General features: G+C 43.4%; 8 protein-coding genes, 2 long non-coding RNA genes, 4 other non-coding genes and 2 pseudogenes across 44 annotated transcripts; 9 read left to right on the top strand and 7 right to left on the bottom strand.

Annotated features, from left to right (window-relative positions):
- The first annotated feature begins 2,143 nt into the window (after nucleotides 1-2,143).
- Nucleotides 2,144-2,519, top strand: LOC138414398 (uncharacterized). The gene is made up of 2 exons (XR_011246821.1): nucleotides 2,144-2,235; nucleotides 2,434-2,519. It is a non-coding gene; the product is annotated as an uncharacterized lncRNA (long non-coding RNA).
- Nucleotides 2,287-2,356, top strand: LOC138415550 (small nucleolar RNA SNORD104). The gene has a single exon (XR_011247304.1). It is a non-coding gene; the product is annotated as a small nucleolar RNA SNORD104 (small nucleolar RNA).
- Nucleotides 2,520-2,549: 30 nt separating the features above from the next.
- LOC138415574 (small nucleolar RNA SNORA76) lies at nucleotides 2,550-2,682 on the top strand. The gene has a single exon (XR_011247325.1). It is a non-coding gene; the product is annotated as a small nucleolar RNA SNORA76 (small nucleolar RNA).
- Nucleotides 2,683-4,333: 1,651 nt separating this feature from the next.
- TEX2 (testis expressed 2) lies at nucleotides 4,334-116,822 on the bottom strand. The gene is made up of 12 exons (XM_069541755.1): nucleotides 116,670-116,822; nucleotides 72,396-74,052; nucleotides 49,897-50,097; nucleotides 48,468-48,807; nucleotides 46,962-47,209; nucleotides 34,897-35,043; nucleotides 30,064-30,163; nucleotides 19,574-19,706; nucleotides 13,793-13,918; nucleotides 11,412-11,621; nucleotides 7,625-7,745; nucleotides 4,334-5,979 (listed from the first exon to the last, which is right to left on the bottom strand). Exons 2-12 carry the CDS (start codon nucleotides 74,025-74,027, stop codon nucleotides 5,857-5,859), a joined length of 3,381 nt encoding a protein of 1,126 aa, XP_069397856.1. The 5' UTR covers nucleotides 74,028-74,052; nucleotides 116,670-116,822; the 3' UTR covers nucleotides 4,334-5,856.
- Nucleotides 116,823-132,152: 15,330 nt separating this feature from the next.
- On the bottom strand, nucleotides 132,153-262,091 carry PECAM1 (platelet and endothelial cell adhesion molecule 1). Of its 24 annotated transcripts, none has more exons than XM_069541776.1 (17): nucleotides 261,825-262,091; nucleotides 225,902-226,063; nucleotides 225,789-225,815; nucleotides 215,726-216,019; nucleotides 208,040-208,345; nucleotides 203,608-203,883; nucleotides 197,277-197,525; nucleotides 195,158-195,433; nucleotides 190,814-191,101; nucleotides 189,335-189,442; nucleotides 187,737-187,764; nucleotides 186,982-187,058; nucleotides 184,407-184,460; nucleotides 182,975-183,037; nucleotides 176,443-176,499; nucleotides 166,181-166,203; nucleotides 132,153-134,723 (listed from the first exon to the last, which is right to left on the bottom strand). In XM_069541776.1, the coding sequence occupies exons 2-17, from the start codon at nucleotides 225,963-225,965 to the stop codon at nucleotides 134,613-134,615; spliced, it is 2,301 nt and encodes a 766-aa protein (XP_069397877.1). In that variant the 5' UTR covers nucleotides 225,966-226,063; nucleotides 261,825-262,091; the 3' UTR covers nucleotides 132,153-134,612. The 24 variants fall into 24 exon arrangements, with proteins under 24 accessions (XP_069397877.1, XP_069397875.1, XP_069397878.1 ...); XM_069541774.1 differs by lacking the exon at nucleotides 261,825-262,091 and adding an exon at nucleotides 226,629-226,857; XM_069541781.1 differs by lacking the exon at nucleotides 132,153-134,723 and adding an exon at nucleotides 159,941-160,981.
- On the top strand, nucleotides 246,284-246,603 carry LOC138415587 (small nucleolar RNA U85). The gene has a single exon (XR_011247335.1). It is a non-coding gene; the product is annotated as a small nucleolar RNA U85 (small nucleolar RNA).
- LOC138414410 (isocitrate dehydrogenase [NADP] cytoplasmic pseudogene) lies at nucleotides 257,258-259,851 on the bottom strand (annotated as a pseudogene).
- Nucleotides 259,761-282,112, top strand: MILR1 (mast cell immunoglobulin like receptor 1). 2 transcript variants are annotated; one of them, XM_069541794.1, is made up of 9 exons: nucleotides 259,761-261,946; nucleotides 266,112-266,381; nucleotides 273,433-273,717; nucleotides 275,802-275,912; nucleotides 280,292-280,381; nucleotides 280,902-280,958; nucleotides 281,077-281,145; nucleotides 281,759-281,839; nucleotides 281,974-282,112. In XM_069541794.1, exons 1-8 carry the CDS (start codon nucleotides 261,859-261,861, stop codon nucleotides 281,809-281,811), a joined length of 1,023 nt encoding a protein of 340 aa, XP_069397895.1. In that variant the 5' UTR covers nucleotides 259,761-261,858; the 3' UTR covers nucleotides 281,812-281,839; nucleotides 281,974-282,112. The 2 variants fall into 2 exon arrangements, with proteins under 2 accessions (XP_069397895.1, XP_069397896.1); XM_069541795.1 differs by lacking the exon at nucleotides 275,802-275,912.
- A 1,328-nt stretch (nucleotides 282,113-283,440) lies between these two features.
- Nucleotides 283,441-292,690, top strand: LOC138414412 (uncharacterized). Its single transcript, XR_011246824.1, has 2 exons — nucleotides 283,441-283,944; nucleotides 292,342-292,690. It is a non-coding gene; the product is annotated as an uncharacterized lncRNA (long non-coding RNA).
- A 5,522-nt stretch (nucleotides 292,691-298,212) lies between these two features.
- On the bottom strand, nucleotides 298,213-313,994 carry POLG2 (DNA polymerase gamma 2, accessory subunit). Of its 2 annotated transcripts, XM_069541791.1 has the most exons (8): nucleotides 313,149-313,994; nucleotides 308,629-308,755; nucleotides 308,414-308,519; nucleotides 307,437-307,610; nucleotides 306,216-306,356; nucleotides 303,914-303,994; nucleotides 300,225-300,325; nucleotides 298,213-298,416 (listed from the first exon to the last, which is right to left on the bottom strand). In XM_069541791.1, the coding sequence occupies exons 1-8, from the start codon at nucleotides 313,708-313,710 to the stop codon at nucleotides 298,251-298,253; spliced, it is 1,458 nt and encodes a 485-aa protein (XP_069397892.1). In that variant the 5' UTR covers nucleotides 313,711-313,994; the 3' UTR covers nucleotides 298,213-298,250. The 2 variants fall into 2 exon arrangements, with proteins under 2 accessions (XP_069397892.1, XP_069397893.1); XM_069541792.1 differs by lacking the exon at nucleotides 306,216-306,356.
- A 2,111-nt stretch (nucleotides 313,995-316,105) lies between these two features.
- DDX5 (DEAD-box helicase 5) lies at nucleotides 316,106-323,429 on the bottom strand. Its single transcript, XM_069541837.1, has 13 exons — nucleotides 322,310-323,429; nucleotides 320,966-321,131; nucleotides 320,686-320,782; nucleotides 320,468-320,601; nucleotides 320,285-320,350; nucleotides 319,906-320,047; nucleotides 319,661-319,821; nucleotides 319,393-319,565; nucleotides 318,960-319,070; nucleotides 318,643-318,704; nucleotides 318,491-318,550; nucleotides 317,009-317,233; nucleotides 316,106-316,810 (listed from the first exon to the last, which is right to left on the bottom strand). Exons 1-13 carry the CDS (start codon nucleotides 322,351-322,353, stop codon nucleotides 316,407-316,409), a joined length of 1,845 nt encoding a protein of 614 aa, XP_069397938.1. The 5' UTR covers nucleotides 322,354-323,429; the 3' UTR covers nucleotides 316,106-316,406.
- CEP95 (centrosomal protein 95) lies at nucleotides 323,016-359,689 on the top strand. 5 transcript variants are annotated; one of them, XM_069541830.1, is made up of 20 exons: nucleotides 323,016-323,409; nucleotides 324,960-325,088; nucleotides 326,607-326,714; nucleotides 329,188-329,298; nucleotides 333,522-333,627; nucleotides 334,969-335,084; nucleotides 345,583-345,714; nucleotides 346,411-346,604; nucleotides 348,129-348,241; nucleotides 348,428-348,557; nucleotides 349,158-349,308; nucleotides 351,813-351,952; nucleotides 352,710-352,799; nucleotides 353,579-353,708; nucleotides 354,464-354,633; nucleotides 354,746-354,820; nucleotides 356,406-356,558; nucleotides 358,644-358,790; nucleotides 359,042-359,113; nucleotides 359,373-359,689. In XM_069541830.1, the coding sequence occupies exons 1-20, from the start codon at nucleotides 323,391-323,393 to the stop codon at nucleotides 359,547-359,549; spliced, it is 2,463 nt and encodes an 820-aa protein (XP_069397931.1). In that variant the 5' UTR covers nucleotides 323,016-323,390; the 3' UTR covers nucleotides 359,550-359,689. The 5 variants fall into 5 exon arrangements, with proteins under 5 accessions (XP_069397931.1, XP_069397932.1, XP_069397933.1 ...); XM_069541831.1 differs by having other exon boundaries at nucleotides 323,024-323,409; nucleotides 346,414-346,604; XM_069541832.1 differs by lacking the exon at nucleotides 334,969-335,084 and having other exon boundaries at nucleotides 323,024-323,409.
- An 8,606-nt stretch (nucleotides 359,690-368,295) lies between these two features.
- SMURF2 (SMAD specific E3 ubiquitin protein ligase 2) lies at nucleotides 368,296-483,999 on the bottom strand. The gene is made up of 19 exons (XM_069541836.1): nucleotides 483,427-483,999; nucleotides 412,361-412,399; nucleotides 406,513-406,621; nucleotides 402,689-402,822; nucleotides 401,737-401,802; nucleotides 400,036-400,120; nucleotides 397,246-397,329; nucleotides 394,357-394,559; nucleotides 392,030-392,114; nucleotides 388,007-388,165; nucleotides 382,569-382,761; nucleotides 381,181-381,284; nucleotides 378,795-378,909; nucleotides 376,878-377,056; nucleotides 375,935-376,072; nucleotides 372,849-372,969; nucleotides 370,460-370,661; nucleotides 369,187-369,262; nucleotides 368,296-368,875 (listed from the first exon to the last, which is right to left on the bottom strand). The coding sequence occupies exons 1-19, from the start codon at nucleotides 483,476-483,478 to the stop codon at nucleotides 368,776-368,778; spliced, it is 2,244 nt and encodes a 747-aa protein (XP_069397937.1). The 5' UTR covers nucleotides 483,479-483,999; the 3' UTR covers nucleotides 368,296-368,775.
- Nucleotides 484,000-557,451: 73,452 nt separating this feature from the next.
- On the bottom strand, nucleotides 557,452-567,632 carry KPNA2 (karyopherin subunit alpha 2). 2 transcript variants are annotated; one of them, XM_069541838.1, is made up of 11 exons: nucleotides 567,463-567,632; nucleotides 565,755-565,852; nucleotides 565,468-565,605; nucleotides 563,711-563,799; nucleotides 562,303-562,571; nucleotides 562,045-562,139; nucleotides 561,687-561,950; nucleotides 561,266-561,499; nucleotides 560,844-561,026; nucleotides 559,254-559,403; nucleotides 557,452-557,812 (listed from the first exon to the last, which is right to left on the bottom strand). In XM_069541838.1, the coding sequence occupies exons 2-11, from the start codon at nucleotides 565,827-565,829 to the stop codon at nucleotides 557,720-557,722; spliced, it is 1,590 nt and encodes a 529-aa protein (XP_069397939.1). In that variant the 5' UTR covers nucleotides 565,830-565,852; nucleotides 567,463-567,632; the 3' UTR covers nucleotides 557,452-557,719. The 2 variants fall into 2 exon arrangements, with proteins under 2 accessions (XP_069397939.1, XP_069397940.1); XM_069541839.1 differs by having other exon boundaries at nucleotides 567,459-567,596.
- Nucleotides 567,633-571,067: 3,435 nt separating this feature from the next.
- Nucleotides 571,068-571,743, top strand: LOC138414759 (large ribosomal subunit protein uL30m pseudogene; annotated as a pseudogene).
- A 2,848-nt stretch (nucleotides 571,744-574,591) lies between these two features.
- Nucleotides 574,592-574,664, top strand: TRNAR-CCG (transfer RNA arginine (anticodon CCG)). The gene has a single exon. It is a non-coding gene; the product is annotated as a tRNA-Arg (tRNA).
- The last annotated feature ends 2,052 nt before the right edge of the window (nucleotides 574,665-576,716 follow it).

Genomic DNA, 576,716 nt, shown 5'->3' on the forward strand with positions numbered 1-576,716 from the left:
CTTTATCTGGCCCATGACTGACATTAAAGATATCATTTTTACACTTACCATATTGGAAAACATATTAGAGCTTCCCTGGTGACTCAAACGGTAAAAAATTTGCCTGTAATGCAGGAGACCCGGGTTCTATCCCTTGGTCAGGAAGATCCCCTGGAGAAGAGAATGGCAATCCAGTCCAATATTCTTGCCTGGGAAATCCCATGGTCAGAGGAGCCTGGCAGGCTGCATGTCAGTATCCATACCTGATAGTGAAAATATCTCCATTTCAAGAATCCGTGGAATATTTATAAAAATAGATCATGTTTTAGGTCACAAAGAAAACTAATTAATTTCCCAATGCAGAAACTGTACTACAGAGTAATAAATGTTGAAATTAAAAACAAAAGTTTATTAAACAGCAATGAAAATAATCATTGTAAAGAAAAAAAATGTTCCCTGCCATTCCAGTTCTACAAGGATCAAGCCATTAGCTGCTGCAGTTGCCCACCACTGACAGGGGACCTGAGGGGAATCAGGAGTGAGAAAAATAGGAAGCATTCTTAGCTTTGGATACTGGCCCCTAGATAGTTGAGATACACATCTAGGGAAAAATGTCTACAACCTCCAGATTCTTGCCTTTTCCCATATATAGAAAAGCACTAAAATCATTAACTTGAGATGGCTGTTCTTTGTGAAAGGCAGTAATCTTTGATGTTCAACTATATTTGTTTTCTTTTTTTTTTTTTCCAGCAAAAAATTCATGTATTTCTTGGCTCCTCCCTTGCTTCTTGGGAACAGTTTCTCATAGCTCTCTGTCTCCTGGCCTAAAATCCCCAGTAAGACACTGAATAAACTCAGCTCACACGTCTTACACTGTGGGTTTTTCTTAAAGTCCACATCATCTACAGGTTACAATACACTTGCCAAAACAATGATTGTTTTGGACCAAAGAAGAATTTAGAAATTTAACTAAAGAGTATGTAGAAAATAAGGAAAGTAAGAGTCCTATTAAACTACAAACACAGGCTGAAATGCTTTCATTATTACAGAAAACAATAAACTTTCCTTATTAAGTTGGGAGAAAAAAGGAAATTAATTCCCAAAGAAAACATATAAAGGAAGTAGTGATAAACAGATTATTGTGCCTGTGTGTTTTCTGTTCCCCTCCCAGTATATCAAACCCAGAGTGTGTGAGTGCTCTGTTGTGTTCAACTCTTTGTAACCCCATGGACTGTAGCCTGCCAGGCTCCTGTTCATTGAATTCTCCAGGCAGGAATATTGGAGTGGGTTGCTATTTCCTTCTCCAGGGCATAGTCCCCATCCAGGGATCTAACCAGCATTCTTATTCTTTACCTGGTGAGCTACCTTGGAAGCCCAAATCAAACCCAGATAGCAAGGACATATTCTTATTGTCCACTTGTGAATAATGTGCCTGCCTCACAGTTTGATATCGGTACTTAGAAGTACTGTCAGCTTTCCCAAAGTTAGACCGTCTCTCCTTTCGGCCTCCGAAGTAAGCTACTTCTATTTTAGCATTTATTAAAGTAATATAATCACATAAGCCTTCCGCATCACACCAGTACTTCAAACACACGTATTTGTTTACCACTTAGAATGTATCAGTTGATTGACATTAATGTAATCCTTGTACACCACTGTTATTTTGGATTTCTCTGTTTTTCAGAAATCGAAGTTCAGAAAGGCTGAGTGATCAAGGTCAAGAAGCGAATTCATCACAAAGTCAGGATTTGGTAGCACATCGACCTGCTTTCAAATGCAAGCTTTTTCTGCCAGAACAGGTTACTTTAAATTCAGGGGCAAGACTATTGTCACCTCAGCTCCTAGCTTAGCTCGTGGAACTGAATACCTAACAGGTTAGGCATTTCTTGCGCCCTACTGTCTGTTCGGTTCCGTTTTGTGTACTATAGAGAGATACATCACTCACAAGCCGGTGACCTAGGTGAGGAAAGAAATCAGAACTTAGGACACTGCATGACATAGCCTTTGCTTAACACCCATCTCTATGGTTGGCATGTAACCACTCTATACTCTGGAGGATTCAGCGAGTCCAGCCAATCAGTGAGTTACTTTAAGGTCACGTGGCAGGAAGTTTTAACTTGCAATTGGTCAATAGCGGTAAGGCCCGCCCAACTACATCCGATCTGCTTCTTTAAGTAGAAACCAGGCCAGTTTCCGTTCCTTTCAGCAGCTGCGGAGCTGGGCAGGTGAGGTGGTGTCTGCTTTCTTCTGGGGCAGGTCTGTACCAGGTCTCGAGGGCCTGGGAGTCGGGCGGAGGGCGGGCGGCCTGCGGTGATGACATCCCAAATAAAGCACGTGTTAGACTGCTGACGCGGGTGATGCGAACTGGAGTCTGAGTCGGGCTGCCTCGGCGGCTGGGAAGAGACGGGCTTGCGGGCACATCGCACTCCTCACCCACAGCTCTTGTTCTTGCAGATGGCTCGAGAAGGACGTCGGATGTCATTGTCCTCCCAGCTTTAAGATCTTCCCCCGAAGCCCCTCAATAAAATGGTTTGATCCCAGTGGTGGTGTCCGATGTTGTGTGTCGCGACGCGCTGCCTTTGAGCCCCCGCCGCGCCTGCGCGTGGCGCCGGGGGTCAGGCTGCAGCGCCAGAGGACATGCTCGCGCATAACTGGGGTCGTCTGCCCCCGCGGCTGCGGCCCTTTTAACCGCGAGCGACACGGTCGCCCTGGGCTGCCGGGGCGGGGTATACAGGGGTCTGGGGAAGACGTCGGGGGTCCTTGTAGTCTCTTATTTCTTGTGACTTCACTGAGTCCGAGTGTCACTTTCATGGGGACCTGTGAGATGCGCAGCTTCATTTAACCGCCGTGTGGATGGCCATTTGCAGGGAGAGGAGATGAGAAATAGGCTGTGGCCTTAACAGTTCAAGTGCCGTGGTGTACTCCACTGGAATTGGCCTCCAGGTCTTGGGCTTCACGAACTTATTAACTTTATAAGGGGTATTCGCGGACTACTTCAAAATAGGCTTCCCTGGTGGCTCATACGGTAAAGCGTCTGTCTGCAATACAGGGAATCCAGGTTTGATCCCTGGGTTGGGAAGATTCCCCTGGAGAAGGAAATGGCAGCCTACTCCAGTACTCTTGCCTGGAAAATCCCATAGAGGAAGGAGCCGGGTAGCTACGGTTCATGGGGTTGCAGAGTTGAACCCGTCTGAGCGACTTCACTTTGACTTATAGGGTATGCCCCAGACAGTGTGAACAGCTCAGTACCAAGGTATTTTGCCACAGGGCACAACATAGGCACCTACTTGCAGGTGCAATCCACATTCTGGGTGTTTTAAAAACGTGCACAAAGGGAGAGTTGTTTTATCATCCACTGGATGGACATGAGTTTGAGCAAGCTTGGAGTTGGTGACGGACAGGAAAGCCTGGTGTGCTGCAGTCCACGGGTGGCAAAGAGACGACTGAGCGACTGAAGTTGTATTAGAGGCAAAATGAGGGGCAGCCCAGGAAACATAGCTCTGAGCACTGCTCCAAAGAAGCAAGTCAGTACAAAAGATATTTTGGTGAGGGAATGCATGCAATTGAGCACTAGTTTCTCTAGTTTTCTGCTTTTGCTAGTCACAGGGACAGTTGTCAGGTTTTCAGTGTTTTTGTAGACAACGAAGGGAGAAAGTTGAACTCAGCTCCTGAAAATGTATCTGAAGATCTCTCTGCCAGTCCCTGCCTGGAGCACAGAGTGCTTTATTACTGCTCTCCACTTGTAGGGGGTGGGTGTTGAAGGTCACCAGCTGCAGCAACACAGGATTTAATCCTTGGAGGGGTACATGGCAAGTGCCAATTTGTAGTTAAAACAGATGACAACAGGCTCTGAAGCTTAGCTGAAATGTGCATCAGTTCCGAGGATAAGGCGGCAGGTGTTGAAAGGTGAGAACGCACCAGTGCCATATCTCAACGGCTTTGTTGCTTAATAATGGAGGTGGCTCCAAGTTAGTAGGCAGTTGGTGCGAACTCAGCCTAGGAGGGCTCTGCAGGTAGTGCTAGTGAAGAGTCCACCTGCCAGTGAAGGAGATCTCAGATGCAGGTTCAATCCCTGGGTCAGCAAGATCCCCTGGAGGAAGGCATGGCAACCCACTCCAGTATTCTACCCTGGAGAATTCCATGGACAGAGGAGCCTGGCAGGCTGCAGTCCATAGGGTTGCAGAGTTGGACACGACCGAAGGACATAGCCCATACCAAGGTGTGGTCTACGTTGGATCCTCAACAGAATAAGTCCAGTGATCACTCAAGAAACAAGCTGCCATTGGCAGCTGACTGCTCAGATTCTGTGCCACAGTTTATTCTAAACAGGATTAAGTAGAAATAACTTGGATGCTTATCTAGTATTTGACATGAGATATTTATTTGTGAAACAATGCAAGCGATTGTAAATCCCCCACATACTATTTGATTAAGTGCAATAAGGTACAGTCATGTGTAATCTCTTTACACAATAGTGCATCTAGTCCTTCGCCTTAAATTATTGCACAAAAATTATAAGACCAGTGAAGACGACATGCGGACTGACAGGCAAATTGGCCTACACAATGAGAACAGTACACCAACTGGAATGGTCCAATAATTTAAGTCAAATGTTTTAATGGTGCAGTTAAAGTAATCAAATAAGGGTTCAAATATATTTTTTCAATATATTAATTTCTTTAAAGTCATGTTCAGGCAAGGTGCTGCTGCTGTTTAAAAAAACACTATTAGCTTTGTCCACAGATGTAGTTGTCAAAAGTCACCCAAGGTAAGTCTGATGTTGAATGTAGCTTTAAACCATTAAAAATTTGTATTTTGAGTGTACTTCTCAAAGCAAATTATACAGTTGAGAGCCCTGAAACTTGTAAACTAAACATTCTGACGCAAGTGCACAAAATAAAGTTGGCAATGTTAAATGTCACGTTAGTTTTGAGATCTGTAGTGTGTGATGTTGAGCGAACTTTTGGTCTTGACTCAAGATGATAAGAGAGCAGTCCTGTTTTGGCCATCAGAAAAGGAAACTGCCCACAAAACATCCCTAGCCAATTAGGTTAACAAGGCATTTAAGATGCCTATTTAAAGCTTCCCAGAGCACAAAGGAAGTGCCAGGTGGCTGGACAGTGGCTCTGGCTTCCAGGCCGCACTCCAATCCAGTCTTGTGCAGTGTTTGACATTTTCACATATGCTCGGGTCTCAGGAAAATGGGATCAGTTAGAAACCAGGTGATTGTACCTTGTTGGTAGAAGGCATGGGATGGTTGGATCTCATGGCTTTGCCTAATGTACACATAAATCCCACCATTCTTGCCCCAGCTGGTAGTGTGTTAAGAGTTGTATGTTCTATGGCTAGTTGCTTCCAAAACACAGTAAGAGTAAGTTGCTATGCATATCTTTATCACCAAAGACACAGCTCACAAAATTCCACTCCCCACCCTCCACACATGGAACTATACTGATGTTCTCTGGGGCTGCCTCACACAAACTGGAGAAGTGAGAAAATGTTCCACTGCGCTGGCTGACTGAGCAAAAACCTTGGAGGCATCGAGGAGGCAAAGGGAAGCCTTCCAGCTGTGCAGCTTTGCTCTTAATGTGCTCTTTTGCGACAACAAAACCTGGTAGACTTAGAAAAGCCAGGGTGGGGGTCACCAGTAATCTCTGGACCCACCGGGATGATCCTTCCAGTTTTCCTTTGCTTAGGCAAAGCTTTGCAGCAGGCAATCTGGACCCCAGTCTCGGGACACCTCAGGGTGGGACCGGCACCGGCAGGCAGAGGGCAGAGCGCTGGCACAAGGAAAGGCCAGCGCTGCAGCCCAGATGGCAGCCGAGAACCCCACACTGAGCTTATCTCCTACTACTGGGAACACCAGGACTGCACCCATCACAGCTGATCAGCAGCCTCCACAGGTGGGTCTTTCAGGAGGCTGGAAGTGGAGCGAGGATCCATGGCCGAGTGCATGATGGGGATATAAACATCATCCATGTTTGGCATGACAAACACTTTCTGCAGAAAGAAGAAACAGACATGAAACAAGGCTCTGTTCTCTGGGAGTTGCCCTATTGTGTTCTGATAAGAATTTTAGGCTTTAGACAAGTTTTTTAAATACATATGAAACAACTTTTCTTATACATTCCAAACTAATTCCTCTATGATATTCAGAAGGCCTTGAGGGATCAACACCAGTGCGTGAACATGAGAACCCAATAGGCTGTGAGGCAGAAGCAGCCTTTGAGTTCACTTAAATATAATAAAATTACTCATGAGCTGATGAATAACGTTAAGAGAATGGGCGTAAGCTGCTCACAGGATTCCAAATTACTATATCCAGAACACATGTTCTAAGTAAATTTTATCCTAGCACTCAAAATCCTACCAACAAAAAACTAAGCTATTTTTTTTTCCCAAACCAGAACCAATTAAAGCTGCATAGAAAAGAAATCCTACTATCATGAACACCCAAAGAATAAACAGTGATTGACAGTAATGGTGCTTTGCCTATTTATAAATTAATTTTATGTAAGTGAATTCTGGCAATGTATTCAACTTCAGCAATGCTTCCAAAAGCAAAAACAAAAACATGTGGCCTTGGGAGAATGCAAACAGTTACCCTTCGACTTTCCAACTTGCCTCGAGAATACCATGCACCAAAGTCTGCCCCCTAGAAGGGGTGACCATTCTACCCCAACACTCTTAAAAGAGATGACCCACCCAAATTCCTCATGTAGGAAAGAGGAAAAGAACTAAAGGCATGAGGTTGTTTTTCCCCTAACTAGGTTCAAAGTACTTTTTCTTTTGGAGATAAAATAAAGCTTTCCATAAATTGGTTGTTATATTTACAGCTACAGCCTTTAAATAATATAGTTTTTAGATAATAAAAAGTATAATTTTAAAGGCAATGACTCAGAAAGTACTACTGCAAACATAATATGGGTCTTCTTCAGAAAGTGAAATTCATCATAAAATAGTCTGTTAATCCATAAAACCTTAAAAGTCAACTATGCCTCAAAAACCTGATAAAAATTTAATAGAAATAGCTCATTGCAAGGCCTTGGCTACACTGCTATTTTCTGTGGTGGAAGAATGCAGAGACAGGCTTGGAGAATGAGCTCTGGTTGAGTCAGCTCCAGGACTACCCTCGAAGGTTCACAGGGTAGGGACAGGCCGGATTCATCTTTGAACTCCCAAGGCAGGTGGAAACTGCACATACGATATTTGTAGAAGCACACAAACTGAGCAAGGTGGGTACCGTACAAGGGCAGGAATGACTTCCCTGACCACGGCCCAGGTGCTACTCACTGGCCAATTCCAGGCCCCACCTAGAGAAAAAGTCCAAAGATGGTCCCAGCAGATGGACAACTTAACCCTCGCCAGGCCTACTGGGACATGCCAGTCATTTTGCTCTTTGACCCCCACATTTTGAGTTTCCTCTGAAGACTATGTAACAGGGCATGGATGAGTTTCAGGGTTTCCAAAACTAAACCGGAAATTTTATGCCTCTTTGATCACACGTGTACTTTCCCCAGATGAGGGTCCATAGCTTTCATCAGATTTTCCAAGGAGGATCCTGAACCCTGCCCAGTTCAGAAGCTCTGTTCTGCCCGGCGCTTTCAGACGCAGCGTGAAATGCTAGATGACCCAGCAGGTGTACCTGGAACTCTTGTTCCAGTTTCTTCTCTATCCAGTCTGTCACATGAACTAAAGTCACTTCTCTCTCTCCAAGTTTTGGCCGAGCTTTCAGCTCAATATATGGTGGCTTCCGGAAACCATACCTTTTAAAAGAAGACAAATAACAACATTTAGAAGCAAAGAAAAGAAGCGGATGGTACCCAGAGTAAACATTCCTCCTTTACACAAGGCTTTATCAGTACTTGAAAATGTTTTCTTCTTCTGAAAATCCCTTATAAAAAAACACACTTCACTGCAGCAGGTATGAACTGTGAATTCCCTGTGTCCCTGGACCCAGGGCTGTGATGACTGGGGAACCGTTCTGACAAACCAAGACAGCCAGGAAACACCACTGGATAAGTCCATGACCTGGGCATGTTTCTCCTAAAATGGCGAGGATATTTTTTGTTTCTATTTTTATGAGAGTACGATACATCTGTTACAAAACCCCAAATATAAATGTGTATAAAGCAGGAAATAACACTGTCTCTCTCTGGATCTCATAACCAAGAGAGGGCCACTGAGAGAAACAGGATCAACTTCCCCCACACTTCTAACATGCATACGTAAACAGAGAACCTTCTGTAACCTGCCTTTTCACTCCGTACTCCACACTATGATTATTACAGCTTCTCAGAGGAACCAACTGGCACTCAGGACTGTTGGTAAGGTATCCAGTCAAGAGACTGTGTACTCTCAAACTAAAAACTTTGATCCATTATAGACCAACGTTTTAAAACATCCAGGTACACCTTGGAGATATGTGGGCTCAGTTCTAGATTGCCGCACCAAAGCTAACATTTCAATAGAGAGTCACGTGAATTTTTGGTTTCCCAGTGCATATAAAAATTATATTTACATTATGTTGTAGTCTAGGTGTAGACTAGGTGTGCAAAACAAGGTATATACCTCAATCAAAAAATACTTCATTGCTTAAAAAAAAACGATAACTATCATCTGACAACACAGGGTTGCCACAAACTTTTATAAAAAGTGCAGTATGGGCAAGTACAAGAAAGCAAAGCATAGTTAGACAAGGTCTGCCCATACGATAAGAATGGCAAGTTGCTATAAACTAAACACTCTGAATGCGTACAGTTATCTTTGTGGATTAGTAACAAAGAGTCCGGCACTCATGCATGCACTGAGTAGCACTAGGCTGTGTGTGCTAAGCCGCTTCGGTCATGTCCAGGTCTTTGTGGCCCCATGGACTATCGCCCGCCAGGCTCCTGTGTCCATGGGATTTTCCAGGCAAGAATACTGGAGTGGGTTGCCATTTCCTCCTCCAGGGAATCTTCATGACCCAGGGCTCGAACTGGCATCTTGTACATCTCCTGCATTGCAGGCAGATTCTTTACCGCTGAGTTACTAGGCTGCTGCTGCTAAGTCGCTTCAGTCGTGTCCAACTCTGTGCAACCCCACAGATGGCAGCCCACCAGGCTCCCCTGTCCCTGGGATTCTCCAGGCAAGAATACTGGAGTGGATTGCCATTTCCTTCTCCAATGCATGAAAGTGAAAAGTGAAAGTGAAGTCGCTCAGTCGTGTCCGACCCTCAGCGACCCCATGGACCGCAGCCTTCCAGGCTCCTCTGTCCATGGGATTTTCCAGGCAAGAGTACTGGAGTGGGGTGCCATTGCCTTCTCCGGAGTTACTAGGCCAGAGGCCTCTAATTTTAATTACCATTGAGCAGTGGTGTTTGTAACTCCTAAGTCAACTCTTACTGTTAAAAAAAAATTTTTTTTAATTAAGCTGCACAGTAAAGTATTATCTGGTTATTTTTAGATGATAAAGTTATAGGTTCTTAGTTTTTGTTGTTGTTTTCATGTTCTTCCAGCGAAAATACTACTTTTTAAAAATAAAATCCTAAATAGTATTTAAAAGTTTTTAATAGGAAAACACCACTATCATCATTAAATGATCAGCCAATTAAACAACCCTTTTGTAATCATTTTTACGAGTCCTTCTGAACACGAGGCTGTGCAGCAGCATTCTGGTTTCATGTGATGAGAGAACAGATGTGTCTTTTTCATAGGGGCTGCCCTGGTGGCTCAGTGTTAAACAATCTGCCTGCCAATGCAGGAGACTCAGGTTCAGTCCCTGGGCTGGGAAGATCCCCTGGAGAAGGAAACGGCAATCCACTCCAGTACTTTTGTCTGGGAAATCCCATGGACAGAGGAGCCTGGTGGGCTGCAGTCCACGGGCTTGCAAAAGAGTCAGACATGACTTAACAACTAAACAACAACAACAACAAGCTTTTTCATATGAGTGTAGCTTATGGTACAATGCGGTCTTTTATGTAATCACGATATACCCTTATGCATATTTATAGGTCTTACTTGCCAACTTAAAATTGAGATTTAGAAATAGTGATTTTCTTTTGCTGGGATCATGAATAATTTTTTTTCAGTGATTCTCAGTCCTAGCTTAGTCTCCCAACCCCAGAATCATGGGGGCCGGGCTCAGCACAGCTTTAACAAGTCCCCAGGTGACTGCGGCATGCAGGCAGGGTTAAAACCCACTGGTTCATTCAAATGACAACTCTTTGGGTCACCCTTCTCAGTAGCTCAGCTGGCAGAGAATCTACCTACAATGCAGGAGACCATGGTTCGATTTCTGGGTCCGGAAGATCTGCTGGAGAAGGGATGGGCTACCCACTCCAGTATTCTTGGGCTTCCCTGGTGGCTCACCAGGTAAAGAATCCACCCGCAACGCAGGAGACCTGGATTTGATCCCTGGGTTGGAAAGATCCCCAGGAGAAAGGAAAGGCTACCCACTCCACTATTCTGGCCTGGAGAATTCCATGGTTGCAAAGAGTCAGACACAACTGAGGGACTTTCACAATCTACCAGAGTTACCAAGCACACATCCTGCCTCCTCAATGTGCAGGTCTGACCTGGGGAAGTCTTCCCTCACCGCCAAGGACTCTGCTGGCTGTGTGATCCCCATCTGCAAAGTGGGGCATAATGGTAGCCCTGTCTCCACAGGACGCTGGGAGGACTGGCCCGGCAGAGAATAAGGGTTCTACAAATCACAGCTCTTCTTCCTGGTGGAAAGGGCTGACTTGAGAGAGGAGGAAGACCTAGAAACAGCTCATCCCACAAACTTCACCGGTTGACCTTAACTTTTCCTAAGTGTGAAGATGATTATTTTTTTGTTTAATTTTTGGTTGCAACTCACAGCCTATGGGATCTCAGTTCTCCAACCACAGACTGAATCCATGCCCCCTGTAGTGGGAGCCCCGAGTCTTAACTACTGGACCACAAGGGACATTTCAAAGATGAGTATTTCTCACCATTTAAAAAACATCTGAATTATCATTTCATGGCATAATAGCACATGTGTGTGCTTCAGTTGCTCAGTTGTGTCTGACTCTTTGTGACCCCATGGGTGTAGCCCTCCAGGCTCCTCTGTCCATGGAATTTTCCAGGCAAGAATACTGGAGAGGGTTGCCTTTCCTCCTCCAGGGGACGTTCCCGACCCAGGGATGGAACACCCGTCTCCTGTGTCTCCTACAGTGGCAGGCATATCCTTTACACTGTACCGCCTGTGAAGCCCTGAGGTGTATCTTTATATTTGAATTAACCACTCACAGAAGAAAAGTGGAATCAGATTTACAACTAACTTTAAGGTCCCAAGAAAAAACATTTGAAAGTATTTCTTCCCAGGAAGAAGGTACTTTCCATAATGTCAAGGGTCAGCAGACTATGACTATTATGATCATGCTCAAAGGGAATTACTGGCTGACCCCGAGGGGCCTTCTACACACGCACCATATTCGATCAGTCGCAGGAGGTGGAATGTTGACTGCCAAGGTTCCTCTACATTCTTGCACTTCTACAGTTAGCAGTAGGGGTGTATTGGAGACTTCTTCAATCTTCTTTTTAATGAATTCTGTCTCTGTTGCTTTTTGGAAATATTTTGACTTGGTAATTTTATCAACAAACCTCATGATCTTGCTTGTTCGATGACCTCCAACATACCTTTAAATGAGAGAGACAGGCAAGTGTTAGTGTCGACTTTGTTCCTTCATAAACAGAAACTTGGCTTTCTGTTCACCTGATTTTAGACCAAAGTTTCTCAACAGCAGAACCACTAACACTGTGGACTGGGCAATTTGCTGTGGACGCTCCTCTGTATGAAATGTTTAGCGGCATCCTTGACCTTGGCCACCTTGATGTCAACAGCACATCATCTCCCAGCAGTTAAGACAATAAAGTGTCTCTGGATATTGATAAATGTCCCCTCAGTTCTCAGTTGCTCAGTTGTGTCCGACTCTTTGTGACCCCATGAATTGCAGCACGCCAGGCCTCCCTGTCCATCACCAACTCCCAGAGTTCACTCAGAGTCACGTTCATCAAGTCGGTGATGCCATCCAGCCATCTCATCCTCTGTCGTCCCCTTCTCCTCCTGCCCCCAATCCCTCCCAGCATCAGAGTCTTTTCCAACGAGTCAACTCTTCGCATGAGGTGCCCAAAGTACTGGACTTTCAGCTTTAGCATCACTCCTTCCAAAGAACACCCAGGACTGATCTCCTTCAGAATGGACTGGTTGGATTTTCTTGTAGTCCAAGGGACTCTCAAGAGTCTTCTCCAACACCACAGTTCAAAAGCATCAATTCTTTGGCGCTCAGCTTTATTCACAGTCCAACTCTCACATCCATACATGACCACTGGAAAACCATAGCCTTGACTAGACAGACTTTTGTTAGCAAAGTAATGTCTCTGCTTTTCAATATGCTATCTAGGTTGGTCATAATTTTTCTTCCAAGGAGTAAGCGTCTTTTAATTTCATGGCTGCAGTCACCATCTGCAGTGATTTTGGAGCCCCTCAAAATAAAGTCTGACACTGTTTCCACTGTTTCCCCATCTACGTCCCATGAAGTGATGGGACCAGATGCCATGATCTTTGTTTTCTGAATGTTTCCTAAAGGGAACAAAATAACCCCTAGGTGAGAACTACTAGTTCAGATAAGGTGTAGACATCAGATGGAGCCTAGTCTTGATGATGGAGAGTCAGGCCAAGTTCCCACAAGTGCAGGCAGGGAATGCATCTCACCTGCTCTCCTTAATAACCTTCAAACACTGAATACAAATCTCGTGCCCTCTTAGAAAAAAATCTCATCGTCTCTATACAACAAATAAGACATCAGGCTGAATTAACAGGGCAGTAGAACACAGTAAAACATCTGCCTTTCAAGACAGTGTCACACTGACTCTGAGCAGCAATTACTTGTCAAAGAGTTTTAGGAGCATCTAAAGAGAACAGCTACATCAAGATGATGGGCTGGCTGGCCAGGAAAGTAAGCTCCTCTATCAGGCCACATGGACCTAGGACTGCCCTAAGAAGAGAGGATATTTGTTTCTTAAAATCCTCCGCAGATCTGGAGTTCAGGAGTAGTATATGTATGTGTGTAGGAAAAAGCCATCACTATGAAGGTCAGGTGGGGAGTTAAATAGTGCACACAAACTCTACTGCCAACTCCTCAGACATCTAGATTCTTTTTATCTTCTGTAGGATTTCAAAAGTGAACAGGTTGATGTTTTCTTAAAAAGGCTTCTGAATCCCTTGGTTTCTTTGTCATTTCAGTTTCTTTGCTCACTGTAAATAATTAAAAGATCCTTACAGAGAGGCGGCCTAAGCACTTGGATCATTCCACAGTCCAAGTAACAGGCAAAAGGAACCCTCCAAATGAAGTTCATGATCCAAAAGGTCATCTAAGTGATGCACGTTTCCAAAATTCACCAAGGAAATCGTTAAAATGTCTCAACTTTGCAGGAACTATTAACGGATCACTGGAGGCACGTGACCCGTAAGAAGGGACGTAATGCTTCCCACCGACACCAGGGGGAGGTGCTGTGCAATTTATGGTCCTTGTGTTAAACATCCTTTCCATTCTGGTAGTCTTTACTCCAAAGGTCTGAGAAAACCATTTTGGTCTGGTCTCTGAAAAAGGGGAAACTATTTGGGTGTTTTTGATTTGGGGTCTCGAATTTTAAGCCACTGGCTTTGAATTATTAATGCAAAACCCATTCACTCAAAGTAAAGGAGGGAGGAAGACCAGAGAAGGAAGAGGCGATGCAAAGCTCACGCCCAAATTGCGGCCCTGACCACCCCCCAACCCCGGGAGACTCCAGAAGCTGGGTCCACTCACCCCTCAGCCCCTGGGAGGAGCGGTTTGTCTCCGGCGCTGGGCTCTGGTGCATCGTCTTCGTCGGAGGAGCCAGCACTGGAGGACTCCTCGTCGCTGTCGGCCAGACAGAAGGCCCTGGGCCTGCAACTGATCAGGGCAGAGTCACCAGGCTGCCCTCCCAGCGCAGGCTCTGCTTAGGAAGAGCACGCGCTCCACCGCCACCATGGTGGCAGCACTCCCCACTCCCCCTCACCCAGACAGAGGAGGCCTAACCCAGAATCCTCGGGTGGGCCTGGTCCCCTAGGAGACCCTTCAGCGCCCAGTCCCTGGCAGAACCGCCGAGGGCTTGCGCCGGGAGGGTTGGATTCTGTGCATGCGTCAGAAAGACAGGCGGTCAGAGTGTGATGCGGTCCACACAAAATGCAGTGATCTCATCCACACAAAATGCAGTGATCTCGTCAACAGTGCAGAGCAGCCAATGGGCGGTGAGTGGAACGAATGAAGATTGCATGGGTGACGGGACAGCTCATGTTAGTGAGTGACCACCTCATGGATGACGGGGTTGTTCAGGCAAGTCCTCTGACACTGGCTGAGTTCAAAAAAATTGTGCTTTCTGGCTTAGTCATCTCCAAGTGAGTTTTGGCTGGAGACTGCTTCCTTGTGAAACTACATAACCCCCTCTCCTGCCCCAGCTCCTGAAGGTCACAGAAAAAGCCAACAACCAGAGGTACAAATCTCAAGGGATTCCAGGAGGCAACTGACATGGGAAGCCAGGAACCTTTCAGGAAAAGTACTAGTTTATAACTTTTTAAAAATAAAGTAATAAAAAGCTTCACCAGAGAGCAATGCTCCTCATGAATCTTTCCAGGGTAGGTTCTCAGTTTCCAGAGGCCTGGAGGGTCTGGATCACCAGAGTGGCAAGTGATCAAGGTTCCCCACTGAGGGCACTGGAGGGCTCCCAGCTGAGCTCTGGCCCCACAAAAGGCAGCTTCCTCCCTGAAGGGAGGCTTTACTTCCGAGAGGCAGAGAGACAGAAGGCAGGGCCCATCTCAGGCTCAGAGACTTGATGGGGACAAAATGAACAAGGGACAGAACTATCTCTGAACATTGTTACGCTATCAATAGTCACTAAGCAGAGGGTCGGTCTTGTAATTTTGAGGACAAAATCACCAGGACAGGGGAAGGCATCCCAGCTTAGGTCCCATCTCCTGCATTCAAAACCCTCTGGGGTTTTCCTCAGATGCTGTCCTTGGCTACCAGAAGCCCATATGGGCGCTCATCTTTTGGCCAACAAGGGCCAAGGGCACCCAAGGGCAGAGCACACCTGCCAGTGTGGCCTTGAAGGCCCAGCTGAGGTCCCAGCATGGGAGAGGAGGGCTCTGAAATCTCCACCCTGAAACAGGAGCCTGGCTGTAAGAGGACCTCCCTGGCAGGACACCCGGATCCTCCTCAACCCTGTTCTGAAACATTAGAGCCTGCGCTCTAGCCAACAGGCTTGAGTGTGGCGTTGAGAAGAAACTCCCTCTGCAGACACAAAGGCCTCTTGTCCCCAGCCTCGGGGACAGCACCTGACTCTTCCTCCTTCCATCAGAGGCCTGGCCAGTCCAGGAAATGTCCCTGCTGGTCACAAAACCATCTCAGCCCTTTCAATGGTTGGGCGGCCCTCACAGAGCTCTTCTTTTATATAAAAGGCAACGTAGGATTCCTAAGAAAGCTTACACGGGGACTTGGGATGAAGAAAGTCAGGGAAGTAAATCCCCAAAGATAATAATGACCTTTCTCAGAAACCTAGCTTACTTCTTAGGAACATGATGGTGCCCCCCTGGTTCAGACCGCATGCTGCCAGGTAAGGAATCTACACAGCACCAAAGGCTGCCTCGGTATCTTGGACTGCAGTAAAACCTTCAAGGCCACTGGCCTCTCCTGTCCCCACTGGTATTTATCATCTGGCAACCTTCTGACCTGAGGCAGAAGATGCCAAAGGCTGAGCACTGCAGTGAGCTCTCGGGTTCCTGAATTAACCCTCCGCAGGACAGAGAACAGGACAAATTTTGTGGCTTGAAGTTAATAATTTAGACAATGCCTTATCAGTTAAAATAGATCAGATGACATGAAATTCTGATTGCGGCTAAATGGTACCTCTCCTCTCTGCCTGGGGAGCGGTATTATGCAGCACCAACACTAATTAAAAGTGGGGCTAAATGTCTGGCTGATTCAAGTTTATAACTGAATATGCATTTTGTGATCTCAGACTTATGATGAATTTAAGAGAAAGACACCCTGCACATTCTTATATATAAGGTGTGCTAGTACATGATAAGCCTATTTTTTAAAACACACCTTGGGATTCCAGATGAGAGTCATATCCTTTCTAAGAGTCACCTTAAAGGGCTGATTCCAGTTTTACTGCCTCTGCTAAAAATCTTTTTGGAAATGTGCTTGAAGTCAGACACATAGGAAAAGTGAATTATTTTATCACTGATAGTCTGTCTTGAGCCAAACATTTCTTAGCCCCATAATCACTGGCACCTCTGAGTGATGCCTGGCAATTACTCAAATATCTGATTCATCTAGAAAAAGTAGGCTGATTTGCTGTCAGAGTACTTAAAAGAAGGTCACAGACACTAGAGGCAGCTCTACAAAGGAGCTCCAAAGAATGCTTCAAGTGAAGCGTGCATAATTAAACAGCCCAGTGAGGCGACTGCTTGGAGGGAACCACACTCTTGAGAGTGTTCGTTTTCTTTAACAGAAATCAGGCCCATACTGCTACAGACACATGTGCATGTACACCCACAGTTAGACTGAGTCACAGCGTGGATGACAAGGACGCGGTTCCCAGGACATCAGGGCCTCGGGGCGGGGCAGTGGACTCGGGTACACTGAGCAGCCTAATATGGAGGTCGGGGGGCCCCCCATGGGACTCGCACACCAGCCCAGGCTGCCGTGGTAGAGCAGGGACAGGCCCTGTGCCTTACAGGAAACCGCCGGCCCCGATGTGCATTTAAAGAACAGCCAGCGTGCAGAACATTCCCCTTTCCTGACTCACTTAGGTACCCTTCAGGCAATTCCTAAAGTTCCAACCGCCCAGCTCACCACCTGAATTCCATTTTGAGCGTCTTACGGCCCAAAGTTACCATAACTACCGTACACAACCAGAAGACTATCGGGGAAATGAAAAGACTAAAGGAAAAAGTCTGCAAGTACAAAGTGAACCCACATTTCAAAGGGACAGGCCTTCACTAGAGTGAAGACACACAGACTTCTCACCACCAGCCTTGGGGTGATGACGTGAGGATGGAAACAGACTTTCTACGATAGGTAGGACTTCCAGAGGGCCGAGCAGCATCTCCTTGGGGACTTCCCAGGGCACAGTCATTTGCGTGCTTCAAGGGGGTCGGACAAAAGCAGTGAGACCAAGCAGAGGCCCTGCCAGAGCAGGACGACAGGGGACAAGCCCCCGGCTGGAAGTGAGCCTTGGACTGGCGGCCACGAGATAAGGGGAGGAGAGGGCTGCTGCTGGCCCCACTCTTCACACCCGCGGCTCTAGGAGGGGCTTCCTGAAGGAAACCAAGGATCATGTGCCAGCCACAGGTGCAGGGACTCCGCCTCTCCTCTGGGACTCAGCCTCAGCTGGGATTAGGCTCTTAGGTACGGGTGAGCTTTCCAGAGGCTCTCGAAGCTCCCAGATATTGTGAGCCAAGTGGTGTGTGTGTAGGCATCTTTCTGGGGCAAGGATCCAGAACTCTCAGATTCCCAATTGGGTCCTTTTTGCCAAAAAAAAAAGAGAGGGGTTAAGGGTTCATTTTTCCAGGCCTTTTTCTCCCAAGATCAAGTGCTTTGGAATTATATTTGTCTTTGCTTTTAAAATTAAATGTCAGCCAATTACACATCAATATAAAAGTTAATACCCTCACAGGAAGTGAGGCAAAACATACCAGACTCTACTGGGAAAAAAAATGGTACTTTAGATATATATTAAACATTAAATATAATATCATTATAGTCTTAAATCAGAGGATATTTTTCATGCAGTCTAGAGAAGCACTGCTTGCTCAGAAACATGTCCATCCTCTGATCAGCCGAGTTTTATGAACTTGAAATTGCTCCAGGAGAGCCGCATGAATAACAGTGAACGTGGGACGCCTCATGGCAGGGATCTCAGGGACCGGGCCATGATGGGACCGCACCTGCCCACAAGACCCCCTTCTTTCTAGTGGAGCCCCAGCAGCTTTGGGCAGCACGGGGCTGTTTCCCGAAAGGGCTCCCTGCACAAATGCTCCTGACTTGTCTGCTCTGTCTCGCCCCTGGTTAGTTAGAGCTCACTTTCAATACCGCTTCTGCCTGCGGTGCTTGGTTTTATTGGCAGCTGTCTTTGCAGTTCTGCTATGCTGCGGCTGGCCTGATGGCGCTCAGCGGGGCATGGCGCTGGGGAGGGGTAGCCGGGGACAGAAGCTGGGTTTGACTCGAGGGCTGGATCAGAACCCCGGCGATCCCAATCGAGGAAAGCCTCTTAAGTGCTCCTGATCTCAATCCTCTCAGGTCTACAAACGGGGCCTTTATGTCAGGGGACGTGATGAAAGGACAAGCTTCCTTGTGGTGTCACATGGGTCCACACAAGACTCAGCACTGATGGGGGGATGAAATGCTACACGGAGGGCCGATCAATAGCACTCACCGGAAAACACAATCCACAGATTGCCGAATCCAAACACATTTTAACAAACAGTAGAAAGGTGAAAGGAAAACAGCACAGATACAGGTTAGATTGCATACAGCAGGTGAGATTCTCCAGTAATTCAAATATAAACATTTTCATTAAATCTCTTGGACACATCAGAATCATCTCAGTGAAAGAATGTTCTGCAATGTATGATCCAGCTCCCCCATCTATTGTGTGTCTACCACAAGTGTGAATTACAAGCATTAGGGCAGCGTCATAACAAAGCAAACACCCACGAGGAGCCTGTGTCTTATGTCTATATTGAGGTGCTGGGAGGGTGGCTCCTGGTGGCATTTCTTATCATTTTACTACTCATTCCATGCAAACAGGTTAAAGATGTGAGATGCAGACTCTAATCAGCAATTTTCAGTCTGATAACAATAATATAATTTAAATTTGTCATCTGAAGCAGTCATTTTTAAGGTGTGTGGGAATGTAAAAGGTCCCAACTTATTAAGTCTAGGCATCTAAGGGAAAAAAAAATCAACTTCATCAATTGGCTCAAAAATTAGGAATATTTACAAAATCAGACAACCCCGCGGCAGATGCAGTATCTTCTACAAAGAGAGGCATTTACTAAGAAAATCAATGGTGTATTATTTAGGGAAAATACATTTCAAAACACTTTAGAAGCACCCTCTTGGCTGCAAAATCAATCATCTAATTATAAATAATTCTGACACTGTGCTTAAAGCAGACAGACCCCCGAAGGACCTCAGCCTGGCCCATATATTGCTATTTGTGGCTATAAGTTGGAGAAAGAACTTTCTGGATGGTGATTCTTATCACAGAGCATTTTACTGTGCAGCCTGCCCTGCTGATCTGAATCAGGGATGCTTCCTGGGTAATCAATACTGTGCAGCCCCGAGGCTGGTGGCCAACGGCACTGAGCAGAAGTGGAGATTCATGGTCTGCAGGGAATGAAACCAGGAAACATTCCCTGAAATCCTCTGTGACCAGGAAACACGTTCATGGACACTCACTCAACCTTGGGTCTACTACACAACAAAGGTGCTTCTCAAGGGCTGGAGGGAGAAGGAGGTTCCCCGGGGTTGGGTTAGTAAATTCATATAGCCCCTTACCCTTCTTTGCCAATTTCTCCAACCTTCAGGGCTTCAACAAGAGGCTCTTTACCTAGTTTGGTCAAATTCATTTTGGTCTCGAGAGTCATCAGAAAGGACCCATTGTAGGACATTTCCAAATCGATCCAGAGTCCTGGAGAAAGGGTTTAAAAAAAAAAAAAGGTTTCTTTCCCCTAGAAAAACATAACTACGAATACAGTATTAAAAGCTATATTTTAAAGTATCTCAGTAGGTATCATATTGCAAGCCTATATATACTGCCTGTACTACCAAGGCATGTGAGAGGAGACTGTGAAATGAGAAGCTTCTAGAAATAGTTCAAGCATCTGGAAAATTGCCAGCATTTCAACACCCATTACAATGATCACAGTGACCTCAGCACACATTGTTAGAGATGGAAGAGTCCAGTCCTCTGAGTTCTTCTAACACTTAGTAAGAAACACAACCCCCAGGAGGAGACGGCTTGTCTCAGGACAAAGGCGGATTCTCAGTGAGTTAGAGGCAGAGGAGAGGTGCAGAGACTTCACAGCAGGTTGTGCTCTTTAAAGACACAAGTGAGAACCACTGTCTTTCTTAAAATTCTCCCCTCTTGGGGGGTGGGGGTGGGGAGGGGCACAGAAAATGGTTCAGGTTTAGGTTGGTGTGATAAGGATGATGACAAGACCTTTTACAACCCTTTTCTTTCTGGAAATTGTGTAGTAATGGGAGCAAAAGTATTTATGTTCCAGCCCCAGGATTATCCAGATAAAGCTGGGTAACCACTTTGTACATCTTTGCTTTAAAACCTGTTCCTTAGAAATCACTCATGTTGATGACAACATATCTTAGAGGCTTTTGGCTTTGTGGAATTTCACTGGGAAGGCCCATCAGAAGTGGCCACTGACCAGATGTCTAAAATGCAAACAGAGGTCATCTCATGACCTTCTACCCAAGGTCCTAGAATTCAGCAGGCAGGATAGACCACACTGTGATTTTGACACTCCAAGCGCCACAGCACCTCATGGACTTCCCGTCAAAATGTGGTCCTTCAAGTGGGTGTTTAGATGTTAATAAACTTACAAGATAAATATCTGAAAGGAAGCAGGAAATTAATTGAAAATCATGTTCACACACAGCTGCATTTTCAAGTAATTACAGTAAATAACCTATTCCCTGTTTGGCCACCAAGCATTAATGGTACAACTCCTCACTAAAGGCAGAATAATTCCATTTTGCTTTCACCAAACTCCTTTTTATCATAATTGAAGGTAATTATTTTCCATGAATGACCTGGTCTAATTGATATGCAGATCAGCTGTGAATGTCTTTGCAGCAACTCACAAAACTGCTCTATTTCTTGCTTATGTTCACTTAAAAATCATTAATTAGCTTGGTTTCCAAAGGCACTATTACTGGAAATAAGGGCACACCTGCTCTAATAAAGATATTTAGTCATTAATCACTTACAAAAGAAAAGGGATTAGGGTAAAAGGCTTGATATTAATAGATTTTTAAGCTCAATATAAATAGAACATCAATAAAGAAGATATTTCTTAAAAAAAAAAGTTATTTGTTTTTGTGTATCTCCAGCTTTATTTAACTTGAGAATCAATAGACTCAAACTACCTGCTTGCTGTCTGTATTAATATACGATCATGTCCTTTGAAAACCCTACTCAGGTTTCCAATAAATATTACTAGTTCAGATTCCTTTTGAAGGTTGTCATATTTATATACATATACACACACACACACGTTCTTTTTTTTAGTGCTAACACGTTTTAAAATTCCAGAGTCATCCATAACTTTCCATTTGTACTTATCCCTAGCTTCCCTCTTTATTTTTTTAAAATCAATTTATTTAACTGGAATACAACTGCTTAACAATGGTGTGTTAGTTTCTGCTGTACAACAACATGAGTCAGCTAAGGCTTCATATTAAAAAGAACCAGAATTTTACTTGTTATAAAGTGGAAGCGTTCGTCTGTTTTTCAAATAAGGGGATATGGATAAAGGTTTGGTAAACAGCTGGTGCACACCCCAGTCATGAGGACACTCCACCCAGTCACCTGTGATCTGGTCCCTCTGAGCTGAGGCTGGAAAGAGGCGAGAAGAATACGTGGAGCCCAGTCACATGGACCAGGGCTTGGGTTCCCCTGGAAACTTCTCGACCTCTGGGCACCAGCCTCCTCCTCTGCACCAGGGAGATGATGCTGCTTACACAGCCAGCGCCTGGTGCATCCTGGCAGGGCTCTTCCCTTTCTGTGCCATCGCCAGCCCACTTCCTTCCACAACTCTGGGCTGCAGCCTAGCTTGCTGTTGTTGCCGTGGCTCTTGGGAACCAGACCAGAGGAGGCCAAGGGGCCAGAGGGAAAAGGCTATACCGGGCAGCCAGACAGCCCTGTCTGGCTGGGAAGTGGAGGGTGGTACGTGGACATCTGACCAAGCTTCTGCATAGGTGATAGAGCCTGTTTTTGTATCACTATATATGTCCCATGATGGTTGGATGGCATCACCAATTCAACAATGGACATGAACTTGGGCAAACTCCGGGAAACAGTGAGGGATAGGGAGGCCTGGTATGCTGTAGTCCATGGCTCCAAAGAGCTGGACACGACTGAGCGACTGAACAAAGTATGTCCCATGAGACCCACCCATGGGGCCCTGCTCAGTGCTCGTTCTCAGTGAAGATGTAGAGTCAAGAATGGTTTGAGACTCTTTAAACACAGATATAAAGTACAAACACTCAAGTTATCCTAATATGGCGTGCTTGCATTCAGGTGAGGATGAGATGACTATTTGAACATTAGATGCAAAGAAAAAACATGTTTCTGTGACAATCATTCAGCAGCAAAAATCGCCCTGAAAACCTTGGAGCACACACACCTGGAGCCAAGACCACCTGGTTACATAAAGAGTGAGTCGGGAGTTCCCACCCTGCAGAACTGAAGGATGAAATCGACAGTTACCATAAAGGGACAAATGTAGCAACACTGTGAAGTGGGGACACACGCTGTCCTGAGTGGCACCCTGACCCTAACGGGCTGCACACTCCTCACCTGGGTGAGCGCGGGAACGGTTTCTTCTGGGCTCTTGACAAAGATTAAGACTTCCTTGTGAGGCATTTCATTTAAAATGTGGCTTCCAGACTCCCTTGGTGGATCTGTGGATAAGAATCCCTCTGCCAATGCAGGGGACACAGGTTTGATCCCTGATCTGGGAGATTACCATATGCCACAGAGCAATCAGCCTGTGTCTCAGAGCCAGGGAACTGCAAGTACTGAGCCCACACTCCCCACAGCCTGTGCTCCCCAACAAGAGAAGCCTGCGCACCGAGACTCGAGTAGCTCCCGTTTGCCGCAACTAGAGAGAAAACCCATGTGCAGCAATGAAGACCCAGCGCAGCCAAAAAAAGCAAATAAAATAACAACAATAAATAAATAATTTTTAAAATTCTGCTTCCTATAACCACCTGGTCTTGGTAGTGCTCAAGGACAAAAGCCAGAAGTTAAGGAGCAGGACCATTTTTTAAGTCTTTAAACAGGAGTAAGGTGGGCTTCCCCTTGGCTCAGCAGTAAAGAATCTGCTGCAGTGCAGGAGACACAGGCGAGGTGGGTTCGATCCCTGGGTGGGGAAGATCCCCTGGAGGAGGGGCATGGCAACCAACTCCAGTATTCTTGCCTGGAAAATCCCATGGACAGAGGAGCCTGGCGGGCTGCAGTCTGTGAGGTGGCACAGGACCAGACACGACTGAGCACAGCACAGGACAGTCATACCGAGAGGCTCCCTGGAAAGGACGTGAACGCAAAGGGTCTTGTCTTAGTCTCTCAGGCTGTGCAAAAAAATACCACAAACAGCGTGGCTGAAAAAACGGATACTTATTTGGCACCGTTTTGGAGGCTGGAAGCCCAAGATCAAGGTGCCGGCCAATCCAGTCCTCGTGAGGGCTCTCTTCCTGGCTTGCAGACAGCCACCTTCACCCGTGTCCTCCTGTGGCCAACAGCGAGTTAGCTCTTTGGTCTCTTCTCATGGGGGCACTAATCCCATCGTGACGTCATCTAAGCCCAATCACCCCAAAGGCCCTGTCTCTGCCATCTCATTGCAGGCAGGGCCTCAACAGCTGGATCTGGGAGGGACCCAAACACTCAGTCCATGAGGTCTCCACCACACGAGGGGTCTTCATGCTGTGAAGGCTGTCCCGTGGTGAAGGGGGGGCACCTGGTTGCCAACAAGTCCCTGTCGGCCTTTCACTGGCAACAGGGGAAACACAACTGACAATGAACGTGACAAGCTTCAGTCAGGCTTCACACAAGGGCCTGAGGAGCTCAGAAGGCTGTTTTTCTGTTTCTCTTCAACTTCGGAAGGAAGGATCAGCTTCCACCACCCCTGCTATCCAGGGGGGGACTGCGGCAAAAGTAACTACTCACTTTTACTGCGGCAAAAGTGAGCAGTAGTGTAACTCCACCCCAAAATGTCTATTGAGTTCTGTTTTTTCTTCTAACATAGCTTCTGTCTTTTTTTTCCTCCTGGCTGCACTGGGTCTTAGCTGTGGCACTTGGGATCTTATCACATCAGGCGGGATCTTTCTTGTTGCGGCGCACGGGCTCTCTAGTTGTGACCCTAGGGCTCAGCAGTTGTGGGGCGCAGGCTTAGCTGTTCCACAGCATGTAGGACCTTAGTTCCCCGAGCAGGGATCAAACCCACGTCCCCTGCATTGCAAGGTAGATTCTTAATCACTGGACCACCAGGAAAGTCCTGTTTATTGAGTTCTTGACACAAGCTATCAGACCTCAAGACTTTGAGCTAAACCCCTATCCTCAGGAAGTTGATGCCTGAAGAATAACAACACCCTGGGCCGTGGGGAGCAGAGCAGACTGAGATGCCACCACAGGTAAAACACGTACTCTGGTGCATGTCACCTGAGACAAGCAGAACAGAGCTTCTTCCGCCTTCTCCCTGGTAGTTGATTTAATGGGGTCGCAAAGAGTCGGACACGACTGAGCGACTGAACTGAACTGAACTGAACTGAACTAAGGCTTCCCTGGTGGCTCAGTGGTAAACAATCTGTCTGTTAGGCAGGAGATAGGCCCAATCCCTGGGTCAGAAGATCCCCTGGAGGAGCGCATGACAACCCACTGCAATATTCTTGCCTGGAGAATCCCATGGACAGAGGAACCTGGCGGGCTACAGTCCACGGAGTTGCAAAGAGTGGGACACACTAAAGTGACTGAGCACAAAAGCATTAGGACTAAGCAGCAGTCTTGCCATGCTGGTAAAAATCTAGTACTTTCACTCAGCAATTCACTGCTGTGTTTACTATTAAAATAACTAAGTGGCCTCAGTCTCACTGGAACAGGTTAAGGGGCAGGGGCCGCTCAGGAGGTAAGAGGCTCTACAAGCCTTGCTCACTGAGCCCAGCTCGTGTTACCTGCTCCCCCATTTCCCTCTACCTGTAACTGATGGCTGATTTTCTCTCTGAAAGCCAACACCTGGCATCCGAAGAACAAAAGCTCTCAAAATGGAAGATGTAGTCATTTGTTATCAAGAACGGATGTTTGAGTTATTCAGCTCTTAGACAAGCACAACGGTGACTGTTCTGTTCCTGGCAAACAGACCGGTGCCATGTTGCTCCCTGGGATCCCGCAGGAAACTAGTATTATTCATCGTACTTGGGTGTGTCCTTTAGGACAGATGTCATCTTTGGTTCTTTTGACCTGTAACTGTTCTCAGAATGGCTCCACCTTTCAAGGTCGACACAGTCCCAAATCAGAGTCTCTCCTCCCCATCTCACCCAAGACCTGCAAATGGGTACATTTTTCTCCTTTCCGCAGAAAGTATGTTTTTTCTTTCTGCAACACCAGCTGGCCAGACAGTGTGTGTACCATTCTTGTGCTAAGCCCCACAGTCTGGCCTCGTCACTGTGGTCAGCCCTGGGCAGCTGCTCTCTTGATGAGGGTGTAGCCGACGGAATGGGAAGCTCACAGACTGACTCTGGTTGCACTCAGCTCACAGCACTGAATAAAGGCACCAGACACCATAAGTCAAGGTCAAGAAGACAGTGTAGATGGTGGACCTGCCAGTCACGACTATGGGCATCTCTGGAGACAGACCAGCTTCCCATTCCTGTGGGACACAGTCATCTTTCCAGAGAATCCGAGCTCTTTAGTGGAAACCTGGGTTGCTGGTTGGGTATCTTGAAACAGGGAAAACCGGTATCACACGGCTCTTTTCATCCACTCAGTGACCATCTGCAGACTTAACTCCACGTCGCAAACATCCTGAAGACTAAATGAATTAATCTGAACCTGAGGGGGTCATAGTCCATGTCCCTGGTTCATCCTGACACTGCTGATGCCCCCCCAGGCACTGCTCTGAGACCTCTGGTTCCAGGTGTGGAAGATAAAAGCCTGGCCGACAGCCGAGGGTCCCCACTGCACCCCTTCGGGAAGATTTTACTGATCAGGCTTTGCAGCAGCAAACACCAGCAGCTTCCTGTGTGTCCCCTGTGCTCTCTGAGGGTAATGCAAAGCGCTTCATCTCCACCATGACCAACAAAGGAGACGCTCCTGCCCTCAGCACTCTGTGGATGGGGAAACCGAGGTGCTGGGTGCTCAGTAACCTCCTGAGGCCCCGCTGTGGGATCACAAAGGAGCAGGGCCTGAAGGCAGGAGGCCTGGCCCAGAGCTGGCGCGCACACGAACCTCTGGCCTGGAAGCTGTGGAGCAGGATGAAGGCGAGGCTGCTGAGTGGCCTCTGGCATGTCACCCCCTCTCTGCGCTTTGGCCTGTTCATCTAAACAGCGCAGGGTCCTACTAGGGAACCTCCAATTGCCTTCTCAGGTCTAAACAGTCAATCTAACCAATTCTTTAAGGGTTGGAAAAAGGAGCTATACCTTTTCTACGAATTTTTTTAAACTTTTTACTTTCTTTTGGGGTACAGCCAATTAACAATGTTGTGATAGTTTCAGGTGAACAGCTGCAAACGGACTCAGTCATACATAAACAGGTACCCATTCTGCTCCAAACGCCCCTCCCAACCAGGCTGCCACATAACATCGAGCAGAGTTCCCTGTGCTATACAGTAGGTCCTTGTTGGTTATCCATCATTTTAAATTAATTTTTATCCATAAGAAAAAAAGCTCAGGAGAGAATGGACTGAGAATGTACCAAATGTAGCAGAAACAGTCACCCGGTTATCTCTGAGTGGTGGGATAAAGGGTTATATTTTCCTTTTTACTTTTCTAAATACTCAAGCTTTCCCCACTTTGGGTATTCGTTGGATGAATGAAGGTGTAAACATTACCCTAACAGAGTTAATAAAACAACCAGAAAGAGCTTGGCCTGGTGGCCCTCCAAGGTCAGGCCCAGGGGAGAGCAGCCGGTCGGGACGAGGGGTGGGAGGAGGAGGCTGTGTGGCCTGCGGGGAAGGAAGGAGACCAGTCCCTGCCCCATACGAGGTGTGTGGGGGGCAGGCAGGGCTCAGAGAAAGGCCCACAGCCAATTTCTAAGGGATGGCCTCTCTCCACCTTCTGGCCACCCGCTACTGATGGGAAGTGAAAGTGCCCCAGGAAGTTAAGGGTCCTTTTTTCTTATTTGCTGCACGAGAACCTGGCTGTGTGTTCAGGAGCCAGGATAGGTCAGTGGTGGCAGATGACTCTAGGTAAGTCCCTAGAGTCAGTTTTAACAAGTCACTCCTGATTTTAATTTCCCCCAAAGCGAAGGTTTCTCTTAGAGCAATGGAACCCAAGCCACACCGTCCCTTCATGTTCATTTCTGTTTTACCATCACATGCATCCTTTGCAGAATTAGAAAAACCTAATTTGATCAAACTTTTAAAACCTACAGGCTTTATGTCTTTATCATTCCTTTCTTTAGTAACATTTCCTCCCTTGTTATGTAAGCAGGGAGATCTCTACAATTTGCCCTGAAAGGAGTTAAGTAAGCCTCAGATGGATTAAAAACTGGCAAAGCTTTGATCTGTATAATAAAATGTCTGGCTGCAGCTCTGGCTCCAGAGGAACAGGAAAGAGACTTTAGTGTATTTCACTCAAAGTCTTACAAAGCTGCCCTGAGAGGCTGCAGAGTTCACCGCCACCGGGACGCTTCTTAAATGCTTCAAAGCCTCGCTCTGGCCCTGCCCCCCCTCTTTGGAAATTTCTACTAATTCAACAAAGGACAGTCCTGAGATAAGAGACTGCAAATGCATTAGAAAACAGAGCATGCACACGTATTATTATATTTACTTTCTTTAAGCCCAACTCTCAGGAGGTTTATGTTAGCTGATCATTTACCAGCTCGTTACCAGCCAATTCCTAATGAGGCAAAGGGCAACCCAGAGCCTGCTAGAGCCAGAGGAAGGCAGGCCGCCCTGGAATGCCGACGGGGCCGAGATCCGGGCTCCGCACCTGACATGTAGATAATGCAGCTTTTAAAACTTCACTTGCGGTTGACAGGACTCCAGTAAGGCCACTTGTAAAGAAACAATCCTTTCTAGCTTTACTCTTGGTGAACCAGAAATTAACGAAACCTGGGAAAACTCAGTACTCTTGCCTGGAAAATCCCATGGATGGAGGAGCTTGGTGGGCTGCAGTCCATGGGGTCGCTGAGAGTCAGACAGGACTCAGTGACTTCACTTTCACTTTTTGCTTTCATGCACTGGAGAAGAAAATGGCAACCCACTCCACTGTTTTTGCCTGGAGAATCCCAGGGATGGGGGAGCGTGGTGGGCTGCCATCTATGGGGTCACACAGAGTCGGACACAACTGAAGTGACTTAGCAGCAGCAGCAGCAGAAACACTCAGCTTCATCAAAGTGTAGACATGATTAAATGGTCACAGGTGATCTCAACATGCTATTATATGGACCTCTGGATTTGCAAATATTACTCTGCTCTTTCTCTGAAATCGATGAGATGCTGCTGCTGCTGCTGCTAAGTAGCTTCAGTTGTGTTCGACTCTGTGTGACCCCATAGACGGCAGCCCACCAGGCTCCCCCATCCCTGGGATTCTCCAGGCAAGAACACTGGAGTGGGTTGCCATTTTTTCCTCCAATTCATGAAAGTGAAAAGTGAAAGTGAAGTCACTCAGTCGTGTCTGACCCTTAGCGACCCCATGGACAGCAGCCTACCAGGCTCCTCCATCCATGGGATTTTCCAGGCAAGAGTATTGGAGTGGGGTGCCATTGTCTTCTCCAGATGAGATGCTAAGAACTGGAAAATCCCATGGACCGGAGAAGCCTGGTAGGCTGCAGTCCATGGGATCGCTAAGAGTTGGACAGGACTGAGTGACTTAACTTTCACTTTTCACTTTCATGCATTGGAGAAGAAAATGGCAACCCACTCCAATGCTCTTGCCTGGAGAATCCCAGGGACGGGGGAGCCTGGTGGGCTGCCGTCTATGGGGTCGCACAGAGTCGGACACGACTGAAGCGACTTAGCAGGAGCAGGAAATATGAGCTTCACTGTCAGATGAAACATTTGTTAGAGCTGCTAACTGTAGAGCTGGAAAAAAAAAAAACCAACTCTTTGTATTTACATTAAATGTATACAACATAGAACTTGATTTCACTAAATATGTTCAGGAGCCATCTGATGGAGCCTTACAGAGATAAAAGTAGATGCTAGAGTTTATAAATTTTATAAAAAAAAAACAACTCTTTGTATTTACATTAAATGTATACAACACAGAACTTCAAAACAAACATTCTCTTGAGAAGTTGTAGTCATTTCCTCTCTTACTTTGTTCCCGAGTGTTTTGAGGAGCACTGTAAATCTAGTTTAAGTGCAAAGAGGCTCTGGGCTTCCCTGGTGGTCTAGTGGTTAAGAGGCCACCTGCCAATGCAGGGGACACAGGTTCCGCCCCTGATCCAGGAAGATCCCATGTGCTTCGGGGCAACTCAGCTGGCGTGCCGCAACTACTGAGGCCTGTGCACCTTAGGGCCCGCACTCCGCAATGAGATGCCACAACAGCGTGCGAGGGGAGCGGGCCTGAAGCGCAGCCAGCGCCTCGCACCCTGCCAAGGGCAATGGCCATGCAGAGCCTGGCCACACAAAAGCTCAGGTCCCAGGAACTGGCATGTGGGCATCTCTGGGCTGGAGGAGGATCTTTGAGGAGGGGAAGTCCAGATATACTCCCCATCATTTTAAGGCTGTGACCATTAAGAACAGAAGACACACAGCATGAAATACGGTTAAAAACGCCTCCGCTAAAGTGAAAGTAGCTCAGTTGTGTCTCTTTGAGACTCCACGGACTATACCCGCCAGGTTCCTCTGTCCATGGAACTCTCCAGGCAAGAATACTGGAGTTGGCTGCCATTCCCTTCTTCAAGGGATCTTCTTGACCCAGGGATCAAACCCATTGCAGGCAGATTCTGCACCAGGGAAGTCCAAACACAAAAACAGGGAAGCCTCCAACTCTCACCAAACACAAAGCCTTGGTTTTCAATCTGCAGTGGTGGCTGTATTTTAACATTCATATAATCGCTCGGTTCCTCTCTAGAGCCAGTTAAGAGTTACCTTGGTGGTCAACGTAAGGCTTGAAGGCCTGAAGGATTTTTGGCACAGCTACCCCCATGTCAAGTTCCGTCAGAGTTAGCTCATTCATGAAGTACGGGAGCTGGAGGAGAGAAGGGAAAACGAAGGAGACACGTCAGTAGCCTGGTTAATGTTAGACATCAACAGTCTCTCAGAGGGAACGATGGGGTGGGGAGAACACATTTATTTAGCCAAAATTTATTAAGCACACACCACATACGAGGTATCCTGTTACAGACAGAGCCGTGGACGAGTCAGGCAAGGTCCTTGCTCTCATGGGGTTTAGGTTGAAGGGGGAGAGACAGAAAAGTATCCAGCCTGACTCAGAGGCTGATTGGGCTACAGAGAAAGCAAGGTGGGCGATGGGGAGGAGGGAGGCTGGACAGCCTAACTCAGAGGTTGATTGGGCTACAGAGAAAGCAAGGTGGGCGATGGGGAGGAGGGAGGCTGGACAGCCTAACTCAGAGGTTGATTGGGCTACAGAGAAAGCAAGGTGGGCGATGGGGAGGAGGGAGGCGCAGAGTTCTGGATACGGTCAGCGAAGGCTTCTCTGAGGGTGCTGAGTGGCGAGAGGCCAGACTGTGGAGAAGGAATCAGTCATGCTGGTCAGGTTAATGACGTCCAGCATTGGCTGAAGTCTGGGAAAATGGACCTCTGAGAGGACTAGCGGGGAAGACAGGAAGTCACTAGAACATTTCCTGTAGGTCAACTCACAACATATATTAAAATCCTTAAAAAAAAAAAAAAATCACATCCTTTGACCCCTGTGCTAGACCTTTTCCCTTTGCCCCCAGGGATCTGAGTTCCTCTCTATAGCCCAGGAGGCTGGTCTGCAGGAACCGCACGGGTGACTTCTCTTGCCCTCTGACTTCTGGTTGAGCTTGGCCGGTGGGACACAGAGTGGGCAGGGGGCTGGGAGGTACCAGGAGAGAAGTCCTGTCGGGCACTTGTCCCCTCCCTTTGCTCGAGGCCACAGCTCCTGCCAGACAGGCAGCACCTTCGCATAGCCACAATGCCTGAGTCTGGGTAACCGCTCCCTGCCCGCTCTGGAGTACGCACTAGGACTTTTGGTTTCTCTGCATCAGTCCGTACCTTCCTAAATCCTCCCTTTATTAAACTCTCCCCCGCGGCTTGTTCCATCTGAAGGTGTCATGTGTTTCCCACTGGAACCCTGACTAACACAGCTGTCATTAAGAATTTACTCTAAATGAACTAACATAAGAGTGCTGGTATCATGCTTAGAAATTTCTACTTCACCTCAGGAGCACAAAATTTAATTCTATGCTTCCTCCACCTGGATTTATATATGTGTATGTATATTTTAAACAATAGAGTTTAGGTAGTCCATTCCTAATTTTAGTGTAAGACATAAATTAGGAATCTACCTTAATTTTTTTCCCCAATGGCTACTCAGGTGTCTTAACCTACTTCTAAATCTTTCCCTACTGACCTGCAAAGCCACCTTTCAATATGAGATTCCCACCTCACTGGAGTCTGTACTGAGCAGTTTCCTACCAGTACCAAAGTGCTTTTATTACTGTAGCTTTAAAATACATATTTAAATCTGGCAAGTCCCTTTCTTTTCTTTTCCCCAGAATTTTCTTAGTCTTGTAAGTACTGCTCCAGTTAAACATTAGAATAATTTTGTAAAATTTAGAATATAATTAAGAGTTAAAAAAAATATTGAACATATGCTGAACATTTCCCATAAAATGAGAAGCACTGAGCCAAGCATGAATCTCGTGCCTATTTGGGCTGGACCTCTTTAGCTGTGTCTCTGCAGAGAAACTCAAGACATTTTCAGGATTCGCCAGTCAGAGAATGTCATCTCTGATTTTTTGTGGGGATGGAGGTGTTAAATAGGTTATGATGTCTGAGATGGACAAAACGTGACTAGAGACAGTATTCAAATGTGTGTTCTGAATTGGTGGTTGCTTTATTTGGAAAACCCTTTTTCCAAAGCATCAATGTTATATGGTTCTTGGCCTCCCAATCAGCCTACAGAAATGCTACTTAGCCAAGAATGTAGCCAAAATCTGGCACCCCTGCCCCAGTCCTTTGTGTCTATTATTGTCATCCTCACACCCAGTGTTTCTGGAGCAGGTCAGGTTTCTATGGGAACAGGAGTCGACAATGAGACAGGGAGTGAACTGCAGATAGAGAACACGGTGTCCCTCCCTGTGCCCCGTCCAGCCTCCCACCCACCCCCATCCTGGTTCCCTGGAGCCCCCAGAGGGCAGAGGAAGGGCCTGAGACGAAAGCGGGAATTGAAGGAGACTGAGAAAGGCTTGGTGCGGTGGTGCGTGCCAATCACCAGTAAGCAGGAGGGGGTGGAGATCAGCCGGGCGTCTCTCCTACCTACTCACCTGAGTGCCCAACTCCAAGATTCTACAACATTCCTAACCAACGCCCCAGCCCTGCCTTGCTCAGATCTATGATCTGAATCCAAACTCTCAGGACCAGGCCCAAGAGCAGCTTCCTTCCTGTGCTGCAGGGGGGTTGGGGGCAAGGAAAGGTCACTCCCCCAACAGAGACTCTCCTCTTCCCACCCAAGGGAACCCACTGTGTGCTCTTTTCGTAAACCCAGCTGGAGACCGGGCACTCTCCAGGTTTCTGGGGGGCGAGCCGGAAACCACTACAATATCTGAGCAGCATCTGCGGACCTGGGCACATAGGCCATTACTACCGAGCGCTCGAAGGTGGTGTCGGAGCAGCTGGCCAAGCCCAGGGTATACCTGCTGTCGGGACAGAAACTCAGCTTGTTTTAAACGCATCAATGGGCACCAGCTACACACACAGGGCTGCTCTTTCATGACGTAAGTCATAATCATGGGTAAAGATGACAAGCTGAGACTGCAGCCAGCCAAGCGCTGTCCATGTGTCAGGCCCTCGAGGAGACCAGGAGACGGGAGATCTCTGTCCCAGGGGCAGCTGAGGACCCTCCAGCCATTCTGGTTCCTGACTGGTCATTCACCAACACTCACCACTGGATTTACGGAACTGCCCTGCCTAGGGAGGCTTGGCTATTTGCTGATAGTAGGAGTTCTCTTGGCAGGGGTGGTGGCAGGTTCAGAAGTGGGGTGACACCCTGCTGCCTTCAGGTGGGGGTGGAGGGGGGTGGGAGCTGCTGAGGCTGGCAGTATGGGGAGGACAGCCCCTGCCTCTGAACTTCTGGCGCTGCTGGATTGGGGTCACTTTCTCCTCCCTAACCTCCCAGCACTCCGGCCTCAAAAAACAGGAGGAGGTTTAAGTTCGTGTCCTGCAGAATAGCCCACATGGCCAGCCAGCAAAGGGAGAAGGTGAAAATGAGAGACTTCTCTCAATCTCTTCTGGGTTAGGGGACCCCACGGTTCTCTACCTGGGGTGGATTCCTAGCACACAGCGCTCTGATACCCTGTGCCAGTCTGTTCTGGAACGTCTGTAAGGGGAGGGCGGTGTCCCTCATCATCATGACCTGTGGCCCTGCTGCTCAGGGAAGCACCCACGACAGTCTCTGGGAGAAGAGAGGTACCAGCCCCACCCTGCACCTCCACCCAGAACTCAGGCCCTCCATGGTTTCCCAGAAAGTGGAGGAGGCTGAGTGAGCTCCAGGGTGGCTGGTGGCCTGTCCACTCCAAACTGCTTCCCCGGGGAGCTGGCCAGCAGAGCAGGCAACCCTCAACTCGCCCGGAGAACACAAACAGGCTGACCTTGTCCACAGGGCCCTCCCACACCCCTGCCCTGAGCCCTGCCTCGAGACCCGCTCCTCAGGCTGAGGTGGCGCCTCTTCTTTCTCTTCAGGGCCTGGGGAAGGGACGACGGTGACCAGCGTGGCAGGGAGAGCCTGCCTGGGTCAGGAAGGGCTCTGTTCATGATCTAAAGGAACCAAACCGAAGCTCCTCCACGCCCACAGTTTCTTCTAATGCCATCTTACCTTCATTCACTGTCTCTTAACATGGAGTCCCTGAACTCTCTGAGATCATGGGCAGGATTCTGTCACGGTGCATTTTTCTAGGGAAAAGATCCATATGTTTCTGCGTCTCCAAGGTGGCTATGACCCAAAAGACCCACTGACCTCAGCTCCTGACTGGGCAAGCTCTCGTTGAGGATCTGGTGACCAAAGCAACTGTTCCTTGCGGGGTGTTCACTGGATCAAAACCTTAAGTCTCAGCCACCTAGCTCAGGTCTCTTGGTTGGCAAAGGTGGTACTGAATGAGTCACTAAGCGGCAACCATGAGGACCACTTATGCAAGTTCAGACTCACTTCCAAGCGGGCCTACACCAGCACCAGGGCTGTTTCTTCAGCAGAGAGCCCAAAATAAAAACACCATCTGGCCAGCAGTAAAGGTCAAATGCAGACACACTGAGAGTGCAACGGAGGCCTTCCCAGCTTTTGAGAGGAGCTGGGAAAGAGGCCTTATATAGTCTGGCATTTTCCTCATAGCACTTGCTGTGTGGCCAAGACTGTGTGACTGGGTGAGCTCTCCCGCCATACAATTCAAGTTCATTACTAACTTAAAGATAACAGAATTCTACACAGAGAAACAGCTACAAAAGCTCACGTGGTCCCAAATCGAATCCTGGATGTGATAATCCTAACATGGATAACAATGAGGGCCATGGAAGGAAAAAAGTAAACAGGAACAGTCACTAAATCCCCAATGCGGTTAGTCAGATGTCAAGGTCACAGCCCAGATGTGTTATTTGGTAAGAACTCACTGCTGTCCATTTGTTCTGTGTTTTCAACTCCATTATTTTTCACTTAGGACGTAACCTATACAATTTCCAGAAATTAAGATGTGATGAACTGGAAGGTTCTTGTGTGGAAAACCATACCTTTATTTTGCTGAGTTTCATTTGGATTTTCTTAGACACCAGATCAGACCAGTACTTCTCTCCTAAGAAGTCCCAAAACATTCTTCCAAGCAAGGCATTCACCCAGGCTTCCTGTTCCTCCTCCTCAGAGGGTGGCACCTCTGGCAACTGGCAAAAGGAAAGGGCCCCAAATTAGCTAGAAAGCAACTGGAGAACAAGACAGGTGCTTATTTCTATAAAGTCACTGAAAGTTCCTCCCTCTTGAAATGGGGGAACCACATGAGTCGTATTTCTTCCCGATAAATTACAAGTCCCACATTATGTCAGTGAACAAGAAAAAGAGAAACGAAAGCCACCATCACCGATGAAAACTCCTCTTTGTCTATTTTCTTTTGCTACCAGTCTTCCTGTGAACCAGCTAGTATTTCATACAATTAGCTCAGCCATATTACCCTACTACACTCCCCTCTCCTGCCCCCAAATCAGCTTGGTACCAACGTTCTGACTCAGTGATACATCTGATCAAACGCTGGCCTATCCTTCTTCCAGTTAAGATTCCCAGGACGTCTAATTGTCAAGCTGGTCTCCCCAGGCAGCCCCAGGACTCTCACATTTAGCCTGACTCCTGTGAGGTCACGATTCTCTTGGGTGAAGGGCAAGGGTTGCTTAGAAATACTGGTGTCTCAGTGCTATATCTGGAGATGCTAATATAAGTGGGTAAGAGGATTTTCTAGAAGCTCTCTCAAGGATGCAATGAGCAGGTGAGGTTGAGACCCACAGTGCTGGATTAGAGAGAGGAATTCTGTGAAACTCCTACAGCTGTCCTCTTTCATCTCAGCCCAGGCCTACCCTCTAGTGGATACAATCCATCTGAAACGCCTGTCAGGCCAACGTGCGAGGTGGTGGTGGTGGTTTAGTTGCTAAGTTGTGTCCGACTCTTGCGGCCCCATGGGCTGTAACCCTCCAGGCTCCTCTGTCCATGGAATTTTTCAGGTAAGAATAACTGGAGTGCGTTGCCATTCCCTTTTCCAGGGCATCTTCCCAACCCAGGGATTGAACCCAGGTCTCCTGCATTGCAAGTGGATTCTTTACTGATTGAACCACCAGGGAAGCCCAATGTGGGAGGTGGGAAAAGAGCAAACCCTGTCAGCCTCTAATTTCCAAGGCAGAGTATTGAGCTCTAGACCCTTGGTGGGAGAGGGCCAGGGTGGGGGACAAGAGGAGGGAGAAGTGGCCAGGACACCCACGGCCCCTGTCATGGTGCAAGTGACGCTTGGGGGCATCCACTGACCCTACACCCGGCCCTGGGGTAAGACTCCTTCTCAGGCTCCCTCACTGGCATCTCACAATACCCCAGAAAGACAGAACTTTCACTTCTATTTTAGGAGGAAAAAACCGACTCAGCACCGATCAGTGCCCTGCCTGAGGCCCCTAATTCATCAGCGCAGCCTGACTCACAGCCTCACCCACCCGTCCTCCAGTGCTCTATCCTGTGGGAGTCAGAGGGACTGACTGGCCCCTCGTGTGACAGTTGTGCCCTGTGCCGAGGGCTCTAATGAGATGACAGCTTCACAGAATCAATTAGCCTTGGAAAGCAAAGGCCAAAAGGACTAGAAATGCAGGATCTGCGGGCTGTTCACCCTTCCTCTTTCCTCTACGGCTGATACAAATGCATTTGGATTCCTTACGGCTGCCTGCAGCCATTACACACAGAGACGCCTCTGTGTGCCACGCGTGCTGGCTCACGCCAGTCACGTCTGTCCTGGGCAGCCCCACACAGCTGTGTCCTAGGCTGGTGGCAGAGTACACGCATGCGCGGCCTGGTGCTCATGGATTTGACACTTCAGAGATCTGGTGACATGCGAGTGTCCTTAAGGTCTATGGCAGGTATCTATGTGACTCTTCTGAAGTCCAGAGCCCTTAAGAGTCTGGCCCAGTAGAACTGGCCACTGAGCGTGTGTGAAGCTTGGCAGACCACCCAGCGCCCACCTGTCCTCTCCTCCCATCAGAGCGTGTGCCGTCTCTCGCTTTGGGGACTTGGTGTTCACGTGCATTTCCCAATGTAATCGCTCAGTCGTGTCCGACTCTTTGCGACCCCACAGACTGTAGCCTACCAGGCTCCTCTGTCCATGGGATTTTCCAGGCAATAGAACTGGAGTGGATTGCCATTTCCTTCTCCAGCGGATCTTCCCGACCCAGGGATCGAACCCGGGTCTCCCACATTGTAGACAGACGCTTTTACTGTCTGAGCCACCAGGGAAGTCCCGTTACTGCATATAAGCAGGGATATTCTATGTTCGAGGAGTCCTTCAAATTGGGATGTTTTCAAAGTTCTCCCTTATGAATGTTGGTGAGTTTCATGAAAAAAAAAAAAATTAAACTCTGGTTTAAAAAATAAACCCATGTCGGTCCCTGCATTTCAGAAGACACAGCTCCAGCTGCCTCGTGTGAGCAGCTGTGAGGCACCCTCTCTGTGCCCTTCTCGTGCTGCACAGGCTTCTGAGAGCAAGCAACCAGGGCACCTCGGCCACCAGGTCCTGGATGGATGAGCAGGAGTCTGTGCCCAGCAAGCACTGTCATGCCTCAAGTTGTATGTGGATTTTGGAATCGTTTTTTTTCTCTGCCCAAACATCTACACCCCACCCGAGAGGGATCCGGTCTAGCTTTTCCGAGGTTACTCACTGTCTCTGAGTCACATTAGATTATCCACGCAGACTTCTGAGTGAGCGGTCACCCAAGAACAATGCCCTCCTCCCCCCAGGGAGCCGGGTAGAGCCAAAATGCTGCCCACGCAGGACAGCACATGTCACGCTCATATCTGTAGGCTATACAGAGAAGAGGTCACTCTTTCTCCTCTCCTGTGGGAGGGCTGGCCCTTTACTAACCTCTCCTTACACCCGAGTTATTCACAGGAAACGGGGTTTAACACAATAGCAAGAAACAAAGCCTATTTCACAACTTTTGTCCAAGCCAAAGGCATATGATGTGGAAACAAATTTCCGAAATTACTGACAAGCAGGCTGTGTTTTTCTTTTCAACTGTTCCTTTTTCTAATGCAGGGTTTCGCCTCAGACTTGAAGGGAACAAAGAAAAATCCAGGAGCAGCAGAATACTGACAATGCATCAGAGCAGCTTTATGAACAAAATCTGGGTTCAACAGGCTGCTAGAAAGAATGCATTTTCAATGGAAGTCATAAACATGTAACACCTTAAACAATAAATGTGCATATATTTCCTCAGGCTGCTATTTGGCTGCAGAGAGGAATGTGAGAAGTATATTCATGCCACCGTTTCAAATAAAGATGTATATTTAGAAAGGGTACGTTTCTAAAAATGGCTCCCAAAATAAAGTTTGGAGAGCTCAATGGCCGGGAGCTGAAGCAAGGCCTTTAGAACGGTCTGATTAGCTCTCGGGAGATATTTTATTAAAAACTAACCCGTAGAAAGAAAATAGTACAGATTTACTTTGTGTGGTTTACTTGTCTCCTATTATAAATAGCCAGATGAGCCCAGCTTTTTATTTTTATTTTTATTTTTTTAATTTTATTTTTACTTTATTTTACTTTACAATACTGTATTGGTTTTGCCATACATTGACATGAATCCACCACGGGTGTATACAAGCTCCCAATCCTGAATCCCCCTCCCACCTCCCACCCCATATCATCTCTCTGGATCATCCCTATGCACCAGCCCCAAGCATCCTGTATCCTATATCGAACATAGACTGGCACTTCGTTTCTTACATAATAGTATACATGTTTCAATGCCATTCTCCCAAATTATCCTACCCTCTCCCTCTCCCTCAGAGTCCAAAAGTCCGTTCTATACATCTGTGTCTCTTTCTCTGTCTCGCATACAGGGTCATCATTACCATCTTTCTAAATTCCGTATATATGTGTCAGTATACTGTATTGGTGTTTTTCTTTCTGGCTTACTTCACTCTGTATAATCGGCTCAAGTTTCATCCATCTCATTAGAACTGATTCAAATGTATTCTCTTTAATGTGAGCCCAGCTTTTTAGGGACAAAAAGAGCTTAGCGGCTTTGCTGCTAAGGTTTGGTCACACACAATCTGGTGTCATGAGGGTTTCACAAAGGGCTGCATGGTCCAGGAGAAGGAACAGTGGAAGACCCTCCCACAGGGGCTGTTTCCCCAATTACAAAACCAAACGTAAGTACCATAGAAAACACCCATAATCCCACTATCCAGATTTAATTATTTAAAACATTTTAATTGTATCTTCTTTTGGTCTGTTTTCAATGTACATATACTTTTAAGAATACATTGCTTAAAAAAAAAAAACAACAGATGTAACTAACGTGGTTTTGTATCCTTTTATAAAAACAGATGTACGGAGATATAATCCAGGAGGCACTACTGGTAAAGAACTCATCTGCCAATGCAGGAGACTCAAGAGACTCAGGTTCAGTCCCTGGGTTGGGAAGATCCCCTGGAGAAGGGTATGACAACCCCCTCCAGTATTTTTGCCTGGAGAATCCCATGGACAGAGGAGCCTGGCGGGCTACAGTCCATGGGGTTGCAAAGAGTCAGAAACGACTGAATTGACTAAGGACACAGCACAATCCACATTCCATACAGTTCACCCATTTAAAGAACATAATCAGTGGTATTTGATATAGTCAGGGTCGTGAAGCCATGAGCACAGTCAATTTTAGGATATCTTCATTACCTCCAAAGAAACCCTGTATCCACTAGCATCACTCCCCATTCCCCCCGACTCCATCCCCACCAGCCTGGGGCAACCAATCACTAATCCATGGCAGTGGATTTGCCTATTCTGGACATTTCATAAAAATGGAATCATACAATGTGTGTTCTTTCGTGACTACTTCTTGCACTAAGCATAATGTTTTCAAGATCACCCATGATGTAGCACGTATCAGTACATCCATCATTTCCTCATATTGCGGAATAATACTCTATTATGTGCATACATCACACTCCTTCATTCTTCAATCGATGGATACTTCAGCTGCGTTCCACTTCTCGCTACTGTGAATAACACTGCTGTGAACAGTTGTTCACAAGTTTTTGTGTGGACACAGTTTCATTTCTCTTAGATATATACACAGGAGTGGAACTGGACCCCGTAACTTTTAAGTTTATTTACCATTCTGTTGTTGTTCAGTTGCTCAGTCTTTGTAACCCCGGGGACTGCGGCATGTCAGACTTCCCTGTCCTTCAACCATCTCCCAGAGCTAGCTCAAACTCATATCCATTGAGTCGGTGATGTCATCCAACCATCTCGTCCTCTGTTGTCCCTTCTCCTGCCTTCAGCCTTGCCCAGTATCAGGGTCCCTTCGAATGAGTCAGCTCTTCGCATCAGGTGGCCGAAGTGTTGGAGCTTCAGCTTCAGCATCAGTCCTTCCAATGAACAGTCAAGACTGATTTCCTTTAGGATTGACTGGTTTGATCTCCTTGCAGTCCAAGGGACTCTCAAGAGTCTTCTCTAACACCATAGTTCAAAAGCATCAATTCTTTGCCACTCAGCCTTCTTTACGGTCAAACTCTCACATACATACATGACTACTGGAAAAATCATAGCTTTGACTATACAGAACTTTACATAATGTCAGAAATGTAATGTCTCTGCTTTTAAAAATGCTGTCTAGGTTTGTCACCGCTTTTCTTCCAAGGAGCAAGTGTCTTAATCCTGTGGCTGCAGTCACCATCTGCAGTGATTTCGGAGCCCAAGAAAATAAAGTCTGTCACTGTTTCCATTGTTTCTCCATCTATTTGCCATGAAATGATGGGACCATATGCCATGATCTTCGTTTTTTGAATGTTGAATTTTAAGCCAACTTTTTCACTCTCCTCTTTCACCTTCATCAAGAGGCTCTTTAACCTCCTCTTCGCTTTCTGCCATAAGGGTGGTGTCATCTGCATATCTGACGTTATGGATATTTCTGCCGGCAGTCTTGATTCCAGCTTGTGCTTCATCCAGCCCGGCATGTCACATGATGTACTCTCTATAGAAGACATTCTGAGGAACCATTAAACTGCTTTCTGCAGCAGCTGCGTCACTTCACATTCCCACCGTACAAGGGTTCCCGTTTCTCCACATCCTCACTAACTGCGACTGTCTTTTCACTCTAGTCATCCCACTGGTTGAGAAGTAGCACTGCATTACGGTTTCGATTGGCATTTCTCTGATGACTAACGACTTTGAATATATTTTGTATGCTTACTGGTCATTTGTATATCTTCTTTGGAGAAATATCTGTCCAGATCCTCTGTCTATTTCTTAATTAGGTTTTTGTTATTGAGTTGTAAGAGTCCTTTGTACCAGTGATCCCCAATCTTTCTGGCACCAGGGACTGGTTTCATAGAAGACAATTTTTCCACGGACCAGGTTCGTGGTGGGGGATGGTTTCAGAATGGTTCAAGCGCTACTGCCCACTGTATTTCTATTATTATTACGTCAACTCCACCTCGGATCACCCGGCATTAGATCCTGGAGGCTGCAGACCCCTGCGTTATATATTCTAGGTACAAGGCTCTTAGACATATGATTTGCAAACTCTGGGTTGTTTTTTCCCTTTCTTGATGGTATGTTTGCAGCATAAATGTTTTAATGTTGATGATGTCCAGTGTATCTTTTTTTTCCTCTGGTTGTGCATACTTTTGGTATCTTATCTAAGAAGTTTTAATCTACCTCCAAATCACAGAGATTTACTCCTATATTTTCTTCTAAGAGTTTCATAGTTTCTGTTCTTCTAGGATCCATTCTGAGTTAACCTTTGTATACAGTGTGAGGGAGGAGTCTGACCTCATTCTTTGGCATGTGGATATCCAGTTGCTGTGGCACTATTTGCTGAAAAAACTATACTTTCCCCCACTGAGTTGTCATGACACTCTTACCTGGAGGCTTTCTAAAATTTATTTTTAAATTGGATATATGGCTTTATATTTTTTACTTATTGTATGATAAGCACTTCACAATTCTACTTTTAAAAATTTAAAAAGCAGACTCTGAGGAGGCAAAGAGAAAGCCTTGGGAAGCCACTCTGCCTGTTAAGACTTCCTGGTTTCTGTTTGATTCCTGTTTGCTTTGTAGAGTTCTTATCTCCTGATAACACCAAACAGGAGGTAGTCCATTATGATCCAGTTTTTAGGTTAACAAGATAGTGGAACTAGTAATAATGAAGAGAGGACTCTCCAGACCTGGGGCAGACTTTAACACCTTCCAGCAAAAAGCAGTGTGGCAGTGCGTGATGCGATCTGAACACCAGAGCCGCATGCTTGGAGGACTCACAGAGCACGGCCTCACCGATGTCCCCCCTCCCCAGGCAGGCCGCTCTGGGGCCCACAGAACTAGCGGCATCCCTGGCCTTGCACCCCTCAGCAAATCCACAGGCTGCCAGTGGGTCTCCCCTCCTTAGGTCCCCACTCCAGGTAATACTATCCCACCTTTAGACATTTCTTAAGAGCTTCCTCATTTTCTTAATTTAGACCTTCTCCTCAAACCAAGGAGACCACCTCAACAAGATGGTCCAGCTCTGGGTCTCCTCAGCCAGCCTTGTGGTCTCACTGTTCTAGAGGGTAAGCTGCCTGAGAAAAGAGAAAAGCACCAAGATCACAGGGCTTTGGAGACTTCAGAGGCTGGCACAGCCTGTGCTTGTGAGATAACAGAGAATCATGAGGGCAAGTCAGGGCTCAGCAACTGACAGCTAACTGCTAACCATCTGGAGAACCAGGCCCTTCCTCCAAAAACAGTGGTATTTTATAATTCAAGTTTTGAGCTCCAAAGTGCCTTCAGAAACCCCTAAAGTAGCTTTTAATTATTGAGTGAGAATAACGAACAAAAGTGCTTAGTACTGTTTAATCCAAGTCTACGGGGAGCCTGGTGGGCTGCCATCTATGGGGTCGCAGAGTCGGACACAACTGAAGCGACTTAGCAGCAGCAGTCTACATTTACTAATTATCACTGGCTGTTGTTAACATGGGTTTGGCTCCTGGGCACCTGCAGCCTCACTCACCTCCTGACCCAGCTCAGCACTGGGCAACGTATGAAAAAGGAGGCCAAGCGTGTGGACACTGCCATTAGACCTGGAGCCCTCCGGGTGAGGAAGGCTTTGAACAGGGCCTGTCAGAGGAAGCGGCAGAGTGGGGCACAGGCTGGAGCTGTGTCCCAAGCTCCCTGAACAGAAGGGGAAGGACATGTGACCTGAGGTAAGCATGCAGATGGTGGCCCACACTGACAGAGGGACAGTGTGACCTGAAGAGATGTCCAAGGTCCCCTTGAGTCTCAGAGGCCCTTCAATCCCTCCTGGACTCATGACAGCAGAGGCAACATGAACCAAAGAAATACCCTGGCCGCCTCGGGCAGGAAGGACGTGCACAGATGACCACATCCGAAAGGTCCACACTTGATGAAACTGTGAGGAAACAGGCATCTTGTGGCCAGCGGGAATGAACACTGGTGCAACCCTTATGGGGGGGAATTTGGCAATATGTAACAAAACCACATGTGAGTTTACATTTTGACATTCTGCTAAGATTTTACCGTGAAGCTATATCCCCAATAAGACAAAAATACACATAAACAAAGTTGTTCACTGAAGTGTTATTTGTAACTGCAAAATATCATAAACCATCTATATGCCTATAAGAGACTGAATATACTATAGAACATTAACACAATGAAGTCAGTCTTCACGGCTGCGTTAAGAAAAAACAAGAGGAAGGGAAGATACCTAAGAACTGACGTGGAGTGATTTCCAGAGTGTACTGGTAAGTGAAAAGAGCATGCGGGAGAGTGTCCTTAGCATGGATACCCTCTGTGTAAGAAAGGAGGGGAAACGAACCCAGAGAGGATGAGCCAGAGACTAAGGACACTGGTTCACTATTGGGGTGAGGGTGGGGGTGGGGAGGATGGCATGGATGAATAGGGTGGGGGAGATGGCACTTTTCTGAGCATGGCTTTCTACAGCTTTGGTTTGGGGAACCATGTTAACGCTTCACAGGCAAAGAATAGAAAGGAAAATCAAAGATGGGGTTGGGTCCTCATTTGCTCAAACGGCAAAAATAAAGAGAAATAAAACTAGTAAAGAACTATCTCCACTGAACAGAAAAGCCTGAAAAGTAACGAAAGGTGTACAGGAATAAATACTGTAGCAGATCTTATGTCCCCAGAATGGTGCAATGCTCTTCTAAGAATTTGCTGCTCCCTCAGCAAAAGGTAGCATCTATGCCCCTCTGGGCTCTTTGACCGCTTTGACTAATAGCGCAGGAAGGAAGTGACATTATTTTACTTCCGAGATGAGCCATACTTTTACTGTCATAACAGGCGGTATAGCATCTACCTGTCTTTTTCTCTAGGGACACTTGTGCTTAGAACCCAGCCACCACAATGAAGGAAGCCCAGGCCACAAGGAGAAGAACCAAGGCCCTCAGCCTGAACTCCCAGCCAGCACTCAGTGTCTACACGCAAGCCGTGTGAGCACCATCTTGGAAGCAGGCCCTCCAGCCCCGGGTCCAGCCTCCCCATCTGACACTATGTGGAGCAGGAAGAAAGCTTTACTGCTAGGCCTGGTGAAATTATAAATTTGTGAGCAAAATAAATCATTGCTATTGTTTTAAGCTACCCCATTTGGGGCTGTTTGTTACATGGCAATAGATAACCAACACACACGCCTATACCTTATTCACAACCATCTCTACTCTCAGACCACCTGAGAGCCAGGATGTAGCCAACATGTGCTTCAGGCCGGCCAAGCAGATGTGGAAACCCAGCACCAATGCTCCTGCACTTTCTTCAAAAGCCCCTCTTCCAAAGACAGCTGTCTGTTCACACAGTTCTGGTTCTCTGTTGTTTCCTAGCTCGGGCAGATTAGAATCAGTAAATTAAGGAGAAGGGTGGGAGATGAGGATAAGCACTCAAGGAAGGGCAATTAGAAGGACACACAGCAACACCAGCCAACGGACAACTGACAGAAAATGCTGCAGAGTCTGTGGTCTGGGATGGCTCAGACGGGATGAAAGGCCCTAACTCAGTGGCCTCGCCAGACCACAGGCCTGAATTTCCATGTGTTGTACTGAGTCTTTAAATCAGCAAGGCAAGATAAAATCATCCCTGCCTGCTCTGCCTAAGGGGGCCAGGAAGTGCCATGTGGTTTTTAGAGATTTTTATCAGGCGCAGAAGATGAAAAGAGATCTTGGTGCCTAAAGGGGTAGTGCTAAAGTGCCTGGAAGAAAGGTCGGCAACAGCAGCGCTAGGCCGGGGGCTGGGCCACGTGCCAGCAGGGCCTCCCACAGACCCCAGAGACGAGGCGAGACACGCACATGTAGACACATACTGAGGGAACGATGCTGTAAAGCTGTTAATTTTCAGAACTCTTTTTTAAAAAGCAAGCATTTACTCAGATCATTTTCTCACATCACACAGTTCTCCTCCAGATCCTCCTGAGTCTGATGAGGGTCAAGACAGCTGACTGCCCAGGGAGAAAGGGAACCGGGGTGGGGGAGTGGGAGTCAGTGGTAAACAGGACATTTCTAGAACAGTTGTATATGATCCCACCCTAGCTTAGCAGGAAGCCTACTTCCCACTCTAGCTGGTAAATTAAGTCAGAGGTACAGGCAGTGGGTCAGAGGCCAGCAAAGGCATATGGTCTTTTTTGGCCCTGACAGAGTAGGCTGGGGGTAGGTTCTGGGGCCTCTTCCATAGTGAAGAGGGTCAACAGAAGAAATAAAGGCTGAGGGCACAAAGAGGAAGGCCCCAGATGCTTCGGTTAACAGAAACACGGTCATCTGATCAGATGTCAAACACTTTAGCAACTGAACATGGCTTCGTCCTACTCCACAGGCGGATGCCGTGCTTCAGAACCTGAGTGGCTGGAGGCCTGCGGTAAAGCAGTCTGAGAGGACCCACCAAGACGGCAGTCCTGGCAGCCAAAGGACCTTGGAATCTCAGATCAGGTTTTGAGTGCTCCATCACTTAGCAACTGTAAAATTAACCTAATTAACGTCTGTGAGGTGGGGTCTCTCCACCTACAAAATGGAGACAGTACTAGCTGGTTTGCAAGACTGTTCGAGGGATCAGAATAATTCTATTAAAGGATCTAGCAGAATCTGGCAGATGGCAGCTTATATTAATCACAAATGCTCTCGAGTCAATGTCCAGCTTGTTATACTAATACTGTGCAAATAATGCTGATGGTAAACCTTCAAAAGCCCTGGACACAGCTGAGGAGTCTGAGAAGTTGAGAATACAATGGTTATTGAAGAATTAGACTTCTGTTGCTAATGATTTTGTGAATTTCCCTACTGGTCACCCAGCTGCTCAGATCAAATGCTAGGGGTAACCTCTGACTGCTCTGGTTCTCGCCATCATGCGTGGAATTCACCCGCAAACCCAGCCAGCTCCCTCCAAGAGTCTCCCAAAGGCAGCTGCGTCTCAGCCCTGCTGTGACCCTTCAGTCTCAGCCCCACTCTCGGCTGCCACAATCACCTCCCATCCACCCTCTTCCTCCTCCACCTCTTCTCCATGAGAGTCACATATCTTTTTCAAATTCAAATCAGATCAACATTATGTCCTGCTCAAAACCCTCCCAGGGCCTCGATCTGACTGCCAAGGAGCTGACCTGAGGAGGCCGTGCCTCTGTCCCTCGCTCACTGTCACCCACGCCAACCTCATGGCGGTTCCCTGAACACTGCAGCCACATCCCTGCTTTGGGGCCTCTGAACCTTCTGGTTCCCACACCTGGAACGCTCCCCCGACACAGACCACAGGGCTCGCTTCCTCACTCTGGCCAAGGCTCTGCCCAAGTGTCGCATCCTCAAAGAGGCCCTCCTCTTGAGAGCACTGCGACGATCAATCTAAAGCAGCCAATTCTCCCTTGCTTGGCTTTATTGTAACCCTTATCAGCACCTGATGTTCATTGCTCACTGTTTCCCAGACTAGAGTTCAAGTTCCCTAAGAGCATGGCCCTCATCTGTCTGGTTCATCACTGTGTCCCCAGTGCCTGGAACAGGGCCTGGTACAGAAGAGCTGCTCGAAGGGCTGAAGTACGAAGACCTGAGTTTACACGTAGAACAGCCAGGCCAGGGCAGCCAGCTTTACCTTTTTCCCCGCGGTGGGGCTGCTCTCCGCGCTCTGCACAGGGCTCCTCTGGGGGCTCCGGTTTTCCTGGGGGACACACCTAGCCATGTACACACTGTAGTCCAGAAGCATCTTTTGCCGCACGCCGCCCACCAGCTCCTTCTGCTTCGGCTGGGCCACGAGCTCGTCCACGCTGCCTTTGCTGCTGCTGCGGCTGTGGGTCAGGTGCCCTGAGGGGCTGCTGTGTCTGCTATGTGAGGGCAAAACCCCTGGGACAAAGAAGAGATGGCTGTTAACACACACGAAGAGCGTAACACCAAGGGAAACGGAACACAAAGCGTACTCCACTGGGTTCAATTGAAAAGTGGCTAAAATGTTATCAATCACTGTTCAAAAAACATAAGACTATTTCCCACCCTGAAAGACACCTTCCACTGTAATGACAGATCACTTTTTTAGGAGAGTTTTCATTTTTCTTCAGGATGATTTGGAGTAATGGGAGCCATGATACATATCTGGTAGGTACCTTTCTTTCTTCCTGGTAACCTCTTAGGGTCAAATGCAGGACTGACATACCTCCCAGGGGCACATGGAAAGGGGGCAGAAAGCTAACTGGAACTGCCTTAAGCCTGTGGATGGACAAATACACCATCTTTCATTCATTCATTCAACACATTGTTTAAATCAAGCACTTTCTCTGGGCCAGTTTCACAGTAAGAAAAAGATTAAGACATACACAATAACTGCCCTTGAACTCAGGCACCCAGGCAAATAAACCACAGTTTTCTGTAATAAGCACTGTAACTGAAGCACGACTGGGAAGCAGAGGGAGAGTGCCTCTGCCCGAGAGAGCTGAGAGGCGCTTCCTGCAGCACTGACCTCCACAGGCAGTGACCTCTGGACTGCCCCTTGAAGAAACAGTTGGCAATTTTCCCGGCCCAGGTGGGGAAGAGCATGCCAGGTAGAGGGAACTGCGTATGCAAAAAGCAAAGATGGCGCAGAAAGCAAAGACAGTGTCCTCCAGGCCCCGTCTGGAGGACAGGGAGAGAGTCAGTGACGTTCCAAGCAAAGTACATGGGACAGAGGGACAGGAAATGAGCACAGGGGCCTGGTGCAAACGCAGCAAGTCAGGAGCCCAAGGATTCTGGCACTTGGTCTTGGGCATGGAGGCCATGCTGAAGGCCGGGAGCTTGAGAGCATGAGCTGCCTTCTCACGGCCTTCTTATTATAACTAGGGTTCTCCTGCTGCTGCTTCTCTCAGAGGAGCCTCAATATGTAAAAATAAATAGAGTCCTTAAGGAACCAGCAAAGAGAAAAAAAACCAAAACTATGAATGTTTCCATCACTGATTAAATGATTCAGTTCAGAGTACTGCAGTGAGCAGCCTAGAAGGGAAAGGACCCCTGAACACACCTTCGGTGGCACAGTCACCAGTTCAGGGTGGGCTTCCTTCCTACCTGGGACTCTCTCTCAGTCCGCTCACAGGCCCTTTAAAAATACATAAGCACTCAGCACACACGTCATTACCTGCTCTACTTCCAGAGACACCAGGTGGCTTCTTGGTTTCTGACTTCAGCTTAGATGCCAGAATAAATCTCCTAAACCACTCCTCTTTTTCTCGGCCAGTTCTCCCAAAGAGATAGAGTATCTGATCTCGATGGCCAGATCGTGTTCCCTCCTGAGGGTGGGGTGGCTTCTTAGGGTCCTCGCCTCCCAGCTCCCGCTCAGCTGGTGGCTTCTCTTCACAAGTTTCTTTGTCAGTCTGGGCCTTAGACATAAAGTCATCTTGTTGACCAAGCTCAATACAAATGGGGTACTTTTTATTCCAGATTCTTTTTCGAGCCAGACTTTTAGGCACAAGATAAACCTACAGAGAAAGGGAAATGATTTACATGCTAAATTAAGAATTGGCTATGATGAACACTACTACTGTGCAGGGCACAGATGCAGACGTCACCGTCACTTTTGACTGCAATGATGAACGTAAAAGAGCTACCATCTGTCCATAACACGACTAGAGAAACTATAACTTTTCAGAATATTTATTTATTATTTATTTGACTGCCAGGTCTTAGTTACAGCACACGGGATCTTTAGTTGTGGCATGCGAACCTTTGAAACTAGAATTTATAGAAATGACTTTTTCTTCAAAATAAGTCCAGAAAGGAGATGTTCAAGAACATCTGCCAGTTACAGATATCTATGATTTCCAGGTAACAGTAGCACAACAACTGTTCAGAGGATTATCATCAATTAAGTCTGGATATGAACTGAATTTAATGACCCTAGGCCAAACTTAAGCTGAGGAGGGGATAAAAAAGAATTTATCAAACTAGATCTCGACAAGAAGCTCAAGTTAATCAACCTCAAGTTAAGAATGAATTTATAAACAAAAAGAAAATTTTTTTAACTTCTGCAATTTTGGGGAAACTCAAAGATCATGCACGAGAGTTTTAAGAACAGAGTACCTACAGCTTTTTGGAATAACAAATAATTTACATTTCTCAAGAACAGAAGTATGTGATACTTTTAACAAAATGTGGCTATTCTGCATATATACCCATAATTTCCAATTTGTAGGGCCTCCATTAGTTATTAGCCAGCACTGTAATGTGTGACTTTCTGTTTGACCAAAAAAATTAACTCTTGAAGTCAGAAGGGTGTATGATGCCTTTGCTTCTCAAAGTGTGGTCCGTGGACTAGCAGCATAGATAAGATCTGGGAGTCACAAAAATGCAGACTCTCAGGGCTCCCTCATAATTGCTGAATCGGATTCTGCAATTTAAAAGACACTCGGGTAATTCATATGCATATTAACGCCTGACAGGTACTGCTCTAAATTAGAAAAATCCTTTAAAAACACGCACAACCTTTTTAAGGGAAAAAAATACAGTAAAGCATCCAAGATTCCAATTGCTTTTCATTCATCTAAGCTTCCAAAATTAGACAGGCTCACCTTGCTGTCCGAGAGGTCGTAGATTTTCTGGCTGATGTAGGTGACCTCTGGTTTTGTTTCATTGTAGCTTGCCCTTCTGGATATATTTTTATTGGGCTTTGAAAGTCTCAAGGTCCCACCCTCAAGTCGAACGAAGACTGAATGTGTCAAAGTCGCATGGTAAGTTTCTGGATCATAGTTGTAAATCTCATTCATCCATCCCTGATGGAGAAAATTTTCCATTAATAAAATGAGAATAAACAGACATCTGACTCAGTATGAAAACGATGGCCACTTTGGTATTCAGGACACTGAAGCCAAGCTTGACAATGATGCAAGTACTAACTTATTTAACAAGAGACTGTTGAGACAAGTTGCTTAGCTTGAAGGATAATCAGTGCTGAGGAGTAATTTGATATGTTTTTGATAACTAAAAACCTGGATTCAGGTGGGGAAAAGATAATGTCCATTTTCCTAAATAATTAAAGGTTTCTTTCTCTTTTTGAAGCTGATAAGCAAATCAGGAAACTTAAAAGTTGTTTTGATGTAAATATAAGTGTCTCACCCTGACCTCCTCTGGGGACCAGTGATCCCACACGATCTGTTCTTCTTAATCAACCCAACACATCCATATCTCAGCCCGCCTGAAAACAATCTTTGAGATTTCACAGACCATATTAACTGATGTTACAGTACCACTCTCCATTTATCTCAGTGAAATCACATAGTAAAGCAGATGATCAAGAGTTAGGTATTAAATAGAACTTTCCTGGTGGCACAGTGGATAAGAATCTGCCTGCCAATGTAGGGGATGCAGGTTCGATTCCTGGTCTGGGAAGATTCCACATGCCTAGCAGAACTAAGCCCGTGTACCACAACGACTGAAGCTCTCACTCTAGAGGCTGTGCTCCGCAACAAGAGACGCCCCTACTCGCCCCAGTCAGAGAAAGCCCGCATGCAGCAACGAAGACACGGCACAACCAAAACAAATAGACAGAGTGTACAAATAAATAAATTGCACTTATACATATGCTATTTCAAAAAAAGAAAGAGGTATTAAATAAATCACAGATACGATCAACAATACACCAAAATTTAAAGATATATAATAACTTTTAAAGTTGTGTTCCAGGTTCCCCTACCCATTAATATAAGTTTAAAAATCCACATATGAATACAAACAGCAAACATGTATACACACACACGTGTGTGTGTGTGTGTGTGTGTGTGTGTAGGCTGTGCTGGGTCTTCACGGTGGTGCTTGGGCTTCTCGTGTTGCACAGCGCGTGTGTGTGTGTGTGTGTGTGTGTGTGTGTGTGTGTGTGTATGTGTGTGTGTGTGTGTGTGTGTGTGTGTGTGTGGCTTCTCGTGTTGCGCAGCATGGGCTCTAGAGTAAGGGCTCAGTAGTCGCAGTGCAAGGGTTTAGCTGCCCCAGGGCAGGCGGGATCTTAGTTCCCTGACCAGGGATCAAACCCACATCCCCTGCAATGGAGGGCAGATTCTTAACCACTGGACAACCAAAGGAGCAAACATATTGAACAGTACAGGCAATACACAACACCGTTACACCGTTATAAAATTCTGCTAAAGCTGGTTTTAGCTGTAGTCAGTATTCATCACTTAACACTGCCAGTCCCACAGTACTTTTTCAGATGATACGGGTGCCCCGGATCTCTTTAAATGAAGTTCTTAAGGGAATTTTAATTACTCTGTTCCCACTCTCATTTCATAAATGTCTTTGAAATAAACAGAAAAATGCTGAAGATCACTACACTGGAGTTGGGGTTGTCATTCAAGGAACAGCCATTTCCATGGTGAATATTTGAGTCTCACACTAAAATCTTGAATTGAGATCCTTGGCAAGTGAGGGATTCTCAAAATTCTGTTTCATTCTTTCATCCATTCATCAAAATATTCACTGAATCTACATGCCAAGTAGTGTGTCAGGAGTTGATACTCAGATTTTTAAAAGAACAAGATTCTTGACACAAAGGTACTCCCAAAACAGGAGAGAAGAATCGGTCATTTCACCATTCCACGACCCCACTAGAGTAACCATTTAAAAAAGTCCTCACAAAGAGTATAATGAGCACATGATTGGAAATAAAAACAGACAGATATACTTCTTTGTCATTGGGTGTGTGTGTATATGAAATTTAAGAGCCAATTATATAGATTTATACACTCCAGATCTTTCGCATGAGCTAGGAGTATTTCTCCATCCTCCCAATGAGTCATTGCATCTATTTAAAAAATGTTGGATGAGCAAGCAAGCAGTGGCCACGGGAAGAGGGTATAATCTAGATGTTTGAAAAGGAAGGGCAATGATCAAAGCAACGATGCAAAAAAAGGGGACAGGCGAAACAGCAGCACTGGAAGGTCTGAAGTGCAGTGGACTCTCAGAGCATCAGCTTGGGTGGGCTTATTTTGCTTAGGACAGAACTTAATGCAATTTTTGATTCACAGTTTGTCTTTTTCTTCAGTCTATTATTATGGTGAAGTCCATTCACTGATTTTTGAATGTTGAGCAGCTTGCATTCTTGGGAAAAGAATGGATCATGATGTGCTTTAGTTGTACCACCTCACGAGAGCTGATTCCACACATCTTTTCCCAACTCCACGTTCAGGGACCTTATGCTGGTAACTTGCCAATTGGTCATGGTGGGAGATTTACACCATGGAAATCCATACAAAGAGGGTTTCCCCCACCAACTGGGGAGCCAGTTTACCAGCACAACACAACTCCTATGCTATTTAAACACTGTTGAATTCGGTTTGCTGGTCCATTTGTCCCAGTGTATGAAGGAAGGGTTTTTTTGTCCATTTGTCCCAGTGCATGAGCGAAGGGTTTTTTTTTTGCAATATCTTTTGGTATTATCTAGCAATGGCACCCCACTCCAGTACTCTTGCCTGGAAAACCCTATGGACAGAGGAGCCTGGTGGGCTACAGTCCATGGGGTCGCTAAGAGTCGGACACGACTGAGTGACTTCACTTTCACTTTTCACTTTCATGCATTGGAGAAGGAAATGGTAACCCACTCGAGTTCTTGCCTGGAGAATCCCGGGGATGGGGAAGCCTGGTGGGCTGCTGTCTATGGGGTCGCACAGAGTTGGACACGACTGAAGTGACTTAGCAGCAGCAGCCTCATAAAATGAGTTGAGAAGTGTTCCTTCTATTTTCTGGAAGAGTTTGTATAGAAATAACATTTCTTCCTTAAAGGTGGTAAATTTGCTATGGAAGCCATGTAGGTCTCAAGTTTTCTTTATAGAAAGGTTTTAAATATGAATTCAATTTCTTTAGTTACTATTGGACTATGCAGGTTATCTATTTCTTCTTGAGTGAGCTTTGATACTTTATAAGGAAATTTGTCTATTTCATTAAGTTATCCAGCTTCTGGGCATAACGTTATTTGTAGTATTTCTCTGTTGTTCTTTTAATTACTATAGAGTCTGAAGTGATGCTCTCTCCTTCAGTCCTGATACAGATATTTCTTCCTTTCTAATATAATCATTTAATACTATTAATTTCTCTCTAAGCACTGTCAGCTCTAATTCTTGATTTGCTATATTTTCAATTTCATTCAATTAAAAATATTTTCTCCTTTCCCTTGTGACTATCTTTGGACTCATGGCTAATCAGAAGTATGTTGTTAATTTCCAAATATCTGGGAATTTCTCAGATATTTTTCTATTATTGATTTCTAGTTTTTTTCCATTAGAATCAGAGAATGTGCTCTGTGTAATTTCAGTTCTTTTAAACTTGTTAAGGTTTGTTTTATGATAGAATATTTTCTATCTGGGGACTGGTTCATGGACACTACAAAAAATATGCTTTCTGCTATTGTTGGGTAGAGTTTTCTATAAATGTATTGATAGAGTTTTCTATAAATGTCTTTTTAAACACAAACCTTCTTCACTAAAGATATCCTAACATATGATCCATACTTTTCTTTTTTATCCAATTTGGTTGCAGAAAATACTTTCTTACATATAACAGGTTTACTATGCTTAAATTCCTAAAGGCATCTAGGTTAATAGAAAAGTTGAAGCAGATCTGATTTTTCTCGGCTGCTTCAGAGCCATGCTCAAGGCCAGGTTATGTTTATTTGTAATGTTACTAAAACCAAGAAGAATCCACGGAAGGAGGGAAGGATGGGCTGGTGCTTAAGAAGGTCTAATGGTCAAGGAAGGACTATGAAACTAAAACGGCAACTTGCTATCAGTGTCATTTATGAGCCATTTGGCCACATGGTCCTCAAATGGGATTGCTTTTTCTTAAGTACTGAATTCATTACAATATTGCTTCTGTTTTAAGTTTTGGTTTTTTTGGCCATGAGGCATGAGGAATCTAAGCTCCCGGACCAGGGGTCAAACCCACACCCCCCTGCACTAGAAGGCGAGTCTTAGGCACTGGACTGCCAGGGAAGTCCCTGATCATCATAATTTGATATGACAAACATTTTTGCAGTAATGTCTCCATATAAACAGAGAAGGAAATGGCAACCCACCCCAGTATTCTTGCCTTGAGAATCTTATGGACAGAAGAGTCCATAGGGTCACAGAGACTCAGACACAACTGAGTGACTAACACACCTATCTCCATATAAAAGACTTTTTATTAGCTTCCGGTTATATAAGATTATACTAGACATATAAAAAGCCAACAGCATGAACATGGTTCTGAAATTTTTAATAAAATCCCCAGCCTTATAGTTACCGTCCAGTTAGTTACCAGACCAAAAGTATGAAAGGAAAAAAGACAAGCATTATACTGTGAAGTTATCTCAAATATAGGACAGTCTCTGAGAAAGAGTGTAAAGAATTTTCCCTTTTTGAAACTCCTAAGTCTAGACAGGCTATTTATGAGTAAGAGAAATTTAAGAATAAAAGATTTGATTGTTTTTCTCCAATTGGGCTTCCCTGGTGGCTCAGCTGGTAAAGAATCTGCCTGCAATGCAGGAAACCTGGGTTCGATCCCTGGGTTGGGAAGATCCCCTGGAGAAGGGAAAGGCTACCCACTCCAGTATTCTGGCCTAGAGAATTTCATGGACTATACAGTCCATGGTGTTGTAAAGGGTCAGACACAACTAAGCGACTTTCACTTTCTCTCCAATTGCTTTCATTTCTTCTTTGCTAAGTCAGAAAATTATCCAGGGAAGCACTCACTATCTAATGGAAATACAACGTGAGCCATAAACACTCATCATGGAAACATGTAATTTTAAACTGGCTAGTAGGCACACCAAAAGAGAAAAAAGCAGGTGAAATTAATTTTAACAATCTATTTTACTAACCCAACATAACCAATTATCATTTCTTTTTAAAATATTTATTTATTTGGTCTCAGTTTCGTCACATGGTATCTTCCTTGCATCACGTGAGATCCCTGATCAGGGATTGAACTGGGGCTCCTGGCATTGGGAGTGTGGAGTCTTAGCCACTGGACCATCAGGGAAGCCCCCAAATGATCATTTCAACACGTAATAAATATTAAAAATTATTTTAAAAGGCTTTTGTTTGTACTAAGAGAACTCTGTAGTAAATACTGTACTAAACATTCTTTGTTTTGTATTAAGTCTTCAAAATCCAGTGTGTATTTTACACTTCGAGAACATCTCAGTTCAGAATAGCTATAGTTCAGTGCTCAGTGGCCACACATGGCTGGTGGCTACTCTATTAGACAGCCCAGGTCCAATTCTGGGGTTCCAGCTTTTTAAACCTAGGCGCTGGGCTCAACCAGAATGGTCAAAACCCTCCTCTTTCCGCTTACGGATACTTCCATACATGCAGGTTTATGCTGTATGTTAGTAGGTGCTTTACATTATTAAATGAGAAGATACTCTTAAGTCATCTCCAGATGAACCATGCTATTTTAGAAATTCAAAACCCCTTTAAAAAGCTAACATCAAATACTAAAAACTCAGGAATAAAAACAAAAGTAATCTAGCTAACAGGCTAAGGTGTTTAAAAGCTCATGAAGTTCTATTAAGACCATTAAAAGATACTCAACTTGTGAACAAACTTATGTAACATTTTTAACTTATTCCTTTTAGTAGGAAAGATAAAACACAGGCTTGCTCATGCGAAGAGCCACCACTCTGCACTACCCTAACAAACAGCTGCTCAGTCTCTGCTCCTTCTTCTTCTATTTGGTTAATGAGAGCAACTGTGTTTCCAGGTGCTTCGGGGACTGGTTTTGGCCACAAAGCCAGGCTTGCGATGCAGCCGCTTGAGCCTCCACTTGTGGCTCTACAGAGTTCCCCTGGGCCACGGCCTGTGTCACCCATGTGGCCACAGCTCTCAGGGGAGACGTGGTTGTCCTTCGCGGATGGCTCTGACAGGGACAGACCACCCTCCACCACCCGCCAAGCTGCAGGAACACTGGAACAGCCTGATTCTGAGGAATGTGGGGCAGTTTCAAGTCCCCAAAGCCACAGGACTCTGTCCACCCCACTAGAAGGGATGTCAGGGAGAGGCAGGGGGAGGCCCAGGGAGAGAGTCCAGGAGACGCTCACCCAAAGCGGAGGGGCTGCCAACTCCCTCTTCCAGTTAGGACTGGGGCGGGCCTGACCCTCCTTCTCCCAAACCCCATTCTTTCACAATCACCCGAGGCTGTGCTCCAAGTACAAAGGCACCTGTGGTTTCTCCTTCTCTTTTATCTTCATATTTCCTCCTTCCGGCACTACCATTCTCTTCTTTGTGTTAAAAATATATCGGAGGTTAAGGTCCACAGCTGCCAAAACCGAATAAATACAACCCACAAATCAGGATTTGAACTGCATGTCTGCTGTGAATGATCGTTTGTTAGCTTCAGTGAGTCTGGGTCCTTGATTTTACTTGATGTTATGGAAGCTGCTGGTCCAAACACAGGCATGGAAACCAACTCACATCCACCAGCAGAACCACCCAGAGTGTGGCACAGTTAGGTTCTGACCCTGGCCTGATCACTGACCGCCTGGCTAGAGGACGCTTAGCCGCAGACCCTCGGCTTCTCACCCGTAAAAGGGTCTGGCACGTCTTCCCGGCTTCATGCCTCCCTTGTCCCCACCTCCCACTAGGCTCATGCCAGAATGACTTTCTCCACACTAACAGTACTTAATTTTTTTAAAAAAAATATTCATTTTTAAAATATTTATTTATTTAGCTGTGCCAGGTCTTAGTCATGGCATTCGAGATCTAGAGTTGGGGCATGTGGGATCTAGTTCCCCGACCAGGAATTGAACTCAGGCCCCCTGCACTAGGAGCTTGGAGTCTGAGCCAATGGATCACCAGCCAAGTCCCAACAGTACTTTACTGAGGTACAGTCTGCATGTAGAAAAGGAACAAATCATACACATATGATGTTTAAAAGGCTAATATTAGTATTCATTATAAAAGCTGGCATTTCAGTTCACATTATGATCCTGGCCTTCCCATGAATTATCTCCTTCTGCCAATTCCCTAAGAATTTGCAGGTAAGGAAAGTGGCGAGGCAGGTTAAGTGATTTGCTTAGACAGTGGGTTTTTCTTTTTTTTAAAGCGGTCTGTGGAGTGGCAAATCTGGGACTTAAACCAAGTCTGTCTGCCTTTGAGGTCTGGGTTCCTAACCCATCTCCACGGCACAGCCCCACCTTCAGCCTGGCTAACATCTGCCCGACCCCTGGGTCATGGAAAAGATATCACTTCTCCCAGAGAGCTTCCCAGATTCCCTAAACTCTGTTCTTTGTTACCTTTATCCTTCATTCACTACTGCCTGGTTTACTTAACTAAAGTCTCCACAAGACAATCACAGTTAACAAACGTTTGTCGACTGACTGCATAAATGCAGCCTAATTCAGAGGGTGGCTACGAGCACTGAATAAAATCTGTAAAGCACAAGCAAGCAGGACAGGGTGGTGTGCCCGTCATAGGCTGTAGCCACAGTTGTGGCTGCTCAGGTGGAGAGAAGCAAAGGAATGAGCTGAGATCCTACTAAGCGCAGGGGCTGCAGGGTTTCCTTTGAAGTAGAAGACTTGGTCACTGTTCCCAAAGAGGAAAATCAAACCATAATTGCATCAAAGAGCACAGAATAAGAGAAGAAGCAACTCAGAAAGACACCGAAGAGTGAACACTGTTAATGCTTTCCAGACTGGAAACTGAATTAGCCACTTCCCTGGTGGCTCAGATGGTAAAGATTCTGCCTGCAACACAGGAGACCTGGGTTTGATCCCTGGGTGGGGAAGATCCCCTGGAGAAGGGAATGGCAACCCACTCCAGTATTCCTGCATGGAGAATTCCTTGGACAGAGGAGCCTGGAGGGCTACAGTCCATGGGGTTGCTAAGAGTCGGACACGATTGAGCACCTAACACTTTCTAATACTTATCAGAGAAAACAGTGCTGTGACTGGAGCCCAGATGTCCCCACTCCCATGGAGGGCTCTCTGGAACACCACAAGCTTTGATAGGAAACCCCGAGAGAATCACATGAGCTGCTACTTGATCCACACTGTCAGGCATCCAGCATGCATACTGGCCGTTGGGAGGCCCGGGTCAACAGGTGGCCAGGCACTACCGCTCTCCGGTTTCCTGTTCTGCCCCTGAACGCACTCCTACTAATCTGAATCCAGGCTGCCCATGCAGAAAGCAATTACCCAGTACAAACTCCAACTGCTTCTTTCGTGTGTGTGGCATGTAGGATATTAGTTCCCTGACCAGGGATTAAACCTACACCCCCTTATAATGGAAGCTCAGAGTCTTAACCATTGGACCACCAGAGAAGTCCCAAAATATGAGATTTTTTTCTTTTTTTAATTTTTATTTTTTTGGCCTCACCGTGTGGTATGTGGGATCTTAGTTCCCTGACCAGGGGATCGAACCTGCAACCCCTGTAATGGACGTATGGAGTCTTAACTACTGCACCACCAGAAGTCCCATGACTGCCTTCTGATACCAGCAATCAGCTAACTTTTTCCTGGGGCCTGACCTACTCCCTGGATGAAGCTATACATAGACTTTCCAGACCAAAGCTGCCAAATATCCAATCTTGTGAGCAGCGCAGCAATTCCAGGGCCTTCATCATGTTCCCCATATAGTGACCAACTGTCTGCTGCTCAGCTCTTCTAAAGTTCTGAACCCTGAACTGCTTACCAAGTAAGATCTTTCTCCAACTTTGTTTTGTTATGGGACACAGGGGTGGGAATAAAGGGAAACAGATACAGTTAGTAACTCATTCCATTTCAACAGCTCAACTAAAGAACTTCTCAGTGGAAAAGGAAATGGCAACCCACTCCAGTATGCTTGCCTAGAGAATCCTGTGGACAGCGGAGCCTGGTGAGCTGCTGTCTGTGGGGTCACACAGAGTCGGACATGACTGAAGCGACTTAGCATGCATGCATGCAAAGAACTCAGAGACACTCCCAACCCACATTAGAGAGTCTTAGACAAGCCTTGTTTTTTTCTGACGCTGGCACTGTCAGCATGGAGACACAGGGCTGGCCGCTGGGGGGGACAATGACTACAGTCAGCTGGTCTGCAGCTGTATGGCCCACAGACTAGTCCTGTGATCCCAGCTGTAAAAGATCAGGGGTTTCTCTTCAATTCTTTGCTGGATTCGTAAGCTGTGACTGGCTGCAAGTACAAACCACAATCTATAAAGGGGCTCATTTAATACTTGAGAAGATTAAAAGCTACAATTAACCTTTTGCAAAATAATAAACTCTGGAAGAACTACTACTGTGCTCACTTTCAGTTACAGCGCCAATCAGGAGGTCAAGGTCAGTGCTCTCTTCGTCAGCTTGATGTTGAGCTGACCAGAGAAATGCACCAGCGCTTTGGCCTGAAGAAGCAATGGGGATCTCTGTCTTCAGTGTGTGGAGTGCCTGGGCCGACATCCCGCTGTCACACAGCTGTGCTGGCCGCAAGGCTGCCTGCCCCTGCGTCATTCCTTCATCTTGTCTTTCAGAGAAGGAGCAAACCCTAAATATAAGATCAGAGCCAGGACCGGAGGCCCCTAACACTGAAATCATCTCTGAAGCACACAAAAATGTGGCCATTTTTCTTTTGTCCCCCAGACTAAAACATAAGCAGGATTTTCACTTTGCCAGGCTCCAACCCTTTCTGATGTATTAATGGTTTAGAACCAGAGTCATCAGTTAAAACGGAATATCATAGATCATGGACTTAGAGAATATGGCAGGAACAGTCTGCTAAACTCTAGATGCTAATCTGATTTTACCCACAAAAGATGGATAGACCTACTATGGACACAGAACTCACACTATGAATGACAGGCTTAAGTGAAAAAACATTCAAAATAAATGCTGCTTGAAGACACTAACTTAAAAAAAATTAAAAGTCCATTAAGGGAGGAAAGCACCAGCATCAATACTGTCCGCATCCTCTGATTGCTGGCTTCAAGGTCACCTTCAAGGCAGTGTCACCAGACGCACTGGAGTCAGGGTTAAAGCCACAGTCTCAGCCTGGGAGAATGGCTGTCACCCTAGTTTTTCCTATATTTTGGGGCAGCTTGCAAATTCAGGTATCTGCACTGGCAGACAGGGATACAGGTAGGAGATAACAATCACGTACACTAGAAAAATAACACTGAATATCAGATGAACCAATGAAATAATTAAGGTCTGATTTATGTCAATACACAATAAACATTAAACCATATTAACAAGTGTTGAAATTATTAAACAGATTAGCAAGCAAATAAATTAGTAAATCAGCTTTAGCTCACACATCCTATCAGTTAAATTTTTTTGAGAATACTCACAGTATATACATTTACTTGTAAACTATCAATACATACATGTTCTAATACAACTTTTATAAAATACAGCTTTTATAAAAATTAAAAACAGCAATAAAGAGCAAAAAATGAAATATTTAATAATTAGCCTTTTTACCAACTTAGTTATTATTACTTTCTAACAGCTTTGTACTATCTTCAGCTGACACATCAAGGCTCAATATATACACTTTAGGGTGAGGCTCACTGTTAATGATAATGGATGTAAATCCATATTTCAAACAGTCTTCTTGGTAATTTCCAAGGATATTGACCAAAGGTCAACAAATGGCCATTTGCACGTTAAATATTAGGAAAGCTTATTTACTTTATTACAGATAAAGAATAAAAATACATATGCAAATAGAAACTGTAATATTTTCTTCTTGGACTGTGTCTTCAGCAACATATTTTGGAGACTATTGAATGCAGAGACAGAATGAAACAGAGTTCACAGGGGCCACTGGGGCACCTAGAGGCCAGCATGCTCATATGCTGGGGCTAGCCTGCCTATAATCTCTTGCTTTTGGGGGGAATGGCAAAAAGCTAGTTCTTAAAGGCTAATTATTGCACAGTAAGAGCAATCTTCGATGGGTTTTGGATCTTCCTTTACGTGACACATAAAATTTGGACAGGAAAATATGTCCAGCATTGATATTTTTTCATGGTTAACATCTTTGCTGTCGCTAAGTTGCGTCAGTCATGTCCACCTCTTAGCGACCCCATGGACTGTGGCCCACCAGGCTCCCCCGTCCCTGGGATTCTCCAGGCAAGAACACTGGAGTGGATTGCCATTTCCTTCTCCAACGCATGAAGGTGAAAGTGAATTCGCTCAGTTGGGTCCACCTCTTAGCGACCCCATGGACTGTAGCCCACCAGGCTCCTCCGTCCCTGGGATTCTCCAGGCAAGAACACTGGAGTGGATTGCCATTTCCTTCTCCAACGCATGAAGGTGAAAGTGAATTCGCTCAGTTGGGTCCACCTCTCAGCGACCCCATGGACTGTAGCCCACCAGGCTCCTCCGTCCCTGGGATTCTCCAGGCAAGAACACTGGAGTGGGTTGCCATTTCCTTCTCCAGTGCATGAATGTGAAAAGTGAGAGTGAAGTCGCTCAGTCGTGTCCGACTCTCAGCGACCCCATGGACTGTAGCCCACCAGGCTCCTCCGTCCCTGGGATTCTCCAGGCAAGAACACTGGAGTGGGGTGCCATTTCCTTCTCCAATGCATGAATGTGAAAAGTGAGAGTGAAGTCGCTCAGTCGTGTCCGACTCTCAGCGACCCCATGGACTGTAGCCCACCAGGCTCCTCCGTCCCTGGGATTCTCCAGGCAAGAACACTGGAGTGGGGTGCCATTTCCTTCTCCAATGCATGAAGGTGAAAGTGAATTCGCTCAGTTGGGTCCACCTCTTAGCGACCCCATGGACTGTAGCCCACCAGGCTCCTCCGTCCCTGGGATTCTCCAGGCAAGAACACTGGAGTGGGGTGCCATTTCCTTCTCCAATGCATGAATGTGAAAAGTGAGAGTGAAGTCGCTCAGTCGTGTCCGACTCTCAGCGACCCCATGGACTGCAGCCCACCAGGCTCCTCCGTCCCTGGGATTCTCCAGGCAAGAACACTGGAGTGGGGTGCCATTTCCTTCTCCAATGCATGAAAGTGAAAAGTGAGAGTGAAGTCGCTCAGTCGTGTCCGACTCTCAGTGACCCCATGGACTGCAGCCCACCAGGCTCCTCCGTCCCTGGGATTCTCCAGGCAAGAACACTGGAGTGGGGTGCCATTTCCTTCTCCAATGCATGAACGTGAAAAGTGAGAGTGAAGTCGCTCAGTCGTGTCCAACTCTCAGCGACCCCATGGACTGTAGCCCACCAGGCTCCTCCGTCTATGGGATTCTCCAGGCAAGAACACTGGAGTGGGGTGCCATTTCCTTCTCCAGTGCATGAACGTGAAAAGTGAGAGTGAAGTCGCTCAGTCGTGTCCGACTCTCAGCGACCCCATGGACTGTAGCCCACCAGGCTCCTCCGTCCATGGGATTCTCCAGGCAAGAACACTGGAGTGGATTGCCATTTCCTTCTCCAACGCATGAAGGTAAAAGTGAATTCGCTCAGTTGGGTCCACCTCTTAGCGACCCCATGGACTGTAGCCCACCAGGCTCCTCCGTCCCTGGGATTCTCCAGGCAAGAACACTGGAGTGGGGTGCCATTTCCTTCTCCAATGCATGAACGTGAAAAGTGAGAGTGAAGTCGCTCAGTCGTGTCCGACTCTCAGCGACCCCATGGACTGCAGCCCACCAGGCTCCCCCGTCCCTGGGATTCTCCAGGCAAGAACACTGGAGTGGGGTGCCATTGCAACCTTACTCTTCTGAAAAAGAAAAACACGCATGATTTGAGAAACCTCAGACTCATAATGCCCACGCCTCTCTGCTCATTCCTAGATGACACCTGGAACAAAACCATAAAGGATGGTCCTCCAGTACCAAGCAGGAATTCAGGATGCATTTTCCCAAGTAAGTAATGCTACAAACTGTAGTTACATGTAGGTGGACCAGAATTATGGTTTAGCCATGCCATAAGTTAACAGGTGAAAAGGAAAACTGGCAGAATGTTGATAATTATTGACGCCGAGTGTTGGATTCGGGGGGATCCATCATACTTTTCCCTCTACTTTTGAGTATACTTGAAATTTCCTACAATAAGACATTAAGAAGATGAAAAAAAAAACCATTCCAGGGTAGCCTGACATCCTTGCCACTGTTCCTATGCAATCAAGAGGCATTTTCCACACAGCTTCTCCAACCAACTCAAAACACGGGGTAAGTGAGACAGTCTGCACTGAGACACCTCACCTGACCAACTCTCCTAGCAACAAGGGCACTGGGAAATAGCCGTGATTATAAAAGCCAGACAGAAAAATGTAAGTGACATATTTCAGGGGCAGGGTATTTTCAGTTAGATACAATGTGGGGAAAAAAAATTTTTTTTTTAAATTTCTTGTACTCATTGTACTGAGAATTCCAAGAGACCAACCAAGAGCAACCTTTTCTGGCTGTATGCAACGAGTGAGTCTCTTTCGGCTGAATGTAATGAGGTTGTTTTTGCCATAAGCTTTGCTCACTCTAATTTCTTAAAAGAAAGAATTGCATGAAATTGAGATTAAAGTTACAAGTTAGAATTTCTTCTCAAAATTGATAATGTTCTCCCTATAAAAGTATTCTTTTTTATGTCAAAATCACAGCCTGTATTTAGGGAACGCAATTATAAAAACCTATCCCTCTTAATAGAATTGAAGCTTTTGAACTCTGGTATTGAAGAAGACTGCGGAGTCCCCTGGACTGCAAGGAGATCAAACCAGTCAATCCTAAAAGAAATCAATCCTAAATATTCACTGGAAGGACTGATGCTGAAGCTCCAACACTTCGGCCACCTGATGAGAAGCAGCAGCTCATTGGAAAAGACCCTGACGCTGGGAAAGATTGAAGGCAAAAGGAGAAGGGGACAACAGAGGATGAGATGGTTGGATGGCATCACTGACTCAATGGACATGTGTTTGAGCAGACTCTGGGAGACAGTGAAAGACAGGGATGCCTGGTGTGTGCAATCCATAGAGTTGCAAAGAGTCAGACACAACTTAGCGACTGAACAGCAACATACCTCTTATTAAATATCTAAATGTGACAATATCTAAATGTGACATGACCCAAGGAAAAAAGGTTCTCCAAAATTAATGTGTGAGTTTGGCAATGGTGTAAATATAGTATTAGTCAACCTATAGGCCATATCTTTCTAAAACAGGTCATCACTATGGGAACCAACACCCTATTGCTGGGTTCTGCAGGTGGTTTATAAGTCTGAGGTAAAGATTTTACTCATGAATATAATTTACAATTACATGAGTCATACACTCAGACATAAACCCAGAGCCTTTCAAAATCTTTAGGAAGCATCTCATTATGGACATGTGGAAACTCTGTGTGCAAGAATGTCACTGAATATAATCGTGCCTAAGCAACCGAGGATTCTAAGACCCCGGCGGATAGCAAAATCCATAGATACTCAAGTCCCCTTATATAAATGGTGTCGTATTTGCATGTGACGTATGCACATCCTCCTCAGAAACTTTTTAAAAACTTAATCAATTAATTTAGCTGAGCTGGGTCTTAGTTGCAGCATGCAGGATTTTTTTTTTTTTAGTTGCAGTATGTGGGATTTAGATCCCTGATCAGGGATCAAACCCAGGCCCCCTGCCTTGGCAGCATGGAGTCTTAGCCACTGGATCATCTTACCTAAAATAGTGCTAACGCTACGTCAATAGTTGGAAATACAATGTAAATAGTTGCTGGCATGTGGGTTGCTCGCATGCAGCAAATTCAAGCTTTGCTTTTTGAAACTTTCTGGAATTGTATTCAGACAGTTTTGATCCACAGTTGGTAGAGTATGCAGATGGGGAACCTGAGGCTATGGAGTCTGACTCTACACTCTTGGTCATGAGACATACAATCTTGGAGAAGAAAGAGCATCCAACGTGCTTAAGAACACTCAGCAAGGCAAACATCCCAAGTGCGAATATGAGATGCCTCATTCTCTCGTTCTTTCCCAGGGCCCCTGGTTCAGGGTATCTAGCTAGTCACACAAAGTAAAACTCCTGGAAGGTTACTGCCTAGGGGTGTCGCCCACAATGATGCCCTTGGACTCAGTGGCACGCACAAGGCCCCACCTGGAGCTAACTTACCTGGACCTCCATGCTCGTAAGTCCCACTAGCTTCTCCTAACATCTGGGTCTTCCCCGGGCTTTCATGTGCTCACATGTCACTTTGTTTTATTTTATTTGGCTGTGCTGGCTCTTAGTTGCAGGTGGCATCTTTAGCTGCGGCATGCAAGATCTTTTAGCTGCAGCATGCGAACTCTTAGTTGCGATATGTGGGACCTAGTTACCTGACGAGGAATCGAACCCAAGCCCCCTGCATTGGAAGCGTGGACTCCTGGCCACTGGACCAACAGGGAGGTCCCCCACATGTCGCTTTATTATGAATGCAGGTAGCAACTTTTTCCTCCTATTCTCTGCTTCGCATCAGCTATGAATTCCCATCATTAAGAACAAGCAGGCCTTGGAGAAGGTTCTGAGAATTATCCTGTGTACATTGTGACAGCTCTTTCGCCACTGCTTCTGTTCTAGACAGCAAAGCTGCTGACTGGCAGGGCTTGGGGTGGGTGGTGGCAGAGTATCATGAGGTCTAACCCCACAACAGTCTCTGAGAACAGCTACAGCTTGGTTGTAAAGTAGTCTTTTTGGCTCACCATCCCACATACTCATCACTGCTGCAGTGTCGTTTTTAAACACAAATGCCTGCAGTGTGGCTGGAATAATAAAACCACCTGGATAAAGTACAGAAAAGCTTTACTTTTCTCCTCCCTTTCCTTGTCACGTGATGGCACATCAAAGAAAAACTGCAGTGTTCCTTGAATTGTTTATGAGGCCAATAGAGAAACCAGGCTCTCAGTCCAGGCTGCAAGGACTTCCTGGGCCCATCGATGAGAACTTCTATGGGTCAGAGGTTTAAAACCACACTGGCTCCTCAAACAGTCCCGAGCACCAAGCTTCCTGCCTGACGGGTTTGGGGGCTTCCAGATGAAGAGCAGGCAGTCTGCAGATCAAGGGGCTGGGCCTCTGTACTAGCACATTCTATCACAGAATGATGTTTTATAGTCTCCTGTCTTACAGAATGCTTAAAAAATGTTCCATACCTGCCCTCAAGAACTGCTTCATGTCCTTTATAAAAACTAACTAAATAGCATCAGATGCACAGGAAACAAACCCGCTGATGAATCCCCTACACAAGACATTTTTCAAAAAGTGACTCTTTCAACTCCCACTAGAAACAGGTTCACAGAACTGCTTTATAAAGAAACCAAGGCCCATCTTCTGCACCACTTTAAAAGCCACACATCTGGAGGCGGAGTGGAAACCGAGAGCACGCCACCATCCCCATCTCTCCAACGCTCGACTTGGCATGCATTCCTCATTCCTTACTCCCCTTGCACTCGCCGAATGAGCACTGGTAAGAGGAGAGCAGACTTGCTGCCAGGCGATTTCTAAGCAGCAAACATCAAGTTTCAAGCCCTGTCAAAGATGGACCATCCTGGCTTTTCCAACGCTGGGGAAAAAGAAAAAAACTCTCTGTAAGCTGTACTTTTTATTGTAATTATTTTTTATCTTCTTGAAAGATCACTCTTATCAAATCTCTTTTAAAAAATACGTATTTGGCTGTGCCAGGTCTTAGTCGCCACATGTGGGAATGTAGGATCTGGCTCCCTGACCAGGGATCAAACCTGGGTCCCCTGCACTGGAAGCATGGAGCCTTAGCCACTGGACCATCAGGTAAGTCCCTCAAATCTTTTAAATGTATTTTTAATTGGAGGATAATTGCTTTACAATATTGTGCTGGTTTCTGCCATATATCAACATGAATCAGTCCCCGCAAAGCTTGACTAAACGTTTTTCCCCAGAAATGCAAGTGTCAGGGATTTTTTTAAAAAAGCAACTTCCCAGGGAGATGACAGGGTCACTATTAACTTACTGCCCACATTTTCAGATTAAAACCTCATTCATTCATCGCATCCATCCTTCCATCCATCCATCCACCCACCCAACAATTACTTAACATGTGCCTAGTACATGTCAGGGGCTGAGGACACAGTGATGAACAAGATGGCCACAGCCTGTGCGTTCATGAAGCTTATGGTGTCCAGGGAAGACAGACAGTAAACAGACAACTATAGCTCTGATAAGTTCTATGAAAGTGAGGTAGAGAAGGCTAGTTGTGACTTCAAAATTTAGGTATCTCTTTCCATAGTGGGAAGGGGCTTCCCTGGTGGCTCAGAATGTAAAGAATCTGTACTACAAGAGACCCAGGTTCCATTCCTGGGTTGAGATCCCCTGAAGAAAGAAATGGCAACCAACTCCAGTATTCTTGCCTGGAGAATTCCATGAACAGAGAAGCCTGATAGGCTACAGTCCATATAGTCCACAGGGTCACAATGAGCTGGACACGACTCAGCGACTAACACTTTCACCCTTTCCATAGTGTAGAACCACTGCAGAGAAGAAGCTGCCCCATGGAGTCCTAGATTTCCCAGGGCCTCTAGCATTGTGGAGGGCCTATGGGACTAGCTCATCCCAGCGGAACTAGCTCACCCCAGCGGAACTAGCTCACCCCAGTGGAACGTGAATGGAAGTGATATGTGTCAAGTCTGGGTCCAGGCATTTAAGGAGGTATACCTTCTCTTTGCTTTCTCTTTCCCCTTCTGCCAGCTGGATGCAAGGAACTCTAATAACTTAGGGTGGGGGTCAGCAACCTGGGCCCAAGGCCTGTTTCTATGAAGTTTTCTCGGAACACAGCCACACTCATTCATTTACATATGGCCTACAGCTCCTTTTCTGCTACAATGAGGAGCTAAGTGGGTTGCAACAGAAACAGAGCCAAAAGTCTAAAATATTTACTCTGTGTGTGTGTGTGCTCAGGCATGTCCAACTCTTTGCAACCCCACGGACTGTAGCCTCCCAGGCTCCTCTGTCAATGGGATTTTCCAGGCAAGAATACTGGAGTGGGTTGCCATTTCCTCCTCCGGGGGATCTTTCCAACCCAAGGATCTCTTACGTCTACTTGATTAGCAGGTGGATTCTTAACCACTGTGCCACCTGGCATTGGGGTAAATATCTACTATTTAACTCTTTAAGAAGTTTGCAGAGCCACAGGATGGAAGGAACTTGGGCTCCTAACCAACATGGGCCCCCATCCACTGCCAGGAACACCCACACTGGACTGTTAAGAAGGCAAGGAGCAGACTTCTAATTTGTTACAACAGCAAATGTTATCCTACCTCATACAGAAAGCACAATGTCCAATGAGAAAATGGAACAGAGGATAGATGCTCAAAGTTAGGCTCTATTATACTATCCTTTTCTTATCACAACATTGTGCCCTAAATTTAATGTCAACATGGCTGAATGTTTTAAAGTGTCTCTTTTGTTCCTATTTGGCTGCGTCAGGTCTTAGTTGTGACACACAGGAACTTCCTTCCTGCAGGATCTTTCATTATGGCATGCAGGTTTAGTTCCTCCGTGGCATGTGGGACCAAGTTCTCAGACCAGGGATCGAACCCTTGTCCTCTGCTTTGCAAGGTGGATTCTTAAGCACTGGACCACCAGGGATGTCCCCAAAGCGTCATCTTTTTAAAATGCTTCCCCAGAGTGTGATTTCCTACTCAGTAAAACTAATCAAGCCCAAAGCGCAGTTGCATTTGAAATCTTCAACTTGCAACATACATCCTACCCTTCCAATTCTTGGTAGTGGCCCCTTTAAAAATAGAGAACGTATTTAGCCAGGTGTCTAAAAACAGCCCTGTGCACCAAACAAAAGACCTCAAGCTACAACATACAATTTTCTTGAATTACAGGTGTCAATCCATGATAGCACTGAAGTATTTGTTCTCTGCAAGGAAAATCCAAATATATTTATCACAGGGACCAAGGGTAAAACACCTTCCTTAAAAAAAAAAAAAAATTCAGTCCTGCCTGGGCCCCTGTGTGACTTTGGGTGAGTAACTTACCCTCTCTGTGCGTCCACATCCGCATGAGCACGTTACCTAACTGAAGAGGGCTGTGGTGAGGATTAAATGAGATGCTATACCCAACATTCAGCCAGGCCCCCTGTCGGTGCTCAGCTTCATAGTGCTGCCTTTACTGTTTCATTATCAGATCAAAGCAACCACACTGTGCCATAACTTTGGCATCTTCTGTGTAGTTAGTAAATTCTTGACTAATTAGTAGAAAACTTAGTAAATTGTAGTCTCAAACTAAAGATCGACGGATTAAAATTAAAATCTTCCCAAGACAATTAAGAGCTCAAATCAGTTTAAACAGAATACTGCAGTCAGTCATTAGGCACTGGAAGCAACGTAAGCAGCATTTTTCTTTGCTAAAGTTAGCACTAACTTACTTACAGGGCATGTAATTCAGGTAGATGCGGCACCACCCTTATGGAAAAAGCTTAGCCACCAAGCATAATGATCACTTTTGCTCCACTTCTTACATGAAAGCTACACTTCAGTGTGTCACAGCCTCAAGACTGAGCACCAGCTTCTCTTAAAAAAGAAACACTCTCATAACATATTGCCATGTGAAAGGGGGAAAAAAAAGGCTGAACTGCAGAACACAGGCATACCTCATTTTACCGTGCTTTGCTTTAACTGAGCTTCACGGATGTTATGTGTTTTACAAATTGATGGTTTGTGGCAGCCACGCACTGTCAGCTGATGGCTGGCATGTTTTCAGTAATAACTTTTTAAAAAATATATATTTTATGGAAGTACAGTAGATTTACAAAGGTGGGGAGCAATGAAGTATTTTTATTTATTTGGCTGCACAGGGTCTTAGTCACATGGGATCTTCAATCTTCGTGGCACCATGCGGGATCTTTAGTTCCGGCACCACATATCTTTTTTGTTGTTGTGCCAACTCTTAGTTGCAGCATGAAGGATCTAGTTCCCTGACCAGGGATCAAACCTGGGCCTCCTGCACTGGGAACATGGGAGTCTTTGCCACTGGACCACCAGGGAAGCCTCCTGAAGTATTTTTAAATTAAGGTGCATACACTCTTTTTTTAGACAGAATGCTATTGCACACTTTACAGACGACAGTATAGTGTAAATGGAACTTTTACATGCACTGGGAAACCGAAAATTCATCTGACTCCTTTACTGCAATATTTTGTTTTATTGTGGTGGTCTAGAACTGAACCCATAATATCTGTGAGATGTCTGTATATGACCCCATTGAATCAAAAGAGTTCGTGTGTGATATATGTACTCATATTTGCAGAAATGTAGGAAAAAACAAGGATATATACCAAATATATATATGTATATATTATATATTGTATTAACTATAATTCCCTCCCACTACTGTGATAAAGAATAATTTTTTCCTTAGGGTTTTCTTTGTATCTTTAAACATTGATCATGCATTTTTTTAAATAAGAGGAAAAGGTTATTAAATTAAAAAACAAAGCAGAACAAACAGTATTTTGCGCTCTGAGAGTTCTTCCCCTTGTTTTGCGGGGTTTTTGTTTAGCAGTAAATAGAGACCATGGTGCTCTTTTTTGGAGCACCCATTTAAACAGAGAGGAGGAAAAACCTGTTAAGAGAAACCAAACAAGCTTTGAATTATCAAAAAATCAGAAAATAATAAGTGTCAGCAAGGATGTAGAGAAACTGGAACCCTTGTGCACTACTGGTGAGAATGTAAAATGGTACAGCCACTGTAGAAAACAGTACGGCAGTTCCTCAAAAGATTAAAACTAGAATTACCACACAATCCAGCGATTTCACTTTTGGGTACATAAACCAAGGAATCGAAAGTAGGGTCTCAAACATCTCTTTGTACACCTACGTTCATAGCAGCATTGCTCACAAGAGCAAAAATGTAGAAACAACCCAAGTGTCCATCAACAGATGAAGAAATAAGCAAAATGTGGTTAGCATATACATACAATAGCAGCCTTAAAAAAGAATAAAGTTTTGCAATATGCTACAACATGGAAGAACCTTGTGGACATTATTCTAAGTGAAACAAGCCAGTCGCAAAAAGACAAATACTGTGTGATTCCACTAATATGACATATTTAGAATATTAAAAAAAAAAAAAACAACCAAGGAAGTAGAATGGTGGCTACCAGGAGCTAGGCAATAGCCAGGAAAATAGGAGGTTACTGTTTAATGGGTTTAGAGTTTCCATTTTAAAAGGTGAAAAGGATATGGAAGTGCATGGTGATGATGGTTGTACACAATGTGAATGAATATTAAACATAATACTGCTGACCTGTACACTTAAAAATGGTTAAGATGGTAGATTTTGTTAGGTGTATTTTACTGAAATTAAAAAATATATATACAAAAAAAATGTATATGTGCTTAACTTATGACCTATATAAGCTACAGCTATGGTTTCAATTGTGTATATTATGAAACATATAGAAGCACCAGAAACTTTTAAAATATGTGGAAATAAATACAAATGGAAGTTCTAATATTTTCTTTCCAATGAATTGCCTCAGGCACCCCTCGGGAAGTCCAAATCCTAAAATCTGACAGGCACAGAAAGGTAATGCCTCCTTCTCAAGCCCAGGCCCCACTGTGCACAGAGCAGCATGCAGCAGCCCAATCCTGACATTAAAATCTGTCTTCTCTTCCTCCTTCCCTTCTCTTGCATTTCAGGAGTCTTTAACCCTGCTCCAGGTTCTCAAAAAAAAATTTTTTTTATTTATTTATCTGGCTGTGCTAAAGTCTTCACTGTAATATACAAGATGTAATTCCCCAACCAGGAATCCAACCCAAGCACCCTGCATTGGGAGCATAGTCTTAACCTCTGGACCACCAGGGAAGCGCTACCCTCAAGAATATTTAATCCTAACAGACTCAGCTACCATGAATCCTCAGGAGGCAGCAAATGCCTGCCAAATTCAGAGAGCGATCGAAATGGAAACGAACGGAAACGCTACTGGAAATGCTCCAGAGCCATGGAGATCCTTGAGAAGCTACCTGGTGAACTGGCAAAGTGGGAGCTAGAATGAGGTTTACCAAACAAGTCTTTTGGGTACCTGGAGATTCCAAAGTTTTAGAAACACTGCTTGAGCAAACACTTGTGGAGACAGTGAACTGAAAGGATACAGTCAGATCTACAATGAGGCTGGCTGCCAGCCAGCAGCTGCAGAGAGGCTTACCTTCAGGATCTCAGGTTCTTTGATATCCAGAGACCTTGGGTTCCAGTGTTGTAGATGTTTGTGTAATCTGTGATGTTTATGAGCACTTGGTGGTGTAAAAAACCAAATCAGGCAGACTGCAGTCATGAATCCAAGGCCAATGCCCAGAAAGAGTCCGCTCAGGTAATGCGGGAGAGGGAGGATGAGGTACGCATAGACGCACAGGACAAAGCAGCCCAGCATCTTGATGGGCAATTCCAGCTGCTGCGCGGCCGAGTCCACCTCGTGGTCACTCTCCAGAGCTGGGCCATCGTCTGCCAGCCCCTCTGGCTTGAGAGGACCTTCTGGGAGCTTCTCAGCTTTATTCTCCCCCTCCGGTTCCAGGTCAAAATCCTCGGTGTACAGTTCGCAAAACTCTTCGTCTTCTTTGCTCGCTAAGGCAGACAGAGAGCATTTCTCAAGAACCAGGGAGCCGGTCTTCGGGCCTCCCTCCTTCAGCCCGCTCCCCTGGGAGCTCCTCAGTTCCGCCTCTCTGGCAGGCTCCTCGGAGGACTGTGGGTGGTCGCTCCTGGGGACGCCGGAGTCGCTCCCCACGCCCTCCCCCTCGGAGTCACACTCCTCCTCCTTGATGCTGTAGTTGTTATTACTTTCCAAGTGACCGTTCAGGCTGGACAGATTGGAGAGCTCGGAAGCACTTGAAGATAAGGCTTTGGGCCTGTGGCTGCCACTTTCTTCCCCTATAATTTTACTGAAAAGCTGAAAAGGGTCATAGATGACTTCCGAGAGGCGTCGCTTAGTGTCTTCGATCTTGGCCTCCATTTCGGGCACTTTAAAAAAGGAGCGCGTGTCGGAAGGCGACGTCAGAGGGGAAGAGGGTGCAGTTTTGGAATCCCCACCTGTGTTCCGCGGCTGCGTGAACTGCTTGAACAGGTGTAAATTCAGCTTGGAGTCGGGGGGCCTGTAGGACACGGCGTCGGACTCCTGCCGGGACGTGTCAGTGGACAGAGACTTGACTAATGTCTTCATCAAGTGCCTGTGCCGGGGCGGGTGGGGGGACTCTTTTGGCTCCACCTCGGTCGACAGGGACTTCACGAGGCTCAGGAAGGGTTTGGCGCTGGAAAGCGTGGAGGACGAGGCGCTGGATGAGAGGATGGGCGACCGGGAAGGCGAGGACAGCGGGGAGGAAGAACTGGTTTTCTGTTCGGACAGGGAGGACACGCTGGGAGAACTAGCTAAGGGCCCCGACGAGGACGAGCCCGGGGACAGAGCCAGTGGCACTGTACCGAATACTTGTGCAGCCGGAGCAGGGGGCTCCAGCAGCTTTACGGTGTTCTCGGAGACGGGCACCACGGCGGGGGACACGGACAGGCCATCCGCCAGGATGAGCTGGGCGCCGACGGGGTCATGGCCACCCCCGGGTTCCAGGTAGAGGTCCTCCTTGGCTTCGAGCCCCGTTACAACGCTCTGGTCGTCCAGCCCCTCCTCCAGGAGCTCCCGGAACTCCTCCTCCTCTTCCTCCTCCTCCTCCCCAGACACCGAGAAGTGGATGGCGATAGTGTCTCGGGACACGGACCTCTGCACGTGCACTCTGGGGGCTGATGGTTTTGGCATGTCAAGGGTTTTCTCGGCATGGCGACCATTCAGACTTGTCATTGCCGGCTTCACAAGGGCTCAGGCTCTGTGAAAACAGCGAGAAAAACCAGAAGTCAGAAAGTGTTTTCTCCACAGGAGACGCTGTCCTGTGTGGACCAGAGCGCGGCTACGGCTCACTTCTAAATGGTGATTATGCTTTTACCTGGCAGATGGCCACCCTTTCTCATTTGAGCAGGTTTAATGGTTTAATTTTCATCAGATAAATTCCAGCGAGGCATTCTCTTTTATAAGCAAACTACCCACCCGTGTTATAAATGCCATACAACCTGTCTTCCTTCACAACATCTAAGTAATTGTTTCCTCCCTGTTAACTGGCCCATTTCTATCAGTAATTCTATACTGCAAGGCTTGAAAGACCTGCATGACAGTTGTTACCAGCATTAGTTCAGAACTCCCACAGGATAAAATGCAGCATCCTGGCGATTTTGAGGATCTCGGAACAAAAACTTCACCAGTGGCTTTCCAGCTATAGAAAGCGAATCCTGGAGGGTTATGGCTTTCACTGCAATTTTCACAGCAATCCTAACAATTATTTGGCTTGCGTCTCCCACCAATGCTCATATAGGCTGCCACTGCAAATAAGTAGCAGAGTAACCAAGGGTGGCAAGGGACATCTGAAAACTCACTGCTGTGACCGGCTGGCTTATTTCCCAAATGGTAGGTATCCTAAGGCCAGAGTATTTAGGCAGCCATGAAGACATGGCCATTTGTAAGACTTCAAGATAAAGCAAAGTTATATTTTCAGCTGAATCCAAGGGCAGGAAAATGAAGTCTCAATGCTGAAACCTACCACCAACTGAGAACTCTGCTAAGAGCTGGGGTGAGAGACACAGAGGCGACATTGCTTAGTCGCTGTAGAGATAAGAGACACCCAAAAAGCTGGGCAGCAAAGCAAAAGAAGCCAAGCCTACCTGTGACACCCAGTGCATGACACCGTCCCCCACTCCCCATTCACTTAAGGCCCATTTATAGGAAACCAGGCATCATGACAGGTCCTACCAGAAGGAAATGAACGCCACCATCTGGAAAGCATGACTATCAGAGTAGCTACCATGCACTTGAGGAGTGACCTGCAGGCCTTCTGAGGAGGGTGAGCAGCATGGGAGGCAGGACACCTGCCTGCTCCTTTAAACTGGTGGCAGGCCGTGGCAGGACAGGCCTGATTAGAAAGAAGGGACGAAAGCATGAAGATGAGCATGGGCATGGTGTGTCCTCACACAGGGGTCTATTCTCCACGTCCAGGGCGGAGGGTGGGTGTTGGGGGTGAGGGCCGGCATGAGCGCGGCATCACGGAAGAGAGGAAAGGGCAGCCTTGGGGCCAGGAAACAAGGCTTCTGACACTTGATCCTTCTCCAGCTGACTTGGTGGGACCTTGAACAAGCCAAGACCTCTCTGGGTCTCGGAATCTTCATCTGTCAAATGAGCGACCAATGACTTTGAGACTTTCCAAATCTCAAACTCTTATGTTTATGTTTACAGGTGATAGTACACAACCCAATCTGATACTTACCCTGGTAATCTGCCATAGAATCAACATTATGCTGCCTGCTCCTTTAATTTGAAGCACTCCTATATTTAAGTCTTCTACCAAACACTCAGGTTCAAAATGCTAGTAACTAAGACTATAAAACAAGAGAAAAAGTAAACCTGTGTTTGTTTGGAGGTGATGGGGGAGAAAAATCAGGCTGGGGAGGAGAGGGAGGGCAGGAAAAACTATTTCCTAGAAACGGGAAATAATCCAGTGATGACAAGAACTACAGTTCAAGAGCCCAGTCACAACAAAGATACATGTCAAACTACCGATTGAGAAATTACTTTCATAAAAACTTTTTCAACAGAGTTTTGTCCAAGCTCCTTCATGATCCTCAGGCTCTCCTGTCTCCTTAGAGCCAAGAAAAAAGAATGATTTCTATTGATCAGACAAAACAGTCAAATCCAGGAGCTGGCAGTAAGCTAGAAAGACACAGCCGCGGGTCCAGGACAATCCTTCCCTGTTATCTCAAAGCCAACATGTTTGTTGGCTTAGGAAGAAGAAAAATACCAAGTACAAAACACATTTTTCATTTTAACGGTCACCTACTTTTATAGGGGCTTCCCTGACAGCTCAGTTGGTAAAGAATCCGCCAGCAGTGCAGGAGACCCCAGTCCGATTCCTAGGTCGGGAAGATCCGCTGGAGAAGGGATAGGCTACCCACTCCAGTATCCTTGGGCTCCTTTGTGGCTCAGCTGGTAAAGAATCCGCCCACAATGCGGGAGACCTAGGTTTGACCCCTGGGTTGGGAAGATCCCCTGGAGAAGGGAAAGGCTACCCACTCTAGTATTCTGGCCTGGAGAACTCCATGGACTTGCAATCCATGGGGTGGCAAAGACATGACTGAGCCACTTTCACTTTTACAAGAGTAATTTTATTTTATTATTTTTTTTTTTAGTTTTTTATTTTTTAAATTTTAAAATCTTTAATTCTTACATGCATTCCCAAACATGAACCCCCCTCCCACCTCCCTCCCCACAACATCTCTCTGGGTTATCCCCATGCACCAGCCCCAAGCATGCTGCACCCTGCGTCAGACATAGACTAGCGATGCAATTTTAAAATAAGATTATAGAGGTAATTTAAAAAGAAAGTTTGGTTTTTGATAATTCTCAGTAGGCTGAAAAATAAGCTATTTCAATAGCTTTAATAATATAAAGGATGATCTGAAAGGCTCTGCTACTCTAAGGCTGGTAGTGAAAGTGACAGTGGGCACAGGTGCAAATAGAGAGCATGACTGGGGGCTGAGCAGGGTAAGGGAGTCATCTGGGGAGCAAGAGTGGAGAGGCTCTTCTGGAGCTGAGGTAGGATGGTTTGAGCCACCCTATAGGCCCAGTGAGGCCCAGTCCAGAAGGGCCAACAATAGTGCTTCCAGAAGCTTGTGGTCTCAGCAACCAGACAGGGCCATTAGGGGCCCATCTGCCCAACCCTCCAACACACAGTTGGGCCTCCTGACTTGACAGGAACCTCAGCTGATCTCGGACTAGACTGTCTTAAAAACTTGTTGGGCTGCACCCTGCAGGCCTACAATGCTGTACTTGCTCAGCTTCAAGACCGAAGAAGAAACAGCCCAGACTCAGTGACGGAAACATCAATGGTTTACTGGATGGGGGAGTTTACATGTCTGAAGCAAGGTTCTGGAGCAATATCCACCATGTGCAATGGGTGGTGAGCAAGACATGGCAGCAGTCTTTGCTGCCAAAGGGAAGGGGAGATTGCTAGTTATAGGTGGAACTGGCATCAGGTTTGCTCATTGGTGACCAGGGGAACTAGCAGCGGGGCATGCCCCTTAAGGCCCATTTTGATAAGAACAGTCACTAGCTGGGGCCTGGGCAAATATGCAGGTGGGTCAGTCCTGAGAGTAGGTGTATGTGAAGCAGGCACTGGTAGAGCAGGGGATGTACAGAGAGCAAGAGAACAGCCATCTTGAGTGGCCTGTGTCAGCCAAATGGGCCTGAGCTGGGCCTCCTCAAGAGCTAGGTGCTAGTGTGGCTCACCACTGCTAACGTCTTTCTCTAAGGCTCAAGCAGTGGCTTCAGAGGTTTGGAATAAACTCTCCCAAATTAGGTTTTACTAAAACAAGCCACATGAGGCTAAAGCAGCACTACAACTTTTTAAAAATAAGAAAATCTTACAGCCCTTTTTGCTCATCTGCAAATGAGGGGGCTAGGTCAGATAAACAAAGATTGCTTCAAGGACCCAAACTGCTGGATAACTCTGTGTCCTGGAACCAGAGGCCATGGATTGGGTTCTACACAAACCTGATCACCACGTGGCTGCTCCCTCTTCCTCATAGGGAGTCCTCCAAGCCCCGCCCCCACCCCTCCATCCTTCATCGGTGAGCAGCTGGAGCCAGTAAAACTGACCCTCCTACAGCCAAGGTCAAGGGGAAAACCACCTGACTGCTGTCCGGAACTTGACGTGACTGCGCCAAGGACACAGCACTGAACGAGGAGTGGGTGGGGAGCTGGTCAGACTTGGGCTTTTGACACTCATGTCCTGATTCACCACCACAGCGATCTGCCTCCTCAAGCATGTCATGCACGCTTGTTATTCCTGCTTGTCCTGGCCTTGGTATGGCCCTCCATGCACCAGCATGAACTGCGCTCTCAGGAGCTGAGAGCATGGTTCTCAACAGCTAGCATGTGACCAGCAGGATTGGGAAATAAGAATTCGTTATCCATCTGATAATCTAGCATCGTAAAAAAGTAGCCTCCTGCCCTCTACTATCTCAACTCAACTATAACCGGACTCAAAATAAATAAACGAGGACAACCTTTTCTCTAGCTCTCAGGAACTGAAATGTCAATAAAGGTCATTTCTCTCTCACCAGGTCTCCTTTTTCCAAAGCCACCAGCACAAGACCTTGGGTTTTAACACTGATTTTGAGTCTTGTGAGGGGAGGGCCTAAAGCTTACACTGTCAATTAGGATGATTTCTTGCCAGAGGTATGTTTAAACAGAAGTCTGATTTGGTCATGAGCAAAGTATGCTAAATATGAACCCCATCCAGCCCCAGAATGGATGGGGGTGCAAGAGCTAGGTGATGTTGATAAACACCAGAGGCCAGAGGTCTGGTGACTGGGAAAACAGGTTCTATTTTTCAGGTCCACCATTCTGCTGAAAACAACTAACAGTGAAATCAATAATTTTTTTAAAAAAAACTGAAAAGCACTGAAGCTTCAACAACTGAGTAAAGGAATCACGAGGCCAGAAGAAAGAAAGAACCTCAGAGAGATGAGGCCTACAGAAGCTGCTCTTACCCTCAAAACAATGGATGATTCTGCCAAATTGGAACCTTCATTTTATTCATCTTCTGAGCAGAAATCGTAGTTCGGGGCTGGCTGAGGTGGAGCCCTAACTGGAGAATGTTCCCCAATGAGCTGGGACGTCAAAGGGCTACATCTCCCTGGGAGTAGGTGAACCAGAGGCAAATGGCCCTCACTTAGATCTGAGAGCTCCGAGGCCATTAAGCTAAGTGAAGGAAACCAATCACAGAAAGATGAATACTGTGTGATTCCATTTTGCGAGCCATCTAAAGTACTCAAATTCAAATACACAGAAAGTAGGATGGCAGTTACCCGGGGCGGGGGAGCAGGAAGCAGGGAGTTGTTTTGTAATGGATATAGAGCTTTGTATGATGAAAGAAGTCTATAGATCAGCTGCATAACAATGTGAATATACTTTCACTACTGAGTTGTACACTTAAAAAGAGGATGGTAAATTTTAAGTTATTCCTATTTTACCATAAGACTCTTGAGTCCCTCGGACTACAAGGAGATCAAACCAGTCAATCCTAAAGGAAATCAACCCTGAATATTCGTTGGAAGGACTGACACTCAAGTTGAAGCTCCAATATTTTGGCCACCTAATGCAAAGAGCTGACTAATTAGAAAAGACCCTGATGCTGGGAAAGGTTGAAGGCAGGAAGGGAAGGGGATGACAGAGGATGAGATGGTTGGATGGCATCACTGACTCAATGGACATGAGTTTGAGCCAGCTCCAGGAGATGGCGAAGAACAGGGAAGCCTGGCATGCTGCAGTCCATGGGGTCAGAGTCAGACTCGACTGAGCAACTGAACAACAATAATTAAAAAATAACTTTAATTTCACCAGTCGTAACTTTAGAGTGAAATAATATAATACTCTGAACCACTTATGCTGACTAAAAAAATTCAAAAAGCTCCCATTGTTCTTTAGTGTTTATACCGCCATGTGGTTATCTTCTAAGATAATAAATGCAGATGCATTCATTTACGCTCTCATACTTTCAGCGGGTGGGGAAGTTATTTAGAGCCAAATGCTCTCTGAACCTTAGTCAGGTCTGTTTCAAGGAAGCAGAGTATCTTGAACCATTCTGGGGATGGGTCTTGATTAAAGTCTTCACTGTTTAAGTCTCCAGTAAAGTTATTATGCCTTGTAAAGATGTTCATAGCTCTAAGACTGAGAAAGCCTCTAATGAGGGTTTCTTGCCCCAGCCCTGATGCAGGATCATAGTCTATTCAGTCTAAAAATAAGGAACAAATCAGTGGCTCCCATCTAACCTGAATTCAGAAAAAACAAAGGCCTCTACAAGCTGGTAGCCAACTGCTCTCCAAACATGCCCTCCCATGGATATCACGAACTCCATGATATCAACCTCAGTGAAGTCAGTTAGAATAGCAAACATCCATGAAATTTGTATTATTTCTAGTCACTCAAAAAGTTTATCATCATTAATAAGTCCACGAAAAGCCAATCAACAATAAATCAGATTGTACAATGAAAAATGAAGAACTCTTTCAAGGCTCACTGTTGGCATTTATTAACTTGGATATAACCACCTCTCTGAATCTGATAGGTTTGTTTTCTGTGAGTTTTCTGGACTAGTTTGCTATTAATAACTGCCCTTCCTGCCTCTAGCTGTATTTGAAACAATTCAATCTCGGGATCTTACAGAGCCATGAAAAGAGAAGAGTTCCTTCCAGGCCACCCACTCATCAGCAACTCATCTCCTCGGTCCTCTCACATTATAACAGCCAAACAGTAGTGTAGCCATTATTATTATCCACATCATTATTATTAATTTCTCAGTCATATGCTAGGTTAGAGGAAGTGCTGGAGGAAGGAAAAGGAGGAGGAAAATGAGCAACTGTGACTGAAAATTAAACGTGTCTCCAGATGTCGAGAGCACAGTTACACAGCATCTTGAGAGGCAAGCCTGGTTTGGGACATGCCTCGTTTCTCAGGAGCATCCCTAATCCTTCAAGATCATTGTGAAAATTTTGTAAAATTTGGCCCATTAAGACATTTGCTGTCTCTGGACGAGCTTGCACTTGGACATATGATGTATGGGCACCATCTGCTAGCATGGGTTGTGTCAGTCCACAGTCTTAATTCCAAAGCAGCTCTTGGCAGAGGAAGAGAGTCAAGCTGCATTGTACTGCAGAGGATGTCATAACATCTCTTATCTGTGCAAGCTTTTAATAGGATTTGGTTTTATGAAAAGTAGAGAAGGGCCTCCGGACTCATTTTTTTCCCACCTTGATGCTGCAGAGGAAGTGGTGAATCTGGTCAAGAACAACAAGTATAGGCAGGTCTGATTTAGCCTAAAAATCTCAAGTACATCTTAACAGTCATCCCTTGATTCATTTGAATTCAATGAAGCAGCTGAGAACTGCCAGCAGCCAGCAGATTCTAATCTGTTACTACTCCACCTTACAAACAAAAATCAATATTGACATTGTAGATAATGAACTAGTGCTAGCCTTAGCTTCATTTACAGAGAGAGAAGAAAGAGAAAAGATGGTACTCTACCACCAGCACAGGCATTCTCACAAGGCACTTAGACCTTGACTGTGAGAAACCTAGAACTCCTATGCCATCAGTTATTAGGTTCCCAGACTGACTCAAAGTCTCTTCCAACCTAGTAGAACAAGACAGCCCAAGGTTGATACGATTAACACACGACAGCTTCACCCTCTGCACCCACTGCACAGACTTTTACACCTACTATGAGGAAGGTCCACCTGGGAAGAGGGCCACATCCCTGAAGGAAAAAGGGGTTCAGAAGCATCAATGTGATGAGAATTTTGCTTTATAGATTGCTGGATGGTTCTGGTAATGAAATCCAAATGCAGCAACTCTTTCAAAACCAGGTCACACCTTTGGCACAACTACATGAGGCCTACGGAGGTTTATAAAAGATAATCCCGATGCCATCCATGGGGGGCGGGGTGGGGAGATCGCAAGGAGACAACAGATGTCATATGATGACATCTATATGAAAGTTCAAAACAAAACCACCCTGAAGGAATGAAAACGCAGGACAGATATGCCCAGATCAGATGGTGCTAAATAGAATAAAGAAGGAATTTTTTTTCAGCAGAGAAACCATGTTATGTGACTTAGGAGGAAGTGATGTGAACAAAATAATCTGCCGGATGTGGAACAGCAGCATATGGAAAGGCACTGGGATGAAAACAAGTCAATCAAGATAGAACGAGACAGTTGCTGAACGACTGGGTCGGCTGCAGCTGAAGGGCTGTTCTAGAGGCATGGCAGGAAGATTAATATTTGATTTCAGAGGCAGGGAATCAATTGCTCAACGCCTCTGAAGCCTAAGTGCTTGGATTTATATTTAAATCTTAGGAAACAGAACCACTGTAGGTTCTTGGGAAGTCTGCAACCTGGATGTAAAATAGTTTTGTTCAGGTGAGTGCCTGGAACCTGGAAGACTGTGGTGCTGAAAATCCAGGAGGATGAGCAGAGGGTAGTGACTGTGGTCACAAAAGAGCACATTTTTCAAGAGGTCATCAGGTCAAAGGTTATCAAGGGGGTGAATCTGACAAAGAGTAAATGAAGTTCCTTATTCAGTTTTCATCTGTGCAACCAGGAGATCCAACCAGTCTATCCTAAAGGAGATCAGTCCCGGGTGTTCACTGAAAGGACTGATGTTGAAGCTGAAACTCCAATACTTTGGCCATCGGATGTGAAGAGCTGACTGACCTGAAAAGACCCTGATGCTGGGAGGGATTGGGGGCAGGAGGAGAAGGGGATGACAGAGGATGAGATGGCTGGATGGCATCACCGACTCAATGGACATGGGTTTGGATGGACTCCGGGAGTTGGTGATGGACAGGGAGGCCTGGCGTGCTGCGATTCATGGGGTCGCAAAGAGTCGGACACGACTGAGCGACTGAACTGAACTGAACTGAACCGATTTATTTATGGCCACACTGTATGGCTTGTGGGATCTTAGTTCCCTGACCAGGGACTGAACTCAGGCCCTCGGCAGTGAAAGTTCAAGAGTTCTAACCCCTGGACTGCCAGGGAACTCTCACAACCATTTAAAGTCTGAGATTATTTCCAAATGAAAAACAACAACAAAAGCAGCTTCCTAACTACTGTTTGGCTTTCGGTCTGTTGTCATATATTGCGCCTTCCCTCTGTCCATGGGCCCTTCCTATAAGAGTTATCAAGCTCAGTTACAGGAGGGAGCCCGAGTTTTAATACTCTTTGAATTTTTAAAACTTTATTTTGAAATAATTATAGACTCTCAGGAAGTTGCATAAGAGAAGTCCTGTATACATTTCACCAATCATTCCTTGTATTTTAAAATCAAACTTTTTTTAAAGTGATTTTTTGATCATGCCGTTAGGCGTGCAGGATCTTGGGTTCCTCACTACGGACCAAACCTCCACCCCCTGCAGTGGAAGCACAGAGTCTTAACCACTGGACCACCAGGTCAAACCTTAAAGGCAAATTTCAAAGGGTCAGGAAGTCAAGTTTTAACCACAGACCACGAGTTCATCCCTGTAAGAAAAACGTACTCCAATGGGCAGAGTGAAACTTCTGCTTTTAAGGACTTTCTAATAGTCTTGCTTAAGGTCTTCAATGGTCAACTTTAGGAAGACATCATCAGTAGATACTTCCCAAGTACAGGAACAGCCAATTCACTCGAAAGTTCAAAAGGCCAACAAAGAATCAAGAAACAAATCAATGAAACAATTTTGGTCACCAAATTTCATCATTAAAATATAACATGGGATGATGTCAAGGGCATGTTGAGACAAACCCTCTATTATACTGGCACATAATCAGCAAAAAGTTCTCTGAAACCAATTCTGCAGTAACTATTAAGTACCTCAATAATGTTCACACCTACACACACCAGGCAAAAAAAGGACTGGAGGGGGATTAATGCTAGTTTTCTCCATGTAACAGGCTTATCAGTAATTTTTATTTTCTACTTTTTAGGTATTTCCAAATCCTATTAATTAGGTAATTCCAAATACTTTCATAATCTCAGGGGGGGATTACATGTATTAAGTGTATGTAAATTTTTATAATAAAACATTAATTTCAGAATATCTAATTGTATTAATACTAGCCACTCATCCCCTACACCTTACCCATGAGAAAACTAAGACACAGAAAGATTCATTTTAATAAAATGAGTCACATCATATGTATGAATGTAATCTGTTTTTATACTCAAGAAGTAACCTAGCATCTGGAAAGTAATCTAGAATCTGGGAATCTGCAAGACCTTTGTGTTCAGTTCTACTAACTTGGTAGGAATCTGACCCTCAAGCAAATTTATTTGCTCTAACCAAGCCTCCATTTCTCCATTTGCAAAATGGGAATGACAAAAGACAATTCAGAAGATTAAACAGAACAAGTTATACAAAGTACTGAACATGGTTCCTGGTACAGAGCAAGCATTTCTAAAATGTTAACTGTTTGTATGTAAGTATTTCCTCAAGGCAATAGATTCTTTCACACACAACTTAAGTTTTATGAAATGAATATAACGGAACCATTTCAACACGGGCTACAATTTTTTTTGCTATTACACACATGCTGTAATACATTTGATGCTATCCTTACCTGTGGCAGCTTCTCCAATTATTTCCTTGTGTGTGTGTGTGTGTTTGCTCAGACATGCCCAACTCTTTGTTACTGTATGGACTGTAGCCTGTCAGGCTTCTCTGCTCATGGAATCTTCCAGGCAAAAATACTGCAGCGGGTTGCCATTTCCTTCTCCAGGGGATCTTCCTTACCCAGGGATCAAACCTGCATCTCCTGTGTTGGCACATGGGTTCTTTACCTGGGGAATCCCAGGGACGGGGGAGCCTGGTGGGCTGCCGTCTATGGGGTCACACAGAATCGTACACGACTGAAGCAACTTAGCAGCAGTCCTGTGATACGAGCCGGCCCTGAAGTCCACCCCGCAGTGTGAGATTTTGACAACTGCTCAGTTGGTAGTGGAATCAGTCACTGAAAACGCAGACCAAGGGAAGCCATGAGGCAGCAAGGCTAGGAGCCCTGAGGAGGACCAAAACCTTCAAATGACAGTGACGGGGCTCGCGCCCTTCACCTCCTAGGACCTTGGGTTCTTTCGCTGTGAACCAGGGGCAAGGGGAGAGAGTGTCCTCCATTGTGTTTAAGGAATTTTCCAGAAAGCTCTAAATTTTATTAGTCTATGAGTCTATAATTCAATTTCCATGGAAAAGAACCTCCTTAGAGTCCTACTTTTTCATTTTGCACCAGAGAAATTCTTGGCCAGTGCTCAAGCTAAGTACACTTGGACTAATGTGCCTAAGGCAATTAAGTCCAAATACTTCTCTAATAATATTGCAACAGTTCATCTCACAATAACAAACACTTCTAGACCTTCCGGACTTGTCTTGCTTAGCCCAGCTGTAGAAACATCCCTTATCTCTGGTTTCAGGTGGAGAGTGGGCTGAGTCCGCTAAGAATGTGATGCAGATTAGCAGCACCTGGGTGTGCTGTGGCAACAGAGGCCATGTGTCAGTCTGGCTTCCTCAGGCATCCCTTATCCGTCCCACCCTCCACCTCCGCATCCCCAATGCCACACTGCACAAAAGGGCTGCCTCTGCGCCAGCTGTGCTAAGGACAATTCCCATCAGGCTCTCTACCCCACCACTTCCTGTTCTTACTTGGCACAGACGTCCCTTCCAGCGCAACCTCTTGGCTCCTCCCTCCTGTGGATTCATCCCACACCAGCTCCACGTTCCCACTGTCCTCATTTCTACAGTGCCCTGCAGAGACCCCCAGGGACACAACTCTCTGCTTCTCTCACAAAATACCATCCGCCTTCTATTCTGCCTGGCTTTTTTTCTCAATGAAGAGGAGCCCAAAGTAAGAGAAGGGCTGGCCTCGTTTTCAAGGCCAAACTACCATCTGTACTTTCAGAACAAACCACCATCTGCACCTTCAGAACAAACCACCATCTGCACCACCCTCTTTAAATCATCAGCACTGCTCTCTCTGCCTGTGAGACATCCACACCAGGGGCTCCTGCTGCCAGGGATCTCGACCCCAGCCAGGGAGGGTATGGAGCTGGGAGGCTTGGGGGCATTGCGGACATGGCTGCTGCAGACCCCAGCCAGGAGGCTGCTGTGGCATGCAGACCTGCCCTATGTCCTTGCTGTTTCCAGGAAATTCCTGAATGAGTGCACTGATTTCCTAGTCAGACCCCCCACTGGTGTGGTTCCAGGCCTTGTCTCCCATCCAGGCCTCCAATTTTGTCTCCCTCCTTTCTCTGTCTGGGCACATGGCCTTGCCCCCAACTCACCAGGAAGGCAGTATGAGTTGCTATCTTGTCTCCCATATCCATCTATCCACACCAATCACTATTCCCATTCCCTGGAGAGAGATTCTTCTACCCATTCTTATCTCTTCTCCACCGACACACAGACTCTATCTGGGACCAAAGAAGTCTAATTCTAAACCCAAGGGACCCATCTCATTCCTGCCTACCCCACCCTCGCCCACTAAGTCCCTCCCATCCATCAAGGAACCACTGCTCTTCCAACCGAGGCCCCAGTCAAGAGTCTTCTCTTCTTTACCCTCCAAATCTCTTCTCTTCAGTTCTCCAAGTCCTGCAGACTCCCACCTCATACCTCAGCATTTCTTTCTGACTTCACCCCCTGCCCCAGTCTCCAGCCTACATGGCATTCAGCTACCAGACTAGTCTTCTTTAAAATACCTCTCTCATCATGTCACCATTTTGCTCAAAATCCTATCACGTTTCTGTGTCTCATCTAATCTCGTTGGCCTTCAGGACCCAATATGCCCCAGCCCCTCTGTCTGCTGCTGCTACTGCTGCTAAGTCACTTCAGTTGTGTCCGACTCTGTGTGACCCCATAGACGGCAGCCTACCAGGCTCCACCGTCCCTGGGATTCTCCAGGCAAGAACACTGGAGTGGGTTGCCATTTCCTTCTCCAATGCATGAAAGTGAAAAGTGAAAGTGAAGTCGCTCAGTTGTGTCCGACCCTCAGTGACCCCATGGACTGCAGCCTATCAGGCTTCTCCATCCATGGAATTTTCCAGGCAGTACTGGAGTGGGGTGCCATTGCCTTCTCCGCCCCTCTGTCTACTCAACCTTATTTCCAGTTACTGTAAAGTGTTCCCAGTACTCTGGTTGGGTGTAGGAGGCACTGGCTCACATGCAAACCATCCTCCTTCCACCTCCACTTCTGAAGCACCCCTTACTAGACACGCCTTCCCCTCTCTCCTCTGACTTGTCAAATCCTAGCATAGTCCATGAAAGCAGTGATACCTGAACTGAACCCCTACTTCCTTCTGGACAGCTCTAGTCCCTCAGGTGACCTCCTACAACATTTACACCACCAAAATAACCAAAGAAAGTGAATCCTCAACCAAAAGGAAACCGAGTTCCAAAAGTTCATCAGTAAATCAAATGCCTAAAATTCCAAATCCATTTATCCTGAAGGAAAAAAAATGGGAAATAGGTTCATAGGCCCACAAAATTTACGCAGTCCACAATATAACCTCTATGGTACAAGTTTTCCAAACTGTGCAGAACCACTATTTATAATTCACTCAAAAGGCTGAAGGCAAAAGGAGAAGGGGAGTGGCAGAGAATGAGATGTTAGATAGCATCACCAACTCAATGGACATGAGTTTGAGCAAACTCTGGGAGATGGTGGAGGACAGAGGAGCCTGGTGTGCTGCAGTTCACGAGGTCACAACGAGTCAGATATGACTTAGCAACTGAACAAAAGAAAAACACATTCTGAGCTCAGATAATGTCAGGACCCTAGAATGAGGGCCATGGTCCAGTAAAAGGCAATTTTAGAGACTAGGACGCCAAAGGCCCAGGGGGTAAATCCAGACACTTTTTACCTCTCTGACCCAAGAAGTCTTCTAGAGTCTGAACTCCAGTTTCCAATCCCGCCCAAGGACATGAGTGCTTTAATTCATGTGTGAAGTTTTCTCATTCAACAGAAGCAAGCTCCTGGGAAAGTACGGAGGAACTGGGCCTGCGGGCCCCAGACACACAGGAGTCCAGGTGACAGAGGAACACCTCCTCCCGGGACCGCGGCGGGCAGGAGGGACCGCGGCCGGCAGGAGGGACCGCGGCCGGCAGGAGGGACCGCGGCCGGCAGGAGGGACCGCGGCCGGCAGGAGGGACCGCTGCAAGGACTCCCAAGCACTGCCACAGGAAACGGCAGCGGGGAGAATGTGGGAAACTTGTTATCGTGTCTGCAGACTGGAGCAGGGCACACAGATAATGTCTAATTTTAGCATGTGTAGGAATCTGGTGGCCGCTCTCTGGGGGACTAGGTTTTAAGGTCAGGGGGAAAGAAGCTATATATAGCCAAAATCACCCCAAAAGCAAATGCCCAACATGGATGGGAGCATCTCCGGGGCTCCTGCTTGCCGGCAGCGTTTACTTCGTATTGTTTTAATATTAAGCCTCTGTGACTCGAGTACACATTAACAGAAGTATTTGTTGTGAGGATTAAGGTGGAAAGTGGTTAGTTTTCTGAAGTGAGCTGAGAACTGGATGAGCCCCGTGGAGCACAGAAAAACCTGGCTGAGAGCTCTGGTACTGAAGAGACCCAGCTTCTGGATCTCTGGCCCACTGCTTCCTGCCAGCATGTGACTGTGGACAAGTCACTGCAAAAAGCCTCTTTTTTCTCGTATGTAAATAAAATGGTGATAATAGTGCCTGCCTCACAGGAGCTGCTGGGAAAATTAAGAAATAACATTCAAGGGACTTCCCTGGTGATTCAGTGGTTAAGACTCTGTGCTTCCAATGCACAGAGTAGGTTCGATTTCAGGTCAGGGAACTAAGATCCCTTATGAGGTGCCACTAAAAAATTAAAAAAACAAACATACACAAAAAGAAAAGAACATTCAGCATATGTAAGTTATTATTCTCAGCATCCCAGCAAGCATGAGCACATCTTTTTCACCCACACAGACTTGGCCAGAGTTGACCCCACCAGCCATGGTACCAAAGATCAAACAGACAGACTTCTCAATCACTTGAGCTAGACTGTCTGGTGTGACCTCAGGTTTATTTCAGGCAGCTGTGACCATTAAGAATGACAAACATAGGAGCAAAGCAGAAAACTGGGAAGGTCTATACATTATAATGAAAAATGAAAAAGCAGAATTTGGTATGATGTGTATACATCAAACACATCTACGCAAAAAGTACATACAACCAACAGGATCCCGGGAGGCTACGGAGACTAAGTATTAATAGTCAGTGCTTCGCTGTAAATTATCTTCGCTTTTAGTGCAAAGCTGGTTAAAAGGGTCATTTTTAAAATGAGGGCACTAAATGAGACCTGCTGTTTTACTAACCTTTTTTTCTGTCTCTTCCCCAGGCTGGCCACAAGATTCTAACAGATGATGTTTAACAGTAATTGATCGATTCCATGTACTATTGTTCCATTTCAACACGGATCCAAATTTTACCCAACAATCCACATTTACAAAGGGCTCATAATAATATTATGAAATCAAATCACTGCTACAGGTGAGATAATGATAAGCACAGCTAAGTAAACAAGAAACAATTGGTTGCTTAATTTGGATAGTAAGGGCACTCGTATTCAAGGTCAATCTCATTCTAAAGGTATTGAGCATGTTCAGTTTGGGGAATGATGCCTGATGCCAGCTCTAGTAACAATGTCTAAAGTCAGACCAATCCTGTCTCACAAATTCCTATTATGTCATTCACAGCCAATCAGAACTTGGCACTGGCATGAAACCATACAGACTTGCAATTCCCAACAAAAGCAAGGAAACTTGATGTTCTGGGTAGCTTGTGTGTCCTCTTCCTGGGTAAAGGTGTAGATTCTGTGAAGCCTTCTGAAATGCTAAACATGGTGCCCTGGCTCCTGTGGCTCCTTTGCAGATCCAGGTTGGAATCATCAGCCTCAGTCAGTCCAGCTCCGAGCAGCAGCCCGTGGTGGGACAACTGACCAGCCAGCCCTAAGCACCTTCTTAATCCCAGCTCTCAAAGGGCAGATGCACCTTGGGGTGGGGCAGAGGGGAGCTGTGCCAGAGAATCCTAGGAAACATGAGCACGCAGATGACTCAGCCATTCCTCCCCATCTTGGGGTCTAGCGCAATGGAAGAGGGAATGGAAGACATTTAATTTGAAAAAATCCCCCTAAGTATGCATGCGCCCCCGCCCCAACCCCAGTATCTACCATGGAATTGAGACTCACTGGTCTAAATCAACTCAGAATATCAGGAATGCATTACATATACTTAAATACACACACACGTACATACATTCACCAGAAACTGAGTTGGAGAGAGACACAGTATCAGCTATTCCTGGGCACCAGGAACTTGTTAATCCAGTCTACACAGAATGTGTCACCATAGGGGCAGGTTGCTTTGTAAGAGATTACTGCTGTGTATCAACATGAAAGAAAAAAAAGGCCAAGCTCCACCAAGATTACTTCAGATATTTTCAATGAGGACTCACAGGTGGGCCCACTGCTTCCGCAGGCACGGGACACGATCAGACTGAGTTCTGCTCCTGATCTTTAACTCACCTGCCTTCACTTCCTGGGGCTGGTCCCCCCCTCCCCAACCCCCATCCCCACCCCTACCCCAGACCCCACAGTCGGGGCCTCCGGAGCTGTGCATTCCTGAATATCTGACCCTAAAGGCCTGAAACAGGACAGAAGACAAAAGACAAGCAGAATGAAAAAGAAACTTGGATGCACCAAGTAACAGGAGAAACAAGGCTGCTTCTCAGCCAATCAAGGAGAATAAGCGCAAGAAGCATTTCATAGCCAGAAACACGAGTACATGGAATCACAGTCTAATCTAATTCTGGAGCACTTTAAACCTGACGGCCACACTGGGGCTCCATTTGACGTTTCAAAGAACTGAACGCTATAAAGTTGTGATCTTGATATTTTCCTCTTCACAGGTCCAATAATTGCCCAACAGCAGTGTCCAGCCCTTTCCCAGATGATAAGTGCTGAGTTCGTTGTTGGGTTTTTCCTTCTAGCTTATGTGGGTCCTCAGATAGTCCTCTCGGCCAAAGCGAAATGCCAAAACAGGAGCAGAACTTTCTGGCCATTCTCGAGCGACTAGGATCCCATCAAATCCCACTCAGATAACCCAACACCTAAAAGTGCGCTGCCTGGGCCAGCTGAGGCTCCCTGGAAAGAACCTCCACTCAGGAGAAGCCTCACTGGGTCGGGGTTTTCTGATCCATTAAATGAGGGTCATGATGGAGAAACCCTCCCCCTCAGATTGTTGGGAGAAAGAATAAATAGGCTAGCCCTTCATAAACTGCAAACTTTGGGCACATTAATTAATTAACCACACTGCACTCTCCCCCTGGATACAACCAACGTAATATCACCACTTGTTCCCAAAATAAGCTGTTTGGCTGATATTCTACTTAAAGATGTATCATGGTTATTCTTCTCTCGAGAAAATTCAGGGTTTTTTCACCTCCAAAAGCTTTCTGACAGTCATTTACATTTCCATAATAAAGAGCATCATTTATGCATAGAACAGTATTTGCCCCAGGCATCTAAAAAGCAGGAGAGTTATTTCTGGGAGGAAAGGAGGGCCATGAGCTACAGAGATCCAAGAGAGACACGAACCTGAGTCAATACCAACAGCTCCCTTTTACATGGCTCTAAATACCATACCAACAATACCTCATTTACGTCTGACGACCCACTGAGGTAGGTACTGATACTATTTCCACGATTTACAGGTGAAGGAAAAGACCAGAAGTGGTTTCCAAGATAACAAAGCTACTTATTAGCAGAGCTAGGACTCCAAGGCCATGTTCTTCACCACTGTACCATACTGCCTCCCTCAGCTTTTTGCAGAGACCAGTTGATCCCGGGTCAACAGCAGCTTTCCACAGGTGCTCCGAGCTTCAAGAAAGAGTTCCATCCGGTCCATGTTCACTGAGCGCTGGCTCTAGACCAAGCTCAAGAGCGTCACCCTATCTGTCCAGGGAGTATCCACCCCAGGCTGTGTCTAAAGACAACTCAGGAAAGCGCTGAAAAGTGCTTAAAAACAAAACACTGCAATAATGCACAGAATGGGCTATAAAATATTCTACTGTTCTAGGTTCTGCAAAGCCTGTCTGGGATGACAATTAACTCATTAAGGACATATGCTCCAGGGTGGACAGATTTTCCTATGGCATAACAAACCTCTTTACAGCAGAAAACAACCAAGCAGGCCACAAGAGCTTAACACACATGGGCAACCAAGGCTTCTATGCGTGCTAACAGGAACACAGTCCTTACAAATGGCAAGCATGTAAGGACTATAGAGAAATGCGGCGATATGCAAATAGAATCCTGATAAATGAGGGGGACGATGCAAACTAGTAACGACACCGTGTGTGTGTCAGTCGCCTCAGTCATGTCCGACTCTTTGTAACCCCAGGGACTGTAGCCTGCCAGCCTCCTCTGTCCATGGGGTTTCTCAGGCAAGAATACTGGAGTGGGTTGCCATTCCCTTCTCCAAGGGATCTTCCCTACCCAGGGATCAAACTCAGATCTCCTGCATTGTAGGCAGACTCTTTACTGCTGGAGCCACTAGGGAAGCCCCACACTGAAAAAGCAATGCTTAAAAAATGTATGTTTGAAATGCTACAGTGATATAGAGTTTAACTCTCTTCTATGGAGAAAAAACACAGATACACACACACACACATATACATACACATTACATATGTACATAGATGTGGGTGTGTAACTGTGTTTAAAGTCTGTCACAAATATTTTAAAGTCTATTAACCCTCCAGGTACCTGAAACAGCAGCTCTTCTCAATGCGGCACTCCCAGGCCAGCTCACAACACCCAGCCCAGCATAGACTCAGCTGGGCCACTGGCTCAGATGCTGGGCAAAGTGACGGAGGCGATACTGAAGAAGAGGACGGTGGTGCGGAGTTACAAAGGGAAGAAGGGAGCAAGGGGCAGGTGGCCTCTGGCAGGGGAGGCAGGCACCGGGTAGGGTGGGAAGAACCTGAGTTTCCAATTCAGACTGTGTGCAAACCCTAGCTCGGCCCCTCACCAGCTACATGACCTCAGCCAGGTTACATGATCGTTCTGAGCTTCAGTTTTTCATCTATGAAGTGGGAAAAATAAAGTCGACCTCAGAGCATCTGTGTGGGGAAGAAAAGCGTTCTACACTAGCTCCTGTACAGGCTTCTCTTCACATGGCCAGACCCCTTCCTTCCCGACCAAAGTCAGTTTCCTTGTCTGCCAAGGGACGACAGTAACAACAGGATGTCTGAGGCCTAGTGGAAAGCTTTTGGCAACGGATCTGTCCATGGTGGCCCTAAACAAACACTGGTTGTCACTGTACCCTGGGCATGTGGGGTAACAGGAACAAATGCGGGCTTCATTAACCTGTCACATGAGACAAAATGTATCAAATGGTGGCAGCATCACTGGGGGGGCTTCCCAGATGGTGCTGGTGGTAAAGAACCCACCTGTCAATACCGGAGACATAAGAGACACAGGTTCAATCTCTGGGTCGCGAAGGTCCCCTGGAGTAGGGAATGGCAACCCTCTCCACTATTCTTCCCTGGAAAACCTCACAGACAGATGATCCTGGCGGGCTACAGTCCATGCAGTCACAACTGAAGCATCTTAGCACAGCATCACTGGCAGAAGCGTTGTTGCTGTTTACCTGCTAAGTCACGTTCGACTCTTTCTCGACCCCATGGACTGTATGTAGCCTGCCAGGCTCCTCTGTCCATGGGATTTTCCAGGCAAGCACACTGGAGGGGGTTGTCATTTCCTCCTCCAAGTGATCCTCCTGACCCAGGGACTGAACCCATGTCTCCTGCATTGGCAGGCAGATTCTTTACCACTGGGCCACCTGGGAAGCCCCGGTGGAAATATCAGTTCAGTTCAGTCGCTCAGTTGTGTCCGACTCCGTGCAGTCCCATGAATCGCAGCACGCCAGGCCTCCCTGTCCATCACCAACTCCCAGAGTTCACTCAAACTCATGTCCATCAAGTCGGTGATGCCATCCAGCCATCTCATCCTGTGTCATCCCCTTCTCCGCCTGCCCCCAATCCCTCCCAGCATCAGAGTCTCTTTTCCAATGAGTCAACTCTTCGCATGAGGTGGCCAAAGTATTAGTTTCAGCTTTAGCGTCATTCCTTCCAAAGATTTCCCAGGGCTGATCTCCTTCAGAATGGACTGGTTGGATCTCCTTGCAGTCCAAGGGACTCTCAAGAGTCTTCTCCAACACCACAGTTCAAAAGCATCAATTCTTCAGCGCTCAGCTTGCTTCACAGTCCAACTCTCACATCCATACATGACCACTGGAAAAACCATAGCCTTGACTAGACGGATCTTTGTTGGCAAAGTAGTATCTCTGTTTTTTAATATGCTATCTAGGTTGGTCATAACTTTCCTTCCAAGGAGTAAGCGTCTTTTAATTTCATGGTTGCAATCACCATGTGCAGTGATTTTGGAGCCCCCCAAAAAAAAGTCTGACACTGTTTCCGCATCTATTTCCTGTGGAGTGATGGGACCGGATGCCATGATCTTCATTTTCTGAATGTTGAGCTTTAAGCCAACTTTTTCACTCTCCTCTTTCACTTTCATCATGAGGCTTTTTAGTTCCTCTTCACTTTCTGCCATAAGGGTGGTGTCATCTGCATATCTGAGGTTATTGATATTTCTCCCAGCAATCTTAATTCCAGCTTGTGCTTCTTCCAGCCCAGCGTTTCTCATGATGTACTCTGCATATAAGTTTAATAAGCAGGGTGGCAATATACAGCCTTGACGTACTCCTTTTCCGATTTGGAACCAGTCTGTTGTTCCATGTCCAGTTCTACCTGTTGCTTCCTGACCTGCATATAGGTTTCTCAAGAGGCAGGTCAGGTGGTCTGGTATTCCCATCTCTTTCAGAATTTTCCACAGTTTTTTGTGATCCACACAGTCAAAGGCTTTGGCATAGTCAATAAAGCAGAAATAGATGTTTTTCTGGAACTCTCTTGCTTTTTCCATGATCCAGCAGATGTTGGCAATTTGATCTCTGGTTCCTCTGCCTTCTCTAAAACCAGCTTGAACATCTGGAAGCTCATGGTTCACGTATTGCTGAAGCCTGGCTTGGAGAATTTTGAGCATTACTTTACTAGCGCATGAGATGAGTGCAATTATGCGGTAGTTTGAGCATTCTTTGGCACTGCTTTTCTTTGGGATTGGAATGAAAACTGACCTTTTCCAGTCCTGTGGCCACTGCTGAGTTTTCCAAATTTGCTGGCATATTGAGTGAAGCACTTTAATAGCATCATCTTTCAGGATTTGAAATAGCTAAACTGGAATTCCATCACCTCCACTAGCTTTGTTTGTAGTGATGCTTTCTAAGGCCCACTTGACTTCACATTCCAGGATGTCTGGCTCTAGGTGAGTGATTACACCATTGTGATTATCTTGGTCATGAAGATCTTTTTTTGTACAGTTCTTCTGTGTATTCTTGCCACCTCTTCTTAATATCTTCTGCTTCTGTTAGGTCCATACCATTTCTGTCCTTTATCAAGCCCATCTTTGCGTGAAATATTCCCTTGGTAGCTCTAATTTTCTTGAAGAGATCTCTAGTCTTTCCTATTCTGTTGTTTTCCTCTATTTCTTTGCATTGATCGCTGAAGAAGGCTTTCTTATCTCTTCTTGCTATTCTTTGGAACTCTGCATTCAGATGCTTCTATCTTTCCTTTTCTCCTTTGCTTTTCGCTTCTCTTCTTTTCCCAGTTATTTGTAAGGCCTCCCCAGACAGCCATTTTGCTTTTTTGCATTTCTTTTCCATGGGGATGCTCTTGATCCCTGTCTCCCGTACAGTGTCATGAACCTCCGTCCATAGTTCACTGCTTCCTAAAAATTGTTTCATAATTTTGTGATTCAATGCTTAAAAATGATATCACGAAAAAACAGCCTTAGGCCAACAGCTACCATATTTCACCCTATAACCAGGCCCCCTGTGTCTGGGACTAAGGGCCAGCTCAGGTCATATTGTGTGGTGAACATCCTAAAGAAAGCAATCAGGTGTTTAGACCTCCTGAAGTGACAGGTGAAGAAGTCAGTTCATACATTTTATTTTTACTTTTTATTTATTTTTAAAATTTCCTAATTTTTCTTTTTTTAGTATAGTTGACACACAATACTATGTTAGTTTCAGGTATATAGCAATGATTAGACATTTAAGCACTTTATGAGATGACAGCCATGATAAGTCTAGTAAACTTTAATCCCCATAAAAAATAATTACGATATTACTGACTATATTCCTCATGTTGTATATTACATCCCCAAGACTTAATTTATTTGTCAACTGAAAGTCTGCACCACTCAATCATCGTCTCCCATTTTGCGCATCACACACTCCTTTCTCCTCTGGCAACCGCCAGTCAGTTTATTCTCTGTATCGGCTTCTGTTCTGTTTTGTTTGACTTGTTAGACTCCACGTAGAGGTGAGATCATATGGTATTCGTCTTTCTCTGACTCATCTCACTCAGCACAGAACACTCTAGATACATTTATGCTGTTGCAAATGTCAAGGTTTCACTCTTTTTTATGGTTGAGTAATATTCCTCTGTGTGTGTGTGTGTGTGTGTGTGTGTGTATCGATTACAAATATGTCCTCCCATTCAGTAGGCTGCCTTTTCATTTTGTTGACGGTTTCCTTTACTGTTCAAAATCTATAGATTTCATGCAATCCCTATCAAAATACCAATGACATTTTTTCACAGAACTAGAACAAAAAATCCTAAAATTCATATGGAAACACAAAAGATCCCAAATACCCGAAGCAATCTTGAGAAAGCAGAACAAAGCTGGATGTGTGGCATCCCCTGGTTTCAAACTGTGCTACAAAACTGTGACAGTCAAAATGGTATGGCACCGACACAAACACACACACACGAATCAACGGAACCGAACCAAGAGCTCAGCAAGAAACTAACACTTATATGGTCAATTAATGAACAACAAAGGAGGCAAGAATATACAATGGGGAAAACAGACAGCCTCTTCAACAAATGACGTTAGGAAATCTGGCCAGCTACATGCAGAAGAATGAAACTGGACCATTTTCTTCTACCAAATATAAAAATAAGCTTCAAATGGATTAAAGACTTTAATGTAAGACCTGAAATCATAAAACTTCTAGAAGAAAAAAAAGGCAACACACTCTTTGATATTATTCTTTTAGATTCATCTCCTTAGACAAAGGCAATAAAAGCAAAAATTAACAAACGGGTTCACACATTTTAAAGACTTCTGGGCACAGATAACATCAGAAAGCCAGGTACAGGGGCAGAGCTCCAGGCCAACTGGACAGCAAGCAGGGAGACGCTCAGTCTGCTTTGAACCTTGGCCAAGACGTCAGCAGCAACTTCATCTCTCCTGTTCTTGCCGCAAGAAAACTGACAGTAAGGAAAAGAGGGCACCAAACCAGATAAGGCTAGATCACCCCCTCAAAAGGCCACTGACGCCAAAGTCCTGACTCTTCAAAAGGTCCTTCAAAGTAATCACAGTCTCTACAGAGAAGCCTCACTGAATTCCACGGCCTCAAAGACAACTGTTACTCCCCCAAATTCGTGGCAGTAAAAATAATGGCAGGACTCATCTCAAATGCTTCCTCCTCAGGAGGACCTTCTTGACTACCCTCTCCAAGAACGTCTCCCAATCCCTTTATTCTCTTTATTTTTCAGAACACTATGCTATATGGCTACTTACTTCTTCCCCTTACAGAATACATCTCTATGTAGGCAGAAACGTGGTTTCTTTGCTGCTGTGACCCCAGTTTTGTCCAGAGCAGACACTTAAAATATTTACTGGTTGAATGAACGCATAAACACTATATATAATACCTAAGTAACTTGTTTATGTCCTTTTCAGAAAATTCCATACCGTAGAGAAGATAAACCTGTCATTTACAGTTGAGTATATTTTTAGAAACTGGGCATCAGGTTTTAGCTCCTGAATATAACATAACTGTTGTTATGAACAAGTGAGATCTAATTTAAAACCCAGATGCTCTTTACTCAGTAATACCCTTCCCAGGAACACAAGCCTTCCTAACTAAGGACTGTGGGCATGGTCCCTCTCACAGGACCACTCTGCACACTGTTTCTGCTCAGAAAATGCATTTCTTTTAGGAAACCTGGTTGTTGTTCAGCGACTAAGTTGGATCCAACTCTTTACGACCCCATGAACTGCAGCACACCAAGCTCCTCTGTCCCTCACTACCTCTTGGAGTTTGCTCAAATTCATGTCCATTGAGTTGATGATACTATCTAACCACCTCATCCTCTGCTGCCCCCTTCTCCTTGCCCTCAATCTTTCCCAGTGTCAGGGTCTTTTCCAATGACTCAGCTCTTCGCATTAGGTAGCCAAAGTATTGGAGCTTCAGCATCAGTCCTTCCAATGTATATTCAAGGCTGATTTCCTTTGGGATTGACTGATTTGATCGCCTTGCTGTCCAAGGGACTCTCATCAAGAGTCTTCTCTAGCATCACAGTTTGAAAGCATCAATTCTTTGGCACTCAGCCTTCTTTGTGATCCAACTCTCACATCTGTACATAACTACTGGAAAAACCATACTGTTGACTATACAGGCCTGGATGCTGTGTCAAAGTTGAGGATCCTTCAGGACAAGGGGGAATATTCTTGAGTGGTGCTGAGTTCTTAGACCCCAATGGCATAAATAAAGGCTCCTCTGCAAGTCACCATCCACTGAGGTGGCAGGAAGGGTCAGAAGTGGAAATTAAAGAAGTACTGCTAACAACAGGACTCCAGACCTGAGGCTCCAGGGTCTGCCCTTGGGTCAGAAGCACCTGACCCCCAGCTTGCCTCATACAGGAAGGCTGGTGGAATGCGCAACAGATGATCTGAAGCCAGGACACAAATGCAACAAATGCAGTTTTCTCAAGGCACTTTCTTAAACACATATATTCTCAAATGGGAGAACTCTGAAGTCATTTTGTGCCATAATAAAACAGGCAATGCCTCCTTTAAAACTAATATAACAAGCGATTTACCTAGCAAATTAAAAACCCACTGGGTCAAAGGCTGTATCTGTCTTTCCACTCTAAGGGAAAACACACATAGATAACTAGGGAAATAAATGCAGAGTCGGTGCTGCTTTTCTACATAATTTGCCCTTAGACAAAAAGAACCTTCTCCCCAAGGTCCCTAATGGGGAACTGGGCCCAGCTCTGCAGGGGAGGGGAGCTGCACCTTCCAGAAGCACTACTCTTGGGTCACATGGCTTTCTCAGAATGAGGCCTGGCTGCAGCTTCCAGCCCTGCTCAAACTTACTGTCCAACAACCCACAAGGTACATTTTCAAGCCACAGCCTGAACTCTCCAATGAAAAACGGTGTAACAGCAGCAAACTCCCTTCTAAAATTCTCTCCAAAAACTTGCCTCTTATTGTAAATCAAGGGTTTTTATGTCTACATGCAAAATTGATCTGTGTGTACATGTGTGGTTTTCTAGAGAGATCTCATGGGGTTCAGAGACTCAAAAGTGCATGGCCTAAAAACAGTTAAAGTACCACTTAAAGGGCAGCAGAAGTTTTTCCTTTGAGTTATTTTGGGAAACGAGTTTCCCTGATGGCTCAGCTGTATAGAATCTACCTGCAGTGCAGGAGACTCAAGAGATGTAGGTTCAATCCCTGGGCTGGGAAGATCCCCTGGAGAAGGAAATGGCAACCCACTCCAGTATTCTTGCCTGGGAAATCCCATGGACAGAGGAACCTGTTGGGTTATAGTCCATGAGGTTGCAAGGAGTCAGACACAATTAAGTAAGCATGTAAAGCTTCTCAGAGCCGCCGCCGGTTTCTAACGCCGCCGCTGGTTTCTAACAAGTTAGGACCTGCCTGGAGTCAAACACTTTTTCCCAGAAAGTATACTAGGAATCGGCAGTACTAGCTACCATACTTTTGTGGTGCAGATCCCCCACATTCCTGGGGATCCCAATGACAGGGCACCGGACCTCACAGCTATGACAGCCCCTGAAATCAAGATGGTGAGTCAGTGAGGTCTGCACTTAGGATGCTGATTCCTGAGTTTGCTTTAGACTCCTGGATGTTGACATTTTCCATTGCAAGCTGGTAACACGTCATAATAACTTACTGGGGTTTGTTTCTTTTTTTTTTTTTTTTTAACTCAGAAACACATTATTTTATCCACCTTCCTAAGCAATATCAAAATTAATGTTGAGTCTTCAATGCTTCAGTACATCACTCAAGATACAGGACACATCTCCATAGAAACTTTCCTCCCAGGCAAGCTTTATCTTCGACTGAGCATTTCTACATCAAAATGTAACCCTAAAGTCATCGTTTCCACTGGTCTCTGACCCTCTCAACATACTGTGTCCTAGACATTAAAGAATTTTCAACATTCTGTAAGAATTAATACTTGTACATTTGCCCTCCCATTAAAAAAATTTTTTTTAATTTTTGTTTTAATAAACTTGCTCTCTCTGAGGTTTTTCTAACATGGAAATTTAAATACACTACCGATTACATAAACTCTCCACTTCTGTCAATCCCAGATGCTGGACCTGCTGATCACACACCCTTTGTTTCTACAAGCCACGGAACAAAGTGACTTTGTTACTCTAAAATCTCATCGTAATTTCACGTGTACCCAGTTACCAATGTTCTTTCACACAAATGGCAATTTTTGGTCTTTATTCCAAAAATGTGACCAAACGTACAACGAAAGGCTGAAAATTACTGTTTTCTGCTTGTTCTCCTGGACTACCATCTCCCTCTAGCATTTCTTCCAAACCAAAAGGTACCACTGCATTTGGAAAATAATCAAGTTTTTAGAAAAAGGTACCTTTATGCTATTATTTCCAGAATGACTTAGATACACCAAAGGGGAAATTACAATCTGCTGAGAAAATTGTAAAATAATTTCTAATTCTATTTGCTATAATTTGACAATTCTATCTTATATAGTCTAGAAAATGTACCATTGTGAGATGTCTCAAAGCCATTATCTTAATTGAAATCTATTTAAATGGACTAGTCAGTTTCTTTTCAAGTCATATAGACCAGAGATCCTGCCTATTAAATCAAGGGGGGCGGCGGCGGGGGGGGTGGTATGCCTGTAAAGTACATGTTGCGAAAGGAGTAGAGATTTTAACCTCAAAATGCCTCAGCCATCTATCATGGCATATGTAAGCGGCGGTCTAGAGAGCTTCACATGCTGACATACACACGAAATGAAGTATTGAACAGTCCTCCTTTTTAAAAAATCGAAGTCAGGAAAAGCAGACACGTTCTGTTCATCAGGCAGGTTTTCACTCCCAAGTTTTTGTTTCCCACGTGTTTGACTGTTTTCTTTAAACAGTAAACAGACCTTTCACTTCTCTGCATTCACAGAAAGGTGGAACGGAGAATCCCAAACAGCTGGCTTGGGAATGCACTGCATTTTCTGGATAGCTTTCCATTAAAATGGGGCAGAGGCGGAGGGAGGTAAACTGACCGGGGTCCCAGGTACAATGGGGAGAAGGAAAACTTAGGGGCTGGTGAGAAATAATTCACCTTCGAGAAACAGAGCCAGGGCCATAACTTCCTCTGTATTTACAATCCACAGTGCTGACTCTTCGTTAATTTTAGATGAGTTTCACGGTAGGTTTTTTGTAATTACCAACAGCTTGCATTACTAGCCCAGGAGCTGGCTCTATCAATTAAGAGATCCGGTTTCCCAAGCAGAGCCTCCCAGATCACATGCCCACCTTCACATGAAGGTGTGTACTGCCGGGGAGCTACCGAATCCTCAGAAGCAGCAAGAGAAGACGACCTTCCTCCAAGACCCCTTTCCGGGCCAGATCCCTGACCCCCCAGAACTCTGGGAGAGAAATTCAGAGAGGGGAAGAAACTCAGACTACCAGAGGTAGCTGATGATCACCTTTGACTGTGAATGTAACAGGGTTCTGCTGTAACAACGCTCATGTCACCAGTGCTGTCATCTACTGGTCCGCCCCTGCAAGAACGGTCTTTTTTTTTTTTTTTTTTAATTTTTTGGCTGCACCGCATGACATGGGGGAATCTTAGTTCCCCAACCAGGATCAAACACAAGCCAAGCCCCTGGCAGTGGAAGCACACAGTCTCAACTGCTAGACCACCAAGCAAGTCCCAAGAACGGTCCTTCTGAGAGCAATTTCTTCTGTCTTTTCTGCCTCTAGCAAAACTAGAATAAGGCATATAAAACAGAATCATACCTTCATAAGCAGAGCTCACACCCTAGGACACACAGGAGGTCCACAAGGAAAGAAGGGAGCCGGTGACAGGGAGGGCAGGTGGGGGTTCCTGACCAGTTAGAGGCTGCAAGAGGAGATTGCTGGACTTCAGGCTAGGAATGGTAAGCTGAGACCCAAGGGGCAGAGTCGAACAAGGCTGCAAGGCTCAGAGTCTCAGTTCTCTTTCTACTTCAGGGCCCCCTTTCTGGCTGCAGACCAAGAATCACCAGACCCAACAGAAAAGCCCGTGAGAGGGAAAAGATTAACTTAGAAGGCATTAGGATAAAAACAGAAGGAAGAAAAGGTGGTATAAAAGAGATGAACCCAAGAAAAGAGAAGCCCCGTGAGAATTCAGGGGGTTGAGGGGAGAGACTGGGGCACTGATTAAAAGACACTGACTAAGGAAAACCAAGGAGAAGATATCTTGGTATAAGACACCTGGTTCAGAGGACAAATTTATCCAGTGCTCTCCCACAAAGGACATCTTAAGGATTTGAGGAGGGCAAAGAGGCCAGCAGTAAGGAAAGAGAATCTCAGGGGTCCAGGCTAGCCTGGCATGACTGGTGAGAAGAAGCCAGGCTTGCACGCACAGACTCCCAGCTGCTGGGACCCTGGAGCCTTTGTTCCAGGTTCTCCCTCTACTCTGAATCGGTCCCTCCTTTCTAAAAACCTGGCTTCAGAGCTTTTTAGACGAAACATAAAGAAACTTTAGAGCTGGAGTTCTTCCTTAACCTGATAAACAACACCACCCAGGCCTACCACCACCATCACTGCCACTGCAGCCAAACGCACACGCACAAATGCCCACAAGATTTCACATTCAACTTGTGAGAAGACAAAGACTTCTCCCTTCCCCAGCCCAAAGTTAAAAACCCTGGCTGAAAGAACTCAGTGCACTGTTTTTAGTAAGGGGGGGTGGTAGTGTCTTGATCCACACCCCTCTGGTTGGTGGGTGCATGCTCTGTAGGCCGTCCGAGAAGGCTGAGGTTCTGCTCTAGGAAGACAACACTGGTCTAGCACCTCCCAAAGCGTCACCAGGACTTTTTACTCCTGGAACCAAGACCTTACTGGGAAAACAGCTGGTTACTTTCTACACACTCCACAAATAGGCCCCAAATAGAAAAACAAATGAAAATTCCAAAACATACTTTAGTTAAAAAAGAAAAATAGAAAAACTGGCACGTTGGCTTATAAACTACTAACCTGGGAAAAAAGAATCTAACCAGTGGCTCAGCTGGTAAAGAATCCACCTGCAATGCAGGAGACCTGGGTTCAATCCCTGGGTTGGGAGGATCCTCTGGAGAATGGAAAGGCTATCCACTCCAGTATTCTGGCCTGGAGAATTCCATGGACTGTATAGTCCATGGGGTCACAAAGAGTCAGGCAGGACTGAGTGACTTTCACTTTCAACCACTTTATAATTAAGAATTTATCAGGTTTAATTGCTGTTCAAATACCGGCTTTAAGATTTTTGAAATGCCATCTTTAAACAAAGAATGGCAAAGTGGGTAAGGACTTCCTTTAGGAGATATACAGCAGACTGACACTCACTGAGAGAGTCCAGGCCTCCCAGTGACAGTCCCCAAGCACAGCCTCTGTCTTCTGAGCGGCGTCATCTGCTGAATGCTCAAGGGATCCTTGGAGTTAGCCCATACTAACTCAATATGGGGATAACCTATTTGACAAGCCCTTTCTCAAGCCTCAGAGAATCTGGCCTGAAATCATCACGGTGATTGGAGGAGGGGTTCTAAAGCCAGTCTCCAGGCTTCCCACTTGTCTGGCCGGACCACTCCCTTAGCAACAGCATCACACCACTGAGAGATACTGATGTGACGCCCACAACCACAGGCAGGAAAAGGGGCCGGCAGGGCTGAACCACATACCTGCCCCTGTCGCACTATTGCCAAAACAAGAAACCAAAAACCTCTCATTCATGCTTGAAGTACCAATTTGCTCACCTATAGAAAAGAACTCCTAAAACAGAAAAATGTGGCCAAAAAAATACTCCTTTCTTCCTGAGCTTGAGCACCCCTCTCACTCAACACTAACCAATTACCAGAGCTCACCTGCTCTGTGCTCACTCAGCGCAGCAGTGAGGGAGAGGCCAGGAGACCCCACTGCAACACTTGGGAGGAGCCCAGGGGAGGCAGGACAGCGTTTTTGGGAAGGGAAACTGAAGATAACAGGTCAACAACTCTGACAGATAACACAGAAAGATTAAAATTCTCATCAAGCCCCAGTAGAGGGAGGTTTCAGAAAACAGTTAGGTTGGCAGTTTCTGGAAGATTTCTTCTTAGCTGTGGGTCAAAAATGTATATACTTTAAACATGTCTTACATTTTAATCTGTGAGATTAACACTCTGGCATCATAAATTTACACAGTTGGAAGAACCTCTTGACCATCTGCCCCAGAAAACCCTGGGCCCTGTACTCGTTCCCTGTGCTGCCAAAAGTGACTCTTATCACCTAATTCAGAAACTCAAATTGTGCTTCTTTCCTTCTATGAGATTTTCGTACCACAAATCAGACCTCATGAAACAAAATTTCACTGCAGGCTATTAAGCCTCTGCCAACACCCCTCTCGATCACAGTCAAGCCTGAAGACAAAAGCTCAAATGACCAAATGAGTTTGGTTTCAGGCTCAGAGCATGATCAATAGTCATTTCTGTTGGGAGTTTTAGCCTTAAAAAAAAAATTAATGTTCCTGCTTTACTATAACCTACCCCATCAGGATCGAATACCACTCATCACCTCCCCACAGACATTAGCCTACCCTGGGAAATTAAAACAAAAGCAACTCCTTTCCCCTGGGCTTTCCACTACTCTTGACTTATTTTCCACTTCGATCTTGCCTGTGAACTTAGCCAAAGCCCACAGCTCCACCTTCCCTGAGGACGGCTCCCTTCAGACTTCCTAGCACAGGTACTAGGAGACCCCACTATTTCTGTCCTGAACCTGGGTGGGGGAACGGGAAACCCATCAGAGGCCACACAGACTAGTCACTGCCCTGGGCTAATGTTCCTGAGGTCACTTCTAACGGACATCTGGACGCTGAGGACACACAGATGGCCTCCCTTCCAGCTCAGGTGAGGAGCAGGTCCCTCAATTTGATCAAAGGAAGCAACAAAATGAGGTAGGAGATGCTCAGCCCAGTGACTGCAGGGTGGAGAGCAGGCACCGTGGAGCCGGCCTCCCCTACCCCGAGCTCTCTGCCTACTGCTGGCCGCAGCCACAGGCCCCCTTGCTGTCTGCATGGCTTCCCCCTGTCCTCACTGTCAACCAGGTTTTCCGCATTTGTACACACATACACACACACACACACACACACACACACACCCCTTTACCTGCTCTCAGAGGTAAAATGATCAGCAAGGTAGGGTTAGAATCTACCACATGGCCTACTCTGAATGGAATTCACCTTATACAAACATCTGCTTGGTCCACTACACCTGCCAGGAGGCATGTTTTAAAATCTGTCTATGAAAAAAAAAAAAATCACTGCCTCCTCAGTCTGGCAGGCAGAGTCCCACAGTGACATAACCTGGCCTCTGCTCTATCATCATTCAAACGCTCCCCGCCAGCCTTCCATGATCAGGGCACACAGTGAAGCTCGCAGAGGGTTTCCTTTTAGAGCCAGGTGTACCCACACTACCTGGCTCTATTCTAATCCTCCCTCCCACCCGATCATAGTTACCCGGCTGAGCTATTCAGGCTTCCAGGGCATGGAGGCATCACCTGTTCACCCTCCACCAGTGGCGTTCTCAACCAGCTGATGCCAGTTCCCACGTGGGAGCTCCTGGGCACCACTTCTGGACCCACACTGCTTCCCAGTCACACAGGCCTCTATAGTCTCTGGTTCTGCCATTTTCCTGGACACTTTTCTGTCCCCTTAATATTCAGCTTAAAGCCTTCTTAACCAGACTTGCAAGACTCCCGGAAGACATATCACTCTGGTCTTCATGAAATACCTCCTCTCTGGTTATTGGAGGCTCTGGTTCAGGGAACCAGTCCCTTCCTTCCAAAAATAAAAACAAAAACACACATTACCTACGAAACCAGCTAGTGACATCCCATCAAACTGAGAAAACATCCCAGTTCTCTTTCAGAATCACAAAAGTTATAGAAGAAATATAACCACCATCTCTGCCAAGTCCTTCCATTTCCCAGCTAGAAATTCATAGTTTCTGGTGAAGATCCAGGTTTCCCCTATGAGTCTCTCCAACATGACAAGAGCATCTGATGAGCACCCGCAGGCTCCTCCCCTCAGCTAGAAGTGGCCCAGGAAGGGGGCGTCTCCTCACCGGCAGGGGCAGGACTGAACGCAGCTGCCTCTGTTCCTCCCAGTGGCTGCAAGTCTCTTCCGGACCAGGCACAACTAGAATCCCCTCCCACTGCTGCCGAGAGTGTTTCCCAGGTGGCTCAGCAATAAAGAATCTGCCTGCCAATGCAGGAGACGCAGGTTCGATCCCCAGGTCAGGAAGACCCCCTGGAAGAGGAAATGGCAACCTATCCAACCGACTCCAGTATCCTTGCCTGGGAAATCTCACAGAGGAGCCCGGCGGGCTACATACAGTCCATGGGGTCGCAGAGTCAGAGGTGACTGAGGACCACACTGTCAAGAACTCTTTCTAGGACCCACCTGGCATGACTTTGGAGTAGCACCACCACCTGTGGGGCACAGCCCAGGGGTGCCGATGGGAGTAAGAGCCATGGTGGAAAGCGAGGAAAGAGAGACAAAGATGAACAGGGCAGAATTCCGACTCCAGAAAGACAGGGGGATTACCACATCCCCGTCTGTGGGTTGTGTATGGAAGACTCCAACCAGTTCTTAAATCGGAGCCCAGTGCAACTAAGCATATACTCAGTGAGAGTGATGCCTCCCGAGGGCAGGGATAGGAAGTCAGACAGGGGGGCCACCCCTAACTTGTCAGGCAAATGCTTTTCAAGTACAGGTCAAGACATGTTTCTCCTGTAAGGCAACGCTAAACCCACCAGACAGCTCCAACCACAGATTCCCATGGACTATCCCTCCAACCTCAGCCCCCAGCCTGGCCACTTCCCTTCTCAGGTTATCCTGCTCTAAAAACCATTCAACCCTTCCAATAAATCCAAGTGTTAGAGAGCATTCTCGCATGTTCCTAATGTGCCTGCATTCATTCACTCACTCATTCACTCACCCAGCAAACATTTAAGAAGCTCATGGAGCGGGTCAGATGCTGAGCGAGGCACTGGTATATAATCGCGAGCACAATGGATGAGGTCCCTGCCCTCCCAGAAGAAGTGGGAAAGCAGATGTCTCCTAAAGAATACGTCACAACAACAGCGAGAGGTGGTGTAAAGAACAAGAGAGAAAAAGGGACCGAGGTGAGGAGGCGGAGCTGCTTCCTGAAGAGGGAGATGCCCGGTGGGTCAGTTCCTGAAAGGCTGAGCTCCCTTCCAGCTGGGAACAGAAGGGTCACGGACTGTAATTAACTGAGACGGGAGGCCTGGGGCCAGGCCGCAGCAGAGGCAGGCAGGGGGCGCTGAATCACACAGGACTTTCAGACCAGGTTCAGAGTGTGGCTCTTATCCTGGGAGCAACAAGAAGCCTTCCTAGGATTGGGAACAAGGATGTGGTGTGATCACATTAGGAATTTTTAAGAGAAAGAGACCACTCCGGCTGCCGAGGGGTGAAGAGATTAGAGCGGAGGGAAAGTGGCTGTGGGAAGAACAGGGGGGTGGCCGCTGCCGCCTTCAGAACCAAGAGAGTTGTTTGGACTAGAGTGGTGGCAGTGAAGCTGAAGAGAAAGAGAACCATTCAAGAGATATTTAAGAGATGCAAATAACAGCACCTGGTAATGGACGAGATAAGAGCCAGCTTGCATTTGTAGTGAAGAGAAATGTCAATTACCTCCGGCAGCAAATACTGGCTGTACACACTCTGCAGCTCACTGGTATTACACTTACTTCCTTTGGCACCTATTTTTCAGAATTTCTAGACAAATTTAAAGCTCTTCTCCTTACTTGCTCTTACATCCATTCTTAAAAGCTGTCATCCATTTTTGAAACATATTTATTGAGCATGTACTATGTGCTGGGGAGGAAAAAGGTGACTAAGAGAGCCCAGGCCCTTGGCATGTCTCCTCTGAACCTCTAAACCCCCCTGCAGTGAATGCAGCTACCAAGAGTAAGGTCACTCGACCACCTGAAACCTTCATATGAGCCACTCAACAGATTCCCGTCTACCTCTTAGAAAGCTTCTGTGATGCAAGAGCAGCACAAGCGCTTTGCACTGGAGAGAGTCACTCCTTCTTCCATAAGATCTGAACCCTGGAAGACACCCCGCATCAAATCTAACCTCTCAGGTTACTGAGCTGCCAAAACCGTGCTCTCAGAGGAAGACCATGAACCCCAAGAGGTAATTCTTCCTTCTACATAATCAAACTCCTTTTCTCTAAAATATACTGAGTTCGGGACCTACACAAGTATTGTGCTCTCTCTCAAATTAGTTTCTGCAGGATTTTTCCTATCACAGAGATTGAACAGTGTAGCTCCAGGGTTTACGACACCATCAATGTGGCCACATAGAGCTATTTACCTGAAAATTAAGATTAAAACATCGGTTTCTCAGTTGCATTAGCCACCTCACAAGTGTTTGATAATCAAGGCAGCTAGAGGCCACCATATCAGATGGAGCACATTCTCAACACTGCAGAAGGGTCTGTCGGAAAGAGTTCCACAGAGGTGCTGCTACGAGGTTCTCTGCAGGTTTGAACTCTCCTTAAAACACACACAAAAGTTTAACGGACAGAGACTTTCAATATATAGCTGTGTCCTCCTTGATCTTATAAGTGAATGCCACAATCTGGAGAAGGCGATGGCACCCCACTCCAGTACTCTTGCCTGGAAAATCCCACGGACGGAGGAGCCTGGTAGGCTGCAGTCCATGGGGTCACTAAACGTCGGACACGACTGAGTGACTTCACTTTCACTTTTCACTTTCATGCGTTGGAGAAGGAAATGGCAACCCACTCCAGTGTTCTTGCCTGGAGAATCCCAGGGATGGCGGAGCCTGGTGGGCTGCTGTCTATGGGGTCGCACAGAGTCGGACACGACTGAATCAACTTAGCAGCAGCAGCAGCTATAATCTGGACTTAATATACACCAAAAAAATAGTGCTTTTTAGTTAGTCTCATAGTTAGGCGTTGGTGTATATTTTATTTGCCAGGGATGTTGAAAATAACCATGTGATTCCTTGTGAGGAAGAAAGGGACCGAGATTTCACAAGCCACTGTGAAGACTGTCTTATGCTTTTCATGTGTGCGTGTGGTGTATGTGACTGTGTGTGTGTGTGTGTGTGTGCACGTGCGCGCACGCTCAGTTGTGTCCAACTGTTACCCCCGTGGGCTGTAACCTGCCCAGGCTCCTTTGTCCATGGAATTTTCCAGACAAGAATATTGGAATGGGTTGCCAATTCCTTCTTCAGGGGATCTTCCTGACCCAGGGATTGAACCCGTGTCTCTTGTGTCTCCTGCACTGGCAGGCAGATTCTTTACCACTGTACTACCTGGGAAGCTTCTTTCATATATATCTTATATATTGCTCAATGCAGTTGATATTCTCAGTAAATACACAGATTATTTGGCCATCTAATTTTGTGCCTACTTTTCATAAGCAAGTCTATAAGGGGCTTGCAAGAAATGTTCTTGGCCCCTCCTCACCACAGCCACACCGGCCACAAGCCACTCCCTCCCTTGAGGCGCCTTCCCAGCTCTGGCTCCCTCCCTTTATTCTTTCTCAGGGCCTGTTTTTTCCCCCCTCAGAGGAAGGAGACTTCCAGCTTCTCACAATTTAATGTATACGACACACATGTCAGTTGCCTTGTTTACTGTCTAGACTACATAATGTGCTGTGTGCCAGCAGGGAACACATCTGTTTCGCTCCCCATTGGATTTCTTTCCAGTGCTAAGCACAATGCTTGGCTCCAGCAGACACTCAGAGAGATACTTGTTTAATGAATGATGATCGCTGTTCAGTCAGTCCTTTCAGTGGTAAGATTTTTTAATTTTGTATTTCCAGCCCCAAATGATACATACATCTTGAGGAACACTGCTTAAAAGACAACGTAGAGTGTAAGAAAGGACTTAAAATTGAGAAAGAGAACAGGCCAGCTTATGTCAGCTTTAAATAACAAACGTGAAATGAAACTTATGAAATGCATATTGGGATTCTCAAAGGTTATTTGCAGGAATAATCCTGCAAGGATTGGGGTGGGGCGGGGGGGTTTAAATCTCAAAACCTAAACAAGTTGAAGAGGGCTCCTATTGCCCTGTCCTGGTCTCAACTGTTAGGATAAGCCCGGGAGAGGCTCAGTGTGTCCAATCATCTCTTTAGGGGAAGCCGTTAGAACCAATCTTCTGGGCTAACCCAACAAAGGTCCCTAGGTTGTTTCAAAGCCCACCCGTCAGCCACTCCAGCAGCTTCTGCACAGAAAGGCCAGATTCTTCTCTCAACAGTCCTATCTATGCTCACAGGGCCTGGCCTGTGGCTTTTGTTCACCAAAGAAAAACCAAAGAGGACTTAAGTCTTCTGCAGCTCCCATGGGGTTCGTCCTTAAATTTAACAAAGTTCTCCCAACACACAGCAGATGTTTTAAAGGAGAACTCAGAATATAAACTGGGGTCAGTACACAGTAAGAGGCTGGGAATGTATGACCCCATAGCAAATGGAAATCTCACTTTTTGAACTGAGAAAACGTCCAGGGCACATGGCTTAGAAGATTTCAAAATGAGGCAGGGTCCACCCGATACAACCACAGAACTCACGATGGGGAGCAACATAAGCCTGAGCTCTAGTCCCAGCCGTAAGCCCTTGTCCTCGCTGCATGATCTTGAACACGTTACTTAACTCTGAACTTCGGCTTTCTCACCTTAGAAAAAGATTGACACTAGGGTCTACTATTCGTAAGGGTTTCCCAGATGGCACACAGGTAAAGAATCTGCCTGCCAGTGGAGACGAATGAGACTGGGGTTTGATCCCTGGGTCAGGAAGACCCCCTGCAGTAGGGAAATGGCAACTCATTCCAGTATTCTTGCCTAGGAAATTCCATGGACAGAGAAGCCTGGGGGGCCACGGTCCATAGGGTCACAAAGAGTCAGACACGACTGCGCATAAGCATTCACAGGGTGATGTGAGGCTGAGGAGTGGGGACCGTGCCTGGCACACAGCAGTTCTCCATGAATGACAGTTACTCTTATTGTTTCATCACCTGCCCATGTTTCTCATTACAAAAGTACTAGCACAAACAGCCACCTGAGACTTCAGGAGTCCTTTCCCTTCAAACAAATCCTGAAATTCATAAACTCACATAATCGACGACACTGTATTGGAGGGAGCGGGAGGAGGAGACTAGGAAATCAAGTCCTCACTTTGAAGAGAACTTCAAGGTCCAGAGTAGGGGAATGAAGTGCCCAAGACACACATAATAACTGGAGAACCCCCAGGATGGCCAGCGGGCCTCTTAATACCAACTGCAGTGCTCTATGCACCTCACTCAGAAACTCAGGGTTTCCGTACTTGCCTCCGAGCACCCCTCTGATGAATGGGGCTGCACAGACGCGTCACACGATGCAATTAAGCATCACAAGGAGCCTGGCCAGAGGCAACATGGAATCTTGCACAAAACCCTGAGGTGCTTTCAAATTCACACGTAATTAAGAGTATTCACATCAGCCCAGGTTTCCAAACTTCTCATAAGGATAGTTATTTTTAACTTGGGATTTGAAGTTGACAAAGAACTTAATGAACAGGCAGGGAGCTGTCTGTCCATGGCTGGTTAGCTCCTGAAGTTAATGCTTCTCACGGGGACAAGAGTCAGCCAAAGGACAGAGCTCCACACAAACTGGAAAATGTTCCTGCAGCCCACAGATTGTGGATTACTGCCTGGGCTCCGAGTGGCAAATCTTACAAGACGCTCCCTAGCTTTCTTCCAGAGCCACCTACCAGTTAACCTTACGTTCTGTCATTCGACAGCCTCACGTGTACATGTTCCTGGCTCACGTTGTAATCCTCACAACTACCAACAGAGAATGTACTAGTGTGGTTCATCTGGCCTAGGACCCCACTAGGACACCGTTATTTTATGTACGAAAAAAGGAAGTCCTGCCAACTACAACTGTCAGACCTCAAAGATTTAAAAGATATTTTGGCTTCCCTGGTGACTCAGACTGTGAAAGCATCTGCCTACAATGCAGGAGACCCGGGTTCGATCCCTGGGTCGGGAAGATCCCCTGGAGAAAGAAATGGCACCCCACTCCAGTACTCTTGCCTGGAAAATCCCATGGACGGAGGAGCCTGGTAGGCTACAGTCCATGGGGTCACAAAGAGTCAGACGCAACTGAGCAACTTCACTTTCACTCTCTTTTCTTTTCAGAAATGTTAAGATGAGACAAAGTGTATTGTCTTACGTTTGTGGAAATGTAAACACTGTTCCATTTTACAGATAAAGAAACTGAGGTATACAGAGAAAACAGTTTGCCCAAGGTCACAGAGCTAGTAAATAGAAGTACTGGGATATAGACCTGGTAAGTCTGGCCACCTTTTCATGGCAGTAAACTCAAATTTCCCAAGAGTCATGTGAATTACCCAAAAACATACCTGACAAAGAGGCAGGGCACAGGGCGCTAAGACCTGCCCCGCCATGAGCACATCAACTGTGGCAATTCTCTGAACCTGACCTTCCACACGTCCAAGAAGGCACTGTGCTAGACTAGGATAACCTGCCTGTCTTCTTCTGCGAAAGCAACTGGTATACTACGGAAAACATCCATCTGGAATCACAAAGTCCTAGACTGAAGTTCTTGTTCCAGGGAATTCCCTGGTGGCCCAGTGGTTAGGACTCTGCTTTCACTGCCGAGGGCCTAGGTTCAATCCTTGGTCAGAGAACTACGATCTTGTTCCACCAACTAAGCAGTTTATGCCCTGGGCAAGCTACTGAACTGCTCTCACTTTCCTCTCCTGTAAATTGAGACTCTGTGTGTGTGTGCCTGCGCACGCCTACCCGCTCAGTCACTCAGTCGTATCTCTTTGCGACCCCATGTACTGTCCTGCCACGCTCCTCTGTCCATGGAATTTTCTAGGTAATACTAGAGCGGGTTACCATGTTCTACTCCAGGGGATCTTCCCAACCCAGGGGTTGAACCTGCATCTCTCATCTCTCTGGCATTGGCAGGTGGATTCTTTACCACTGCACCACCTGGGAAGTCCAACATTGAGGCTACCAGCATCTGTCTCCCTTAGAGGGCTGCTCAAGGACAAAAGAGGATATATTGGGTTGGCCAAAACGTGCGTTCAAGTTTCTCCATAAGATGTTATGGGAAAAACCCGAATGAACTTTATGGCCAACCCAATATACACAGAGAAAGCAGCAATGGCAGAGCTGGAATTCAGCAAATGCTCTTTCTATACCAGCCACCTTTCGCTTTGGGACAGAATTAAAGAACAAACAATTTCTTGTGACCTCAGCAATTCCCCAGGGGGACACTCTGGTGAGAATCAGGATCAGATAGAAGAAAGCTGACCCTGAGGGCCACTCAGGCAAAGAAAATGAACTGGAAGCACCTGGAGGGCAGGGACAGCTGCCTGACTTTCAAACTTCTGAGTAAACTCACTGACAGAGGAAAAGGTTAAAAAGAACTTAACACCATCAAAGAGAGAAGGCAATGGCACCCCACTCCAGTACTCTTGCCTGGAAAATCCCATGGACGGAGAAGCCTGGTAGGCTGCAGTCCATGGGGTCACTAAGGGTCAGACACGACTGAGCGACTTCACTTTCACTTTTCACTTTCATGCATTGGAGAAGGAAATGGCAACCCACTCCAGTGTTCTTGCCTGGAGAATGCCAGGGACGGGGGAGCCTGGTGGGCTACCATTTGTGGGGTCGCACAGAGTCGGACACGACTGAATCAACTTAGCAGCAGCAGCAGCAACACCATCAAAAGACACTGATCAACAGATATGAGGATGAAGAGATACCAAATCTGACACAGAAAAGCAGTCTTGGAAGATCCAGTTTGATACCAAAAGTGACCTACAGAGGGATTTCCCCACTGTCCTGATTCATTCTTACGATAAGTAATATTCTGTGCATTTAACCTCTTTCTTTCTTCAAGAGCTTCAGAAAATCCTCATAAGTTATGAGCTTTGGGAGGGAAGGTGAGTCATATGGATGCAGAAACAAACTCCTGACCTGCCTTTTCTCTCCATCGTACCCAGAATGCCTCAAAGTTTCTGGCACATGGCCAACTCTCAACAAAAATTAGTTGAGTGAATATTTTTTGACTACTTGTCATTTCACTGGGACCAGAACTCCCAAACATCCTATACATTTATCTGACCTAAAAGACTAACAACAGTCTTTCCCACTTCTTTTCCAGACTCATCCCAAAACCATAATCTCTAATATGCAAACGATACACTCGGCAATGCTGTTTCTCCAATCCTCTCACGTGATGACTTTCTACTTGCTCTTCAAACCTCCAACAAGGCCTGGTCCCCTTAGTCCCACCAAAACCCCTGCACTCTCTCTTCCCCTTCCTCTGTCCAGCCCTTGGGCCACTAGGCAGTTGCCTCAATTACCACCATTATCTGAATCGGTTTGTTAATCTCCTTCCTCTCAGGCATAGCACCTTTCCTGGGGATAAAAGCAGGCAAGTCCAGTTCACCCACAGCTCTCCACCACCCGCAACCCTGAGGCCCATGTGAAAAAAAAGAAACCATATGGCAAAAATCCCACTCTACCCTCATCATCTCAGGAGGCTGTTTGTTTTACATAAAGTTTAGTTCAATCACCAACTTTTAGAAGAATCTGAAAGAATGCTGTAATGACTTAAGGGTTGGGTAAGAGCTAATAGGGCTTTCCTAGGGGCTCAATGGTAAAGCATCTGCCTGCCAATTCAGGAGGCTCAGGCAGTTTGATCCCTGAGTCAGGAAGATCACCTGGAGAAGGAAATAGCAACCCACTCCAGTATTCTTGCCTGGGAAACCCCATGGACAGAGAAGCCTAGCAGGCTACAGTCCACCGGGCCGCAAAGAGTAGAACCCGACTTAGTGACTAAACAAGAACAACCAGAGCTGACAAAAATGGCACTTTTGCTCTTTCAATACCTCCCTGGAGACCAGCTGCACTGTGTCACCCAGCTCTAAATCCACAAACCCAGACTTTCAGGAATTCCCTGGCAGTCCAGTGGTAAGGACTTTGTGTGCTCACTGCCTAGGGCCCTGGTTTGATCCCTGGTCCCAGAACTAAGATCTCATTAGCTGGGTGGTCAAAAAAAAACAAAAAAAAAAACAAAAAACTAAACTCTGCAAACACTCCCCATTCCAGAGTTCAAGGACCATTTGGGTCTCCGTTTTTCCTTATTGGCTTCCATATAAAAGTTACTCATTGTTTTCCTCCCAGCTTACATCAGGCTCCTGAAAGGACTCCTTTAAAGCCTTTGATGAAAACCATCAAAATGCGAAAGGCTGGTTCTTTTCAACGTCTGCGCAGAGCAGTCGAGGTGTCAGAACCTAGAACTTCAAACATGAATATGGCAGCACTCTTGCCTTCATGGAGCTCACGCTTTTCCTCCAAATAAAAAAGTATGCCCTCCATGGGCAGCGTCTCTTAAAGACGGTAGTGACAAAGTACTTCACGGCTTTGGAGGAAGAGCGAGGGTGGAGACAGGCTTTGCCCTTACATTAGATGCCCTGCAACCATAACAACCGATGGTTTCAGTAACCATCAACCCACCGAAGGGCTAAGTTTTCCAAAAGGCATTTTCAAGAGGGCAAAACTCCCCTGCACCGACTCCCGCGTCAGCCGAGCGTTCTGGGGAGCTGTTCAGCCCATCTCTGATCCCACCGATTCGTTCCGGCGCTCACCAGCAGCACAGCCTCCGCCGTCACACCCCGCGCTCCGGGCAGAGCACCTGGCGTTAGGCCTCAGCCCAATGTCACTTGTTAACCTTCCAAAACCCCCGGCGTTCGGAACGCCGTCGTCTCAAGTCTAAGGCACGCGAACCACCCACTTGCCACCCGCGATTTCCAAGAGCTGGCGAAAAACAACCCGAGGAGCTGAGAGCCTCTAAAAGATCCGCTTAAAAGTAACTGCGGTTCTCGACTTCCAGGCGTTTCGCGACGTGAGCGCCGGGGGAGACCAGAACCCGGGGCCCCATTCATAAAATCACAAGCTGTTTTCCCTCAGTTTGAGTGTGGACGGTGCTCCCCAACCCGGGCCGAGCCCGGAGCCCGTGGACGGCAGGCTGGGGGGCTGGCCGGCGGGCACCTCTGGCGGGGTCAAGCCCAGACCGCCCCACACCGCCCCCAGAGGAAAGAAGGGTGCGCCCGGGGGCCTCGCTGGTAGGCGTCCATGTCAACTTAACCTGGACCGTGACAGCGGGGCGGGGCCCTGGGGGACCGGACCCCCGCGCCCAGCCGCGCCAACGGCCGCCGGCCCCCGGACCCTGAGGAGCCGGAGCCGCCCCCAGCCCCGGCCTTCTCGGTGGGCGCTCCCTCCACCGCTCCGCCCGGCCCTGGGAGCGCTCACCCTGGATCCACTGGCTGCCTCATTGTACTGCGCCGGCGCCCGTGCTTCACGGCCGCCGCAGACCCCGCTCCGTTTCGGGCTCGGGCCGCTGTCCTGCCGCCCGCCCGCCCCCGGGGCACCGGCCACCCCGCCCCGCCGGCGGACCCGCCCCGCGCCCGCGGCCGCCGCCGCCAACCAGAGGGCGGCGGGGGCGGAGCCGGCCTCGCGCCAGGCCCGGCCAATCCAGCCCCTACCAGCGCGCCGAGAGCGGCCGCGGAAATGGGTGTGCGATTGGTCGGGTCTGTTAAAGAAGCCGCCGCCCACGGGGCTGGGGAGAGGGGCGGCAGCCGGGTTACCTAGGAGAGCCTGGGTTGGAAGGGATGAGACCTTCTGTTCTCTCTCTAGTCCGGCAGCTTCGCTCTTCCCAGCACTTTGCATTTGTTAATTTCCGCTTCCTGAAGTCTAGCAACAAGTGGGGGACAGAACCTGCCTCTGTCAGAAAGAGAAACTGAGGTCCCGAGGGTCTCCTCGCTTGGCACAATGACTGGAATTTGAGTTTCATAGGGCCGTCCGACACAAGTGTTCCCGTCCAGTCCCAGAAATTGGCGTAAAAATTATCCAGCTTCACCCTGGAGAATTTTGTAAAACATTTAACACACATTCCGTGTGTCTGAAATGCGCCTGGGGAAAATATGTATTTTTCAGCGCCCGTCCCCCGAGGTGATTCTGATGTGGGTAGTGTTGGTACAAAAGCCACATACAGGCAGTCACGTATTATTTCAAGTCCCTCGTGGCAATGAAGTTCAAGTGCAATTGCCATAAATAAAGATAAGCTATTCTTTATCCCCAAAACCAGTAATATGGTTGGGAGATTTGCTAGTTTGGGTGAGAAACTCAGGACAGTTCCCCGAGTGGCTCATGCCAAGAACTGAGTCTGAAGGGCACCAGGCTGGGCTGAAGCAACAAGGCAGTCTTGTTCTCTAACTCTCTAGACAATGCTTAAATACTTAAATGGCAAAACACACCCTTCCTTGTTGCCATTACCAGGCCCAGTCATAACCCCAGGAAGGTGCCTGGGTTCCAATGCCATCCAGCCCTGCCCATTCTCCGAAACACATGCCTCTCCTCCTCCCGGGGTCCCGGACATCCATCTGACACAGAAGCCCCTGCCTGAAAGTGAGCCTCTTCTGCCTAGACCCCTTCTAAGAGAAGCAAACTGCCTCCAAAGAACAACCGTATAGCTGGTGGTGGTGGTCATGGTGTTCTGGCTAGTTGTTTGTTTTGGTTTTTGCTGTGATTTCTGTGGGTGTTGTGTTTGCCAGGAACAGCTCGACACACACATTCATCAGCCTCATCAAGATTAAGTCTCTGGGTTGCAGACATCACTGCCTGGGAACACTATTTGCTTCCCTTGGCCCTTGCAAAGGAAAAGGAATTCTTGTTTTAAATACAGAGGGTTCCAGCCTTGGGTATCTGGAACTGTGCAACAAAGGCAGTTAGCACTAGAGAAACAGCCCGAAGTTCATCTTGGCCACACCTTAAAACCTCCACCATTTGGTGAGGGTGGAGTGGGCAGTGAAGGTGAGGGGGCCTGGAGCTGCACCACTGCAAGGGTCCTGGGGAAGCTGGCATGGTGTATCTCAGAGTGCCTGCCTCCACCTTCCTTGCCCAGGCAAAACCCTACATAAATATTAGGTTAATTTATATAGTGTCAACCTGACCTCAAGCTGGAGGCCCATAAGATCCAGCATGAACACGAAGAAGGAGCCCTTCCTTTTGAAAAGTGAGGAATTTGGATGCTTTGAAAAATAAACAAATGTATAATAATGTAATAATATTAACACTTTCTTCTACCTTTAAAAGATTACTCTGGGCCAACACTATGTCAAGATCTTTATACCCATTAATTCATTTGAAACCTTATAAGAACCCTGTGTGGTAGGTGTGGTTGTTATTTTCTCCATTTTACAGATGCAGAAACAGAAGCTCACAGAAGATTGGGAATGTGTCCAAGGTCACAAGACTAGCTTAAGAAAGAGCCAGCCTTCATGGCCTCCTAACTGCCTGCTCCAGTGCCTGCCAAAGTGCCCTTCCTTCTTGCCAGAAACAGGACAGCTAACTTCAAAAGGCAAAAGAAGCAAACATCACTGCACTTCTCCAAAAGACAGTGTATTGAATATAGCAGCACTGCCTTGGCGTTTCAGTTCCATTGCTCTTATGTACCATCTGTTTGACCTTGAACAAGACATATCATTAAATCCCTGTGAGCCTCTGACTGCTAATCTATAAAAGGGGATGATGATAACAAATTCTGCCTGCTTGGACTGGCAAGAAAACCAAATCAGTAAATAATATATATGAATATACTTGTACTTTGAGCTTACAAATGAAAAGAGTGATGTTAGACCTTAGTATCTGTGACTCAGTAAAGTGACCAATGACAAAGGCCAGGGATTGTGATGCTAAATTCAAATATCAAACAAGATTCCTTACTTTGTCCCCCAAGTATCTATAGGAACAGTTTAGTACAAAGTGAACTAAATTTTTCCTACCTACAGAAGAGATAGAAGTCACAGAAATTCAAATCTAAGTTATCCCTCTGGCATCTGCCTCCCTTCACCCCTGCCCCCCAACCATCACCCAAGTCTCTCTTACAACCCAGGCTTCAGTTTAAGCCTACAGATTCCAGTATACTTGAATCATTCCCAATTGTGACATTTCAAGACAATCCTGATTTTCTTATGAAACTTAAAAAAAAATGCTCTAAGATTTTTACTGCAATTTTTTGACACTGCACTTCTGTCTTGGCAGGAGAAACGGTTATGAAGTACACAAAAACAAAAAAGTTGATCCACTTATACATGGAAAAAAAAGGTTAGGGACCCATTGTGCCGCAAGCTGCACCATTAATGAACAATTACTGAGAGCTCCGTAAGTACCAACTGGTGTGCTCAGCACTGGGGATGAAGACAGTACTTTTTGTTTTAAGTGCAAAAATGGTGGGCTTTTGGCACTAGATCTAGCAGAGAAAGACTAATATATTGATAGACCATTATTGGCCTCCACAGAATTAAGCCCAAGAGCTATGGAGGGACATTTATAACCCCTGGGGAACCCCAATAATGTTTCATTTTTTAAAAAAAACTTTTATTGTTGCTAGCTTATATATTTATTTTTGTGGCCATGCTGCAGGACAGGTGGAATCTGTTTCCCGACCAGATATTGAACCGGCACCCTCTTCATTCAGAGTGCAGAGTCTTGACCAGTGGACCACCAGGGAAGTCCTTGATAATGTTTTAAGGTTGACCAGATGAAGGCTATTGAGAAACCAGAAAGGTAATGAAAACCTAAGGAAGAGTGTTGTCTGCAGGGGTCAAGTGGGGAGAGATCTAAACGTATACCTTGGGATTTGGAAATTAGGTTACTGACTGTGCTCAGATGCTCAGTCACGTCTGTTTGTGACCCCATGGACTGTAGCCCTCCAGGCTCCTCTGTCCATGGGATTCTCCAGGCAAGAATACTGGAGTGGGTTCCCATTTCCTCCTCTAGGGGATCTTCCCGACCCAGGGATCGAAACTGCTTCTCCTGCACTGGCAGGTGGGTTCTTTACCACAAGTGCCACCATCCCAAGCCCAGGAACTACTGCTTCAGAAGGTTACTGAGGCCACTGACAAAAGCCGTGTGGGTGGGGCTAGAGATGCAGACTCTCGCTAGAGCTAGACTGAGAAGAGCCAAGAAGAGAGAATGAAGAGGCCAGGCAGGACAGGACCGATGGGACAGGGTCCCAGGAAGCCCACAGGGACAGGGAAGAAGCCCTTGGGGAGGAAGAGGGTCTGTTCTTCCACCTAAGCTGGATGTAGATAAGAATGGGTGTGGGTGCAGATTCATTCATAGACGGAGGGCAGGAAGTTGAGGAAATTCCTGCCTGCTGGTTTCTATTATTTTCACTCTAAAGTGAGAAACGAAGTCGTCTCTTGAGAGTGGGTGGGAGGTGGTAACCGGGCCTTGAGGAAAACAGTGAAGAACTGGAAAAGCCACCAAGAGGAATGAAAGAGGGAGCTGCCAGATTGAGAGGGGAAATTCCTGACAGCCCAGGGCCCATGCATTTGAGGCATTCCCCTTGTGGCTCAGCTGGTAAAGAATCCACCCACAATGCGGGAGACTTAGGTTTGATCCCTGGGTTGGGAAGATCCCCTGCAGAAGGGAAAGGCTACCCACTTCAGTGTTCTGGCCTGGAAAATTCCATGGACTGTAGAGTTCATGGGGTCGCAAAAAGTCAGACACAACTGAGTGACTTTCACCATGACAGGGGTTAGATGTCAGGGATGGTTACGTGGGGCTCGGCAGCTGGGTCCCGTGTGGAGAATCCAGAGTGAAGAATTTACAGGGTCAGGAGCAGGAGAAACTCCAAACAGTGCAAGGTATAGACAACAGATGGTCACAGTGATGGATCGTGGGTTCTAAGTTGGATGGAGATAGAAGGAAATCTGCGGCGGTGGAGGTAGGGGGCTGCTGTCAGACTGGAAGAAACATGTGGGGCAAGAGAGATGGGAAGAACCAGACATGGTGTCAGTTTGGAGTGGGATGGATTAGGTGAGATGTTCAGAGAAGAGCAATTCTGAGTGATGACAAGGTCAGGTCTGGCCACGGAGTTGGAGTTTCTAAACACACTCGACTCCTGGATTGTCCCTGGTTCCTTTTAGGGAATGATCTGTGGCTGTGTGGCCTCCAGTGCTTTCTGTTCACTCTGCACCACTCTCTGAGATGATGGAGGTGGGAGAGCATCCTTCTCTCTCATCTGGTTTTCCTTCTAAAATAAAAACCTGTTAATGAACAGAAGGACTCCCACCATCGTCATGGAGACAAGAGCATTTGCAGGAAGGGATGCCGGTGGGAAGTCTTCCGGGGCTTTAGAGGTGCCTCACCTGGTGGGTTGATGTACTTGTGAATAATTCCCAGTCATCAGGGAGTGGCAAACAGCCAGCTGATGTCGATTATATATTTGCTAATTAGCATGTGAGACACGAGGTTATTAAATATAAATGTCTCAAAGCTCTGTCATTCTAAGGGGAGGACCAGTAGGGGAATGGTGGCTTCTAATTGCCGTGGAACGGAGCTAGAGTGGACTTCTAGGGAGAAATCCTGACCCCTCCGTCCATTTCCCTGCTGACTCTCTGCCCACCCTCTGCTCCACGCAGAGAGCAAATCCATCACACAGCATTTACTCCCTCCCTTTCTTCTAACCCGCCATCCTCGAAGACTTCCAACGACTGGATCTTCTACTCCACTCCAGCACAGGAAATTCAATCTCTAGCTTGTACAGAAGCACCCTGGTGCACAATTTTAACTCCCAGAATGAAGGGTCAGCCCTGCAGCCAACAGGTGCTGGCCTCCACTTCTGTATCTCTTTTCCCCTTAAGTAGCAGAAGTGGGAGGACTCAGCTGGCTTTTGTGGGGTGGGGGATGCTCAGCTTGTAGTTTGTGGGATCTCGGTTCCCTGACCCAGGCCATGGCAGTGAAAGCCAAGAATCCAACCACTAGACCCCCAGTGAACTCCCCCAGCTGGCCTTTTAATGACACATGTGCGCGTGTGTTAAGTCGCTTCCGTCGTGTCCAACTCTTTGCGACCCTATGGACTGTAGCCCGCCAGGCTCCTCTATCCAGATTCTCCAGGCAAGAATACTGGAGTGGGTTGCCATGCCCTCCTCCAGGGGACTTTCCCGATGCAGGGATCGAACTGGTGTCTCTTATGTTTCCTGCATTGAAGGTGGGTTCCTACCCTAGCTCCCCCTGGGAACCCCTTAATGACGTACACATCCACCCACACATAGGGGAAGGTTGTTTTCATTTTGAAAACGTGGTTTACATACCCTGATATAGAGTAGCTAGAAGTCAGTCAGAAATATCCACTCCCAATCAGGTTAAACAAAATGAGAAGCAGTAGAACTGCTAGCCTCTGCCATGTCCATGTGGCTGCTCTGCTCAGCATCTGTGTGATTCAGAAGACAAGAATGGTCTATATTTGGGTAAGAGCTTAGGCAAAGGAAGTGTTTCAGTCTGTTTTGGACAAGGTTCCCCTAAAAGCAGAACTTGAGACAAAGCTCACATTGCTCAGGAGCACGAACCCAGGGAAGATACCCAGGGCTCAGGAACCAAAGCAAGGATGGGGGCAGAGGCATTTGATCATGCATTACTGGGGTGGCCACTGTCCGGGCTGCTTGATTACGATATACTAAGAAGCCCTGAGAGAAACATGTTAGGATGCACCTTCTAGGATAGGGGAGACCGGGGAGGCATTTATCCAATGGTTTCTGTCCCCATTGGCGAAGACCTATGCACAGGGATCTGAGCCCTGCTTCCAGGGAGTGCTGGCCTGGCATCGAGTGGGTGGGCATCAACAGAGATGCTCTGGGTATGATCCAGAGACAAAACACTTTCAGATTGTACCTGCTGGAATCTGGTAGGAGAAGACACAGAACTGGCCACTAGAGTGGTGGTGGAAGATCTCCAGTGGTACATAAGAGGTTTCCAATCCAAAGCCCAGTTTTTAAACAAGGTTTCCCTTGTGGCTCACTGATAAAGAATCCACCTTCCAGTGGAGGAGACACAGGTTCCATTCCTGGTCCAGGAAGATCCCAGATGCCATGGGACAACTGTTGCCCCTGTGTGATCTACAGTCTGCAACCAGACAAACTGCCTCAGTGAGAAGCCTGCATACTGAAGCTAGAGAGTAGCCCCTGAGCGCCAAAACTAGAGAAAAAAGCCTGCACAGCCATGAAGACCCAGCACAGCCAAAACCAATTTTTTTTTTTAAAGAGAAGAACATTCCACTGTTCCAAAAAAACTTGTCATCTGAAGTTAGGCTGGATGGACACAAGATTTCAAATGTCTTTTAATGTCATTATAACGTTCTCTTTAGGGAAGCAGCGTTAGGCTGGTGGCTTTGGGGTCATTTGGACTGGTTTCAGGGTTTGCATCTGTCATTTCTGAGCCATGTGACTTTGGAAAAGATATTGAACTTCCTTGAACTTCCTTGAATTGTTTCCTCATGTATAAGTTGGAGATATCCATACCATATGTTGTTTTAAAGGTTAAGAGTATGCATAAATCCTTAGTGTAGCATCTTTTCATAATAAGTGCCCAATTAATGGAAGCTGTTGCTTTTTACTCTAGGGCAAATTCCCAGCCATGGAATTTATCATGTACAGGAAAACAATGGGGTGATATGCCTAAGCCTCAAAAATAGAAGTGAAAGAAGCTATCACATGGATGCAGGCAATGCAAAAACGTCTAATACTATGAAATAACCAAACAGCTTTTATCTACAGTGGCTAACTATCTTGGAGCTTCCAAGAAAGCTCAATTTCAGATGTTCTCTTGTGTTGATGTTCAGTTGTGTCCAACTCTGTGCGACCCCATGGACTGCAGCATGCCCGGTTTCCCTGTCCTTCACCATCTCCCGGAGTTTGGGCAAACTCATGTCTGTTGAGTTGGTGATGCTATCCAACCATCTCTCCTCCTGCCCTCAATCTTTCCCAGCATCAGGGTCCTTTCCAATAAGTCAGCTCTTCACATCAGATAGCCAAAGTATTGGAGCTTCAGCATCAGTCCTTCCAGTGAATATTCTGGGTTGATTTCCTTTAGGACTGACTAGTTTGATCTCCTTGCTGTCCAAGGGATTCTCAAGTCTTCTCCAACACCACAGTTTGAAAGCATCAATTATTCTCTTGTGTTGCCGCAGTACAAAAACGCCTGTTTGAGGGGTGGTCACCTTGACCTTGGATCAGAAAATAGCATTATGTGTACATCCCACTAGGAAGGGGATCATCAGTCCTCCAGTTTCTTTTGCTCTACCAATCCCTGGAGTGTGGGAAACACAGCTCTTCTTTTAAAAAATGTTTATTTATCTATTTCTTTGGGGGATCTGCTCATATCAGGGATTGAACCCATTCTCTTGCATTGGCAGGTGAATTCTTTACCACTGAGCCACCTGGGTTTCCCTGGTGGCTCAGACGGTAAAGAATCCGCCTGCAATTTGGGACACCTGGGTTCAATCCCTAGGTTGGGAAGATCCCCTGGAGGAGGACATGGCAACCCCCTCCTATATTCTTGCCTGGAGAATCCGCAAGGACAGAGAAGCCTGGAGGGCTACAGTCCATGGGGTCGCAAAGAGTTGGACACAACTGAGCGACTAAGCACAGCACAGAGCCGCCTGGAAGCCCTCCCTTTACTCTTGTAGGAAGACTCCCGTGTCCTCAGCCTCTCTTTCTCTCATCACACCAGCTCCTTCTTCTTTCTGTCTGTGGTGCACACACACGCCCCAGGCCCTTACGATGCTCTCCTGGTGATCTCAGTCATGAGGATGTGTAAGCTGCCAAGAAGAGATTAGCAAAGGCCCTTCACCCTTACAGAGAGCGCCTGCTCAGTTCAGCCAGAGGAAACTGGAAACACTCTCATCAGGTCCCTGGGGCGCACAGGCAAAGAATGGAGCAAATGCAGACAGAACTGCCTACCCACTCATCCTCAAAGCTAAGTCCTAGCGTTATCTTTGGGCTAGAAAATGATTGGCCTCTTTCACAGTATCCAGGGCCCCGCTAAGTCTCCTGGAGAGGACACCAAGTCTCTTCTTCTGAGAACTAGCGCTCAGCTTCTGGTTTACTAGGTGCCTTTGATAGCCATCATTTCAGTTCAGTTCAGTCACTCAGTCGTGTCTGACTCTTTGCTACCCCATGAATCGCAGCACGCCAGGCCTCCCTGTCCATCACCAACTCCCGGAGTTCACTCAGATGTCCATCGAGTCAGTGATGCCATCCAGCCATCTCATCCTCTGTCGTCCCCTTCTCCTCCTGCCCCCAATCCCTCCCAGCATCAGAGTCTTTTCCAATGAGTCAACTCTTCACATGAGGTGGCCAAAGTACTGGAGTTTCAGCTTTAGCATCAGTCCTTCCAAAGAAATCCCAGGGCTGATCTCCTTCAGAATGGACTGGTTGGATCTCTTTGCAGTCCAAGGGACTCTCAAGAGTCTTCTCCAACACCACAGTTCGAAAGCATCAATTCTTCAGTGCTCAGCTTTCTTCACAGTCCAACTCTCACATCCATACATGACCACAGGAAAAACCATAGCCTTGACTAGATGGACATTTGTTGGCAAAGTAATGTCCCTGCTTTTCAATATGCTATCTAGGTTGGCCATAACTTTTCTTCCAAGGAGTAAGCATCTTTTAATTTCATGGCTGCAATCACCATGTGCAGTGATTTTGGAGCCCCAAAAAATAAAGTCTGGCACTGTTTCCACTGTTTCCCCATCTATGTCCCATGAAATGCTGGGACCAGATGCCATGATCTTCGTTTTCTGAATGTTGAGCTTTAAGCCAACTTTTTCACTCTCTTCTTTCACTTTCATCAAGAGGCTTTTTAGTTCCTCTTCACTTTCTGCCATAAGGGTGGTGTCATCTGCATATCTGAGGTTATTGATATTTCTCCGGGCAATCTTGATTCCAGCTTGTGCTTCATCCAGCCCAGCGTTTCTCATGATGTACTCTGCATATAAGTTAAATAAGCAAGGTGACAATATACAGCCTTGGCATACTCCTTTTCCGATTTGGGGATGAGGGGATGACTGAGGGGATGACTACCCGCCTACACCTACCTTGGTCTCTTGTGGCCCTCTGAGCAATCACGTTGTGACCCACTTAAATGATCATTCAGAAGAGCAATTGGTCTCTCCTGGCTATAAGTCATCCCCTAATCCCCAAATCGGAAAAAGTCTGTTGTTCCATGTCCGGTTCTACCTGTTGCTTCCTGACCTGCATACAGATTTCTCAAGAGGCACGTCAGGCATCTCTTTCAGAATTTTCCACAGTTTTTTGTGATCCATACAGTCAAAGGCTTTGGCATAGTCAATAAAGCAGAAATAGATGTTTTTCTGGAACGCTCTTGCTTTTTCTAGAGGCTCTATAATTTTGTTAGTGGTGCCTACAACCATTTGGGGTGATAGATTATCACAGCCATAAAAAACCCAAAGACAAATTAAAAGGAAGGAAAAATCGAGTAGTTAGCCTGAGGCTCAAAGCAAACCCTGCTTACTTGTGGAATCGGAATTGCCTCCCTGCCATTTTCCCATCAGGCTTCCCAGGTGGCACAGTGGTAAAGAACCTGCCTGCCAATGCAAGAGATGCAGGAAATGCAGGTTCGAATCCCGGCTCAGGAAGATCCTCTGGAGGAGGAAATGGCAACCCACCTCAGTACTCTTGCCTGGAAAATTCCATGGACAAATGAGCCTGGCAGGCTACAGTCCAAAAGGTCACAAAGAGTCAGACACGACCAAGCAACTGAGGACACATGCCTGGGTTTGCTAATCACCCTTCCTACCCGCCTACACCTATCTTGGTCTCTCGTGGCCCTCTGAGCAATCATGTTGTGACCCACTTAAATGATCATTCAGAAGAGCAATTGGTCTGTCCTGGCTATAAGTCATCCCCTAGTCATCGTCATCATTGTTATAATTAGTAAGACTTCTCTCATTAAGTTGTGAAGGCATCTGTCCCAAGCCTTAGAAGGTCACCCAGTTTCCAGAGGCTGGGAGAAACCATGATGCTGTTCATTCATCCCAGGCCCAGCTCATGCTGTAGTTTTCATGCTTTCCAGAGCAGAGGAGAAAACACTCTCTGTGCTCCATCCTTACCTCACTGCCTGCTAGGTCACTCCTGGATGTCTGATAATCATCTCATGTTAAAAGTCCTCAAAAGGAATCCTTGGTCCCTGCCCACCCCCATCGTAGTCAATAGCGCCACTGCCCACCCACTAACTTGCTGGAGTCAAGAACATCAAGAATAGTGAGTTGGCAGAGGGGAGGGATAAACTGGGAGATTGGGATTGACATATACACACTGCTATACGTGATAGTACTGTTTATGGTTCAGGGAACTCTACTCAATACTCTGTCCTGACCTATAGGGGAAAGGAATCTAAAAAAGAGTGGATGTATATAGCTGATTCACTTTGCTGCATGGCCGATGCTAATCTGTTAGCACCTGTTAATCAGCGATGTTGTTTGCTAAGCCATGCCGGACTCTTTTGCGACCCCATGGACTGTAGTCTGCTAGCCTCCTCTGTCCATGGGATTTCCCAGGCCAGAATACTGGAGTGGGTTGCCATTTTCTTCTCCAGGGGATCTTCCCGACTCTGGGATCAAACCCAAGTCTCCTGCATTGGCACACAGATTCTTTACCACCAAGCCACCAGGGAAGCCTGCTTTGAAAAAAAAAAAAAAAGAGTTATCTGACATTCCATCCTTTTCTGCTCACATCCAATCCATCAATATACACACTTGCTCTAGCATCTCTCTTCTGAAAAATCTCCTTTTTGTCCAGGACTCCCTCCTGCTGTCCTTTATGGCACAAGTTCTCAAAAGAATTCCCCTCTTCCTCTCCCATCATCCTCTTTAAGCTGCTCCTCCAGTGGCTTCCACCTCCACTGCTCCCTAGAAACTGTTCTTGTCACATCATTGATGCCCTCCACTCTGCCAAGCCAGGAGTCACTCCTCTGACCTATCTGACCCTTAATCCTTTCACAACATCTACTGGCCACCTCCCTACGCATCCAGTCCTCATTCCCTTAGTCCATCTCTCATACTCCCTCCATGCCATTTCCAGGGGTCTGTTGCTGGTCCAACAGATCAGACTTCAGGCAGGACCTCAAACTGTCCCTGGCGGCCAGGCTGGTCAGGGCAGGCCCTGGGATGTCCTCAAACAACATCCCCACGAGCCTGTTCTCTTTGTCTCTTACACAGAGCTGGAAATGGAAAACTTACCATGTTGGCAGAGGAAAGTGACAGCCTTGCTGTGTGTTTTTTTTTCCCCTATCTCACTTTCCATTACTGCTGTTACAATGGTGTTTACGCAATAGAGGAAAGTTGGGTGCCCAAAAATAAAAAACCTGATAAGAAGATTTGGCTCTCATACGTGGATGGAGTTCTGGGGGGAGGTGCCAACGGTGGGCAGCAATCCATGTAGTGGCAGCTGGGGGTCTGGCTGGCACTGCTCAAACCTCCCTTGCAGCTGTGATGGTATCTCAGTGACCTTTCAAGAGCTTGGCTGCAGCCTTCATATGTCTGCTGTAATTCTGGTTCATGTTTATGCTGACAGAGCACCCAGGGAACAACCTGGAAAGTTCCTTGCCTTTTTTTTCCCTTTCTGGAGATTAATCCATATCAAATTGCAACTTTTTTCATCAACATTACTACCTTCTTTTCAAACCTCTTCAATCAGACTCTTGCTTTTCTTTTTCTTTCTTTCTTTTTTTCTTTTTTTTTGACCACACTGCCCAGCTTGTAGGATCTTAGTTCCCTGACCAGGGATTAACCAGCGTCCTTGACAGTGAAAGCGTGGAACCCTAACCACTGAACTGCCAGGGAATTCCTCAGACTCTTCCTTCTCTAACGATTAAATTGAGCCCTGTTACCCTGGCAACCCATTTCCTTTGGCCTTGGGTTGTAAATCGGCTTGGCCTAGATCTTTCTAGTCCTGACTGTTTCCTTTGTGACATTTATCCAAAGAGTGATTCAAGAATTATTAGCATCTTTGCCCCTGGATGGTGAGTTCCAGGAGGGCTGGGATGAGATCTGTCTCTCCCTCCTTCTGCAAGACCAGGCCCATCACAGGCCCTCAGTAACACTTGTTGCTGAAGGAGTGATGTCCAGTAAGAGCCAGTGAAAGGCCCTCCCTGGACTGGGAAGCACGTCTCAGCTCTCCTCTCCACTTGGCTCTTTCAGACAAATGCTTCCAGCTAGAGTTCGGACAGATCTCAACTGCCTCCGGCCTGGTCTGCCAGAAGGAAAGAAGAAAGAAAATTCCTACCTTGGGATATATTTTTTTTTTTTCAGTATTTTATTTATTTGACTGTGCTGGGTCTCAGTTGTGGCACACAAGTTCAAGCCCTGGTCTGGGAACGTGACCCTGAATGTCGTAATTAACAGCCCACGTGCCACAACTATACCTGGCGCAGCCAAATAAATTTTAAAACGGGGGTGGGGAGAGAGCAGGGACTTCCTGGTGGTCCAGTGGTTAAGACTCTGTGCTTCCATTGCAGGGAGTACAGATTCAATCCCTGGTTGGGGAACTAGGATCCCCTTGCCAGTAGTTAAAAAAAAAAAAAAAAAAGAGAGAGAGTTAGAGGAGAAGAAGAAGAAATAATAGCACAGCACCAGGATAAAAAAGAGAGAGTTAGAAACCCTCTAGTCTGATCCTTAGGATGGAGTTTCCAAAGCCTGGGGGAAAGTACAAAAATCCTTCCTATACATGGTGGGGCAGGGTGGTGGCTCCAATGACTACATCTAACATCCACTGAACTTAATAAAACTCTGCAGTTGTGGTATTTAAGGGAGTGGACTCTCTCTGCCTTAAAATACTTTATTTTCTAGATCACATGCAATATATAAGAATAGCTAGAAATTCCCATTTCTATGGTTAAGTTGGAGGGACAGAGCAGGAAAGGGCATGCTAAATGTTCCTAAGTTGCTTTTTCTTAAAGGCTTAAAGAAAGAATATCCAGGGTTTATAATAAAATTTACATTTCTAATTACTCATATAGGAAAAGCTGAAGACACCTGAAATTTACTAAGCACCTATTTCATTCTTTCTTGCCCAATTTAAAGTTGAGATATAATTGATATATAGCATGATATTAGTTTTAGGTATACAACATAATGATTCTATATTCTATATTTTTGTTTTGCATATATTGCAAAATAGTCCCACAAGTCTAGTTAACATCCATCACCACACATCACTACAACATTTTTTCTTCTTGTGATGAGAACTTTTAAGATCCATTCTCTTAGTAACTTTCAAATGTACGTTACAGGATTATGAACTCCAGCACAGTATAGTACCATAAATGCTGTACATTATATCCTAAGGACTTATGTATTTTATAACTAAACGTTTATACCTTTTGGCCCCTTTCACCCACCCTCAATTTTGCCTTTGGCAACCACCAGTCTGTTCAAACTGTGGTGCTGGAGAAGTCTCTTGAGAGTCCCTTGGACTGCCAGGAGCTCAAACCAGTCAATCCTAAAGAAAATCGACTCTGAATATTCATTGGAAGGACAGATGCCGAAGCTGAATACTTTGGCCACCTGATGCAAAGAGCTAATTCATTGGAAAAGACCCTGATGCTGGGAAAGATTGAAGACAGAAGGAGACGAGGGCGGCAGGGGATGAGACAGTTAGATAGCATCACCAACACAATGGACATGAATTTGAGCAAACTCAGGGAGATAGTGGAAAACAGAGGAGCCTGGTGTGCTACATGGGGTCGCAAAGAGTCGGAGATGACTTAACAAGTGTGTTCTCTGTATCTCTTATTTATTTTGCCTGTGCTGAGTCTTCACTGAGACACATGTGAAGACTTGTGTCTTCACAAACACATGGCCTTAGTTGCCTCTCTGCATGTGGGATCTTAGTTCTCCAACCAGGGATTGAACCCATGTCCCCAGCATTGGAAGGTGGATTCTTAACCACTAGACCACCAGAGAAGTCCCCAGTTCCTCTGTATCCTCTTAAGTTTGTTTTTTGTTTGTTTTTGATTCCATATATTAAGGACTCTTAAAGACTGAAAAAAACCAAGACCTCCGGTCTTGACACCATGCTGTTCCTAGGCTTTCATCAACATCCTCTTCCGAGTTTACCTCCCTGGGAACCAGCTGCCCAGAGTACGTGCTGTGTTGACAAGCCCAGACCTGACTGCTGGCAGAATTGTCTGGGTGAAGCCTGTGTGTCTTGCGGAAAGAACACAGGAGGGTGGATAGAAGGTGCCAACCCACAGGAGGAAGAGCAGGGAGGGCGGGAGGGTGGAGGGGATTTGGATAAAACCACAGTGGGGTGTGAATGCCAAGTGCCAAGCAGTATAACTGTTTCCTTTTGATGCCATGACCTCCCCCAGAAGACAGTCTCCAAAAACACCTGTGTCCATAAAACAAAACATACGGCTTTTTAGACTTAAAATGATGCGTGAGGGACTTCCCTGGTGGTCCACTGGTTAAGACTCTGTACTTCCACTGCAGGGGGGCATAGGTTCTACCCCTGATTGGGGAACTGAGATCCGTCATGCCACACAGTGTGGCCAAAAATAATAAAATAATGAGTGAATTTCCCCCCATGAAAGGGAATGCTGGCCAATTCCAGAAACTTAACAAAGGCTGCACCAAATGATGGCTAAGAAGTGTGTGAAATTGTCATAAGAGGATTGATTATAATTCAGAAGACGATTCTCAGAAATTTAAAAAAAAATGAAGCCCAGATCTCTAAGACTCTTTCCAGCTCTATAATCCTGTTAAAAATAAAATCTTAGCAAAACAAAATCAGTTGATATGTTTTGGTTTTAGGGAGAACTTAACTTCTGTTTGATGGAGAGAGGGATATGAGCAAAATTATTCTGTTGGTAGAAAGCCACCTTTTTCTGCCTTTCTCACTAATTGGGTACAACAGGAGATAAAAGGCTGTCTTCTCTTTGTTGATTCCAAGATATTTTTATTGCTATGTTTTAAACTCTTTGTCCTAGGAATTTTCAAACACATACAAAGTAGAGAGAAGAGCATCATTGACACCTGCGTACTCATAACCCAGCTTTATCAACCATCAACACACACCTCATCTTTTTTTTTAATCAATCCCCATTCCTCCCTTACTTATTTTAAACTACATTCTATACAATATTGTTTCATTTGTAAATGCTTTACTGCTATCACCAGGAAAGGCTCTTTAAAAGTATATAACCACAGTACCATCAGCACATCTAGAAATAGCAACAACAGTTTCTTAGTGCCGTGAAATATCCAGCCAGCAGCCTACTGGGGAGGGGAGTTTGGGAGAGGATGAATACATGCGGATACACAGCTAAGCCCCTTTGCTGGCCGCCTGAAACTGTCACATCGGTAACCGGCTACAGGCTAATATAAAATTTAAAGTTAAAAAAATAAAACATCTGGTCAGAGCTCAAGTTTCCCTGAAATTAAAAAATTTATATCTGGGGCCTTCCTCATGGTCCAGTGGTTAGGGATCTGCCTTGTAATGCAGGGGGCATGGGTTTGACCCCTCATCTGGGAGGACCCCTCATGCCTTGGGGCAACTGAGCTCATGCACCACAGCTACCGAAGCCAGGGCTCAGGGGCCCACAGGCCGCAACTACTGAGCCCACGCACCGCAAGGACTGGAGCCCGAGTGCCCTAGAACACTTGCTTTGCAGCAAGAAGCCACTGCGATGAGAAGCCCTCACTCCACACCTGGAGAAAACCCGCGCGCGGCAACGAAGACCAGCACAGCCAAAAAGAAACAAACGAAAATTAAAAACAAACACAAAAATATTTGGTGCCGTGTATTTGTCAAGAGCCTTAAAATGTTTAGACTTGGTAACTTCACTTCTAGAAAATTTCCTAAATCCAGAAACAGCTTTATACATAAAAGATGTTTTCTGCAGCTTTATTTGTAATAATGAAAGTTGGAATAAGTGAAATGGACACCCTAGGTGAATGATTAAGTGAGTGTGGGTAATACCCAATGAACAAGCATTGTGATTAGAGAAAGACAGTGATGTTTGACGTAATACACTTCACACCACCATTTATTATCAAGTTTTCTTGAAGCATCCTCTTTGCTCAAAGATAAAATATGAGTAATAACAGTATCTACCTCATGGAATGAGGACTAAGTAAAAATACACATAAAACACTCCGTAAAGTGTTTTCCTGGTACCAAGTGAGCCCTCAATATATGATCAGTGTATAATATGCAGCAATAAACGTGTTTTTGAAGAACTTGTAGTAACAGAAAAGTATTACAGTATCCAATTTAAAAGCCGGTAAGCAATTTTCCCACCATATAACCACAACCATGTTAAGGAAGTATACAAAGGTAGTATACCAAAATAACAATTTATCAGAGTGGTGATTCTCATCTCCCATCATTCTTATTTTGTAGAGGCAAAGTAAGTTCATTGCAGAAAAATTGTTAAGTGCAGAATAGAAAAAAAAATTAAGTTTTGATGGATTAAGGAGGGAGCAATCTTGAGATTTCCTTTTTAAAGCCCTCAATGTTTTCCACGCCCCAACCCGTGGCCGCCAAGGCCATTAGCACTCCCTTGTGGTCAAACAAAGCAACTACTCTTAGACAAAAATCCAATGAAGCATTAAATAGATGATTGTATCGCCCCACAGCGAGCGGAAATGTCACGCTGGGTCCTGTGCCATGGGACTTCCAACCCAAGCTCTATCTGAATCATGGGGCCAGGGGCAGCTTGGGGACATCGTGTGATTGTCCTCAGGTGAGAAACCTGGCTCAAGGATTTCATATGACTCATGAACTCATCATACTCGCCCCATGAATCTAGCTCACCCATCTCAGAACTATTGTATGAGCCATCCTGAAAACTCGTCTCCACTGTGTCCAACCTTCAGAGAGGAGACCCCCTGCCCTAGGGCTTCCTGCCTATGCAGAAGAAACCTAGCCAGCATCTGCCCACTGGAAGATCAGTAGAGAGAGAGAACCCAAGAGCCACACCTGAGTTTGTCATAGCTCCACCCACCTCAGATCCTCCCTGGGTCAACCCTGCTTTGTAAGGGGCGAAACCAGCTGCAGGACCTCGTTAAAGTCATCCAGCTCCTCCAAACCCATTTCCCTTCCTGTAAAGTGGGAGGAGCAGACCCGAGCTTCTGGGTTCCCGGCACCTGGATCAACAGCATCAAAACCACTTCGGGGGGAGGTGTTGACTAAATGAATTTTCATGCTTCCACCCAGAAATTCTGATGCAGGCAGTCTGTGGGGGATGAAGGGCTGGGAATCTGTAACTGACGAAAGCTCAGCAGGTGTGGGGACCTGGGACTCTTCAGATGCTCTTCCTTTCGGAATTGCCGGTCTCTGTCTTCTTCCTGAGGAGTCTGGAAAACTTCCTCCTGACTGTGGCATTGCTTCAAGAACATCCAAAAGGGACACATATGTCCTCATGGATAAGAGCAGGACTCTGGAGGTGGACTTCCTCCTGCATCTGCCCTTTCACCTTGCTAAGCTTCAGTTTCTTCCCCTGTGAGATGAAGAAGATAATGTTAGTATCTACTTTACAGGATTGTTGTACAGGGAAGATTAAATCACTTATTACAATGGTTTAATTATATTTCCATTTAATTATAATTATTTTAGCTACCAGTAAGTGGCTTAGATGGTAAAGAATCTGCCCACAGTGTGGGAAACCTGGGTTCATTTCCTCGGTTAGGAAGATCCCCTGGAGAAGGGAATGGCTACACATTCCAATATTCTTGCCTGGAGAATTCCATGGACAGAGGAGCCTGACGGGCTACAGTCCATCCTGAGTAACTAGTATACATACACACACATAATTATTTTATATATGCAAAGCCCAAAGCTCTTAAAACAGTGTGTAACACACAAAGGCTATTATTAGCAGTGATTATTTTAACTATTTTTATTGTTACTGTTCCATACAGATGAGTATCTTTTTTTTCAGAATTCTTAAAGTTTATACTCCATTAATAGTTATTGTAAAATATTGGCTACATTCCCTGTGTTGTACAATATATCTTTGTAGTTTATTTTACACCTACTAGTTTATATTTCTTAGTCCCCTATCCTATCTTGCCCTTGCTTCTTCCCTCTCCTCACCGATAACCACTACTTCATTCTCTGTGTCTGTGAGCCTGTTTCTTTTGTTGTTGTTGTTACAGATGGGTATCTTTAAATAATAATACTTTTTAAAAGGTACAACCCCTGGGGGAGTATGGGATGAATTGGGAGATTGGGATTGATGTATATACACTGTTGAGACTATGTAGAAAATAGATTGGAGAAGGCAATGGCACCCCACTCCAGTATTCTTGCCTGGAGAATCCCAGGGAGGGGGGAGCCTGGTGGGCTGTCGTCTATGGGGTCGCACAGAGTCAGACACGACTGAAGCGACTTAGCAGCAGCAGCAGCAGAAAATAGATAAGTAATGAGAACTTACTGTATAGCTCAGGGATCTCTACTCAGTGCTCTGTGGTAACCTAAATGGGAAGGAAATCCAAAAAAGAGGGGGCACGTGTATGTGTGTGTGTGTTAGGCAGTCGTGTCCGACTCTTTGCAACCCCATGGACAATGGCTGCCAGGCTCCTCTGTACATGGAACTCTCCAGGCAAGAATACTGGAGCGCGTTGTCATGCCCTTCTTCAGATATATGTATATGTATAGCTGGTTCTGGAGAAGGCAATGGCACCCCACTCCAGTACTCTTGCCTGGAAAATCCCATGGACGGGGGAGCCTGGTGGGCTGCAGTCCATGGGGTCGCTAAGAGTCGGACACGACTGAGCAACTTCACTTTCATGCATTGGAGAAGGAAATGGCAACCCACTCCAGTGTTCTTGCCTGGAGAATCCCAGGGACGGGGGAGCCTGGTGGGCTGCCATCTATGGGGTCACACAGAGTTGGACACGACTGAAGAGTCAGACATGACTTAGCAGCAGTAGCAGCTGGTTCACTTTTTTGAAGCAACTCTTCTCTGATAAAAATTAATTTAAAATATAAAAGATACAACCCTTAAACTGTGAAAAAGAACATATGAGGTGTAGTTAAAACTCTGGGTTCAAACCAGTCCTCTATCCCCTCCCAGAGTGAATGCAGGTGAACACCCAGGACAAAGATAAGCTGCACCATCTACAAAAGTGATGCTCCCTGAAAAAGATGTACAGAAGGGGTTGAGGGGTTTTAGGAAAAAGCCAGGCCAATTGTGGTGACAGGGGTCAGGTCTTAAAGACTATGGCCAGTATGTGATGATACAGAATAGGCTTTCCAAAGTGGGCCCCGGTACAGACACTCAAGAAGTTTCCAGTGGTCCAGGGACCTAAATTGGTCATTAAGATCCATGGACCACACCATTATTTTGACTCTATCCATGATGGGTCAGCTGACATGGGTGCTCAATGCTTTGCTGACCTCTCCCCAAGGGCATCCAGTGACTGTCCTGACTGCTCATTCGTCACCCCTAAAACTCAGAGGGGCTGCCTGAGCCTACTCAAGACCTCAACCCCATCCTCCTCTTTTTCACCTTTTTCTTTCTCTGCCAGGACACTCCCCTCACAACTCTCAGTCTCCAGATCTTTGGAGGATAGTTAACAGATACATGAATTTATTCAGCCACTGGGGTATGCTCAGAAATGATGCCCCAGAATACATACACATTTGAATCCCTGGACCTGTGGATGCTCCTTCTATGCAAAAAAATAAAAAAATCCTTGCAGATGTGAAGAAGTTAAGGTTCTTGAGATGGAGAGGCTATCCTCATTTATCTGAGTGGACTCTCAATGCGTCAAAAGTGTCTTTACATGATAGAAGCAGAGGGGGATTTGACCTGCAGAGAAGAAGGTGTCAGGAAGACAGAACAGAGAGAGACTTGAAGACACCATCCCTGGAGTGAATGCTCTACAAGTGAGGGAGGGCTTGGGAGTCAGGAGATCCGAGTTCGAGTCTCACTCTCCTTACTGGGGGATTCGAGGCAATCCTAATCTTTCGTTCCTTTGCCTGTAAAACTCCCGCAGTGACACAGGTGAGAAAGGTTCCCTCCTGCTGCAAATGCTATTAGGTTTAAGGGAAATGCTGGTAAGAACACCGTGTATAAACACATGCTACTGTTACCTCTGGGGCTGCGGGTGGGGTGGCCTCACGGTAGCCCTCAGATTCTGCCACCAGTAGCCACCCTGCTTTGAATTTTAGGAATAACAATTATAATAGGAGCATCTTGACTGCATGCCTACTATGTGCCAGGTGCTGTGCCAAGCATCTTATTTGCATCCTCCAGAGACACGTAGAAATGGGATAGTGGAGTTTGCACTTTGGTGTTTTTGTTATTATTGTTTTTGCACTTTGGAAGCAGAAAGACCTAAACTGGAATTTCAGCTGTGCCCTATTTAGTTATGTGGCCTCAGGCAGGCAACTGCACCTCCTAAGCCTCAGTATCCTCACAGACAAATAGCGCTTGCTTGCTGTCTTTTTTTTTAAAATAATTTGACCATGCCTTATGGCATGTGGGATCTTAGTTCCCTGACCAGGGGTTGAACCCGTGCCCCCTCCATGGGAAGCACAGAGTCTTAACTGCTGGACCACCAGGGAAGTTCTCAGAATGGTGCTGTTTTGACCTGTCTTCCTGGGAGGTCACAAGGATCAGCTCTACTCCAAGCAAACTGTCTGGCGTGGTCCTCTTATTACCATTTGTTCCCTATAATCAGTGGCGGCTTCGTGGTGAGCACACAGGTTCATAGGGGGTACACTGCTGTCTCCCAGGGTAGAAACGTCTGTGTGCCACTGGCATCCATTCAAAAGGCAGCATTTCCACTCCCGCCCCACGCCTGTGGAACCACAGAATCTTTCTCCCATGACAGCACCTAGACACACTCATACGTGGTAATTTTCAGGCCAGAGCTGAGCAACTAATTTTCCCACCTGAAATTCATTCTTTCTTCTTTTGTTATTACAGGCTGGGGAAAAGACATAATAAAAACCCTCTGAGTCTGGCAAAGAAAAACAACGGTGAAATGCAATTTGAAACCGGGAGTAATCATTGTGTCTACAATTCTAAAAAAATAAATAAATCAAGGAGTAGCTCTTAGAGACAGTTTTAAATCATGCAGAAGAGTCAGAGTTAGGAAAAAAATTCATTATTTTCCTCTCTAAAATGCTGCTCCTCCTGGACTTTCCATCCCCGCTCAAAGCCCCACGAACCCTCAGACCCACTGTTCCCAAACCCCAGGATGCTGTCAATATTCCCCTTTTAACTCCATCTAGCCACCCAGTCCCTTGATTTTCTGCCTCTTGCAGCCACAGGGCATTTTCATTAGTCCCCTGCCTTCAGGCTTGAACTTGGCTGGCAACCCTCCAAGCCAGCCGCCAAGGGATCTTCCTGAAACACAGATGAGAAGATTAGCAGGATGACTGTCAATTACTGAGAACATATGGGGCATCTACCATGTAGCTGGTATTCTTTCATTAACCTCCCAAAGCCTCTCTTTCTCTCTCTCTTTAGTCGCTAAGTCGTGTCCGACTCTTTCAGCCTCATGGGCTGTAGCCTGCCAGGCTCCTCCGTCTGTGGAATTCTCCAGGCTAGCACACTGGAGTGGTTTGCCATTTCCTACTCCAGGGGATCTTCCCGACCCAGGGATCGAACCCGGGTCTCCTGCACTGCAGGCAGATTCTTTACCGACTGAGCTATGAGGGGAGCCTCATTATTAGTCCTATTTCACTAATGAAGCAATTTGCTTCTGTAACTTGCCCAAGATCACTGACCTGGTAAACAGTGAAACTGGGACTTGAGCCCAGGTCTGGTGACTCCTGAGCTCTTCCCATGTCACTGCTTTCTCTCCTGGGCTTCCGACTGACCGCAGCCAAGTTTCCCAAACCACGCCCTGGGGACATCACTACATAAGATAGAATAAATTTTCTTTAAAGCAACAACACCAGTAAAATGTACGTGGAGGGGAGAAGTGACCAGTCTGCCTTAAATAAACTTAAGGCACGCTCCCTAGGCTGCCCAGTCTCAGAGAATCCCTGGCATATATTAAAGGCTTTTGTGTGTCCTACAATTATTTTAAAAAGAAAAAAAACACAACCCACTTTAACCTAGAGTTTTCCAAAGTTATTTTGCCATGGAACCCCTTTGCTCTGAGCATCCATCACAGCCTGAAGGAGGACAGGTGTTCCTCGGCACACAGTCTGGGAATCACCTGCCTTCCAGCTCAGGCCCCACAAGCCCTGGGGCTGGGCTCAGCTGCCTCTCCAGTTTCACCTCCTCTTAAGCCTTTTGCTCCAGCCCCTCGTCAATGCTCAGGTTTCCTCTAACACGCCAGGGCATTCCTACCTGTGTGCCTTTATATGAGCTGTTCCCACCCTGAGTCTGCAATGCCCTTTCCTCCTTCCCTCCTCGAGGCGGTCTGGCTGAAATGTCTCCTATTCCGGAAGTGATTTCCTGGTCTTCTAACCAGAGCTAATCACGCCTTGTACCTCGAACTTACCTCTAGTAAAACACATTTCTCCAAAAAACATTTGTCTCCCCAAAGCTGTTTCCTGTGGTGGCCTGTGAGCTTCTAGTAGGGCAGACCGTGCTTGCTTTATTTCAGAATCAACACCGCACACAAGGCCTGGTACACATCAGTTGTTTGCCAGGCGAACCTCCTTAGCTGCCTTCTAGTCTATTTTCTTAATACAGTTTTCTGATTATACATAGCACTCAAGCCCACTGTGAGATCTGAAAAAATACACATATATATGATGATATATATTTAAAGAAGAAATACCCATAATCCTGATGGGAGAGACCGACTGAGGGGGAAATTGGGTCTTGTTCTGATGGGCGGGGTCATGCTCAGTAAATCTTTAATCCAATTTTCTGTTGATGGGTGGGAATCAAATCCCTTATGATTATACAGTGAGAGTGAGAAATAGATTCAAGGAATTAGATCTGATAGAGTGCCTGAAGAACTATGGATGGAGGTTCATGACATTGTACAGGAGGCAGGGATTAAGACCATCTCCAAGAAAAAGAAATGCAAAAAGGCAAAATGGTTGTCTGAGGAGGCCTTACAAATAGCTGTGAATAGAAGAGAAGCGAAAGGCAAAGGAGAAAAGGAAAGATATATCCATTTGAATGCAGAGTTCCAAAGAATAGCAAGGAGAGATAAGAAAGCCTTCCTCAGCGATCAATGCAAAGAAATAGAGGAAAACAATAGAATAGGAAAGACTAGAGATCTCTTCAAGAAAATTAGAGCTGCCAAGGGAACATTTCATGCAAAGATGGGCTTGATAAAGGACAGAAATCATATGGACCTAACAAAAGCAGAAGATATTAAGAAAAGGTGGCAAGAATACACAGAGGAACTGTACAAAAAAAGATCTTCACAACCCAGATAATCATGATGATGTGATTACTCACCTAGAGCCAGACATCCTGGAATACAAAGTGAAGTGGGCCTTAGGAAGCACCACTACAAACAAAGCTAGTGGAGGCGATGGAATTCCAGTTGAGCTATTTCAAATCCTAAAAGATGATGCTATTAAAGTGCTGTACTCAATATGCCAGCAAATTTGGAAAACTCAGCAGTGGCCACAGGACTGGAAAAGGTCAGTTTTCATTCCAATCCCAAAGAAAGGCAATGCCAAAGAATGCTCAAACTACCGCACAATTGCACTCATCTCACAGGCTTGCAAATTAATGCTCAAAATTCTCCAAGCCAGACTTCAGCAATACATGAACCATGAAATTCCAGATGTTCAAGCTGGATTTAGAAAAGGCAGAGGAACCAGAGACCAAATTGCCAACATCTGTTGGATCATTGAAAAAGCAAGAGAGTTCCAGAAAAACATCTACTTCTGCTTTATTGACTATGCCAAAGCCCTTGGATGTGTGGATCACCACAAACTGTGGAAAATTCTGAAAGAGATGGGAATACTAAACCACCTGACCTGCCTCCTGAGAAATCTGTATGCAGGGCAGGAAGCAACAGTTAGAACTGGACATGGAACAACAGACTGGTTCCAAATCGGAAAAGGAGTACATCAAGGCTGTATATTGTCACCCTGCTTATTTAACATATATGCAGAATACATCATGAGAAACGCTGGGCTGGATGAAGCACAAGCTGGAATCAAGATTGCCGGGAGAAACATCAATAACCTCAGGTATGCAGATGACACCACCCTTATGGCAGAAAGCAAAGAAGAACTAAAGAGCCTCTTGATGAAAGTGAAAGAGGAGAGTGAAAAAGTTGGCTTAAAACTCAACATTCAGAAAACTAAGATCATGCATCTGATCCCATCACTTCATGGCAAATCGATGGAGAAACAGTGGAAACAGTGGCAGACTTTATTTGGGGGGGCTCCAAAATCACTGCAGATGGTGATTGCAGCCATGAAATTAAGACGCTTGCTACTTGGAGGAAAAGTTATGACCAACCTAGACAGCATATTAAAAAGCAGAGACATTACTTTGCCAACAAAGGTCCGTCTAGTCAAAGCTATGGTTTTTCCTGTGGTCATGTATGGATGTGAGAGTTGGACTATAAGGAAACCTAAGCAGCAAAGAATTGATGCTTTTGAACTGTGGTGCTGGAGAAGACTCTTGAGAGTCCCTTGGACTGCAAGAAGATCCAACCAGTCCATCCTAAAGGAAATCAGTCCTGAATGTTCATCAGAAGGACCAATGTTGAAGCTGAAACTACAATACTTTGGCCACCTGATGTGAAAAACTGACTTATTGGAAAACCCCTGATGCTGGGAAAGATTGAGGGCAGGAGGAGAAGGGGATCACAGAATGAGATGGTTGGATGGCATCACCAACTCAATGGACGTGAGTCTGAGTAAACTCCGGGAGTTGGTGATGGACAGGGAAGCCTGGCGTGCTGCAGTCCATGGGGTCGCAAAGAGTCAGACACAATTGAGTGACTGAACTGATTGAACTAACCCATAATCCTAGAGGGTTCAGGGTGAATGATTCTCAAACTTACATCAAAACATAAGAAGGACCTGTATGAGCTTATTAAAAACAGAAATGCTTAAACTGCAGCTGAACCATCCAGCTTCTGTCCCAGTGTGTGTTTGTGTGCACACACATGTATTTAATAAACTTCCAGTTGATTCTAAAAGACATCCCTTGGGAATTCCCTGGCGATCCAGTGGTTAAGATGCCACACTTCCAGTGGAGGGGCTGAGAGTTCTATCCTTTGTCGGGGAACTAAGATCCCACATGGCATGTGAATGGGTGTCCGACTCTTCACGACCCTGTGGACTGCTCCTCTGTTGATGGGATTTTCCAGGCAAGAATACTGGAATGGGTTGCCAGTCCCTTCTCCAGGGGATCTTCCTGACTCAAGGGATTGAACCAGGGTCTCCTGCATTGCAGGCAGATTCTTTACTGTCTGAACCACCGGGGAAGCCCCCACCATGTGGTGAAGCCAAATTAAAAAATAAAGAAAATAAAATGTACTGGGAATTCCCTGGCAAATTCACTGATTAGGATTCTGCACTTTTCATGGCCAGGGCCAGGGTTCAATTCCTGGTGGGTCTCAAAAGCCACCTGGTGCAGTCAAAAAAAGAAAAAAATGAATCCCTCATCAAGCATCACTGCTTAGGTGATTTCCCATGTTTTTGAACTATGAACAAGACAGTGATGAACAATTTTGTATGTAAATCTTCGTCTGTGGGTCTACTGATTGCCTTAGGAAAGATTCCTGGAAATGGAATGGTGGCGCCAAAGCAGGAAGGTTTCTCAGGCTCTCGGAGGAGTTATTCTCTGGGAAGATGGTGCTGCTCCCCTCTCCCGCCGGCAGCTTGTGAAGATGCTTGTCCCACCACGCCCCCATTATTATGGCCATTTTGGACAAGAAAGAATACAAGAATAGTTGCTATTAAATGTGAAAGAAAAATTGCCTAGCTGGGTGGTTTTTTAAAGAGGGACATTTAGCAAGCTTTTGAAGTATAATTACTGTTTAATCAAGCCTGGGAAAGCACAGTCATTAGTCTCTTTTTGTGCACGCTTAGTAATTTTGCCAACGAACGCTGTGAGCACCCATCACTTCATCTGCTTTCCAGGGCTTATGCCGCTTGTCTGTTTTCCTAGAAGAGCTTCAATCTCTCGTGCACTCTCTCTGTCTTTGTGTCTCTGTCTCTCTTGCTTTTGCTGAGGTATATAGACATTCGGTTTAGATTCTTCTTTTCCGGAGTCTCAGGTAACGGTCAGGTTCCCTTACCCTAGATGCTTGCACCCACCTGGTGGGCAGGGGGCTGCTGACTGCCCACCACCTAGAATGGTGGTGTTAAGCACCATTCCCTGGTGGTGCAGTGTATAAGAATCCGCCTGACAATGCAGGGGACATGAGTTCGATCCCAGGTCCAGGAAGATCTCACATGCCCCAAAGCAACTAAGCCCATGGGCCACAACTACTGAGCCAGCTCTCTAGAGCCCTCAATCCACAACTTCTGAGGTCTGTGTGCCCTAGAACCCATGCTCTGCAACCAGAGAAACCATTGGAATGAGAAGCCTGAACACCGCAATGAAGAGTAGCCCCCACTCGCTGTGACTAGAGAAAGCCCAAACGCAGCAATTAAGACACATCACAGTCAAAAAATAAATAAAGAGATCTTGAAAAAAAAAATGAAGCAAAAAAGACTAAACCTATATAGACAGTGGGAGGATATCGACTGTTAAATGAAAACAGCACGAGAAAAAAACATGTTCGGAATGATCTCATTTCTGTGAAAGGAAATCATTCATTCAAACAGCATTTAATAAGGACCTATTGTGGCTCAGAGGGTAAAGAATCTGCCTGCAATGCAGGAGACCAGGGTTCAATCCCTGGGTTGGGAAGATTCCCCCAGAGGAGGGAATGGCAACTCACTCCAGTGTTCTTGCCTGGAAAATGCTATGGACAGAAGAGCCTGGCAGGCTACAGTCAGTCCATGGGGTCGCAAAGGCTCAGACCTGACTGAGCAATTAACACTCACTCACTCATATGCCAGACACTGTGAATAAATAGGTAAATCCACACAAAACTTGCCTACATGGATGTGCATAACCAGGGTTTATCACTAAACAGGAAGGACCCTGGAAGGACCTGTTCACCCTGGTTATTTCGAGGCAGAGTGCACAGGAGCAGGGAAACAGTTTTAAGAAGAGTTTTCATATTTTACTCTCTATCCTTCTATATTGGATTTTTTCCACAATAAATATGCACCACGTTTGCAATTTAAAACAATATAGAACGAAGACATGAAATAGCAGGGAAACAGAGCTCATGATACAGCCAGGCTGGGGGACCCAGGCCTGAGCTAATTTCTCGCCTCTGCTTCTTGGGACTCCGTCACTTTTCTCTCCATCCACCCAAAGGTTTGGTCTTCAATCTCTCCAGAGAAATCAGCCAGAGAAACAGAGATAAACGTTGTAGGGTAGGGTTCAAGTTTACCCCAGCTGTTACCACTTGGTCCACTGGTCCCAGGTCTCCTGGAGGAGTTCCTTGTGACTTAAATGTGTCCATGTATGATAGTGATTCCTTTTATTTTTAATTTCGGAAACTTTCCAGCCTTCAGAAAAGTCACAAGAAGTAATACAATGAACACTTGTATATTCTTCACCTGGATTCACTAGTTGTTAACATTTTGCACGTTTGCTTTATTTCATTCTCCTTTTATGTATTAATTGTAATCTTTGCTGAATTGTTTGAAATTTAGGTATAGACTTCATGACTTTTTATTCCTAATACTAAGAAAATATCTTGCATATGGTGTGTTATCACACATGGGAAACTGAACATTAACACTTTGCTATTATCTTGCATACCTTTCATATTCAAATATTCCCAATTGGCCCTATATTGTCCTTGAGTAACTCCTTAAAAAAAAAAAAAAGATTTGAGATCCAATCCAAGATCACAGGTTGCATTTAGTTGTCCAGTCTTTTTTAAGTACCCTTTAATCTCGAGAAGTTCCTCAGCCCGTTTTGGTCTTTTCTGATATGGAGGTACTTAGAAGTCCAAGCCAATTGTGTTAAAACTACCGCCACTTTAAAGGCAATACTGAATTCTACAAGAGATGTGAATTTTCGTATGCTACCGCTAGGTGACGCTCTCAGCAGCTCTTGCCCTTCAACAGCCCTTATGAAAGGATCCTTATTTTAAGGATTGTCTCAACCAAATAAGGCGCTTACTAGGTAAAGCATGTTTATGATGCCTGTATATTGGGAGAAGGGATAATTTAGGAGTTTGGAGTTCAAAGATACACACTACTGTATATGTAATAGATAATCAACAAAGACCTACTGTATAGCACAGGGAAGTATACTCAATATCTTGCAATAACCTATAATGGAAAAGAATCTGAAAACAAAACAAAAGCACACAGATAAAACTGAATCATTTTGCCATCTATCTGAAGCACACATTGTACCTTAACTGTATTTTTTTTTTAAGATTTTTTTAAAAATGTGGACTATTTTTTAAAGTCTTTATTGAACTTTTTACAATATTGCTTCTGTTTAATGTTTTTGTTTTTGGGCCACAAGGCATGTGGGATCTTAGGTGCCCAACCAGGGATCAAACCCACACCCTCTGCACTGGAAGGCGAAGTCTTAATCACTTGACTACCAGGGAAGTCCCAATCAACTGTATTTTAATAAAAATTAAACGAAAATAAAATGCCTGTATATTTATAAATGTGGTATCTTTTCAAGATACCTTGATGCTTTTGGATTGTGGTGCTGCAGAAGATTCTTGTCCTTTGGACTGCAAGGAGATCAAACCAGTCAGTCCTAAAGGAATTCACCCCTGACTATTCACTGGAAGGACTGATGCTGAAGCTGAAGCTCCCATGTTTTGGCCACAAGATTCAAAGAGCCAACTCACTGGAAAAGATTGAAGGCAGGAGAAGGGAGCGACAGAGGATGAGATGGTTGGTGGCATCACCGACTCAATGGACATGAACTTGAGCAAACTCTAGGAGATAGTGGAGGACAGGGAAACCTGCCTTGCTACAGTCCATGGGGTTGCAAAGAGTTGGACGTGATTTAGTGACTGAACAATAGAAACATCCTTTCAAGAATGTCCTCCCAGCAACACCCAGATATTGTTTATCCGGATGCTGATTCAGTGGGGCTGGTGTAGGTCCTAAGATTATGCCTTTCTAACAAATTTCAGGGTGACTGTGATTGGGGAACATACCTGGAGGAGCAGGGTTAGGACAAGCATATGAAGAATCATATCTATTTACACTTGAAATGTGAAAGTGTTAGTCACTCAGTAGTGTCTATGACTCTTTGTGACCCCATGGACTGGGGCCCCCCAGGCTCCTCTGTCCACGGGATTCTCCAGACAAGAATACTGGAGTGGGTAGCCGTGCCCTCCTCCAGGGGATCTTCCCAACCACAGGGGATTAAACCTGTGTCTCTTGCACCTCCTGCATTACAGGCGGATTCTTTACCATCTGAGCCATCAGTGAGGCAACTTTTATTTTTCTGTCAGAGCCAGCAATGGAGCTGATCTGGTCTCCTGCCTTTTCCCTCCTTCCCTCCCTCCCTCCCTCCCGCACTCCCCGGCCCTTTGACCTTGGTGCTTCTCGGCCACAGCGCCTCTGTTCTAGCTGTCCTCTCTGCCTGCACACTCTTCCCCCAGGTATGCTTCTGTCTGGCCAACTCCATCAGCTTCCTCAAGTCTTTCCCTAAATCTCACTTCTTCTTCTTCTTTGTTTATATATATATATATTTTACTGAAGTCTTCCCTGATGGCTCAGATGGTAAAAAAAAAAAAATCTGTCTGCAATTCAAGAGACCTGGGTTTTATCCCTGGGTCAGGAAGATCCCTTGGAGAAGGGAATGGCAACCCACTCTGCAATCTTGCCTTGAGAATTCCATGGACAGAGGAGCCTTTCGGGCTATAGTCTACGGGGTCACAAGGAGTCAGACACGACTGAGTGACTAACACACACACAGCTGATTTACAATGTAGCAATCTCTGCTGTACAGCAAAGTGATTCAGTTATACACATACAGACATTCTTTTTTTTCATGTTATTTTCCATTATGGTTTATCACAGGGTATTGAATATAGTTCTCTGCGCTATACAGTAGGCCCCTGTTGTTCTTTCATTCTATATATAATAGTTGACATCTGCTAATCTCACACTGCCAGTCCTTCCCTTCCCCTCCCCTCTCCCCCTTGGCAACCACAAGTCTATTTTCTATGTCTCTGAGTCTGTTTCTCTTTCATAAGGAGGTATAGTTGTGCCATATTTTAGCCAAATCTCACTTCTTATCGAGGTTTGCCCAGACTACCCTATTGAACGCTGCCCCCTGCCCCCAGGGATTTCCTCTCTCCTTCAATCTGCTCAGTTCTTTTCCTATAACCCTTACCATCTTTTCATGTATCATGTAATATGCTTATTATATTAACTGCTTATTTCTCTCTCTGTAGTAAGTTCCATGAGGGCAGATCTCTCTATTTTCTTCACTGATATATCCCTGGTACCTAGAACAGTGTCTGGCACATCGTAGGTTCACAAGAAAATATTTGTGGTCCTTAACGAGAGCTTCAAGGTGGCAGCTCCCAATCCCCTCATTCAGTTGATGAAGAAATGAGCTCCAGATCTTTGAGCATGATAAAGAAGTGCGCAAGGGTCATAGGGACTGTAGGGCGATTGTCCAGTTTGTCTAAATGAATATAACTTAAAAGCAGGACTTGTTTGTATCAGTCAATTTTTCCTTTTTTCTTTTTCCGTTTGTTGTTGGTTTTTTTCCTATCAGTTAAATTTTAAGCTGCCATCTTAATTGTTATTATTTGTGTTCGGCCTTTTCCCAAAAGGATCTGAAGCTGCCGAAGAGATGAAATGTCATATAAAACAGAACAGTTAGGAATCAAGTTGGAAGCGATAGCATCTAAAGGAAGAGGGAGTTGACTTTAACAAGCCCTTGATGGTAGTTAATTGCCCTAATGGGGTATAGAATTTGGCTCTGAATTCTTTGGCAGCCGAGTCAAACGGGAAGCATGTGGGGCTGCAGAGTATTCCTTGTCTGTGCTAAGAATGTCTGAACACTCAGCAGGGACGCACTTCCAGGAGGAATTCAGTACAAGCCCAGAGAACTCTGTGTGACATCCAGTGGCCCCAAGTGGGCTCCTGTTTACGAAAACCCCCAAAATCCTCAGTGACGAATGTGATCCTTTTATCCGGGAACACTAAGAGCGTGACGTTAAAACACATAATGATAACATTTATGGTTCCTGTGAGTTCTTTTCTGATGCTCTACCTGAAAATAAAGATGAAAACCAAAGAATCTAGAAGAAAACACAGATAAACATGTCTGTGTGCTCAGTCTCTTCAGTCGTGTCTGACACTTTTCGGCTCTACGGACTGGAGCCCCCCAGGTTCCTCTGTCCATGGGATTCTCCAGGCAAGGATACTGGAGTGGGTTTCCATGTCCTCCTCCAGGGGATCTTCCTCACCCAGGGATCAAACTCATTCCTCCTGTGGCTCCTGCATTGCTGGCAGATTCTTCACTGCTGAGCCACCTGAGGAAGCCCCAGTAAACATGTACGTCTAGGAATACCTTTTACAAATATTTGCTGTCTCAGATCTTTGACAAATATTGAACCAGAGGCAATTCATGGACTGAATTTTCATATGTTCAGTGGCAGGGAGATATTTATTTTTTACTGGATGGCACAGTGTTAAAGAATCAATGCAGGAGACGAGGGTTTGATCCCTGGGTTGGGAAGATGCCCTGGAGTGGGAAATGGCAACCCACTCCAGTATTCTTGCCTGGAAAATTCCACGGACAGAGGAGTCTGGCAGGCCACAGTCCATGGGGTCACAAAATCTCAAATACAACTGAGCAAATGAGACAGAAGCATGAGAATACACCAAGCACTATAAATAGAATCCTCTTTCTTTTTTTCTCAGAGGGTACCCCCCTAGACCCAAGGACAGAGAGGGCAAGAGGGAAAGTCACTTCTGTTTATTTAAGTTGCAGAAAGTATTTGCTAGGGTGTATTTTGTATCCAAAAGAAGTATCCAGCAAATTCACCTCTTGGGCCACCAGGAAGCTGTCCTCCACCATCAAGTAAGGACAATCGCTCTCTGTGTTCTGTTGATGCTTTTTCAAAACCCAGTTCTTTTACAAAGCTGCTGAATATTCTGTATTTTAATACATGATAATACGTTTTTTCTTATAGATTCCTTGTCTCAAAAATTATTTAAAGATTTCCCCTTTAAGGTAATTCACAGCCTAATGACAGGAATAAGCAAACCTTAACAAATAACTATAAGAAATGTGATGGGTGCCATACTCATCAGTACATGGGTAAGAGCGGCTGGACCATTTCCTTTAACAACAACGTACTTCCTCTTTTTACATTTGTACATCGTTATATCATGGATTGTTCCACTGGGATCAGTCTTTTTATTTTTTAAAAAAATATTTATCTAGTTATCAAGTAAAGAGCTGTGCTAGGTCTTAGTTGCAGCACGTGGGAACTTTAGCTGCAGCATGCAAACTCTTAGTTGTGGCGTGTGGGATCTAGTTCCTTGATCAGGGATCAAACCCAGGCCCCCTGCATTGGGCGTGCAGAGTCTTAGCCACTGGATTACCAGGGAAGCATCTGGTAAACTTTTAAATAGAAATCACGGGACTTCCCATGGCCCAGTGGTTAAGAATCCGCCTGCCAACGCAGAGGAAACAGGTTTGATTCCTGGTCCAGGAAGCTTCCATATGCCATGGGGCGACAGAGCTGGTGCCCCACAACCCTTAGAGTCCACGCTCTGCAACAAGAGAGTAGCCCCCCACTCTCTGCAACTAGAGAAAGTCCGAGCAACAACAAAGACTCAGTGCAGCCAAAAATAAAACAATTAATTCAATTTTAAAAAAAGAAAAAGAAATCATCTCCAACTGAGCCCCACCCTCTCTGCTTCTGCCCGTCACAGCCGTGTCACACATGCATGGAATGTTCTTTCTCCTCCTGGCACTGGTTCTGCCACACCACCCCGGGCTGCGATATATCAAGTGGTGGGCCCACCTGGGGCTGGATTCTACTCCAGACCAACTCTGGGCTTTTGCCTGAATGGCCTGGAATCCTCTGCTTCCACTACACGGATTAGCTGCATCCGTCCTGAAAGAAGAGACCAGCTTGGGTTTGGCAAACAGCCAGCTGTGTGCAAACGGCAGGAGGGCAGGGGTGGTAGCAGTGGGGGTGGGGGGTGGAGGGGAAGGTGCCATCTTTGAGGGCTGGGTCAGCTTGTAACTGGCTTGTAGTCTGTGTTGGTTATTTGTGGGCTCCTGCTTCTTCAAGGCCAGAGAAGGCAATGGCACCCCACTCCAGCACTCTTGCCTGGAAAATCTCATGGACAGAGGAGCCTGGTGGGCCACAGTCCATGGGGTCGCTAAGAGTTGGACACAACAGAGTGGCTTCACTTTCACTTTTCACTTTCATGCATTGGAGAAGGAAATGATAACCCACTCCAGTGTTCTTGCCTAGAGAATCCCAGGGACGGGGGAGCCACATGAGCTGCCGTCTATGGGGTTGTACAGAGTCGGACATGACTGAAGCAACTTAGCAGCAGCAGCAGCAGCAGCAGCAGCTTCTTCAAGGTGTCTGCTTATCTTGACATCTTCTGCACAGCTGTGGAATATGCAAAGCCTTGCACAAACCAGGCGCTCATAGCTTGTTGAATAAGCCCTGATGAGCAAAGGTGATATATTGGACTGTTTGGAGTCACATTGCCTAGATTTTCACTTTTTGCTTTCAATATCACATCCCCATATGCCAACACCTCCCACAAAACAGAGAGAAGCACCTGTGTTGGTCTTGGCACGTGATCTGTTCAAGGGCAGGGAGGGGCCATCTGTGTTCTCTATTGCTCTGTGCATGTGTTCGTGTGCACATGCGTGGCCCCAGGCTCCTGTGGGTGTTCACACACATTGACTTATGTAGGTTTTTTTAAATCTGCACTGAGTCTTAGTTGCAGCGTGCGGGATCTTTCAGTTGTGGGATGTGGGATCTAGTTACCTGACCAGGTATCAAACCCGGGCCCCCTGCATTGGGAGCGTGGAGTCTTAGCCACTGGACCACCAGGGATGTCCCTGTCTACTTATGTTTGCTCATGGACCAAGGGTTGGACAGCTGTGTCCCTGAAAAGCAGCAAGTGGAACTCGGACAAATTCAGAGTTGAATACAGTTAGATCAACAGGTCTCAACCTGTTCAAGTTTAAGGATCCTTCTTCAACTAACATAAAAAAATTGCAGATTCTCATATGAACTTGTCTTTTCTGCATTTGCAAATTGATTTTTAAAAAATGTCCCTATGCATTTGAAAACCTTTTGCAATGGTTCCCAGTCTCTCCAGATCTGGGGGTTCACTTCCCATATTAACACCAGAAAGGAATACCTCCTGTGAACCCCTAACATTCTAGCAACTTTCCCCCTAAACAAACATGACCAAAAGCGTGAGCAAAGTACCACAAGCCCCAGAGGCCACATATATCAGTTCTCTGATGCATCGTCTAACCTCACACAGGATCTGCACCTTAACAGATACTGAGAAAATACTTCTTGCTAAAACATCCAGAAAGGTGAGGATGGAACCGCTGGTTAGGCTCGCTCACCAGCTATGCTCTATGGTCCTGCACACCAACCTCAAAGAGCATGATTCCAAGTTCTACGTAAGGGACTTCCCTGGTGCTCCAGTGGCTAACCGTCCATGCTCCCAATGCAGGGGGCCTGGGTTCAATCCCTAGTCAGGGAACTAGAGTCCACAAGCCATGATAAAAATTGAAGATCCAGAGTGCCAAAACTGAGACCTGGTTAGCCAAATATATAAATAAATATGTTTTTTAAAAGTTCTGTGTAGAAGGCCTGACTTATCACCCTCAAACTTGGCTCTGCAACAAACATCACATTACTTTATTATGGTGAAATGAAACAAAGTCTGTTCCTGGGCCTCCATTCTGCCAGCCTATTGGGAAATTTAACATTGGCCTCAATCGGCAAATCCCTTCTCTATCTGGATTTACACAAGAATATGGAAGGATCGTGTGGTTCCCGGAAAATGGGAAGGGAAGGGATGCTGGCTGTGGTCCCTGCTCAAGCTCCTTGTGATTTGGGCTCCCAGGGTCCTGAGAAGACTAGTGACTCCCCAGGCTCCCTGTTACACGATGTGTAAGGGGATTTTGGCCAAGGCTGCAAACCCCAGGCCTAGTGTCCAGCCTCCCTGGACACCCTGTGCCATCAGACACTTCCCTGAGGGACCAGACTCCTTCACAGGGATAGAGCACCCTCCCCAGTTTGGAGGACTCTCCTTTGCCTGCGGCTCCCGCTCTGTTCCTCCCAACTACCACCTTCCTTGAAGTGAGGGGCACACACAGGGACTCAGCTGGACCTCCTAGAGCTGTGCCTGGTGGCAGGGGCTGAAGGATCCCAGAGGGAACTAAAGATAAATTGCACCTCGGTGACTGGCCCTGCCACAGGGGCCCATCAGAAGGACCACATGCCTGCCTCGTGTCTAACCCTTCTGGGCTATTTCTTTCTTTCTTTCTTAATTAATTAATTTTTGGCTGTGCAGGGTCTTCTTTGCTACATGAGGGCTCTCTAGCTGCAGAGAGCAGGAGCTACTCTTGGTTGCGGTGTGCAGGTTTCTCACTGCAGTGAGTTCTCTGGTTGCAGAGTACAGGCTCCAGGGCACTCGGGCCTCAGTGGCTGAAGCACGTGGGCTCAGAAGCTGTGGCTCCTGGGCTCCGTGGTTGCGGCACAAGAGTTTAGATGCTCCTCAGTATGTGGGATCTTCCCGGATCAGGGATCAAACCCATGTCTCCCACATTGGCAGGCAGATTCTCAACCACTGGGCCACCAGGGAAGCCCCAGTTTGTTTCTAAATAAGTCAAACCCCAAAGAGCTTCTTCTGCCTTCTTGTTTCTCTGAAACTGACTTGCCAGAGAAGTAACCTGGGAATCTGAACCCGTCCTCAGGGATGCATATTTCACTGAGTGGCTGGTGGTGTGACAGAGCTTCTCCAGACACTGTCAGATCCTGGCTTGGGGTTCGCCTTCACTTTGGAGGCACAAAAATCCATTCTTTTTCCTTTTCCTAGGACCCTGTCCCGGGCTCCTTCAAAGTCCCAACAGCGGGAGGTTTCCTCGCAACAGTGGGAGGTTTCCTCGCTCGAGGAGGGGAGTGTTGGTTGTACCAGAAAACTAGTGGAATAGTTTCTGGCATGAAACCAGACCCTCTTGTGCCAAGAGGTTCCAGGAAAACCAGCACATCCCAGGACTGGGAGGAAGCAAGGCAGTGACTGGGGAGTTTTTCCTAATGAATCCAATAAATCCCTTGGAAAAATAATCCACCAAAGGTCAGATATAGATAGAAAACAACTTGCAGGCTTTAGGAGGCATTTTTTTTTTTCCTCTAAAGAGAGAGAAAAAATCCCATGCATTGGCTCAAAGTAAATAACTAGGAATATGAAACTCATCTATTTATGTAAGAAATATATAAACTTTGGTTCTGGAATCAGAGAAAGGATAAGAGGTGAGAGGGAGAACTTGGAGGAAGATTAGAGAAAGAAACTAAGTAATATTTTCAGAGGCAGAGGCATGAAGCGCAAGAGAACAGGGCATGGGGAAAGAACATCAGATGGAGAAAGCGCAGAAGATTATGTTACAAAGAAGAGAGTAGACCTACCAGAGGGGAAGGGGTGTGGGGCAGGGTGAAGTGGGTAAAGGAAGTCAGCTGCATGGTGATGGATGGAAACTGAATTTTTGGTGGTGAGCACGCTGTAATGTATACAGAAGTCAAAATATAATGTTTGTACACATGAAACATGTTATACACCAACGTTTACCTTAATTTAAAACAATCTTATTTGGGGGACTGTTCTGGTGGTCCAGTGGTTAAGACTTCAACCTCCCAATGTAGAGAGTGTGGGCTCCATCCCTGGTCTGGGAGCCAAGATCCCACATGCCTAGTGGCCAGGAAAAAAAAAAAGTCCCCCCCCCACCCCGGCAAATCACACAAAAAACAGAAGTATTGTAGCAAATTCGATAAAAATGGTCCCGTCAAGCGGCTGTATACCACAGGGAGCTCAGCTCGGGGCTCTGTGATGACCTAGAGGGATGGGATGTGCGGGAGAGGGAGGCTCGGAGGGATGAGGTGTGTGTACACTCAGAGCTGAGTCAGGTTGTTGTTTAGCAGAAATTAGCACAACGCTGTAAAGCAACCGTACTCGAATTAAAAAAAAAAAAATTGTCCACATCAAAAAAATATTTAGGGAAAAAAGTCATCTGAAGGTAAATCCTTGTGGTCATGCTTTTCTTTTTACGTGAGCATTTGAAACACATGGAAAGTCAGAGCTACAAGGACACGAGGTCATCTTGTCCAATTCCTTCTGGGTTGCGTTGGTGTCCCCCTCTTCCACCAAAATTCGTGTCTACCTGGACCCTCAGATTGTGAGCTCCTTTAGAAACAGGATCTGTGCAGATGTCATTAGTTAAGATGAGGTTACAGTGGGCTAGGGTGGGCCCTAAACCCAAAGACTGGTGTGTTCAGGAGACGGTCACATGAAGACACAGACACTCAGGCATATGGAAGGAGGCCACGAGATAACAGAGGGGGGGTTAGGGTGGAACAGCAGCCACAGGCCCTCATGGATCGCCAGCAACCACCAGAAGCTAAAGGAAGCCAGGAAGCAGGCTTCCCTGGAGACTCTGGGGGGCTCCTGGAGCGGCTGACACTTTGATTTTGGACTTCTCACCTCCAGAATCTTGGGAGGGCAAATCTCTGTTGTTTTGAGTTGCGGTTTGTGGGGATCTGCTATGACAGCCCTAAGAAACTAATACACCATTTTCTTCTTCAAAAAACTTTTTAAAATTTGTTTATTTATTTTTGACTGCCCTGGGTCTTTGCCGCTGCACGAAGGCTCTCTCCAGTTGCGGTGACTCGGGGTTACTCTCTAGCTGCAGCAAGCAGGCTTCTCATTGCAGGCACTTCTCCTGACGCAGAGCACAGGTTCCAGGGCACAGGGGCCCAGCAGCTGTAGTGCATGGGCTTAGTCGCTCCGAGGCATTTGGGATCTTCCTGGACCAGGGACTGAACTCACGTTTCCTGCACTGGCAGGCGGATTCTTTACCACTGAGCCACCAGGAAAGTCCAATACACCGTATTCGTTCGTTCTTCTCCTTTTGGCTGCACTGGGTCTTAGTGGCGCTCCCACCCAGAAGGTAGAGCTGCTGGACAGGGAGTGGCAGAGACTCAGACATGGCAGGAAATTTCTGTGGGACCAGGTTCCGAGGGCTCTTCTCTTTTCTCTTCTCCCGCCCTTTCTTCTCCTCTCTTCTTTCCGCTTAGGTCTTAGCAGCGTGGGATCTCTGATCTTTGTTGCAGTATGCAGGATATTTAACTGGAGCATGTGAACACTCAGGTGCAGCACGTGAGATCTAGTTCCCTGATCAGGGATCAAACCTGGGCCCCTGGCCTTAGGAGCATGCAGTCTTAGCTGCTGGACCACTAGGGAAGTCCCTAATACGCCTTCTTTTGCAGGAGAAGAATTGTAGGATGTGTGACATCGCCAAGGCTGTGGAGTCAACTGGTAGCCAATCTCCCACTCCAACTTGCCTTTTACTTTTCTTGAAGAATTTTATTTATTTCCAGCATCTTTCAGCCTCTCTGAATGTGGGAATAATTTCTCTCTTCATTGTTAAAGTTCACATTGAAATATTCGTTTCCTGTTGAATTAGGACATGTATGAAGGGATAATTCAGGCTTTAGACACACCTTGGACTCAGAAGCTTTTCAGATTATTTACTGCCTATTCCTTTGGTATTCCAGTGCAGTCTAATAGGTTACTACTTTTGAGAGATGAGGTGTCTCTTTTGAACACTGAAATCACTATTTATTTGTTTATTCTGAGCTGTGTTTTCAAGGCAAGCCAAGACCCTCTTAAGACATTGGACTTAAAATTGTCCATGAAGCAGACCCTTTGATAAGAAATGGATTGACCTCTTTCTGGGTTTTCTTTTCAAAATATTTTTTGATGTGAAGTGAAAGTCACTCAGTCGTGTCTGACTCTTTGAGAACCCATGGACTATACAGTCCATGGAATTCTCCAGGCCAGAATACTGGAGTGGGTAGCCTTTTCATTCTCCAGGGGATCTTCCCAACCCTGGAATCGAACTGAGGTCTCCTGCACGGCAGGCAGATTCTTTACCAACTGAGCTATGGGGGAAGCCCTGATTTTTGATGTGAACCATTTTTAAATATTCTTCATTGAATTTGTTAAACATTGCCTCTGTTTCATGTTTTGGTTTTTTGGCCCTGAGGCACATGGGATCTTAACTCCCACAACAGGGAAGGAACCTGGAGCCCCTGCGTTGGATGTCAAAGCCTTAATCACTGGACAGCCAGAGAAGTCCCACTTTCTGGGTTTTCAACTGAGATTAAATCATATGGAGAATGCATGAGTTTTTAGATTGTTTCATAGTTAACCCTTTTTTGGTTTATGTCTCTGAGAAACTGATAAAAGCTGTGTACTCTCTGTGCCAGAGTACTATATACTCTTACAACTCTTTTCACCCACTCCTGGGGGCTCACAGACAACATGCCCTACCCTCATTGCCCTGTGGACACCAGCTATGGAAACTGTCCTGTTGGGCAGCCACCTCCTTCCAGTTCACCTTCTCAACTTGAGGCTCATGGTGGTAAGTGAGCAAGGGTCAAATCTGACCTATGGCAGAGGTTTTCTCTCCAACATGCTAACAACACCTGTGTGTGTGTGTGTGTGTGTGTGTGTGCGCGCGTGCGCTACTTGCTCAGTTGTGTCTGACTCTATGCAACCCCATGGACTGTAGCCCACCAGGCTCCTCTGTCCATGGAATTCACCAGGCAAGAATATTGGAGTGAGTTTTCATTCCCTTCTCCGGGGGATCTTCCCGACCCAGGGATCAAACCGACGTCTTCTCCGTTGCAGGCAGGTTCTTTACCGTCTGAGCCCCTGATGACAACTCTGAAAAACAACTGTGCTCAGAAACTGAGTTCTAGCTGAGCAACTTTTGGGGACCTTCTCCTTAAGGCTCTCAAAGACTGGGTCAGGCCGATGGGATGCCTGGCAGAAATTCTCGGGGGACATGGTGTGTTTTTGAAGAGGACTGATTGGGTCACAGAGCTGACAGGCTGTTTCCCTGGTATTCCTTGGGAACACCATCCTCTCCCTTGTCTTGAGGCCTCAGCACGTGTCCCCCCATTTTCGGTCCTGCTCCTTGCTCTTCACTCCACCTTTTCCACCTGCTACCCTCTGCCTACCCTCAGTTAGACACTTCATCCTGGACACTTTCTCTGATTCCCCCAAAATCTTTGTTAGGAGCTCCCCGCCCCGTGTCCCCGTTTTCTTTGAATTTCTCCATCATCACCTTTGTCTCACTGTTGTAACTGGCTCTCTATTCACTTCTCTTGCTACTAGATTGTACAGAAGATCAGGTGCCATGTGATTCTTATAATCTTCCTATTCCCATCAGTGTCAGGAAAATCGATGGATGGATACAAGCTTGCTGAGTGAATACACGACTAACTGCAGGGCCGCTCAACCCTGGGACTTTTGGCATCTGGACTTGACCTTCCTCTATCAGCGGGGTTGTCCTGTGCATTTTGTCCCCTGCATTCCAGGATATTTAGTGGAATCCTGGGCTTCTACCCGCCAACACGCCAGTCACACCCCCACCCAACTGTGACAACTAAAAATGTGTCCAGAGACTGCCCAGTGACCCCGGGAGATAAAATCACCCTGGTAGAAAACCACTGCGTGCTTGAATGAATGTCTGCTGACCCTGGGGTCACTTCGCCCATCTTGGGTCTACGTTGGGGTGCGAGAGTTTGGTCAGTCAGTTCCTGCTGGTGGAGCGCTCAGTATGTGCTTATGAATTGGGTTTATCTGACCTCCTGTGGGTTATCAGAAGAGGGAAAAAATTCTCCTGTCTTTTCTAAGTGGTTCTTCTCTAATGATCTATGACAACATGAGGACACAAGAGGGAGCTCTAATTAATGACTTCGCGAGCCGAGAAAAATGTCTTTTCTTTCCTGGAAATGGTGACTGGGCCCTCCCTTTAAGTGACGAGCTCAGGCTTAGATGCTTGGTATCAGGTTAGGACAGTGGAACCGGGAAGCTGGGTTTAGAGAGATTTTAGCCAGTAAATATCCTGAAAGAAAGATCCCTGAGTGTGTGTGTGTTCTCCTCCTCAGACATGTAGACTGAAGGGAAAAATAAAGACCCAGTTATGCTCCATAAATAAATCATAAGCAGTATGAACAGGGTTTCCCCAGTTTCCGTAGCAATGGCCGTGCTCTGGTGGCAACAAGGGATCGAGGGGTTGACAAGGGGGCTTGGAGCGCTTCCCAAATCACTGACACATTGACTATCAGGCTTGAAGGCTGTTAGAGACCATCTAATCCAGTGGTCCCCAATCTGCTTGGCACCAGGGACCAATTTCATGGAAGACAATTCTTCCACAGACCGGGGTTGGGGGTTGGTTTCCGGATGATCCAAACGCATTACATTCATTGTGCAATTTCTTTCTGATCCAACGCCACTGCTGATCGGACAGGAGGTAACGGTCCACGGCCCAGAGGTTGGGGACCCCTGGCCTAATCCTCAGTCCCTGCCCTCAGCCCATGGCCCTGAACACTGGGAAACTGCATAGCATCTTTGTGATACAACATTGTGTGTGTATGTATGTGTCCATAGCTTCCATCACATTTTGAAAAGAACCTAAACCCTCCAAATGTTAGTCTAACCATCTTATCTTAGAGATGAAGAATCTAAGAGGCTCCTTCAAGTTTCTGCAGCTGCAGGCTGACAGAGTCAGGACACGTTCTCAGACCTCCTCCACCCTCAGGCCCAGAGGAGGGGGTGTGGGGTGTGGTAGGGAAGTGGGGGTGGGCGCAGTGGTGGTGCAGCTGTGATGGGGCCCTGGCCTGTGGGTGGGGAGGTCTGGTCTGAGGCCACAGGGGAGGGTGGGTCTGGAGGTTTTGAGGGGTGGGAGGGTGCTTTGCCAGTAGGGTTACCAGATAATATGTCAGATGCCTAGTTAAATTTGAATTTCAGATAAATGAATATTTTTATAGTGTCAGTATGTTCCAAACGTTACATGGGACATGTAGCGGTTGGTGGTTTAGTCACTAAGTCGTGTCCAACTCTTGCAACCCCATGGACTGTAGCCTTCCAGATTCCTCTGTCTATGGGATTCTGTAGGCAAGAATACTGGAGTGAGTTGCCATTTCCTTCTCCAGGGGATCTTCCCGACCCTGGAATCGAACGCTGGTCTCCTGCACTGCAGGCATATTCTTTACCAACTGAGCTACAAGGGAAGGCCTTCATGGGACATACTTATACTCAAAACTTATCTGTTGTTTATCTGGAATTCAAATGCAACCGGGCATCATGGTTTTGGATGGCGGCGGGGTGTGGGGGTAGGGATGGGGATGGGAGCTGTTACTGTTTTTGCTCAATCTGATAACAGCCTAGCAAGCAAGCTTCAGCTGCGAAGCCAACACTGAAGTAGCCCCTGATGGATATTAATGACTCAACGTGCCCAACTCAGACTACCTCTGGCTTCGGTGAAGGCCACGGAGGCCCTGGCCTGCTGACAGAACCTGCGTGGTTCTCTCTGTGGCCTCCTAGGCTTTGATGGAGGAGTCCTCGGGCATGACAGATATTCTGTATGTGTACAGCCTCTCAGAAGATGACATCTCACGGGTCTGTGAAGAGTGAAGATCAGATTTATTTAATACAACACCCCACAGGGCCCCTGCGCTGCGTAGCTGAGGAGGGCGAGGAAGGTGGCTTCGGTGGGACATGCTCACTAGGGCAATCCCGCCACGGAAGGGCCACAGTCCCTCATCCACACTCAGGACACCATCAGAAACACCTGAGGACCTCGGGAGACCATTCCTTTTAGCAAGGAATAAATAACAAAATTAGTAAGAAAAATATGCATTTCATTTTTCTATTAAAAAATTTTTTTTTTGCTGGAGGCAGCCATCTTCCTGTCCTTTGGCCTTCAGCGTGGTAGAGGAAAAGAAAGAAAGGGGATAGAAAACCAGCCTAAGAACATCTGTGCTTTGTCTGACTTCATTTTCTATTTGGTGCATTGCCCAGAAATGAAGTTGGCATCAAGTTGGCATCTCAAAAGAGTCTCTCCCAAGCAGCTTTGTTCTCCCAGTTGTGTCAGAAGAGGCCGTGGAGAGGGCAGGGTGCAGCTGTCCAGTCCATGCTGTGCACTTCCAAGGAACAAGGACTGCCTAGAACCACAGACACTCAAAGGACCAAAGGCAAAGAGAAAAACTAGCCCCTAAGCTAGGCCACTCTCTAGGGGGAGCTGACTACAAAACAGAAACCGGCATCTGTGCACGAGGGTACTTGGACAAGTTCTTGATTTCCGCACAAGACAAAATATTCAAGTTTCAAAATATCCCAATGGCCAGTTTACCCTGAATCTCTGGCTGCCACTCTCCACTCCTGAGGATGCTTCAACTTGCTGGGAGGTGGGCCGTGCGGGAAACTAACCAGCCGGTCTGTTAGCTCTTTATACCCAACAGAAAAGTAGTTAAGATGGATTTATAACTGGTGGCTTGGCCTGACGAATTGCTACGTTCGGTGGGAGCAGGGCAGGTCCATAAATAAGTGCACGAAACTCTTGCGATACAGGAATCATCTGTTCTTCTCGGAATGTGGGCATCCTCCCAGGGAGGCGCGTGTGCTCACAGAGTCCTAAGATCCGTCAGGGGAGCCTTCCGTTCTCTGCAGTGACAAGAGACAGGACACGCTATGGTCACAGCCTTCAAGACTGAAGACTGGCCTGGTGGAAAGATACACAAAACTGTACCCCAGCGCTTCTCCAAGACTGCAGAGCCTAACCGTCATCCGTGGGCACCCCGCACCCTGTGGGGGCAGCTCCTGCCCAGATTCATTCTTCTTTCTCTGCATGTCCGCTGTGTGGGGTCTGCAGCCACTGTTCCCCACATACATGCTGCACAGCAGACTCGCAACCAATTTCATCAAGCACCCATACAGGAAGACTAAGAAACACCTGGTGTCTTACTCCAACTCTGCCTCTAAGTTAACCTTCTCTGGGTCTGTTTTGGTTTCTTGTTGTTGTTTGCCTGTTTGTTTGTTTTTGGTCATGCCTCTTGGCTTGCAGGATCTTAGTTCCCTGACCAGGGATTGAACCTGTGTCCCCCTGCAGTGAAAGCCCTGAGTCTTAACCACTGGACTGCCAGAGAAGCCCAGAGGTCTGTTTTTAAATTTTAAAAAATGAAAGACCAAACTCAAATGATTAAACTTTTAAAAGAGTTTTAAATTATGATTCTGCCTTTAAAAAGAATGAAATTCTGATTCATTTCAACATGGATAGACCCTGAAAACAATATGCTAAGTGAAATAAGATAGACATGATTCCACTTAAATGGGGGTACCCAGAAGAGCCAAATTCCTAGAGACATGAAGTAGGATGGTGGCTGCCATCCTACTTATGGGAGGCAGGAGGAACAGGAAATTAGGGCTCAACAGGTGCAGACTTTGGGTTTGGGATGATGAAAAGTTCTGTGGATTTGGCAATGGTCACACAACAATGAAGCTGTACTTAATGTCACTGAATTAACTGTAAGATGGTAAACTTCATGTTGTGTGTATTTTGCCACAATAAAAGTGAAAAAAATTTTTTTTAAAATTCCATATGCCACCTTACAGTGTTCTCTAACTGTTCCACATGGTACTTGTGTTACCTACACACTGCTTCATGAGTGGACCTCCGTCTGACCCAGGCACTGTTTTCCCTGCTGAGAACGTAAGAAACTGCCCCCAAGAATTGTATATCCTATCAATTACTGACAAACAACACTACCATGAAGTAGAAAGTGGAAGAGGTCCTAACGACCTGCAGAAGGAGTTGAAAGGCTATGAGAGGGGTGGATTTTGATGAAAGGATGGAGCAAAGGGGCAAGAGGGGAGCATGCTGGGAAATTCCCGAGTAGAGGGGCCCTGGGCAACAGTGAGCCTGGAAGAGCAGGCAGCACCTGAGGGCGTGACACTGGGCCCTCTGTGAGCACAGGGTACCCTGCAGGAGGTGGAATCCAGGGAGGCAGGAGAAGTTGTGGGGATTGGCCTGGGGCTTGGGAACACCAGGATGGGGTTCTGTCTGTCTCCCTGAGGGCTGGCTGAGATGGAGTCCCTGGTTTGTTCTGGTCCTGCCAGGTCTGAGGAACCTCTCGGAAGGATGCAGGTCCGTGGGGCTCCAGCTGGAAGGCCAAGGCTCTGTCTCCTCCTTTGCCAAGAGAGGCCCACGCAAGCAGGCCAAGAGAGCTGTGTTGGCCCCCGGGGGCTGGAGGGCCGCCAGCCCTGGCAGCTACCCTTCCTCCATTTCCTCCACTTGGCCCGGAGGAGTGACCCTGGTGTCCAGCCTTTCTGCAGGCCCTGGACCAAGTCCTCCACCAGACACCTCCGCTGCCCTCTCCAGGGGAAGTGAGCTCAGGGAGCTGCTGCAGGAACAGCTCCAGAGATGGGAAGGGCAGGGCCACAGTTGTCCAGACCTTGGGGGTTTTGAACTAAAGGCTGACACACTCCCATCCAAGGCTGTGCTTGCCTGCTTTTAAATCAGAGCCCAGCTGTCAGGCACCTGAGAACAGCCAAGAAATCAGCCCACTTTTGGCCAGAACATGGTGTGGACAGTCTCAAGGGTCATTTTGCTTCTAACACTCCTGGGATTTCTACTTCCTGCTTCTCGAATGTGCCCCTTCTGTGCACTTCCAATGAACCAGATCTGTGCTGGGTGCCTGCTTAATCCTTGCAACAACCAAGTGAGAGGGTTCTATTTCCTCCAGTTGAGGCAACTAAGGTCCCAAGAGGTTAGGATATCTGCCCAAAGTGACATGTCTAATAAGGAGCTATCAGGGAAGGGTCAAGTTTTAATGTGGGGCTCTGCTTCCTAAGCCAAAGGGTGGCTTGAGTTGAATCCTGGGTCTTGGGTAAGCAACTGCTACATTCTCCTCATGTGACAGGGGCCTTTTAGGGCCAAGCAAAGTAAATTCCCCATCCATACCCTATGCTGCCAGAGTGTCTGATGAAAAGAACTTTAAAATAGATATCTAGGTTTTCTATGATAGTTTTCAATCTGCAAGTACTTTGCATAAGTAGTTCTCATTTAAGAGTGTTTCTCATTCTTAAGAAGCCTCTTGCTATTTTTTGTTGTTTCAGTCACTAAGCCATGTCTGATTCTTTTTCGACTCCATGGACTGTATAGCCTGCTAGGCTCTTCCGTCCATAGGAGTTCCCCAGCAAGACTACTGGAGTGGGTTGCCATTTCCTTTTCCAGGGGATCTACCCAGCCCAGGGATCGAACCCCTGTCTCCTGCCCTGGCAGGCAGATTCTTTACCACTGAGCCACGGGGGAAACCCTAAGAAACTGTAAGAAACCCTAAGAAACCGTAATAGACAGATATTACTGTTTTTGCTATTCCCATCACCGTCTCCATTTGATAGATGGGCAAGCTTAGGCTTGACTAGGGAGCTGGAACCCAGACCCCAGTCTTTTGATCCCAAATCCTGGGCCATTCCCATTGTATTCCAGCTGTCTGCTGGCTCCCAGGAAGGAAGGAGGTGAGTTGTAACTAGGAATTGCCTTTTTTTTTTTTTTTTCAGTAAGATGGCAAGTTATTTCCAAAATCCTGAGAGCCACGCAGGTTCAGATTCATCCCTTTCAGTACAGGCTGTTCTCTTTCACGTTATCTGTCTGCCTGGGCCACAAACACGATTTATAAACAAGGCAAAAACGGCAGAGGAAAAATGAAGTCAGAATGTGCCATTGAAGCAAGTCAAACAATACTAAATTAGTATTTGGCTAAGTGGCTATCTCATTGTTAAGATATTTCCTCCAATATGTTTTCAGAAGCAATGGCTATTAAACAACTGGGAATGATCGCCAGGTTTGATTTCAGGAAGGAAATCCCCTCCCATTTCCTTCTGGGCATTTCAATTAATTTTCTCCTGACCCTTGCCAGCTGATTATTAGGGAAACTATACCTGTGTCGTTTATAAACAAGATGCTTTCGCGTCAAGATTCCAAATGCTTTTCCCAACGGCTGGGAATCCCTGTGCTCCCGCCAGAAGACTTAATTATTTTGGGGGGCAGGACCAGCCATGGGTGAGCTCTCAGGAGCAGACTCTTGGGCCTGCAGGCCAGCTTCTGGGCAAAGGGAAAGTTCTGTCTGTCCTAAAGCTCAGAGCCTCTGTCCAGAGAGATCATTTGGATTGAAGACAAAGTAAATAAGTCGGTCTCAAGGTCCAGCAGACCTGCCTTGGCTGGACACACCATGATTGGTGCATCAGGAGAACATCTCTTTATTTGGGTCCCACAAAGTCCATGGAGCAAAATTCTCACTCTCCATGCTCTCAGAGCTGTGATGGCTGGGACAGTGACATCACTCTTGGAGGGAGTCTTGTGGTGTGGACTGGCTGGGGAGCTTGGAGACCTAGGTTTCCTAGCCCTGGCTCTGCAGTTAACAAGCTGGGTCACCCTAGACAAGCTATTCTGCTCTAAATTGTCCTCCCCCCACACCTCCAATGTCCTTCCAATGCAATCGTCTCCGATTTCAGAAATCTCAGTGGGCTTAGACTAGAAAAAGACATTCATTTCATTGCTCTTTTCCTTAAATTGATAGCCTTCCTCCATCACAAGAATGTCAACAGCTTCCTGTCTGTCAAAGGCAAAATGAGTACTCTGTTTTACAAGAATTCAGACTCGGGCAAAACAAAGGAAGTTGGGGGCCCATTGGAGGGAGCTACCAGCAATCTTGCTGAAAGTTCTTCCCAGACCTTAAAGAAGCAATTTGAGAGGCAAACACCTTATTCCTTAAGATGCTAGCTGCCCAGTTAACTTTTATGCTGCTGGGCAGCTCATAAAGAGGTGGAGAGTAAGAAGATAGGGGGAGATGAGTCTTTGCAAAACTTGAACTTGGACCTCTGTGCCATTTTTTTTTTTTTTAACTACACAATGCAGAATCTTAGGTTTCCAACCAAGGATTGAACCCATGCCCCCAGCCCTGGGAGTGTGGAGTCCCAACCAGTGGCCCACTAGGGAAGTCCCCTTCTGCACTTCTTTTAAGCATTCCTATCTGCCAAGTGGCAGCATGCTAAATTTTCTACTAGCTGCAGAATGAAACCTCATGATGAGGTCCTGGAGTCTTTTCTAAGCAAACGCTGCCTTACCTTTTCTCCCATCACTCCTCACGGGCACCCTCGTCTGCTCCCATTCTGCTGCCAGAGCTTCCGCCATCTCCCCAGCCCTCAGACCTCAGCCCCTGAAGATCTTTCTACCTAGACGCTGCTGTAATGCCCTCATTCCTCATGGCCTATCTGCATGACCCTTTCCCTGGGGACGAGTCTGCTAACCAGGCAGCATGAAGCGCCTCCGCTTCTGTTTCTGTGGTCTCTGGAGCAGCAAATTGCTTTGCTTTCTCAGCTCAGATAATCCCCCTGATTTCCTCACTGGGTCAAAGACCTTCTGTGTCCCCCACAGCAGAGGGTCTGGTATGTGAGGGTAACTACACCCCCCGAATCTGCACTGTCCATCCCCTCCGCCCCCCGCCCCCCCCTCCCCCCCCCACACACACAGAGGACCTGGACTCAGAGGGAATATGGAAGCTGCTCATCTAGAACCGAGCATCCTAGATTTCCAACCCTGCGGGCAATTTCTGGGCTTTCATGTCCTAAGCGGGCTGCAAAGGAATGGTGGGAGAGAATTTCAAGACCACAACAAGTCTAGAAAACCTGATAGCCCGAGCACCAGGCTGGTCAGAAGAGCCCAGGGTTCTGGTGTAAAACAGACAAGGCTAGTCCAGGGCTGTCTTTGCTGGGGCTGCAGAAAGCTGAGTGAGCCTGGAAATATTTCACTGTTGAATGGACTTTTTTTTTTTTTTAAATAATGCATATGAAATGTGTACTTACAGAATATCTGTTTTCCACGAAATCTGCAAAACAAAGGATAAGGCAAAGGTGAGCAGTATGAAGAGCACGAGGAGCAGTTAGGCTCCCCACACCAACATCTCAGAGTTTGAGCAGCCAAAGGAAAGAGACAGCGGGGAGGGGCGGGGTGGCCGTGCAGGAGACCCCAGGCCTCACACCTCCTGGGTGCCCAGGTTTATGGCTCCTTTGCCCACAGGTAGCTTCCCCAGGACCCTGTGGCTCCATGTGACAAGCATATAAAGTCCCTGGCAGCCCATTTGACATTTTAAACAGTTTTTTTTTTTAACTTAATAGCACATGCTATTTTAGAGGGGAAAAAAGAAACCTGATAATTACAGAAAAGTAGAAAGCAGGTAAAAATTCTCCCTGGCTCCATGGTTGACTGAAATGTCTTCCAGTCATTTTCCAATAAGAGTAGAGTTTTTTGTGTTTTTTTTTTGGGGGGGGTGGGGTGGGAGAAGTTATAATTATCTAGTCTATGCCATTTTAGAGCCTCTCTTTTACACATGGTGTGATTTTAGAAACATAATTGTTAGCAGCTATTTAGTCATTATTCTACAAGTATGCAGTTGTTTACTAAACCAGTTCCTTACTTTTAAAAATTTAGGTTCGTTCCAAGTCTTTGCTATTTTATATGATGCCGCCAGTATCCTCTTTGGGAATAAAGCTATTTCCATGGTTCATACCAGTTTGTCTATTCCCAGGAGTGGGATCCATGGAGCAGAAAGCATAAACAAGGCCAAAGCCCTTGGCATATAGGGTTCAAGTGCTGTCTGAAGGGCAGGGCGCCACATCCCCTTGCCCTGGAAGGGAGCCTCGTCCCAACCATGTGGAGATCACACGGTCTTCTTGCTGGGCATGCCGAGACTTGTCCAGAAGATGAGAAGGAGGGTGAGAAAGGCCCAAGGGAACAGGAGACGTTGTACCGAAGGTGAGTGACCACCTGCATTACTTAAAGATGGTTTTTACTACAAGAGGCAAGAGAGGGCTGTGATTATCCCTTGAACAGGACCAGACTCCACAAACAGCAGAGTTTCTGAATGAGCGGGGGATGGCCCACCTGTTCTGGCTGATACCCCAAATAGCCCACTATGGCCCTAGCTCTGAAGACATGGAATCCTGGGGAAGGCCCAAGAGGAAATGAGAGTTTTTGGGGTGGTTGCTATTCTTGAAGGTGGTGGAGGGCCATACCCTCCTCCTCACCCCCAAATCCGCGTTCTTCCTTGAGAGGCAATCCTGGGGACCTCGGTTTCTACCCAGTCCCCTCTGCTACCCTCCAAGTTCAAGCCCCTTCTGAATCTTGGCTGTCCTGGGGCCCAACTGTCACAACAGGAGTCACAACCTTCTGTTTCTTTCTTGAATTTAAAAATATCCTGTTTCCACCAGTCCACTTCCCCTCTCAAACCCTGTCTTATCACAGCTCCATTGTGCGTCTCTTCTAGAGGGAACAGGGCCAGGAGTTCCTAAGGGGCCCCCTTCTGTCCTGGCTAGGCCAGAGGCAGGCGTCAAGGGCCAAATGGATGAATCAGCCCGACCAACAAGTCAAGCCATTGTGTAAACTTCCACACATTGAGTGAGGCCGTGGGCAGCACCCCACCCCAGACCAAACCTGACCTGGAGGACCCAAAGGACCCCATGCTTCCCGCTCCTTCAGAGCCCCAAGGCTTCTGGAATCAGACCCATGAGGGCGAGAGCCTCATTTCCTAATGCAATACAGACTCGGAATACCAACATTCGAATCTAATATATTTGATAATGTATTATAATAACACATTGATATTGTATTATTATAATATCATCCCCCCTCATGGCTCAGAGGTTAAAGTGTCTGCCTGCAATACGGGAGACCCGGGTTCGATCCCTGGGTTGGGAAGATCCCCTGGAGAAGGAAATGGCAACCTACTCCAGGATTCTTGCCTGGAGAATCCCATGGACAGAGAAGCCTGATGGGCTATAGTCCATGGTGTAGCAAAGAGCTGGACACGACTGAGTGACTTCACTTACTTACTTAATTATAATAACACTGATTATACTGATAATACTGATGGAGCACCAAGCTACACCCACTTGTTGTTGGTACTAGAATCTGGTGGGTAGTGTCCTTTTTTTTTTTTTTTTTTTAATGGAGTAAGTTTTATCTCTTTGAAGTAGCAGAGGCCACCCTGGGGGTGGGCTAGCAGTGCCCATGGGCCTAGTTTGCTCTGGGCCTCTCAAGATGGGTGTGGGGAGGGGGCACAGGCCCTCAAGTGCTCTTTCCTCCCTCCCAGAGAGGGCACGGCACAGGGCCATCCTCTGATCATGACTATGATCAGCCCCTCCCTCGTCTACTGGAGTTCTGCTCCCTTAAGAAGAAGCCTGGAAGTCTGAATTCCAGCAAAGAGAAAGTAGAAGAGGGAGGCTGAGTGAAGGAGGTGGGCCTTGCCAGGCCAAGACAGAGGTTAGTGTCTGGAGCAGGACTTGGCATCTCTCACTAGAACCACAAGTCGTCAGGTGGGAGGTGCCCAGGACACCTCCAAGTGGGGACACATGACTTCTAGGGAGGAAAACCAGCTCTTGTCTTGGGGGAGTCACAGGAAATTAATTTCTTTAAACCAGAATTTCTTAATGCTGGCACTACTGACTGATATCCTGGGCTGGATAATTCTTTGTCATGGGGCTTGTCCTGTGTGTTATAAGATGTTTACCAGTATCCCTGGCCTCCGCCCATTAGATGCGGGAGCAACTCCTTTCCCCACCCCTTGCCAAATTATGACAACCAAATATGTCTCCAGACACTGCCAAAGGTCTATTGCATTGAGAACCACTGCTCTAAACTGCAAATCTTATCCTAGGCCTGAGTGCTCTCATAGGGAAGAACTGACTGCATTGTTAATTAATTATGAGAAACCACTTTACGCTCCGGTTTTTAAAACTGGGGTAAATATATGTTAATAAGTTATGCTTTGGATGAACTGCAAACCATTTTATAAAGTACTTTCAGGATAAGCTGGAGCCCTTTGAAACCATCAAGTGCTGAATCAGAGTGAAGGTACAAACTTCCTGGGCTAGCCAGGAAGTCCAGTTCACACAAGGCTCAACCAGGCTGAGTGGAGCTGATGAGTAAGCCATGGCAACGCACTCCAATATTCTTGTCTGGAGAATCCCATGGACAGAGAGCCTGGTGGGCTACGGGCCATGGGGTCACACAACTGAAGGGACTTAGCATGCATTGCTGACAAATCCTAATCTTGGGCAAAATAAGTGGAAAGGAAATAAGAGCTTGAAAGACCTAAAGTGCTAAGCTTGCAGATCTAAATTATGAGGCGATTATCAGCATTTTCTCCACTCCCAAGAAAGCTGAAGTTTCCTGAGAGGCAAGATCTCCTTCTCCACCCATTAATTATGTCCTCGGGCCTGGTTCTCTCCTTCTCCTGAGGCTGACTTCAACTTGGTCTCTTTCTGATAAAGTCTTCTTAGTTCTGAGAAACCCTCTCCTTCCCTCCCTAATAGGCAGGGAACATGTTGCAGAGAATGGTCTAATGGCCGGAAAGTGAAGCAGCTCAAAGATGGAGAGATTTCCTTGCCTAGGACAAAGAGTTAATTGCTGGGACAGGAATATGCTAGCTCAGCTGTGTGTCAGCAAGTTGGCCAAAAAGTTCATTCAGGTTAGTCTAGATGCTGGCATGGGAAACCCAAACAAACATTTTGGCCAACCCAATAGAGGAGCACAGGGAACTCTGCTCAATATTATGTAACAACCTAAGTGGGAAACGAATTTGAAAAAGATTGCTGCTGCTGCTCCTGCTAAGTCGCTTCAGTTGTGTCCGACTCTGTGTGACTCCATAGACGACAGCCCACCATGCTCCCCCATCCCTGGGATTCTCTAGGCAAGAACACTGGAGTGGGTTGCCATTTCCTTCTCCAGCACATGAAAGTGAAAAGTCAAAGTGAAGTTGCTCAGGCCTGTCCGACTCTTAGTGACCCCATGGACTGCAGCCTGCCAGGCTCCTCCATCCATGGGATTTTCCAGGATAGATACATGTACATGTGTAAAAAACATAAAAACCAAAGTAACTCCAATGGGAAAATAAGCTTTAATATCAAAATTTTCTGTTATGCTACTATAATTAGTACTTTGTTGTTCAGTTTGCCGAGTGGTTGGTGTCTGACTCTTTGCAACCCCACGGACTGCAGCATGCCAGGCTTCCCTATCCTTCACTATCTCCTAAAAATGAATATTTCAGGTGTTGGAATAGTTAAGAGTAAGAAGAAGCACAAAACCATTTGTGCTTGAGTCACTGTTAACAACATATTAATAATTAATTTGAATTTTTCAATACATTTTCAACTATCAGAAAAACAGCAGAACAGCAGATGTGCAAGACTGTGGTCAAGACTCAGCGGGAGGTAACGAGTTGGAAGAGTTGCCTCCTTTCTCCTCATTTTATAGAACTCACCTGCCCACCACAGCCCTTATCCACTCAACAGCCATGTGCATTCCTGAGACACACTGAGGTGTTCACCTTGCAGCAACTCCACTGAGGCCAAGGGCATTTTATTGAGAATTAACAAGGAAACTGGGCTTCCCTGGTGGCTCAGTGGTAAAGAATCTGCCTGCCAATGCAGGAGACTCAGGTTCAATCCCTGGGTTGGGAAGATCCCCTGGGAAAGGAAATGGCAACTCACTCCAGTATTCTTGCCTAGGAAATCTCATGGACAGAAGAGCCTTGTGGGCTACAGTCCATGGGGCTGCAAAGAGCTGAACAGGGCTTAGCAACTCAACAACAACAAGGAAACTAATTGGTGACAAGAAGCAGGGGTGGGGCAAAGTTCTATAACCTGATGAAGGTGGAGCTGAGGCCAAACCCCAGAGCTCCTACTGAGCATGTTTCCCATTAGGCCGCAGTACAGAGAAGCATCCAGGCTGGCCTCGGACCAACACAAAAGCAGCAGCAACACAGTACAATGGCTCCTGAGACCCAGGACTTAATTCAGATTTGAAGGGCAAACTTGGAGTCAAGGATGGGTAAAGGGTCAGGGTGGACTCCAAGGGACGAGGGAGTGACTCTTAGAAGTGACTGAGTCCCCACCTCATCAACAAGTTCCAGGGCATAGGTCGGGAGTGACCAAGGCATAGACAAATGCCCATTGCTTTCAAACCCAGGACACTGAGACTCTGAATGGTGTGATTGTAAGGCCACTTAAGATCATTCATTCAATCCCCTGATTGGACAGATTAAAACAACTGAACATGGTCAAATTCACAGAGACAGAAAGTAGAATGGTCATTGCCAGGGGTTGGGGGGCAGGGGCTGGGAAGTTATTGTTTAGTGGGTAAGAAGTATCAGTTAGGAAAGATGAAAAAGTCCTAGAGATGCATCGTGGTGATGGTTGTATAACAATGAGATTGTACTCAGTGTTACTGAAATACGCACTTAAAAATGGCTACAATGGCAAGTGCTATGCATTTTTACAAAATACACACAAAACTGAGCTTAGAGCCTAAGCCAAGATCACAAAGACCTGGTGCCTCCCATAGCCCATCAGCTCCCCAGACACTCTTCAGCCTACAGTCTCCAACACCCTCTCCAGGGCCCTGGTCCTACCCAGAGCCCCACCCTAGAGCTGCTCCTTGGGGCCAGGCCTGCCCGATGCCCTTTGGCTTATCTAGACAAGCAGTTTTCCTTTGTATCACTCAGGGGAAAAAGGGAGTCTAAGTGCCAGAACTATGTCCTGTGAGCCATTTCCCAAAATAGCCAGCCCTGAAGTGATGCGTGTTGAAAAAGGATGGGAAACTGAGAAGCTAAGGTGGGGAAGAAAGAAACACTAAGAAGGAAAGGTCAGACAAGACCCCGCCCTGTACTCAGCTTGCTCACTGAGACCTACTTCTACTGGGGCCTTTTATTTTTATTGTGGGTCACACCCTCCCCTTAAAGTACACACACACACACACACACACACACACACAGTTTCTGGGTTATCTCTACCAGCCAGTCCAGAACAATCACTCCAGGATTGCTGGGGAGTAAGAAAGACTCTACCCCCTTGAATGAGAACCAGAGCAGAACTCAGAACATCTAGAAAATGGTTCTAAAAGCGAATCCCCAGCCTGACAGCAGCAGCATGTGGGAATTTGTTAGAAATGCAAGTTCTCAGCCCACTCCCAACCTATTGAATTAAGGGTAGTGCCAAACTACCTGTATTTTAACCCACCTGCAGAAGCCCTCATCGAGATTCGAGCACATGCCCCTCATTCTGCAGAGAAGGTGACCGAGGTCCCGAGACGCTCCCTGACTCACCTGGGGTCACCCAGACCACACCAGGCTGTCACTCTTAACTTGTAAAGAGTAACAAAGCTGAATGCTCTAATCAGGCTGATGACAGTGGAAACCAATTGGTTTGGCAACACAGAGAGGGAACATGAAGCTTGTGAAGGGCATCGCGCTGCAGCCAGGCTCCCTGCACCCCATCCCTGCTCTGCCACGGACCAGAATAAGCTATGTCACCTCTGGGCCCATCTCCCCATCTGTAGAGCAGGAATAATAACAGAGCCTCCATCAACCCTGTGATGGGTTTGAGCAGCTGATAAAGGAAAAGAAAGAAAGAAAAGGAAAGAGGAATTAACCAAGGCTCGCAGCCTCCTCCTTTGGGCAGCAGACAAGTGGGAAATGCTCAAAAAGAGGAACTCCCTTGGCTTCCAAGATGCTTTGCAGCAACGATGTGGTTTTGGCTACAAGGCCCAGGGCTCCCTCTACCCATCTGACAGGAGCTGGCTGCCAGGTTAGAGACCAGATTGTAGATAGACCCAAGCCCCAGTTGACCCCTGATGGCCCAGAGGGTGCTGCGGGAGTGCCCTAGCCTGGGAGTCCAGAGCTGGCTCTTGTCTTGCGCTGGGCTGGGCACTGAACTCTATGGCTCGAGTTTTCCTTCTGCGTTTTTTAGCTAAAATGGATTGACTGCTCACCGTGGTAAGAATGGGTTTCCCTTGGTGGCTCAGACGGTAAAGAGTCTGTCTTTAATGTGGGAGACCCTGGTTTGATCCCTGGATTGGGAAGATTCCCTGGAGAAGGGAATAGCTACCCACTCCAGTATTCTTGCCTAGAGAATTCCATGGACAGAGGAGCCTGGCAGGCTACAGGCCATGGGGTCGCAAAGAGTTGGACTGCTGTCTCATCCCCTTCTCTTATTTAATCTCTTCTCTGTTTAATAGTTGAAGAAACTGAGTCTCAGAGAGGTGAGGCATCTTGGTCAGAGTTGCACAGCTGGTGATGTGGCAGTACCAGGGCAGGGGCTCAAATGTCTGCCAGCAAAACAGGGCCCTGCACCACCTCAAATCCCTACTGGGTTGGGTGCTATGGTCTAGCTTATGGTCTGTTCCAGCTAGGGGGCAGCAATCGGATTCCAACAGCTGGGGACTGAAAACTCAGGCATCTAGAACCAGCCTGGGGACCCTGAAAAAACACACTAGAACAGTTGCCCTAAAGCAGAGTAGAAAATCAGAATGTGTCACCCTAAAATAAGCCGCTTTGGCATAAGGGTCATTTTGAGCTGGAGGCAAATAAGAATCAACAGGGGCAAGCCTTCCAGGAGCTTCCCTCTTCTTTTTCTTATTAATTATCTGTCTTTTGTCAGGCTAATCTGCAGGGTCCCTAGATACTAACCCTTGGGAATCCACATGGGGTGTGACCTTCACCAGCAGCCTGGGGCCTCCCCGGGTGGCCTCAGGTGACCTGAGAGCCCAGGCCTCCTGTAGCCTGGGTTTCCTGCAGCCTCTACCCTTCACCAGCTGCCCTTCCTCAAAACCAAAGGAACTCATTTAGTGATCAGGAGTATGGAATCCAGCTCTAGGGTGGGCCAGTTCTCAGTGAAAGTAAAAGTCGCTCAGTTGTGTCCAACTGTGACCTCATGGACTATATAGTCCATGGAATTCTCCAGGCCAGAATACTGGAGTAGCCTTTCCCTTCTCCAGGGGATCTTCCTGACCCAGGAATCGAATCGGAGTCTTCTGCATTGCAGGCAGATTCTTTACCAACTGAGCTATCGGGGAACTAGCACTAACCTCGGGGAACTGTTTTAAGCTCCCTAAGTCTCCTATCCTCATCTGAAAAATGGGATTTATTGTGGAGGATTGAAAGAGGTAATGTCATATAGATCACTTAGCACCAACAGTAAGTGCTTAATAAATGTTGAGTTTTTGCATAACCAAAGCAACTGAAAGTAAACCATCTCAGGGACCATGAGGAAAGCAAAGGGCATTTTTATACAAGTACCTGACAGGACCAACTTTGAACCCTCTCTGAATTTCAGCTTTCTGTTAACACTGGAAGAACAGAGGAAGCCTGTTTCTGAATTTGTGTTTTGCTAGCTCTGAATAATGCTAAGAATGCAAAGTGAGATACTGAAGCTAAAAATCCCCCAGGAAATGGTTTTCAAAAATTATTCAGTCAGTGTCAGGTTCTCCATGGGGCTGAGTTTCTGATCTATTCATGAAAATATCACCTTTTAAAAGATTGATTAAGGGGTGATTCCTAGTTGAGATAACAAGTAGACTCTTGAGGTAAGACACTGCTTTTCAAATGTTGGTGGCATCAGAAATACGTGAGACCTTGTTGGGAGAAAAGATTCTGATTCTGTGGGTCTGGGTTGGGCCTGAGACCACCTGCTACCTGTCTGTGGACCGCCCCTCGTGTAGCCAGGTTTTACTGAAGTTTCCTTGTCTATTTGAATAATTCCTTTTCAAAGAATCCACTTAAATAGAGATCTATTGTACAGAGAAAGATATCTGCCTAGTGACTATTTTCTCTGGGAATGTTTGTGCTTTTGGGGTTGTGACTTATTTTCCATGTAATATGTCACACAAGGAAGGTGGCCAATAATATTGTAATAACTCTATATGGGAGCGGATGGTTACTAGCTGGTGATCATTTGATAATAAAATGCCAAACCTTTATATAGTAAACCTGAATGTAATGTAATACTGTCCATCAGCTAGATTCCAATGAAGAAATAAAAATAAATAAAAGTGGTTCTTGGTAGATTTCATTTCATGAGAATGAAATAGAATAATTACACCAAAAAAATGATTGTTGGGAGTGATTCTAGTTTGCTGTACACCTGAAACTTACACATTATAAGTCAAGCATATTGAATAAAATTTTTTTTAAATAGATAACTAATAAGAAACAGAAGGAGAAGGGGGTGATAGAGGATGAGATGGTTGGATGGCATCACCAACTCAATGGATGTGAGTCTGAGCAAACTCTGGGAGATAGTGAAGGACAGGGAAGGCTGGTGTGTCACAGTCCATGGGATTGCAAAGAGCTGGACAAAACTGAGCAATTGAGCAACAATAAGAACCTACTGTATAGCACAGAGAACTCTATTCTAGACTCCGTAATAGCCTATATAGGAAAAGCATCTAAAATGACTTGATGTATGTATGTAGCAATGATTCACTTTGCTGTACTCCTGAAGCTAACATTGTATATCAACTCTACTCCAATAAAACATTGTATATCAACTCTACTCCAATAAAAATTTTTAATTAGGTAAATAAAAGTGATTTTTTGTGGATTTCATTTCATGAGAATGAACTAGAATCATTACACAAAAATGAAATTGTTAGGCCATGGCCAAAGTTCCTTGTCTGCCCAGCCCTGGGGAAGGCTCTCTGAGAGGAAGCAGTGAAGGCAAGGAATGAGGTGGGGTCTGGGCAGAAATCACAAGAAGAGGAAGTGAATCCCTATCCGTCTCCCTCGCCCAGAGTCAGTGTGCTCACCGAAAGGATGTAGCTACTGAATATCCTTCAAGCAAAGGTCTGACTTTGCCTGAGGCCTTCAGGAGCCTGGTGCACCAGGGCCTGTGTGAGGAGCGGGCGAGGTCCCTGAGAAGAGGCAGGCAGGACTGCGCTGCTTCTGTCCGGGTCAGGAGTGCCCGGAACGCTGTTGGGCACCTCGTGAGCACACAGTGGCTCCAGGACACGCTCCAGTCCACCTGGCCCTTAGCTGGGTGTGAACGATTGAGCCTCTGTCTGCCTGGCATGCAGCCCGCCCTCAGTAAGTGTGCGTCGACTACATGAATAGTACACATGGCCACTTTCTCAGGGTGGTGGGGAGAGACCGTCGATAACTCCAGTCCAACTCTGCACTCCCTTTGGCCGCCTTTGTACCTTCTTTCCCCGGTCCACACCCGAGATCCCATGGATGAAATTATAGGAAGTGCCCTCCCCCCGACTCAGGCTGGGAGTGTAGGGGACTCTCACTCACCAGGATCAGCTTTCCGGATTTCACTGTATACCGTCTCCGTGCCCTTTGTGCCCAGACCTGGAAAGGGGCCAAGCACAGGTCAGCAGCCAGGTCAGCCACTGCTGAAGCAGGAGAATGTTGGGGTGCCCCAAGAAAGGCGGTGCCCCACAGTCCACCCCCTGGCCCGCCCCATGAGTAGTGTCTGCAGGGGCCCCTGGTGTCCTTGTCACCACCGAGCCCAGCCCACTTCCTGGAAGATTCTGGTCTCTCAGCCTGGAAGTACGAGACCGACAGGCCACTGTGGGACCCTGGACCCTGGGGGTGTGGGTAGAGGTGCCCCCCCATGCAGACCTGGAGTCTTCAGCTCTGCGGCCCCCTCCCTCCTCTGCCATTGTGACCCTGTGTCCAGTTGCTCTGCCAGCCCTTTCCCGGGAGGCTGGGACAGGGTCTTCCAGTCACCCTTGGGAAAGTGTGGGTTAGAGCCTGGGCATCACTGAGACTATAAGGATCAGTGGAGACCCACTCACAACACTGGACAGCTGGGCTGGTTGATTTCAAATGCTGAAAATCTTGGCCTCAATGCAGATTCTGATTGAGATGGTTCAGGATGGGCCCTGGCATTGGTCTTTTAAGAGCTTCCTATGCATGCTCAGTTGCTTCAGTCATGTCTGACTCTTTGTAACCCCATGGACTGTAGCCTACCAGGCTCCTCTGTCCACTGGATTCTCCAGACAAGAATACTGGAGTGGGTTGCCATGCCCTCCTCCAGGGAAGAGCTTCCTAGGGGGTTCTAATATGCAGACAGGGTTGAGATCCTCTGGTCTGGACTTTTCCTGAACAGCAGACAAGATAACCAACTTAAGGTGTAGATTACTCCCAGAGGAGACTCAAGGGTTTGGGAGACAAAGAACGCCCAGTACGGCCATCTGTTTAAATCGATGTACATGCACAGGTTGTGTATACACACATGTGTACACACTCACAGTATATCTACACACATTGTACACACACTCACACCCTCAGGATGGAACCTGCCACTTCCCTCTCATTTGCGCAAAGGACCAGGAGGCCTTATTGTAGAAAAACGCCTGGTGCTCTGTGGCCAGGATTCCCCCGCTACAGATCAGGAAACGGAGCCCCAGACTGGGTGACGCTTCCTACCACCATAGGCAGTGCCACCTGGACGTTGCCCTCCTCGGTGGCAGATGGCCAGGGCACATACACTGATTCTAAGTACACCAAGATACCCTCAGCTCACCAGACTCCCCTCTCCCGTGGCCTGACCCTGCACTCCTGCACTGACTGCAAGGACCTTCTGTTTTGGCCCGTTCCCCCTCGCCCTCCAAGCCCCGGGACAGGCTTTGCTCCTACCCTTGGGCGCACACACCCTCACACACCCACATCCGCCCTTACATGCGCCCCTCTTCCCCGGGGCCGGGGCGGTCTCATGGGCTCCCGTAGCACTTCGGGGACACTCGTCCATGGCACTGACACGGCTTGTCTCCACAGCCGTCTCCCTGGGGGACCCCCTGCTCCTCTAGGGCAGCGTCTTGGGTCTTCTGCTCCTCCAGATTCCAGACCCTGCACATCTACCTGGAGGCATCTATAAGGTTTGATGGGATAGTGAAGACAACAGTCAGTCTCCCTGCAGGGATCTCTGTCTCAGACCTTCCGGAAGGCTTTACATGATCAGCCTGATCATTGAAGATTTAGGTCTTAGGATGAAATCACCATCATTCACTATACACCAAATGGTGGCGGTTCCTAGGTCATTACCTGAATGCCAGGAGAAAGCTTGGGGGGCAGTTCAGTTTGGCTGCTGAACTTGGGGCACTCAGGGTGTCAGGACCTTGCAGAAGGCATCATAGTGACTCCCCCAGGGCACCAACAGCAGAGTGGCTGAGCTACAAGGCACCCCCCACCGGGACACCTATCTTTCTCCAAGAGGAGAGCAGAGATGCCCACACCACTCTCTGTTCGTGGCACCAGACCTGGGGGTGTACAAGGGAGCTGCAATGATCCCCATGTCTGCTAGGGCGTGAGGGGGTGGTGTCTACCCCATCCCTGAGGGACTCTCCACTCAATGTCAGGCCTGGACATGTCACTCATTCAACACGGTCCTAATACCTCCTGTGTGCCAGGCACCGTGGAAGAAGAAAATGGAATGGGGACCTGGCTCCAGCTTTCGGAACTCCAGGCTCCAGGGCCAATGGGTGCAAAGAGTGCTGGGATAGAGGCTCTGGAACACTGCACACTGCACCATGTGCCCCTCCACAGCGGGGCCAGCAGAGGGAGGGAAGGGGCTGCGCAGCCAAGCCTGGGGGCCTGCACACTCTGGGGGACTCCACCATCCCCAGGCACATAAGGGGATCCCGAGGAACCTCTGGTCACCTTGGGGACACTCTGACACCCTCTGGATCCAAGGAGCTGCACTTGGCTCCCTTTCATCCCATCACTCTGAGCATCAGCCAGGGCACAGGGGGGTTTCACTTCTTGGTTGAGCTGTCAGAGTTGCAGCTGTCCCAGTGGAACCTCCCCACCCCCACCCTCCGGGCTCCCCTGGGCATGTGGACGAAGTCTGCAGCTCACTGAGGGCTCCCCGCCTCCTCCCGCTGCTCGGTGGCAGCAGCTGCCCGCTAATGACTAAACCAGGCCAACAGGCTGTTTGTCTCTGCTGTCAGGGATGTTTCCGGAGGGGCTTTGTTTGGGCTTCTGTTTTTGTCTGTTCAACAGAGAAAGAGATGGCTTCAACGTCACGGGGTTTTCCCAGCAATTGGTCTCAGAGCAAACAGGCAGCAAACCGGGATTTAACGAGTTCCTTCCCACCCCTCCTCCACCTGCGAGTGACCACTTGGGCAGCCGCCAGCCACGGTTGGAGCTGGACTGGTCCCCTTTCCTTCCTCCATCCCGTCTGTAGAGGAGGGAGGCCTAGACAATAGGGAACTGCGTTGGCCAAGACCAGGTCAAGTCTACCAGTGGCCTTGAACCCACAGTCTTCTCCTTGCCTAGTAACGGCCCACTCCCCACCCGCGGGAGACAGCAGGCAAACACCATCCTGGGCCAGACTCCCCCACTGTCCCTCAGTTGTCAAGGAGGCTGGGTCCAGAAAACAACTGGAGTCTTTTAGAGACTTCCCATTTTCACCCCAGACTGCTGAGGCCCCCGCAGCCTACTCAGCACCTTTGTGCAAACTGGGGAAAGTCCCCCCGGGGGTTCCGACCCCACAGCTGCATGACTGGGCACGAAAACACCCTTGCTTCATCTGGTCCCGGGGATCCTCTTGTCCCTTCAACCCCTCCCTCCCTACCTGCAAGCAAGAAAACCAGATGCTGCCAATGTGGAAAGCCTCCCCAAGGAATGGAAAACAGATGCTTTTCCGAGGACAAAGCCCTGTTTCCTTCTTCCTGCTTCAGTTTCCTGCAACCCAGAGCCTTCGAGGCCTCGTATAGAGGCCTCACCACTCCACCTCGCTTTGGCCCAGCCAGCACAGGGTAAGGGTGGGGCCTGGCCCTCTGGGACCAGTATGAGAACCTCTAGGGGCCAGGGACTTCCCTGGTAGTCCAGCAGCTAAGACTCCGAGCTCCCAGTGCAGGGGGCCCAGGTTCGATCCCTGGTCGGGGAACTAGATTCCACATGCCGCAACTAAGAGTTCGCATGCCACAGCTAGAGATCCTGCAGGCTGCAACTAAGACCTGGCGCGGCCAGATAAATAAATAAATATTTTTAAAAAAGAGAGAGAGAGATCTTCAAGGCCAGTGCCCAGGGCAATCTCTGTCTGCTCGAGTGCTTGGTGAGGCATGCATGGAGGACAGGGGGCTTTTTCCCACGCACATGCAGCCCTGGCCTCTTGTTGCGGTTCCCTTTTCCTTCCAAGCCTGAAGCCCCCTTAGGAGGAAGTGAGCTGTTACTCATGGGATGGAGCCCATGAGGCACAGGGATGGAGGACCTCAGGCCAGACCCAGGAAGGCTGGCAAGGAGCCTCCCTAAAGTCCCACCAGCCACAACCCACCCAGACTCAGTTCTGAGCTGCAGAGCCCTGCACCACACCCTCTCAGGCTCTCACTTTTAACCCGATGGAACCAGGCTCCCCCTGAGCCTGTGCTCCCAAATGCAGGCATCATGAACATCCATGTGGTTGTTCAGTCAGGAAACTTGTAGAAATTCCGTCTCCCTCATCCTTGTCATGAATGTCTCGTCCAGGGCTAACATATATATCCAGAATCTATTCGTTGGCTCCATCCCCATCTCCTCTCGCCTGGCTTCAGTTTTTGTTCCTTTTAATCGGCCCTCCATACCAGCCCTAAGGATCACAGGGTCACTTTTAAAGGAGGAAGTTGGCTGCTTAAAGGCTTCCAAAGGCCCCCAGTCTGCCCTCGGTGGACTAGAATAGAAAGAGAACTTTGGCGGCTCCGCCCGGTGCTTCCAGCTGCGTCTGCCTTGGCTTACTCTCGCTCGCTCTGCAGACATTTAAGGATCCAAAAGTGTCGCTTAAGGATCCTGTAAGGTCCTCTTTCGGATCTTTAAATGAGCCGAGCCCAAGGCCACCTCCCACTGCCCTGCACATCTCCTAGTCCTCCTGGCCCTCCTTCCTCTTGGCGGGGCCACCTTCCCTGCGCCCTTCAGGCCCCAGCTCAAAGGCCACCCTTCTGACCAGCCTTCTGGGACCAGCCAGAAGAGGCACCACCTTGCAGGCCTTCTCCTCTCTCCCCACTCTTCCCACAAGCTCTGACTCTAACCCGATACCATCTGCTCATCGCTTCCTTGTTTCCCTGACTCCCTCAGAGGCTACACCTCCATGAGAGGGAGGACCTTATGTGTCAACCTCACCGCTTGTGCTGGGGCTGCTCCATCACAGGCCTTTAGTTTGTTAACCCAGCAAATCACTTTACTATGAAACAATAAGAGGGAGGGAACTTCAGGCTGGCCGTGACCCCCACCTCTGTCCCCATCCGACCTAGATATAGAACTGGGACACCCTCTGCAGGCCAGCAGATGGGCAGTATCAACTCCAGGGGCCAGGCTGACTGAGACTTACAGGCACCATGGCTCTGTGGGGCAGCACCCAGCCCCAGGGGATGGCCCTGCCTGGAAGGTTCCACACCCACATCTGCAGACATGGTACCTGGAACTGAACTAAGCAGAGGAGGAAGGAAGGACCCCCAAACTCCTTCCAGATGATGGAGCCAGAGAATGCCCTCACCGTGTGGCTCTGGCTGAGGCGACAGAGGTGTGGTCTGCAAGGCTGCCCAGGGTGTGCCAGGCTAAGTGAACACCGCTTGGCCTCAGCCTCAGCAGGAAGCGGGATGCTTGGCAACAGTCCTAATGAGCTTCCCAGCAGGGCAGGAAGGCTGGATGGCTGCTTCCTTGGTGTGGCAGCCTCTGGGGGAGCTGAGGAGGCTTAGATGGATATGTACGGCTTTTTGTGGTGCCAGAAGCAACTGAGATTGATGTTCTGGCACTTGCTGCAGATTTAACTCACCATGAGTCAGCCTCCCCAGTGCAGGACCAGAGCCAGGGGCTGGTGCCCCAAACCAGCCTGCCCAGGAGAACCACACACAGAAAAACAAAACCCAAAGTCCAGGTGGTTCGGTGGTAAAAGAATCCACCTGCCAGTGCAGGAGACCCAGGACATGCGGGTTTAATCCTTGGGTTGGGAAGATCCACTCGAGGAGGAAATGGCAACCCACTCTAGTATTCTTGCCTGGAGAACCCAGTGGACAGAGCAGCCTGGCGGGCTACCGTCCATAAGGCTGCAAAGAGTCGGACATGACTGAGTAGGCACACACACACACACAATACTGGTGCCATTGTTTCCATGGAGAGAGTCTCTGCTTTCAAAGGCCTTTGTCCCTTAAATAGCCAAGCCCTTGCTTACTCCTTCAAAGACGCATTTCATTTACACAAGCTCAGTCCGTAAGCAATTTTTTTTTAAGGAAGGTGCTAGACTGGGGCAAGGGGGCTCCCTCTGGAAGAACACCCAAACGCCCAGGGGTGAGGCAGCCTACAGTCTTTCGACACACCAATGTCTTAGCACCTAGTAACTGCTCAATAAAACACACCCATCTTTAGTAGTATGGTAAATAATAATGCTAAAGCTGAAACTCCAGAAGTTTGGCCACCTCATGCGAACAGTTGACTCATTGGAAAAGACCTCGATGCTGGGAGGGATTGGGGGCAGGAGGAGAAGGGGACAACAGAGGATGAGATGGCTGGATGGCATCACTGACTTGATGAACGTGAGTTTGAGTGAACTCCGGGTGTTGGTGATGGACAGGGAGGCCTGGTGTGCTGCGATTCATGGGGTTGCAAAGAGTCGGACACAACTGAGCGACTGAACTGAACTGAACTGAAATGATAATGCAATTGTACATCTCCAAGCCTGGACGGGGGTCACTGCTCCCGCCTCAGGCATGTTCAGACCGCCTGTCTGCTGGCCACCTCCCTCCTGAGTGACAAGGGTGACTAGACTCTTGTCCCGGGGCTGTAGCACAGTCCAGTCCGGCATCTACAACCAGAGAGCATGATGTGGGGGTCCCTCACGGGCTGGCAGTACCTCGGTGAGGCTCAGGGGAGGTCACTTCCACTTCTGTGTACTCCACGTCCAAGGTCAGAGGCTCTGCTCGAAAGAATCACAGCAGCCTGTGGTCAGACAGGGTCTCCTTGGGTTGGGGGCGGTGGGGCAGGGACTCAGGCCACATTAGAGTTTTCTGCTCAAATGATCAAATTAATTGGTATTTTTTAACAGGGAAACCAGACACAGGGTTAACGCCACTCTAAGTGGGTGAGAACACTCTTGAGAGTCCCTTGGACTGCAAGGAGATCCAACCAGTCCATCCTAAAGGAGATCAGTCCTGGGTGTTCATTGGAAGGACTGATGCTGAAGCTGAAACTCCAATACTTTGGCCATCTGACGCAAAGAGCTGACTCATTAGAAAAGACCCTGATGCTGGGAGGGATTGGGGCAGGAGGAGAAGGGGACAACAGAGGATGAGATGGCTGGATGGCATCACTGACTTGATGGACGTGAGTTTGAATGAACTCCGGGAGTTGGTGATGGACAGGGAGGCCTGGCATGTTGCGATTCATGGGGTTGCAAAGAGTTAGACACGACTGAGCAACTGAACTGAACTGAACTGAAGTGGGTGAAAAAACTCAGGCTGAGTGAGGCAGTGAGGAAGCCTGAGCTCCCAGGATGGGGAAGGACCCTCCGGGTCAGGTCCCATAGTTACCACAGTGAGCGGACTTGCAAAGTAGATACAGAATCCAGCCAGCATGGGTCACAGCAGTTAACTCTAGGAGCCCTCTCCTTGACCACAGGCACAGAACACTTTCTCCAAGACAGTGAGGATCTCAGGAAATGAGGAACAGGACCCCCAGCCTCAAAGTGCTTGAAGAGTGTGAGGCATACGCATAGGAAATCCAGTTACACCCAAAATGGAACTTCCTGATTTCAGAATGGACTACTAAACAAGTCAGGAAGCTTTCCCTTCTCTTGAATAGCAGAGGCATAAGGTGTTTTTTCCAATATAGAGTTACTGCAAATCATCACACTGTACACTTTAATTTATACAATGTTATATGACAAGTGTATCTCAGTAAAGCTGGCAAAAAAAAAAATGTGCTAAGAGGCTGGGGTGGGGAGGAATACACATAGTAGAAATGTTCTTGTTTTTCTTTAAGGATGATGGGTAGGTATTTATTGAATTGCTATTGTTTAAATTTTATACATGTTATAAACATTATTTTGTATCTACTAAATGTCTAATAAAAATGAAAAATACAAATAAAAAATAAAATAGCACTGCTACTTACTTTTAAGAGAAGTAACATCAGACACTAGATAGTGTCTTTGGAAAAACCAAGAACCATCTCTATTTAAGAGAGGTGAGGAAACAGCCATGGGGTCTTAACAGTTTTAGTTCTTTTCCTAGGCATCTTTGACATAAAAGCAAAGATTTCTAATTTTTAAAAAATTAGATAATTACCTTTATTTTCATTTAATGGCTTCATTGCATGGTTTCCAACATCTTCATTGAAACCTAGTTGAAAAACAGCAATCATTGTGAGAGACCATGGAGTTCCTAGTTTTCTACATAAATTGTAAACGACTCAGTGCCACTAATAAGAGAAGTCCAGGCCAAATTCTTTAGTGTAGTTGGCAACCACAGTGTATCTGGGTTCTGAATACCCTGCCAGTGCCCCTGGGCCCCATCCAACCCACCGTGTGGTGTCTTTCTAAAACTGGTGTGATGTCCGATTTATGAATGGTTCAAAATTCAGAATTGTTCACTAGACGCAGTTTCAAAGGAAATTAAGCTTAATTCTAGAAGGGATGAGCCAGTGACACGAAGCATGAAGGATACCGGTGAACTAACCCTTTCTATCTAGAGAACTGGCTTCATGAGAACGTGGTTTAAAGACACTGCAATACCTCAGGCTGCCACCTGGGCATGGGGAAAGTTCTTTGAATTTTTTTTTTTTTTAACCAAGTCGTTCTTTATTAGAAAGAATTCTTATGAATGCTACAAATACTATCCCTGAAGAGCACATGGTTTTCCACTCCATGTCATTATGTATTTACTAATTACTATCATGATTACTGGGCTTCCCAGGTGATACAGTGGTGAAGAATCCGCCTGCCAGTGCAGGAGACACAAGAGATGTGGGTTCGATCCCTTGGTCAGGAAGAACCCCTGCAGTTGGACATGGCAACCTACTCCAGTACCTGGAAATTTCCATGGACAGAGGAAGCTGGTGGGCTAAATCCCATAGGGTTGCAAAGAGCAGGACACAACTGAGTGATTGAGCACGTACACATGTTGTGATTACTAACATATATTTATAAGCTAAAATAATCCGTGCAGAGAAAAAGGTAAGAAGAATTGTAGCATTCCCTTCATTTTGGAAATTTGAGAGGAAATTCTATTTTAATATAAGTATCAGTATTTAAAGTATCATATATTTGTACTTATGTATGTTAATCGCTCAGTCGTGTCCACCTCTTTGCTACCCCACTGACTGTAGCCGCCAGGCTCCTCTGTCCATGGAATTCTCTGGGCAAGAATACTGGAGTAGGTAGCCATTACCTTCTCCAGGGGATCTTCCCAACCTAGGGATCAAACCTGCACTGCAGGCAGATTCTTTACCCTCTGAGCCACCAGGGAAGCCCATACTTATGTATACATAATACATATTACCAACAGAACCCACTTTTTACCAGAAAGAGGTATTTTCTCTATAGGATTGGATTACTTTTTGCTAAATATCCACCAAATTTTTCTGAACGGAGTTTCTCAAATGACATATTTGCTCTCTTCTCTTTATTGGCACATTACTTTTATTATGACAAATATTTTATTTTACTTTTTAAAAAGTTTGTGGTTCTGTACAATAGGAATTGCTCCTTTCTCAAAAGATTTCTCAAGACTTCCCTGTAAAGAGGGTATTCTAAAAATTTCTTATTTTGTGGGACACTGTTACAAAATTTAAAAAGAACATCAGTGTTCAACTCCCAAACCTATCTGGGACAGAACTCTTCGTGTGATGTAATCATGCCCTCTTCTGGGAAAGAACCAGCACCCCTGCTAAGGGCTTGAATAATTTTCTCCAAGATCTAATGGGATTAAGAACTCCCTGGGGCTTCCCTGGTGGTCAGGTGGTTAAGAATCCACCTTGCAATGCAGGGGACACCAGTTCCATCTCTGGTCTGGGAGACGCTCCCACGTGCTGTGGGGCAGCTAAGCCCACGCACCACAACTACTGAGCCCATGTTGAGCAGCTACTGAAGCCCACATGCTCCACAATAAGAGACACCACCACAATGAAAAGCCTGCACATCACAACTAGACAGTAGCCCCCACTCTCCATAATGAAAGAAAGCTTGCACACAGTAATGAAGATCCAGTGCAGCCAGTAACAATTAAAAAAAAGAAAAGAACTCCCAGGATTGGCTCCCGGTTGAGCTGACTCTCAAGCTTGCAATGAACCTCACAACTAAGTATTCTTTGATTGTACCACTTCTTTATTTTAAGTACATCTACTAACAGTGAGATCTGTAAATGTGCTTCCCATTGTGGCAAGTTTGAAATTGCCTTGTGCTTGCAAGAAATAATTTCATCTGAGACGTCTTACCAGTGCCTTCATTTCATAGTTGGTTTCTATCTTACAAATGGAAAATGATTACACGTGGGCAGTGTCCTGTGTTTGAAAAGAACTCACGTGGTTGTCCGCAGATTGTAATTACTCCCCACCTTTCGTTCCTTGGGATATTTAAAAGGTGGTGAAATTAGAACACTATGTTCAGCCTTTCTTCTGACGTTTTTGTTTTGCTTCCTAGCCCACCACCCAATGACTGATTAGATTAGGCGCCTCTGCCTGAAGCCAGAGTTTCCCGTTCAACCTCACCCTACCGCCCACGGATTTCTGCTTCTCAGAAGGATAAGAGATGGGGAGCAAGCTGGGAAAAATTATTTTTTTAAAAATATAAATTTTAAAATTTTAATTGGAGGTTAATTACTTTACAAAACAATTCTTAACAACCACACAAAACCATGACAGTACCATAATGTCTGTCGGCTTCAGTACTGGCATCTGACAATGTCTTCTCATTGTTGGAGTTCAGAAGCGGTACGGCTGGCCTTAAATTGAAATTTAAAAAAGGAAAAAGAAATAACATTTTTCTTGGCTCTAACTCCAAACTAACAACATAGTCAAAGAAAGAGCATGAGAAAAACCAGGAGGACTTTTCTGCAATGAGGAAAATTTTACTCTCTTATTGGGAACTCATGCTTTCTTCAGTTATATGATTACTGGACAAAAACCTTTTTGTCATTGAAATCACTGTCCGGACCAAAGGAGGCATAAACATGAGGCATCCTTTATTGGGAGGGAGGGGATTCCTTATCCTGTGTTAATGTTTTCTCTCGAGAACAGAGAGATAGTTTCCATATCTGGGGAGTTTAGATCTCAAGAACAGTAAGAATAGTACACCCATGTTTAAGGAAATTCTATTTTGCCCATTGTTTAAAAATTTTTAATTCCATCTACCACCAGGATAATTTCATAAGGAAAAGTGTAGAAAGGACATGATCTCAGAATAAAGCCATTACTTCTGAAGGACAGTTGGCAGTCTTACACACCCACACATACCATCCCCCCCCCCACACACACACACATCCCTCCATAGCTCATACTCAAGGTCCTAAATTTTTTGAGTTTGCCAAGAACCACGGAAGACTTCCTAATGACAGAAATCCTTGCCAGACAAGTCTATCCATACCCACAGATCAGCTTCCCCTCTTCCAAAAGACACTGACCTGGACATCTCCACCGGCATCTGCTTGGCTTTAAAAGACAAAAAGAAGAACCAAAGTCAGAATAAAGAACCCACATCCACATCAGATGGGAACACTCATTTAACCATATTGGACTTTTTTTTTTTTTGAAGACTGAACATCCATAAAAAGAGAGAACAGAAAGCCAAATATAGTCACAGTTTTTCAAGAAGGAAAACAAACAAATAAACAAAGCAGGTCTTCTCTTGGTCTTACACCAAGAGAGTTCACATCATTTTCCATGAAATTGGACATTTCCACTGTTTCAACCAGGAGCAACTTCCCTTCGTGGAATGTGGCAGAGAGCAAGATCATAGCACAGGAAACAGATGAGCCGGATAAATGAGCGACTATCTCTTTGCTCCAAGACCTTCCCCAAAGTAAAGGTTACATCAGTCCCCGTGCTTTGAATCCCAAACTGGCCTGAGACAAAGGCCAGACTGACCCTGAGGAAGCGGTTTGTACTGAAGACCATTTTCCCAGAGGGGCTGCCCCCTTCCTGCTTTGAAAAAACCCCGCCTCATCTCATCTGGTCCCTCCTGTCCCTGGCAGCAGCCCCAGGGGTCTCCAGCAGAATCTGCTTTACCTCAAAAAAAAAAAAAAAAAAGTTGCAGGGCTTCCCTGGGGGGTCCAGTAGTAAAGAATCCGCCTGCCAATGCAGGGGACGTGGGTTCGATCCCTGGTCCTAGAAGATTTCACATGTCTCGGGGGCAACAAAGCCTGTGCGCCACAACTACTGAGCCTGTGCTCTAGAGCCCACGAGCCGCCAACTGCTACCGCCGCTCTCTCTAGAACCCCGCTCCACAACAGGAGAAACCACCGTAGTGAGAAGCCCGTTCACTGCAACAAAGAGGAGCCCCCTCTCCCTGCAACTAGAGAAAGCCTGTGCAGCAATGAAGACCCAGCACAGCCAAAATAAACAAAATTTGAAAAAAAGGTATTTCTTTCTGTGCAGACTTTACTGATGCTGTGTCCTTTTGCTTGAGTCTTGCTTAGTTGACTGATTCCTCAGTGTCAGTGGATAATCCTGGCTTCCCTTCTGTACATGGATAACCCCAAGTACAGGGTAGAAATCATAGCACAACCAAAAGATTGACCAGGAGGAATTCAGTGTGTGGGGGTGGGGTGGGGAGGGTGTCTCCACTCATGCCCAACTCTACCAACAGTAGGGCTGCTGCTGCTGCTGCTGCTAAGTCGTTTCAGTCATGTCCGACTCTGTGCGACCCCATAGACGGCAGCCTAGGTGTGGCCAAAGCCCCACACAAAGAGCTACTTCTGATCACACATAGATGCAACCTTCCCCCCAAATTCGTCTTTTCCTGGGAGCCCAACTCAGAAAGCAAAGGCTTTCACTCATGCCTGGCTAACTCCAAAGGGGAGTAAAAGCTCATACCCACCAAAGGCAGCATCTTTGGTTAGGAAGGTGACACCCCAGGAGGAAAACAAGTGTCAGCAGCCACATGCCCTTGGCTCCCACTGGACCAGGGCACAAGCTTCCCATGAGGCTGAAGCCCGTCCCCTCCATGGCAGGTTCCCTGGCAGGGCAGCCTGGCAGGATGGAATGAAAGGACTATGCTCACCCTTGGCTTTCTTCAGAAAATAGCATCTGGCTCCAAAGACCAAGGTGGCAATGATCACTCCGATGACCACCACTGCAATGAGTCCTTTCTTCCAGGGGGCAAGATAGACTGGAAATGAAAAAAAAAGAAAAACGTTTTTAAATATATACGTTTATCCCTCTGCCAGCAAGAAATAGTACAGCCTTAAGCAACAAATGGACTTCCCTGGTGGCTCAGATGGTAAAGAATCCACGTGCAATGTGGTAGACCTGGGTTTGATCCCTAGGTCGGGAAGATCCCCTGGAGAAGGGAACAACTAACCACTCCAGTATTCTGGCCTGGAGAATTCCGTGGACTATATAGTCCATAGGATTGCAAAGAGTCGGACACAACCGAGCGACTTTCATTTCACTTCACTTCACTTAAGCAACAAATAAGAGTGATTGCTATATCCTTGTCACTCATGTCTTTCACTGAGCATCTACCTCTGAGGGACTCTGTAATAGGCGCAGAAATGTTTGTTTCTGCTATAGAGTCAGTGGTGACCTGAGGGGACCAGAGGACTGAAGAAGATGCTTTTTAAGCTGTCTGTTCACCCCTCTTCCCTCTCTATGCATCATCCTCTACCCACACACGTGGGCCCCTCTAACTGTGTCTGTTCTGCATGACCCACTCCCCTCAACCATAGGCGGTCCATGGATGGACACTTGATCCAAATGGGTGTCTCTTGCACCAAGAAGTTTGTAATGAGGACTGTGTGAAATCCTTCCGAAGGAAAGTGAAGTGAAGTCACTCAGTCGTGTCCGACTCTTTGCGACCCTGTGGACTGTAGCCTACTATGCTCTTCCCTCCATGGGATTCTCCAGGCAAGAGTACTGGAGTGGGTTTGCCATTTCCTTCTCCAGGGGATCTTCCCGACTCAGGAATCAAACCCGGGTCTTCCGCATTCCAGGCAGAGACGCTTTAACCTCATCCTTCTAATTCCTTATAATAATCACTTCATCTTTCACGCTTAACTTGAGTGGACTTTTGTTCAGTTCAGTCACTCAGTCGTGTCTGACTCTTTGCGACCCCATGAATTGCAGCACGCCAGGCCTCCCTGTCCATCACCAACTCCCGGACTTCACTCAGACTCACATCCATCGAGTCAGTGACGCCATCTAACCATCTCATCCTCGGTCGTCCCCTTCTCCTCCTGCCCCCAATCCCTCCCAGCATCAGAGTCTTTTCCAATGAGTCAGCTCTTCGCATGAGGTGGCCAAAGTACTATGGTGTTGGAGAAGACTCTTGAGAGTCCCTTGGACTGCAAGGAGATCCAACCAGTCCATTCTGAAGGAGATCAGCCCTGGGACTTTTGTTACCCGCCACCAAAGAGCCTGGTGGATGTTGGTCCCTTGGCCCACAGCAAGATGCACTAAGTTCCCAGCTATGTCCTCTTAGATGCGCTTTCTGGCCTTGAGCTTGCAACTTAAACTGCATTCTGCTGTTGAGACCTCTTACCTCTGATGGTCAGTGTGTTGCTTTGGATCACGTGTTTGGAAAGGTTGGCTCTGTTGGAGGCCGTGCAGTAATACTGTCCCTCGTGCTCCTTGCTGGCCGTGTCCTCGTGCCAAATGGCCAGGGTGGCATTTAAGGTTTCTTGGTGGAAGGGTTTGCTCTCCTTTCCTTTGTAAAACTTGTACGTGATAGGACTGGATCCTTCGCTCACGGAGCAACGAAGCACAATGGGCATCCCAGACTCCACCTCCTCCTTCAAGAGGATAGAGAGCTTGGCTTCATCCACTGGGGCTGGAAGGCAGGAAAAGGATAGTGCTGAGCAGAGAAGTGGGCAAGGGGAGGAACATGACACGGCCACTGGTCACGGCCAGTCTTCTGTAATCATGACTGAGACTGGGACTTTGCCCTTTACTCAAGTCTCTTGTGTTAGTTTTGCCATACATCAACCCCACATTCTTGACAGTTCCTCCTCCAATGAGCCCAGAAGGGCAGCAATGGACACCTGTCCTCACACGCTGATTAGACACAAGAGGCTAGGGATACCACCCCCACCCCTTCATTTACCACCTCATGTATTGGGTTGGACTTAGATGTTATGGGAAAACTCGAACAAACCTTTTGGACAATCCAGTATTACTGACCACTCAGCTTAACTATACAATTAGCTTATGTGTCCTGTTGGGGTCTACTCTGGGTGAGTTTGTATATGTGAGTGTGTGTGTGTGTGTGTGTGTGTGTGTGTGTGATTTCTCTCCCTCTGCTTAACTCAGATGCAGGGCATTTCCAGATCTTACAAGCAAATAACCTTGACACACTGCCTTCTCTAGCTCTTGTCCTATCTTTCTCCTCCTCTGAATGATCTAAACCAATTGCTTTCATGTCCTTATTTCCCACTTGCTTGTGAGCTTGGGAATCTGAATTCTGTTGCTCTGCTTCCAAAACTGCACTGCATTTTTGGTTTTGAAGAAACTCCAAGGTCACCTGATTCCCAACTAACTCATCCCCGGGTTTCCTGCAGGTCAAATCCATGTTGGATGTTCTTCCTGTCTGTCCATCCTTGGCCTCCCTACAGCTCTCACTTGTCACCCAGCCCTTCCTTTGGAATTCAGCTACCCCTGGGCTCCTGTGAAGCCTCACTCTGATTCTCTTACCTCCTCACCTGGCGCTTCCTCTTTATTCATCAATTTTTGCTCCCTACATTCGGACTTTCTGCAAAATTCAGTCCTCAGTTTGCCATCTCCCTTCTCATCTTTGGTGATTTCACCTAAATGATAGCTTCTATTTGCACATTTAATGCATAAACACACAGTATCTAAAGCTTAGATACATAGTCCTAGTCCAGCTTACTCTCCTGAATTTTGTGTCTTGACTTTAACCTGTGCATTTCCACCAAGAAGCCCTGCCAGCCTCTCACTCCCAGCAGATCTGAGCAGAACTCACCTTCCTCCTATAGCCCCCTTTATCCCATGTTTAGCCACCAAAATTCTGAGCCTAAACTGTCTTCCCAAGTACATTACTATTAGTGGGATAATGAACTGATCAGCAGACCAATATCTGATTTATGAACCACTCTCTTGTGAGTGCAGGGGGTGGCCAGACCATGGAGCTGCTGATCCAACAAAAGGGAGCACCTGGCCTGGTGTGGGATGGCAGGAGTCGATCACAAGGAAGGCTCCTGAATGGTGCAGCCTGACCTGACAGCCTCTCTTCTTGTGAAGCACAAGGAGGTGGTGACAAGCCAGGCTTAGGAGCCAGAATGCCTGGCCAAAATTCCGAGCATTACTGGCTACCAGCTGTTTATCTTAAGCCCTAGTTGCCTCGTTGTAAAATAAGGATGATATGAATATGGTGCTTACATGGCTATTATAAGTGTGAATGGGACTAATTTACTAGCATAGTTCACACAGGGTTGGACATATTATCGGTGCTCATAAACATTAGCCACTAATATTGACCCAGTTTATTTTCTTAATTCATTGATTTTTGGTAGCCCTGGGTTTTTGCTGCTGCATGCAGACTTTCTCTAGTTGTGGTGCAAGGGCTTCTCATTGAGATGGCTTCTCTTGTTTTGGAGTGTGGACTCTAGAACATGTGGGTATCAGTAGCTGTGGCCCACGGCCGAAGTTGCCCCGTGGCACGTGGAATCTTCCCGGACCAGGGATCCAACCTGCACTGGCAGATGGATTTTTAACCACTAGACCAGAGGGGAAGTCCAATACTGACCTGCTGAAAACCAAGAGTTTCACATGGACTTCTACGTTAGCTTCTTAAAGCACTATAAGGTTTAAAGCCCCCACCCCTTCTAACTGATGGGACCAAGAACCAATTCTCAGCATGCCCTCCTTCCTTCTTCTAGCTCTTCACTGCACACAGGACAAAGCCCCAGCTCCTCTGACTGGCAACTGATGCCCTAACAGTTAGGCTCAGTTACTCTACAAGTTTATATCCAATGACTCTCCATTCCCAAACTTACTTTCCAGTCATCCATCCCCAGCCTTTTGAGCTGCCCCATGGAGCCTTTTAATCACCTATTTGACTAGGCTAGAGACCATCTTGAGCCCTCTCTGCCTACCCATCACCGAGCCTTAGTTCCTGGCCCAGCTCTTCCTACTCAAGCTAGATGATATTTTCATGCCCTTAATTCCTATTATCATCACTGTAAGGAGAGTTAATAATGTGTTGCCTGGTAACATTTTTTAAATATTTATTTGCATTATTATTCAAATACGTTAAAATGTTTCTTCACTATTTAATCAGGAGATACAAAGAATGTATCTTCTTTTTTTTGTTGTTGTTACGACCTATGGCGTGAGGTCCTTATTAGCTACCAATGCTAATTTGAGAAGTACAGTTACTCAGTGAAGTGAAGTGAAGGGCACACAGTTGTGTCTGACTCTTGGTGACTCCATGGACCATACAGTCCATGGAATTCTCTAGGCCTGAATACTGGAGTGGGTAGCCTTTCCCTTCTCCAGGGGACCTTCCCAACCCAGGGATCAAACCTAGGCCTCCCACATAGTTACTCTTAGGCTATACATTAATAGTAGGAGGAATCAGGGAGTCCCCTGATGGCTTAGAAATTAGGATTCTGGGTTTTCACTGCAGGGGACATGGGTTAAATCCCTGGCCAGGGAACTGAGATCCTGCCAGCCGACTAGTATGCCCCCTCGAAAAAAAATTATAGGAGGTATCACTACCCAACTCAAGATGTCCACATGGCACGTGTAAATAAGCAGTCCTTAAACAACAAGGAGGAAGAAGAAGCCTTATTAAGCTTTTTACAACAAGATGCAGAACATCTCAGAGATGCAAGTAATGGCATTCCTAAGACCTTCTGAAAGGTACAAGACCAAGGCTCAAGGAAAATTATTCACCCCAGGACAATGGTATGTTTCTCTTGAGTATGAGAGTTCCAGTGACTGCTAGCTTGCAGCTCTGACCGCTGAGATTTCCACACATGACAGAATTTGCCCTGCCAGGGGTCCAGCGTCCATGGTAGAGAACTCTGGTCTACGTTTCCCAGAGAGGACTGTCAGTTTATCTAAAAAGGGACAAACGGGGACTTCCCTGCTGGCTCAGTGGTAAAGAATCCACCTGCCAATGCAGGATATGCAGGTTCAATCCCTGGTCCAGGAAGATCTCACATGCTGCAGAGCAGCTAAGCCCGTGTGCCACAACAATTGAGCCTGTGCCCTAGAGCCCGGGAGCTGCAACTAACGCAGCCCAAGTGCCTAGAGCCGTGCTCTGAAACAAGAAGAGCCACCGCAGTGAGAAGCCCACAGACTGCCACAAAGGGTAGCTCCCACTCACCACAACTAGAGAAGAGACGCTTAGCAGTGAAGGCCCAGCACGATCAAAAATACATAAAGATGACTATAAAAAGGAGCAGATGGAACTTCCCTGTGATCCAGTGGCTAAGACTCTGTGCTCCCAATGCAGGCGGCCCGGGTTGGATCCCTGGTTGGGGAACTAGATCCCGTATGCCACAACTAAAGATTCTACATGCTGCTGCACGTAAGACCCAGCACAGCCAAATAAATAAATGAAAAGGAGCAGATGCTAAGGGAACCCCAAAGCACAACTTTTGTGCTTCCTCAAGTTGGGACACTGTACTTATATTTCAACAGTTCACTTGAAAGTTTCTGAAAATAGATGATGCCAGCCACGCTGATAATCACCAGATATTTTCCAGCCCCAGTTACTTGGGCTTTGGTCCCGCTTGGCGCCTGTCATGTTTATGGACTTTGCACAAGTACCATCCACTTCTCTTGTCCACTCCCAAACCTTTGAAAGTGTGAACTAAAACCTCAGTCCCCCGTGGATTCTTCTCGCAGCACAGAGACTTACCTATCACCTTGACTCGCAGAACTTCGCTGAACATCTTGCTGTGGGAATGGCAGTTATCTGCACTGCACCAGTATTCTACATCTTTCGTGGGTTTATCTCGGAATATTGCCGGCTCATTTGAGCCCATGCTCTGATTCGCCACAGGCTTACTTGTGTTTGAAAGCTGATAAAAAATGGGCGCCGTTCCGTTTATGGACTGACAACTGACTTCAATGGTCTGTCCTTTTATCACCTCAGACCTGGAGTCATGAAAAATACTGGGCTTGGAAAGCATTTCTAGAATGACAGAGGAAGAGAGAAAAAAAACAATCTGAGACAAAACATCCAGCCCAACGTGTTCCTTCTGCAAACTCTGGGCTTGGCTTTCTCTATCATTGCTCTAATTTAAAATGCCTGCCTGGACCCAGAGATTGCCACACTTAGTGAAGTACGTCAGGTAGAGAAAGACAAATATCATATAATGTTGCTTACATGTGGGATCTTAAAAAAGGGTACCAATGAACCTATTTATAAAACAGAAAAAGACTCACAGATGTAGAAAACAAACTTACGGTTACCACAGGGGGAAGGGGGCGGGGAGTGGGAGGGATAAATTGAGAGACTTGGATTGATATATACACACTACCATATGCAAAAGAGGTAACGAATAAGGACCTATGGTATAGTACAAGGAACTCTATGCAGTATTCTGTAATCGCCTATATGGGAATGAAATATAAAAAAGAGTGGATATCTATTATGTATTACTGATTCATTTTGCTATATAGCTGAAACTAATGCAACATTGCAAGTCAACTATATTCTGATAAAAATTAACTTAAAAAATAATAAAATAAAATGCCTGCTGCCATGTCTATCTTTAGGGGACTCCTTTAAGATTCTTGAGGAGAGAGAGGGAAAGAGAATAATATAAACAAAAAAGGATGACACAAATTCAGGAAAAACATTATAACCCCCTAAATATATGCTTATATGTTCACATGTCTTATGCACACATACACACACATTCACATCTCTTTCTTTGTATTGAGAAAGATAGAAGAAAAATGTTAAAAAAAAATGTAACAAGTATCCAACAATATATTTTAAAACAAATTCTCAGTGCCTCATCCTCTCCTGATAGTAAGTTTCATGCCTCAGAAACAAGAATTATCCTAGGCCATTATTTAGAAATTAGCTTATTTATAAAGCTAATATGATGAAATGACCTCCTCACAAGAACTACAACAACACAAAGAATTACAATGGAATGACCCACATTTGTCTTGCATATTATTTCCTTATCCGGTAGAGGACTGCTAAAATCCTGCTTCGGTTGAGACTGAATCCTGAGTCTGGATTTACACTGAAGGCTCAACTGAAGGACCATGACTATTGAATAAGAACAGTGACAGTCACAGCTTGACATCCCGCTTCTCAAAGTGTGGTCCGGGGCCCAGCAGCACCAGCATCTCCAAGACGCTGGTTAAAGACACAAAACCTGACCCCAATCTAACCTGCGCTGTAACCAGGTGTTTTGTGCACATTCGAGTCTGAGAAGCCAAGGTCTAAGCGGTCCAGATATCTACTTCTACCCAGTAGGGGGTCCCAGACAAGAGAAGAATCAAAAACTGGAACTTAGGGACTTCCCTGCCAGTCCAGTGGTTAAGACTCCAAGCTTCCACTGCAGAGGGTGAAGGCTCAATCCCTGGTTAGGGAACTAAGATCCCGTTTACCAGGCGGTATGGCAAAAAAAAACCCTAAAATCTTAAAGCTTAGCGTTGACTAAGCAGTGTTTCCTCCCTGACCCTTTGGGTGAGCACCTGTTCAAGCAGCAGAATCCTGTGGATTCAGAGGCCACTTCATCAGCACACAGCCACAACAAAGCCACACGTGTGACTTTTGCCAATGACATTGATTCTGATGCAGCTCACCTGTACCCTGAACAGAAACACCCACTTGCTGCTATTCAGCCTCTTGTTTTCACTCCTCTCTCCCCAAATCCCCGTCCCCCATCCCCTGGGTTTTTATCCTGCCTCAGTCTGAACCATCTTCAGACTAGAGAAGGTGGTGGCTGGAGATAAATTCCCTTTCTCCCATTCAGTCCAGAGGCTCTCAGGGCCAGTGAGGACACACTCACCACACACAGTTATCTGGACTGTGTTGCTTCTCTTGACCACCCTGCCGACGCCCGCCACACAGGTGTATAATCCACTGTCCCACTCTGCCACTCTCTTGCTGAAATTTTGAGTCTGTGACACAGTCATGCCTCCCTTCTGGATGGTGAAGTTGGCCGGAGGTGCTCCTGGGATGGAGCACCACAGATTCAGATTTTCGCCCTGGTCCAGATGTGTGGCTGAAGACTCCAGCTTAGGCTTGGAAAACAGCTCTGAAAAGAACAGTGAGTGGGAATGGGGTGAGATGTTTGTGGGTACCAGCTCCCCAGTCCCCTGTATGGAGAGGACTGTGGCCCAGGCGCTTCTGGGAGAACCAGTTCCCCACTTCCTGCCCTAAGTTTCCCTTTGCTTCTCATGAACCTGATGATCACACAATTCACAAGCCGGGGTTCATTCTTCTCCTGGGATTCCAATGGCAGGTTTGCCTCCCTCATTAACCCAATTTATCTTACAGACACGGATTAGAGAACTTTGGCAATTTGTAATGTGGCAAGTAATGACTCAGGCATTCACTTGTTTATTCATCCCCTCATTCATTTCATCCCACTAGTATTTATCTCAGGCCATCTCTGTGCTTGGCAGAGGAGAGGCAGCAGCAAAAAAAGAAACAGTGCTTAAGTCTCATGGGCGACTCTTCAGAGTGTTTGCAGTAGAGCCTATAGAGGGGACATGGAACCTAGGCTTGAAGAATCAGGAGAAAACTCCTGGGGTAAGTTATCCAGGCAAAGATGGAAAGTATCACAGGAACAGAAAATAACATATGGAAGGTCTGACAAGAGGTTCAGGCACCTGAAAGTTCAGGCAGCCTGGGACGCTGTGGGAGAAGAAAAAGAAGGCTTGCAGATCTTCAGGGAACTTGAGAATCACATTTTTAAAAGTGTGGACTATACCCTCAGGACAACGGGAGCCATGGGCGGTCTGGGTCACGGGGATAGCTTCAGATGTGTTTTGTAGGGAGATCTCTGGAAGGAGAATGGAGTTGGAGGGGCCCAGACTGGAAGCAGGAGAGAATGTAGTCTGGGCTTGAAGCAGAGAGATGCTGTAGAGCTGGGGAGAAGCGGCAGCTTGCCCGCCATTCCTCCAGCACTTCCCATGGAGGAGCATGAAGACGCCACCTGAAGCCTCCCAAGGCCAAGTACTTGGTAAGTTTCCACATTCTATGCTACTGGAAGGAGTTATTAGCATCGTAATGTAGATTGGATATCGAGAGTACTAAAGGCTGTGGTTGACTTTCAAGAAGTTTCATCGATCTCCTAATACAAATATTCCCTGAACAATACCAGTATTTTATAATAATGGTAAATGTTTGTTTTCAGCCACAGAGGAATTACTAATTAGCCACTTAACCTTTGCGGACTTGGCTCCTTCATGTAAGCAAATGTGCACTGACTCCATGGTTATGACCCTTGAAGCAGAAAGGAAAAGGAGCCGGTGGCACTTGAGACTATCTTTGTATTGAGAAAGAGATGGAGACGTGAAATTTCCCCTAGAAAACCTCTTTAGGGGTTTGAGAATGCAATCAGGACTCAGGGGTCAAATTCTACCTTTGGCTCTAAACTTAGGATTTGATCTGCCATACAGGTTTGGAAGTAAAAACCAACACTGTTGTGGTCATCACTGATATTCCATGGATGGAAATGGAAGTCATTTCCATCATAATTATGATGAGTACGTGGTGTCTTCTTAGTTTCCTTGATAGAGAATAAAATAACACTGTAAGTCAGGTGATCTCCTAATAATTAATTCAGTGAGGCACATTCCACCCCTCCTTCCTTCCATATAATGAACATCGACTTACCTCTTTTCAGATCGCCATCAAAAGCTTGAGGTTAGGGGACTTCTCTGGTGATCCAGTGGCTAAGACCCTATGCTCCCAACACATGGGGCCTGGGTTCAATCCCTGGTCAGGGAACTAGATCCCACATGCCGCAACGAAAAGGGGCAACTAAAATCCAGCATGCCACAACTAAGACCAGGCACAGCCAAATGAAATAAAATGAAATAAAACAAAGCTCTAGGTTAGGAGTAGGCAAAAAAGAAAGAAATTGACCTCCTTAAGGGCTTTACAATCTCACTGGACAAATACCAAAAAAGTTTAAAAAAAAACAAAAAACAAAAAAAACACCTCAGGAAGAATCCCACAGAAATGATTCCACACTAAAAAATAAGTAAACAAAAATGCAAAAAATACAAAACATCTTGCTGGGGTAGGTGGACAGTGGTTTAGAGTTAAGAATGAGATGTTGTTAGGGAATAATCTGTTTGTAAAGGAGTGTCGTAAACAGAACTGCTGGACCATCACTCGGGTTAATAAGGATGTCTTTTGTTCACTCGCTGAGCAAATATTTACTGAGTTCCTATAACATGCCAGGCTCTGTGCTAAGTATCAATGTTGTCAGACGCATTGAGCCACAGACCCTCCAGAGCTCACCCAGGATGATGGAGACAGATGCTAAATCTTTACAGTGACTCTTGACCTGTAGACAGGAGACGAGTGTGATGGGAACTGAGATGTGACCATGGGACTCTTCCTGGGAGGTTCCTAGAGGGAGATCTGGGGCTTGGTCTTTAAGGACAATAGAGGTCTTCCAGTGACCAAGCAGAAAGAATATTCCAGGCAGAGTCAGGTGAGATGTTTGGAAGGGGCTGGAGTCAAGGTAAAGGTGTGTATGTGTGTGTGTGCAAGTATGTGTGTGTGTATGTGTGTGCATGCGTGCGTGCTCAGTCATGTCCAACTCTTTGCGAGCCTGTGGACTGTAGCCTGCCAGGCTCCTCTGTCCATGGAATTTTCTAGGGAAGAATACTGGAGTGGGTTGCCATGCCCTTCTCCGGGGGTTCTTCCTGACCCAGGGATGAAACCCAGGTCTCTTTCATCTCCTGCATTGGCAGGCAGGGTTTTTTGTTTTTGTTTTTGACCAACTGAGCCACCAAGGAAGCCCATAGAGCCCAGGAATAATTAAGCCAAATAGGTGCTTCTCCCACAGGTTTGTCGAAGGATGAACTGGAGCAGAGATGCTTGACATCCTGCTGTGAGGGGTCAGAATGAGGGTGTGATTGTAGAGATGAGATGACAGGACAGAGTCAGGAGTCCTGGCAGCACCTGGGTCTGAAAATGTGAACGGTGAGAGGTGATGGAAATCCACTTTCAAGCCAAAGACAAATTACTAGTTCAATGATCTTGATGTCCACAAAATCATTGTGAGCCTCCAACATCACTTTATAGAACCACTCATAGAGAGGCTTAATACCAACAGGGGAGTGGAGAATAGGCTTCAGAAGTGGGCCTGGAGCCAGGTCCAAGGGCTTGCAGCTCTTGAAGGTGGGGGAGTTGCCTGCCAGCCCTGGCATGGCTCCGGCAGCTCTACATGGAACAGGAGCACAGAGCATCAGACTGAGGGGATGGGAAGGGCCAGCCAAGCCTAATCCTGTGCTTTCTTGGGCCAGGGAGCCTCGCCTTCTGATTGACTCAGCGTGACTCAAACTTCTGATGTGGGATCAGCTACAACAATAGTATCTTGTGGTCCAAAGATGCCTCATGTTTCCCTAAAGTAGCCTGGTCCGAGGGGTTGGAGTGCTGCTCTAAGCCCTGAAATTGCCCTTGTGTATGCCACGTGGTCCCTGCTGCTCCCATGACCATACAACCATCTCTTTAACAGAGCTGATCATTGCATCACATTCTCATCATCTATTTATGTCTGTGAAATTCTTCAAAGCTGCATAGGGCAGCTCCCTAGGTCCCCAAAAAGTAGCCCAGCACACAGAAGATGCTCAATATATGTTGAACTGAGTACTGTTCTCTAATAAGATAATTATATTTTATCTTAAAAAAATATGCCATCAAAATATTTGCCATTATCGATAATAAACTAAATAGCTAGCAAGAGCCAACCTGGTATAGACCAGCAGGATCCAACACCTGCCAGTCACCTAGCTGGGTTGGTTGGCAGCCTACCTATGATACTGGGCACTGTTGCTGTGACTGTATAGTCTCTATTGACACAGAGGAGGCTTTCAGTAAATGAGCAAATGCATGATGAATGAATGAACACTTTCACTTGGGAACCAAAAAGTGCTGACTCTCTCTGCCTCTGGAACACTGTCACCCAATGCTCACCTGTTCATCCAACAAATATGTATTGAAAGCCTACTGTATGGCAGGTACTGTTCAGCTCTTAGCGATATAGCACCTGATAAAATAGATAATACACTCATCACCTTAACATTCTAGGGCCTAAAGATATTTAATATACAGGGGGAGATAGAGTACATTTTTTCTTTTTTCCCTAGTAAACGCTGTTTTGAAAAGTAAAGTCAGGTAGGGACTTCCCTGGCCATTCAGCGGTTAAGACCCTGCGCTTCTCGCAGCACTGTTTATAATAGCCAGGACATGGAAGCAACCTAGATATCCATCAGCAGATGAATGGATAAGAAAACTGTGGTACATTTACACAATGGAATACCACTCAGCCATTAAAAAGAATATATTTGAATCAGTTCTAATGTGGTGGATGAAACTGGAGCCTATTATACAGAGTGAAGAAAGTCAGAAAGAAAAACACCAATGCAGTATACTAACACATATATATGGAATTTAGAAAGATGGTAATGATGAACCTATATGCAAAAGAGACAGCAAACGAGACACAGATGTATAGAACAGTCTTCTGGACTCTGTGGGAGAAGGCGAGGGTGGGATGATCTGAGGGAATAGCATTGAAACATGTATATTATCACATGTGAAACAGATCGCCAGCCCAGGTTCGATGCATGAGACAGGGTGCTCAGGGCTGGCACTGGGATGACCCTGAGGAATGGGATGGGGAGGGAGGTGGGAGGGGGGTTCAGGATGGGGAACACATGATGTACACACATGGCTGATTCATGTCAATGTATGGCAAAAACCACCACAATTGTAAAGTAATTAGCCTCCAATTGAAAAAGAAAAAGACCCTATGCTTCTGCTGCAGGGGGCATGAGTTCGATCCCTAGTCAGGGATCTCAGCCGCAGCAGGGCAACTAAGCCCGCGTACTGCAGCTAGAGAAGCCAGAACGTGGCAGTGAAGACTTGTGTCTGTGTGTGCTCTGCTGTGTCCAACTCCTTGCAACCCCATGGACTGCAGCCCACCAGGCTCCTCTGTCCACGTGATTCTCCAGGCCAGAACACTGGAGTGGGTTGCCGTTTCCTTCTCTGATGAAGACTTAGTACAGCCCCCAAATTAAACTAAATAAATAAATGAAAAGTAAAGCCACGTAAAGAAGAAAGGCATCCAGGGGAACTTCCTAAGTACATGGGTTTGGAAATCTAACAAGCCGGTGGGTAACTCTTGCTCTGCCACTCAGCAATCCTGTAATCATTAGGTGAGTGACCTGACTTCTCAGCTCCAGTTTCTACATCCATAAAGCCAGCATCATAATACTTACTTTATGGCATAATTATGCGCTTGAAATGAAAATGTATGTAAACCAGGCAAAGAGTATTCAACAAAGAGGAACTGTGACTATTATTTTTGAGTCTACCTCTGGGTGTTCTTTGGAAGGAATGGTGCTAAAGCTGAAACTCCAGTACTTTGGCCACCTCATGCGAAGAGTTGACTCATTGGAAAAGACTCTGAGGCTGGGAGGGATTGGGGGCAGGAGGAGAAGGGGATGACAGAGGATGAGATGGGTGGATGGCGTCACTGACTCGATGGACTTGAGTCTGAGTGAACTCCGGGAGTTGGTGATGGACAGGGAGGCCTGGCGTGCTGCGATTCATGGGGTTGCAAAGAGTCGGACACGACTGAGTGACTGAACTGAGCTGAACTGAATGCTTTCTTGCTCCTGACCCTGTCTTAGGACCTCCACAGGGATGTAGAGATCTAGCACAGTACTTGGCACAAAGGGAAGAAAAATGTGACATAATAACAGAAACATCAGCTAACACTTGCTGAGTGCTTACTCTGTGCACGGCTCTGTAGGAAAGGCGATGGCGTTTAGTCCTTATAACAGTCCTGCAGTGCTATCATCACTCCACTGTCAGAACTGTAGCAAGGAGACGGTCAGGCACTCACTCAAGGTCACAGATGTACTGAGAGGCCCGGCTGGGATCTGATGGCCCAACCTGCACCCTCAAGCACCACAGCGGACTGCTGACTCACTCTGCACTGACTTTCTCCCCACGAGCACCACGGCCCTGCCTGAGCACATCCATTCAGACCAGCGGGAGCAGAAGAACCAGCTCTCACTGCCCAGTCCGGATTCCAGCACAGACACCTCGCGAGCCCGCCACGTGCCGACGCCCTGCAGCAGCCCTACCTGTGATGTTGACCACGACGCTGCTGACTTTGGATATGCGACTGGCTTCCACTTTGCACGTGTAGTTGCCGTTGTGCTCTGTCGTGGCCATCACGGAGTACACAGCCTCGCTGCTGAGGCTGTTGTGCGCGACAATCTCCCTGTCCTTCTGGATGATGATTTCCGGGAATGACTGGGCCTGGTGCGTCACCTGAACGGTGCACTTGACCTGGAGGTCATCTCCTTCTGTGATCTTTCCCTCGGGGATGATGTGGAACTTGGGATTAGAGAAGGATTCTACGAGAAGAGGACAGGCTGGTTGGACTCAGGTTCAAATCCGGGTGAGGAGAAAAGGCACTTCCCTCCCCTTTTCTGTGCTTTTGGATGCCAACCAGTTTTTCCTTATTAATTAAAAAAAAAATTCAACCTTTCCTCTCAAAACCCTTCACCTAGGCTGCTCTGGTGCTCCCTCCCTCCCACTCGCTCTTGCATCTTCAGCCTTCTTAATTTCACTTCTCTAACTTTGAGCTTCCCAAAGGTCAAACCTACATCTCATCTGAAGAACATTTTTCAAATGACTTCAGAAATAATCACAGCAGTGAGAATCAGACCCCTCTCCTGCCCACCAAGGATTTTCTAGGTAACTCTCATACCATTTCATGGACCTCTGGCATTTCAGCTTAGATATTCCCTTGCTTTCCAAAGTTCAGCTTCATGGAAATGAATTTTTAAATAATGCCATATCTCCCTGCAAAGTGTTTTCTAGTCTATTCTATTTCTTTCTTAAAAATGCTGGTTGTGACTAACTAAATTGATTTCATGACTCAAGCCGTTTGGAAAACACTTTTAATAAAATATGGGTCAGACATTAGGGTTTGGACATGGTGAGGGAAGTAGAGTCAGGCCTTTGCTTCCACCAAAACACCCAGCAGAGCGTAAGGGAGTGTATACACCAATTACAGCCACGTAAAATACAGATAAGGATATTAAAAAAACGCCAAAAGTAAATTTAAAGTGACCTACTACTTTAATATTCGTAAACTTTTTTTTTTTACTGTAAAGTCATTTAAATTCACAATAAAAAACTATCACTAAAAAAAAAAAAAAAAAGGAGTTTATTTTCCTGAGTAAGAATCAAAAAAAAGAGATGGCATCTTTTAGGACATTCAATAATACCCTCTGGGGTAGCTTGATAATAACTAAAGATTTTTTTCCTGACACCCAAACTCAATGTATCAGAGATCTAAATGCACAAGAGGGAAAAAAAATTAAACCACAGAAACAGTAAAAGAAAACAGAGGTGCATTTTTTTGCTTTAATAATCTTGGAGCATGGAGGAACTTTAGGTATGAATCATAAAACTGGATACCGTAAAAAAAAAAAGATGCATAAATTGATACCATAAGGAAAAAAGATGTGTAACTTTGATTTTAACTAAAGATTGAAAGCTTTTTCATGGAAGTAAAAAATAAAGACAAGTGACAAACTGGGTAAATTTTTGCATAGCACCTGACAAAGAGCTCATTCCTTTAATCTATAAAGGGCTCAAACAAATCAATCAGAAGCAGTAGGCAAATATGGGCAAAGTGTATGTGAATAGAGAGGCATGAAGGGATGTAAAAGCATACATTTACAAATGTAAAAAGCGTACTCAACCTCACTAAAGACCAAAGAAATACAAATCACAGTAGTGATATGCCATTGTGCTTCAATTATAATAGACTGTCAAAAATAACAAAAATATTGGGAGCTCCCTGGCAGTCTAGTGGTTAACATTCGGTGCTTTCACTACTGTGGCCCAGGTTCAATCCCTGACTGAGGACTGAGATCCTGCAAGCTGCTCACAAGGCAGTCAGTAAAAGATAAAACATCAATAGAGAAAACATCAATAATATACTGTGTTGATGAAAGTTAGTTGAAAGTTAAGTCGCTCAGCCGTGTTCGACTCTTTGCGACCCCGTGGACTGTAGCCCACCAGGCTCCTCCATCCATGGGATTCTCCAGGCAAGAATACTGGAGTGGGTGGCCATTTCCTTCTCTAGAGGATCTTCCTGACCTAGGGATTGAACCCAGGTCTCCTGCATTAGAGGCAGACGCTTTAACCTCTGAGCCACCAGGGAAGCCAGGATATGGGCAAATGAACAATTTTGATGGAAATGTTTATCCTTTTGGAGGAGCGCATTGGTGATATTTTTCAACACCGAAAATACACAAAACATTTGAATCAAGAATTTGACACAGGGACTTCCCTGGTGGTCCAATGGTTAAGAATCTGCCTGCCAAAGCAGAGGACATGGGTTCAATCTCTGGTCCAGGAAGATTCCACATGCCACAGAGCAACGAAGCTGTGTGCCACAATTACCGGAGCCTGTATGCCCTAGAGCTCATGTTCTTCACCAAGAGAAGCCACCACAATGAGAAGCCTGCACATCAGAACTAGAGTAGTCCCTACACCCTGAAACTAGAGAAACAAAGACCCAGCACAGCCAAACATAAAGAAATAAATAATTCAATAAAAAGAGAATCTGACACATAAAAAATAAGATACGAAAATATAGAAGTTATAAGAATGTTCACTGCAAGATTGTCTTAAGATCAAACAAGTGGGAAAAAAATGCCTAAATGTCCATCAACATAAAATGAGGCCGGTGACTGTCACCTTCTGAGACGGCCCACACTCTGTCTATGGAGTGCGTTCCCTCCCTGAATAAAACCTTCTTTCACTTTCAGAAAATAAATTAATTTAAAAAACTAAAATGAAATGAGCATATCCTTACAACAGGATTCTGAGTTTTCACTAAAATGGTAAAGATCTGTATTTCCTGATATGGACAAAAGTACATCTATACTGTATTTGTTAAGAAAAAGTTATAAGATAGAATGTTTGACAGCTCTCTCGCTCTTTTTTTTTTTTTGGTAAAAACAAAGATAAACAAGTGAAAACTGTGTGTGCACATGATGAATGAGCAGAATAAGTCTAGAATACCATACAAAGGACTTTCTCTAAGTGTTGATACTTACTGTGAAGAATTGTCACTTTATATAGTACTGTATTTTCTAAAAATTTAACCCACACCATGAACTACAATAAAAAAGTTGTATATACATAATACTATATATATACATATACACACATAATACTATACAGGAAATATATACACATACAATATAGCATTATGTACACACAATGGGCAAAAGTGAAGGCGCCAAAAGCAGAGGTTCATTTTTTTTTTCTCAATTGTTGTTCCATTATTTTTTTGGCCACACCACACAGCATGCAGGATCTTAGTTCCCTGACCAGGGATCGAACCCCTGTTCCCTGCATTGGACGAGCAGATTCCCAACATTGGACCACCAGGGAAGTCCCCTGAGGGTCACTTAACAAGCTGTAGGGCTCTGATCCTGAATACACTTGAGGCTTTCTGCGGTAAACTGTTCCTTCCCCTGCCTTCTTCCTGCTTCACGCATGCTCCCCTCTCAGGTCACGGGGAGCTGCTGGGTGTCTGACCTGGAGCTCTGAGCTCTCTGTCCTGGACACTCAGACCCTGGCTCCCCTCTGCTGTAGCCTTTCTGTCCTGAGAGCACTTCTCAGGCCACCTCATCTGTTTCCTACTAGTCCAATGTCTCAGTGATGGAAGGATGGGTAGAAGGGGGAAATCCCTTGTCAAATGCAGGAGGCAAAAGCTGAGGACCTGCCCCTCCTTCCCTCTGAATCCCCTCCAGACCCCACTTCCTGATGTCTGATCCTCATGGTTTAAAGTCACGGTTCCCAAGCTGCAGGTCACACAAGATGTCGTTTCAGTGAGTCTCAGCCAGTGCTTTAAGAAATGGAAATAGAGTAGAAAGAACAATAACAAAATACATCATGTATGAAGGTTAAGAATTGTTTGGAAATATATAAGTGTATATAGTTAAACGGGGTCACAGACAGAAAGTTTGAAAAATATAAAGTGATTAAGAACAGTCTTGACAGAGAAGGAGAAATATGGTATGATGTCTCCTGTATGTGGATTCTAAAAAGAAACACAAATGAACTTATTTACAAAACAGGAACAGACTCAAAGACTTAGAGAATGTTGCAGGAGGGGTGGGGAAGGATGAGGGGAAGGGATCGTTAGGGAGTCTGGGATGGACATGTACACACTGCTATATTTAAAATGGATAACCAACAAGGACCTACCATATAGCACATGGAACTCTGCTGTGTTTTGTGGACCAGAAGGGAGTTTGGGGGAGAATGGATACATGTGTATGTATGGCTGAGTCCCTTCGCTGTTCCCCTGAAACTATCACAACACTTGTTAATCACCTATACTCCAATACGAAATAATAATAATAAACAAAGAACAGTCTTGAGCAGCAAAGGCCTAAGCCCCTTTCCAATTCTGGGCTTTCTCCCCAGACCAAATCAGCAAACCAGGAAGAATGATAGAAAGGAGAGTAGGACTCTGACCCCGCACAGTGACCAGTTCACTCCTCATGGGTCTGGAGGACTCCACGTTGGACCCGGAAAAGATCTTCGCTTGACATTGGAAAAATATGGCACGGTCTTGCTCCTCAACTGTGAATTCCAGCGTCACAAAATTCTGGTTCTGAGAGGTTTTTTCTCTTTTTTTCTTGGCACTCCTTATATTTAGTTCAAATTTTTCTATTGTGAAATGTACAGGAGCCTTTTCCTCTGGGACAGAACAGTTGACTACCACGACTCCACCTTCTATCACCTCCTTCTTGTCCAGCGTCACCCTGGGATCAGACACTCCTTCGGGGGAAGAGAAAGTTCGTTAGTATGTTTGCTCCAGCGGCCAAGCCACCCATCAGCCCAGTCACTGGGGTTGACCCATCTGATGGTTCTTTTGTTCCCAGAACCTCAGTGTTACCTACCAGGTAATTATTGAGTATGTATGTGCTGAACACCATACCAGGTTCTTTGGAAAAATATGTAGACTATGTCTAAGATAGTCCAAGGAGCGGTGGCCTAGCCAGCACAGGAGGGCCTAGAGGAGCTATTCCACAGTAAAGGTCAGGAGGGGCGGCAGTGAGGAGATACCCCTTGTCCAAGGTAAGGAGCAGCAGCTGCACTTTGCTGGAGCAGCCGTGAAGAGATACCCCACGTCCAAGGTAAGAGAAACCCAAGTAAGACAGTAGGTGTTGCAAGAGGGCATCAGAGGGCAGACACACTGAAACCATACTCACAGAAAACTAGTTAATCTAAATACATTAGGACCACAGCCTTGTCTAACTCAATGAAACTAAGCCATGCCCATGGGGCCACCCAAGACGGGCGGGTCATGGTGGAGAGGTCTGACAGAATGTGGTCCACTGGAGAAGGGAATGGCAAGCCACTTCAGTATTCTTACCTTGAGAACCCCATGAACAGTATGAAAAGGCAAAATGATAGGATACCGAAAGAGGAACTCCCCAGGTCAGTAGGTGCCCAATATGCTACTGGAGATCAGTGGAGAAATAACTCCAGAAAGAATGAAGGGATGGAGCCAAAGCAAAAACAATACCCAGTTGTGGATGTGACTGGTGATAGAAGCAAGGTCTGATGCTGTAAAGAGCAATATTGCATAGGAACCTGGAATGTCAGGTCCATGAAACAAGGCAAATTGGAAGTGGTCAAACAAGAGATGGCAAGAGTGAATGTCGACATTCTAGGAATCAGTGAACTAAAATGGACTGGAATAGGTGAATTTAACTCAGATGACCATTACATCTACTACTGTGGGCAGGAACCCCTCAGAAGAAATGGAGTAGCCATCATGGTCAACAAAAGAGTCCGAAATGCAGTACTTGGATGCAATCTCAAAAACGACAGAATGATCTCTGTTCATTTCCAAGGCAAACCATTCAATATCACAGTAATCCAAGTCTATGCTGCAACCAGGAACGCTGAAGAAGCTGAAGTTGAACGGTTCTATAAAGATCTAAAAGACCTTTTAGAACTAACACCTAAAAAAGATGTCCTTTTCATTATAGGGGACTGGAATGCAAAAGTAGGAAGTCAAGAAACACCTGGAGTGACAGGCAAATCTGGCCTTGGAATATGGAATGAAGCAGGGCAAAGACTAATAGAGCTTTGCCAAGAAAATGCACTGGTCATAGCAAACACCCTCTTCCAACAACACAAGAGAAGACTCTACACATGGACATCACCAGATGGTCAACACCGAAATGAGATTGATTATTTTCTTTGCAGCCAAAGATGGAGAAGCTCTACCCAGTCAACAAAAACAAGACCAGGAGCTGACTGTGGCTCAGATCATGAACTCCTTATCGCCAGATTCAGACTTAAATTGAAGAAAGTAGGGAAAACCACTAGACCATTCAGGTATGACCTAAATCAAATCCCTTTTGATTATACAGTGGAAGTGAGAAATAGATTTAAGGGACTAGATCTGATAGATAGAGTGCCTGATGAACTATGGAATGAGGTTCATGACATTGTACGGGAGACAGGGGTCAAGACCATCCCCGTGGAAAAGAAATGCAAAAAAGCAAAATGGCTGTCTGGGGAGGCCTTACTAATAGCTGTGAAAAGAAGAGAAGTGAAAAGCAAAGGAGAAAGGGAAAGATATAAGCATCTGAATGCAGAGTTCCAAAGAATAGCAAGAAGAGACAAGAAAGCCTTCCTCAGAGATTGATGCAAAGAAATAGAGGAAAACAAAAGAATGGGAAAGACTTTCTCTTCAAGAAAATTAGAGGTACCAAGGGAACATTTCCTGCAAAGATGGGCTCGATAAAGGACAGAAACGGTATGGACCTAACAGAAGCAGAAGATATTAAGAAGAGGTGGCAAGAATACACAGAACTGCACAAAAAAAGTCTTCACGACCCAGATAATCGTGATGATGTGATCACTAATCTAGAGCCAGACATCCTGGAATGTGAAGTCAAGTGGGCCTTGAAAAGCATCACTAGGAACAAAGCTAGTGGAGGTCATGGAATTCCAGTGGAGCTATTTCAAATCCTGAAAGATGATGTTGTGAAAGTGCTGCACTCAATATGCCAGTAAATTTGGAAAACTCAGCAGTGACCGCAGGACTGGAAAAGGGCAGTTTTCATTTCAACCCCAAAGAAAGGCAATGCCAAAGAATGCTCAAACTACCACACAATTGCACTCATCTCACACACTAGTAAAGTAATGCTCAAAATTCTCTAAGCCAGGCTTTAGCAATGCATGAACCGTGAGCTTCCAGATGTTCAAGCTGGTTTTAGAAAAGGCAGAGGAACCAGAGACCAAATTGCCAACATCTGCTGGATCGTGGAAGAAGCAAGAGAGTTCCAGAAAAACATCTATTTCTGCTTTATGGACTATGCCAAAGCCTTTGACTGTGTGGCTCACAAGAAACTGTGGAAAATTCTGAAAGAGATGGGAATACCAGACCACTTGACCTGCCTCTTGAGAAACCTATATGCAGGTCAGGAAGCAACGGTTAGAACTGGACATGGAACAACAGACTGATTCCAAATCAGAAAAGGAGTACATCAAGGCTGTATATTGTCACCCTGCTTATTTAACTTATATGGAGAGTACATCATGAGAAATGCTGGGCTGGAAGAAGCACAAGCTGGAATCAAGATTGCCGGGAGAAATATCAATAACCTCAGGTATGCAGATGACACCACCCTTATGGCAGAAAGTGAAGAGGAACTGAAAAGCCTCTTGATGAAAGTGAAAGTGGAGAGTGAAAAAGTTGGCTTAAACATTCAGAAAACATTCAACATTCAGAAAACGAAGATCATGGCATCTGGTCCCACCACTTCATGGGAAATAGATGGGGAAACAGTGGAAACAGCGTCAGATTTTATTTTCGAGGGGCTCCAAGATCACTGCAGATGGTGACTGCAGCCATGAAATTAAAAGACGCTCACTCCTTGGAAGAAAAGTTATGACCTACCTAGATAGCATATTGAAAAGCAGAGACATTACTTTGCCAACAAAGGTCCGTCTAGTCAAGGCTATGGTTTTTCCTGTGGTCATGTATGGATGTGAGAGTTGGACTGTGAAGAAGGCTGAGCGCCGAAGAATTGATGCGTTTGAACTGTGGTGTTGGAGAAGACTCTTGAGAGTCCCTTGGACTACAAGGAGATCCAATCAGTCCATTCTGAAGGAGACCAGCCCTGGGATTTCTTTGGAAGGACTGATGCTAAAGCTGAAACTCCAGTACTTTGGCCACCTCATGCGAAGAGTTGACTCATTGGAAAAGACCCTGGTGCTGGGAGGGATTGGGGGCAGGAGGAGAAGGGGACGACAGAGGATGAGATGGGTGGATGGCGTCACTGACTCGATGGACGTGAGTCTGAGTGAACTCCGGGAGTTGGTGATGGACAGGGAGGCCTGGCGTGCTGTGATTCATTGGGTCGCAGAGTCGGACACGACTGAGCAACTGAACTGAACTGATGTCTAAGATGTGGTTGATGCTTTCAAAGTTTATAATTCCACTGGGAAGTCAAGTCATCTCAACCAACATAGTTAAGAACAAAACAAAGACTGCCTGTATTCATCAGTATTACCGTGGTGGTTGTTACAATATATTGAACGCCAACAACAAGCTGGGATTAACTTTCTATCCGTGACTCCCTTTTGTAATTCTCATAGTAAATCTCTGCAGGAAAGAGAAAATTATGTCCATTTTACAGATGACTAAGGTGACACTCCGAGAGGTTCAAGGCTCACCCAGAAGCTTAGAGCCTTCAAGCCCCAGAGCAACTGAAACTCACCCCCAGGTCTGTGTGACTTTACAGCCAGAGGCAGGGGGTGGTGCAGGGAGAGGAGGCAGGCGTGGCCTCAGTTTAAAAAGGAAAGCTGAAAATAACTAGGAATTAGAGTGCCTCACAGAGACAGTAACCGAGGGAGCAGTCAGGAAAGGAGGAGTCCCTCTTTGCCTGAGGAGTCAAGAAGATCCTAGAAAAGAAAAGCACCTGAGAGGATTCTTGGAGGAAGGAGGTTACCTGGACAGATGAAGTGAGATGGGGGCCAAGGACAGGCATTCCAGGGCCTTGGGATCTGCTTGTGCCAAGGGATATGAGTGGCTTTTCAAGAGGGCTGTCTAGAGCAGAGGAAGGGCTGGAGGGGAAAATACAGCAGGTGGTGAGCCAGGGTTGGATTAGAGGGAGCTGGGAGAGTCTGGCTGAGATGAGCTGTCCTGTCCAGGCCCCTGGGTCCAAGGGCTATCGACTCCATCTTGGAGTCAGACAGACTTGCTCGTATCCTAAATCTGCCTCTTCCTGAATGTGCCACCTGCCCGCATCACTCATGAATCTTTTTCCTTGACCCACCCAGGTCAGAGATAAACAATGGATACATGTATACGTATGTCTGAATCCCTTCGCTGTTCACCTAAAACTATCACAACCTTGTTAATCGGCTATACCACAAATACAAAATGCTTTTGGTGTTTTAAAAAAAAATTAATAAAAATAAAATTTTTTTTAAAAAAGGGAGAAATAGAGAGCTGTCCTCTTGGGGAGGAGAGCTGCATGTGCTCCACCTCTGCTGTCACTTCTGGTGAAGGTGCTCCCCTGCCCCTACACGAGATTCCCCAGGAGAAGGGATCAAGGGATGGGAGCATGTTATACTCATTGTTGGGTCTTCATCAGAATGGGCACTTGATAAACGGTTAATGAATGAATGGACTGTCTTTTCTCTGCCTCAAAGACCTCCTATCATAAAAAAGAGTTAGAGAGGCCAACTGCAGAGTCAGATAGATCTAGGTTCTGACTCTGGCTCTGTGTTTGATGTGACCAGACCAACCAACCTCTCTGAGCTCCAACGTCGACACTTGTACACAGGAGGAACCAGGCTGATCTCTCGGTGCCGTTGCAGGAGTAAAATGAAATGCATGTGACATGCTCAGAACCGTTTATCTTGTCTTATGAGGGCCTGAGTAAGTGGTAGTTCTTATCACTGGAAGTAACAGTGGTATGAATGACTGTTCTGATCACAGAAGTGAGCTCAGTGATGCAAAAATGACAGTTATGGCAGCAGCTGTCCAGGAAGAACGGGGCTGAATCCACAAACTGTGTCCGTTAAATCATCCCAAGTTTCTGGCACATTTCTTTTCAACATCTATTTCCCAAAGTCTTGGCCTGCCACTCTTTCCTCATCACTACTGTGAACATGGGGACCCGTTGGCTCCTCCCCTGTCCCCAGTGGAGGTGCTGAAGTGCTGCTCTGCTTCTCTGTGTCTGTGGCCCCTGGTGATACAGAGGGATATCCGGCCAGCCATGCCACTATGGTCCACGGGACACCCAGGGTGTCCAGAGGATGAACCGGCCTGGAGGGTGACATAGTCATGTCCTCCCGTGTGAGCCTCAAACCCTGACGGGAAGGTGGTCAGAGGTCGTATACTTCTGAGAGGAAAATGCCGCCAAACACTTGCCCACTGGTTCTTCCTGCTTCCTGCTTGCTGAAAGGATCATTTCTTTCTAAGGATGGTCTGGCCAAGCACCTAGTACATGGTGGGCCATTCATTCATCCAAAACTGGATCACTTCCTCGGCTCCCCATTTAATCCTCAAAACAAACAACATTCAAGGGTATGCAGAGATACCCAGTGATCTCGACATTCAAGGGTATGCAGAGATACCCAGTGATCTCGACATTCAAGGGTATGCAGAGATACCCAGTGATCTCGACTTTAGAGACAGGAAATGAAAACTTGCCTACAGAGGTTAGGGAAGTTGATCCAGGGGCACTCTGCTGGGAGAGCAACTTCTTTCTCAGCCTCTGCACTTTCACTCTTATGCTATATCCCTTTTCTCTGTCCTTGGCACCATTTGGCCATCAAGATAATCCCTACGTGATCTTTTGTATCTGAACCCGGTGTCCATTTTCTGGGAGGCCGTCCCTAACTCCTCTAGGCCGAATTGTTTCTTCTCACCGCTGTGCTCCCAAGGCAGTCAGATCAAATGACTGTTGGACTGCAGCGATTTGTTAAATATATCTCTTCCTTCCAGGACTGTAATTGCATCCAGAGCTAGGATATGCCTGATGCATTTTCATGTCTAGCACCTTTTTTTTTTTTCTTCCTGATCTGCAACCTTGAGACATGCTTCTTGAGAGAGTAAACCAATGAAAAAATGGATGGATGGAACCGTGTGACCCAAATTTCCCCCAATGATACATTTTTCTTGTTTCTCCATCTCTATTTCTACTTGCTCTTTTCAACTGGGTTTATTCCACAGTCATTTATTGAGTGCCTATTATGAGCCAGATTTTTTTGAGATATATTAAAAAAAAAAAAAAGACTAAACATCACCTCTTTCCTCAGGATCTCACAGTCTGGAGAGCAACCAGATGTGTGAGAAAGTTGCATTATTGAGTGAAATAGTAATTGTAACTTATTGGAGACTCATTATGTGCTGGAAATTGCACCATCTTTACCAACACAGAATCTTTTAATCCTCTCAGTAACTCCCTGAGGTAGTATTATTCATTTCACTGATGAGAATTTTAAAGTGTAGAGAAGGTAAGGGACTTGTCCAGACCGAAACTAAGCAGAGCAACTGAAGAATCCAGTGTCAAACCCAAGAGTCCTGACCTTTATACAAATACCACTGAATGCAGAGAGGGACAAGAGCTATAAGGACCAGGACCCTGGGGGAGATCAATTTTGTTTGAGAAAAGTGTCAGAGAAGCGATCACTGAGTTGAGTGTTCAAGGAGAGAGAATTCATGAGGAGAGGAGATGAAGAGGGAGTTCTAGGGAGAGCAGATAGCATGTGCAAAGGCAAGTGAAGTGAAGCGAAAGTCACTCACTCTTTGTGACCCCATGGACTATACAGCCCATGGAATTCTCTAGGCCAGAATACTGGAGTAGGTAGCCGTTCCCTTCTCCAGCAGATCTTCCCAACCCAGGGATTGAACCCAGGTCTCCTGCATTGCAGGCGGATTCTTTACCAGCTGAGCCACATGGGAAGCCCTTGCAAAGGCAAGGAGGTTAGGAAAAGCCTGGTGTATCAGGAGCATGTCTACTGCCACTTGTCCAGGTTGGGAAAACATCAAGCACACCAGTGAGAAGGGCAGTGGATCGGCAGGGAGGTCCAGCGTGTCGTGACTCATTCAGTCCCTCTTCAAGCTACAGCATGTGATCATGATTCACCCTCCCAAACCGTGTTTCTTTTGCAGGCTCTCACCTTTCACCCACACCTCATACTCTGGTGTCGCTTTTTCCTTGTTGTTCAGTTTCACGGTGCATTTGTATCTCCCTGAGTCACAGACCCGGACGTGGGGAATCAAATAACTCTCTCTGTTTGTCCTGGAGGAGACGTTGCGAAGCAGCACATCATCCTTGTAGAACAGCACCTGGTGCAGGGGCTGGACCGGCGAGGTGGTGCTGACATCCACGAGGCACTGCAGGGTCAGGTTCTCCCCGTTTTGCACCGTGTTTTGCGGCAGGATCTGCATGTGGATGCTGTTGATGGTGAAGGCTAAGGGCCGAGGGGAAGGAGAGCAGAACCACCCATGTGTTATCTCAGGAACAACACCACCATCATCATCATCAGATGGGTATCATCACCTCCTGCACAACAGAGCGTCCAGGGGTCCCAAGCGGGTGATGACTATGCGTGGTGGGTCAAGCACAGGGCAGTTGGTACTAAGTGGCTCATATTCCCACCGTGACAAGGTGGCAGGCTTCAGAGTGTGACAACTAAAACACGTCCAGGAGATGAGTGCAGCCAGTGAGCCGCCGCATCGTGGCCCTGGAGAGAGCCTAGGACTGGGGCAGAGGAACGCTCATGTCTCGGGTTACACTTACTGTGTGACCTTGGCTGATTAACCTCTCTGAATTCAACTTCCTCATCTCTAAAATGAGGTTATAATACATACATAGTAGGTTGTTGTAAGACAGAAGAGTAGAAAGTACCCAGTGCAGTGCCTGGCACACAGTAATTGTGGGATAAGTGATGGCTACCACTGTTCTGAAATCAATGACGACACACAGGAAATGCTCCACCACCCTCCCCCGCAACCCCTCCACCCCACCCCCAACCCTTCCATCCCCTCCATCCCCCACCCTAGCCTAACCAAATTAGCACAGTCTCAGCTGATGTTTTCTAGCTGATGAAGTCAGAAGCCTCACCAGATGAGTGACAACTTGAAACCACATTTTCTCACGGATCTTGCTTCCCTCTTTCACTTTGACTGCTAAGAAGTACAAGCCCCCAATTTTACCTCTAGCAACCTTTGGGATGCATTTTTCTGTGCTGAAAGAGTCATGGTTTTATTTGACTGCCTTAATTTTCTTCTCACTCTGATGTCCTTATTTTATCCTATTGAACAGTAATATACATAATTTTTATAAGTGGTCCCAAATCATTTTACAGACAGCAAAAGGTATAGCCAGGTAGCTAGCCAGAGATACTGGCAAAAAAACAAAAAAATTGTCTTTCTTTCTCTCTCTTTTCATAACATCAAATCTTTTTTGAACAACTTAAAATTTAACTTTAACATGTCCCAGGTTTTAACTGAATAGAACAGTCCATCCTTGTGCCTTTATTTCTGAGCATCTTAACAAAAAAATGGCATCTGATTAGTCACGAGATGAAACAAGGTGATTGTTTAGATGCATTTCTTACACCATTAATCTTCAAAACTCCCTTTTTTCGTCTTGCAGGTCCTGGTCTGAGGAGCTTATTGGGTGAGCTCTCAGAACAGAAGTTTCTTTTAACCGTGTTATTTTCCCATCAATTAATACATTCCCTTCCCAGGTAAGGACGGATAAGTCTCCCTACTCCTTCAGTACCTTCTCCTTCACTTTAAGTGATGATGGTTAGTGCAGTGATTCTATCAGGAGATAGTAGAGAGCAGGGGATGAGTGCAGAGTCAGACTTCCTGGACCAAATCCCATCTCTGCACACAACCTGTGTGTCTTTAGATAAGTTACTGAGCTTCTCTGAGCCTCAGTTTGCTTATCCATACAATGGACATTGTTGTTTAGTGGCTTAAGTCATATCCGACTCTTGCAATCCCATGGACTGTAGCCTGACAGGCTCTTCTGTCCATAGGATTTCCCAGACGAGAATACTGGAGTGGGTTGCTGCTTCCTTCTCCAGGGGATCTTTCTGACCCAGGGATTGAGCCTGAGTCTCCTACTTGGCAGGCAGATTCTCTACCACTGAGCCAGCAGGGAAGTCGCAATGGACATGATAACAGCAAGCGTAAAAGAGAAACAGTTTAAGTCCTTGGAGCACAGTTCCTGGCACAAAGCGCTTTCGAAATGTCAACTAGATTCTGTCAGTCACAGGTATAAAACCAGCTGTTGAGTCTTGGGCTCTCTAAAGCTCTTCCTTGTAGTCATATTTCTAGCAAATTTTTTTCAGGGGAAAAACAAAACAAAACAAAACAGGGTTTCCCTCGTGGCTCAGTGGTAAAGAGTCCCCCTAACAAAGCAGGAAACATAGGTTCGATACCTGATCTGGATCCGGGAAGATCCCACATGTGATGAAGCAACCAAACCCATGGGCCACAACTGCCGAGCCTGAGCTTCAGAGCCCGGGAGCTGCAACTACCGAGCCTGTGTGCCCTAGAGCCCGTGCGTTTCAATGAGAGAAGCTACCGCAATAAAGAGTAGCCCCCATTCACCACAACTAGAGAAAACCCCTCGCAGCAATGAAGACCCAGCATAGCCAAATAAATAATTAAAAATATATATTCTTAAATTTCTAAGGTGACTTACAACAACTTCCCCAGACTCCTGGTGTTAGTTACCCCTCTGGTTTGGGCTACTTTACTGTCATCATCTGAATGAAATGCACACCCGTGCCTGATACACTGGGGCACAGAACTGGGACCAGGAAGAAAGCAGAGTCGGACACACCTGGTCCAAACCCCTGGTCCCACAGCCATTAGCTGGGTGTCACTGGGAGTTATCTAACCCTTCCAGGATACCACCTCTCCTCCTATAAAGAGGGAACACTAATACTTGCCTTCCCTGGTATTTTGATCTCAAACAATAATGACCAAACCAAGGTGGCTGAGAGCACTGAAGGGGCAGGTCCACTTTGCCCAGTGCCTGGCCCCTGATTGACATCTCCTTCCCATTTCCTTAGCATCACTCATTCAGCAGATACTGGAGGGGCTGTCTCTGTGCCAGGCACTGCACCCAATGCTGGGGGCTCAGAGAAGGGTGGGACTGGCAGTTTCTGACCAGCCCTAGGGCGCTCTACCACTGTCTAACCAGTTAACAGCAAACTCGGCTAAAGCATCGGATAGTTGGTTTTTCAAGAGGAGGATGTTCACTAACGTAAGGCGCTTCCGCCACCTTGTTTTTCTAAGCAAACCTAACACACATCTGCTTAATAAATTAACTCAGCTGATTCGCTGCTAGGGATCTCACATTTCCACAGCCAGCCAGCGGGAGCAGACAAAGAAGAAGGGAAGGCAGGACAGAAGAAGGGGAAGCATTTATAAAATGTATCAAGATATGAATCCCAGCTCATTGACTTGATGCAACAGGCCAGCAGCCTCGGTTTTATCACCGTGACCACCACCTCCACCAACACCCTTCCGGTTTCCAGTCTTCAAGAGGGCCCCCCAGCGAGCCCTGCCTTCTACTGTCACACCAGCCAGTGGTCTCCTCCCACATCGGGCCAGGGTTGGTCTCAGGAACAACAATATTGCAAAAGTGCTAGTAGGTCACTTTTGAGATTAGCTTGTAATTGCATTTTTCCTCTTGGGTACCCCCTCCTCTTCTGGGATCACTCACTCTGCGCAAAGCCAGCTGCCATGTCATGAGCCTCCCTCTGCAGAGACCCACATGGTGAGGAATGGCCTCATGAGTGGGCTTAAAGGCAGAATCCACAGCATCCGACAAGCCCTCAGGTAAACCATAACCCCGACCAATATTTTACCTGCAACTTCCAGACAAACCCTGAGTCGGCACCACCCAACTAAGCCATTCCCAGACTCCTGCCCCTCAGAAACTGCGTGAGATGATAAATTATCTTAAACCACTGAGTCTGGGGATGATTTGTTAAGGACAAATACACCACACAACCTTCAAAAATCTCAAAAATCTCAAAAAAACCTGATTCTTAAGACACGTGTGTGCTCACTCTCTCAGTCGTGTCCAAGTCTTTGCAACTCTTTGGACGGCAGCCCACCAGTCTCCCCTGTCCGTGGGATTTCCCAGGCAAGAATATTGGAGTGGGTTGCCATTTCCCTCTCCAGGGGACCTTCCTGACCCAGGGATCGAACCTGAATCTCCTGTATCTTCTGCATTGGCAGGCGGATTCTTTACAGCTGAGCCTCCAGGGATGCGATCATTAAGATAATACGGAAAATAATATCCTCTTTGTGAATAAACTTTCCAGGAGCAGCCAAACTAGATTACTGTGTGTAGGGCTCATTATTTATACAACAGAGTGATTGCTACAACCCAGGCCTCCCTGAGGTTCACAGAGAGGTGTTAGGGGACCCATGAACCACCTCCAATTATATGTAAGTGTGTGTCTTTCTGGAGAGAGGACACCAAAGGTTCAGAACTGTAATGAAAAGGACACGGTTGAGAAGTGAATTGTTAGTTGCTCAGTCATGTCCAACTCTTTGCAACCCCATGGACTGTAGCCCTCCAGGCTGCTCTGTCCATGGGATTTCCCAGGCAAGAATACTTGAAAGGGTTGCCACTTCCTTCTCCAGGGGATCTTCCTGACCCCAGGATTGACCAGGGTTTCCCGCATCGCAGGCAGATTCTTTACCATCTGAGCCACCAGGGAAGCTCAAAGAAGACAGATTTTTTTTTAACCTGGAGAGATGAAGGCAGATGGAGAAGATCCAAAGGAAGAGAATCACCACAGCTCAGATGAGACACCGGGGGACCACGGCGCCAAGGCCCCACACCCTAAAACAAAGGGCCCTGCTTCCCGCCACCTCGGGCCAGTAGTCAGCGGATACTGATTCTCTGGGGAAGATGAGGCATCGCGACTCAGGCAGCTCCTCAGCCCTCCACCTGGAAATGACTCAGAAAGAAGTGGGTGGCTGGGGGCGGGTGGTAGAGAAGGAGGGACCATCCACCACTATCAGGAAAATACAGGGAGCCACAAAACACGGAGGCCCTGGTGACCCGCGAAGCTCAGCATGGAGTGTGCTGACCCAGCTCCCCTGAATCTCAGGCACCTCCAAGTTCAGTTCAAGTTCCTTTCAGGAAAACATTTCCTGAGCACCTGGTGCCAGGTGCTGGGATCACAAGGTGAATGAGAAAGCAGCCCTGTTGTCCTAGACGTGCAGGCTGGTGGGGACCCAGACAGCAGGACTAAGTGTTGTAAGGCCAGGAGGAAGGGGTGCCCAGGAGAGGCCAAGGCAAGTCTGAAGGAACTGACACCGGAACTGAGCCTTGGACCAGGACAGAAGGGATGGGTGGGAGACTCGGGGCAGGAGAACAGCATGTACCAGAGCACAGGGGCGGGAGAAATCAATGAATTCCGGGCACAGGTGGTTATAGGAACCGGAGAGTGGGGATGGGTAGGAGGGGCCAGAACAGAGGGCCTTGTCCACCAAGCTGACCCGCTGAGCCCTGTCCTCAGGGTCTTGGGAGGGGTGGAGGTTAAGAGGATGACAGGAACTTTAGAAAGATCACTGTGGGCTGGAAGGCGAGGCTGTAACTACGTGCATGAAGGTTCAGGTGAAAGCTGATGTGGCCTGAGCTCGGGCAGACACAGTGGGCTGAGGGGCAGGGATGGGCTTGAGAAATGTTTACTGGATGCAGAAGGACTTTGCTTTTTTGAGGGTGAAGAAAACGTTCTGGAGCTAGACAGTGGTGATGTTTGTACAACATTATGAGCGTACGGCAAGGGCATGGGTTCCATCCCTGGTGAGGGAACTAAGATCCTACATGCCATGCAGTGCAGCCAAAAAAGTATAAAATAATAATAATATTTGTTACATGTATTTGACCTGTTTGATTGGCCATGGGGATTGAGGTAAAGGGTGGAAGATAAGGTTCCTGGATTAGGTACCTGGGGGGGGGTGGGCGGGGGGAGGATAGAGGTGCAGCGGACTAAAGGAGACAAGGCCAGAGAAAGAGAAGGGCGGGACAAAGTCCTGGTGCTGCAGCTGGTGTGAGGGACCCTGGGGGATGACTAGGAGGAAACGTCAGCCATGGCCCTGGAGGAAGCCTGACCATCAGTGGAACAGCCAGAGCTGGAGTGGAACTGGAGGGTGGGCATGTGGAGGTGTGTGTTGGGGAGGGAGGAGGAGATGAGCTTCAGCGAGAATCAGACTCTGGGAAAGTCCAAGTCTCCCTAGGGAAAAAGTCCAAGTCCCTGTATCAGAAAGGTGGGAGAACACCAGGGCAGAGGGTTTACAAGGCCAAAGAAAGAGGCTTTGTGCAAACACTGGGGTCCTGAAGGCTAAGGTCTGGACGTGTTCATGCTATTTGGCATCTCCTCTTAGCGAGGATTCAGGAGGTGTAGGGTCCAAAGCCAGACCTGCCTGGTAGGGTCAACTGAGAGGTGAGGAAGCAGAGAAGTGATTAGAAACCAGGCTTCATAGGATTTCCCTGATGGTCCAGTGGTTAACACTCCGTGCTTCCACTGCAGAGGGCATGGGTTCAATCGCCCAGTCAGGGAACTAAGATTCCGAATACCAAGCAGCCCCAAAATAAAGAAATAAAGAAATAAATAATTAAATTAAAGAAACAAGGCTTCAGAGAAGTTTGACTGAGGAAGGGAGTAGATAGATAGGGGGACAGAAGATAAATGGGGGAGTTGTCTGTGATTTTTCTTTTTCCTAAAATAAAGTGTTACTAATCACATTTGTAGACTGAAAGAGCCACAAAGGCAGGGGTAGCTACTAAAAGTGGGGTAGGGGGATCAGTCAGTGACAGCATGAGATTCTGGGGGAGGGGGTGATGCCAGCGATGGGCTCAGAGCCCAGGTAGACCAGCTGGCCCTACCCAGCTGCAGGGTAGACATGGCCTCTGAAGCCAGGAGGGAAGCTGGGAGGACGGGTGGGGAGGCAGATAAGCCTGAAGCCGGGGCAGGGCGGGAAGTGGAGGGAGTTCCCTCCAGACAGCCTTGTGTTCTAGGTGAAGAGGGAGCTGAGGTCATCTCCTGAGACTGGCCAGCTAGGGTTGGGTGGGGGCCTGAGGTGAACGGAGAGGAAGGGCCAGGGCTGACCAAGCACCTCAATCCTGGAGCAGGCTGGCAGGTCACGCACATGGTCCTGGGTGGTCTAAGGAATGGTAGACCTGAGTCCCAGGCCCCCCACCTGGCTCTGCCATCACCCAGCGGTGACCCTGCACAGGCACCTTATGTAAAATAGGATGGAGGCCCGAGGAGGCAGTCGGAGAGCCTGAGGTCTTCCCCAAAGTTACAAAGACCTTTCTCTAGGGAACCTGGGCAAAGAGTGACTGACTTCCCCCTGAGGCAGGGACTGTGGGAGCCCTGTACCAAGGTCACAGGATAAAAGTCTCTGGGACTGACCAAGCCCCACTGAACTGTTGCCTTGAGCCTCCAGATCTAAACTGGCCCGTTCCCTGACCCAATATTGGGTAAAATACCCACCCTATCTGATGCAAAGAGCTGACTCATTTGAAAAGACCCTGATGCTGGGAAAGATTGAAGGCAGGAGGAGAAGGGGATGACAGAGGATGAGATGGTTGGATGGTATCACTGACTCAGTGGACATGAGTTTGGGTAAACTCCAGGAGTTGGTGATGGACAGGGAGGCCTGGCATCCTGCAGTCCATAGGACTGCAAAGAATCGGACTCGACTGAGCTACAAACACACACACATAGCACCCTAACCAATCACCTCACTGCCACCATTCCAGTAGGAATTGTCTGTCCTGGGGCTATAAAAACAGGCTACTAGCCTTAGAAATGGTTGTCAAAAATGTCTCTCCCTTGAGACAGCCTGCTGTTCTAACAGCATCTCCTACTCTAAGAAACTTTCTTCTCATCTCATTCTGCCTCGTGTCTGGAAATTCTTTTCCAAAATGCACATGACATTTTGGTATGGGGCTTGGTCATTCCAGAGATTTTTATCCTGTGACCTTGGTACATGCCCCAGGGGGCAGAAGACGCAGGGCTCCATAGGGATGAAGAACGGAGAGCTGAAGAAGTCACAGAGGTAGGGTGTGGTCTGAACCAAAGCAGAGGCACAAGGCTGCAGTGGATAGAGAGAGGAGGAGCTATGGGGGTGACGGTGAACTAGGATCATTGTTGCTACTGAGTCATTGAGACCCCGAGAACTGTAGTCCACCAGGCTCCTCTGTCCATGGGATTTTCCAGGCAAGAATACTTGAGTGGGTTGCCATTTCCTTCTCCAGGGGATCTTCCTGACCCATGGGTCAAACCCGAATCTCCTGCCTTGCAGGCGGATTCTTTACTGATGAGCCACTGGGGAAGCCCTGAGCTAGAACCATGATAAACCATTATTTTACTAATAATGTTGGGCAGGTGAGTCACCTCTTTAATCTCATCTCATACTGACTCATCACATTCATTTTACAGACTGAGAAAAAGGCTCAAAGAGGGACTTCCCTGGTGGTCCAGTGGTTGAGAGTCCACCTATCAATGCAGGGGACATGGGTTTGATCCCTGGTCTGGGAGGACTGTGGCAACTACGCCCATGACCACAACTACCGAAGCCTGCTCACTCTAGAACCCACAATTCCTAAAGACCGTGCTCTTGCAACAAAGAAGCCACCACAATGAGAAGTCCAGGCACAGCAACTGGAGAGTAACCCCTGCTCACTGCAACTAGACAAAGCCCCCAAACAGCAATGAAGACTCAGCACAGCCAAAAATAAGCAAAATTTTAAAACAAACAATAGTACAAAAAATAGTACTGAAGTGCCTCAAAAAAAAAAAAGGCTCCAAGAGATAGAGCAACAGCAGCTTTAAAGATCTGAGTCAAGCCTGTGCCTCCAAACTCCAGACAATTGGGTTTTGAGAAGGGGAGGTTCTATTGCCGGTGTTCTAACCAGCTCTTTTTGGACAAGTTCCTCTGAGGGACAGAGATTTCTTCGGTCAGTTAGTCTGATTATGAAGCCAATGGACATCCTGATTCTGTGGGTTGCCATGGGGATCAAACATCCTTCGAAGCACTTGGGCTATCACAGGAGACCTGCCAGATCGGCCTCATGAGCCCTCCCCACGCGAGTGACCGCTCCAAGCTGGGGCTCAACAAACAGCACCACACATATAAGGCATCTCCAAGCAGAAACCCAGTTACCCTGCCTCTGCCGACTGAAGTGACCTCTGACCAGGGCATCTCATTCTGTGAGCTCTCCCTCTATTCAGCCCCCAGACCCCGCCCAGTCCCTTACTTCACTCAGTCCCAGATGAAGCACAACAAAACCTGCTTATCTTAATGATTCAAAATCAGCTCTAAAGTGGATAACAGGCCAGATTTCAAAGTCAGGCAAAAACCCGCTTGCCCTGCCCCAGAACAAAACATTACAGGTATTTTGCAGATAATTCACAGGTATGTTAGATATCATGGCCTCATGGATAGATGGGAGATGATATCTAATCTGCTTTAGATCATTTAGGAGAGAAGTCATAACGACAATTGAAACTCTGTTCTGACTTCATGATTCTAACAAGTTGATTGTAGCTCATTTTTTAATTGGAGAAGGCAATGGCATTGGAGAAGGCAATGGCAACCCACTCCAGTATTCTTGCCTGGAGAATCCCAGGGATGGGGGAGCCTGGTGGGCTGCCGTCTATGGGGTCGCACAGAGTTGGACACAACTGAAGTGACTTAGCAGCAGCAGCAGCAGCATTTTTTAATAAAAACAATTGGGGATATGAAAAATAGATATGCTACGGTAGAGGGCTTCCCTAGTGGTCCAGTGGTTAAGAATCCACCTTGCAATGCGAGGGACAGCAGTGCGATTCCCGATCTGGGAAGATCCCACGTGCTGAGGAATAACTGAGCCTGTGAGCTACAACAAGAGAAGCCACCACAATGAGAAGCCCGCCACGCACCACAACTAGAGAGCAATCTCTGCTCGCCGCAGCTAAAACACCCCGAGTGCAGCGATAAGACCCACCACAGCCAAAAACTAAAATGAATCAAACAAATCTTAAAAATGAAAAAAGAAATTTATGGTAGAACAACAACACCAACAAAAAACAAATTGTGGAATCACTCACTTTCTAATCACCCCTCTCTTCACCCACCAATCCTAACAAGCAGAAAGAGTCACAGAAAGAGGTAATGAAGCTGGATGGGAATCTCACGACTTACAGTTTTCTTGACCTTTGAGGCTTGAACCTGGAAAAGACAGGAGAAATACGTTGATTTCATGAGCTTCCCTTCTCAAGAAGCTTACGTGATGTTGAGCAAGAGTGGGAACTCACAGAGCAGGAGTGTCAGCAGTGCTCCGAGCCACATCATGCCCCGCTGCGTCCACCTCAGCTGCATCCTGAGAGGAGCGGAGACTTTGGCGATCAGTTCTGCGTTGGGGCCATGCCCCGGGGGGCAGAAGACGCGTCTCTGGAGTCGCAGTTGAGAGACCCGCCCTGTGAAAAGCAGAGACCACGACTGGGAGCCTCTCCAGGCGCTGCGGACACACTGGCTGAGGCGCTGGTCAGGTAATGGCGGCCATGCTGGAAACCAGGAACAATGCCTGGGCGGCCTCATATCTCCTCAGGAAATGACTGGCCTTCCTGAGGGGCCACTGAGCGCAGCTGCTTTGTTTAGTTTGTTTGGGGTGGGGGGGAGGCATGAGTGACATTTGCCTCAGCGCTCCTGACCCTCTTTGTGTCTCCACTGGGTCCGGGGGCCCCCTTCTCATGGCAGCCTGAGAGGTTCCTCCCTCCCTTTCTCCAACCTTCCCACAAAGGGCTTCTCTCCCCGCACACTCAGCATATCTCTCTGCTTTTCCTCTGGCCCCTCCAAGGGGTCTCTTCTCACACAGCCCAAGTCTGGACCTCCTGCCTTTCCTGACACGGGCATGGAGTGGAGAGGACAGACTCTTCTTTTTAGAGAATTGCAGGTTTGTCAGGGAGACCCTGTAATGCCCTCCCCCCACTGCCCTCCAGAGAAAGTCCGTTTCCCATCCTTCACGGCCCAGCCCTTGCCTACCTCTCCAGCCTGGTCTCTCACTTCTTCCTTCCTTGCCCTGACCTCTGGTTGCTGAAATTTATAGTTCCCAGAACACATCACATGTCTGTGACTTTGCAATGCTCTGGCACCCTTTCCCCTCTCCTTTTCTGACGAATTCCTACCCATTCATCATAACCCAGTCGAGGCATCAATCCTTCAGCATCCCCCCTGTCTTCCCCACACTGAGCTGCCCTTCCTCTGGGCCCCCCTCACCTTCCTTTCTGAGACACTTTCTACCGTGTGCCCCTCCTCCCCAAGCAGACTGCTGGCTCCAGGGTGGCAGGCACAGTGCCTGGAGCCTAGTAAATGGTCAAAAAACACGAGTGAAATGGATGATTGACTGACAGAGGACAAGTTAACTGTATGGTCGGAAAGAGAGTATCAGTGCCTGGGGGATCACAGTGCTACTTTCTGAAAAGGTACTCTTGAATACCGTCACATGTAAAAGGTACTCTTGAATACTGTCACATGTAAATCTGGAAGTTTTGATAAGAGCTGTCAGAGGACAATGCGTGCAGAAAGGATTGCTTTTTTTCTTTTTTTTTTCTTGGTTGTTGTTGTTGTTATTGTTTCGTATTTTCCACTCCTCACTATAAACTGTCTTCTTCGGGAACCTGTTGGAAATTACCACCTCCCCACCCCCATCTACCAAACTTTAATTTGGCAGGAAAAGAAAGGAAACGTCATGAGTAATAAAATAAATGTCGGTGTCAAAGGTGACTTTTACCTACTGCAGAGTAAGCAACTTCTGCTTCTCAAAGTGACATTGAAGCAAGAGTGGTAAATGTCCCACCCCATGGCCCTAAGTTCCAAAGTAAACGTCCAAAAATTAGTCATTGTTTGATATACAATGCTAGTACTTTTAGAACACATCAAGAGAAAATAAAGCTTTATTTCAAAAATGTGGTACTGTTTTTTAAAAAAGTAGAAAAACTATATCCTACAATATACACAATGCACCAGAATAAATTCCAAATAGACCAATCTGAAGGTACAAATGAAACATAAAAATTCTAGAAGAAAACATAAAAGAATTCCTCATGCCTTGGGCAAAGACTGGTTTAACTATGATTTAAAATTCAAAAGTCATAATATGAAATGTTGGCAAATTATACTCCACAGATTAAAGTTCTGCTTTGCCCACCATCCCCTCAAAAGAGGTTCAATCAAGAGAAAAACTACAAACTGGAAAAAATGTTTGCAACTCCCATCATAGACAAAGAGCTAACTCTAATATGTGTATAAATGGACTCATATAATATGTACTTTTTTATTGTTTTATTTAGGGGGGAGTCTATCTTCTTTCAATCAGCATAATCAATCCTTCACCTTTTCTTTTTTATTGCTGAGTAACATTTCATTGCATGAAAATACCAGTTTGTTTATTCACCCACTTACGGGCATGTGGGTTGTTTCCAATTTTGACCTAATACAGATAGCGCTGCTATAAACAAGCCTTTGTCTGGACACATCCTTTCATTTCGCTTGAGTAAATACCTAGAAGTGGAATGCCTGGGCTTTATGGTAGACACTGCCGAACTGTTTACCACGATGATGACACCATTTTACATTCCCAACAGAGGCAGGTCACTCTTTCCCAATTTAGCCATTCTAATAGGGAGCATGTGTACATGCATGCTCAGTCAGGTCCAACTCTTTGTGAACCCAGGGACTATCGCCCGCCAGGCTCCTCTGTCCATGGAATATTCCAGGGAAGAATACTGGAGTGGGTTGACATTTCCTCTTCCAGGGGATCTTCCTGACCCAGGGATTAAACCCAAGTCTCCTGCACTGGCAGGCGGATTCTTTACCACTGATCCACCTGGGGAGCATAGTGCTTTCTTATTATGGTTTTAACTTGCATTTTCCTGATGACTAATGATATTGAACATATTTTTATGTGCTTATTTGTTATTTAATGGGTCTATTAAAATCTTTTGCTCTATTATTAGTTAGGTTGTTTGTTTTCTTAGTGGTGTACTTTTAGAATTCTTTATATATTCTGGATATAAGTCTTTTATCAATTATGTGATTTGCAAATATTTTCTCCTAGCTTGTGGCATTTTTTTTTTTTTTAATCTTCTTCAGTTCAGTCTCTCAGTTGTGTCTGATCCCACGGACTGCAGCATGCCAGGCTTCCCTGTCCATCACCAACTCCCGGAGCTTGCTCAAACTCATGTCCATTGAGTCGGTGATGCCATTCAACCATCTCATCCTGTCTTTTATCTTCTTAATGGTATCTTTTGATAAGCAGAAGCTTTAAATTTTTAAGACTGAAGCCAAATTTATCCATTTTTCCTTTTATGGATCACATCTAATGTACGGCATCTAAATGGATCAGATTTCCTTTTGGTGTCACGTCTAAAATATCTTTGCCCACCAAAGTCTCAAAATCTTTCCCCTATTTTTTTAAATTTCAATCTATTGTCTATTTTGAGTTAACTTTTGTACATGATACAAGACGTGGATCAAAGTTCTCTCTCTTTTTTTTTTGCATATGGATGTCCAATTGTTCTGGCATTGTTTGTTGAAAAGAATCTCTTTTGTCCAGTTAATTCTCCTTGAACTTCTGCTGAAAATCAGTTGTCCATATGTGAGCACATATATTCTGGAGTCTGTATTCTATTCCACTGATCTATGTGTTTACCTTTATGCAGTACCATCCAGTTTTGATTTCTGTAGCTTTAAAATACATCCTGAAGTCAGGTAGTGTTACTCCTCAAACATTTCTCTTCCTTTTCAAGGTTATTTGGACTATTCTAAACCCTTCATCCTTCCATATAGCTTTAAAATCAACTTCTCAATTTCAACCCCAAAAAGAAGGCTTCCAAAAATTTCATTGGAATTTCATTGAAATTCATGGAAATCAATTTGGGAAGAACTGATGACCTAACAATACTGAGTATCTGACCCATGAACATGGCATATGTCTCCATTTATTTGTCTTCTTCACTTTCTCTCAACAGTTTTATAGTTTTCAGTATATTTTTCATTATAAACTGTGCCCCTTTTAGTTTTTAAATCATGTGAATATATCGGGGTGTTGGAAATCATTTGAAATGGCTGTTGTAGGGACTTCCCTAGCAGTCCAGTGGCTAAGATTTCATGCTTCCATTGCAGGGGGCCCAGGTTTGTTCCCTGGTCAGGGAACTAGATCCCACATGATGCAATTAACAGCCTGTTTGCCCACAACTAAAGATTCTGCATGCTGCAACTAAAATCTAAGATCTCACATGCTGCAACTAAGACCTGGTACAGTCAAGTGAATAAATATTTTTAAAATGATAATAACAAAATAAAACAACTCCTGTACTCATCCCCTACCCCAACCCAGGCAGCACAGCAGGGTGACCTGGGCTAAGGCCCAGAGTCAAGACGACATGGGGCTGGTTCTTCACAGGACTTGCAGGTCCTCTTGAGAGAGCCTCCCTCACCATTCTCCATGAGTTTGTCTGTCTGTCTCCCTCTCACTCTCTTTCCAGGGGAACCACCCCTTCTAGTTTTCGTGGAAATCTCTTCCGTTTCTCTTGTGCCTTGGCTGTGAGATAAGAACTGAAGCATATATTCTCCATCACTAATTTTTTTCCTTGAAAAGATAATCATGCTGCTTAGTTTTCATTTGTAAAGTTTGACTGTCTTAATCAAAGTTAAAAATGTATCAAAGGGGGGACTTCCCTGGTGGTCCAGAGCTCAAGAATCCGCCTTGCGATTCAGAGGACAAGGGTTCCATCCCTGGTCAGGGAAATTAAATACCACATGCTACAGAGCAGCTAAGCCTGAGTGCCACAACTCCTGAAGTCTGTGCGCCGCAACTAGAGAATCCGTGCACCAAAACGAAGATCCTGAATGCAGCAACTGAAACCCAATGCAGTCTAATTAATTAATCAAAAGGTGGAAAGGAATTTTTCTCTACTTCATCTTTTTAAAAATAGGCAATCAGCTGACTTTCTATATGTATGTGGCCCCCATATATCTTCCCGTTCCTTCCTCTGGCTCTTTCTGGATTCCTTAATCATAAAAAAAAAAAAATTCACATAACTATCTCAACTCCTTGGTAAATAATTAAGAAACTGACTCCCACATTGCCAAGGATGGAGACCCCAGGAGTGCCCACCAAGCAGGAAGAGCGGGAACCTGTTGCTCCCACAGCACTGCTCTCTTCTCCCTCTTCTCAGGAGGACAGGTGCTGTCTACATGCTGTGCTTCTGCCTTCAAACACCAGGGATATCACAAATCCAAATCACTGCAATTCACTAGCCACCTGAAAAAGCTGCCTGGCAGGATAAACTTCAGGAAGTGGTTTTTCTGAGAAGCTGAGGTGGGTGTGGGAGGAAGAGACAGGCAACAAGGATGTCAGAGGGCCACGGGCACCCAGCAGAACCAACCCCCCATCTGTTTCATGACTACAGTGATAGGAAATAAGATATCAGTCATTTCCCCCAGCCGTGACCTGTGACTGGCCTGTGACCGGAGGTCTGATTAATTAACCTTGGCCAGTTAACGAGTGGGCCTAATCCCGCGTTGGCCAGATTTGAAAGTCACCTCACGGATGTGTACTAATACACAGATCAGAAGCCTGGGTTTCCAGTCCTTTCTCTGCAGCTCAGCAGGGTTAGGGTTTTGAGGTTCACTTTCTGCTCCTATAAAATGGAAATAGTATGCCCACTCACACTGGAGACACATAGACAACAAAAGAGTCTGAAATGCAGTACTTGGATGCAATCTCAAAAGCGACAAAATGATCTCTGTTTGTTTCCAAGGCAAACCATTCAATGTCACAGTAATCCAAGTCTATGCCCCAACCAGTAAAGCTGAAGAAGCTGAAGCTGACCGGTTCTATGAAGACCTACAAGACCTTTTAGAACTAACACCCAAAAAAGATGTTCTTTTCATTATAGGAGACTGGAATGCAAAAGTAGGAAGCCAAGAAACATCTGGAGTAACAGGCAAAATTGGCCTTGGAGTACAGAATGAAGCAGGGCAAAAGGCTAATAGAGTTTTGCCAAGAAAACCCACTCATCATAGCAAACACCCTCTTCCAACAAGACAAGAGACGACTCTACATGTGGACATCACCAGATGGTCAATACCAAAAATCAGATTGATTATATTCTTTGCGGCCAAAAATGGAGAAGTTTTATACAGTCAGCAAAAACAAGACCAGGAGCTGACTGTGTCTCAGATCATGAACTCCTTATTGCCAAATTTAGCCTTCAATTATTGAAGAAAGTAGGGAAAACCACTCATGTAAGACCTAAATCAAATCCCTTACAATTATACAGCAGAAGTGAGAAATAGATTCAAGGGATTAGATCTGATAGACACAGTGCCTGAAGAACTACAGACATTGTATAGGAGATGGAGGTTCATGACACTGTACAGGAGATGGAGGTCAAGAACATCCCCAAGAAAAAGAAATGCAAAAAAGCAAAATGGCTGTCTGGGGAGGCCTTACAAATAGCTGTGAATAGAAGAGAAGTGAAAGGAGAAAAAGAAAGAGATACTCATTCGAATGCAAAGTTCCAAAGAATAGCAAGGGGAGATAAGAAATCCTTCCTCAATGATCAATGCAAAGAAATAGAGGAAAACAATAAAACAGGAAAGACTAGAGATCTCTTCAAGAGATCTCTATTAGAGATACCAAGGGAATATTTCATATAAAGATGGGCTCAATAAAGGACAGAAATTGTATGGACCTAACAGAAGCAGAAGATATTAAGAAGAGGTGGCAAGAATACACAGAACTATACAAAAAAGATCTTCATGACCCACATAACCATGATCGTATGATCACTCACCTAGAGCCAGACATCCTGGAATGTGAAGTCAAGTGGGCCTTAGGAAACATCATTACAAACAAAGCTAGTGGAGGTGATGGAATTCCAGTTGAACTATTTCAAATCCTGAAAGATGATGCTGTGGAAGTGCTGCACTCAATATGCCAGCAAATTTGGAAAACTCAGCAGTGGCCACAGGACTGGAAAAGGTTAGTTTTCATTCCAATCCCAAAGAAAGGCAATGCCAAAGAGTGTTCAAACTATCGCACAATTGCACTCCTCTCGCAGGCTAGTAATGTAGTGCTCAAAATTCTCCAAGCCAGGCTCCAATAGTACAAGAACCATGAACTTCCAGATGTTCAAGCTGGATTTAGAAAAGGCAGAGGAACCAGAGATCAAATTGCCAACATCTGTTGGATCATCGAAAAAGCAAGAAAGTTCCAGAAAAACATCTGTTTCTGCTTTATTGACTATGCCAAAGCCTTTGACTGTGTGGATCACAAGAAACTGTGGAAAAATTCTGAAAGAGATGGGAATACTAAACCACCTGATCTGCCTCTTGAGAAATCTGTATGCAGGTCAGGAAGCAACAGTTATAACTGGACATGGAACAACAGACTGGTTCCAAATTGGGAAAGGAGTACATCAAGGCTATATATTGTCACCTTGCTTATTTAACTTATATGCAGAGTACATCATGAGAAACGCTGGACTGGATGAAGCACAAGCTGGAATCAAGATTGCCAGGAAAAATATCAATAACCTCAGATATGCAGATGACACCACCCTTATGGCAGAAAGCGAAGAAGAACTAAAGAGCCTCTTGAAAGTAAAAGAAGAGAGTGAAAAAGTTGGCTTAAAACTCAACATTCAGAAAACGAAGATCATGGCCTCTGGTCCCATCACTTCATGGGAAATAGATGGGGAAACAGTGGAAACAGTGGCTGACTTTATTTTGGGGGGCTCCAAAAATCACTGCAGATGGTGACTGCAGCCATGAAATTAAAAGACGCTTGCTCCTTGGGAAAAAAGTTATGACCAACCTAGATAGCATATTGTAAAGCAGAGACATTACTTTGCCAACAAAGGCCCATTTAGTCAAAGCTATGGTTTTTCCAGTAGTCATGTATGGATGTGAGAGTTGGACTATAAGGAAAGCTAAGCAGCAAAGAATTGATGCTTTTGAACTGTGGTGCTGGAGAAGACTCTTGAGAGTCCCTTGGACTGCAAGGAGATACAAAAGATCTAAAGGAAATTTTAGATCCTAAAGGAAATCAGTCCATCCTAAAGGAAATCAGTCTATCCTAAAGGAAATCAGTCCTGAATATTCATTGGAAGGACTGATGTTGAAGCTGAAACTCAAATACTTTGGCCACCTGATGCAAAGAACTGACTCACTGGAAAAGACCCTGATGCTGGGCAAGACTGAAGGCAGGAGGAGAAGGGGATCACAGAGGATGAGATGGTTGGATGGCATCAGTGACTCGATGGACGTGAGTTTGAGCATGCTCCGGGAGTTGGTGATGGATAGGGAAGCCTGGTGTGCTAAAGTCCATGGGGTTACAAAGAGTCAGACAGCTGAGCAACTGAACTAAACTGACTCTCAATTGTAGGATGTGGGATCTAGTTCCCTGACCAGGGATTGAACCTAGACCTCTTGCATTGGGAGTGAGGAGTCTTAGCCACTAGACCAGCAGAGAAGTCCCTCCAGTTACATTTTAATTTCACAGAAGCAACAAGTCATTTTTTGGTGTGTCTCACATTTTGCATGGGACATTCCCAGTGATTATTCATTGTTGATTAGAAACTCATATGAAACTAGGCATCCTGTATGTTAACTGACAGCCCTCACTCAGGACCTCTTGTGGGTAGCAGTCCATGTCAGGAATGCTTCTGCTAACCTGGAGTCATAAGTAGAAAAGTCAGAACTTCCAGGGGCTAACGCCATCCATTCCCAATTTTTGCTTTTTCGGGTATTTGAATGGACATCAGGGGGAAACACAGGCTTCCTTGATGGCTCAATGGGTAAGGAATCTGCCTGCAATGCAGGAGACAAAGGTTTGATCCCTGGGTCAGAAAGATCCCTTGGAGAAGGAAATGGCAACCCACTGCAGTATTCTTGCCTGGGAAATCCCATGGACCGAGGAGCCGGGTGGGCTACAGTCCAAAGGATTTCAAAGGGTCGGACACAAATGATCACGAGCAGAGAGGGACACAGAGAGGGAAATAAGGCACTAAGCCAGCTGCAGACCAGAGGGAGTGTCAGGAACGCTCCGCTCGAGGCCAGGCCCCATCAGGAAGAAGTATCGATGATGCCCTAGAAGAAAAGGTGGCGTCTCTCAGTCCAAGCAGACACCAGGCCAAGCTCCAGGAAAGACAAAGGCCTGGCTCTGCACGCCAGAGGTTTGGAGAGGAGGCTGCCCTATCCCTGGATATACTTCAGTTCCTGCCTTGGTGGAGTTTATAGTCTAATTGGAGAGGCATGAAACCCAAGTACCCAAGAAAGTGAATTCACAGCCACAAAGTGTGTTAATTGTTATAAAGAAACAGAAACTGGCACAGTGATAGAGGAAAGTCAGAGGGGTGGTGGATGGGGAGTGGCTTCCTTAGACTGGATAGTTGTGTGCATACTAAGTCACTTCAGTTCAGTTGTGTCTGACTTTTGATCTCATGGACAGGCTCCTCTGTTCATGCAGTCCTCCAGTCAAGAACATTGAAGTGGGCTGCCATTCTCTTTTCCAGGGGATCTTTCTGACCCAGGATCAAACCCGGGTCTCCTGCATGGCAGGCAGATTCTTTACCATCTGAGACCAGGAAAGCCCTGGCCAAGAGCAAAGCAGCCACCATTTTTCCAACCTGTTCTCTTAAAGCTCTGGGCTTTAGAAATCCATCCTTCTCCTAACATTTTATTTATCTTATTTATTTTTTCGGCTGTGCTGGGTCTTTGGTTGCAGTACGCAGGCTTTTTTCTTGCATCACACGGGCTCTCTAGTTGCAGTGCATGGGTCCACGCCTTGTGGGTTCTTAGTTCCCCAACCAGGAATGGTAACCCTCGTCCCCAGCAATGGAAGGCGGATTCTTAACCACTGGACCACGACGAAAGTCCCCACCCTTCTCCTAACATTTTAATATTAATATTAGGGATTGAGGAGAAGTAGCAGAAACACAGAAGGCAGGAAACAGGAATGTTGGCTGATGGCTGCTGTTCATATCATCTCTTTATGACTTGCTCACCTCTGCACATAGACTCTAGGAGTTTAAGAAAGAAAAACACTTTCAAGTACTTAAAACACTGCCTGCTGGAGTGGTTCTCAGTCTAGCCTGGGTGTGGGTAGCCAGCCCAACCGGCTTTCGCGGGGTCAGCAGAAGTGCATTTCCATTTCTTATCATAATCATCTATGTGTCAGCTCGATTTTAACAGGAAATCTGGCTAGGGCAGCCGCAGAGGAAGCAGAGGTCAGGAGTTGTGAGGGCCCTCTCATCTTGGTTCTCAGCAGACCCCTCCATCCCCTGCTTTGAAAGGAAACAATGGTTCTTGCCTAAGAGGCTTCACCTCCCCAGCCTTTTGGGCCAAGCAGATTGGTGCTATTCCTGGGCTGGACCTCCAGCTGATGGAGGTGTTGGGGTGGGGCAAACTGGTCACCCTCTCATATTTAGCCTAAAACTCAGAAAATATACTGAGTTTTAATAAAGGAGGTGGGGTGGAGGTAAGGAATCGTAAACCCACAGATCACAGGGGCCTGTGCAAAACTCCAGCAGGGACTTCCCTGGTGGTCCAGTGGTTAAGAATCTGCCTCCTAGTGCAGGGGACACAGATTTGACTCCTCGTCCGGGAAGATGCCACATGCCATGGGGCAACTGAGCCCATGTACCACAACTACTGAAGCCCGAAATCTATAGCCCATGCTCAGAAACAAGAGAAGCCATCACAGTGAGAAGCCCACAGACCACAACTAGAGAAAAGCCTGCACGCAGCGATGAAGACCCAGTGCAGTCACAAGTCAGTCAGTCCAGCAGGTTATTTATTAGGGATGTAAAAACTTTATGTTGTATCTAAGCATTTCCTAAAATCTTTCCTAATGAGTTATGGCTCTCACTGTGTGCAGAACATCAATAAAGCCTTCATCAAAGAAACACACACACACATACACACACACATATACAGAGGGGGCCCAGACCTCTGTGGCTGGAATAAATTTAGGGAAGGGTGGAGAACAGGGAGTCTAGGCCAGACGCAAGAGCTTGGCCGGTGAGGGTCACGCCCAGGAGGAGTTAGGTCATGTATTAAGGGCTAGATGAGGCCAGAGTCATGAAGGAGGAGGGGACAGGAGGAGAGGTGCTCAGTGAAGCGACGGAAATGGGGTTCGAGCACCCAGTAGATAGTATAGATCAGAGCAGAACTCTTACAGGTTGGCAGAGAGCAGTTTCAGTTACCAGGGAGGAAGTAGAAATGACCAAATATCAGCAAATATCTTCTAAAAGTAGGTCAGAACACATTAACCTGGTTTCTTCTGTAGTTAGAGTTACTAACAATCTAGGGTTACTAGATTGTTGAGTGAGTAAATCCTGCAGGTATAGGGCTTGTGGATTTCAGCAAGATGTCTGACTGGGTGTGTCCTGGGGTCCTCATGGAGAAGAATGTGGCATCTATCGTGTGTGGCATCTATCTAAATAGCTTTGATCAAGGTCAATTCAAAAGATATCTGTAGGAACCTCCCTGGCGGTCCAGCGGTTAAGACTCTGTGCTTCCAAAGCAGAGGGTGCAGGGTTCCATCCCTGGTCAGGGAACTAGGATCCCACATGCCACATGGCATGGCCAGAAAATAAAAATAAATAAGTAACTAACCAAGTAAAGGTTCACAGAAGTGGTGCATCACTGATCCAAGATGACATTAAAAAAAAAAAGACATCCCATAGTGGAGTGCCACATGGCTCTAAGAACATGCTGACTGGACCCCTGAATGACACAGCACGGAGAGAGATAGATGCGTAAGAGGCCAAATGACAGGATCAGTAGTAAAAAGTCGTCACTAGGAGGGTGCAATGCGCCAAATGATGATGCACAATAGAAAGCTAAAGTTCCTCAAAGCTGACCTTGCATATACAGGATGATGACGAGGGACATGTTGCTTAACAGCAGGATATGTAGTGGAAAGACTGATGAGTTTGAAAGGAGTGTGGCTGCCATCCTGGTTGATGGCATTAATGAAAGTAAAGAGTTCAGAAGAGGGGAGAAGACCGCCCCACTGTATTTTGTCACACACGCCCAGTTCAGGGGATGATGCCCCAAAGCATATGGAGGGGTGATCAAAATGCCACAGGCAAGGGACCTTCAAAAACCACATCATAAGAGGAGCATTTGAAGGAAGCGGAAATGCTAAGACCAAGAAGGAAGATTTGGGAAGATCTGATGATTATCTTTAAATATTGAATTATTTATTCATTCATTTAAAATTTTTATTTATTTTTTATAGTAGGTCCTTGTTGATTATCTATTTTAAATATACCAGTGTTCACATGTCAAACCAAACTCCTAATCTATCCTTCCCCTCACTCTTCCCCTGCCATAACCATAAGTTCAATTCTCTTAAGTCTATGAGTCTGTTTCTATTTTGTAAGTAAGTTCATTTGTATAATTTTTTTAGAATTCACATAGAAGTGCCATCATATGATATCTGTCCTTCTCTGTCTGGCTAACTTCACTTAGTATGATAATCTCCAAGTCCATCCAAGTTGCTGCAAATAGCATTATTTCATTCTTTTTAATGGCCAAGTAATATTCGATTGTATATACGTGTGTGTGTGTGTGTGTGTGTGTGTGTGTGTGTGTATCACATCTTCTTTATCCATTCCTCTGCTGATGGACATTTAGGTGGCTTCCATGTCTTGGCCAAAACAGTGCTGCAGTGAACGTTGGGAGGAATTTATTCTTCTGAACCATGTTTTTCTTTGATATATGCTTCAGAGTGGGATTGCTAGATCACACAGTAACTCTTTTTAGTTTTTTAAGGCACCTCCATACTGTTCTCCAAAGCGGCTGCACCAATTTACATTCCCACCAACAGTGTAGGAGGGTTCCCCTTTCTCCACACCTTCTCCAGCATTTATTATTTGTGGATTTTTTTGCTGATGGCCATTCTGACAAGTGTGAGGTGATATCTCCTTGTAGTTTTGATTTGCATTTCTCAATTGCACTGGTTGCATGCGAAAGAGGAATGGGACTTTAATTTTTTAACCTTACAGTAGAAATTATAGGGAGATCTATTTTAGTTAGATGTCTGTGACACAGCGGGTGAGGGAAAGTTAGCTGAGAAGCGGGGAGACATTTCCAGAGGGCTGCGGAGTCTCCTCTGCATCCAACTCCAGCAGCCACGTGGGCAGACCTGCTCTGTCCGGGGAAAACCGGCTACTGCGCGTTTCTTCATCTTCATCTTCAGAGCCAAATATTTGTCAAAGCCAATGCCATGCGTCAGAGCAGAGTGAGAGCAGTGATCCTGCTGACTGCCAGGATTGAAGACAAAGGAAAGAAGACAGTTGTCCTCATCCCGAAGGTCACTAAGTGGCCTCCGTTGCTGATAAGTGGGGCCGGGATCACCACTCCGGTTGGATGCTGAGAAGACCCATGAAGCTGTTCATGGAGCTCAGGCACCACCTGCCAGATGCCGTGAGAAGTCATCTGTGTGCCTGCTGTGGAAACCCAAGCAGATCCATCTGACCAACCAAACAGCAGACGTGACAGGAAGAGACAGGAAAGACAAGAAGGAAAGCAGAAAGCAGCCCAAGCGCTCAGTCTTCATCTCAGGGGGCTGGGGTGCCCACTGGGGTGGCAGAATGACCACAGTCGCCGAGGAGACGCAGAGAAATCTCAACAGCTACCTGAGGAAGAAAGGGCCCATCTGGGGGCGAGGGTGACAGAGGAAGGCCAACTGGCTGACTCGGTGCGGGCGGTGGCGGCTTGGCTTTGAGGGAGAATCTAGGTACGGGAGACTGGCGGGAAGTTCTCCTCTGGGCAGTGAGACGTAATTTTCCCTCACAGCCCCCTTCAGACAACCTTCAGTGAAGGCTTTTGAAGCATTGCTCTCAAGAGACTGGGAGAGGGGTGGTTCTACTAAAATGTACTGAGCACTCAGTACTCCTCATGGACTGTCTCATTTAATCCTGTGGATCAGACGCTAGAATTATCCTCACTGCACAGGAGAGAAACGAGAGTCTTAAAGAGGTTAGCACACTTGCTCACCATCCCATGGGTGGTTTAAGTCCATTGGAACGCCAGCTGCCTGATTCCAGACCTAAGCCCTGAACTCTACACCTGATGCCTCTGGAAGAAAAACATTTCAGGGCTTCTTGAAATGTACCACCATAGGGAAATCTTTGGCTTAGAACAAAGACCGAAGGGGTCAAAGCCTACAAAAGTTGAAATGCACGGAATATGAGATATTTATTCACCCAGGTTATTTTAGGATGCCATCCTTCAATGTGTTTTATACAACTGTCTCAGTGTTTCCTGTTTCTTTACAGCTTCATTACCTGATTAAACAAAATTAAAACAGATACATCCCAATAAAAAAGGCAGCCAAGTTGGAGGATGAGACTATGCACAGGAAACTGTGCTCCCAGACAGACATGAGGCTCATGTGATTTAAGACCAAGCCAGCAGCCTGTATAAACATTTCCAACTCTGAGAATGTGAGAACACACATTGGTCTCAAATAGATCCCTCACAGACCTCAAGGATCTTCTTTAATTAGAGCTGTATATTTCAAAAAATGGAAAAGCTGCCCAGAAAAAATTTAAATGTAGAATCACACACACACAAAGTTTTTGTGTGAATGTTCACAGCAGCTCTATTTGTCATTTCAGCTTTCTGGAAAAACTGGGGTCCATCCAGATATCCTTCAGTGAATAAATGTTGGTTACATGCACACCATGGAATATTCCTCAGCAATGAAAAGGAACAAACTATTGATACAGGCAACTATTTGGATGAATCTCCAGGACAATAAATAGGCTGAGTGAAAAAGAGCCAGTCCCTTAAATATGATCCTATTTGCATAACATTTTTGAAATAACAGAAGTTTAGGGATGGAGGCCAAATGGGCAGTTTCCAGAGGTTGGAGTGGGGACAGGGGAGGGAATGGGTGTACCTAAAGAAGGGCAACAGGAGGATGCTTGTGGCTTGGGAACTGTGTACTGCCTACAGCGATGGATACCTGAACCTACATGGTAATAAAGCTGTTAAGAACTTTACACACACTGAAACACAATGAGGAACAGTAAAACTGGAAGATTTACTGGTGGGTTGTATCAATGTCAGGGTCCGGTAACATTATACTGCAACATTAAGATGGTACCACTGCGGAAACCTGCTTAAAATATATTTTAGGGCTCTCTATATTATGCATTATAAATGCACAAGAATCTAATGTTAGCTCAATAAAGATCACTATTAAAGGACTTCCCTGGTGGCCCAGTGCTTAAGAACCTGCCTGCCAGGCTTCTCTGAAGGCTCAGTGATAAAGAATCTGCCTGCCAGTGCAAGAGACACAGGTTCAATTCCTGGTCCGGGAAGGTTCCACATGTGTCAAAGCAAACAGGCCCATGCCTCACAACTATTGAGCATGTGCTCCAGAGCCCGTGAATGGCAACTACTGAGACCTCCAGCCACAACTACTGAAGCCCACATGCTCTAGAGACCATGCTCCACAATAAGAGAAGCCACGGGGATGAGAAGCCGTGCACTGCAACTAGAGAATAACCTGTGCAGCAACAAAGACCCAGCACAGCCCAAAACAACATAAAAATTTTTTAAAAAAAAGTCTGCCTGCCAGTGTGGGGAACAGGGGGGTTTGGTCCCTGATTTGAGAAGATTCCACATGCTGCAGGGCAACTAAGCCCTTGTACCGCAACTACTGAGCCCACGTGCCTAGAGCCCAGGCCCCACAGTAAGGGAAGCCCCTGCAGTGAGAAGCCCGCCTGTAGCTAGAGAGTAGCCCCTGCTCGCTGCAGCTAGAGAAAGCCCACATGCGGCAAGAAGGACCCAGCGCAGCCAAAAATAAATTAATTAATAAATATATTTTTTAATTGCTATTTTTTAAAAGTGGACTGGTCCCCTGTCCCGGAAGGATTCCAGTGCTGGTTGTATGCCCCCTGACGAAGGTATTGTTGGGGAGTTTACTGCATGGGGCGGCCCCTCCAGTTCTCCTGAGGTCTTGTGGGGATTGAGACCCTTCCAGGGCAGTGAGGAGGTAGCTGAGCATTGCACGAGGGTCCTCCGTTTCTCCCAGTCCACAAACATACAGGGAAAATCAGAGACAAGTAGAATGTCCTCCTTACAGACGCTTGTTCTCTTACACCAAGAGAAAGAGGTGAGCTGAGTGGCTCTGAAGGTATTTGGCAGGGCTACCTCTGTCACCGTCTGCTTTCTCCTAAAGGCTGGGCTTCCCTGGGGTCTGGGGGTTCAGGCAGCTCCCCCGACAAAAACAAAACATGAATGTTCAGGTTGCTACTTAGAATCTGGAAGAAGCTTGGAAATCCTCTCCCCAATAAAAGAACCTTCTAGGTGGAAAGAGAACAGGAACATTTTGAGACCTATGAAAGATGTGGATGTTCGAGGAGGCAAAGGGGTTTTGAACATTGTCCTAGCTGAAGTGCACAAGCTTCTCCTAAAGGAAGTGTTTCCTTCCTGGATAATTTCAAGACCAGTTTCATGTAGATGGTTATTCCTGATGGACCTCTTAAACAGTGACATGGATAAATGTGAGGTGTCCCTTAGACTCCTCTTCCCCCCATAGGTTGAGGCCAAGAGAGACATCCCTTAGGGGAACTTACACACAAGGCCCCTGAGCTGGCCACAACCTGTCCAGGCAGCCCAAGTGGACCAGGCACTGTCTCAGGACTTCCTGGCCAGGGAGCTTCCTTCATGGTCTCTGGGGTCCCCGTTCACCACATGCCCTGTGTCCTTATACCAGGACCTAGCCCAGTATGTGTGATGGAAGACTCAGGGTACCAACCTTTTTTTTTTTGGCCGCCACACTATGTGGCATGTGGGATCTTATTTCCCTAACCAGAGGTCAAACCTTTGCTTCCTGCAGTGGAAGAGCAGAATCTTAACCACTGGACTACCAGGGAAACCCCCCAGGCACCAGCCTTTAAGGAATGTCCTGAGTCCTGGACCGACCCCAGCAAAGCCAGCTCTCACCAGGCCTCCAGCTGACGGCGCCTGAAACTCACGGGAAAGTGGACGTGATAGATGGTGACACAGGTAGAAGTCTCCTCTGAGTACCCTCTGGCCTGCATCTGCATCTCCCTGTATCGACATCTGCCTTCTGTGTGCCCTCAAAGAAGGCTCAGCCCCCACAAAGGCGCTTTGCGTTTACTGCCACCTAACACAATGCGGACTACCTGCATCTGCCTGTAAATCCATTTTTAAAGTGCAGCGAGGAAAGCTGAAGGAAGGGGAAAGACAGGGCCCCAGTTCAGCCCTGGAGGCTGCATTGTTCTCACACCAGCGTTGTTTCCCCCCACAACCCCTGGGGAATCAAATGGGATTGTTTTTCCCCAAGACCGAGCTCTTCAGGTGTGAGCTCCTGGACAACGGTGGTGACTGTGACGTTTCTGCAACAGGAAAGAGGAAGGAACTGTTGATCTGCGTAGCCAGGGCACCAACAATGTGTGCCCTCCCCCCACCCCCCCCAGCCAGCAAAGAGGAAAAGAGCTCGGTGTCCATAGTGATAAATCACTGGGAAGCCGGAGGGGGAGAGTCGGCAACAGGATTTTTCCTTTCCTCTGGTTCCCCTGTAAACACCATCCCAGCTCCAGAGTCTGGCAGCAGGCGGGTGCCTCTCCAGGCTGACTCCAGAACCACAGGTAGAGGAAGAGGGAGGGGTCACAGCTAGATGGAAATCTACATGGAAAACCCTCCACTGCTGAGAGCTGAAGGGAAAGGGCTTGGGCTCCTCTTAAAGGTGATCATCGGGCCCAGCAGGACGTTACACCTGAGTGGCCACGTGCTAACTGTTAAGCTCCCCCATGTATGCCACCCACATTATTCTAGTTCACAGGTTTCCCAGGTGGCTTGAGTGGTAAAGGATCTGCCTGCCAAAGCAGGAGATACAGGTTTGATCCCTGGGTTGGGAAGATCCCCTGGAGAAGGAAATGGCAATCCACTCTAGTATTCTTGCCTAGGAAATCCCACAGACAGAGAAGCCTGGTAGGCTACAATCCATGGGGTCACAAAGAGTCGGACACAACTTAGCAGGAGCCCCTAAAAGCCCTGCCATGATCCTGGGTTCTATTATGTGAGCCGCACACATACGGGTAGTACTGGCCTTTTGCAACAGAAGAACAGGCCTGGAGAGGGAGGGAGATGGGCCAGGGACAACTCACCAAGTTAAGACACTTGCTGCAAGTTGCTCCTGAAAGTCTTCAGGGCTGTCACCTGAGACTCTTTCCCTTGCTTAAGTTAGACTACGTTTCCCAAGGAAAAGTCCAGCTTTTTGGAAACGCTCTGAAATGTCTGTCCCGAGCCTTGCCGGTTACTCTTCTTTGGGCCTTGTTTATTCTGTGCCTCTTACCTTCGCATATGCCATTCCCTCTGCTTGGAATGCTGTTCCCTCCCTCTCTGGTCAGCTAACCCCTCATGCAAGATGCCTGGGAAGGATTCCCGATGGTTCAGACACCTCACTTTCTGGGCTCCCACAGAATTTACCCCAACACCATGTGAGTCAGCATAGAGTGGTAGTAAGAAAATGCTAGGGCCAGACTCACTAAGCGCGGGCGGCTGCGAGTAAGCGCGGGCGGCTGTGAGTAAGCGTGGCCGAGAGGATCTAGCCCACGTCCGAGGTCAGGGGCAGCGGCCTAGAGTGCCAGGCTGCGACGGCGCAGGAACAGCCGAGAGGAGCTACCCTGCGTCCGAGGTCAGGGGCGGCGGCCGGGAGGAGACAGCCCGAATCCGAGGTCAGGGGTGGCGCCCCGGAGGAGATACCCCGCGTCCGAGGTCAGGGGCGGCGGCCCGGAGGAGACACCCAGAGTCCGAGGTCACTGGTGGCCGGGAGGAGCTACCCCGCGTCCCAGGCCAGTGGCGGCCAGGAGGAGACACCCTGCGTCCGAGATCAGGGGCAGCTAGGAAAAGCCACCTCGCGCCGGAGGCCAAGGGCGGTGACCTTGAAGAGCCACCCTGAGCCAAGGCCAGGGGCGGCAGCAGGGAGGAGCCACCCACGCCCGAGGCCAGGCCGGGAGGAGCAACCCGAGGAGGGAGGAGCAACCCGAGGAGCGAGGAGCGGTGGCTGCGCAGGCACAGGAGGGCCTAGAGGAGCTATCCCACATTGAAGGTCAGGAACGGTGGTGGTAAGGAGATACCCCTCGTCCAAGGTAAGAGAAACGCAAGTAAGATGGTAAGTGTTGCAAGAGGGCATCAGAGGGCAGACACACTGAAACCATACTCACAGAAAACTAGTTAATCTAATCACACTAGGACCACAGCCTTGTCTAACTCAATGAAACCAAGCCGTGCCCTATGGGGCCACCCAAGACAGGCAGGTCATGGTGGAGAGGCCTGACAGAATGTGGTCCACTGGAGAAGGGAATGGCAAGCCACTTCAGTATTCTTGCCTTGAGAACCCCATGAACAGTATGAAAAGGCAAAATGATAGGATACCAAAAGAGGAACTCCCCAGGTCATTAGGTGCCCAATATGCTACTGGAGATCAGTGGAGAAATAACTCCAGAAAGAATGAAGGGATGGAGCCAAAGCAAAAACAATACCCAGCTGTGGATGTGACTGGTGATAGAAGGAAGATCTGATGCTGTAAAGAGCAATATTGCATAGGAACCTGGAATGTCAGGTCCATGAGTGAAGGCAAACTGGAAGTGGTCAAACAAGAGATGGCAAGGGTGAACGTCGACATTCTAGGAATCAGCGAACTAAAATGGACTGGAATGGGTGAATTTAACTCAGATGACCATTACATCTACTACTGCAGGCAGGAACCCCTCAGAAGAAATGGAGTAGCCATCATGGTCAACAAAAGAGTCCGAAATGCAGTACTTGGATGCAATCTCAAAAACGACAGAATGATCTCTGTTCATTTCCAAGGCAAACCATTCAATATCACAGTAATCTAAGTCTATGCCCCAACCAGGAACGCTGAAGAAGCTGAAGTTGAATGGTTTTATGAAGACCTACAAGATCTTTTAGAACTAACACCCAAAAAAGATGTCCTTTTCATTATAGGGGACTGGAATGCAAAAGTAGGAAGTCAAGAAACACCTGGAGTAACAGGCAAATTTGGCCTTAGAAATGCAGAATGAAGCAGGGCAAAGACTAATAGAGCTTTGCCAAGAAAATGCACTGGTCATAGCAAACACCCTCTTCCAACAACACAAGAGAAGACTCTACACATGGACATCACCAGATGATCAACACCGAAATCAGATTGATTATATTCTTTGCAGGCAAAGATGGAGAAGCTCTATACAGTCAACAAAAACAAGATCAGAAGCTGACTGTGGCCCAGATCATGAACTCCTTATTGCCAAATTCAGACTTAAATTGAAGAAAGTAGGGAAAACCGCCAGACCATTCAGGTATGACCTAAATCAAATCCCTTATGATTATACAGTGGAAGTGAGAAATAGATTTAAGGGTCTAGATCTGATAGAGTGCCTGATGAACTATGTAATGAGGTTCGTGACATTGTACAGGAGACAGGGATCAAGACCATCCCCATGGAAAAGAAATGCAAAAAAGCAAAATGGCTGTCTGGGGAGGCCTTACAAATAGCTGTGAAAAGAAGAGAGGCAAAAAGCAAAGGAGAAAAGGAAAGATAGAAGCATCTGAATGCAGAGTTCCAAAGAATAGCAAGAAGAGATAAGAAAGCCTTCTTCAGCGATCAATGCAAAGAAATAGATGAAAAAAACAGAATGAGGTCTGTAATCTTGGTGGGCGATACAGAGCAATGTGTGTTCACTGTAAGGGCAGACCGACAACATTCTTCCTACTTGTGGGCTGCCTCTCGTCAATGGAGGCTGTTCTTCCCGTTGCCAGAGAGAACGTGGGGTAACGAGTGAGAGAGTAGGGATAGGGCGTGCTTGGGACATCAGGGGCAGGGGTCCAGAGGACTTGGCCTGTGCTGTGGCCACTGAGAGATGAGACACAGATCTTTGGTAATCTGATGGCTAAAAAAAAAAAAAAAAGAAAAAAGAAAAAAACAGAATGGGAAAGACTAGAGATCTCTTCAAGAAAATTAGAGATACCAAGGGAACATTTCATGCAAAGATGGGCTCGATATAGGACAGAAGTGGTCTGGACCTAACAGAAGCAGAAGATATTAAGAAGAGGTGGCAAGAATACACAGAAGAACTGTACAAAAAAGGTCTTCACGACCCAGATAATCATGATGATGTGATCACTAATCTAGAGCCAGACATCTTGGAATGTGAAGTCAAGTGGGCCTTGGAAAGCATCACTACGAACAAAGCTAGTGGAGGTGATGGAATTCCAGTGGAACTGTTTCAAATCCTGAAAGAGGATGCTGTGAAAATGCTGCACTCAATATGCCAGCAAATTTGGAAAACTCAGCAGTGGCCACAGGACTGGAAAAGGGCAGTGTTCATTCCAATTCCAAAGAAAGGCAATGCCAAAAAATGCTCAAACTACCGCACAATTGCACTCATCTCACATGCTAGTAAAGTAATGCTCAAAATTCTCCAAGCCAGACTTCTGCAATACATGAACCGTGAACTCCCTGATGTTCAAGCTGATTTTAGAAAAGGCAGAGGAACCAGAGATCAAATTGCCAACATCTGTTGGATCATCGAAAAAGCAAGAGAGTTCCAGAAAAACATCTATTTCTGCTTTATTGGCTATGCCAAAGCCTTTGACTGTGTGGATCACAAGAAACTGTGGAAAATTCTGAAAGAGATGGGAATACCAGACCACCTGACCTGCCTCTTGAGATATCTGTACGCAGGTCAGGAAGGAACAGTTAGAACTGGACATGGAACAACAGACTGGTTCCAAATAGGAAAAGGAGTACGTCAAGGCTGTATATTGTCAATGTCACCCTGCTTATTTAACTTCTATGCAGAGTACATCATGAGAAACGCTGGACTGGAAGAAACACAAGCTGGAATCAAGATTGCCGGGAGAAATATCAATAACCTCAGATATGCAGATGACACCACCCTTATGGCAGAAAGTGAAGAGGAGCTAAAAAGCCTCTTGATGAAAGTGAAAGAGGAGAGTGAAAAAGTTGGCTTAAAGCACAACATTCAGAAAACGAAGATCATGGCATCTGGTCCCATCACTTCGTGGGAAATAGATGGGGAAACAGTAGAAACAGTGTCAGACTTTTTTTGGCTGGCTCCAAAATCACTGCAGATGGTGACTGCAGCCATGAAATTAAAAGATGCTTACTCCTTGGAAGAAAATTTATGACCAACCTAGATAGTATATTCAAAAACAGAGACATTACTTTGCCGACTAAGGTCCGTCTAGTCAAGGCTATGGTTTTTCCTGTGGTCAGGTATGGATGTGAGAGTTGGACTGTGAAGAAGGCTGAGCGCCGAATAATTGATGCTTTTGAACTGTGGTGTTGGAGAAGACTCTTGAGAGTCCCTTGGACTGCAAGGAGATCCAACCAGTCCATTCTGAAGGAGATCAACCCTGGGATTTCTTTGGAAGGACTGATGCTAAAGCTGAAACTCCAGTACTTTGGCCACCTCATGCGAAGAGTTCACTCATTGGAAAAGACTCTGATGCTGGGAGGGATTGGGGGCAGGAGGAGAAGGGGACGACCCAGGATGAGATGGGTGGATGGCGTCACTGACTCGATGGACGTGAGTCTGAGTGAGCTCTGGGAGTTGGCGATGGACAGGGAGGCCTGGCATGCTGCGATTCATGGGGTCGCAAAGAGTCGGACATGACTGAGCGACTGGACTGAACTGAACTGAGGGCCAGACGAGCTGTGTGATCTAGGGGACTTGATCTCTCTGAGCCTCCACTTCCTCACAGGCAGGATGGAGAAAACGATAGTACAGCAAGTCCCCTGCATACACACGAGTTCTGTTCTGAGAGTGGATGCCTTTAGTCCGATTGTTCCTAAATTCAATGAAATTAGCCTAGGTACCTAAATAACACAATTTACTATATAGTACTATACTGTCATAGGTGTATAATACTTTTCACACAAATAATACATATAAAAAAACACAAAAAAATGAAGGAAACATTTCTAATCTTACAGTAGAGTACCTTGAAAAATACAGCAGTACCAGCTACATCAGCACTGCTTTTACGCTTGCTTCCGGACATCCTAGGCTTAAAATAAAGATACTGTACTGCTATACTCTATACAGTACCATGAAGTACCTGAAAGCACAACTACTCGTAGAGGATGCGTGCACGCGATTGTGTACCTCGGACACGTGAACTAAGTTACGTGATTGGATGTGCAAACACACGTGCGCATGTTTGAAAGTTCTCAAGTTGAAGGTTCGTACGGCAGGGACTTGCTGTACCTGCCGTCTAGCACTGGTGAGGATTTGATGTTAACACATACAGAGCACTTAGAAAACGCTGGCATACAGCATTTTCGTGCTCAGTAAACACAGGCTGCTAAAGGATCAGCTGTCTTAAGGCGGGGACCTTCTCTGTTGCCAACCCTCAGATGGAGCGGCTGTAGCCCTCAGTGGGGTGTTCAGCAGTATGTGTCAGAAGAACTCTGAATTCGTGGAAGCCTGCTTTCAGTTGCCATGTCCACACCAGGCACAGTATGAGTGTATGAGCTTGACACACACTATCTCACTTAGTGGAGTCGCTCCAAGATTGGGCCCAGGAAGCCGGGCATCAGCATTCACCCTGCGAGGCGTGTGGGGGTCCTTGATCGGCCCCTCAGATTGCCTGAGAACCCCTCCCATCCTCCTTGCCTGCCCGCCCTGGTTGGGCCGGGAAAGGCTCCCCTCTCAGAGCCAGGCCAGGCGGCTCTCGGCCTTCACCAAAGCCGGGCTGCCCCGGCAGTCTGCAAACACCGAGAGAGACTGAAATGATCCACGTAACGGCACCCCAAGGCCTGCTTTCTGAGCCCACCGAAGTCACCACACCGTGACTGGGAGGTGTGTGGTGGGACAATGTAATCCAAACCGCGTGTGGGGTGGCTGGTCCTCTCCGTGGTCTCACATCCAGAAAAAATGAAACCAAACTCTTCACGCAAATACTTCAGTGGTTCAGTCGCTAAGACGCATCCAACCCTTGCGGCCCCATGGACTATAGCGCACCAGGCTCCTCTGTCCATTGGATTTTCCAGGCAAGAATACCGGAGTGGGCTGCCATTTCCTTCTCCAAAATACTTGAAGAGTTTAAACTAAATCGGAGAACAGCTGAAGCCTTTCTGCAGCCAGCTTTTTAATTGCCCTGGAACTTTATAGCAAGCCCTGGACCAAATGGAAACAATAAACCTTTTTGGAGCAAAACAAAACCACAAAAGCAACTCCCCACCCATACCCCAGCCTTCCTCAAATCTATTCATCAGCCCAGCGGTGAACCCAGACCAACAGGGCTCAAGTGGCATGATCAGTATCTGCCTGAAGGTACGGCCAAACACGCTGAATAAGATGTTGATGATAGTAACTGGCGTTTATTGCAGGGCAACATGTGATTTACATGTGTGTGACCCAGTCCCACCATAACTTGTCCACAGTGCCAGGCTGGTTGGGGCCGGCCCTAGTCAGGGTCCTTACTCTTATCGCCCAGTTCGAGTTCCTCCAGCTTCTGGCTGGAATTATATCAACCCACCAAGCTTGTCCCTTTGTCTATCAAGAACTTCAACTGATCAAATACACACATACAGAAACAGAAAATAGAAAAACCTTTAGCTACTTAGTAAATGCTATTACCGTATGGGTAAAATCTTTCCAATAATGAGATTTAGTTAAGAAATAATAGAGGAGTTGGTGGTGGAGAAAAGGTAGGAATCTCAGCCTGCTCAGAAGTCTGGAAATTTCAAAGTAACAGATAGCAATTTGCATTTCTGGTAATCAGAACTGAGAGAAAACAACTTGTCCCTAAGTGCCCATTTTAAATGCATTTGACAGTAGTTTTCATCTAATGACTAAATTTCTTTAAAAAGTATCTCATTTCATTTACTCCCATTGACTTGAAATAATAAGGTATTACTGAAGAGTGCTTTAAACTTTCTTTTTCAAGTGACTTAAAAGAAAAGCAAGCAAAAATAATAAGTCTTCACAGACAAATAGTTAACGGGTGTGACTGTTCCTTCCATGACTGATTTGAAGTTACAGAAAATTTTACAATGGTGCCATCTAATGGAATATCTAATTTAAAATTTTTACAATATCAAATGTAAAATTTTATCTTAAGGAATATCTAATGTAAAACTTTTACAATGGCGCCATCTAATGGAAGGGGCTTCCCCAGGGCTCAGCTGGTAAAGAATCTGCCTGCAATGTGGGAAACCTGGGTTTGATCCTGGATTGAGAAGATCCCCTGGAGAAGGGAATGGCAACCCACTCTAGTATTCTTGCCTGGAGAATTCCATGGACAGAGGAGACTGGAGAGCTACAGTCCATGGGATCTCGAAGAGTCAGACATGACAGCAACTAACACACAATAGAATATCAGATTAGACACACAAAAAATCATTTTTATTACCTTTACATTTGTACCAACCACTTCTAACACTTCCTTATCAGCTTGGGACACCCCCATTGCTTATTTTGCCCTTCGGTTATTATAATATTTCCAGTGCAAACAAAGCATTAATGTAAAAATATTATATAAAATACATAGCATAAAAATGGTACTTAAAAGTGATTGAAAATAAAACTTCCCCATTTCTTTCTCCAGAGGACTGTATACATATATAAATAAATGAATGCGTGAACAACCATATAAACATGTGTAGATATAGATATTGTAAATAGATGGAATATCACTTATTTTCTGCAACGTGCTTTTTTGAACCTTTTGCCCATTACAAATATATTTTCATTTAAATAGAACTTGTTTTTTTTTTTTTAATGGCTCCAAAATATCTACGAGATTCCTTTTCAGGGTAATAAAAATGCTGTAATAGAAATGCAAATCAAAACCACAATGAGGTACCATCTCACGCTGGTCAGAATGGCTGTTATCAAAAAGTCTATAAACAATAAATGCTGGAGAGGGTGTGGAGGAAAAGGAACACTCTTACACTGTTGGTGGGAATGCAAATTAGTACAGCCACTGTGGAGAACAGTATGGAGATTCCTTAAAAAACTGGAAATAGAACTGCCATACGACCCAACAATCTCGCCACTGGGCATACGCACCAAGGAAGCCAGAATTGAAAGAGACACGTGTACCCCAATTTTCATCGCAGCACTGTTTACAATAGCCAGGACATGGAAGCAACCTAGATATCCATCTGCAAATGGATAAGAAAGCTGTGGTACACAAACACAATGGAATATTACTCAGCTATTAAAAAAGAATGCATTTGAATCAGTTCTACTGAGGTGGATGAAACTGGAGCCTATTATACAGAGCAAAGTAAGTCAGAAAGAAAAACACCAACACATATATATATGTATATATATACACACATATATATTAGCACATATATATGGGATTTAGAAAGATGGTAACGATGACCCTATATGCGAGACAGCAAAAGAGACACAGATATAAAGATCAGACTGTTGGACTCTGTGGGAGAAGGCGAGGGTGGAATGATTTGAGAAAATAGCGTTGAAACATGTATATTATCATGTGTGAAATAGATCGCCAGTCCGGGTTCAATGCGTGTGGCAGGGTGCTCAAGGCTGGTGCACTGGGATGACCCTGAGGGATGGAATGGGTAGGGAGGTGGGTGGGAGGTTCAGGATGGGGAACACATGTACACCCATGGCTGATTCATGTCAGTGTATGGCAAAAACCACCACAACATTGTAAAGTAATTAGCCTCCAATTAAAATAAATAAATAATTTATTTATTATTTTTTTAACTAAAAATGTTCTAATAGAATGTGGTGATGTTTGCAACTCTTTGTGACTATACTAAAAAAAAACACTGAACAACTTTAAATTTTATGGTATGTGAATTATATCACCAGAAAACAGCTGTTTAACAAAATAACAGAATGTCAAAAAAAATCCTATAATTTAAATCTTGGGATTTAAACATTCCCATTCCCCAATTGGGAATGCCTTCCCAATTGGTAGGCATTTAGGTGTTTGCAGTTAGATTACAAGCAAAACTGCATGGATGCCCCTGGACACTTGTAGCTTCAGGTAAGCTTCTAGGACTGCACATATAGGTCTGGATGTGAATGCAGGAATTCTGGTGTTAGCTGGTGTAGTAGAAACCACTTCAGATTTCTTCCAAGAATATAAAGGTTAGAACATACACGAAAGTGAATTTTCTGTTGAGGATGGGTCTGTGTTTCCCTCACTGATCATGCAGGTGAAGTGAAAGTCGCTCAGTCGTGTCCAACTCTTTGCAACCCCATGGACTATACAGAATTCTCCAGGCCAGAATACTGGAGTGGGTAGCCTTTCCCTTCTCCAAGGGATCTTCCCAACCCAGGAATTGAACCCAGGTCTCCCGCATTGTAGGCAGATTCTTTACCAGCTGAGCCACAAGGGAAGCCCGATCCTGCAAGGGAGAAGGGCAATGTGTTTAGCCTTCCGACAACAACCTGCGTGGCTCGGTGTGCCTAGGCACCTTGGTTAATATCCCCGATCTGCCTCTGTCAGCTGGAGACCTCGTTCTGTTCCTGAACAGTTTTTCCATCTGTGAAACAGAACAGCTCACAGGTTACTACGAGGATGGGGTGAACTGGCCCGCATCTGAGGGGCTGACCCTTGGCTAGATGTTCCTGGCTAGATCCTTCCCGTCAGTCTTTGAAACACTCTAGATGAGAGCACAGCAAACCCCAGGAAGTAGAAAAGACCCTGGTGAATCCATTCACATTGTGTTGTTCCTGAGTGGCGACTCCCACAACTGGCTGGTGCCCTGCATGAACACCAAAGTTGACTATTCCCAGCTGTGGGCAGGTAGAACAAGTCCCTGGAAGAATAGTGACAAGGAGGGTGAGACTGACGACTGCCCTGTGAACTGACTGGGTTCCCAGAATCCTCAGCACCCCTTTCCTTGAGAGGGGAGAGGAGAGGTCACTTGACATCACTCCAGGGTCCAGGAGCAGACAGCCCTCTCAGCAGCAACCCAGCCATCATGATACAGGAGAACTAGAGAAGAGGAAATTACCGAAGTCTGTGTCAGCTCCAACCCCTTCGGAGAATCACAAAGCTGCCTTCTTTTAAGGACCCTAGTATGACTTCATCTCGACCTCCCCAGTGGTTCAGCGCTAAAGAATCCACCTGCAATGCAGGAGCCGCAGGAGACACAGGTTCAATCCCCGGGTCGGGGAGATTCCCCTGGAGGAGGGCAACCCACTCCAGTATTCTTGTCTGGACAATCCCATGGACAGAGGAGCCTGGCGGGCTACAGTCCATGGGGTCCCAAAAAGTAGGATACGACTGAGGCGACTTGGCATGCACACATGCATGACCATCTTGACCAATTAAATCTGCAAATATCTGACTTTCAGATAAGCTCAAATTCTAAGGTGCTGGGCAGGTTTGAAGTCTAGGGGGCACCATGCAGTCAAGTACAGAATCTATGGGAACAATTCAGAAATAGTGAGCTGCAGCCCAGAACATCTTCTGCTCAGATCAGAACAGCCCAGAATGTCTTTTTACACTGTACAAAAAGCAGTACAAAATAAAGCAAATGATTTCTATTTCTGGAATGAAAACCAATTTGATTATTCGAACAGAAAACATGAACAGGACTCAGAAGTTGTGCTGTGAATAAATGGGGCTCAGAAGTTATGATGCAAAAAATTGAAAATACTAAATATATTTCATCAGAATGGTAATCTTGTTCTGACAAAGCTCATTGCTCTAATAAATTCTACAATTCTAGTGAGCATAATAATGGAAAAAAATCTTAAATCTGTATTTGAAATAATAAAAATTCTGGAAGTTAAAACATCAAAATTATATCTATGAAATAAGTGACAATATTCAGAAACTGCTCTCAGACTTTTAACACAATCTAATGTATAGTTTTAAATAATTAAGTATTTTTAGACATGAATAGAATTTCAAAAAAGAATAAAAAAGCATGCGTGTATCATTGTGACCTAAATTAATGGCTCCACTTGTTATAAAATGTCTCTATTGAAATAAAACACATTTTGAAAATTTATAAATTAAGGCAATAAAATCTGCATCATTTCCCCCCAGTTTCAACTACTTCCCTAACATGTATTTTTAAAATAAAATGTAATATTCACGTCTTCAAAAATGGTTGCTTATTTTTGCTCATCTCTTAAAGGGGAAGGAACATGTAAAATACTATATCGCAACTTTACCGTCAGTGCTTGAGAAATATGGTTTCCATGATGTCTCATGAAAATCTTACTGGGTTTTATGCATAGTGGGGGTACTAGAGCAGGGTAAAGAAGAAGTCTGGGAAATCTGGAGCGTCAGCCAAGATTTTAGAAACTGTTTCTAGACCCTTTAGTTTGGTGGTAGGCGAGTAGCCCAGCTCCCTTCCTCCACGACTGACTCGGCAGAGTGGCACATCCTCTTTGGAGGATGGTTTATCCAGAGATGCCTGGGTGGTTCCAGGCACATCCGCCCAGGCCCATGACCATGACTGAACAATGGAGGGAAGGTGCAGGTGTCTTGCCACCAGACGGACCAAACTCCATGGCGCAACTCACACCCCACATCACCCCAAGGGAGCAGACAATGGGTCAAGTTCAGAAGGACCCTATCTTTGCTTGGTTTCTTCCCATAATCTGTTCTATGTGCCCATCCCTGTCCCTTCTCCTTCAAGCACTCCCTCGATAAACCACATACCCAAGAAGCCTGTCCCAGGCTGTACTGCTCAGGAACCTGTTCTCAGACAGATGGGGTCAAACCCTCCATAGTCACCGACGGGTGATGTAGTTAAAGATGTGAGGGACTTCCCGGTGGTCCGGTAGCGAAGACTCTCTCCAAGGCAGGAGGTCCAGTTTCAATTACAATTAAGGGAATTAGACCCCACATGCTGCAGCTAAAGACTCTACATGCCCCAGTAAAGATGGAAGCTCCCGAGTGTCACAACTGAGACCCGGCACAGCCAAATAAATAAATTAAAAAAAAAAAAAAAGATGTGAATCATGTCAACCTTAAAGTATTTTTCTGACAAACTTTTAATTTACCTTCTTTCATCCCGCCTGCAATACGGGAGACCTGGGTTCGACCCCTTGCTTGGGAAGATCCCCTGGAGAAGGGAAAAGTTGCTGCTGCTGCTGCTGCTGCTGCTGCTGCTGCTGCTGCTAAGTTGCTTCAGTCGTGTCGGACTCTGTGCAACCCCATAGATGGGTTACCCACTCCCATATTCTGGCCTGGAGACTTCCATGCGCTGTATTCCATGTGGTTGCAAAGAGTTGGACACGACTGAGCAATTTTAACTTTCACTTTCACGGGAGCATAAATGAAATTAAACCAATGGATTAAATGATTTTTTTGTGATTTAGAAATAAAAGATCATAGAAATATTGGGTATAGGGCTTCCCAGGTGGTTCAGTGGTAAAGAATCTGCCTCTCAATGTAGGAGATGCAGGTTTGATTCCTGATTCAGGAAGATCCCACGTGCCTCAGAACAACTAAGGCTGCACACCACAGCCATTACGCCCGTGCTCTAGAGCCGGGGAGCCACGACTTCTGAGCCCACATGCCTCAGCTACTGGGGCCTGAGTGCCGCAGAGCTTGTGCACCGCCTCAAGAGAAGCCACGGCAATGAGAAGCCTGTGCACTGCAGCTAGAAAGTAGCCCCCACTCTCCACAACTAGAGAAAAGCTCTTGCAAAAATGACCAGCACACACACACAAAAAAAATGACCAGCACAGCCACAAATAAATAATTTTAAAAAAAATATTGGCTACAGAAAAAATGTCAAATAGCATTATGAGGGCTGGAATGCTTCAAATTTTATCATTGTTATTGTTCATCAGGAGTTGAAGATTTAACACCAGAAACAACTGATGTGAAGAGAAATTCTCAACTTGTTGAGTTTACACATCCAATGACCACCAGTTTAAAGGAATTCACTGGAAAAGTTCAAGGCAGTTCTCCATGTCAAATCATCCCAGAACGTGAGCCCTGTCTTGAAGGATTCCATGCCAACCATTTCTAAACATCAACAAAATTTTGGATTATCAGAATAATTTTATTAAAGATTTGCTCAAAAATTTATATCACTCGAGTAGTTTTATAGCATAACAGTTTATTTAGAGATAAACTAAGGGTAGTGGAATATATTTTAAAATATTTGATCCATGCTTTGAGTCATATATTTATATTATCCTACTGGTTGTGGCATAATTTTAATAATACCTTGGCATACTTCATACTGCTACTACTACTGCTAAGTCGCTTCAGTCATGTCCGACTCTGTGCGACCCCACAGACGGCAGCCCACCAGGCTCCCCCATCCCTGGGATTCTCCAGGCAAGAATACCAGAGTGGGTTGCCATTTCCTTCTCCAATGCATGAAAGTGAAAAGTGAAAGTGAAGTCGCTCAGTCATGTCTGACTCCCAGCGACCCCATGGACTGAAGCCCACCAGGCTCCTCCATCCATGGGGTTTTCCAGGCAAGAGTACTGGAGTGGGGTGCCATTGCCTTCTCCATAGAGGTTTCTTAAGGAGTAAATGAGATGATCAGTATAAAGCTCTTAGACAACAGAGAAGCCTAACTTTACTGTTTGTTTGACTATATATTTTTTTTTATTAGCACTGAATTTTAATTAAAATCGATAGTTTAGATGAAGAACAGGACTAGGATAGTGTTTACAATCAACTTCTGAAAAATCACATTTACATAAAGGAAATAAAAGAGGCCAGCAGAGGTCCAAAAAAAAGGTGCAGCTTGTATGATTGCACTTGGATGAAACATGCTCTTCAAGGTCGCAAAATACTTAGGCCGCACAAGGCCAGGAGGAGGAGACAAACACAGAGGACAACCCCCGCCCCCTCAGGTAGTATTTCTTCTGGATTCTCCAAGGAGCTCAAAAATATTTAGTATTTTTAAAAGATTCAACTAGAGCTCTTAACAAAGATGAGTCTTCAATACGATTTAGTTATAGCCATGCTCTTCATTTCAAATCCTATGCAAGTCTAACATGCAGCTTCTACTGCAAATAATGAGATATCTGTTATATTAGAATGACCCAGCGCCCCAGGCCATGAAAATCGAGCAAGGGAATGAATCTCTATACAATTTCAGGGAATAATACCGTGGCTACAGTTTATCCTTTTGAGCACTGTTGATTTTGGTCATTGATCTCAGCACGTAAGAAAAAGTGACAGTGAGTACAAGTGGACATTAAAAATAACTCCTAGGCTATTAGTAGAAAATAAAATTTAAAAAAAAGTCCCCGGCCACGTTCACAAAGGTGGCATAACTGTATGCATAAGAAAAAGGCTGTAAACTTATAGAAAAGATAAACTCTGGCTTCTAAACAAATTACAAAATTGATTTTGCCTTTACCCTTGAGAGTTATAGAGAAAAATGTAAACCAGTAGACCGTAGTTACCAGAAAAAAAAAACATCCTCCAAAGACAAGAAATGACCTTAAAGTTTGGCCTGGGCTAGTTTTAACTGCAGGTTCTCTCCGAGTTTATCCATGAACTCAAACGTATTCAAGTAGTCAGAACCTTGCACGTTGGGTAAACCTTTAATACATGCAGCTAAGTCCTTGGTCATGAAACCAGCCTCAATGGTCTCAATACAGACTTCTTCCAAAGCCTTTGCAAAAAAGCTGAGTTCTTTATTGTTATCAAGCTTAGCTCTGTGGGCTAAGCCTCTGGTCCAGGCAAAAATGGAAGCAATGGGATTGGTGGACGTCTCCTGTCCTTTCTGGTACATTCGGTAGTGACGGGTGACAGTCCCGTGAGCAGCCTCTGCTTCTACTGTCTTGCCATCTGGACAAACCAGCACACTGGTCATCATGCCGAGAGAGCCATAACCTTGGGCCACGGAGTCCGACTGCACATCCCCATCATAGTTCTTACAGGCCCAAATGAAGCCCCCCTCTGATTTCATAGCTTGGGCCACCATGTCATCAATGAGCCTGTGCTCATACCAGATATTCTGAGCTTCAAACTCAGATTTGTACTGCTTGTCATATATCTCCTGAAAGATGTCTTTAAAACGTCCATCGTATTTCTTCAGAATAGTGTTTTTGGTGCTCAGATACAAAGGCCAATTCTTAGACAAAGCCATCTGGAAAGAACTGTGTGCAAAATCTTCGATTGACTTATCTTGATTGAACATCCCCATGGCAACACCACCACTCTCTGTGAAGTTATGTACTAGGTATACCGTTTTGGGGGATCCATCGCTTGGGGTATAGGATATCTCTACTTTTCCAGGCCCCAGCACAACAAAATCAGTTGCTCTATATTGATCCCCATAAGCATGACGACCTATGATAATGGGTTTTACCCATCCACTCACGAGCCGGGGAATATTTTTGCAGATAATAGCTTCCCTGAAGACAGTGCCACCCAGGATATTTCGGATGGTGCCATTCGGAGACTTCCACATTTGTTTCAGCTTGAACTCCTCCACTCTCTTCTCATCGGGGGTGATGGTGGCACACTTGACACCAACGTTGTACTTCTTTATAGCTTCTGCAGCGTCCTTGGTGACCTGGTCATTGGTGGCATCGCGATTCTCTATGCTTAAATCGTAGCTGTGCAGGTCCAGGTCCACGTAGGGAAAAATGAGTTTCTCTTTAATCAACTCCCAAATGATTCGTGTCATTTCATCTCCTTGCATCTCTACCACAGATCCGCCTTGGATTTTGTGAGACATGTTGACTTCAATAAACCTCTTTACAATTTCTAATCACCCCAACTCCTCTCAGTCTCGCAGACTCAGCTTACCTCCTGCGGGGAAGGTACGTTGGCGATGACTCGGGAGCACACAGTCACTCAGTGTCCACTCTGGCAATCCCGGCTAGACCACAGCTGTTCTGGCTTCTCACGGGGCCTCAGCAGAAACCCCTATTTATTTTTTTAATGAGTACAATCTTATCTATTTGGCCGTGTCAGGTCTTAGTTACAGCGCTCAGCATCGGCTTAGTAGCCCCGTAGGATGTGGAATCTCAATTCCCAGATCAGAGATGGAAATCTCGTCCCCTGCGTTGCAAGGCAGATTCTTAACCATTGGAACACCAGGGAAGTCCCTGGGTTATATTTATTTTTATCAAGTTTATTGATATGATGAATTTCGGTGGGCCATGATAGTGCAGCTTCGTCATGATTTGGGCTCTATGCAACGTGTCAGGTCCATGGATGAACTTTTTTCTTTTTCCACTTGAGACTTTATATCTGATTTGTTGTGTAATCTTTGATAAACTATGATCCTTTGAGGGGGGCCTCGATAAGGTACTCCTAGTAACGTTTGCTAACAGCCCTAAGAAGAACTTCCTCCAGTTTCCTTTGCTGTCTTTGCTGCGGTCTGCAGGCTTCCTGCCCGAGCTGAAAGTTCCCCATGCAGAAATGCCCCAGACACGTCAGCTTTTCTGAAAGAGCCCCCATCCTTCTGGGCATGACAGTTCTCAGGCCAGGATGGATAAGACACTGGTGGGAAACGTCAAAACCAAAACCTCTGATTCCCCTTAGCAGAAATGCTCGCGTTGAGAGTTATGCCACCAGAGATTAAACTGGTGGGGTGCTTTTCCACACTCTCCTTTAGTGAGAGAAATTGCCACCAATATTGCCATATGAAGTCACTGAGTGCTGTCTTTGTTGGAAGGGTGGGTGCCTAAGAAGTAACTTTTACTGTTGGAAGGAAATAAAGTCCTTTTACAAACGGAGGGCTAACTTTGCATTTTTCTTTTACAAACTGAGGACTAAGATGATTTGCTTCCAGACAGTGGCAGCAGATAGGGAGGAAGTGGGGGTGACGGCAGCCAAGCCCTGGGCTCTGTTCAGACCCCCAGTGGTGTGGGGCTGGGCACGACTGACCACAACAGGCTGGGAACCGGGGAGCCCAAGCAAGGAGCCCCTGGAGCGAGTTAATACTGGTGATTGGGTGATGTTTCGGAAGAACCTGCACCAAGGCAGGGGTGTGTCTTCCCCACGGAGAGGGCACCTATCCACGAGAACGAAGAGACCGTCAGGGTCAACCCTTCAGGCAACAAAAGCCAGTAACCTGGGAATTCCCTGGCTGTCCAGTGGTTAGGACTCTGCACGTGCACTGCAGAGGATGCAGGTTCGTTCTCTGCTCAGGGAACTAAGATCCCACAAGTTGCGCAGCTTAGCCAAAAAAAAAAAAACCACACACACAAATAAGAAAAGAAAAAAAGAACCAGTAACCCAAGGGGCCCAGCCCAATCACAGCCCCAACCACTCAGGAACCCCTCACCCCCTTCCCACTCTCCACTTCATGCTGATGACAACAGAACATGCATCCACTTGGCAGAGTCAGGAGAATTCTGGATTGGGTGCAAGTGAATCACAAGCCACTTCGGGGCTGTAATCTAGACACGCTGAGGCTGCTGGGGCCCTGGAGAAAATCCAGAGTCCCAGGTTTCATCCCCAGGAAGCCTGGAGCAGGGCCTAGAAGCCAGCGTTTAACACAGTCAGGCATTTCTGCTGCCACGTTTCTGTGTCTCTCTCTAGACAGTCAATGTTGCTCCCCAAGACTAAAACAAACTTTCCACTAACTTCCTTCTGACCCAGGCTGAATCCAAAAGGAGATGATCACGTAGGTTTGCATAAAGACAGTGTTGTTGTTTAGTTGCTAAGTAATGTCCGATCCTTTTGTGACCCCCATGGACTATATAGCCTGCCAGGCTACTCTGTCCCTGGATTTTCCAGGCAAGAATACTGTAGTGGGTTGCCATTTCCTTCTCCAGGCGATCTTTCCCACCCAGAGATCAAACCCGGGTCTCCTGCATTGGCAGGTGGGTTCTTTACCGATGAGCCACCAGGGAAGCCCATAGTAGCAACATTTTTTCTTTTACTCACAGTCCACTTCCCTGCCAGCCTGAATTAGAAGTAACCTGCCATATCCCTCTCTGCCTACAAGTGCTCACAGAGGAGCACAGGGTCACACCAACCAGTCATCTCACATCAGGCTAGTCCACACAACTCCAATTTCTTTAAATTCGTCGAAAAAGAGGAAGTTCTCTCTGTGATTCGCTGGTGGGAGGCAGGGAGGCCATCAAGACTCCTTTGCCCTCCTCCCCGATTTCATTCAAGAGAATGTGGGGCTATTTAAACAAGCTGTTCTTTGGGGCATTTTTCTTTCTGTCACATCCGAGGCTCACTTACCATTTTGAAGCTTGAATCTCCAAACCAAAACGTCATGTGGAAAAATAGTTTTCTTGTGTTCCTTTTCTCTCTTTCAGTTCAAAAGGCTGCACTGGATTGTGAAAGACTGAGAAAACCAAATGGTAAGTTTCATTTACTTCTCTGTTGTATTAAAGCCGCTTTCACCAAAACGGTGAGACCATCAGCTTCAGTCATGCGCTGTCGCGAGCAGGGTTTTCTGTGCTTTTTGTTGAGCAGCCAAAGAGGAGAGTTTTTCCACTTTGTACTGTTTAAAATGAAGTGATATTAGGGAGGGAGTCAGAGAATCTTTCCTGAAACTAAGAAACAAAATGTTGAGATTGTTTTTTAAAAAAAAACAATGAAACGGTTCTTTCTTTTTCTGTTGTTTTTTAATTAGAAAATCAATACACTATCGTTGTAAAATAATTCAGGCGACACTAAAAACATATCCTGGGAGACAGTTTATCATCATAGAGCCAGGTTGTTGTGGTCCTAACCTTGTTTCTACCCTTTTCCACCTGGTAGTCTGGGCGCATGACGAAAACCACTTTAAGCTTAATTTCTATCCTCTGTGAAGCGGGGGAAATAAAGGCACCTCCCTGGGAGTGCTGTTGTGAAGACTGAGACAAGCCCTGTCCCTCAGCACAGAGCCGAGTGCATGGGGGAGCCATCAGTAAATGCCAGCCCAGGTCGTTGTTGTTATTATACTGTAAACGGTGAATGTTCTGCTATAAACAGATCCCCTCAGTCCCTCTCCCATCTCTGTGTCCAGGAGCAAACACTAGTAACAGTCCTTTTCGCTCCAATATCAAAGCAAACAAACTCTTCTGTGCCTGTTCTTTTTAAAATTAACACGTCCCAGACATCTTTCTAAGAGGAAGTTGTAGGTTTCGCTCCCTTCTTCTCAACAGTTGCATGGCATTTCACAATAGGACTTAGTCATAATTCATCGAACCATCATTCCTGTATTGGTTGTTCCATTTTATTCCTTATAGAAACAATACTGCCGTAAACATCCTCTGTGGACACATGAGCGTGTGAGAGTTCACGTAGGATAAAATCCTAGAAGTGAAATGGCTGGGTCAAAGGCCATGTCCGTTTGAATTGTTACAGCTGATGCTAAGTTGCCCTCCTAACACACTGAACTGGTGCATGTTCACCAACGCTGATCACGGACATGGGTTGAGTGTGAGTTTCTCACCCTCTCTCTGGCAGTGGATACAATCAATTTTTTAAATTTGTGTCAGTCTCATGAGTACAGAAATAATATCTGAATGTTGTTTGAGTCCGCGGTTGCCTCATCACTCATAAAGCTGTGCTTCTTTCTCATGTTTGTTGACTATGGAAGCCCTAGCATGCCCATATAAAGGACATTTAGGGATGGCAATCTGGCTGGAAAGAGAGGTGAGGTCTTATCTTGAATCTGAGCTTACATAAGACTGAGAAAATATTAATTGTCCAGATCAAAGTGTAGATTGCTGGCGTTTTTGAGGGGTCTAAACCCCTCCTCCACCCAAGCCATCCCTGGAACACTGTTTCTTTTTTTTTTTTTTAAACACTACTTCTTCTCCTGGGAATTACCTATTCATATTATTTGACCATTTTTTGATTGTCTTTTCCTTATTAATTTGCTATTGGTTTATGTATATTAGGGCTTCCCTGGTAGCTCAGACGGTAAAGAATCTGCCTGCAATGCAGGAGACCTGGGTTCCATCCCTGGGTTGGGAAGATCCCCTGGATAAAGAAATGGCAACCCACTCCAGTATTCTTGCCTGGAGAATCCCATGGACAAGAGGCGCCTGGGCAGGCTACAGTCCATGGAGTCCCAAAGAGTCAGACATGGTAGACGACTAACACATTTATCTTACATATATTAAAAGAATCCTATGCTTATTTATGTTTTAAGTACTTTCTTCTAGGTTTCCACTTGTCTTAATTTTGCCGTGGAGGAGTTTAAAGTTTTAGAATAGTTATTTCTTTCAGTCTTTTCTTTATGGTTCCTGTTTTGTGACTCTTACTTGGAAGACCTTTTCCAACAGATGATATAAAAACGTTTCTGGGTATTTCTCTTAATGCTTTTATAATCTTAAATTTTAACATTAGATTTTCTGATGAGGGTTATTTCTTCCCTTGGCATTTTAAAATAATAAAATACAAACGCACAGCTATCAGAGATTACTAGGATTGTGGCAAAAAGAGTCAGAAGGCCGTTTAGAGAGGCTGTAAGAATAAAATAAGTGCAAATAGTGTAATAGGTTGAGACACATCAAATGTGTTTACATCTATGAGTTCACAATGAGTCTTAAACAAAAATAACGATAATAAAGGAGAAACATCTCACTCTTACAATAGGAAACCAACTCATTATTTTTTAAAATTGGTCAATAACAGAAGAGAATCTAGTATTTATCCTCCCTTTTCTAGACAAACCGAACCACAGTGTAACCAAAGAGTTGACAAGGGTATTTCTCGTCATATAATTATGGGTTATAAATGAAAAAGAATTGGTATAGCCTCATTTTGCAACATCTAGTGAAATTATCAATGTGCACATGTGTTCTCAGGCGTGTGTCTGACTCCTTGCGACCCCATGGACTGTAGCCAGGCTCCTCTGTCCATGGAATTTCCCAGGCAAGAATACTGGAGTCAGTTGCCACACCCTCCTCTAGGGGCAGCTTCTTCACCCAGAGATGGAGTCTGCATCTCCTGCCTAAGCAGATGGATTCTTTACCACTGTGCCACCTAAGAAGCTCAGTGAAATAATGTTTCTGGGTAACCATCATCAAAGCCTGCTAACAAACAAAAAAGAGAGATAATCAGACATTATGTGCCTCCTAATGGAAGTACATCTACCCCCTAAGTTGCATTCTTGCTAAATAAAAGCTAATCTGAATGTCATCAAGCCTCTGGACAGGAGATAAAACATGATAAAGGAGCACCATGGGAGCGTAATTAAAGAAATCCAGGCCATGGAAAACACTCCAGAACAAGCAACTTGCTGTCTTCAGCAGATAAAAGTACAGGGGGAATAAAAGAGACAGAAAGATATATCGATGAAAAAAGACATAAGAAACATTTCAACTAACTACAACAGACCGTCATGGGTCCTAAAAGAAAAACCAGACAGTTGGGGGAATTTGAACAGTAACTAGACATCTGGTAATATTTTTGAAATATTGTTAATTTTCAGGTGGGATAATGGTATTGTTATTTTTACCAGAGTCCTTACTTTTTAGAGATAAAAACTATTCATATGAATGTCCTCCAGCCAAAGATCACTGGGGACACGTGGGTAGTTGAGCAAAGTTGGGTTCTGAGGGGAAATGTGGGAACGAGCAAGAGGGCATCCTAGAGTAAGACTTGTGTTAGGTAACTTGGAGGAAGATTTGAGGCAGCAGGATTTACTCTGAATTGGATTCTCTCTCTCTTTTTTTTTAAATTTATCTAGTTTCCTGACCAGGTATCAAACCCAGGCCCCCTGCATTGGGAGCATGGAGTCTTAGCCATTGGACCACCAGGGACGTCCCTGAATTGGATTCTTTTAGGAAATGGAAACAACAACACAGCTGGGCATCTTAGTAATTCTTATCTGATGACCAGTGTGAGACTGATGCGTGAAGCAGAGCCCCCAAAGCCAGGGCCCTGGGACAACCTAGAAGGATAAGGAGGGGAAGGAGGTGGTGGGGGGGAGGTTCAGGACAGGGGGACACATGTATAAGCTCTGGCCAATTCATGGTGATACATGGCAAAAACCATAACAATATTGTAATTATCCTCCAAGTAAAATTAATTAATTAATTAAAATAAAATAAAAAATTCTTATCTGAAAGATAAGCAGTACAAGGCAAAAACCGTGACTGATAAAGAAGCAGCTGTCAACCACACTAGCCAGTTTAGAGGGATATTTGGCCATTTTTGTGTTTTGGACAATGTTCACGTCCTCATCTGCGTTTAGACAGGAGTCATCTGGTCTTTTTCTCTCGATCTAATATGGTCATGGGGTGGCCTTGTCTGGTACCAGTGACCAGTAAGTTCCAAGCCAGAACAAAAGGGCTTGCTGAGGTCACCCATCTCTCACTGGGAGAGGCCTCTGGAGGTACCGAGACTTCCTCACGTACTGTCCGGCCTGGATGCGCAGGCAAGAAATGCCCGCTACCTCTGGGAAGTTCGCCAGGAAAAGAGGGTTCTCCACCACCTCGACCCACAAAATCTGGCTTGACAACCATGGGGTTATTATTATTGCACGGTAAAAAAAAGGACTTTGTTTTGTGTTATTTTGTTTTCCAGAATTCCCTTCTCCAAGTTTGCACTCACAAACGGAAACAGTCATGAGGGGTCAGAATGTATCTTTATCATGTTTCCTTCAGAACACATCACTAGAGATCACCTATTTTTTGTTTCGGGGTGAGAAATGCCTGCAAACCCAGGATGGAAAAGGTGAACCCATGACTATTAACCTAACAGTCTCAGAAGCCCATGATCTGGGTCCCTACAAATGCAAAGTCCAAGTTGCCAACTGTTCAAAATACAGTCATCCATTCAAGTTCACATTTGCTGGTAAGTAAAATGCTTGTTACTCGGGGGCCCTGTGGTTTGGGGGGATTATTTCCTGTTCTAGGGTAGACTCTCTCTTCTGCTGGTTAACACTCTCTCAAGATCCTAGCATATATGTCACTGAGATCTTGTTTAAGAAGCAAGATCACTTGTTTCTTAATAATTCCATTTCACTTTCTCTCCCAAAGACGTTTAGCCATTTCAGATGATAATATGCTGATGGTCTAAGACGAAAAGTCTTACATCAACAATTGAGAAAGTTGTTGAAATCCTTTCTAGACGCTTTACTCTGGATTCTTGTCATATAGGCATACACACAAAAAGAGACCTTTTCTCTGAAGATTCAAGTAAGAAGTTGTAGAATCAGTGTTGGACCCTGTGGCAAGGGTCTTCAGAACCCCAGACTTTCCCCAGCTTCTTCTGTTTATGACGGGCATTGGCCAGCACACTTCCTGCCCAGCCACTTCTTTCCCTGCCCTTCCCCTACACTACCCACAGCTTGTGGGATCTCAGTTCCCTGACCAGGGCTTGAACCCAGGCCACAGCAGTAAAAGCCCAGGATCCTAACTGTTAGGCCCCCAGGGAACTCCCCAACCACATTTTATCACTTTTACATTTTTCTCTCCCATCTTCCCACCCCAAGCCTCTCACAGCCTAGCATTAATGGCCTCATGCATGACGGTGACCTTGATATTGGACTGTTGGGAGAGGGAGAGAGGGTTTCCAGGTAATATGTGTACCTGGAGTCTTCCAAACAGAGGACCCCCGACTTACTGATCGAGTATTTGGGTGATTCTCTGGGTCTGTGCTCTCTAGCACGGTAGCCACTAGCCACATGTTGTTATTTAAGTTTCAATTCAAGTTAGTTAAAATTAGGTGAAATTTTTAAAATGCAGTTCCTCCATCTCGTTAGTCACACTTCAGGTGCCCAGAAGCCATGGGTGTGGGGTGGCTGTTCTATTAGACAACACAGACACAAAACATATCCATCATCATGGAAAGCTCTATTGGATGTCTTTACTCTAGGGCAATGGTTCTTGGCTTTTTAGGGTGTAACCATTTTAGCAATGTAATGATAGTGATGGATACCTTCCCTGAGATGTTTTCATGAGACTACCGACGCAAACATCTGCATAAGACTATAAGGGATGCCATGCACTCTGGATTAGAGCCATCTCAGGGACTTCCCTGACAGTTAAGACTACAGGCCTTCAGTGCAGGGGGCACAGGTTCATTCTCTGGTCAGGGAACTAAGAGCCCACATGCTGTGTGGCACAGCCAAAATTTTTTTTATTTAAATAAAAAAAAAAAGAAAGAACCAACCATCTTAGGACAGATTTGAACACAAACTCAATTGAAGCCATAACTGTAAAAGAAACATAAAAAGACAACCATGTAAACCAGGTCTAGGATGTGGCATATAGTGTGAGGGCAGTGCCCTCGCTGGTAATATTCTCTGGTGGTCAGATTCCCACTGGACTGGGCAGCCTGGATTTGCAGAAAAAGCAATACAAGGGCCATCAGGAAACCCATGTATACCCCTAACTTCCTGTGCAAGGCTGAAGCCTTAAATCAATGTATTAAAAACAAACAAACAAACCCAGTCTTCATTTTCTGAGCATCTGTCCCACAGATAGGTGTATAGTCTTCCCACATCCTGCCTTCAAAGTAAATGCACTAGTTTACAGCAGTAATTACACTGCCTGGTAGAATTTTTTTATAGATTATAAACCTGTATCATCTTCATTTAGGTCAGACTAGGAAAGTTATGAGCAACCTAGATAGCATATTCAAAAGCAGAGATATTACTTTACCAACAAAGGTCCATCTAGTCAAGGCTATGGTTATTCCAGTGGTCACGTATGGATGTGAGAGTTGGACTGTGAAGAAAGCTGAGCGCCGAAGGGTTGATGCTTTTGAACTGTGGTGTTGGAGAAGACACTTGAGAGTCCCTTGGACTGCAAGGAGATCCAACCAGTCCATTCTAAAGGAGACCAGTCCTGGGTGTTCATTGGAAGGACTGATGCTGAGGCTGAAACTGTAATACTTTGGCCACCTCATGTGAAGAGTTGACTCACTGGAAAAGACCCTGATGCTGGGAGGGATTGGGGGCAGGAGGAGAAGGGGATGACAGAGGATGAGATGGCTGAATGGCATCACCGACTCGATGCACATGAGTTTGGGTGAACTTCGGGAGTTGGTGATGGACAGGGAGGCCTGGCGTGCTGCGATTCACGTGGTTGCAGAGAGTTGGACACGACTGAGCGACTGAACTGAACATCTATTGAGTGCCTACCCCATGTGAATAACTGTCTTGCATGCTGCCAGAGTTTCGATGATACCTAAATCATGATCTTGTTCCCAACTCAGTAAGGGATATGAGCCATGAACACGGATTCATTCCTCTTTGATCCACTCATCAAATATTTAATGATATCCCCAATGTGCCAAGCCCTGGATATACATTAGTTCCTGCCTTGGTGGAGCTTATAGTCTAATTGAAGAGGCATGAAACCCAAGTACCCAGTCAAATAAATTCATAATCACAAACTGTGTTGACGGTTATAAAGAAAAAGAAACTGGCACAGTGATGGAGAAAAGTTGGGGAGTGGGCGGTGAATGGGGAGTGACTTCCTTAGACAGGGTAGTTACGTGCATGCTAAGTCCATTCAGCCGTGTCCAACTCGACTATCAGCTGTAGCCCTCCAAGGCTCCTCTGTCCATGGGGATTCTCCAGGCAAGAATACTGGAGTGGGTTGCCATGTCCTCCTCCAGGGGAATCTTCCCGAACCAGAGATCAAACCTACATCTCTTAATGTCTCCTTCATTGGCAGATGGGTTCTATTTTTTGGCTGTCCAGGAGTCTTAGTTGTGGCATGTGGAGCTCTAGTTCCCTGACCAGGGATTGGACCCGTAGAGTCTTAGCCACTGGACCACTAGGGAAGTCCCTGCAGATGGGTTCTTTACCCCTAGCGCCACCTGGGAAGCCCAGGTAAGATAGTTATGGAAGGACTTTCTAAGGGGATGGCATTTCAGGGGGTCCCTGAAGGATGAGCAATGATTTGCTACAGTGAGAGAAAGAAGGCTCTAGTCAAGGGACAATACCCTGTGCTGGGGGCTCCACCTTGAGGAAGAACTTGGCTGTTGGGTAGGGTGTAATATGCCACTGGTATGGCTGGAGGTCAGATGAGGGGATGGTGAGCTCAGGTGAGACTGGAAAGGGGAGGGGAGAAAGTCGGGCCTATGATCCCATTTATCATCTTTGAAGTTAATTCTTCCTGAGTGGGGCAGGGCAAGGGTAGAGGTTGGGGATTGGCTGGGAGACTTTTGCAGTCATCCAGGAGATAAACAGTGGGGAGATGGAGAGGAGTGGACGGGGTCAGAACAGACTTTGGAGGGAGAAACAACAGGACTTGCTGAGTGATTAGGTTTGGAATCATAGGTAGCAAAGGTGAGGAAGGAGTCGAGAATGACTCTCAGGCGTCTACTGTGATCAGCTGATGGACAAGCAGTGGTGTCATTTACTGAAAGGGGCAAAAATAGAAGTTGTTCAATGGGTATAACATTTTGGTTACAGTTAACAATGCTGTACTATGCACTTAAAAATTTATGAAGAAGGTAGATCTCTACAAATGATCCAGTTTCATTCATTTTTATGACTGGGCAATATCCCATTGTGTATAGGTACCACATCTTCTTTATCCATTCAACTGCCGTTAGACCTATCCGTTGCTTCCATGTCCTGGCTATTGTAAACAGTGCTACAGTGAACATTGGGGTACACGTGTCTTTTTGAATTATGGTTTTCTCCAGATATGTCCAGCAGTGGGATTGCTAGGTCATACGGTAATTCTATTCCTAGTTTTTTGAGCAAACTCCATACTGTTCTCCATAGTGGCTGTATTAATTTACATTCCCACCAACAGTGCAAGAAGGTTCCCTTTTCTCCACACCCTCTCCAGCATTTATCATTTGTAGACTTTTAAAAAAGATACTTATTTATTTATTTGGCTGCATCGGGCCTTAGTTGCAGCACATGGGATCCTTGTTGCATGATGCAGGATCCTTCATGGTGGCGCACAGATTCCAGAGCCCTGGGGTTCAGTAGTTGGGCTCCTGGGCTTAGTGGCCCGGTAGCACATGGACTCTTGGGAGAAGGCGATGGCAGCCCACTCCAGTACTCTTGCCTGGGAAAATCCCATGGACGGAGGAGCCTGGTAGGCTGCAGTCCATGGGGTCGCGAAGAGTCAGACACGACTGAGCGACTTCACTTTCACTTTTCACTTTCATGCATTGGAGAAGGAAATGGCAACCCACTCCAGTGTTCTTGCCTGGAGAATCCCTGGGATGGGGGAGCCTGGTTAGCTGCCGTCTATGGGGCCACACAGAGTCGGACACGACTGAAGCGTCTTAGCAGCAGCACACGGAATCTTAGTTCTTCAACCAGGGACTGAATCCACGTCCCCTGCATTGCAAGGTGGATTCTTAACCACTGGATCAGCAGGGAAGTCCCTATAGTTTGTAGAGTTTTTGATGATGGCCATTCTGACCGGTGTGAGACATGGATGGACCTAGAGTCTGTCATACAAAATAAAGTCAGAAAGAGAGGGAAAAAAATCATGTATTACTGCATATATGTGGAATCTAGAAAAATGGTACAAATGAACCTATTTGCAGGGCAGGAATGGAGACAGAGACACAGGGAGCAGATGTGTGAGTACGGCAGGGGTGGGATGAACTCGGATATTGGGATTGATGGTGTGTGCACTGCCACGTGTGAAACAGATAGCTAATGGGAACCTGTTTCATAGTGCAAGGAGCCCAGCTCAGTGCTCACCCTAAAGGGGTGGGATGGGGGTGTGCTAGAAGGGTGGTCCAAGAGGGAGGGGCTGTATGTATACATATAGCTGAGTCACTTCATTGTACAGCAGAAAATAACACGTGGTAAAGCAACTATACTCCAATTAAAAAAAAAAAAAGAATCTACTGTATAGCATAGGGAACCCTACTCAATACTCTGTAAAGACCTATATGGCAACTGAGAGAGTGGATATATGTATATGTATAACTGATTCAGTTGGCTGTACAGCAGAAACTAATGCAACGGTGTAAATCAAATGTAATCCAATAAAAAATAATTAAGAAAAAGAAGAAGGTAGATCTCGTGTTAACTGTTCTTAGCACAAAAGAACTAAATGCATGACTGACTGCATAAAAGCATTTTTAAAAAGAATATAATCTTAATAATGTTTGTCTACCTACCAATTGATGCATTAACTAACAGATTAACTAGAGTTCAGTTTCAAAAGGTTGTGTTTGAGGTGGCCAGGAGACATGCAAGTGGATCCTGAAATAAGAGTCAGAGAAAGTAGTATGAGGACGGGATCAAGTGCTGGAGAAGACGGAAGAGGGAGAATTGTCGCCCGGAGGATTTAGGAAAAGTTTTATGGGGAAGGTGGCATCTGAATGAGCCTTAAAGGACTCCTTTAATTTAAAAAACAACTGATTTATGGAAGAGTTACAACTCCCTTCCTTGATCACAGTGATGCTGTGATGCCCTTTACCAGTCCTTTCACAAACTCTGAGGGAAGTTTACTGCTAAGTCGCTTCAGTCATGTCTGACTCTATGCGACCCCATAGACGGCAGCCCACCAGGCTCCCCTGTCCCTGGGATTCTCCAGGCAAGAACACTGGAGTGGGTTGCCATTTCCTTCTCCAATGCATGAAAGTGAAAAGTCAAAGTGAAGTCGCTCAGTCGTATCCAACTCTTAGTGACCCCATGGACTGCAGCCTACCAGGCTCCTCCGCCTATGGGATTTTCCAGGCAAGAGTACTGGAGTGGGGTGCCATTGCCTTCTCTGAAGGGAAGTTTACATCTTTCCACTAAATTTAGACATCAACCCTTATTCTAGTTTGAATCATCTTATCTCAGAGAGAAGTCCATGCTCTCTACTTCATCATGAGTAAGTCAATTCCTAAAAATTGCAGCAAGCAGATTTCAGTTTTTCGTAGGAAGAACAGTCTATTGATGCTATTCCCAAACAAAGTTGCTCTTTGAGGCTCCCATCCCTGGGTACCACTCTGTCAAGGATGCTGCCACGGGGGGATTCCTACTCAGGGGAGGGAGGGATGGAGCAAGAAGACTCTAATTTGTTAGTTTCTTTCCTTTGACTTAAACAATGAAACATGTTTCATTGTTTCTGCACCCAGTTGTTAAATTGGCACACTACTGTTAAAAACAAAAGTATCTGCTGGCCCTGGCTCTGCCATTTATTAGGTATGTGGTCTCTGAATTTCAATGGCCTCTTCTGTGGAGTGGGCACAATGCTGTTCACCTTGTGTGCTGTTGTGAAGTGAACCAAGATAACATGGGTAGTGACCCCAACACATGAAGGATACTCAACTGTTTCTTTCCCTATAATCCTGTTTCCTTAAAGAACTATATAACAAATTACAGAGCTGGGTTCTTGCATGAAGTATGGTATGATCTGGCAGAGCTTACCAGAATCACTCGTTTCTGGTCAAGAATTTCCCTTAACTCTATTTATCAGGGTTACTTCCTGTTTCGGGGAGGAACTGGAAGATAATTGTACAGCTGAATTCTATAAATGACAGTACTGTGAGAAAAGATGATATTTTTAGACTTTCTTGATTAAAAAACAACAACACTGTTATCTTACAAGGATTGGGACTAAAAGCACCTCTCAACTACATACTTGGAGCTGGATCTTTGACAAAATTATACCATCAACCACAAACAAATGGTGAATTCTGATAAACGGCAAGTTTGCACTCCAGCTCCTCAAAGCAGAGAGACACTCTCCACTCTCTGGCTTTCTCAGAGCCTGGTTCATGCCAGGATACATGGGGTTAACCCCATAGCTGTTGATTTTTCCCCATGGAGCTTCTTGGGAGCAGCTTGGCTTCACAAGAGGGGTGTCGTTCATCTTTGGGTGAACAGACAGGAATAGAGTAGGGCTTCCATCCATGTTTGTGGACTGAGTGAGGGAACCCATTCTGCTTAGCCATTTAATGTGCACTTTCATTTTTCTAGACCCAGTGACTGCACCAGTGCTGAACATCAGTGTCATTCAAACAAAAACAGACCGATATATAACACTACGCTGCATCTCATTCAACGGCTCTCTGCCCATCGATTATATTTTTTTTGAAAAAAACATCACCATATCACCAGTTATTTCCAAGGATGTAAGGAAGCCTGCTGAACTTAACATAACCGAGAGTAACACTGCAGAAGTGAAAGAGTACAGGTGTAAAGCTAAAAACAGATTGCCTGACCGTGTAAAATACAGTCAACCTGTCATCATACCCTCAACAGGTAAGGGCTACCTGAACTCGTTCAACAGGGTCTAGATTTACTTCCAGAAACTGCAGCCTCTCCTCTGCCCACCATTTCCCACTTCGCCCACCTGCTTCTAAGTGCTTTTCCTTCTGTAGGGTCCATATGCTCTGATGGGGCTGCTTTCTGCCATAAAGGAACCATAGAAAAGCCTAGAGAGTGGGGCAGGAAGGGACCGTGTAGTAAGACTTCCTGAACTGACTCTGTTTCCTGCTCGGGTTCTAAGCAATCACATTAGAATTTGTAACTTTCTTTGTTTTCACTTTCTTTTTTTAAGCACTGTTTTTATATATTTATTTATTTTGACCATGCTGGGTCTCCATTGCTGCGCGTGGGCTTTTTCTAGGTGCAGCAAGTGGGGGCTACTCTTCGTTGCACGAGCTTCTCATTGCAGTGACTTCTCTTGTTTGTGGAGCACAGGCTCTGTGCACGCGGGCTTCGGTGGCTGCAACACAAAGGCTCAATAGTTGTGGTGACTGAGCTTAGTTGCCCCATGGCATGTGCAATCTTCCTGGACCAGGGATCGAACGTGTGTTCCGTGCATTAGCAGGCGGATTCTTATCCACTGCACCACCAGGGAAGTCCTGCATCTCTTGAAGCTGCTGGGGTCTCTTGATTTTCTTGTGCTTTTTTAAATCGTTTAAATAAAAACTCACTTCTAACACCGGTAGCTTCCTGCTTGGCTGTTGAATGCCCTACTGCTAATGCTTGGTGAATCTAGATTTCTCTACTGGGGGCAAGAGCGGCTCCTGTCCCAGTCTTGTGTTTCAGAAGGCACTACCTGGATTCTTCTCAGCCACACACTTTCCAATAAGCTTCCCATAAGCCATAGGGATGCCTGCCTGGACCTTGTATCTCTACTTTTCTATACCTCACTCTAGGTTCCTAGACCTGAATTCCCTGCCCCATCAGATCAGAACCCACCTCCCAGGGCCAGCGCAAGTCTCTTTCTCAGCTCGTCCTCCCAAGGATAGACCACCGTGAGGATGTGAGCACTCCTGGACTCAAGCCAAGGGAGCTGTTTGTGGGGGCTGAGGGACGACATTGGGCCACACAGGCAGGGGCTGTCTATGTGTCTGTCAGGTTCCTTAGGGCGCAGATCAGAGCCTGGATGGGAAGGGGCCAGGCCGGAGCTAGAGCCAGCTCTCTCTACACTGTCATGTTCCAGCGCAGAACTCCGAGTCTGAGAATTCCAGATTTAAAGCTGCTCTTAGGGACTTCCCTGGCCATCTAGTGGTTAAGACCGCATTTCCAATGCAGGCAGAGAGGGTTTGATCCCTGGTCAGGGAGCTGGGACCCCTCATGGTGCACAGCCACAAAATTTAAAAAACAAAAACTTGGCCTGATGAAGGGACACTGGTCAAGGCGGGAGGAGAAAAAAAATTAGGTTAGCAAAGCTAATAGGCATACAAGGGCGTTAGACACCTCATCCTCAGAAGATCAGAGCCCACATCTGGGTGTTCAGTAAGTTCTAACAAGTCAGGCAGCCTGTTGGAGTCAGGCCCCAGAGTCAGCCTTTTGCCTACAAATCATCACCTTCCATTCACTAGCTGTGTGACCTTAGAAAAGTCACATACTCTTATTTAATTGTAAAATGGGAACTATACTTAATTGAGTCTTATTCTACTTAATTGTAAAATGGGAATAATGCCAATGAGATACCTAAGGCAATGCACGTAAAGTGCTTAACACAATGTCTGCGTATAGTCAATAATAAGTGACAGCTGTTGGGTAACATAGATCATGCCAGCCTGACTAAAGACGTTGCCTGACAAATGGCCAGGCTGTTCTCAGATTTATGACCCTAATGATGTAGATAACAATCTGTTTGTTAAATGCTGTGCTGCTTTTTTCTTTGTAAATAACCCTTGGTGGAAGATGGACTTGGTATGACTTTTAGAACGGTGCTGCAGGTGTCCACACAGGGCAGGGGCCCAGGTTTCATGGTATCTTACCTAACTTGGGAGACAGTCATGATCGACCTTTCCAGAACATTCCACAATTCAGTATCATTGGAAAAGCAGGTTGTGCAGTGACCAGTGAATGCTGTCTTCTTCTTCCAGGAGGAGACTGCGGTCCATTCTGCCTGCAGCTCCTGCTTCCGGGGTTATTACTGGTGCTAATAGTAATCATCCTAATTCTGGCATTTTGGATGCTACCAAAGTACAAAGCAAGTAAGTTCCTTAGGAGCTTTGCCATTGTTTTCCCTGGTGGCTCAGACAGTTAAGAATCTGCCTGCAATGCAGGACACCTGGGTTCAATCCCTGGGTGGGGAAGATCCCCTGAAGAGGGGAATGGCTACTCACTCCAGTATGCTAGCCTGGAGAATCCATGGACAGAGGAGCCTGGCAGGCTATAGTCCTTGGGGTTGCAAAGAGTCGGACACGACTGAGCGAAGAAAATGAAAAGATAAGGAAAAGGTGCAAAATGAGAAGATAATGCAGGACTTCCTGAACTGTTCACATTTAGCACAGTTCTCTTTTCTCTGGTGAAGCCTTCCCTATTGAGATTGCTTGTGGGCATGTTACCTGTGCAGTCACATGGGGCCCCATGCTAAGAAGACATTTTAATGCTTTGCTGTCATTGTCTTAAAATTTGTAATACCTTTTTACCTTTTTAAAAATTTTTTTAGAATTCTTTTTCAAAATTGTGGTAAAATATGCATAACAATAGAATTTACCATTTTGGCCATTGTTAAGTATACAGTTTGGTGGCATTAAGAACATCCACATTTCTGGGCTACCATCACCAGCCATCCACTTTTTCACTTTGCAAATATGACGCTCTGTACCTGTCAAACAGTGTACGTCCCTATTAACTTCTCTCTCCTCCCAGCCCCTGGCAAACACCATTCCGATTCCTGTCTATTCTGACTAATAGTCTAATCTGACTATTTTAGAAATCTCATGTAAATGGAATCACACCGTATTTGTCCTTTTGTAGGTGGCTTCTTTCATTTAGCACACTGTCCTCAAGGTTCATCCACGTTGTATACCTGTCAGAATTTCCTTCATTTTGGGGGGACTTCCCTAGTGGTCCAATGGTTAGGACTCTGCACTTCCATCCACTGCAGGGGACACGGCTTCAATCTGCGGTTGGGGAACTAAGATCCCACAAGCCTGCGGTGCAAAAGATTTTTTTTTCCCCTTCATTTCAAAAGCTGAATAATCAGTTATATATGTGTATGTATACATTATACACACGCATGTATACATACATAACACATACTTTGTTTATCCATTATTCATCCATCAATGAACTCTTTCTTCAGAAAAAATTCCAAGAAGTGGAATTGCTGGATCTTTTTTTTTTTTGAGACTGCTGCATACAGTTTTCCATAGTGGCTGCGTCAATTTACATTCCCACCAACAGTGCATGACGGTTTCCTTTAAGCTGCATCCTTGTCAACACTTGTTACTTGTTACCTTTTTGATGGCGGCTATTCTGAGATGTGTGAGGTGGTATCTCTTTGTAGTTTCAGTTTGCATTTCCCTGATGATGAGTGATTTTGAGCATCTTTCCATGTGCCTGCTGGCGATCTGTATGTCCTCTTTGGAAAATGTCTATACAGTTCCTCTGCCTGTTTTTAAATTGGGTTGTTTGGTTTTTTGATGTTGAGCTGTATGAGTGCTTTGTACGTTTTGGATATTAACTCCTTATCAGACATATCGTTTGCAGTATCTTCTTTCATTCAGTAGGCTGCCTTTTCGCTTTGTTGATAATTTCCTTCACTGTGCAAGCTTAATGTAGTCCCATTCGTTTATTTTTGCTTTTACTTCTCTTGCCTGCAGTGACAGAGCCAAAAAAATATTGCTAAGACCAGTGTCAAAGAGCATACTACCTGTGTTTCCTTTTATGTGTTCTAAGGTTTCTGATCTCACATTTAGGTTCTTCATCCACTTTATTTTTGTAGATGGTGTGAGCAAGTAGTCCAGTTTGATTCTTTCACATAGAGCTGTCCAGTTTTCCCCATACCATTTATTGAAAAGGACTTCCCTGGTGGCTCAGACGGTTAAGCATCTGTCTACAATGTGGGAGACCCGGGTTCGATCCCTGGGTCGGGAAGATCCCCTGGAGAAGGAAATGGCAATCCACTCCAGTACTATTGTCTGGAAAATTCCATGGACAGAGGAGCATGGTAGGCTACAGCCCATGGGGTCGCAAAGAGTCAGACACGACTGAGCGACTTTACCTTACCTTACCTTATCTATTGAAAAGACTATCTTTTCCTGACTGTATATTCTTACCTCCCCTGTAAATTAATTGACCATATACGTAGGGGTTCATTTCCGGGTCCTCTAGTCTGCTTCATCGATCTTTGTGTCTGTTTCTGTGCCAGTCCCATACTGTTTTAATTACTGTACCTTCATAGTACAGTTTGAAATTAGAGAATATGATACCCCCAGCTTTGTTTTTTTCTCAGGATAGGTTGTTTTGTGTTTCCAAACAAATTTTAGAATTATTTGCCTAAGTCTGTGAAAAATCCCGTTGTTAATTTGACAGGGATTTCATTAAGCCTGTAGATTGCCTTGGGGAGTACAGCCATCTGCAATATTAATTCTTCCAATCTGTAAGAATGGTATATCTTTCCATTTGTTTGTGCTGACTTCAGTTTCCTTCATTGGTGTCTATGGTTTCCCAAGCACAGGTCTTTTACCTTCTCGGTTATATTATTCCTAGACATTTTATTCTTTTTGATTCAGATAGGATTGTTTTCTTAATTTCTCTTTCAGAGAAATTGTTGGTGTATAGAAATGCAACTGATCTCTGTATATTATTAATAATTCCATATACTGTGACTTTCAGTTCAGTTCAGTTCAGTCGCTCAGTCGTGTCCGACTCTTTGCGACCCCATGAATCGCAGCACGTCAGGCCTCCCTGTCCATCACCAACTTCCGGAGTTCACTCAGACTCATGTCCATCAAGTCGGTGATGCCATCCAGACATTTCATCCCCTGTCACCCCCTTCTCCTCCTGCCCCCAATCCCTCCTAGCATCAGAGTCTTTTCCAGTGAATCAACTCTTCGCATGAGGTGGCCAAACTATTGCAGTTTCAGCTTTTGCATCAGTCCTTCCAAAGAACACCCAGGACTGATCTCCTTTAGGATGGACTGGTTGGATCTCCTTGCAGTCCAAGGGACTCTCAAGAGTCTTCTCCAACACCACAGTTCAAAAGCATCAATTCTTCGGTGCTCTGCCTTCTTCACAGTCCAACTCTCACATCCATACATGACCACAGGAAAAACCATAGCCTTGACTAGACGGACCTTAGTCAGCAAAGTAATGTCTCTGCTTTTGAATATACTATCCTGTTTTATTGGTGTTTTGTTGATGTACAACTGTTTATCTTAATCTCTTACAACTCTTTGTATTTCTATGGTTATCAGCTGTAACTTCTTTCATTTTTTTTTAAATTTCTTGGACAATATAATATGGAATTTACTTCCATGGATAATTCTCAGTGAAGTCCTATAAAAGCATTCTTTTTTTTTAACTGAAGGATAATTGCTTTACAATGTTGTGTTGGTTTCTGTCATACAACAAGGCAAATCAGTCGTAACTATATGTATATCCCTCCTTCTGGAGCCTCCCGCCCATCCCCCACCTCTTTCATTGTTCATTTATTTGAGCCCTCTCTTTTCTTGATGAGTCTAGCTAAAGGTTTATCAATTTTGTTTGGCTTTTCATAGAACCAGCTCTTCATCAATCTTTTCTACTGTTTTCTTGTAGTTGTTATTTCACTTCTCTAATCTTTATTATTTCTTTCCTTCTAACTTTCCTTCTTTCCTTTGGGTGGAAAGTTGGGTTGTTTATGATTTTTCCTGTTTCCTGAGATAGACTTGTATTGCAATAAACTTCCCTCTTAGAGCTGCTTTTGCTTGGTCCCTTAGATTTTGGATGGTTGTGCTTCCATTTTCATTCATCTTTGGGTATGTTTTTTTATTTTCTCTTTAATTTCTTCAGTGACTCATTGTTTGTTTAGTAGTATATTGTGTATCCTCCATGTGTTTGTGGGGTGTTTTTTTTGTGTGTTTAGTTTTTTTTCTTGTAGTTGATTTCTAGTCTCATATGTTGTGGTCAGAAAAGTTGGCTGATACGACTTCAATCCTCTTAAATTTATTGCATCTCATGCATTTTTAAAAATCCAAGGATCCTACAAAAGTAGAATTAATATTCTTGAGTACTCGCCAGGGTTAAATGGAACTCAGTTGGGTAATTTAGTATCTCTTGCAGATATTAAGAAGCTTTTTACAGGCTATTCTTTTCAGTGAAGGAAAGAAAAGATATCTCTGGCCATCTCAAGCACAATCTGATAGGCAAAGGGTGTTATTTGCAGATCTGAGAAAATAAATCAGAAGGACTCCTGGCTTGAAGCAGCAGATGCTATGGTCTCCTAGCTGAGCCCATGATTTCCCTTTAATAGACAACATTGTAGGCCATCTGAGAAGGTCATTCTTCCAGAACTTTGGGGAATTCTGCTCCGTGGAGGAGCAGGAAAAGAAAGATGAGGCTGAATTGGTTTATTTTAATGATTTTGCACCAATTTATGTAGGAAAAGCTATGAAAGATAGTGCACCCAGAGTCTACGGAAATACACCCATGGAAGCTGGAATATATGCAAATGTCTGTGAAAATCAAGCAGGTAAGAGAATTTTGTTTGAGATTTTGGTTGATTTGGGGTTTTTGTGTTTTACATTGTTTTAAGGTCATACAGACACATGGGTAAAATACTGAAGAAACTGAGTATAGCGTCTCCCTCTGGCCCCAACACTCAATCCCACTTTCCACTTTAAAATCCTTCCACAGGTATTTTATGTGTGTTTTAGCATCTAAATAAATGGTAGCAATGGTAGCATGTCATAGATATGCCATTCTACACCTGATTTTTTCAGTTAACAACATATCTTGGAGATTTTTATTTTGATATCACTTCAGAATGATCCACACTGCATTCCAATCACTTTTATGATCACCTCTTAAAGCTGGCATCATTTACTGCTTTATGGTAAAGAGACCCAGTGCCTTGGCCAACAATGAGAACAACCCCAGCCAATGTTGATGCTGACTGAGGGCCAACTGTGTTCCAGGCACAGCGCTGACTTATCTGCTCTGTCTGGTGCAAACACCACTAACTCCCAAATTATATCGCCCTCGTTTTACAGATGAGAAACCTGTGCCAGGCTTAGAACCAAAGCAATGTGCTTCCAGTGCCCAAGACGGTAAGTACTCTGTGCAAAGTCTAGAAGCGACATGCCATTGCAAGTGTAGCCACTGCCCTCAGGAGATCAGAGATTTGGACCATAGACCCAATAACCCTGTTTCTTGTCTTTTACCCAGGGGCTGAATACTCCCAGGAGATACAGTATGCTGCCCCCGTGTTCCAGCAGGTGGCACCAAGAGATCAGGGTGAGCCACAGTTTGGGCTAGGAGACACTGTTGAAATGGGTCAGTGGTTTCTGTGAGGCCATCATTGGCTTTAGGAACCCAAGGATGGGATGAACAGGAGCAACATGCACACCCTAGGAAACCAATAGCAACCAGCACCACAGTGCCTAATAAATTTCATCAGGACGTGGGTGGATGGGGAGGAGGAAAGGATGTGGTAAGGAGTGTATCACATAAAAAAAATCCAGAGAGAATGATGCAAGTGCACTTCTTTCAAGAATCAAACATGCTTTCAAGAATCAATCACATAACGTAGTCCAGGAAAAAAAGACAGTTCACACTTGGTTTTATCAGGCCCCCCAGCTACCAAAATATAATTTTAAAAGAGCTTCTATAGATATATATCCAAGATTGAAGGCAAAAGGAGAAGAGGGCGGCAGAGGATGAGATGGTTAGATAGCATCACCAACTCAGTGGACACAGCTTGAGGAAACTCTGGGAGATGGTGAAGGACATGGAAGCCTGGCATGGTGCAGTCCACTGGGTTGCAAAGAATCAGACATGACTTAGCAACTGAACAAAAACAACAACAACACCCTAAGTTTACTGAATTATTTTCTCTTCTGTATTACAGAAAACAGTAATAATTCTAAAGGTGGATATGTCTATTCTGAACTCGTCTTCTGAGATTTAAAAAAGTAGGCTACATCTCAGGGTAAGATGCTTTTTATAAAGCTGATTTCCATAAAGAAAAAGCAAACTTGATTGATACTTTAAAAGGTTTCACCTGGTTACCCAAAATGACTCGCTGTTTTTCATGCTTAAACACTATTCCTTTGGCTTTTTCAGGTACATACAATCCTGTCATCAGACAAGAGTTTTGTTAGGTGGGATCCTGACTAACGACAGTTTTTACATGCTGTTGCCATTTTTTGGCAAGGGCCATTTCCCCCATTTCCACACCATTTAATAAAGAATAACTTTTTGACCACTGTGTTCTTCATAAGTGCATCCTGGAAGCTTATGACAATCATCTCCCTATCCCTGTGCCCACTGAAGTTTCAGAAGCAAACACACAAAGCAAAAACCATGCCTGAATTCCAAAACAAAACCTGGTGACCTTGAAAAGGTGTCTGAAGAAAACAGCACCTGCAGTCACCTCTGGAGAAAGGCAAGATCACTCAGCGAGTACATATTTATTACACGCTGCCACTAGCATTTGCTCTTAGCTTCCGGAAGGTTGCAAATTCATTTCTATTGATTTCCATGGACTTTCTCAGTCCTCAAGACTTAGCTCATGTCAGGAGCATGCCTTTATGCACTGCATTTCTGGTCAGCTCTCTGTCAAGAGGACAGCTCAGAGTTGAGTTGGGGGAGAAGAGAGAAATGGACTGGTTTCCCAGGATTGCTGTAACAGATTACTACAGATTACTGCTGACTTAAAACAACAGACATGTATTTTCTCATAGGGCTTCCCTGATAGCTCAGTTGGTAAAGAATCCACCTGCAATGCAGGAGACCCGGTTTGATTCCTGGATCGGGAAGATCCGCTGGAGAAGGGATAGGCTACCCACCCCAGTATTGGTGGGAGTGACTTAGCACACACACAGTAGATTCAGGAACTACCCAGATGATCCAGGTTGATCTTATCTTGAGATTCTTAACTTATTAATTACACCTTCAGAGACCCTTTTCTCAAGTAAGGTGATATTCACAGGTTCCAAGCATTAGGATTTATGAGGGAGCCACCATTCAGTCCACTTGAGGGGCAAAAATATTTCTGGTTTGAATCTCTCATCCCAATAAAATCCAATAAAGTCAAGTCCAATAAAGCCAAGAGGCATTTCTGGGGTTCTGGACACAAAATAACTTGGCCAAAATTGCTCTACTCTGTTCTTCTTCTGGGAGGGTTGCCTGAATCTCAGTCTTAAGTATTCTCAACAATGGACCTCTGACTAGAAAAATCATAGTTATCAGCTAATTAGACACTAACTCTGTAACACCCTTGGGGCCAGTATTATTAACTTGATTTTACAGGTAAGGAAACTGAGGCTTAGATGGGGTAAGTAATTTCTCAGGGTCATCCTCAGCTTGGTAAGTGGTTGAACTGGGACTTAAATCCCAGCAAAGAACAACAGCAGCACTGGCTGCGGGGATGCATATTCAGGGTGGGAAGGGCTATGCTGTACACACAGGTCCAGGTGGATCTGAGGATTTTGTTGCCATAAAGCAGCATTCATGAGCTTAATTTCCCCTTCTTTTTGTGGATATGTTTATTGGCTTGGCCAATAAGTCCTTCTGGGTTCTTTCCATAAGATGTTATAGAAAACCCCAAATGAACTTTTGACCAACCTTAAAGAAGGCTGAGTACCAAAGAATCAATGCTTTCGATTTGTGGTGCTGGAGAAGACTCTGGACAATCCCTTGGACAAGCAAGGAGATCAAAACAGTCAATCCTAAAGGAAATCAACTCAATATTCATTGGAAGGACTGATGCTGAAGCTGAAGCTCCAATCCTTTGGCCACTTGATGCAAAGAACTGACTCACTGGAAAAGCGCCTGCTGCTGGAAAGATTGAAGGCAGGAGAAGGGGGAGACAGAGGATAAGACGGTTGGATGGATCATCGACTCAATGGACATGAGTTTGAGCAATCTCCAGGAGATACTGAAGGACAGAGAAGCCTGGCGTGCTGCAGTCCACGGAGTCGCAAAGAGGAGGACACAACTTTGTGACTTAACAACAATATTTGGAGGAACTCAGTATATCGCAGAGGCTGAGGGTGAGGATATACAGGCTCAGTGCTAACTGTGTGACTCTGGGTAAGTTACATAAAATCCTGGGGTTCAGTTTCCTCACTTGAGGGGGTGGGGGAAAGAGGAGAGGGACAGGGAGACATGTTACCTGCATCATGGAGCTACTGTGAGAATTAACTCAGGTAATGAATGTGAAAGGTTTGGAACAGGGCCGGGCACAGAGTAAGAACTGGAAAGAAAAAAAAGGCTAGCTATTCATAGTATGCTCATCCTTAGCACGTGCCATACTAATTGGCTGCTCCCCTTAGAAATCTTCAGTCTTTGAGGTCATAAACTTAAGTTACTTGGCCACCATTAACCTCCTGATGTAGTAACCTGAGCTCCTTCCTGAAGCAGAGCCTGAGGCAAGGACTTGGTGCAGGGCCCAGGGAGAGTGAAATAGAGAAGCAGCCAACACAAGAGGTGGGGACGGGCTGGCAAATTAATGAGCACCCCAGTAACTGGATTTGATCCTATTAAGACCAATTGAGGTCTCAAAGTCCACTATGTCCCTGGGTTTCACAGCATGCCCTGAATCGACAGCCTCTCATTTTCTCTTTGCAAAGCTTCTAAAGCAGTTAACAGAAGCCAACCAACCCACAATCCATGTAATTACCACTGCTTCCTGCCTTTCAAGCGCTAGAACTATTGCATAACCTCGAGCTTCATTACCTACCTCTGCTCTCTTCCCCACTGCAAGGGAAAGTCTTAGTAATTGTGAAGCTGTAACATGTAAGGATTATCTCTACTCCCCTCACCACCAGCAAGAGTCCTTGTTGCCATGCATCTTGGGAGGAAATCTGTTTATCAGGGCTGCTTTCTCCAGCCTTCTGACAGTCTGATAGCCCTGAAAGCAGAGCCTGAGAAAAGGCCTTCTGTGGAACAGAAGGAACACTGGCAAACGGGCACGAGGGACTGGAGGAAAAGCCAGAACGCGGTGTAAGGCTGAGTTGGGCATTGCTGGGGGGAACTGGGGCTCGATTCCACTGGAACTGTCTGTGGAGCGAAAAAATGCCTCTCAGAATTATCCCCTTGAGGACTGAGAGCGGGAAGCACTTATCCATCAGCTCCCATCCCCCACTGGCTGAGGGCTGCCCCCAGGAGGTGATGCATGTGGGCATTCCAAATAGGCTTCCATTGGCCTCTCACCCCAGGCACTGGAAACCCCCCGGGGTAGAAAAGGAGTAATATGCCTTGACCACTTAAAGCAAGAAAGCTGTCAACACAAAGTGGGTGAGGCTGCAGATGCAACTGGAGTCCGAGGATGTGACTGCTGGCTGCTCTGCTGTCTCTCAACATTTCCTTTGTAATGACTATGTGGTTTAGTTGCTGATGTCTGACTTTGCGACCCCATGGACTGCAGCACGCCAGGCTTTCCTGTCCTTCACCATTTCCCGGCGTAACGACTATAATACTAACAATAACAATACTAACAATAATACTAACTGCCATGGGCTGAGTATATACCAGGTTCCAGGCACTGCTGAGTGTTTTGTGTACTTCTCACAACACCCTCCTCACACAACCCCAACTTTCTGCGGCCTCCACCCGCACCTACCCCCCCCCCCCCCCCCCCCCCCGCACAGTCATTGAGCCCCAGCCCATGGCTTTTGGACTGAATTGTTTAGGAGGGGAAGGGGAGGAAAAGGAAGAGGAAGAGGATCTATTGAGTTTCCATTCAATAGTTACATTTTTTTCATGTCTAGAAGTTTCCCTTTGGTTTTTGATTTTTTTTTGCTGAGCTGGGTCTTAGTTGCAGCACGTGGCTCTTTAGTTGGGGCATGTGGGATCTAGTCCCCTGACCAGGGATGGAACCTAAGTCCCCTGCATTGGGAGTGCAGAGTCTTAGGACATCCCTGGTTCTTTTTCAAACCCACATATTCTTTTTTTTTTTGGTTGTGAAATAGAGTACATATTATATAAAAATGCACAAAAATATATATCCATAGTTTAATAAGTAAACAGATTGTTGTCAGCATCCCAGAAGGCCTCTGCATAGCTCTTCTCAATCACAACCCCAATTCCCCAACTTAAGTACCCTGTTATGGGAATCACACCTTTGCTTTTCTTTATAGTTTTACCACCTACATATGCATTCCTAAGCACCATATTTAGTTTTGCCTGCCTGCTTTTTCAAAATTGAATGTAAATGAAATCACATAGCATTTATTCTCATGTCTGGCTCCTTTTGCTCAACATTGTGTTTGAGAGGTTTACCCAAGATGCTGCATGTATTTGTAATTCATTTATTCCTCTTGCTCAGTTCAGTTCAGTTCAGCTGATCAGTTATGTCCGACTCTTTGTGACCCCATGGACTGCAGCACGCCAGGCTTCCCTGTCCATCACCAGCTCCTGGAGCTTGTTCAAACTCATGTCCATCAAGTCAGTGATGCCATCCAACCATTTCCTCCTCTGTCGTCTCCTTCTCCTTCTGCTTTCAATCTTCCCCAGCATCAGAGTCTTTTCCACTGAGTCAGTTCTTCACTTCAGGTGGCTAAAGTATTGGAGTTTCAGCTTCAGCATCAGTCCTTCCAATGAATACTCAGAGTTGATTTCCTTTAGGACTGACTGGTTTGATCTCCTTGCTGTCCAAGGGACTCTCAAGAGTCTCGTCTCCAATACCACAGTTCAAAAGCATCAGTTCTTCCATGCTCAGCTTTCTTTATGGTCCAACTCTCACATCCATACATGACTACTGGAAAAACCATAGCTTTGACTAGACAGACCTTTGTCAGTAATGTCTCTGCTTTTTAATATACTGTCTAGATTATATTATTGTCTTGCTAAGTAGTATTCTCTTGTTTGAATACACTATAATTTATCTATTCTGGGCTTCCCTGGTGGCTCAGTGGTAAAGAATTCGCCTGCAACAGGAGCTGCAGGAGATTCGGGTTCCATCCCTGGGTCAGGAAGATCCCCTAGAGGAGGGCATTCCAACCCACTCCAGTATTCTTGCCTGGAGAATCCCATGGACAGAGGAGCCTGGTGGGCTACAGTCCATAGGGTTGAGAAGAGTAGGATAGAACTGAAGCAACTTGGCGTGCACACGCACAGCTTGGAACTGTCAGAGACAATGCAGTCATGACCGTTCTTACAAGGCTTGCACACGTCTCCTGGTTCTCAAGTGCATGCAGTTATGCTGAACATACTCAGGAATGGAATTACTGGGGCATGGGGCATGTTTAGCTCGCTGATTCCTAAAATGTTGATGTTCACTCTTTTGCCGTCTCCTGTTGGACCACTTCCAATTTGCCTTGATTCACGGACCTAATGTTCCAGATTCCTATGCAATATTGCACTTTACAACATCGGACTTTACTTCCATCACCAGTCACATCCAAAACTGGGTGTGGTTTTTGCTTTGGCTCTGTCTCTTCATTCTTTCTGGACTTATTTCTCCGCTGATCTCCAGTAGCATATTGGGTACTTACCAAGCTGGGGAGTTCATCTTTCAGTGTCCTATCTTTTTGCCTTCTCATATGGGGCTTCATGTGGGTTCATGGGGTTCTCAAGGCAAGAATACTGAAGTGGTTTGCCATTCCCTTCTCCAGTGGACCACGTTTTGTCAGAACTCTCCACCATGACCCATCCATTTTGGGTGGCCCTACACAGCATGGCTGGCTCATGGTTTTATTGAGTTAGACAAGGCTGTGGTCCATGTGATCAGATTGGTTAGTTTTCTGTGATTTTGGTTTTCAGTCTGTCTGCCCTCTGATGGAAAAGGATAAGAGGCTCATGGATGATTCCTGATGGGAAAGACTGACTGAGGGGGAAACTGGGCCTTGTTCTGATGGGCAGGGGCATGCTCAGTAAATCTTTAATCCAATTTTCAGTTGATGGGTGGGGCTGTGTTCCCTCACTCTTATTTAAGTAGAAAGTGAAGTCGCTCAGTCATGTCCAACTCTTTGCGACCCCATGGACTGTAGCCTACCAGGCTCCTCCGTTCATGGGATTTTCCAGGCAAGAATACTGGAGTGGGTTGCCATTTCCTTCTCCAGATCTTCCCAACCCAGGGATTGAACCCAGGTCTCCCACATTGTAGGCAGACACTTTATCGTCTGAGCCACCAGGGAAGGTATTTACCTGGGGACAAACTACAGGGGAGGTAATGAAGATAATGGCAACCTCCTTAAAAGGTCCCGTGCACACACTGCTACACTCAGTGCCCCTAACCCTGCAGTGGGCCACTGCCCACCCACACCTCCACCAGAGACTCCTAGACACTCTATTCATGTCCGAGGAAAACCATTCAATATCACAGTAATCCAAGTCTATGCCCCAACCAGTAATGCTGAAGAAACTGAAGTTGAATGGTTCTATGAAGACCCACAAGACCTTCTGGAACTAACACCCAAAAAAGATGTCCTTTTCATTTTAGGGGACTGGAATACAAAGGTACGAAGTCAAGAAACACCTGGAGTAACAGGCAAATTTGGCCTTGGAGTACAGAATGAAGCAGGGCAAAGGCTAATAGAGTTTTGTCAAGAGAACACACTGGTCATAACAAACACCCTCTTCCAACAACACAAGAGAAGACTCTACACATGGACATCACCAGATGGTCAATACCGAAATCAGACTGATTATATTCTTCGCAGCCAAACATGGAGAAGCTCTATACAGTCAGCAAAAACAAGACTGGGAGCTGACTGTGTCTCAGATCATGAACTCCTTATTGCCAAATTCAAACTTAAATTGAAGAAAGTAGGGAAAACCACTAGACCACTCAGGTAGGACCTAAATCAAATCCCTTATGATTATACAGTGGAAGTGAGAAATAGATTTAGGGGGATTAGATCCGATAGAGTGCCTGAAGAACTATGGACGGAGGTTTGTGACATTGTACAGGAGGCAGGGATCAAAACCATCCCCAAGAAAAAGAAATGCAAAAAGGCAAAATGATTGTCTGAGGAGGCCTTAAAAATAGCCGTGAAAAGAGAAGCAAAAGGCAAAGAAGAAAAGGAAAGATATACCCATTTGAATGCAGAGTTCCAAAGAATAGCAAGGAGAGATAAGAAAGCCTTCCTCAATGATCAGTGCAAAGAAATAGAAGAAAACAGTAGAATGGGAAAGACTAGAGATCTCTTCAAGAAAATTAGAGAAAATTTTAAAATTAAAAGTTGGCTCAAAACTCAACATTCAGAAAACTAAGATCATGGCATCTGGTCCCATCACTTCAAGGCAAATAGATGGGGAAACAGTGGAAACAGTGACAGACTTTTATCTTTTTGGGCTCCAAAATCACTGCAGATGGTGACTGCAGCCATGGAATTAAAAGATGCTTGCTCCTTGGAAGAAAAGTTATGACCAACCAAGACAGCATACTAAAAAGCAGAGACAATACTTTGCCAACAAAGGTCCATCTAGTCAAAGCTATGGTTTTTCCAGTAGTCATGTATGAATGTGAGAATTGGACGGTGAAGAAAGCTCAGCGCCAAAGAATGGATGCTTTTGAACTGTGGTGTTGGAGAAGACTCTTGAGAGTCCCTTGGACTGCAAGGAGATCCAACCAGTCCATCCTAAAGGAAATCAGTCCTGAATATTCATTGGAAGGACTGATGCTAAAGCTGAAACTCCAGTACTTTGGCCACCTGATGGGAAGAACTGACTGATTTGAAAAGACCCTGATGCTGGGAAAGATTGAAGGCAGGAGGAGAAAGGGACAACAGAGGATGAGATGGTTGGATGGCATCACTGACTCAACGGACATGAGTTTGAGTAAACTCTGGGAGTTGGTGATGGACAGGTAGGCCTGATGTGCTACAGTCCATGGGGTTGCAAAGAGTCAGACACGACTGAGCAACTGAACTGAACTGAAGTGGGGTATGTTTATCTCCAGTCCAAGTAGATAATGCCATATTTCCTTCCAAAGTAGTTCTACCCCCTTTGCATTCCTATGAGCAGTATGAACTTCCCCATTCCCCTACATCTTCACCAGCACTGGTGATATCTTTTGTTTTAGTTTGACCACTCTTATGGATATATACTGGCATCTCAAGGAGATGCAACCAGTCCATCCTAAAGGAGATCAGTCCTGGGTGTTCATTGGAAGGACTGATGTTGAAGCTGAAACTCCAATACTTTGGCCACCTGATGCAAAGAGCTGACTCATTGGAAAAGACCCTGATGCTGGGAAAGATTGAGGGCTGGAGGAGAAGTGGACAACAGAGGATGAGATGGTTGGATGGCATCACCGACTCAATGGCCATGAGTTTGGGTAGACTCCAGGAGTTGGTGATGGACAGGGAGACCTGGCGTGCTGCGGTTCATGGGGTCGCAAAGGGTCGGACATGACTGAGAGACTGAACTGAACTGAACATTGTGATTTTAATTTACATTTTCCCTGATGACTAATAAGGTCAAGCACTTTTAAATATATTCACAGGCCATTTGGATTTCTTTTATAAGGTGTCTGTTTGAGGTACTTGGCCTATTGTTCTACTGAAGTGTTTTGACTTTTTCATATTTTTTAGTAGCTGTTCTCCTACTCTGTAGCCTGATTTTTCACTATCTTAATGGTACTTTTTGATGAAGTTCTTTCTTCTGTTTTAGCTTACAGTTTTTATTATAACCAAGTAGCTTTACCAAACACAAAATTCAGTAGACTTACAATTCTAGTGCATTATATTATGCAAAATTGATTTCTGCCTTGTAATGATTAGTGACTACAGCTCCACTTTTATTTTTACTCAATATTATTTCCCATATAGGCTTTCATATATTTACATAGTTTAACTTTTTCAGCACATATCATCTTTTTTAAAAAATCTATTTTTTCCTTTATTTTTGGTTGTGATGGGTCTTCACTGCGGCGTGAGGGCTTTCTCTAGCTGTGTCAAGCAGGGGCTCCTCTTCCTTGGGGTGCACGGGCTTCTCATTCAGCACATATCATCTTATTCAATTCTTGCATTGTTGGTTGGTTGGTTGGTTTAGTTGCTAAGTCATGTCCAACTCTTTTGTGACCCCATGGACTACCCTGCCAGGGTCCTCTGTCCCTGGGATTTCCCAGGCAAGAATCCTGGAGTGGGTTGCCATTTCCTCCTCCAGATTGATGAAGTTTGAAGAACTTGTTGTGCCTGCTGTGTCTTATGTTTAGTGCTTTTTTGTGAATGTGTGTCCAGATGAATATTTTTTCAGCTTGAGGTCATACAAGCATTATCCTATACTATTATCTACTAAAGGCTTTTCTTCTTCTTTTTTTTTTTTTACTAAAGGCTTTAGTTACTTTCATATTTCATTTTGTATCAGCCTGTAATTGTTTCTGTGATGTGAAATTGGCATCGCATTTTTTTTTAAGTTTACTGTTTATTGTTGGCCGTGTTGCTTCGCGTGGGCTCTCCTCTGGCTGCAGCAAGCAGGGCTACTCTCCGTTGCGGTGCACTGGTCTCTCAGTGCAGTGGCGTCTCTTGTTGCAGAGCGCGGGCTCTAGGCGCGTAGGTCCAGTAGCTGCAGCATGCGGGCTAGAGTGCAGGCTCAGTAGTTGTGGCACGTGGAGTTAGTTGCTCCGTGGCGTGTGGAGTCTTCCCAGGCCAGGGATCAAACCTGTGTCCCCTGCTTTGGGATGCAGATTTTCACCCACTGCAGCACCAGGGAAATCCTGGCATCTCATTGTTTCCCCTCCCCTGCATGGACATACCCCCTTGCTGCAGCACTATCTACTGAAAAGGCCGTCCTTTCCCCACTAAACTGCAGTGTTATCTATGTCACTAATCAAATGTTCATATACATGTGGGTTTCCTTCTGGGCCATGGATTCTGTTTCACTGTTCTAGACTTCTCTCTCCTGTGTCAATGCCATATTCAGCTTTTAAATAGATCGCAACAGCTGGAAGAGCAGTTTCCCCACCTTGTTCTTTTAAGTCATGTCTTAGCTTTTCTTGACCTTTTCATTTCTGTACTTGGCGAGGCTTGTGGGATCTTAGTTTCCCAACCAGGGATGGAATCCGTGCCCCCAGTAGTGGAAACACAGAGCCTTAACCACAAAACCGCCAGGGAAGTCCCTGCATTTCCATACAAATTTTAATCAGCTTATTATTTCCTTACAGAAAAAACTAAACATAGTATGGATTTTGATTGATAGTGCATTGAACTTTTAGATCAACTTGGGGAGAATTAATATTTTTATAATATTGAGTTTTCTGAACTGCAAGTATTTCATCATTTGTCTTCTTCAACTCTCTTGGTAGTGTTTTATCATTTTCTGTATAAACAATCTTGCGTAATTTTTGTTAGATTTAGTCCTAGGTGGTTAATATTTTGAGGCTATGTTAAGTTGTATTTTTATTTCATGTTGTGGATACAGAGCAATACAATTACTTTTCTTGGTCAACTTTGTATACAGCAACCTTGCTAAATTCCCTTTCCAATTTTAATAATTTGTCTAAAGGTCTTTTAATTTATCTGTACGTTTTCTTACAATCTGGAGACCAGACAACTACTGCTGCTACTGTTAGCGTTGTTGCCTTCGGTACAACTGCCTCACCCAGAAACTGGAGCCCAGTGGAGTGTGGAGTTCTGCCATTAGAGACACTTGCTTTTCAGCAGAAATCATCATCTCCCCTCTCCTTCCCAGGTCCTATGGACATGCATCTAATTGGTGGAAGATATTCACAGTCATACCCTGGCAGCAAGGGAATTCCAATTTTTCAGGTTTCAGACCCCACCAAACAGAAGAAGGGTTATGATGTGGCTTAAGAGAACCAACCAAAATAACTACCACTTTAGCCAAAATACCAATCAAGACTGAGGGGAAAATAAACACATTTTAAGACAAAGGAGGAGGTTTTGTCAATTGCGTTCATGCTGAAAGAACCACACAATGTACTACATGAAAAAGGAAACTAAATACAGATTCAAGAAGCATGTGTGTGTCGGGGGGTGGTGAGGAATGAGAGAGAGAGAGGTATATAAGGTTTGAAAGCATTATAAAATTAGCAGGATTTTGAAGGTGTGTTATGGGTATATGGCTAAACAAGTAGAAAATGTAACATGAAAGAAAGTCCAAATATAAATTTATATATGGATGAGTTTAGTATGTGAAAAATATGGCATTTTAAATCAATGGGGAAAAGATGGAACATTCAATACAGTGTAAAAATGGAAAACCACATTTAAAAAAGTTAGAACTCCACTTCATTTTTTTCCACTTCATTCTTTACAAAAAAAAATCCATTCAGCTAGCTCAAATATTAACATACCTAAAAAAAATAAATAAGTAAAAATAAAATACCTAAAAATTAAGCTACAGAATTAGAGGAATTTTATAATTTTTAAGAGGGAAAGGCTTTTCTAAGTATGACTCGTGATCCAGAAGACATAAATGAGTGTTAAATTTAGTTAGATGAAACATTTAAAAATCTTTAACTAAATCAAAAAAATGGGGAGGGGAAATATTTTTAATCCATGTCTCTGATAAAGTATGATGTTCTACAATATTTGATGAGCTCTCAGAAATCATTCAGAAAAAAGCCAGCAACCCTAGGAGGCTGGAAGGCAAGGCAACACCAGGGCAGCAGGAAAACCATGCTGGGATGAGGAGCTGCAAACTGGTGTTCCCTTCAAGCATCTGTCCCTTCTGCCCCTTCTGGTTCCAGAGCTGGGAGATTTCAACCTAAGGAGATTGCCTTCTCTCAGTGCTGCTTCTCTTAAAGGAGATAAAGGGGAGAGCCAACCACAGGAATGATCAGCAGTGAGTGGTTCAGTGATGTCTGAAGATCACACATTCTTCTTTCTCCTTTATTGCCCTGGAGAGATGTGCACTAGTCCTTGCCTTTGACCTTTCCCATTACACGCTATCAGAAACAGGAACTAAGATCTCAGATAGTGCATCAACTCACAGGTTAGGACAATTAGACACCTAAGGATTACAATGATCTCCAAGCACATCTCCCTGGCCCCTCACACAGAATGTGGAGGAAGGCACAGCAGAGAAGGCCAGAGCAGGGCCCTCTAAACCACAGGACTAAGGAGGTATTGCTACCTCTTGCCAGGTCTTGCCAGGTCTTGCCAGGTCTAAGGAGGGTGTTGTTACCCCTCTCGTCCTGGCCACCATCGCCTGGGTACTGTCAGAGCTCCTAATAGGTCTCCCGACTGTTTACTCCTGTAAAATTCCACTTTCCACAGGGAGCTTTTCAAAACAACAGAATGTCCCTCTTCTGCTCAAACTGTGCCCCCTCCTGTCCTGATGGCTTCCAGGCTCCTTAGGTGAAGTAAGCACCCTGACCACCTCTCTGACCTCACCCTCAGCTCTGCCCTGCTTTATGCTCCTTGCTCATTCCATGCTGCTTCCCTCCTAAGGGCCTTGCCACTTGCTACTCCCTTTTGCTCAACGCACTGTCCCAGATCTTCACACAGCTGGCTGCTTTGCATCATTCAGTTTCAGTTGAAGGTCATGTCCTCAGAAACTTCCCTTATCACCCATGTAAAGCACACCATCCTGTCCTATTTTACAACACTATCACTACCCAGAATTACCTGAAATTGCCCATGCACCTACTGGCTTATTGGTTGTCCCCACCTGCCCACCCCCCGAAGGGCTGTTTGTTTTGCTCACCATTGCATCCCAGCACCTCAAGTTCCTGATACTTGGGTGCTCAAAAAGCTTTTCCAAATAAACAAAATGAACACATACATGACACATGTAACAGGCCAGTCTTCAGGAAAAGCACAACTAACCCTGGCATTTAAATCTGAAATTTCTCCATGCCTTCTCACAGGAAGATATGGTGTAACATAGCAACCGTCAAGAACTTTTTTATGGTGGCATGAAAAGTGAATTTCATAAAGCTCTTTTTTTTTTAACCTGTCCCGTGGCCTGTGGGGTCTTAGTTCCCCACTGAGGGATCAAACCTGTGCCCCCTGTAGTGGAAGCACAGAATCTTATTAATCACTGGATCGCCAAGGAAATCCCATAGAGCTGTTTCTAATAACATCTTTTAATATATATTGGTGTGGTATAATACCTAAGAAAGGTATTTGGTAAAAAAAATTTATTAAATGCAATTGGGTTGGAGGGAAGTTCTGTCAAAACCATACCATCCAGGTATGGAGCTCTATGAAAATTTTTTTAAGATTTTTTTTTTTAATGTGCACCATTTTTAAAGTCTTTACTGAACTTGTTACAATATCATTTCTGTTTTTTGCTTTTTTGTCCATGAGGTATGTAGAATCTTAGCACCTCCTGCCTGTGGGCTTCACTATTAAGAGAAATAGTATGTCTGTCTGGGACAGGGCTTGAATATATTTATTTTTAAAAAGTTCCATAGGAGATTCTGATACATAACCTCCGTCGGACACCTCTGATCTGGATAATCCTCCATAAATATTACTTACCCCAACTGCGGTTTAGATATTCCATGTTGCCAGTAAGTGCAGTCAGCTGACCTGAGATCAAGAATGCAATCCTCCCATGAAGGCTGAGGCCCCTAAGAAGTCACAGTACCTAAATAAAGGTACCTGTGGCTTGGACTGAGATTTTCTTTAGAAAAATAATTCTTAAAACTTTTTAGATTCTTAGTTATACTATAATCAAAAAATTGGACCCCAAACTGCAAAAATGAAATTTAACCTTTCAGGTAGGGAATATTGGTGTTGCCGTGTCTGAGAGTGCTGTGGTTAAGATAAAGCAGGTGAGCAGCTGTGTGGCGTGACATTCTAATTTTCTCTCTCAGGATTCTTGAGAATTAGGGTTCTTGAGGGTGGGGAATTACAGATGTGTGATAGAAGAAGTTCAAGTCAAAACCCTAAAGTCCCAAAGGGGCATGAGGGGACTTTTGGGAGATAATGGAATGTTCTATATTGTCACGTAGTGGTGGTTATTATACACGTCAGAACTCATAATGTGTACATTTAAAACAATATACTGTATGTAAATCATATATCAGTAAAGCTAAGTCACACATACATACACACACACACTTGCCAGCTCTGAACACTGAAAAGGTCTAGAAAGAAAGACCACCTTCTAATAATGAGCACCCCTGGCACCCAGGGTATAATCTCCAGTTTTCCAACAAAAGGAACCAGGGCTCCTCAGAGAAACTCTAACTATACAATCTCTATATTAGATATTAGATACTAAGGAAGCTCTCAAGCACTACTACAGTTGTGTCAAAAGGACTTGAGACAAAAGACAGGACAACTGTGCAAGAAAAAGAGGGCGAACCCAGCATTCCTCCCACCTTTCCCATACCCCTAAGCAAACAGTAGATGAGATATTTCCCTTCATACAAGTATTCTAGCTAATAAATAAAGGATGATAGAGTACCAGCATTTTGCCACCTCTTAAAAACTGGCTGATCTGGGCACTGGTCAATGATTGCCGGCATTCCCCCAAGAGAAACAATCAGACATTTACTGCCGATCATCTTGCCTAACCGCCCCCACAGCAAAGTGATCAGGCCTCTGGATTCAATTTCCAATCTATAGGAGATACAGAGGATTGGAGATACAGAGGAATCGGCTAAACTAAACCAAGGTGGTACAATTTGCAAAATCCAAACAGTAGGAAACACTGTAGTAAATAAACGTTTCATAAAAAATACAAATGGGCAGGAGAGTGCTCAAATCTATGAGGATAACAACCAACTTGAATAGCAGACCTTATTTGGATCCTGATCCAATTATGAGACAGTTTTTAATAGAAACTAAGTGGATACATGTTTAGTAGTTCAGTCATGTCTCTCTGCGATCCCACGGGTGATCCCACTAGGCTCCTCTGGTCCATGGGATTCTCCAGGCAAGAATACTGGAGTGGAGTGCCATTTCCTTCTCCAGGGGATGCTCCTGACTCAGGGATCAAACCTGGGTCTCCTGCATGGCAGGCAGATTCTTTACCATTTGAGCCACCAGGGAAGCCCATAACTGGATATCTGATACTACAGATATGATTTTTAAAACTTTATTATAATCCTCAAACATATGCAAAAAGCAGTACAATGAACCCATGTACCCATAACTCAACAACTCAGGACTACCCTGATTTTTCATCTATATTTTACCACTTTTTTAAAACTAAATTTTAAAACAAGTCTCAGATATTATATATTTTTACTCAAAAATATTTAAGTACATGTCAGATAAGGATTTTTAAAAAGAAAAATAAAGCCATAATATCATGATCACGCTCAAGAAAATTCTCAATAATTCCTTAGTATCATCTAGTGTTAATTTTTTCAGGCATGAAAATGGTTAACAAAAGATCCTGAACTAAAATAGTTACAAACGAAGTGATAGCTGTGACCTGCTTTGTATAATATGGAAGGGTGGTGTTGGGTGGATGAGGCAAGTCTGGTCATAGGTTGATGGTTGTTGGTACTGGGTGATCGGAACATGGAGTTAATTATACTGTCCTGTAGATGTCTTTGTGTTTGAAATTCTCCCCAAGAGCAAACAATAAAAACCTACTAGGTAAGGTCAACTCAGACAAGTTAGCCAACCTTTCAAGACACTGTACACAAATCATCAGTTGGGATATTTGCCAAGTTGGCATTGACAACACAGTCAACACAAACATAATCAGCACATAAACGTTTATAGAATCAGAAACTAATGTTAGATTATGCCATTTAACATTTATTTTAGCTTGCTTTTCAAAAATCAATAAATGTCCTAATTTAATTTTAGGTTAATCTTTGATATCTGAGAGGGTGCATAAAGACCTTTGCTTTCCTGATACCAAAACCCATTTCAGAGACTAAAAGACAGTACTGTAGCACCAAAGGATAAAGTGTCTTTGATCCAAATTAATCATGATATCCTCATGCCCTTGGACAATGACTAGCCCAGTAATGAATGTGTGATTCAGTTCTGATGAATAAAAGTAAACAAGTCTTCTGGTTAGGATGTTTGGGAAAGCATTTACTTTCCTAATTAAAAAAAAAGGGAAAGAGTCATGGCTGGCCAGTTCTTATCTCTTTGGCTTTCTTTCTAACCAGAGTGTAGCTGAGAAGGTTAGAAATACAGCAGCCACCTTGGGACCAAGAAGCAACAAGTAGAAAGATATAAGCCATATACTAAAGATGGTGGAAAGATAGCAAGAGCCTTGGTCCCTAACTACTACAGAGGAAAAAATTACACCAGCTCTGGACAGTCTAAACCCTTGATTGCTTATTATTAGAAAAACAAACCCCAATTTGCTTAATCTAGTAGTCTTTTTCTTACAGTTGAAAATATTTCTGATACCATGAAATACATCAAGAAGTAGTAAAAACAATGAAACAACAAAGCACCAAAAACATCCACTTCTTAAGTGCAAACGGGTTAAACAACAATAACAAAGTTAAATAAGACAACCAGCTTAGGAAAGGTGAATATTTATTATACAAATATTGAAATCTACACATTCTTAGCTGATGATATATATTTAGTTAAAAAGTCTTTTACTTTGGATATATGCATCATCTCCTTCATTGTGGTGTCTCTGCTTCTCAACTGTATTAATCCATTCTCCAAAGTAGCTTCAGTAATCAACACTGTGAAGAGGATACTCATTTCATCATATCTAAGAAAAAAAAGTAGTCAACCAAAACATATGAGCACAAATATAAACTGGAAATTCACTACATAACCAGCATTAATTACTCTGGAAGCAATGTCACTTCCCAGAGCCACAAAACTCAAAGACAGTGCTTGAGAGCTAAACCCAAAAATAATTTTCTGAAGTTTCTGAATCATTTTCAAAGTAAAATCTTCAGAAATTTTCTGACTTATTGTAATAGCTTGGAAGCCATAAAAGAAAATAAAACATAAGAAATAAATACAGTCAGAAAAAAAAAAAAGAAAGAAATACTGGTATCTCAAGACATCATTTGGGATGATATTACGTATGAACCTCAGAATAACCTTGGCCTTTTGGTATGTGGATACAATCCAAGAAAATTATTTTAGACCCAACTCTCTTATACAACTATTCTAATATTAAGATCCAGTGCACAACAAATGATACCAAAACCCCATGTTTAATATATAACTTAGTATGCTAACGCACAGTTTCTAGTTTAGCAATAACTGAATATATTCCACACTGGCCTTCTTCTTGCTTACCCAGTCACACACTAGGTCATTAATATTTCTCTCTTTGTAGGGCTCCACCAGAAATTATCTCATTTCTCTACTTACTGGCCTGCTGTCTACTCTAGCCCGCTACAACAGAAGCATCACAAGAACGGGAAACTTCGCTCTCTTGTTTGTTGCTGTATCAAAGTACATGAAATACAGTAGGTGCTTAATATGTATCTGAATGAACATATTCTGGGACAAAGAAAATAAATATCCTGAGACATAAAGCCTTTACTATGTAAAGAACAAATGTAACTTGATAGTGTCCTTAAGACTCAAAGGGTAATAAGATTTTAGAACTGAGAACACTGGAAGGTTCAAGCACTACTACTTCATTTTATATATGATAAAACCATCAGTTGCTCTATCTATAGAAACCTATTTTTCTTCTGACATCATCTGAAAGGTATATTCAATAAGTTACTAGAGAACTGAGGAACAAGACCCTGAGCTTCACAACTTATCACCTAAAAGATAAGTATTAGACACAAAAAGCTAAAAAAAATAACAACAACAACAAAAAAACCCAAAGTAAGGGAAATGAACTGTTTTATTGGAAAATAGAAGTCACTGGAAATAACAAGGCTAAGACCAGAGACAGGGAAATCGATCAGGAGATTAGTCCAATGATTCAGCCAAGAGATACTAGTAGCCTTAACTTGAGTAGGGACAGTGAAGATGGGGAGAAATGGACGTGAGATACATTTAGGAGGAAGACAAGAGTCAGTGATGGACTGGGCGCGGACTGTAAGGGAGAGGGAGGAGTGCCGGACAATATCCAGGTTTCAGTCTTAAGTAATCAAGTAAACAGAGGCACCGATCAACTGAGAAAACCGGTTCTCTGTTCTCTGGAATGAAATTACTTTCCACTCAACCCGAGGATGAACCATAAGAACGAGCAATAAAAAGGCACTCCACTGAGGTTCCCACAGTTCTGATTCAACAAATGCCTCTAATGGGAGTAATTCCATTCCTGATAAACTGCAAACCTCAGGGACACATACTTCATAGCAGGAGTCCTGAGGTTTCACATAGCGCATGGTTAAATATACCTGCTGAGCATTGCCTCCTGCTGTAGCAATTAACTAAGGGTATGTGGTTCTGTAAATAGAACAGTTAGGAATAATTTTAAATTACATTATAGATACATATTCAGAAGAGGTTTGTTACTCATAAAGTAAAGAAACATCAGATAATCAAAAACTCTGAATAAATACAATTTTTTTTAGCAACCAAAAAGATAATTCTCACTTTGAATAAAGTTGTTCCAGTGAAGACTGCACGGTTTCCAAATAACCAGGCCACACAGAAATTCCATTCTCTAGTAATTCATTAAACAGCCCTTGACAAACCTAGAGAAAAACACAAAACTCTGAATATGAAAGAAAAGTAGCTAGAAGTAGCACCCTATTTTTATGAAACCACCAATCATCTTTTTCAATATTTAAAATGGGCATAAATCCCTTTACTTACATAATATTGTTGATAATTTTATATATTGTATATTTATAAACTGTATATTTCTTAAGAATTTAAACACTGCAGAGCATGTTCGTTGTCCAGTTGTATCCGACTCTTGGAGACTGCATGGACCGCGGCTGGCCAGGCTTCTCTGTCCATGGAATTTTCCAGGCAAGAATACTGGAGGGGTGGCCATTCCCATCCTCAGGGATCTTCCCAACCCAGGGATTGAACCCAGGTCTCCTGCATTGCAGGTAGACTCTTTACCGTCTGAGCCATGAATGCTAAATGCAAATCTCTGAGATTTTTATACTAAATGTAAGAATTTTTATTATCATCACTCAAAACACAAAAGGCAAAACAGAGTCTATCAAAAAAAAAGCAGTTAAGTCCAAAGGGTTAACTCATCTGAGACTTGAGGACTGAAGAGAAGAGACATCAAAGAAAAGTAAGAAGAATCCAGCAAAGTATGAAGAAAACTAGGAAAGTGGTATTCCTGAAGCCAACTAAAGAAAATGTTTCAGAACAGAGAATGACTGCTTAGCATCAGTGGAATGCTGGAGACAAAAGCCTAATGGAAAATACAGAAATAATGAGTAAACGACAGTTTACTTTACCGTTTTCTTAAAAATGGTGATGCAAAAAAAAAGAAAGAAAAATTTAAAATGCCCGTAACAATCCAAAACTAAAAACTAGAGCAAAATTTTCCTCACTGGTGTTGCTGATGCAAGATGTTTAGCAGTATCCCTGGCCTTCATCAGATGCCTGGAGCACTCTCCCTCACCTTGTGACAACTGAAACTGTCCCCAAACTTTACCAAATGTCTGTGGTGGGGAGGGGGAGGGTAAGGGCGAGTGGAAGGGTCACGTGAGAGCATGTGCTTACACTAGAGCACTGGGTCTCAAACTTTACCTTCAGTAACACCTGGAGGGCTTGCAAAACACAGATGGCTCAGCCTCACCCCAGAGTTTCTGATTCAGCAGGTTTGGCAAGAATTTGCATTTCTAGCAAGTTCCCAGGGAAAGACCAGAGCAAAGTAAATGGGTGTTAAGGTATATGGTATTCTGGGGACAAACAAGAATAAAGATATTAATAAATCTTAGAAAGTAACAGGAAAAAGACTAATAGGAGTTTTAGTAAGTTAGTGGTTGCCAGCAGAAAATGACCTCTTCCTAATAGAAGGTGAAAGAGGAAAGAAAAAGCTCTCCGCATGATTAAGCCCAGGTGAAGACATGGGGAAATGAGAGCCCTCATGTCACAGACGAGTCCACAAACAGGGGCAGCCAGTTTGGAGAGCAATCTAACTGATATAGTGAAATTAAGGCTACATGTTCATTTTATCCCAAAATCTGATCCCTGTAAAAACAACCCACAAAACCTCTTCCATGGCCCAGAAAGTTACAGGCATAAGGATTCTCTCTGTCATAAAGCTGAGGAAAAAAGTTAAGAACAGAACAGATACTACTCGTTTGGTAAAACACCTGGGGCACCAAGTAGTACTATTCTTCTTGGAAATAAAACGAAACAGAAAAGGGCCTGCAGTGGCAATCACGAAAATCTAAGAGGCAGACTTCTTCTTTGTCCTGCAAGCAAAAAAAAATTCCCTAGGAACTTGGTACCTTCTGGGTGTTTGGGAAGTCTTCCTCAATCCTCGGGGCAAATGTGGAAATCAAGCCATTCTCTCTCCCTTTCCCTGAGCTCATTATCACCACCTCCCCAGACCCTCCCCAAGAGCTCGAGAAAGCCAGTTAATCTTTCAAGAGTCCTCACTCAGTCCCGGATGGTCTGAGTCACCCAGACAGAAACGACTGCTGAACGGGCCCCGGCTTTTTTTAAGAGTATTTAATTTGACCAGATATATTAGAAAAAATAAAATAAGATTGCAAATCTAGAGCTTGTGCTGATACCAACAAGTATCAAAATGTTACGTTGGCCAATAAACACATGAAAAGATGCTTAACATCATTCAGTGTTAGAGAAATGCAAATCAAAACTACAATGAGATATCACTTCACTCCGGTCAGAATGGCCATCATCAAAAAGGTCTACAAACAATAAAGGCTGGAGAGGACAGGGAGAAAAGGGAACCCTCTTGTACCGTTGGTGAGATTGTAAATTGATAGTGCCACTGGAGAACAGCAATGGAGATTCCTTAAAAAACTAGGAATAAAACCACCATATGATCCAGCAACCCCACTACGGGGAGTATACCCTGAGAAAACCACAATTCAAAAAGACACATGTAACCCAATGTTCACTGCAGCACTATTTACAAAAGCGAGGGCATGGAAGCAACCTAGATGTCCACTGACTGATGAATGGACAGAGGAGATGTGGTATATATACACAGTGGAGTATTATTCAGCCACAAGAAGGGATGAATCTGAGTCAGTTCTAGTGAGGTGGATGAACCCAGAGCCTGTTATACAGAGTGAAGTCAGAAAAACAAATATTGTATGTTAATGCACACATATGGAATCTAGAAAAACAGCACTGATGAAGCTGTCTGCAGGGAAGGAACAGAGAGGGAGACTCAGAGAACAGACTTGTAGACACAGTGAGGGAAGCAGAGGCTGGGACCAACTGAGAGAGCAGCGCTGACGTATACGACACTGTGCTGTGCTGAGCTGCTCAGTCGCGTCTGACTCTGAGACCCCGTGGACTGTAGCCCACCAGACTCCTCTGTCCAAGGGAGTTCTCCAGGCAAGCATACTGGAGTGGGCTGCCATGCCCTCCTCCAGGGGATCTCCCCAACCCAGGCTCGAACCCAGGTCTCCTGCACTGCAGGCAGATTCTTTACCATCTGAGTCACCTGGGAAGCCCAATACTGGAGCGGGTAGCCTATCCCTTCTCCAGGGGATCTTCCCAACCCAGAAATCAAACCAGGGTCTCCTATATTACAGGTGGAGTCTTTACCAGCTGAGCTACCAAGGAAGCCCAGATATAACACTATCCTGTGTAAAGTAGCTGGCTAGCGGGAAGCTACTATATAACACAAGGAGCCCAACCTGCTGCTCTGTGACGGTCTAGAGGGGTGGGTGGGAGAGTGGAGGGAGGTTCAAGAGCTGGGGGATATACATATAATTATGGCTGATTCGAGTTGTTGAATGGCAGAATCCAACACAACACTGTAAAGCAATTATCCTCCAATTAAAAAAAAAGTGTGAAAAAGAGAAAAGGTAAGAAGTTACTCACTAGACTTCTGTACAAATATTTTGATCACCAAAATTATGTATACTCATTTTAAAAAATGCAGTTATGACTGAGCATGACATTAACAGCAAAATCCACGCAAGTGTATTCAGTTTCTTTTGTATGCTATATTCCAAATTGCATTAATTAATCACAGTATTTATCCACAGTTCTTTAGTTAAAAAAATTTTTAAATGAATCAAAATAAAACTTAGATGGCAAACTACTCATTTACTTGGAATAATGGTTATAGTTGAAATCAAGACATTAAAGCTTATTTAACCCACCTGTCTTAGTTCCACCGTTGGGCCTCGTCCCACATCCAAAGCAACTTTAATAGGGGCCAAACAAGGGTGAAGTTTAAGCACCTAAAACAATTTAAAGAGCAGGGGTAAAAAGGACAAGCACCAACAAACACGAAGCTTCTTCAACAGTAAAATTTTCTGTGTGAAAATGAAGCTAGCTGAGGTCATAAGGAGTCATGTGAAGATGCACCAGTCATCCACGGTCAGCTGCCATAGATTTCTGCACTTGGGCATTCTGCAGAAAGACACCCACTTGATGCTCCCCTCTCTCCTGACAACTCCATTTCCCTCCGTTGAAATGCCCTTTCGAAGGAACCGCTGCCTTCACCACCCAGCCTGTGCCACGCGCCTTATCACTCGCACTTTCTCTGCCAAAACCCATCACACTACACATTCATTCAGCCATCTAACACTTGGTACGAGAAACAGTTCTAGGCGGTGGGGACAAAAATCCCCGTCCCTCATGATGGGGGGAAGATAACAAAATAAAAAAGTAATATATTTGAAGGCAGGAAAAGAAAAGCAAGTGAAGTCGCTCAGTCGTGTCCGACTCTTTGCGACCCCATGGACTGTAGCCTACCAGGGATTTTCCAGGCAAGAGTACTGGAGTGGGTTGCCATTGCCTTCTCCAGAAGATCTTCCCAACCCAGGTATGAAACCCGGGTCTCCCGCGTGCAGGCAGACACTTTACCGTCTGAGGCACCAGGGAAGCTCTGTATTTCAAGGTAGTAAGTGCTTAAAAAAAGAAAGAAAGAAGACATGTGTTGGCAAGGGGTGGGCTAGGGGAGGGCTGTTTGCAATTTTAAATAAGGTGATAAGAGAAAGTCTCCTCTCTGAGGTGACATTTGAGCAAAGATTTGAAAGTAGATTGAGGGGCAAGACTTGTGCGTTTGGAGGAAGAGCACTCAGACAAAGGGGAGAACTAATGACATGGCTCCGGGGGCACACCTGGCATGTTCTAGAAACAACAATGATGTCTGTATTGCTGGAGCAGACTGAGTAACGTGGAGACGAGTTGGAGGTCAAAAAGAAAAAGGTTTTGTAAAACATTTTAAGGGGCTTGAGCTTTTCCCCAGAGTAAGAAAAGGAGCTCACTGGAGGGTTTAAAGCAGAGGAGCCGAGTAACATGAATGTTCAAAAGGGGCCACTCAGCGCAGGGTGGTGGGGATGATGGTGGCTTAGATCAGAGTTCAAGCAGGGGAGGTGGTAAGAAAAGGCCAGATTCAGGATATATGTTGGAGACAGAGTCAGAGAGGTTTTGCTGATGGTTTGGAAGTGGGGTGTAAGAGAAAGAAGGGATCTCCCTTGTTTGTTTGCCACAAATGCCCCATAAACCCCAACTCCCAGAATGGCCACATCAGGCTAAATGAACACTGCATAAACAATCACTAACTGTGCAGAGTGGAGCTACAAGCTGGCGGCGTCTGACGCCAGGTGAGCACTCAACAGGTTAAAACTTTTGATTTGGAGACGCTCCCTGTCACAGTTGAGGGGAATAGGACTATTCTAAACTCTTGCCACTTAAACCCCTACTCCACATTTTAAGCTAACATTCTTGCTTCTGAATTCCCCAAGAAAACAAAGGATGTGAGTAAAGCTTCCTTCAAGGGCTAAAAAGCCCCGGCAGCCTATTTTTATCTATACTATTGTTTTTCCTCCATGCTGTTTAAAGTAATCCTTTTCAAGACAACCCCCACCCTCCCACCAACCAACATGTATTCTTGATTCTGTCTTAATCCTTGTTTCTTCCAAAATTTTGCTCCATTAGGCATTTCATTTCTCTTCTACGGCTGCAACCCCCCCTCTCTTGATTTCGAGCCTGTAAGGATGCTAAAACTGCACATCCTAAAATAAGCCTTTTCCTTGACCCAGACCCATGGCTTGCTCCTGTGATCCAGTGACCAGCCACTTGGGGTCAGACCAGAAGCTGAGAGGTCAATACCACAAGTCTGGCTGGTCTTACTGCTATTTAACATTTTGCTCTGATGTAAGTGGAAGCCATCAGTGAAGAGGCTCAGGGGCTGAGAGTCAGAGAGAGCTCTCTAGCTGCCCAAGATCACACAGAAACGCCTTTGGGGTTACCCAGTAGGGATTCCTGGTTTTAATTCTGCGAGAACCTGCTTATTATTCCTGTGGCCGCATTCTCTAAGAAACCTGAAAAATATTTCAATTAAAAAAATTATTATTCAGAGTTTATGTTAGAAACCAAGTACGCTAACATAAAAAAGAGGGGAGAAACCTGTATTTTTAACTTCCCAAGGCTGTCTCTGAAATATCAAAGTACCTTTCTATGAAGATCTTTCTTTCTTGTAAAGGAGTTCTCTGTTAGCTGGAAAGAATCATAGAGGTAGGCCAGCATGCCTCGGTCTAGATCTCCATTTATAGATAAAACAGAAGGAACCACGTTTTTCCGCCCGTCTCGGCCCTCAATAGAAAAGTACAACAAAACTAAAGCATTATTCAGCAGAACTACCTCCTAAAATCACATTTTAGACTTACAGAATCAGAATGCAAACTGGTCAATAAATCTAGACAGAATGATGAAATTAATTTAAGTTATCATTTTGGCAACCCTCACAGTAATCATTGATTTGGGCAAGAAAGATGCTGTAACATCAGCAGGTCAAAATTTGGTGAGAAACAGGTTATTTTTACGTAAAGTATCTGCCCACAAAAGACTTACTAATTACTTGCCAATGAATAACCTCAAAATACTTATCAGCTTTACAATGGAGAAACCTGGTAGGATCATCTTAATCAAGTGATAAAAGTGATATCACCAGTAACAAACTGCTATCACATGCCTCCTGATGTGATGCACTGAGGAGAGGGTAGCACCATTGCTGCGGCATGCCTAGCAAAAAGCACATGAAGCAAACTCCAACCAAGGGACGCTCTACAGAGCAACTGGCCTGTACTCTTCAAAAATCTCAAGGTCATGAAAGACAAGGGAAGATAAAAGGAAGGGGACTAAGAACACGTGACATCTACTTGAAATCCAATCCTAGATTGGATCCTGGACCTATAAAGCACAGATCGGAATAACTGATTACATTTGAAGGGTTCTGTGGATTTGACAGTAATAGCAGATTACTGTTACTTTCCTGATCATAATGACCGCATTGCAGTTATATAGGTGAGTCCTTGTAATACTTGAGAAATGCATACTGAAATACTGAGAAGTCTTGGGCCAGCCACCATGTCTACAGTTAATTTTCAAATGGTTCAGAAATGATCACAGGGTAGTCCAGTGGTTAAGAATCTGCCTTCTAACACAGGGGACAAGGGTTCGACCCCTGGTCTGGGAACTGAGATTCCACATACCACGGGGCAACTAAGTCTGTGCACCACAACTAAGACCTGACTCAGCAGAAAACTAATAAATAAAATTTAAAAAAATAATAAAATGTACAAGTCAGAGGGTTTTTTAAAAAGTATATCTTAAAAATGATCATGGTTAGAGAATCTGGGTAAAGGATACATAGGAGCACAAGGGAAAACGTACGTGTAATGGAGCCACACTTCCAGGATACATGTGTAAAAGTTCATGATCGCCTAGATTCCACAGGGTTTCTATTGGCTCCTTTCCCCAGGGAAAATTGTAGTAAAGTTTGTTTCCTTTTCGGCCTGCTTCATCCTGACAGTCTCCACTGCTGAAGTTAGATGGACTCACAGCAAACTGGAAAGGCAAGTTTGTCTTATTAACGTATTAAAATAAACATTAAAAAGTAAAGTTGCCTGCAGCAACTGAATGAAATAGGTCAAGTTCCACATAAGAACTGTTAAGTTGAATTAAATGTGAACGACTATACTGCTAAAAATACTGTTTTTTAATCTGAACGAATTACAGAGAATAACTGCCGATGCTATTTAGCCTTCCTGTGGTCAATTAACAAGAAGGGAAGGAACCATGAACTTAAGATACAGAAGAAAGTATCACATACCATTCTCATCCTTCCATAAGCTTGAGTATTTGTGATCGTTTCATTTACTTTAGGTGAGTATTTGGAGATTCTGAGAGTTAGAGTAATAAGACAACAGCAAGACAAAAATGCTTACTTCAGCTTTTCTCTCTTAGGCTTACACTGAAACCTGATTGTAAATTATAGGACCATTTGATTAACATGGAGAGTTCATGGAGGTTGGGAGGAAAAGCTAAAGCTGTAAGAGTGGGCAAGGGTCAAACTCTATACCAGTCAGGAATGCTAGGTAAGAGAATTTGAACTTTATTTTGTTGAAGTCTTACCAACAAAAGTTTCTGACCAAAACATCAACAAATATCTTTACCAAAGTAACTGTCTTACAGAACAATGAAAATCATTACTAAGAGTTTTTTTATATGTACTTATTAATTTTTATAGCCATCTCATAAATAAAACATAGCTACATCAAATAAAATTTCATTTATTATAAAGAAGTATTACTTCTTACTTAGACAATTTGCCTATTCATTATTAAATTAAAGGTTAATTACTGCAGTACCTTTCTCCACCATAGGAGTCGATGACGTAACCAGAAATCAAGCCACTGGCTTGCAGTTCTTGCTGAAGTAAACCATACCAGAGAAGCTTCAGTCTTTTCACCGATTCTTTGGATATCAGAAATATAAGATAATCATTTATTTGAAAATCATATAATCTATCCCAAAGTGAAAGTGTTTAAACACATTTTTGTGTACCATGCCATTTTCTGTGTACCTTTTAACACCATCAGGGGTCTGCTTAGTATCAGACACAGGGTGAAAACACACTCCAATCTGAGCAAGGCCAAAAGGCAGCCTCTTGTTTATCAGATCCAGGTAACTAACATAGTGCTCCAAGGCACCTGTTGAAAAATAAATCAATCACTGTATAAATGTTTTATAAACCCAATCATTTTGGTCAATTTATAGACAAATTAATAATATACGGCTAACATAGCAGTCAGCAGAGTAACATGGAGCTAAAGTAGATTTTAGTTGATTACCACTTAATTTCAAGTAGTGCTCTCCAACTTTTTAGTTTGAAGATTTTCAAATCTACAAGAAAGTTGAAAGAATAGTACAATAAACGTCTGTAAATCCTTCACCTAGATTCACCAACTGTAAACATTTTGCCACATTTCTTTTTCTTATTCACCACAAACACTTCAGCAGGCACCTCCTAAAATTAAAACTATTCACTGCACACCTTTATTACGCCATTAATCATGTCATGATTTCATCTAACATATGATCAATATGCTATTTTCTGTCACCCCCAAATGCCATTTATTGCTGTCCTTTTCTCCCTAATTAAGGTTAATACTCTGCATTTTGATTAGGTTTCTTAAATCACTCTAAATCTAGACTATTTCTCTGACTTCTCCAACTTTGCTTTTAATAACACTGACTTTTGATTTGAGTACAGGCCAGTCACAGATTACTCTCATATTAGACTTGTCTGAATGTTCCCTAATGATTTCATTTCTAGCAAGAATACTACCTAGTTGATATGTTATGTCTTACTGCATCCTAATAGGAGGAACCTAGTATCAAATGATCCCATTTCTAATGAAACCAGAGTTAGATTAACTAGTTGAGGCAGTGAATATCCATTCCCCACTATTATCCTGCTCCCCAAAAATCTTCTACCCAATCTTTTAGCATTCACTGATGACCCCTGCTTGAATTATTCTATCAAGGATTACAAAGGTAGTTTTTCTATTCCAGCATTCTTTCTATATTTACTGCACAGCTCCTATTAAAACAAACTCTCTTCAACTCCTCTTTCTACCAAGAGCCTTAATTACACCAAGAGCCTTAATTACTTATTTTTTTCATTAACACTGTGGATTAGATTTTTCTTTAATGTGTTCTCATCCATTACCATCAATATTTATTTTAATGTTCAATTTGTCCCATATTTAGCCAGTGGGAATCTCCTTCAAGCCAGTATGTATGTCCTTTTATCATAAACCCATTTCTCCTCCTTGGAAGGAAAGCTATGACATACCTAGACAGTGAATGAAAAAGCAGAGACATCACTTTGCCGACAAAGTTCTGTATAGTATAGTCTAAGCTATGGTTTTTCCAGCAGTCATGTATGAATATCAGAGTTGGACCATAAAGAAGGCTGAGTGCCAAAGAACTGATGCTTTTGGATTGTGGTGCTGGAGAAGACTCCTGAGAGTCCCTTGGACCACAAGGAGATCAAAGCAGTCAATCCTAAAGGAAATCAACCCTAAATATTCATTGGAAGGACTGATGCTAAAGCTCCAATACTTTGGCCACCTGAGGGGAAGAGCCGACTCAATGAAAAAGACCCTGATGCTGGAAAAGACTGAAGGCAAAAGAAGAAGGGGATGGTGGGATAGTGGGATGGCATCACTGACTCAACTGACATGAATCTGAGCAAATTCCGGGAGATAGTGAAGGACAGGGAAGCCTGGTGCACTGCAGTCCATAGGGTCACAAAGAGTCGGACACAACTTAGCGACTGAACAACAATACTTAGTCTTCTAGTAATTTTTTGCTTTCTAGCACCATGAACTGTCCCAAAGTCACCTTATATTGTCCCTGTCCCAGACCTGGAATGAGCCATTTCTCCAAGTACTGGTTCCTTATAGAAACTTAATTCTAGGTGTGCTCACTGCTATTGTCATTGTTTCTAGGCCTTTTCAACGAAGAAAGTTAGGAAATATGTATTTTTAAAATAAGTTCATACTGATAGTCAATTCAAATTTAATATTACAAAGTTTATCCTTATCTGCTTTGCATCTTTTTCCTTACAGTGAAAATCTTGGTTCCTAATAAATCTATCCATGGGTCTATTTGCTCAGAGTTGGACACAACTGAGCAGGCATGCACAAAATATATGTAAAACAGCTTCAGAACTATAATTTCAACATTTCTACTTAGAATAAACCGAAGTTGAAGATTTCTTACACCTAGGTTATTCTCACTAAATGACGACACTGTGTTCAACAGTTACTTGAGACTTCCACTTCCCGTAATAATTGGCAACCTGGTTGACAAGAAAAGCTTAGCCGAGAAACTTTAAAAAACCTGTTTAAAGACAGAACAGAGCTATCAAGGCAGTAAGGACTGAGGGTCCAAGATTTGGAGAGAAAGGAAGAGAGACAGGCGAATGCAACATTTAGTGTTGCTTTTCCAATCTGAAGTAGCAGAGCTGAGAAGCCGAAACACTGACATCGTGCGGGGCTGGGGGCTGGGAAGTATCAAAATTATAGTCTGAAGGTCATAAGAAAGAGGGGCCCTGGCAAACACCCCAGTCTTTCACTAGGGACACCTAAAGGCTTACCTTCTAGGGGCAAAGTGAAAACGAAGCTGTCAATGAACTTTCTGGATAAATATGCCCTAACTGCCTGCCCAAAGCAAAAGTAATCCCCACCCGCTAGCCCACAGATAGAAGAAAACGTCACCCAGAGCTTCAATTTATCTCTATAATTGACACACAAATTACTTAGAAAATCAAGAGAAAAGTCCAAATGAACAAAAGTCCAGAGTAACACAGATACTAGAAACAGACATAACTGAGTTATCAGACCAGACTTTAAAATGTGATCAATGTGTTCAAGAAAGTTGGCAACAAGATGGGGGAAGTCTAACATATTCGTAACTAATCACAGGACAGAAGAAAGAGAATAGGGCAGTGGCGATCTTTGGAGATATATAATGGCTGAGAATTTTAAAAAACCGTTCATACTTAGATCAGTTCAGTCACTCAGTCGTGTCCGATTCTTTGCGACCTCATGGACTGCAGCACACCAGGCTTCCCTGTCCATCACCAACTCCTGCACTTTACTCAAACTCATGTCCATTGAGTCGGTGATGCCATCCAACCATCTCATCCTCTGTCATCCCCTTCTCTCTCCTTCAATCTTTCCCAGCATCAGGGTCTTTTCAAATGAGTCAGCTCTTCTCATCAGGTGGCCAAAGTATTCATACGCAGAGGCTACCACAATAGTTCAGACATGAGGGGAAAGAAGGCAAGGGCATGGGGCATAGAAAGAAATGGCAAACTGGTACTTGAAAGCTAGAAGCACTAGACAACCGAAAGATTCGGCAAATGCATGGATTTAAGTTTCTTAAAGGGAAGAGAATGTCTGGCTCATCAATAAATACTTTCATGAATCTAAGACAGCTATGTTTCATTTTCTCATAGGAAAGAAAAAATAGATTTGTTTTGGGACATGGTAATGAAAAGTGATTTAACTTCCCTAAAGGAAAACCATCATGAATAATTAAAGTAGTTCAAATCAAAATTGTCACATTTACTCAACAGTTTTAAGTTTACCTTAGTTTATTAAGGAAATCTTTAAAAGGTTATAATATAGGTACCAATTTTCAGAGACCATGGACATTGGTTATTTCAAATTACTTCCTAGTACCTCTTAATAAAAAAAAAAATGGCAAGGATAACATGTTGCAAAGATGAGAAGCTTTAAAAAATAAAAAATCTGATTCCCCCCACCCCCCACCCCAGGATCTCTACTATCATTTACTATTTAACTTTAAAGGTATACTGTGCCCTACAAAGTTCTGTGTATTCACTCAAGAATCACTTATAAAACTTAATCAGTCCTATTATTCTGCCAATTAAAAAATTACCTGAAGGGTTCTTCAAACAACAGATTATGTAGATCAGTAAGAAAAACTGAGGGAGGGCATTTTCTTGTTACTCTGGAAAAACGAGCTCTTTTTTTTTTTTTTTTTTAATTTGGCTATGCGGCATATGGGATCTGAGTTCCCTGAACCCGGGATCAAAGCCACACCCTTGCACTGGAAGCTTGGAGTCTTAACCCTGGACCACCACGGGAAGTCCCAAAACGAGCTCTTGCTAAGTCTTCTGTGTGTTTAAAAAAAAAAAAAAAAGAAGAGTAACTGTGGAAATACTTGTTAGTATTTTAGTAACAATGAACCAACGATTCAAACACGCGATTTAACTTAGGTCCTAATTCTAGGACTACTCAATTGAACTCCAAAATACTACGGTTGCCTTGGGAAACTGACAGCTTTACTAGACCCTTGAACCAGATTCTTTTAAGAAAAAAATAACGATCCCATGAACCAGTTGTCTCCAAGGTAGCAAGATTGTCAATAAACCCAACTACGTTAAGAAGACAGATCCAGGTAATTTCCTTTCTACGTGAATTGCCAGTTGCAATTCGTGAAATCGGGCGAGATTGCCTTTCCACCCCCGACACCTATTTTGAAGCATGAAATCGTGAAGCATACCGTGAAGAAGGTTCTCCCGTAGTTTCCCAGAAGTGTTTAGTAAGTTCTCAAGAAATGCTACTAGCTGTTCCTTACTCAGCTCTTTGTCTTGCAAGATTTCGCGCAGCGTTTCTGCAGAAACTAACCTGAAGCCATTGTCCACGGGCAGTGAAGGACCTGGTTCACGATGGAGGGCGTCTACCGGGAAGACCTGCTCCCTGAACACCACCACCGAAGACCACCATTCGGCCGCCAGGTTCTTCCGCAACTCTATGCCCAAGGGGCCAAGGCCGGGGTGGCATCCGTTTAGAAGAGAATCTCGGCTAAGCTGCTGCTTGGTGCCACTGAGGAAACGTCTCTTCTGACAGATCTCTACCAGCGCCTCACTCCCCTCACCACCAGACTCGGGGGCCTCTCTCGGCTCGTTTCGGGGTAGCTCCGCTCGCGACCTCACGGGCCCTACGAAGGAGCCTGTCCGTTCCGACAACTGTTCCGGCTGCCTCCCATCTATTTGACCCCCAAACCCAGACAACAGGCACCGGCAGACTCTCTGGCAGGCTCTGATGGCTGGAGCAGAGCGCATCGCCCTCGGGAGTTAAAGAGCAGTCTCCTACTAACTGGCAGATCCCAAAAAACCGCCACCACAGTGCGAGCCCGGGGGTCCAGTTGCGCAGGCGCGACGGAAGTGAGCGTGAGCAGAGACCGGTCCCTCCCACGGAAGTACGTCACTGCGTTCCGGCTGCCGCCGCCCCGTCCCTTTCGTCCAGGCGAATACAGGATCCCTCTTTCCTCAAGGTCTAGATCCTTCAGATTGCTGCTAGATCATTGCCATCTGCTTTATACTCTCCCTCTGTTGGCAGTAGAATCAGCTTTACTTTCATATTTGCTTTTGCCAAAATACCTAGGTGTTTTGCACATTTCCGTTTACATACACCTCATTTAAATGGTAATTTACATCCTCAACGTAGTTACCGAAAACAAACTTTAGTTCCTTTTGTAAAAAAAGGTGAAAAAAAAAAAAGGTTGTAGTCCTAAATGTTAAGAGACCAGGCCTCTCGTGCGTCTCTATTAAAAATGCTGTCGCCATCCTCCCTGCCCTCCTGGAAGTGCGTGTGTGGGGAGTTGTGACAATATAGTCCCTTTATGTGTATTAAAAAGGAAGCCCTTGGCCACCTGTACCCATCACCTGAAAACACTTCAAAAACTGCTGAGAATGGCCCAGTAATATTAAAAACTCTACGGGTTAATGTGGACGCACCAGACAACCAAGCACTGGTGTACACTGCAGTTGTTCTACCAGAGGGCCCTTGAGACCCTTCCAGAGCTTGTGATTTCACACTTCCACTTCAGCCCTGAAAAAAACTGCCCAAGTAGTGGCACAGCCCAGATTAAAGAAAACGGTTTATTTCAAACCGCATTATAGTTCTACTTCCGACTTTCCTCTAAGTGGCTAAGAAGACTAACCCAGGTGAAAGAACAAACTACTGTATTCTACTAGAATACCAGGAAAAGGCAATTTATGAAGAGGATGGTCTAGCAACTGAGTTAAGAGAACACAGGTTCATCACGTTAATGTGTGACAGGTTCAGAAAAATCTTCCATACAAGAACACGTGAAAGTCAAAGTCAGTAGAACAGTATATGAAAAGCAACTGTATTAACAGCAAAGCTGGGCAAAATTAACGTGTTTTCCACTCCCAGAAAACACACGAGGCCTACAACGCAAATAAATAAGAGAGAGAATGGGAAGAAAAATCACATTTATTAAGACAACCACAGGCTGGACACAACACACATGCTAAAAAGTGGACTGTCTTTTAAAACTTACTTCAAAGGTAAATAGTTTGTTTTCCACAGCCCCACAATCATTCCAGTGTTTACAAATTAAAAGGCCCACCTTAAACAGTAATATGTAATACTCCAACCTACCCCAAAAGCTCCTTTTAAGAGTCATAATGAATGACTAATCACGCTATTGAAAACTGTTAAGTTACTAGAGGGTCAGTTTTCAATGTCAGTCCTAAAAATACCACTCCTTGTCTTGTCCCTGGAAAATTCTAGTTTGTTTTACATTTTAGAGGTAAGGCATTAACACCAATTAAAGCCTCAATAACCACAGTTTAAATGAAGTCTCATAAAATCCTACCCTCTCCTTGCAAACATGAGAAGACATTCAAATGAAGTATTAAGGTTGGTGAGACACAGTTAAAGCTACCCATCAGGTCTTTTCAGCAATAAACCCATGTGGACCCTAACAAAAGGACCTATATCATAGTCACTGTGCTTTGGGTAACGTGGCTTCCTCTAGATTAACCCGTTAAATTTTGAGGATGTCTTTCATCCTATTCTACATTTTGAAATCCTCCAGAGTTCCCTCAATTACTGGGCATTCATAACTCCTAGTTTGACTAGTTAAGAGCCCCAGGAGGCCTATGAAGACTAGCGTTTCTGTACTACCCCTGGCAGAACACAGAACATGAATTCATGTTCTTAGCTTGTGGCCAACCATCTTGAAGGGTGTAGTCTTTCAGCCTCAGTAATTAATAGTACAGCCCGGAGCAAATATAATCTCTCGAAAAGTTATTTGAAGACTTTTCCCAAATTACAAATTTGCAGAAGGAACAAAGTCATCCATATTCTCACTAAGCAATCTAAGTTAAGGGTGGGGCTATACACTTGTTCCCTGTTTTAGTATCTCCTTTCACCATTTAAATGACTATTTAAATGACTCACCTGATTTGGGGAGGCACCAAAAGAAAGCCTTTATGTAATTTAGCTAGAACTGCTAATCAACCTAAATCAATTGAATTTTAGTCCTTGCAATAGGAATAGATCACTTTAAGGGCCTTCTGATCTCCCCACTTCCCAAAATGAAATTATAGAAAGGAGCAGTCAATTTTAGTTTTATGACTAAAAAAGACCATCTAAGCAGTTTTACATGACATTATATATGTAAAATAAAGTACCATTTCCACTTAATTCAGTCTTCAAATATTTTTTATTGGAAGGCCATGCATTGCCTTCATTTATTGTATTTCAAATCACTGTACATTTACTTTTGTGAAAACACTGCCTGCATTTTCTAGTACAAAAAAAACCTAAAAATTGTTTCAGGAATGTAGAAATATCCAACTTAAATAGCGAAAAAGTGCACCATAATTACTGCTGCACTGCAGTCATTTCTGCATTTCCCATGTTTCTTAAATAACTATCTTGTCTGATAACACACAATATAAAGAGCAATTATGAAAAACAGACATTTACATATACTTCTAAAGTCTTATTGAGAATATCCTGTTGGCATCGGATAACCAATCATAGGCGCAGCTGCAGTAGCAGGATATGCATATGCCTGTTGGTTCATACCATTGTGCATATTTGGAACGTTACTTCCATATTGCTGAGTGCTATCATAACCGTTCTGGTAAGTCCCTGTTGGATTACCAGTCCTAAAACTGGTCTGTATACCAGCAGACACGAAATTACTTCCAAAGCTCCCATTGGTGTAATTTGCAGCACTGTAAACACCATTCTGAGTTTTTGCCCCAAAATCTCTCTTAAGCAGACTAGAGTAACCGCGGTCATAATTTTCCCTGTCTCTAAATGTATTAAATCCACCCCTTTTGCCCGCAGAGTATCTGTCCCGCCGGTCATCCTTCATGCCTCCTCTACCCCTGGATCGACCTGTCAAGAAAAAAATTGCCAACTGGTTATTTCCATGGAACCAATCATTACTAACACAGAAAAGAATTTGGTAGCTCTATTTCAGAATATCTTCTCAACTCCTTTCTGCCCTCACCCACCAATGCCATTCAAATGGACTTGTTAACAATCATGTGACTCCACACCCACCAACATGTCTTTACCAAAGGTTGGTCTTACCTGAACCTCTGTCTTCGACCAACTGAAGCAACTTAGGATTAATTGCTTGATTAGCTTCCCGAAGCACAGAGATAAGGTCGCTCACTTGCTTTATGTTATTAGGTGTAAAGAAAGTGTATGCTGTGCCTGTTTTGGTACTGCGAGCAGTTCTTCCAATTCGATGAATATAATCCTCTGAGGAGTTAGGGTAGTCATAATTGATGACAAATTTCACATCTTCCACATCTGTAAGGTGTTGCAGTGTGGCAAAATAGCAATGTACAGGGTTTTGCACACCACAACAGCCAGACCAAAAATAAAAAGTTAGACAATTGTATTCCCAAGAAGGTATGGGCTGCAAAAAATACAGTTAAAATGGTTATCCATTCCCTGTAGGAATACCATTGAGGTTGAAAGTGGGGAAGAAAAAAAACAAAGAAAAAGCACACGTCATCTGTATACCTTATTACCCACCCAATGATGGAGCGTGTCAAAAGGACGTGTGTGTTTCCTAACATTCCCAAATTAGCAAGTCCCCTTACAGATCATCAAGTGACATCTGAATGCTTCTGCGCAGTAGGGCCACTTAAAAGTTCACAGCAACCTCCTTGTGTGCTCTCATTTTGAGGACCTTTCATCAAAAATGTACATGGTCCTTTGCGTTACACACTCATCAGAAGTTCAAAATTCTGGCCACACTGCTTGTCTTGCCAAGACCTTACAACCGCAGCTGCAAGAAAAACATACCTGTCCCCCAAAAGTTGTTTTTATGCACTGTGTCTCGTCTAGGCAAGCGCTTCCAAGAAGCCAGGATTCACTTGAGAATGTGTCTCTCTCTGGCAGGTCTCGACATGACGACTACTGTGTAGGTGAGGGAGGAACTTTCAAAGCACTGCTTTTTTTTCCCACTGACTATGTGTGAGAAGTTGCTCTTGCTCTAGATCTTATGTGCCAGTACTCACCAATTTGTAAAAGGCTTTTAGTACCTTTTAAAGCTGCTCTCTCCATTTCAAACTTGAACAAAAATTTCATTGAACATTGAAGTTTGGAAATATTTCTTCGACATTTCAGCAAACTCACTGAAACTCAAAGACCCACAGATCACAGTAAACAGTTTGAAACAATGCTGTACCATGGCAGTCATGCAAAGCATGGGACAGAAGAAATACCACGGCAGTGAACTGTGAGGATAACTTCCATTTTTTTCCCCCGGAGAGAACAGTTTACGGGGCAGAGGTGGTATGTTCTGCCTTTTGAAGATTACTGGCACACTTTCAGCTTTTCACCTCTCTAATCGACTGGAAGCAGCCAGCCGATCACTAGTCCTCCATCCCCCTCGAGTCCTCGGATTGTCATGCCTAGGCCTTGCCACAAAGACTGCACCTTTATATGAAAAAAACTTAGAAAAAATGCAGAGGTTAAAGAAAGCAATAAACTTTCTTTAAAAAAAATTATATGGGTATCTTCTGGGAAACCAAGCCATGAATTCGAGTTTGTACTAACCTAGCCCTCTGGAGGCCACATCTGTAGCAATCAGAATAGGAGCCTTTCCATGTTTGAATTCTGCAAAGGAAGGCACATATATAGCCATCAATATGAATGGTATTCTAAGTCTTTGGGGGGTGGGGGTGGGACCCCACACTTAAAATACTTACCATTTAGAACCCAGTCACGTTCCTGTTGACTCTTGTCACCATGGATACCCATGGCAGGCCACCTAAATTAAAGAAAAGTTACATTAAGAGACTGGCATTTAAAACCTTGTAGATTTTAACCATGTGCTTTAACCTTTTTGGTCACAAACCCTTTTAACTCCATCTGAAATAAGGTATACAGTCTTTCCTATACATGTATACTACCCGATAATTTCCATCTTTGAAACTCAGAGCTATCAACCCTGATTAAACTTTGCCCCTTCTCCTGAACTCAGCTCTAATCAATATCTGCTTTAGTGGAGGACAACCACACATACCCATCTCTCCTCATTTTTCTAGTCAGCTCATCACATCTTCTTTTGGTTTCAACAAAAACAATGGTTTTATTCTCCTTTTCACTCATGATCTCTTCCATTAGACGAATAAGCCTTGAAAGAAAAAATATTCTCAATTTTTTAAAAAGTTCACGGTTATGAACGAAACACCAACTTTTACTCACAGGGCTACAAGAGAACACCTGCTTAACCCTTTTAACCATTCTACCCTTTACCCTTAAACCACAAGACAATACTCTTTCTGTTAAGAATATAAAAAATAGTAATAGCCAATTACCTGAAAGAAGCAAAACAATTTTGAGCATGACAGATTTCAAATTAGCATTTAGATTCCACCCAACTGAAAGTCATTTTTAAGATAACTTGTGAAACAGTGACTCAACTTGTAAAGTTGTCTTCAGAGTTAGTCACTTACTTTTCATCCTTTTCTACGTCATGACACACATCCACAATCTGAAGAATGTTGTGATTTGCACTCAGTTCTAGTGCACCAATGTTTATATGAATATAGTCTTTCAGGAAATCTTCAGCAAGCTGTCTTACTTCTTTTGGCCAAGTAGCACTCCACATTAGGGTTTGCCTATCAGGCTACAGATTTTTAGATTAAAAAAAAAATCATTGTATTTCAAGAACAAATTTACAGCTTAGTTTGAAGACATGATAACATTTAAAAGGGCACTCACTCTGATCTGGTCCACAATCTTCCTTATTTGGGGTTCAAATCCCATATCAAGCATTCTATCTGCTTCATCAAGGACAAGGTAGGTGGTTCTTCTTAGATTGGTTTTCCCACATTCTAAAAAGTCTATCAGTCTTCCAGGTGTCGCAATACAGATTTCCACACCTTTAATTAAACACACAAAAGTTACCATGACATCCAGAACTTCCTGCATGATCAGTGACAAATAAAACCTTTTTGGTTACGTACCTCTCTCCAAATCACGTATTTGTGGTCCCTTGGGAGCACCACCATAAATGCAAGTAGACTTCAAGCGACATGCTCTACAGTATTCAGCAGCTACCTGCTGCACCTGTTGGGCCAGTTCCCGAGTAGGTGCCAGCACCAAGCACTAAGGAAAGAGAAAGTGGAACACCTTTAGGAGACCCCTGAATTCTAGTTTTAAAGTGCTAATTTACTGTTGCTACACTAGCAGATGATTTACATTGTCAATACCCAAAGCAGCTTTGTCCCTTCCTACACTGAAAAACATAACTTTCCATATAAAACCACCAGAATTTTCTTTTGCTGTATATTCTACAAATCTCTACACTGTTAACCAAGTTAAGAGAATACAATGTACACTTACAATAGGCCCATCACCTCTCTCTAGGAATGGTTGATGATTGATGTGGACAATGGCAGGCAGCAAATACTATACAAAAGAAAAGCAAACAAAAGAAGTCGTATTAAAAACACTTCTGGTTTCTTTTAATTCCCAACCCATTTTTTTTCAGGACCTGTCACCTAACTCAAAGTTTCCCAAACTTACAGACAAAGTCTTCCCAGATCCAGTTTGTGCTACCCCAACCATATCCAATCCACTCAGAGCAACCGGCCATCCCTGAGCTTGAATAGCTGTGGGTTCAGTGAAGTTCTGCCTTGCAATCACATCCATGACATTTGCTGTAATGTTAAGAATTAAGTAAACGTCAATAATGCCATGAGAAAGGGATTTTTTTTTTTAAGGTGGGGAAAACTAGCACTTACCAGGGAAGTTTGCCTCATAAAAATTCAGGACTGGCTTTGGGCAGTTATGACCTCTAACTGTAATTTCCTTGCTTCTTCTGTATGTCTCTACCTCTTGCTACAAAAGAAATTTATAAAATTCAGTTATCTCACGAGGACTCCCCCTAACTAAACACACGACCAACACACCCCTAAGTTAATAATTATCAACATTAACATTCCTTTAAGTTTGCAAGACATTTCTAGTCAAACTTAAATGTCACTGAGTTACAAGCTGAAAAAACCACATGAAATTACTCACTGCTGTACGCCTAGCCAAATCGGGGTGTTCTTGATAAAAATTCTTCTCAAACTTGGGCAGCTCATCAAGATTCCACTTCTTTTTAACCAGTTTCTCTCCAGGGTTTCCAAACTTCTTTCCAGATAAGGGCCCTGCCCTACTACCTCCAAATCGAGGAGCACCAAACCTAAAATTTGAGGGAAAAAAAATTGCATTTTCAAACATGTACAGACTTATTTTACCATCCCTGCGCACATGCTAAAACTCAATGAAAGATTCTGGAGGTGCAAGTGCTGTCCTCAGTGATGGTCATTCTTTCAAAAGCCAGTTAGTACTACATCTCCCTCATTTCCCGTTACACAAAGTACACACCATTGAAAACAAATCAACAGCCGGGGATTTACTAGGTTGGAAACTGGCTGGCCAAGCTCTAGGAGTTCAGATACAAGGACAAACAACAGCTGGTGGATACTACTCTTTCACACAAGCGAAAGAATTAAATGCCAAAAAAAAATAAAGCAGAAGCTTAACACAGATGTTACTTAGCACCTGTCCTGAACCAAGAGCTCTGATTTTAATAGGTAGCGGAACAACACAGGTAAGTGAGTGCAGAACACGGCGGGTGGCTCGGGGACAGTTAGGCAAGCCAATCGAGTTGGGGGGATCCCTCAAAACGGTTTCCTACCAAGGTAGCAAAATTATATAACGAAAGGAAAACGAGGAGGAGGAGCCGGAGACTACCGGGGGAGGAGTCCCGGCCCGGGCGGAGTCCTTCGGGCGGCGTTCCCACTGGGGCGGCGCTTCCCCCTTTGTCTCGCATTTCTCTCTGCGCCACATTTTCTCGACGCTGCCATTTTGAGCTCCTCCGCCGGGCGGGGTAACAAAGGCGCCGCCGCCATGTCCGCCGCCGGCATTTTGTACCCACGGCTCGGCCACATGGCCGATTCCCGCGGCACCGGCCACCCTCCAACCCTCGCCGCATTAACGGCTTCGGAGGCGGCCCCCTCGGCACCCACAGAACCCCCAGATTCCTTAAAATTCCTTTAAGCTTACACCTAATAGTGGCGACTTCGCCTCAAAGCGCTGCGCTTTCCTCCCCTCAAAAAATGTGCTCGAAATTCTCCGAACAGTTGCCAAATCATCAAGGCCCCGATACCCCCTCCAAAACAAAAAAGAATCTTGAGGACCGTTAACATGAAAAGTCCAGGTTTGGACAAATAACAAAATGGCGCAAGCCCTTTTCGATGGCGGAGGCCCGAGAATAGTCTTTAGAAGCCGAGTTGCCCCCGCCACCCCACCCCCGCAACCCTCATCGGTCTCCCATCCCCCACCCGCCGGGCCTGACAGGTCGGTTCCCACACTCACCCTCGATCCCGGCCACGGTCTCGGTCACTCGAATAACCCGACATGGCGTCAATGGTTGCGGTTGGCGGGAAGCGAAGCGGAGAGAATCGGGTGCGACGAGTCGCTGGAGGTGGCTCCGGCGACGGCAAAGCCTTGCGGGGGCGGCAGCGGCGGAGGGACGACGATGACAGAAGCCAAGGCTGCCCAACAAGAGACCGGTGGAAATGAATGAGGTGCCGGCCGCGTCCCGGCAGCCGGTTTTATAGCCTGGCCCGCCTCCTCCGCCGCAGAGAATGCTGGGAGCCGCTCTATGACCTAATCACTCCGCCCCTGCGCAGAGCTATTAACGCCTGCCGGCGTTCCGGGATCCGCCATTTTCTCGCCCCTCCCCCCGGGCCCTTTGCCGACTTTTCGCCCCTTTCAAGGATAGGACCCGCCCCCACCCCGCGGTCCTCCACTGGGATGCCTAAGCCTGCACTCTCTTGACTTCACCTTTTTCTGGTCTTTCACACTTCAGGGAAACCACTGCGCCCTTTTCCAGGTCTAGCCCAGACAATAAAATGTCCAGCCCAGGTCAACTCCCTCGGTCCCCTTGAAGATGTTTACGTCTCCAAAGAGCCTTTACACCCATTACTAGGGGCGACAGGAAGGCGGAGCCTGACATTGTCACGTGGCTGCCCCGCCCGCCGAGTGAGCGGGACGCACTACTTCCCCAGTTGGCGTCGGCGGAGGAGTACAAGACGAAATAGCTCACCGGAAGTGCCGTGCTAATGCCCTCGGGAAATCGGCCGGGGCTGTTGGGCGACCCGAACTGTCAAACCCACCCACCCCAGGACCCCTGAGCGGGATCTGGCTGGTGAAAAATGGTATCTAGAGTTCGCAAACCGCCACCTCGGCACGTGCCGCCAAAGGAAGTACTCCCGCGGTGACCAATCAGCAGCGAGAAGCCGTTTTAACGTCCCTCCCTCCTTCACCGCACCCCTTCCCGGCACTTTCGTTTGCTTCCTTTTCTGTCAGCCCTGGGTCTGCGCCGTGCGGCCCTTTCAGGACGCCGTCCCGCGCGCGCCCGGCTAGGAGTCCGGCGGCGACTTGCCTCCGCGACATGGCCGGCTCAGAGGCTGGTGAGTCTCTGCGTGGAGCCCCGTTTGTGTGTGGGCTCAAGTCCCCTTTCAGTCCAAGTCCTGAACGCCCCTCCGCATCGTATCTTGAGGCTTCGGGTGGGTGTGGGTTGCCGGCGGGGCTCGTGAGACAACCCGGTCGTAGTTGGCGGGTTCTCTGGCTGGGGCTTCTTAGCCCCGCTCCCTGGCGCATTCGAAGTTGTCGAGCCTGATTTGGGGCGGGGAGACAAGGGCCCTGCGGCGAGGCCCGCAGCACGCGAGCATGGTGGCTGTAAATGATCAGAAAGTGTCTTTCCCTAGACTAGTATTTTCTAGGGAGTGTGCCCTCTGCTCCTGCACTGCGGAGCCTGAGGCTGAGTATTAGCACTCTAAAAATCTATTGTCATCCCAAAGCGGAATAGTGGTGGATTTTCCCGCTTCAGTGCTTCCTACGGTTACCGGCTTTCTGTAGCGCAGTTTTTGAAAAGAGAGTTGATTGGGTTGTCTAGGACGCTTTCATCTTTTTTTCCAAGACAGCGTTCAAACCAGTTGTCATGGTTTGATCTGCTGTAAATAATGGGCACTGGGAGAGGGAGTTAAGGTGCCTTGACACGCCCTCACATACACATGTTTATTTCTGGAACATACTGAAGATAACGTGCACAATAAAAGAACTTGCCCCTTAATCGCCAATTATTTCAGGGAACAAGTGTTTCAGGTTTGCTACATTACCTTTGGTTGAGAAGCCCTTGAAATAATTTGGCTAATCCCAACGGAGGGGTGATACACAGGAAACTTCGATAGGGTTAGTAATGTGCTAGCTCTGAATTTAAAGGCGTTTTTATGAATTTCCCATGTCTGTTTTCATATACGTCAAGTATAATTAAAAATAGAACTAACAAATCCAGTAGTGTTGGTGCCATTACTCTAGTTCTTCACAGGCTAGATTAATCACCACCTATTTGGGCAGCAGAGAAATTCCAACTTGCACAAGATAATTGGGTTAAAAACATGACTAATGCTATAGGGAATTTGAAGCAACATCCATTAATTAGTTTCTAGTAGCCTGAGATTTATCATTAATAAACTGTCTTGTTTGTGACATCCTGTTTACTTGTAAATGTGTTGAAAAAACATCTACCTGTGGTTAGTAAAATGAGATCTATGGTAAGTAACTTAAGATTTTAGGTTGCAGCAGTGAAAATTGAATTTGCATCATAGTTTTGACTAAATTGAAATTAGAGCTTTTTGGAAGTCATCCCAAGAAATTAAATACAGCTTTTCAAAAATCACCCCTAGTTCAGTGGTTAGGGCTCCACCTTCCAGTGCAGAGGATGCAGATGTGATCCTTGTTAAGGGATTTAAGATCCCTTATGCTGTAGGGTGTAGCCAAAAAAATTATTTTTAATTGAAAAAAAAATCACCTAGGAGGGTCTTCGAAATTCTCTAACAATCAGATTCCTTATCTTCTATTGAATTTAGTGTCTGTGTTTGTGGAGGTTATTTTTTAAAGAAATGTATTTAATTTTTTCCTAGTATTAGTTAGACTAATCTTTTCCCTCCTTTCCCAACAGAGTGGATAACTATTGCCAATAATCTTCTTTTGAAATGTCACATACACCTGAGGATTCGAGAACTAGAAGACTGTGATGCTAATGTTTTTATTGCTCTTTATCAATCCATTTTGGGAGAAAAGGTACCAGGTAAGAATGCTTAAAAGCAGGAATAATAGTGTCTATATAGTGTCTATATCTTAAGCCAGATGTTTCTAGTGCTTTTTAGTTAGATCTTATATATAAAGTTTTGAGATTTCTCTTTGTATCTTGTTTTTATCTAAATAATAGCATTCATTGCCTTAATAAATATCTTAGGAGACCCACTTATAGTAACTGCCTTGGTCATCAACTGGTTTAATCATTCATAATGTCGTGTGAAAGTCGCACCTTCTCTGTAAATGTACCTGCATGGGTTCTAAGAAAGTGAAAGAAAGAAAGGGAAGTCACGCATTCGTGTCCGACTCTTTGCGACCCCATGGACTGTAACCTACCAGGCTCCTCTGTCCATGGGATGCTCCGGGCAAGAATACTGGAGTGGGTTGCCATTTCCTTCTTCAGGGGATCTTCCCAACCCAGGAATCGAATCCTGGTCGCCTGCATTGCGGGCACATACTTTACCGTCTGAGCCACGAGGGAAGCATGGGTTCTAAAATTGAATTTGAAGACTTGTTGAGTCTTGGTATTTAACCAATGTTATGGATAAGAATTGTTTGTCCTGTGTTCCTGGTTGAGTATCTCAGAGTCCTTATCCATAGATTGCTCTGCTACTTCTCTATCTTTGTATTGTTTATAACTATTAAGCACTAAAGCTCTGTACAATCTCTCTTCGATCCATTGTTATGAGTCAGTGCCCTCATCACTTCCTGGAATAATGGGATAGCCTCCAGCTGGTATCTTTATTACTAGTCTCTTAGAGTACAGAATTGAAGTCGCTCAGTCGTGTCTGACTTTTTGCAACCCCATGGACTATAGTCTACCATGGGATTTTCCAGGCAAGAGTACTAGAGTGGGTTGCCATTTGGGCATGTAGTTATTGAATCAGTCTTTTAAAATACTTATTTCATCTTTCCCCAAGACAGTTATCTTCCTCAATACAAGAGGAGAAACTCCAAATTTAAGTTGTTATTAAGATCTTTCTGTTCTGATCTATACTAATCTTAAAAGCCTTTATGCCAGTAATTCCCAATAGCTTGCTTTAACAGCACATATATGAATCCTCCTTTCACACCTGTTATGGAAAGCAGCCTGGGGTTATGGGTTAAAGTCCCAACTCACGGGTTCTCTCTTGTTAGAATAATAGTATCTCCTTGAATTTATGGATCTATTTAGCTTTCTTTAGCATGGCACTTATTATGGAGCATGTTCATATATGTGTTGTGTATGTGTGTGTGTTAGTCGCCCAGTTGTGTCTGACTCTCTGCGACCCCATGGACTGGAGCCCACCAGGCTCCTCTGCCCACTGGAGTCGGTTGCCATTTCCTTCTCCATATATGTGTTGATTGACTATATATTCAACCAATAAAGATTCCACTTTGTGGAATTCAGGTTCTGTTTATCTGTATGTTGTAGCCCACTCTGGGCAGAGCTCAGAGGCCTGGTCAGAGACAGGTAGATGAAGACTTGGACTTGCATAGGGTGCAAAATTACATAGTTTTTTCCCCACAGATCTCATAGCTCTTCCCAGGAATCAAGAGGATGAAGCTCACAATGTACAAGCAGTGATTGATTCACTAGCTTTGGATTACCTACAGGTCAGCCTGTCTCACATAACAGGTTGGTATGTATTAATCATCGGATAATTTTGGATTTCACTACAATATTTTGTTGGATAGAACTTGGCCTTGTTTTACCAAATGAGTAAGGTTGTGAAATAGACCAAACAACAAGACTGAACCAAGACAATTCGCTGGTATAGTTAAGACGACATCCTTAAAAGCTTTTCCAGGAGAGTCATACATTGAGTTTGGGATAGGTCAGAATCCTAGCTGGTAATTTGAACTGTGTTTTGTTGTTGTTACTACTTTATAGTTACCATTCTGTTTGTTTGTAGTAACTAAAAATCAGAAACACCTGAGTGTCCATTGATAGGGACAGGTTAAGTAAATTACTATAGTTCCTTATAGGGAACTACTCTATAGCTATAAAAGATAATTGATGATGCTCTTTATATATCAATAAAATGTTCCATATTCATGAAATGATCTCTAATATATATTGTATGAGAAAAATATGATGTAGTCATAATGCTGATTTGCAGAATATGCTGTTATTTGTAAAAACAAATTCAGAAGTTATATGCAGTTGATTGAATGCAGAAGGACTCTCTAGAAGTACATGTAAGAAAATTAATTCTGATTGCCTCCAATGAGATAAACTGGACAAAGGTGGGATGAGATTTTTCATTTTATACCCTTTACACTTTTAAAATTTTGAACCATATGAATGTATTACCTGTTCGGAATAAAACTGTAAATTGTTTTTCAGCCTTTTTCCAAAACAGTATCCATGCTTATATTCAAAAGCCAAACACAACAAATTCATTTGTAAATCTCTGTTTTGGTAGATAGAAAATGAGGGTTATTTCAGTAAATTATTTCAACCTAATGAACAGAGGAAATTTTGGAGACTTGAAACTATACCTGAATCACTAAGAGAAAGTGTATACTGTTTCATCCTTTTACAGTCGTTAAAAGAGATACATCTTAGTCAGGATGGGACATTTATATCTAATTTTGGTAGTGATAAGAGCAAAATTTTACAGAAATACTGTCTTTAAGTTTTTTAGTGTAGTTCAAGGTGAGTAAGTGTGGTAAATTAGTCTGGGGAAAATTCATTTTGAGGGATAATGTGGGGACTTCCCTGTTCTTTGGAAATGGCTTTCTCTGCCAATTGGGCAATTTTTGGTATTTGTATTTACTGTTTAAACATACTGTATACCAAGATTGTGTCTGCTTATAGAACTTCTGGTGTGTGAAGTTGCCTCTAACAACTCATACCCACCCCACAGAAAGTTGCAAAACTGCTTACCTCCTGCAGTAGACTGCAAAGCAGCTTTTTACTTCTTGTGTGCTGTTTAAAGCAGTTTCTCCTACACGCTGAAGCACTGCTTTCTGGGCGGATAGTCTTGTTGCTGGGTTGGCAGAGTATGCTCCCCATCCTGGAAACCAGAAGTCTTGGATATGTCCTTGGGGTATGCTTGTGTATCTTGTTAAGCCAGAAAACACAGGGCTTCAAAACAAAACATAGGGCTTAAGATTTCTGTTTAGTTGTTTTAAACAGAAAAAAAAACTAACATTGACTGGCTTTACTGGAGTGTTGTAAAACATCAAATTCCTGGTTTAGTTTTTTTGGGTTTTTTTCTGCATCATGACTAAGGTTATGAATGATTGGATTATCTCAAATATCAAATTTCCACTCTGCCTCTACCATACTTGTTTGAATTCATGCCAAATCTAATCTCCCAAAGGAGAGCCCAAGTGTGTCAGTTTTAAGTTCCATCCATACCTCAGATTGCTCAGAGTCCATTTTAGGTGACATTAATTAAACATGTTAATTTTTCATGCTTTTGCAGCCCATTTCTTGTCAACATTTCAACTTAACATTTATTTAAAATCTATTTGAGCCAGGTACTGTGCTGGAGACTTTAAACAGTTAGTTTAAATGTTAGTTAGTTTCTAGGTATTAAGTTGGTATAATGGAAGGTAAGGCTGGAGAGTTGGGGTTAAGGTGAGATTAAAAGGAGTTTTATATGCAGGGAACCGGCTCAGTTTTTAATTAAAAAATGGTATAACATGTAGTAAGTGAATAGGAGTTAACCAGTTTTAAAAATTAGGAATTCCTGATGAAGGTGTCTGAAGTTTGTTTTTGTTTTATATTCTCTACTGCTGTTGTCTTCAGAACAAGGCATGCCACCATCATCCCATATTCACCGCTAATAAAATTCAGCTTAATTGTTTTATACTTTAGTATAAATCTTATAGGATGACATTCACTTATTTTGCTTCTTCATAAATGAAGGACTGTGCCAATGAATTACCACCCATAATGTTCAGGACTACATTTTTCAGATACAATCAAGTATCAGGAAATTGATATTTTTAATATTTACACTGTTATTTTTTGTTTTGGGTTAATTTATAATCCTGTGTCCTGAACAATATTTTTACACTGGTATATCCATTTCAAAATCATGAGGCTTTCAATTTCTTGGTTAATTTTTTTTAATAGCTCTGTATTCTGTGTTCAGGAGAAAATATAGTGAAAGGAGATAAAGAATCTATTAAGAATCTTCTAGAAATATTTGATGGGTTGCTGGAGTATCTTACAGAACACATCAGTGAAACATCTCACGAGAAGAGTAAGTTTAAGAATAAAATTTGGCTTTTTTATATTCTGTTATCTCCCTTTTTATCTTTTATCTTTTTGCGTATTTTTGTCCTTAGGAATTAGAATCACTAATACACTGTATCTGACGAATTTAATTGTAAATTAAATTTCAGTTCTCACTGTTGAAGTGGTTGAAAACTCTTATCTAATCATCACATGCTTTGTCAACTTGGGTATTACTTGTAAACTACTTTAAAGTTAATATATAATAGGAAGCTAAATCTAGTTAAAATTGCTTATTGTCCTATTATTACATGAAATTCCTCACTCAGTAATTCCCATGTCAGAACTGCCATTTTTGTGTAAATTTGGATATTGCCAAGGCATCAACAGAAAGAGTTGGTATGTTTCTGTCTTCATCCTACACCTAGGTTTGTGACAACTTGAATATTTTTTATTTTACTCTTCAGGTAATTCAGTTCCCCAAATTATAACACTTTGTTGTGTGAAATTTTGATTTTATGTTTTTTTATTGCTGTATTATTAATATTTTCCAAAAGTGTTCTGGTTATATGTAAACTGTATCACTAGTGTATAGGAGTTATTCATAATCTTTGACTCCATAAATCCCATTTCTAGGGATTTATCCTGAAGAAATAGTACAGAAGAAAGTTAGGGATTTCCTTGATAGTTAAGTGGCTAAGACTCTGTACTCCCAATACAGGGGCCTGGGTTTGATCCCTGGTCAGAGAACTAGATCTCACAGGCTACATTGAAGATTGAAAAATCCCAGGTGCCGCAACTAAGACCTAATGTAGCCAAATAACATAAAGTAAATTTTTTATAAAACGAGTGCTTAGAGGCTTTCATGCACTGTTACTTATCAATGAAAAAAAAAGAACCTATATGTCTTACCAGTTTGGACTGATCAATAAACAATACAGAAGTGCATACAGGTTTCTCCTGCCTCCTGAGAAACCTGTATGCAGGTCAAGAAGCAACAGTTAGAACTGGACATGGAACAATGGACTGGCTCCAGATTGGAAAAGGAGTGCATCAGGCTGTATATTGTCACCCTGCTTATTTAACTTATATTCAGAGTACATCATGCAAAATGCCGGGCTGGATGAAGCACAAGCTGGAATGAAGATTGCCAGGAGAAAGATCAATAACCTCAGATATGCAGATAACACCACACTTATGGCAGAAAGTGAAGAGGAACTAAAGAGCCTCTTGATGAAAGTGAAAGAGGAGAGTGAAAAAGCTGGTTTAAAACTCAACATTCAAAAAAATGAAGATCATGGCATCCTGTCCCATCACTTTATGGCAGATAGATGGAGAAACAATGGAAACATTGACAGACTATTTTCTTGGGTTTCAAAATCACTGCAGATAGTGACTATAGCCATGAAATTAAAAGATGCTTGCTCCTTGGAAGAAAAGCTATGACCAACCCAGGCAGCATATTAAAAAGATGAGACGTTACTTTGCCAACAGAGGTCCATGTAGTCAAAACTATGGTTTTTCCAGCAGTCATGTATGGATGTGGGAGTTGGACCATAAAGAAGGCTGAGTGCTAAAGGATTGATGCTTTTGAACTGTGGTGTTGGAGAAGACTCTTGAGAGTCCCTTGGACTGCAAGGAGATCAAACCAGTCAATCTTAAAGGAAATCAGTCCTGAATGTTCATTGGAAGGACTGGTGCTAAAGCTGAAGCTCCAGTACTTTGGCCACCTGATACGAAGATCGACCTTATTTGAAAAGCCCCTGACTCTGGGAAAGACTGAGGCAGGAGGAGAAGGGGACAACAGAGGATGAGGTGGTTGGATGGCATCACCGACTCAATGGACATGAGTTTGAACCAGCTCCAGGAGATGGTAAAGGACAGGCAAGCCTGGCGTACCGTCCATGGGGTCGCAAAGAGTCGGACACAACTGAGTTGACTGAACAACAAAAACATTAATATACAGTGAATAATATATAACTCAGAATAGGTTTACTATTGTGAAGTTATCCAAAACCAGTTTTTAGCAGCCATAGCAATTTATATTGGAGAAGGCAGTGGCACCCCACTCCAGTACTCTTGCCTGGAAAATCCTATGGACGGCGGAGCCTGGTGGGCTGCAGTTCATGGGGTCGCGAAGAGTCAGACACGACTGAGCAACCTCACTTTCACTTTTCACTTTCATGCATTGGAGAAGGAAATGGCAACCCACTCCAGTGTTCATGCCTGGAGAATCCAGGGGAGCCTGGTTTGCTGCTGTCCATGGGGTCCCACAGAGTCAGACACTACTGAAGCGACTTAGCAGCAGGAGCAGCAGCAGCAATTTATATAAATTCTAGTACAAATGAAGACAAAAAATGGGGGCAGGCTCATGATTTCTTAATTCTCACATTGTTGATGCTGATAACTATGCCATGATTATAACATCTGAAATTAGTCTTAAATTCTTTAGAGATAGTTTTCTATCTTTTATCCTTGTTGCTGAAAAGATTTAAAAGCATATAGAGATAAGGCCTAGAAGGAAAGTTTGAAGGATACCCCATACTGTATATTTCTTTTTATTTTAATTTCAAAAAACTTAAGAGTGTGTAATATATTAATATGTTAAATATCAACCTAGGAACACTGGGAAGAGTCAAAGCTGCATGCCATATTTATTGCTGTCAAAGCTATACTCAAGTTAGGGAGAGTGCCATAAGTACATACGATAAAAAGTGTAACAGAATTGGAAGGGAGTGAATGACATGCAAAAAAAAACCTGACCTAATTCAAGGCTGCCATAGGTATTTCAATGCTCTATGGTTTTCTAGTCATTTTAGTAGCAAAAGTAAGAGGAAGAAAACTTCCTGTAGGAGATTGATTGATTTGAAACATTCTAGAGGCGGCAGTTTTTATGACATAGTACTTGATTACAGGTAGTGGGGGATGATAATGGGGATGGAGAGGAGGACAGAACTGAGAGATACTTACATGTGAGGCTAGTGAAAAATGAAATGCTGAGTGGGGAATCTTCCCGGGGAGGTCAGGAGGCTATGGTGAGCTTAGTGCTCATAGGAGGGAGTTGCTCTCGTGGAGTTGGAAAATGTTTTCTGAAGTCTGGTCCTCAACTTTGCAGGTCCAGATTTATACAGCAGTATTACCTGCAGCTGATCAGAATCTCAAAATACCAATTAATAACAGGAAATATTTATTACTAGTCCAAGTCAGGTATAGGGCAGTTTCTTCTGAGCTGGTATTATCGTTTACCATTGAAGAACGAGGAATTTGAAGGCAAACTGTGGACTCGGTGCTGCTGCCCACTGTATGACTAAATTTCCACCCTCATGTATGACTGAACCTTTCTAAGCTGCAGTTTTCTCCATCGGAAATTCTTTCACGGTTGTAGGAAAGGTTAATAGATACACATAAATGGTTTAGTACTGAGCCTAGCCCAGAGTTACTACACAATGAAATATTGACTAATGTTGTTAAAATGTTGTTTGGTGAGTATAGAAATAGAAAAAAGTAAGAAGTGGGATGAGAATATGCAGACGGGTAGGTCTGAAATAGGAGATTTCACCCACATACCTCCTAGAATCACTCCCTTAGTTACTGCCACTGTGAAAATGTATTTCTCTAGTATGTTGGGGTAGGAAAAAAGGTTGATAGTCTTCTCTTTTTTTGGCCACTCGGTATGGCATGTGGGATCCTAGTTTCCCGACCAGGGATGAGCCCCTGCAGAAGTGAGAAGTGCAGAGTCTTAACCACTGGATCACCAGGGAATTCCCAAGATTGATAGTCTTAAGGAAAATTTCACCCACGCCCTAATGTGGTCTCTCTCTTTGGTTAGGGCATGACTGTCTGGGAGCTTGAGTTAGGCTGACTCAGTCATGTTTTTCTGAAGCTACACCCTAGTCATTCTCCCTCAGACATCCCTTACAGATAGAGAGGTATGAAGAATCCATGACCCTACCACCTAGCTTAAAGAAGAAAACATTGCTAGTACAACCGTAGACTCTGCTTAGAAAGCAGCACTTGTGTTGCTTCTTTGTTGCCCAGGTAGTGCATGCTCATTGCAAGTAATGATTTGGCTCCTGCTTCACTCTCACAGGTGCCTAGTTGACCGGTAAGGGGTTGAGGGTGTTTTGCTGTCCTTAGCTCTATGCTTGCCCTGTAGAGAAATAATTGCATTAACTTGTTTTTTCTTTTTTTAACCTGTGGTGGTTTTTTTTTTTTTTTTTTTTTGGTATTGTTTTTATCTGTTCCAAACAGGTGAAACTGGACAGGGTTCTAAAGAATCCCATCGAGGAGACCCTTTGGAAGATCGAGAAAATACTAAAGAATCCACATCATCATGGAAAAGAGTTTCTTTTGAGAGGTAGCTCTCAATGTCTGTGAATTTAATCAAAACAAGTTATGCTTTTCCTTCTACTAAGAGTTAAAATTGCACACAGTATACCAGAATGGCAGCAAAGAACAAAGCTAATGTGAATTTTACTAACTTCTCCTGTTTTAAACCTCCCTGAGAGAGTTTTAAGCACCTTGAGTTATGTATAATCTCAACATTAACCGCCTACTTAATTTAAAACATTTCCTTGATCACCGAAGTAATTTATGTTCCTTGCAGAATACTTGGAAAGTACTTGGAGTAGAAAAGAAGCAAAAAACAAAGAATAAGATGAACTGTATCACTCAGAACTAAATAACTGCTTATTAACATTTTGTTGTAATTTAGTCTTTTTTTAAAAAACTATATTTTTCTTTTGAGATTTAGTCATATTGTCTGTAGAAGTTTGTTTCCTAAATTTTAAAGTTTAACACATCTTTTCCTAACTTGATAAACAATAATGATTTTTAATCACTGTATAACATACTGTGTGAATGGGGGCATCATAATTTACTAAATCACTCCTCTTCAGTAGAGGTAGTTTTTTTAATATGTATTTACTTTTTAAGGTAATACATACTTTAATTTTTCTCCTCTTCTCATATATTTAAGCTGTATTCAAAGTCAAAGACTATGAATGATATAGGGTGATTCAGAGTTGCCACATTACTTTCCCAAAAGGCTGCAAATGTTGGATGCCCACCAGCAGTATAAAAGTGCTGGGTGACTGCACTAGTGGTCGTCCACGGGTATTGTTGCCTATTAAATGCCAGAGTTTCATCGGCAAAATGTCATGTTGTAACAGGCTTGATTATACTTCTGCTAAGTAGAGGTTGAATAGCATACTAAGATCTTCTTTTAAATATCTGATTATTATTTATTTTGTGGAGTCTGTCAGTTTGAAAAGCACAAGAAAGCCTTCTTATGTAAATACAGCACATTGTGGAAAATGTGTCTAAAGAAGACTATCAGAAAATAAATTTGACTTAATTTTTCATTATTAGATTAAAAAATACACAAGTGCAAAAGTAAAACAATAGAAGGATGTTTAGTACAAATTTAATATCCTACCCAGATTCCCTTCACACCCCTAAAGTATCCAATGTTTATTGTTCTCCGTGTGTCTTCTCTTATGCATTTAATCTTTGACACTTTATACACTGCTTTTCCCACCATACATATATCAGATAGGCAGCAAAAGGGAATGGTCCTCACATAGTCTGACCAGTCTGAGCATTCGTAGGCAGGCTGCTTGAAGCAGTTCTCGGGATCCTCTCTGGAAGGGCCCTTGTGGTCAGGCCAGGCCATGAGTAAGTGAGGAAACTCTTTCAGGTGTTCCTTATCGTCTGGGGCATTAGGCTCCTCTTGGGATGGAGATGAAGCAGAATCCACTGGTGAAATAATTAGACTTGGAGACACAGCACACACCTTTTCTCTAAGAAGTAATGGTGAGTAATTAAACTTTAAATATCAGTTATTATTCAGCATACAACTATGAAAATGTAAATAGTTATACTTAGGGGTTTTTAAAAGTTGAGAAGAATAGAGAGCCCTAACTGAATATCAGAATTGAAATTCCAGAATACTACCATTACCCGCTAAATATGAACAGTTGTCCAAAATGAGTCAAGTGGGAGTCCCAGGTACATGGGCAAACAGGTGTATGTAAGTTTGTCATGTAATATGTCCGGCTTCCCAAGTGGCAGTAGTGGTGAAGAAGCCGCCTGCCAATGCAGGAGACACAGGAGACGTGGGTCTGATCCCTGGGTCGGGAAGATCCCTTGGAGGAGGGCATGGCAAGCCTCTCCAGTATTCTTGCCTGGAGACCATGGACAGAGGAGCCTGGTGGGCTGTAGTCCCTAGGGTCACAAAGAATCGGACACGACTGAAGAGACTTAGCACGCGTGAGTGCACATGTGGGACTTGATACCCTAGGAAGAAAACCCTGGGTGCAGCTTCAGTTTAGTCACATTCAGAATACCCACTAAGCATAGTTTTCCAAGCTGGGTGACTCATTTCTCTCCTAGCTTCAACCAAGTCTGTACATCCAGAGGCAGTTTTTCTCCCAGGCTCAGGCCGCATTTCCGACAGTCTGCTGCTGATACAGGCCTGTTTCGAGCCTCTCACCTTGCCGTCCTCCAGCCATCCCATTTCTGTTCTGCTTGTCTTGTTCTTTTCTTGTCATCATATATTGAGTTGACTGAAAAATTCATTTGGGTTTTTACATAAGATGGTACAGAAAAACTCGAACAGACTCTTTGGCCAAACAAGTTTCTTTTTTTTTGTTTTCGGCTGTGCTACACAGCTTGAGGGAATCTCAGTCCCCTGACCAGGGGTTGAACCTGGGCTGCAGGAGTGAAAGCCCGGACTCCTAACCGTTAGGCCAGCAGGGAACACCATATAGTTTCTTTTGTTGGGATACTCTTCCTCTTTGTCCCTGGCAGACTCACTCTGTACAAAGCCCGGCCTCTGAGGCTCTATTCCCACAGTGGGGTTTCCTTGCTTTATTTCACTAACACCATTCTCAACATTGCACAGTCACTTCCGAGTTCGACGTTATGTAAACTGAATTGCAGGGACAGCAGCCACCTCATACACATTCAGTCAGTATTTGTTCGGTGCCTTCCCTGTGCCAGGCAGTGGTGATGCGGCGCCAGACACACACACAACTCCCTTCCCTCGCGGCACGTATATTCCACTGGTGGGGGCAGTCAGTAAATAAGACAAATAAGTGAAGTGTATAATAAAATTTTTCATGTTTGGCTTAGTATCCCCCAAATTAGGAAAACATCAGGCCCGCAGTAAGTATTTTTTGGAGTTGAAGAACAGGAATGGTAGAGTTGAATGAAGTACATTAAATTATGGCAGTCAAGGGGCCCACATTCTCTTCCAGACACCGTGCTGGCTGTGTGACTTAGGACAAGTCCCTTCTCTTTTCTGAGCCCCTGTTTCTTCCAGTGTGAAGATAGAGAATTCAACAAAAGCATCTCTGAAATGCTGCACTTCAGTATTCTTAATTCCAAAGAATAGACTCTCCTTTCCAAGGAATTGTGTTCAAAGAGCCTGAGCCTGGGAGGTCAGACAGTAGGCATAGATGTATACTTGCCACTAAGGTGGGCAAAGGAGCAGAATACCAGAGTCAAGTGTAGGTAATGCGAGAAGGTTTCTTCAAGGCAGAGAGTTGGATGAAAGGGATGGTGGTTTTAGAAATGGTATTCTGTGATAGCCAGTGCATGTAGAAAGGTTGTATCTATAAAAAGTGAATTACTTGTTTTCAGATTTTAGGTATTCAGATGAAACGCAATTCAAGGGAAAAAGAAAAGGTTGAGAGAAAAGCCAGGCTGAGGTGTTTGGGTTTGCTATCATATGGTGGCTTTTTTTTATATTGGTTTAAGTCATTAGATTAATGTTGTCATACACATTCTTAGGCATCTAATTCAGACTTTAATTCCCGGATTGTAAGTCTTTATTGCAGTATAATGGACATATTATTATACAGGTATACAGTATGATTCTTTATTTGTGTATATTGCAAAAAGAATACCACAGTGTATCTTGTTCAGTCACTCAATCGTGTCAGACTGTGACCCCACGGACTGCAGTGTGCCTGGCTTCCCTGTCCTTAACCGTCTCCTCGAGTCGGCTCACACTCATGTCCATTGATCAGTGATCCCATCCAACCGTCTTGTCCTCTGTTGCCCCCTTCTTTTCCTGCCCTCAGTCTTTCCCAGCATCAGGGTCTTTTCCAGTGAATCAGTTCTTTGCATCAAGTGGCCAAATTTATTGGAGCTTCAGCACCAGTCCTTCCAGTGAATATTCAGGGTTGGTTTCCTTTAGGTTTGACTGGTTTAATCTCCTTGCTGTTCAAGGGACTCTCAGTCTTCTCCACCATCACAATTGGAAAGCATCAATTTTCAGCATGCAGCCTTCTTAATGGACCAATTCTCACATCCATACGTGACTCCTAGAAAAACCATAGCTTTGACTAGATGTTCCTTTGTCAGCAAAGTAATGTCTCTGCTTTTTAATGCACTGTCTTAGGTTTGTCATAACTTTTCTTCCAAGGAGCAAGTGTTTTTTAATTTCATGGCTGCAATCACCATCCACGGTGATTTTGGAACCCCAAAAAATAGTCTGTCACTGTTTCCATTTTTTTCCACATCTATTTGCCATGAGGTGATGGGACCAAATGCCATGATCTTTTTTGAATGTTGAGTTTTAAGCCAGCTTTTTCACTCTCCTCTTTCACTTTCATCAAGAGGCTCTTTAGTTCCTCTTTGCTTTCTGCCATTAGGGTGGTGTCTTCTGCATATCTGAGGTTGTTGCTATTTCTCCTGGCAGTCTTGATTCCAGCTTGAGCTTCATCCAGCCTGATATTTCACATGATATACACTGCGTGTAAGTTAAATAAGCAGGGTGACAATATCCAGACTTGACGTACGATGTACTCCTTTCCCAGTCTTGAACCAGTTTGTTGTTCCGTGTCCAGTTCTAACTGTTGCTTCTTAACCTGCATACAGGTTTCTCAGGAGGCAGGTAAGGTGGTCTGGTATTCCCATCTCATTAAGAATTTTCCAGTTTGTTGTGATCCACATAGTCAAAGGTTTTAGCGTAGTCAGTGAAGCAGAAGTAGGTATTTTTCTGGAATTCCCTTTTTCTATGATCCAGCAGATGTTGGCAGTTTGATCTCTGGTTCCTCTGCCTTTTCTAAATCCAACTTGGATATCTGTAAGTTCTTTTTCACATACTGAAAAAAAGTATTTTTAAACCTTTTCTAAAATTGAGCCTAGCTTGAAGGATTTTGAGCGTTTCTTTGCTAGCATGTGAAATGAGTGCAATTGTGTGGTAGTCTGAACATTCTTTTGCATTGCCCTTCTTTGGAATGGGAATAAAAACTGACCTTTTCCAGTGCTATGCCCACTACTGAGTTTTCCAAATTTGCTGGCATATTGAGTGCAGCACTTTAACAACATCATCTTAAGTAGTTCAGCTGGAATTCCATCACCTCCACTAACTTTGTAGTAATGCTTCCTAAGGCCCACTTGACTTCACACTCCAGGATGTCTGACTCTAGGTGAGTGATCACACCATCATGGTTATCTTGGTCATTAAGACCTTTTTTGTACAGTTCTGTGTATTCTTGTCACCTCTTCTTAAATATCTTCTGCTTCTGTTAGGTCCAGACCATTTCTGTCCTTAATCGAGCCCATCTTTGCATGAAATGTTCCCTTGGTAGCTCTAATTTTCTTGAAGAGGTCTCTAGTCTTTCCCATTCTGTTGTTTTCCTCTATTTCTGTGCATTTTCCACCTAAGGCTTTTTTATCTCTCCTAGCTGTTCTTTGGAACTCTGCATTCAGATGGGTATATCTTTCCTTTTCTCCTTTGCCTTTCACTTCTCTTTTCTTCTCTTCTCAGCTATTTGTGAGGCCTCCTCAGACTACCATTTGGCCTTTTTGCATTTCTTTCTCTTGGGGATGGTTTTGATCCCTGCCTCTTGTACAGTGTTATGAACCTTCGTCCATATCTCTTCAGGCTCTCTGTCTATCAGGTCTAATCCCTTGAATCTATTTGTCACTTCCACTGTATAATCATAACAGATTTGATTTAGGTCATACTTGAAAGGTCTAGTGGTTTTCCCTACTTTCTTCAATTTAAGTCTGTATGTCTAATTAACATTCGTTACCTAAAACTTACCAATCTTTTCTTGTAATGAGAACTTTTACAACTCACTCTATTAGCAACTTTGAAGTATACAACAGTATTTTTTCTTAAACCTTTTTTAAAATTGAGAGACAATTAACGTACAATATTATATGTGTCAGGTGTACAACATCGTGATTCACAATTTTTAAATTTTATACTCCATTTGTAGTTTTTATAGGTCTTCCCTGGTGGCTCAGATGGTAAAGAATCCACCTGCAGTGTGGGAGACCCGGGCTTGATCCCTGGGTGGGGAAGATCCCCTGGAGGAGGGCGTGGCAATCAACTCCAGTATTCCTGCTTGGAGAATCCCATGGACAGAGGAGCCTGGCGGGCTGCAGTCCATGGGGTCACAAAGTCAGGACACAACTGAGTGACTGAACACGTAGTTATAAAATATTGGCTGTATTCCTTGTGTTGTATGATATATCCTTGTAGCTTTATTTTATACATAATAGTTTGTACTTCTTAACCCCCATCCCCATCGTGTCCCTCTCTCCACTGGTAACCATTAGTTTATTCTCTGTATCTGTGAGTTTATTTCCTTTCTGTTACAATCACTGCTTTTATTTTGTAGATTCCACACATAAGTGATTTCATATATAGTATTTGTCTTTCTCTAACTTACTTCACTTAGCATAATGCCCTCAAAGTCCACTCATGTTGTTGTAAATAGCAAAATTTTTCATTCTTTGTTATGACTGAGTAGTATTCCAGCGTGTGTGTACATAAACCATGTTTTTTCTATCCATCCGTTAATGGACACGGGTTGCTTCCTTATCTTGGTGATTAGAAATACTGCTTCTCTGAACATTGGGGTGCACGTGTCTTTTCAAATTAGTGTTCTCTTTTATTTTGAATATATAGCAGAAGTGGAGGTGCTGGGTCGTCTGGTAGTTCTGTTTGTAGCTCTTTGAAAAGCTGCCGCATTGTTCTGCGCAGTCGCTGCACCAAGTTACATTCCCACCAGCCGTGTACAAGGGTTCCCTCTTCTCCGCATCTCCAGTGACGTTTGTTATCTGTGGTCTTTTTGATAAGCCATTCTGACAAGTGTGAGGTGATAATCTCATTATGGTTTTAATTTGCATTTCTCTGATTAGCAGCATTGAGAGTCTCTTCATGTACCTGTGGCTATTGTATGTGTTCTTTGGGAAAATGTCTATTCAGGTTTTCTGCCCATTTTTAAATTGGGGTTTGTGTTTTTTATGTTGAGTTGTATGAGCTATTTATATACTTTGGCTATTAACCCCTTATCAGTCATCTCGTTAGCAGATGTTTTCTAATTTTAAAGATTGTCTTTTTGTGATGGTTTTCTTTGCTGTGCAGAGCTTTTAAGTCTAACTAGGTCTCATTTGTTTCTGTTTCATTTGTTTATTTTTGGTTTTATTTCCTTTGCTTTAGGAGATAGATCCAAAAAGGTATTGGTATGATTGTTTCAAAAAGGGTTCTGCCTATATTTCCTTCTAGGAGTTTTATGGTTTTGGTCTTATATTTAGACCTATAATCCATTTTGAGTTTATTTTTGTATATGGTGTGGGAAAATGTTCTAGTTTCATTAATATGTAGCTGTCCAGTTTTCTCAGCACCACTTATTGAAGAGACAGTCTTACTGTATTTTTTGTTTTCTCACAGATTAATTTCAGTCTGTATATATATATATATGATTGTTTTAAGTTGCTGATCTCTCACTTTCAAGTCCTTTTTAACAGCCTTGCATTTGTACACGCCTCCCCTCACAGTTATTGTTTTTGATTTTATATTTTATATCTAATTATTTTGTGGATCCCTTAACTGGGGTTCCCTGCTGGCTAAGTGGTAAAGAATCCGCCTGCCAGTGCAGGAGATACAGGTTCGACCTCTGGGTTAGGAAGATTCCCTGGAGAAGGAAATAGCAACCCAGTCCAGTATTCCTACCTGGAAAATTCCATGGACAGAGGAGCCTGGCAGGCTACAGTCCATGGGAGCACAAAAGAGTTGGACACGAGTTGGCAACTAAACAACAGTTCCTTATTATGGATATTCATGATTTTGCTACTTTTGTCTTCTAACCTTATTAGCTTTGTGTGTGGGTGATTTCCTACCTTTTCTGTGTGGTTGCCTGTACCAGTGAACATTTTCATTTCATAATTTTCATGTTTCTACTTATAGCCTTTTTTTTTCATTCAGAGGAGTTCCTTTAACATTTGTTGTAAAACTGGTTTGGTGATGCTGAACTCTTAGTTTTTGCTTGTCTGTAAGGCTTTTGATCTTGCCATCAAGTCTGAATGAGAGTCTTTCTGGGTAGAGTGTTCCTGGTTGTAGGTTTTTCCCTTTCATCACTTTAAATATAGCCTGTCACTCCCTTCTGGCCTTCAGAGTTTCTCCTAAGAAGTCAGCACATATCCTTGAGGGGATCCCCTTGTTTCTTCTCCCTTGTTGCTTTTAGTAACAAGAGCAGTTTTTAATTTTTACCCTTAGAACGAGAGTTGTCTTGTAATGTGGGACTTCCTGCACTTCCTGGACTTGGATATCTGTTCCTTTCCCGGGTGAGGGAAGTTTTCAGTTAATATGTCCTAAAATATCTTATCAGCTCCTTGTTCTCTCTCTTCTGGAACCTGTACAATGGGACTGTTAGTACACATGAAACTGTGCTAGAAATCTATTAAAATGTCATTTCTTATCATTTTCAAAAATTCATTCAGTGCCCCTGATTTCCACTACTCTCTTCTAGCTGGCTGATCCATTCCTCTATATCATTTAGTCTGTTTTTAATTCCTTTCAGTGTATTTTTCATTTTGGATATTGTATTCTTCATTTCTGTTTTGCTCTTTATTTTCTCTTGTTAAAAACTTCTAGCTTCTCATTCTGTGCAGCCATTGTTCTCTCGAGTTCTTTGATCATCTTATACAGTCACCACCCTGAACTCCCTTCTCTGGTAGATTGTCTGTCTCCACTTCACTTAGTCCTTCTGAGGTTTTACCTTGTTGCTTTGTCTGGAACATGTTCTGTCACCGCATTTTGCCTAAGTTGCTGTTTTTATTTTTATGTATCTGGTACGTTGATTATGTTTCCCTACTGAAGAAGTGGCTTTTTGTTGGAAATGCCTTATGCATCCCAGCAACATGTCCCCCTCTCGTCACCTGAGCTGTATGCTCTAGCAGTTGTCTCTATGAGGACTGCATTGGGCCTTCGGTTGTGGTGGGCTATTTGGTACACTTGGTTGGCCCTTGGTCCAGTTGGTTGCCAGGCCTTGCCTTGTGCAGAGGCTGCCAGCTGCTGGTTGGCTGGTCAGAAGATGGCTAACTGTGTAACCTCAGAGACCCCCAGGGCTAGTGCTGGCTCAGTGGTGGGTGGAATCAGACCCTTGAAGCCTGCAGAGCTGTTTCCTGCTGGTTGGTGGGTAAAGCCAGATCCTGGCTTAGTGCTGCCCTAAACATGGGCAGAGCAGGTCTTGGAGTCTGCTTGCAGAGCCCAGGGGTCCCAGAGCTGTTGTCTGATTGCTGGGTGTGGACAGTTCCTGACACAGTTGGGTACAGGGTCTGGGGTGTCCTGAAGCTTGTGCTGGCCTGCTAGTGGCCAGGGCCGGGGCCCAGCTGTCCCAGTGAGGGGTCTGGCCTACCGCAGGACTAGTTTTCTTGCATCTGATGTCTGTCCCCTGGTGGGAGAAACTGGTCCAGAGGCTAGAGCAGGCTCCCTCGAGGCCAGGGCCAGCAGATCTAGATCTTGGAACTGCTGCATGCCCACTGGTGGGTGAGGTTCAGGGGGTCTTAAGGCAGCCTATCAGCTGATGGGTGGGGCTGTGTCCCTGCTCAGTTGCTTGGCCTGAGGTGTCCCAGCACTGGTACCTACAGGCTTTGGATAGGGCCAGGTCTTGGGGCCAATAAGCTAGAGGTAGGATTCCACAGTGATGCTGGCCAGCACCAAGGTCCACGTGGCAGGAGTTCCTCACAACGGCTGCCACTAGTGTCTGTGCCTGGGGTGAGCTGCCGCTGCCACCTGTCTCACCAGGAGACTCTTGAGTTCAGGAAGTGGGTCTGGCCTAGGCTCCTCTCAAATTACTGCTTCTGTCCCCAGTCCCAGAATAGAGATTTTGTGTGTGCCCTTTAAGAATGAAATTTCTTTCCTGCAGCCCTTTGGACTCCTAAAAGTAATCACCACTTGCCTTCAAAGCCAGATGTTCGAGGGCTCATCTTCCCAGTGCAGGACCTTCAGGCCAGGGAGCTCACTCCTTTGGGAGAACCTCTGCAATGTAATTATTCCCCAGTTCGTGGTCACCCACCATAGCTTGGGGTATGGGACTTGGCTTTATTGCAAGTCTGCCCCTCCTACCATCTCGCTGTGGTTCCTTTTTGATGTCTTTAGTAATAGGAGATCTTTTTTGGTAGATTCCTATCTTTTTCATCGACTGTTGTTCAGCAGATGGTTGTGGTTTTGGTGTGCCCATGAGAAGAAGTGAGTTCAGATTCTTTGTACTCTGGCGTCTTGGCCATCCTCCCTTCCTTATTCCTTTTCCGTGAGTAAGGAGAAATCCCTTCCTAAGCACCTTGTAATAAGATACACAGCAGGATCTCGTCATGATGCAAACCTGGCCGAGGCAGGCTGCTCTGTGACTTGAGTTGGGGAGGCGGTGGTGAGGTCTCTGTAAGGCCTGGGTTTGCTTTACAGTTGGTGTGAACTAGGCTCATGGAGGAGGAGGCTTCTGGCGCCCAGGGCACTGCCTACTCAACACAGTATTAATTGTAGTCACCATACTGTACACTGGGGCTTCCCTAGTGGCTCAGACAGTAAAGAATCTGCCTGCAGTGCCGGACACCCGGATTCGATCCCTGGATTGGGAAGATCCCCTGAAGAGAGGAGTGGCAACCCACTCCAGTATTGTTTCATGGAGAATTCCATGGACAGAGGAGCCTGGTGGGCTATAGTCTGTGGGGTAGCAAAGAGTCGGAGACGACTAAGCAACTAAAACTTTTACTTACTGTACGTTAAATCCCCATGACTTATTTATTGTATAATGGCAAGTTTGTGCGTCTATCTTCACTCATTTGTTCTACTGTGGACCCTTTTTTTTGGTAAATGAGATATTATGTATGTATTATATAAATACTTATATAATTTTTTTCTTGTCTGTGCCATGCAGCTTGCAGGATCTCAGTTCCCTGACCAGGGGATGAACCCAGGCCACAGCAGTAAAAGTCCAGAATCTTAACTGTTAGGCCACCAAGGAAATCCCTAATTGAAATATTATTAATGTTTACAGTAGAGAAGTTCACAATCTCTGCAGTGATAAAACAGTAGGTTCTAAAACAATCTGAAGATTGAGAGATAATTAAATGTGTAACTTTCATTCTGACAAAAGTTCTAGATGATAATTAACCATGAGTTTTTAGGAGAAATTCCATCAAAAATTAGGAAATCCATTTTGTTTATGGGGAGTTTGTGTATTGTAGATTTCCAAGGCAGCAACGTGTCCAGCTCTTTGCGACCCCATGGACTGTAGCCCACCAGGCTTCTCCATCCATGGGATTTTCCAGGCAAGAATACTGGAGTGAGTTGCCGTTTCCTTCTCCAGGAGATCTTCCCGACCCAGGGATTGAACCTGAATCTCCTGCGTTGTAGGCAGACGCTTTACCGTCTGAGCCACCAGAGAAGATTAGCAAAGTGGTATTGCCTCAATTTCAGAACTATTTTAACACGGCTTTCTATGTAATATAATAATAATATGGAGCTGATTCAAAATATTAACCATTCAAAAATTAGACAAAACGAGATTTCCCTGGTGGTCCAATGACTAAGACTCTGCACTCCCAATGGAGGGAGCCAGAATTCATTCCCTGGTCAGAGAACTGGATCCCACATGCCCCGACTAAGACCTGGGGCATCCAAATAAATAAAAACAAATGTTTTTTTAAAAGGAAAAAAATCAGAACATTTGTTTGCCCTATAAATCTTTGATTATGGTTCCAACCAAGACTTCTAGCTCAGAGACACACCTGTGCAGCAGTTGGCGCTTCTGCGACTCTGGCCCCTACTTGTCTAAAGCGGAGGAATGAACATTGTGTGAAGCTGCTTTTAAGTTACGTAAATGATTCTGGGCTACAGAACTACACGTTGCTATTAGCTATGACAAAGTAATTGGTACTTCAAGAAATCAGACCAACAGAGTTCTATGATTCATGTCATTTTCTGATATTTTTATCCTCAAGATACTAAACTTTTAGCTTTTAGTCTAACAGCAATAAAAAAAATTTTACCTTTAATATTTTCTAGGTGCCCAAGGTCCTAATGAAATGCAGTCTAAAAAATCCTCAACCCTACCATGCTCTAGCTCACAAGAAGAAGCAGTGTTGAACCCTCCCTCTAGTTTTTTGTCCAAGAGCAGGACATCCTTTGTTGAAGACAGTGAGTAGTAATGCACAGAGTTCTTGAGATTGTGGCTGGGAGCTGGAGGTAGCTGATCGTGAGCAGTGCTATTAGCCTTTTTACTTTTGTTGCTCTACAGTTAATGCAGTTTTTGGTTTCACATGACCTCGTTTGTAAATGTTTACTATTAATTATGAACTTGGATGTCTTCTGAAGATGGTCTTTGGTCCTATGTTTGCATCCACTATTTTATTATTTAAATCCTCTTAAAGGCTTTAGGACTGTAAGTGTCTCTGATACATTAGTTTATGAGTTGGTGGTCTTCAAATTATATTAACTTGAAAAATAGTCTCATTTCATATTATCTCTAGGATTTTCATATGGTTAGTATTATATAAAGTCATAGTTAATGGCTAACTATATAAACGTATAGATGAACCATAATTTATATAGCTATTCAAGCCATTTAGGTTTTTAGTAATTTTTCATTATTTTTAAATAACTTTTTAGGAAACTATTATAATAATATTAAAATTATATTCTTCCTGATTTAATTAGGTCCCTACTTGTTCATTGAGAATGAGTCCCTATTTCCGTTGTCTTTTCGGTGTACTTTTCTTAAAATCAGGTTTAAAATATATTTCTAAGTAGTGTGTGTGTGCACTTGTTTGTATAGGGTATATGTATATGGGAAATGATTTATGTCTTAATGTCCACTTTGATTTGTCCAACTAGCAGGAATTTCTTCTGTGGATATGATCCCAAGTGCTAGGAAGTTAGGGGAGCCTATCCGGTCAGCTGTTCCTTTACATCCCCCTTACCACCCTTCAGAACCTCGAGCTCCCTACCCCATAGGAAGAGAATACTTGCGTTCCAGTCACTGCTCCCATACCATGAATTCTACCGGAGAAGGCACAGCATTTTCTACGGTAAGTGGAAAAGCTTGCTTTCAGCTGGACCAAAGCCTACAGATTTATTTAAAAGCTCTCTGCTAGAATAGTAGTCAGGAATACTGCACTGACCAGAGAGCACTGCAGTTCTTAGAGTTCACCTCTGCACACACCTGCGTATTCTTAGCCTGGGAGACAGGGGCAGGATGACTGTGAAAGGGGAAATAGGATGAGCCAACACATACTGAGTGCTCATTTTGTGTTAGGCACAGTTCTGCATACTTTACAAATATTGGATAAATTACTTCTTACAACACAGCTCTGAAGTAGATACTATTTTTATTTCTTATGGGGAAACTGAAATACAGGGTTTAAGAACTTGTCTGAGGTCACACAGCAGTTGTAGAATTAGGATTAGAATTCAGGCATTCTAGCTTCAGAACCCATATTGTATGTATCTAATTTAATAATTGAAATTATTTAACAGAAAGTATAAAAAATAATCTTTCAGCCATATTCCTATTAATCCAGCGTGAACCACTATTAACATTCTGGCCTGTTTGCTTCTACTCTTTTCTTTGAAAATAAAAGCCTCCTTTATACAGTCATCATGTTCCTATTTTCCCAGCAACAAGAGCACTCAGGTATATGCCAAGGGTAGATGTATTTAAAAAATGATACACTGTCATTATTAAAAATTGAAACAATACCAAAAAAGTAAATTAGCATTAGGTGACCGTCATTCTAAACATTCTGAGCATCAGTTTAGATCAGAGGGTGAATGGATAAAGAGAGAAAGGGATCATAGGTTAGTGGTTACTTTGAGGGGGCTTGCAGGGGTGGTGGAAGGGCTTCTGAGTTGTTGGTAATACTCTTTTTCTTTACTGAGTGGCAGTTAAATGGAAATAATCATTTTGAACCAGTTCTTGAGAAGGACACTAACTTCAATTTTAAAAAGGTTTCTTTTAAATGTGATTATAATAGTTTTTACTTAAAGGCATTACGTTTAATTTTACTTTAATAGAAGAAAAAGATAAGTGAAATTAAAGAGCTAATTAAACATCAAATGTTTCTTAACCACAAGAAATATTTTCCATAAGATTCCCTCCAAAGTTAAGATATACGTTGTTTAAAATGTTGAGTTTATATTCATATTTTAGAGATTTTGCTTATTTGTTTTGAACTGTTTCTGTTGACTTCATCATATGAAAGAAAATGATTTTAATACTTTACACTTCTGATTTGATAATTTTTCACTGTTCAGGTGTAGCCATAACCTCTGTAAATTTTCATATTTGAGACCACTTCACTTGCCTTTGTATTTGAATGACATCCTGAGCCATGCTTTTTCTTTGAGGACAAGTTTACAGACATTGCTCCATTCCTTTGGCATTGGTGATCAGTAGAGTGTTTTGACAAATGAGTTTTTTAAAAAGGCAAAACATGGAGAATAAAGGGACCTAGCTTTCTATCATAGGTCCTCCCTTCCCATCACACACAATATGTTGTTTTTTATGTCTTCCCTATGTCTTTTTCAAATCAATTCTCCTTTGTTTTTAATAGGAACCAGACAATAGAGTTTCGTTAACTTCCAAGTTGTCTAAAGATAGCAAACAGGAAATGTATCCAGCTCGGGACCGAGGCCCTAGGACAAGGAAACTTCCCAGAGAAAGAAGGTAACAGCACTGCAGGCTTCAGTATTTACAGTTTGTTCGCAAAGGGATGTGAAGAGTTAAGGGTGTGCTCTCCAGATTTAGCTGTGAAGGCCAGTATGAAACATTTGACAAAGCATGTACTACAGTTGTTCTGAACTAAGTAATGTACACTTGTCTATTTAAATGTCATATCACCTTTTATTACAGATATGAAAACAGAGCTGCAGTCTCATCCTGGGATTCACCTTTCTCCCAGAGGGCAGGAAAAAGGTTAACAGAACAAGAATTACGTGCAGTATCAGAGAAGCTATCTCAGCGCCTCTCTGAACTAGACTCGGCAAGTCTAATTTTTTTTGTCTTACCTGTATTGAGATTGTCATAGTTGGTGAGCATGTAAGTGATTTTCCAGTTAAGATGAGAGCTAAGCTTAATGAACTAGAAAGTTAATTTTATCTTAGTTACTGTGAAAATCTTCTGTAAGTCAAGCAGATGGGACATAGGCTGAGAAATTATCTCCTAGCCTTTTATGATATAACCAGATTTGGTACATATTCATCCAAATTTTATCAAATTCTGATTAAATAACAAATGATTACATTAAACCATATATATTTAGATGCATATGTATTGTTTCTCTTTGTCACTAAAGACATTTTGATATAAAATTGGATGAGCTCTGATTTTCAAAAAATACTGTAGTTTGGAGATATCATTGAATAAATATATTAAGTCCCTGTGTGACTTAAGGTGATTGGAACTGATAGCCTGTGGCACTGATATATATCCTTTAGAAACTCTGCATAAGCGTCTGAAAACTTGTGCCTGAACCTGTGCCTAATTATCAGAGAAAGCTTTTAAAAGGTTTTATCTGTCTAATCCTTCCAACTTGCATTCTGCTGAAATCAGTAACAGAGGTTAAAAAGAATTTTCTTGATAGATGTTAAAAAGTGCCCTGGGTGACCGAATGAAAGAAAAGACTGGCTCCGAAGAGAATATTGGAAATGAAGAGGTGGGAAGTGGAAATGACGAGACCCTGTCTCAGCACAGTGATGGCATTGTGGAGTACGGACCGAAGAAGCCAAGGCCAGGTAAAGCCTGTATGTGTTTCATCTAGATTGGTTTGAATTTTATCTTGTTCTTTTGTTTGGAACATATTCTACTGTTTCTTCATTTTCCTGACTTTGTGTTGGTTTCTGAGCAGTATGTAAAACAGCCACTCTCTCAGTCCTGAAGGAGTAGTCTTGGACAGGAGAGGACTCTTAGCATTCAGCCCATCCCTAGCTCCTGGTTGGTTCTCAAATCTTTGTGGGTGTCCAAGCCACTCTCTTCATTCTTAATGGCTCCTGGTAGTTGAGGGTGTGCCCTAACCCTTTTTGATATGGGTTTTTTGTCATTTGGGTCACTCATCTAGTGTCTAGATTCTTTTCAGAGGAAATTATTCCATATGTAGTATATGTTAGTGTCTTGGGAGGAGATGAATTCAGGAGCTTGTATATTAACATCTTGAACTGGAACCCTCTCACCCTTGTCTTTTTACTTAAAAAAATTTTTTTTAATGTTTTAATTGAAGGATAATTGCTTTATAGTATTATGTTGGTTTCTGCCAAACGTCATGAATGTTGATGAATCAGCCATAGATATACATATGTCTCCTCCCTCTTGAACTTCCCTCCCACCTCCCTCCGTATCCTACCCCTCTAGGTTTTTACAGAGCCCCAGTTTAAGTTCCCTGAGTCATATAGCAAATTCCCATTTCACCTCTTTTTTCTTTAACAGCATTGTGTTACCTGTCTAAATATGTTATTTTTAAAATTTACATAGATACTATATATATTATTCTGCAACTTTTTTTTTTTCCTGTTAACATTGTTTTAAAAATCTGTTCGTACTTCTGGTTCACTCATTATAACTACTGTGTAACCGAGTTCATGCTTCCTTGGTGACTAAGACGGTAAAGAATCTGCCTGCAATCCAGGAGAGACCTAGGCTCGATCCCTAGGTTGGGAAGATCCCCTGGAGGAGAGAAGGGCTATCTACTCCAGCATTCTTGCATGGAGAATTCCACGGACGGAGGATCCTGGCGGGCTACAGTCTATAGGGTCGTGAAGAGTCGGACATGACTGAGTGACACTGTTCACTGATTTCGTACAGTGTATCTCATTTATATGAGTGTGTATTTTTGTTTATGTGTATGTGGGGTTTTTTTTGCTTCCAGATTTCATAACTACAAACAGTTCTGCAGTGAACAACTTGTAATATGTGCAAAAGTTTCTCTAGGATCCACATCTTCCAGAATTGGTAGATCAGGGGTTTACACTTTATCATTGCCAAATTCCCCTCCAAAGTGATCGCACACATTTGTACTTATATGAGCAATGCATGACAGTTTCCGCCTTGCCACGTCCTTGCAGATGCTTCCTACTGCTTGTTCAGATAACTATCCCATTTTCCAGCAACTGAAATTCTGCATGTTTTGCATTCATTTTTATCTACTTTGGTCATCCCTTGTTTCTCTAGAAACAGTCCATTTCTCATCCAGAACTTACTTTTCAGTTGTTTTTTTTTTAACCGTAAGAATACTTTTTCCTTGTCTTGATTATTTCCTCTCTTCCCTGAGATTTGGCTTAGGTGGTCTCTAGGAACCCTCACCCTGTAATGTGCATGTTATACCATTTTGAAAACATATTGTAAGTTAAAATGATTGGTTTATTGGATCTTCAATTTCTAAAGAATACATTGTGGACATAGTAAAAACGTTATTAAAACACCATTTAAAATAGATTGTGCAAGTTAGTTTTACTTAACTTGAGAGATTTAAATCAAGAGAGTAAAGAGACAAAAGCTCAAGGACACTTTACTTCTCTGGAAAAATTTATTTAGAAAGTTATCAAACCTTTCAAATTTCCTTGATGTCAGAGCTGTATTGAATTATTTACTTTTCCAAAAAGGCACAGAGTCCCCCTCTTCACAACTAGCAGATTCCTAAATGTATCTATAAACAATGGGACATAAAAAAGTTTGTGGAGGGAAGTAATTTGTTAGATCTCACAGGCAGTGTGGAATATGGGGGCTGGATCACTAAGTAGGGAAGAACAGGACTGCTTAAAAAGGCTAAATAACTTCTGTATATAAGGTGCTGCTTTATAAGGGTAAGGGGTGTGTGTGTGTGTGTGTATATACACACACACATATACATACATACACACTTACATCCCCCTCCTCAGGACCTACATAGGTAAAAGGTTAGCAGACACACTGCTAGGATGGTTTAAATTTTTTTTTTTCCCTCTCTCTACCACCAAGAATACTAAGTATAGGCCTTTGTGTGCAGCAGGCATTCCACATGTTGCTCCATTTTCAACCCAAAAGTGAATATAGAAACTTAGTACTTCTTTGAAACATTTTGAGCACATATTTATGTGCATCTGTCTGTTTGCTTGGTATATTAAACATACAAATAGAAATCACTTAGAGGAGAGCACATTTAGCACATTCACAGTCTCTTTGGATTTGGTAAAAATCAACTATTTGGTGCCAGCTTAACATTTTTGGCGCTCAGAAACTCACGGTATGTGTCTCTTTTGTGTTGCAGGACTTGCCATGCATAGAAAGGCACCCTCCAGATCTCATTCACTCTCTCCATCTCCAGTTAACAAAAACAAACAATTCCAGATGGAGAGAAAAAGGCAGCGAAAACCCAAAGAAACAGATATCCGCCGATTTCAAGCACAGGTATATCCCATCTCTTGACTGTTACTAGGCAGCAGGTATTACCATTATTTACCCTCAGCCAGATGCTACAGTGAACATGCTGTTGATTAAAGGCATAAAATGCATTTAAGATGCTTGAGCTGAGTGGATGACAAAATCATGTGACCTGGCTTTTATGTCCCCCATTATAAAACTCGTGCTCCTGAAACTCTAACAAAGCTAACCTTATATAGCCCAGTGCTCAGTGGATTAAGACGGTGTATCAGTGTAGACTGATATTTTCAGAGAGAGGTTTAGAAATAAAGAGAACTTGAGGTGGATTAACTGTGACAGACCATTTGAGTTACAGATAGGATGAAAATGCCCGAGACAGGAATGAAAGATGGTTAGGGTTCAACAGGAGAATGTATGATTACTGAGGAAGACTTTCTGCTGTGGAATAGTGATTTTGAAGTGTAGCATAAATTTAGAACATTTAAGTTGTTCGCTATAGTATGTTTTATAATGGTGAAAACTAACTCAGGATGTAATTCAACATGTAACTTCCATCCAAGGGTGTATCAAAATCATTATAAACTGTGGGAACAAAAAAATAACATGAGGTAAAGTTTTATGTCTCAGTTAGGTATCTGTTAAATAATATATGTTTATTGATCAGTAGCCTGAAAGGAACTTTAAAAAAAGTGATTCGAATGGCAGTCTTAGGTAGATTTTTTTTCTTCGTTTGCATTTGTATGTTTTAAATAACTATAATATCATATGGCCTTTTCCCCTGTAGGCAATAACTGAGGCATTTGAAAAGGAACTAAGAAGAAATAAAGTTCAAGAGAATATTGGACCTCTAGGAATAAATGACGAGGAGGAAACAGTGGGTAAAAGTCTCTACTGTTAATAAATGCCATTTGATCAGATCAGTGGAAAAGTACAGAGATGATCTTTTTGAAAGGAAAAAAGAATCAACAAAACCTTAATCATTAGCCTCTTAAGCAGAATTTCATTTCATGGATGTGGATTTTCTTTTATTCATAGGGTAACCAAGCTGCTAAACTGTGGTACCAGAAACTCTAGTGTTTTTTCCTGCCTGCCTGAAACTTCCATCAGTTTTAAGGGCTTCTGTTGTTTTATCAGTTCACCAAGGCTTTAAAGACAGTCTGGGCTGACAAGCTAAAGAGGGGAGAGTAAGAGAAGACAGAAAATCCCAGTTCTAAGCTTGGTTGGAACAAACCCAAAGCATAAGTTTTCATTGCCTTTCAAGGGAATAGTTACAGAAGCTAAATGAAAGCATGGAAGAAAATACTTATGCTAAAATGTTCACAAACCAGGATATAGAATACAGTATGGTTATAACTAAACATTGGTTTAGAACTTTTGTAATCCACATGGAAAAGCCTGTCAAAGAAGCAAGCACTCAGAACATTGCCGGTTGTCGTATTTAGCAGGTAGGACTATGGCAACTATGAAACCTGAATAAGATCCAGTGCTTTTTCAAACTCCATGGGCTGCCAGAAACTAAAGAGGTATTTACCTTAGAGTCTGAGTAAGGTAGTTTGGTTGGGAATTACGTTGACTATTTTTGCTGATATGTAATATTTAAGATGATATATGAAAGAGCTATTGGACTTCTCATTCTATTGTTTTATGTCTAAGGAAAAAATATACAGAGAAGCTGTTCATAAAGGAACTCCAAAACGAAGTCAGCCCTGGAAGATTTACTCTAGAAAAACCACAACTCCAAGTCCAAGAGGTGCCTTGCCAAAGCCAAATAAAGCAGTTCCAAGTAAGAACCACAAAATTGTACTTTATGGAAAACTGGCATCCTTTGAAAGTGTGTGCTGGCTGCCAAGGACACAGCACTGAAAACTAACATCTACCAGTGAGCTGGACAAACTGCCCTCTTCTGCCTCTGCCGTATGCTAAATTTCTATAAAGAGAGATAAAACTCTTAAATGAGCCATTTCTTTAAAACTCTATAAGTATATGCCAGTACATTGGCACAAAGGAGTGCACTGGCTGACCTGCTGCTCCAGCTTTAGTTCTCTCTGTTCACTAAGTGCTGGCTGCCTTTTCTTTGTTTCTGGGAAGTTGGTAGAACCAAAGGGATGCTCCAAAGCAAGCAGAGGGCCTATCCAGCTCCTGCATATTGACAGTTGGCACCGAGGTGCATTTTCAAAGACCACTGACCTTTAACTACATCCTATTAGACACAGATTTTCCCTCCTGGGAGGGTTGGAGAGTCTGTTTGACCACACACACAGCATCCACCCCAGGCACTGAATCAGCTGAGCAGTTAGGATGGACTTCACAAGACCAGCATGTCCTCGGTCAGAAATGTTGAGCTTATTTTCAGCCTTACTAGTAGTTGGCTTGTCCCAATCAGAAAAGGAATGCAAAAGTAATAACATACTTTTAGACTTGTTCTTTTCAGGCTCAGAGCCATATCACGTAGATAAGCTTTGACTGAAGGTTGAATGAGATTTCTTCTTAAAAGCTGTCAGTAAGTTTCTCAGATTAAAATTTTTTTTTACCTTGCAGTGAAAGTGAATGAACACAGTCTCCTGCCCCTGATGCTGGAGCAGTTTCCATTTCTCTATGTTTCTGGCCAAGCACTAAGCAAAATGTGGAGGCAGCAAATCGCACAGGTTGAGCAACTCAAAAAAGACGCACACAGAGAAAGTCAGTCAAAGAGGAAACTCCAGGACGAAGTAAGATGCTGTCAGTTAAGCACAGAAATACAGGGCAAAAAGAGGCAGAGCTTATCCTTGTTGGTCCAGTGAATAGAGTTATTAACCTCCTTCTCTTCCATCCCACTTAAAGATAGAAGAAGCCTTGAGAAGGCATGACCTCCTTACTGCGCTTATCAAGAAAGAATATGAACATAACAAGAGACTGGTATGTCAAGAGCAAACTGGGTATTATATCTTTGAATTTGTGAATTATATTAATTACTTTTATTTGTACTAGCCAGGCAATATCCCTACTGACTCATACTTCCAGCATTTGCCTGTGGAAGCATTTAGGTCTTTAACCAACATTGACGTGAGGGTAAGGTACTAGGTACTTCATAAACACAGTTTTATTTTTTCTAATTTATTTTTTAATTGGAGGGTAATTGCTTGACAGAATTTTGCTCTTTTCTGCCAAATATCAGCATGAATTAGCTATAGGTATACATATGTCCCCTCCATCTTGAATCTTCCTCCTGAACTTCCCTCCCTATACAGTGTCTCTATAGTAACACAAAAGAGATGTTTTCTGTGAAATGAAAAAACTGAAGTTTTGAAATGTTAACTTGCCCTCAGTCTTGCCATAATCAGCAAGGGCAAGGTTAGATTTTAATCCAGGTCTGTCTCTACCTATGAGCCCCTTCAGGGTACCAGGTGGTTAACTCAAGTGTTCTTTTTGTCCTCTCCCTTCTTTCTCAGGTCCCAAATAGAAAGTTGAGGTTATTTATGCCTCCATTATAATTTGGGCTAACAATCGTATACTAGATAATGTTATCCTCTTAAGTATCATGAAGGGAGAGGACAGAGATCAAAGACAGTAATAAGCCAGAGGAAGAGACTGAGTATAGAGACAAGCTGCTGCTAAGTCGCTTCAGTCGTGTCCGACTCTGCAACCCCATAGATGGCAGCTCACCAGGCTCCCGTCCCTGGGATTTTCTAGGCAAGAACACTGGCGTGGGGTGCCATTTCCTTCTCCAGTGCATGAAAGTGAAAAGTCAAAGTGAAGTCGCTCAGTTGTGTCCGACTCTTCGCGACCCCATGGACTGTAGCCTGCCAGGCTCCTCTGTCCATGGGGATTCTCAAGGCAAGAGTACTGAAGTGGGGTGCCATTTCCTTCTCCAATAGACAGGCAGCGAGAACTGAAACTCTCAACAGTTCCTAAGAAGGAAGGGGAAGCATCAGGAATTGCATGTGGGACTCTGGTGCTGGGGAGAAGAACACGCGTGTCTGGACAGGTAGTCTGAAGGCTTTTCCTTCATGACTTCATTTCATCCTCACTACTTTGCTAAGTTATCACCTGATTTCCTTAGTTTTGCATCTTTTGAGAGTGCCAGTTTTCTACTCCTTTTAAGTGGGCATGTGGGTATTACTTAGGTGACCTCCTGGAGGAACCGGGAGATGAGATTCTTGTTTGAGAGGGGCTCAGTGGAGATAGCTCTTCTTTTTCCGCTTTTTTGGCTACACAATGGCAGGCAGGCTCTTACTGCCCCTACCAGGGGTGGAGCCCATGCCCCCTGCAGTGGGAGCACAGAATCTTAACCACTGGGCTGTGGGGCAGCTCTTCTGACTCCGATGACGAACCTACCAACAGAGGCTGGCAGGCTTCCGGGGGCCACGCTCTGCGCAGCCAGCAGACCACAGGCCCTCCGCAGCCAGCTTGCTGCCTGAAGACATCGTGATGGGGAGCAGGGTTGATGAGAACCTCGGAGTCTGTCTTCCTCTTGTCCTTACCTCTTTTTCCTTTCCCGTAGCAAGACTTCAAAGACCGAATTCATAGGCAGAAATTGACCCAATCAAAGATAAAAGAAAATCGACAGCAGATTGTTCGTGCCCGAAAATATTATGATGATTATAGAGTTCAGTTGCGTTCAAAAATGATGAGAATGAGGAGCCGGGAAGAAATGGTAACTATGGCTTTTCTGTCCAATCCAATTAAAAAGATAAATTTTGTCTGTTACCTTTTTGAACCACCCTCATTGTGGTTGTCCTCATTGCTTGTCCTAATTTGAATGCAAGTCTGGAATGCTGGCTAGAGTTCAGACTTGTTCACACCTCATTTTATTACTGCCATAGTGCATCCCAGTCTATTCTCAGTCTCTACTACTATTTTAAAAATCAAAGTATAGTTGATTTGCAGTTGAAGTATAGTTGTGTTAATTACTGCTTTATAGCAATGACTCAGTTATACATACATTCTTTTCCTTTATGGTTTGTGAAAGGGTATTGACAAATATCCTATACAGTGGGACCTTGTTTCTCCATTCTCCATATGAAAGTTGACACCTGCTAACCCCAGCTGAGTCTCTGCCTCCCTCTCCCTCAGTAGACAGGTTCACTTGTCATATTTTAGATTCCATGTATAAGTGATATGTATGGTATTTGTCTGTTTGACTCACTTAGTAAGATAATCTCGAGTTGCATCCATGTTGCTGCGAATGGCATTATTTTGTTCTTTTTATGACTGAGTAATGTTCCATTGCATATATGTCCCACATCTTCTATATCCACCCATTCATCTGCTGATGGACGTTTAAGTTGTTTCTATGTCTTGGCTATGGTGAATAGTGCTGCTATGAACATTAGGGTGCATGTATCTTTTCACATTATAGGTTTCTACAGATATATGCCCAGGAACAGGAGTGCTGGATTATATGGAAATCCTATTCTTAGTTTTCTGAGGAACCTCCATATTGTTTTCCATAGTGGCTTCACTAGCTTCTATTCCCACCGGCAGTGTTGGAGGATTCCCTTTTCTCCACGCCCTCCCCGGCATTTGTAGACTTTTTAATCATGGCCATTCTGGCTGGTGTGAAGTGATACTTCATTGTAGTTTTGATTTGCATTTCTCTAATAATTAGAGAGGTGGAGCATTTTTTCATGTGCCTGTTGGTTATCTGAATTTCTCCACTGCGCTTATCTTAATGTGAGGTCTTAATTCCCTCTGACCTCCTGTGTGTCAGTATTTTGCCAGGATGACTGCTTTAGGGGGCTGGGAACATGTTCTAAGAGACAGGAACTTAAGGTGTGATTATATGACCTTCGATTCTACTCAAAATCAGGAAAATAATGGATAGGTATGCTGTGAGATCTTTCCACAGGACACTTGCTATTTCATCCTTATCAAGCTTGTGATTTCAAACTAGCAATAAATTTCATCTCTAGAGTAAAACATTACGGTAATTCGACTTCATGGGACTGAATACTCTGAAGGGAGTCATACTAGTATCCTCATTTCTAGAGGATCCTTACTAAGGCTTTGAGAGGTTTAATAACTTCACACTGAGGTAATACCACCGACTAATGAATGCATGGCTGTACTTTGGTCAAGAATTCTTACTAATCAGTGGAGGACAAGTGGGCATATCCAAACCCTTTGAACAGTTGTTTATCTGTAGCCTAGTTAGATAATAACAACGCGGCCCTCAGCTACGCACAAGGGGACATGCAGCATTTACCTCTGCTCTAGGGTTATTTTCCCATATACATGGCTGCAGCAAAGAACCTTTGGAATACAGGAAAAGATGCTGAACAGCATTAATCATTGAAGGAATACAAATCAGAGCAACAGTGACATAAACTCTCACCCATAAAGGTGGCTAAAATAAAGTATTGGCAAGGATGTAGAAGTTGGAACACAGACGCAGGGCTGGTGGGGTTATAACAGGGCAACCACTTTGGAATACAGTCTGGCAGCTCCTCAAAAGGTTAAACATGATCCAGCACCTTCACCCCAGGTAACTATACACAGATGTTCATACTGTAACAGCCGTATTTATAACAGACAAAAAGAGGAAACACTACCAGTGTCCATCAGTTGGTGAATTAGCAAAATGTGATATCCATATAGTAGAGTATTAAAGTATTACTTGCTAATATTTCCCCCCAAAAAACTTTGTGAAATACAGTCAGTATGCATACCTCTAGTTGGGCAAAATTTTATTCCTCCATGAAAACTCCACATAACTTTTTCTGACTTAAATAATTAACAGATATTTAAGAAACTGTTTGAAGAAGGCTTACAGATTCAAAAGCAAAGGTTACGAGACCTAAGAAACTATGCCAAAGAAAAGCGAGACGAACAAAAGAGACAGCACCAGAATGAACTGGACTCAATGGAGAACTACTATAAAGACCAGGTGGGTCCACCGCTGCTAGAGTACGTTCTGATGTGCTTGGTCTTGACCACCTGGTGTCATGAGTCTCTGTTAATTCAGAACTTGCCATACACAGGTTAGACTGACTGAAATTTAGGACTGAATTAGCTAGTGCTTGACCCCAGTATAGAGTCTGTACTGCTGATTTTCATTAAAGATTTTAAGCCTGTGAACATAATTGTTATATTTGGACTACAAATACAAGGTTTGGTTTTTTTCTTCCCTGTAAACAGTTTTCATTGCTGGCAGAAGCCATATCACAGGAACGTCAAGAGCTCAAAGCCAGAGAGAAATCACAGGCCCAGGTAATAATTAACAAGATAGAAATCATTAATTTACATTTTTAAGAAATAGAAGTGGAGAGGATACTAATAAGGTCTATTAACGATTCAAAACCTGTATTCTGTGATTTTAACTTTACCTGTTCCAATCTCTGTGAGAGCTGCTGCTCAATTATTAAAATTACTGCAGAAGCTTAATGAGCAGGAAAGTAGAGAGGGAATAAAAATAGATGAGGGCCGGGATCGGGGTTGTGACCAGCAAGTGACATGAATTCTCTTTTAGATGTTATGTAAGGTGAAGAGAGAGCTGAGATCTAAGATGGAGAAGGAAATTCAACAACTGCAGTACATGATAACACAGAACGACGATGATGCTTTTTTCCGGGAATTGGAAGCCGAGCGCTTCAAATGTCGGCTTCATTTGGCTTCGTTTCAGTACAGTAGAAACCCCTTCCTATGATGCCAGACTTGCTCAGTGTGGACTTACCAGGGCAGAGCTAGAACTGAGCCAGTAAAACAATCTAAACCAGAAGAATCATTTCTGAATGACTAGTACTCTTTATGAAATAACTTTTAAAATAAATACTGTTTTTTTTTAAAGTTTACTGCTTTGAATTTGACCTAAAACTTTAAAAGAGGTGCATGAAAGCAATTAACAAGCCTCAATTGAGCAGCAAGCTCCTGAAGCCTATTGCTTTAGGTGAACAAAAACAGCACTTGAGGACCAAAAGAAAAGATCTCTGATTCAGAAAAGAGCTAAAGTGTGGGCTTGTCATTAGAGGTTCCTTAGGGTTAAACCCTGAAAATATGATGGTTAAGTCTGTGTAACTTTGTCATGTGGAGGCTGGAAGACGAGAATTACGCACTATGGCCTCTGTCATTTGGGAGGGGTAACAGGTGTAAGATCGTCCATCTGTGCTCAAAAGAGCACTCGTGATGGCAGGTGGGAAGGAGTACACCACCCCTCTTTCCGGTGAGAGCAGAGGAGGAAGAAGGAAAAACTCGCTCAGGGTGATGTCCTTCCTGAATAGGAGGGCTTCAGTAAAAGCCAGGAGGTGCGGGGAGACTTCAGAGCAGTTGAGGAAATGGGAACTTTGCTAATCAAAGCCAGCGAATGGCAGAGGGCACCAGAGGAGGATTGGAAGGGAGAAGAGGGGCGCCCATTAGGGCATATGGAGAGGGGAGTATGTGGACAGGGACAGAGACCCAGGGAAGCCAGCTGGCGTGATAGGGCAGGGTCTGCTTACCTTGGGGAGAAGAGCAGCTGAACCCAATGCTCTGGTCCCATGTGCTGCCCTTTTGGAATAGCAGCTGACAGTGTGGGCCTCTAGGCAGGCAGGAGTTCCCTGGATAGCCAAATTTAGAGCATCATTAGAAGAGACATGCAGATAGCTGCAGTGTATACATTGTGACAGTCAGTGCCGGTGAATGGACAGAATGCGGGAAATGCACAAGAGCTAGAACATAAGGTCTAAAACTGTTAGAGAAAAATAACGTCTAGCTAGATGCACATGCTATATTCTTAAGTAAAATGAGCAAATCTTTACAAAGCTGTGGTATGAGCGGGTATAATGCAGTGTGGTCAATACAGCGCAGGTGGAGGGTGGCCTCTGGCTCAGTCAGTGAAACAGCCACCTGCAAAGCAGGAGACTGTCTGCAGTGCAGAAGACCTGGGTTCGATCCCTGGATCAGCAAGATCCCCTGGAGAAGGAAACGGCAACCTGTGCAGTATTCTTGCCTGGGGATTCCCATGGACAGAGAAACCTAGCGGGCTACACGTACTCATTCATAGGTGGTTTCAAGGGTCAAAAACACCTTAGCAACTTAACCACCGAGGTCTGGAAGAACAGTCCCCAGGTGTGACTCAGATTATTTAACTTTGCGTAATACACTACTCGAATTTGTTATAAAGGCATCACTATGCTTGTTTTTTCTTTTTTCCTTTTAATGCTTGAGGACTCTCAAGTTAATTCAGCTAGCTCTTTGCCAAACTACGTAACTGGGAATAACAAAAAAGAACAGGTGAGGGAATTTACCAGGAAAGGGATGATGCCAGTGCATTTTTTAAAAGTAGAATGCAAATTCATGAAGCGGTAACTTTACTCAGTGGAAGCTCTTGCTATCCAAGTACCTGTGGAAAGGGGATTATATGTGAAACCAGTTTGCCCAGAACCAACCAGGGAAAGCTTATGATCACACATTGGAAAAGTGACTTAGAACTCTAACTGTATGGGGTGGGGGTGGGGGAGGAGGTGTTACAGGATGAGGTGGTTTGTGTGAGAACTAAATCTTTAAATATCCTTCTACTCCATTCTCCGCCCCCCAAATCAGACTGTCTAAAAGTAACGAAGAGCACTCACTATTAACCACATCATCTGGAAACGTGGAAATACCACAAGAGCTGACGGAAGGTTTAGGAGTAGTAGCTTCTGGAAAGTAAGACTAGGGTTTGGGGAAACAGGTGATGAAGAGTCCCTCCTCTTTTAATGAGATACAATTGATACATATCTTAAATTTATACAATACCTTAAGTTTATACAGTTTCATATATTAATTTGATAAATGTACCTATTGTGAAATGATTACAAGTGCAATTAAAATCTGTTACTTCAGATTTTTTTTAAACTGGTAATGAGAATTTTTTTTTAATAACTATGTATGTTTAGCTGTGTATATGCATTACTGTATCATGTGGGACACTGGAGAATTAGCTGCCTCTCCTATAAAATGTAGAAAGGAAAAGAAAACCTTTGTCTAAGTAAGGCAGGAGAATAGAGCCGTTAGTGAAGGAACTGAGGGTGTAGGGGAAATTCATTCACGATGGAAAGAGGTATCACATTGAAAACAGGGAGTGTCTGCAACAGGAGAAGGAGATAGGCAGGGCAGACAGAAGACAGCTGTCGTTAAGAGAAATGGCATAAACAGAAGGAATTCCAAAATTGGGGTTTAAGCTGCAGCTTATAGAGTGATCTATTCGATTAAATCCAGACATGCTGAAAACGCTGAATGGAATTTCAAACGATTCAAACTCTAACCTAGAATTTGATGGACCATGGCCAGTTTCTTCTTAGCTGAAAAAATACACTAAATTTGAACTGCCTTTAAAACTCTGCCCCCTGAAGAACAAGCTGGCGGCATCATGCTTCCTGACATCACACTGTATTACAAAGCTGCAGTACTCAAAACAATATGGTACTGGCATAAAGGTACATAAATTAATGGGACAGAATTAGCCCCAAACAATCCCATGGACCCAGGAGCCTGGCGAGCTACAGTCCATGGGGTCGCAAGAGTCAGACACAACTTAGCAACTACACCACCACCACCATATAAAATCAATTAATTCAGTAACAAATGAGCCAAGAATATACAATGGGGAAAGGATATTCTCTTCAATAAATAATGTTGGGAAAACTGAACAGCCACATGCAAAAGAATGCTAGACTACTGTCTTAACTATACACAAGTAGTTAACTCAGAATGGATTAAGACTTGTAAGACCTGGAATCATGAAACTGGAAGAAAAAGGCAGTGAACTCACTGACGTCAGTCTTGGCAGTGATTTTTTTCCTTTTTTGGATTTGACACCAGAAGCACAAGTGAGACTAAATCAAACCAAGAAGTCTTGCACAGCAAAGAAAACCATCAACAAAATGAAAAGGCAACCACTGAATGGGGGAAAATATTTGCAAATCAGACATCTGATAAGGAGTTAATATCCAGAGTACATAAAGCACTTACACAGCTCAGGAGCAAACAATCTGGTTATAAAATAGGCAGAGGAATTGAATAGATAATTTTTCCCCAAAGATACTGAGGGTCAACAGGTCATGAAAAGGTGCTCAACATCACTGATCAAGGAAATGCAAGTCAAAACCACAGTGAGATATCATCTAATAACTGTTTGCTGCCAAAAAGTAAGTTTTGGTGACTATGCACAGAAAAAGGAACCTTGGTACAGTGTTGGTGGGCATGTAAACTGGTGCAGCCACTATGGAGGTTCCTCAAGAAATTAAAAACAGAACTACCATATTACTCAGCAACTTCACTTCTGGTTATTTATCTGAAGAAAATGAAAACACTTGACTGGAAAAGATTATCCGCACCCCCACATTCAACTGAAGCAATAGCCAAAATACAGAAACAACCTACGTGTCCATCGATGGATGAATGGATAGAGAAAATGTACATATACACACACTGAAATAACATTCAGCTTAAAAAAGGAAATCCTGTCATTCACAACATCATTAACCTTGAGGGTATTATGCTAAGTAAAATAGGAGACAAATATCTGATCTCACTTATGTGTGTAATTTAAAACAAAAACAAACCCTTCTCACCCTTCAAAACCGAGCTTGTAGATACAAACTGCTAGTTGTCAGAAATGGGGAATGGAAAAAATGGGTGAAGGGTGGCCAAAAGGTATAAGCTTTCAGTTATAAGGGCTTCCCTTGTGGCTCAGCTGGTAAAGAAGCCACCTGCACTGCAGGAGACCTGGGTTCGATCCCTCGGTTGGGAAGATCCCCTGGAGAAGGGAATGGCTACCCACTCCAGTATTGGGGCCTGGAGAATTTCACAGACTGTAGCCCATGAGGTCGCAAAGAATCAGACACGACTGAGCAACTTTCACTTATAAAATAGGGCATAGGGATATAAGCACAGCATGGTGACTACAGTTAGTATAATGTATTGCATATTGGAAGGCTGCTAACAGGGATCTTAAAAATTCTCATTACAAGGAAAAAAAATTTGCGACTGTGGTGATGGATCTTAAGACTGACCATTTCACAATACAGACAGGTATCAAATCATCATGTACACCTGAAATGAATATATGTGTCAACTGTACCTGAATTAAAAAGCAGAACTTTGTCCTCCTGTCTTGAGAGTTCTCCACTGTCACCGTCTCTGGGAAAAGTGAGCGGTCTCAAGGTTTGAGTGTGATGTGCTCTCCATCTTAACTCTCTGGGCTGAGAGAAGACTTAGATCAGCAGGAGAAAAACCCTGGACGGGTCTCTTACCCACCCCTCAGGGTGCTAGAGTTGTCTCTCCACTTCCTTTGCTTATAAAACACTTAAAGAGACTACAGCTCAGACTATTTTGATAACCTAGATAAATCCCAGCCCAAATATCCGGAAAAGGTATGCTAGAACCTGAGATGTCATGGGGAAAGGGAGTGGGGGAACAGTACCAGCTTTTAAAAACCAAAAGGGATTTGAAGCCTTGCAGAGCTGAAGTCATTAATCTTGTGTTCCCATCATGACTGACTGATTTGCTGCACACACTCTTGAGTTCTGAGGACCTCGGTTTGCACTGTAGCTTCGGAGACATACACTAGAAACACCAGTTTGGAAGTTCCGTTATTTTTTTTTTAAAACACCATCCAAAGCTGTGTCCCTAAAGCTGGTGCAGAGCTGGACACCTGGTAGGAACACGACAGGTGCTTGCTGAATGCACAAAGAACGAGCCATGTTTACGGTGCATACCTTTTAATGAAATGTAACTTTAAAATCTAATTTGTCTAGTTTGCTAAGAATATCATCATGAGCCTTTTTCTGTGTAATTATGTCTGCTCCATTCCTCTGTGCATATCCTACCGAAAGCATTTGGGATATCAAGTACGGATAAATGCAGTGGGTGGTGCTGCAGTTAACCTTCATTATAATGAAAAGGTCACCACACGGCAGAAAAACGTCACGTATTACTCAAACTTTCAGGTAATTCATAGATGATACTACTACTAATTTTAGATCCTAACAAGTAAACTGGCAATGTGAGGCAAAGCAAAAAAGATACATTCAAAAGGATGTAAAGATGGACCCCATGCCCACTCTGGTAACTTTTGCTATTTTTTTTTTCTGGGGACTTTTAATACAGGACTGCTTCCACTGCACCACCACCCCCTTGCCCCGCCAAGACACGCCTCTGTGTGTGGCCTATGCTGAGGAGAGCCTTACACAGACTATTGTGGATGAAAGAACACCCAGTTCTCTGTCCACCCATGCAGGCAGGTAGATAAGACTTCCGTTCACTACATTTACAGAACTGTGAATTATGACCCTTAAAGCCATGGCTCCTTGGGAAAATGTAACTGATTGCTGCTTTTCGAGGATTTTACTGCCCAACACCAAGGAAGCAAATGAGGCCCCAGTCGTAGCCCTGCCCTCCAGAGCCTGGCAAGCTGTTACAGGCCACACTGACCACTAAGGCTGTGCCACCGCAGGAGAAAACGAGCAGCTTCCCTGCCAGACCTGGCACAAGGGGTCCCGAGCCCTCAGGCTCTACCGCGTGACAACATCAGCAGCTCAGGAAGGCTCACAAATCTTCTTAAACTTCACATTTTATGGTCTGTAAGTAGTCACTCTTGATAGAGCCAGAGTTCTTAAAAACAATTCAATATAAACTCAATATTCTTTAAAAACTTTGATGCTGTGGCAGTGCACACAGCATTCATTTATTGCTCAACTTCGGCACGGACACATACATAGTTAATTTTTAAAACCGTTTATACAGATGTTATTGATAAAGCTCATGTAACAACTGAGTGAAAATACAAAGAATGTCAAAGCTGAAACACTCTGTAATAAATACACATACAATGAAAATGATAAAACTTTGTTTTTAAAGTCAGTTTGAGAGAAGAATATTACAATAAGTGAACTAATTACATCTAGAAACAGAACAACTCAGCATTTGGTACAACCATCATTCTAACGTAAGTACATTAAATACCACAAATGGCAGCCATTGGCTGTGCTGCAGCCTAAAGACAAGCTGGAGGAGCTGCTCTATCAAACTGTCAAGACGTCTGGAACAATCTCGTAACTCCCATCAATGCAGCCAGCTCAATGCACCGGAAGTTCAAGCCAACTTAGTGTTATAAAACAAAGCAAATTACACTGTATTTAAAAGAAGGGAAACTTGTGCTCTGGACTGTAATTACAAAGAAAAAATAAAAGACTTGGTTAAAAATAAAACCCATTCGGGGCAACAAACTATGTGCAAAAACAAAATGTACACTATACACAGCACTGTTTAAAAACTTTACACCAAGTGAGGCCCTCTGAAACAAACTCTCCTCTGTACTGCGTAAGAGCGCTACAAAGCAACCACTGTTCACAATTAAGCATTCACGATGCAAAGGCATTGTATGGAAACACGACATCACGTGTCTGAAATAACACAGCTAGAGGAAGGATTAGAAAAAACCCAGCTAAGAGGGACATGTGGAAATAAATATTCACATTAAACATGAGGTGCAAGTCCAAGGTTCAGTGATTCGTTAGGGGCTTTTGTTTGCTCAGCACCTGTTTAGAACTAATCAGGTAACATGACTCTGAAAACGAAATCTAAACATGTGTATAAATAAAGTTGGTGACACCACAGACTCTAAGGGAGGGGAGTTTCTTTCTTTTAAAGCTCTGTTAAGTCATTATAAAGTTAAAAAGGCACTCAAAAAGCGATGGTATCTGCCTGCTCTATTTTGTACATTATTTTGAGAGTAGCATTTCATTATTCATCTGTCAGTTATAATTTCTCTCAAGTGTTCATCATGCACTTACTTTTACTGAAAGATGATAATAGGCACAATTACACTGCGCTAGTGCTTTAATATGAAACAGAGATGGACCTGCGACCAATAAGGTATTATTGTGAAAGCTGAAAACTACTGATAATCAAACAGGGTATTTCAAGATGTTCTCCGGTACAGCTAAGAATGCAGTAAGAAAACAGAGTGGGAAGAAACAGTTCGGCATAAGCACATCGCCACTACACCGTTACGACTAAACCAGCTTGCATGTGGCTGTCGAATGTGGCTGAATGAAATAAACACAGAGAAGCTCCAGGAGTAGTTCTCAACGTTTTTTTAAGCAGCAAGTTTTCCACCTCTTGTATTCTACCCATCCCCCCACCCCTCCTAGTCTCTGAAACCTTATGTGAAATTCCTATATATATATATGTATATATATAAAAGAAAAATCAGAGCTGTTCTGGGTAAAGGGGGTGGGGAGTTCGAGGCCTCTGCTCAAATACCAACTCGGCCTTTCTTCGCCCTCTCTTTGTCCCTCCTCTCTAACCATGACTTCCGAGGCACCTCTGAGGAAGCCCTTGGCTCCGAGAACACAGGCTGAAACCAATCCATCAAATGAAAGTACACAAAGGGCTGATTCACTTGATAATTAAGCTGCAAAATTTAAACAAAGCTGTCTCATCAAAATTTGCTATGCTTGATTTCACATCAATGTAAAAAATAAAAAGAATAGTGCAGATTTCTGACGGCTGAATTTAAAGAACCACTCATGACTTCAGATTTTTCCAAGCTCTCAGTCCAGAATTCTGGTTGCCTTCTGGATCATGCAACATGCCACGCACCTTCAAAGCTGAATCTGGATGTTTCAAAATCAAATGCTGATCTTCAACACCAAGGGAACCGAGATTCCATTACCTCCAAAATTACTCTTCAGACTTAATGTGTATGAGAGAGTTAGAATCACTTTTTGGTTTTTGTTTTTAGTAATCACATCTCCTGCCCCACCACCCCCACTTCATTTTGTTAGGTAAAAGAGTTTCCTAAGCTTTGCTAAATAATCTTTCGAGCAGAGTTTTTCCTTTTTCATAATTTTAACTGATTAAGATATGAGCAGCTAAACGGAGATTCAGGATGGTTTACTTGATAGAAACTTACCATAATTAAAATATAATATGAATTAGGTGCACTTGTCATAGGAGACTTTGGTTTACAGACATAGTATATATATATATCAAAGATAAGCTGACCCAGTAACAGAATGAAAATCCCATCTCATCCATGTGATCTGAGTAGCTATAAAAATGCAGTATTTCCACTTAAGATGCAACGTAAATCCAAAATACCTGATCATACTCATTCAAGATAAAAAATTAAGGTTTCTGTTTTAAAGTCTCTTAAAGAACAGGGAGCCCCTGAATGCATCATTTTATTGTAGCAAGTAAGCTACTAAGTTCAGACTAAATGGCTGCATTAGGAACTTGACAACCAAAATTATATAGCTGTATTCCAGAGAATTCGTGCTTGAAAAATATAAAAAAGACTCACTTAGGCTAGGTTGAAACATATAATGCTTCTAAAATATAATGCTTTGCTATAGAAAAATGCAATTAAATGTGTAAATGGCTTAATTTTTTTTAAAGATTCTTTTGTAGCCAATTGTTTACAAAGGTAGAATAATTCAAAATAATTTTATTTTATTTTATTTTTTACAAAGAGCAAGTACAGGAGCTGTTCAAAATCATGTATTCAAAATGAAATGTGACTTGTACCGACTGCTGAAGTTGTCTTGATGTTTGATAGACTTGAAATCTGTGAAGTGATTTGAATAGATTACCTTTTATAAAAATAGTAGTAGTCTTTAAGTGTAGAATACTGCCTAACTCTGGAAATGTAGGAAAAGTCAGCATTCTTTAGGTTCAAGATATTAATTTTAAATAGCAGCTGAATGTGGCCTCATGGCAAAGCATAAAGACCTCTTTTTTTCCTTGAAAAGGAATTTCAAAATTGTCCTTTCCCCTCACAGTGTCCTAAAATTTTTTAAAGGGGGGGGGGGGGCATTTTCCTGTATTTCAGCATTCCTTGAAATTCTGCTGAAAGGAGGCTGTCTGTCCCTCAGGCTATAAATAGAGTCCTGGGTAAATCCTTGAAGTTGTCATTCCACAGCAAATCCACACGTTTCTTCGATGGCTGTTAGCAGCTTTTCATATAACTTTTCATAGCTTTCATAGGGCGGAATGTCTATTCGATTGAAGCTGTAAATAAGCAAATCACAGTTCATTCAAAACAGGGCAACTGACTGGCAAGTGTGTATTAGTTTACACTAAACTAATACAGAAAACTACAAGAAAGAGGCTATATTCCTCTCAAGTTGAGATTTACTTGAAAATCCCCCAAAGGAATTTTCCTACCCATTTTTGGATAATCTTAATCCATTTAAAAGGAATGATAAGCAACTCTTTTAAGGGTCCATTCAGTAAAAAGAGCAACAAATAAAATGTGAAATCTGCTTGAAACTAACACCTACATAGCTGGCATGAGGGAAAAAGCTACTGAAGTAACTCACCAGGTGTGGGCTTTGGGCAGGTTGTTGGTGCAAGCGTCGATCTGATGTATGGTGAACAGCCGTGGGCCTGCGGCACCTGCAGAGGGAGCCAGTGCGGGTCAGATCGCTGTGGGCACCTGTGTCAGCCTTCAGAATCTCAGAATAAAACTGGTACATGAACCATAGGGTCTAGGGCTAAGGGAGGACTGGTGACTCCACACAGCTGCCAAAAGGCCCAGGAAAAGAATCTGGGTTTTTAAAAGCTGGAACTGACCTTGGATAACAAGGCTGATTCCTTGATCTGCTAGCCTTTCGATTTAAGAAAAAGTTCAGGATTGAAACCTTTTGCCAACTTCTATCTTCTATGGACAATCATTGTCCCAAAGGGGCAAATCCAAGATCCAGCACATCTTCAAAAAGATGACAGCCTAATGCAAATTTAGGTTTCACTCCTCAGACTTTGCAGAGAGCAAAAGATCAGCAGTCTAGAGAGTAGAGAGTTGGCAGAAATGCAGCTTCACTTCATACATTTGGGCAGCCTGCTGATAACGAGTTCTCCACAGAGGGAATGCAAACACGACTCAAGCCTGTTTTCCCCGCGGAATTCTGGCACACTGACTGTGCGCGGCACTGTGGAGTCACACACCAGTCTTGCTTCCTACACCCTCAGTCACCAGCAGCAGCAGCAGTTTTAAAAATGAAAAGCTTCAGAGGTAAAGGAACACTGCCACCCAGTGAAGCACCACGATCACTAGCAATATCCCAACTCATCCCCCAACTGAACAGCTCTTCCACGGAAAGCAGTTCTTAAAAATGGAATACGGCTGTGAGATGGTCTGATGCCATGCATTAACTAAGTGTTCTGATCAGACAAACGGCTTCCACGACTCATGCTGCCTCTATTAAAAGATTAAAAAAGTAGAGGGGAGAGGCCTCCCAGGTGCGTAGACGTTTGCCAGGCTGAGATGTGAGCATGGAAGCAGACAGACTCCCCTAGAGGAACGGGCAGCAGCATTCTAAAGCGAGGTGCCCAGGAAAGGCAGAGCGTCAGCACACACGCCCCTGACATGCGGCACTCACTACAACCACAGAGAACCCAGCGGGAGAGGCTCTTGGGAGGGAACAAAGGAAGGAAGGAGAAGAAGGTATCAAGACACAAGAGTTACAGATAAGAACCAGAGTGAAAAGAGAATCTGTTTATAAGCACATGTGTACACCATCTGCATACACCAAATACTAACTCCCTGCCCCCGACGACGAGATGCCAGATCGTCTGTGCCTCCCTCTCTCCTACCTTGTAAAGCCTTGAAGCCCTGCAGAGGCACTCGGGATGAGCCGGTCACAAACTGAAGCAACCGTGCTCGTCGTTCTTCGTCAAAGAACTCCACAGCCTTCCAGAACCACTTGACGACGTTGCTGTCCGGAGTACAGTGTTTTAACCGGGTGTTTACCTTCCAGTCATTAACATCTATCTTTCCAAGTCCACAAATAATGAGCTGTTAAAATATTGCACAAATAATGAACAATGGAAACCCAAGTCAGGCCAAAAATTCCTTAAAATGGAACTTTAGATTTGCAATGTTCGCTTTCAAATGGTGTCCTTAATCAAAGGTAGACATCAGAACCATCTGGAAAGTTTTTCAAAATGTACACATTAGGTTCTATGCTCATATTTTAATGCTGTGAATCTGGGGTGAATTAGGATCTGTATTTTTTTAAAGCTCCATGAGTACCTACACACTGCAGGTTCCCTACCCAGGATCTGAGAACCACAGTGATGGACATGACAAGATGAGAAGTTCCATAATCTCACAGTAGAATTCTAAAAAAATGTGAATGATCAGAAACTAGATTTAGAGTAAATACAGCTTACATATGCCTTCCTTAAGACCTGTATCTACTATTCCAATTTCAACCTTTATTAGCTTTGGCATTCTGGGCAGTTCTGCTCACTTCCCTTGGCCACAGTTTCCTCTGCAGTAATAAGGCAGTAATATCTGTTTCATTATATCCTCTGAAAGCAACCAATAGTGCATGGGCATTCAAGAAATTGTGTTGAGTAAGTGGTAAAGTCTGTTTAAAGTTGGACCAAAGTACAAAATATATGAACGCACTGTCACAGAGCTCTGCTTGGCATCTGATGCAGGCTCAGTATAAGTGATGTGTCAAAATCACTTTGATCCGATTAATACACCTCCTTAGGGGCCAAGACAGAGTCATCTTACTAACCTGTGTATAACACTGACTTATGATAGTGTGTAGTACAGAACATAATTTAACCTGCAAATCCCATAGTTTACCATTAATTATAATAACCCAGGATAACACTAAAATAAATTATATATATATATACATATTTCTTCTGAAAAGCTTACTTTCATTAGCAGTAGAAATTATATAATAAACCCTAACATTATTGAATAAAATCTGCAACAGAGCTTCTACAGGGTTCTGAAAAATACTGAATCACAGCTACATGAACAGGTAAGTGGTTATCCAAACAGAATTACAGAAGTACTTATAATAGCGACTATACCTCTCAAAATTCCTTTCTTCAGAGGAGTGGTAACTTTAAGGCCAAGTTCCTTATTTATTATATGAACAGAAAAAAATGCATCGTATTTCAACCTTATTGTCATTTCTGCTGTGTCTCACTCCTCCTCCTACTTCCTCCTGGCCATTTCACTATGAACAGCTCAGTCACGAAAAGAGTGGGGGTGGTATTGAGTCAAACCAATCTTTTTAGGTTTGTCTAACAGATCTGTTAACAGATTTAGTTAGAAAGGACACTAAAGTTAATTAATAAAATCATGTTTTAAATTATGGATAGACATCCAATATTTATGCTATCCCTAGGCACTAATTAAATTTTGGGACCTCAAGCAGAATAAAATCTCATTACTTTTCAAAGCAGTTCAGTAGCAATTCAGATGTATTTGTTAAAAGTCTTAATTATAAAACTAAACCTAAGGTGCTTTAAGGACTAGCTTTAAAATAAAACAATGGTTAACTGGTTATTAAAGTCTGTATTAGTAATGAAAATTTCCAAGGAGACTGAAGATGTTCAGATAGTGTGGAAAGTCGCTCAGTCATGTCCAGTTCTTTGCAACCCCATGGACAGTACTCCATGGAATTCTCCAGGCCAGAACACTGGAGTGGTTAGCCTTTCCCTTCTCCAAGGGATCTTCCCAATCCAGGGATCGAACCTAGGTCTCCTGCATTGCAGGTGGGTTCTTGTTTAGATAGAGATGATCCTGAATGTTCCGTCTAGGTTTTTGTCTATCAACTGCTTTCTTGTAAAGCTTAACGTAAATCCACTTGGGTCTAGGTTTTTATTCCAAATAAACTGCACTATGGTGGAGACCAACTGATAAAGTTTCACTTAACTAAATCAAGAGCCATTTAACTAAAGAATAGGAAATAACACTGGGAGAATATACACAAAATACACAAATCTGTTAAAAGAACAGAAAATAAGGAAAAATAAAGGATAGTCACAATATAAGAGACTACTTGCAGAATTTCCAAAACATGAATGGCTTTTCCTATGAGTCAGAATTCTCACAGCAACACGTAGAAAAACTTCAAAAGCACCAGAAATACAACTCCTCTAAAACTAAGTAACAGAAACCTCTCAACCGTCCTTTGTTATATAGATGACGTCATGATACTCATACACTGACCTCTAACTCCTTCTCATCAAATGTCTTCAGCAGATGCTGTGGAATTACTTCATTGAATCCTTTCTGCAGGGCCAAGAATTGTGCCTCAATGCCTCGTAAAAATCTCCAGTTCACGTAAAGCCTGGAAACATTGGACAGGGGTTTTGTATGATGAAATGTATTCAGATTTGGTAATTACTATGAATCTCTAGTACATTAGCAACATTGCACTTCACAAGTATCTGGCATTAAGAATTTAGTCTAAAATCTAAAAGAATCTCATATTACCGAAGGGAGATGGATCCTCAGCAGGGAGGCAGTTCAGCATAAATTATAAGCAGTATAAATTAAAAAACAGTAACCTTCCACTAACAAAAGCAGCATCGCTACAGCAACTCTTCACTTCAGAAAAACTCCTATTAAACTGGAAGTTGGCTGGAGAGCAGATGGGTCCGAAGTTAAAATCTAAATGAAATTATTTTCTTAGCTTCTAGCATGCATGCCAATAACCAGAAAAAAAAAGCCCATTCAACCGAAAATGACTTTTTCTGATTTCACTTGAAAATACAATCTGAACATGTTGGGTGTTTTCTTTATATTTTGTGTGTTGTATATGGGGGAAGGGGGAGTGAAGAGAATCCTCATATCCAAAACGAGAAGAAACAGTAAAAGCCACTAGGCCAGCACTTTCTGACCACTCGTTTTCCCCTATAGGCTTTAAAAGCCCTGGGAGATGTAATTTAGCAACAAAGTTCACAAAACTCCATCGCATGTGTAGCTGTACTCGCGGCTTTGTTTGGACTTACACTTTCTACATGAATTGTTTTTTTTTTTTTCAATCTATCTTCCCGGGAAAACGTACCTCACAAACCTCAGAACTACTCAAACTCCCAATTTGTCAGGATTTCCTTTCCCAAACTTCGGAGAAATAATTCTCTAAGAAATGAGTTACTTCATATTAACTGTATCCCTTGGGGGACCTCATTTTTCCTTGTTTAAGGGCACATCAAAACTGCATACCTGTAAAAAGTTTTTCTTTGTAATTTTTAAAATTTCAAAACTATCTGATAAGGGATAATCGGTGGTAGTCGTGTCAGACTCTCTTGCCACCCCCTGGGCTGCAGCCCGCCAGGTTCCTCTGTGCATGAGATTCCCCGGGCTTCCTTCTCCAGGGGACCTGACCCGGAGACTGAACCCACGTCTCCTGCGCTGCAGGTAGATTTTTTACCACGGAGCCATCTGGGAAGCCCCAAGGAATAATTACTGTGTGCTGTAAACAAGACTGGATCCTGGAGAGAGCAGTCTACTCTAGATCCTGGGAGTGACACTACTGACCTTCAGGAAATCCCCATTCACTCTTCTTTATTATTTTATTTTTTAATTGTTATATGTGTGTGTGTGTATTTTGGGGGGGGTGGGGGCCACACTGCTTGACATGCGTAATCTTAGTTCCCCATCCAGAGATCAAACTTCAAACCCATGCCCCCTGCCGTGGAAGCATGGAGTGCTAACCACTGGACCATGGGGAAGTTCCTCATTAAGTTACAAATGTGTTTGTTATTAAAAGAGAAGTCATAATTTAAAACTCAACCATTAAGTGTGGAGACAGAGTAAAACCCGAAAGTCCCCTCTCTTACCCTCTTTCGTCTCTACTTCCAGGCCTATCACTTCCACTCCCCTACCCTAGGCAACATTTTATTGGGTAAGGGGTCTTCCTGAACATCTTCTGTATGAGAATAGAACAATACAGACTTTGTTCCAAGACATGCTTTTTAAGTGACAGCTTATGCAGAATCTCTTTTTTAAAATAGCCACACAATATTCTGTTATATTCATCATCCTCTTCTACAAACATTTTGCAGTTTTCAGGTTTAAACAGCCTTGTATTTCTTTAATTACAAATGTGTTTCCAAACAATAGATCCCTAAGAATGGAGCTGCATATGCATTTTCATTTTGGCAGCTGTTTTCAAATTGTTTTCCAACAAAGCTCTACCAGTGTTCACAGGCTACGAGACTGATGGGCCTCATCCATAAACCAAAACATTTCAGCCAGTAAGACCTGAGGACATATTCTGTGCAAAAAAGGACAGCAAGCACACTTCTGTGTACATATGGTGAAGTTCACACTCCTAAATTCGATTATCATAGTTTAATGCTTAGAAAAACTTTATATACCATGAGCCAAATGATCTCACTTAATACTTCTAGATTCCTCAGTCAACAGGTGATTTTGTAAAACCTGAACATTTTCTTGATTTTTTTAACAAGAAATATAGTACTTCTTATATAATCTATATTTCTTTAATAAATATTTCTACTATATTTATATTTAATATATATCAAATATATTTCTATTTTCATAAATTAGATTTCTATTGAAAACATGTATTTCTTATATAAACCCACAACATCTTTGTTTATAAGTAGGATTAAGTCCTAGTAATATAGCACACAAGTGCTTCTGCACAGCTAGCTGTGGGAGCTCCACCACACATGACATGGCAAACCGTGTTTCCTGAAATTAGTGCCTTTGTACAGCCCCTCTTTCAACTGAACCTGGGCTGGTGTGCAACTCGCTTTAACCAAAAGAATACAGCAGAGGTGATGTTGGCCAATTCCAGCCTTGGGACTTTAAAAGATCCCACAACTCCTCCTCCTGTGCTCTGGGAAACCAGCCATCCGATAAGAAGTCTGGCTACCGTGCTGAAGAGCCAGGCCTCTGAGACCACATGGGATAACCAAGGAGCCCAGCCAACAGTGAGAACCAGGTGCCAGATGGTGACCCAGTGTCCACTCCAGGCAGCACCCAGCCAGCCAAGCCACCCCAGGTGAAACATCAGACATGTGAGTGAAGAGGCCATCGGAACATTTCCGCCCCAGCTGACACCACGCGGAGGAGCAGTGTGCTATCCCTGTCGTCCTCGATCCAAGTAACTGACCCACGAGACCATGAAAAATAATAAAATGGTGGTTGTTTTTAAGCCACTTAATTCTGCAGAAGCCTATTCTGTGGCAGTAAGTAACATTATCTAAGCATCAATGTTTTTCTGTACCATTCTAGAACATTAAAACAAGTCTCAGGCTTAAGAAGATACAAGTGTTTACCTGACATATTCTTTTTTATTTTCTTCAGTAACAGGGATGCTCTTGCCATTTGGTTTAAGTTCATGCTGAATGATTTCACCATAGGCATTATGTTCGACACAGAAGGTGTGGTCCAAAACGCCTGTGGTATCATTCTCGCTAGAAAGGAAGAACAGGGAAAGACACGTGACTAGAAAATCTAAAATTCAGATCTCGGAGATATAGTAAGTGGTGAGACAAATAAAACTAAAGTAGTTTTACGACATGACAGACACAGGAACATCTGACCCGATGTTCTTTTCACTAGTTCTTAGGCCACCGTTCCTCCTAGGGGCAGAAAAGTCAAAGAGCTTTAACCTTCATAAACCCTGGGAACATTTTATTGAGCAAAGAGGAAGCCCTGGAAAGCTGGGTTTTACACAGGGAAACCTCAGTTCTGTTTGGCTTTCAGGTAAGAAGTTTTACCAGAATCTCGGTAATCTAAGTGACCAAACACCTGAGGAGCCCCACTGAGGAAGCTACTTGTGTACCTGGTAAAAACAAGCATGACCAGTGTATCTTCACAGACGAATGACCTCCCAACAAACAGAACTGACTCTTACAAAAACCCTTTTTAAAGTATGGTTTCAGCAATCATCATTTGAGCAGAAATATCTTATTCTAACACATGATAAATGGAAACAGAACCTGCATCATGTTGAGGAAACCATTAAGTGCTTTTAAAAATACAGTATACTACATTTTCCCCTTTTAAAGAAATAACACTTTTGCTAAAGTTTAGGAATTTGAAAAATACACAAAAGCAGTAGTAGAAAGAGGTAAAGTCTCATAGGGTCCCATCACTCAGATGAGCACCCTGCATATTTTCTGTGCATCATGTTTTGTATTTCAAAAAAAGTACATCCATTTTGAAACATCTATCTTTTAAGAGCTCAGATTCTAATGAACAAGACTCAATACATACAGTATCCACACTAAACTGTTATGAAGATCTGGATCAACTAATTCCATGTCATCCAAAGTAATGGACTTCCCAAGCAACTGTTTATAGAACGGCAACGTGAAACCACCATCAATATAATGTCCATGAAACACAGCCATTCCCATTATTCGTCCAACAAAGTGGAAGTATGATAAATGTTCCTGAAATTGAAAAGTTTATATAAATATTCAAGGTAGATACTATCCAGGGAATTTTTAATAAATATGTAAGCAACACTAATTTTTTAAATAATAAGTATCAACTTATACTCCAGTTTATAACTATTTAAGTGGATAGGTTATCATATCAAAGCTCAATGCTCATTAGGGAGAGTTTCTATAGGGCACACTTAAGATACTATACTTTGCTATAAAATATCACAGCAGAGTCAATGCCTCTCTCAAGGAAAGGGCAGTCACTGTGAAATTTACCCTCGGAAACTGAGTCTAGCCCCTCTGCAGCCTCACTACATCTCCTGCAGATCCTGTTCTCCTCTCTCCACCCACCTCCTGCTGAGCTGAGCTCCTCATAATCATGGCTCTGTCATGCAGAAAAGCTTTCAACTCTCTACCTCCTAGTTCTCTTGACCTACCAGGAAATGAACTGCAAAACATCACAGATTTAAGAGCACAGACTTCATGTCTAACTTGGACTACAGTCCTGATTCTACCAGTTACTAGCTATGTACATTTGGGCAAACTGCTTAACCTCTGTAGAAATAATTTTCTATTATCTGGAAAAATGAGGGTAATAATAGTATCTAAAAAGGGTCTCTGTGGGTAGTAACATGAGGTGATGAAGCCCAAGGCACTGGACCTGGCATATGGTAAATGCTCTACAAACGTGAGCTATCATTACTACGGTGAATGAGCTGGTCAAGCAGAATCTTCACCTAAAAATCTTCCCTTTAGGAAGAATACCTAGTAAGGAACTTACCATGCCTACCATGTTTAGACAGATTTGGTCTTCCATGATATATTGTTTTATTACTGTTGGATATTTGTATTTTAAACTTCTTTTACTTCTCTGTTTAACAATCCCTAAGCTCACCTTTAAGCCTCCCTTTTATCTTACAAATAGCACTTTTCCTTTAAAAAAGCAGTACCTGTTCACTACAAAATATTTAGAAAATACAGACAATGAAAAAAAGCTCATAGTCTTAACACTCAGAGATAACCACTGTAAATACTACAGTGTGGATCTTTTCAATGTTCTCACACATATGTATGTTTACCAAAGTTGCATCATTCTATTTCATTATCTTTTTTTCACCTAATATATTACAAATACTATCTTTACGTATCATTATCCATTATCCCGCAACATCATTTTAGGGGCTCTATAATATACCCTTGTATGGAAAGATAATAGAAATACTATAAAACCAACAAATTAGTAACAGCTGCTAACTCTTGCTGAGTACTTAATAATATGTAATAGGGTTAATAACGTATAGCACTGTTCAGGGTCTCATTTAACAGTCACAACCCTTCTCTCAGGTTCAAATTATATTTTATCACTGAGGCTTAAGTCAATGAAAGTCACAAAGCTAGTTAGTAACAGGACCAGGATATGTTCTCATGTCTAATTCCAGAGTCTAAGCTCTTAACCACGTCATGCTGCTTCATGTCATAATTTAATCAGTCCCTCTTGTGGACAGCAATGTTACTTCCAGTTGGGGCTACTGTAAACAGTGATGCGGTAAACCTCCCTGGACCCAACTGATGCATCCACTCATCATCACTTATCTAAGAAAAACTTAAAAGAGGACTTGCCAAGTCCAAGGATGTGACTTCAACAAAGCCAACAAACCTATGTCATAGACTACACTGACATTTAAAGATGAAAAAACATTGTAGGTCATAAGTCAGTTCATATCATTATAACCATCAATCATACCGGATTAACTGCAGAATCAGGATTGATCTGCAATGTATAGATATCATCTCTTGAATACTGGAAGAGGCCATAATAAGGATTCAGCATTTCATGTGACAAGAGATATAACCACTCCCTAAAAAACAAGATATGCCACAGGAATTTTTTGTTAATAAATATACTTTTACTAAGATATGCTATTAATTAATGTTAGCAAAGAAGTTTTTAATAAAACAAAATAAAGCACGAGTAACTAGTTATGTAAGATCACTTTAGAAAAGTATACTAACCCATGGAGCTCAACCCCATGCCCTGTGACAACCTAGAGGGGTGGGACAAAGTGGGGGATGGGAGGGAGGTTCAAGAGGAGATAGTATACCTATGGCTGATTTCTGTTGCTGTATGGCAGAAACCAACCAACATGGTAAAGCAATTATCCTCCAATTAAAAATTTAAAAAAAGAATAATCTACCACGCCCCAAAGTAAATGAAAAACCCTTGTTTTATTATACTGAACTCATGTCTCACTCAATTTTAGGTAATTTTACGACATTTTCACATCAGCGAATATAATAATAATATCCAGAAGTACTATCAGATGCTGCAGCCCAGTGGTCTGTTACTTTCAATTGCTAAAGAAATTTGTGATCCATGATAAATATAAAATGAAGGGAAGAATATGGTTTTATTTCAAAACCTCCATGTGGTCCCATCCATAGCACCCTGATCCTCTCCAATCGTGGCAGTTTTATACTAGTTTATACAACATATAACATTCACACATAACTAATTCATGTCTTATTGTTGGTATGGTTTTAGTAAGAAAATTTCACTATCCATTTCCACTGTCTGTTTTGTGTAAACCCTAGAATAACCATGATAAACATGTACGTGGGGAGAAACTACCAAGGCCTGTGGTCTAAGTGGGAATGAAAGGGCAGGCCAGCACTTCCTGGGGATGTTTCATCCCACTTCTTGGTTTAAGCATACATCAGTGTTTTTAAAACCTATAATAACCAGTTCTATCACCTTAAACTGATTAAATCATTTACATTTTTCAAAGTATGAAAGACCACTTCTTATCTTGGTGAGACAGAAATACAATCACTAGTCTAGAACTTTAGGTGACGTCCGAGTCTCAACTCCTGTCATTCCTCAGCTAGGAAAGGCATGTAAGTGGTATACTCTGATATTATGGATTAAACAGGGGAATAATATAATTTTAGGAAATGCAGTGAAACACTATTAAAATAGTTAAAGGAAAACATTTCAAAGTTCTATCATTTGATGGAGTCTAAATCAAATCATTATGTTTAATACTTGAAAAGTCTATAAATTAAAAAGTGAGATCTCCAATAAGCAACTTTCACACCTAATATGTCTTGTATTATTTTTATGCATATATGTGTTTTTTAAAGGCTTCCCTGGTGGTTCAGTGGTAAACAATCTGCCTGCCAAGCAGGAGACTCAGGTTCAGTCCCTGGGTTGGGAGGATCCTCTGGAGAAGGAAATGGCAACCCACTCCAGTATTCTTGCCTGGGAAATCCCCATGGACAGAGGAGCCTGGTGGGCTCCAGGCCACGGGATTGCAAAGAGTTGGACACAACTGAGCATGCATGCACAGTGATCAATTCTAAAAATGCAAACTAAGGAAACTATCCATTTGCAAGTAAAAGGGTCACAGAAAAAGTTTACAGGTAAAAACAAGTAATGCCAAATAGCAATTATGGGACCTGGTGGAAACACAAATTTCATTTAGGCTGGATTTAGATTAGGGGAGACAGAATTATCATGATGGCCCTTAAAATGTTTTAACAAAGAAGCTATAATGTTTCTGCTGCATTTATATATAGTGAATTCTCACACCTGGAAACAAAATACTTGATGTATGAATGCAGCAGAAACATACTGAATGTACTGAAATATTCTATGGAGAATTTATGATATATACACATACTTTCAGACACAAACATTCCTTTAACAAGGTTAAAAAGCATGGCAATGGAAGCAAAGGGAAACAGTATTCAGTTTAGAATACACATCATTAAAATCTCAAGACTGTCCCTGACAATGTAAAGCAGAGGGAAGAGCATGTACTGAAGGAGAGAAATGGAGAAAATATCAGGCCTATAGGCCCTACCAATAGTCCACGTAGGGTTGCAGCTAGTTTTCAGAGAAAGTCTCATTGGAAGATATGATCCATTAGGGAGTTCACAAATACTCCACTGGCAGCAGTGCTACAAAATAACTTCATTATGAATGTATGTACTAGGGTATCCTCCATACTGCAGACATTAGGTAACATTATGTTAGAAACTAAATACCAATGAGAAGGTTACACCACAGAGAGTATCTAATTTGCAAATATAAGGATCTATTAGTCATTTACTGCCAAGTATGTCTTTACCTGGCAACCCCTCCATAGTCAAGGCCTTCTTCTCCACGAAATTTTATCATTAATCGCTTCCAGAGATCTTTCGGTCTCATTTTCATGACCTGTCGATATGATTCCTGAAAAAAATGTTTAATATACTATTATTACTACGTGTTTTTAACTCCTGTTTAAACTCTCCTTCCCATTCCACCTACGAAACATATGTTTATTTAAATAAGGTGGAATGTGTTCAACAATCAAATCAACGGATCAACTCCAAGTGTTTGGAACCTCATGGAACTTAAAACAGATATAGTTTAATACTACTGAAATCAATTCCTTTGATAGACATTATCCTTTGATAGACATATTAAAAACCTACTAAAGACTCCATATTTAAGTCCTATTAACTATAGCAATGATACCACATAAAAAAACACAATCTGACAGAAGTACCACATTTTTAAAGTTAGTCGACCTCATCCAAGTGACAGATTCCACCAGAAAGTGAAGGTAAGAAGCAGAAAGTTTCAAAGAACATTAAGTAATTGTTAATGTACTCCTCACTACACTGACAACTTTACATTATTTTAACATTACAAAGGGCTGAGTACAAACAAGGTCAGAACTGTTCTGAGAGGAAAAAGTTCATCCTTTGGGAGAAGGATTATGAAGTCCCCAAACATCTCTTGCCCTGGAACCCTCTAATAAGTGGGCAAGTCCTGCCTTGGACCTCTTGCCACTTATTATGTAAGAACATTGAAGCTGCTATTAGAGCTATAAAATCAAGAGAGAAAAGGACATACCAGAAAGGAAGATTTTCAATAAATTAAGGAAGCAGTCCAACAGTATTTAGACAAAACGATTTTTTTTAATCGAACAGTCCCTTACCTTTCGGAAGAATTAAAAAATAAGGGATGGATAATATCTGTGGTCTTTTAAAATTCATGAACAAATCAGTATCTGCAATGCAGGGACCAAGCTTTACCCATCAGAACCTCTCACACTTCATCCCATTCAAATGTTTATCTTATATATGAAATCTCTTCAATACTACTGCCTTTACTCCCCACAAGTAAGAAGAGAAATTAATGAAAATTCTCCCATTTTAAAGAGATTAAAGTGGAAGTCGCTCAGTCGTGTCCGACTCTTTGCGACGCCATGGACTGTAGCCTGCCAGGCTCCTCTGTCCATGGAATTCTCCAAGCAAGAATATTGGAGTAGGTAACCATTCCCTTCTCCAGGGGATCTTCCCTACGAAGAGATCAAACCCAGGTCCTCCCACATTACAGGCGGATTCTTTCCCGTCTGAGCTACCAGGGAAGCCCTTAAAGAGACTGAGTCCCAATATATACTTGGAAAACAAGTTCATCACTGGAATTTAAACTTTCTCTATATTAAAATCAGACTTGTACGTTTACCTCAAAAATCTCTTCCCTGGAAACCTCAATGCGGCAATGGCCAGCCTGAGGCTGTTGCTGGGAAAGTTCCTGCCGCAGAATCTTTAGCTTCTGAACTAGGTCGCGCTTGTACCGTGGGACTGTCAGACACTCTGTGTCATCAGGGCACAACGACACCACCTGCTGCTGCTGGTCTTTCAGTTGGTTCTGCCGACTACAAGTAAGCAAACATTAGTAAAGAATCTTTTATAAGACTGCAATTATACATTTAAAATAGCACTGCATGCTAAACCAAGTCTATATTATTTCAAGGCTTTATTTTAGTCTTAGCTTGACATTTCTGACAACAATAAACTGGCTCCAGAGTTTATTTCTTAGAATTTATGGAAGTGGACAATGAGAGTTTTATCCAAAAAGCTTTATACAGCTGCTGAGAGCAACTTTCTCAAGTACTGTTTCCATTTTCCTCCACTCAGTTTACCAGCTCTCACTTCAAAATTCAGGCGCATGCCAAACCCTGCGCCTGTTATCTCGAGTCCGTCTCTCTGAAAGAGACAAACAGTTGGAACTGGCAGTTTGGCAGGACCCCTTCTCCTATGCATGCTACAGTCTAGACCACAGGAATGTGGGAAGTTACAGAGAAATGAGCACTTTACAAACAAGTCTAAATGCTTTATAAAGTGACTATTTTTCTTTTCTTTCCTTATTTTTTTTGGGGGGGGGCATGCAGTGTGGCATGCAGGACCTTAGTTCCTTGACCAGGGATCAAATCTGTGTCCCCTGCAGAAGAAGCATGGAGTCTTAGCCAGGGGACCACTAAGGAAGTCCTTATCTTTTTACTGTGGTAAAACACACATAAAATTTACCATTTTAACCATTTTTAAGTATTACAGTCACTGGCATTAAGTACATTCACATTGTCTCTTATGCTGAAGTGACTTCGAACTGCATATACAGTTTACCACAAATACACAAAAATAATCTCCCAAGTATAGCAGAAACATAATTTTTAGAAGGCACATTGCCTAGAGATATATTTATTCTCCTGACAAAAATACTGTAAGCTGCATCTAAGAATTTTTTTTAAAGAATCTTATGATATAATGAATGAGTTAATTTCAGTAAACTGTCAGGAAATAAAAAGTCATGTAATTCACAATTAATGTCTATGCAAATGCTGAATGATTCCGCTGGAATCTAATTTCACACACAACAGACAAGAGTATAATCTTCTAACCTATAAGTAAAGGACAATGGTAGCTATGAAAAAATAAAAATAACTTTCAGTTCTCTAACAAATCACTCAAACTTACTTTACATATAATGGTTCAATAGGTAAAGGCCCAAATTTATACCTAGAACACATAACTATCCAAAAAAACGCAGCTTTGATGAAAATGACAAATCACCATTTATTCTCATAAAGCATTGTAATAAAGGTGTTTTTTGTATACACACACATATATAAATCAAAACAGAATATATTAAAAATACTCTTTAAACAACGTATTAATCCTATCCCCAAAAAAGAACTTGGGTACACAAAGTTAAAGATACAAAACTTTAATTCAAAGTGGATCAGAGACTTCAACGTAAAACCTAAAGCCAAAAGCCTTAGGTGCCAAAGCACAATCCGTAGACAAACAAATGGATAAAATGAACATCACTTAAATTTCAAAGAACCTTTACACTTTTCAAAAGACACTGTTAAAAAAATGAAAAGACAAGTCACAGTCTAGGAGAAAATCTTTCTAAAGCTTATAGCTGACATAAAACTTGTATTTCAAGCATCTAAAGAATTCTCAAAACTCAAAAAAACTCAGTTTTTTAAAAAAGGAGGCAAAAAATTTCACCAAAGAAGATATACAGATGGAAATAAGCCCATGAAAAGATGCTCAACATCATTAGTTACTACAGGAAAGCAAATTAAAACTTCATGAGAATTCTGTAAAGCAATTATCCTTCAATAAAAAATAAATTAATTTAAAAAACTTAATGAGATACCACTATACATCTATTAGAATGTCTAAAATTAAGATTAACCATAGTGAAACTCCAGTACTTTGGCCACCTCATGCAAAGAGTTGACTCATTGGAAAAGACTTTGATACTGGGAGGGATTGGGGGCAGGAGGAGAAGGGGACGACAGAGGATGAGATGGCTGGATGGCATCACTGACTCGATGGATATGAATCTGAGTGAACTCCGGGAGTTGGTGATGGACAGGGAGGCCTGGCGTGCTGCGATTCATGGGGTTGCAAAGAGTCGGACACGACTGAGCGACTGAACTGCACTGAAACCAAGTGTTACCAAGAGCAACTACAACTCTCGCACACTGCTAGTGGAAATGTCAAACGGCATAATCACTTCGAAAGACAATCTGGCAGTCTCTTCAAAAGTTTAACACAAATCTGTCATATGATGCAGCCTAGGCATTTATTTATCAGAGGGAAGTGAGAGTGTATGTCCACTGAAGGACTTAAACATAAACGTTAATGGCAGTTTAGTCACAGCCCCAAACTGAAACAATCCAAATATTCATCAGCAGGTAAACAGATTCATAAATTGAGGTCTATCCACACAATGGAATGAAAAGAAATGAACTATACAGGCAACAACAGAGATGAATCTCAAGTAATTACGCTGGGTAAAAGAAATCAAACGAAAGAGAGGACATACTGTATGAATCCACTTATCCAGAACTCTAAACACTGCAATGTGTAGTGACAGAAAGCAAATCGGTGGTTGGCTGAAAATGAGGTGTGGACTGAACTGTGTCTAAGTAAATAAGTTGAGGGCGTAAGCCTTAGCACCCCTGACTTTGACCTTATTTGGACACAGGGTCTTTGCAGATGTACTCAAGTTAAATGAGGTCACACTAGATGAGGGTGGCCCTAAATCCAACAGACTGGTATTCTTATAAGGAGAGGTAAACTTGGATCCAGAATATAGGGGAGAGGCTGTAACATATTAAGATATATACTTTGGTCTTTGTCCCCAGTTACTGACACAGAACTCCTAAAATGCTTGAAATTTCCTGAATGACAGAGGTGACAAGAAAAGTGTATTCTGTTCCAATATTTGGTCTTTGTCCCTGTTACAAGACAGGGAAGCTCCTAAGTCCCTTAGAAGTTCCTGGGTTTTGGAGCATTTTTTGTTTCAGTGAGGTTACTGTTACATAGTTGCAGGATGGGGCCTGGTCGCAGGAAAGACCAAAGCTTGATGAGAAGCCTAGAACTTTCAGTGCCACGCCCCCCCCCCCCCCCCCCCCCCGCCGCAGCCTCTGGGGAGCGGGGAGAGGAACTGGAGACCGAGTTAATGATCAATCACTCCTATGTGATAACATCTCCATAAAAACCCCTGAATGCTGGTGTTCAGAATGCTGGGTTGATGAACACACCGCAGGTGCCCAGAGGATGAAGCACCTTGCAGCTAAGTACATGCAAGGCCCATGTAGCCCCTCTCCTGTCCTATGCCTCTCCTGTCCTATGCCTCGCTTCCATTTGGCTGTGCCTGAGTTACACCCTTTATAAAAAAACTGGTAACAGTAAGGAAATAATTTCCCTGAGTTCTGTGAGCCATTCTAGCAAATTGCTGAACCCAAGGGTCATGAGAACGCCTCGACATATAGCCAGTTGGCAAGAAATATGGGAGGCCTTGTTGAAACTGAGCCCTTCACCTGTGAGGCCTGATGCCAACTGGGTGGCATTAGACTGAATTCAAGTCCGTAGATGGGGAGAATTGAAATGTTTGAGGAAAAAACTCCCACACTTGGTGGCAGATGTTTTGTGGGTAGACCAGATCGCAGGCCAGGTGAAGACAAGGAACAGACTGGAATAATGGTCCCACAAGTCAAGGAACAGCAAGGTTTCCGGGAACCAACAGGAGCTAGGAGAAGGGCATGTAACTGATCTTCCTTGAGAGATTCCAGAAGGAACCAACCCTGGGCCAGCCTGGCTCTGAACTCCAGTCTCCAGAACTGCCAGAGAATGAACTTATACTATTTTAAACCACCTAGTGTATAGTATTTTGTTACGGCAGCCTTGGGAAACTAGAGAAGGGGTGGGAGGAGGGACCACCAAGAGGCTACAAAGAGGCAGGAGGAAACTCTCGGGGCAGTGGACACGTTCACTATCTCCATTAAGGTGAGGGTCTCACAGTATATAATATGTCAAAACAAACTGCACATAGAAAATATGTACAATTTACTGTGTGTCAATTAAATTTCAACAAAGCCAATTTTAAAACAGTTCATCAAAAAAGTCTACAAATAATAAATGCTGGAGAGTGTGGAAAGAAAAGGGAACCCTCCGACACTGCTGGCGGGAATGTAAATGGGTGTAGCTACCACGGAAAACAGCATGGAGGGTCCTGAAAACACTAAAATGGAGCTACCATATGATCTAGCAATCCCTCTCCTGGGCATGCATCTGGAAAATATGAAAACTAATGCAAAAAGATACATGCACTCCAATGTATACAGCAGCACTATCTACAAGAACCAAGACAAGGAAACAACCCAAGTATACATACTCTCACACACAATGAAATATTACTCAGTCATAAAAAAGAATGAAATATTGCCGTTTGCGGCAATATGGATGGACCTTGAGAATATCATACGAAGTGCAGTAAGCCAGAGAGAAAGACAAATATTATATATGATACCACTTATATGTGGAATCTAAAAAAATAATAAAAATGAATCGATACACAAAGCAAAAACAGACTGATAGACACAGGAAACAAATTTATGGTTACCGAAGGAGAAAGGGAGGGTGGGGAGGGGTAAATTAGTAGAATGGGATTCACAGATACAAACCGCTACACATAAAACAGACAAGTAACAAGGATTTACTGCAGAACACACGGTACTATAGTCAATATCTTATATAACCTATAATGGAAAATAATCTGGAAAAAATATATACATATAACTGGGCCACTCTGCTATACACCTGGAACTGACACAGTATTATAAATCAACTATATTCTAATTAAAAAAAAAAAACAAAACAGGATACATCAAGCCCATTCACAAAGATTTGTGAAAGAGACTGTTTCAGTCCTGCAAACGGGAAAAAAGGATTCAAGCTGAAGGATAAAACTGACAGCAGAAAGTCCTCTGGGATAGATTCAACTCCCCCAGAGCTAGTTCTAGGGCACTTGAGGGGTGGAGGGGAGAGGGACACAGCAGCCTGTCTCTGCAGGTGTACTGGGACAAACCTCTGACACACACTCTTTTTGTAACATTTCAGGACAGGTTCCTACTTAAGCACAGTTGGGATTAAAATATCCAAACATCAGAGTAACATTTGGTATACCCATAAAATTATGTTCAACAAAAATAATTTATAACTGAAGAGAGAAGCCATTCTATCACATTTATTACAAAAAGCATCTATCAGTCTTCTTTTGTTGAGACTCATATTTTAACATGTATTATTTTTAAAACTTACTTTAAAACTAAATGCAAGTTAGCAGAGAGCCGAGGATCTGTAAACTGTGTTGTTCTGTTGTTATGGTCAACGAAATAAACTCTGCCTGTTGCTGTATTCCGGATCTCCCATCCAGGAGGCAATGGACCAAGCTCTTCACAATTGATGTTGCTAAGATCCCTGCAAAAACAAATATAAAATAAAAAATACCTCACTGATGGGCCTGCTGAGCCAAGCAAGTGTAAATGACACAGAACAATTCCATGAAGTCTGAGAAAATGTATTGTTTCAGAAACTTGAGATGTTGAGCTGGAATCTTTAATTCCCAGTGGTTTAACAAACTTGCTTATTCAAAACCCAATCCATAAATGGCTCAGAAACTTATCACACAGCCTACATTTTTAGTGAGTTCATTCCTGGGTTTTAATGTAATTCAGGTTTTAAATTAATATAAAAGCAATCACAGCATTTGCCAACAGAAACTGTACTTCAATACTTGTCTGAAAAAACATTGTTTTCCAAATGTCAGTGATATAAGGAATTACATGTTTTCTAAAATTTCCCTTCAATTATTTCTTTACCACGCCATAAAATCTGTGTAAATGTTCATTCCATGATTAATTTTAAGCTCTTCAATAAAGCAAAACTGGACATATTATTAAAATTATGATCCTGAAAATAACTACAGCATATGTTTTAAAGGATAACTGCTCCATTTTGAATTGTAAAAGCTATAAAGCTAGTGAACGGAGAATCAGTTTAAGACACCTTAGGAAGAATGTTCTAAGATTCACTGCTATGTAAAAAGCAGCTAAAGATTTTTAATGGAGCAAAGACCCCTGTTATTGTATCATAGGCATGCTCACTCAGTCACATCTGACTCTGTGACCCCATGGACTGTAACCCACCGGGCTCCTCTGTTCATGGAATTCTCCAGGCAAGAATACTGGAGTGGATACATTTCCTCCTCCAGGGGATCTTCCTGACCCAGAGACTGAACCATGCATGTCTCCTGCATTTCTTGCACTGGCAGACAGATTCTTACCACTGAGCTACCTGGGAAGTGTGTTATTATGTCATACTTTCTATTATATAGGACAAAGATTTATAGGACCTTAAAGAATGAAATAAAAGCAGCATATCTAATATAAATTTGAACTGTAGCCAATAATTATAATGACAAATCCCATCAGTTTTCCTGAAATAACCTCTTCTTGGTCCTAGTGAAAATACAATGATGGGCACCCATAGATTTGTTGGAACAGTGATTTCTGACCTGTGCTTACAGAAGCCCCAGAGATTTTTCTGCTTCAGAACAACTAAATATTGGAAAGAAGAAACTATTTTGAGACACCGCTAATCTTCAAAGGAGGCAAGGGAAAAAGTTCCAAGAATCCTCCTCAATTTTTTTTTAAGTGAATTGAGCTGGAGCTGGTACCTGAGAGGCAGACAGGTAGAGTGCGGGCTGCCAAAGAGCAGTGATCAACTGGGAAATTCAGCCTCAGGCCAGAGGCAAGGTTAGAAAAGGAAACCTGGAACTGCCCCACTGAGAACTCAAAGGCAAGATGAAGCGATTCCAGGGAAAACTCCTCAATTCTCACTTTAGGTTCACAGAACTCCAACCAATTAAAATCAAACTCACAATTAAAGATCACCAAACACTTCATTCAGAAAGGAATTCATGGTGACTGGGAGTCAGCAGAAACAAAACCACGGAATTAGATCCCCAAGTACTATCAGAGATCAAAAAGAATAGCTATGAAAAGCAGTGTTAGAAAAAAGTAATAAAAGGGAACAGTTACAGAAACAAACTATCACTCAGAGATTAAGAATGAACAGATAGATTTTTTTAGTGGAACTTTTAAAATGAAAGGTAATTACTGCAATCAAAGAATGAATAATTCTTTTGCTATAATGCAGCATTTGACCTTGTATCATTTTATTCAGCATTTCATAGATTTACAGTCATACATGGAAGAACTCTAAAGAACTGATAAGCAGCAGCAAACTGTAAACACTCTATGTGGAACTGGGACGTGATTAAAGGAAGATGGTATGGTATCAAGACTACATAGTCAATATGCCACAGAGTGAACAAAGCATCGTTAATCATTATTTTAAAGGGAAATACAAAACATTCTGAAATGGGACTTCTCAGGTAAATCTAAGTTTACTGGGTATCTTTAAATAAAGCTAGTCTTAAAAGTGTCTGCGTTACACTATTTTATAAATGTCTTTGACTAGTAATAATATTTTAATGGAATCTAAATATTTATAGTCTGCTTCGATAAAAGATTCTCCATACAAAAGACATTTATTAAAGGAACTTCGTGAACAAAAGATATATATTTTAAGATAACACTTTGGAGCATAGAGACTAAAGAAAAGAAACACATAATCCAGAGCATTTTTTCTTAAAGTTATTATTCAATATTCAATATGAAATATTCTTAAATCCTTATAGAAACCCCTTACTCATTAATGAAAAACTGACGCTGTTTCCTTAGGAATAAGAACGTATTGCCAACTGCGGTGCCAAAATCTCTCTCAATTCCAACTTCTGGTGCCGGCTTAACATACTCCTCTTTCAACAGGCAACTCAAAATCAACTTTCACACTACTGTAAATTATTTAGTTTTAAGAATCATTTTTCTTCTAAATGATTTCCTTACATTGACTTACAATGACTTTAATTTTATAGAAACGTTCAATATTGACCTTCAACTTGATAAACAGAACCCAAAGCACTTCTTTTAATAACTTATGTAATAAAACTCTTATTTCTAAAAATTAGGCACTTGGATTTTTTTCAGTGAGCTTATTAATAAAACAATTTCTTTTCTTTTTTAAAATCAACGGCTTATATCATGAACACACAGAAATGGCCACCTTGACACAATTATTAATGATAACACATTTCCTTGGCTGCCACTCTCAAAAGATTCTAATTAAGCCCTATCACAAGTAAAACATTTTGGGAATTCCTTGGCCGATTAGGCAGTTTTCACTGTTGGGGCACAGGTTCAATCCCTGGTAGGGAAACTAAGATCCCACAAGCCACAAACCAAGGCCAAAAAAAAAAAAAGTAAAACATTTTCATTATAATAGCTTTACTTATAAATAAATACAGTATCAAAGCCATCCAAAATCAGCTAGTCACATCTGTTTTTAATTAAAAAACATGACTCTTGACAGAGCTCTGAGTACAAACTTTATGCAGAAAAAGATCTGACTCTCCATAGGACTTTTTAAAGAGAGGAATGTTGTATTTAATATATAAAATATCCTCATCTTATAAAGGTGTATGTGCAGCTTACAAAGTTGATTTAGAAACTCACTTAGAACTCAGCCTTTTTTTTGCAGCTTCAACTGGACTGCTTGGCACTCTCCATCGGTTCATTAGAAAATAATTCAAATAGCTAGTGGCTTAAAATGCATTATTTGATACTAAAATGTACTAGAAATTATGTTAAACTACTGAATTGATTTTGTGTCATGTCATTTTCTTGAAGTTAAAAGATAGCTGACATTTTGGTTGGTAAATGCATTCGACAATGCCTGCAGTTCAAATACACAAGTTTTGGCATTTAAAATAAATTTAATTTCTTTTAATTGAGTTATTTCTCTTCTATTTTAAAACCTGAAGATTGATTATACTTATGTAAAGCTAAAGTAAACAAACCTTTAAAAAAAAGCCTAACCAGAAATAAAAATATCAATTTACTACCCTTAAGAAAAATGTTTTTGTAAGGTTTCCATGTTTCCCCCAGGTCATTTTTCAAACTCTTAAAAGACTCATGTTTCTGCCTTGATTTTTTTAAGGGGGAAGGGGAGAGGAACCAGGGACTGGTTGGGGGGCAGGGGGTAGGGCACTGGGATATGCTTGCAGAGAAGCTAGAACTTTCAACTAAATGTCAAACTGAAAAGATGATCCGAAAGAGCCAAACTTTTACTATTTTAAGGAGTTAAAGATTAAATAATCAAATAAGTGTTCAGTGAAACGGATATTCAGTGGTACAAAGGGTATTCAGAATGTGTTCTTACCTAGGCACTCTTGGATCATGCCACGTGCTCACGCCAGTCTGAGTATGTAAGAAATACACCTGACCTTGCTGTGTTGTCCTCTGTTCTGTAAAATTAGGAGACACTAATGATAAAAACATTCAAAATGTCCAAATCAAAAACAGCTATAAACACTAGGACATAATAGGTAAAATTTCCAATTACCAATCTATTTTATTACAAAGGAATTGCCTTACTTGTTCTGAACTCGGAACACATTTCCTCCTGGAAACAATCTTATAAATGGTGCTGAGGGTCACAGGCCAGCTATCTAAAATATGGCTCATATATTAAACATGTTGCAATGGAAAATAGAAAAAAAACTGTCATAGTACCAATAATTAAATGAAACAAACATGAAATTATCTTTTGTTTGTCTTAAATGCAGAGACTAAGGGGAACAGAAGGGCTCAGAGGAAGAGGCCAGCCAACTCTGGGGAGATTCTCAGGGGATTTGTAGTAACTTTCAAAGAGTTAACAGGCTGGGAATGCTTTTTAAATAATGCCTAATTTTATATCCAAACTTGTTATTTTTTTCTTTCCCTGAGAGAAGTGTATTCTCAAGTCTACACTTGGACTCCGACTAAAGCAAAACCAATGGAATACGAGAGAGATACCCTATAGTCAAAAATAGGCACCGATGGAAAAACAACCAAGTTAGAAAGAGAAGACTAAAGGCCAAGTGTGCCTACTGGAGAGAAAAAAGTCACAGGTAAAATTAAGTCAAAACCTTCGGGAAGAGAGTGAGGAAGCCAGAAAAGAGAAGGAATCTGTACAAGGGCGTCTCTACTGGGGTTTCTTCAATGGTGGTTTTCGGTCTTTATTTATTTATGCTTTTCAGCAACAGAACTACTTAAAAAAAATCTAATGAAAAATTCCAGTATATGAAACAATAAAACTATTGCTAATACTTATTAGTATACATTTGTTCACAAACTTGTAATAAAAAACAATTTAAACTTTAAACTTTTATAAATGCAAAAATGTTTAAAACTGGTTCTGCACGACAGCTGCAATAATCTCAGCCTTGGAACTCATGTTTTGCTATGTTTCAGTTGTACAAAAAAAATTTTTAATTGAAATCACACAAATATAAAAGTATGACTCCCACACTCCAAGCCGCTTGCCTTATAATCTCAAAGAGAAATGGCAGGCAATACTACATTGTAATGTCTGAACATTAATAATGACTGCTGAATTTTACTAATGTTAACTTCTCATGACATTTGTTTCTTATAACAAATCTACATGAGTGGTACTAATATTTCCCCCTTTTTATATAAGATAAAACTGGAGGCTCAGAGAGGTTAAATAATGTACCCAGAGTCAAACAACTATTAATACCATGTAGCAAAGACAGGATTTGAACCCAGGTCTGCCTGTTTTCCAAGCTCCATGCACTAATCACTGTGCTTTAAGTTAACCTGTATGGCCTAGCACAATTAACGGGGAAAAAATTTTTTTAATTAAAGAGTTAAAATACTTTATAAAGTCAGAATGATACATTTAAGTTTTAAAAATATTCTAGAGTAAAAATAAGTTAGATCAGGCAATTCCCAATGTTGGTCACTAGGTGTCATGACCAGCCCACAAGAGTTTATCTAGAGGTTGTGAAAAGGGCAAGGGTGTAACTAACTTGGTTAAGTTTTTAACAAGAGAGTCCAGTTGAGTTCATACTACAAGAGTTTACAAGATGAGATTAATTTAGGAAGTTCTGTCCTCAGCTACAAGACTCATGTCATCTTTCACATGGAATTCTAAAATTTAGGAAATTACATAAGATTATATTTTTATACAAACATAGAAGTGACTAAATCATTCACAATAACCCAATCAGATAACCCCAAACTATAGACAGCACAAATATAATACATAAATACCATCACAAACATGCTATTTAAATCATTTCTAAATATGTATGCTCAGAAAATTACATTCAGCTCTGACTTCAGAGCCGTTATCAAGAACACCGGCCTCTCTCTTTTTACAGCGCCTGTGCACAAAGCAGTCTCGCGCTGCTTCATGCACTCCTCACAATGCCTTCGTGAAAAGGAGAGGCATTGTTCATCTCATTTCACTGTAATGGAGCAAAAAGGCTGAGCTTAAACGACTAGCCCAAAGTCAAACTGTTGTTAGTCTTCTATCACTTCAGAGACTTATCAGAGTTGGGGGGTTTTACATTTACTTTTATTTTCATGCAGAATTCCTAAACCCAGATTAATAACTACTTTAAAAGCTGATTTTCTGGCTTTCTTAGCAAGTTTCAGTCAGTAACACACACTTTATTTTTCCTCTGGTAGTTGTCATACCATAGCCTTCCGGTAGGTCTGGAGGAGTATGTAAATGTGTCCTGCTCATGTAATTTCTGTGTCGTTGTGACCTGACTCTTCTCTCTGCCAGTCTGGGATCTGAAGACTGTCCACACGTTGCACCGTTTGTTCCACTAATTGGAGTGTTCTCATCAACAAAGCAGCTAAGAGGTCTCCCAGGACTAGAATACTCAGATGCCGGTCTATCAAAAAGTAACAAGGGAAAAACCTTACTCAACTCAGATATCGGAAGTAGAGTTTATAGACAATGTGTGTACTGCAGTAACAATCGCTTCCAAGAAAACAGAATGATTAATACAAACATGATGACTTCAAGAAACTCTAAATAAAAGCAAACCAGAAGTCGCAAAGCACCAAAGAAACCCAGGTGATAAGCAGATTATCAGTTACAGATTAAAATCACTTTGGTGGTGGTGGTTTAGTCACTCAGTCGTGTCCGACTTGTTGCGACCCCATGTACTGTAGCCCACCAGGCTTCTCTGTCCTTCGGATTCTCCAGGAAAGAAAACTGGAGTGGGTTGCCATTTCCTCCTCCAGGGGATCTTCCCGACCCAGGAATTGAACCCAGGTCTCCTGCACTGTAGGCAGATTCTTTACCATCTGAGCTACAAGGGAAGCCCTTACTGATCTTAATCACATTTTATATGAAATCTACATATACTTGCAGATGTGTAAGTATACTTGGCTCAGCCACAGGCCACTTCAGACCTGTATTTCCATCATTCTCCCGTGCTGCCTCTGCCACACTAACTCTCTTCCTCCTCCTCAATCCTGCATGTTGTTCTACCTTCAGTGCCAGAGAGCAGCCCTCCCTCCTATTTAGGGTGATTTTTTTCTCCTATTTTCTCCAGGCCAGACTCTTTTTTGTCATTCAAGTCACAGCTTAAGCTTAAGTGCTGCCTCTAAGAAGTCATTTCTGACCATCAGATCTACTCACCCAGGCATTTGATAGTACACCACCTTACTTCCTCAGCAGAGCAGTTAATTTTGGTGTTTTCCTCATTTGCAACCCTGTTTCTGCCCGTCTTCTCCCACTAGACTATTTATTGAGAGAACAGAGTCTGCCTAGTTACACACCATAAATATTCCCGTACCTGGAACAGCACTCAGCATATATTTAAGAGAAGTAGTTCAATATATACTGAATAAAGGAAAGAAGACAGTTTGTCACTTCAAAGAGCTTCCAGTCTCTTCTAGGTCAACCAAATTAAGAGGATAATCAAGAGTCAATTTTTAAACTAACATTTACAATCAACTTTATACATGTGAAAATTAAAGTCAATTTTATCAGGTAAATGAGGAAGAAAGGGACTTCACTAAAACACTGACACAAGCACACATTTATTTACATGGAGATACGATAAAACAGGTTCTCCTGACTTCAGTATAATCCTTGGCTGTTTAATACTAGAAATAAACTCTCAAATAAGCATTTTTTTAAATGGCAACATAAGCTAGGCTTTTATCCAAGAATCACAGTGTAATAGAGAAGACTTAGTGACTCAATGAGTTAAGCAATTTAATCCCAATAAATAAAAGTTTTCCAGTGGTCATGTATCGATGTGAGAGTTGGACTGTGAAGAAAGTGAAGAAAGCTGAGCATCGAAGAATTGATGCTTTTGAACTGTGGTGTTGGAGAAGACTCTTGAGAGTCCCTTGGACTGCAAGGAGAGCCAACCAGTCCATCCTAAAGGAGATTAGTCCTGGGTGTTCACTGGAAGGACTGATGCTGAAGCTGAAACTCCAATACTTTGGCCACCTCATGCTAAGAGTTAACTCACTGGAAAAGACCCTGATGCTGGGAGGGATTGAGGGCAGGAGAAGGGGAAGACAGAGGATGAGATGGCTGGATGGCATCACCGACTTGATGGACATGAGTCTGAGTGAACTCCGGGAGTTGGTGATGGACAGGGAGGCCTGGCGTGCTGTGATTCATGGGGTCGCAGAGAGTTGGACACGACTGAGCGACTGAACTGACAGCTAATGCGAAGCATTTGATGTTCTATGTCTGGGGTCATTCTTGTTCAGGGAGAAAAAAACAGTAGGGAGCAAAGCAAGCGCTGAGTAAGTACAGGTGGCAAATAAACTTTTTTCTTATTCTGAAAAGTAAAAAAAGGAAAGCCAGCCACTTATCCTGTTCATTTTCAGTTACTTAAAGAGCTTTCCTTGAAGCTTTCAAAAATTACCTTGCATCCCCGTCTTTACACATTAAGCTCCAGGAAGGCCCTTCTGCATTATTCATTGTTATAGCACAGAACCGAGCATAAAACAATTTAGTAAATTCAATGATAGCTGTTAGCACTGTCCTGAACACTTTTCATCATGTTCCCCCTTACTTTGCTAAATCTTCATATGCTTCAGGAGTTTTAGTTCAGAGATTCTCCTCCTTCAGAGTCTTCCTTTCCAAGTTCTACCATTCCCTTACCCCCAACTCTAAGTCAAGTGCCTCTCCAGATGGTCTCAGACCATCTGGTCCTTCTCTTGGTCATAGACCTCACTGGACACACTACAGTCATCCCTCGACATGACTGAATAAATGGTGATCCCTGTACACATATTTTGTTACAGCCATTCAATAATGGACTCAAAAAATTTAAGAGTCGCAGGAGTAAGATGACTTCTCAACGTATTCATTTAGCTCATTTAATAAATATTTACTAAATACCATCACAGGCCATGGAGCTACAATAACAGGATAACCTGCTAAGCAATCTTTATTAAAAATAATAGAGGCATCTGCTGTAAGATCTACTGATCTAGAGCAGTTTACCCCAAGGAAAGAAATCTGATAAAGCTGACATATAAACAGAGGGTGACTTCAGGAGGGTGAATAGCACAGACTCTGGAAAGAGATTCTTATGTTCTTACCGTGTTGGGCGTTCCCACTGCGTAGTTCTTGTTATGTGGTTTAGGTACTGGATTCTTCCAGAGGCAGTTCGCCTTTCTTCCCAGCTTAAATAAAAATATTGAGAGATAAAGCAGTAATAGGAAGCCAGACATGGAGTGGTTTTGGTGCAACCCACAAGACATTTGTTATGAATCAGCAACGACAAATTGAAAAAATAATACACAGAATATATAAATTGTTTCAACTTATTTTACAACTGTACAATATGTCTTCTGGAATGCTGAAGCTTTTAAAATATTTATTCTGAGGAGTGGCTATTTTCTATCAGCCAAACTGAGAATTTTTCAATGATGTAAACAATGCTCAATTATTGATAATGATACTAATTCTCCAGAATTTAGTGAGGGGGGGGAGTCCATACTAACAATAAAAATTACACGTAATTTTAATTAAATGTAACTAGAAATGTGTATAAAAATCTTTCCAAAACATTTAGGCTACCCAAACTAATTTTTTAATCTTCATATTTTTATTTTCTTTTACATATTTTCTATCAAAAGTTACGAATGTTTAAAAAATTTGAAGTACAGCTGACATACATTATATTAGTTTCAGGCATTCAACATAGTGGCTTGACACCTCCATACACTACACAATGATCACCAGGATAAGTCTAGTAACCATCTGTAACCAAAGTTATTACAGCACGGCCTATATTCCTTATGCTGTACATTACATCCCCATGACTTACTTATGACTGAAAGTCTGTACCTCCCAATCCTCTTCACCTGCTTCATCCATTTCCCTCCCTCTTCCCGCCCTGGCAAAGCAATACAGAGTTTGCTCTTTGTTCTCTGAGTCTGTTTCATCTGCTTGCTTTGTTTTTCAGTTTCCCCATATAAGTGAAATCAGGTGGCATTTGTCTTTCGCTGACTTACTTCACTTAGCATAATACTCTCTGGCTCCACCTGTGTTGTTAGGAACGACAAGATCTCATGCCTTTCTTACGGCTGAGCAATATTCTCTTTTGTGTGTGTACACTACATCTCCTTTACCTATGTCTCTGTCAATGGGCACACAGGCTGCTTCCATATCTCATCTGTAATAAATAACGCTACAGTGAACAAGGGGATGCATATACCTGTCTGAATTAGTGTTTTCCTTTTCTTAGGATAGATGCCCAGAAGCGGAATAGCTGGATCATACGGTAATTCCGGTTTTAACTTTCTGGGGAACCTCTATACCATTTTCTGTAATGGCTGTACCAATTTACACTCCCATCTATGCCATACAAGAGTTCCTTTCTCTCCATAACTTCAGCAACATTTGCTATTTATCAAACTAAATTTTTAAAAAGCAAAAATTTTACTTCTTCAACCTTATTAATTAATATAACAAAAAAATTAGCTAAGTGACTACAGTAATGTTAATATTCCACCAAGCCATTGGCAAAAAAAATAGAAAATAATAAGACACTTGCAGGTTTCTCCCCTCTGTGATTAAGGTTACAGTACAATGATGTGGAACAAATTCAGAATAACTAGTCTTACACTTTTGTAACCTCTCAATATTGATTAGTTATTTCATCCTAAACTTCTCCCTCAAAAGTACCATAATTTATCTCACATCCATAAAAATTAACAGGTACATCAAGAGTCTAAAATGATCTATAAACAGACTTAAATTATAGCAATTTTTTAACAGTTCACACAAAATGAGTAAACATCATAGCCTGGACTTGAAATTTCATGTGAAAATAACTTAAATCAAAATTTAAATAAATTATACATTTAAAATGGATATAATTTATTATACATGTAAACTATACTTCATGGAAGTTAAAAATACTTTGAAAATTAAAAATAAAACGGTAAGATTTCAGAACTAGTATCAAACAAAAATAGAGAACAATGACAAAAGCATAAACTTCAGAATCAAAAGACTTAAATCTGTGTTCCAGTTCTGCCATTTTTATGTGGCCTTTGGCAAAATACATATCTTCTCTGAGTCTCAGTTTCTTAAGCCTGTAAAACGCATGAGGGTGGTACCAGTAGTAATGGTAGTAGTAATAGTAGCTAATTATTTATTTATTTACTAAATCGTAGCTAATTATTTATTTATTTATTAAGCACTTGCTATATGTAAGACATTGTGCTGAGTGCTCTACATGAATGATTTCATTTCATCCTCCCAAGTATTTAAGGCATGTACACTACCATCATTATCTGCAATATAAACCAAAGTTTACAAAAGCCAAATGAATGGATTGAACTTATAAAGCTAGCAAACAGAATGGTAAGGATCGAAACCCTAATGGTCTAACTCCAGAATCACATGCTATGAGAATGAAATATTATGTATATCATGTAATGATAAATCATATAAAGTGCTAACACTTGTAGGCTCAATAAATGTTACTATGTTATTGTCATTACTATTACACAAATTCTGTATCCCATCCCTTTAAATAGAGCAATGTCTCAGATTCAGTATGTATATGCCATGTTTTGAATTTAATCAAACAAAAAAGCTTTTGTTTTGAATACGTAATATTCACAAGAGATTTATATCTGTCAAGCAATTTGATTTTTTTTCCCAGTCAAAACTCTTAAGTAAAACAAATGTAACATATCTAATTTGTTCATAATTAATTCATATATTATTTTATGAATCTGTTGTAATAAGATTCCTCACTAATTTTCTAAGTGCAAGGAAAACCAGGACTTTGGAACTGATCAGCAAATTTCTAAAGTATAAACACCAATTTATTGCTCATTATTTTAAGGATATTATCAATGAATTTAGCTTACCCATCTGGTAAATCATTATCAAACAAACGACTGCAGTCTACCACTTGTCCTCCTGTGCCTATTCGGTCTCTGGACTGAAGGCTTACTGTTAAACAACAAAAACATCACTAAGAGTCACAGAACTAGAAAGAATTACTGCAATTTACAACACTGCTTTTTAAAAGATATCTGGCTTATTAGCTCATTTTAATGGTTAAGAATGAACTCTAGTTTCTACTAAATTCTGCAATTTCTCTGTGCATGATATTTTTCCCTTTAAGGTTTTCTACCTTTTATCATATTCTTGGAGGAGAGTCCATGAACTCCTTTTCTTCCTATCATAATGGGGCAACACAAGTCCATGCTGCTGCTGCTAAGTCACTTCAGTCATGTCCAACTCTGTGCGACCCTATAGACGGTAGCCCACCAGGTTCCCCTGTCCCTGGGATTCTCCAGGCAAGAACACTGGAGTGGGTTGCCATTTCCTTCTCCAATGCATGAAAGTGAAATCACTCAGTCATCTCCGACTCTTAGTGACCCCATGGACTGCAGCCCACCAGGCTCCTCCGTCCATGGGAGACTCCAGGCAAGAGCAAAGTCCATGAATACACTTGAAATATAACACATGAAAGGTATGCTTGTGTATTTCACATTTTTGAGTTTTTAACTTCCTTTTCAATCTAAGAATGACAGGAATTAGGAATAATGCTGTAGTTTAGATACTTCCTTGATACCCACAATAGGGCTTTTGTTATGATGCTACTCTGGCAACTCCCTAACCATGACCCTAATTCATTGCCTTCTAAATTTAAGTCTTTCAATACTTTCTGTAACTAAAACCTCTCTAACAGGTTCATATAAGGTAATCCTTTTTTTTTTTTTTTAATATATTTTGGCCGTGCCATACAGCATGTGGGATCCTAGTTTCCCAACCAGGGATTGAACCCATGCCCCTGCATTGGAACCACGGAATCTTAACCACTGGACCGCCAGGGAAGTCCCACATACAATGCAATCATTTATTCTAAATTCTCCTCTATAATCAAATGGTAAGATTTCAATTGCATATTTCTCTTCTAAGAAGCTTCAAAGGAGCCCATCTCAGTGTCCTATACTATTCTAGGTATCTTGATCAATCTTAATCTATCAATTCTTAAGATAAGTTTCAGGAAATTTTATATAACGAGGTCAATTCAAGATAACCCCACTAGTCCAATAAGTGCCTATGAGTAAGGGAGCAATTTTTCTTCCCTTTCTCCCATCAGTGCTATACTGCTACTCCTCATCCTATTTTTTTCAGTTAGTAAAGATTATTTTAAAACCATAAAGTATTAAACTAGCTTTTCTTACTCAAAAACTAGTTTGAGAAGATCTTGATTTATCCCAAAGTTTTACTGTATTTGTATACTTTAAAAAAATTCCTTCCTAAAGGATCAATAGTTCTTCACATTAGGAGCCTATTTTTTACATTATTTATATTTTGTTCCTTTTTTAAAAAATTAAGTTGGCCTGGACTCTGGATCCAGCATTCAAATAATTTTACATGACTTATTTAATTCATGCCAGTACAATGAAGCTACAAAAGCTACAGTTATAGTACTTTGATTTAACAGGTATTTAGAGTTTGCTGTGCTAAGTTAAGTTGCTTAGTCGTGTCAGACTTAGAGTTTAGGTCAGCTTAAATGAAACCCAAATTCATATAATTTTCAGTTCCACACTTACCTACTATCTGTCCTCTAACTGTATCATTGTCATTTGGCCCAAGTTTGCATAGATCCAACCTCTGATCTATTTCAAATCAACAACAAAAGGAAAAAAAGTAAGTTTATTCTAACATCTATAGAGTAAGAGTAAATTTCTACAATCCATTGGAAATTGGACCAGTCATTTCAAGAATTTTTAAGGTTTAATGATGAAACAAATGTTCAAAATTTTAACTGCACACATAATATTAATATAATGTCTCAACAGAAGTTTTGACAAACTCAGATTTCAAAAACCACAATACATGGCGCCAACGAGCAGTTACTTTTTCTCCAAAAATTTCGAAACACTTTAGTCTAAATCTTAGCTTGCCACTTGATAGTTTGGTTCTTAAGCAACTTATTCCTAAGCTTGATTTTTTTCAGGTGTAATTAGAGTACTTACCACATATTAAGGATTAAATCAGATAGTTATGTAAAACTCTCAGCACAGTACCTGGCACATAAGTGTCCAAAAATATTAGTTGTTGTCATTATTTTTATCTAACCATTTCAAATAACCCCCTGCCCCAACACACAACATAAATATTAATAAGAGGGCAACTATAAACTAACAAAAAGGGTTTGAGTCAGTTCTGGTACTAATCAGTTAGAAGCAACTCACTTCTTCTCTCATGTCTCATCTATAAAAACAGGCATGACACTGGCCTGACCAGTTACAGTAAGGAACAATGTCAACCACTGTATGTTGGTTTTACTTTGGTTACGGCACTCGTAACAATTCTTAACATGTTTCACTTCTTTTGAAAAAGTCAACAAAATAAATTTAGACCAGGAATTTTTATCAATGTTTCAAATATACAGGGGAAGTTAGGTTTCAGACCCCTGCCTCCCCCATCAAAATATACATATACATATATATATTTAAATTTGTATATTTAAATTTTTCAGAGCACTCGTTATCTACTCACAACCAGTGTCTTTGAGGCGGTTGATGGCATTGGAAAGAAGACGAACACAACCAAGAAATCCAGCACCTTGTTTTTTATGGATCTTCTTGTGATTCCATACACTGATCGTAACTGAATCAGACTTTCCAATATACCTAAAAAAACCAAAATGACTGCATGAGTAACTTGGTAACTATGAGTAGTTAATATAAAAGTTTTCTTTCCTTTTTGTTGTAGTCCAAAGTCACAAATGTTTAAAATATGGCTAGATAGCACAAAATATGTTTGAATTCAATCTATCCACAGGACTGAATTTTTTTTAAAAAAAAGCTCAAAAGTAAAGTCTAAAAAGAATTTTTAATATATTCTTCAACACATTTGCCACGTTCAGATTGAGTAACAATTTTTGTTAATAAAGGAAACTATTTTAGTAGCTAGTGTCACAGAACTCTATGGAAGTTTATGATTATTTCTTTCCAAAAACAAAAATCTGAGAAGAACTTATCACAGTCACATTTTAAATATATTTCAATGACATGACCTATTACCTCAGCGAATACTCATTTCATTTTCAAGGGGCATTGTCAAGGCTGACAGACCAAAAATCTGACATACCTGTTATGTTTTAAAATGCTGCAGAACAAAAGCTGATTGTAACGCTTTTCCCCTGCTTCTTTCCTGTATGCAGGCCTTGAGCGAGCAGGACTCTTGCAGATTTCACTTCACTGCCTGCAGACAAGCAGAGCAGGGAAAAGCGTTACTACACTTGTCTGTGCATACACCTGGAAGTGTGGAGAAGCTCTACCACAGCCAATTGTTAACATGGTGTCATCCCATGCGAAAATACTATAAAATAATTATATCAGTAGAACCCTAAATTTCAATGACTCTAAGAGGTCAAATTTTTGGTCCAGCAACCTTGACCTTAAAGTGTCATTCAGTAAAGCAGTAATATCAGAAAAATTAAAAAAAAAAAAAACCACCCTATACCACTTAAGTAAGGACTAAATCTTTTAAATGAGTAACATGAAAGGCACACTTGAGGCCTTAGATCCAGCTGTGTTAAAGCATGCCTACCCTCCTTTTAATTATGCAAGCTAATACTTTTACATTTTTTACTTTATACTGGAGTATATTTACAATGTTGTGTTGGTTTCAGATGTACATCAAAGTGAATCAGTTATACATATACTCATTCTTTTTCACATTGTTTTCCCATATAGGTTATTACAATAGGTCCCTGTTGAGTATCTATCTTATATATAGTAGTGTGTATATGTTTCATTATGCAAGCCAACACTTCTCAAAAATGAAGCCAATGTGAATTTCATTTCTGTGGCTTGCAAATGAAAAAGCTAGACTAAAATATCATTCAGTACACATGTATCAATTTTCAAATAAACCTAAACAGAGCTTATTCAGTAACTATGTACCTCCATGATATGTAAAAATTCTAGAATCAGAATCAAGCATTAACCAGATAAATCACCCCAAACCAAACATTAAAAAAAAAAACCATCACACTAAAGTCAGTGTCCCAGCTGATACACAGGTATGCTAAAATACCAGTTCCTTGAGGCCTTAAAGCCTACCCCCTTCACTGGCTTAAGCATCCTATTGGGAGGTTGGATATCAAAGCCCAGACAGACCCTGGGAACATATATGGAAAACAGGAAAGCTTCTGTCAGCCTGTATCCTTGAATGACTGTCTTTCTCTGAGACTCCCTGAAACAAGACTATTGTCACCAAGCCCTGAAATATTCTCAAACTGTAAGCCTTATATACTCCAATGGTGATGACGAGGTTGAAACAAAAAAAGGAGTAGCAAAAAGTGTTTAAAAGGAATGGAAAGTTAAATCAAGAACTCAATTTTAAAAAGTAAATAAATAAAAAGGGATGGAAAGACCTCCTGGATCCCTTCCCCAACCCAGTTCATCCTCAACCATAGCAGCACTCAGAGACACTAGGCACAGCTGAGGGAGGAGGTGAAATTCTGTATTAAAAACAGGGTATTCAGAGAAGGGGTTAATCTAGTGAATGGAGAGACCTCCTAGCATCCTTAAGTCTTTCAGATCCAAGAACCCTTTGAGATCAAGAATATAGCCCCCAGGAAGGAGAAGGAATAATTCTGTGCAGAAAATGTCACAGTTACTCCTGACCACCCTACCAAGCAGGCCAGCACTACCCATGGGCAGAGTTTCCAGTCAATATTTAAGTGCCTCTCCTTGAATATAAAAAGACAGGAACCCAAATCAAACTAACAGAAAAGAAAAAAAGGAAACTTGAACAGAGAGAGGTTACACAACAGAAAAAAACTACAATTATAAAAATTAAAAACTGGAGAGCAGAAATTACATTAAATAGGAATGCTGGAAAAAACAGCCCAAATATTTTGATGTGGGCTTTAATTTTTTTACTAGAAGAAAAAATTTTTATTATAACTTTTTTAATATGGGAGAAAAAAGACAGGACAACTAACTGAAAATCAATTCAGGAGAGGTACCATCCAAATAACAGCAGTTCCAGAAGAGGAAAAAGACAGAAATACAGTGGAGGAGAGGGAATTATCTATAGATCATTAAATAAACAGAAAAGTTTCCCATAACTGAAGAGTCTAAGTATCTAGATTAAAATCACAGTAAATATTGAGCATTGTATTTCAAATATACTGTAGGAGAGTTTGTGAAGTGCTCAATGAGATAGATGGAAAACTAAACAAATGGTGAAGTTAGACAGCTATTAACTTCATAAAATAAAAAGGTGTCCAGAAAGAAAATACAATCTGCACACCACATGGCTCAGTCATGAATATTTTACATGATCATAATAGCATAAACAGAGAACAATATGATTTAAACAAAAAGGTTCAAATAACTATACACAGGAGGGCTGGGAGAAGGGAAGGGGCATCTGGATGCTGTAGGAATGGGGTGAGAGAGATCAGCTGTAAAAGCTACACGGTCTTATATGGTGGAAAAATTTAAAATAATACCTAATACTAAATAAATATATATTTACATTAAACGCTATAAATAAGCACGATACCTAGAAGTAGAAAATTCTACAATGGCCAAAGTTACTGAAAACAGTTACCTTGAGAATTACAATCAGGAATAAGAATTTTCCCATTAAAAGCACTACAGTATCATCTGCCTTTTTAAAAATGGGACACATGCTACTATGATTAAAATAAATTTTAAAAGAAATCATCCATATAAGAAACAAAGAGAATGCCTATGTGTGTAATCCAATGATGATTTCTGATTTTATATTTATAACTGACCTAATCATATGAAACCAATCAATCTTAAAGGAAATCAACCCTGAATACTCAGAAGAACTGATGCTGAAGCTGAAGCTCCAATACTTTGGGCCCCTGATGCAAACGGGCCAACTCACTGGAAAAGACCCTGATGCTGGGAAAGATTGAAGGCAGAAGGAGAGGAGGATGACAGAAGATGAGATGATTGGATAGCATTGCCAATGTAATGGGCATGAACTTGGACAAACTTCAGGAGATGGTAAGGGACCGGGAAGCCTGGCACGCTGCAGTCCACGGGGTTGCAAAGAGTCGGACATGACTTGGCGACTGAACAAACTGACCTAAAGTGAATTAATGCTTTATGTGACTGAAAGGGGTGGGGGGGCTGCATTTTACTGTGTATACGTTTTGTTCTTCATAGGCTTATTAAGGATTCCACATCTTCACACAAGGTTTTGCATCCCTCTTGACAATCAAATTATACCATGATCAAACTCAGATCATATTCAGTGATTCTTTTCAAAGACTATATCAAATAATATTGAGTCTATGTTTTTATTTCAAATAAACCGTTTAAACCTACAGGTCATAATGCTGATTCCATTTTGGATCGAGTGTATTCTTCACAGTATCTGTAGAATGGCATTGCCCAGATCCATCAACCACCACCTTAGCAAATGGATCAGGAAGCCCTGTAATGGGTGGGGGGAAAAAATGGAGGGTTTAAAGAATATTTTGACAAGATTAATTATATAAAGACTAACATTTGCTACAAAAGACTTACTCCATTCTTTATAAAAAGTTTAACATTAAGCTACAAATGAAAAGTGGTTCATTTTAAAACTAAGATTAAAGATAATTACCCAGGGATCGAACCCAGGTCTCCAGCATTGTGGGCAGACACTTTAACCTCTGAGCCACTATGGGAGGGGCTAATTCTACATTAAGTATCAAAATCTACATTTTTTTTCTTGCTCCTGTCTTGAACACTCTCAAACTACCAAAGTCTAGAGATTATTTTACAGTGTAGAAGTCTTCATTCATCTTTACCAGCCCTTTAACCCCTGAGGGGTGAATGCTTAAAACATACCTGGCTCTCTCAGAGCTTTCCCAAGGTCCCCCTTAGCGCAGTTAAAGAAAGAGCTTACTGCAGTCTTCACACAGGAACACAGGCCACCAAGAAATCAAATTAGCCACAAAGTTTTTTACTGACTAACTCCCATGAGTGACGAGAAACTGAAACAAGAGCTCAACACCCTGCCTTAGAAGAGCTTCCCATCTAACTGAGAATGCTGAAGCAGCACACACTGTAAACAGAACAGAGACCCAAAGGATAAGCAAGCTTTTGACCATACTGATGATAAAGAAAACACTTATAATACCGTGTCAGGCACTATTCTAAATGCTTTATGTATATTAAACCTCTTAATCTTCAAAATCATTCTATGGAGTGAATACTACTACTATCTTTATTTTACTGATGAGGAAACTGAGGCACAAAGGGGTTAATTAACTAGTCTAAGGTCACACAGTAGTAGGTGGTGAGCCAGGGTCTGAAGTGTAGACTCTTAAACCCAGGCACACAGAGTCTGGTTCTTAACTTTATTCTCTTAATTGTTTACACTGTATCATACCTCTCAATTGCTACCTGGTTTAACAGTGAGTACAAGAGCTCAGAAAAGCAGAATAATCTAAGTCTGAACAGTAGAGAAAGGCTCCCCACCCTACTCCCCTTTTTGAGGGGATGGGATTCCTCTGGGGTTTAAAGAACAAACAGAAGGAGCACCAAGGAGGGTATAACAATACTTGAAAGGCTTTGAGCAATCTAATAAAAGCCTTTGTGCTAAAGTGCGAGAAGTAAACACTGTTGGAGAGATTAGAATGATTAGTAAGAAAGGCTTAAAAGTCAGAAAATAAAGGCTTGGAATGACTTAAGTAAAAAACGGGGAGCCGTTTTAGACTTTTGACCATTGCTGTAAAAATACTGTCGCATCTGTCTACTAGTGGTATCCAGAGAAGGAAAGATTAAAGGTACAGAGCAGCTGTTCTAACTTTCACACAGTAGGATGAGCAGAATTTTAACATTCAGGGGAAGAAGGTGGCACTAAACAAAATGTTAGAGACCAAAACAACAATTCAGGAGTTAGACATGTTGGGATAGCGTAGATTTCCCAGAGACAGCTGAAAATACTAAAATGAAATACTGGTAAGTGTTGGTAATTGCACAAACTGTTACCTTGATAACTATGCTAATTTTTTAAGTCAAGATACTAATCTGCCAACATTCAAGGCCAGACAGAAATCATCTAGCCAGTTCCTCAATTCTATAATTCTGTGATCTAGCAACTTCAAATAAGAGAAGACTAATATTTAGCAGTATTAAGTATTCAAGAAAAACCTTGGCAAGTGAGGGTATCAATCTATTTAACTATATATTTCTTGCAGTTTAGCACTATTCATATTAGTATTTCAATACAACCTAACCATTTGTAAATGTGTCTAATGGAAGAATACTTTCCCCTCTACTTGCAATAATATTAATTTTTATAATCCATTTTATCTGGTTTTTTTGATTCTACTATCTAAACAAATAAACATGTAAGAATATGTCTCTAAGTAAAAACAAAATTTTAAAAATCACATTTCTAGCTTTCCCTTTAGATGGCGCTTAACCAGTTAAAGAATCAAGGCTGAGAAAAACCACCTTTCCACACATAAGTCAGTAGTTGTGGCTTCTAGATCCTTATTTAAGTACAAAAGCCTGAATCTCATCTTCCTATGTTCCCTTCTGTTATATAACACAAAACACAAGCTCTTTTTCCTAACAAAAAAATACCTGGGTTTCAACTTACCTGATTATATTATCCTACAAGAATTTAACCTGAGAGTCAAGTTCCCCTAATGCAGTCAGAAGATAAAGCTTTCACAAGTTAGTGAGACCTCTAGTGGTAAACATAAAGTGGCTATTTTCTATATTTTTAAAAAATTTCTCAATTCTCCCCATCATTTGAGTCATATAAAATAGCTAAGACTCAGGAACTTCCTCGGAGAAGGCAATGGCACCCCACTCCAGTACTTTTGCCTGGAAAATCTCTACGGGGTCGCACAGAGTCGGACACGACTGAAGTGACTTAGCAGCAGAAGCAGCAGAACTTCCTCACTACAGTAATGCACTTAATGAGCTTCAAATAATGAGACAAAAATTTCCACTTAAAAGTGAGCTACTTAGCAGATAAAATAAAGCTTTGTTTTTGATTGGGGTGGGGGAGGAAAAAACATTCAACCAGACATGCTGGAGCTCAATGGCTTCAATTTGGCTCTACATTGCACCTTAACAAGAGAAGGCGATGGCACCCCACTCCAGTACTCATGCCTGGAAAATCCCATGGGTGGAGGAGCCTGGTAGGCTGCAGTCCATGGGGTCGTGAAGAGTCGGACATGACTGAGCCACTTCCCTTTCACTTTTCACTTTCATGCATTGCAGAAGAAATGGCAACCCACTCCAGTGTTCTTGCCTGGAGAACCCCAGGGACGGGGGAGCCTGGTGGGCTGCCGTCTATGGGGTCACACAGAGTCGGACACCACTGAAGTGACTTAGCAGCAGCAGCAGCACATTAACAAAGTATCTTACACACAAAGATTTATTTAAATGTTACATAAAAGACAAAAAGAACTTGACACTAATAAAAACATTTTTTTAAAAAACAAAATGAATATATTCTTTTTTGTAGCTGAGTAATATTCCATCCTCCTGGAGAAAGGAATGGCTGGCTGAGTGAGTGTGAAAGTCGCTCAGTCGTGTCCAGCTCTTTCCGACCCCATGGACTGTATAGTTCATGGAATTCTCCAGGCCAGAATACTAGAGTGGGTAGCCTTTCCCTTTTCCAGGGGATCTTCCCAACCCAGGGCTCTCACATTGCAGGCAGATTCTTTACCAGCTGAGCCACAAGGGAAGCCCTAACCCACTCCAGTATTCTTGCCTAGAGAATTCCACGGACAAAGGACAGGTGTGTCCATGGGGTCACAAAGAGTCAGACATGACTGAGTGACTTTAATATTCCATTGTCTATAAGTAGAGGCCAAAACAATATTAAAGCAATTATCCTCCAATAAAAAAAGAGGAAAAAAGACAGTAACAACAGATACTATTAAAGAAACACAACGGATAAATGGATAGATATGTGATGAAGTTAATGACAGAATGTAGATGATGTATATTCACTGTATAATTCTTTACATGTTCCTCTGTGTTTGAAATTTTCTTCTGCCAAAATCTGGGGGGAAGCTTGAAAACAGTTCCAAAAGATAAGTTAGCAAAACTTTTCTCAGAAAAGGTAGATTATCTCAAAGCAAAGGTAGTATTATCTCAAATATACAAATTACTCTACAAAAGACAACACACAGCAGTGCCATTTTTCCTATAGTTAAATATATATAATATCGGCCTATAGTCATGCTTCATATTAAAATTTATATTTTTCATTCAACATGACTAAAATTGATCTACAAGCAAAAAGAACTATATTGCAGTATTAATGATAACAGCATTCTGATCAATATAAACACACTCTCACTCTAATTGAGAGATTTAGGAATTCTCATTCAATGCTTTCTTTGAAATTGATATGGGCAACCCTCAACATATAAACACATCAAAAATAAATGTATCTGTCACAGAGTGGGGACTGTGCCAGTGTGAACCTGGGGTGCTCATCGTCAGCTGAGTCTCTTCTGAAGGCCTCACAAATGGGTTTCCTGTTTTCCCCACCAGGCCATCAAGTGTTTTTTCCATCCTGGGTTTCAAAGATAATCACAGTTTCCTCTAGTTTTCTTATCCCTGAAGTGTCCTCACAACTCAAGGATTTTTATCAATTTTTACTGCTTGCACCAATAAAAAGGGGAAAGATTTCCTTTTTTCACATACAACTTATGGACAGATAAAGATCATGTAATTGATAATAACAGGCTTCTCAGGGGCTTACAAAGACTTAGAGTAAGATTCCTCTAGATTTCCTAGGAAGACTGAGACAAAGATATCTGATGCTTTATTGGAGAAGGTGTGTCTTGGGACTCCAGAGGAAGGAAAAGAATTTGGGAAGGAAGGCAAGGAGACAAAACTGAAGATGTTGTCTTTAAAACGAGAACAGTTGTCCTGGAAGTGGGGGTGGGTAGACGATGCCTTACTTCACTCCCTCTTCTCCTTGTCACCTGCCTATCCAATTCTACTGGCCACTCTGAAGTCCACTAGGATAATCCTACCTTGGATCAACCTAAAGGAAGGTCAAAGGAGTATACGTTAGTTTAGCTTATCAGCAACAGGGACCAGGCGGATAGTTCAGTAGCCACTGTGAAGGTAACACTAACTGGGGGCAGCAAGGAGAGAGAGTCACTGGCTCTCGTCCTGTGACATGCTGTAGGGTAAAAAGAATATAGTACATAAACTGGAAACTACTTAACTGTGTCCCCAATTATCCTGTTTAACTGCTTTACCATATAAGCATACCATAGTTTACATAGTTAATGTTATTATATAAACTTTAAGGTGCTCTTCTAGGAAGACTGAATTAAAAATTTAAGTAGAATGAATTAAATATGATTTAAAATAGACCAAGAGCTTATTACTTCTTTTAATCAAACCTTGAAAATTAACTAAGTCATATTAATTAGCATATAGCCAGTTTTTGATGGCTGGTAGGACCTGAACTTTAAAAATCTAATGAACTTCTCTATTTCTAACTTCAAATATTTTGTCTATCAAATTTAGCTGGCTTAGACTTTTTTTTTTTTTTACAAAAAAATTATATCATTTTTACTCGAAAATTTAAAGCCAATGTGAAGTCTAATATTATAGGGTAAAGATCTTAAATATGTGTGAGGGGTACTTCCCAATCCTCCCTCACAAAACTTAATCCTAAATAAAGCCACAAAAAAATATCACAACTGATTGGCAAAGAGACTGCAAATATAGTAACTAAATGTCTCTTTTGGAGTCTGAGACATTACAAGCTTCTATGATCAATGAGGCAGATTTCTTTCCTACACTCTGGAAATTCCAAGCAGGCTGAATGACTTCACTGCCTTCCAATAACTCCTGAATGCATGGATAAACTTTCTACAAAATGTTAGGGGGAAAGTGTGTAACAAATAATCTCAAATCTCTTCTAGAAATCTAGTAGTATGCACACCTTCAGTATACATTACACACACACACACTTCACACAAACATGCTAGGGTCCTCAGTGGATAAAGGGAAAGGGGCTAAGGAGCACAAAATCCTCTTTAAGAAATGTGATGCCAAAAAGCTCAATCAAAGAATTCATAAAACAGTAAGTATATTTCTGAATAGAAAAATCCCTAAACCAGACAATTCTGAAAATGCTTTGCAAAAAAATCTACATACAATATACAAGATTTAAAGTTAATTTACTTACGGAAAAAATCCTTTTTCACCAAGTTTTTTGCACAGAGTACTGCAAAAACAAAAAAACAAAAAATACATGGGAAGAATTAAAATGGTGAAACTGCACCGTCAAACATTTTGAAACACTGTGAAATACTAGTGAATAATAATTAAACACTAATTATAGCAAGGTATGAAATACAATCACAATCTTTGATTAAAGCTTAGCAAAAGACAGCTGAACAGTGGCTGCAACTTCAGCAATGATCAGCAGCAACAGGTGAGGGCAACAAAGTTCATAAATCCGGTATTCTAACAAAGAACCAATTCCTATCTCCCATCAAGATCTAGTCTCAGAGTAGCTTGATAGCAAGGGAAAAACACAGTTCTAAGGAGGAAATACATACACTGGGATTAATATACATATATTTTAAAGGTAAAATAATTTTATATTGAAGAGGATCATAAGTAAAATAAAGCTTAAATGATATAGATGACATTAAAAAAAAAAACATTGTTATTTCTCTCCATCTCAACTTCACAGAAACACTGGCTATAAGACAAGAAAGATCGACTGTGTCTTCCGAAAACTAAAAGTTAATATATCAAGACAGATATCCCAGATCCACATTCTCTGGATTACCCTGCATTACATGATTACTTAATGGTGATGGCTGCACAGCCTTGTGAATAGATCAATTCTAAAATCACTGGACTGCACATGCTTTAGAGGGATGAATTTTACAGTACGTGAATTACATGTCAATTTAAAAGCCTCTGCTTATGCAGTCACTGAACTTCTGTAATTCAAACTTGTTACAAGTGAAGGTAAACCACCAATGTCCATATATTTATATTTTAATTTATAAAATATCTATGAAAGTAATGTGTGACTAATTTCTACCCACTTCTGCTAATAGTTTAAATGGTCTGTTCAATTAGTTGCACTTATTGGAAGTTTAGTGTGTAACAATTCACCTAACAAACCTTGGGAACAAGTCTAAATAAATAAATCACTGTTAAAAGTTCAAATAAAAATAATCTGGAAGACAGATGCCACTGATAAATGAATAAAATTATTAAGTAAGCACAAGAAATGGATTTACTAGTCAGAGTCTCTTAGGCCCTGTGTTAGAAACAGTTTAAGAACATAAAAACTCAATCATGAAAACCAAGGCCATATTTCAGAATAGCAAATCAGAAAGCTGATTGAGGAGAACGCCTCCCAAGGGACTTCCCTGGGGTCCAATAATGAAGACTCTGCGCCTCCACTACAGGGGCTGTGCATTCAAGCCCTGGTTGGGGAACCAAGATCCACCATGCCTTGTGGCATGGTCAAAAAAAAAAAAAGGCTTTTTTAAAACAAGAAAACCAAGAACAGAGGTGCTGTTGTCATAGAGAACTTGGATCTGATCTGATAAAGCATTAAAAAAAAACTCCCTCAACTTTTGTTATCATCACATAAACTGAACAGAATACTCAGGATCTATACATATACAACACACGTTGTTTAGTCGCTAAGTCGTATCCAGCTCTTTTGCGATACCATGAACTGTAGCCTGCTAGGCTCCTCTATCCGTGGGATTTCCCAGATTAGAATACTGGAATGGGTTGCCATTTCCTTTTCCAGGGGCTCTTCCCTACCCAGGGACTGAACGCGTCTCCTGCATTGGCAGGCAGATTCTCTACCAGAGCCACAAGGGAAGCCCATGCAACACATATATGAATCCAAGTCATAACCTGCAGTACTGACAAGGTATTAGTAAAGTTTAAACCACCACTCTATGATTCAAAACATAAACAACTGCACATCCTACTTCAGAGAAAAGACTACATGGGAAGTTCTCCAACTTCCTGTCACTAAGCCTACACACACACTGCTTTAACACTCATTCTTCTCTTCCTCCCACTTACCATGTTCACTCCTCTAAGGGCATCCTTCCGACTGTGCTATGGATTTCACACCCCACCCATCATTTTCTCAAGACTTGTCCCCCCATTTCCTCTACTGATGGCCTCATCAGTACTTACACATCCTCCAGTCCTGCCCATGCCCCTCCACTCCAGCCACCATCTTACCTCTTTTCCTCCGTAACTGAACTCCTTTAAAACACCGTGTACACTTGCGACTTCACTTCTTTACTACCCACTAATGCCTCAATTAACTGCAGTTTGGCTCCTCCTCTCACCATTGCCTCTACACTGCTTCTCCAGAGCACTGGGGACCTAATTACTAAATCCATCCAATGGACGCTTTTCATTCTTTATTGCACTTGCCCCTGGGGGGCATTTGCCACTACTGACTACTCCCTCTTCTGGAACCCCTCTCTATTTTTGGTTTCTGCTTAACACCAAACATAATATTTAAATCAAGTGTTATTTTTTAAAATTAAGTTATTTTTAATTGGAGGATAATTGCCTTACAATATTGTGGTGGCTTCTGCCATATATCAACATGAATCAGCCATAGGTATACGTATGTCCCCTCCCTCTTGGATCTCCCCCCAGCCTCCCAGCCCATCCCACCCCTCTCGGTTGTCACAGAGCAGTGGGTCTGAGCTCCCTGCGTCATACAGCGAGTTTCCACTGGCTGTCTATTTCACACATGGTGGTGTGTATGTTTCCGTGCTCCTCTCTCAATTCATCCCTCCCTCTCCTTCCCCGCCTCTGTCCGTAACTCTGTCCTCCATGTCTGCGTCTCACTGCTGCCCTGCAGATAGGTTCCTCAGTACCAGCTTTCTAGATTCCATTTATATGCATTAACATAGAATATCTATCTTTCTGACTTACTTCACTCTGTATAATAGGCTCTAGGTTCATCCACCTCATTAGAACTGAGTCAAATGCATTCCTTTTTATGGCTGAGTAATACTCCATTGCATATATGTATCACAAACAATCCAAGTATAAAATTTATTCTAAGTCTTCTTTGCCAGATCTCTTTCCTTTGCTCCATCCATGAAAGTTGAGGTTCTTCGGAGATGTCCTTACTCAGGTCCTCTTTTACTCTATAACCTAAGGAGCACAGACGTCCATCCTATAAACCTTGGAATTATATGTAAACTGTTACAAGCTCAACAAAGTATTAGCAAACTGAATCCAACAACACATAAAAAAGATCACACACCACGATCAAGCTGGATTCATCCCACAGTCACAAGGATCGTTCAACATATGAAAAGTCAACCGATGTGATACACATCAATGAAAGACCCAAAAAAAGCCACATTATCATCTCAATGGGTGCAAAAAAAATTTGATAAAATTTAGTATCCATTTATGGTAAAAACTACAGAGAAAACATATCTCAACATAATAAAAGCTATTTATGACAAACCCACAGCCAACATAACACCCAACACTGAGAAGCAGAAAGACCTCCTGCTAAAATCCAGAACAAGACAAGGATGTCCACTCTCCCCACTTCTATTCAACCAGCATTGATGCAGATGACATGATACTACTATACATAAAAAACCCTAAAGACACACATAAAAACCACTAGTACTGATAAATTCAGCAAAGTATCAGAGTACAAGATTATTCATGCAGAAACCTGTCACATTTCTTTAAACTAACAGTGAAATATGAGAAAGGGCAAGGGGAAAAAAAATCTTTTCTGAAATTGCATCTAAAAAAAAAAAAACACCATAGGAATAAACCTCACCAAGGAGGTGAAAGACTAATATGTTGAGCACTATAAAATATTCATAATGGAAACTGAAGATTATTCAAAGAAATGGAAAGGGGCTTCCCCGGTGGTTCAGTGGTTAAGAATCCACCTTGCAATGCAGGGACACTGGTTCAACCCCTGGTCCCAGAAGATCCCACATGCTGTGGAGCAGCTAAGGCTGTGCACCACAGCTACCAAGCCTATGCTCTAGAGCCCATAAGCTGCAGCCACGGAAGCTCTAGAGCCGGCACTCTGCGACGAGAAGCCAGTGCAATGGGAAGCCTGAGCACTGCACCTAAAAAGTAACCCCCACCTGCTCCAACTAGAGAGCAGCCCCCGCTCGCTCCAACTAGATGAAGTCCACATGTAGCAACAAAGACTCAGCACAGACAAAAATAAAAATAAAGAGATGGAAAGATACCCCATGCTCTTGGATTCGAAGAACACTGTTAAAGGGGTCGTACTACTCAAGGCCATCTACAGATTTACTGTGACCCCTATCAAATTACCCACATCATTTTTCCCAGAACCAGAACAAATAAACCTAAAATTTTTATGAAACCATAAAAGACCCAGAATTGTCAAAGCAATCCTAAGGAGAAAGAACAAAGGTGGAGACATAACCTTCCCAAACCTCAAACAATACTACAAAGTTACAGTAAGCAAAACAGTGCAGTACTGCCACAAACACATATGGATCAGTGGGACAGAACAGAGCCCAGAGACAGACCTGCAAACCCACAGTCAATTAATCCATGACAAGGCAAGAATATACATGGAGAAAAGACAGTCTCTTCAACAAGTGGTACTGGAAAAACTGGACAGCCACATGGAAATCAATGAAGTTAGAACAGCCTCTCACACCATACACACACAAAAAAACTTAAACTGGCTTGAAGATTTAAATATAAGACATGACACCATAAAACTCCCAGAAGAGAATACAGGCAAAGCTTCTCTGACATAAATCAGTGGTTTCTTGATATGACAACAGAAATAAAGCCAAAATAAACAAATGAGATTGTGGTGTTGGAGAAGACTCTTGAGAGTCCCTTGGACTGCAAGGAGATCCAACCAGTCCATCCTGGAGGAGATCAGCCCTGGGTATTCAATGGAAGGACTGATGCTGAAGCTGAAACTCCAATACTCTGGCCACCTCATGCGAAGAGTTGACTCACTGGAAAAACCCTGATGCTGCGAGGGATTGAGGGTAGGAGGAGAAGAGGACGGCAGAGGATGAGATGGCTGGATGGCATCACCGACTTGATGGACATGAGTTTGGGTAACACAACTCCGGGAGTTGGTGATGGACAGGGAGGCCTGGCATGCTGCGATTCTTGGGGTCGCAAAGAGTCGGACACGATTGAGCTGAACTGAATCAAATTTATAAGCTTTTACACAGCAAAGGAAATCATAAACAAAAAGACAACCTACAGAATAGGAGAAAATATCTGCAAACAATGCAACCAACAAGGGCTTAATTTCCAAAATATACAAATAGCTCATATAACTCAGTAACAAAAACAAACAAACAAAAAAACCCAGTCAAAAAATGGGCAGATCTCAACTACTACTAAAGGAGCAAGTAATACTACTCCAAATAAGACATACAGATGGCCAACAGACACATGGAAAGAGGCTCAACACTGCTAATATTAGAGAGGTGGAAATCAAAACTACAATGAGGTATCACCTCACCCCAGTCAGAATGGCCATCATTAAAAAGTCTTCAAATAATAAATGCTAGTGAGGGTGTGGAGAAAACGGAACCCTCCTACACTGTCGGTGGGGATGAAGTCGGGGCAGCCACTATGGAAAACAACACGGAGGATCCTCAAAACACAGTGTTGCCACGTGGTTCAGCAACCCCGCTACTGGCACCTATCTGGAGAAAATGCCAATTCCCAAAGATACACGCACCCCAATGGTCATAAAAGCACTACTTATAATAGCCAAGACAAGGAAGCAACGTAAATGTCCATCAACAGGTAAATGGATAAAAAAGTTGTGATACACACATACACAGGAATACTACTCAGCCGTAAAAAAAAAAACTGCCATTTCCAACTACATGGGTGGACCTAGAGATTACCATACTTTAAGTGAAGTAAGTCACAAAGAGAAAGACAAATGCCATATGCTATCACTTATATGTGAAACCTAAGATATGATACAAATGAGCTTACTTACAAAACAGAAACAGATTCACAGACACAGAGAACAAACTTATGGTTACCAAAGGGGAAAAGGGTTAGGGGAGGGATGAATTAGGAGTTTGGGATTCAAATAGATAAACAACAAGGTACTACTGTATAGCACAGGGGACTATATTCAATATCCTGAAATAAACCAGAGTGGACGAGGAAAACAAAAATTGTTATATCCATGTGTACTCTCCTGGGGAGAAAGTTCATAGTTTTGACAGTTTGACAAAGCTCCTCCTCTCGTCTTGAAAAACAAATTTGAAGAGCCATTTTTTCAAACATTCTCCCTGGTCTTTACCATTTTGAGGACACCTCAATCTATAAACCCAATCCTCAGCCCTCTCTTGAACTCCAGATCCACACAGGCACACTAAATACACCCTCAAATAAAAATCACTATCCCCCTTTCCCTCAAACTCCTTCTCCAGTTAACTTTCTTTCAATAAATATCGTTGCTTTCCACTCTATTGCCCTAGTCAGAAACCTCCACTACACTACCCCTCCCCACTTCCTGGCAATTACTGCTTCTAATCAACTCTGCCTCTGAAATATCCTTCACCTGTCCACTTCTCCCTATTACCAGTGCCATTACACCTGTGCAGACCACCATCAACTACTGTTTAAGTCATTACAACAGCCTCCCCATCAGTCCCCTGCCTTAAGCCTCAACTGCCTTCAATCAGGTCTCCACACTACACCTAAAATGATCTTTCTAAAATTATTATTTAATTCCTTCCATCCATTTCTCTTCCTAATAACTTTCCAAAACATGTGTAAAACACTCCTCAAAACAGTTCTTCCACTGGTGCTCTGGATCACATCCCCAACCTCCCACTTTCTCAGGAACCTTGTATCTCTTGTCTTTTCTATTGACCTCCATGCTTAGAATACTGCCAAGGTCTTCAAGCCCAAAACCTATTTGGGTTATAAGCCCATCAGACCCTGGCTCCTGCTCTCTGACCTCGTCTTCCACTACCGTCCCTCCTCTTCAAGCATCCAAGTCCAAGATCCAGCCACACTAAACCTTCACATTCTCAAATATATTCTCTCACCCACAGCCTTCACGTGTCATTCTCTCTCCCCGAAACATCTGCCCCAGGCTCCTTCAACTACCTGTATTTAGGTCTCAAAAGGGAAGGAAGCTTTTTAGAACATGTTTCTCTCAACCTTTTGCCCACTTGTATTTTCACAAAAGCCCATACTTATCCCAGGCACTTGTCACACGTTATTATGTTTTTAAGTTTAGAATGTTGTTTGTAACTAGAGGTGGTAAACTCCATTCAGCATAAATCATGACTGCATCGTTTCTTTACAACCCCTGTACCAAGCAAACACTGCGCCAGACATTTGATGGGCACTTGGTAAAATGCTAAATGAGTAAAAACAAACTCCAAAATAATTTCATTGAAAGAGGGACTTTTAATACTATGTGATAGATTACCAGTCTGCAAGTAACCATAGTTTTGGTTTATACAATATTATCATTTCCCGCTATTTAAAAGATACTCATCAGATCATGTCTGACATTTTTTCTTTTAATCACAAGTATGATGTTGCTAATATATGGCTAAGTTCTAAAGAGTAACTGAAAAAATCAAAAGAAGAAAGAATTTTAAAGTCAGGTTCAAAGTTTATAAAGAGAAATTTTAGCAACTCTGAGACTAAGGAAGATAACACAGAGAAACAAGATTAATTTAAAACAAAGAAATATCAAGACTGGTCAGAGTGCCTACTAACACTACATTTCAACAGCTGCAGACAATCTTTTAATTATTTACACGTAGTAGCAAAAGAGTGCACTTGTAAATCTTCAGATGACATTTTCAGCTACCATTTGAGATTCTGGTATTTATTCACATAAATCCATTTTTAGCCCTTGGAGACTACTGTTCCTTTTCTTGAGAATGTACTCTGGGTCCTAGAACCATAGCCCACTGCTCTTTTCATCCTCGGTACCAATCATAAGAGCTCAGTAAATGCTCAATGAGTTAATGAATTTCACTAGGACAAACTCCTATTTGTCACTGTAACAAATTCTCAACTAAGGAGGTATACATCAGAATCTCCTGAGAAATATATAATACTACAATGTGTTTTAATATTTGTAGTGTAATTTTACATTTATATTTGCACAAATTTATATCTGTAAATCACTTTCTGTAACAGAAAACTAAAGAAAGTTGAGCCAAGACTGGGAACTGTGGCACTAGGGAAGGGTGGCAGAGAGGAAGAACTTCCATTTTTGTTTTATAAATGATTATTACAGGAGAGAGATAAAAATATTGTTGAGAAACACAGGAACTGAGAAATTACAGGAAGGGACTAGCAGGAGAGAAACCTTGTAAGGGGGTGTGAGGGCCAGAACAAAGGCTAAAGAGTATAGACTTACTCCTAGACAGATGTCAATATTTTAAGATTTTTAATGTTTAGTAAGTTTTCTCTTGAAATAATTTACAAAGAAAAGTGCGTAATTCTTAGGAATATAACTCAATGAACTTCCACTAGTTTCTGTATTAAAATATTATACAGGACTTCAGACATTTAACAGCCATATGTCGATTTTGAGTACTGTGAGCTACAAATGTGGCATCACACCAGCACAGTACCATTATTTCAGATCCCATTGGGACCAAGTCTCACACAGCCTGTAGATTTCTACTAGATCAACTTTACTAGACTAATATGATCATGCTACTACCCTTCTCAAATTTCTTCCAAGCATTTCTCACTCCCAAGTCTACACTTCCAAAGACCTGTTCTAGCTATTCTACTCTTCAGCAGACAGGTGGGTTTGAAATAGAGGAGATAATCAAAATAAGGTAAGATCAGCTTGGCTGGTACACTGTTAACTCCTCTCTATTTCACACACAAGTAGACGGGACCATCTTGGGATGCTTAATGAGAAGGGAACGGCTCCTTCATTCACCCTTTCATTCGCATTTCCTGAACAACTGCTTTGTGCCAAGTACGATGACAGATTCTGCAGATACAAAGATAAATAAGACACAGTCCTCTCCCCTCAGAGCTTGCTGGTCAGGTACAATACAAATATCATGCCATAAAAGCCTTTCTTTGTTGTTGTTTTCTCAAGAAATATTTTTAAATTTCACAAAAGTCTTTAGTATATTTTATTAGAGGCAGTGATCGGAGGAAACCATGTGCAGAAGTGCAGATACAATAAATATTACCATTTCAGTTGATAATTCCTTCTTCTGGTTGGAAAAGCGTTATCTATATGGAACACAGCATCTAATAATACCAGAGTACAACTCCCAGCTGTAGAAGTAGAATGCTATTGCTGCTCTTACTGAGTTGTACTCTAATGCATGGCTGCCTATACTAAATCTGAATTAAACTCCCAACTGCTCAGTATCTTCTTGCCAAAAATTCCCCTTCCTCCTCCAGACTGGAGTTGCATTCCAATTACACTGCTGATTGGAATGAGACTGTTTGAGAGAAGGAAAAAAAAAAAAAAAACCACTCAGACATCCCATTTTCCTTTTCCCCACAAAAACAGATTATATAGCACTGTTTGTTCAAGCTGTACAAACTATTTTTCAACACAGTAGACTGCTTTTGTATTTTCTTTGAATTTATATTAACACTGCAAAACAAAACTGAAGTTGAGGACAGCACTCCTATACAAATTCCAACAGGATGGCCTAGTGCTTTAAAGATGTCTACAATATGCACCCTTCCTGATCTTTCTGCTCCAAGCAAATAACCTCTACTTCAACTCCTCAGCACGAAATTTAAGTTCTATTGAAAACTTGCATAAAATATAATTTTTATACCTATGTGTTTCAGTTTTTTGCTTCAAACAGGAGCCCTAAGATTCATATTCAACAGCATTATTATCCTTTAAAAAGCATTATTACAAAAGGCTATACTTAGCAGAAATATCAAATACAACCTTATTTGCACAATAACAAAATATTGATAGTTTTTAAGGATGACAAATAGTATGCTGAAATATAACCATTAAGATTACGTAAATATTTATTGACAAAAAATTTTAATATGCTGTTAAGAATAAAAGTCCATGTAGTCATTAAATGAAAAAGAACTTTAGTAAGGAATATAAAAAGATTGGATAACATTTATTGACTATTTACTATGTCCAAGTATATACCAATCATATGAAGTTAAGGAACAGTATTACCTACATTTTTCTTTTCTTTTTTGGCCACACAGCATGGTATGTGGGATCTTAGCTCCCCCATTAGGGACTTGAACCTATGCCCTCTGCAGTAGAAGTCCACAGTCTTAACCACTGGATCGCCAGGTAAGTTCCTACTACACTTTAGAGATGAAGAAATGGAAGTTTAGGCATTAAGGACTTGCCTCTGAAATATCCTTCACCTGTCCACTAGCATTTACACTGTAAATGCTAGTGAAGATAACAATACAAATGCTGCTGCTAAGTCGCTTCCGTCGTGTCCGACTCTGTGCGACCCCGGATTCTCCAGGCAAGAACACTGGAGTGGGTGGCCATTTCCTTCTCCAATGCATGACAGTGAAAAGTGAATGTGAAGTCGCTCAGCCGTGTCCAACTCTTAGAGACCCCATGGACTGCAGCCTACCAGGCTCCTCAGTCCATGGGATTTTCCAGGCAAGAGTACTGGAGTGGGGTGCCATTGCCTTCTCCGAACAATACAAATAGTTGATACTAATCACAGAATCCAAATTCTTAAATATCATACATACAGTTAAACACAGTCTGTCAGGTTAGCTCTTCCTTTTTAAAGGAACTTAATGCGGAAAATTCTAAGAGATGGGAATACCAGACCACCTGACCTGCCTCTTGAGAAATCTGTATGCAGGTCAGGAAGCAACAGTTACAACTGGACATGGAACAACAGACTAGTTCCAAATCGGGAAAGGAGTATGTCAAGGCTCTATGTTGTCACCCTGCTTATTTAACTTATATGCAGAGTACATCATGAGAAACGCTTGGCTGGAAGAAGCACAAGCTGGAATCAAGATTGCCGGGAGAAACAGCAATAACCTCACATGTGCAGATGACACTACCCTTATGGCAGAAAGCAAAGAAGAACTAAAGAGCCTCTTGATGAAAGTGAAAAAGTTGGCTTAAAACTCATGGCATCTGGTCCCATCACTTCATGAGAAATAGATGGGGAAATAATGGAAACAGTGAAGAGACTTTATTTTGGGGGCTCCAAAATCACTGCAGTTGGTGATTGCAGTCATGAAATTAAAAGACGCTTGCTCCTTGGAAGAAAAGTTATGACCAACCTAGACAGCATATTAAAAATCAGAGACATTACTTTGCGGAAAAAGGTCCGTCGATATATGGATGTGAGAGTTGGACTATAAAGAAAGCTGAGCGCTGAAAAATTGATACTTTTGAACTGTGGTGTTGGAGAAGACTCTTGAGAGTCCACTGGACTGCAAGGGGATCCAAACCAGTCCATCTTAAAGGAAATCAGTCCTGAATAAGGACTGACGCTGAAGCTGAATTCCAGTACTCTGGCCACCTGATGGGAAGAACTGACTCATTTGAAAAGACTCTGATGCTGGGAAAGACTGAGGGAGGGAGAAGGGAATGATGGAAGTTGAGATGGTTGCATGGCATCACCAACTCAATGGACATGAGTGTGAGTAAACTCCAGGAGCTGGTGATGGATAGGGAGGCCTGGCGTGCCACAGTCCATGGGGTCACAAAGAGTCAGACACAACTGAGCGACTGACCTGAACTGAACGTGCTAAAGCAATTACTGGTGATACAGGTTTACAAAATGGTTAACAGAAACCCAGACTGCAAAAGGACCTCTTCCAAAAGATGAGCAATTTCTTTCAATAGATTATAGTTGACCTCTGCAATCATATTAGATCTCCTTTTAACTAAATGTCTTGCTACCGTGCCATTTAATCGAGGGATTTCAGGCAATTCATTTCATGCATGTTACAAAACAAACTGGGTCTCTAAGTTTAGCTTAATGTTTTTAGTATCTGGTGGGTAACTAGTCAGTACACAGATGATGTATTAAAGATCAGGTTCTACCAACATGATGTAAATATTCTTACTTAAAGGAAAAAATAAAGCGTCAGCATTTAAGTATTTCAAAGGCAAAACTGGTTCTTAAGTTAACCAACTGAAAATGACCCATCTAGTTCATTCACTCACCTCAAACAACTTAAGTGCAGATATTTCTTTTAGCCACAAGAGTAAATAATTACCTTAAAAAGACTGGAGGCAATTTTAAAATAAAGCTTCTTCTACTACACACACAATTATCAAGTTTTGGCATAAAAAAATAAATAAATAAAGGTTCTGCTAAAGCCAAGCAACATTCAGCATGAAATAAATGTAAAGCATGCAGGGACTTGGGATGTAGCAGGCACGCTGCAGATACCGCTACTGTAAGAAACTCTCTGCTGCTATTTATCTTAATACTGCAAGATAGTCCTTCTGCTATCTTAAGCAATATTTCCTTGAATTCTTTTCTCCACTTGAGGGATGAAAATGCACAGAAGTACTATCCTTCACTCATAACAATGGTAAATTCACTAAGACTTAAGGACCTCCGATGCAGTCTGTAGACTGAATACTATCAGGCTAGTGCTACCGGAGACAGTCACTGCACCTTCTTGATTGGACACTTTCATTCAAACAGATCCATTTCGTAACTGGTGGCTGCTCAAGAGACAGGTCTAGTGTATCTAAACTTCACCAAACAACAATTTACTTTCATCAAAACACCAAGAGAAGGAAACCTTGGTATAAAATTCAAGTATATAGTTGCAGTGAAGCCTGAACATCATTCGTGTAGGGGAAAAGTTGACTCACTTTCTGGCCACTCCCAAATGTGTCTCCCTTACCCTCTTTCTCTAGAGACAGGCATAGAGATACCATACTATACTGTTAAGATATAAACATTATATAACGTTAAACACTTTTGAGTCAGAATGCCAGGGTTTGAACCCGGTGCTGTCACTTATTAACTTGTGACCCTGAACGACGACTTAATGCCTATTTACCTCAGATATCTCGTCTGTTACAGTGAGGATACTAGGAGATACCTTTCAGTGTTGTTTTAAAGATTAAATAAATTCAAACACATAAAACACCTGGAAGAGTACCAGGTGCTCAAAAAATATTAGTTATTATTATTCTTTCTACTCTAAAATTTCTAATAAAGTTAATCCCCCAGGTTGCAAGTATCTTAAATAGCAAGAAAGGGGTCTTCTCACAATCTGATGAGAAGCCTGTCTTAGTTCAGGCTGCTATAATAAATGCTACAGACTAGGTGGCTTAAACAACACTTATTTTTCACAGTTCCGAGGCTGGCAAGTCCAAGATCAAGGGACAGGCAGATTCAGTGTCTGGTGAGGAGCCCCCTTCTTGTTTTGTAGGCAGCCACCTTCTTGCTATATCCTCATACAGCCACAAGAAGTAGCACCTTTCTTGAAGAGCACTAATCCCAATCAAAGAGCCTCTTGGTGAAAGTGAAAGAGGAGAGTGAAAAAGTTGGCTTAAAGCTCAACATTCAGAAAATTAAGATCATGGCATCTGGTCCCATCATTGCATGGCAAATAGATGTGGAAACAGTGACAGACTTTATTTTGGGAGGCTCCAAAATCACTGCAGATGGTGACTACAGACATGAAATTAAAAGATGCTTGCTCCTTGGAATAAAAGTTATGACCAACCTAGACAGCATATTAAAAAGCTGAAACATTACTTTGCCGACAAAGGTCTGTCTAGTCGAAGCTATGGTTTTTCTAGTAGTCATGTATGGATGTGAGAGTTGGACTATACAGAAAGCTGAGTGCCAAAGAATTGATGCTTTTGAACTGTGGTGTTAGAGAATTCTTGAGAGTCCCTTGGACTGCAAGGAGATCCAACCAGTCCATCCTAAAGGAGATCAGCCCTGAATATTCACTGATGGACTGATGCTGAAGCTAGAGCTCCAATACTTTGTCCACCTGATGCGAAGAACTGACTCACTGGAAAAGCCCCTGATGCTGGGAAAGATTGAAGGCAGGAGGGGAAGGGGACAACAGAGGATGACATGGTTGGATGGTATCACCGACTCGATGGACATGAGTTTGAGCAAGCTCAGGGAGTTGGTGATGGACAGGGAAGCCTGGCATGCTGTAGTCCACGGGGTCACAAAGAGTCGGACATGACTGAGCAACTGAACTGAATTCCAATCATGAGGGCTCCACCTTCATGATGTGAGTACCTCCCAAAGAGCCCCACCTTCATTTACCATCACACTAGGGATAAGCATTCCTTTTTTGAGGGGGAGGTTTACAGATTTTAGTTCCCCATCCAGGGATCAAACCTGGGCCCCTAGAGGTGGAAGGCAGAGTCCTAACCACTGTACCACCAGAGAATTCCCTGATTAGGGTTTCAACATATAAAATACGGGAGAACACAGACAGAAGCATTCAGTCAGTAACAAAGTTCATGAACCTAGTAAGTTTTTGGTACACACTGATGAGTCTCAATCTGTATGCCCAGTCTCACTCCTCTCAAAATCCAAATTCACATTACAATTGTCTACCATAACATACTCATTTGGGATACCTTACCTTACCAGCACTTGAAATTACACGTATTCAAAACTGAACTGATCAGGGATTTCTCTGATGGTCCAGTGGCTAATAACTTCACACACCCAATGAAGGGGGACTGGGTTTAATCCCTGGTCAGAGAACTAGACTCCACGTGCTGCAACTAAGAGCTCGCATGCCACAACTCAAGAACCTGCGTGCTACAACTAAGACCTGTCACAGTCAAATAAATAAATAGAAATTTTTTTAAACCTGAACTCATCAGCTTCCCTACTGCAACAGCTCTTCTTCCTTTTGATCTCCCCAGTTCTGTGAACTGCACCATATGCCTGCAATCATCCAGAGAGCAAATGTCTTATCAATCCCTCTCCCTGAACATCCAAAGTAGTTGCCAGGTTATTTCAGGTGTCACATATCTCTTCGCCTATTTCCATTTGCAATATTCACATTTAAATAACATCAGTTCAGTTGCTCAGTCGTGTCCAACTCTTTGTGACCCCATCAACTGCAGCACACCAGGCCTCACTGTTCATCACCAACTCCCGGAGTTTACTCAAATTTATGTCCACTGACTCAGTGATGCCATCCAACCATCTCATCCTCTGCCTTCAATCTTTCCCAGCATCAGGGCTTTTCAAATGAGTCAATTCTTTGCATCAGGTGACCAAAGTATTAGTTTCAGCTTCACCATCAATCCTTCCAACGAATGTTCAGGACTGATCTCCTTTAGGATGGACTGGTTAGATCTCCTTGCTGTCCAAGGGACTCTCAAAAGTCTTCTCCAACACCACAGTTCAAAAGCATCAATTCTTTGGTGCTCAGCTTTCTATATAGTCCAACTCTCACATCCATACATGACTACTGGAAAAACCACAACTTTGACTAGATGGACCTTTGTCAGCAAAGTAATGTTTCAGCTTTTTAATATGCTATCTAGCTTGGTCATAACTTTTCTTCCAAGGGGCAAGCATCTTTTAAGGTTATGGCTGCAGTCACCGTCTGCAGTGATTTGGAGCCCCCAAAAATAAAGTCTGTCACTGTTTCCACTGTTTCCTCATCTACTTGCCATGAAGCAATGGGACCAGATACCATGATCTTAGTTTTCTGAATGCTGAGCTTTAAGCCAACTTTTTCACTCTCCTCTTTCACTTTCATCAAGAGGCTCTTTAGCTCCTCTTCACTTTCTGCCATAACGGTGGTGTCATCTGCATACGTGAGGTTATTAATATTTCTCTCGGCAATCTTGATTCCAGCTTGTGTTTCATCCAGCCCAGCATTTCTCATGATGTACTCTGCATATAAGTTAAATAAGCAGGGTGACAATATACAGACTTGATGTACTCCTTTCCCAATTTGGAACCACTCTGTTGTTCCATCTCCAGTTCTAACTGTTGCTTCCTGACGCGCATACAGATTTCTCAAGAGGCAGGTCAGGTGGTCTGGTATTCCCATCTCTTTAAGAATTTATCACAGTTTGTGGCGATCCACACAGTCAAAGGCTTTGGTATAGTCAATAAAGCAGAAATTAATGTTTTACTGTAATTCTTGCTGTTTCTATGATCCAATGGATGTTGGCAATTTAATCTCTGGTTCCTCTTCCTTTTTTAAATCCAGCTTAAACATCTGGAAGTTCACAGTTCAAGTACTGTTAAAGCCTGGCTTGGAGAATTTTGACCATTACTTTACTAGCATGTGAGGTAAGTGCAATTGCATGGTAGTTTCAGCATTCTTTGGCATTGCCTTTCCTTGGGATTGGAATGAAAACTGACCTTTTCCAGTCCTGTGGCCACTGCTGAGTTTTCCAAATTTGCTGGCATCTTGAGTGCAGCACTTTCACAGCATCAGCTTTTAGGATTTGAAATAGCTCAACTGGAATTCCATCACCTTCACTAGCTTTGTCTAAGTATTTTACAATGTGCCCCAAAAAACATGTATACAGAGTCTTTTGCTTGGTCCTTACAAAAGTTACATTCTAAAATCCACCATGAGAGAAACTACAACTCAAGAGTTGTGGCCTGTTCCAACCTGTCACCTAGTAAATGAGCTCAGGTATTCTGGACCTAGGTTCCATCCTCTTCTACAGACTCCTCATGCCGAGGCTGTCAAGAATCCCTTCTTTCTCTCTCATTAACTCCTACATTGAAAATACTGTTCTCTTTGTCCCCTCAAAGAAGCCCAGGATTTTTCTGCCTTTGCCTTTATTCAAAATACTCTCCCTACCCCAAGTGCTATTATTCTAACTACTGGGAATTTTTTTATTTTTTGGCCACATCAGCTGGCATGTGGGATCTTAGTTCTCTGACCAGAGATCAAACCAACACCCCCAACCTGGGAAGTGCAACTCTAAACCACTGGACTGCCAAGAAGTCCCTATTCTAACTACTAATCCTCAAAACTTTCTCCATCCATCACATTTCAATTCCACGTGAAAACTCTTATGTTCTCCTCCTTTCTCACAATCTGATTTTGATCTCTCTCTTCCTGTGCACTTCCAGTTCTGGCTCTACTTGTTGTGTATGTCCCTTCTCATTTTGCTTGTATTAAACATACTCACATGGTGTCTTTAGTTCAGTCGCTCAGTCATGTCTGACTCTTTGAGACCCCATGAATCGCAGCACGCCAGGCCTCCCTGTCCATCACCATCTCCCGGAGTTCACTCAGACTCACGTCCACCGAGTCCGTGATGCCATCCAGCCATTTCATCCTCAGTCGTCCCCTTCTCCTCCTGCCCCCAATCCCTCCCAGCATCAGAGTCTTTTCCAAACATGATGTCTTACCCTTCCTTTTATGTCCCATTAACCTATACGTTTCTTGAAGACAAAGTTTGGCTTACTTTTATTTCTCTTACAGTTTATTACATATGATATGTACTCAAATATTTGCTGAATCAATGAAAATCCTCCAAAAAGCACTGACGAGGTGTAAGGATGAGCAAACTAAAAGGTAAACAATAAAACAAAACTCACTGCTCCCTTTAGCCTAATTTTTGTTCAAAAAGATCATTTCGTTTAAATCAGGGTGGCTTCCTCAACTATTTGTAAGCACTCTGTTTTACCAGAGGGCTCAACTACCTACTGGAGCCCTTTCCCAGTAACACATCTCACTGAACTCTCTCATACACAATAAAAAGGTATATGAGAACATGAGGTCATCCAAATTTATTAACCTATTTCTACAACAGTGCAAATAAGGATGAGTTCCCAGGTCTTCTGCATTCTTCCAGGCTCTAAAAAGCACAGTCATTCAATTACCTGAGGATATACTCAGATGGACCAAAAGTGCCAAAGATATTTAGTTTCCCAAACAGGCTCCGTTTGTACACACAGGCCACCAGCATAAACAGGAAAGAAGACTGCAATTACAAAAAGTACTGTAGTTACAATAAGAAAATACTTCTTTATAACTTCATGCTTTCGAAATATTTCCAGGGTTCCCTACCAGACCATTAACTCCTGGAGGTCAAGGACTTAACTTTGATCTCCACTGCATGCTCGGAGTCTAGAAAACCATGCACAGAGAGCACATTCAGTAACTGCTAAACATACTGACATTTTAGACATTCTGAAGCTCCACAAGAGGACTCAGAACCGAGTCATAATGTACCTCACTGTTCCAGCGGAGTCTGCCTAGATTTGCCATGTTTACACTCCTGTGATGTCAGCATCACTATGTCTACTTCACCGCACTGTCTTACAGTAAACAAGAGCCTTGCTTTTCCCACTGCTCCTCCCTCTTGTTTCACTGCAAGCCCCCAAACTATTAAGTATTATTCAGTAAAATTTCCAATGCAAAGGACTAATGCATTTCCTAGATTTTTTCCATAGAGATATACTGCCATTTACACATCAGCCTGTCCAAGTTCTATTCAAATGATCATTTCAACTTTCCATATAGAGTTTAAATGAAAGGCATAATGCCAAATCCTTATCAAAAACTAGCAGCAGCAGAACAATTACTGACAATGAAAGTTCCCAAAATCTACTGATACGTGTTTACACAAAATGCCTTCTTCAAACACACAGTAGGTATGTATGTAAAATAAAGCCATCTGAAACCTACCAGTATCTTTTTATAAATCTGTAATATCTAAAGAAAGAGCATAAGCTAAATACATATTGTCTTCTGTGTACACAGTTTGATTATAACTTGAAAGAATGTTTCCACAATCCATCCAAACACATGCAAAATTAAGTCAAGATTATAAGGACATGATTCTACTAAACAACTTTATGTCTATAATTTTCTATAATTACATCTGTACTATAATATCTATTAATATAATATTCACTAATTTGCGATGGCTTGTCTTTTAGAGAAAGTTACTGTAGAGAAAAAGAACACAATTTACCACTAACTAAAATGCAAGTCAGATGGTCCTACTTTAATCTTAACAGCATATCAAAATGCCATTAAACTGTACTACCTCAATAAAATGTAATCTATAGCTACAGCATGAGCCAGAGAGGAAAAAGATCAGCAGCTGTATTTGTAACGTGTGATCCTGACCACAGCTGACTGGATGATGAGTAGCCACCAGATCCCCAATGATCCAGTTAGATCCTCTCTGCTATGCAACAAGCACAGGGAATCAGGCCACTGCCAAGAAGGAAGCGTAGCACTTAGAAGAGTTCTAAATGGCCAGAAGGGGTCACTGAGAATAGCTGTCTGAGGCTTCCCATTTCCTGGATCCTGTCTCACCTAAAGCTGGGCTGCACTTTCCCCTCGGGCCTGAAAACTGCACTCCCATAATGTCTCTTTTTGCTTAAGTTAGTCTGAGTGGGTTGTTTTCCTGTTACCTGCAACCAAAATGTCTTCATTAGAATAAAAGTACTCTACAGTGCTAACCAAAACACTCTTAAAGACCAAAAGGCATTTAACCAAAAGTAAAAATATGTTATACCTAGGAGTCATTAACATTTTATAAATCAAAATGTTTTCAAATATTAGTTCCAATCCTAAATATCAACAAAACCACATCTGTGTTAAATAAAACTGCTACGCAGACAAGAACATGTGAACATGCTTGTAGAATTTTGTATTCAACTGATGTCTCTATTATCAAATTGTCAACAAATTAACATCAGTGTAGATCACATAGATTAGTATCAACTATGCACAGAGTCAGACACAACTAAGCGACTAACACACACACGCCAACATATATCGAAATTGTATTTGTTAGGTTATTTCTATTCTATCACCTTAAAGTCATGGTTCTCAAATTTCAGCATCATACCATCTGGAGTGCTCACTGAAATATGAGGAGAGGGCACTTTTAGAGTTGCTAGTTCATTAGCTCTGGAGGGAGGTGCTGGGACTAAATACCCAGGTGGATGCTGCTGCTTCTGGTTTCTGTACATTTTGAAAACCACAGCAATACAGTAATGCTCTTAACTTTCTAGGGGATGAGATGATGGTGGTAAAGGGCCACTTCGAAAATCTGATGAAAACATGTCCTTACACCACACACACACACGCGAAAACATGTCCTTACACCACACACACACACACACACACACGAAAACATGTCCTTACACCACACACACACACACACACACACACACAGAGTAAAGGGCCACTTTGAAAATCTGATGAAAACGTGTCCTTACACACACACAAAAGGGTTTAGGGAAACTCAGAAGCTCATCCACGTTCCTCTTCCAGAGAATTCTAGGTTCAGTTCAGTTGCTCAGCTGTGTCCGACTCTTTGGGACCCCGTGAATCACAGCACGCCAGGCCTCCCTGTCCATCACCAACTCCTGGAGTTCACTCAAACTCATGTCCATCGAAGTCGGTGATGCCATCCAGCCATCTCATCCTCTGTCGTCCCCTTCTCCTCCTGCCCTCAATCCCTCCCAGCATCAGAGTCTTTTCCAATGAGTCAACTCTTCGCATGAGGTGGCCAAAGTACTGGAGTTTCAGCTTTAGCATCATTCCTTCCAAAGAAATCCCAGGACTGATCTCCTTTAGAATGGACTGGTTGGATCTCCTTGCAGTCCAAGGGACTCTCAAGAGTCTTCTCCAACACCACACTTCAAAAGCATCAATTCTTCGGCACTCAGCTTTATTCACAGTCCAACTCTCACAGCCATACATGACCACTGGAAAAACCATAGCCTTGACTAGAAGGACCTTTGTTGGCAAAGTAATATCTCTGCTTTTGAATATGCTATCTAGATTGGTCATAACTTTCCTTCCAAGGAGTAAGAATCTTTTAATTTCATGGCTGCAATCACCATCCGCAGTGATTTTGGAGCCCAAAAAAATAAAGTCTGACACTGTTTCCACTGTTTCCCCATCTATTTGCCATGAAGTGATAGGACCAGATGTCATGATCTTCGTTTTCTGAATGTTGAGCTTTAAGCCAACTTTTTCACTCTCCTCTTACTTTCCGCCGTAAGGGTGGTGTCATCTACATATCTGAGGTTATTGATATTTCTCCCGGCAATCTTGATTCCGGCTTGTGCTTCTTCCAGTCCAGCGTTTCTCATGATGTACTCTGCATAGAAGTTAAATAAGCAGGGTGACAATATACAGCCTTGACGTACTCCTATTTCTATTTGGAACCAGTCTGTTGTTCCATGTCCAGTTCTAACCATTGCTTCCTGACCTGCATATAGGTTTCTCAAGAGGCAGGTCAGGTACTCTGGTATATCCATCTCTTCCAGAATTTTCCACAGTCTATTGTGATCCACACAGTAAGAAACACATTAAAATAGTAACAATAGGGTCCTTACATATCCATGTTTTTCAAGTACACTTCGGAACTTTCACCTAGTTTATTTCATACATTCATCTTGATTTTTTAAAGAGTACAGGCTTTTTCATTCAAATTACTAACCAACATAAAGAATCGGTTTTAGAAACCTACCTGAAAATAATTTCACCTTGTCATTATAAAAAAAGACCACATGATACAAAATCTGTATCTAGATTTAATTAAACACAAAAGAAAAGCATTTAGGAATAACTAAATTATCACATAAAAGACATACGAATACAGGTATGTACCAACACAGGTGTGTTTCAAAACCAAACAAGCCAACCACCTCCAGATTACAGCTAACAAATTCTTTTCTGTGAAGAGTCATTCCAAAAAGCACTGAGACCTACACATATAATCCACCACACCAAAGACAAAGCTAAGAAACTCATTCCCTGAAAGCTCACTGGGCCACTGGAAAAATCCATGTGCATAAGCACTTTTACATACAGTGTTAATAATTAGATCATTCATCCTATAAGGGCAGAGCAGTTAGGAATTTTGTTTCAAAGGTTATTAGGTTCACTGTCCTCAAGAGTATCTTTCAGTGACTAAAATGTGACAGACACTGTAATAAAATCTGTAAAATATGAAAAGCCATACTGTTTCATTATTTATAGTTCATAAACTTTTATTTCCGTATTTGGAAAGTCCTAGATAGTGTTTTATTTTTAGTAAAATGTTCTTTTATGGAAATTAAGATGTTATTTTGGGTATATAACTTTTATATCGTTGAAATAGGTATGTTGCAGACTGAATGCTTGTGTCCCTCCCAAATCTGTACAGTGAAACCTAACCTCCAATGGGATGGTATCTGGAAGTGGGGCTGTGGGAGGCGATTTGGCTCTCTCTTTGAACTGACCCAGGCCACATAGAGAGGCCACTAGTGGGAATTTCAGTTGAGAGTCCCAGCTAAGATCCCAGCAGACAGACAGCTGAACTGCCAGAAATATTACTGAATAAACCTTCAGATAACATAGGCCCTGGCCCTTGAGACACCCCAGCTGATGCTGAGTGAAAGAGACAAGATGACCCTGCCAAGTCCTGAACAAATTACAAATTTTTGAGCAAATTCTTGTTGTTTCAAGCCACTAAGTTTTGGGGTGGTTTACTGAACATCAACTGATAATTAGAACACCATTAGATGAGTTAAGAACAGATTAAGACCCGTTAAAGCAGACATTTTTTTCTACTAGACCACCTTTAAAAGTCTATAGCATACCCAGATCTCTCTAACACCCACACCTCTATATCCACACAACTACTTAAACTCTGATAAACCTTGACCTGGCAACCTCACCTGATGCCAATCCAGCAGCTGAGTGACATAATCTTAACTTGGACATACTACACACAACAAAGGTGGTCAAGACATCGTAATTCCATACCACAGTATACCACAGACTATCTCCAGCCAGCCCAGTGCTTACCAACCAACAAACCGAGACAACACCAGCCAGTGGCTCTTCTATTGTCAAACAAAGATAGTTCATGGTTTTTGGCTTTAAAGGACCTACCCCATTTCTCCTGCCCTGAAGCCATCCCTGAGGACCTGCTAATAGACTCTGGGCTGGCTCAGGCTCCATGCTTGGCAGTGAAGCTTTTTCACTTAGTGCACAATCCTGGGTCTCCAACAGTCACTGTGCCTTCTCTAACACTTTGGAGGTCCCACAGAGATCAAATGATTGAGCCCCCCAGGGAAGCTGACAGACCGTGGACACTTACGAACCTACTGAGCCCTGGATTTAGCAGAGTTTTGGCACCTTCTGGTGGTGACTCAGCTGATTTCTAGCTCTGAGTCTGTTCTATCTCACAAGGTTCCGTTTATTCTGGCTCAGAGCCATCTGGTTTCTCACGGGTAGAGGAAATTTGGTCTCTTTCTTGAGTGACACAAAGAGAGGGCATCTATTCTATACATTTTCTGTTGTTACTCCACCTATGTCTTATTGAAGAGATTCCTCAAAAAACTCATGGTTTGGACCAGATTCAAGGACTGCAGGCACTAGACTACGGGGTTTCTTTCAGCTGACGAGCTGCTCTGTATACATTTGTCTACCAAGTGGAAAAAGAATCGCCTTCTTGGCATTTATTGAAAGGACTGTCAATTCAAAGAATCAATTATATGCATATTCATTTTAGTCCATGTTCATATACATGTCTAATAATTCAGCATAACTAAAACAAGAATAGTTTATAACTGTAGTAGTCACTTTGGAGAACTTAACGATTTCAGCAAGGACTATTCCCAAGGCCATGGTCTGCCTTTTTAAACTGGTACAACAAGACACCTCAAGGCCTCAGACACTCAAAATTAACTTCCTTGAAGGATTCCCTGGCAAATGCTAAAGCAAAGGCAACTTCTCTGTTCCTGGCATTCTGCCTCCAAAATTCACCCTTTATCCCATCTTCCAGAATCCTAATGTCCTGAGTCCTCAGGTGAAGACTTCAATACTTCTCTCACAACTTCTTTATCATCATGGCTTGCCTTAATGTCTTCCTCCCTTAGCGATCATGGTCCTATCTCCTCCCCTGTTGCTGATCATCCATATAAGGAACAGACAATCCTACAATTTCCATTACACAGTTATCCACCTCACTCTTCAGAAGAAGGTCACAGGTCATACTGCTACTTTCAACTTTTGGTCAGAAAGAGTACCCAAGTCCACTGAGAACCAAAGGTTTGAAGGAATTTAGAATATTTTTAGACACCTATATACACCCTAGACTTTCCAGAACTTCACAGGCTTATCCAGAACACCAGTTTCCTTAACAGAAGGTTTGAAAAACACAGTTTGGGGTTCTAATGCACTATCACAAATTAGAACAAATTTTAAGGAAAGCTAAAGGCACAGAAAAGTGTTCGCTTCTGGCCATCCCAGATGCCTTTCTTATCAAAGTCCAACAGACCAAAATCCAAAATCACAAGCAAAATTATTCATAATCAGAAATTCTATAAACTTTTAGGAAATAGCTCAATATAGACTGAGAAGCCACTACAAGATGTTCTCAGCCTTTTAATGAATTAAAACCAGAAATAACCATATTAGTGAGAAGAATGCCAGTGGACTGGCAAATAGATCATTTAGAGGAGCTACAACAGAAAATCGTCAAAGAACTCTAAAAGACTGAAAAGGAAAAAGGCCCACAAGTCCCCTTCAAAATAAACAACTTACTCAAAATCTAACATTCCCTCCTCTGACAGGTAAGAACTGTCGGAGAAGGTTTGCTAGATCCATTAAGAGTTCAGATGCTAGAAAAGTGACTATCCCTTAAAAACTGAGGAAGGAGTTAAACCAGTTTAAAGATGCACAGCAACAATACACCTCTGAGCATCTCAACAATACCCTATTATCCTTTCTACTGTTACTAGACAGAGTGAATTTTCTGTTGAGAAACAGAGCTGCAGTTTCCTGGGTACAGGGCCTTCTGTCTCTATCCTAAATCCCTTTCTACTCTTTCTCACAGTACAAAAAGAATAACAGAGGTAGGTATCACCAATAACCCTATTATCTTCCCAGTCTCCCAATACTTGCCAATTTCAATTAGTCTATTAGAAAAGGAAGATATCTTCCAAAGTGTAATCTTTGCTCTGGATAATTTACTAGGTTGAGGATTATTATGTAAGTAGCATGTCAAATTAATGTTTGACAGAAGGCATATGTATTTTAGAGATCCCAAATGAAATATATACACAAAGCTAAATTACAGCAGCTACAGACACTTGTGCTTTCTTGCACACACTGGCCTCTCTTAAACCACCCTTAAATCAGACCTGTACTCCTTGAGCTAAAGATTTTACTAACACAGATAGAACAGATGATCAGTTCAGTCCAGTCGCTCAGTCGTGTCCAACTCTTTGCGAACCCATGAATCGCACCACGCCAGGCCTCCCTGTCCACCACCAACTCCTGGAGTTCACTCAAACTCACGTCCATCGAGTCGGTGAGAACAGATGATGCTGACTCTTAAATAAGAGTTCAAACTCTTAAGATTCAGTTATACATTATACATATATATTCTTTCCAGATTATTTTCCATTATAGGTTATTGCAAGATATCAGGTATAGTTCCCTGTGTTAGTAAAATCTTGATAGGAATCAAATTTGATAGGAATCAAATAATCAAGGAATTCATTTCATTGGAAGAGGTAAACAGAAACTCTGTAACACCCCTCTCTTCACCAGAAACTCCACTTCTCATATTATCCCCAAAGTTTCAGAAACCTTTCCTTTTCCCTAGCCTAAAGTTTTGCCACTATTAATAATGGCCATGCAATTGTTCCCTCAGAGCCGACAGAGACTTTCTTTCTATTTGTAATCATTACAATATGCCCAACTGGGGTCCACCTCCACTAAAAACTTATTCAACTTATCCTGTACTCTTACATGCAAATCTCACCAAATACTGTCAGTGACTAACCTGATTTACCCAGTCTCTTACCCAAAAAGTGTAAGCTACCTTGCCTCTCTGCTAAGGACCATTTCAGGTCCTCCTGTCAACAGCTACAACAGTCAAACTTCAAGGAGTGGATGCATGGGTGTGTGTGTCACAGCTGAAACAAGCTCCTAATTCAGACCAGGAGATTCCCACGCCCCTGAGTGACCTTAGACTGAGCCTAATTAAAAGACCTCTAGAAGCAGATGATCCTAAGAAACAAAATTTGCTCCAAAACCACAGATCAAACTGATGACTACATATAAAGACAGACATATCTTCTACATAAGATATTGGAACAAAACACAGAATGATAAGTTCTTTTTTAAAAAACAACTGTTATAGTATTCTTCTAGTGATTTAACTCAAACACCAGGTGACTGTTGTTTTCTCTTAGCATAGTGAGACTGACTTTAACTATGTTTAGCTCCTGGTACAGTTAAAACACATTTGTAGGTACACTGTAAACGCACCTATACTACGGCCTGTACACTGGCAGCTAGCTACACATTATAATCTCAAGACAGGCACATACATATATACTCAGGACACATACACAGACTCCTTCTGGCCAGTCCAGTGCTTATCTGACCAACAAAGACCTTTATCATCAGCCTATCAACAACACTCAGAGTCACTGCTTTCCTAATACAAAAGAGGTATCTAATACAAAACACGTATACCTAGGCTCTGTGCTAGATCAGGCTCCCTGCTGGGCAGTAAAATTTCTTCATTCAACGCTCAATTTTTGGTCTTTAAAAGTCTTCTCTGTTCTCTTTAGTAACTGTGTCTAGGGTTCCCCCCACTATTAAATTCTGATTCATCTCTCCCTTTCCTCTTCAATTTTAACAGCACTACCAATCCATTCCTTTTCCAGTAGTCATGCACAAAAGTGAGAGTTGGACCATAAAGAAGGCTGAGTGACAAAGAATTGATGCTTTCAAATTGTGGTGCTAAAGAAGACTCCTGAAGAGTCCTTGGACTGCAAAGAGGTCAAACTAGTCAATCCTAAAGAACTCTGAATATTTATTGCAAGGACTGACACTGAAGCTCTAATGCCAAGTGATGCAAAGAGGCAACTAACTGGAAAAGACCCTGATACTGGGAAAGATTGAGGGCAGGAGGAGGAGGAGGCAACAGAGGATGAAATGGTTGGATTGCATCACCAACTTAATGGACATGAGTTTGAATAAACTCTCAGAAATAGTGAAAGACAAGGAAGACTGGCATGCTGCAGTCCAGGGGGTCACAAAGAGTCGGAAACAACTTAGCGACTGAACAACAACCAATTCACACGGTCATCGAGGCAGTTTAGAAATTAATCTTTATCCCTCATCCATACACTTTCTACAGTAAACTAAAACAGAACTCAGATTATATCATTACTTGCTTAAAATTCTTCAGTGGCTTGCCAAAACACCTTAGCCACACGATACTTCAAAATTTGATTCCCGAACACCATATTCTCCAGCATAACCTCCTATACTCACATGTACCCTTCAACCACTATACTCCTTCAAAACAGAATGCCTCTTCTCTATCCCAGCTTACACACCTGGCTAAACACTACTAATCCTTAAAAACATTTCCCAGCAGAAAGTGATCCTGAGCACCTAACCAGGCCTCTGCTAGTCTGGTCAGGTTTGGTTTTCCTTTCTTAGTCTTCTTACAGTACTGGGTTTATTTCTGCCATTGCCCTTACCAACATATACTGAAATACCACACTATAAGTGCCTTACACATAAAGATCATGTCTTCTTAACACCTATTCTCCTGTCACATTGCCTGATACACATCAAGTACTCAGTAAATGTTTCTGAACTAAATGATTAATCCTCTCGGTATGCTGGACGGTCACTACTTTCATGGTCTGAGAGGCCTGGGGTTTTTCCCAGCTTTACTGAAGTATAATTAACACATAACACTGTGTAAGTTTAAGATGTACAATGCAATGATTTGATATTCATATATATTGCAAAATAATTACCACAGTAAGGTTACTGAGCTTCCCTGATGGCTCAGACAGTAAAAAATCTGCCTGCAATGCAGGAGACCTGGGTTTGATCCCTGGGTCGGGAAGATCCCCTGAAGATGGGAATGGCTACCTGCTCCAGTATTCTTGCCTGGAGAATCCCATGGATGGAGGAGTCTGGCAGGCTATACATTCCATGGGATCGCAAAGAATGGAACACGACTGAGCAACTAAGCATACAAGGTTAATTAACTGAGGCCTATTGCCCATTTCTTAAAGGGGAAAAAAAAACTTTGCTATGTATGTAGATATTTATTATCTTCTAGGTATCTTTTATATAAACTTTTAGTCCCACTACAATTGCATGAGGTAGATATAATTTTACTGATGAGGAAACTGAGACTCAGGGTCTCAAAACAACAAAGTGGAAAAGGAAGATTTAAAATTCAATTCTTTCTCACTACAAAAATCCATACTCTTTCCACTACATTTTGCTGTTAACTTATTGGTAAAATCTAAGGAGAAAGTAACTCCTCATCTATGGTGGCTACTTCATCCCTCCCCAAAACATGATTATAAATTGTAAAGAGTATTTAAGAAAAAAAAAAAAAAAAAGACTCCTTAAGGCCAGTTAGAAAGAGATGGAAATACCAGACCGCCTGATCTGACTCTTGAGAAACCTATATGCAGGTCAGGAAGCAACAGTTAGAACTGGACATGGAACAACAGACTGGTTCCAAATCGGGAAAGGAGTACGTCAAGGCTGTATACTGTCACCCTGCTTATTTAACTTCTACACACAGTACATCATGAGAAACGCTGGGCTGGAAGAAGCGCAAGCCAGAATCAAGATTGCCGGGAGAAATATCAATAACCTCAGATATGCAGATGATACCACCGTTATGACAGAAAGTGAAGAGGAACTAAAAAGCCTCTTGATGAAAGTGAAAGAGGAGAGTGAAAAAGTTGGCTTAAAGCTCAACATTCAGAAAACGAAGATCATGACATCTGGTCCCATCACTTCATGGCAAATAGATGGGGAAACAGTGGAAACAGTGTCAGACTTTATTTTTTTGGGCTCCAAAATCACTGCAGACGGTGACCGCAGCCATGAAATTAAAAGATTCTTACTCCTTGGAAGGAAAGTTATGACCAACCTAGAGAGCATATTCAAAAGCAGAGACATTACTTTGCCAACAAAGGTCCTTCTAGTCAAGGCTATGGTTTTTCCAGTGGTCATGTATGGCTGTGAGAGTTGGACTGTGAGAAAGCTGAGCGCCAAAGAATTGGTGCTTTTGAACTGTGGTGTTGGAGAAGACTTTTGAGAATCCCCTGGACTGCAAGGAGATCCAACCAGTCCATTCTGAAGAAGATCAATCCTAGGTGTTCATTGGAAGGACTGGTGCTAAAGCTGAAACTCCAATATTTTGGCCACCTCATGCAAAGAGTTGACTCATTGGAAAAGACCCTGATGCTGGGAGGGATTGGGGGCAGGAGGAGAAGGGGGCGACAGAAGATGAGATGGCTGGATGGCATCATTGACTCGATGGACATGAGTTTGAGTGAATTCCGGGAGTTGGTGATGGACAGGGAGGCCTGACATGCTGTGATTCATGGGGTCGCAAAGAGTCAGACATGACTGAGCGAGTGAACTGAAGGCCAGCTGAAGCAATTATCACTGCACTGGAATTAAAGGGGCAATCACACCAGGGTAAGATACGAGTTTCTAAAGAGATGGTATTTCCAGGGAAGTCCTGGGAAATAATCTTGGAGACCAGGACTGATGTTCTGGGTCAGTATCTTGAAGATGAGTTTTTTAGTAACACTGCAGTAAAAAGAGAGGCTAGACTGAATGACAGATAAGTTAGTTTTCAGAAAAGAAGCTGAGGGAATTCCCTGGCAGTCTAGTGGTTAAGACTTGGCACCTTTGCAGCACTGGCCCAGGTTTGACGGCAGGTCAGGGAACTAAGATCTTGTAAGCTGCAGCGAGAAAAAAAAAAAAAGAGAGGCTGAGATGAAGAGCAGGTTACTAAACATTTTAAGAACAACATGGGCAAATGAGACTGAAAGCAAAGAAAAAAGAAGGAAAAAAAAAAAAACTACGAGAACAGAGGCCAGGAGAAACCATCACAATAATAAGTAAACCACCCAGCCAACTCTGGGAGACAGTGGAGGCAAAGGAGCCTGCTGTGCCGCAGTCCATGAGGCCACAGAGAGTTGGACATGACTGAACAGCAGCAAACTATCCGGTATCGAAGCCCGCCTATTCAGAGACCTACAGGGAGAGCTCAGAACACCTGCCATAGAAGGCTGTCCTGAGATAAGAGTTCTGACCAAAACCTATAGGAAATTAATTTGGTGATTTGACTGCAAGAAAACTATGTATCCAGAAACCTAGGCTACTAAGCAGAGAAAGTAAAGGCTGAGGCTTAGGAGAAAATGGAGAGAAAACTTACGAAGACATTAACTCCAAGTGTCAGTTAGGCTCAGAAGAATGACCTGAGAAGTCACAAAAGATATCTGGAAGGAGCTATTTCATACTTTAAACAAAGTGTCAAGCTGACAGACATGAAACTATTAGGTTGGTGTAAACATAATATCAATTTTTGCACTGCTGAAATTTGCCCTTTGATATTAGAACACATTCTTAAATAAATGTGGTTATGTTGCACATTCATTTTAATGTGCATTTCTTGCTTTGTTGTTTTCTTTTTTTTGCTAATGACTTATTACTTGCTATTTATTTTATATTTATTTTAGACTATGGAAATGATGTTAGACAAAAAGTAAATTCAAGCAATTTCTTATTCAAGTTCAAAATGGGTCATAAAGCAGTGGAGACAACTCACAATCTCAAAAATGCACTGGCCCAGGAACTGCGGATGAACATACAGTGCAGTGGTAGCTCTGCTGCCCAGTTCAAGCTCACTCTGCTCACCGCACAACAGGCCCATGAATCCAAGAGATGAGGTGTTGAAGGAAAGAATACTACTTTATTCAGAAAGACAGCTGACCGAGAAGATGGCAGACTAACTTCTCAAAATAACCATCTTGTCAGGGCCTGGATGTCAGATTCTTTTATTTCTTTTATGGATCAGAGATGGGGAGGAGGTAAGGAAACAAAATTAAAAGACCATTTAATTTTTGCAAATATCTACTAGAATGGCAATCCTCAAGGAAGAGGATGTGTTCGTTTTTTTTTTCCTTACAGTCATTCACAGGCGGGTCAGAATGTCTCCCTATGAGCTATGCAAAGGCACTTTAGTTTAAGGGTCAGGCAGAGAGGGCAAGGTTCTGAGGCAGGCCTTCATGTAGGATTATAATAACAAAAATGGCAAAAAGAAGGATTAAAGTCACAGCATGGAGTCAAAATTAACCCTTCCCAGTTACAGTTCAACAAGTTTTGCAAAGGAGACATTCTTGAAGATGAAGAGCGCAGTGAGCAGACATCAGAAGTTGACAATGATCAATTGACAGCCATCACTGACCCTCTTACTGATCCTCTTACAACTACAAAAGAATTTGCCAAAGAACTCAAGGTTGCCCAGTCTACGGTCATTTGGTGTTTGAAGCAAACTGGAAAGGTGAAAAGGCTTGATAAGTGGGTGTCTCATAAGCTGACCGGAAATCAAAAAAGTTGTCTTTCTGAAGTGTTGTCTTCTCTTATTCTACACAACAATGAACCATTTCTCAATCAGATTGTGACATACGACCAAAAAATGCATTGTATATGACAACAGCGATGGCCAGCTCAGTGGCTAGACCAAGAAGTTCCAAAGCACTTCCCAAAGTCAAACCTGCACCCAAAAAAAAAAAGTCATGGTCACTCTTTGGTAGTCTGCTGCCCATCTGGTCCACTCCAGCTCTGTGAATTGTGGCAAAACCATTACATCAGAGAAGTATGCTCAGAAAATGCAATGAAAACTGCAACCCCTGCAGCCAGCACTGGTCAACAGAAAGGGCCCAATTCTTCTCCACGACAAAACCCAACTGCACATCGCACACCAATGCTTCAAAAGTTGAACGAATTGAGCTAAGAAGTTCTGCCTCATCTGCCATGTCCACCTGACCTCTCTCCAGGTTAGAGAGGTTGGTAAGAGATGTCTTCAAGCATCTCGACAACTTTTTGCAGGGAAAAAATGCTTCTATAACCAGCATGATGCAAAAAAATGCTCTCCAAGAATTTGTCAAATTCTGAAACACACATTTTTATGCTACAAGAATAAACAAACATTTCTCATTGGCAAAAATGTGTTGATTGTAATGGTTCCTATTTTGATTAATAAAGATGTATTTGAACCTAGTTATAAATGATTAAAAATTCAAGGCTCAAAAACCACAATTACTTTTGTACCAACCTAATACCTGCCTTTCAACTATATATATAGTTTGGACCCAGAAATGGTCTCATAATATGAAGATCAGCTGTAAATCTGACCTCAGTTAACAGGGAGGTTTTACAAAAGGAGACTATGAATGACAGGAAGGGCTAGTTACTTGAAGTGGCTAGTTACTTGAGGTGAATAATCACCTGCTTTTGCCTCTAGGTGATGAATATAAAGTTAATGCAGATTAAGTGATTAGCAAAGATCCTAAAAGAGTGTTTTGTTTTAGGAGGAGTCTTCATGTCTGCACCAAGTAGAACATCACTTCATCTGAGAAACTATCAGTCAACTGGGAATTTCTAAAAATATACAATATCACTAAAATTAAATGCCACAGAAGGAAGGAAACCTGTTACTCTGCAAGTGTGCAAAGAACCAATCTACCAAGACACAAAAAATTAGTTATCACCACACCCGAACTGGTGTAACAGGTTGGTGTAAGGGGTAGTGCAAAAGTATCTGTTAACACTGTCAGAGCTAAAAATTTATATTTAAAGGCTCTAGGACAACCATCAGCAGAGAGAAAATGGGTGATAGTCCAGCCAGAGTAGAAATAAATTTAGCCCAAATCGGTTTTTTAAATTGTCTTTAGAAAACTGTAACAACTACCCAGAGTCTGCCTCTGCTCAACTGATAAAGATCAGAACACACTGCTTTAGGGGAGAACTTAAAACATCCCGAGGCCAGCACTCAACCAATTCTAGGATGTCCTTAAATAAGAAATTACTAGTTAAGTAGTGAAGGCAAGAAAGGTAAGACAGAACAGTCTCCATTCATTTTATCAATTAGCGCACCACTATCTTCACCAAAAAGTTTTGGAAGAGTACTAGGCAAAGACTGGATTAGCACGTAAATGAAGAGTGAGAAACACGGATGGAAATGCGTGGACAGCTCTTATTCTAAAAGTCGGACTTGAGAAACTACAGGAGCTAAACGATATGGGCTGTAGAAGGACTTTTTAATATGAGAGGTACACATGGATACTTAAATTCTCCAAGAAACAGAAAAGGGCAGGAGGGCAAAGTTTCACAACACAGAAGGATAATTAACTGATCTTGACTGAGGAGGAGCCCAAGCTTCTATGATCTACTCTTTAAAAAAAAAAAAATTTAACCGATGCCCTCCAAAAAAAAAAAACCCACCAGAGAAATATGATAAGGCCCTACATTCTGCTTCTGAATTCACTTCTCATTTTAACACCATGTTTACTGGATGTAAACAAGTATTCACAGAACAGTCATAGTCACTGAGTGTTTACTCTTTCACTGTGCTAAGTACTTTATATGGATTAGTTCACTAAATTTTCTGGATTAATAATACTATTCGCACTCTACAGAATAAAACTAAGGTTTAGAGAAGATCACCAGTGAAGCTGTACTTTACTAATATAGGCCTCTTGTCTATCAACCACCCTAAGCCTCTGTATTTAAAAAGGGGGGGAAGGCATCACTTTCAATTTCCCTAAGTTTTGACTTGATTAAGTTTTGGCACATTAATCACAAATTTCCTCATTAGATCAGATGTCTGAAGGTAGAATGGCCAAAGTACCCTGTGTAACCCACACCACATGGTTAATAGTTCACCCCACACTCTAACATCAACCCTCCCGGAGAACATCTGCCAAATAAATGAAATGGGTCTCCAATTGACTTACACTCAGTCAGCTGTTGAAAAGAGATGTGCAGGAAAAAACCAAACTTCTCTTAATTCAAAACACAGCCTATTTGACCCAAAATCTGGTTCTAAAGGAAGTTATAAATACTTCTGTCTTCCTTTTTTTTTTTAAGCTGAAGGGGAAAGTAAGACAAAAAGGAACTGCCTAGGAGAAAAACAAACAAACAAACAAACAAACCCTGTTCAAATACTTCCAGAGCTCTGTCAAGCGATCTGAACAATTTAGGAAGACAGTGTAACACAACACAGACAGGAAAGTAAAACACAGCTTGTTCAAATTCAAGCCCCCCCACACTGACTAGCTTTGAACCCCTGGACAATTACTTCACCTCTCTGAGGTCAGTGTTTTCTGATGATAATATGACGACAGTATTTGTACCCACCTACTTCACAGAATTACTTTGAAAATTAAATGTGATGATTCAGGTAAAGAATTTCTTAATTCTTGTACATATTAGGAGCTCCCTCCCCACCAAATAATCATAAAGTTTCATAAAGCAGAAACAGCAAGAACACTCTGTGGTCACAATTAATGTAATCAATGAAATAAAATTAAATCCCTTGCTCCTTTTTTTTTGCCCAAAATATCCAGGTTTTAATTTTTAAAAATCCCTCGTCATACAAAACATCAGGAACATTTCAAACTAAATGAGAAAAAAAAATCAGAAGACATCAACACCAAGATGACACTGATGTTAGAATTCTCTGACAAGGATTTCTTTATTTATTTTAAATTTTAAAATCTTTAATTCTTACATGCGTTCCCAAACATGAACCCCCCTCCCACCTCCCTCCCCATAACATCTCTCTGGGTCATCCCCATGCACCAGCCCCAAGCATGCTGTATCCTGCGTCAGACATAGACTGGCGATTCAATTCTTACATGATAGTATACAATGTCAGAATGCCATTCTCCCAAATCATCCCACCCTCTTCCTCTCCCTCTGAGTCCAAAAGTCTGTTATACACATCTGTGTCTTTTTTCCTGTCTTGCATACAGGGTCGTCATTGCCATCTTTCTAAATTCCATATATATGTGTTAGTATACTGTATTGGTGTTTTTCTTTCTGGCTTACTTCACTCTGTATAATTGGCTCCAGTTTCATCCATCTCATCAGAACTGATTCAAATGAATTCTTTTTAACGGCTGAGTAATACTCCATTGTATATATGTACCACAGCTTGCTTATCCATTCATCTGCTGATGGACATCTAAGTTGTTTCCATGTCCTGGCTATTATAAACAGTGCTGCGATGAACATTGGGGTACATGTGTCTCTTTCAATTCTGGTTTCCTCGGTGTGTATGCCCAGCAGTGGGATTGCTGGGTCATAAGGTAGTTCTATTTGCAATTTTTTAAGGAATCTCCACACTGTTCTCCATAGTGGCTGTACTAGTTTGCATTCCCACCAACAGTGTAGGAGGGTTCCCATTTCTCCACACCCTCTCCAGCAATTATTGCTTGCAGATTTTTGGATCGCAGCCATTCTGACTGGTGTGAAGTGGTACCTCATTGTGGTTTTGATTTGCATTTCTCTAATAATGAGTGATGTTGAGCATCTTTTCATGCGTTTGTTAGCCATCCGTCTGTCTTCTTTGGAGAAATGTCTATTTAGTTCTTTGGCCCATTTTTTGATTGGGTCGTTTATTTTTCTGGAATTGAGCTGCATAAGTTGCTTGTATATTTTTGAGATTAGTTGTCAGTTGTTTCATTTGCTATTATTTTCTCCCATTCAGAAGGCTGTCTTTTCACCTTGCTTATATTTTCCTTTGTTGTGCAGAAGCTTTTAATTTTAATTAGATCCCATTTGTTTATTTTTGCTTTTATTTCCAGAATTCTGGGAGGTGGATCATAGAGGATCCTGCTGTGATTTATGTCTGAGAGTGTTTTGCCTATGTTCTCCTCTAGGAGTTTTATAGTTTCTGATCTTACATTTAGATCTTTAATCCATTTTGAGTTTATTTTTGTGTGCGGTGTTAGAAAGTGATCTAGTTTCATTCTTTTACAAGTGGTTGACCAGTTTTCCCAGCACCACTTGTTAAAGAGATTGTCTTTACTCCATTGTATATTCCTGCCTCCTTTGTCAAAGATAAGGTGTCCATATGTGTGTGGATTTATCTCTGGGCTTTCTATTTTGTTCCATTGATCTATATGTCTGTCTTTGTGCCAGTACCATACTGTCTTGATGACTGTGGCTTTGTAGTAGAGCCTGAAGTCAGGCAAGTTGATTCCTCCAGTTCCATTCTTCTTTCTCAAGATTGCTTTGGCTATTCGAGGTTTTTTGTATTTCCATACAAATCTTGAAATTATTTGTTCTAGTTCTGTGAAAAATGTGGCTGGTAGCTTGATAGGGATTGCACTGAATTTGTAAATTGCTTTGGGTAGTATACTCATTTTCACTATATTGATTCTTCCGATCCATGAACATGGTATATTTTTCCATCTATTAGTGTCCTCTTTGTTTTCTTTCATCAGTGTTTTATAGTTTTCTATATATAGGTCTTTAGTTTCTTTAGGTAGATATATTTCTAAGTATTTCATTCTTTTCGTTGCAATGGTGAATGGAATTGTTTCCTTAATTTCTTTTTCTACTTTCTCATTATTCGTGTATAGGAATGCAAGGGATTTCTGTGTGTTGATTTTATATCCTGCAACTTTACTATATTCATTGATGAGCTCTAGTAATTTTCTGGTGGAGTCTTTAGGGTTTTCCATGTAGAGGATCATGTCATCTGCAAACAGTGAGAGTTTTACTTCTTCTTTTCCAATTTGGATTCCTTTTATTTCTTTTTCTGCTCTGATTGCTGTGGCCAAAACTTTCAGAACTATGTTGAATAGTAGCGGTGAAAGTGGACACCCTTGTCTTTAAGCTCGAACATAAGACACCGCCAGGTCTGACAAGGATTTAAAGCAGCCATCATAAAAACGCTTCACTGGCCAAATATGAAAAACTTAAATTTTAAATACAGCAGAGTGTACGTGTCCATCCCGGACTCCCTAACTAACCCTTTCCCCTCTGCAACCGTAAGTTCATCTGCCAAATAAATGAATCTGTTTTGTAAATTCATTTGTATCATTTTTTAGATTCCACCTAAAAGGGATGTCATATGATATTCCTCCCTATCTGTCTTACTTCACAAATCTGTTAATTTAATTAATTTAATGAAACCCTAATAAAAATACTAAATCATTTTCTAGAAAAATTGGTACCCCAGGATAGGTGACAATATCACAAAAGAATATCAAGGAGAAGAAAAGCTATGGAGAAAAGGAGAAGCCTAGATATACCAGATACTGAAACAAACTACAAAAACTCTACATTTAAAACCACTAACACAGAAACAGACATGAGTTTTGGTGCATTAACAGACAGACTGATGGTAAAGAACAGAAAATACGAAGATAGACCCAATTACTTCACTATTTTACCCATGATATATTTGATATATATCCCTTTACAGAACATATGCCAATGAAACATTTGTTTTACATAATTTTTTATCACTGCAGTTATCAACTGATCTCCATAAGAGGAGAGACAGCCTCTTCCATCTTTCCATCCATTCATATCGGCACAACACCAAATTCATAGGCCTTATTTTGACTGTGAACAGAATTAATAGCAGTAAATTAATGAATATCCATCCACAGGCAATGAGGATAATGTGTCTCAGGATCAAAAGATAACTGCAAATTCACCAATTCCTTGTAAATATCATGTAAAATCTTTTCTGTCAAGGAAGTATAACTAAGTTTCAAAGTGAACTCGAAACTGACTCTCAGATTATCTGTAGCTGGGTCTTTCTTTATTTCAAACATGTTTATTTATTTATTTGGCTGTGCTGGGCCTTAGGGGCTTCCCCAGTGGCTCATCTGGGGAATCTGCCTGCAATGCCAGAGACGTAGATTCCACCCCTGGTCAGGAAGATCCCTTGCAGAAGGGCATGGCAACCCACTCCAGTATTCTTGTCTGGAGAATCCCAAGGACAGAAAAGCCTAGTAAGCTAGAGTCCATGGGGTTGCAAAGAGTAGGAAATGACTGAAACAACTGAGCATGCATGCTGATCTTAGTTATGGAGCGTGGAATCTAGTTCCCTGACCAGGGATGGAACCCAGGCCCCCTGCACTGGAGTGCACAGTCAGCCACTGCGGGGAGAAGAAACGGGGAGTGAGTGAGTTAGTGAGTGAGTGAGTGAGTGAGTTTTATGTGTATATGTGTGTGTGTGTGTGTGTGTTCAGTCGTGTCCAACTCGGCAACCCCATGGACTGTAGCCCACCAGGCTCCTCTGTCCATGGAATTTTCCAGGTTAAGAATACTGGAGTGGGTTGCCATTTCCTTCTCCAGGAGATCTTCCCGACGAAGGGATCAAACCAGCGTCTCTTGGGTTAAACATGACTAGAATTAGTTTTTAACCATTTATTTAAGGACAGAATTTCCCCCAGCATACCTTCACAGAAATATGGTCAAAACTGTTGAAGAGACACAAGTTCTGTTTGTATATGTGCAGAATCTCTTGGGCAAGTGCATAATGATATTCACATTAAAACAGAAAAGATGTACATGAGAAACACTGCAAATTAACTAGACTTCAATAAAAGATAAATTTTTAAAAAAAGAGCTTTCAATCTAAAGTGCTCTGAGACTTCACTTTCTTTTTCATGTTTTTTTTTTTTTCACAGAAAATAGGTTTTCTAGGCTTTCTTTTCTCAGAAAAATGCATCCAATGTAACCAACTCTGTGGAAAAACTTAAAAAAAAAAGAAAAGCTATACAGATAGAAATTACTGCCCTCTAAAAGTTGGATCACTTAAATATCATTAAAAATAATCCAAATATTTAAATTACTGTTCTTATAATTTAAAATTAGGAACAAAAGGAGGTCTGTATGCAATGTGATACTTAGAAGAATGATTTTTAAAAGTCCATGCCTGGGTTCAGTCTCTGGTCGGGGATCTAAAATCCCAAAGCCACTATCAATCAGTGTGACAATCAATCAGTCTGTGACATAGTAACAGTAAGAAAATGAAACAAAATTACAATCAGTGAAGATTCATCAAAGTTTTCTTAAAAAATTAAAACCTAGTATAATAATTCATTATGTCAGTTCCATAATGCTAGGTTTGATCTTTATGCAGTATTAAATCTGAATCTCATCACAACAAATTTACTACTTAAAAATTTTGTATGGCAAAGGTTACCACAAAACAAAGTCAAAGAGAAATGACAGGAAAAAATATAGAACAGAGAACTAATATCCAGAACATATAAAGAACTTCTACAAACCAAGTAGAAAAATTTCAGACAGAATAGAAAAATGGTTAAAACAATATAAACATGGAATTCACAGAAGCTAAAATGGCAAATAAGAATATGAAAATATGACTACCACACTATGAATCAAAGAGATTAAACTTGAAACAAACATTATGGTAGTATTTTTAACCCACTGAATTGGCAAAAATTTTAAAGATCTGTTAAAGCTTGGAATTTTTAGGGTATAAAGAAACAGACTTTTTTTTTTTAACTATTCATGGCTATGAATGTAAATTAATTCCTCCTTTCTGGAAAGCAATTTTGCAGTATCTGACAACAGTCAAAATCCAATTATCCTAACTCAGCAGTTTCAGGAATATATTCTGCTGAAATACTAAAACATGAACCAAAAGATGAACACGCAAGGGAACGCCCCAGTGGTCTAGGGGTCAAGAGTCTAGGTTTTCACTGCCACGGGCCCAGGTTCCATCACTGGTTGGGAAACTAAGATGCCACAAGCTGCCTGATGTGTCCCCCGCAAAAAAATGCACACATGAAAGTGTTCACTGGGTAACTATTTGTAACAGCTAAAAATAAACAATCTAAATATTCAGCAATAGAAAATGAGCATGCTCTACTTTTAATTACTGCCTAGGATTATCTATTCTATCTGAAAGTAAAAGTGTTAGTTGCTCAGTCATGTCCAACTCTTTGCAGCCCCATGGACTGTAGCCCACCAGGCTCCTTGTCCATGGGATTCTCCAGGCCAGAATACTGGAGTGGGTAGCTGTTCCCTTCTCCAGAGGATCTTTCTGATCTAGGGATTAAACCCAGGTCTCCTGCACTGCAGGCAGGTTCTTAACCATCTGAGCCACCAGGGAAGCTATTTTATCTATTCTATGGTTAAAAAAGAATACCTTCAGGACAAATTAAGTGAAAAAAAGCAAGTCACTGGACACTTGGAAGAGTATGATTCTATTTCCATGTTTTATTATGAAAAATATATTATGTGAGTGTGTATAAGCCAAATGCAGAGCAAATCTAAATAAGTTATACATACACTGAACTATATGAACAGTAGTTACATCTGGGAAGACACTAAGATTAGCTACTAGGAGGAACCTACACTTCTTACTCCATATATTTCTATATTGTTTGAAATTTTTACAATGAGCATGTAGACTTATATAACTGAAAAAAAAAGAAAATTAAATCATTTCACATATACTTTCTGTATTTTTAAATAATTTATACTTCACAAATTTGCATTATAGAGAATATAGTTGCAGTTTTTAAAAATAAAACAGCCAAGAGTTACTTACTTTTAATCTAAATTATTATATATAAGTAACAAATAGTTTCTCCTTCTGCTGTCTTGTTTAAAAGCCTCTGAATTGAACACAAGCTGCCAACTTTTACTTCAAAAGCAGACAATTTCTGCAATTTGATTCAATTTAACATTTGTTATAAAACCAGACAAGCACACAATCTTAAGTATATTTTTGCCACAGGTCCTTACGTGTTTGTTTTTATTTTACGTATGTATCTAATGTTCAAAAACTCCAAGGTTATTAGCATAATACTGCAAAATGGAAGGTACTGATTTTTCTGTGATTTTAAGAAAAATATTACTAGGCAAAACAAAGACTCAAGGATATACAATATTATTAAACTCAATTGCCATTAGTATATAAACATAATTCTCAAACACATACACACATCCCCTCTGTGTATGTGTGTGTCTGTGTGTGTGCAAGCGCGCTCAGTTGTGTCCGACTCTTTTGTGACCCCATGGACTATAGCCCTCCAGGCTCCTCTGTCCATGGGATTTTCCAAGTAAGAGTACTAGAGTAGCTTGCCACTTCCTACTCCAATATTAACTATACTAGTTGGCAACTATAAAGGAAACATTATAACAAGCTATAAACACACAGAGCTGTCATAAAACTATCCCTCAAATTGAAATTTCAAACACAGAAAAAAGCACTCATCACAGAATAATTTCTATAAAAGTATTTCAAACAGATAACCTTTAGAGTATCTGAACAGAGAAAACTACTCATTATAGAAAGGGGTATCTAGAGGAGAACATAGGCAAAACACTCTCAGACATAAATCACAGCAGGATCCTCTATGATCCACCTCCCAGAATTCTGGAAATAAAAGCAAAAATAAACAAATGGGATCTAATTAAAATTAAAAGCTTCTGCACAACAAAGGAAAATATAAGCAAGGTGAAAAGACAGCCTTCTGAATGGGAGAAAATAATAGCAAATGAAGCAACTGACAAACAACTAATCTCAAAAATATACAAGCAACTTATGCAGCTCAATTCCAGAAAAATAAACGACCCAATCAAAAAATGGGCCAAAGAACTAAATAGACATTTCTCCAAAGAAGACAGACGGATGGCTAACAAACGCATGAAAAGATGCTCAACATCACTCATTATTAGAGAAATGCAAATCAAAACCACAATGAGGTACCACTTCACACCAGTCAGAATAGCTGCGATCCAAAAATCTGCAAGCAATAAACGCTGGAGAGGGTGTGGAGAAAAGGGAACCCTCCTACACTGTTGGTGGGAATGCAAACTAGTACAGCCACTATGGAGAACAGTGTGGAGATTCCTTAAAAAATTGCAAATAGAACTACCTTATGACCCAGCAATCCCACTGCTGGGCATACACACCGAGGAAACCAGAATTGAAAGAGACACATGTACCCCAATGTTCATCGCAGCACTGTTTATAATAGCCAGGACATGGAAACAACCTAGATGTCCATCAGCAGGTGAATGGATAAGAAAGCTGTGGCACATATACACAATGGAGTATTACTCAGCCGTTAAAAAGAATTCATTTGAATCAGTTCTGATGAGATGGATGAAACTGGAGCCAATTATACAGAGTGAAGTAAGCCAGAAAGAAAAACACCAATACAGTATACTAACACATATATATGGAATTTAGAAAGATGGCAATGACGACCCTGTATGCAAGACAGGGAAAGAGACACAGATGTGTATAACGGACTTTTAGACTCAGAGGGAGAGGGAGAGGGTGGGATGATTTGGGAGAATGACATTCTAACATGTATACTATCATGTGAATTGAATCGCCAGTCTATGTCTGACGTAGGATGTAGCATGCTTGGGGCTGGTGCATGGGGATGACCCAGAAAGATGTTATGGGGAGGGAGGTGGGAGGGGGGTTCATGTTTGGGAATGCATGTAAGAATTAAAGATTTTAAAATTTAAAAAATAAAAAACTAAAAAAAAATTAAAAAAAAAAAGAAAGGGGTATCATACTGCTTTTGTAGCCCCAAAAGGGAGGGGCTACTTGAACTTCTGTTTCCTTAAAATATAACCTAACCTACAGCTATGAAATTCTATATGTGTGCTTCTATTTCATACAGAAGTATACATTTCTAGGGTTCTGAGAAACATGTTAAAACTTTTCCAGTTACTAAAAAAGCTTTAAGTCCAAAAATCAATTGTCAAATATCTCACACTAGACTGAAGCATCTCAGCACTATTTTTAAAAATGAAAACCATTATATAAGAATTCTGAAGACAGATTAGACATCTTTCCTGCCCTGAAGAATTTCATAGTCTAGTTGGGAAGCTGTGACTAAGAAACATAAAACAACTACTATCAAATTGATGCTGGACAATTTGTGCTAAAATGAACTACCAAAACATTTGTAGCCAGCCAGTCCCCAAATAAGAGTGTTCAATTAACAGAACAAGCATTTGTCAAGCACACATGGATATGTATGAAGGCACTGTGTTAGTCACTCAGTCGTGTCCAACTTTTTGCGACCCGCACAGACTATAGCCTGCCAGGCTCCTCTGTCCATCGGATTTCCCAGGCAAGAATACTGGAGTGGGTTGCTATTTCTTTCTCCAATGAAGGCACTATGTGCAGAAAATAAACACCGTAACTAAGTTATATCATCCAGCAAGGCAGTTAAGACAAACAGGCACAACAGAATGCATTAAGTGCCTGAAGTATAAAGAGTTCTGAGATTCTAGAGGAAAGAACTCAAACTAGCTTCTAATTTGAAGAAGCTCTACGAGGGAGGTATAACTTTGACTGAACTCTAGGCTGGGTATGGTTTTTAACCAATAGAGATGACACTAGAGAGAGGATAACCCAGGAGGAAGAATCAAAGACAAAATTTTTAAGTGAAAGGGGCAAGCTGTATAAGAGGATAAAAAGGAACATCTGAAGTTCTCTAGAACCAAGGGAAAAGATAAGACTTAAAAGGCAGACTGGATTAATTATTAGAATGGCTTGAATGACAAGCTAAGAAGTCTGGATCTTATCCTGTCAACAAAAAGGAGATACTAAAGGTTTCTGAGCAGGAGAAAGACCTGATCAAAGTGAAGCTCTAGGTAGTAACCTGATAGCGATATCCAGAATTAGCTGCAGGACAAAGGTCTCAAAGCAGAGAAACCATTTGTTAACTACAGCAACCATCTCAGTCTGAAGTAATAAGGACTGGATTATGGTAGTGGAATGAGTAAGAATGGGCAAGGAAGGATAGGTTGAGAGATTTCAAAGAAAGAGTAGGGTTTCAGAATGAGGGTTGGGAGAAATGGGGAATTAACCATATAGGAAGCACCCTAAATACAAATGAGTCCTGTTCTGAGAGTGCATTTATAAGTCCAATTTCTTCTTATGTCTAAAGTTACCCTGTTCTTAAGTCTAAAGTACCCAACTAACACAACTAGCTATATAGTATTGTACTGTAATAGGCTTATAATACTTTCCACACAAATAATACATAAAATATAAAACATTCTTAATTTTACAGTATAATACCTTGAAAACTACAGTAGAGTGCAACAGCTGGCACACAGGGACTGACACTGAGTGAACAGGCAAAGAGTTACTGACTGGAGGAGGGAAAGGAAAGGGGAGAGAGCAGAGCTGAAGAATCGGCAACAGGAGACAGAGGAGAAGCTCCAGTCTCACTCACACCTGACACTGACGGAATGCACGTCTGCGTCTTTGAAAGCTCACAATTTGAAGATGTGCATGTCGGGGACTTGTTGTAAATCTAAAACTCCTCCCTTATTTAAAAATGTTTACTAACTCCTGACTACCTATCGGATAAAATCCAGACTCCTTAGCCTGTCACTTAAGTCACTGTACAATCTCACTGCAGGTGTTCCTTTCTTCACCTCCCTACCCTATTGTACTGGTGGCTCAGCAGTAAAGAATCCACCTGCCAATCCAGGACACACAGGTTCAATCCCTGGATCAAGAAGATCCCCTAGGGAAGGAAAAGGCAACCCACTCCAGTATTCCTGTATGATAAACCCCATGGATAAGGAGGAACCTGGCAGGCTACAGGCCACGGGGTCACAGAGTTGGACACAACTGAGCTCACACACAGGGAGATTCCTTAAAAAAGTGAAAACAAGAGTTACCATATGTTCCAGCAATCCCACTCTGGCATATATCCAGAAAGAAAAAGAAACTAATTCAAAAAGAAACATGTTCACAGCAGTACTATTTCCAATAACCAAAATAGAAGCACCTAAGTGTCCACTGAGAGCAGAATGGATAAAGATGTGGTATACAGATCCAGTGTGATACTACTCAGCTGTAAAAAAAAGAATGAAAGATTCATTTGCAGCAACATGGATGAACTTACAGATGATCATACTAAGTGAAGTAAATCAGGGAAAGACAAATATCACATATCATGTATGTGTGGAATCTTAAATGATTCAAATGAACTTTTTTACAGAACAGAGACAGGGCATTCATTCCCTGGCAGTTCAGATTTGCTGCTGTCACCGCCCGGCCTGCATCTGATCCCTGCTTGGGGAACTAAGGTTCCCACAAGTCACATAACACAGCCCGAAACAAAACAGAAAGAGACTCACAGACATAGACAACAAACTTACGATTAACAAAGAGAAAGGGGAGAAAGGGTAGATGAGGAGCCTGGAATTAACAGACGCACACTGCTACATATAAAACAGATAAGCAACAAGGACCTGTCGCATAGCAAGAGGAGCTACATTCAGTATCTTATAATAACCTATAATGGAAAAGAATCTGGAAAGGGGTGTGTGTGTACATATATATGTATATAACTGAACTCTGCTCTACACCTGAAACTAACACAAGATTGTAAATCAACTATAGTTCAATTTTTTAAAAAAGAAACTGTTTAGGGAGCAGATGGAAATTAATCATTTCCCCGTACAGTCTTTTGTGCAACTTGCCATACATATACATTTAGCTTACTCAATGTTTTCAACTTCTAAAAATCACGCATAAGAGAGATAAAAACTGAGTAACAACCTGTTTCTTCAAGATGCCTCAAAATCAATCACAATATCAGACCAAATCCTAAGTCTTTTTTTTTTTTTTTCCAAATTTTGGCCTCACAGCGGAGCTTGCGAGATCTCTGTTGACTGACCAGGGACTGACCCAGCCATAGCAGGGAAAGCACCATGACCACTAGACCGCCAAGGAACTCCCAAGTCCTAAGTCTTGTTTCTTCAAGGCTCAAGCCAAATAACTACCCCAAGGCAACTCTGATCTTTCTCCTCCTTACTGTGTAGCAAAGTTTGAAACCTTTAAATAGAGAAAAAGGGCAAAGAAAGTCCTTGACTGAATATCAATATATATTTTTTTTAACCTTAGAAAAAGAAAGTAATATTCCCACTAAAACACATTTCTGGACCACATACTATTAAAAAAAGAAAATGTTTCAATATAATTCCAAAATGTAAGGTAATGTGGGTAATGATTTATTTTTCTAAACAGTGATTTTCTAAATTTCTAAAATGTTTCCATATTATTTTATAATCAGTTTATCTTAAACAATGTTACAAACTGACAATAATCTCGACCTTAACAATACATCCTAATGGACTTAAACTGAGGACTGATTAATAAATAAGCTTAGATTTCTCCTTATGTGCTTGATGTAAATTACACGAAGTCCCTGCCCTCAAGGGGGTTTTCAGCCTAGTAAGAGACAAAATACAGCCTAAAACTCAGTAGTTGCTCAAGAGAGAAGTCAGAGAAAGATATACTAGTCCTTAAGCTTTATTTCCAAGATCAACTGAAAGCTTAGGAATGTGTTAGTTGCTCAGGTATGTCCAACTATTTGTAACCCCACAGACTATAGGCTACCCACTTCAGTATTCTTGCCTGGGGTGGCAGAGGCAGAGACGACTGAGTGACTCACACACACCTAGGAACGTGTGTTCTATCCTACACTTATTTAAGGCTTCGATGCTAAAATGCATTCAAATTGACATTCAAACCACAAGAATACAAGACCCCGAAACAATCATTAAGATATTACTAACCAGGACAGAAAAGGAGATTTACATTCCAGAAAAAATTCAACACAGTAAATTAACCCAAGTTGTCTCCCTAAACATTCATTCAACAACTGCCCCACCTCAAAAAATTATAAAATGTGTGTGAGATGCACCCCTTTAACCTTTTAAAAATGTTCATAGAATTTTTATTTTTCTCAGTTTTTCCCTTCACAAAGTACAAAACACAAAATTTTATTCTTCATAATGATGAGGACTATTTGAGATGTCTCGTTATTTATTTTAAGTCTTTTCTTTAATTGCCGTAAAGTTGCTGAATAAGAAGCTGTGCTGTACTCAGATGCTCAGTCATGTCCGACTCTGCACTGCATCCCGGCAGGCTCCACTGTCCACGGGACTTCCCAGGCAAGAATACTGGAGTGGTGTGCAATTTCCTCCTCCAGGGGCTCTTCCTGACCCAGGGATTGAACCCAAGTCTCCTGCATCTCCTGCACTGCAGGCGTATTCTTTACCTGCTAAACCATCAGGGAAGCGTTATGTAAGTTACAGTTTTACAAGTCAGTGACTCACAATTTTTAAAGGTTATACTCCACTTATAGCTATTATAAAATATGGGCTACACTCCCCATGTTATACAAAATATCCTTGTAGCCTATTTTATACCTGAAAAACTTCTTAAAGGTCTACATATCCCAGGTTAAAGGTAATTTTAGAGGTTGGTTCTCAGCCAGCTCTGAAACTTGGGTGTTTTCTATCAGCAAGTATTTTAGCAATAAAGCTGTAAGGTAACTGACAAAAGCGAAGAAAAAAGAATCTGGCAAATGAAAGTGTTCAGTGGGACTGACAAAAGACCATCAAGCTCAAAATTCTTTAAACGTGTCATGTCTCTTACCTACAAAATTGTCAAACACTAAAAAAATTGATAATGTCAGTCATTGGCAACTTTTTATTTTATTTTTTTTACAAGTTTGGCTTTTGTTTATAAACAAGAGTGCCGACACAGACCCTCTTCCAAAAAGCTGGATGGCCCCCAGAGGCTTCTCCCTGGACTTGGGGCTCACTGGCTCCCCTCTCTCTGCCTCCCCGTGTGTGCACGGGCACGCAGCCAGCACGTGCCACTCTCAACGCGTGTTCCCTCACTTCGATGGACACATCCTTCAGCAGCTCCCTAAAAAAGGTGAAGCAGGAAAAAATGGGGGGCATCTGGCATGCCTCAACATGCAGCTGTACTCTGCCTTCATACTTGACGAGCAAATGGTTCTAGGCTAGAAGTGCTCTTTCCTCAGAACTCCAAAGGCACTGTTCAACTGTCTTCTCAGCTCTGATGCTGCCGCTGAGAGGTCAGTGCCACTTCTAATTCTCCATGAGCAAGTGACAGTTTAAGGAGTGGTGAGGCCCTCCCCCCCTACCACGCAACTGATAACTTTCACTGTAAGGTGTCTAGCAGGGAGACTGAGCTGCTTCATTAGACCCTGAGTATCAGCATTTATCAGTGCTTTCTCGGGAGCTGTCCAGTATTTTCCAGAGAAGACCTCTTCATAAAGGGGAAAAGATTTAACTGGGTGCTAGTGTTCGTGGAGCTGAGCAGCACGGGGGGGCTGGGAAAACGTGTTGCCGGTCCCCTCATTTTCAGGGGAGCATTTCTCCCCCACACCTTCCACACTCGCAGGTATCCCTGGTGCTTGGAGTCAATCTGGTTAACTTTCTCCATAAAATGTCTTTAACTTTCTCTGAGGATTGAGGAAGAACAGTCACCAGGCTGCCTGGAATAACGTACAGAAATATAGAACCTTTGACAGATTTTACATCATTTCTCGTTTTCAGCCTCACATCTCATCTGCACCCCACAAAGAAACCTGGCGCCTCCAACCCGTGAGTCTTTTCATGAGATCTGGGATGTAAGGTAGCTGGAATACAGCAAGGGTCTGGCACATCCTCCGCAACTACTTTATATTCCACATTCTCAGCTAAATTACCTGCTCCAACCCTTTTCCATCTCCCCCAGATTTTCTGACATCACTATTTGCCATCTCCTCTTCTGTTCTTTTTGCTCTTACAGGTGTATATGCTATCTTTACCCATTTACTATCACTGAACGTAGTTTGGGAAAGAACAGAAATAAATGCTTGTTCAATCTCCCATGCTTAAAAAGATAGCACAGTACTTGAATCACTTTTATTTGATGCTAATATACATCCAAGGGTCATCCAGGTTTTGTGGAGCCTGGAGTTCATACAGTTTGGGGGCCCCATTTTAGAGTAAGAATACAAAATTAGGTATGAAAGCAAGTATTCAATTTTGAATGAGAAATCATAAATTTGAACAAGCTGACAAATATCAAACATTATAAACGCCAGAGAAGAATACTTTTGGTAACTGACAACCCTGTAAAATCTTTTTTTCCTAGTTTTTTGGCTGCATACTCACTGAACACCTCTTCCCATGTGACAGGGGATTTTCTACAATTAGTTGTGAGATAGTAGTCACACAATACAAAATTCACCATTTTAAACCGTGCTATGTTCCCAGTGCTGCACAACCACCGCCATGATCTAATTTCAGGAAGAAACCCCACATCAGGGAAGTCACTCCCAATTCTCCCCTCCCCTGTCCCCAGGAAACCACCCATCTACTTTAGCTGGAAAATCTGTGAAGACATAGAGCCATACAATTTGTGGCCCTTTGTGTCTAAACTTCTCTCACTCAGCATAACGTCTCCGAGGTCCATCCATGGTGGCACACACTTCACTCCCTTTTAGAGCTGAATAATATTCCATTATATAGATACACCACATTTTATCTATTCCTCAGTTAAGGAACATTTGGGTTGTTCCCACCCAACTACTTTGGCTATTACAAATAATGTTACAATGAACATTTGTGTTCAAGTTTTTGTGTGAACACATGCTTTCAATTTTCTTATACAACCAGGAATGGAATTGTTGAGTCACATGGTAATTCCATGTTCAATTTTTTGAGGAACTGCCAAAATTTTGCCATAGTGGCTGAATCATTTTACATTCCCACCAACAATGTATGAAAATCCTTGCTAACACTTGCCCTCTTCCCACTTTTTATTACAGCCCTCCAAAGGAGTGTGAGATGGCATCTGCTTGTGACCTGCGTCTCCTCTAGTGACTCACAACACTGAGCAACTCTCCACAGGCTTCTGTTCACTGGTCTGTCTGGGAGAAATGTCTGTCCACGTCCTTCTCCCATTTTTCGTGTCTGTGTGTTTTTGTTGAACTATAGCTGACTTACATTGTTGTACCAACCTCCGCGGTACAGCAAACTGACTCAATTTTACACATGTATTTTTTTAATATTCTTTTCCATTATGGTTTATCCAGAAAGACTGGATATAGTTCCCTGTGCCACACAGTAGGGCTTTGCTGTTCATCCACTCTAAATGTTAAAAGTTTGCATCTACCAACCCTAACTCACAGTCCACCCCATCCCTCCCCACCCCGCCTTGGCAACCACAAGTCTGATCTCTGACCACAGATGTATGAGCTTATTTATGGACTCTCAATTCTATTCCGTGGACCTATTACGTCAACCCTTACGCCAATACCACATTTTCCCAGGAGTTTTATAATGTCATTTTCTATAGAGATAACAGAAAAATAATTCAATCCTGTCTCTAGCATAGCTGAGCACATTTTTTTGCTGTTATAAAACTTAGAAAAAGTTTCTTTTAGCACAGGGCCATTATTGGTAATGTTATGTAAACTTTTAGGACTGTGGCCAAACTTGGGGAAACTGTTAACTATTCTCTTTCATATGAAGCTTTAAGATTTGGAAGAGAGTTTCACGAACTGGCCTTTTGGCATCAAACCTTATTTTTCCTCCACTAACCACATACTTCAGGTGCCAGACGCCATGGGACATACTCAGGTCACTACACCATCTCTAGGACTGCACATTTATGTCACAATGTCAAATGAGTTAACACAACGTGTGGTATTCCTAGACACTAACACTGTACTAGGATGGCTAGCAATACCTTGACTATACTTGAAGAGACCGAGATTCTACCCATAAACCTATCCCGCTAAGTGTTAGTCGCTCAGTCGTGCCCGACTCTCTGCAACCCCATGGACTGCAGGGCACCAGGCTCCTGTGTCCATGAGATTTTCCAGGCAAGGATACTGGAGTGGGTTGCCATTTCCTTCTCCAGGGGATCTTCCCAACCCAGGGATAGAACCCCGGTCTCCTCCACTGCAGGCAGATTATTTACCGACTGAGCTACACAAACCCAACTAAATATATCCCCAGGTCAGTCACCCCATAGCCAGATGCCCAAACTGCCTACAGCCATTCCAGCGCCACTAACATAAGGAGGGAGAAGCATGATAGAAGGCAAATCAGTGTGAAGAGAGACAGCAATCTTAACTGCTTGTGGTTAAGACAGCTTTGCAGCTTCATAACTACGTGACAATGTGCAGGAAACACTATTTCTTGATCCGGGCACTGCTTATATAGGAGTGTTCAGCTTGTGAAAAGTCTTAAGTTGCAAACTTAAAATTTTTGGCACTTTTTCTGTATTCATAATATATACTAATAAAACAATTTTTTAAAGTGATCATGTGAACTCACTGCCAGCTTCCCTCCCAGGACCTCAGATAGAATCCTGAAAGTTAAGCGTCACTGGTTTCACAGTAAGTTAAAGTCATTCAATCGTGTCCGACTCTTTGCGATCCCATGGACTATACAGTCCATAGAATTCTCCATGCCAGAATACTGAAGTGGGTAGCCTTTCTGTTCTCCAGGGAATTGTAAACTCACCTCTAAATATAGCAAACTAGACATCACAAGATGTGGTTTCTAGTACGACCCTGGAGACTTTGGTACTGCCAACTAGCCATCGACTTAGAGAAGACACAAATGACTTCCCTGAGCGAGTTATTCACATAAAATGGGGAAGAAGTTAGACTATAAACTCTAAAACATCTTTCAGGTAGTACGTCTTCCAAGAAATACACAGTAACTCTAAGTGTTTAGTATTATTCTAGATGAATGAAACATACACAGTCTCTGTGCTGCAGGAGCTTCCAATCCGGTACTGATAAAACCTAAGGAAGTCTAAATAAAGTATGGATTTTAGTTAAAAATCATGTCTCATTATTGATTTATTTATTGTGACTAATGTAACATACTAACCTAAGATTACTTAGTAATACAAGAAACTGGATAGGGAATATATAGAAAGTGAAAAATCATCACAATTTTTCTGTAAATCTAAAACTAATCTGAAATTTAACATTTTTACAAAGACAATAAATATTTAAATAAGAATAAATATGAAAATAAACTACAACAAGTGCTCTGAAGTTAACAGGATACTGTGATACAGAATAATGAAGGTAGAAATTACTTTAGACAGTATTTAGGAACTCTCTGAAATGATCCCCATGAAAAAGAAATGCAAAAAAGCAAAATGGCTGTCTAGGGAGGCCTTACACATAGCTGTGAAAAGAAGAAAAGTGAAAAGCAAAGAAGAAAAGAAAAGATATAAGCATCTGAATGCAGAGTCCCAAAGAATAGCAACAAGAGATAAGAAAGCCTTCCTCAGCAATCGATACAAAGGAATAGAGGAAAACAACAGATGGGAAAGACTAGAGATCTCTTCAAGAAAATTAGAGATACCAACGGAACATTTCATGCAAAGATGGGCTCGATAAAGGACAGAAATGGTATGGACCTAACAGAAGCAGAAGATATTAAGAAGAGGCGGCAAGAATACAAAGAACTATACAAAAAACATCTTCAAGACCAAGATAATCACGATGGTGTGATCACTCATCTAGAGCCAGACATCCTGGAATGTGAAGTCAAGTGGGCCTTAGAAAGCATCACTATGAACAAAGCTAGTGGAGGTGATGGAATTCCAGTTTAGCTATTTCAAATCCTGAAAGATGATGCTGTGAAAGTGCTGCACTCAATATGCCAGCAAATTTGGAAAACTCAGCAGTGGCCACAGGACTGGAAAAGGTCAGTTTTCATTCCAATCCAAAAGAAAGGCAATGCCAAAGAATGTTCAAAGTGAAAGTGAAGTCGCTCAGTCATGTCCAACTCTCTGCGACCCCATGGACTGTAGCCTACCAGGCTCCTCCCTCCATGGGATTCTCCAGGCAAGAGTACTGGAGTGGGTTGCCAGAATGCTCAAACTACTGCACAACTGCACTCATCCCACATGCTAGTAAGGTAATGCTCAAAATTCTCCAAGCCAGGCTTCAGCAATACGTGAACCGCGAACTTCCAGATGTTCAAGCTGGTTTTAGACAAGGCAGAGGACAACATCCAACATCCTCTGGCTCATGGAAAAAGCAAGAGAGTCCCAGAAAAAACATCTATTTCTGCTTTATTGACTATGCCAACGACTTTGACTGTGTGGATCACAAGAAACTCTGGAAAATTCTTCAAGAGATGAGAATACCAGACCACCTGACCTGCCTCTTGAGAAACCTATATGCAGGTCAGGAAGCAAAGGTTAGAACTGGACATGGAACAACAGACTGGTTCCAAATAGGAAAAGGAGTCCGTCAAGGCTGTATACTGTCACCCTGCTTATTTAACTTCTATGCAGAGTACATCATGAGAAACGCTGGGCTGGAAGAAGCACAAGGTGGAATCAAGCTTGCTGGGAGAAACAGCAATAACCTCAGATATGCAGATGACACCACTCTTATGGCAGAAGTGAAGAGGAACTAAAAAGCCTCTTGATAAAAGTGAAAGAGGAGAGTGAAAAAGTTGGCTTAAAGCTCAACATTCAGAAAATGAAGATCATGGCATCTGGTCCCATCACTTCATGGGAAATAGATAGGGAAACAGTGTCAGACTTTTATTTTGGGGGGCTCCAAAATCACTGCAGATGGTGACTGCAGCCATGAAATTAAAAGACACTTACTCCTTGGAAGAAAAGTTATGACCAACCTAGATAGCATATTCAAAAGCAGAGACATTAACTTTGCCAACAAAGGTCCGTCTAGTCAAGGCTACGGTTTTTCCAGTGGTCATGTATGGCTGTGAGAGTTGGACTGTGAAGAAAGCTGAGCGCCGAAGAATTGATGCTTTTGAACTGTGGTGTTGGAGAAGACTCTTGAGAGTCCCTTGGACTGCAAGGAGATCCAACCAGTGCATTCTGAAGGAGATCAGCCCTGGGATTTCTTTGGAAGGAATGATGCTAAAGCTGAAACTCCAGTACTTTGGCCACCTCATGCAAAGAGTTGACTCATTGCAAAAGACCCTGATGCTGGGAGGGATTGGGGGCAGGAGGAGAAGGGGATGACAGAGGATGAGATGGCTGGATGGCATCACTGACTCGATGGACATGAGTTTGGGTGAATTCCGGGAGTTGGTGATGGACAGGGAGGCCTGGCGTGCTGTGATTCATGGGGTCGCAAAGAGTCGGACACGACTGAGCGACTGAACTGAACTGAAATGATGAACTGACACAGAAAAAAATTATAAGTAACCCGAGAAAGATTACTAAAAAAAAAAGGGAGGTGGGAAAGAGATTGATCTTTTCAAGAAATCAAAACACAATTAAAGTCACTAAAGCATAGTGAGCCAAGGAGAGACAGGGCCAGATTATACAGGACCTTGTGCAAAATAAAAAGTTATAACCAACCTAGATAGCATATTCAAAAGCAGAGACATTACTTTGCCGACTAAGGTCCATCTAGTCAAGGCTATGGTTTTTCCAGTGGTCATGTATGGATGTGAGAGTTGGACTGTGAAGAAGGCTGAGCGCCAAAGAATTGACGCTTTTGAACTGTGGTGTTGGAGAAGACTCTTGAGAGTCCCTTGGACTGCAAGGAGATCCAACCAGTATATGACTGAGCGACTGAGCTGAACTGTGCAAAATAACATCTATTTCATTCAATGTATAATGGAAAACCACTGGAATGTTTAAACAGGAGAGTAAAATAATCCAATTTAAATATTTTAAATGAAACTGTCCATGGAGAATTGATTACAAAAAGTTTAAAGAAAAACAATGCAGACCTGATGAGGGAGCACTAAAACTCTTTGATTATTAGCCCTGAATTACAACATTTTTTCAATATAAAACTCATTCCAGAGAATTAAATAATTTAATTCACATATTTTTATAAATTATTTTATTCAAATAGTATCTGCCTTCTTTCATCTTACCAATCTGCTTCTGTTTCCACTGAGTATCTTTATCCTTTATAGAAATTTTACTTTTGGATATTAATAACAAATTACCATAGCAAATTATCATTAACTCTTTTAGAAATTGTTGAAAGTTTTTATGCCCTTTGTTAAGTTCTCTGTAATAAAATTTCTGGAAACTTCAAAGGCAGAACATAACTCAGTTATAAATGCTGGAAAATAGTATCAGATTAGGATCCCAAAGAGCATGGAGTCCAATCCAAAAACCAAAAGTAGCAGCAGCAGAGGCTGCCACCACTGCCACCTATAACAACTTTTTAAATGACTGTAAATTCTTTTCTTCTACTTTTTTCATCAAGAAATACAGTCAACACTCTCTTCCCTTGAATCTAGAAGAACTTGTAAGTAACTTGCTTGTAACCAGTAAAATGCAACAAGGACTTTCTAAGGCTGAGTCAGAAAAGAAGATGTAGCTTTCCACCTTGTTTCCTGACAATTCCTTCAGGTACCCTGAGCCAGTCATGTTAGCAGTTACACTGAAAACCACATGGAAAGGCTCACAGATGACCTGAAAAGATATAAATGCCCAGCCAGTCACCAGTTATTTCAGTTTCAGTCACCATTTGCATAAAAATACATGACAGATCCTGCACCAAAACCACCCAACAGAGCCCTTTCCAAACTTGTGACCCACGGAAATCATGAGAGAGAATAAAATTACTGCTTGTTTTAGGCCTTTATGTTTTGGAGTAATTTTTCATGCAGCAATTCTAACAAGCCTTTATAGCAAATAGTTGATAATTAGTTTAACTGGGGTGAGGGAAAGAATTTGGTTAGCAACGAGGGTGCACTTTCTATATAGAGACCAGCTTTCATTTAAGAGACTTGAAAAAGCTATGTAATAACCCAGAGAAAGTCTAATAAGGCATGTTGCTGCTACTAAGTCGCTTCAGTCATGTCCGACTCTGTCTCACCCCATAGATGGCAGCCCACCAGGCTCCCCCATCCCTGGGATTCTCCTGGCGAGAACAGTGGAGTTGCCATTTCCTTCTCCAATGCATGAAAGCGAAAAGTGAAAGTGAAGTTGCTCAGTCGTGTCTGACTCTGAGCAACCCCATGGACTGCAGCCTACCAAGGCTCCTCCATTTATGGGATTTTCCAGGCAAGAGTACTGGAGTGGGGTGCCATTGCCTTCTCCGATATCTAATAATATTTGATCATATTGATTTCTACCTGAAATCAACATAATTTTATGGCCTTACAGCCTCTACAGATTCTTTCCCTGCATCATAATTCTCCTATAGCAAAAGAAGGTACATAAATACACTTATTATGCCACTGAGCTCAGATAAATCAGTCTTCTATTATAATCCTTCTAAACACAGAAGTTATCTATTATGGCCTAAATTAATCCCTGGCCTTTCTTCAATCTAAATGAGTAAGTCAATTACTGCAGAAGCATCAAAACTGCCAAACAAAGCAAAAATTATAGACTTACTCTTCTGAACTAAGAATCAACAACACATTACCACTAAGTAGAACAGATCTTTTAAACTATGTATCTTATTCATTGCTTTCTTTGCACTTAACAAATATCTAATAAGCACTATGGGCAGACAAATATGAGTAAGAGCTAGTTCATAGCTACAGAGAGGAGTTCACAGTGCTATGAGGAAAACATCACCACAAACAATGAATTTTAAGTCAATATAATAAATGATGCAATGGCGTATGCTAACATATTATAGGAATATAAATACGGGTGTTCTGTATATTTCTATTTGCTCCTTCAGATCATTCTCCATCCTTTAATTAGCACACAGTGTCCTAGGAGGCTGACATTTATGGACTATATTAACTGGCCTCACTTACCCTTCACCTTCAAAGTGGGTTCAGTAAATGAGAAGCAACAGCAAGGGTCTCTCTGGGTTTCCATGGCAACGCTCTCCCTTTCCCTTTCTTGCGCAAAGATGATGCAACTTCCCATCACTGCTAGTCCCAAGGTGCTGCACCATTCCTAGTTGGATTCCCTTAATCCTGCCCATTCATTCTAAGTAATCTCTGAAGGACATTCTCCTTCATCTTTTGTGAGAATGTTATCTGTCTCTATCAGGACCCTAACTATTAGAGAGGGGCACCTAACTCAAACTGGGAAAGTCTGGGATGACTTCTCAGAGGAGATAATGCTTCAGCTGTCTTAAAAGCCTAGTGACTGGGCAGAGCAACTAGGTTAGAAAGAAAATATTGTAATAGTGTCTCAGGAAACAGTACCATCAAAATTTGGGAGATATGAGAAAATGTGAAGAACAGGAAAAGAAGAGGAATTCAGAACGTGGAATACAGGCATATGATGGAACACAGGCATGATGGGAAACAAGGCTAGAAGCAAATCATACAGAGTTCTTAGACGGAGGTATTTAATAGATCTGGTTTCTATAATAAGTAAATTCAAAAAAGAAAGGTAAGCAAGTGGCAATGGGCCTATACTTTAAAAGTGACTTTAGATATACAACCAAATACAATGAATGTATAGGCCTTCCCTGCCTCCTAATCAGAACAAACCAGTCATTTCTGGCGGCGCAGATGGTCAAGAATCTGTCTGCAATACAGAAGACCCGGGTTTGACCCCTGGGTCAGGAAGTTCGCCTGGAGAAGAAAAGGCAACCCACTCCAGTATTCCTGCCTAGAGAATTCCTTGGACAGAGGAGCCTGGTGGGCTACATCCATGGAGTCGCCAAGAGTTGGACACAACTGAGAGACTAACATACACACACACACTTATTCAAAAGGGGGGAGAGGAGATGAGGAAAAGGAGAATCAGAAATGCATCATTTCATAAGATGGATGAGGTTTTATTTTTAATTCATTCATGTGTCTATCAATGAATGCTTATTGAAAATATTTTATTTCAATTTTTCATTTTTATAAATTCAAGTGCTAAGAAAGCTTATTTTTATGAAAAAAATTTTTAATGATCAACTAGCAACTTGATTGAGTCCCTAAATTAAAGGGTTGAAACTATATGACTTGTGAAAAGGTGTCACTCATTGGAGTCACTGACTTCTCAACAACCTCATCAATATATCAACTTGTCTCTTAGGTGGCCTGGAAAATCTCTTAACCCAGGACGATATTGTTTGGGATGGCCAAGAGATATGCCTTTCTTTTGTAAAGAGAAAGGAAGAAAATATAAAAAATTAATCAACTTTAGAATCTAAAAATTGAGCTCCCCTGAACTCCCTCAAAAATATCCACAGGTTTTCATTCTTTTATTTTACCCTCATTGCATGTACTCTAGCGTTAACTGTTCAGTTACTTCATCCATCAAGTCTTGTCTCTGCTTGTTTACACTGCAGGTTCCCTGAAAGCAAGATGAGGATCCAAGCTCTTCCTGAAATCCCAAAACCTACCCCTAAGGGTAAGTAAGGTGCATGTAAGACTCTCAAAAATGATCACGGAACGGATACATAAGCATTTCATCACCATTCCAAGTCCTCTCTCTAGTTAGAGAAAAAAAGATTTAAGACAACTAAACTGGAAATCAGAAAAACTTGAAATAACATCACCAACATATTTTAAAATAATAAAAAGAGCAGTTCACTACCTAAGCTTTCCTATCTACTTAAATTTTTAAAATTTCAAAACAACTAAGAAATAGAAGGGACTGCCCTATAGCTCAGATAGCAAAGAATCTGCCTGCAATGCAGGAGACCCAGGTTCAATCCCTGGGTCAGGAAGATCCCCTGGAGAAGGAAAGGCAACCCACTCCAGTATTCTTGCCTGGAGAGTCCCATGGACAGAGGAGCCTGGCGGGCTACATGTAGTCCATGGGGTTGCAGAGAGTTGGACACGACTAAGCAACTGACACACACATACACATATACAGGAAATAAAAAACTAAAATGTATAAGGATTCATATTTCATTATGAAAGACTTTTGGTACAACCAACCTTCTCTCTATGGAACTTAAAAAGTTGTACCAATTGTTCCCTCAAAAAAAACTGATACTATTCTCTTTGTAAGATTCAAGAAAAAAAATTTCATCAGATAAAAGATTATATTTCACTTTCACTGATTTAGAATACCTAAGTCAGTATCTGAATAGCAATTAAATTAGAGAACAAGTTAAAACTATAAAGTTCTGGAAAAATATTATCTTCCTAACACTGACAGACTTGTTATACATGTGAATTTCTTAGGTGACACTGCAAAAACAAATCTCTTGCACTGAATATCAGACTGATCTTCACTTTGTAGAGAAGTAAATTTTGCAGATGGTAAAAGATTACTATTCTTTAAGTCAAATACTAACCTAAATGAGTACTTCAGTCCTCTATCTTTATAACTTAACACTGTCAAAATTTACTAAGGCACAAATATCAGTTAATTCAGTAATAACATCATAGAGAGAGACTATTATATGTTTCAGATGAAGTCCTCAAACCATGTAAGCATTTTTTTCAATGTCATCATTCTTGAATTCACAAATATTTACCGAAGATACACTATGTATCAAGCACTGTGTCAGACATAGTATTTTGAATATATCAAATACCATTTTACTTTTAAAACTCTTTTTCATTCTTCTTCCTTTACAAAACTCAATTTTTAATAAAGTTCTTTCAATCTTATTTAGAATTAACTTCATATGATTCTGAATAACCAATAAATTTTCTATTTCGCAAGAGAAAGTTAAAGGCTGATGACATAAGATCATACAAAAATTAAAAATGAATTAACTACCAATGTTTGCAATTCTAATATAACAAAAATAATTTGGGGGGCTTCCCAGGTGATGCCAGTGGAAAAGAACCCACCTGCCAATGAAAGAGGCGTAAGAGAAGCAGCTTCGATCCCTGGGTCAGGAAGATCCCCTGGAGGAGGGCATGGCAACCAACTCCAGTATTCTTGCCTGGAAAATCCAGGCCAGAGGAGCCTGGAGAGCTACAGTCCACGGGGTCGCAAAGAGTGGAAACCGGCGGAAGCGACTTCACACAGGTGCACGCATTCTTCCTATACATACATTAACAACATACAGTCTATAGAAGGAAGTTTATCCTAAAGCATGGGTTTTCACTAGAAGCCAGCATCACCGCTGATAGTTTCTAATTCTCCAACTCTCTTTAGGAACTCTTTTTTACAACTTTGAGTTTCAGTTTTACAAGTTTCTTTTACACACTGTTCGTATCTACCTATGCAGAAATATCTCCACCTACTGGCAAGAGATGAAACTACAGGCAACTTTTGAAAGTACCAGCAAAAAGTTATTGGCGATGTGGATGGAACCAGCTCTCCCATCTCCAAAACCCTAAGCCATTCAAATTATTCCCCCAAGCTCCTTTACTTCTTTAATGTTGTACTTGCTCCTATAAAACAACATATAATTGGTTATGACTATTTAAAACACTATCTTTGCACACAGTCTATATATAAAAAATAAACAATAAGAACCTACAGTACAGCACAGGGAACTCTACTCAATACTCTGTAATTACCTAAATGGGAAAAGAATCTTAGAAAGAGTGGATATATGTATATACATAGATGATTCACTTTGCCGTACTGCAGAAACACAACACTGTAAATCAACTATACTCCAACAAAAAATTAGAAACAAAATAAAACACAACCTTTGGATAAAAATATCAAAATATATTAATATAATACTTGAATACAGCTTGAATAGTATTTTCCACATACATTATTTCTTATCTAGCAGGATCCTAAAATAAATAACACTGTCATTTTAAACGTGTATTTATAACTAAAAAGCATAGGCACCAAGAGAATAAGTGATTTGCTTAAAGACACAAAGTTTATCAGTGGCACAGCTAAGATCCGAACCCACATTTCCTAGCTCCAAGTTCTATACTTTCCACAACATCCCAACTACCTCCAACCTTAACAGTAAATAGGTCTACGCTGTAGATGTCTGCTTTATGACAGTTTCCAGGAATACACTGTGGTCAAATTAAAAAGTCTGCTCAGATTTTAATAAAATTTTCTTCCATATTCAGATGGCCAAGAGGCACATGAAAAGATGCTCAACATCGCTAATTATTAGAGATCAAAACTACAGTGAAATACCACCTCATACCAGTCAGAATGGTCATCATTAAAAACTCTACAAATAACAAATGCTGGAGAGGATGTGGGAAAGAGAGAATCCTCCTACGCCATTGGTAGGAATGTGAATTGGTACAGTCACTATGGAAAACAGTATAAAGCTTCCTCAGAAAGCTAACAATAAAATTACCATATGAGGTAATTTAGTGCTGGTACCTCAGCACTAAAGAATCCGCCTGCCAGTGCAGGAGACACAGGTTCGATCCCTAATCCAGGAAGATCCCACAGGCCACAGAGCAACTAAGCCCATGTGCCACAACTATTGAGGCTTTTAAAAACTCAGCACAGCCAATAAATAAATAAAATTACAGAATTACCATATGATCCAGCAATCCCATTCTTGGGCATATAGCCAGTTACAACCCTAATCCGAAAAGATACACACACTCACTCCAATGTTCATAGCAGTGCTCTTCACAGTAGTCAATACACAGAAAGAATCTAAATGTCTATCAACAGATGAATGGATAAAGACGACGTGGTACATATATACAGTGGAATACAACTCAGCCATTAAAATAGAATGAAATAATGCCATCTGCAGCCACATGGATGGACTAGAGATTATCAGTAAATCAGAAAGACAAATACCATACCACTCACTTGTGGAATCTAAAATATGACACAAATGAACCTAATCCACCAAACAGCTGCCAGGGGCGGGGGGTGGGGGGGGTGGGGGGCTGCGGGAGGGAAGGAGTGGGAAGCTGGAGTTAGCAGATGTATGGAATGAATTAACAAGGTCCAACTGTATAACACAGAGAACTATACTCTGTATATGACAAGCCATAATGGAAAAGAACAGGGGAAAAAAAGAATATATATATATACACACACACACAAATATATATATATATAACTGAATCACTTTGCTGTATAGCAAAAATTAACATGATAAATCAACTATACTTCAATAAAAAATTGTTTTTCCTTTGTCTTATAGAAAAATGCTCACAGAAAAAAAGTTTTAAAAAATGTAATTCAACCCACATTTAACAAAACAATTATATCCTTTTCTATTGCCACATTTTAGATATGTTAATTTTTTATCCTACCTTTTTCCAAAAATTATTTGAAGGGGCTGGTAGCTGTAAACAGCAAACTTTATTATGGTATGCTTATTGTTATCCACTTTCATCAGTAAGAGACAAAAATAATAAAAAACTTCTTAAAGATTTGTAATCGAATTTTAAAAAGAAAAACAAGTGAGTCCAACCTAGGTTTATTCTGATTTCTTATACTTCCTTTCATGGTATTATAGAATTTAAAAAATTAATATCTGACACATGTCAAGAAACTGATAAGTATTTGTTGACTAAATAAATGAAATAGTGGCTCCAGACCATAACAAGATTCTAAATCATTATGGGGTCCCAATGCTTATTAAACTGTTTTCAAGATGTTTCCAAAAAGTTTAATCAATGAGTGAAATCAGAAGACTTATATTAAAGCTACAGTAATAAGAAAGTGTTTACAAAGAAAAGAATGCTGGATAAAAGGAACAGAATAGAGTCCAGAAAGAGAACATGTATGTTGTCAACTGATTTTTAGCCAAGGTGCCAAGACAATTCAATGGAGGAAACAAAAGCATTTTAACAAGTGGTAGGAGGAAAATTGGCTATCTGTGAGAAAAAAGAAAAAGAACCTGACCCTTACTTAATCACAGCAAATTAAAAAATTAACTTTGCGAGAAGGCAATGGCACCCCACTCCAGTACTCTTGCCTGGGAAATCCCACGGACAGAGGAGCCTGGTAGGCTGCAGTCCATGGGGTCGCTAAGAGTCGGACACGACTGAGCGACTTCAATTTTCACTTTCATGCATTGGAGAAGGAAATGGCAACCCACTCCAGTGTTCTTGCCTGGAGAATCCCAGGGACGGGGGAGTCTGGTGGGCTGCCGTCTATGGGGTCGCACAGAGTCGGACACAACTGAAGCGACTTAGAAACAGCAGCAGCAGCAGGAGAGTTCTAGACCGAAATGTAAGAGGACTGAAATGTAAGAGCTAATATAAATATTGCAGAAGAAAACATAGAAAATCTTTAGAACTGTGGGTTAGGAAAAGATTTCTTATATTCGACATAAAAAGCATGAACCATAAAGAAAAAAACTGATGAACAGGGCTTATTCAAAATTCAAAACTTCTGCTCTTTGAGACACTATTAAGGGGAGGAGAAAGCCACATGCATATTAGGAGAAAATATCTGCAAACACTTATCTGATGAAGAACCTGTATCCAGAATACAAAAAGAATCCTCAAAACTCAGTAAGAAAACAATCCAATTTTAAAACTATGAGCAAAAGATTTGAAAATATATTCACCAAAGATACACAGATGACAAATAAGTCTATTAAAAGATGCCTAACACTGTAGGTCAGTAAAGGAATTAAAACTAAAACTACACTTAAGTCATCTCTACACATCAATTCCACTCCAGTACTCTTGCCTGGAGAATCCCATGGAGGGAGGAGCCTAGTAGGCTACAGTCCATGGGGTCGCAAAAAGTCAGACACGACTAAGCGACTTCACTTTCACACATCAATTAGAATGGTTAAAATCAAAGACTGACAACAGCAAGTGCTAAAGCTCTGGCTAGGATTGGGAGCAACTGGAACTCTCAGAAGCTTCCGACAGAAAAACAAAAATGGTACAACTTTGAAAAACAGTTTAGCAGTTTGGTGTTTAAGTTAAACACATACTTACCATATGATCCAACAATCCTAAATATTTACCCAAGAGAAATAAAAATATGTTCACAAAGAGAGGTATACCCAAATTTCCTTTATGATGGCCTTACATATGGCAAAAAACTGGAAACCAATGTCTGGATATTTGTGAACGCGTAAATAAAATGGGGTATGATGCAATATTCTTCTGCAATAAAAGGAACAAACGACTGATACACAACTTGGATGGACCTCAAAAGCACCACACTAAGGAAAGAAGCCTGACTCAGAATACTACATACTGTACAGTCCCATTTATATAAAATTCTAGGAAAGGCAAAACTACAGCAATAGAAAGGGAATCAGTGGTTGCCAAGGACCGGGGGTGGCAGAAGACTGACTGTGAAGAGGCAGGAGGACACTTTTGGGGAAGAAAGAAATGCGATTTGTGCGATCATCTATGTAGGAACTCCTACCTAAAAATCAGCATTTATTTTAAAACTAAGTTTTATGTCTGCTGCGGATTTTTAATAAGAAACCAGACCAAACTGCCAAACTTAAGACACATGTTGAAATTTCTAAATTCATATCAAAAGCAGTTTTTAAAGTCAATGCCTTTAGAAGTGATTCTAAAATAAACTAATATAAAATTCTTCACTTTGTTCAATTAATCACATATTAGTGCAAAAATCCAAACGAAAAGAAAAAAAATTTAGTGTTAACACTCAACTGTAAAAAATGCCAAATACTCGGGACTTCCCTAGTGGTCCAGGGGCCAAGATTCCACGCTCCCAATGCAGGGGGCCAGCGTTTGATTCTTGGTCAGGGAACTAGATACCATATGTTACAACCAAGACCTGGTGCAACCAAATAAATTTTTTTTTAAATGCCAAATACTGATATCTGGAAAACTACCACTAGTGAAATATTAGTAGGCTCAGTGTTCAGCAAAGTCGCTCTAATCACACAAAAATAGATATGACTGCAATCCTAAATGCAAACCAATAACTAAGGTTAGAAAATACAATGGATATGCTACAAATATAAATTAGCTGGAATTACACTAAAACATAGAAAGAAAACTATTAAGCTAGTCTAAACGAAGATCATGGCATTCGGTCCCATCACTTCATGTGAAATAGATGGGGAAACAGTGTCAGACTTTATTTTTGGGGGCTCCAAAATCACTGCAGATGGTGATTGCAGCCAAGAAATTAAAAGACGCTTACACCTTGGAAGAAAAGTTATGACCTACCTAGATAGCATATTCAAAAGCAGAGACATTACTTTGCCGACTAAGGTCCGTCTAGTCAAGGCTATGGTTTTTCCTGTGGTCATGTATGGAGGTGAGAGTTGGACTGTGAAGAAGGCAGAGCGCCGAAGAATTGATGCTTTTGAACTGTGGTGTTGGAGAAGACTCTTGAGAGTCCCTTGGACTGCAAGGAGATCCAACCAGTCCATTCTGAAGGAGATCAGCCCTGGGATTTCTTTGGAAGGAATGATGCTAAAGCTGAAACTCCAGTACTCTGGCCACCTCATGCGAAGAGTTGACTCATTGGAAAAGACTCTGATGCTGGGAGGGATTGGGGGCAGGAGGAGAAGGGGACGACAGAGGATGAGATGGCTGGATGGCATCACTGACTGGATGGACGTGAGTCTGAGTGAACTCCAGGAGTTGGTGATGGACAGGGAGGCCTGGCGTGCTGTGATTCATGGGGTCGCAAAGAGTTGGACACAACTGAGCGACTGAACTGAACTGAAGCAATATAAACAAAAGTTCAAATAAACATAAAAACACTGCATGTTTCTAGGCGGAAAAATGAAATACACTTAAATGCCTCCTTTTCCCAGATTAATGGATTCTAATCACAATGAATTTGTTTTTAAATTTAACCATTTAATTGGAGTTAACTTGGAAGAGCAAATAAAAAGAGCAAAAATATTTTTCTGGTACAATGAGAAGATTAAACTAAATTATAAGCTATAATATTGAAAAGAGTATGGCACTGAACAAGAGCTCATCAATTGTAACTAACGTTATTAACATAACAAAAAGGTATCACAGCACTATGAAAAGGAAGAACTGGTTAACAAATAATGATGAGATGACTGAATAGCAATTTGGGGGGCAATATCTTCCTAAAGCATTTTTAAAAACACTAAAATAAAACAAAATTAAATATTTACTATTTAATTTGAAGAAAAGGGCTTCCCTAAAAGACAGAAAAAACAAAGGGAAAGTTGGACAAAGTTGACTCCTTAAGTAATAAATTTATTCAAAATCACTTTTCTTCCAAAAATGATCAAAATTAAAAGTCAAATAACAAAATAGGGAAAATGTCTGTAACAAGTATGACAACAGATTAATAGCTTTTTCAATTCTCAAGCAGATCACCCAAGAAAAACACACAGAGCCTAACCAATATCTAGGACAAGACCAAACAAGTCAACAAAGAGAAATAATTAGTTAACAGGAAAATACTCAACTTTACAAAAAACTGCTAAATACTCTTTGTCATGAAGTTAGCAAACATTTAAAAAAGAACAAGAGCCAATTCTTTATTAAGAGGGATACATTTATTCAATCGCTCTAAACAGGCACAATTCTTTAAAGAAATGGCCTTAGGAAAAAAAATTCATCAACCACCTAAAAAGATCCGCACCCTTTAATGCAATAGCACTCCATGGAAATATCCTAAGAAAACAACCCTTAAAAAAAAATTAATCTACACCAAGATGTTTACAGCAATTATCTATAGAAACAAAATTTAGAAATAAAAGTTAAAACAAGAAAAAAACATGAATACCGGTGATTGTATAGCATTCTCTTAACTGGTTATCCTAAAATCAGTCTTCACAGTTTCCATTCCAGTCCATCCTTATTGCCTGAAGATTGAAGCTTCTAAACACTGAATATATCGAAGCTTAAAATCCTTCAATGGTTCCCACCACTGTAAAAAATTTTAAAAATCAAACTTCTTGGCAAAACTTCTATATAACAAGGTCCTAAAACGGGTTGGTCCTATCTACAGCCTCATCTCTTGCCACTCATACCCAGAGTACTGGTCATAAGGAACACATGTAAAAATATACAGAATTACTTCTATGTCTCCAGCATTCATTCAAAATAAAATGCCAGAAAGCTCTTAATCCATGTTGAAACAGGATTCTGCCTTCATATGAGTTTACAGCATTGACAACACTCATTAAGCATAGCTAACTCGAGACAACTCACTGCCTTCTGAGAGTTAGGTCTGATGCTAGAAGTAGAGCCTCTTAGTCACAGAGGAAAGGTTAACATCGGTCAAGGAGAAATTTATGGATAAGGGTTCCTTGAGTTGAGCCTTAAAAGATGAGCAAAGATTTCGAGGGACAAGGCTAAGTCAAAATAAATGAAACTGTTTTATTTTCTACACAAGATCTTAAAAGTTTGTAACAGGCACTCTAAACAGACAACTTGGGCTCTGACATGTACTTAACCTCTCCGAGTTTCTCCTACCTCTTGGAGTATGAGAATTACAAGTAATAATAGATGTAAACTTAATATGGTATGTGGCACTTAATAAGCATTCAATACATGTCCCTTACACAGAAACACATAACAATGCTGATTACAACAATATATTTCCAAGGTTTAGCATTCTTAGAACAAAGTACCAATAAACAAAAATGAGAGCAAAGAGAAAAAGCTGTAAGAACAGGGCAACATACAGCCAGAATCAAACAGTCCTCCCTACACACCATGATGACATCCTCGTACTACACATCACACCAGCACAATAACATATTCATAAGGATCGCTGTTACTGTTCCATCGCCAAGTCATGTCTGACTCTTTTGCAACTCCATGGACTGTAGCCTGCCAGGCTCCTCTGTAGATGGGATTTCCCAGGCAAGAATATAGGAGTGGGTTGCCATTTCCTTCTCCAGGGGATTGTCCTGACCCAGGGATTGAACCCACAACTCCTGCATGGCAGGTGGATTCTTTACCACTGAGCCACATGGCACTGAATCATAAATAAAACATTAAGTTCTGTTAAGGACGGACTACTCGAAGAGTAAGGCACAGTACATCTTTGAAAGCCTTCAAAATTGTTGGAAGATACCAAAAATGGATAAAATAAAGACCTCGCAGGGCTAAAGCATGGACCTTCATTTACCTTGAAAATGGAGTTATGTAATAAATATGCTAAATTATATGCTAAATAAATGTCAGTATGTTGTGACAGTTACAGTCCAACCAACAGGAAAAAAGCAGAATCCATGTTAAACACACACACACACCCACACTTTAGTCACCAATGAAAACCAAACTACATTAAGCACCTAGGCAGCTTCAGTCCCTGCCTGAAGGTCAGACTAGAAGAGATAAACTTAAGAGAAAAGGAAGGAGCTAAGTCACACTGGCTTCATCCTCAGACACCAAGGGAAAAAAATATGAACTGGGGACATTCAAATTATTAACACCCATAGAACAAATCATTATGGTGTACAGGCACATTCCCACTTAGAAAACTATGAGAACCAAGTTGTAACTTTTAAAATTTTTGAATCAACAAAATATGTAATAAAACAATACTAAGATACCAGCATATGTGAAATGAGACTTTTTAAAAGTTAATTTTGCTTTAGCTATAGCCAAAGTTAACCACATTACTGCTTAGGATTTTATAAATTAATAATAAGGAACAGTGTACAAAAACATTTAAATTACAAACAGGTCTACAATGAATGTTTTGGAGAAGTAATCTGTTATTTCTCCATATCTAAGAATTTTAAATATTAGAAATTACAGTAAACTGCTTTTCCAGCCTTTGGTTTCCAAAAACGTAATAATATAAAAAATTACCCTCAATTTTTTACCTCAAAGAATATCTTCTATCCAAACCGTCATAAGAAAAGCCTATGCATAAGTCTATAAGAATTTACATTTTATAATTAATTTTCTGTACAAATACTAGTTGAAATTGATAGCTTTACCATATAGCCCATTTCAATGATCAAGTGTTAATGTGTCACAAAAAAAAGTAGTTTGATGGACCACATCAGATCTTAACCACCAATGACCTGAGGAATTTCAAATTTCATATTAAATTAGCACTACCTTCTTCGCATCAAGAAGTATCAGTTTGCCAGTTGACTGTAGTCTTAGGAATAACATGTGGAAAAGTATAATATCTGTTGTGTGCAGAGATCTCATGGTTCAAATATTTTTCCTTCAGTTTGTGCGTACATGTGAGAATGTATATGTGGGGGGAGGGGTGTGTGTGTATATCTGTGACAAACACCATGCAAAAGCTGTTTACATCTTTCAGTAAAGGGGCAGCTCTATGTGAAGGACATAACTGAGTAACTACAATTCATGAAGCACCTTGAAATCAAAGACAGTCTATAAATGTAAAATACTAATATGGTATTAACTTAAAGCAAAGAACAATTATTTTACATCATCTTACAGTTCAAGTATACTGTAATCCAAATAAAAATTCACTATGGGATTTGCTCCTCCCATTTTTTAAAAGTAATTTTCCTCTATTATGGAACCCAGATCTAAATGAACTGTTAAACACTTAGTCTAAAGGTATGCCAAACATTTCTTAAGGTCTTAACAAAGAATCAACCTTTTTTTTTTTTTTTTAAACAAAATGAGGCCTAGGTTAAATATTTTATTTGGCTTCTCAAGATGGACTGAAAAGTTGGGCACCAGCTCCAGACCAATTCCTGGACGCACATCAAACACAGCCCTGTCATTTATCCAGTCAGTCAAAACAATCTTTTCCATCTAACTCTTTAATGTTTATGTCCTAAAAAGCTGCTAATTGAATCCAGCTCTTAAAATCTATTTGTTAAAATCTATACCATCTAATTTGTAAGTGGACAAAAATGAAAAAATACATATTAACCTTCCTGGCAAAACAGAAGGGACTTCTACCATTCGTAACCAAAAGGAAGAAGGCGAAGTTTTTAATAGTTAAATAGTTTTCTCTTAAAATATGACAGAGACAAATTCCCAATGGTTTTAAGAAACTGAGAGTATCTAAAACTGTTTTTACAATTAAGGGGACAAAGTGTATTTAAAATTCCTCAGAAAAATCTAAAAATACAAAATTACTCTATAGATTTAGCCCAGTATTCCCTATCCCTTCAAAAATAAGTGTAATCTTTTCTCCTAACTTTACTCATGAATTTTTATAATGTATCATATGTAGGAAGAAAACCACAGATAAACACTTCAAGATCTTCTGAATCACATTAAAAACCTCAAACTCATTTTATCTGCAAAAAGTCAAGAGCCCTGTTTTCTCCCTCATGCTCTCATCATGTATATAACCTAGAAGGAATTAAGTGGCCACCAGGCTATTTCTGATGCCTTTTGCACACCTGGAATCACAGGTTCTTTCCATGATCACTGACACAAGACTGACTCCACAGAGGAACAGCAGTAGATAAACTCTACGACAAAGGTCCCTTACAAAGGTTTCCATTGATTAAGAAAATAAGGAAACTGAATGGGGGGAAGTAGGGGAGACAGGCATCCCCCAATCCAGGTTTTCCATTAAGAACCACTCAGTTAATGATTCTTTGCAATATTCTCTAGAGAAAGTAAAACTGTCATGAAAGTAATATATTTTAAAAATTGCTGCCAACATACAGTCAGGCTAAATTCTCGAATACCTAATTCACTGCAAGTTTTTATCTCGAAAGTTCAGCCAGTGGACTGGGATGTAACAGACAAGCATTCAATTACAAAATTAGTCCATATAAATCTCAAAGTCTAGTGGAGACAAACATAATTACAGTTTATTCTTACACACGCACCCACACACACACACAGATTCTCTAAGGAAAGTCATCTTTCTCGCCACATATCCGAATATCAACCTGCATAATTTATTAATAGCGAATAATGAAGCCAGAATTACAATGGTTTCATTTACACGTTTCAAACTCCAAATAATTTTTCCCTAAAATGGGGTAAAACGACCATGTAAGATCAAAAATGTACTTGTAACATTAAAGATCTAACACACTTGGGATCATAAACACTTCGTAAGAAAAGCCTGCTATCCAGCAACCCCTCCAGACATTCTTTTCCATTTAGAAAAAGGAAGGGGAGGAGAGTGGGGAGAGAGAGAAAAACTCTGCTTCAAAGTCCGTTTGAGCACAAACTTAGAAAGGGACTCAAAAAAAAGTGTGTTTTTAAAGCAGGTCTAGAGTTAGAAGTGAGACACAAGTTCTGCGGCCTACAAGGAACAACCCCAAACATACTACCCTACAATCAAACACTTCCAAAACACAGAGGGTACAATGAGCCCGAGTCGTCGGATCAGGCAGACACACCGGAAAAGTCAACCTCGGTCTCCTTCCCTCTAAAGTCGTGCGTTTCAGGTGTGTGGAACCGACGGCTGCGCCTGGCAGCCGAGAGGGAAGGTTTTGCACGCGGGCATAAGTGGGCGAACAAGTTAACAACCGGGGAACACACACACACACCCTCCCGTTAAGCGCTCCATCTTTAAGGAGTGTTTACTGCGCGCAGTCAGCAGCCGGATTCAATAATCCCCGCCACAGGAGCTCCTCATCCCCTCCACGACCCCACCTGGGCAGCAGCCCAAGGGCTGCTCCCCGACGCCCCGGGAGAGAGTCATGCTTCTCGGCCAAGGCTTTTCGACCTCAAATCCGCCTGGAATTCCAACGGGGGGACCCCCCCCCAACAACAACAACAAAAGACCCCCGAGTCACCCTTGGCTTTTCTAAGAATCTCCCAACGAGGGAGACTGGTTTTGCAGTTACTCTCCCTGAACTAGGCCTTCCCACGTCCCCGACCTCTCACTCACCATTGATCGCGACCCTGGCCCTTCTCAAGGCCACAGGCACCCCCCGCCGGCTCGCCCACCCCGCCGCCGCCCTGGCCTGGCTCCCGCCGCCCGCCCAACCCCCTCACCTGTCAGGCGCAGCTTGACGGGCCCGTTCCTCCGGCCCCCGGGGTTAGACATGTCCCCGGCGGCGGGGGCGGCGGCGGGGCTGCGGCCGCGGCGCGGGGCCCGGGGCCCGGGGCCGGCGGGCGGCGGGCGGGGCGGGGGCGACGGTGAGGCGCGGCGCAGTCACCACAGCGGCCGGGGCTGGGGCCCGAGCAGCCGGCGCCGCGGCCGCCACGGCCGGAGGGTCCCGGATGTGCCGAGCGTCGTCGCCATGAGCCGCGGAGGGAGCGGGACGCCGAGCTCCCCCCTCCTCCCACTTCTCTTTCCTTGGCCCGGGCCGCACAACAAAGCGGCAGCCGCGGCCGGCCGCGCCGCCTCCGCCCGCGCCCCCGCCGCCTCCACGCAGCCTCCTCTGCCGTTCCCTCTTCTCGGCTCGGTGAGGCCCAGGAGCCGACGGGGCCGGGCGGTTGCGGCGGGCGGTGCTCGGCGGCGCCGGAGCAGGATTCTGGGCTCGGCCGCTTCCTCCTCCACCCGCCCTCTTGTCTGAGGAAACCCGGTCCTGGGGCCGCCGCCGCCACTCAGCGGCTCCGGGGGGCGGGGTGGAGACGGGGGCGGGGCCGACGAGGCGGGGAGGGGCCGGGGGCGGGGCCTGGGCGGCCGCGCGCGGAGCACCGAGGGGGGGCGGGGGCGTCAGGCCTGGCTTCGGCCTGGGCGCGGCGGTCCGGGCTGGTGAGCCCTGCTGTCCCACGCAGAACTTGAGGAAGGAGCGGGCAAAGGATCTGGGTGGCGGCGCCGACCTCTGTGGTGCCAGGAGGGCCTGGAGTTCAACCCGCTTAAGGGAGAGCTTTTGTCCGCGCAATACAGGCTGCCTTTATTAGACGCCCACCGCGTGCAGGGCGCTTCTCTGAGAGGCAGGGGCCAGCGGTTAGAACCGAACCTGCTGCGGTCCGGATTGAGCCTCGGCTGGAGTGAGGCAGGAGAGGCTCTTCCCACACCGAGGGTTCCGGCAAATCCCTAAGGGTATTTTGCTCCTGGTAGCGTAGTTTCCACCTCCATCCAGGACTCACCTGGTGAACGAGATCAGGTTACCAGCCTGCTTGGGCTCTTTTTTTCAACTGTAGCGCAGGGATAGGCGGATGATAATGCCTTAAAGGATAATTAACAAGATAAGCCTTCGAGAGCAATGTATGAAAGCTCTTCGTACAGGGCTGTATTTTGTTATCTCAGGAGGAAAAAAATAGAAAATGAAATAAAAATAAATGTACCTTACCCTTTGACCCTGTAATTGCACTCAGGAATTTGTTCTTGATATAATAGTACAAAAGATGTTCTTGCAAAATTCGGTTAATAACAAAAGGGAGACGAGCTGACAGTCTAATGGCGAATTTCATTACATCAACCGCATAGGTTTTAATGCCCCCATTTAAGTGGCAATTACGAAGATCGTATAATATGGAAGAATTTATAAATAATCAAAGTTTAAAAGCAGAATAAAAAGTGGTATCTATGCATGCAAAAGTATACATGGAGGATTTTGTGTGTGTGCTGTTTTGCTTAAGGCTACTACTATTGCAATTTTAAATGTTTAATAAAATCTGATATATTTTAATCCTGTGTCATTTGTCTCTTTTAATTCATCAATAATGTCATTTAATTCTCCAGATCAAGTTACCTCCAAGAACTTCTCATCAATCTGGGTGAAGTGAAGTGAAGTGAAAGTCTCTCAGTCCTGTCCCACTCTGCAACCCCATGGACTATGCAGACCATGGAATTCTCCAGGCCAGAATACTGGAGTGGGTATCTGTTCCCTTCTCCAGGGCATCTTCCCAACCCAGGGATCAAACCCAAGTCTCCCAGATTGCAGGCTGATTCTTTATCACCTGAGCCACAAGGGAAGCCCAAGGGTATCTTCCGGATCCAGGAATCAAACCAGGGTCTACCACATTGCAGTGGATTCTTTACCGACTGAGAGCTATCAAGGAAGCTCATCAATCTGGATACAGTCCTACAAATTAAACTGATGCAAAAATTATATAAAGTTCCGGAAGTCGGACTAGAAATTCAGGAGACAGTGCTAGAAATTCATTCCACAAATGCTGAGTGTCTGCTATGTGCAGTAACTCTTCTTTGTGATACACAAGCTCTGAAAATACATTAAACAATTTCAACAATGGTTGCCATTACAGTTTAAAAGACTAGACGAATAATGGCAATAAAACTTACCAAACGGATGTATACATACACATTTGCCTTATTCTAATGGCACACATTGTTCCCAACCACCTACTAACACAGTTTGCAGTTTTGTATCAGGTAACAGAAGTTAAGATCTCAGAAAACAATGGAGGAGCTGTGGAGATTGCCTGTTGTGAAGTTTAAAGCAGTACATTCAAATGTGCAAGTGACAGTTCAGGAAAAAAATGCACACACGCTTAATATGCAGAGAAGGATACTGTTTAGGCTTGCCTGCATATAAGTTTAAATCTTTCTGTTGTTGTTTTTTTAAAAAAAGATTCGGATAATCCCTTAAAACCATACTATTGAGGAGAGCTAAACTTTCACTAGATTTTATTTCAGCCTTTAAGACGCACAGCATTGCTTCATCCCTGGAGAAGGAAATGGCAACCCACTCCAGTATTCTTGCCTGGATTCCCATGGACAGTGGAGCCTGGTGGGCTACAGTCCATGGGGTCACAAGGAGCTGGACACGACCAAGTGACTGAGCATGCATGCATTGCTTCATCATGGCAACGTTTTTAGACATATTTTTGAGAAAACAGGGGAGGAACAACGACTCCTAGGGAATTCACTCTTTTCTTCCTTCCTAAAATAGAAATCTACTTCTAATGTAAATCATACCTGCACATGACTCTAATGGGTACAGGAATTGCAGAAAATCTTTTCAAAGACTTTTTATTCCCTTGTGACTTCTAATTTGCTCTCAGTGGAATTGTGCACCTTTTATCAAATCACTGTTCTAGGCATCTGTCTTAAGTATACTAACTCCACCTATTTCATACCAATAAAATATGTCTTTTTCCATGAATGCCACTTAACAGAACCTTCCAATGAAAATGGTGTAAGAACTCATTAAACACCATTTTTGAGCAAAAGTTTTAAACTCTTTTCATTAACTTATTTTAATCACTTCAAGTTGCACTCTTTAGGATAGTATCCTAGACCAGAGGTGAAAATCTACACACGGTTCTAAGACTATTTAAAACCTTTTGTTTAAATATGTTTCTGTTTTCCAAGGCTAATGTTAAATTTGATGTGACTTTGCAAGAAAATGCTTACCATCTGTAGTTGGTATTTTTCTTCTGCTTCAGCCATTAATATATTTTGTACCTAGAAGGGCTGTCTCCAGTAATAAAAAATCTGTCTGAGGTAAGGTTATGTTAATAATGGTACTCCTGTGAAGCTATTTTTGTAGTGTAAATTTCAATTTTAATACAGTTTACGTGCCATGGAAAAAGCAAACATCAAGCACTCAGCAGTTTCTACCACTGCTTAAAAATTCAACTTTCTTCCCTGTTTAAATATTATTAATTTAATTTTCTGATGCTGAGAAAGATTGAAGGCAGAAAGGGAAGAGAGCATCAGAGGAGGAGATGGCTGGATGTCATCGCCAATGCAATAAACATGAACTTTGGCAAACTCCAAGAGATGGTGAGAGACAGAAAGGCCTGGCGTGCTGCAGTCCATGGAACTGCAAAGAGTCGGACATGACTGGGCGACTGAACAACAACAATTTAATTTAATATTTAGTTCTGGCTTCCTCCAAATCAGTTTATAACTGAGGAAGCAGCCAAGCACAGCCACCATATACCTTGTCAACCTGACTCTTCCCACCCCCCACCACCTCCACTCATTTCCTCTCTGCCTCTGCCCGTCCCAGGTCCTCAAAATAAGGTTCACTAAAAACACTCACATGTAGTCCTGTCCTGACATGATTTACGATTAGGTCACATTCTGACCTGTTCTCTGTGACCTCGTCCCTCAGCCCCTCCCAGCAGACCTGGTCCCCAGTGGTAGAAGCTGAGGCCTCATCTAGGACCTCTTTCTCTCCTGGTCTGGGCTCCCCCCTGCTCCTCACCTCAGCTCTGGCCTCTAAGGTGATATACTAAGATGGTAGTCCTTAACCACATCCTCTTCTGAAGGAATCTGCCCTCACCCGTGGCTAACACAGTACCCCAGGCTCCATCCCCAGAGACACTGATTCAGCAGGTTGGGTGGGGCCCATGAGTTTACACTTCTAAGGCTGTGGGTGTAGAGAACCCACTTTGAAAACCACTGCCTTAGACCAGGGATGAGCCTGGGTGGCCCCAGTGGTACTCGGTGGGCTTGGCCTCAGCTAACTGAGCCAAAGGTGGGTGAGTGACTAAGTGGCCGATCAGATTTTCTCTCCTTGGAACATGAAATGGGCCATGGGGCCACTAAGTTAGAGGTGGGGAGTGGAGTGGAGAAATCCTAGAGGTAGCCGCTAAGGAAGCCACTTTAAGGCCCAATTAGATAAATAAAAGAGGAAATGAGTGTGTAGAAAAGAGACTAACAAAACAGACAAGCAGAGAGAAGTGGAGATAAGAGGTTTCATAACTAAAGAGGGAAACAAAGAGAGTGATTGTCTGACCAGTTTCCTGCCGGTACTCCCAGCCCAGGTGTGACTTCTTACAACTAGTTTCCAAAGGATCTCACTGTACAGAATAACCAGCCCATCTCTGACTAAAGCAAATTTAAGTGGATCCTTTCCCATTCATCCACTTTGCCTCTACTTGGAACACTGTTTCCTCTTCCGGCTGTCCTAAACTCTTCCCTAGACGCCCTTAGCTTCTGCAGTGCTCCTGCCTGTGTTCTTCCCCAGAACTGAGTCTCACTTGCAATCCAGTCTGTGGCTTGGATCCTAGCAGAGTCAGCATTTCTAGAATCTACTGCAGTCTAATACATGTGGCTGTGCTGCTCTTGACATGGCTAGTGATGTCCTGCAAGTACAAAAGGCACATTGAATTTGAAAGACTTAGCATGGGGAGGGCTTCCCTGGTGGCTCAGTGGTCAAGAATTCGCTTGCCAATGCAGGAGACAAGGGTTTGATCCCTGATCCCAGAAGATCCCACATGCCCAGGAACAGCTAAGCCAGTGGGCCACAACTCAGAGTTAGCCTATGCTCAGAGCCCAGGAGCCGCAACTACTGAAGCTCATGCCTAGAGCCGGTGCTCCACATCAAGAGAAGCCACCACAATGGAAAGCCCGAGCACAGCGACTAGAGAGCAGCCCCTGCTCTCCTTAACTAGAGAAAAGCCCATTTATCAGTGAAGAACCAGAACAGCCAAAAATTAAGAAAATTTTCAAAAGCTTTTTTAAAAAGGACTTAGTATGGGGGGGAAAGGAAGGCAAAAACAAATATCTTAACCTTTTTTATATTAATGCCACATTGAAATTATAATATTTTGGATATATTGAATTAAAGTCTTTTTTTTTTTTTGCTGCATAACATATGGGGGTCTTGGTTCCCCAACCAGGAGTCAAACTCACATCCCCTGCGCTGGAAGCACAGTCTTAACCGCTGGACCACCAGGGAACTCCCAAAATAAGGTCTTATTCTCCCCATTTCTTTTTACTCTTTCTGATATGACTACTGGAAAGTTTAAAACTACAAGTGTGACTCACTTTTATCTATTTATTTATTTAGCCCACACTGCCCAGCTTGAGAGATGGTCTTAATTCCCCAACCAGGGATCAAACCCAGGCCCTCAGCAGTAAGAGCTCAGAGTCCTAACCACTGGACCACCAGGGAGTTTCTGCGACTCACTTTATATTTCTATTAAACACTGGTGATCCAGAGGATGATGACTACCTCACCCATCTACCTCCAGAAGTTTTGCCACCAGCCAGCTGGATTCCCCATCAGTGGGCTCTGTGGTCTGCCCAGCACCAGACTTGCCCTGCATCACTCTTAGGACCTTATCCTACCCACCCAGCTCTGCAACCAGTTTCTTTTCTTTTTTTTGGCCAGAGGGCATGTGGGATCTAGTTCCCTGATCATGATCTAGCTTGACCATGATCAAACTCGAGCCCCCTGCATTGAAAGCACGGAATCTTAACCACCAGACCACCAGGGAAGTCCTTGCCACCTACTTCTAAAACAAGGTCAGTCCAGCAGCAACTATCTCACACTAGTAAGTGTGGGACAATTTTGTGTCAGGACCCTCTTTCTGCCACTTCTCCACCTACCTGGGTTTGACTTAAATGGATTATCATACTTTGCGCCTAAGTCTTGCAATTGGATAGATCTTATATAGCTGATTCCTACATCCAGTAGAGAAATGAACTTGATGACCTAAGTTATGGGTTGAATTTTTGACCTCCCCTCCAAAAAATATGTTACAGTCCTAAACTCCACTCCCAGTACCTGTAAATATAATCTTATTTGGAAATAAGTTCTTTGTTTAAGATGAGGCCATAAGGGTGGGTTTGAATTCAACATGACTGGTATCCTTAACGAAGAAGAAAATGCTATTTGAAGTCGGAGACACACAAAAAGAATGCCGAATGATGACAGGCCGAAACTGGAGTGTGTAGATGCCAGCCAAGGAATGCCAACGATTGTTGGCCCCACCAGCAGAAGCTAGGAAGAGCGACTTCCCCAGTGGTCCAGTGGTTGAGTCCACTTTGCAATGCAGGAGACGCCAGTTTGATCACTGGTCTGGGAATTAAGATCCCATATAGTGAGGAGCTAGTAAGCCCGTGAACCACAGCTAGGAAGTACAAGCGCCGAAGCAAAAGGTCCTGTGTGCCGCACCTAAGACCTGATGTAGCCAAAGATATATTTTCTTTAAAAAAGATGCTAGGAAGAGGCAAGGAAGGATTCTACCCAGAGTGTCAGAGAGAGCATGGCCTGGCCTGCAACTTAATTTTGGACTTCTAGCCTTCATAACTATGGCAAAATAAATTTCTGTTGTTTTCCGCCACCCAGTTTGTGACACTTTGTCACGAGAGCCCTAGGAAACTAAAACAACCTCTCAGTCCCTTCCACACCCAGTTGTATTATATACAATACAGGTAAAAAGACACACGGCGTAACTGTTTCTCATCATTTGTTGCATTTACAATACTGTGGGTTTTCTGAAATTTAAATCCTGTAAATCTAGCCCAATTTTAATGCCCCCATTTTCAAATGTCTTAAGTACACAGACTGCCCTCTGATACTGTGAATTCTCAGTTAAAAGAGAATGTAATTTGAAGGCATTGCATATTTTCCAAAGCCAATTTGGTGATTTAAGCGTGGAAGTATTACAATGAAATGTTTGAAAAGTTATCTGTGCATGGTTTGCTGTAAGCTGATATCATGAAGCAACACATCTTTTCAGGATGAGGTAGCGGCCCCAGCCCCGGGGGAAAGGGAGCGGGCGCATCAGTCAACTGCAACTACTTGGACAACTGAGCAACACAAGCAGGCTCAACCGAAGAGTCATATCCAATCATCTTCAACATAAAAACTCTAGTAGCTACAACATGATTCTCTAAGGGCGGGATGGGAGGAGATGTGGAAATATTTGTATGATGCAGTCTTTATGGGTAATGCAGAGACTATGGGCCAGAATGAGATCAACATGGCTCACAAGCCAATGGGTCAATGTCAACCATTGCTTAAAAACCTTCAATGGCTGCTCATTGCCTTTGGAATCCAATCCAAACAGCGTTAGTGGCACAAAAGGAATGGTCCTCATGTAAATTTGTAAATTTTTTAAAAGCAGAAAACAAGACTATCTGTATAGAATAATCCCAATTCTAATTTTTAAATAAATATACTAATAAATACATTCATTCATTACAAATGGCATATGGTAGCTGCTGAGTACTGTTCTTAGAATTCGTAATCTAGTGGAGGAAGACAGACAACAAGCAAACAATATGTAAAATAAAAGAGTAAAAAGAGAATTATCTGTCGCTGCTCTCTCAAATGCGCTTTCAATGTTTGAGTCAAATCAACCACAGCAATTCTCCAGAGTTTTACTGAACATGTTTAGAAAGATTTTACCTCTTTCTCACTAAACATTAGCTAGGAAGGACAGGCACTGTGGGGTCATATCATGGCCCTCAGTGGCAGACACTGTCATTGGAGACTGGAGTCAACACAGAGGAAGAGGGGCCAAGGGATGGAGAGAGTGGAATATGATCCTCACTATCCCACTGAGTCCCTGGTTCCAGCCATTCCTAAAGCCATCACATAGTTTGGGTTACATGTTCAATCACTTGTTCACAAGAGTCCTAGCTGATACACTGAGGGAAGCAAAATCTCTGGGGTGAAAACTGCAATAAGGTCTCCAAGCGAATAATCGTTGAGGAGGTAAAGAACTGGCTCCAAAACACAGGCCAGCAAACGTTCTCTGTAGAGGGCCAGAGAGTAACTATTTCAGGCTTTGCCAGCCATAGAGCCTCCTTTGCAACTATTAATACCCAACTCTGGTGTCATAACGCAAGAGCATCATTGGATGAATGGGTGTAGCTATGTAATAAAACTTTATTTACAAAAACAAGAAGTGGGCTAGATTTGGTGCACTGTCCATAGCGCTAACCCCTGCTCTAGAATTAAGACCATAAGCAAACAGGACAGTGTCGAAGTTAGTAGAATTCTGCAAAGTGTTTTTCTAAGATCTGTGAAACCTGAAACCATCTAATGGCTGAGGGAAGGGGGCCAGTACAATTCTAACCAGAACTAATGCTTACTGAAGTCTCACTGCGTGTCAGATACTTCCCTAAAGGATATATCATTTAGGAGGTTTGGGTTAGCAAGAAACAGAAAGCCTAATTCAAACAAACTTAAATAAAAGAGAAGATTTTTTATTTCTTATAAAAAGTAGTTCTGAGATAAGGTTGACTTGGTAATTGGAGTTTCAGTGGTTTAGTGATATGTTCAAGGACCCAGGTTTTTTCCATCTGTTGCTTCTGCCTTCCTCAGGGTTTTGGTTTTACCTTCAAGTAACCATGACCACAAGACGGCTACAATAGCCCCAGGCTTCATGTCCCGACCAAACAGTCTTCAAAAGAGACAGATCATCTCTTTCTCTGCTTCTTCAGTCAGTCAGTTCAGTCGCTCAGTCATGTCCGACTCTTTGCGACCCCATGAATCACAGCATGCCAGGCCTCTCTGTCCATCACCAACTCCCGGAGTTCACTCAAACTCATGTCCATCTTAGGAGTGAAGAAATCTTTCCCAGAAGTCCCTGCATACTAGCATCTTTCTCTCTATGCTCTCATTGGTCAGAACTTTATCCTAGCCCACACTTAAACTAACCATTGGCCAAGGGAATGGAATTTCCATGATTAGCTGAGAATCATCAAGAACCACTCCTGATTTAGGCTACTAGAGAATTCAGAAGATAATACAGAGGATGTATGACTACTGAACAAAATCAGAGTTCTGTTGGGAAGGAAATATAGGGACCAGAAATGGATACTGCATAAGCAACCACAAGTGATATTATTAGGTGATAAACCTTTCCACATTTTACAGATGAGAAAATAAGGTTCAGTGAGAGGAAAGTGACTAGCTCAGGGTCATACTCCTCAAGAGACTGGATTCAGATCCAGGTCTGGGACTACAGTGCCCAAGACCTCCACACTAAAGTGTTACAGTAGAGCTGAGGATATTAGAGAAGAACAGGATAGCTCCAAAGATGGCCTTAAAGTCAAGTAAAATTGAGCCAGTTATTAAATCTGTGACGTAACCAGACCTCCCTAGCAGGGTGAACCATTCAACTTCTGCTGTGTAACAAACTACCTCATAATTTCATGTGTAAAGCCGCAATCATTTATTTAGCTCACAGTTACATGGGTCAGCACTTTGGACTGGGCTTCCGGGCTCGGCTGGACTCACTCATGCATCTTTGGTAAGCTGCTGGTCAGCTAGCACATCAGCTGGGGACTGGCTGCACTAAGTGGCCTCAGGTGGGATGGCTTGCCTCTGTTCTACGTGGCCGCTCATTCTCCACAGGCTGGCTTGGGCTTGTTCACAGGGAGGATGGGCTGAGTGCCAAGAGGGAAGTGGAGCTACACGAGGCCTATTGAGTCCTAGCTCACCTCAAGGAAAAGTTACTTCTTGATTAGGGACTGAGCTGAAAAAGGATTCTATTTTCTCATGCCATAGAAATATCAATGCTATAAACACTTTTGTGCAACATTATGCCCCATATCCATGTTTATAGTCCAGGAAGTGATCTGGGTTGGCCAACACCACCTAGGCTTCCAGAGGACAAGGACTCTTAACCAGAGCTGGCAGAAGATGCCAAGGAGTGGAACATGGATTTAGTACAGAGACTTGGAAAAGCAGCACTGTGGTCAATGGATTGAGCCTGGGATAAGACAACACAAGGAGAGCATCTGAAAACCAAATGTTTTAACCCAAAGACAAAACGACACCCAATCAATTTGTGCCCCTACCAGAAGATATTCCATATGGCAGTCAAGAGTCTAGAGGGACTTCCCTGGCCGTCCGATGGTTAGGACTCCAAGCTTCGAATATAGGGAGCCAGGGTTCAGTCCCTGGCTGGGGAACTTAAGATTCCACATGCTGCATGGCACAGCCGAAAAAAGGCTAAAGTCATATTTTTTACTATCCCGGTAGAATAACTATAAACTATACATTCATTCATCAAAATATTTACTGTACCAAATGCTGTCAGACTTGAATTCTTAGTTTTCAAGTTCCTGTCTTTAAAAATAGTCTTCAGAATGACTTGTATTATCTTTATAGGAACCAAGAGGGTGTCCTTTCAATATCAGACTTTCCTTATTTGCAAAACTATGAAATATGTGGTGTAACCATTTGAAAACATTGATATGTCTTGTTTCTGAATTCCTTCACTACTATCATTAGCAGTTTGAACCTATGATTATATGTAGGCATTTAAAACTTTCTGGAATTAATTTCTAAGTAAAGGCAGTGAGCACAAGTACATTGTTTTTCATCTTATGAACCCATTCAGAAATTTGCAGTCTGTAGGTATGAACTTACACAGAGTGACGCTTGGCCCACAGCATTTCTGAAAGTGGAATTTGTCTCCTGTGAATTCTCATAACAAAAGAGGGATTGCCAAAACTAGCAACTTTCTTCAACTACAGGTGAAATAATATTCTTATAAAGTAAATCCTCACACTGTGAAACCATACAGAGTCAGTTCACTAAGCATTCTCTAGAATAGCTTTCCATAGAATCGAAGCCATGAAAAGCAATTCAGCCAGTCAAGATCATGGAGGGAATTCCTCTCCTGCGTCCTCATGCAGGAGACACAAGAAAGAACTCTGAGTAAACCGAAGTGAAACCTGTCTACCCTCATGGTAAAGCAGCCTGGAAGGGAAATTCTTTTGGCTTCAGTTATCTCAGCTTTGGGGCTTCCCAGGTGGTCCTACTGGTAAAGAACTCATCTGCCAGCGCAGAGAGACATGAGACTCGGGTTCAGTCCCTGGGTCAGGAAGAACTCCTGGTGGAGGGCATGGCAACCCACTCTAGTATTCTTGCCTGGAGAATCCCATGGACAGAGGAGCCTGGAGGGCTACGGTCTATAGAGTCACAAAGAGTCAGACATGATTGAATGAGCACAGAAAGAGAAAATGTTCATGATTATGAATATAAACACACAGAGAAAATTTTTAAAAAGCTATCTACTTATTGTTTAATGTTTATTGTGAATTTTCTTGTTGAAATAGGAATTTTGAACATGCCATTTGTGATTGTATTATAGCTAAATAATCAATAATGTACGCAACTAATAGAATGCCATATTGGCCATTAAAATGCTAAGTAGATAAAGTATATTAACACACTGAATTGTATATTTGTAATAAAGTTAAGTTTATTTAAGAAAACTGAGTTAAATATCACTAAGTAGTACATCGGAGAAGGCAATGGCACCCCACTCCAGTACTCTTGCCTGGAAAATCCCATGGATGGAGGAGCCTGGTAGGCTGCAGTCCATGGGGTCGCTAAGAGTCGGGCGCAAATGAGCGACTTCACTTTCACTTTTCACTTTCATGCATTGGAGAAGGAAATGGCAACCCACTCCAGTGTTCTTGCCTGGAGAATCCCAGAGACAGTGGGCCCCTGCCTATGGGGTCGCACAGAGTAGGACACGACTGAAGTGACTTAGCAGCAGCAGTAGCAGCAAGTAGTACATATTAACAAAGAAGTTGAGAAAACATGACCTAGTGAGAGACTTTATTTAGAATAAAAACTTTATATCCCAGGAAGAACTTACAAACTATCTTAATATTGCACCATAGAGGGTCAGTTAAATAAATTATGGCACATTCATATTTCATGGACTTCCCTGGTGGCTTAGTGGTAAAAAATTTGCCTGCCAATTCAGGATGCTCAGGTTTGATCCCTGGGTTGGGTAGATCCCCTGGAGAAGGGAATGATTACCCACTGCAATATTCTTGCCTGAGAAATCCCATGGACAGAGGAGCCTGGTGGGCTACAGTCCAAAGGGTCGCAAAGAGTTGGACATGACTGGGTGACTAAATAACAACAACATTAATATTATGGAATACATTCAGTCATTAAAATAATATTATAGAAATATGTTTTTAAAATAAAGATACATAGCACACATATAATGCATAAATATTATTAATTCTTTTTTATGTGGGGAAATTTCTTTATGTGGGGAAATGCTTCCAGCATGCTGTCAAGTGAAAAAACTTTATAATGTAGTATTACTATATAAATTTATTAACAAAAATATATATACAGATTAAATATCTTGAAAGAAATATATCCAAATGTAACAAGTCATTTCTAGATAATGGGATTTCTATTTCTTCTGTTGCATATTCATTATTTCTATAATGAACATCTACTACTCTTGTAAGAAAACAGTTTAAAATATTAAGTTTTTAGTAAGATAAAAGTAGACAAAAAATGAAAGATTGATATACATGAATGTCATTCATCAACAATGGTGTATCAACTAGATGATGGCATCATATAGGACTTCTTTTTCCCTCTTTAATTCTGATGTTTTTCTGATTTTCTCACAATGAGCATATATTAAAATCATATTACCTATGTTAGTAACATGAAGAAAGAAAGGGAAAGTGTTAGTCGCTCAGTCGTGTTCAACTGTTTGCAACCCCATGGACTGTAGCCCCCCACCAGGCTCCTCTGACCATGGAATTCTCCAGACAAGAAAACTGGAATGGGTAGCCATTCCCTTCTCCAGGGGATCTTTCCCACCCAGGGATGGAACCCAGGTCTCCTGCATTGCAGGAAGATTCTTTACCATCTGAGCCTCCAGGGAAGCCCTGTTATCAACACTACATATTAATAATACTAATATTTCACCCCACGTCGGGTAAGTGAGCAGGGGAAGAAAAATGGTTGCAGTTAGGAGAAAGGTTACTTCAGTGAACCAAAAATTTCTATATTACCATCAATTGCTATCGATTCCTTCTTGAGAAATATGACTCTCCACAACAGTGTTAATCGGCTATATGCCAATATAAAATAAAAAGTTAAAAAGAAATATGACTGTCATGGCAAGATTCCTAAATGAAGCCAATAACGGTGTAATTTGCAAATCCCGCAACACCTTTGTATTGGTCCAAATGGTGGTGGGATTCCCTGACTCAACACCGCCCCCTTCCTGTGATCATAGCATTTTTCTCTGAGACAAGGACAGCCCTATGCCAAATTCAAGCGAGAAAAGGAGCTGAACAGGGATCCCTGGGGTCACTCTGATTCAAAGTCAATTGCTCAAGTAGAAGCTGAGGGAGACGTGAACCAACAACAGCTCCTGTGGAAATGACTTCAGGCTTTTAGCTGACAGTGGGCTCAGCACGAGTCATTCAGGGTCATGGGCTCTTTAGCTGAATTCACAGCAGGATTCTATTGGGGTGAGGGTCATGATGGTTGCCCTCTACTTGCAGCCCATCAGCCCACACCATGAGTAATACTTTCAGTTCTGAATGCAACACTGTAAAAAGGACCAGGGAGAAAGGAACCAAGATGCTGGGGAACGTCAAGCCATGTCCCATGCAGAAGGAAAAGCTGAGAAAGAAAACTCAGAGGAACACATCAGCTGCCTTAAAATATTAAGAGATCGTGCTCAGGTGAATTAACTTTCTGCCACATAGTTTTTCAGGGAGGAACCATGACCAGTGTGGTGGAGCTGGGATTGGAATTCTATTGAGACAGACCTTGAGACAGGAGGAATGCTTTTTGAGTCATTTGAACCGGCAGAAGATATACCAGCTTTGAACCTGCTCCTCAAAGTGTGGTCCGTAGAACTAGCACGTGGACCTCAGGGGAAGCCCATGAGAAAAACAGGGCTGGGTCTCAGGGCCAGCCCAGGCATATTGAATCAGAACCTGCAGTTCAAAAAGATGCCCAGGTGACGCAAACGCATATTCAAACTGGACCGGTACTGGTTCGGACTGCCCACTTGGTGAGGGGCTAAGCGCCCTGTTGCTCTGGAGAGAAATCAGAGGTGGGACTACCCTCATTCAGGAGTGTGCAGAGAACTTCAACACTGGAAGTGTATCTCAGAAAGACTTCTGAATAAGAATGTTCATTGAAGGGACTTCCCTGGTGATGCAGTGGTTAAGACTGGATCACGCCGCCAGTGCAGGGGGACCGGGTTTGATCCCTGGTCAGGGTCTAAGATTGCACAGGCTGAGCCCTGTGGCCAAAAGATTAAAAATAAAAAAATTTCACTGAAGAAGAGTTTGAATTAGAAAAAGAAAATATCTGGTAAAAACTATAAGAAAATGTATAGCCATTAAAAATTATATCTCAGATGACTGTTTCAAGGCATTAACAGGTGCATTAAAAGTGTTTATAATACATTTAGGGAAAATAAATTACAAAATAATATGTTGAGTGTGCTGTTTATCATGTGTATTTAACATTCACTGAAAAATAATTATGAAAACCTTAAAAAAGGTTATCTAGCCTATGACGACTGATTTTTTTCATGTTTATTATAGAAAAGAACAATTGCTCATTGTAAAATTTGGAAAATGGCAAAAACTATAAAGGAGGAACTAAAAATGACTTATTATATCTACCAATCAAAGGTAACCACTGTATATTTCATTTTATTGCTTATTCTATGGAAATTTACGTATTTTAAACAATATTTTTCTGATTATAAAAGTAACACAAGTTTAATGCAGAAGATTTGGAAAATCGGAGAAATACAAAGGAGAAAATTGTATGTATTTATATTTAATCACTATTAATATTTCAATCCCAGTTGTGTTTTTAAAATATTTAAGTCTCTCTTGAACTTGTTACAATACTGCTTGTGTTGTTCATGTTTTGGTTTTTTGGCCTGTGTGGCATGGGGGAGCTGAGCTGCCTAACCAGGGATTGAATCTGTACCCCCTGCATTGGAAGTTGAAGTCTTAACCACTGGACTGCCAGAGAAAGTCCCCAGCTTGTGTTTTTATGCATAAGCATAAAAAAAATTTAAATCAAGTTATCATGCTGCAAAATCAATTTTACATCCAGATTTTTTACCTATCATGAGACTGTTTCCAAATAATTAAATATTATTTTTATAAGTGGCTGTATAGTATTTTGGGCTTCCCTGGTGGCTTGGTGGTAAAGAATCCACCTGCCAGTACAGGAGTTGATGCAGGAGACACAGGTTCAAATCCCTGGGTCAAGAAGATGTCTGGAGAAGGATATGACTACCCACTCCACTACTCTTGCTTAGAGAATCCCATGGACAGAGAAGCCTGACGGGCTACAGTCCATGGGGTCGCAAGAGAGTCGGACATGACTTGGCCACTAAAACAACAACAATGTAGTGTTTTATCTGATAAATACACTTGATTTATTGCCTGTTTCCATAGTGATGAATATTTAGGTCATTTCCAATTTTTCACCAGTTTTTATCTCTAAAGAATACTCTTGCTCATAACTCCCTGGTTCTTTTATTAGAATGAGTCCTAGAATTGGGATTCCCTTGAAGTCAAAGGGCATGAACTTTTTCTCAGTACAGTCTTTTTTTTTTTTTTTCAAACAAATGAGGCTATTTCACTACACGACCACCAGTCCTTTTCCTAAAAGCTGACTGTATGGACTGGCAATTCTCTGGACTCAGATATTTTCTTGAAATTGGCTTTTTCTTTAATGACATACATATTCAGTTTCTTCCATACCTTTTTGTTTATTCTGATATGCTACTTTCTCATGGATCAATTTTGGTCACATATTTCTCTGGGAAAATTTTCCACTTCATCAAGAATTGCAGATTTACTAGACTTGAGTTGAACATCATACACTTTAAATTTTGAGAGGTTTCTTCTCATCTTATATTCTCTTCCTCATTTCTAAATCTAGTTATTGTGGGGTTTTCCCACCTTTTTTATGTCTACTTAGATCATCAGATTTTTTCAATATTTCAAAGAATTAGCCCTTCAGTTTATTTATCAATGCAACCTTATCTCTGACTCATTTACTTTCCCAAGCCTAAAAACAATAAAAGTGACTACAAAAGAAAAAGTGATAGAATTAACTTTATAAAATTATTTTTTAAACTTACGCAGGCCCAAGAAAAATTAACTCAAAAGTGAAAGAAACAGACTGCATTTTGTTTCCAAAAGTGATTAGGGAAGTATTTATATGTTTTCTATGTGGATAAACAAATTAGCAAGGAAAAACCCCAACCCCAAAGTAGTTGCACATATAGTTCAAAGCAAAATTTTTGATATTCAACAAATTTTTTAATTTTTCATTTGTTAAAATATGTGTAAGTAATTGAATCAGGAAAATATAACAGTAAAGAATAACCTCATGTTAGTCAGTTTCATAGAACTCCTTGCCTTTTTTAATAATAGCCTTGCTGCCACTGCTGCTAAGTCGCTTCAGTCGTGTCCAACTCTGTGCGACCCCACAGACGGCAGCCCACCAGGCTCCCCCGTCCCTGGGATTCTCCAGGCAAGAACACTGGGGAGGGTTGCCATTTCCTTCTCCAATGCATGACAGTGAAAAGTGAATGTGAAGTCGCTCAGCCATGTCCAACTCTTAGCGACCCCATGGACTGCAGCCTACCAGGCTCCTCCATCCATGGGATTTTCCAGGCAAGAGTACTGGAGTGGGTGCCATTACCTTCTCCAATAATAGCCTTATTGAGGTATAATTCAATTATGCAAGTCAATGCTTTTAAAGTGTACAAACCAGTGGCTTTTAGTGTAGTCACAGAGTTGTACAACCATATCGTTATCTAATTTTAGAACATTTTCATCACCCCAGAAAGAAACACTGAACCCACTAAAAGTCATTTCCTACCCGCCTCCCCTTCAGTAGTGGACAATCACAAATCTACTTTCTGCCTTTCTAGATTTGCTTATTGTGGACTTGCAATGAGTGGGCATTTGTGACTAGCTTCTTTTACTCACTATAATGTTTTAAAAGTTCATCCACATCATAGCATGTATCAGTATTTCAATTCTTTTTATTGGCAAATAATATTCTATTCTATGAACAGACCACATTTTTGTCTATCTATTCACCACGGGCATTTGGATGTTGCCACTCTTTGGTGATTATGAACTTTCATGTACAAGTCTTCATGTAGAACAACTGTCTCTTTTACACACATAGGTATGGAAGTATATAATTGGATGTAACTCTTTGACAAAGTTATATATAAAATGGGTTCCCTGGTGGCTCAGATGGGAAAAGAATCTGCCTGCGATGCAGAAGACCTGAGTTCAGTCCCTGGGTTGGGTAGATCTCTGGAGTAGGGAATGGCAACTCACTCCAGTCTTCTTGCCTGGAGAGGTCCATAGAAGAGGAGATGGGTGGGCTCGAGTCCCCATAGGGTCTCAAAGAGTCAGACGTAACTGAGTGACTGTCACTTTCAACCCTTTGACAAAGTCATATATAAACTGTCCATAGCTTTTAACTCCACAATCTCACTTCTCAGTATCTGATTCAAATAAATCAAATAATATATAATGTGGGAAAGCACTAAGTGGAAAGCTGTTCATCATGATATTATTTAAGCATAACAAGGATGCCCTGTTTCTTCAGCATAAGGCACAAACATAAGATCCCATCTTCTTTATAGCTGACATGCCTGGAGACATGTTCCCAATCTTTTGCTCATCAATCAACAATGCAACAAATACCCTTATAAAGTCAAAAACTCAAATTTTAATGTGTAGAGAGGGGTTTCCCCCTCAAAACCACCAAGCAATGCTCTGACACCAGCTGGGTATCCCGTAATTCAATTCAATTCTACACTATCTGAGAGTGTCAAATTCCACAAGTTAGGGCTCAGTCCTACAAGACTGCCTGCTACCTCCCCACCCCCTACTTCAGACGCATACAGATTTCTCAGGAGGCAGGTCAGGTGGTCTGGTATTCCCATCTCTTTAAATCATTGGCCACTAGCAATTGAACTCTATCTCCAGCTCCACCCCATCCTGGGAGTTCCAACTCTCTAATTACATGATTGGGTCTCCTGGCAACCAGCCCCTAACCCTAGGTGCTGTCCAAAGTCATATTAACATAACAAAAGACACCTTTACAATTCTTCTCACTTCAGAAATTCCAAGGGTTTTAGGAGCTCTGTGCCAGCACTAGGACCAAGTTGTTGTATGCGTTAGTCAGTCGTGTCCAACTTTATGCGACCAGATGAACTGTAGCCCGCCAGGCTCCTCTGTCCATGGGATTTCCCAGGCAAGAATACTCGAGTGGGTTGCCATTTCCTTGTCACTAAATCGTGTCCGACTCAGGGATTGAGCCAAGTTTTCTGGATTGCAGGCGGATTCTTTACCACTGAGCCTTAAGGGAAGCCCATAATGGGATCAAGACCAAATGTATAAATCACCAGATCACAAAAGGACATCATTGCTCATAATAAATCAATGACTTAAATGTGAAGCATACCCACCTAACTCATAGATGGTGGGATGGGGATTCAAACCAAGGTTCTCTAAACCAGGGTTGAGGATCTTAACCACGAAGCTAAACTGCATTTTTGGTCCCTCTCAATCTGAGAAATAAAGACTGTTATTGTCTAGGATAGTTTTCCTATGAATTGCTCTTACTGTGAAAGAAAATGAATATTATTTCATATGTTTAAGAATATTTTGCTTTCTTTTCTGTGAAATGTTTCTACCTAGTCTTAGACCATTCTCCACTAGGTAATTGACTTGTTTCCTTACCAATTTGTAGGAACTCTTAATATATTAGAGAAATTAGTCCTTTCTATATTTGAAATTGAAATTGTATTTCAGTTTTGTCATTTGTCTTTTGATAGCTTGCATAGTAGTTTCCGCCATGAAGAAATAAGATTTTATATGATCATATTTATTCATTTTTTAATTTTATGAATGCTGGACCTTGTTTCATACTTGGACAAGATTTCCATTAATGAAATAATGAAAAAATTCTCCAGTGGATTTTTCAAGTATTTTTACAGTTTCTTAGGGTTGTTTTTTGTTTTTATTTTTGGATACCTAAATATTGGGTGCACTTGAAATGTATCCTAATTCAGGATGTAGATATGAGGGTTTTTCCTCCCAGTTGGCTACTCTGGTGATCCAACATAATTTTTCTTGTAATTATTTATGTGTGTGTTAGTCACTCAGTCGTATCCCACTCTTTGCAACTCCATGGACAGTAGACCGCCAGGCTCCTCTGACCATGGAATTCTCCAGGCAAGAATACTAGAGTGGATTGCCATTTCCCTCTCCAGGGGATCTTCCTGACCCAGGGACTGAACCCAGGTCTCCTACATTGCATGCTGATTCTTTAACCATCTGAGCCACCATGGAAGCTCCTTATTATCTATAGTTTCTGTTGATTTATGTACCCTTATAATATATCAGATTTCACTGGCAACATTCAAGTGATGGCTTCTTCTAGTTTAAAAAAAAATACTGAATATAGATACCCCTTATGAATTTATACCAGGGACACCTTATATATTTGGTAACACAGACCAACAATAGGATTCTGGTTAAAGTGTGTTCTTGTAAATCTTCCTGGTGAAATCTCTTTAAAGCAATGACTTTAAAAATTATGTTAAAAAATAGGGGAAATGCTTCTGATGCAAATGTCAAGTGAAAAAGTTTATAAAGTTTACACAAACCAAGAATATGACCACATTCTGAAAACATGCGTAGCAAAGAATCACATGAGCAACACGCCAGTGTTGAAGGATAATAGTGCTTTTGTTGGGAGGAGAGACGAGATTCCTCCTACCTTTTCTTCCCCCTTGAATTTTCTACCAGTGGTGGTATCAGTATAATTTTCAAATTTAAGTTTTAATCATGACAGACTGTCCACTTGGGTTTTTCTCCTCTGCCTAGGGAGACTCTTTTACAATGACAGTAAAGAAATTAAAAGATTACAAATCTATGAGAAAAAAAAAAGAAAGCAAACTGTCTCATGGTTGAAAAATTCCAACACATTTTTGGGAGAGGGCAAGCTGATGGAAGAGTGGTAACAGACCCACAGATCTGTGAAGGAAGAGACCAGAAGGCGCTGGGCGGGGTGGTGATTAAAATAAAACATGTCACTTGTGGACAGGACGCCAGACTCCCCTCCTGGGAGACATCGCTGACTCACTGTGCGTGCCCTCCAGCCAAGACGCTTAGAAGCGCTCCTGTTTCTTTTCTCTCGACCGAACAAGGAACACTGTGTTTAACATCTCTAGCTTCCACTTGGGTCTGTGGGGAGCTTAATTACCAACTGAGAAGGTATGTGAATGGGTGGGATAAAAGACCCAGTAGGCAGGAGGAGGGTTCTTAGGAGTCATGCAATCCTATATATCCCGTGATCTCCTGAAGCACCTAGGAGGTCAGCACTCTGGGTTTAGAGCTGGGTCGTGCAGGAGCAGAAGTGTGGCCCAGCGCTCACATCACTGTCAGCAAAGAGCCAGTGCCTGGGCTCAGTCACTAAGTTATATCCAACTCTTCGCAACCCCGTGAGCTGTAGCCAGGCTCCTCTGTCCATGGGATTTCCCAGGCAAGAATACTGGAGTGGGTTGCTGTTTCCTCCTCTAGGGGATCTTCCTGAACCAGAGATCCAACCTGCCTCTCTTACATTTCCTGCACTGGCAGGCAGATTCTTTACCACTGAGCCACCTGGGAAGCCCCATCAGAACCGGACGGGGTGGCCAACTTGAAGACATGAATGCACGTGAGACTCCCAGCTGGGATACCAGCCCAGGTACATCCTTCAGCATCTATTCCCCATCGAGCTAGTGATCTGTCCTCCTTGGTCCCCGCCCCTGCCACCAGTGTCCCTGTTCCTCCCCAGATGTGAAGCCCTATCTTAAGCTCTTATTTATTATTATCAGTAGCTGCACCAAGTGTCTTGTGGGATCCTAGCTCCCTAACCAAGGGTTGAACCTTGGGCTTTGGTAGTGAAAGTGCTGAGTCCTAACCACTGGACCACCAGGGAATTCACTTAAGCTCTTATTTAGAGTGGGCTTCCCTGATTGCTCAGTTGGTAAAGAATCCGCTGGCAATGCAGGAGACTCCGGTTCGATTCCTGGGTTGGGAAGATCCCCTGGAGAAGGGATAGGCTACCCACTCCAGTATTCTGGCCTGGAGAATTCCACGGACTTGTATAGTCCATGAGGTCACAAAGAGTCGTACACGACTGAGTGACTTTCACTCACTTACTTGCTGTCCTGCCTTTCTCCTACTTATCAAGACAAGTCTAGTCTCCACACACTTGGAGCTCTGATGCCCTAGAAGTACTGCTCAGAATGAAGTAGTCTCATCAAGATGTTGAAATGTGGTGCAGTAAACTGTTAGTATTGGCAGTTACATCTACTCAGGGGACAGACACACACACACGTTTGATTTGGAGCACTTGCTTGTAGGCTAGGGTCCAGTCTCTTACCTATGGCTGGGAAACCAGATGGGGCTAAAAATAGTCATAGATGTATTCAATCAGTTGTCTTCATTCTTCCTTTGAGGGAATGAATTTCTAAGCCCAGAAATTTAACTTTGAAAACCACAGTCATCATTTATTGAAAATCTACTCTATAGATCATTTCCTATCCTCTACTCTATGAAAATACAAAGAAATGTAACCCCTACTTCAGAGCTAGCTAAACGATTTATACTTCTTTTATTGTATTTTTTTTAAGTCTTAATTGAATCTTTTGTAATGTTGCTCCTGTTTGGTGTTTTGATTGTTTGGCTGTGAGGCATATGGGATCTTAACTCTCCAACCAGGGATCGAACCTGCACCTCCTGCATTGGAAGGCGAAGTCTTAACCACTGGATCACCAGGGAAGCCCCTATATTCCTTTTAAAGATCTAAGCATTCTTTTTTCCATGAGGACAGGAACCATGTTGGGCTTATTCGCCCGGTATATTGCATCCATTCATCCAGTAAATATTTACTGAACATCTACTATGTGCCAGAGCCCAACTCAGGCACCAGAAATACAATAGCGAATAAAAACCAGGTATGTCTTCTGGTTTGAGATTCTAGAAAGACAATAAGTGAATGAAGAAAGAAACCCATAACATGTAAAACAATGATAAATGCTTAGGAAAGATAAAGAAGGGTAAGGAGACAAAAGTGGTAGAGGATGTTATTTTGTAGAGGTTTGCCGAAGGAGAGTTCTCTAAGCAGAAGCTCCAGACTTGGATTAGGTGAGGGAACAAGCTGTGTGGAAACAGAGGGACTTGAAGTGCAAAACCCTCAAACGAGGAGCAACCAACAGTGTTTGTTGGAGAACAATATATGAGTGGGGTGAGCAAAGTTGGGGTGCAGTCAGAAACGAGGGCTGGGGAGAGGGAGTGGCATTGTCACTGTCTCTGGAGGTCCAGTGGTTAAGACTCCAAATTTCCACTGCAGGAGGTATGGGTTCAGTCCCTGGTCAGTGAACTAATATTCTGCACGCTGCAGGGTGCAGCCCCCCCAAAAAATTTTTTTAAAGAAATATGCCCTGGGGAGAGGGAGTGGCATTGTCATGCAGGGCCTTTTAGATGAGAACTTTGTGTAAGCTTTTCATGGAAATATGGGAAGAGAAAAGTACACAAATCATAAATGTACAACTCAATGAATTTTCACCAACCGGACACACCCATTTAAACCACCTTCCCAAATGAGTTTCAGGGTTGCCAGCAACCCTGAAACCTCTCCTGCCTCCTTTGTCATTATCCCAAGGATAATCATGACTTCAACTTCTATCACCATAGATTAATTTTGCCCCGGTTTTGAGCTTCGTGCAAATGGAATTGTACAGTATTACCCTTTGGTATCTGACTTTGCTCACTCCATGTTATGTTCATGAGACTTGTCCATCTTGTTATGTACAGTCAGGCTTCATTTTTTTTCATTAGTATATGGTATTGCACTGTATGAATATCTTACAATTTCTTTCTCTATTCTATTCTACTACTGATCAGTATTTGGATTGTTTCCAATTTGAGGGATATTTCAAATAATACTGCTATGAACATTCCCGCTCATGTCTTTGGGAACACATGAGCATGCCTTTCAGTTGAGTAACTATCAGGATGGGATTCGGGGGTGTGGGTTTTTCTTTGGTAGAAATTACCAAATGATCTTCAGATTTAGCTTTTCAATCTGAGTGAAAAGGGAAATCATTTGAAGTTTCAACGTAGAGAAATCATACAATCTGAACTACATCTTTAAAGGATCACATACCAGAAGTTCTTAAAGATTACATCTTTCAAATGTTCAGCATATGAAATAAAACCCAGAGCCAGCACTAAAAGCATGACTCCAGAGTTATATCTCTAGCCAGGACCTCTGCTCTGAACTATGCACCCATGTCTGCATAGCCTGCTTGACAACTCAACATGAATCTCTAACAGGCATCTCAAACTTTCTATGGCCAAAACCAACTTCTTGATATTCTACCCTGGCCTAGCTTCTCCAGCAGGAGACCCCATCTTAATTCATAACAGCTCCATTCTTCAATTTTCCTGGGCTATACACATTGGTGTTATCTTTATCTCCTTGTATTTTTTCACACCCCATCTCCTGACAGCAGATCCTGTGAGCTCTATCTTCAGAATATTCTGGAACCATTGCTCACCCCACCCTCTTCCTCTACCTCTCTAGGCCACCATTATCTCTCCCCTAGACTTTATTTTTTGGCCACGCTTACAGGCATGAGGGATCATAGTTCCTCAACCAGGGATTGAACCCCACACCCCTTGCAATGAAAGCAAGACCTCTTAACCCCTGGAACGCCAGGGACGTTCCTCCCCTAAACTAAGGCAATCCCCGTCTAAGTGGTTTTCTGTCACTGCTCTATTAAAACTCTCCCATGGGGATTTCCCTGGTGGCTCAGTGGTAAAGAATCCCCCTGCCAATCCAAGAGACACAGGTTTGACTCCTGATCTGGGAAGAACCACATACCTTGGAGCAACTAAGTTCGAGCACCACAACTACTGAGCCTGCGCTCTACAACCTGGGAGCCGCAACTACTGATGCCCGCGCGCCCCAGAGCCTGTGCTCCGAAACGAGAGAAGCTGCAGCCCCTGCTCACCACAATGAGCGAGAAGCCTGAGCAGCAGTGAAGACCCAGCGCAGCCAAAAATAAATACGGAAACAAAATTACTAAACAGCTCTCCTGCGGTTTCCCGTATCAGTCGTTATACTAAGTTGCTTCAGTTGGGTCCGACTCTGCGACCCTATCGACTGTAGCCCGCCAGGCTCCTCTGTCCATGGGACTCTCCAAGGCAAGAAAACTGGAGTGGGTTGCCATTTCCTTCTCCAGGGGATCTTCCCGACCCAGGGATTGAACCTGCATCTCTTATGTCTCTTGCATCGGCAGGCAGTTTCTTTACCCCTAATGCCACCCGGGAAGCCCTCCCACGTAAAAGTGACAACCAAAATCCGTACCACCTCTCACAGGGCGGCTCCTTCCACCTCTCTGACTTCAGCGCCTGTGCTTCCCCGCTTCTCACTCCACTGCAGTCGCCCTGGCCTTTCCCCCCATTTGCCAAACGGTCCAGGCCCACTTCCACTTCCCAGCACTCACACCTGCTGCTCCCTCTGCCGAGAATGCTCTTGTCCCCCAACTGATCACTCCTTGCCTCCATCCATTCTTTACTTAAAACTTCCTTTTGCAGCAAAGACTTCTCCAGACCCTCTGATGACCGTTTCATGCTTCCCGTCACACTCAACATTTCGTATTTGCTTTCCCAGCTTTGTTTTCTCTGCTTAGCATTTATCGCTATCTTACATGCCGTAAGTTTTTATTCGTTTTATCTTGTTTATCAGCTGTCCCTACCAGCGGATCATACATAATTGCCATGAGGACATTGATTTTTTTAAAAGAACATTTTATTTTGTATTGGAGTATACTCAATTAAGGGGTTCCTTGGGGTCTCAGACAGTAAAGGATCTGCCTGCAGTGCAGGAGACCCAGTTCAAATCCTGGGTCGAGATGATCCCCTGGAGAAGGGAATGGCAACCCACTCCAGTATTCTTACCTGGAGAATTCTATGGACAGAGAAGTCTGGCGGGCTACAGGCCATGGGGTCGTAAAGAGTGAGAAATGACTGTGTGACTAACACACGAAAACATTGTCAACTAACAAACAGCATTGAGATAGTTTCAGGTGAACAGTGAAGGGGCTCAGCCATACATATACATGTATCCTTTCTCCCCCAGACCCCTCCCATCCAGGCTGCCATATAATATTGATCAGAGTTCCATGTGCTATACAGTAGGTCCTTGTACCAACAAGGTATTTTAAATACAGCAGTGTATACAAATACATGGATTTTTATGTTTTGTTTATCTCCATAGTCTGGCATCTAGAATAAGTCTTGGCTCACAGTAGGTAGGGGCTTCCCTGGTGGCTCAGCGATTCAGAATCCGCCTGCCAATGAAGGAGACGTGGGTTCAATCCCTGTGTTGGGAAAATCCCTTGGAGAAGGAAATGACAATCCGCTCCAGTATTCTTGCCTGGGGAATCCCATGGCCGGAGAAGCCTGGCAGGCTACAGTCCACGGGGCCTCGAAAGAATCAGACCAGACTTGGCGACTAAACAACAAACAACAGCATAGTAGGTACTCAATAAAGATTTGTTGTTGGAGGGAATTAAAGTGAAAGTTGATTAGTCGCGTGTGATTCTTTGCCACCCCATGAACTATACAGTTCATGGAATTCTCCAGGCCGGAACACTGGAGTGGGTAACCATTCCCTTCTCCACGGGATCTTCCCAACCCAGGAATCGAACCCAGCTCTCCTGCATTGCAGGTGGATTCTTTACCAGCTGAGCCACCAGGGAAGCCCAAAAATACTGGAGTAGATAGCCTATCCCTTCTCCAGGTGATCTTCCCAACCCAAGAATCGAACTAGGATCTCTCGTATTGCAGGCGGATTCTTTACCAGCTGAGCTACCAGGGAAACCCCAGTTGAAGGGAATGGATGGATGGAAATGATCCTTGCCCCAGGTCCTTTCTTGACTACCATGTGCCTGCGAGGCTGATAACAAACCAGAGGTGGTTCTAAGCATCTCCAATGAGTTGGAGTCACCGATAGAAACACGTTCCTTCTCTATCTACTCTCCCTTCCTGGCGTGCAGGGACCTGGGAAAAGTGGAGATGCTGATCGATATCTCTGACTGGGAAGGAAGATGGGATTAGGTACTAGAAATCAGAGGAAGGATGTCTCCGCCCGTCTGCTCCCAGCAGCAGAGGCTGTGATCTGCCTGGCAAATCGCCTGCTCTCAGAAACAGGATGTGTCCAGAGAGGAAGTGACTGCAGACGTGGTTGAGGTGGGGGGAGGGAAATGCCCCGTGCCTGAGACGGAACACTTGAGGCTAGTCATTCTGGAGCCTTCCAAGGGTCCATTCCTGGGGGGTGAGTAAATTCCGCTCCATGGTCCTGCGGTGACTCACTCTGCGTCTTGGGGAATGCGCAGCCCATCCCTAAGAAGGGAGAACAGGTGTTTCCTTCTTCAGGGTTCTCGGCTTGAGTGACTGGTGGCTGAAGGGCGATCAGGACGCTGATGCCAAGCCCCCAGCCAGCTCCAGTGGGCTGTGCGATTAACCTGCTTCTGTGCCAGCGTCTTCCTGGGGACGATATGAGTGAGGAAGTGAACACTCGAGGAGGCAGCAAGTCTTGGTGCTGTGTTTGCCGCCTGCGGGGAGGAATAACTCAGTGGCAGAGAGAGGAGAGGATGTCTGGGTTAAGGCTCTGTAGGAACTGTTGAAAGGAGTCGCTTTTTTTTTTCTTTTTAACACGCCGCATGGCATGCAGGATCTTAGTTCCCTGACCAGGGATCGAACCCATGCCCCCTGCAGTGGAAGTATGGAGTCTTAACTACTGGACTTCCAGGGAAGTCCCAGGAGTAGCCTTCTAGCAAGTGGTTTTACTAATCTTGGTTTGAGGTAGGAGATTAGACCACCTAGAAGCCCACTGCCCGAGGATCTCTAGGAAACCTGTTTTCTATACCTCCCCCGGAGTGGTCGAGGAAGCTGACTTGGCCTGAATGAGTCCTGGGCCCTCATGCTCAGGCGCCCCAGCAGAGGAGCCTCCCAACTTTACGGAGGTATTCCAGCCTCAAGACCATGGAAGCTGTGGCCTGATGTCTTGTTTGGTAGCCAGAAGAGAGAGAAACAGTTCCTGCAGACCCCTCACCTCAGTTCTGCCCTGGTGGGCTCCAAAATTTGGACTCTGCATTTTGGCTAAAGGGCATTAGTGTCATAAAACCCGTACCAGGAAACTTCTGATGAAAACCAGCTTGGCTGTTTAAGAATCACAAACAAAGTGCTCAGCATAGGAAAGGGCAAATGCATTAATTTAAGTTTCCAGAAGAACAGAAAAAGCAAGAAAACTTGGCGTGACCACAGATATCTCCAGACAAGCTCTGGGACTTGTGTTTATGGTGAAATGCAGCGAGCAGCTCAAAGCTTGGAATGTTATTATGAGATTATGATTATTATAATAAAAGCTGTGATTTTTTTTTCTTCTACTCTGAATATCAAAGCAAGCGTCTTTAAGCTTGTCTTTGACATGAGGTTAAAGACAGCAGGAGGTGTCATCCTGGCAGGCTGCTTCTAATGCATTTATTTACAGCAAAGAGCTCATATGGTGCAGAGCATTCTGCAACCTGCTTTTTTACTTAAGCAATTTGTCATGAGCATCTTTTCACATCAATATATATATATCCACATTTTTCTAGGTGCTTCCTGTAAACTGAGAAAGAAAGGGGCCCTCCTTGATGGAAGACATGGAGTCATCCTGGGAGTAGCCTAGAGGTGGACCCCAAAGTGGGGCCTTCCCAGGTGGTGTCATGTTAAAGAACCTGCCTGCCAGTACAGAAGCAAGAGACGCGGATACGATCCCTGGCTCAGGAAGATCCCCTGGAGGAGGGCATGGCAACCCACTCCAGTATTCTTGCCTGGAGAATCCCGTGGGCAGAGGAGCCTGGCATGCTACAGTCTATAGGGTCACGAAGAGTTGGACATGACTGAATCGACTTAGCATGCATGCAACGGGCCCCAAAGCAGGCATCCATTCTGCTAAATTCTCTGCTAAATGTTCCCATAGGAGGAGCGCACCACCCCAGGTTTCAGTCACATGCAGTAGAAACTGGTCCATCTTTTGTCTGAGCTCTGTGTGACAGCCACAAAGGTGGGAAGACACCTCAAGTCTGTCTTGAGTTTCCCCTTCCTGTAATTTCCCCTCACCTTATTCCAACCTCACTTTTTCCTTTCTAGAAGCTGGAGAGGGAAAGCAAAGTAACTGATCTTCCTGGTAGAGTGAACAGCCCCACTGGTTTGTCTGAGGGTTTTTCCCAGGACATGAGTCTTTGAATTTTAAAGCCAGAAGAGTCCCAAGAAAACCAGGGAGGGTTAGTCACCCTATTTCCAGAATCAGGAGGGGTGCAGGGAGACATGGTCCAGTTTGACCGAGTTGCTAGAGATCCTCTTTTCACAGTTCCACAAAGGTCAGGTTGGAAGTTTCTGGAAGGCACATTCTCCGAGTTTCAACCAGGCCTCCTTAGGTCCCTTGTCCACCCTGCAAACAATCTCCAGGACAGGAGATCGATGCCATGGAGGCAGAGGAGAACTAGCCACAAGGAAGGCGACCCGCTGAGGACACTTACTATTCCCTGCTCTGCAGAGGCGTCATGCATCTGAAGCCAGCTGCGACCTCTCCCCAGACTCTCCGACTTGTCCTCTCATGAAATGGCTTCGTCTCACTGAGCCTCAGTTTCCTCATCTGAAAGTGGGAAGAGCATTAGAACGCAGCAACCTATGTCAGGCCCTTAGCAATTAGCGAGGCTGGAGAAATCCCTGGTGACATCTGGAGGGAGCTCTGAGGTGCCAGAGCAGAGGGCAGGGGACAGCGCCGCAGACGGTCATGCTGTCACCCCGCCGCCCCCCGACCCCCAAGCCAGTCAGTTGCCCTCATCCCCCCAGAGCCAGCTTATCATTCGCTCATCTACCCATGAAAAGCAGCAAGGTCAAGGGCCTTTCAGACCCTCTGGGTCAGTTTGGTTTGGGGGTGGCTTGCACAAAGCTTTGCTTGTTAACTTGAGGGCCCAGAAGTTACACTCTGTAGAAACACAATGTTCATGCCAGTGTCTCTGACCACAAACCCCAAGAGTCTAAATGTTGAGACACTCAGGAAGTCGAAAGGGTCCTCTCGTCTCCAGCAGCCCAGCCCAGCTCACAGGAATGGCATGCATCAAAAGGCAGGAAGTCCCTGCAAGTCTGTCCCGTCAAGCCACCAGACACTGGTCACCTTTATGTGGCTGCGCAAAAAGTCAAGTTCTCAGCGAGAGGAGAGGTGATCTGGGACCTACAGGGCTGGGGTGGAACCCATGCCTGAGAATCGAGGCCACCACAGGAAGCCGGGCTCCCCTGTGTCGACAGAGGGACTCAGAGCCGAGCCTTGGCTCCCTCATGGGATAAGTGACATTTTGGCCCCTGTTCCCTTTTCTCTCTGTTCTTTCTTTTTCTCTTTCTTTCTTTTTTTAAAAAATAAATTTATTTATTTATTTGGTCGCACTGGGCCTTAGTTGTGGCGTGCAAACTCTTAGTTGTGGCGTGTGGGATCTGGTTCCCTGACCAGGGATCGAACCCGAGGCCCCTGCACTGGGAGCGAGGAATTCTAGCCACTGGACCACAGAGGAGTCTCTCCTCCCTCATTTTTTTCCTTTTTGGCATGCATTCTCCGAGGAAGTATCAAACGTGTACTGCAACTCCCAGGAACAAGCCCCCAGAGAAACACAGAGAAGAGTGGGTGGCCTTCCTTCAAGATCTGATGTATGGAAGGCCTGAGACAGCCCTGGCCCATCACTCTCCCCTTCCAGGTATGCTTTACTGACTGACTTGGTGGCCCAGGTTGCCAGCTCCCTGTCGTGGGCTTCCTCAGGGTACAGAGGGAAGAGAAAGTAAGAGAAAGGGGCTGGCTACACCGAAGGGACGGCCTGGCAGGTCACAGAGTCAGGCTTGGTCACGGTTAACTGCAGGGATTTCTCTGCAGCGCATGATCCCATGAAGAGAGAAAGAAAGAGAGACAATCTCTTAGTGAGCTGAAGCAGTATCATTGCAAAAGAAGGGAGAATAAATAACAGGTTGTCCAGGTACAATTCCTGGCCTTCTGAAGGCAATAGTAGGTAAAACACACCAGCTGGTCATAGGAGTCCTGCTTAAGGCAGAAGCAACCCAGAAAGTGAAAGTAAACAACGCCCGGGAGGGGTCTTTTCCTGGTGGTTCTGGTGGCTAAGACTCCACGCTCCATGCAAGGGGCCTGGGTTTGATCCCTGGTCTGGGAACTAGATGCCACATGCCGCAACTGAGAGTTCAAATGCCACAACTAAAGATCCCACCTGCCACAACTGAGACCCGGCACAGCCAAATAAATAAATAAAAGCAAGTACAGGGGAGTGAGAACAGGATGGGAGGAAGGAAAAGCAGAGAGCGAGACAAATTCCTAGGGACAGAGGGCAGAGGCAGGCAGCTCCTATTTGCTAAAGCCCTGTTCTAGGCCACTGAATACTGCCAGAAGACTTAGTTATCACAGCATTTTACAGCTAAGAAGACCGAGGGAATTCCCTGGTGGTCCAGTGGTTAGGACTCCGTGCTTTTATTGCCAGGCTCCAGGTTCAATCCCTGGTCAGGAAACTGAGACCCTGCAAGCCAGGCAGCATGCCCCCCCCCAAAAAAAGAACAAAACCCAGAAAACAAAACCTACAAATGCACAAACAGAACCGAGACCCATGAAGTTAAATTCTCCACCCCAGGACCACAGGCAGGGATTAGCTAAATCTGAATTTGAACCCAGGGCTGTCTTGACTCCAGTGTCCAGGCTCTTAATACAGCTCTATGGTTTATCAGTCACTGCCTGGGAGCTGTCTGCTTTGAGTCCACACTTGACCCGTGGCTGCTTCTTGTTGCTTATAACTGTTCAAAATAACCACCATGTAAAAGAAAGCTTTAGATCATAAGATTAAGTCAATATACCCTGAATGGTATATTAAATAGGAAATGAATGTGGCTGCTGTGACAGAGAACCAAAAGAACAGTAATTTAAAGAAGCTAACAGAGAAATTTCTGTTAGCATCTCTTAGCTGTCAGGAATTCACACTCTTTCTGTCTTTGTTACTCCACCCAGTGCCCCGCCAGGATGGCAAGTCAAAACCATCAAAAACCTGAAAGATGCAAGGACAGCCCCTGTAACATACTTGTGTGAGCAGTGGAAAACCCCAGGTGGTCATGGGGAATGTCAGGAGACTGACCCAGATATAATCAGGTACCAGCTTTGGCACAATTCTAGGCACGTTAATACATAGGCTTCCCAGGCGGTGCTAGTGGTAAAGAATCTGCCTGCCAGTGCAGCAGATGCAGGAGACATGGGTTCGATCCCTGAGCAGGAAGATCCCCTTTAGGAAGAAATGGCAACCCACTCCAGTATTCTTGCCTGGAGAATCCCATGGACAGAAGAGCCTGGTGGGCTACAGTCCGTGGGGTTGCAAAGAGTCAGATACAACTTAAGCAACTTAGCACATACACACACAATACATAGCTGCTCAACAGAAAAACACTTTTCTCCCCTATCCTCCAAAGGAAAGAAAATTGGAGGCAGGGGCCAATAGAGATGATCTTGACTGTTCTGCCTTAGGGTTCCCTTAGCTCTCCTTTCTCTCATCATAATCTAGTCCAGAAAGCTGTAATAATCTTGATAACCTAAAAAACATCGCATTGGTTCATGACATGGATGAGTTATAAGTACTATAAATGAGTTATAAGTACTATAAATGAGTTGTAAGTACTATATCTTAGATATCTAAGTAAACCAATGCACTGCAGAGGGTGGAAGATAAACCCCATGGCCTTTCAAAACCTACTATATTGTGAAATTCTCACAGTCTAGGGTATGTGAGAAGATCCCTTCTAAAGTAAGAGATGCACTTTGCGTTGCCCACCATGAAAAAAAAGATGCAACCCTGGTGGACCTCTGAATATCAGAGATGGCATGTATCCTATGTGGGCATGGTGCTCTGGGCGACCTGAAGTCTGCTTGCCTTGGTGGGGCTTAGAATAAGAAAGCTCTCCCACAGTCCAGGCCACACTGTAGACTGCTCTGCCTGTGGGTCTTATGACTCAGCACACCTAATGGGATCAGAAATGCCTCTGGCCCACAGAGATATTCTCTGGGGCACCAACAAGCCCCAACAGGAGAAGGGGCAGACTGGAGAAAGGTCTTGCCTTCTTCTGCCAGTCACTATTTTCCACTTGAAAAGCAGCCTCTGGTTTGCTTCTGGATCCAGGTTGAGAATCAACACCTGAACACAGGCCACCGGGTCACACGCACAGCAGCACTCCCATATTCCATCAGCAGTTGGAGCTGGTGTACCTGGATCCAGGTCTGAGATCTGGAAAGCACAAGTGTCTGTACGAGCAGGTGACAAGGAGCTCCTGCTGTTTCACCATCTTCCCCTCAACCCTACACCTATGGGCTTGCAGCAGTTTCCTTACGACAAGTTAGCAGAGGAGGAAGAAGAACCAGTAGGCCTGGTTTCTGGCTGAGTTCATACTGCAGGCAGGCATCACGTGAGGTCAATGACAACTACATCCCACTCAGGCATGGCCCTGAATGACAGTGGTGAAGGAAAACCTTCCCAATGGGCCGAACTTCAGACCAAACAACTGGTTTGTCCACTTTGTGTGGAGTGAAAAGTGACCTGCGATAGGGATCCACACTGACTCATGGGCAGTGGCTGAAGGGCTGGCTCACTGGTCAGGAGCTTAGTAAGTACAAGACTGGAAAACTGGTGACCAGAAGTTTCTGGGGAATAAACCCACATACCTATGGTCAATTAACCTATGACAAAGAAGGCAAGAATATGCAGTGGAGAAAAGACAGTTTCTTCAGCAAGTGGTGTTGGGCAAGTTGGACAGCTGCATGTAAATCAATGAAGTTAGAACACTCCCTCACACTGTACACAAATATAGACTCAAAATGGCTTAAAGACTTATGACATGACACCATAAAACTCCTAGAAGAAAACATAAGCAAAACATTCTCTGACACAAGTCGTACCCATGTTTTTCTAAGTCAGTCTCCCAAGGCAATAGAAATAATAGGAAAAATAAACAAATGGGACTTAATCAAACTTATAAGCTTTTGCACAACAGAAAAAACACATAAATGAAATGAGAAGACAACCTACAGAACTGGAGAAAATATTTGTAAGTGATGCAACTGACCAGGGCTTAATTTCCAAAATATACAAATAGCTCATACAACTCAGTAACAAAACAACAAAGAACCATATCCAATCTCCTGGGATAAACCATAATGGAAAATAATATAAAAGAAAGAATGTGTGTATATACACACACACACACACACACACACATATGTATAACTGAGCCATTTTACTGTACAGTAGAGATTGGTACAAGATTATAAATCAACTACACGTCAATAAAAAAAAGACCAAAAAAAAAAAAAGTACAACCCATCAAAAAATGGGCAGAAGACCTTAGACATTTCTACAAACAAGACATACAGATGACCACTAGACACATGAAAAGTTGCTCAACATTACTAGTTATTAGAGAAATGCAAACCAAAACTACAATGAGCTATCACCTCACACTGGTCAGAATGGCCATCATTAAAAAGCCTACAAATATCAAATGCAGGAGAGGGTGCAGAGAAAAAGGAACCCTCCTACACTGTTGATGGGAATGTAAATTGGTGCGGCCACTATGAAGAATGGTATGTGTGTGCTTAGTCACTCGGGCGTATCCAACCCCTTGTGACCCCATGGACTATAGCCCACCAGGCTCCTCTGTCCATGGGATTCTCCAGGCAAGAATACTGGAGTGGGTTGCCATGCCCTCCTCCAGGGGATCTTCCCAACCCAAGAATCAAACCCAGGTCCCCCGCAATGCAGGAAGATTCTTTACTGTCTGAGCCACCAGGGAAGCCCTGGAGAACAGTATGGAGGTTCCTTAAAAAACTAAAAATTCCTTGGTGACCCAGTTGTTAAGACTCTACACTTCCACCACAGGGGCACAGGTTGATCCCTGGTTGGGGAACTGAGATCCTACATGCCACGCAGCCACTACCAAAAAAAAAAAAGTCAAGAGTTGGAGGGAAAGGGATAAATTGGAAGATTGGGATTGACATACACACACTACTACATATAAAATAGATAACTAATAAGGACATGAATTTGAGCAACCTCTGGGACATAGTGAAGGACAAGGGAGCCTGGCATGCTGCAGTCCATTGGGTCGAAAAGAGTCAGACACAATTTAGCAACTGAACAACAACAACAACAACAAATAAGAACCTACTTTATACCACAAGGAACTGCACTCAACACTCAGTGATGGCCTTTATGGGAAAAGAATCTAAATATGAGTGGATATATGTATATGTAAAACAGATTCACTATGCTGTCCTCCTGAAATTAATAGAACATTATAAACCAACTCAGTTCTGTTCAGTTCACTCACTCAGTTGTGTCTGACTTTTTGCAACCCCATGAATCGCAGCACACCACGCCCCTCTGTCCATCACCAACTCCCAGAGTTTACCCAAACTCATCCATTGAGTCAGTGATGCCATCCAGCCATCTCATCCTCTGTCGTCCCCTTCTCCTCCAGCCCCCAATGACGTACTCCTTTTCCGATTTGGAACCAGTCTGTTGTTCCATGTCCAGTTCTAACCATTGCTTTCTGACCTGCATATAGGTTTCTCAAGAGGCAGGTCAGGTGGTCTGGTATTCCCATCTCTTTCAGACTTTTCCACAGTTTCTTGTGATCCACACAGTCAAAGTCTTTGGCATAGTCAATAAAGCAGAAATAGATGTTTTTCTGGAACTTTCTTGCTTTTTCCATGAGCCAGCGGATGTTGGCAATTTGATCTCTGGTTCCTCTGCCTTTTCTAAAACCAGCTTGAACATCTAAAAGTTCGCAGTTCACGTATTGCTGAAGCCTGGCTTGGAGAATCTTGAGCATTACTTTACTAGCATGTGAGATGAGTGCAATTGTGCAGTAGTTTGAGCATTCTTTGGCATTGCCTTTCTTTGGGATTGGAATGAAAACTGACCTTTTCCAGTCCTGTGGCCACTGCTGAGTTTTCCAAATTTGCTGGCATATTGAGTGTAGCACTTTCACAGCATCATCTTTCAGGATTTGAAATAGCTCCACTGGAATTCCATCACCTCCACTAGCTTTGTTGGTAGTGATGCTTTCCAAGGCCCACTTGACTTCACATTCCAGGATGTCTGGCTCTAGGTGAGTGATCACACCATCATGATTATCTTGGTCATGAAGATTGTTTTTGTAGAGTTCTGTGTGTTCTTGCCACCTCTTCCTAATATCTTCTGCTTCTGTTAGGTCCATACCATTTCTGTCCTTTATCAAGCCCATCTTTGCATGAAATGTTCCCTTGGTATCTCTAATTTTCTTGAAGAGATCTCTAGTCTTTCCCATTCTGTTCTTTTCCTCTATTTCCTTGCACTGATCGCTGAGGAAGGCTTTCTTATCTCTCTTTGCTATTCTTTGGAACTCTGCATTCAGATGCTTATATCTTTCCTTTTCTCCTTTGCTTTTCACTTCTCTTCTTTTCACAGCTATTTGTAAGGCCTCCTCAGACAGCTATTTTGCTTTTTTGCATTTCTTTTCCATGGGGATGGTCTTGATCCCTGTCTCCTGTACAATGTCACGAACCTCATTCCATAGTTCATCAGGCACTCTGTCTATCAGATCTAGTCCCTTAAATCTATTTCTCACTTCCACTGTATAATCATAAGGGATTTCATTTAGGTCATACCTGAATGGTCTAGTGGTTTTCCCTACTTTCTTCAATTTAAGTCTGAATTTTGCAATAAGGAGTTCTTGATCTGAGCCACAATCAGCTCCTAGTCTTGTTTTTGCTGACTGTATAAAGCTTCTCCATCTTTGGCTGCAAAGGATATAATCAATCTGATTTCGGTGTTGACCATCTGGTGATGTCCATGTGTAGAGTCTTCTCTTGTGTTGTTGGAAGAGGGTGTTTGCTATGACCAGTGCATTTTCTTGGCAAAACTCTATTAGCCTTTGCCCTGCTTCATTCCGTATTCCAAGGCCAAATTTGCCTGTTACTCCAGATGTTTCTTGACTTCCTACTTTTGCATTCCAGTCCCCTATAATGAAAAGGACATCTTTTTTGGGTGTTAGTCCTAAAAGGTCTTGTAGGTCTTCATAGAACCGTTCAATTTCAGCTTCTTCAGCATTACTGGTTGGGGCATAGACTTGGATTACTGTGATATTGAATGGTTTGCCTTAGAGACGAACAGAGATCATTCTGTCATTTTTGAGATTGCATCCAAGTACTGCATTTCGGACTCTTCTGTTGACCATGATGGCTACTCCATTTCTTCTAAGGGATTCCTGCCCGCAGTAGTAGATATAATGGTCATCTGAGTCAAATTCACCCATTAAAACTTTTTAAAAACAGACAGAGTGGTATCCAGACAAGGAAAAACAAAGAAAAAAAAAGAAAAACAAAGAGACCAATGGAACAGAGTAGAGAGGCCAGAAATGAACCAAAATCACATGAAAACAATATTTGGCAAAAGGAACATTACAAATCAATGAAAAGAAGATGGCTGGATTACTTAAACGTGGTGCTGGTTAATTGGCTATACCCCAGTACTAAATGAAAAGTTGAAAGTTGAAAAAAAGAAGTGGATCTGGAAGAACTAGTTTTATAAATGGGAGGGAAATAGTTGGATCCTTACTTCACATAATATGCAAAAATAAACTCAAGATGGATTGGAGACCTAAATGCAAAACTTTAATACTTTTAGAAAAAAATATAGAGAAATATCTTACAGCACTGGGTAGAAAAAGACTTCTCAAATAAGGATAAAGTTAGAAGAAAAAAAAAAACAACTTCTGTACAAAAGGAAGAAAACAAGAGATAAAGGAGGGCTTCCCTGGTGGCTCAGTGGTAAAGCATCCACTTGGCAATGCAGGGAACATGGATTGGTTCCCTGATCCAGGAGATCTCATAGACCATGGGACAGCTAAGCCCATGCGCTGCAACTACTGAAGGCTGCGCCATATACCTAGAGCCCGTGCTCTGAAACAAGAGAAATCAGCACAGCGGGAAGCCTGCCCACCGCAGCTAGAGAGTAGCCTCCACTCCACAGCCATAAATAAAAAAATATGTAAAGATTTTAAAATTTAAAAAATAAAAAACTAAAAATAAAAAAAATTAAAAAAAATAAAAAATAAAAAAGAGAGAAAAAGGAAAATAAAAGGGTATAATCACAGTGAAAATAAAGCCACAGACTTTCCGATTTATTTTCAGAAGATTTAAAGAATTCCTAATAAAGCAAGAAGAAAATGACTAAGAATCCAAAGGAAACAGAAAATAGTCAAGGGTGTGAGGCCAGAGTCCCTAAACTCATCAACAGGAAAATGCAAATTAAAACCACCCTGAAAGACCACATTACATCCTTCAGATTGGCAAGAATTTAAAAGACTGTCAAGGGTGGGCAAAGATGTGCACAAATAAGAACTCACTTGCACTATTGGCGAGAGTGTAAACTGAATAAAACGTTGGCCGCAGCTAGTAAAACCAATGGTGAACAAATTCTTCAATCCAGCAGTTTCACTTCTGGGCACACACCATAAGCATTCTCTCACTCACCCAAAATGGTAGAAACAGGAATGTCCATTGCAACTCCATAATTGCAAAGCAATAAAAACAAAAACAACTAAATTAATCATGTATCAATAAAATACTGGATAAATAAAGTTGCAGTAGAATTATACAATGAAGTACTATGCAGGAACTTAAGAAAGAACAGCTTCCTATATCATCATGAATAAATTTCAAAAACTTAAATTTGAGAGCAGCTGAAGTATAATAGATACCTAATGTAATTTAACTAAAGTTAAAAAATAGCTCAAACAACAATTTTATATTTGCAGATGCTATATATGTTGTAGATATATGAAGAACATTAAAGAAATTCAGAAGAGTAGTTATCTCTAGAGAAGGGAGGCAAGGTAACAAGACTGGCGAGAGTTACAGTGCAGAGGTAATAGTAGCAGACTGTTGGAGAAGACTCTTGAGAGTCCCTTGGACTGCAAGGAGATCCAACCAGTCCATCCTGAAGGAGATCGGCCCTGGGTGTTCTTTGGAAGGAATGATGCTAAAGTTGAAACTCCAGTACTTTGGCCACCTCATGCGAAGAGTTGATTCATTGGAAAAGACTCTGATGCTGGAGGGATTGGGGGCAGGAGGAGAAGGGGACGACAGAGGATGAGATGGCTGGATGGCATCACTGACTCGATGGATGTGAGTCTGAGTGAACTCCAGGAGTTGGTGATGGACAGGGAGGCCTGGCATGCTGCGATTCATGGGGTCGCAAAGAGTCGGACACGACTGAGCGACTGGACTGAACTGAACTGATGCCTCATTGCCTTAAAAATAAATAAATATTGAAAGCAAATATAGCAAAATGTTAAAAGTCACTCAGATAGCAGGTGCAGATAATACTATAGTAAATTCTGAACTTTGCTTGAAATGTTTAACAATTTTTTAAAAATGGAGCCCTTTTTTGCAGAAATTGACAAACTGGCTGGAAGATTCATAGAGAAATAGAAGGGACACAGTAGCCAAAATAATCCTAAAAAAGGAACAAAGACCTCCCAATTCCAAAACTTACTACAAAGCTACAGTAATCAAGGCAGTGTCCTACTGGCATAAGGATAGACATACAGATCAATGGAACAGAACTGAGAGTCCAGAAATAAACCTTACACTTATGGTCAACTGACTTTCAACAAGAGTGCCCAGACAGGGACTTCCCAGGTGGTCCAGTTGTTAAGACTCCAGGGTTCCACTGCAGGGGTCACAGGTTCATCCTGAGTAGGGGAACTAAGATCCCACATGCTGTGTGTTATGGCCAAAAAAAAAAAAGAATGTCCATGAAGGAAAGATTAATCTTTTCTATAAATGGATAACCACATGAGAAAAAATGAAACTGAATCTCCTCATTTCAGTTCAGTTTAGTTGCTCAGCTATGTCCGACTCTTTTCAACCCCATGGACTGCAGAACACCAGGCTTCCCTGTCCATCACCAGCTCCCAGAGCTTGCTCAAACTCATGTCCATCGAGTGGCTGAGGCCATCAACCATCTCATCCTCTGTCGTCCCCTTCTCCTCCTGCCTTCAATCTTTCCCAGCATCAGGGTCTTTTCCAGTGAATCTCCTACCACACATCATATATAAACATTTTTTAAATGGATCAAAGAGTTGACTGTAAGAGCTAAAGCTATAACACTCCTAGGAGAAAACATAGACAAAAATCTTTGTGACTTTGGATTAGACAGTGATTTCTGAGCTATGACATCAAAAGCATAGCGTTAAAAATAGATAAACTGGACTTTATTTTAATTTAAAATTTTTGTCCTTCTAAGGTTACTATCAAGAAAGTAAAAAGAAAACCCACAGAATGAGAGAAAATATTTGCAAATTATGTATCAGATAAGGGCCTGGAATGCAAAATATACAAAGAACTCTTACAACTCAACAATAAAATGACAAAAAAAAAAAAATCTAACTAGAAAGTGTGTGAAGGACCTGAACAGACATTTCTCCAAAGAAGAGATGCCAGTGGCCAATAAGCACATGAAAAAAATACACTCAGCATCAATAGTCATTAGGGAAATGCAAATCAAAACCACAATGAGATACCACTTCACACCCACTAGATGGCTATAGTCAAATAGATGGATAATAAGAGGTGTTGGTGAGGATATGGAAAGGCTGGAACGCTCATTCATTGCTAGGGAGAATGTAAAATAGGGCAGCCACTTTGGAAAACATGTCAGAGTTCTTCAAATTTTAATTAACCTACGTTCAAATTTTTATTATTTTTTAAGTTTAAATCAAATTTTATTGGAGTATAGTTGCTTTACAATGCTGTATTAGTTTGCTGTATGGCAAAGTGGATCTGCTATAGACACACACACACACACACACACACACATCCCCTTTTTTGGCTTTTCTTCTCATTTAGGTTACCACAAAGCACTGAGTAGACCTCCCTGTCCTGAGATAATAAAAGAAAGTTCTGGAAATGGATAAGTGGTAATGGTTGTACACGTTGTGAATGCAGTTAATGCCAGTGAGTTGCACACTTGAAAGTGATGAAGATGGTAAACGTCAGGTTATGCACATTCTACTGCAGTTTAAAAAATCTGGGGCTCCCCGGTGGCTCAATGGTAAAGAATCCACCTGCCAATGCGGGAGACATGGGTTTAATCCCTAATCCAGGAAGATCCCACAGGCCGCGGAGTAACTAAGCCCACGCGCAACTATTAAGCCCTGTGCTCTCAGAGCCCGGGAGCCACAACAGCTGAGGCCAGGGGCTGCAAGTATGGAAGCCTGCGCTCCCTAGAGCCCGTGCTCCTCAGCGGGAGGAGCCAGTGTGCTAGACCTAGAGAGTAGCCCTCGCTCTCCACAGTGAGAGAAAAGCCCACACAGCCTGCACAGCAAAAAAAAAAAAAAAAAAAAAAACACAACATTTTAAAAATACAAAATCGGAACCCAAAGAAAGAGGATAACCATTCAGGAGCGGTTTGGAGACAAACCCCCTTCCCCCAACATTTATCAAAGATGGGTGACGGAAAAGACAGTGAGGAAAAATCTTCATAAATGCTGTCCAGAAAGCAGACACTGGGGATGAATACGCTTTTACAAGATAATGACATCATCTGTCTAAAACTCTCCTCTATTAAGAAAAAATGCCTGTGATGTGGCCTAGAGCAGCACTGTCCAGGAGAAGTACAATGTGAGACGTGTGTAATCTTACATTTCTAATAATCATGTTGAAAAAAAAAACTGGGGGGAGGACTTATTTTTTACAAAATATCTGTGTAACCCAGCATATCCAAAATGCCATCTCAGCTTGTAAATAATGTAAAAAATCAGTAATGACATACTGTACGTTCATTACTTTTTTCACACTAAATCGAGAGCTGATGTGTATTTTGCTCTTGCCGCGCATCTCAGTGAGAGCAAGCCACATTTCAGGGTTCCAGGGCCGTGGGCGGCGCTCCAGGCTTCAGTGCGAGGGGCACAGTTCTGGACCAGCCCTGAGTCCCTGCTTTCTTGCTCCACCACCAGCTCCACCACTGACAATGGGACCTATGGGAAGAGCCTTGTGTGCTAAGTTGCTTCAGTCATGTCTGACTCTTTTCGACCCCATGGACCGTAGCCCGCCAGGCTCCTCTGTACACAGAATTCTCCAGGCAAGAATACTGGAGTGGGTTGCCATGCCCTGCTCCAGGGGATCTTCCGGACCCAGGGATCGAACTCACGTCTCTTATGTCTCCTGCATTGGCAGGCAGGTTCTTTACCACTAGCGCTACCTGGAAACCCCAAGTGCCTGAATAGCTGTGAATCTCAGTCCTGGAAAGTGAAAGTGTCAGTCGCTCAGTTGTGTCCGCCCCTTTTCAGCCCCATGAACTGAAGCCCTCCTGGTTCCTCAGTCCATGGAATCTTCCTGGCTAGAATACTGGAATGGGTTGCCATGCCTTCCTCTAGGGGATCTTCCTGACCCAAGGATGAGACCCCAGGTCTCCTGCACTGGAACAGATTCTTTACCATCTGAAGGGAAGCTGGAATTGTAGTCCTAGTCTTGAGAAATTCCTAATTAAATGGAGTTGAAAAAAAAAAAATAAAATAAATGGAGTTGAGTTGACCTGTCTAGGCCATATGGTTATTGGAAGTCTCCGTCAAGACAATACACAAATATAAAGGTTCATACAGCTGTGATGTCTGATTGAATTTATCAATACCAAAATGCAATATGTTAAAATTATAGCCTAAGACCATCATAACCACAGGCAAGAGAAATACTTCTGGACAAAAATTCCCTGATTGTCTAGTGGTTGGGACTCTCTGCTTCCACTGCAGGGGCCACAGGTTCAATTCCTGGTCAGGGAACTAGGATCCCATATGCTGTAGGGTACAGCCAGAAATAAATAAATAAATAAAATAAAATACTTCTGGACAAGTGAACTCAGGGGGAGGCATGCAGGGAGGGTAGCAGGGAGAAGTTCATGATACGAAGCGTCCGTAGACAACTCCAGACTAGTCTTCTCCAGGAAAAGAAGCCCCAAAACCACAGTCACTGACTTGTGAATGTATGGAGCCTGAGAGACACACAGTCAGAGCTGTTCTGCAAGCGGATTTTCTTCCAGGCTATAAGATGCTATTTCTCAAAGGAAGGAGCTCAGCGCTTCCTTGTTTATGAATTTATTTTTCAGGGGTGGAGTGATTTAAAGAGCTGGGGCTGTTTCCTGACAGTGTACACTGAGCCGGCCTGGAAGCCTCAGGCCCCAGCCAGGCTGACCACGAGCCAGACCCAGAGTAAGCTTCGTCCCACGCTTCCTGTCGGGTCCGGCAGCCTGAGTTTCCTGGTGACCCTTTCCTGCACCCAGCTGATTCAAAGGCCTGGCAAGACCTGGTGCCAGCCAAGAAAATCTGAGGCAGCCAGGTTTGTTATTTCAAATCTCTAACCCAGCAGACCTCTGTGCTTGGCTAGTAAATAGAAAGTTTAAAACAAGGATGCATGTGATAGCTGTGATTTATAAGACAAGCAGGCAAAAATCCTTGCATGGCCAGCCTTCAAAATGTCAGCCCACTTCAAATTGAATGAATTTAACTAGTGTCATAAAATAATAAAAATGATGAACAGTGGGAAGGTAAAAATGGCAAGGCCATTCTAGGAAACGCTTTGGCAGTTTCTTATAAAGTTAAATATATACTTACCATAAGATTCGGCAATAGCAGTCCTGGGAAATTATCCCAGAGAAAGGAAAATGTGTGTTCATACAAAGTCCTCTATACCAATGTTTATAGCAGTTTTATTTGTAATAGTCCTGTATTAGAATTCTTCAGAGAACCAGAACCAGTAGAGAGAGAGGTTAAGAGAGAGGGCGATTTCTCATAAGGAATTGGCTCACATGATCATGGAGGCTGACAAGGTCAAAGTTTCGGAGTCGGCAAGCTGGAAATGGAAGAAAACCAAAGATGTAGTTCCTCTGAGTCCGAAGGCCTGAAACCCAGAAAGAGCTGATGTTTCAATTTGAGTGTAAAGGGAGGGAAAATCCGATATCTCAGCTCAAGGCATTCAGGCAGGAGGAGTCCCCCTACTGGGGGGAAAATCAGTCTTTTTGTTCTGTTCAGGCCTTCAGCTGATTGAATGAGGACCACCCACACTAAGGAGAGCAATCTGCTTCACTGAGTCTACCAATTTAACTGTTAAACTCATCCAAAACACCCTCCTAGAAACAATCAGAGTCAAATTTGACCAAATATCTGAGCACCATGTGATCCAGTCAAGTTTATACATAAAATTAACCATCTCACACACACACACACACACACACAAACACAAAATTAACCGTCACAAGTCAAAAACTGGATACAAGCAAATGTCCTTCAACAGGTGAATGGATAAACAAGTTGTGGGCCAGTCATACAATGGAATACTGCTCAGCAATCAAAAGGAATGAGCTACTGATACATGAAACCACTTGAGGGCATCTTAGGGCTTTATGATGACTGAAAAAAAGCCTATTTCCAAAGTGTACATACTGGAGATGTACAATGCTGGAGATGGCTGTTATGGTACTTATCTTGATTGCGGTATTCATCTCATGATGCCTACATATATCGAATCATCACAGGCATACCTTAAATACACACAGTTTTAATTTGTCAATAATACTTCAATAAAGTTGGAAAAAAAGAAAAAAGATTAAGCCCTGCCCTTAAGGCTGGCTTTGCTCCTTTTTGCCTATTATAGATTTATATTTTAAAATAGGTCTTTTCAGGAATTCCCTGGTGGTCCAGTGGTCAGGACTCCACACTTCACTGCAGGAAGGCACAGGTTTGATCCCTAGTTGGGGAACTAAGATCCTGCCTGTGCAGCATGGCCACCCACCAAAAAAAAAGTAAGATCGCTCTCTTTAAAGTGTTCATTTCAAAAAAGTTACATATTCTTTGATTCTTGAAGTGGCAACATCATAGTGACAGGGAATAAATAGATCAGTGGTTGCCAGGGGTTACGGCTGGGGGGAGGTGTGACCGCTAAGGAATAACATGAAAAAGTTTCTTCTTGGTGATGGAATAGCTCTGTATTCAGCTCTTGATGATAGTTACTTGAATCTGCACAGAAAATTTCATAGAATTATACACCTTGCAAAAAAGGAATGTATCTTCTTTTTTCTAATGATGATGAGTACCTATTCAGCATCATGTTCACAGCACCGCTCTCGCAAGTTTACATACACCCTGTGCATGTATGCACAGCTCTTGGAGACCCCGTAGACTATAGCCCACCAGGATCCATTGTCCATGAGATTTCCCAGGCAAGAATACTGGAGTGGGTTGCCATTTCCTTCTCCAGGGGATCTTCCCAACCCAGAGTTCGAACCCACGTCTCCTGCATTGGCAGGCGGATTCTTTACCTCTGAGCAACTTGGGAATGCCTTCCATACATTAAACATGATATTGACAGTAACTTTGTGAATAAACACTATTGGTCCAATCTAGACAGGAAGAAACAGATGCTCAGAGAGTGTCAGTAACCACACACAATCACACAGTGGGGAAGTGGCAAAACCAGGGCTTAAACCAAATCTGTCTGACTCCAAGACTTTTGCCCTTTCCCTGCCTGCCTCAAGTAACCTCCTAATCCATAAAAAACTCCAAAGAGCAGAGCCTCTGTCATTCACACAATAGATCATTCCAGCTCTGATGTCATCTCGCACCACAGCTGAGCATTCTACACTTCTTCTCACATGCTCGGAATCCCACTGAGCTGCAGCCAGGTCCTAAGGTAAATGCAGAAAATCCTGCTCTACAAAGAGGTGATGAGAATTGGGGATTCCCTGGTGGTCCAGTGAGTAGGATGCGGTACTCTCACTGCTGGGGCCCAGGGTTCAATCCCTGGTTGAGGTACTAAGATCTCACAAGCCATGGGGTGTGACCAAAAAAGAGAAAGGATTAGCAGAGAGATGAAGCCACTGAAGAGTAAACTACACGACGAGTCCAGATAGGCAGGTGACTCAGACTAGCTTCAGGGGTCCCAGAATAAAGGGAGCAGCTTTCCTCCATAAACCTCACTTAGAAAGTGACTGGCTTTTTAAAGGTATATGTGTCTCCTATAGTATGCCTCACCAGCTCCCTCAGGGCTGAGCTAGGAGCCCCCACTTCAATGCTGTCATCAGCAGGGTTTACTGGGGACTAACCATCCAGTTCCAGAATCATTAGTGTGTGTGTGACGATCGGGGAGCCTCCAACCGAACTTGGCCTGAGTAGGAGTTAGGAGCTCAGTGAGTATTTGTTGAGTGAACAAATGAACTGTAAGGGGTTGTGGACTCAAATGTCTTCAGAGGTCAGGCAGGTTGGACCTAGAGATTGTCGTACCGAGTGAAGTAAGTCAGACAGAGAAAACATCACATGATGTCACTTATATGTGGAATTTTAAAAGGTGATATATGGGTTTCCCTGGTGCGCCAGTGGCCCGCTTCCATGACAAGGGGCATAGGCTTGACCCCTGGTTGGGGATGCCCACATGTCATGAGGTGCAACCAAAACAAAAAAGTGTAAAAACAGTACAAATGAACCGGTTTACAAATCAGAAATAGTCACAGATGTAGAAGACAAACTTATGCTTGCCAAGGGGAAAGCAGCGTAGGAGAATAAACTGGGAGACTGGATAGACGTATACATATACTATAAGCAAAAGCGAAAGTCGATCAGTCGTGTCCAACTCTTTGCGATGCCATTGACTATACAGTCCATGGAATTCTCCAGACTAGAATACTAAAGTATCCCAACCCAGGGATCAAACCAGGGTCTCCTGCATTGCAGGTAGATTCTTTACCAGCTGAGCTATAAGGGAAGCCCGAGAATACTGGAGTGGATAGCCTATCCCTTTTCCAGCAGATCTTCCCAACCCAGGAACTGAACCAGGGTCTCCTGCATTGCAGGCGGATTATTTACCAAGTGAGCTATCATATATCTATAACAGGTAATTAACAAGGACCTACTGTATAGCACAAGGAACTCTATTCCACACTCTGCAATGACATACGGGAACAGAATCTAAAACACATATATGTATGACTGATTCACGTTGCTGTAGAGCAGAAACCACAGCAACAGTGTAAACCAACTATAAAATCCAGGCAAACACAAGTGACTGAGGTTGAGGGTTGTGAGCAGCAGGGAGTGTTGAGGAGCAGCGTGAAATGGAGCGCTTGCACCATGCTCAGCTCCAGCCACTTGCTGCCAGGGGAGAATGCAGACCATTTATTGCCTCATCTGATTTTTCAAGAGAAGCCAAAATCCAGACTTTTATGATGAACTCCTGAATTTTTTTCATGTTGTGAACTAATTTTAAACTTCTTAAATTAAGTGAGGACCAAACGAAACACATATGCTGGTTGACCACTGCCCAGAAGACATGTTTAGAGCTTCTACTCTGAAACCTCAGATGTTCTGGAGTTTCTGATGCAGTAATAGTGACTTTGCTGATAACTGATAGGCAAAGAGGTCAAGAGTGGGCAAAGGAAAGCCTCCTCTATAAGGCATCCCACAGGGAGAGGCCCAGAGTGCAGGCAGGAAATTTGAAGGGGAACAGATAGCCTTGTGACTATTAGCTGGTTCGGTTATAGGATTCTTGCATCACTTGAGCCCTCATGGAAAATGCATCTTTTTTGAATTATCAGATTATCTGTGCTTTTAGTGCCAGGATGAAAAGACCAGACAGCCTCATTTAATGGGCATGTGATGGTCTTGCCATATCTATTTAAAGAGGAGACCTCATTGCCTCTTGCACCGGACACAGGAAATTTAAGACAAGACTGGACAGGGCTGTGGGGCAGAGACCATGGGTGGTGAATCACCCTGGCTGAGGGACCTAATATGGACATGAGGTCTCCCCACATCCCACCCTTCACTTCAATGCTAAAGGCCTCTTTTTATCTCTCTCACTGGCCAGTTCTTCCCCTCCAACAAAGGAAGTGGCACAAAGTTCAGAATGGCTCAGTTTCAAATCCTCCCTCCACCATTTGTTGGCTGTGTGACTTTAGGCTAGAGACAGCTTTGGAATCTCCATCTTTAAAATGATAACTAAAAGGGACTTCCCTGGCAGTCCAGTGGTTAAGACTGCCTTCCAATGCAGGGGGTGCGGGTTCAATCTGATTGGCGAGCTAAGATCCTATGTCTCGTGGCCAGAAAGCCAAAACATAAAACTGAAGCAATATCATAACAAATTCAATAAAGACTTCAAAAATGGTCCACATCCAAAAAAAAAAAAAAAAACGAAAAAACTCAAAAAAATGTAGCTAGTACAGGTGGATATCACACATCCCACGATAAGCTATAATCAGAAGGGCAAACCATCTCGTAGGTGTTCTTTCCCAAAATCTACATCCCCAATCTTAATCATGAGAAAACAGCTAATGAGCCCAAATTGAAGGCAGGAGGAGAAGGGGATGACAGAGGATGAGATGGCATCACCAACTCGATGGACATGAGTTTGAGCAAGCTCCAGGAGTTGGTGATGGACAGGGAAGCCTGGCGTGCTGCAGTCCATGGGGCTGCAAAGAGTCAGACACGACTGAGCGACTGAACTGAACTGAACTGATACAAAACGTCTGAGTGGACTCTTCGGAAGTGTCGAAGACAAAGGACAAGGATAAACTGAGAAGCCGTCACAAATAGGAGGAGACTAAGGCGACTCGACTACTCAGGGCAACATGGTACCTGGTTAGATGCTGGGATGGAAAAAGGCTGTGAGCAGAACTGGCGAGATCTGAATAAAGTCTGTAGGTTCGTTTTTAAATCACGAGACTAATAATTCCTCCTCTTCAAATCCCTTTTCCCTTCCTCTTCCTTTCCCAAACAATTCAGTCCTAAAACTTGGTTGGGACAGATCAAGGTGGGTATCCACCCTGGAAGGAGGTAGGGAGTCATGGGGACCCAGAGTGCATGCCCACATAGGAGGGAACGTAACATATGGAATCAGAGCCCAGGCAGGGTGGGAAGAGTGTCCACCCCGAGAGGCCTGGAATGAGGGGTCAGAGGTCAACAGTGAGAGGAAAGTATGGCTGTTGAAGACAGTGACAACATGGAAGGGAGAAGGCTAGGATGAACCCTGTGATGTTGAATGAGAGTCAGACACATCAGGGTGAGCCCATGGCTTTTAGTACATACAGACAGATACACAAATCATTATAGAGATGTGTATTTAATAGGTTGAGTCTCGATTTTGCAAGATGTGGATGTGCGATGATGATGGCTGTACAACAATGTGGAGATACTTTGTTGGCGGTGTTCAGTCACTACGTCGTGTCCAGCTCTTTTGCGACCCCATGGATTGTAGTCTGCCAGGCTCCTCTGTCCATGAGATTTCCTGGGCAAGAATACTAGAGTGGGTTGCCATTTTCTTCTCCAGGGGCTCTTTCCCACCCAGAGGTCAAACCCAGCTCTCCTGCTTGGCAGGCAAATTCTTTACCACTGCTGCTGCTGCTGCTAAGTTGCTTCGGTCATGTCCAACTCTGTGCAACCCCATAGACAGCAGCCCACCAGGCTCCCCTGTCCCTGGGATTCTCCAGGCAAGAACACTGGAGTGGGTTGCCATTTCCTTCTCCAATGCATGAAAGTGAAAAGTGAAAGTGAACTTGCTCAGTCGTGTCCGACTCTTAGCGACCCCATGGACTGCAGCCTACCAGGCTCCTCCGTCCATGGGATTTTCCAGGCAAGAACACTGGAGTGGGGTGCCATTTCCTTCTCTGCCACCTGGAAATCCCATGAACGTACTTAAGGCCAGCAAAAATGGCTAAGATGGGGACTTCCCTGATGGTCCAGTGGTTAGGACTTCACCTTCCAATGCAGGATAGGGTTCAATCCCTGGTTGGGGAACTAAGATCCCTCTGCCTCATGGCCAAAAAACCAACACATAAATCAGAAATTATTCTAACAAACTCAATAAAGACTTTTAAAAAAATAAAATTGATGGAAAAATGGTTAAGATAAATGTTATGTAACACAGATTTTATCAGTTTTTTAAAATAATAAATAAACATAGATACAAATGATTCTGTGTGTGCCGCATTGTATGTGTATACATACCTACATTCTCTCCCTCTCTCTGCTGAAAGGGACTGGGAGGTCTTGCCCTGGTAGCAATGAGCACACTCGGCATCCAGATCTTGACTTCTAAATACCATTTCCACTAAAATCAACCATGTTCCTTGGAGAAATGGCTGATTCCAGGGTTGAGACAGGAAAATACAAGACGAGCCTGGTATATCTTGTGCTAGAAAGCTCAGAGAATAACAGGTCGTGGCCAAAGGACATGGTGACTAGCTTGAAAGGGCTTCCACCAGTCAAATCAGGGATGACTTAATTATCAAAATAAGTAACGAGAGTCACAAACTGTAACACACTGAGTCCACAAGTTCATGTAGACATAAATAAACTACTTGCCCAAGACCACGAGTGGGTAAGGAAGCTCTCAGGCTAGAAGGACGCTCTCAGGCTAGAAGGAAGCTCAGTCTCTTTTCCTGTTTCATTTTTCCTATTAAAAAAAAAAAATAGCCTTGAGTGGAAAGGATATGACACATAGAGCAAACTAGAGGCCCAGAAAATTCCTAGAGAGATGGTCCAGGACATATGGACTTCTGAGATCTGTCCAATGTCATTTCCTGTTGAGGGGAAGGGAAGATGCAGGGGGTGCCAGGGTGAGGCCTGGCATGCGGGAGTGAGGGGAGCTGGGGAGAGGGGCCAGGGCTGGGTGGCCAGCTGCTCCTTCTGATATGCCCCCTCCCCAGATGCTGAGGGGTCCCCGGAGTGGCTTCTGCCCTTCAGTGTGAGGAACTCCACATCTGGTTCACATTGAAGGGGAAAAGCAAACGGGTTTCTGAGCTGGAGGAAGCCCAGCGGACTTGGCCAAACCTGGAGCTTGGACACGAGGGCACAGCATCACCTCTTCCGCGGGGCACTGGGCCTGGCCAGCTCCCCAGGGCCTGCCGAGGGGCCGTGGTTGGAATGAGGCTGTCTTCTTCGCTTAGAACCCCATTATCCAGGTCCAGCTTTGCCTAATGTACAAAACAGCCTCGTTGTGTGTCCAGAGGGGCTTGTTCCATGACTTGCCGATGACTCATTTCGGGCCCGGAGTGAAGCTGGAGCTGCGCACACACCAAATGTAATCACCTCCACCCACAGGGCTTGTCTCTGCTTCCCAAGGTGCCTCCCTTGGCTGGGAAGGCACAACTGCTTGCCCTGGAATCTTGAGAACTTTCTTAACCTCTCTGAGCCCCAGTTTCCCCATCTGGAAAATGGGAACAATAATTTTCCTCCTCATCAGGCCACAGTAAGCCTACTAGAGTCTCTGGTTATAAGGCACAGTCAGCCCCAGGAAGCTCTCCATCCATGTCTACCATTCCTATTGGTCATCTGGTTACCAGTCTTTTCTACTGGATAATAAAAATCTTAGTGGGGGTGGGGGAGTGGGAAAGGACTTTCTTTCTCTCACTCCGCACCCCAGCAATCAGTACCATTCCTGACAGTATGTGGAGTAGGAAATGGCAACCCGCTCCAGTATCCTTGCCTGGAAAATTCTATGGACAGAGGAGCCTGGCAGGCTACAGTCCATGGGGGTCGTAAAGAGCTGGACATAACTGAGCGCAGAAGCACACACACAGACTATATGGGACAGAGGACAAAGGACACTTCACTTTCCAGTTTTACCGTTTGTTAGCTGCGTGACTCTACGAAGCTTCCTTAACCTTCCTGAGCTTCAGTTTCTTCCTCTGTAAAGGGGGAATCCTTGCCCCTGTGACCCACATGGTTGCGAGAATTGAGAGAGACCATGCCTGTCAGGGTATAGGTGCTATTTTCCCTCCCAGACTTCTGTTAAAGACTCAAAGAATAGCTGTTGAGCTGAAGAAACGCACATCAGGAGAACATCTCTTAAAACATCCAGTTTTGGCCCTTTCTCTGCCCAGCATTAGTTCTTTCCTCTTCAAAAATCGGCAGTGCCAGAAGAGAGCTGATTCATTCTGAGGCTCACGTCCCGGCCAGCGCTCCGCGGAGGTCTCAGCTTCCGAGCCTGGGCTCGCCTCCCACGATGTGGACCTCAGACAGATAGAAAGGGCATCACCTCTTTTCTGGATGCAATCAGCTTCTCCGGTGCCCTCCTGGGTGTTCCCTGGGAGCCACTCAGCCTCGATAGGACCCTCATCCGTGGCTAAGAGCTCCTGCCAGGAACCAGGTCTCCAGAGCAAAAGGGTTTGGGTTCTGGGACACCACCTTTCTTGGTCCTTTGGAGAAGAAGGTAAAACCAGAGAAGCTGCTTGCATCTCCGCAAACCATTTGTCCACCTTGTGCCTCAGTTCTCTTGCTTGCTAAAAGGGCTTGTAGACACTCCCCACCTTACAGAGTGCAGTGAGGCTCCCTGAGAGGTTCTAGCATGTAAAGGGTGTACTTAGTATATAGTACCTGGCCCATGGTTGAAGTGCTCACTCAGTGCTTTGATGAGTGTTAGCGCTCATGGAAACCTCTCCAGCCCCAAATAATTCCTCCCGCAGCTCAGAAATTGCCAGGGTTCAGGCTCAGCTCCTCTTTACCAAGGAGGCTGGGGGAGAGAGGCAGTCACTCACTTAGTTTCTCTCTCTCCCTTACGCAGGTGAGGAATACAGGGGATTCCTTGGTGCTCCAGCAGTTAGGACTCTGTCTCCACTGCAGGGGGCACAGGTTCAGTCCTTGGTTGGGGACCTAAGATCCCACATGCTGAGAGGCATGGCCAACGCCCCCCTGCCCCGTTCCCCACGTACACACACATACACACAAACAAGTGAGGAATCTGACATTCCGTCAACAACTAATCCACTCCTATATATAACCCACTCCAGCCGGACAATCTACAGATCAAACCATAATTCCATCAGGTGGTTAAATCTAAATTCAATATACCCACTTAACCCCTCTCCTCCTTCAAAAATTGTACCAGTCTCTGCATTGGAGAAGGAAATGGCAACCCACTCCAGTGTTCTTGCCTGGAGAATCCCAGGGATGGCAGAGCCTAGTGGGCTGTCGTCTATAGGGTCGCACAGAGTCGGACACGACTGAAGCAACTTAGCAGCAGCAGCAGCTCAAACCATCACCCACTGAACTACCAGCCGCGATTTAATCACTCCCCTGAAACTTGGACACAGCTCAGTGTCATTAACACACAAAATTGACATCTTTTCCTTTAAGCACTTTCTTCGAAACCTTGAAACAAGAAAAAGAGCAGAAGAAAGCAGCCTTCCCCTTCTCTGTGAAACCCTAAAAAAAAAATTAAAAATAAAAACCAAAGATACATTTTATACATAATTTCTAAATATAATAATATACTCCATTCCATAATACAACTGTTATATACTAAGAAAGTAATTCTAGAATATATATCATTTCGTGGTGTGTGTGTATACACTCAACCAAAGGCTGAGAGAAAGCCTGTCACACTCAAAAGTGGAATGGAACAAATTACACAGCCTCTGCATGACAAGAAAGAGCTAGAAGAATAACACTGTGGAGGGCCAAGGTTTCTTTGAAGCAGCTGTTGAAATTTGCTTCTTGATTACAATGGGATGTGATTGTAGGTGAGGATTGGGACTAGGCCTTTGAGAAACTGTTTAGATGATTTGGGAGGGGGGCGGTGCTTCCCTGGTGGCTCAGATGATAACGAATCCATCTGCAATGCAGGAGACCTGGGTTCAGTCCCTAGGTTGGAAAGATCCTCTGGAGAAGGGAATGGCTACCCACTCCAATATTCTTGCCTGGAGAATTCCATGGACAGAGGGGCCTGGTGGGCTACAGTCCATGGAGTCACAAAGAGTCAGACACGACTGAGTGACTAGCATTTTCATTTTAGACCATTTTGCACAGCCTTAAATATATTGTGCTCTCAAAAAAAAAAAAAAAAACCTACCTATTCACTTATCTATTTGAAGATTGCCCCCCTCAACTCCTGTATTTTTAAACGCTAATCAAGAGCTTACTTAACGCCCCTAGGAGTTTGATATTAGTTTCATCCCCATTTGGCTGAGTTGGACAGTGAGGCACAGAGCAGTTGAGGAACTTTCTGGAGGTCACACAGCTATGACGTCGGCCTGATTTCCAGAGCCCACACTCTTAACCACTAGGCTCTACTGCCTCCCTGTGGCGGTTTCTCCAGTGGGGAGGAAACGACCAGCTTTCACAAATCCAACCCTACCGAGTAACACACAGAACTCAGTGTCTCCCATGTTGCTTTTCATAACAAACCCCACACCTTGTGTTTACATTTTCAACAGGCATAAAATATTAATCCACCAGGAGAAAAAAATACGTTGGTTTGAGGGATTTTTTTAACCAATAACTTCCACTCTCTCTGACTCTAGACCATCATAAGGAAAGCATTTTTTTCTCACCTTCCTATGTCAAGCCAAAAGAATCTGTCAGCTCTAGACCTGGGGTAGGTTCCACCTCCAGAGTTTTAGGAACGTTTTGTTCTTCACATCGGTGATTCAGATACCTTCGCATGGTGGGGAGGCAGGTTTATTTTCTTCCTGTTAAAACTTTTAAAATTTACAGTAAAAGTTGTCGGCCACAGAGGCTGGCTTCGTGCTGCTGTGGGTGAGGCATGGGGTAACTGGGGAGGAGGGTCCTAGTGGGTGGGGCAGTTTTGATGTATCTGGTGGGATTAGCAGCCCCTTTAATTAGAATATTAGAACAGAGCTGATGGGGTCTGGGTGGGATGGATTGAATTAAAGCTTACTAGGCATTTGATTCCTTGCTGTTGTTCACTTGCCAAGTCGTGTCTGACTCTGCGACTCCGTGGACCGCAGCCCACCAGGCCTCCCTGTCCCTCACCATCTCCCAGAGTTTGCCCAAGTTCGTGTCCATTGAATTGGCAATGCTGTTTGGTTCCTTACTATTTACCAGGTATGTGGAGGGTGACAAAAAGGCAACCCAAGGGCAAATATTAGCCCTGGCGGTCCAGTGGCTAAGACTCCATGCTCCCAATGCAGGGGGCTCAGATTCAATCCCTGGTTGGGTAACTAGGTCCCTTATTCCTCAACTGAAAAATGATCCTGCATGCCAAAACAAGGATCGAAGACCCTGCAGTGCCAGAACTAAGACCCAGCACAACCAAATAAGTCGATAATTTTTTTTTTAAAGAATAGGGCAAAGAAATGATCCACTGTGGGAGAAATGATCCACTGATGGTCTGACATGTGAGGCCAAGGGGACATAAACTTGCAAATAAGTGAAATAAAATATTTAAAAGAATGGAGATACTGTGTTTCCTTTGTCTTGTCCAAACCTTCCTGCCTCAGTTAAAGCTCTCAGAGTGAAGTTGGCTGAGAACACGTGGCTGCCCTGGATGCCCAAGGCCACGGCCACCAATGATCATGGCTGAGTCTACTGAGCTCTTCACAATGTGTCACCCCAATCATTTTATCTGCATTAGGCTATTTAACCCTCACAACAACCCCAAAAGGTGGGGACTATTTTCCACGTTAATAGATAAGGAGGGTGAGTTACAAAGAGGTTAAGTAGTTTACTCAAGATCACAGTAAGGGTCCAGTGGCTAAGGCTCTGTTCTCTCAATGCAGGGGGCTGGGGTGCCATCCCTGGTCAAGGAACTAGATCCCACATGCCGCTAAGAGTTCTCATGCCACAGTGAAGATGCAAGATCCCGCACGCCGCAACTAAGACCCAGCACAGACAAATAAGTAAAAATAAACATTTTTTAAAAAGTAAAAGGATAGTGATTCAGGAAATGGGTGATGTCAGGAAGGCTTTAGGAAGAGGTAACATCTGAGGCAAAACCTAAGGGTGAGAAGGAATGAGTCATATGGATATACGCGGGGAGATTATCGCAGAAAGAGGGAACAGCACAAGCAAAGGTCCTGTGGCAGCTCCAAGCTTAGAGTTTGAGGACTAGAGGGAAGGCCAGTATAGCTGGCACACAGTGAGCTCAGGAGGGCATAAGAGGTGGATACCAGATGGGAGCCAGGTCACACAAGGCCTTGCAGGCTACAGTGAGTTTAATTCTAAGCGTGATGTGAAGCCAGTGGAGACTGTGAAGCAGAGGAGTGATAGAATGTGATTTGTGTTTTTAAAAGACCCCTCTGCGGTTGAAGTCACACTAGTGGTTACCTCTGGCTGCTGGGGAGTGGGGATGGCAGCTAAGGTTGCAGAGCAGGTGGAGGCGGGGGGAAACCAGTAGGTGATTGACTAGAGAGGGACCTTAAGGAATCTTCTGGGGTCCTGGAAATGTCCCATACCTTGATCCAGATGCTGCTGACCTGGGTGTGTCCATAAGTAAAAATGCGTTGAGCAATATGCTTAAGATTAGAGCATTATACACAGATTACTGTGGGTTTACTTGCCTCAGTAAAATCAAATAGGGACAAACGAAGCAACATAAACGTTCATCAACAGATGAATGGATAAAGAAGACATAGTATGTATATCTATATATAGATATACATATGGACATGAGTCTGAGCAAGCTCCAGGAGATGGTGAAGGACAGGGAAGCCTGGCGTGCTGCAGTCCATGGGGTCACAAGGAGTCGGACAGGACTGAGTGACTGAACAATAGCAAGCGGCATATAGATGAACCTAGAGATTATCGAACTAAGTGAATGAGGTCAGACCAATACGATATCACTTATATATGGAATCTAAAAAAATGATACAAGGACTTCCCTGGCAGTCCAGTGGTTAAGACTCCACATTTCAACTGCAAAGGGCATAAATTTAATCTCTGGTCAGGGAGCTAAAATCCCACATGTCACATGTACAGCCAAAAAAAATTCTTTTAAAATGATACAAATGAACTTATTTATAAAACAGAATCACAGACTCAAAAACAAACTTACAGTTACCAAAGGGAAAAGTCAGTGAGGGGAGGGATAAATTAAGATGTTGGGATTAACATACACACTACTACATACAGATAATCAACAAGGACCTACTGTATAGCACAAGGAACTCCACTCAATATTCGATAATAGCCTACATGAAAAAAGAATCTGAAAAAGAATGGACATATGTATGACTGTGCACCTGAAACTAATGCAACATTTTAAATCAACTATGCGCCAATATCAAATAAAAATCAAATTTAAAAAAGACAAATGAAAAGGCACAATCTTGGGGAAACCGTTGTAAGAGTGAGCAAGGTTCACCAAAAAATAAATCCCTCTGGCTTCTGCATAGACTGGAGGGGGACTTGCTACCCTAGTTTTACTCTCTGTTAGGGGGACAGGGAGAAGAAAGGGAAGCATGTTCTTTTTATTGGCACTGGCTTGAGTTTTATCCTTTAAAGACAAATTGGTTTCACGATTTTCTGTTTCCCAGATTCATCCTGCACTTTCTGCATCCTGCTCCATTGCCTCCCAGCACTGCCACCACCTGCCTCTGTCTAGCAACACAGCATCATCCATCCAGGAGGCCAGATTCAAATGTTTCCAATGGCCTCAATAATCCCTTTAATGTAAATTTCCCCCAGTTAAGGATCCAATCTCAGATGAGGGACAGCATCTAGTTTTGTTATGGGTTGACTTATTTCTATCCCCCAAAAAACTATGGTGTGTTGAAATTCTAACCCCCAGGACCTCAAAATGTGATTTTATTTGGAAAAGCAGTCTTTATACCCTTCATGGATCATGGGTTTGTCGTGGCAAAGGGGCTTACAAAACTCAATGAAGCTATGAGCCAAGTCATGCAGGGCCACCCAAGACAGATGGGTCATAGTCAAGAGTTCTAACAAAACATGGTTCACTGGAGGAGGGAATGGCAAGTCACTCGAGTATTCTTGCCACAAGAACCACATGAAGAGTATGAAAAAGCAAAAAGATGTGACACCGGAAGATGACCCCCCAGGACAGAAGGTGTCCAATATGCTAGGGAAAGAGTGGAGGGCAATTACTAATAGCTCCAGAAGGAATGCAGAGGCAGGGACATAGTGGAAATGATGTTCAGTTGTGGATGTGTCTGATGGTGAAAGTAAAGTCCAATACTATAAAGAACAATATTGAAAAAAAAAAAAGAACAATATTGCACAAGAACCTGGAAGGTTAGGTCCATGAACCAAGGTAACCTGGACATGGTCAAACAGGAGGTGCTAAGAGTAAACATCGACATTTTAGAGTCAGTGAACTAAAATGGGCAGGAACAGGTGAATTTAATTCAGATGACCATTATATCTACTACTGTGGGCAAGAATCCCTTAGACGAAATGGAGTAGCCCTTTTAGTCAATAAAAGAATCTGAAATGCAGTACTTGGGTGCAATCTCAAACACAACAATGATCTCAGCTCGTTTCTAAGGCAAACCATTCAATATCACAGTAATCCAAGTCTATGCCTCAACCACTAATGCTGAAAGAAGCTGAAGTTGTCCAGTTTTATGAAGACCTACAAGATCTTCTAGAACAAATACCAAAAAAAGATATCCTTTTGATCATAGAGAATTAAAATGCAAAAGTAGGAAGTCAAGAGAAACCTGGACAGACAGGCAAGTTTGGCCTTGGAGTACAAAATGAAGCAGGGCAAAGGCTAACAGAGTTTTGTCAAGAGAACACACTGGTCATAGCAAACACCCTTTTCCAACAACACAAGAGATTACTCTACATGTGAATATCAACATATGGTCAATATACAAAATCAGATTGATTGTATTCTTTGCAGTCAAAGATGAAGAAACACAATACTGTCAGCAAAAACAAGACCTGAAGCTGACTGTGGCTCAGATTATGAGCTCCTTGTTGCAAAATTCAGGCTCAAATGAAAGAAAACGGAAAAACTACTAGGCCATTCAGGTATAACCTAAATCAAATCTTTATACTTATACAGTAGAGATGATGAATAGATTCAAGAGATTAGATATGGTAGACAGGGTACCTGAAGAAGTATGGATGGAAGTTCACAACATCATACAGGAGGCAGTTACCAAAATCATCCTAAACAAAGATAAATGGAAGAAGGCAAAGTGGTTGTCTGAGGAGGCTTTATAAATAGCTGAGAAAAGAAGAGAAGCAAAAGGTACGTTAGAAATGGAAAGATATACCAACTGACTGCAAAGTTCCAGAGGATAACAAGGAGAGATAATAAAACCTTCTTAAGTGAACAATGGAGAGAAATAAGAGGAAAGCAATAGCACAGGAAAGACTAGAAATCTCTTTAAGAAAATTTGAGATATCAAGGGAATATTTCATGCCAGGATGGGCACGATACAGGACAGAAATGGCCAGAGAACTAACAGAAGCAAAAGAGATTAAAAAGAGATGGCAAGAATACACAGAAAAACTATACAAGAAAGGTCGTAATGACCTGGATAACCACAATAGTGTGGTCACTCACCTGGAGCCAGACATCCTGGAGGGTGAAGTCAAGTAGGTCTTAGGAAGCATTACTACAAACACAGCGAGTAGTGATGATGGAATTCCAGCTGAACTATTTCAAATCCCGAAAGATGATGCTGTGAAAGTGTTGCACTCAATATACCAGCAAATTTGGAAAACTCAGCAGTGGCCACAGGACTGGAAAAGGTGTTTTCATTCCATCCCCAAAGATGGGCAATACCAAAGAATGTTCAAACTACCGCACAGTTGCATTCAATTCACATGCTAGCAAGTTTATATTCAAAATCTTTCAAGCTAGGCTTTAGCAGTACAGGAACCGACAACTTCCAGATGTACAAGCTGGATTTAGAAAAGGCAGAGGAACCAAAGATTAAATTTTCAACATTCGTTGGATCATAGAGAAAGCAAAGGAATTCCAGAGAAGCATCTACTTCTGCTTCATTGACTATGTTAATGCCTTTGACTGTGTGGATAACAACAAATTGGAAAATTCTTAAAGAGATGGGAATACCAGAGAATCTTATCTGTCTCCCGAGAAACCTGTATGTAAGTCAAGAAGTAAAAAATTAGAACCAGACGTGGAACAATGAACTGGTTCAAAACTGGGAAAGGAGTATGACAAGGCTGTATACTGTCACCCTACTTATTTAACTTATATGCAAAGTACATCAAGGGAATTGTTGGGCTGGATAAATCACAAGCTGGAATGAAGATTCTGGGAGAAATATCAACAACCTCAGACATGCAGATGATACTACTCTAATGGCAGAATGTGAAGAGGAAAGAAAAAGCCTCTAGATGAGGGTGAAAGAGGAGAGTAAAAAAACTGACTTAAAACTCAACATTCAAAAAACTAAGATCGTGGCATCCGGTCCCATCACTGCGTGGTGAATAGAAGGGGAATAAGTGGAAACAGTGACAGATTTTCTTTCCTTGGGCTCCAAAATCACTGTGGATGGTGACTGCAGCCATGAAATTAAAAGACACCTTGGAAGGAAAGCTATGACAAAACTAGACAGCGTATTAAAAAGCCGAGATATCGCTTTGCCAACAAAGATCTGTATGCGCTGTGTGCTAAGTCACCTGAGTCGTGTCCGACTCTTGCGACCCTATGGACTATGGTCCTCAAGGCTCCTCTGTCTGTTGGATTCTCCATGCAAGAATACTGGAGGGGTTGCCAGGCCCTCCTTTAGGGGATCTTCTCAACCCAGGGATTGAACCCATGTCTCATTATGTCTCCTGCATTGGCAGGTGGGTTCTTTACCCCTAGCGCCACCTGGGAAGCCTGATGATTTTTCCAGTAGTCATGTACAGATATGAGAATTGGACCATAAAGAAGGCTGAGCACAGAAAATTGATGCTTTCGAATTGTGGTGCTGGAGAAGACTCTTGAGAGTTCCTTGGACTGCAGGGAGATCAAACCAGTCAGTCCTAAAGGAAATCTATCTTAAATATGCATTGGAAGGACTGATGCTGAAACTGAAGCTCCAATACTTTGGCCACCTGATGCAAAGACCCTACTCATTGGAAAAGACCTTGATACTGAGAAAGATTGAAGGCAAAAGGAGAAAAGGGTGGCAGAGGATGAGATGGTTGGATGGCATCACAACTCAATGGACATGAATCTGAGCAAATTCCGGGAGATGGTGAAGGACAGGGAAGCCTGGCATTCTGCAGTCCATGGTGTCTCAAAGATTCAGACACAACCTAGCGACTGTAACAACAACAATGGTCTTTACAGAGATAATCAGGTTAAACTGAGGTCATTAAAGTGGGCACTAATCTGATATGAATAGAGTCCTTTTATTTGTTTTTATTGTTGTTTATTTATTTTGACCACACCATGCAGCTTGTGGGATCTCAGCTCCCTAGTCAAGAATTGAACCCAGGCCCTTGGCAGTGAAATCACAGAAACCTAACCACCGGACTACTGGGGGATTCTTGAATGGAGTCCTTTAAAATAGGGAAGTTTGGACCCAGAGACAGACATGCATGGAGGGATGATGGCGTGAAGTGATACAGGCAGAAGATGACCATTCATCGACACTCGAAGGACAGAGGTTTGGTACAGCTCCTTCCCTCACAGTCCTCAGAGGTAACCAACCCACTGACACCTTGACCTCAGACTTGTGGCCACCAGAACGTAAGACAATAAATCTCTGTTCTTTAAGTCCCCCAGTTTGTGGTATTTCTTAACCACAGCCCTAGGAAACAGGAAACTAAGACAGTTATCAGGTCAGTTCAGTCAGTCAGTTCAGTCGCTCAGTGTGTCTGACTCTTTGCGACCCCATGGACTGCAGCACGCCAGGCCTCCCTGTCCATCACCAACTCCTAGAGTTTACTCACACTCATGTCCATTGAGTCAGTGATGCCATCCAGCCATCTCATCCTCTGTCATCACCTTCTCTTCCCACCTTCAGTCTTTCCTAGCATCAGGGTCTTTTCCAATGAGTCCGTTCTTCCAATCAGGTGACCGAAGTATTGGAGTTCCAGCTTCAGCATCAGTCCTTCCAGTGAATATTCAGGACTGATTTCCTTTAGCATGGACTGGTTGGATCTCCTTGCAGTCCAAGGGACTCTCAAGCGTCTTCTCCAACACCGCAATTCAAAACCATCAATTCTTTGGTGCTCAGCTTTCTATATAGTCCAAGCCTCACATTCATACATGACTACTGGAAAAACCACAGCTTTGACTAGATGGACCTTTGTTGACAAAGTAATGTCTCTGCTTTTTAATATGCTGTCTAGGTTGGTCATAACTTTGCTTCCAAGGAGCAAGTGTCTTAAGTCACCATCTTCAGCGATTTTGGAGACCCCCCAAATTAAGTCTGTCACTGTTTCCATTGTTTCCCCATCTATTTTCCATGAAGTGAATGGCAATGGGTGAATTTACCTCAGATGACCATTATATCTACTACTGTGGGCAAGAATCCCTTAGAAGAAATGGAGTAGCCATCACAGTCATCAAAAGAGTCCAAAATGCAGTACTTGGATGCAGTCTCAAAAATGACAGAATGATCTGTTTGTTTCCAAGGCAAACCATTCAATATCACGGAAATCAAAGTCCATGCCCCGACCAGTAATGCTGAAGAAGCAAAAGCTGAACAGTTCTATGAAGACCTACAAGACCTTCTAGGATTAACACCCAAAAAAGATGTCTTTTTCATTATAGGGGACTGGAAGGCAAAAGTAGGAAGTCAAGAAATACTGGAATAACAGGCAAATTTGGCCTTGGAGTATAGAATGAAGCAGGGCAAAGGCTAACAGAGTTTTGCCGAGAGAACGCACTGGTCATAGCAAACACCCTCTTCCAAAAACACAAGAGAAGACTCTACATGGACATCACCAGATGGTCAATATTGAAATCAAACTGATTATATCTTTTGCAGCCAAAGATGGAGAAGCTCTATACAGTCAGCAAAAACAAGACCGGGAGCTGACTGTGGCTCAGAGCATGAACTCCTTATTACCAAATTCAGACTTAAATTGAAGAAAGTAGAGAAAACCACTAGACCATTCAGGTTATCAGGTCAGGTCACTTTTAAAAGCCCTTCTGACCCAGCTGACAAGAGCAGGGCTCACCATGGGCCCTGAAGCCATAGGCTGCCTGGCTTTTGGAGCAAGTGTTCAGACTTCCATAGCACCTGATGCTGGGAAAGATCCAAGGCAGGAGGAAAAGGTGGCGACAGAGGACGAGAAGGCTGTATGGCATCACCCACTCAATGGATGTGAGTTTGGGCAAAGTTTGGGAGACAGTGGAGGACAGGGAACCCCGGCGTGCTGCAGCCCATGGGGTCGAAAAGACTCAGACGTGACTTAGCCTCTGAACAACAATAACACAGCACCTGTTGTGAGATCTGGCTGAACCTTTAAGTGTCTACCTGGAGCTTGGGTGGGCCAGTGTCCAGGACTGGGCCCTGGGGAACTCAGGGGGCACCCACGACTTGGATACTGCTCTCGGGCTGCCCGTGGCAGCAGGATGGAGGGAAACCTATCCCCCAAGCAATGAGGGAGACACAGCTTGGTGAAGGTGTCATCAGGAGGAGGCCAAAGTGGGTGGCAGAGAGGAGGAAGGGACCCCGTGGGGATGTCCAGGGGGCTTCCTGGGTGAGAGGAACATTTCCAAGGTTTTCTCCATGAAGGACAGTTTTAAAATTCTTATTGTTGTTTTTTAGTTGCCCGACCAGGAATCGAACTCATGCCCTCAGCAGTGAAAATGTAGAGTCCTTACCACTGGACTGCCAGGGAATTTTTAAGTTTGCAAAAAGAAAGATTGAAGTAAAATTCCCCTTGTCTCTGGCTATTGGCTGAACTTCCTTGTGGCTGTCTCTTGCTGATGGCCAGACAAACAGTGACAGCCTGGGGCTCCCTGGCAGCTAGGCCTTGAGGAAAGAGAAAAGAAATAGCTGCTTGCTGAATAGGCCCTGTCGGAGAAACAGAATGGCTTATTCACTGCAAGAAAAACAGGACCTTGAAACCCTGGGGCCCAATCAGAAGTGCAAAAAAAAGGGGTCCCTTTTCCACAAGGATCACTTACAAGATTTATAAGATACCTGATTCCCAGGGCGTGTCTTCAACATCCAATGTTTGGGAGATTGTCATCACCTGCAGGATCAGCCCAGGAATCCAGGATGCTCCCAGAAGCTTAGATCCTAGATCTGAATGGGCTGAAATGTCCCCACCGTTAAGATGTGGGACTTAACAGAGAGGACACAAGCCAACACTGAGTCACGCTGAACCTTTAGACCAGGCTTTTAAAACCTCAGCACTACTGACATTTTGGGCAAGATCACTCTTTATCGTGGGGGGTCTATTCTGTGAGTTACACACAGTATGTTCAGTCGGATCCTAGACCTCTACCTACTTAGTTGTCAATAGCATCCCTCTCCCCAAGAAGTGACACCCCAAATGTTCCCTTGGGGGTTGTAAAATCATCTTTGATCCAGCACCATTGCTTTAGATAAAAATTCACCTGGTTAAATTTTTTATTTTTCAGTTACCTGAAATCACATTCAAAAGTCTAAATGACACAATTTCAACACCAATACCTGAACCCCACTGAATGCAGCAGAAAGCAAATCAAAGAGGCTGCCTCCCTCGCTGCTTCCTTGCAGTTTCAGTTGCGTTAGGCGGTTGGCTTTCCGCCCTCTCCACTGTTTGAATTGTTGCTGTGCAGGGCAAACACAGCGGCGGCTCCACCTCAGACAGAGCTGGCCCCATTTCAACAACGGCTGGGAGGACTCTCGTGGGGGCTTTCCAAGCTTAATTAGTTCATATTTGTCAAGTTCCTTAGGAAGCACAGGCCAGGATGCTATGGGAAGTCCAAGTTACTAGGATTCTCGCCACACTCTTTTAAAAAAGAACATTCCCGCATAAAAAGACCAGGGAAAGCCAGAAAAGAGCTCCTAGGAGCATGTGTGTGTGAATAGTGAAGGAGTCCCTGGGAAGTGCCTTTGTGACCGTAAAGAAAGAGAGTAATACTTTCCAACTTTCTGGCTCTCCTCCTAGTCTCTAGAGCAGGAAATTATTTAAAGTATTTCCTGAACAGCTGAAGTATGTTAGAAACCTGCTAGCATTCTCTGCGTTATCTCCAGGAAATAGACGCCGAAGAATTTTTCTTTGCCACCAGAAACTATTTGGGCTCTGTTGCTCATTTCCACCTGAATGGGATGAATACTCTCATTCTGGGAATTGGAGATGACAATCTTTTTAGATCATTTTTATGTCATACGCAGTGTCCGAAAAAACACACCCTCGAAGAGAACTCTCTTAGCATGTGTGTGTGTGTGTGTGTCTGTGTGTGTGTATGTGTAGAGAGAGAGACAGAGAGAAACTTTCTTTGCCAGGTAATTTAGCATTGTCAGTAATAACTTGCTAGTTACCTAGTTATCCCCACTTAATCTCCGGGTGGGATAAGAATGAGGTCAGCCTCTTCTGTGTTAGGCAGAATTCTAGAATGCGCAACAAAAGGGAACTGAGTAGCCCCAACCCACCTCTAGAGATTTGCTCCCTCCAAGGCCTGAGCCCATAAATCTCTCCGGGTGGGGGTCTGCAGGCATCCTGCCCCGCTAGCTAGCTGAGTTTAAGCCTCCTGAGCAAATCAATGTTGGGATGTTCGTGGGGTCATGGGACGGAGAGCCATCTGGGAGCCAGCTGTTTGACTTTGGCTAGCAAATTCCCCCAACCTCCTAGGAGAAGGGCAGGCATGATGACCACAGCAGAAATACCAGGGGGAAATGGCAGTTGTTAGCTCCAAAGCAAAGCACAAGGCCTAGAAACAAAGCCAGTTTCTAAAGAGAGTGACAGCTCTGATGAAGCTGGTGAAGGCCAGGCAAGTTCCCTGCTTCCTTGAGAACAGTTAGGAGCCATCCCTGGCGGTCGAGCCCGGGATCCAACCCTGGGAAGTGTCTGATTTGCCTCTCAGAGACCTGGCTGTCAGCAAGAGGATGGGGAGCCAAACAGTACTTCGTTACCGCCCACCCTCTGGAGCCTGCAGAGAAGCCGAACTTGAGGCCAAAGAGAGAAACACAAACCCCTGCCATCTTCTCTTTCAGGGGACAAAGGCACCACATTCTTCCTGTGCTTCATCACACTTTTGGAGTGAATGTCCGCCAAATGCCATCTTTCAGGGACAGCAGTTAAAACTCCCATTCAACTTGAGTTCTTTAGTCAAATTACAGCTGAATTCTTGGCCTGAGGTCTTAAACAACTGCGTGAAGCTGGCTCCGATGACATTAAAAAAATAAAGCGCACCTCAGCTATGTAGAAAATAAATTGGAGAGAACTACACCTGAAGTGTATAATGTTTTGAGGGTGGCTACACCTTTAAGAACCCAGTTTTCATCAACCTATGAGCCCCTTTCTCGGAAAAGCTCATATTCCTGTATTTAACAATAAACTTTGCATACAATTTCAGGGGTTCATGGGCCCCTAAAGGCCTATCCTGGATCTCAGGTTATTCCAATTAAAACTTTCTATCTCTACAAAGTATTAATACTATGTATAAAATAAAGAAGTACCAAGATTATGTTGTACAATGCAGTGAATATAGCCAATATTTTATGATAACTATAAATGGAGTATAGTCTATAAAAATCTTCAATCACTATTGTACTATGAGTTGTATAGCTGAAACTAATATCGTAAATCAATAAAAAAAATCCCAAACTCTTCCTGTGTTTAATTATGCATGTAAACATCTTGTGGTCCTATTTTTCCTTGTATTGTTTTCTAATAAAATTAAAAATAACTTGAAAAAGAATTCCTATCTATGAAAAAATATACAATCTAATGGTGAGATTTTAGACTATTTTAATCTTTGAGGTGGTGGGTTTTTTAAATTTTCCAAAATTAGGATTATCTCTGTAACAAGAAAAGGTTATTTTACAAAGTTATCAAGAAAGAAGTTTCACTAAGTTAATGTGAAAGTTTCCTTGATGTGACAGAGAAATTGGTTGAAAAGATGGACAAAAATTGAGAGCGGGGGTAGTCACTGGTCATCTAAAAATTTGGTTTAAGCCCGTTTTTAAAGGTCTTCTCATTGCTATGTGTTTTTCCACATTTCTCCTGTAATCCAAGTTTTGCTAAAAAATTGTATGTCTTTCATAATTACATTTGGAACAGCCTACTAATATTTATGTATTTATATTATCTTTTTTCATTCATTTTGAATGAATTCAGTTTTCTGAGTCATCCAATTCTTTAAATTCCTTTGTTTTTATGACGAAGCTTCCAATATCTCTCCCTGAGGGCTTCCCTGGTGACTCAGATGGTAAAGAATCCGCCCGCAATGCAGGAGACCTGGGTTCAATCCCTAGGTTGGGAAGATCCCCTGCAGAAGGGAATGGCAACCTACTCCAGTACTCTTGCCTGGAGAATTCCATGGACAGAGGAGCCCAATGGGCTACAATCCACCGGGTTGTAAGAGTCGGACATGACTGGGAAACTAACACACACACGTCTCTACCCGAATCTGTTCAAGTTCTAAACATTCAACCTCATTCAGAGTAGAAAACACAGCTTTGTTTGGTTGTTTCTTGGTAAAATGTTTGCTCACTTAAGCAGCTTCATATCACAAGTAAAGGCCTATATGTTGTCAGATTTTATTTTCTTGGGCTCCAAAATCACTGCAGATGGTGACTGAAGCCATGAAATTAAAAGACACTTGCTCCCTGGAAGAAAAGCTATGACAAACCTACACAGCATATTAAAAAGCTGAGATATCACTTTGCCAGCAAAGGTCCATATAGTTAAAAATCATGGATTTTCCAGTAGTCATGTACAGATGTGAGAGTTGGGCCATAAAGAAGGCTGAATGTTGAAGAACTTATGCTTTCCATCTGTTGTGCTGGAGAAGACTCTTGAGAGTCCCTGGACGGCAAGATCAAATCAGTAAATCCTAAAGGAAATCAACCCTTAAAATTCATTAGGACTGATGCTGAAGCGGAAGCTTCACTGGTTGGCCACTTAATGTGATGAGCCAACTCACTAACAAAGACCCTTGATGCTTGGAAAGACTGAAGGCAGGAGAAGGGGGTGACAGAAGATGAGATGGTAGGATGACATCACCAACTCAATGGACATGAGTTTGAGCAAACTCCGGGAGACAGCGAAGCCTGGCGTGCTGCTGTCCATGGGGTTGCAAACTGTCAGACACGACTTAGCAACTGAACAACAATGGGTTGGCTATACTGACAAGCTTCCAAGCTAACCATCACCAGGATGGCTTGGGTGAGGCTGTTCTCAGGGCCAGTGAGACATTAGATGAGAAAGGTGCCCTAAGTCATAAAATGAAGAGAAAGGGGAATAAGGGCAGGGTACAGGAACTCGAAGCCCTCACAGGTTTAGCTGCAAAGGCCATCCCTGGAAAAACTGGTGATCCTTGGGCCAGTTTCACTGTTTGCAAAGCTCTGGTAAGCCTGTAACAGGCCTAAAGACCAACAGAACATCCAACTTTGGAATAGAATCCTACCATTGAGTACAGAAACAAGCCATGTGGTGTCTCATGATGATGTATAACAGAGACTGATTAGAAAAAATGAGAATAAACTTAGCTAGGAGGCAGAAAGTGAAGAGGAACTAAAAAGCCTCTTGATGAAAGTCAAAGAGGGGAGTTAAAAAGTTGGCTTAAAGCTCAACATTCAGAAAACGAAGATCATGGCTTCTGGTCCCATCACTTCATGGCAAATAGCTGGGGAAACAGTGCCAGACTTCATTTTGTGGGGCTCCAAAATCACTGCAGATGGTGACTGCAGCCATGAAATTAAAAGACGCTTACTCCTTGGAAGGAAAGCTATGACCAACCTAGATAGCATATTCAAAAGCAGAGACATGACTTTGCCAACAAAGGTCCATCTGGTCAAGGCTATGGTTTTTCCAGTGGTCATGTATGGATGTGAGAGTTCGACTGTGAAGAAAGCTGAGTGCCAAAGAATTGATGCTTTGAACTGTGGTGTTGGAGAAGACTCTTGAGTCCCTTGGACTGCAAGGAGATCCAACCAGTCCATTCTAAAGGAGATTGGTCCTGGGTGTTCTTTGGAATGATGCTAAAGCTGAAACTCCAGTATTTTGGCCACCTCATGAGAAGAGCTGACTCATTGGAAAAGACTCTGATGCTGTGAGGGATTGGGGGCGGGAGGAGAAGGGGATGACACAGGATAGATGGCTGGATGGCATCACCGACTCGAAGGATGCGAGTGTGAGTGAACTCCAGGAGTTGGTGATGGACAGGGAGGCCTGGCGTGCTGCGATTCACAGGGTCACAAAGAGTCGGACATAACTGAGTGACTGAACTGAACTGAGGAGGTAAATATGTATCAAAATAGAGGTCTGTGGAAGAACAGCAAAGAAACCTTTGTTGCTAAAGGCTGGGAATAGGGACTTTGCTGGTGATCCAGTGGTTAGGACTCCATGCTTCTAATGCAGGGGGTGTGGGCTCCATCCCTGGCGGAAACACCAAGAACCCACATGCTGTGTGGTGCAGCCAAAACAGAAAATAATTACATTTTTTAAAAAGGTGGGGAATATGGAGAAGGAAATGGCAACCCACTCCAGTGTTCTTGCCTGGAGAATCCCAGGGACGGGGGAGCCTGGTGGGCTGCCGTCTATGGGGTTGCACAGAGTCGGACACGACTGAAGTGACTTAGCAGCAGTATTAGTAATTTACTCTTTTACTATTCAGATAATAATTTTAATCTCTATGTAACCACATGTCAGTATCATGATGAAGCAGATAAAAGAAACTCTCAAACTTAAACTGAATATTTTGAAATTAAGCTTCAGTTACATGGATTGCCTTGACAGTCAATTCCAGGTTTCCCAGATGCTATTACTTATATATCATTCTTTGGCTTCAGTAGCTTGTCATACTTTTTTGTCATATTTGTTGGTATAATGTTAGTTTTATTCATATATATTCGAATTAAATTGGAAAACATTTCAAAAAAAAAAAGGTGGGGAATAGCTGTTCTATGACTACAATATTTACCTAGCATACTGCTATTATATGGTAATCAGATATTATATGGTAACCTATTTCAGGGTACAGCCCATCAGGGATTGCGGGCTACATAAATAACCCAAAGGACATTCACTAAAATACAGTAGAGACAGATTTTAACTTAGGCTGATCTGGCTCCTAATTAATAGTCCATTCCATTGCACCACTCTAGGAACTTGAACAGGGAAAGACATTTTTTATTGTGAAAAGCCTGAGAGGAATGCACAAACTGATCAATTTAAGAGGGTTTGCTGTGTACAACTCCTACACAGTGTTATGAAACTGTCCCAAATATTTAGGAGGAACTGGGCGTTTATAGACACCAGAATTCTGCTTTCAAACTATGCCAACAACATGCCATTTAACATACAAATGCTCAAAATTAAACTGCTCTTCTGTCCTCAAAAAATCCTACTTGATAGCTTGAGTGTTTTCTATCATCTTTATTAGCTGAGGTTATTTAAATCGGTGATGTTGCTAAACACTTTTCACGAACACTTTCCCTGGGGGGAGGGGAGCACGGCGTGATTTGGCCAGGTTTTGTTCATCACAAATTAGGTCAACAGCCCAATCTCAAAAGCAAGCACCATTAATGACATATTTCAAGGGCTTTGCAAAATCAGCCAGCTGGGTCTTGGCAAGCTTCAGCAAGGGTGGAGGGAGGGAAGGAGCAGCCAGCTACACTTCCCTTAATGGCCTTCTGAACTTGGGGTCCTGTGGCTCACGAGGTTTCCAACTGCCCATACAAACAAAACGGCTATTTAGAATGGAAAGGAACATGCCACTTTGATGAGCACAATTTTGGTTTTAATTGACTTGGTTCTGGAAAGTGCAAAATAAATAAGAGCAATTTAAGATGCCTAATGCTGAAGCAAAACTCCTATTTAACAAGGATGTACTGTAACAAGAAATTATCCAGAATTTCTTTTCAGGGATGAGGCAGTCACAGAAAGGTTGAGGATGAGAAGAAAAAAAAAAAAAACAGCCTTGAGAAAACAAATGTTTATTTCCTCAGTTCAGTTCAGTTGCTCAGTTGTGTCCAACTGTTTGCAACTCCATGGATTGCAGCATGCCAGGCCTCCTTGTCAATCACGAACCCCCGGAGCTTACTCAAACTCATGTGCATTGAGTCAGTGATGCCATCCAACCCTCTCATCCTCTGTCATCTCCTTCTCCTCCTGCCTTCAATCTTTCCCAGCATCAGGGATTTTACAAGAGTCAGCTCATCAGGTGGCCAAAGTTTGGAGTTTCAGCTTCAGCGTAAGTCCTTCCAGTGAATATTCAGGACTGATTTTCTTTAGGATGGACTGGTTGGATCTCCTTGCAGTCCAAGGGACTCTCAAGTCTTCTCCAGCACCACAGCTCAAAAGCATCCATTCTTTGCACTCAGCTTTCTTTATAGTCCAACTCTCACATCCACACATGACTACTGAAAAAACCATAGCTTTGACTAGACAGACCTTTGTCAGCAAAGTAATGTCTCTCCTTTTTAATATGCTGTCTAGGTTGGTTGTTAGGTTTTCTTCCAAGGAGCAAGCGTCTTTTAATTTCATGGCTGCAGTCACCATCTACAGTGATTCTGGAGCCCCTAATGTCCATCAGTTTCCACTGTTTCCCCATCTATTTGCCATGAAGTGATAGGACCAGATGCCATGATCTTAGCTTTCTGAATGTTGAATTTTAAGCCAACTTTTTCACCCTCCTCTTTCACTTTCATTAAGAGGCTCTTTAGTTCTTCGCTTTCTGCCATAAGGATGGTGTCATCTGCTTATCTGAGGTTATTGATATTCCTCCCTGCAATCTTGATTCCAGCTTGTGCTTCATCCAGCCCAGTGTTTCTCATTATGCACTCTTGCATATAAGATAAATAAGCACAGTTGAAATATACAGCCTTGACGTACTCCTTTCCCTATTTGGAACCAGTCTGTTGTTTCATGTCCAGTTCTAACTGTTGCTTCCTGACCTGCATACAGATTTCTTAGGCGGCAGGTCAGGTGGTCTAGTATTTTCCACAGTTTGTGGTGATCCACACAATCAAAGGCTTTGGAATAGCCAATAAAGCAGAAATCAGATGTTTTTCTGGAACTCTTGCTTTTTTGATGATCCAGAGGATGTTGGCAATTTGATCTCTGGTTCCTCTGCCTTTTCTAAATCCAGCTTGAACATCTGGAAGTTCACAGTTCACAAACTGTTGAAGCCTGGCTTGGAGAATTCTGAGCATTCCTTTACTAGCGTGTGAGATAAGAGCAACTGTGCGGTAGTTTGAACATTCTTTGGCATTGCCATTCTTTGGGATTGGAATGAAAACTGCCCTTTTCCAGTCCTGTGGCCACTGCTGAGTTTTCCAAATTTGCTGGCATATTGAGTGCAGCACTTTCACAGCATCATCTTTTAGGATTTGAAATAGCTCCACTGGAATTTCATCACCTCCACCAGCTTTGCTCATAGTTTATTTCCTACCTTATTTTAAAAATAGTCAAGTTGCTTGATAGGATTTTAAAGCCAAGATACACTGGCAATTTAAAGAATCAATACTCCAGGAAGTATAGCAGAAACTAACACAATATTGTAAAGCAACTATACTACAATAAAAAAATAATTTAAAAACACTTGAGAAATACTTAGCACCGATGTTCAATCTTTTCCTCATGTTAACTTTTTGAAGATTTTTCAACAAGCAAATGAAGTGTCAGCAGTACCTTGATATTTGACTGAAATTTTGCTTTCCCATTTTCCTTATGACAATACAAAAATGAAGTCATCACAGGCAGTGATGGTTTATTAAAATCTAGATGAGACTTAAAACGGCTAAAGCTTAAAAAATGCAGTGTATTAATGCAATATACATGTGCACACACGCATGCTCAGTTGTGTCCAGCCCTGCAACCCCATGGACTGTAGCCTATCAGACACGTCTGTCCGTACAGTTTCCCAGGCAAGAATACTGGAGTTGGCTGCCATTTCCCACTCCAGGGTATCTTCCTGACCCAGGGATTGAATGGAGTCTCCTTCATTGGCAGGTGGATTCTTTACCACTGAGCCACCTGGGAAGCCCCATAATTTAGAAATTATCCTTTAATGCAAGAGGGAAAATTGGGGGGCTGTTTTGTCACTTCTTAAAATCAAGCTGAATATAAAAACGTTAGATTTTATCTAGTTAAGTTCAATAAAAACATACAAATGCCTCTCTGGATTTTCAAGGAAACTAGTATGTTAGGAATTTTATCTAAAATATGAAAATGTATTTTTGGAAAGCAGCTGTCTCCTGTCCATTACTTCACCAAGTCATGCCTTCATGCTAACAAATCCAGGCCTTATACTCCTATCAAACTGTGTGTTACACTAGTCCCTTTAAAACCATAAAGCTCCATCTACCTTAAAGTGAAAGCCTAGGATGTGCAGGTTTTCTCAGGGTAAAGACTTTCGGATGCAGCAACCAAGAAGGGATTCACGTTGGGGGAAGGGGAGGGAAAAGGGAGGCAAGCGAGCCTTAGGCAGGGAAGGGAGGACAGAGCTCCAGCCTGGTTCCTTCTGTCCTCCTGTCTGGAAGACTGCAGAGAGAAAACAGAAAACACCAGGGCTCCAAACAAGGCGCCCTGCACTTAGAGGAGCACCTGTAACAGGTTTCACGTTCCGTGTTGAGAATTCGGCCGTTGGAGGTGCTTTAAGTACACATCAGCTGAAGCGTTTCTGCTCCCCAACAAGACGACCACCTTTGAGAAGAGAACTTAAAAAAACCCTGTTATCTACAAAAGGCAAAATGTATTAAAGTGTATGTCGATGAACTAGGGGAAGGGCTTGGACCCACTGAGAAGGTAAATGGCAATTCCTTACATTATACGACTGACTTGAAGAACTATCTTGTCTTACTGAATACAGTAGCCCTTATTGACTACAGTAGGTCATAAATTGTGTTCAATTTGCGTCTTCCACCCCATGCCCGCCATCATAGCTTTTATCTTTGCTCATTTTTCCAATAATCTGAAAAGTGGAAACTGACAGTAGTATATTAAAGACGCGTTTTGTTTTCCTGAGACTTCTGGGATATTGTAGTTAAAAACTCTACCTGACCCCTTCCTTTTCTGCTAACGTAGTGGCTTTCACAACCCAGACTGCACCTGGGAATTAAAAGGACAAGACTCAATAGGTGGACCTCACCCCTTACCAATCGAATTTTCCCAGGTGCAGCCCTGAAATCACTTTCAGCCTTGAAAGTTGGGAGGAATGAATTCCACTTGTGACTCCAGGAGAAATTTAAGATTAAATTAAGATTTTTATCCTAGTGGCCAGTATGACTTAAGAAGACACTGGCTGAGGGGTTCTGGGAAACTGTATTTGTTCTTTGGTGAAAAACCTGTCCAGTGAAAAATGTCCTATGACATTCCAAGGGCCATTTCTCACCAACCAAGTGGGGAAGCAGTGTAGAGCAAAGCCACAATTCAGAAGCACACAGGAAGCGATCAATTCTGTATTCTTGATGACACGACAAACCTTACATCAAATGCTGCCTGACACCAGAACTACACCCCAGTTTAGAGTCACATGAGTTCAGTTCAACTCCCTTTCATTTGCCACCTGTGAGAACTCTACATTAGAAAGTAACACATTGGCATGGTGAAGTAAAGAAAAGGGTGGAATTTAATCTTTATTTACAGGACACTGCAAGATATGAAATTCCACATAGGAACATAGAAATAAGAAACCGACTGAGAGGAGAAGCTTCACACAGTATGTACAGTTTGGAACTGTTCAAGTATAGTTTTGTTGTACAAAGTGCTACAGTAACAAACCACATTTAAAAAGAGTTCTTGGTAGAGAAACAGTAAGACAAACTTATACCAAACAAAGGGCACCACAAACGGCGTTAAGCCTCGGGGGCGCGCCTAAAAGCTGAAGGTCCCGGCAGAGCCATCCTGCACCTGGAATGCATAGCCTTCAGAGGTAGCTTCTGGCACAACATTTTCATCTTCCTCTTCCTGGAAGTATTTAAAAACAAAACAACAGACTCCCATAAATTTGGCACAGTTCTAAGAGGTAGCTGCCTAGCAATCTATATTTACGCTTTTTTCTTTCATCTCAATTTATTTAAGCTGAAAACAAAAACAAACAGTTTACTCACTTCTCCCACCCTCAACCTCTGGCAACCACCCACCTATTCTGTGAGCTGACATACTGTTTGTGCCCCCCGCTCAAACATCCCGCACATAAGAAAAATCTTATGGTGTGTGTCCTACTCTGTCTCATTTCACTTAGCATAACACCTTAAGGTCTTCATTTGCATATTTCACCTTTAATCTTGAACCATATTTTAATCTCTCAAACAGTGGAGGGAGGGCTACTGAAGTTTGCCTGAGAGGGGAAGGTTCTGAATAGGTTAAGAAATGCTACTCTAACAGGGATGCAACCAGATTATCATACTAAGTGAAGTAAGTCAGAGAGACGTATCACCTCTATGCGGAATCTAAAATACAAGACAAATGAACCCATCAACCCAAGAGAAACACAGTCATGGACACAGAGAAGACGGGTGGTTGCCAAGTGGGAGGAGACTGGGGGAAGAGATGGCGCAGCAGGTCAAGGTTAGCAAATGTACATTTTTATATACAGAATGGATTAACAAGGTCCTACTGTATAGCAGAGAATTATATTCAATATCCTATGATAAACCATAATGGAAAAGAATATATGTATGTGTAACTGAATCACTTCACTGTATAGCAGTAATTAAAACACATTATAAATCAACTATACTTCAATAAAAAATTATGGGACTTCCCTGGTGGTCCAGTGGTTAAGAATCTGTCTGCTAACACAAGGGACATGGGTTCGATCCTTGGTCGGAGAAGACCCCACTAGGCCCACGAGCCACAACTGCTGAAGCCCTTACGGTCTGGAGCCTGTGCTCCGCAACAAGAGGCCACCGCAATGAGAAGCCCGCACACCGCAACTAGAGAATATCTTCCTCTCGCTACAACTAGAGAAAGCCCTTGCATAGCAACAAAGACCCATCACAGACAAAAATAAGTTTCTTTTTAAAATGCTACTACAGTTAACAGAAAAAGAGATTTCCTTAACCTGTCACTTTTCAGTAGGCAAGAGGAAAACAGCCTATTAGGCCAGAGGATGGCTGTGGGGTTGGCCCACTTCTCCAACTCCTATACAAACTGACTCTCAAGATATTCTAAGATTCGTGAGGCTATTCATTCCACAGTAAACTGGTGACTTTTTAATATTTCAAGTTAAAAGATGGTATTATTATCAAGCAAAACATTAGAGAAACAAATATGTATGTTATATGCAATAGCATATGTACACGGATATTTTACTACATCTATCAAGACTCATTAAGAAAGTCTAAGGGAAAAATAACTTATGGGGCTTAATCTTCCCAGCTATTAATATTACCAGTTTACTCACCTCTACAGAGAAATACTTCTCAATCAAGTTTAATGAAGCTTTGTACACAGACTCATTTTCATGGTTTTGTAGAGCTTCAATTTTGTCCAAACCTCCACATTCTTCAATCATTATACTAAGTTTCTCAGTTTCACCTAGTTTCTCAGCAGCCTGAAAAAAAGTCCAAGTTTAGAAGTCTAAACTTTGAATGAACTCTTTTAATGAAGAAAACAATGTCTATGTTTGACTATCAATATATATCAGACAGAAATAAACACTCAGCAGTTCCTTCACAACCCTATGAGATAAAACTCAACTTCACATTTAACAATTCAAAGGAATCAGATCTGTACTTGCTCTTCACAGCTACTTCTGTAGCTTTCAGCCATGAAGATCTTGCTATAATTCTCAACGTTTTCTGTGTATCAAAATCACTTGGGTAACAAAAAATGACACTATATCCAGGCCCACTGGTCTGTGATGGGAATAGAAAATTACTGGTATAAAAACACCCCAGATAATCCCAAGGTGTATGGAAATCAAGCAAGAGAATCACTGTTCAAGGGTAATAACCCCTAACTGGACTATTTGTTGATATCAAGAATCTATTAGGTATATACACAAATGATTATCACGGCTAGCTATGTTTTTAAAGTCCTCAACTTTCAGGAGAGACATAAATATTTAAAAATGAAATAACTGACTTGCTTCAAAATAGAATAAAAGGTAAGGGTGAGAGTCCCTTGGACTGCAAGGAGATCCAACCAATCCATTCTGAAGATCAGCCCTGGGATTTCTTTGGAGGGAATGATGCTGAAGCTGAAACTCCAGTACTTTGGCCACCTCACGCAAAGAGTTGACTCATTGGAAAAGACTCTGATGCTGGGAGGGATTGGGGGCAGGAGGAGAAGGGGATGACAGAGGATGAGATGGCTGGATGGCATCACCGACTCGACGGACGTGAGTCTGAGCGAACTCCGGGAGTTGGTGATGGACAGGGAGGCCTGGCGTGCTGTGATTCATGGGGTCGCAAAGTCGGACACGACTGAGCGACTGAACTGAACTGACTGAAGGGTGAGGAGAAAAAGAGGGCAAATGTTGACAAATTATTTAAGCTAGGTGATACATCAGGGATCATTACTATAAACTCAACTTTGATATGTAAAAATTTCCATACTCAGAAGTTTAAAGTTGTTTTTTAATGTTGACCTACCAAACATTAAACATTATGATCAAGTGCCACGTGCTATCACACTTTGATCAGTTGGGAATGGAACCAAAAGAAAAATATAATTAACCAGGTCATTCAAATTTAATTTCACCAAAGTTTAGTATGAAATTAGGGGAATTAATGCTTGACAAAATAAATGTGTATGAACAGCATATCATCTACGTACCTGGCCTCAATTCAGGTCACATCATGCATTTGTCATCTCCTTTCTCTCTCTCATAATCCTCTGCCACATCTTTTATCAAGAGTGTGGCCCACAGAAACAGGTTTTCTGATTCTGCGGTGAACTGAGTAAACTTAGCTGCCCCTCACTTGTCATCTAAATAGTAAACCAATTATCGAGTCCAAATTCAAACAAATGCTGTCTTGTTAAGCCTTACCCGAAAGATATTTGAAACGGCATCCAGAATAACCAGAACAATTTTGGTATCTTTTGCAGTTAGGAGGTTCATCAACGGCTCTATTATGCCACAGTGAACAAGGTACACGATCTGCTCAACAGTTCCGCCACTTGTATAATTGTTCACAGCCCATGCGGCTTCCTTTTGTGTCTTAAAGTCTGCCTAATTAACATAAAGAAACAGGTTTATTTTGGAATGGTCATAAAAATAAGATTCCAAAACTACTGTTTTAGAAGAAAGTGATTAAAAGACTTTCAATTGGTTCTATCCAAGCGAAAGTAAAAAGGCTACTATTATTTAGCAAAGGACTGTTAAACAGAACCCAGCATTAGTATGTTAAGAATCTTAAGAAATACAACTCTACCAAGTGCCTGCCCATTTAAGTCCTAAGGCTACAGTACCTTTGAGAGAAGGCCAACAAGGAATGGGACTAATCCATGATTCACAACTTGTTGTATCTGGTCCTGGCGGCCAGCTGTGATGTTTGACATTGTCCATGTAGCTTCCTTCTGAATATTAGTTTTGGAGTTTGTCAGCAGGCTGGGAAACACAGCAAGTGCTCCCGCATCTATTACAACCTGTGTTTGTTCATCTGTCCCAGTGACAATATTTCCTATGGCTCTGAGCGCAGGAGTCTGAAAGGAAAAAAAGTTGACGCTGGCAGTTATCTTTTATCTATTCCAGCACTACTCAAAATCTCTACACCCTAAAAGTTTTGACAGGTAAGAGGCTCATTATGGCCTAAAATATATAATATGTCAATATTAGTACCAACTAATTGTGCTCCTTATACTTTATACTCTCATTTGAAAATCAACTTACCACAATTGGCAATTCAGTAGCTCCTAAAAGCTTCACAAGTTGGGGTACAACCCCAGTTTTCACAACCATTTCAATCCGTTCATTTGGACCATCAGTAAGGTAGGAAATAGCCCAGCAGGTGTCAGCTAATACTTCCGGATCATCGTGATGCAGGAGACGAATTAAAGTAGGAAGAATCTGCTCAATAGCCTCTAAGGGGGGTGCAGGATTCTTGTTGCGGCAAAGATTTGAAAGCGTCCAGGTAAGATTACGTAAGTAACCACACTGGGGGGAAAAGAAACACGCAATGAGGTGGTTTTTTAAGGGGGGTAGGAAAATGAGAATCAGTGAGAAACGTGACTTATGCTAAGTAACTTACTGCTAGAGACGACATATCAGGCACAGCCAGAAGTGCCAAGAGCGGATCAACTGCACCATACTTGATAACCAGGTCTCGGAAAACGGAACCATCACCTTAAAAAAAAAAGAAGGCGGCTGAGTCAACCACAACCACCTGTCTAGTGCCATTAATTTCCGTTACAGAGTACACCAATGTCTTGACGCAACAAACACACTAAGACACGTATGCCAACCTCAGTATGACTGGAGACATTCAGCCAATTTCAAATCCAAGTACCTGCAATGTTTCCCAGAGCCCATACAGCTTGTTCACTGATGTGAGCATGGGGAGATGCCAACAGAGAAATGAATGCTGGGATAGCACCTCCGTCCACCACAGCCTTGGTCTGTTCTGAAGTCCCAGAAGCAATGTTAGTGAGGGCCCAGGCAGATTCGAACTGAATGGGACTACAATCAGTTCTTCCCAAGAAGGACACAAATTTTGGAATCAAACCAGCCCGGATTATGTTGTCAATAGGGGGCTGTTTTTCCCTAGAAAGCAGTTTCCTATGGGTAAGCAAAAAGAGAAACAAAAGTTGAAGGTGATTAACCAAACAAGTTCATACCAGAGAAAAAAACAAAAACACAATTTAAAATGCCAACTCGAGACCAAACAAGTTCATATAAAAAACACAATTTAAAATGCATCTTGCATGAGTACACCCGTGGTGGATTCATGTCAATGTATGGCAAAACCAATAAAAGTAGAAAAAAATAAATAAATAAAATGCATCTTACACGGGGATGATCCAGAGAGATGATATGGGGTGGCAGGTGGGAGGGGGGTTCAGGATTGGGAACTCATGTACACCCGTGGCGGATTCATGTCAATGTATGGCAAAACCAATACAGTATTGTAAAGTAAAATTAAGTAAAAATAAAAATTAAAAAATAAAAATAAAAAATAAAATGCATCTTAATCCAAGAGTTTAGAACTTTAAGTAACCTTTTACAGTGAAGACTAAATGCTGACATATCCTGGAATTTAAGAGGAGCTGAGCAGACAGACTGTTTGCATGGTGCTACCACAGGTAGTGTCGTAAACTACTTTTCCCAAAACTGAAATATTACCAACGACGCAGAACCCTTCTCTCTGCAGAAATCTACTCCAGATCTTACCACTTTTTAAAAACTTTGACATACGATACCATCACAGTCCATTAATCTGCATTACTCTGGCCAGGGGTGGGGACACACACGTTTCCCCTGATCTTCTGCCAACTGGACCTGCTTTTCCCCACACTGTGAGGCTACAGAGATCATCGATCCTTATATTATGGATGTCACAGATAGCTGTGTATGGTGGGTGGGAAGAGTCTAATAAGTGGAATATATTTATTTCCTAAATGGATGAACCATTCTAAATCAATGTGGTAATCCCAGTTACTGAATAATTCCTCCTTTCCCTGACATTGACTTGAAATGCCAGTGACAAGAAAACATTTCTTAAGTACACTAAAGTTATCACTGGAGGTAGATGTAATTTGAGGCAACTACAGAAAATTTTAGATTAGGAAAGATTATAATGAAAATTGGCCTAGGCCTGGCTTAACCTTTACTCTGCACCACCTGCCATTGCTTTCCCACCAAAAAATGTAAAAAGGCTGATTTCTTAGTTTACTCATGCTACAGAAGACAAGACTTACCTAGCAGCTTGAGTAGCTTGGAGCTGGCTTTCCAAATTGTTGCTATTTATGCCTTTGACAATATCATCAACAGACCAATTTACAGTGCCCTACAAGAACAGGGAAATTAATTTTCAAATTATCATTTTTAAGATTAAATACAATGCAATCCCAACACGAAGACATTTCTGTTTATAATCAGTTACTAAAGTTTAGTCCCACATTTAAATTCGCCTGTTAAATATTCAATATTCAATATATAGAACAATCCTCAAATTAGGTGTCATGACTAAATGATATCTTAAGTGATGGAGTATCCCAGCATCTAGTCACTAAGAAAAGTAGCTGTGAATAGGTTAAAAAAAATGAACTAGAGCACTGTGAAGGTTATTCTTACATTAGTCTCAATCACTTGTATTCAGATATGCTTTTAGGGGAAAAGGGACAGAGTTAGAGGCAATGTGCTGGGAATCTGAAAAGCTAAAGTTGTTATCCATGCATTTCCCCTCCGGTTTATGTGGTATTTATGCACACATAAACATTATAGGTAGTAACTACATATTGGAGTTAACTGCAGCATTTGCGAACCAAGCTACAGTTAACTCAAAAAGACAGTATCACATTCTCCCTAAAACCTTACAACAAGGACAATGTAAAATCTAAACACCACAGAACAAATGATTATATATATAAAACATTGTATATAGCATTATACAGAATTTACTCTTCATTTGTGGTGCAGAATGGGGTGCTGTAGGAATTCTGGGAAGGAAGCATTTTTCCTGTTAGGATGACCTAGAAGTGCTACAAAGAGAAGATGAGATTTGAGTATAAAACTTGAAAAACACAACACAGGTCGAATTCAGGGGGGCGGGGGGAGGGGCAGCGGCGGGGAGAACACTGATAAAATGAGGAGAACTGAAGGAAAGCATAATGTGGGGGGAAAATGCAGGAAACTGCCCAGTATTTTTAAAAGATGAAAGATAAATTTAAAAATGTAGGATGGGGTTTCCCTGGTGGCTCAGCTGGTAAAGAATCCAGCTGCAATATGGGAGACCTGGGTTCAATCCCTGGGTTGGGAAGATCCCCGGAGAAGAGCATGACTACCCACTAGAGTATTCTGGCTTCCATGGACTGTATCGTCCATGCGGTCGCAAAGAGTTGGACACAACTGAGCAACTTTCCCTGACTTCTGATAAAATCACGAAGTCTCCATGAGTAGAACTCTAGGATGGGTCTAATTTCCAAAAAACCTTTTAAAAAGGATTTAGAATCATAAAATTTCTAAGATGTTTTAAGCAGTATTTTAAAAAAACTTTTAGGTAAACAGTAAGTGGCACAGAAAGAAAATCAAGAGACAGCTGAGGAAAAAGACCTGAAAAAAGCTGGTGACAACTACAAAAAAAAGAGAGGGAGGGAGGAAGGGAAAGGGAGAGAAAGAAAAAAAAAGGCAGGAAAAAAAAAAAGTTGGTTCTGGACATACTTTCACTGAACACTTGAATGGCCAACTCAAAGTAAAAGCTGGCAACTGGAAAAGCAGGGAAACTTGAAGGGGAGATCAGAGCTAAAGACAACCTTGGAATCAGCTTCCACAGATTACAGAGGATGGGCGGGGGGAAGATAATCCATCAGAATTACTGAACAGGAGCACACAAAGACAGATCTTCACATTTGATAGTTAAAACCCACAAAGCTAAGACATGTTATTTAAATATCTCAGAAAGGCCTCATATTGATTTTCTGGGTTTACCATAACTCATAAACTAAAATATCCTCACCTGGTTGTTGCGGTTTTCCTGCAGTGGAGAAGTAGCATCATCAGGAAAAGAGCTGACATTTCTCCTTTTCAGCATCTGGTCATCCTTCTTAGCTTTCCTTAGCTCCACATTCACTTCTATTCGGCGCCGCCTCATTTCCTTGAGAAAAGATAACGTATCATCTCACCTGTTACATCAGTGTTAGGTGCCAAGTGAAGACAACTTTTTAAATTCACTCAAAGTGTGGACGCTCTTTCCAAATACCTTACCATTTAAAAAATACTAGAAAAACAACAGAAGGTACTCACTGTACTGTCTTTCCCCTTGTTCTTGAATCTGTGAAGGCGGGGAGCTGGTGAATTAGCATTCTCATTGGTGGACATGATTATGAGACAAAGGGAGAAAGCTGCAAGATAGGGGAGAGAAAAAAATTTCCTTTTTATCACTTTGTTTGGCAATAACATAGCATTAAGGGAATTATCAAATACACGTTCAATCCGTATTTCCATACTAGAGGAGGAACTTCCTTTTTCAGCACTATGGAACATGAGTTTTGGCCAAATTATATTTGGCCCCTCCCCTCTGAAGGGCTGAGGCTTCCAGGAGCAGTGCTGTCCATCAGAAATATAATGCAAGCTGTATAAATTTAAGCTTCCTAGTAGCCACGATTGTTAAAAGCAAAAAGGAACAAATGAAATTAACTTCAATAATATATTTTATTTACTCCAATATCTATTTTCTCACTTCAACACATTACATCAAAAAAATTACTGAACTATTTTGCATTCTTTTTTCATACTAATTCTTCGAGATCTTGCAGGTACTTTAAGCTTACAGCATTAACTCAGTTTAGACCAGCCACACGCCTTTGGTGACTACCACACTGCACAGCATGGCTCTAGACTCTATATAGGATCCATGAATAGTTAACTGAAGACAACGTACGGGATATAAGGTTACAGTTAAAATCTATGTCGTACGGGCCACAAATTCAGATCTGGAGGCTCTGCTGCTGCTGCTAGGTCGCTTCAGTCGTGTCCGATTCTGTGCGACCCCATAGACGGCAGCCCACCAGGCTCCCCCGTCCCTGCGATTCTCCAGGCAAGAACACTGGAGTGGGTTGCCATTTCCTTCTCCAATGCATGAAAGTGAAAGTGAAGTCGCCCAGTCATGTCCGACTCTCAGCGACCCCATGGACTGCAGCCCACCAGGCTACTCCGTCCATGGTATTTTCCAGGCAGGAGTACTGAAGTGGGGTGCCATTGCCTTCTCCGAGGCTCTACTGGCTTTAAACGGCCCAAACAGATACATTCTGCACGTTTGAAAATATTTAAAAATCTGATTCGTCGTTAACATTGTGTAAACTTTCATAAAATTTCCTGCCCACCCTGAACACCTGCGACGCAGTTCAGCATCTCGCACGTTTTCATTTCCAGAAATTCTGAGTGAATGCACTAAATTAGGCTCTATCAGCTGCGTTCCACTCAAACTCACCTACTTAAGAGCAATCTCCCAAAAAAATCACAAAAGTCCTCCTTCAAAGTGGCTATCTTTAATTCCATTCTGTTCTTTTACGAAATCGTGACACAGCCAACCCAGGGCCTACAAATTAAGAGACAGCACTTCCAACTGCCACCTCCATCTGCAGTCCCCTCCCCTACCCCCTTCCCCACCCCCATTTCGGGGAAGCAGCAGCGGGAACCCGCGGAGGAGGAGCCAGAGGCGTCGGGCCCCCTACCGAGGCTTTCGTTCTCGGGCCTGACTCTAATAATTCTTACTCAAAGGCGATTGCAGCGGTTCGCAAGGCCTCGGGCACTAAAGCCCATGCACTCGCATCCACAGTGAAACACCCGTTTCGTCAACGAACTACGCCCCCAAGGCCTCATCGACCAGAGAGGCCGAAGCCTGGCCGGGCGTCTACCCCGGGACTCCCCTCCCGCCTCCAGCAATCCAAGAGCGGCCTAAGGACCAGCCTTTGTCGCTCCACCTGCACTGCGACCTCAGTTCGTTACCTACACAGCAAGCTCAAGCGTCCACCGGAGGCTGTGCGCGGCGCACAAGCTGCGGGATCTACTGCCTCCAAACGTCTACCACGGTCAGCCCGAGGACGGTGTGGCTCGTGCAGCCGGCCGGCGCGATTTAAATTTCCCGGTGGCTCCGCATTCCGATTGGCTGGTTCGAGCTTACGCTATACGCCCATTGGTGGATTTGAAAAACACGTTAGCTGGGGAGGGGTCAGAGGGCCCAGAAGTAGATAGGATAGCATCGCGAGATAAGGGAGCGGCCGCGCGATCCCTGAGAGCCTTGCAGTGCGGAGAAGAAAAACTCCAGATCCCGGCATGCAGCGCGCAGGGCCGGTTCCCTGTCCATCTTGGTCGGAGGGTCAGCTCTTTGCATGGGTTTACCCCGGTGTGGTGGCTGGTCGTTTTCCTGAGTGTTTGCCTTAACTAAGTACCACAAATGATTCCCAAAATAATTCTCTTTAAAAATCTTAATAAAGAAATATATTGCTATGCATTTTTCCCGATGGGGCTCAGAAAGAACTTTGCCGGGGTCTCTGGACATCAAGCAGGGGAGGGATAAGGCAGATATGCGCTGCATTTGTTAGTTACTGTTTTTAACTTGTGTCATAAAAGACTGCATAGAAGGCAGAACTATGTTAACAAAAGCTTTATTAATGCCTGCTTCTCCAGTCTTATTTTTAATAATTTGAAACACAAAAGAACTGCAAATCTTTATCCATATTTGTTAAAAGTTAATTTACTATTTTGATGTGTATGTATATATATATATGTATACACACATGCACGTGTACCTCTATTTATATATACATGGCTTTTACATATTACTTTTTGAACCATTTGAGAGTAAGTTTGAGAAATCTTGTCCGTTTACCCCTAAATATTTCAGCTTGTATGTTGTAAGAATAAGGACATTCTGTTATATTCCCACACCATAATCATCAAATTCAAGACAATTGAACTTATATGCGATTATTTATTCTGTGTTCAGATCATCAATTGTTATAGTAATGATCTATGCTATATTTTATATATTTCAAATAAAATGTTTGCATTTTCTTGTAATTTAAAAAAAGCTTCAGTGATAGTCATCAGAACCTCAGGATTATGGTCCACTTTCTTTTCGCAGCTTTTCTGTATCCTGAGAAGGGTATTTTTAAGAAAAGCTGTATTGGCTTTTTCTTTTTTTACTATGATTCAAACAATGAACTTTGTCCCTCCTGCAGGCATTTTTGCCAGCCTCACTCATTGTGTAACAGTAATGAGAGTCATGGAGGTTCCTTCTACTTCCACATAACCAATCAGGATAATCTTACCCCCCCTAAATGCACAAGGTTGTGGGATTTCACCTCTAAGCCAGTCACTACATGGTATTCTCCAGGCTACTGTGAATGGTTCAGGGGCAGTCATGTGACCTAAATTCGTTCAGTTGAGAAGCCGGATACCTTTTGTTTAATGATGAGAGGTAGGAAAGCAGGCTCTGTTCTCAACTGAGAGATGTGAATCCTGGAAATCCAGTAAGACAATTGGAGAGAAATCATGAAAACTTTGATCAATACCCTACCTTACTTCAAAAGGCTGCAATTATATGACTTTGCAAATACACCATCCAGTACACTTCCTTTGTTGTTCAAGCTAGTTATAGTGTGTCTTCTTTTGCTTACGAATACATATTGGGTACTATGTGCCCAGGAGTGTTCCAAGTTTTTTATCTTTGTGAATACATTTAATCTTCACAACTCTGTGAGGTAGCATTATTATCTGCTCCATTTCACGGAAGAGAAGAGTGGGTGGTTAAGAAACTTGTCCACATGCACACAGGAGTAAATGGCAGAGACAGGACTCAAACCCAGGCCCTGTCCTTCCAGGATCCATGCTCTCTGACCGCTATTCCGTACTTGCACCTGAGAACAACCTGAAACAGAAGTAAACTGTCAACAGTGAAAGTTGCCTTTGACAGATGCCTTGCCTGGGAAAACACAGACCCCACCCACTCAAACCTTCCTATTGTAGTTGGGATGGAGATTCAGGAGAGGGCCTAGTGTAGCCTAAACCAATCCCATTCCATCCCCCAGACACAGGAATTGCTTTGCTGATGAAGATGTAACAGAATACAGTAAAATATTTACTGAGACTTTTGTGAGATATCCCCTCTCTTCCAATGGACTGTGTGCTATGATGATGTGAGCCTGAGAAGGAAGCTGAACCAGAGAGGCAAACTCAAGTGTGGCCAAGTCTGAATAATCATAGTCTGTCAGCCATTCTTTCAAGTAAGAACTGTGTTCCATCGAAAAGGCAACGAGTTTAGCCTATAACTCAAACACTGCACAGAATGTTTCCCCAAGAGACACTCACTGAATTTTGGTTATCTGGTAGAAGTGATTTATGCATAATTCCCATTTTGTCACATAAAATCTTAAAAATATGTATTCAAGGGTTGGGATTTAAATTAATAATTCTTATAGTGTCACCTCTTCCAACAACACAAGAGAAGGCTCTACACATGGTCAATACCGAAATCAGATTGATTATATTCTTTGCAGCCAAAGATGGAGAAGCTCTATACAGTCAGCAAAAACAAGACCGGGAGCTGACTGTGGCTCAGATCATGAACTCCTTATTGCCAAACTCAGACTTAAATTGAAGAAAGTAGGGAAAACCACTAGACCATTCAGATATGACCTAAATCAAATCCCTTACGATTATACAGTGGAAGTGAGAAATAGATTCAGGGGATTAGATATGATAGAGTGCCTGAAGAACTATGGACAGAGGTTCGTGACATTGTACAGATGGCAGGGATAAAGACCATCCCCAAGAAAAAGAAATGCGAAAAGGCAAAATGGTTGTTTGAGGAGGCCTTATAAATAGCTGTGAAAAGAAGAGAAGCTAAAGGCAAAGGAGAAAAGGAGAGATATACCAATTTGAATGCAGAGTTACAAGAATAGCAAGGAGAGATAAGAAAGCCTTCCTCAGTGATCAGTGCAAAGAAATAGAAGAAAACAATAGAATGGGAAAGACTAAAGATCTCTTCAAGAAAATTAGAGATACCAAGGAAACATTCCATGCAAAGATGGGCACAATAAAGGACAGAAATGGCATGGACCTAACAGAAGCAGAAGATATTAAGAAGAGGTGGCAAGAATACACAGAAGAACTCTACAAAAAAGATCTTCATGACCCAGATAACCACAATGGTGTGATCACTCACCTAGAGCCAGACAACCTGGAATGTGGTCAAGTGGGCCTTGATGCTTCCTAGAAGCATCACTACGAACAAAGCTAGTGAAGGTGATGGAACTCCAGTTGAGCTATTTCAAATACTAAAAGATGATGCTATGAAAGTGCTGCACTCAATATGCCAGCAAATTTGAAAAACTCAGCAGTGACCACAGGACTGGAAAAGGTCAGTTGTCATTCCAATACCAAAGAATGATCAAATTACCACACAATTGTACTCATCTCACATGCTAGTGAAGAAATGTTCAGAATTCTCCAAGCCAGGCTTCAGCAATATGTGAACTGCGAACTTCCAGATGTTCAAGCTGGATTTAGAAAAGGCAGAGGAACCAGAGATTAAATTGCCAACATCTGCTTCCTCGGCTCCTGTTCTCCTCAGTGGTTAACTTAAGGCTGAGAGACTTGTAGCAACTGCTGCCTCTAAGGAGAACAGCCATCACATCCATGGCAGGGATTTTGCGCTCAATAGTTCGGAGGCCCCCAGGGAGACTACAAACGGCAACAAAAGGTGTGGAACCTCTTGTTTGTACAGACTGGATTCGTCACAAATTTACGAGGTCAAGAATTCCAGATGAAGTTTTTTGGCCTTCACCTGAAGATCATGAAAAATACGGTGGGGATACACAGCAGCCTCATAAACTGCATATTGTTACCAGAATAAAAAGTGCAAAAAGACGTCCATATTGGGAGAAAGATATAATAAAGATGCTTGGGTTACAAAAAGCACACACTCCTCAAGTTCACAAGAATATCCCTTCAGTGAATGCAAAGCTGAAAGTGGTTAAACATTTGATAAGAATCAAGCCCCTGAAGCTGCCCCAGGGTCTCCCAACAGAGGAGGACATGTCCAACACGTGCCTGAAGAGCACTGGTGAGCTGGTTGTACAGTGGCTTCTGAACCCCACGGACCAGGAAGCGAAGAAATGCTGACAGCCCAGCAGCTTCAGAGTAAAAAGTGGGAGTCATTTCTATTTAAAGATGGTGAGAAAGTGTTCTCATTAAAATACTGAAAAAATTCTAATCCTTAAAAACAAAAATAAAATAAATTGCCAACATCTGTTGGATCATCACAAAAGCAAGACAGCTCCAGAAAAACACCTACTTGTTTTACTGACTATGCCAAAGCCTTTGATTGTGTGGATCACCACAAATTGTGGAAAATTCTTAAAGAGATGGCAATACCAGACCACCTGACCTGCCTCTTGAGAAATCTGTATGCAGGTCAGGAAGCAACAGTTAGAACTGGATATGGAACAACAGACTGGTACAAAATAGGGAAAGGAGTACATCAAGGCTGTATATTGTCACCTTGCTTATTTAACTTATATGCAGAGTACATCATGAGAAACACTGGGCTGGATGAAGCACAAGTTGGAATCAAGACTGCTGGGAGAAATATCAATAACCTCAGATATGCAAATGACACCACTCTTATGGCAGAAAGCGAAGAAGAACTAAAGAGTCTCTTGATGAAAGTGAAAGAGGAGAGTGAAAAAGTTGTCTTAAAGCTCAACATTCAGAAAACTAAGATCATTTCATGGCAGATAGATGGGGAAACAGTAGAAACAATGACAGACTTTATTTTCTCGGGCTTCAAATCACCACAGATGGTGACTGCAGCCATGAAATTAAAAGATGCTTGCTCCTTGGAAGAAAAGTTATGACCAACCTAGATAACATATTAAAAAGCAGAGACATCACTTTGCCAACAAAAGGTCTGTCTAGTCAAAGCTATGTTTTTTCAGTGGTCATGTATGGGTGTGAGAGTTGTGGACTATAAAGAAAGCTGAGCGCAGAAGAATCGATGGGTTTAAACTGTGGTGTTGGAGAAGACTCTTGAGAGTCCCTTGGACTGCAAGGAGATCCAACCAGTCCATCCTAAAGGAAATCAGTCCTGAATATTCACTGGAAGGACTGATTGTTGAAGCTGAAACTCCCAATACTTTGGCCACCTGATGCGAAGAACTGACTCATTAGAAAAGACTCTCATGCTGGGACAGATTGAAGGCAGGAGAAGGGGACAACAGAGGATGAGAAGGTTGGATGGCATCACCGACTCAATGGACATGAGTCTGAGTGATGGACAGGGAGGCTTGGCATTTTGCAGTCCATGGGGTCACAAAGAGTCGGACATGATTGAGCAACTGAAATGAACTGATTGTCAAAGATGTTCTTAAGTGAAGCTGGCCAACAACCGACCCCCCCACCTCCACTGCACAAAGGTGAAGCGTAACGATTATTACTAGCTTAGTCTGACTGCCTGGACTCAATAATGTGGCAGTTTTACTTACCATCACGTCTGCACCATCGTTGCTGTGTGATTAGCTATTATTCACTGATAATGTCCTAGTGTCCATGAAAAGTATTTCCTGGAGGACTCAGGATCCCCAGGTAGTAAAACTGACATGACACACAGACACATAAAATTTGAAAGAAACACACCAAAATGTTAATAGTGGTTGACTCTGAACACTAGATAGCATATTCAAAAGCAGAGACATTACTTTACCAACTAAGGTCCATCTAGTCAAGGCTATGGTTTTTCCTGTGGTCATGTGTGGATGTGAGAGTTGGACTGTGAAGAAGGCTGAGCGCCTGAAGAATTGATGCATTTGAACTGTGGTGTTGGAGAAGACTCCTGAGAGTCCCTTGGACTGCAAGGAGATCCAACCAGTCCATTCTGAAGGAGATCAGCCCTGGGATTTCTTTGGAAGGAATGAAGCTGAAGCTCCAGTACTTTGGCCACCTCATGCGAAGTTGATTCATTGGAAAAGACTCTGATGCTGGGAGGGATTGGGGGCAGGAGGAGAAGGGGACGACTGAAGATGAGATGGCTGGATGGCATCACGGACTCGATGGACGTGAGTCTGAGTGAACTCCGGGAGTTGGTGATGGACAGGGAGGCCTGGCATGCTGCGATTCATGGGGTCGCAAAGAGTCGGACACCACTGAGCGACAGAACTGAACACTAGAATTATAGTCAGTTTCCATTTTCTTTCCTTGGCTTACTCCTATTTATACAATTTTACAGTGAACAGGTTATTATGTGTCTAAAAAGAAAAAGAAGTATTTTAAAAAATTAAAAAATCAGCACATTTACGTGCAACAAGCAAAAAGGTATTATGCATGGAACCAGAAAACCTCTAAATCTTTATCCAAGATCTAGTTTTAAGGTAAAAACAAAATTCGTATTATTTTGTATGTAGGACCTTGTTATGTTTATTTTCCCTTTAATCCGGAGGGAAAGAAGAGATGGGGAGAAATACGGATGTAGGTGGGTAGGGGAGCGGGGCAGATTTACAGAAAAGCCTGTTCACCCTGGAAACCCCCAACAGTTCCCAGCACATAAAAAGTTATCCAATTAACGTATATAGAATAAAAGCAGCAAAGGAGAAGGGGGAGACTGTTAGGGACGGGAAGGCTGTGGGGACCTCACGCTAGAGGAAGGCGGCAGACATGCCAAAATGCAGAGGCCTGGGCCTGCCCCGGTAAACAGAATTAGAACGGGGGTGGGGGAGGCCAGGCATTGGAATTTTGTTTAGAGTTCCCCGCAAGAGCGTCTAGTATGCAGTCAAGACTGAGAACTTTCCCGAAAAGAACCTCCCGAAAGAACCTAATGAAAAGCACGCCCCTCCCACAGATACCCAGACCCGCCTGCGTGCCTGCCAAGCAGTACCAGAACAGCGCGAGGGCGCCGAGGCAGCTCACGCGCATGCGCCTAGGGGCTAGGGCGGCGGGCCAGGCCGAAGGCGCAGGCGCGTGCTGCAGCCACTGGGGGCGATTCCCAAATCGCACGCAGCCTGACGTGAGGCCACAGAGCGCGGGGGCGGGGCACGATGATGGCATCGCGTAAGAGGACGGTGTGAGAACCCGGATCCTGTGGTGACCCAGTGGCCTAATGGATAAGGCATCAGCCTCCGGAGCTGGGGATTGTGGGTTCGAGTCCCATCTGGGTCGCACGGAGATTAGTTTTGGTGGAGAGAAAAGCAATGATGGGCACAAAAGTAGATTTTGAAATGTCGTGATTTCGCTTTCTCTGCTGCGATCTCCAGGGCTGTTGTATTTAAAAATCGGAAATGCGTTCTCCGCTGTAGCACAATTGAGACCTTGCAAGAGAAAACTAAGATGTGACCGAAAAGAGGAGCGTTTACTCTTGCCTAGTTTATATTTATCTTTAAAAGAAAAAAGCCTTAGGAAACACCAAATGCTAGCTGGATAGATGGCATCATCTCTTTTTCTCTTTTAAAAAGGCATTTCATCATGGGCAGGCACACATGGAAAACTCCCTCCCCATCCTTATCCCAAGGGGTGTGTGAGCAGATCCAACTGTGCTGGCTGCAAACGTTTATTTCCAGAACTAAGGAGAATTTATAAGAAACTGTGTTAAAACATATAAATATAATAAATATAATTTATGGTTTATGTCCTTAAAGACCGATGAACAACAAACTATAGTTGAAATGTAAGGTTTGTGTGTATGTATATTTGATTTGCAAATTAGTGTAATAAAAGAAATGCAATCAGAGTTTAAGCTTTCCAGACTGGTTCAGCTGATGAGCCTGAAAAGTTCAAACTCTTCTTGTAAAACTTGTACAGGAGAAATATCACAGAGTTAAGTCCTACTTTTGAAAAAACAAATACTAAATACTATGCGGGGATCCTGGGTTTGAGCCTGAAACAGATAAAGGACGGTAGGGGAAAAACCAGTGGAATCAGTACATTCTGCAATTTAGCTATGCACAATTATCAGTTCAGTTCAGTCACGTCCGACTCTTTTCGACCCCATGGACTGCAGCACACTAGGCTTCTGTGTCCATCACCACCTCCTGGAGCTTGCCCAAACTCATGTCCATTGAGACAGTGATGCCATCCAACCATCTCATCTTCTGTCGTCCCCTTCTCCTCCTGCCTTCAGTCTTGCCCAGCATCAGGGTCTTTACTAATCAGTCAGTTCTTCTCATCAGGTGGCCAAAGTATTGGAGCTCCAGCCTCAGCATCAGTCCTTCCAATGAATATTCAGGACTGATCTCCTTTAGGATGGACTGGTTGGATCTCCTTGCAGTCTAAGGGACTCTCAAGAGTCTTCTCCAACACCAGAGTTCAAAACCATCAGTTCTTCAGTGCTCAGCTTTCTTTATAGTGCAACTCTCACATCCATACGTGGCTACTGAAAAACCATAGCTTTGACTAGACGGACCTTTGTTTGCAAAGTAATGTCTCTACTTTTTAATGTGCTGTCTAGGTTTGTCATAGCTTTTCTTCCAAGGAGCAACTGTCTTAATTTCATGGCTGTAGTCACCATCTGCAGTGATTTATACCACTGTTGATTTCTTAATTATGACATGGTGATGTAAGATGGTAGCGTTAGGGGAAACTGACTGAAGGGTATATAGGAGCCCTCTTTGCAACCTTTATGAAATTATTAACATTAAATCTGAAATTATTCCAAAATTAAACATTTATTCAAGAAAAAAAGCTAAACAATCAATGGGAAAATTTAGCTGATACCTTTACTACCACCACCCCCCGCCCCCTTTTAAGATTAGCAAGATGGTGCTACATTTAAAAGGCAGAACAGACTAACAAATGAAAAAGCCCAGAGCATGATTTCCAGCTCCATTCCTGGTGCCTCAGAGTTGGTGGCCACATTAGGTCCTTGCTATAGTAGGGGCTCAAAAAATTAGAATTGGCTTGTCTCTACTTTCCACCTGTGGGCAGCATCTGGGGACAATGGACAGCGACACTGTCTCCCTGGTCCCAAGGCAAGATTGCTGGCATACACAACCCTCAGCCTGAGGGCTGGGCAAGACTAACTCCTCACAGGCCCTCCACGCTTTGGCTTCTGACTGGCCTGCTCGGGCCTGCAGCGAGCTCACCGCACTCTCCCACCTCCTCCAACCTCTCCTCTCAGCCCCGGGCCTTCTCTCTGGCAGGTGTTTTTGTGATTCACTCACCTTAGTTCATCCCAGCTGAAATCAATGACTGCTGAACACCCCGGATTCAAGTCAT

Source organism: Ovis canadensis, chromosome 11, assembly GCF_042477335.2.
Source record: "Ovis canadensis isolate MfBH-ARS-UI-01 breed Bighorn chromosome 11, ARS-UI_OviCan_v2, whole genome shotgun sequence".
Taxonomy (NCBI): Eukaryota; Metazoa; Chordata; class Mammalia; order Artiodactyla; family Bovidae; genus Ovis; species Ovis canadensis.

Bases quoted from the DNA above. Each gene is read 5' to 3' on its own strand.
- TEX2 (XM_069541755.1), bottom strand. From the start codon at position 74,027: ATGACAAGTCTGAATGGTCGCCATGCCGAGAAAACCCTTGACATGCCA. The intron at 50,098-72,395 runs GTAAGCCTCTCT...TTTCTCCATCAG, and splicing joins AAGAACCTGAGATCCTGAAG to GGATGGATGAATGAGATTTA. The intron at 47,210-48,467 runs GTAATGACGTGT...TCTTTGTCCCAG, and splicing joins TGTCTCTGGAAGTAGAGCAG to GGGTTTTGCCCTCACATAGC.
- PECAM1 (XM_069541775.1), bottom strand. From the start codon at position 226,184: ATGAGGCCGCCCAGGCATTGTTCCTGGTTTCCAGCATGGCCGCCATTA. The intron at 189,443-190,813 runs GTAAGAGGTCTC...TTTCATTTCCAG, and splicing joins CAACACACTGACCATCAGAG to TCTATCTTGCCCCCTGGAAG. The intron at 176,500-182,974 runs GTACTGCCAGCC...GCCCCTTTCCAG, and splicing joins CTCCCCTGAGCCTCACCGAG to GTCTGGGCACAAAGGGCACG.
- MILR1 (XM_069541794.1), top strand. From the start codon at position 261,859: ATGTGGAAAAATAGTTTTCTTGTGTTCCTTTTCTCTCTTTCAGTTCAA. The intron at 261,947-266,111 runs GTAAGTTTCATT...TTTGTTTTCCAG, and splicing joins AAGACTGAGAAAACCAAATG to AATTCCCTTCTCCAAGTTTG. The intron at 280,382-280,901 runs GTAAGAGAATTT...CTCGTTTTACAG, and splicing joins TGTCTGTGAAAATCAAGCAG to ATGAGAAACCTGTGCCAGGC.
- POLG2 (XM_069541791.1), bottom strand. From the start codon at position 313,710: ATGCGCTCTGCTCCAGCCATCAGAGCCTGCCAGAGAGTCTGCCGGTGC. The intron at 308,756-313,148 runs GTATGCTTCACG...ATTTTTCAACAG, and splicing joins ACGGGAGAACCTTCTTCACG to GTGCCTTGGAGCACTATGTT. The intron at 300,326-303,913 runs GTGGGTTAAATA...GTTTTTCTCTAG, and splicing joins CAACGGTGGAACTAAGACAG to GTTTGTCAAGGGCTGTTTAA.
- DDX5 (XM_069541837.1), bottom strand. From the start codon at position 322,353: ATGTCGGGTTATTCGAGTGACCGAGACCGTGGCCGGGATCGAGG. The intron at 321,132-322,309 runs GTGAGTGTGGGA...CTCAAATTTTAG, and splicing joins GACCGTGGCCGGGATCGAGG to GTTTGGTGCTCCTCGATTTG. The intron at 319,822-319,905 runs GTACGTAACCAA...GTTTAATTAAAG, and splicing joins AATACGTGATTTGGAGAGAG to GTGTGGAAATCTGTATTGCG.
- CEP95 (XM_069541830.1), top strand. The intron at 353,709-354,463 runs GTAAGAACCACA...TTTACCTTGCAG, and splicing joins GCCAAATAAAGCAGTTCCAA to TGAAAGTGAATGAACACAGT. The intron at 359,114-359,372 runs GTAATAATTAAC...ATTCTCTTTTAG, and splicing joins GAGAGAAATCACAGGCCCAG to ATGTTATGTAAGGTGAAGAG.
- SMURF2 (XM_069541836.1), bottom strand. From the start codon at position 483,478: ATGTCTAACCCCGGGGGCCGGAGGAACGGGCCCGTCAAGCTGCGCCTG. The intron at 388,166-392,029 runs GTAAGAACACAT...TTGTTTTTGCAG, and splicing joins CATGATCCAAGAGTGCCTAG to GGATCTTAGCAACATCAATT. The intron at 376,073-376,877 runs GTATGTATTGAG...CTTCCTTTCTAG, and splicing joins AACAGTTTAGTGTGGATACT to CGAGAATGATACCACAGGCG.
- KPNA2 (XM_069541838.1), bottom strand. From the start codon at position 565,829: ATGTCCACCAATGAGAATGCTAATTCACCAGCTCCCCGCCTTCACAGA. The intron at 562,572-563,710 runs GTAAGTCTTGTC...GCTTACCCATAG, and splicing joins CAAGCTACTCAAGCTGCTAG to GAAACTGCTTTCTAGGGAAA. The intron at 559,404-560,843 runs GTAAGGCTTAAC...ACTTTTTTTCAG, and splicing joins CCGTTTCAAATATCTTTCGG to GCTGCTGAGAAACTAGGTGA.